This window comes from Python bivittatus, unplaced genomic scaffold, assembly GCF_059951505.1.
Source record: "Python bivittatus isolate LINGU-HERP-01145 unplaced genomic scaffold, Pbiv_v1 ctg000570_np1212, whole genome shotgun sequence".
In the NCBI taxonomy this organism is placed as follows: Eukaryota; Metazoa; Chordata; class Lepidosauria; order Squamata; family Pythonidae; genus Python; species Python bivittatus.
This window is the reverse complement of record NW_028277097.1, coordinates 8,037,381-8,614,096: the sequence shown is the minus strand read 5'-3', so window position 1 is coordinate 8,614,096 and position 576,716 is coordinate 8,037,381. Positions and strand designations below refer to the sequence as shown.

The 576,716-nt window shown below is 37.6% G+C and overlaps 5 protein-coding genes across 17 annotated transcripts; 3 read left to right on the top strand and 2 right to left on the bottom strand.

Moving 5' to 3' along the window:
• Positions 1–16,077: 16,077 nt before the first annotated feature.
• Positions 16,078–61,018, top strand: SLC1A3 (solute carrier family 1 member 3). Of its 4 annotated transcripts, XM_007428294.1 has the most exons (9): positions 16,078–16,258; positions 41,297–41,434; positions 51,748–51,952; positions 53,857–53,899; positions 54,400–54,695; positions 57,204–57,437; positions 58,788–58,982; positions 59,666–59,800; positions 60,814–61,018. In XM_007428294.1, exons 1-9 carry the CDS (start codon positions 16,078–16,080, stop codon positions 61,016–61,018), a joined length of 1,632 nt encoding a protein of 543 aa, XP_007428356.1. The 4 variants fall into 4 exon arrangements, with proteins under 4 accessions (XP_007428356.1, XP_007428358.1, XP_007428357.1 ...); XM_007428296.1 differs by lacking the exon at positions 41,297–41,434; XM_007428295.1 differs by lacking the exon at positions 59,666–59,800.
• Positions 61,019–113,655: 52,637 nt separating this feature from the next.
• NIPBL (NIPBL cohesin loading factor) lies at positions 113,656–297,862 on the top strand. Of its 3 annotated transcripts, none has more exons than XM_088153054.1 (47): positions 113,656–114,538; positions 191,081–191,225; positions 192,131–192,296; positions 195,050–195,180; positions 195,856–195,955; positions 197,965–198,116; positions 200,339–200,496; positions 201,598–201,691; positions 207,731–208,363; positions 216,773–218,266; positions 220,852–221,034; positions 223,009–223,209; positions 224,143–224,214; positions 224,308–224,397; positions 226,156–226,259; positions 226,687–226,773; positions 235,945–236,176; positions 237,070–237,221; positions 237,809–237,889; positions 238,408–238,508; positions 239,444–239,582; positions 241,130–241,212; positions 247,913–248,045; positions 251,768–251,911; positions 255,732–255,821; positions 257,344–257,558; positions 257,684–257,786; positions 261,587–261,685; positions 261,794–261,940; positions 262,267–262,401; positions 262,598–262,696; positions 265,045–265,098; positions 266,818–266,926; positions 271,155–271,291; positions 272,105–272,245; positions 274,241–274,334; positions 274,434–274,588; positions 275,023–275,113; positions 278,540–278,713; positions 287,932–288,122; positions 290,007–290,114; positions 290,925–291,125; positions 292,637–292,783; positions 294,177–294,469; positions 294,695–294,869; positions 296,170–296,355; positions 296,886–297,862. In XM_088153054.1, the coding sequence occupies exons 2-47, from the start codon at positions 191,162–191,164 to the stop codon at positions 297,249–297,251; spliced, it is 8,304 nt and encodes a 2,767-aa protein (XP_088009180.1). In that variant the 5' UTR covers positions 113,656–114,538; positions 191,081–191,161; the 3' UTR covers positions 297,252–297,862. The 3 variants fall into 3 exon arrangements, with proteins under 3 accessions (XP_088009180.1, XP_088009181.1, XP_088009182.1); XM_088153055.1 differs by having other exon boundaries at positions 296,170–296,396; positions 296,886–297,026; XM_088153056.1 differs by having other exon boundaries at positions 296,170–296,423; positions 296,886–297,025.
• A 3,044-nt stretch (positions 297,863–300,906) lies between these two features.
• On the bottom strand, positions 300,907–387,236 carry CPLANE1 (ciliogenesis and planar polarity effector complex subunit 1). Of its 7 annotated transcripts, none has more exons than XM_088153048.1 (55): positions 386,862–387,234; positions 385,841–385,992; positions 383,455–383,621; positions 381,596–381,731; positions 381,171–381,290; positions 378,914–379,140; positions 377,375–377,481; positions 376,246–376,402; positions 375,504–375,607; positions 375,216–375,398; positions 374,493–374,730; positions 373,134–373,289; positions 371,341–372,083; positions 369,021–369,232; positions 368,568–368,648; positions 365,364–365,528; positions 364,165–364,317; positions 363,393–363,621; positions 361,025–361,164; positions 359,802–360,019; positions 359,065–359,229; positions 356,365–356,503; positions 354,939–355,048; positions 354,043–354,204; positions 353,793–353,901; positions 353,144–353,450; positions 351,737–352,646; positions 349,398–349,549; positions 349,130–349,296; positions 347,318–347,391; positions 345,798–345,877; positions 343,533–343,604; positions 342,460–342,637; positions 339,546–339,839; positions 338,685–339,431; positions 338,355–338,524; positions 337,870–337,984; positions 335,361–335,412; positions 333,917–334,015; positions 333,496–333,594; positions 332,698–332,856; positions 331,610–331,716; positions 331,240–331,435; positions 330,733–330,935; positions 329,947–330,040; positions 328,153–328,311; positions 326,480–326,513; positions 324,047–324,178; positions 320,973–321,135; positions 318,717–318,778; positions 317,797–317,961; positions 316,802–316,893; positions 316,349–316,471; positions 314,982–315,145; positions 300,909–306,514 (listed from the first exon to the last, which is right to left on the bottom strand). In XM_088153048.1, exons 3-55 carry the CDS (start codon positions 383,533–383,535, stop codon positions 306,374–306,376), a joined length of 9,645 nt encoding a protein of 3,214 aa, XP_088009174.1. In that variant the 5' UTR covers positions 383,536–383,621; positions 385,841–385,992; positions 386,862–387,234; the 3' UTR covers positions 300,909–306,373. The 7 variants fall into 7 exon arrangements, with proteins under 7 accessions (XP_088009177.1, XP_088009174.1, XP_088009173.1 ...); XM_088153047.1 differs by having other exon boundaries at positions 345,798–345,880; positions 386,862–387,233; XM_088153051.1 differs by lacking the exon at positions 324,047–324,178 and having other exon boundaries at positions 300,907–306,514; positions 345,798–345,880; positions 386,862–387,236.
• A 2,145-nt stretch (positions 387,237–389,381) lies between these two features.
• Positions 389,382–422,302, bottom strand: NUP155 (nucleoporin 155). Its single transcript, XM_088152975.1, has 35 exons — positions 422,061–422,302; positions 420,385–420,522; positions 419,518–419,614; positions 419,227–419,297; positions 418,084–418,176; positions 417,558–417,728; positions 416,708–416,809; positions 416,292–416,365; positions 415,681–415,772; positions 415,471–415,568; positions 414,410–414,562; positions 412,001–412,101; positions 411,378–411,548; positions 409,908–410,018; positions 408,619–408,713; positions 407,485–407,573; positions 406,771–406,833; positions 406,515–406,665; positions 404,879–404,945; positions 403,426–403,544; positions 402,872–402,975; positions 402,145–402,278; positions 401,597–401,788; positions 400,338–400,476; positions 399,254–399,389; positions 398,210–398,363; positions 397,825–397,929; positions 397,549–397,703; positions 395,756–395,885; positions 395,261–395,374; positions 394,871–394,991; positions 393,140–393,250; positions 392,014–392,150; positions 390,994–391,100; positions 389,382–389,822 (listed from the first exon to the last, which is right to left on the bottom strand). Exons 1-35 carry the CDS (start codon positions 422,197–422,199, stop codon positions 389,684–389,686), a joined length of 4,173 nt encoding a protein of 1,390 aa, XP_088009101.1. The 5' UTR covers positions 422,200–422,302; the 3' UTR covers positions 389,382–389,683.
• A 1,619-nt stretch (positions 422,303–423,921) lies between these two features.
• WDR70 (WD repeat domain 70) lies at positions 423,922–562,788 on the top strand. 2 transcript variants are annotated; one of them, XM_088152978.1, is made up of 18 exons: positions 423,943–424,028; positions 424,119–424,181; positions 426,222–426,305; positions 427,170–427,278; positions 429,989–430,187; positions 449,977–450,036; positions 452,911–453,044; positions 454,033–454,186; positions 455,727–455,803; positions 500,029–500,203; positions 517,778–517,877; positions 524,149–524,233; positions 525,560–525,698; positions 547,029–547,129; positions 553,070–553,149; positions 554,589–554,705; positions 555,759–555,921; positions 560,964–562,788. In XM_088152978.1, the coding sequence occupies exons 1-18, from the start codon at positions 424,004–424,006 to the stop codon at positions 561,049–561,051; spliced, it is 1,953 nt and encodes a 650-aa protein (XP_088009104.1). In that variant the 5' UTR covers positions 423,943–424,003; the 3' UTR covers positions 561,052–562,788. The 2 variants fall into 2 exon arrangements, with proteins under 2 accessions (XP_088009103.1, XP_088009104.1); XM_088152977.1 differs by lacking the exons at positions 555,759–555,921; positions 560,964–562,788 and adding an exon at positions 553,378–553,531 and having other exon boundaries at positions 423,922–424,028.
• Positions 562,789–576,716: the final 13,928 nt, after the last annotated feature.

Here is a 576,716-nt window from a genome sequence, read left to right as displayed (position 1 = left end):
CCCTCAACAATATGGCATTATTATTGTAAACTATTTCTATATGTATTTACATAATCAGCTACTTATTAAAATGTATGGCATTCTGAATAAGGTTTATAGCAGAAAAAAGTATAGAGCATTGGCCATTTCCATAAAAAGCAAAGATCCCCCTTCCCAAAAGGCAATCTGAGGTGGTTGCTTCCACTAGTAGATTTGTGTACCAAAAAGAATAGGGGTTCCAAAGAATGTGGGTTGCTACAAAGAATCCCAGGTAGTAGAGATTTAACCTGAAGGTGCAATCTGTAAGAAGCCTTTCTGTGCAAAGCCTATAGAAATAATGGAAATGATTCCTGTTTTTTATTGTTTTTCCCAACTAAATTTGCATGGGATGGCAATCCAGTAGATTTTGCTCCACTAATTATCTCCATCTCCCATTCTATTGTCTTTATTGACACTGAATGATGTATGGGGACATCATCCAACAACACTTTATATAATCTAAATCTATATCTACATCATCTATATCTATATCTCTCTACATCTATCTATAACTATACCCTACAAGTAAGAAATAAGAAAGTGTTGCAACTGTCCAAGAAGTAATACCTTTGTAAAACAAATGTAATACATTATTTGGGGAATCCAAATTCAAATGGAAATATTCAGGAACTCTTACTTCAGCATGGAAGTGCCCTTAGATGACAATTAAGTAGACTGCTATGCACCTGAACTGCTATCCCAAATTGAGCTATCTGTTGAAAATGGCTTTGCTCAGAGACTTGAAAAAGCAAATTAAAGAAAATCTACAGATGGACAGAACACTATGGAGACAAGCCATAGAAAATTTCATTTTTTAAAAAAAGTTCTATTGACATGATTAGAAATATCTTTGGTGGAGATGACCAGAAAGATACAAGAGGAAAAATATCAGAAAGTTGCTTCTAACTAGCTAGAATTAACCCTGATGAACGACACATGCTAAGGTGATGTCTGCACATAATATTACCATGCCATGACTGCATATCCTTGTGCAATATGGCAACTTTGTTTATGTGGAAACCACTAATCCACAATGACTTACCAGCCTTGCTGGCCCAGCATTTCTGTATAGTAGCAAGTTTGCCGTAGGTGGCTCCTCATGATACTCTTCCAACCTGTCACTTCCCTCAAGTGCTTGGCCATTGCACCACATTTCTGTGGGTGTCAGGGGCAAAAGAAGGTTTCTTTGGAAATGGAAGTAGAAGCATGAGTCATATGCAATCCAGTATAACCATACAAAGTCATTCCTTATGTAGCAGGACTTCTGGAGCCAAGAGACAAAATAAATAGAATGTCAACCTGATACTGATGTGTGTACGAAGGGAATTAATGGAGGGGGAAAAGCACTTTGCCTGTGGCTGTTATCTTCCATATACCAGGCATGGGGCCAGGCGGAACAAAAGAGAGAGAGATGGATTAGGATATAGTGGGTGGTGTAGAACCTTAGTTCATAATCGGCCGGCTGACTCACTCAAGAACTGGTCTAGTGTGGAGGAAATGCTTGTATCTCCCCTAGCAACTGCTCATTCCTCCCATATAGAGTCTCATCGCAAAGTTAATGAAACTGAATTGCTGTTCAAAAGAAAGAAAGAGAAACCCAAGTCAGATGAATGGCTGCTTTCAGTGAGGGATTTCCCAGTGTACGGAGTGGAGTGAGTCCAGAATATAGTTAAGTGGGATGCACTCCCAGAACATTTGCCAACAGATCACAAGTTTTCAGCAAACACTGGGTGGTAGACAGAATTGGATAGAGATGCTAGTATTTTCTGGAGCCAGGCTTTATGGGACACTGTTAATGAGCTTGCCTCTTCTTTTTCTCATTACACTGCCTTTTAGAGTCTGTTTTCTAAGGTGCCTGTCTCATTGCTCATAGGCTCTTTTAGGTTTAGTACATTAAGTAAACCAAGGACTATTTTGCACTTCGCTCCTTAGGACTGAATGTCACCACATCAGGAAGATGGTGTCTCTTCCTTTGACTGCAACTAAGAACCTTGTTTCACTTCCAGTATCAACTATGCCTGGGTTCTTCCCCAGAGATGACTTTCTTAGATTCATTTATTCTATCGTTCAAGAAGGTAGGGATTTCACCTAAGCATTGCTTCTAGCTTAGAGTTTAGGACAAGTCTAAGAAAAGAAAATGGAACAAATTCAAAACATGCAGAAAACACTCTTGTTATAGGGCAAATATAATACAGTATATTGCCCAGGCCTTAGGTAGCATTTTATATAATTTTGAGTGCCATACAATTTATCAGTCTATGTTTCTTAGTGAACCAACAATACAAGGTAAATAAATACACCTAAAAACATCAATATACAGTTGCCATCGGCAATCTTATCAATGGCATTTAGAACTCCAGCCATTTTTACAGTTAAAATTGGACTCAGTCAAATATATAATCTAAAGCTGATCACCAATAGTTTTCTTTTTCATAAAAAATGAATGTGACACCATATGCCTCGTTGACCCAATCTCACTAGACACGCATGGACTTCTTGTTAAAGCAGCCTATTAGTACCTATTGGTACCATAAATGGCACCACGCAGCCTATTAGTATCATAAATTAATTAATTAAATCTCAGCAGCAAAAAATAAAGTCATAAAATTAAAATATAGGGCTCAAGTTCCTCAATATGTGAAACTAAACCCACAATGTAATAATAAACATGAAAGATTATTACATTAATACTGTTGAATAAGCCTGGATCAAGATATGTTGCTAAAAGTATTTTATATAACCTGTCCTTTGAGTCTGCTAATCATCGTCTTCCTTTGCTTCCTTACTTTTTAATTTTTAGTACAGTTCAAGTAGGCCTGTATGGTTTTTAACTCTTTGTAGATGCTTTGTAAATTAATAGCAACAGCTAATTTGAACTTACATGTTTTATTAAACCTTCATGTATAGAGATGGGAACAAGCCACAAAAGATAGACACGTCCTTCATGCCCTGCCATGTACTTTACTTTGCACCTAAACAGCCATGGATGGAAATCAAATTATTGGACTACACAGGCTTTGAATGAATCCATCAAGAAAATTCTTATATTCTTTACAGAAAAAGCTAGAAATGGGGAAGGGGGGAAGAAAATAAAGAGGAGCAGATGAGTTGACAAACAAATGACAGCGGGTGATTCAGAATTTTGAGAAGTCCCAGGTGCCAAAATGGCTCTAATGGGGCAGGAACTTGCTCATTAAAAAGCTCTCTGCCCTTGTCAAATAAGCACCAATCATTTTTTATTTCTAACAATGTCTATAGGATCCCTATGGGGCCTATGTGCCATCTAGGAAATATACAAAATGTGGGAGGCTGGCACTTCATCTTCGTATTGGACAGCGTGGCAATTTTTTAAATGAAAAAAATCACTTAAAAAAAAAAAGTAAGTAAAACAAGTAGCCTATTTTCCTAGGTTGGAACTACATATTCCCATAGGTGGTCTGAAAATGGTACCCCTCTGTCAAATCCTTACTCAAACTCCTGTAATGTGTTTTGAAATACAGGTAGTCCCCGGGTTAAGAACGCCCAGTTTAAGGACAACCCATAGTTAAGAACAGAGCCTATTGTAACAGAATTCAAGTTAAATACACAATGGTTCGTGTTAAATACACAATGGTTCGAGTTCCTTACACAATACTACTTATAAGTATTATACGATAATACTGTTCCAGCTTACTTACAAATTCAACGTAAGGACAGACCTTGGGAACAGAACTTGTTCTTCAATGGGGGACTACCTGTATACCTTGTGGCAGGTGCTTGTCCAACTGTGCAGTTGCCTCATCTCTGCCAACTGCAGTCATAAATGTGCATTGGGGAATAATGTGATACAGGACAGAGGCCTGTTGTGTACAATGCCATGGTGTTCTACCTCCGTAGAAGTGTAACTACACCAGAGACTGGAGAAAAGTCACATAAAGATGCTGTCCCTGGGGCAGCCCTGTGTCTCTAGTAGCATATTCCATCCACAAATCAGATGGGTGACAGTCTCTGGTTGTCAGTAATGGTCTGGTTCTAAACATACCAGACACCAATGGCTGCAGTTAAAAGCTACTCAAGCTTGTGTTATTAAGCACACATAAAGCAAATGTGCAGGAAAAATATCTATGTAGCAATGAGGAAAACAGTTATTTTTATTTTTATTTTAGGTGGCTACCTTTAACAATCCTTGAGAAATCTCAGCTTGAAAACTCTTGAATATTTTCTACAGTTTCTTAGTAACTCAGCCATAAAAACATTTTCCACAGATCTTTTTCTTTTTCTTCTTCTCAAGCCCATCAAATCCAGGAGAGAAAATTATTTCTCACCATTACGACATCATTCAGCGCAAATGTGCCTCACACATATTTGCTAAGGATCAGTCTAAAACAGTGCTGAATTTTGCAGAAAATCCCAACTGAAATGAAATGGTTTCAAACCATCCTTAGCATTCTAAACTTGAAGCTGCGTTTTCCCTCGCTAAAAATTTACATAGTTTTTCAGAGCCTGTTTCTTTCCCACAATAGACAATATCCGAACCTCCTGCCAAGGATATGTCCAAATGCTAATCAGTAGCTATAACAGTCATTACTACGAGAACAACTTTGAATTACTAATATTCTTAAATTACAATTACAACTACAGATGATTTTATGTGACTTGATGGCTGTGATTAATGATTATATAATGATCATTATAAATATGAATGTTTTATAAATTCATGCTAACACTAGGCACTATGTTAACAGAACATTATTAACTGAATTTAGTTTTAGTTATTTGTCTCCTTTGCATTCACAATATGGCACAGTTGCTGATGAAAAACCAACAGAAATTCGCTAAGCAACTGGTTTAAATTTGCTAAGCAAAATTCACAGCCTTCTCTGGAAAAATGAAGATTCTCAATGGAAACGTTTCACTCTTTCATCTAGTGCCTGATATTAAACACGTAGATACTCTGCCAATTTCAGATTGTTGAACACATTATCTGGATTTGTAAATATTTAAAATCTACAGGTCTTTTAATAATGGGATACCTGTAAACATCAAACACTACTGAGCTTCTATAATAAGAGATAAATTCCTGAGACACTCAAATGTGTTGATGTGAGTTTATACATAGTCATGGAGGAGCAGATATCCCTCAGCTGTGGAAAGTCAAATGGTTTTGAGCTTGATTTTGTGTGTGTGTGTGTGTGTGCCTTCAAGTCAGTTTTGACTTCTAACAACTGTCTGGACTAATCCCTGCAGTTTTCTTGGCAAGGTTTTTCAGGAGTGGTTTGCCCTTGCCTCCTTCGGAGGGCTGAAAGAGAGGGACTGGCCCAAGGTCACCCAGCTGGCTTTGTGACTAAGGCAGGACTAGAACTCCCGGTCTCCCGGTTTCTAGCCTGGTGCCTTAACCACTGCACCCAACTGGATCTCTATTTGATTATATTCTATTAATTTTGATTATTATTTTTTATTCAGATGTAATTCCAAATGCTAAAACTATGCAAAATAATAAAAATAATTATTAAATCATGTAATCTTTGCACGAGCTGAATTTCAAATTGGTTACCAAACCAACTGGAACCAGTCTTCTACAAGGCTATTGACAAGATGCAGGACTACTGTACCCCAAGTATATCATGAAATCCACTTTTCCTATATTTTGCTACATCCTCAAAGGATTCCAATCTAAAATGACAAGATGTTGTTTAGTGATGTTTTACTACATACATCATATCACATTCAGTCCCTGGTGACAAGACATTCTTGATCTTCTTTTGGAGCAGCTCAAGGATTTCATTTTGTTTTGCTTTTGCTTTTAAATGCATTCAAATGAATTGCGAGTTAGCTTTGCCTGAAAAGAAGTGGATGGGGCTTAAACACTCCAAAATTTGCATGTAAATAAGGATAATGAGAAGTGACTGTCTGAATGATCTGAATATTTTTGAATTTAAAAAAGAAACCCTAGTTTTCCATGAGGATTGAATCTTGTGTAAGAATGCAGGTACAAAAATTAAAGCAGCAACATCCTGTGGCAGATTATCCATATGTTCAAGGAATTATTCAGAAATTCAGTTGTTTAAAAGCTCAGGTCAAGATCTCTCCCAAATTATTGTGTACAGTTCCAGTGAGTTTACACAATCATGTATAATAAGTAAAAATATATATGATTTACCTTTAATTTAGCTGTGATGATGTTTCCTTGTGTGTACCTTCCCCATGTGGACACACATGCACACCCAAAGATAGCCTTACATTTCCATTTTGCTAAGAAATAATAATACACTCCTCTTCTTCAGGCCACTGTTCAACATAATTTTTAAAAATGTATTAGAAATGCAATATTGAAAAAGGAGACAAAAATGTGGTGGTATTTTTCAGTTATACAATAATCATACAAATTCATTCTCATTTTATTCTATGCAGACACTGAATCATCATTACTTTCTGCATTTGTCAATTAGTATTATTTTCTAAACATCCACAACAAAATAAATGCAAAAACCAAGAGGAATTTCTAGTCACATGTTTGAGCATTACCACCAAGACCTAGTTTCTGGACTGAAGCTCTTATGCAGACATTTTTCTCATTGTCATTAGAGTAAATTCATATATATATATATATAAATTCCCCTCTCACCCTTATGGGTAGTACGTATCTTCTTCAATCTCGGGTCCTCTACCAGAGGCCTGGGAGTTTGAGGGTTCTGCACAGTATCTTAGCTGTTCCTAGCACTGCATTCTTCTGGACAGAGAGCTCGGATGTTGTTCCTGGATTCTGTTGGAGCCACTCTCCCAGCTTAGGAGTCACAGCCCCAAGTGCTCCTACCACCACTGGGACCACTTTGGCCTTTACTTTTCACATCCTCTCTAGTTCCTCTTTCAGACCCTGGTACTTCTCCAGCTTCTCATGCTCCTTCTTCCTGATGTTGCTGTCACTTGGCGCTACATCTATCACTACCGCTGTCTTCTGGTCTTTGTCTACTACCACAATGTCTGGTTGATTGGCCAGTACCTGCCTGTCCATCTGGATCTGGAAGTCCCACAGGATCTTAGCCCTGTTATTCTCCACAACCTTCTGTGGAATCTCCCATTTGGACTTGGGGGGGTCTAGCCCATACACTGTGCAGATGTTCCTGTACACAATGCCAGCTACTTAGTTGTGCCGTTCAGTATATGCTGTTCCTGCTTGCATCTTACACCCTGCCACTATGTGTTGGACTGTCTCTGAGGCCTCTTTACACAATCTGCACCTTGGGTCCTGTCTAGTGTGGTAGACCCCTGCTTCTATGGATCTGGTGCTTAGTGGCTGTTCTTGTGCTGTATCAGTGCCTCAGTGCTGTCTTTTAGTCCAGCCCTTTCCAGCCACTGATAGGATTTCCCAGTGTCAGCCACCTCAGCTATCTGTCGATGGTACATCCCATGCAGGGGCTTGTCTTGCCATGGTACTTCCTCCACTTGAACTTCCTCCCATGTCTGCTGCTGTTTCAGGCATTCTCTCAGCAACTCATCTTTGGGTGCCATCCTACTGATGTACTCCTGGATGTTCCGGGTTTGGTCCCAGACGGTGGCTTTGACACTCATCAGACCCCGCCCGCCCTCTTTGTGGCTGGTATACAGTCTCTGCATGTTGGACTTGGGGTGGAAACCTCCATACATTGTGAGGAGCTTCCAAGTCTTCACATCAGCAGCCTCCATATCCTCCTTTGGCCAGCTCACTATACCGGCAGCGTATCTGATGAAATTTACAGTATTTATATAGTTGCTCATCTCAGTCTCAGTAACTCTCAGTGGCTCACTAATACAGTCTTAAAAACAAAAAACAACAAAACAACTTTACAACAAAGCCAAGGCTCCTAAAAGCTATAATCCAATCAAACCATACTAACAGTTTGTCCCAACAATATTTTGCTGTATTTCAAGATTAGTATTGAATAAATTGCCTTTATCCAGAGGTATTTGTCCAAAATACACAGTGTACATTGCATCCTACTTGTTGACTTGCAGAGTTTCATTTACATACGCTTCCTAGTTGTTGTCAGTACACTGCTTATACCTCCTAGTTTTTGGTTTGCAAAGTATATATCTACACAAGCTTCCTAGTAGTTGCTAGTACATTGCACATATCTCTTAGTTGTTGGGTTGCAAGGAAGACTCTAGATAACAGATCCTAGCTTGCATTAAATAGTGTGAGCATACTTGGAGTAGAATTGGGCACTGGTTGTGCTTGTAGTGTGTTGGCTAAAATATGCTGACACTGACTAATTCTGCCCTTACTGTTAACAGGGCATACAGCATGTGGCATGGGTGTGACTAAGGCTGGTAATGTATTTATGGGAAACTGTACAAGGCTTGTTTATGATGATATTAGAAGTGGGTTTGTCAGGGATGTGACTGTGTGTGTACTTTTCAATGCAGATAATGCCATGTTGTTGGCTGAGAACCCAAATTATTTGTAGCTGTTAAGAGCAATAACACTATGAGGAATATGGATCTGAAAATCAATGTATCAGAGACCAAAGTAGTTGTGTTTGACAGGGAAAAGACAGTGAATAGACAGTGAATGATGGCAATTTATATATAAATGGCAAACATCTAATACAGGTAGATGAATGTGTATACCTTGGTGGAATATTAGTAAATGCTGGGAAAACAGATGGAAAAAAAATAGTGTGCAAATGTTTGTAGAAAGGTAGTGGGTAATATGTGTTCCATTGAAAGGAATGAAATTTTTTTGGAAGTCACAAAATCCTCTGAATAACAGCATGCTCTTGCTCATTTTGTTATATGGAAGTGGATATTAGTTTTGTCAGGGGAACATAAGAATAAATTGAATGCAAAGGGAATGGGGTACTTAAAAAGTATGTCTGATAAAACAAGAAGAGGCAGGACCAGGAATGAATGGGTGCTGAATGAAGGTGCATTGAATACAAATGCGAATGACCAAGACAAGAGGTATATTGAGGTGGCTTGTATAGAGAGAGAGAGAAGAAATGAGGATCAAATTGCAAAACAAAACTATGAAGGGTGAATATATGGAGCAAAAGGGAAAGATTGAGAAAATTCCTGATGAATGGATGAAATCCCCCATCTTTCTGATGAAATCTTCAAAGAGAGACAGGTGAAAGGGGAATGTATGAAGTAGTAGATGGCTCTGATGGAAGCAAGGATGGTTTGGAAGGATAAAAAAGCATGGCAAGGTCTACTGAGTAGTGTTGCCGTATACTAGATTACGATAACACTTCCTTTTCTTTTCCTTAACTCATACCTTGAGTTTCTTTAGATTGGTATTTTTTTTACTCCTTTTCTGCACTCTGCATAACTCCTCCTGTCCTTTAACCTCATACTCATACAAAGATACACAATGATGCACAAAATTTAAACAAATTCCACAAATGCTTTAAAATTAAAAGCACATTAAAACCCCAAGTTCAGCATAGTCCTACAAAGAGCATTTCATTCATTAAAATGGTGTTGGTGGAAGTTCAGTCTACCAAATTTCTGTAGCAAACTGTTCTACCATATTTTAGTGGTAAATTAAGAAGATTTCTATGACCAGGCCATGATGATGTCATGCTTGTCATGACATCATCGCACAAATCCACAAACTATGTAATCAGTCAAGGCCTGCGAAGTCATTTGCAGAATGATGTCCTGATGTATACATGATGTTATTCCCTGCTCCCCTGTGGGGGTTCATGCAAGCTATAGAAAAATTGCTGAGCATTCAAACTAGACATAAGTGATGCACACATTCACATCTAGTCTTAATATTAACATAAAAGGGAATAATTGCTAGCTTCCTAGTCTAAATTAATTTTATTAATTTACTGGCAAACCCAAATGTGATTTTTGAGTTGCAGTTCTTTTTGCTTGCTTCCTGTGCTCTCTATAATATGCCCCTTTCTCTATAAAGCTCTAATACTTTTGCAGATGTTGCAGCCAACAAAGATCTATTTAAATCAGTAAATAATGTTCATCTCAGGGTTTTTTTTAAAGCTTCCTATTAACCAATAGGGCCTTTGATGGTATCTTCCAGTAAGCAGAAGAATCTTTATTTCTGGGAAAAAATTCTTAAGGCATGATAATGAGTTACCCATCCAAACCAAACAAAATAAAAGCTCTGTTGCTCATGATTGAAGTAGCAGTCATGAAGGTGTTTTGTCTCTGACACTTCTAGAGGCTTCACATGATTTATGTTTTCTCTAAAAGCTATAATATTTTTAAAGAAAATCTTATTGCCAGTAATTTGTTTTTTTTAATTTCAAAAAGTATTTCACAATACAGTATATGTTCCACATGTACAAGAAGAAATATTATTGGTTAGACACAAGATGTTTATAGGATTAAGGTCATTGGACTACCAGTGTTGGAAACAACTTTAATAGTACAAGCATCTAGTAGACACCCAAATTATGCAATGTGCATTATGTCATCATGCAGATGACCTCATGAGGCAGGTGATGTCACCTTTGTCTTCCCTACTGAGTAGTCCTATAGCAAAGAACTATAGAAAGAGTAGTTTGGAGTAGTTGTACTGCCCACACTAGGGAAAGGGCACATTGGAGGAGCATGTGGTGTGAGTGAACCTCAAGCGATGGATCTTCCATCTGCCTCAAGTAGTGGATCATTTTGAGATGTTTCTGTTGTGCAGATTCCCTCGGTGATTTAGTGTTATAAATTGCATTTGAACCTTCAGTTAATAGAGGGTAATGAAGATAGTAATAAGTGTTCTTCCCTTATCCTCATTCTCCCTCATTTGATTCTAATCATATACTGTATGGGAAGGTAACATCTAAATAGGTCTCGTGAGAATCTGCAGTTTAAGAGAGACTAAGAGGGATAGATACTAGGTTTAAACTTTGGATTAAGCTATAAATTTTTTTTAAAAGTTGGTTTATTGAATACTGTAAGCCAAAATTAACTGGATTTCCAGATTTGTTAAACCAAGAGTACAATTTATAAACTACAAAGGCTAAGTTCTACTGTATCATGTATGAACCTAGCACTCACATGGACTAAAATCACTTTTTGCAAAATGTTGTCTACAACAATTAGCAAGAAAGAAATTGATCAGGATTGTTTCATGGATAGATATTTTCTCCTACAAAATAGCACAGATTTGCATAGTTGCAAGCACAGCTAGAAGAGTCTTGCACAGCCAGAAGAGTCTTCCACAGGTATGCATCAAATTTCTGCACACAATTGCTGAATGGGTAAATTATGTATTATCAAGTATTGTTGCAAGGAGAATGACTTCATCATAGTCATAATTCATAATTATTCTTTTTCCTGAATATAATTATACTGTGCTGCTTATTTGACTGGGAATGAATTTGTGATGTGGAATTATACTGCAGAGAAATTAGCCACTGAGAGACAGCTGTAAAATTGACTGTATTGAAAACATATTGTTTTAATAACAGGTGGATCAATAATATGTCAGTGTAAAATTCTGTGCCTTGGAGTCAACAGTTGGATTAGACAGCAATTTTCCCATAATTATGTAGTCTGAACTGTAGCAAGATTTGGTTAACTATGAGTTGGCCTGTAGCAAGGTTTGGTTAATTATGAGTTGCTGAATAAGCTACAGTTGTTCACACAGCTCTAAGCTATAAACTTGGAGTATGCAAATTCTATTGGCTTGAAAGCTGCATCAAGAGACATATAGTATTCCAAAAATCAACTTGGCCAAAATCTGGTTTTTTTGAGGTAGGTGGGTTCAGGATGTTTAAGGGTTGAAGCAGGAGCAACTGCTTAAGAAAATTTGGGGGGGGGGGGGGTCATATTTGGTCTTACCCACTGGGGAAACTCTAGAGGCCACAAAAGGGGTGGTCATAGCATGTACACCTGCTATAAACCATGGTTTACAAACCATGCTGGCTAACAAGGATCAGATCCTGTTAGATTTGACCTATAGCTTCTGTTTCCCACTATATTTCAGTTTTGAAAGTTTAAAGTTTAGACATTTGCTGCCTTAGTTGAGTTTTGAGATTGTGTCAAAATATGGAAAACACTTTTCTCCAGCAAAGTTTAATGTCATGCCCTTTATGATTTCAAAATGTTGTTTCACAGTTATTTGTTCATATGAAGTCTTTATTCACGCATTTCTGATGATACCAAATCCATGAAACCTATGATTTGTAACTTTTTATAAAGATCTAGAGGAAGCATATTGTTTTGATTGAGTTGCTCACTCATCATTCTGAATATCAATTTTTTGTTTTTGATATTTCTATGAACATTGCTAAATCTCTCACTGTTGCCATTAATGTAAGATCATTGATGGCAACTCAATAAGGAAGTTTTGCAGTACCTTCATTTATTTTATATAGTCAGTTGACTAATAAGCAGTGATTGATCAATATAACTTGTTAAGCTAAAATCAAATAGATCATCTGATGATTTACCATTTATGAATCCAGAAAGATGGACTGGTCATAACTCTTTTGCATTTGTATGACAAGAATCACACTGCCCAGTAATTTACCAAGTTGTATGCTGGTAAATGGCCATTTTTCCTCATCATGGGAAGTGATAATGATCGCAAGAAAAAAAATACAACATCTGGAAGAGCTCTAAATGATCCTGTCCATGCAAGTTGTACTGTATTAGTGACCCTTCATTTTTGTTTTTCATCATACATGAGAAGAAATTCATATAGCAAAAGTATGACTTTCTTTGCAGCAAAGAAAAAGAAATAATTGTTTACATTTTTAGCATTTCACTATTGCTACTGGATTCTACATTTTTTACTTGGGACAACCATGTGACTCCAGTCTCCCCTGGTGCTGACTTTACCCCTGTTCCTTCCCAAGTGTGCTCATTATTCCTAGGGGAATCAGTCACTGGTTGATGGGGTTGGACATGAACTTCACTTTCAGAAACAACTGTCCAATATGACCCAGCTTCTCCGTAGGAATATGAAATATTGTGTCTGTGCCTTTCTCTTGTTTTCTCTACTGCAATTTATTATCAAAGGTGTTGCTCACTTTCCAAATATTCAATGCTTAGGACATCCCACATCCTACATTAGGAAAGGCCCATGTAATTGGTTCACAATTGTTACATCCTCTGCAATGCTCCTCCTCCCAACATTACCCAGCATGCAGACTGAGCCAGCCTATAGGTGGGCTAGTTATTGAGTGGATGAATGTCTTAGGCCATGTCAAATTTTGAAGCTACAACTCAAAACATTACTGTCATTTTTAACATTCTAGTTGCATGAGATTTTACTCTGTTCCTTCCAGTTCCTGGTCAATCCTTGCTCCCAAAAGGGTCTTTTGCTCAGTTAATTTAGTTCAGTTAATATGAACAGGCAATGCATTTGTTTCACAGTTCTCTAGGTAAAGAAGCACATGTTTCACACCAGTGCCAGGGAGGAATCTTTCTCTTTCACTTTTAAGTGTGCAAGACTTTAGTCAGAAAATGTGCACCTCTTGATCCTAGGAGATGGGTATTCTAAAGGGAGAAGTTCAGACATCCACTTTCCCCCATTATTTTCCAGGACTTTGACAGTAAAGGTTTAACAGGAATTCAAGTTACTTCTGACAGCTTTAAAAAAGAGAGAATAAGCTTTGTCTTGCCCGTAAAGAAAAGGGAAGAATTATCCCGGGTCAAGTTCAGTCTTTTCTGGCTAGTACTCCAGTATCGAGAAGCTGAAGAGGGCAAGTTCTCAAGAAGCACCCAACGCATTTTTTACGGAGAACAAACAATAGGCCAATCCCAAGAAATGTCCCAGCCCCGTGCAGAGAGCCTTGGAGCCAAGGAGGGAGTTTGTTCGCAGACCCTTCTATTCTCCTGTTCCCTAAAGAGGGAAGATAATGCTGTGGAATCTTCAGATGAACGGGATTCTCGCCGGCCACGAACGGCTACGAACAGCGGCCTCGGAAGGACGGTGCGTGCCCGCCTTGACCATCCCCGACGCGTCTCGAGTCCGCGTTTCTCACGAAGAAGCTGAACTGACGAAGCGTGAAAGTGGGCTAAAGGGGGCAAACAAAGAAGGCTGCCCGCTTCCAGGGTACCAACGCTCATCAATATTCCCAAGGCTCAACTTTCCCCGCTCCCCTCCTCCCGAACACACGTTTTTCTGTCCTGCTCCCCCCCCGCTTGGCTTGGTAGACTCCTCCCCTTTCCTTAGCGATTTGCTAGCGGAGTACACGCTTTTCCCCAACTTCGTCTCCCTTTACTTCATTGTCACACACACACACACCCCGTTTTATCTGTTGGTATCTTCTGGGGAACTTTACCTTTGCCCAACTGCCCCTCGGAGGACTCCTATTTTGGAAAAGGTGGGTGCGTTTATTAATTTCAATTCTGATCCTTCCTTTTTGCGGTTTCCCTCCTTTTTCCTACCCCACTGGATGCAATCACACCTTGGCGTGGATTTGTTTCCCCTTTCTCGTGATTTAACCAGAACATGAGAAGGAGGACGGGAAGAGAACCTTTAGAATGCTCTGGATCTGGGACGTGGGAAAGATTGGATATCTGGTTCGGTTTGGTTTTTTTTTAAGAAATGCTTATTACGCCTTATAGCAAAATTATACTTTTGTATAATGATGGATAGATAGTGGGATTTTCCCGCCTGCGTCATAAAGTGGGTAGAAATGAGTATTTCAACACACGGGCGAAACAAAAGGATCTGATTTTCGAGTGATTGCACTTTATTAAAATTCTGTTATTTTTGGGAGTTTGAGAAAAAAAGAACAGGATTGTTGAGTGAAAAGGGAAATCCGAAATGCATAACTCTGCGTGGATATTATCATTTCTGATCTGTTAGACCGTTTACTGTTCCGAGGGAGGCTCTTTGAATCCGTGGCACAATACCGAACATAGCAGTAGTTCTGTGGCACACCAGAAAATTATTAATCATATGTAGGCATTTTTAAACGTGTAAAAGACGTGGTTCGAGGGGAAGCTATACATTTTTTATTGTCAAACCCTTAGGATTTAGGAAATAAGACAAAAATCTCGTGGCAGACTAGAAACAAGCCTAAGGCACACCTGTGTGCAGCAGCGTGCCAGTTGAGAACCACTGACCTATATTAAAGAGGAAGATCAGACCTCTGACTGTGAAAGTGAACTTGATTTAAATATAAGAGTTTTTAAAAACACTGTAGAATCTGGCATTGGATGTGTGGCTTGTGAGACTTGGTTTATGGTTTAAAATAAAGAAATAGCCGCCCTCACAAACACGTGTAGTAAGATTGCAACTTTAAATTCTTAGTTGCCCTGTTGAATTAGTAAAGTAACTAAAACACGTACCTGAGCTGGGGCTGGTGAAGTAGGAGCATTCCTAGAGCATTCCTCTAAAATAGCTGAACATGTCAGATGCTCGTGTGATTTATGTCAAATAATCCCAATAGATAATTTGGTAACAGCATTAAAAACCTAGCATAACTACTGTATCATTGGCCTTATCTAAGATCATATTGCATTAAGTTAAATTTCATTGACCTTGTAGAGAGTGATAAGCATATGCTTAAATTTCACCCACGTGAGACCTTGAGGACCTTGTTTTAGACACATTGGGAGTATTACTATTGAATACAGTGAAATTTTGGAATGAAAATGGCCATGGTTGCTTAATTTTTTTTTTTTTAGCCCACATGTCTTATCTCTTAATGAAAATGATTCCTTTCTCCTGTGTTGCAATGTAAAATGGGCACATATTCCCAATATTATTTTTACAGTCCCTATATGAGCTCATTGTTGTTTACTTTTGATATCCATCCATATTAAGCTAATGTCATAATCATTCTGGATTTTTTAAAATGCCAACGCTTAATTTGCAACTCAATTTTATGTAATTTTGGCGTTTTTTGATGACTAGTTATCAAAAAGTTAACTGCTAATAAGTATGAAACTTGCTTATTAATATCTCTATATTCTAAATTGTCTATTTTTTAAAATGTTATTACAGGACATGATATTTATAGTTAATTCGGATTAAATTCATATTCTTTCTGTCTTTTCTCTGTAGGTCTTATTGCTGCTCAAAAAGAATTTTTATTTTTTATTTTTTGTCCCTTGTTATTGCTGGAGAGATTTTAACAGCACTAAAACCTAAAGGAGATTTTTTTTCCTGAGATACAGATGACTAAAGCTAACGGAGAAGACACAGGATCAGTTAATACAATGGAACGCTTCCAGCAAGGGGTCCGGAAACGTACGCTCATGGCAAAAAGGAAGGTTCAGAACATCACAAAGGAAGATGTTAAAAATTACTTACTGAAGAATTTTTTTGTGCTATTCACTATCATTGCAGTCATTGCCGGTGAGTAATTTGATCAATGCCACAATCTTGCAAATTTTGTTTGGACAATGTTATTGCTGTTCACTTCCCTTCCCTGCTGAGAATACGTTGTTGTTCCAAAATTTTTTAGTCTGATCCTCCATGTTGGGTAAGCAGTGGAGAAACGTTTCCCCTTTTCACAGTTGCAGTTCTGCCTGACATTACATGTCCCATCAGTTTAGACCTAAAGGGAGCTAATTGGAAAGAAATTTCTTAAGCTGTTCTGATGCTTCCTCTTTTTAAATAACCTCTAAGTTAGAATGTTCTTTGTATTGCCTCTTGATACTTATTACAAATCAAAGGAAATCATCGATAATCTTAGTCCATTCCCTATTTATTCTCCAAGGGCATCTGTCTGTTACAAGCTACCAATAATCAGACACACTAAAGATCCTAGTGTCATTTCATTCTGAGCAATGCCAAGCCACAGAAATAAGAATTTCAACTATAGCAGTTAGCTCTCTCTTTTTTTTTTTAATGGAATTGCACTCATGCCTCCAAGGTCAAGTGTCCCACCACATATCCTACTTATGTCATTCAATAATTGATGGAAGATTCATCTGGCTAAGATAATATAAGGGAATTTGGTTGCATATTGCTTGCAGAGTGAATGAGAGCAGTGTTTGCAAAGGTTTTATATTTCAAATATTTCTCCATTCAAAAGGAAATAGGTTGGTTTGGGAAGAATTCTTGCTCCTGTAAGACTTTATAGGGACCTGAATCCAAAGACTTGTGCAACTTGTTCTGTGTAGCAAGAACTTGGGTTTGTGTTTTTAGTGCAATGGTCTTGCTGGTTTGCACATGTTTTGATTTTTTAAAAAAAGAATTTTGACAAGGGTAAAATAGAAAAATGGAAATGATGATGATGATATATGATGATATATATGAATAGTTGGCTTCTTTTTTTATTCAGAATTGCATGCATCCAGTTCACCTTGGGCACAGTTAAAGAGCTTCTTGAACTTTTTGTCATTCAGTTCTGTTTTGTGAAAGGAAGTATTTTTATAAGAAGAAAAAAATAAACCAAGTGAACGAAAGTATTTGAATAAACAAAAATAATTGTATTATGTATAGACATAATCTTTATTTTATTTAGAGGGAGTATCAGGTACTTGGAGAACATTGAAAACAAGGAAAGAATGTTTGCTTATTGTAATCAAAGGAACTAAGTTAGTTTGCTTCATAATCCACTGTATAAAAAGGACTTTAGAGTTCTTTCTCTGTGAGAGTTTTACAGGAAAAGAAACGCGGGTGACCATTTTGGGAAAAAGATGTTCACAACATAATGGGACAGGATTTTAAAATCATTTTCCAAGAGCTCCTGCCCCTTGCAACTTTTGCTTAACCTTACATCGTTTCAGGTTTTTATAGTTTGTTGGGATGTAAATGCCTTCTGCATAAACCCCACTGAAAAAAATGGGAACATGCAAGACAACGGTCATCTTGTATACGTTCCATCCACTTGGACATACAATCTAGGTGTAGTACAGCAGAAACTGGGAAGTTCGCCTAACCACAATCATTTCTGATTGCATGCAATGGAAACAAATTTGAAATGAGCATGCCATAAGGCATCCATAGCTGAGTGGATGAGCGTAGTAGCAATTAGCAAGTAAGCAAGCACGGTCTAAATAAAAGCTCTTCTTTGTATCTTTATCTTAAAATGGATATGACTCCCAAGAGGAGACTTATGTCATGGAATCACAATCTGATATTTCTAAAAAGTAAGGATGCAATCCTGTGGTTACTAATCTAGGAGGACATGATCTCAACGGGATTTATTCCCAAGTAGACATGTAGACATATGTATCACTCTATCCACAGGGAATATATACTGTTCTGGAAACCATCATAATGCATCTGTTTTATTCTTTGAAACAATGTTTTAACAAGCACTAATTACATTTACATTTTAAGATCTGATTTCTTCCGGCAAGGCATTAAGCTTAGAATTATGCTGAGTGTAACAGCATTATATGTCCTTAGATTATCCTCTAGATCAGTGTTTCTCAACCTTGGCAACTTTAAGACATGTGGACTTCAACTCCCAGAATTCTGGGAGTTGAAGTCCACACCTCTTAAAGTTGTCAAGGTTGAGAAGCACTGCTCTAGATATAATTAATGGGCAATGATTCCTTGATTAAATTTCACAGGGTTATTTGAAAAATAGTTCCAAGGATCTACTGATGAACTGTTATGAAAATAATTCAAGGATCTATTTTTCTGTGCAATTTGTGTTGATTGCAGAAAAACTCTGTCTAGATCAGACATGAGGGATTTCAGTTTACAAGCTTTGAAGCAGCAGCAAAACTTATGGGGTAGCATGTCAGTGAAAAAACTCTCATTGCCTTCATAGTATTACAAAAAAGGAATAGACAAACTGATTCCTGAACGGCAGAACACATCCATTTATCTCAATGTTACTAGGATCTGAATCATCTATTTGAGGCCACAATCAAACATGAAACTCTGATCATGTTGCATCAATTAAAAAAAAAAAAGACTTTCCCACTTAAGGAAGTAAAGGAGATTTTTCTTTGAGTATTATTCCAGAAAAACTAATTTGAAGAAATGAAGTTGTGGTAAAGACCATGAGAAATAAAACAAGAGTTATATCTATGCATAGCGTATGTAAGCAAATGGGGAGGTAGAAAACATTTCAGAGGAGTTCCTGTTACCCTACTTTTTCTTAACAATTCTATCTGGCAGAATATGAAGTTTACAATCTGAAAATATCAAAAGGAAATAACTCCAGTGAACCAGTATATTTTGAAGTGGCAGTTAGAAGAGATCAATTTTAGGAAGTTTAGTAAATGCAATATGTACTTTTTGGGGTTTGCTGAATTGAAATGATGTTGATAGACTTGTAGGTCTTAGAATACATTTTCACAGGCATCTTTTCAAATAATAGTTTGAGATAGTTTGTAAAAATATTGAATCTGAGTAACAAAACTTTATATGAGCAACCAAACAGCAATATGAGTGTGAGAATATATATATAATCATTTTTATTGATAGATAGATAGATAGATAGATAGATAGATAGATAGATAGATAGATAGATAGATAGATGTGCATCTAAGTATATTTCTTAAAAGGTTACTTTATATTATGTAATCTTAAAAAGTGACACTTCCTATATGCAGAGATATTTTTTTCATTGGGAATGGATAAACCATCAAGGAGTATACTTGTTTTCCTAAAAAGGTAAATCATTCCTAGTGGCTAAGATCTTTCTGGCGCACAGATTAAATTTGGAAAGAAGCACTTTGGGAATGGTAGATGTGTTCATTTGATAGAAGGACACATTTAAATGGCTGAACTTGGGGAAAGGGAGTTTGAACTGAGAATGAGCAGACTTAATGGCTAAACCCTGAACGTAAGTGGTCCTTTAAAGAGAAGAAATATTGCAGTGATTTAAAGAGGTGGATAATAAAAGTTACGATCTATGATCTCAGCGACAAATGCCAGAGCCTGAAAATTAAATATTCATCAGGGCAGTCCCCATCGTAATTGCTATTGGTGGAACTAATTTGTTCTTATTGAACAAACATTCACTAACTTTCACTCTGGACAAAAACGGGAGAGCCAAAATTAAGTACATCTCAAGTGCCTGTCAATTCCTTATTAACTTTGGATTTTGTTCAGGCCAAAACTCTGGTATTGCAAAGATTGGACGACACTGAATATCAATCTGAAGCCAGCTCACTCTTTCAGAATCCTAGAAATACACTAAGCACAGGTTCCTGGGAACCGACAAGCTATTTGTGTGCCTTTTCTTCCTCTAGCTTAAGGACAGGATTTTCCAGAGCCAGGCATAACATCCTTCCATCGGTGCTATGGACTGGCAAGTATGGCAATATTCCTGTCTCAGCGCACTTGCTCTTTTGACTCTGGGGAAATTGAGACAATTCAACATGTCCTTTTCTATTGTAACTTTTATAAGGATCTTCTAAAGGATATCATAACCCCTCTTTTACTAAGTACATCTGGGAGAATGGACAATTTTTAAACCCACCTGTTACTCTGAGACTTAAACCGTGAAGCCACCTACACAGCAGCCAAATTTAAAATGAGTTAAAATGAGGGAACAAACATCAAACCTAACTGGACAATCCTTTCTCTTTTCCTTTTAACTATTTGATTTTATCGGGTTGTATCTATTGCTGATCTCTGATCATAAAGAATTTGAATTTGAACTAACTGATATAAAGCAGGTCCAGGATAGGAGGCAAATCTCCCATGACATGAGAATTCAACTAGTAAATGTAAACTTATTAAAAAGAGGTACACCCCACCCTACAAGTATTATACTACTAGAACAAACCATATAGTATACTATTAGGCCTTTATATCAGAAATAAGCCCTATATGATTTAGTGCGATGTAGCTGGGTGCCCCAATTTGGCTCCCTGCAGATGAGTGGTGAGTGCAACCCTCAGCACTTCAAACCAACATGGGCTTTCAGCAGGTTGCCAGGTTGTAAAATCTGAAATAGAAGTCTGCAGTAAATATATTGCAGACAAAATGGCTGATGCTGCACTTATAAACCTTGCTAAGGTGATACAAGATTTAACTTTTGTAGAACAGTGATCTGTAGTTATTAATCTGCTGTGGTGGTGACAGTCTCTGCTTTGAAAATCGTCTCAAGTTCAACTAACAGTCTATGATCCTTTCTCATGCTGCTTTTCTTGCAGCTCTGGAACAATATGAAACCGGGATGGGAAGGATTTTAAAAGTGGATCAAAAGACTTGCTTTAATGTAGGACCCAGTGCTTGGGAGAAGACTTTCTTGGACTGATCTTGATCCTATTTTAAGGCCACTTCCAACCCTGAGCAGTAGCATAGACCTTAAGTGCCTCAGGCAAACTCTCTCTTGGAAATGTTTAAAGTATAGCACTCTTACTCGGATACAATACACTGCCAATGTATTAGATGGCTTTGACTAGCTGTGGACAGCAAGGAGGCCAGCCAGAGCTTGGATTCAGAGCACTGATCAAAGGCAAATTATCTGCTTCTGGCAGAGAACAGAAATATTCACCCATATAAACACTGCTAAAAAAAAAAAAATCAGTTAAGAAGTACGCCACAGACTAGCACTTGGTAGAGCAGCCGTGAAGGCCTTGGAAAAAATATTCAAATGCCATGATGTGTCTATACCTACAAAGATCAGTGCAAGCCATGTTATTCCCTGTGTCGTTCTATGGAAGCAAAAGTTGGACTTTAAAGAAGCAGGATAGGAAGAGTATTGACACCGTTGAACTTTGGTGTTGGAGGAGACTCCTGAGAATACAATGGACAGCCAAGAAAAGAAACCAATCAATAATTGAACAAATCAACCCAGAGTTCTCACTCGAGGCACAAATGACCAGACTCAAATGACCCTACTTCAGACACATTATGTGAAGACCCAGCTCTCTGGAATAATGCTGGGAAAGTTGGAAGAAAAGAATCATAGATTCATAGGGTTGGAGGGGACCTTGGAGGACTTCTAGTCCAACCACCTGCCCGAGACAGAAGTCCTCATACCATCTCAGACAAACGGTTGTCCAATCTTTTCTTGAAAACCTCCAGCAATGGAACACCCATAACACTGGGAGGCAAGCTGTTCCACTGCTTAATAGTTCTCACTGTCAGGAAATTCCTCCTTATTTCCAGGTTGGATCTCCCTCTGAAGAACTTCCACCCATTGCTTCTTGTCCTATCCTCAGGTGCTATGAAGTATAAATTGATGCCTCTTCCCTGTGGCAGCCCTTCAAGTACTTGAAGATTGCTATCATGTCTCCCCTCATGAAGAGAGAAGGAAGACAGATAAGAAGAGGACAACCAGCAGCAAAGTGGATGGACTCAGTTATAGTGATGATGAGTGTACCTTGTAAGACTTGAAAGAACAGGTTAGGGATAGATTGTCATGGAGAAGATCTATCTGTGTGGTCGCTAGGAGTTGAAAACGACTTGATGGCACATAATAATTTTAAAAAACCACCTACAACTCTTATCCCAATATTCTAAACTAATACAGGACCTGGTAAGGGCATGGGGGGTAGGGGCTGTAAAAACTATTAAACCTCCCTCCAGGGAGTTTAGCAATCTTCTTAACTTCTGATCTCCTTACACTATCAATCTCCTGACCTTCTCAGTCATCTTTCCCTTCCCCTCAGTCTTCTTTTCCTTCTCAGTCTTTTTTCCTATAGCTGGCCAGTTCTAATGGCACATAGTAAAATTTTGTAGAAAACAGTGTCAAAGCTTCATGGTTTCTCAGATAGCACAGTGTCGTGTAGTTGAGTACTAAAGGAGAATCCAAATCTGAATCCATTATATTAACAGCTCTACAAATAAAACACAATAATGATAACGACAAAAAGCCCAGTCAAATATATGCTATTTTGATATATCTAGATATTTCATTCTTGAATTTATTACAGGGGGTCCTCACCAACTGCAGTAGGGATGGGCAACGCCATCGCTAAGCAGCACGGTCGTTAAGCATGACATGTGACCATGCCAACTTATACCATCAGTTCCATCAGTTCTGGCTGCAGTCAGTAAGCAAATCACCATGGTCATTAAGTGTGACATCACGTAACAGTGACTTGCAACTTCGTGCCAGCTTCCCCAGTGCCTTTGCTTGTTGGAAGTTGACTGCGAAGGTCGCAAATCATGTAACTGTAGATGCTGCAACCACTGTAAATGTGTGCTGGTTGCCTAGCACCTGAATCAATCACATGACTGCAAGGATGCTGTGACAGCCACAACTTCAAGGACCAGTCGTAAGTCTTGTTTTTCAGTGCCATTGTAACTTCGAACAGTCTCTGAACAAGTGGTTGGTAAGCAAGGACTATGTGTATTTACTTTATATTTAATATAATTTTCACTACTTTCTGATTGCTCCAAACTTTCCAACTTCTACCACTTAAGGCAGCATTCTCACACTGCCCAATGACAGGATTGGCCTGCTTAGTACTGCACCCTTTGATGTAGATTCTGCCTTAAGCATACCATATCTCAGCTGCAAAAATTTTAATGCTCTGAACCACTTTTTCCCATTCAAATTCAAAGTACTACATGGTTGTAATATCTGGGAATTTCCAAAATTAGATGAAATGGATGAGGGGGCAGTTGGCATTTTTAATGCTGACTTCAGTTCTCAATCAACTGTGAGGTGACCTGTGTAATACACAGTTGCCCTTCCTTTTAAAATTTTCTTCAGAGGAACCATGCCAGGACCAATCTGGACTGGGGACACCACATCTATGGTGAATGTAGCCCTGTCCTTTTATTCTCTCCACCCTCAAAGCATTTGTTTAGAAAAATTGGTACCCGTCTGGTCTAGGGGATGGCTGCAGCCATGTCTTCCTTTGACAATGTGCCATCTTCCCCCAAAAAGAAAAAGACATACGAGTATAATTGGGGTATTCTGGGGAGGTGGAACTAGAGAAGATGAAGGGAATCAACATCACTAGTTGCCTTCTAGTAAATGGATCTTCTGTGAGTGATCCTATCAATCATGGCAAGCATTTATGGAAGCACCCATCACATTAACTCTCAAAAGATTTTCCTTCTTACTTCATCCATTAAAAAATCCTCATATAATGAGTTTGTTCCTAATTCCTAGTATTTTATAAATACCTATCCTGGAAGTTAGGTTTCTTTCCCAAAGGACATATATTATCCTCTGGGACTCTAGTTCCTTCCCTGTTCAGCTTCTTCCTGTACTCTCATCTCCAATCTAACTTCCAGTGTTGTTTTCTCTTGCCTGTTCAATAGGGGTAAACCTCTATGCTTGGAGCATGCTCAGTTCTGCATCGTGTTTTTGGATTAAGTGCTTTGCCTTACACATGGCTTAAGAACCCTGTAAACTCAAAAAAAGCAGGATCCGATCTAGTTGGGATGGGAAACCAAAGGAAAATCTAGTGTTTTAAACTACATTGGGAAGTTGAAACCAAATTCCAAAAGAGGCATTGCCTTATTGTTAGAGAAACTACATAGATATGCAACTAGAGTCTAGCTTGAATTAGAGCATCTGTACTTTTTTAAGAACTCCAAAAAAAAAAAAAACATTTGAACCTCTGCATTTGGGGGAACAGTTACATCACCCTTCATCCAACCTTGTATTCTCTTTGCTGACTGAGGATAATAGGAATTATTGTCAGCTGAGAACATGACCCTAACATAACCAACCACCATGGATACAAGCAAGGTTGAAAATTACTTCACTTGCATGGAATCCATTCTGTAATGGATGCATTACATGAGGGTTCCTGTGCAAGTGAAGTAATGTAATTTCATGTTCACATGTTTACTTTACTGTTTGCTAGGTTTTAGGTGACCTGTGAGTTGGACTTTTCTTTGCAGATATTTCATTCATTTATTCAGTAACCTCATCAGTGAATAAGTAAATATTTATTCCGTTGTTCCACAAACTTGTTGCTGAAATATGGATTGTGTCTTTGTTTGCATTTATACAGAGGTACCTCAGTTCACGAACTTAATTCATTCCACGATTCTGGTCGCGAACCGAATTGGTCACGAACCGAATAAAATTTTCCCATAAGGTTCAATGTAAATAAGGTTAATCTGTTCTGAACCATATGTATTTTTTTTTTAACCACAAAAATATGAAACAAAGTACAGTACAGTATAAAGAGAGAGAACACTAACCTTACTTGAGGCGACACCAAAAAGCTTCACAGCAAGTGTCTGTCTGTGACCGCGATCTCACCTAGAGGAAGCCACGACCACGTGTCAGAGCAGGGAAGATGGTCACGGGTCGTGTTCGTCACCTGATGCGGAGTTTGCAAACGGAAGCAAAATTTTGTGAACGCTGCTGTTTGCGAACCAAATTGGTCGTGAACAGAAGCATTCGTGAACCGAGGCATTACTGTAAATTGAGGGCTCAGCTGCAAGATAGATTTTGGGCCCCAAGCAAAATAATTAGTAATTTAAAAAATAATATACTTCAGGCCTGTAACAAACCTGGTGGGAGGAAAGCAGGCTGTGAAGAGAAAGGGAGGAATCCCAAAAACCTTTTTACTGGTATTTGGAATTTCTCCCTCTCTCTTTTGTTTGCTTTGTAGCCGAAGAGGAAAAAGATTGTATGGCATATGTCACTGTAAGCTAGAAAATGCTGGCTTAATAAAATCCAGATGTAAACAAGTCATATACAGCCAAGTTGTGACAACAAGCCATCAGGCTAGGATTTGGTACTAGGACATGCTAGGATTTCACATCAGAACAGTGGTGAAATAGTAATAAACCCAGATCTATAAGCAATTTTAAAGATTGGTTTAAAGCTGACTTCTGATCCTAGTTTGTTTGCAAGTGCTTAATTGAGTTCTGGGCTCATGCATCACAAGAAACTACAGTAAGAACCTTAGCTTAATAGTTACCTTTGCAGAATGTGGAGTACAGTGAGTGCATACCTGCTGTTTGTATAGATCCTGGTTTATTGTAATAATGAATAATAACTGGGGAAATATCAACTTAGCCTATTGAACCACGGTTGTCAGAGAAATAGAGTATTATAAAGTAACCACAAATGTTGTCAAATTTAAAATGCTGTGTGAAATTCTAGATTTGTCATCAAATGAAAAATGCTGCAGAGTATAGATCTAGAAGCATCCTTAGTAGAATGTTAAGATACTATGGACCTAATATACCTTAGGTCAACAGAACATTTTACAGAGTACTCCATGACATTCTTCTTACCAAACTATTCAAGTGTGGGCTGGCTGGTGTGACAATTGAGTATTGTCAAAAACCATATTCTCAAAAATCATATTTAGAGTGCTCATCAATAGTTCCTTATCAGACTGGAGAGGGGTGTTGAATTGAGATGTCTCAAGGTTCAGTCATGGTCCTCTACTCATCAATAGTTTTATTAATGACTTGGATGGGAAGATGAAGAGAATATTAATTTTATTAGATCAACAGAAAATACTACATTGGAATGGATAGCTAATACCGTGGAAGACAGGAATAAAATTCAAGATAATCTTGCTAGGTTATAGAAATTAGCTGAAAATAATAGAGTGGACTTTAATCATGATAAATGCAAAATTATTCAAATAAGAAACTGGAATCAATTGCATAGATACAGCATGGAAAGATACCTAGATTAGCAATAGTACTGTGATGGAATGGAATTATGAAGGCCAGACTCAGGGAGAAAAACATTTTCTTTCATCTCCTGAGGCGAGAAGGAGAGATAAGAGGATGAGAATTCCCTGAGGAATTCACAATGTTGTGGCTTGCATTACTTGGGAACTGGGGTTTCAGTCTGGGAAAATTCTTGCTAGAGGTCGTAGCTAATAAACATTGCTGGACTGAATTTACATGGTCTCTTGGAGTTCCTTGGGCTAGGCCTGACAAGTACTTAGATAAATAATCTTGGAATAGGTGTTGATAACAAGCCCAAACAAATCACCCTTGAGATGTGGTTGCAAACAATGCAAATGTAATTTTAGGCTACATCAGTAGTAGTTTCTAATCATGGGAGTAATAATATCACATTATTCTGTGTTGATCTGAGCCCTCCGTGAGTACCAAGTCTGTTTCTGGGCACTACATGTTAAGAAGGATTCAGATAAACTGGAATTGGTTCAGAGAAAGGCAACAGAGATGTTCACAGGAGAAGGAACTATTTTCGGTGAGAAGAGATTGAAAGAGCTGGGAATCATGAGCCTTGGGAGAAGACTGAGGGGATACATGATAGCACTCTTCAGCTGGCAAGCTTTTCTTCACTGGATGCATTTAAGTGGAGACTGGATAGTCCACTGTCTTGGATTCTTTCTTTGGATTCCTGCACAAAGCTGGTATATGAACTCAGGGTCTAAATGGCTCCTACCAGTTCTATGATTCTATTTGACTGGGGAAACAAGACGGCACATATAATTGACGTTTAGACCATTGTGAAGGGCCCAGAATTAATATATTATTTTTATATTAGCTTGATGACATCCATTAAAACCACAGCCAAATGGTTGTTGAACATTTCCTCATGGGAACTAGATGGATTTAATTCCCCCAAGAAGTGGTGATGCTCGATAGAACAGACATTTAAGAACATATTAGAGAATGGATGGAGAGCAGGTTTTTCAAAATATTGCCAGCATTTAGAATGTGTATGTGTGTGCGTGTGTACAGAGAGAGAGAGAGAGAGAGAGCACTCTCCAAAGCAGTTTTTCAAAATTGATCCAAAGTGTTGCACAGCCCTATGTTTTTATTCAGGTATACTACACTTCTCAGTATTGAATAATGTGCTCCTGAGCCATTCCCCAATTGCCACTGAAATTTAAACTGAATTAAATAAGTTTTAGCTCTTTGACGAAGTTAAAACTTTTGAATTTGTTAAGTGTGAATTCAGTTTTGGAAGAATTTGTTGGGTTGTGTGTGTATGTGTGCTTTGTTTATTTGTTTCAAAAAGAGTAGTCCTGGCATGCCATAGAAAACTCTAGTGTGGCTGTTTGCCCCAAAATGTTTTCCCATTACTCCAATAGAGGAAAACAGTGCTCTTTTTCTGTTTCGTTGTTTACGAACTTCTTGCTAGTTTTTAGATGATCCTTTGGCATAATCAGTAGTCCCTATGTTCTTACTTCCATACTTTTCTTATTGGTCCAGGAAAGGCTTTTGAATGACCGTAATAAAAGTTCATTGATGTTATCTCACCTCATTTTTATTTATGTAGTTCTAGTATGTAAAAAGTATATTTTCCGTAGTAACTTTATAAGGAGGATAAAATTGATTGTTAAAAGATGGTTTGCACATGCTGATACTTCCCATCACTTTCTGGTTCACAGGAACATTAGTTTGCCATGAAATCTGCATCAGGTAAGCAGTGTGTATCTGTGTAAACTTGAGAGCTAGTTAGTGTAGTGGTTAAATTGCTGGACTAGGAGTGAAGAGACCATATTCTAGTCCTCCCTTAGGCATGGAAACCAACTGCTTCTTCAGGACAGTGCCTTTCTCTAGCTTGTTTCATCCCATCTTGAGGCTCCAAGAGCCTCAAGTTACCAGGTCAAGACTTCAACAGCATCTCCAGATTGGCAATATACAACTGACTATTAACAGTATACTATGAGAGCCAGTGTAATGTAGTGATTAAAGTGGTGGAGCAGGGAGACCCAGGTTCTAGTCGCCTTGTAGGCACAGAAACCAGTTATATGACTTTGGGCCAGTCACTCTTTCTCAGCCCTAAACTGGTAAATAAAAAATATTTTTTAAAAAACAATCTACTAACCTGTACTGGACCAATGTGACAGATTACATCCCATAATCTTCAATAAAGAGGCTTTCATCTTACAGTAAATTGATTAGAATAATAATATGTTTTCCATATGAAGAAGTTCTCAAGAGCTTAGTTTCAGCAGTGCTGCTCCTAGAATATGTATTGGGCCTTCCATAAAACTACAGTTGTTTCAGAACTCAAGTGAAATGTTTGAAATGTTTTCAGTTCTGCTTTAAAGGTAAGGCAAGCTATATTTGGAGTAGTTGGCACTTCAGAATAAACTATGGCTACTGCAAACCAGAAGGGGGATTACAGTGCAACAAAGAAGGCCAGAGATAACTCAGCTCTTATACTGAAAACATGGTCAATATTTGAGTTGAATCACTGAATTGGATACAGTACAGTGGTACCTCGGGATACGAACGCCTCTACTAACGAACTTTTCGGGTTACGACCAGCTCTGGCCGCGAAAATTTACCTCAATGTGCGAACTCCGCCTTGGGGTACAGTCATTTTTCCGCCCTGACACGTGGTCCGCAGCCATTTTTCCGCCCCTGACACGTGGTCCGCGGCCATTTTCCCGCCGCGCCGCACCCAGCCGTTCTCGCGCTGCGCCGTGCCCGGCCGTTCTCCCGCCATGCCGCGCCTGGCCGTTCTCCCGCCACGCCGCGCCCGGCCTTTTTCCTGCCGCACCGTGCCGCGCCCGGCCTTTTTCCCGCCGCACCGTGCCGTGCCCGGCCTTTTTCCCGCCGCACTGCGCGGCGCCTGGCTGTTCTCCCGCCCCTGACGCGTGGTCCACGGACGCCAGAACAGATTAACAGTAATTACATTGAACCTTATGGGAAAATTTGCTTCGGCGTGCAACCAAATTCGGAGGGCGGAACGGATTAACTGGATTTACATTGAACCCTATGGGGAAATTTGCATCGGGTTACAACCAACTCAGGATACGCCCAGAGTCACGGAACACATTAAGTTCGTATCCCGAGGTACCACTGTATCTGTTAAGTGGAATGAAAGGGACTGAACAGTTTAAATTAATCAATGTTAAATCTTCATATCTTACTTAGAGGGCCTGTAGGGCACATCCTATGACTAAGTATAACTAAATAAGTAACACAGTCAAGCATTCCATCCAATAGGAGGTCATTCTTGGTTTCATAATAGTAATGAAAGCCATTAAATTAAATTTAATTAAATTAAAAATTAAAGCCATGAACTCATATTTCTGGTTAAGTGAAGACCACATTTTTATTTATTATTCCAATTTATATAGCCACCCATTTCATATATATGACTGGGTGGCTTATAGATAGATAAACCAACATGAAACAACCAGACAATACAACAATAAAAAACAATATAAACAATACAAAAGCACATGAAAACCATCATAAAAAGTTAGCGATAATCACATCTGACCGTAGCACTCAATGCAGCCACTGTGCTGGCTCTCCACATTCCCTAGTCCCCACGTCCATTGGCAGAACTGTGTTTTCAGGGTCTTTCGAAAGGCCAGCAGGGTCAGGGCCAATCTAATCTCTGGGGGGATGATGTTCTGCAGGGCGGGAGCCACAGAAGAACAGGCTGACCTCCTCGGCCCTACCAGATGACACTCCCTAGCTGACAGGACCTGGAGCATGCCCCTCCTTCCAGATATGATGGGACAGGTACATGTGACTGGGGAGAGGTGGTCCCTCAAATAACCAAGCCCATGCCATATAGGGTTTTATAAGTCACTAGACAACCCGTGACCCATTGGGTCATTGTTTCAGAGATATTTCCTTACCTCAACAGAGAAACAAAATGACCAATTTCAGCCTCGGTTCCAAGCAGCTGCTCACCCGTCAAGCCTTGCCACCGGCCTATTGAGTGCAGGGGCCAGAGGGAGGTAGGAAAGAGGCCGGGGATCCTTTTCTTCCTACCTTCCTTCCTCCCCACTTATAATATAGGCTTGCGCCATTTGTCCTCCCCTCATGACCCTCAGGAGAGTTCCCGTGAACCCTCCTCCTTTCTTCCTCAGCTGACCAGCAGAACTTCCTGCCACTTTGCTGGGGGGAAGTGGAACAAAGGGAGACACAGACTGTGAGGAAAACTGCATCCCCACTCCCCATTCTGGCATGTCCCCAAGGGCCCCCTCCCTCAAGGGAGGAAGAGGGCTCACCCTTTGACCACTGGTGCCCCCCAGCCAGCCCTTCCTCGCCAGCAGGCATCCAACTCACTCCCTCGTCCTTCCCTTACCACCAACTGCTGTTAAGAGATTTCAGATTTCTGCCTCATTCCAAAGCAGCCAATTGCCACTTGCCCATTGGGCCTTGCCACCAGCTGATTGGGTGCAGGGGACAGAGGGAGGCAGGAAAGAAGTTGGAGATATGCCCACGATGATCACGTGACCTGGGCTGACCATGGCGGCTGTCAGGCCCTGCCCAAGAACAATAGAGAAACAGTCCAGTTGAATTAGGTTCTTTATTTGCTCACGCCATATAGACAGAATCTTGCAAGACTAAATCTATACTACTGCAACTAGTGGAGATTCTAGGGAGTGGCTATCCTGAATCTCTGAGGACGGTGTTGTCTTTTGTCTCCTTTCCCTTCCTGGAATGCACCCCCTCCTTCCTGATAGTCTTGCTCTCTGTTGCTATCCACCACATTGGCACAGCAGCACAACAGTGCTGAAACAGCCACAAATTTCCTAAATTTCAATTCCATGGGAGCCACGGGTCCCAGATTTTGGATGCATTCTGTAAGTTAGCCCATGTGAGGTTCCTTGGTTCAAAAATTGTTACCTGTGATGCACCATTTTGTTCAGCTGAAGGTTATAGACACGAGAGTTTTAGTAGTATATAGATTACCAGCACCTTGAATTGGATCCAGAAGCAAACTGGTAACCAGTGGAGCTCATGGAGTAGAGGTTTAACATGCTGATTATGGCCTGCATAAAATTCCCTGCGCAGCCGCATTTTGCAGCAGATGAAGCTTCCGAATACTCTTCAAGGGCAGCCCCATGTAGAGTACATTGCAGTAATCCATACAAGAGGTGATTAAAGTGAGAGTGACTGTGAGCAGGCCTCCCAGTTTAGGAATGGGCATAACTGGTGCACAACATAAAGTTGTACAAAGTCCCTCTGGGGTATGGTTGCCACCTGCTCTTTGAATAGGAACTGTGAGTCCAGAAAGACCCTCAGACTTTGCGTGGGTTCTGTTTGGAGTAGTGGATGGGGTAGTGGATGTGGAAAGCAATTCCATCCAGAACAAGGGATGGAAAGTCCTCAGAACCAGGGGCTCCCAACACCCAATGCCACTCAGTCTTGCTTGGGTTGAGTTGAAGCCTGTTGTTCCCCATCCAAACCCTTGCAACCTCCAGACAGAGAACCTCCATAGCATCACTTAGTTGGGCCAGAGTGGAAGTATAAAACTGGGTATCCTCAGCAGACTGACGGTACCTCACCCCATCTGTCAGATAACTTCACCCAGTAGCTTCATATAGATGTTAAGCAGGAGCAGAAAAGTACTAACCCTGCGGCACCCCCAAGCGGGGGCCAAGGGTGGGACCTCTCCCCCCATCAACACCAACTGGAACCAGCCCTGGAAGAAGGAAGCAAACCAACACAATACAGTGCCACCCACATTTAACCCCCAGAGCCAATCCAGAAGGATACCATGGTCACATGTATTGAAAGCCGCTGAGAGGTCAAGAAGAGCAAGGATAGATGCAATATCCCCATCCCACTTCTGCCAGAGGTAATCCAAAAGTGTAACCAATGTAATTTTGTAACTTACTTATGCAGATAAATTAATGTTGGTTTACCAGCTACATAAGACCAAGTATCTGCAAATACCACTGATTTCAAAGGAAATTATAAGTAATAGGCCCAATACTTTTTCAAAAAAAGTCCATTAATTCTTTGATGTTGTCTTGTATACATGTAAATAGTTGTTGAGTAGAAAAAAGGCTGCCGGGTAGGATGATAGACTATTAATTTCTGAGGCACAGAATGGATGCACAGTGAGTCATACACATTTGTAGAAGTATGGGCAAAAATATAGGGTACACTATATAGCCATGTGAGTAGCTGATCTGTGGAATAGGTGAATTGGCATAGTGGTCAACTGATCTACAGGGATCTCATATAACCAAGTTAGAAGACTAGCAAGTAGTATTATCTGATAGTCTTTAGGTATAATTAAGTTTTGGTAAAAGATCTGAAATTGTGAAAACAATTTTAAGCTTGAGGGGTGTTCTCTCTCTGATTTTGGTGCTTTAGCTTTTGGTCAGAGGGAAACGCTCAAGGTGAAGAGTCACTTTGCATGAGATGGACGGCTATATAAATAAGATAAATAAATAAATGTAGAGATGCCGTATTGACAGAAACACACTTATATCCATGCACATACATGTATGGATATCACATCACACTGATTCCACCAAAGGAATCATATCCCTCTAGAAAATATCAGTTTGTGACATTAAATAGCTTAGTTACAAGAAATATTTGACATGCCTTGCTATTGTGTTGCCATTCAGATTTTTCACTTTCTCCTGAACCTAAAGTCTCCCAGATACCATTCATGCCTAAGGGAGAACTAATTCATAGTCTCCTGGTTTCTAGCTCAGCCCTTTATCTCCTTACACCAAACTGGCTCTCAAGAGTTCTAAATCATGCAGAGAGCTATTGAACAGTTACAGCTTTATGCTGTATCAAAGGTGCCACATCAAGCCGTCTCCTCCATTATGTAGATGGCAGTGGGACCAGTTAATGGAGACATGAGAGGGGAAGCAGAGGTCAGCAATCATGCTCCCTTTCCCTCTCAAGTGATTTCAACTGTTTGAGCAAAAGAATGCATGGCATCTTCCCAGATATATCTGATAAAATGCAAATGAAGTGGATGAGGAAAGGTCAGCAAATATAAACTCACTTTCTCCTCATACATTTTTAATCTCATGAAGGACTTCTGAAAAAGACCCCTGGATTACTATATGTATATAATTATATCTGGTTGGAGTCAGGTATCTCCTTTTGTCTAGTTTAAGAGAAACGAAGTTCTTGTTTGGTTTCTTGACTTGATTTATCCTCTAAATTTTCTCTGAGAGACAAGGACACTACTTTAAACTATAATGCTAAGGCAGGATTTTTGAAAAAAATTAGAGTTTGTGAAACAAGAAAGATTGGTTTCACATAATGCTAAACCATAATGGGTAAATTCCAGTGTTTTAACACTGTGGGAACCAGAATAATAATGAACAGATTAATATTTAGATACAGGATTGGTTGAGTGGTGAGCAAGAAACAATTAGGATACAATTATGAAATTTGTTTTTATGGAAAGATTGTAATTTTAATCTTTTTTCTTTTTCATTTTATTTTGGCTTGCAAATAATAGTAAGAATGCAGTTTTTGACATTTTTGCTTTGGATCTGGATATTACTTTGTTCCAAAGTTAAATACCACTATTTGGATGACCGTACATTGATGTTTTTCAAGCTTGGCAACTTTAGGATGTGAGGACTTCAACTCCCAGAATTCCCTAGCCAGCATGCATGTGTGGTGCAACCTATTCTTATTTAAGTTTGGTATAGACATCTGTAGATTTATCATGCAATAACTATATGCTCCATATATTGTTGTTTTGCATGTCCGCTAATCAAACAAGTTTAAGTTGCATTTCAAAACTCCACATTAATATTTCCCCTTTAACATGAAGACGTGTAAAATAGAACCAATTTTTTGTGTTTTGTTAGGTCTGATGGTTATACAGAGCTACATCTTGCAAGCTTTCATTTTTGTCTCTGTTTAAACTGCATACCTAGACAATTTCTTTTAATACATTGTTCTCCTGGAAGAATCAGGGCATTAGAATTTCTTTGTCTTTTGGAAATATGTGCTCCTCCTGTCTTCTTTTTGAATGCCTGCTTCCCCCCACCCACCCCCACCCCATGTGAAAGGTCAGGAGAAAACCTGTAGAACAACTTTTGGGAGATTTCTTACCACGCTTTGTTCCATGGATGGGCTCACAAATTGTTAGGAAACTTAAACCTTTGTAGAGAAAGGGGCGTTCCACATCTATGTAGAATCTATACCAGAGCCCCTTTGATTTCCAACCCAGCCCTGCTTGTTACTTTTTACGTGCAATCATTGCCTTGTTGTCACACATGAATGAGTATAATGTAGAATCCATGGTGTCTTTAATGAAATCAAAGGCAGGACATCAGTGAATTGGTATTGAAATTGCAAGTACACAGGGAGGAATTTGTAAAGTTCCAAAACTTTGTGAGGGTTTTTGTGTGTGTGTGTGCCTTGGAGTCAGTTTTTGACTCTTGACAACTACCTGGACTAGTCCCTGCAGTTTTCTTGGCAAGGCTTTTCAGAAGTGGTTTGCCATTGCTTGCTTCCTAGGGCTGAGAGAGAGTGACTGGCCCAAGGTCACCCAGGTGGCTTTGTGCCTAAGGCGGGACTAGAGCTCACGGTCTCCCAGTTTCTAGCCTGCTGACTTCACCACTGCACCAAACTGGCTCTCACCTTTCTCTGGGTTACTCCTTGCATTTATAGTGGGAAAAAAAGAATAGTACAGCAATTGCAGAATAAGCAGGAGATCACATGTACTCTTAAGTTCCTTTTTGGTTTAAGACTGGCTCAGCTGCTCAGGAGTATAAAATAAAAGGGTTGCACAATAATTTGCAAGTGTACAGCTGTGTACCAAATACTCCTGTGGTCAATGGGAAGGAAGCAGGGACAACCATGAATGTCCTGCAAAGGCCCTTCCATCACTTCCAATCAAAAGAAAGCATGGGGAGAACTGGTTTTCTTCCTAAAACATGCACAGAATTAAGTAATGTGCAGAATTTGCAAATAACAATAATAAAAGAAGGCTGAGGAAAAAGAGTTGCCTGAGGGACAAATATATAGAGTCCCTGGAGTTCTCTGAGCTTGGCTGTTTTCTTGCAAACGTTTCGTTACCTGGCTAGGTAACATCTTCAGGGCTAGAATGGAGTGGGGTTTGCTCTGTTTATATACAGTGGCATGCCCTGCCAGTGTTGGTGGGGTGGGGGGTTTGTTTTGTTTTATTTTTTCCCTCTAGTAGTTCCTTGATTAGGGTGTTGTTTACTGCTGATCGTATGTCTGGTGATAATCTTAGTGTTAATCTCTGCTTATCTGGGTGATGATTACTGGTGAGGAGATGCCCTAGTCCTTTGTTTTCCTTTTTATTGTCTCTTTTAAATAGTGTGTAGATGTTGTTTGTCTCTATGTGCTTATTGATAGCTGCCTTGTCTGAATACCAAGCTTCCAGGAATTCCCTCGCATTTTTGGATTTAGCTTGGTCTAAGATGCTGACAGTTTCCCAGTTGAAACTATGGTTAAGTCTGTCCATGTGTTGTGAGATTAAGGAGTTTTCATTGCGTCTTCCGACTGCTAATTGGTGTTCATGGATGTGCTCTGCTAGCCTTCTGCCTGTCTGTCCTACATAGTGGTTGTTACAGAGCTTACACTGTAAGTTGTAGATGACTCCTGTTTTTTCTTCTTGGGCTACTGGGTCTTTTGGTTTGCTTAAGATGTTTTGGAGAGCTTTAGTTGGTTTGTTTGCTGCGGAGATGCCATGTGATTGTAATAGTCTGTTGGTAGTTTCTGAGACATTTCTGATGTATGGCAGTGTTATCCTTTTCATAGCTAGTGTTGGTTGTACTGTAGTAGGTTGAGTGGTCAGGCACTTTTTGATAAAGTTGCGTGGATATCCATTTTGCTGGAGGATGTCGTATAGGTGGTCTGTTTCCTTTTTCTGCTGTTCTGGGTTACTGCAGTGTGTTTGTGCTTGTTTGAATAATGTTCTTACATAGCTCCTCTTGTGGGAGGTTGGGTTGTTACTTTGGTAATGGAATAGTTGATCAGTGTGGGTTGTCTTCCGATAGACTTGGGTTTCTAATTTGCTGTTGTTTCCTCTGCTGATGAGGATATCCAGGAAGCTTGGTATCCAGACAAGGCAGCCATCAACAAGCACATAGAGACAAACAACATCTACACACTATTCAAAAGAGACAATAAAAAGGAAAACAAAAGACCAGAACATCTCCTCACCAGCAATCATCACCCAGATAAGCAGAGATTAACACCAAGATTATCACCAGACATACAATCAGCAGTGAACAATACCCTAATCAAAGAACTACCAGAGGGAAAAAATAAAACAGAACAAAACCCCCACCCCACCAACACTGGCAGGGCATGCCACTGTATATAAACAGAGAGCAAACCCCATTCTATTCTAGCACTGAAGATGTTACCTAGACGGGTAACAAAACGTTTGCAAGAAAACAGCCAAGCTCAGAGAACCCCAAGGACTCCACAGTTCAACCCTGAGCTACACATATTCTCTTCTCTTGGGACAAGTATATGTTCAAGGACTGGGGAATGCATGATGTGGTATGGAAAAAAGTGAGATGCTGCAATACCAAGAAAAATCCGTAGTGTAGACTGGTTGCCAATTTCTTCCACTGACGTCCAGTGAATGTGTGAAGATAGTTTGAAAAGCTCCTGGGCATTCCATTTCTTGGTGAACTACAGTCATATTGTTGAGCATGTAACAACAGGAGGCACACTCACCACTGAATCTGCTTTGTGATTTGGATACCTGGGATATTTTATTAGTAAATCTGGTCTTCATATTAGAGACTGGCTTTGAAGACATGTAAAACTAAGCAGAAAGAGAAGGCACAAAGTAAATACAGTACCCATGACAAAATATAATAATCCACGTTAGGGATGGGTGGATACTCTTATTTTCAAATTTTTGCAAAGACCTCAAATTTATTTTTTCATAGTTTCACATTTTTGAGAATAGGTCAAATTCAGTTTGTTGATCTTGAGATTATATTTTAAGTTTGCATATCAGTTTTTCAAAACATATTTTAATTTTTTCAAGTTTATATATTTTTCTTGTAATTTCCTCTGATCTATTTTTGTATATTATTATTTTTTTATTTTTTATTTTTATTTGTTGGATTTCTCCCCCACCCATCTCCCCCACAATGGGGGACTCTGGGCGACTTACAAAAAACATTAAAACTATAAATATATATAAAATACATAATACATTATAATGAAGATATTTACTTTTGAACAAAGTTTTCCCTTTTTTTATTGGTGACAAACTGCATTTCAAAATTTGGAAAAAGGAAAATTTCAGTTAAAACAAAATTTCATTTTATGTGCTCAGAAATGCAAAATTAGATAAGTTTAATTTAAATGCAAGTTAAATACATTTCTCATCCAACCATAATCCCTGTTAAATCATTGCTGGATACTACAGTCATGAAATGATGGACTTCAAATATGTGAGTAGGGCCTAAGAGTAGTTCCAATTATGTACCCCCTGATTTTGGCCCTGGAGATCCTGAGAGTTGAAGTTTGACCCACACCAGATTGAGGAAAGCTGTTATAACAAACGAGGTGGCATGGGACATAAAATATGGTATTTTCATATGAGGCATAACTTATCATGTTTGCATACTGATGCCATTTGTTTGATATTGATTGGCATGAATCCATCTTGAGTCTGGACGGGGAGCCCCAGTGACAATGATGCTACTGTGATGGACTGGAATGGTGGGAGGGGAGTAAAGAATGTGCTCTCATCTCCAAAGGAGCGAGGAAGAGATAAGCGGAGGAAACTGGCACCTCCCTAAGAAATTCCATTGGTGTGAACTGACTGAGCCTCGGAACTGGTTTTCATTCTGGGAAGATTCTTGTAAATGGGTTGTAGCTAATAAACCTTGCTGGATTGATTCTGTATGGTCTCCTGGAGTTCCTTGGGCTAGGCCTGACATCAATTATTCCCCTCCCACCATTCCAGTCCATCACATCTACCAAGATTAGGATTATTTTTAATCACCTCCAGTGGTTGGAGAGTCAGAAATAGGTCAGGCTCCCTTGTGTGAAATGGCCTGTGTCTATAGGTAGAGAAAAGGTTTGGGGGTGTTTTCTTCTGTCTCTGAGTGGTGGTGGAAGGATGCTCTGGAATGAGGAGAGTCTCTAGGTTAAGAAGGTATGTGGAAGGTACTGGTGGTAAGTGGCGTGCCAGGTGCAGGAGTTCTACCAGATTGCTGACCACAAAGAATGGTTGGTGGTGAGTGTTTGGATTAGAATGATACAGAGTAGTGCTAGGTCAGGTACCTGATGTCAGGGGGTCTATGCTCTGGTCATGAGGTGGGGAAGGCTGATCCTGTTTGTGCTGTTAAAGAGGAAAGGTGAACAACAATTTATATCAATCTCCACTTTTCATCTGACTGCTGAATCCAGGTAAATGGATTACTGATAGCCTTGGTCTTAAGTTACTGATGGTAAACACCAAGTCCATCAAGTAAGAAAACTGCATTCATCCACAGCTTGGTCTTAGATGAGCAGTTGGACCTACCATTTGCTACTGAAATATGGTTAAGCAAGTGTAGTGATGTTGCCCTATTAGAGATTTGTCAGTCTGGGTTTCATATCCTATAGCAGCCTCAAATTTGAGACTGTAAAGAGGGATAACAGTGATCTTGAAAAACAACTTACCTTTGACCGGGGGCTCTGCTTTTGAAGTGATAGTGTGTCAATGTCTCAGTGTTGACTTGGGATCCAGGGACAACTTGGGAATCTTTCTAATGTACAATTCACCCAGCTGCATGATAGGATCACTTCCTGAGCTCCAAGATCTTGTTTCTGGGCTGAAGTTGGAATCCCCTCACATTTTGATGTTGGGTGATGTTAGTCTCCATGCCCAGGGGGAGCAGAGCACTGAGAAGTCTCAAGTCTCTTGGCCTCCATGGGTTTTTCCCAGCTAATCTCTGGCCCAACACACACTGGACTTATGTGAGACCTCGTTTACATCTCAGAGAATATTAGACTTAATCTTTTGCCATCCTTAGGCATACTTCCTCGTCCAAATGAGATTGATCATTGGCTTAGGATGTCTGCAAGGTTGGGCAGCCTATTACAATAGTCCACCCCACATATATGATGGATTTCAGAGGGTGTTTTGGGACTTCCCCAGCAGTCTAGGAGGAGTAATGTTGATTGCTTGATTGACAGGCACATCTACCTTTTGATGTGATTGCTCCCATATGGTATGGATGGGGGGGACTATGGTCCTCTTGGTCCTCTTGGAGTTCTCAGTTAAACTTGATGTCATTGAATATGCTATCCTTCTTGATTTCCTGCAGACATTGGGGATTGGAAGCACTGTTTTTGCTTACCTTAGTGGGCAGTTCTAGGTAGTGGTTGTGGGGCATGAAAGGTTGGCCCAAAGGCTGCTTCTGTGGGCTTCAGTCCTCATTTCTGTGCTTTTCAACATCTACATGAAACTGTTAGGTGAGGCCATCTGTGGTTTCCAGATTGATTGATCAGTACGCTGCTGCTCATCACCATCATCCTGAATCAGTCCTCTGAGAGATGGAAACTCCTTCATTGAAGGTTATGGACCATAATCTACCATATTGATTCAGTGAAGGTTGGTAGAGAGATGTTTTTTGACTTCCCAGTCTAGGGCTGAGAATGAGAGTGGCCTAAAGTCAGCCAGCCAGCTTCTTTGCTTAAGGGGAGGATTAAAACCTGAGTCTTCCCGCTCCTAGTCCAGCATCTTAACCACTACACTGCAGTGGTTCTCATAGTGTGTTGTAAATACTCAGTGTATATTGCCATTCTAGAAGTCTTGACCTGGTAACTTGGAGTTTTTGGGACATGGTTGGGAAGAAACGGGCTAAAGTAAGGCACCATTCCTGAAGAAGCAGTTCTGCAACTTGGAGGTCCTCTGAGATTTACTGCTGAGGCCATGACCGGGAGGATCTTTTCCCAGCTTTGACTTGTGCACCAGTGGCAGCCCTACCTGGAGCAGGAAGACGTACAGGGGTAACTCATTCCATGATCACCACCCATTTGGGCTACTCCTGTGTGCCCTACATGGGGGTCCCCTTTCTTTTAGTTTTCTGGAAACTAGTTAAAACAGCTTTTCCAGAGAGCGTTTAGAGAATGATTTGGATGATGCTGTCTGTTGCTGTATTACTAATGATTTTACCATGGATATTTTAATGATGTGTATTTACTAGGATGTCTATATTTGTTGTTAACTGCCTGGAGTCCTTTGAGATTAGTGCAGAATATGGATTGATTGATTGATTGATTGATTGATATAATGGCAATTATTCTGTTTAACAATAGTTCTGATTGAAATAATGCCAATTATTCTGTTCAACAAAGATAGTATCATGTGATTCTGTTTAACAACTATTGGTAACAATATAATCCTGTACAAATGAGATGGGAATAAACCTCACTGTCCTCAGTGGGACTTCTGAGCAGATTTGCAACGGACTATGCTGTTAGTTTATGGATCACTCTACCTTCTGGCTGAAAAGTAGACTACTGAAAAGAGTATGAATGCAATATTCATCAATGGTTGATAACTCAATTGCAAATCAAGTTACCAGAAGAAAATAAAAGTTTATGTGAGGATTTCTCTTCATGGGCAAGCCCTAAGTCTGTGAAGTCCAAGCACATTCATACTACAGGTAATCTAGTTTTGCAATAATTCCTTCTCTTCTGAAAGTCATGAGAGCTAAATAGTTCAACAAAGAATATTCTGTTGCCTCACAAACCCCATAGTCTGGAAGCTCAGTTGCAGCCAACATCAAACTGATGAGAATTTGCCACACAGTCAGTCTGCCCTCAGTGTTTCAGTGAATGTCCTTGTCAGTTACAGCTGTACCAAATCTGTGTGTTCATACAATGCTTGCAGAAGAATAAACCCCATGGTTTCTTTCTTCTTAGGTGTCATCCTTGGCTTTTGTCTCCGATCCTATCACTTGAGCTACCGAGAAGTGAAATATCTTTCCTTCCCTGGAGAACTCTTAATGAGAATGCTGCAAATGTTGGTTTTGCCTCTCATTGTATCCAGCTTAGTAACAGGTACTGATGTAAATTATTTCCTTTATTCTTTTTGTGTTTTACTACGGTCATTCAAATTTAAAATTCCTCTTAGCATGTATATGTGTTGGTTTTTTTAAAAAAATAACCGTATCTAAGGATATGTCCTAAGCATGCCAAAGAATCTAGAAATGTGATGTTGTAATGTATTAATTCATGATAGTGATTATTAGGTTAAAAATAAGCTCTTTTTTAAATGGAAGGATAAGAGCTCTGTGGGAGAATATTTGCTTGCATACAGAAGCTGAAAGGTTCAGTTACCAACAACTTCAGTTAAAACTGAGGTAAAACAGTTATTTGTTAATTGATTAGAATTGTAAGGTGAGTGACTATATGATAGAATTGTATTCATCTTTATGCCACATGTTATTTAAGTTTTAATTCATAATAAGGCACTGCTACATTAAGTAACTTCAAGACACATATATTAGTATAGAAACATTCTGTGTAAATCTGTGTATTATTTTGTTGTCCTTTTTGGTGGTGTATAAATGGCTACCTTCCTTCTAACATAGTTACATATGAAATCACAAAGCCTCAGGGAAGGTCAGTGGGAAACCAGGTTTAGGCTACTGGTATGCTGGTAGCTGTCCAAGGGTATCTGGTTCTTATATCATGCTAAGCCATGATCTCTTTATTTTGATTTAGCATGATGTGCAAACCTATTTCAAGAAAGGAAGCATAGTTTATAAAGCAAAATAGATGGGTTTTCTTCTACAAGCTGGTGGGAGTCTAACTAAATATAGGGTTTTTTAAGCTACACCCTATATTCTGGCCTAGAGCTTGCTTCCTACCCATTGGTAACAGTTTTAATTGAGATCACAAAACCTGCTAAACCAAAGTCAAACAAACCACAGTGTGTGTTGGGATATTGTGTGACCTCAGCCATTGGAGTTTATAAACCATGATTTATGGCTTATGAAGTATGAATCCAGCCACTTGTGGCTTATTCAGCAGAGCATGGTTAAACAAGCATGTTTTCATGTGAAATATGTCCCTTTTTTCTCAGTATTCCCATATATCTACCGCACCATGAGAGATGCACCAATGAAAGAAAACCTTTGTCAGTGCTGAAATAATTATAGGTCACAGAAAACAGGTCCAGCTTTTACTACTCTATTTTAAATCTGTAATTTTAACAACTTTTTGAAGACTGGATATCTTTAAACTCTGCTAGAGACCATTATGGCCATGTTACATCTCTTTCCCCACTTAAATAATAAAGTGTGGAGATTGCACCTATTCTTCATAAGAATTAAAAATGGTAAAAAAATGGCTACCTGAACATTGTGGGTTGTACAAAAAAATATGCACTGTCTTAAAACAGCATTAGAATCTTTTCATCTATCTTATGTGCCTGCAAAATCCAACAATATTATTATTTTAAAAGTAATCTTCCCTTTCATCTGGTTTTTTTTTCCCCCTACTCCAAAAACCTCCAGTGTTTTATTGGCAGTTAAAGCCGCCTACTTTCCTTCTTAGCTCACACTCCATTCTTTTTTGGAACTGAAATGTGCACAACAGTTAACTTCGTTACACATCTGTGTTTGTGGAAGGGGGCAGTAGGAAGTTCATGCATTACCAGCCGCTTTCAAATAATTCCAAGATACCTTGGGGGTCCCTTGGTAGAAGGAGGCCAATAATATTAATAAACATCTTTCCCTGTAAAATAGCATACCGAGGCCAACTTCACGTTTCAGAGGGTTTTCTGTAGCGTATTCTCTGAGAGAACCTGCAACTGCTTTCGTTTTTATATGCATTTTTGTTGCAATATTGTAAGGAAATGCTTTGTATAACAGTTGTAACTCAGAGGAATATTCAGGAGATAAATAATTATCCTGCATATTCCAATTATCCAATTAATAATTATCCCAATTAGGATAATTTTGCTGGATTGCTGGAGAAAGAAGCTCTTTCTGGGATGTTGGGAAAATTGTGGTTACCTGGAGAGAGATTCTGTGTGAGTTAGAGACTGTTTTCAATCACACCCTGAACCTGGTTCATTAAACTATTAAGATTAAACTATTGCTGAGTTCATGCAATACACTGAATTATAAACTTACCTAGCAAGCTAACAAAGTGAGCCATAAAAAACTAACCAAGGTTAACACCAAGCTCGGTGTGTTAAGTGAATATAACTGCTAGGGTTATTCACGTGATGGGTTACATGGGTTGTACCGTAAAAACACAGCCAGAGTGAGCTTTATAATTTCAGAGAAAGTCTGACAGAAGAGCAGAATTGGTTGGAGTTTGGGCAGCATCAAAACTGAATCAATCAATCAATCAATCAATCAGTCAATCTAAGTCCAAGGTTTTGACATAGAGTATTTGGCAGTGACAAAATCCATTGAAGTGTAGAAGAAAGTAACTAAATTTGAATAGAAACAGATTGATGTTAGTATAGGAAGTGTACTAGACTCTAATACAGATACAGTGACTTCAACATTATTGTAAAAAAAGTAAAATTAAGCAAAATACATCTCTCTTCAGAAATTCTCTACACCTAAAAAGAATATTTACAATAACTAAAACAAAAACAAAACGCTGTGGACTTGTAATTATCTGTGAACTTAAAACTTGAAACTGTGATGTTTAAAGCTCTTTTGAACACCCAGTAACCCTTGTTATCTGATAAGGATTATTTTCTTATTCTTCAACATGGATTTTTATGAAACCTCTGTCAGCCCACAGATGGTTTCTGTGATAAAGACACTGACCCTGTAACAACCCATCCTGCTAAAGATGTTGGGTAGGTTCACCAAGACATTTAATTTTCTTTTTCTAAGCTTGCATCATTTATTCAATCCTAAATTAATCAAATGGGCTGGGCTCACACAGCACACTTCAGACAGACACAACAACCTTATACCCAGGATCAGCTATAATACAATAAAATAATATAAAATAATATAAAATTTAAAATATAAAAAATATAAAATATAAAATTAAAATACTATAAAAGAAACACCTGCCACTTTGGAGGTAGTTCATTTCTCCATCAAGCAGATTTTCCATGGTGAACTTTAGTTACATTGGCTTCTTTGTAAATTCCAGCCATTACAATCCAAAGCATTGTGCCTATGTAGGTGATTTAAGGTGCCATTCACCTTTTCTGACACTTCCAGTGGATTTCTTAACCAATCCCTGTCAGTGGTGCTTTGCTTTTAACATCCTGTGCAGCTGTAGCAGCATAAGATCAGAAGAGTCTTGTTAGATCAGGCCATAGGTCCATCTAATCCTGCATGTCAGGAAGCTTGCAAATAGAATGGCACGGTGATAGTCCTCTTTCACAGTTGTCCCCCAGAAACTGGCACTTAAGGCATGCTTAGGACATTGCTTCCTTGTTCAGTGTAAGGCAAGAGCACCATTATACACTTAAACTTCTTTCTATATGCTATCTAGCTGCCTGGTCTAACTTTTCTTTCCAGGAATTCCACCAAGGCTATACACTCTGACCTAAGTTTCCAGAGGTCAAAACATGGTGCCTAACTGTGAACCTGGAAATCTGGTTTGCATGTGACCCTGTAACCCTATGCCTTCGGTTACAGAGGATTACCTCTGTGGCTCATGTTTCAGTGGAATGCATCTCACTGCTTTACATTCTAGTTCCCAACTTCCTTGTGCCATTATCATAATCACTGTTGATCATTCTGTCCCTAAATTTGGTAGGAAGTATAATAAAGAACATTTGGATAGGCTCTCCTTGGCCTGAAAACTAAAGTAAGTTCTCCATTTTGCTGTCCCATTCAAATGTTGCAAATGTGGGAAATTGGTAATAAACTTAACCTCAATGATTATAATGTTCCCACAGTTGTGGAACCACATGATCATTTCCTCAGACTATATAAACTCTGAAGGACAGGAAGTCATTTATGTAACCAATCAGAGTGAAAATAATATTTCTTATTGTAAGGTGTTTTTCCCTACCTTAACTCTAGGGAGAAGTGTCTACTAGCTCCTGGGGCCACTAGGTTTGCTCCTTTTCCTGTGGTCAAAATTGAATAATAGGCAAAAACAGATATGAGTTGGTGGGGATCTCATATAATCTTAAAACTAGAGTTCTGAAGAGAGGGCTTTCTTTAAAGTAATATGAACACGTGGTCCTGTCCTAACTATGATGAAGTTCTTAATACTTATTTTTGATTAGCCCAGAGCAGTGTTTCTCAACCTCAGCAATTTTAAGACATGTGGACTTCAACTCCCAGAATTCCCCAGCCAGCCACAAAGTCCATATATTTTAAAGTTGCTAAGGTTGAGAAACACCTGCCTAGAGTAGTGTTTTATTTTTAATTAGCTTAAAGCAGTGTTTTTCAAAATTGGCGTGCTGGCTGCGGAATTCCGGGAGTTGAAGTCCACACGTCTTAACGTTGCAAGTTTAAGAAACACTGGTCTAGAACAATATGTGAATTCAGCCAGTTGTGGCATAGTTAACAAAGCACTAACAAACCATGGTTTAGTACTGCATATGAAACTACTGCAGGGCTAATATGTATGGAGCAATTAAGAAAAGCATGACTTACAGTAAATACAAGGCACTTTATGCTGTCTGATCATTCACCATGTCTCTTGTTGGATAAATTAAGGGGAAAGAAATGGTGGTTCCTAGCCAGATTAATGTGGCAATCTTTTAAGCAGATTTAAATCTCTGTTATTATTTTTGTAACACATTGGGAAATTCCTTCAGATGTATTACTTCAGACCAAAAAAATGATTTTCCTGCTAGTTTACTATGCCTCAAGACGTTTGGTTGGCTCAGGAAGTTACTTTGATGGACTTCCCTCTAATTAAATCACAGTATTTCCCTCTGTTACTTTAACATTAGGGAATCCAGCAAAATCATCCAGTGAAAGTCCTTTTTTGGAAGCGAATGGGCTTTGATTGTACATCATTTACTTTCATATCCTCACCCTACTCATATCCCAACTACCAGAAAGAGCCATTTTAAGCTTTTTAATGATAAGGGAAAAGGCTTTTATAGGAGAGCAGGTTAATTTAAATGTCATATCCATCAAAGGATGGTCTCTTCAGGTCTCCAGCAAGCAGGTATTGGCTGCCTTTAGTTACTGAAATTTTGGGTTGCTATTTCTCTGCTCCTTCCTTTCAGATTCTTGGCACTGGGACAGTTAGTTCTTTGTGCTCTGGCATTACAATGAGGCAACCAAAGAGAAAGAGTCTTGGTTCAAGGCTGTCAGCTGTTACTAATCACTGTTCTATGGCTTGCTGTGAATCCCTGCTAGTCCCTACCTCCTGCTCTGCTTAGCACACATAAAGAAGATAAATTACTCCCTTAGTTTCCCTTCAAAAAGCATATTGTGTGGTGCATTCCAATATCATGAGCAAAAGATGGAATAATGCAAAGAGTTAAAGTGGTATCTAAACAGCCCACACAGTAGGGCTCTACCCTGGCAGATGTGAAGAACAAGAAATGTGCCACTGGGTTGGGCATCTGGAAATATTGTGTTACTTTGCGCTTGCAAGGTTGAGAACAGAAATGGGATGCAGCCCTGGGAGAAAGGGCCTGAGGGTTCGGTTGGTTCGGTTTTGAGGTAGGCTGTTCCAGCTGGGGAACGTGGCTTCGGTGTCAGGGACCGTGGGGAGTTACAGCAGAAGACAAGTACATATGAGCATGAAGGAAATACTTTCCACACATCTCCGAGAAGTCAGAGGCAGTTTGCTAAATCTAGCATTGGGGAATGGAGTGAAGTCAAGCGATCTTGATACCAGTGACAGATTCTGAAATGTTGGCATAGAGGGGCCGGTTACTTCCTCAGATTTGCCCTAAGAACTGTCTCACATAATATATGTAGCTTACTTGGTTTTATCTGTATCTAAAATGTCACAACTGGATTAATCAGTGGAACATGTTGGGTTTTTTTGTTTTGTTTTGTTTTGTTTATTTAAGAAATATGTCCCACCCTTGTCATTAGGACAGTGCAATGTTTCTGATTCAGTCAAGACGTAATTTGCTTTAAGGAGTTGCAGAGAGGTGCTATATTCATGCTCTGAAGCTTTTGGAGAGTGAATCCAGTGAGTTGCACAAACCTAGTATGCATACAGGTAGCCCTCACGTAATGACCACAATAGGGACCGGAAAATTCATCATTAAGCAGGGTGGTCATTAACCAAGGCATCATGTGACTGCACCCGATTTTATGACATGTTTTGTGGCAGTTGTTAAGCGAATCATCATGGTCATTAAGTGAATCGCATGCCAGAAGCTGGCTGGGAAGGTTGCAAATGGCAATCATGTGACCCTAGGACGTTGCAACAGTCATAAGTGCAAGCTGGTTGCCAAGTGCCCAGACTGCAATGATGTGACTGTGGGGGTGCTGCGATGGTCATAAGTGCAAGAACCGGTCGTAAGTAGCTTTAGCACTATTGTAACTTTGAATGGTCGCTAAATGAATGATCATTAAGTGAGGACTATCTGTACTGCAAATGGCAAACAAGAATGTAAAGGGTCCATCTGATGCAGCATCCTGTTTCCTAAAAACACTGTCTACTCTTACCAAGTATAGCCTTTTCAGAGGCCTTGGGGGGGTAAACAAAAGGGGAGCAAAAGGTGAAAACAGCATCATGCTGCTGCAAGGCAAGCAGTGCCTCTTTTTTACATGCGTTGTGACTTTGCACACACATACAAAAGGGGCAGAGCTTGCTTTGCAGCTGAGCAACACTGCTTTCATCACTTTGATAAAAGCATCAGACCCTGTGGATGCTTCAGCTTTGATCTAAGAAAAGTTATGCATCCCTGGTGTAGGCAGAACAATCTTCCTTAATCTGATGGCTTCCAGATACATTAGATTTTAACTTCTACCATCACCCAGCAACATAGCTGCTGTTCCTGTATGCATGCACCAAATTTCTGCTTTCTGTATGGGGTTGAAATATTAGGGAGCACAGTAGGAATCTTTTGTTATATTTATTGTTCTTTGATTAAAAAATCAGTGATTTAAAATACAGTATCAGAAAAATCCATTGTGGATTCCTTTTCAGCTGAAAATTACATTTAATTACATGCCAGGTTGTGCCATTTTGCAAGGCTGCATCACTTCATTAGCATTTTTTCCAGGTTTTTTTCAGACCAATAAATCTATATTGAACTTGCATATTGAGCAAGTTCTTACAAAAATCCATACTTTTGGAAAATGTGCCTATAAAGAGATACATGTCCAAGGTAGCAGCATGTAAAAACAAATGCAGATCTCCTTGTAGTTGGAGGAAAAAAACACAAAATGATGTAGAATGTTGATAGAATGAAGTAACAACTGAATGTGCATGACATGCATAAAATAGATATAGGCCACCTGTACACCCCTTAATGTTTAATTTTAATGGAATCAAGTAAGTTACAATTTGTTTAATTGCCTTCCCTAGCAGTTTCCCCAGACAGCCAAATATGCTAGTAAGAGACTATTGTGTTTGTTAAATAGTAATTTTGTAAAAAAAATAAATTACAAAGATAAAAACTAATACAAACTAAAAAAAATGAAGGAATAAAAAGAAAAAATAGAAAGTGCAGAAAAGAAAAAATAGAAAGAAAAATAGAAAAGAAAGAAAAATAATATAGTAAAGCAAAAGAAATTAAATATAGAAATAAATGACTTTCCCCTTCATCACAAGTATAAACAATTTTAGTAACTTATCACCTTCTCTTAAAATACAACAAATGATCTCTTCTTCCCATATCCTATCTCTCATCTATAAACAAATCCTTAAAACCTTGTCATTTCAGTCCTGATCAGCAAAAGTCCATTAAGGGTTTCCAGAGATAACAACATATCTATTTTGACCTCGATCAAATAAACCAACTTTATATTCCTTCCTTTTACTTTTAACAATCTTAATCTTTAGTCCCTTCAAATAATGTCCTAGAACTTGATTTCTTTTTATTTTTTCTTTGTCCCTTCTCACAAAATTCTTCAAAGCTTTAACAAGCCTCTTTCGTAAATCCAGTATAGGAAAATTATCCAGGTCACTCTCTTGGTTTGTTATTTGTATATCCCTTTTAATTATTAAGATATCAGCCAGTTTCTTTTGTATGTCCAGTGTAGCATCTTTTTCCATATCATTCTTGTAGCCTGGTGTGATGGAATGGACTTATGAAGGCCATGCTCAGGGAGATAAGCGTGTTCTTAGCCCCCAACAGGAGCATGGGAAGTTCAAGAAGATGAGGCTGGCACCTCCCTAAGGAATTCACGGTGTTGTGGCTGGCTGGCTTGGGAACTTGGGTTCAATCTGGTGAGATTCTGTCTTGAGGTGGAAGCTAATAAACGCAACAGAACTGTATTTGCATTGTCTCTTGGAGTTCTTTGGGCTGAACCTGACACTTGTCATTTTTAAATCCACTTTCAGGTCAGTCACAATCTTGTCAGGTAAAATGTGTTACTCTTTCATAACATCTTTTAAACACACTCTATCTATAGAGGCAGTCACTCTTAAAATTAATTTCTGGGTCCATTGTTCACAAATATCCTTCAGTATGTCCAACGTTAAAATATTTTTGCTTCATTCTGTATTAGTAAGTCAAATTTAAGTGTTCTTCTCCTTTAATTGTAATCTTTAGTTCCTTCTAGTTCCCTCTAGTATCCAACCTTCAAAGTCTCACCATGTTTTTTTTTAAGAGAATTCAAAACAACAGCATTTTCCCATGGGAAGGATTCTTTTAATTAATTCCAAAATCTTATTTCAAATCCCTCCAGACCCTTAGTCCATTTGTAACTTTCCAAAATCAAAGTTCTAATCACACTTTTGCTGTTTATTCAAAAAAAAAAAATTTTAAGTTCTTAAACTTGTATTTAAAGCTTCTTTCATTAAGGATTGAAAGAGAGTCACCTGGTATTTTCAGACTTGTGGATCCAAAGGTTCCTAATAGCTAAAAAGCAGTTAACAAGCCATTTCCACAAGTGTTTAGAAAAGAACATATGCAAACCCAGTGTCCTTAAAGAAACCAACTGTGGTTTGAACAAGATGGCTATTCCCTCATCTCCCAGAGCTCTAAACCCACCAGAGGCCACTGTCTTGCGGTCTCCTCACGAGGAGCAACTGTATGGAGCACTTGTGAGTGATCTGAAGTCCCCTCTTTCCCCTTGTCTGGAGAGGAATTATGAAGAGCCAGTCTACTCGCTGATTCTTCATTCCACCACGATCATCAGCTCTACTTTTAGCAGAGCTGTCTTCAGTTCGCCATTTCTTCCCTGGAACTGAGAGAATGTTGTGTTTTTTAAAGTGGAGAGTGGGATAAAGAATGATGTTATAATACTTCACAGAAAGACACACAGAGAGGAACAGGAAGGGCACTATGGCCATCTGTCCACAGAAAAGGATTTGATTGGCTCTGTATGAGTGGCTGGTGAACAGTAAAAGCAAGATTGTGCTGTAGGGTTCCAGAGAGTTCAAACATTAAGGTTCCTGCTAAATTAAATAGCCAAATAAACTTTTTTTTGGTTTGTTTTTTTTAATCTAACTCCTTTGGCTTGTACTGAAAAAATGTTCTGAACTGAAAGCCATCTGATTTGGTCCTTTTTCCTTATCTGCATGCCACACCGGTAAGGATGTTTGCCCTTCTTTGTGGGTACAAGGCCTAGCCTACATTCCCATGAGTTTAGACTGAAATTTATTACTGTTAGTCACACAAATGGTACGCCTCTGAATTATATTGCAATGGTTGTTTGCAGTTTGTTCAGCTTTGCAGGGCTGGTGTTGCAGCCAGCCTGTTTGTCACATAGTTGCCCAAGCAGTATGACCCCTTACATGTCAGCCAATATGACATAGTAGCGTGTTCGATGGGGCAGATATTGGGTAACACTGGGCCATTCACTTCCTTTCAGCCCGATCTACCTAACAAGGTAGTTGTTGTGAGGATAAAATGAGGGTGTGCCCAGGTACACCTCTGTTAATTCTTTAAAAGAACAGCAGGATATAATACAAGAAATACATAATTGAATGAAAAATAAATGAATATGAATTAAAAAATTAAAAGAAGAAATCCATCACCAAAAAAGAATGGGCATATTTGTGCAGAATAGTCACATGCAGAATGGCAAATATAGAATTTATTGATATAACTAAAATTGAAATATAATAGAATTCACCACAGCAAGGAAGATATATATTCTGTGCCTTCTCAAAGCCCCATATGGACATTACTGGTGGGAAACATCAGGGTTCTTGTTCCTCCCTGTCCTTTGTATCTTTAAATGGACTTGGACCAGACAGAAAGGACATTCCTCTGCAAAGAAGGACACGTTTCTGAGATGTATGACTCTAACATTATCCTTGTGCATCCCTTGTGTTAGGAGTGGCTGCCTTGGACAATAAAGCATCAGGGAGAATGGGTCTCCTAGCAGTCATCTATTACATGAGTACCACAATTATTGCTGTCCTGATTGGGATAATCATGGTAGTCATCATCCATCCCGGGAAAGGGTCAAAGGAAAACATGTACAGAGAAGGCAAGATTGTCCAAGTGACAGCTGCAGATGCCTTTCTGGACTTAATCAGGTAGGCAGCATTTTTCTGCAACTTGGCTCCTTTGAATATGTTAGACCACAACCCCCTTAATGCAGCCTGGTCAGTGTGAATTGTAGGAGACGCCTGCTGGAGGAAAGCTATTAACTAAATCAAAAAAGATGCTTCAGATGTGATAAAGCTAAATAAAAGTATGATGTGACAGAACATTAAGATGGCATGCTCAGCCAATTTTGAGACATAGTCCTAAAGTAGCCCGATAGCCATAGATCATAGTTAAACAATCTTTTGTGGCTGAGGGCAGTAGATAATATTTTGGGGGAGCCTGAGAACCACAATTTGTAAAGGCTTTGCACACTTATACAGTCACCATCAAGGTGAGTAAGACTCTGGGTGACTTTGTGGACAAGTTTGGGTGGTTTTCTTGGCAACAGTATGGAAGAGCTTTGCGACTGTCTTCTTCTGGGATGTTCTACAAGGTCTAAGTAGGCCTAAGATTTCTTGTTAGAAAGAAATGGAGGAGGCTCCAGATCCAGATCTCCAAGTTCTGGTCACTCTTGCCAGAAACTGTTGGAACATTTTATGCAGGCAAGTGAGAGGCTAATAGAAACATGGCCAGATTGGCGCTGTGCACTTCTTGTGCTAACTTTCTGTGCTATTTGTTTTGTAGAAAACCATGTTTAAAAAATAGTTTGCTAAAGACTAGTATCACAAGATGTGGCAGCATCTAGGTGATATTGGTCAATTTCAAAAAGCTAAGCCGGGCTCAACAAGATAAGTACTTAGATGGGAGACCATCAGAAAATACTGGAACTATAAACTAATCTGGGAAATTAAAAAAAAAATCCCAGAAGGCAAGCCACTTCTTTACTGGTGCCAAGAAAACTACACTGGAGGAGACTAGAAGCCTGCATTTCCATGCTGAGTATGAAGAAGAAAACTTCTTCTCTGTAGCCAACATGGGAACATAGACTACTATCCTCTTAGGAAGCAAACTGAAAAATATTGAAGGCTAGTAAATTTTGTGTATTTATTTACATACTGATGTCCCAAATTGTTCCTCATCAGGAAAATAAATTTAAGTATATAATTAGATCTAAAGGTAATTCAGAAATCCAAATTCTCCCCCAATTGGACTTTGTAATGATTCCATAATATTGAGAATTATTTAGGGTTCTACTTTCTGATTTTTTTTTTTTACTGATTCCTATAACTTAACCAGCATTCCAATTTCGTATGGCTTTTTTGACACTGGGAATACAAACCTTCATTCAGAAAGATGCTATCTTGAAAATCAGAGCAGTGGTGTTCTTATTTATTATGATGTTCATTATATTCTGAATTAAGGAAGATCTTCACTGAATATGAGTGTTGGTGTGAGAGATAAAATTTAAATTATTTTTCTACTGTTTATCCAAGACAGATTTGTGACTGAAAAGTATCTAAATTTGCAGTGGCTACTGAAAATTCAAGTGAAAGTTTGCTAAATTTAATTTGGTGAATTGCAAAGCTATGAGACACATAGAGTTTACATTTTGCCAACTGGGGGTAGCATAATTTGATTCAGGCTATGCAAATCATTTGAAGAACCACTTTGCTTACAAAGGAGCAAATCTGATTCTTGAAGCTGTGAAGCAGCTCAGGCTGTTAAAAGACCTGGCACAGTTGCTTCAATGCTCTCCCAATGTCTTCCGGCCATGCTTGTACATACCCAGAAAACAGTTCTGCTGGCCAAGTTTCTGCTACCAGTAACCGAATGATCCAACCATAAAATATGGATTTGGATTACACCTTGTGTTTGAAGGAATCTTACTCTTTAAAAAACAAAAGTAGGGATCACCTTTTCTAGAGTGAAAAAATAAGTTGGTTGTTCCTTAGCATTGTCCTGATATGATGAGAAATTATGGCTAATATCGAGATACCTTTTTTCTTCCCAGAAACATGTTTCCTCCAAATCTTGTAGAAGCCTGCTTCAAACAGGTAAAAAAAAAATTAAAAAATAGAACCCTTCCTATATGTGGGTGTATTACATGACCCGTTTCGGCTGGGATTGCACAAAGACCAACTTTATGACGCGGGGAATGTTCTTCGATCTCTCTCAGTGGGAAGCGCATATAGCCTCTATAAGACAGATTCCAAGCGGTTGTATTATCTGGGCATAGCTTCAAGACTGAACCAGGATTAGATTTGCCAATGGCTCTTCTGCACAGCCCCCTGACTTAATAAAGGTATAAAAATGCTTCCATGGTTATTGCTGTTGTTCCAGCCATGGTAGATGCAGAAAAGACAAGTGCTTTGTTATTCTAGTTTTATGCTATACTTTTCATAATATCAGAAGCCAGCAGTGTTTAGATTATTTCTGTCTTCACCCAGGGGGTCAGGTAAATCTTTTGATAATTGCATTTGAGCAGCTAGGAATTCTGGAAGCATTATTTCTAACACATGGATATAATATTTAACCTTCTACCTATCTCTAACAGTTCAAAACAAACTATGAAGAGCGAGTTCGTAGTACAGCCGGTGGTTCTAATGAAACATCTGTCCTTGCTGGCATTATAAATAATGTAACAGGAGCTGTGGGAAACCTAACTCAGATGAAGAAGGAGGTAATCCCTGTACCAGGGTCTGTCAATGGAGTGAATGCGCTTGGACTGGTTGTCTTCTCCATCAGTTTTGGATTAGTGATTGGAAATATGAAGGAACAAGGCCGGGTGTTGAGAGATTTCTTTGACAGCCTTAATGAGGCTATCATGCGACTGGTAGCTCTAATCATGTGGTAAGTACTAAATTCACTGTGCTTCTATTGATGGTTCGGTCCCTCACAGCTCATTACTTTGTGGGCTAAGCTGAACTTCCTTCTTGGTTGTTCTAACAGTTTCTGGGATGAAACTTTAAGGATGTAGATACAGATCAGACATTAGGAAGAACCTCTTGACAGTAAGAGCTGTCAGTCAGTGGAAAAGGTTACCGCACGGAATGGTTTCTTCTCCTTCACTGGTAGCTTTCAAACAGAGGGTCATTTATGGAGCTATAACAAAACTTGCAAGGTGCAGGGTGTTGGATTCCCTTCCAGTTCTATGATCATAGGGGGTCCATGTGTGTGAAGTGAGAGGACGGTCCAGGAATCCACTCATAGTCCTTTTCCAGGAATTACTGAGTTCCCATTATCTGGTGAAATAGATATTCTCAACACTAGCCAGTAACTTCTGACACCTTCCTCCAGGTTTTGAACTACTGAAGAGAACCTGGAAATGGTCTGAGTCTCTTTAGCTACACTCCAGTTCTGAACTGATAGTACAGGGGTGGGAACCTGTGACATTCCAGATGTTGCTGAACATAACCTTTCAGCGGTCCTAGCGGTCCTAAGAAGTATGGCCAATGGTAAAGGATTCTGGGAGGTATAATGTAGCAATATTATGAATACAGTTGCCCACCCGCAAAACTGTGTTTACTCCCAGCTATATTGGCAACACTGGAGAAAGTCCATTGGGTGCCATCACTTTCCACTTCATCACAACTCTATTTGTCATGTATTGTTTATTTGCTCTTTATGTATCATTACAGTGCTATCACTTTACATGACACTATCAAAAGACTGAGAGTCTGATGGTCTGTATTTCAAGATTGAGAGATAATGGAAAAAAAGGAAGGGAAGATGATTCAGGAAAAAAGGAAGAAGAGTGTACAATATTCCAATGATGCATACTTAAGCAAAGTTATAGTATGACAGCCTTCCTCAATCTGATGTCTTTATTTTATTTATTTAAAACATTTGTGTAGCCACCCATCTTAAACTAAACTCTAGGTGGCTTATAAACAAGAATAAAACCATAAAAATGTAATAAAAACCAAAAACCATAAAACTAGTAAAACATCTTAGATCATTTCCTAGAATTCCCTGACAGCATGATTATACTGACTAGGAATTCTGGGAATTGCAATTCCAAACAATCAGGAGGAATCTAGATGAGGAAAAGTGTAAATATAAGAGCTCAGGAGAGTATAAAGACAAAGAGAGCATGAAACTGGTTTGGATAAGTGATTTGTAGGGAAAAAATGAAGAACCTTCACCGATTGTTTCAAAAGCAATCATAAAAGCAGCAAGAAGGAAGAGACAGGGATTCTTAAGAGAATAGGAATATGTGAAGGATTTATTGGAATATAAGGCCAGAAATATGGGTAAAGTAAATTCTGGATTTAAAAGTAGTTAGCAATATCACTAACAAAGTGTCTAGTTCCTGAACTGGCATATATTTGGGCAGAATTAGTTTAATTCAGTATTCATAGGCTGAACTACAGCCATACTGTATAAGCTCTTGCATAACTGGCTTTGAGTTCCTTATTGCACCAGGTTAATATTTTTGAGGAACCCAAATAAAATGTGATTAAAAAATTAAAAAGTATTTTTTAAAAAATAAATATTTCATATCTCTGGAATAAAACACACCAGCCAGGATTAAAGTCAAGTCTGTCCATAATGAATGAGTATCTTCACATTTTCCCTTTGTTTGCCATGAATCTGTGGGTGCATGTTGAAAATAAACTATTTTGCTTGCATAGGCTTCCCTCTTTGTTCGTAGACTGCTTTTCAGCCAAAGGGTTTGCAGATAGTATACTAAACAAGAATATACTGGAGACAATATATTTTAGAACACAGCAAGGAATTTCTAAGTGCAAGAAAATAAAGATGCCTTACAGGTAGTTCTCACTTAATGACCACAATAGGGACCGTAAAATTGGTTGTTAAGTGGGATGGTTGTTAAGCGAGTCACCATATGACTGGACCTGATTTTATGACCATTTTTATTTATTTATTTATTCATTCATTCATTCATTCATTCATTCATTCAATTTATATAGCCGCCCATCTCAGACCAGTGACTCTGAGATGATGGTTGTTGAGCAAATCACCGCAGCCATTAAGCAAATCACATGGTCATTAAACAAATCCAGCTTCCCCAATGGACTTTTTTGCCAGAATTCGCTTAACAACCATGTAATTCACTTAACAACTGTCATAAAAAAGGTTGCAAATAGTGATCATGTGACCGCAGGTGGATGGTGCAACAGTTTACAACAGTCATAAGTGCTAATACAGGTCATAAAGCACTTTTTCTGAGGCCGTTGTAACTTCAAACTGTTGTTAAACAGTAATTAAATGAGGACTACCTGTACAAACTTTTGCACAGAAGTGGATTTATAGGATAGCTACAAAGCAGTACATTAACCCTTCCTCCCTCCCTCCCTCCCTCCCTCCCTCCCTCCCTCCCTTCATTCATTCTAGGTATGCACCAATTGGTATCTTGTTTTTAATTGCTGGAAAAATTGTTGAGATGGAAGATATGGGTGTGATTGGAGGCCAACTTGCCATGTATACAGTTACCGTTATCATTGGTTTGCTTATCCATGGAATTATTGTTCTCCCACTTCTCTACTTCCTCATTACTCGGAAAAATCCTTGGGTCTTTATTGGAGGATTGTTGCAAGCTCTCATCACAGCTTTGGGAACTTCTTCAAGGTAGGATTTCACAATCAAATAGCTTGGATATAGATGTTTTTACTGGATATATTGTGATGGAATGCAGTAGAGATCCAGGTACTCAGGAAGGAGGGAGCACATTCCATGAGGGAAAGCGGGGGAGACAAGAGGCAACACAGTCCAGAGCAGGAGCGTGGGAAGAAGAGACTTAAGATAGCCACTCCCTAGAATCTCCCAGGATATATCTATTAGGTTAGCATAATACAGATTTAGTCTGGCAAGATTTTGTCTATATGGTATAAGCAATAAAAGAACTGAACTTGGTTGCACTGTTTCCCTGTGATTCTTGGGCTGGGCGTGACATATATACTGTATGTACTCACAGATAAGCCAAGAATATTAAGTCCCAAAATACAGCCCCAAAATGGGTTTGGCTTATTCACAGATGGGCTTATCTGTGAGTATATATGGTAATACTTTTTAAAAGTACCTGTATATCCCATATATACTAGCGTATAAGCCCACCAACATATAAGCAGACTCTTGAATTTTCAACCAAAATACCATGAAATCTATAAGCCAATTGTAAAAATTAAACATGTGAAAATTTCAAGGGTCAGCTTATCCTCAGGTGGCACATTTTCATGGTATTTTGGTTAAAAATTTGAAAGTCAGCTTATCCACTGATGGGCTAATCCACGAGTATATACAGTAGTTTTTATTGCAAAGAATTGGGTGAAGATGTCATTATCCCAGATTTCTGCCACTCTTCAGCTCTACTTTAGATTTTGTTTTATACCTAACATGTTGTTCCAAAATGTGGATAGCAACGCTCATCTGAATCTGTGTACCATTCAGAGTAGTATATAAGATAGTATCCAGATTCAGATATACATCTTATTATTTGGATGCATATTCCAATGAACATTTTAATTGGACATCTCATTTACATTAATTATTCCTGATCCAGCAAATAAATATCTGAAGTTGCTTTGTACCGAGACATACCTTTCAATCTAGTACTGTCTCTGTGGCCTCCAAGCTGGACAGATATCCAGGTTCTTCAACTGAAATGACAGGCATGGAAAATGTGCAGGCACCATATGTGATCGACCTGTAGGGTATGGTCTTTCTATAATATACACTTAGAAATCTGAATTCTGGGTGCGGATTCCCTCAGATGAATTGGAGCATTGACTGAAGATTAACTGTGTGAACACATTCTGTTGAAATTTTAGATAATTTGAGGTGAAAGGAAGTATTTGTTCTAGAGGGCTGATTCATATATGCACCTCTCCAGAATGCCTGTATTAATGTGCTTATATATATCCTGCATTATCCAGCATGGTAATGCTATCTTCCTGTATTTTTTTCCCTTTCTGGTTTCAGTTCTGCCACTTTGCCCATCACTTTCAAGTGTTTGGAAGAGAACAACGGAGTAGACAAACGCATTACAAGATTTGTACTACCTGTGGGTGCAACTATTAACATGGATGGGACAGCTTTGTATGAAGCACTGGCTGCCATTTTCATTGCACAGGTTAATAACATGGAACTAAACTTTGGACAAATTATCACAATCAGGTTTGTAAATCCTGCAAAATATGTATCCTGGTATACTTATGCAATGCAACAAAGCTACACAAACACAGTATGGCTTGGACTCCGCTATCTGCCTTTTCCTTTCAGTACCTAGAGTTTCCTTCAAAAGTTGGGAATTGAGGAACGTTTCTGAATGAAATGCATGGTAACCCAGGGGACAGGAAGATGATAAAGTGGGAGATCATGAACAGAGAGGGCTACCTTCTACTCAATTCACAAATCACAGAATAGGCATTGTTTGCAATGTAAACTGTAATGTCAGGACCTCATGCAGATTGAGATTGCTACGTAGACTGCAGGTCCTCTTCCTGTTGTGCTCACTATGTCTTTAAAGTAATGTATATGGGAGGGAGGGAGGGTTGTGCTTTTCAGATTGTAGGTTACAATCCCAAGACATCTGGAAAGTGCCAGCTTGGGGAAGACTGATCTAACTCATGAAGCTGAATACCCTGTTGAGGATGGCTTATCTAGCTTAAGTATTAAATTTTCTTGTTAGAGAAAAGAAGGGGGGAAAGACTTTTGATCATGAAAACTAGCAACTGATTCCAGCCATACTCATGAACTCCTAGCCAACTACTTCTTCAAGAGTTTTAGGACATCAGGACATGTTTTAAAAAATTGAAAATGGCAGTATGATTGATTTTGTATCTCTTTTCTTGTTACAGCATTACTGCAACAGCTGCCAGCATTGGTGCAGCAGGAATTCCTCAAGCTGGCCTGGTCACAATGGTGATTGTATTAACCTCTGTTGGTTTGCCTACAGATGACATAACACTGATCATTGCAGTGGATTGGTTTCTGTGAGTATTTCTCATAGATACTGTACAAGGCATATTTTCCAATGAAGCAGACTAAAGACATTTATGAAAATTAAATTTTCAAGTCACTGTGGTTCATTTCTCAAGAAATACATTGGGTCTCTTTGAAATAATATAGGCATACCTTGGAGATACTGTGGGTTCAGTTCTAGACCACCACAATAAAGCAAATATCACAATAAAGCGAGTCACATGAATTTTTTGGTCTCCCAGTGCATATAAAAGTTATGTTTACACTATATTAAGTGTGCAATTGCATTATGTCTGGGAAAAAAGTACATACCTTAATTAGATGCTTTATTGCTTAAAAATGCTGATCATCATCTGATAGACTTGCTCGACACAGGGTTGCCACAAACCTTGTTTGTTAAAAAAAATGCAATATCTGTGAAGCACAATAAAGCAAAGCATGATAAAACAAGGTATGCCTGTACTCAGTCATATTGCATACAAAGGTCGAACTGTCATTTTGTATAAGAAGACAACTAGCAGAGGATATTGATGAGGATTCCTTGGCCAGAGATATGAAAGTTATTCAGTCTCTGTTTACCTTCCAAGCTGTAGCTTTTAAAAAGAGGAATGATTCAATCTCACCAGCCACCACATTTCAGCACGCAAATCTGAATTTGCTTCTTATTTGTTTCTTAAAGAACTCTTTCAAATGTTGCAGCTTGTGACCGGTTCATTTGAATCTCCTTGTGCAAGGAGGAGGAGGCCTAAAGGAAAATACAAATGTTAGAAAACACTTATGCTCTACTGGCTTCCTGGAACTGATATTTAATTTTTAAATATGCCTCTTATTTCAGAATTTTTTTTTCCCCATCAGTCATGTAACATACTCTCATTACTACTGTGTAAACATAGAAGCAAATGTTATTATGTTGCAGGTGTAATTTTAATGAATGAATGCGGACTTATGTTGTATCTTCTAGTGAAAGTTTTCAATATGTTGGTAAACAATGATTGGTTTACTTAGATTGCAACCTCTTCTCTAGGGATCGTCTGCGTACTACTACCAATGTTTTGGGAGACTCCATTGGCGCAGGAATTGTAGAACACTTGTCACGACGTGAGTGGCGGAACAGGGATGCTGAAATGGGTAATTCTGTGATAGAGGAGAACGAAATGAAGAAGCCTTACCAGCTGATTTCCCAAGAGAATGAGAATGAAAAGCCCTTAGACAGTGAAACCAAGATGTAAAGTAGAGGAAAGTCGACATAAAGCACTAGAGATATGGAAAATATACACTTTCTTTGATCCTTCTGCTTGTTCCTCATTTCTTCTTGTACTATCAAAGCACCGAAAAGGTTTAAAGATGAACTAGATATTAGGAGAGTCATAGAGTCTGCGATGTGCCTCCTCTACCTTATGATAGCTAGGTTATGCAATGCACAACAGCAGGCTGTTGCTTCATATGCCTCACCTTGTTTCTTTAGCCAATAAGGGAGGCCAGAGAAGGACAAAGCAAAGCACGGTATTGCCATGTCTCATGTTGTGTTTACCTAGACATACTTTCCCTGACCTGATGCCTTCCTGATGTGAGACTACAACTCCCAGAATTCTTAGGAAACATGCAACAGACATGCTGGTTAGAATTCTGGAGGTCATAATCCACTACATCTGAAGGACATCTGGCTTGAGAAGGCTGACCTACCAGTTGTGCAGGAGAAGATAATGATGGGATCAGCTCCACATTTTTCAAAATTGGTGAAAAATATTCCAAATTAGGGGCAACTGTGATATAGAGCTACATGCCATTAAAAAATAGTAGGTATTACACAACGTGAAATGCAACATGTTAATCGGTGGTAAATATTTTATCATGAAATTACCAAACATATTCAAGGATATATACAGATTTGGTCCTGTCAATGTGATCTCACTTAATATTTGCTGAAATGGCAAAACGGAAGAGATCCTGAAAGAGGCTTCATTTGTTTAAATGCTATACATTCCTAACACCATCAAGTCAACTTTTGACATTTAATGCTATTCGCAGAGAAATGAATAGCAAATTTTGATTTTTTTTTTAAAGACAGTGTTTCCTTATTTCATTGCTGTTAGAGTAGTACAAGTATGGATACATTTTTTCTAAAGGATGAAATAAGTGGATAGTATTTCCCACAGGTTATTATATTTATGAATTAAGCAAAAACTACTAATCCTGTGTTCATTTCTAACCAATGGGATATTTTAGTATCCGAAAGAGGCTCATGCTTCTTGGTACTGTGCACCTTCAAATCCCATTGATTTTGTATATCACAAACCTGCAAATACCTCTGTGTATGTGTAACATTATGACTCCCCTTTAGATGATAATATTTAGCACAAATACTGCTACCCATACACACTGTTTTTTCCAGGATCAGAGATCAAATGCACACACACAAAAACATACATGCACTTTGGAACAGGAATTTTATCTTAGTCTCTTCATTGCCATAGGCATATTGAATTATTCTCATCACAGCAATTGTGATGTCATTGTTTTATCAAACAACTCTAAATATTCTGCTGATTTAACCTGATGAGGCTTAGATAAATTATAACCCACCAGTCATATATAGTTTTCAGAAAGTAACTGCTTTTGTTTCCTGCAGAAAGTGCTGATACGGTAGGATTACAATTAGGCAGACGAGAACATAATGATAATAAACTGTAGTAAGATTATCGTGGGTCATAAATTGTGTCAGCCTGACTTAAATCTCAATCTACGGCTGAATTTTCAGTGGGAGTTGGGATCCTCACTGATCGTTTTTGAGGACACTTCTATACTATCTATTTATATCCATGTAACTCATGACATTTCCAATCAATCCTAGGAATTGTAGTTTAGTCTGAGCATTAAGAATCCTATTGAAGATCCTTAGCCTGCCCCCACTCCCACCCAACTCAAGTTTACAGGAAAGAGAGACCAACGCTAAGCCAATGAGAATTTTTGGCATAGATACAATTTGTTTGGCATCATCGTTGTAACTCTCCTGAAACATCCGTTGTATTTAGTGACCTAAAGACCAAGATATGAATTCTAAAACACACTTATTTTAAAAACAGCAACAAACAAAATGCAAGTCCCTTGTTTTCAGGCAGACGCTGCTGGCCTTTATGCACAATGCTAAACCATCATTATGCACATTAGCAAAAAGGAGTCAACACAAAAAGCTGGCTCATGTGATGGATGATCAGCTATTGTGATCAGAGTAAGAATAAATTGGGATTCCATTTCTCTTAGCAGCTTGCTTGCTTATTATATATGAACCAGGGAAAGAAACTTACTATAATCTAGCAAAACAAACCAGGGTTTGCTATTATGTTGCTTATTTAACAATATGTTAAAGTTTATTTTAAACCACAACTCTTGATTGCACATAAAGGCAAGCCACCAGGAATCTGCTACTGAAAGGAAACTATTCTGTTTGTTCTTCCTTTTTGCATAGGAATGGCTTTCACCAAGTTGCTTTCTGCTAGTGATGTAGTACTAATTTATTATTTATACTGTATACAAAATACAGCTAGTATGAGTTTAAATTGATCTTCTATGGTTAAACTGTCTGCCAACCCCTATGTTTAACTCTCTAACAGGAAAGATTTTTGGAATCTCTGACACAGTGTTAAATATGAACGTAGAGATGGAGCACTAGACAGCAGGGCCTACAGAGCATCCGCCAAGGTTTGGCAACCTTTCTGCTTTCATACTGAAACTACAGGGCCAAAAATGCTTTCAGGAAGGCGAATCTTCCAAAATTTGATTAAATGGATTTTTTGAAATACTGGTTTAAAGGTGAAACTCTCTATTCTGCTACCACTTCCTCTATGTTAGCAGCCTGCAGCTCATAGACACTGCTAACCACCTAGCAGATGACCTTGTATAAAAGTAATACTAATGTGGTGCTCAATTATTTTTTATTAAGAAAAAGAGTATATAAAGAGAATTATGAAAACATTTAATAAATATTAAAAATATAGAAGTCTTTTTTAAAAGTGGTCTTTAGGGAGGGACAGGACGGTTTTTTTTAAAAAATTGTGATGAGATTCAAATATTGTGATTTTTGTCCATTTCAAGCTTGCTCTTTCATAGAGCCCATTTATTAAAATAAATAAGATTTTAAAATTATATTTTACATGCATGGCCATAGGAGCCAGGCAGGAAAGCTTTATGCGAGCAGGATAGTTTGCAATGGGATGCTTGAAGGAAGAGATGAGCCTTTATAACCTGTTGCATTCCAGATGCGTTAGATTATTCTTATTCCCATTATTCTTCATGCTAGTTAGGAATAATGGCAGAGTCCCACATCTGAAACAGTCTGACTTCAAAAGATTGGTGTAAATATAAATATGCATTGATTGTATAGACTGTTGAAACAGTATTTTTAATAGCATTGTTGTAAAATAGGGCCAAGTTATTCCTTAAAGCTGCCAATCTGATATTTCAAGATTCATTCATTTGGTTCCAGAGAGTAAAGACTACTGAAAGCTACAAAACCTGTGATATATTTCCCCTGGCTAATTCTCAGAATTCTGTATACCCTGATTGGTTTACAAAATGTTCCTTTTACATAATACTTGGCGTTGTCAAATTTAAGCCAAAATGGCAGTTTTCCTCTGGCATTCTCTGATGAAACAAAAGACATTCCCAAGGTTCAACCTCACAATTAGAGTCAGGTTATTTCCAGGGCCTCCAGGTGTTACAGACAAATCTAGGCAGATTAAAAGAGAGATGATTTGCAATAGAATTCTCGGATTCAATGTTAGAATCTTAAGTAAAATGCTGGACATGAGAAAAAAATTAGGCTCTCTGAGCTTTGATGATCAAATGTGGCAATGATATATACCTTTTATTCTAGGCTCATAGCAGACTAACTCCTTTTCAATCATCTGCTGTTCAGAGCTTAAAGTAAATCGTTACTCCCCCCGCCCCCATAACCCGGCATAGTAAACACTACATTAGAATAGGCTAGCCTGTGCTTTTCTGATCTCTCAGTATCTGTTCATTTTGGCTACTCCAGTTTCCTAATCCTTCCCAGAATGATTTCCAAAGGAAATAATTTACAAATGACCAGGGTAGAAGACTGTTTCCCCACACCAAACAAGGTTTAACGTAAACTAGACCTGTCCTTTCTGGGCTGCAGAAATCCAGACAGTCACAAGACAATAGCAAAGAGTTGGAGTTTTCCATACCTCTTTGTTTTCATATGGATTTTTGCAGCCCAGATATGATAATCCTAACGTGAACCAGAGACCACTCACAAGCCTGTATTTCCACTAGGGGCCTCCTGTCATGTTCCAGGCCATAAAATAAGTGCAAGATTAGACTGTTCCACATGACAGTGATAATGTCCTTTCTAGGGGTAAGAGCCTCACCCTAAACTTCTTTCCGTTGCTTAATGGCCTCTTTAGTGGGACATTGTCAGACTTTTAATATGAAAAGAAGCTGGCCTGAAGCTTCTGAAATGCATTCAGGATTATCATCTTAAAAGTGTGACCGGTGAATTAAACCCTGCAGAGACTTAATATTTCAGATTGTTAAGTGGAAATGTTAAGGTTGTTCTGACCTTATCTGAAGGGTGGTTGTAGGCAGGCAGGTCTTTGGAGCAATGAGGCAGAGGCTTTCTTCCAACAAGTAACAGTGAGATTCACTTAGTTTCCCCTTGGGCACTTGTTTGGAGATGAATAGGAATTAACCCAATGTGTCTGGTGGTGTTTAAAACAATGCAAAGCTCTTACATAATCTCTGACCCAATGCGGTAAATGGATGTGCCTTTTTTATTACTTGTTTCTTGTTTGTGCTAACAGAAAGAAAACCTAGATTAGAGACAGGTATTTTCTGAAATGTAACTAGAGATAATTTTTATAGCAGTACTGTATTGTGTACAAAGTTAATATTAGATTGTATGGAATAACTTTTACTATGATTTGCTTTTGAACAGATACTACTTTTGGAAATATGCTGCAAAGATTTTCATGTAAAGGGCTATCAATCCGTGCTGTCAGATTAGGAGAAAATGGTATTACAAAGTATGCCAGTCCTTTATTTTTTTATACTAACTCTGTTTCTTACAGAAATCATGAGCCATAGAATATTCTCTCTTCTGTGCCTATTCTGGGTTGGCAATTGAGGCACCCAGTGTGTGGCTTGAGAAATATTACTTTGTAGGTGTATTTTCAATTAAAAAGCAAATAGTTTTACATTATTCTTTTTGATCAGTGTGGCCTTTTTCTCCTCAGTGAATTATGGGTCTTGAGATATGCTAGCATCTAGACACCTGCTCACACTTACAAAAAGTATTTACTACACATTTTGGCCTCAGTCCTAAGAATGCTTATCCAGAAGTAAACCCCAATTCATCCAAGAAAGAGAAAGGTGAAGATGCCCTTAGTCAACGGATTGCTGCATTCCTACAGGTTTTTTGGCAGAAATCGTTTAGCGCTGCATTCTTCCAGGATGTTTTTTCAACTTCAGTGTTATCCTCATCAGAGATCTACAAAAGCCAGACAGCAGAAAAAAGCTGCAGTTTTCTGCGTCTGTGCTGCAATGTATTGGTTGTCCAGATTTTTGCAGCCCAGATAAAGGAAGACAAGGTGCAACAGTGTGATATATGTTATTCGTTTTAAACTGTCCTGTGTGATATGTCCCTATGCATACACAAACACAACCTTATATTTGTGCATCAGAGAAAGAGAGTGAGCCATGCATTACAAACTGGCTCACTCTCTTTCTCTGATGCAGATGACCATAATTTTACTCATGACTTGGTTTTAGCTTACCTACGGCCATGACACCACATGTTCCAAACCTAGATGAGAAGTTTCCCCTTCCAGTCTCTGGCCACAGTCAGTAGTTGAGACTATTCCAGGTGCAGTAGGATCTTCATTTCTCTAGTTCTATTTTCAAATCATCAGGCATTGGTGGGCTGCGAGGAAATGGAAACCCCAAGGTGTGGAGAGGGGCTAGTTTCATATGTCATGGCTCCAACTTGATTAAGTTACCAAGTTCATTCTCCTGAATGGGGGAGAGGAAATGTCACCCTGTCACCTACCATGAAATTGGCATAGATTCTGGAATGACCAGAAACTGCAACTGGACATGGATTGCTACGTCATCTGGCATGGATCCAAGAATAAATCTCTTATCTATGGTTTATACTGTGAACATGTCTGCTATGTGTTTACTGCATTATCCTGAGAAAATGCGTCCCATATATATAATATTGAAAGGAATGCCTTGCCTTCTGTTAGGACAGAACCCTATTTCTTACCATGGTCCAGATTAATGAATCTCTATTTTCATCCCAATATTTTATCAGACAACACATGGAAAGGGGGCTAGATTTTGTAGATTGGTCTACAAAAATCCAGATGGCCACTAGGTGGTAACAACAATGCAGAAAGCTCTAGCTCTTTGCTGTCATCTAATCATTTGAATTTCTGCAGGCCAGATATGGTAGTCCTACCATAAGATCCTCAGTTGGTTCATATGACAACCCTTTCCATCCAAAATGCTTTGGAAAATGACTTCCTCCCAAGATATGTTCCAGCAAACTTAATGCAATTATTCTGTCTATAAGCAGTCAATGAAGTGTCTGAGCTGAATTTGACTTTTGATAATAACATACTTATTGTTTTCTTAACAAGTGTTTTGCTACTCTCTTCTTCCAGGGTGATTTTTCACATTTAGCTTGCTGGTCTGCAACCCTGCTTAGCTTTTATAGTTCAACTAAGGTTGACAAAGTTCTGCCACCTGCTCTATGTGAACAATATATAACCTGCCAAAGTATAAAGAAAAACTTTCAGAAAGCTGGAAACAACATGTTATTCACGCACTATACATACATGAGCAAAGACATAAAGACATCAGAATGTCAAGACCTTGAAATGCTTCAATCTGTTCTAATTTCCAAATGTATTTTAGGATTACAGCTGTTAATTCATTTACATGAGCAGTTCTTTTTCACCCATTACGTTCAATAGGTCTTACTCTACTGCATTCTTAATGCTATCCAGAAGTTGTTGCACATTTTATTTCACAAAGCTAAAGGTATTATACACCAAATGAGTGTATAATTGAACATTCAATGAGTGCTATGTGTGCACAAGGTCGCTTTTACACACAAAGGCAGTATGGATTTTATTGCACCTTTGTAGTTGGCCTTAATATATAGATGAAATGCACATTCTATTTTTGGACAATTGAATTGGGATCATGGTTATAGAGGAAATAATGAAATATAAAATTGGTTGCTGGCTTGTACAGAATATTAATATTTCAGATTTTATTAGATGTTAGGAAATATTAAATTAGTTAAGTACTAACAATATTATTAACTATGTTATTAAAGCATCTACAGTATTGTATCCTACTAAAGCAGATAGGTGTGTCCAGATGTATTGGATTACAACAAATGGCGTTTTTGCTGGCTGGAATTCTACATTGTCATCACATCACATTTGAAAGAAATAACAAAGTAATCTCCCTTGGGAATAGTGAAAGTCAACATACAAGATCATGTATTATTTGCATATATAGAAGAATAGAATGACTTCTAGCATTCAACAGCTCTTCAACAGCTTATCAAAATTCTGTTCTTCCACACTTATTGCTGAATAGCATATTTTGTCTCTTTTTTCAGAAACACTTTATCCTATTCATCCAACTTACTTTTTGTTCCTACAAAAAGGAAGTAGCTATTAAGTTTCAGAACTTTTTATAGCATGTTTCCTTAGCGAATCCAAAGGAAGTTATTTCAGTGGGACATTTGCTGCAGTAGATTTGCATGCAAGGAAACATATATAGGAGTTGATGTATAGTAGTTACAGTATAGAAAGGTTCATACCAGCTTAAATCAGAACTGACCCAACAATTCAGGGCTCTCACTGAAGAACATAAAAAAAACTCTTTGTTGTCTCTCCACCCCCCGATAAATTCTAATTTTATTCATATTGGCTGCATTCACTCAACACAACCTAGTTATTGAGACAACTTGTTTTCTGGATTCATAAAATACATTGAACAGAAAGGCAGAATTCACACAACATCCTGAGGCAAAAAAAGCAAGGTTAGCATTAATCAGACTTAATATATTGTGCAAATGCAATTACTGGGTCTTTTTTTTATTTCTCTAAGTGTGTTGCATGAATATAGCTTGTTTTTTCCGTCTTTGCTCTAGTTTATATGCCACTCCAACCTTGAGATTCTGAGCAGTGTTAATTATACAAATTCATTTATTTTACCCAACCTCATTTCATTAACTTCATATTAGAACTGTATTGTTTGTGATTCTACCATTTTACTTCCTTACTGTACGCACAGAAAACTTGAAAGAAAAATACAGAGGGCATAAACTGAGTGGAGAATGGAGCTTATGCATTGGACTCTGTCTCCTCTTCTCCCCAGCCTGCTTATGTGCATCTGGAGAACTGAATCAACGTGGATTTTTCCTACCCCTTGAAAGTAACTCCTACTGTTTCTTGTCTGATGAGGAAACTGGAGAGAAAATTAGAATTCTGGGGCAGGGAGTTTTATTGTGTCAGATGTGTGGAATCCAGATACTTCACTACATTCCAGAATGTTGAAGAAATCACAAGGAGTGGATCATTGTGCTAAGTGAACAATACCAAGAACTGAACTAATAATTAATTTTGCCAGCATTAATGAGTGTCATATGACATGTTTCAACGTAGTTCCATTTTCCTGCATTAAAGAATATGGTGCTTTTCCCACTTTAGATGAATCAGAGCAGTGTATCTTTTGACAAGGAATATTATTAAAGCGGTTGCCTAAATTATCCTTTAAATGTTATGCAGAAAATTAGGTTAGCTGTAATATACACCTTTTTAATTGCCTCACTACAAGACAGACTCAACACCATTAAATTGATAATATTTTAAATAATTTGTGGCAAGCGGGAACCGCCTCGCTGCTTTGTTCTCAGAATTCCAGATTCCGTTTCTGGAATGCTAACTATGGATGCAAACAAGTGGTAACACATATATAGAATACTAAATTAAATTTGTTTAATTACAAACACACATACTTTTTTTTATCTTTCTAAGACCAGAAGGAATTTAAGTCTTCATTTCAAATTACACAAACCTTCAGAGAACTTTTAATAACTGTCAGTCTCTGGTAAGCTGTATATTTATTTTACATGATTATAATTACCTGTTATTTATAATTTTTTTACCCCACTTTTCACCTTAGGCAGATTTTTAAAGTGGTTAAGATTATGAATATCATGTAAGTAGTTGGCAAGATCGTTTTCATGAAAAAAACCACTGAGAATCACAAAACTACAATCAGATAAAAATCAAATCAATAAATAAACAGCACCACTTCCAATCAACCTAGAAGACAGTTTACGGATGTCTGAAATTGGTCCCAGCAGAGGGGCTAAAGGCATATAATACCAGGATCTTGCTAGACAGGGACTGGACGGAAGCCTACAGATCGGGAGGTGGCAACATTTTTGTGGTCAGGAGCCGGCAGGCGATTGTGCAGTGAGAGGTGCTATATGTGCATGTGGGCAGGGACACGGTTTTCCAGGGGTGGGTTTCCTGTGGTTTGGCAGGGAGTCTGGGGTTGTTTTGAGCCTATTTTACAGCATACGCTTCAGTTGATGAGCATTTCGTCTCTCAGTGGTGGGAACTTGCTGCCAGTTTATACAACTGTTCCAGAAGAAGACCTGAGGGACTCAGACATGGATTAAGGGACTTTTTGCCTCTCTGAGGCCTCTGCTTGCCTATCTTTGCTAGAAACAAGAGCTCAGTTATAGAGGAACCAGAAAAAACCCAGCCCCTTTAACTTGTATGAAACCCATGCTGTCTAGCTACTCTTTGAAAAGATTCAGAGCGTGAACCTAGGTGGAGTACTGCTGCAAGGGAAATTGGAGGTGCCAGAGACTAAAACTGAGAGAATGGTTCCACTCAAAGCACGCACTTCACATTTGGTGAATAAATTATGCAGTTAAAAAAACAACACTATTTCTCCTTTGCCAGCGTGCACATGGAAATAAAAAGGGCTACCAGGACTACATTTATTGTTCCTATGTATTACTTGTGGATGGGGCAGCATTCAGGTGTTGCCTGTTTGTGATCAAAAGTCATAATTAGCTTAATTAGCACAGAGGCACACATAGACCCAGGTTGACACCGTATTCTGAGCTATCGAACTCTGATACAGTAATCTGTGGGGAGGAGTGGAGGATCCTTCTTGTTTGTATGCATGAAAGGCAGTTAAATACTATTTTTCCTTCCAGAAAGAATTCCTTCTTTTGCATGCAAGACTATTATTTTCCCCAACTTTCTCTAGAAGGAGATGTTAGTTCACCCAAGTCCAAAGCAATTGATTCTCATGGTGCAATTTCAGTTAGCTTAAAGCAGTAGAGGAGAGATTCAGAAGACTATATATAACAGTTTTATATATAACAGTTATATATAATAGTTGGCTGTCACTTCGGCCACACTTCTAATGATCCATTGCATATATGGCTTTTGTGAAATAGTAAAAATAAACATTGAATATCATTTTCTAAGGAGTCTAGAGTTGTAAGAAATATCCTAACAAATAGTATGGAAAATATATTTTTTGGGGAATAGGTAGTGACCATCTTCAAAATGTAGACACACTGGCCAGGGAGGGAGAGAAAGAGAGAAACTAGTGCAAATCCAGTTGGATTGTACAGTTTGTGTACAAACAGTAGGAACAGTAGGAACTTCACTGGTTCTCATCCCAAACATCACTGTGATGTAATGAATGCTTCAGTCTTACCCTGATGAGGAACAATTGTCATTTTTGCACCACTTTTGCTCTGATTATATATAGAAAGTTGAACATAATACAAGCATTATTCATGTATTGATTTCTGCATTAATCCTGCTTCTTGCATGACCACTGCAAGAGACTATGAAAATTAGGGTTAAGATGAAAAGATGAGGATTGCACAACACTGTCAAAGAGAAGGAGAACTTTCCAGTGTACAATCATTCTACCTGTTAAACAGTTAAGCTCCCAAATGCTGCCCTCTTCCCAGAATACAGGACTCAGTAATTCTAATGTTTGAACAGCACTTTTATATGAAAGTTCAAGGACATAATGAACAACTTATTCAAAAATAGTTGGTGTCAACAGCAGATGGGAAAGATAAAGGAGGGAATTAATTCATGTGGGGAAAAAAGTCAAATATAAACCCAGCAACGTGATTTTTTTACTTTCAAAAAATTCCACAATGAAGTTTGCGCTCCAAGTACAGTTGTAAATACTGAGAATTCCTAGTTCATTCCCATTCCACTATGCAGTTGCTCACTACAATTGGAAAGTAGAATATGCTTCTGCCAAACACTTAGTGCCTCTTTCAGGTTTTTTGGGGTATTATGTGTTCCTTTCAGTTAACTGAAAACTATAATCAAGTCAAAGTTGATTCTGGGAGACTACCTGGAGATTTCTCAGCAACGGTACAGAAATGTTTCGCCATTGAACTATTCAGTATAAATCACACAGAACATTAAAAGGTCTGACAACAGAGTAGCATGACAGGGTGTAGAAAAAGGTGAATGTGTGGTTGGTTTCACACAAGACACTAAGTCATTATTTGCTTCACCATGGCTTGTTAAACAAACCACAATTAGCTGGCATCACATATCATGCTAACTTACTATGCATGGCTGGATTGATCTGTTGTTGGATTCCCCTGGCTTCCTTGTTCTGGAGAATTTCAAGGCCCATGGTGAGTTGCTCATTCAGGAACAGTTCACAATTTGTGTCCTCCATGACACCATGATCAACTGCTGTCTGGACCCTTGCATGCAGCAGGACACACACTGAATCCGATATTCTGTTTTCACAAAGCTAGTGAGCTGACCTATGGTGTCCCACATGCTGTTCAATATGTACATGATACCACAGGGATATCATCCAGAACTTTGGACTGGGGTGCCATTAATGCACTGATTACACATAGCAATAATTCTCCTTATTATCCAGTCCAAGGAAGCAACTGGCACATTTGAATACTACTCAAGTTTAATAATTGGTTGGATGAGGAAGAACAGACTGAAATTAAATCTAAACAACATGGAAATGTGTTCAGTAAATAGGAAACTGGAATATTATAGTTGGGGCTACACTTCCCTAATACAGCAAGTCTGCAATTTGGGAATGTTCCTTAATTCCCAGCTGTCACTGGAATGACAAATGACATCTGTAACAAGGAGAAAGTTTACACAATGAAATGTAGTGCACCAGTTAGGCCATTCCTAAGCCAATCATATTTGGTGCCAGTTCACTTTGGTTCCATCTTGCCTTGCTATTACAACATGCTGCATGTGGGCTTCCCTTGAAATACAGTCTGGAAGTTGCAACTGACAAACTATGCAGATCTGCACTGGCCACCAGTTGCTTACCAAGCATTATGTAAGTGCTTGTATTGACCTTCCAAGCCCTGAATAGCTTAAGTCCTATCTAATGGCCTCTCCAGTACAGCCATTAAGGATGCAGGAGCGGCTGAATTATCAGGATTCAGGAAGGAGGTCTCTCTTTCACTGCTGTCAGAATGCACTGTCTCACAAGCTGTAATTGGCCCCTATTCTCTAAGCATTTAAAAACCTTCTGAAGATGCATCTTGTTTTCCTGGCCATTAATTATTAATTTATTGCAGTACTAGTAAAATGTTTAAAATGTTAGGAAACATCTCAACATTAATAAAACATTTAAAATGCAAACATTCATGTTTTGCCATTAAAGAAATGTGAGCAGAAAGATGGATATATGTGGAATAAATAAAATTAAATACTGCACCAAAATTCCTAGAATAAACTATGGAATAAATACATATTTAACCAAATGAAACTTTTTAAAAATTTCCCAATGATCATTACTGACAACGTTATAAGTACTTTGAAAAGGGACTAGTAGAATTACACTTTGAAAAAGCAAATTTTGAACTACGTATATTTGTGCAAGCAGTAGAAATAAGACAGTATGAACTGTAATGTTAATAATTAAAATATTACATAATTATGCTTAAGCATAGTTAAGCATTACATTAAACATTACTCTCCCCCCTCCTGTTTAACATCTACGTGAAACTGTTGGATGAGGTCACCTATCAGTCTAGGGTTTGGTATCATCAGTATTTATTTATTTATTTTTACTTATTTATTAAATTTCTCCCCTGCCCATCTCCCCCCAATGGGGGACTCTGGGCAACTCACACAAAACATTAAAACCATAAATATATATAAATACATAAAACATCAAAATTTAAAAACATTACTAAAAAAGGAAAAAGTATGCTGATGACACTCAAGTATACATCTCTACCCTGAGCTGCACAGGTGAAGGTGTCAGGGCACTAACCCATTGTCTGTGACTGTCTGGGTCTGGATGGGGAAGAACAAACTTTGATCCAATCCTGTCATGACTGAGTGGCTGTGGTTATTTGGGCCCCCTCGGTTGTAGATACGTACAGCGCCCGCTCTCCTGGGGTTCTGGAGGGCTCTTAAGACTTGGTTCTCTTCCCAGGTCTGGGGCTAGTGGAGCTCCTGTCATGTTTTTATTGCTATGGTTGTTTCTCTCTGGGCTGCTAGCTTTTGTTCTGCTCTGTTGTTGTTTTGTTTTCAATTATATTTTGGACGTTGGAAGCCACCTAGAATCTTTTGGAGAGGAGAAGGAGAAGGAGAAGGAGAAGGAGAAGGAGAAGGAGAAGGAGAAGGAGAAGGAGAAGGAGAAGGAGAAGGAGAAGGAGAAGGAGAAGGAGAATTACTATTTGTTCTTTGCAATAAATCAAACAGATAACCAGGTATTCTGTGCAGGAAGGACAGAGACATGGATGTCTAGGTCAGGATGTCTATGTGAGGGGGAAATGGGTGTAAACAGCAACCCAAATGTGATGAAGTCATCATAAAAATGCTGCAGCTTGTATACCTGCATCAGACATCATGCTATGTTTGATTGATGGTTTCATCATTTACTTGTCACTTTGATGTGATCCCAGTTTGTTAATGGGTAAGGACCTAGTGGCTGGAGAAAAGTGTGGGCATAGCCTGAGCCCCAGCCACTGAAAGCCTTTGGTCTGTCCTCACAGAGTCTTTCTAAAAGTTGCCACTGAATTTCAAACTGAGCATAAACATTCTTGAAGAACCTAGATGATGGAAGTGCTGGTTCACAGCGGTTATGATCTATCTTTCCAGGAGCAGCCAGAAAGTACTAAGGAGAAGCTTCTGCTCAACCTCCTAGGAATTATATAGTGGGATCCTGCAAGCTCTGTTATTTACCTTGGGAAGGATGATCCCCAGTTTTGGAGCTGGTTGTCCTGTATTCTGGGTTAGGGTTAGGGTATAAAAGCATCTCCAGGAGAAACCCAGGAGAAAGATAAAAGTAAGCTGAGTGCAGTAGGAATTTATTACAAGAAGAGCCTGTGATGCAACAAGAAGAGGTATGAGTCAAGAATGAATGGGTGCTGAGTGAATGTGGACCAGAGACAAAAATTAGTGACCGATATGAAAGAAGTATATTGAAGTGATTTGGTCATATAGAGAGAATGAATGAGATTTGAACCACAGAACAAATACACCAAAGAAGAATAAATGGTCAAGGAGGAGAAAACTGAGAAAGCTGTGCTTGGTGTAGATGAGATCCTGAAAAAGATGGAGCCAAGAAGGTTAAAGCAGGGTTCCTCAACCTTGGCAACTTTAAGACGGGTGGACTTCAACTTCCAGAATTCCCCAGCCAGCAAGGGTTAGGGTTGGGGAAGGCTGGCTGGGGACTTCTGGGAATTGAAGTCCACCCGTCTTAAAGTTGCCAAGGTTGAGGAACCCTGGGTTAAAGAACAAAAGACAATGGTTGAAGTGGTGTATGGCATGGTGGAAACAAGGATGGGTTGCAAAGATAGAAAGGCATGAAAAGTTATACTGAATGGTGCTGATGTAAACTATTTAGTTAAACTTCCTTTCCTTTTTCTTATTTTATGGTTTTAATTTATCTGGCAATTACTATTTCTTACTTTTGATTTCCACAAAATGGAATTGCATGCTGCTGCCTTTGTCTGTACTATCTATAGAAAGAGATCTCTTTCTCAGCTTTGACTAAGAAATCAGTTGTGCCTTTTCCTGAAGGAGTGAGGCCTGGTATCAGTGATGCCGGTGGGAGTGACCTTGAGACTGGACTACTGCAATGTGCTTTTCATGGGTGATCCTTGAAGATGCAGAAATTGCAGCCAGCCAGGTATTCAAACATCTTCACAGTCTTCCAACAACCACACACTTGCCATTTGCCTTCCAACACCAATACTGATATATAAAATTTACACATGCTTGTTTACCTAGGCCTTTTAATTGTTTCAGTTTTACTTTTTTGAACTGTTTTAACACTTTACTCCCCCCATGTACTGTTTTATTATTTAAATAATGTTTCCAGATTTGCTTTCATGGTCTTTCTGCTGTTCTTCCTTGATTTCTATATACCACTTTGACTCCTTAAGGGAGTGGCCAGCATGCCAATACCCTAAATAAAAGGATAACCAAGTTAATTATGAAGTCATTTGGAAGCCACTTATCATAACTGGGGGTAGATGAAATGTCCCAATTCCTTAAGGGAATTATACAGTATTTTCAGTCTAGTCCATTGATTTTCATTGTGCAGTTTTGACATCCCTCCATAGTGGTGATTCTGCATAGATTTAAAATGGCACATCAGATGGAAACTCACCCAAAATTTCTTGCACAGGAAACCTGGTGCTGATGAGAGCAAACCTCTTCAGCTTGGTGAGAACAGGTGCTGCACATGTTCCCATCAGACTTTTGCTGCCTATTTATCATCAGCTTTGGCCTCTGCATCTTTTTTAACCTTGTCTGTGCCAAGTTGCGTAGTTATTCTGTGAGTTGCATGAATGAATGAACCACGTAAAAAGAGACCACCCATTAAGCATTCATTTAGGAGCTAAAGCAGGATGTAAAAAACACATTCCCTGAAGAATAAATTCCACTGTAGCTCCTGTAAAGAGATCAGGGAGACTTTGCCAAAGTTTTATGTTTCTCCCCATCTGTGAGTTTTGCAGCCGGTCTTTGCTAGCTGCCATTAACAAATCCCAGACATATTTCCTAAAACCGCTAGCTTCTACTGCCACCCTGTGGAAAACAGTATTTTCTTCTACAGAATGGCAACCTGAACATTAAAGGAGCATAACAAGCAGGATTCCAGAATTTAGGACTAACCAAGATGTTACAAAAGTGTCATTTGTAACTCATTCACACATCACTGTAACCTGTGGTTTGTTTAACCCTATTTAGTGGGAAAACACAATTGATTGATTCACACAATATGCTAAGCCAAGACTGAACAACTGAGGCTGTTGTGCCAGTGACTGCTTTAGTACTTGCTTTTATTGATGCCCCATTCTGAATATCGCTGCTTTTATTGTATTTTATTAGGATTTGTATTGTGCCCATGTAAGGAAAGTGTTATAAATGTTCACAAGAAGTGCCATTTTTGGTAATATCCTGCTTTATTTAAAATCCCTGTCTGCTGATTTGATTCTATCAACATAAGTAATATTTTGATAAAATGGACTTTTGACGGACATACCAGTGTCCCAGAATGAAGGTGAACAATTAACCTGTTCCATTTTCTAGAATCTTTCTTACAACAGAGGTTTCCTATTGAGTAGGTGATTATGATGACCACATGATTTTTCTCATATACTCAATTTATATTTATGATATTATTTGGCTTCCTTTACATTTATAATATTCACATAAATATCCTTTCTACTAGAGATCTTATTTAAATATGATGCCATTTCCTCCTGTCTTTTACATATATAGCAAGCAGCTGCTATAGGCATTTAAAAGCAATTTGGGGTTTGGATTGCAAAGTTGGTGTGTTATAAGTTGAAGAAGAAGAAGAGGAAGAGGAGCAGGAGGAAGAGGAGCAGGAGGAACTATTACAAGACAGATATGACCATGCAGAAGTTATAACATTGTTTGTTGTATTAGTAAATCATTTTCAAATAAAACTAAAGTTACAGGAATTGCATTGAAGACAGAAGCACCTTAGATTTCAAACTGAGCATGGGATACAATGTCAAGAACAGTAGACATTCTTTTTGGGACAGTGGCACATTTGGAAAGTTGAGACTATGTTGTGGATGCTCTCACCAAATGGGTACCATTGTTGATTCATAATCTATCTGCCGCAATACACCAAGAGGCAAACCGATGGTTGTTTCCAGCTACACCTTCCGTTTGTCCAGGATACTTCCTAGCATTCCAGCTAATCTTTGTCTCTTTTTTCTGACCAATGAAGACATTCCAGATAAAGCAGTAGGTGCCGCCATCTACCAATATTATATTCTAAGAATGCTATGGGGTTTATGGTGCCTTGGTGACTTCTTGGAAATAAAGACCTTTGCCCTGCAGCAATGCTAATGTCTCATTTAATTTTAAAGTATAAAAGTGTTTAGCCAACCTTTACTGATTTCAAAAATCCAAGGAGGGTTGCAGTGGCTGTAGAAGAAGGCAGTGGCAAACTACTTTTATATTGTAGGGAAGAAAACTGCCTGGGTGCGTCCATGAAATCATTAGGAATTTATCTTGATTGAAAGAAGCTTTAGAATCTTAAAACAATCAGGGAGTCGAATGGGCACTGAGAAATCCCATATAAATAGTCTATCTTTCAGCAGAATGTGATTGCTGAAAAACAGGCTGTTTATACAATATTCAATGTAATTCTGTTTGTTTATTCATACACAGAGAGACATGCTTGCATCCTACAGAATGTATGCTTCTATGTGGAAGTCATCAAGCTGTGCCCTCAACAACCCATGCAAAAATACAAAAAGCTATATATAGGCCTATCATATTTTAAACAAAACAATGTCCATGGCTTTATGCTTTGTAGTTTGCATATTAGCTTTTTGCTTTATTCTTACTCACTGAATCCTAGGATGTTTCCTAAAGTATCCTGATTCACACATTATGCTAAATTATGGCTTATTTAACCATAGTTCATTAAGTAGATGACAACTGGCTGCATTTGCACAACGGTAAGTCATAATCTATTGTTTAGAAACCAGAATGGCCAGATTTGTAACATCAATTAAACACAATGTTTCATGTACAGTATTATGTGAATCCAGATGAATCTAGCCTAGTCTGGAACACTAATTGGCTGGAGTTTTCTGGCATTCAGATCAATCTTTTTCCAAGTTTACTTGGAGATGTTGGGGATTCAAGCTATGATTACCTACACATCAACCATGTGTTCTACAAACGACTACAATCTCTCTTATTAATGGATATTTGCTCAGAGTCACTTGAGCAAAGAAGGATAGAGACATTTACAGAAGATAAATTAATAAGAATTAATATTTTAACCATGATACTGTACAGTGAAGCCTCATTCTTATTCTAGCATAACCAGGAAGAAGAATGCATATATACCCATCAAGCTATTCTCCATTGGGCAAGCAGGGTTATGCAGAGCACAGAGAAAGAGTATGCAAAATAATTCAGAGGCAAACAATGAGAGACACAAAAAAGGACAACAGATGGCCCGTTAATATTGCCTTCAGCCACCCATCATAATCTTGGTCAATCAAGGTTTTCACATAAAACTACTGGATAGAGTAGACTCAGTTACTAGCCATAATCATAACCATGCCACCTGCAGCATTCCCTGCTAATGGAAAGGACAACATTGGTTAGTTCTGGCACAATTTGCCTAGTATGCCACAAGTGCAGGCAAAGCCAGGTTTCCACTAAGTATGCTCACACTATTCTATGCAATCTAGGATGTCTAATTTAGAGACTCCCATTGCCCACATCCAACCCACTAGGAGGTACATGTAGTATACTAGGACATATTTCAGAATACAAAAAGAAAGATCCTAATATAATCTTCTGTGAGTAAATTCACTTGACTATGAACTCAGAATTTAGGCATGAGAATGCTTCTACATGAATTAATCCAACTGTAAATGCCAAAAGCTTAGCCAGCAGAGCAGGAAGACCAGCTTCAGTTCCTAAGAATTACTGTACAATAACTTAATTGGTAAAGCTATTGACAATCCAGACCCTGCCCTGATATTACCAAATATGTACAGAAAGAGAGCACTGAGTTCACATTACACTTTCAGTCATTATTTGTTAAGCAAATTATAAAATGCCTGTTTCACACATATCACTAAGCTATAAATCATTTTTCAGAAAATCCAAACAAACCAATATGTCATTCATACATTTCTGCTGCAATGTTCCTGTGGCTTACCCTTCCTCAGCAAGGAATTAATCATCCTAAACAGGGTCACTGGATAACTGTTGATGGATTCAATAAGCAGGGAGAAATAACTACGTTTCACCATTCTCATCACCACATGTAATCCTGAATATGGGCTGTTACTCGTGTGCAGTCAGATTTGCTTTTCATCTTCCTCCAACACAACTCCACATATCTTTTCGGTCATTTCATCTCCCAGACTTCCTCAGAAAAACAAAGGGAACTCTGGGATTGGTGAATAGGAAGAGACCACATAGGAGCAATGCAGTCCAAGGTGTCCTCCACCCGCCCATTCTAGGTTGAACCTAAGGGTTCAGCCAAACTGCCCATTGGAGCCTCGGGGAAAATTCCAAGTTCCCTCTGGAACCCCTCAAGGTCCATAAATCACCTGGGGCAGGCTGATCTAATAGGTCCTATCTCCCTGTGGGGTGAGCTGATGCTAGGAAGCTGAAAAGCAGTCAGAGAGTAACCTTACTATGGCAAAGGATTGATGTTACGTTATGCACTACTAGATCACGATGCAACTGCCTCACAACAAAAAACAGATCTAAAGTGTAACTATCAGTATGTATTGGGCCACTGATAACCTGAGACAGGGCCACGATGGTCATGAACTCCTGAGCTGCCCTTTGCTTGATGTCGCATGATAGCAAGTTGAAATTCTTCAAGAACTAATAGCCTCAGGGTCCCCACAGCCCACCCAGCAATGAACTCCAGCAAGTTAGGCAGCAGTGATGCAATGCAGCAGGGAGCAGGGTATACCAATAACAATCCCAACTGTTCTCTAGAGTCGCGCTTCAACCAGAGGGCTTCACATCAGGTTATCTGTGGTGCACAATCTTTGAGAGCTTTCAGTGACTGTGGGATGACAATAGCTATGTCACTCCCTTTCTTCCTTGGGTTCTCAGCTGATGGCAGACCCAAAACCTGATCAGGCATATCTTTAAGAAGAGAACTCCCCCTTCCGGTCCTACCAGGTTTTGATTATGCATGCCAGGTTGGCTGATTCATTCATAATTAAATCACGAATGAGGGCAGATTTATTAGAGATCAACCTGGCCCTGCACATCTTTGGTGGTGGTATTTCTGAGGTCAGGCTCCTTCCTCTGGAAGTTTTTGGTCCTCTATAGATAGGAAAGTTCAGGAAGGCAAAATTGCAGTTTTCTCAGGAAATCTTATGACCCATGATGCCAAGTGGCACAACAAAACTAGGGAAGCTTCCTGACACAACTCTTCCAAAAGAGCAGCAATCAGGAGGTTGTTGACATACCAATCTAGCTTCTTCTGGGAAAGTCAGGTCTCCCAGTGTCTTATGGAGGACCAATGTGAACAGGGTCAGAGAGGCCCTAAGCCTTGGGGCAGGTGTGTCCAAGTATATTGAAGTCCCTGGTAAATGAAAGCAAACAAATATTGTGAATCATGGTATATGGATATGCTTAAAAAAAGTGGAGCAGAGATCCACAATAGTGAAGTGATTTGAACCTGCAGAAATTAAAGCAAGAACCATATTTGGATTGAGAACAATAGTGTGAATTGAGGTCACGATTGGTTTACAGCTCTTGAATTTTGAAGCAAACAGAAACAAGATCTTCCTTGTTCATCCATCATTCTGAGTTTTGGAACAGGAGGATGAGGATGATAGCAGGTGAGAGAGAGGTAACAAGATCCCTTGAGCAAAGTACAGGATCCACTCTCTCTTTTGCATCCCAGGAAATTGGATATTGGGAAATAGAGGAACTTTAATTTTGACCAGTGTCACCCCTTACAAGAGATGCAGATCATGAGAGGAGGTTGTCCACAAAGAGACAGGGAAGTTGGCAAGATCCTCCAGTTGGTCACCAGGTGAATCCTCCATCTCCATAGCAAGGGCTAACAGAATATGGTATCTGTTAAGATGTTTCTGGCAAAGATTTTTCTGGCAAGTCAATATACAGGATATCTCATATAGGCTTCAGTACATTGGAGCATTTAATTTGGATAAGAAGTCCCATCCCAACTAGTTTACAGGAGTATGATCACTAAGGAGAAAAGCAAGTTTGGCAGTAAGCAGGCCCAGCTGTACCCCCACTGATTTAGAAAGAGAGTAAGAAGCAGAGCTGCTACTAAGTCTCCTCACAGTTGTCAGCTTGGGACTTATATAAAAAAGCTGACTTTTGTTCAGGAGCAAATAAACCAGGGAGCAACATTTCAGTTCTGCCCCAAGTGAGGTCATATACTACAAACAACTGTGCCAATCTCTGGTGAAATTTCCAGGAACTTTCTCTTAGCTTTGAAAAGGTTGAGCTCCAATTCATTACATCCCCTGGAGTCCATGGATTGTCTCTCAGGATCTGGATAAGAGCACAGGAGAGCAATAGTAGAAGGAATCTTAGGAAGGATACTTGAAAAGAATCATGGAAAGTTGTTTGGGATAAGAACAAATTGGGCCAACTGGATACAGATCATAGTTTCCTTAGTTGTTTACAAATGCCAGGTGGGTTATCCTAAATCACTTCCCCAATGCATTCTCAGAAAGAATTACAGTCCACTGTAAATCTTAAATAGAAGATCTGAGAATGTCTCTGGCAGACTGGCATTAGTCAACTACAAGATTGTTGCAATTGCTTCACTTGCCAGCAGCAGCGGTGCACAGAGGGTGTTTGCTGTTCTCAAGATCAAGGGCAGTGGGAATGCATCCTGTGTTCTAATGCAGAGTAGCCAGGTGCAGAGGAGTTCAGAGATAGCCTTGGCGAAAATATGTGGCAACCACAAAAACAAGCTTGTGATCCATGTGGACAGAAAGAAGTTTTTCTTCTTCTCTCACAATACTGGAACTTGGAGCTCCACTAAAACAAAACATGGAGAGATTCAAGACCAAGAAAAGCAAATACTATTTTACATAATTCATAAATGGTGGAATTTGCTGCTATCAGATTTAGTACCAATTTAGATGGATTTAGAGAGATGAAATTATGCCTATCTGGGCACAAAGAGTTAGAAGCAAGTGAACAGCTGAACCACAAAAGAGGACTGGAAAATTCATGGAGGATTCAGCTGTCTGTAGCTACTAATCCTGAGGGCCCTTTGCTACCCCTGAAATCAAGGTAGCACTTCTTACATACCAGCTCCTAAGCAGCAGGCGTGGAAGAAGCTATGGTCCTCCTCCTGTCTTGCTTGTGATCTTCCTGAATGCATCAATTTGTCTGCTGTGTGAAGCAGAACGTTGAATGAGAAGTACAATTGGTCTGATGTAATGAGGCTCTTCTTCTGCTCTTACAGTCTTTTTTATTTACTTTTGAGAAAAAGGAAAAAAAAAACACATAGAAAGTGCTTTAACAAAAAAGTGAAATAGAAGAAAGAAAAAAACATGTTAATATGTCATTATAATAGTAAACAATTACAATTCTATATATACTGATCTAATGCAAATAGTATTCAAGTACGTATATATTTCTAATACATTTATATGACTATCTTGGTTTTTTTTTTTAGCCTACTGTATTTTGTATAAATGAGTCCCATATTTCATTATACTTGTCCATACAGAGTCTATGTGTATAGGCAATCTGCTTGTAAGTAGCAAGTGCAATCAGGTCTTCAATCCATTGAATAAATGGGGCCGTACATTTATCTTTCCAATGCTGCAATATCAGTCTTTTGGCTTCTGCTCTTATAATCTTTAAAAAAGTACAGGTTATGCCTACCTAATGAAACACCCTCTAATAAATTTTATATATTTTATTAGATAAAGCAATAAACATTCTTAAGTGCCAAGCAGCTAGTAACTATAAGTTTGTTTTAAGGCCATTGTAAGCTGCTTTACAAGGTGGCCAGCCTGCTGCACTCATTCATACATCACAAACTGTATTGCTTGTTGTGACTAACCACGGGAGAACTCTAAGCACAGTACTATATAAAATTGTCTACAATCCAAAGGTGTTTGTCAGCCAGAGTTCTAGTGTTACTGATTCATGATTATCAGTCATGGGAATTCATCTTTCCTTTCTCCCTACAACCTCCGAGACTTAGCTGAAGGTTTTTCTTCCCTCAAGATCATGTTACTTGATCAAAGTTAAGTCACAGGTCTACAGACTATTTAGAAAAATGTAATTATATGATGGGCCTTCTTTCTTCTCTCATTTCTTTTATTTTCTTTCCTCTCATATTATGCCAATTTTACCTTTGGAAATCAGTCCTCCCAGCCCCTTTACAACAGAGGAGCTGAAAGAATATTTTGTTTATAAACCTTCCCTTTCTATCCATTGCTTCCCAGAGGAATGGCAAATTCCCTTGCTATCTTCTTATAACTGCTCTTGCATCAGTCTTCATCTGTAGTCCTATTGACAGAATGAAGTGATGAAATGGACTGTGCATCTGATGCAAGGCCATAAGCCCTTGGTGGCTGATTTGGTTTCGAACTCTGCTGTTAGAGCTTGCAGCATGGAAATAGCCTTTCCTGGATCTGTGGTTATCATTTGCTTCTCATTAACAAAATTTGCAATTTTTTTAAAACACTACCTTTGGCAATTGGCTGCCACTTAGGAATGAAGTTTCCCCTGTTTTTTAATCTTCTTGCCAGAAAAAGCTATATGCTTCCTTTGGCAGCTGAATGCTGGACCCATTTAATAATATGCATAGTTTCATATTCAGCAAAAGAGTCACCGTTCATTCAGCCCAAAAGAGCTAACATCCAAAAGGATAACTGGTTTGGACTTCTGTTTTTCAGAGTTGATAAGCTGAGTGATGGTGAAACAAAGATACAAATACTGAGATTTGTGACAACGTAAGGAAGGATCCCTTAGCCATTTTTGGCTTTCAAAGTGGACAGAAATGCTAGATGGCCATACACTTCCTGAAACAATTTTTTTCCATTATTAATCCTTCCAAACTTCCAGAAAACATGGAGGACTAATAGCCGCACAGCTCCAATTTACACCTGAAAAATCAAACAGGGAGGAAAGGGTTACTCCAGACTTGATTCAATTTGAGTTTGTCTTGAATTCATTGGCAAACTGAATCAATCTATTCTAAAAAAAAAAAGTACCAAGTTTAATTGCATCTTCAGCCACTGAGCCAGTCATAGGGTTGATTTGGGGGAGAAATTTGGAAACATGTTTTTTGCTGTCTTGAAACAAAGGCAGAATATAATGTAACTTATTATTTTGTGGATCAACATGCATTGCAATGAGTATCTGAAGTTTGGTTCCATAAGGGCAGGCAGTGATCATAACGTGTCATTGTGTGTCATCTATCACATAGAAGTATCCAATGAGTACACAAAACCATCAAAACTGAAATACCACTAGGGTTGCAGACATCCAGAATACACAACTAAATTGACAGATTTTTTCATATATCTTTATTAAAAATGCACTTTGTATGTATTTGTTAACAAAAACTTTGTATTAGTTTCATATAATACTTCCAGACTACCAACTGAGACAGGCAAGATGCATACCACTGGTGAAAAGTTAATACTTCCTGCATTCAACATTATTACATTGACCATTATTATTATTGAAAAAAAATGATTTTATATCAAATACTGAATAGTCAAGTTTTTTTTCTTTGCATAGCAAATAACTAAAAGGACTGATGTAGCAAATGCTGCCAATTTGATGTGTTTTATTAGGTATGATTGAGCGGATTGCCTATAGACATAGACTCTGTATGGACGAGTATAATGAAATATGGGACTCATTTATACAAAATACAGTAGGCTGAAAAAAAAAAACTCACTATGTTTTGTTCAGTAAACTACTTCCAACAAGAACAATGGCTGACAAATATTATAAGTAAATCTTTTTTTTTTTCATTCATGTCTGGAAAAAATATATTGAGCTAAGGCAGGGACCAGATTTGAGTGTTCACCAGTTCTACCCACTGGACTTGTTTCATAGGTCTGAGCAGTAGCAACAGAGTCTGCATGGCTGCATTGTAGTAATCATAGAAAAGAACTAGCTATGAAAACTATGCCCTCACTTTTCAATTCTACTCTTCAAGAATGTATGAAAAGTATACATTATATAAAAACTCATATTTTAAATTCCAGGATTTTTACAGCATTGTGCCAAATTGAGGAAGGAAAAGGAGCTTTCTTTAATACACTGTGAGGTTCAGTGGCTATGAAACAATTCTTTGAAATAGATCATGAAGTGTCATTATTCTTAGAGGACATATGCTCTAAGAAAAAGGCATTGTATTTGAATTTAAAAACAAGTTTCATGGATATGAGTGGTTGACAACAGTTACTTACTTATATGACAGAGTTTGTCATTTAAATCAATTAAAGCTGAATTTACAAGGCACCAAAATTGACATTTTCAAAGTTTTTGAAACATTTGAAGCAACAGTTGAAAACCATTTATGGATAGTGTGAGTTTAAAAGAAAAAAAAATTTTTTTTCCCTTTAACTGAATTAGAAGAGAAATATGGTGAGAATATTATCTCAGAGGTAATTTCTGCAGCAATAAAAAACATTGATTGGGTTAAAATGAAGCTTAAATGAATATTTCCATCCAATTAACACCAGGAAAATGTGGATTAAAAGCCCATTTACTGCTGACACTGAAAGTTAAATGCATCAGAAGAACATTCACAGCTTTCTTGTGATTCTGTCTTAAAAGAAAATTTGAATGAACTCTTCTTGTTTGATTCTTGGGTCAGCTGTAAAAACTAATATTCATATTTTGTCTGAAAAAGTACATTGGTAGTGCCTTTTGGCACAACATTTAAGTGTGGAGCTGGTTTCTCATCTTCAGTTACGTGATGCAAAACATCTCCCTTCTCATAGTTCTTTTCTTAGTTAATTAAAAACTATAAAGGATGCCCATTAATTACTTATAATCATAAATTTAAATAGTAAGAGTGAATTCTTTGGTGTGTGTGCTTTCCTTTTTTTAAATATGTGCTTATATATTTGTACCACAAAAAGCTACTGAAAAAAGAAACAGCCCCCGAGCTATATAAAGTCTGATAAACACTCCTATAAGCATTAACGCTGTGAGAACGCTGAAAAATGGTGAGGCTCAAGATGTAAACAGTGTAATTTGAGAGATGTTGGAATCGAAGTGTGGTGTGCTCATGGAGTGGGTCCGTGACATGTTTAACACGTGTGTGAAGATTACACCTATGCCTGACAATTTGGAAGAGTGATGTGCAGGAAAGGTAGCAAGAGTGAATGTAAAAACTATGGAGGGATTAATTAATTAGGCGTGCCTGGGCCAAGAGGGGACAATAAGGAGTGTTAAGCAGTTCTAAGGCAGAAGATGTGAAGACCAGATTTTTGCTCATAGAAATAAATAGAAGTTTATTTTACGTTCCTTGATTTACTTTAAAATTAAGTGAATAAGCCTGAATTTTTGAAAGTTTTGCACAATATGCAGTTGAAGGTTGATTCCTAATTGCAAAAAGAATATATTCAGATTTACGAATATCAGATTTATGTTATATATGATGGAAATAAAGCATGCATGAAAATAAATTATCAAATGGGTAAATACTGAGCAGGGAATAAAACAAGGATACGTGATATCTTCTTGGTTGTTTAATGTGTTTAGGGACAAATGTGTCACAAATAGCGAGGGTGACTTTAGAGGTGTATCAGTTGGGGAAGTGAATGCACGTGTATTTTCATATGCAGATGATGCTAGGTACTTGCAGTGGCCTGGTGATAGCAAAAATGATTGGAAAGGATAGAAAAGTATGGATAGATACAGTCATCAGTGTTCGTATGTACTCGTCTGAGCTATTTTTGCTCTTTCTTATCTCTTGCCGTCCATTTCTTTCTCTTACTATTTCTTATTTCTTTTCTCCATAAGCAGAACATTGGTTATCCTGAAAGGAAGTAGCACAATGGCTATGACATTTCGTTTCCCATAGAAAATATCACTTTCAGGAAGTTTGTCTATTTTCCCATCTCTTTTTAATTAGAGAGAGAGAGAAAGAAGTTGGTAATACTACATTTTTATCAATTACAAATTGATATTGTTTTAATTTCATTAATAGTGCCCACACAAAACTTAACACCCATTTACACATTTGTATTTAACTCAGAAGATCTATATTCATGCACTTCTACTAACAGGAAAGAAGGAGTTAATCTTCAGTTTGAACTAATGATTCCCAGGAGATTAATTTACTTTCAGTAAATACTGTTCAGGAAACACACCTCCTAGAAGCAGCTGTCTTCCTCTCCACCCCCTCTTCCTTACGCCTCCCACACCCCTTGCTCTGTCCTTAATCTCCACCATATTTCTCAATCTACTATACACCAAACATGACAAACTTATCAAATGCAGTTCAATTGTATTTCATGGAATACCAACAAATAATGAGAGAGAATATCGAAACTGACTCATTAACAAAAATAATAAGACAATAGGACACAACTTGTCCTTCATTAAAATTAAGGTTTAAGTAAAAATTGTAAAACTTGTTGTGAACATGGTAACATTTATGTAATAAAAAGGAGAACCATTTTCATTAATTCATTTAGTACAATGATATCCCACCTGTCCTCCATGTGGTATATGTGGTTCTTCCCTCCCCACCCCTCACTGTTTAATTTCCTAACAATTGTGTTAGGTTGATTAGGTTTAGAAATAATAATTACTCCAATGAATTTCATGGCTGAATAGAAATGTAAGCATAGGTTTTCCTTGTCATATTTGAACACTTTACAAACTGTATCACACTGATGTTTTCAGATTTTAATTATCATTTCAAGAAATGATTAGATGAATTTAACTGTTGGTTAAAATAATGGCTTATGTGTATGGATGGAGTATTCAAGATTTAACCATCACAGAAAAAATTTTCATATGACTTTGCACACGATGCAAGTATACTTGACATCTCTAGGTTACAAAAGTGAAAGAGGGAGATGGATATTGCCCATAGGTTCATTCAACATTTCCATATGTTCTACAGAAAATGAAAACAAGGGCTGCATGCACAGAGAAGCCCCATTCTCACCTGTACCAGACTTGTTATGGTCTAAGAACAGATTGAATGGCTGTGATTCCAGTGTCCTCTCCATCTATTCACTCTACTCATGCAAAGTCAACATGTTGTATGCATACAACTTTAAACCAACAATTCTTTGTTCAAGAATTAATGGCTGTGCTTCACAGGGTATAAAGAAATTAGTATTAAGCAAGCACATGGCACTGTCATGTCTGTTTATCTCAGGTGCTTTTGCTCTCCTTTACTTCGAGGTGCTGGATATTATTACATAAGATATCTCTGACTTGTCAATTTCCTTCTTCACTACAAAGGAATAGAATAGGGCCATGGCCAAGAGTGCAGATAGTAATTCCAGAAATGCATCAGGTATGCCAAGGTACATAAAAAGAACAGACAAAAACAAGACTTTCAATGGCCTTTTCCCTCATAGGATGAAATTAGCTTGTCTCTACAGTGCTCTCATTGGACATGAGAACATTAGAAATGTTGGAGGTTGAAGCGCACTGTGTGTGCAAATGAGTGTTCCTGAGAATGGAGTCTGCCCTTAGCAATTATTAGTAAAGCCTGCCCGCCTGCCTGCCTGCCTACCTGCCTGCTTGCCTATCCATCCATCCATCCATCCATCCATCCATCCATCCATCCATCCATCCATCCATCCATATCTAACTATCAGAAAGCAGGTTTAACTATATAACTATAACAGAAAGGAGATTTATTTACAGGAAATATGTTACAAAGTTGGGCAAAGGCTAGCAGCAACTACATCTTACTAGAAAGTCAAACAAATATGTTGTCTGTGCGTGTGCACCTGCAAAGAAAGAAGTGACCTCAGGATCAGCAATCTTTTACACAAAGAGCAGGAGGGCGATAGACAAAAGGGGGATACAATCCTTAACTATCCAGATCGTTGTCTTCTTGTGGTCAGTAGACCTGGAATGCTAAAGAGCCATTGCAGTTGTATTCAGATCTCCAACAAGAAGAGATCAGAAAAAGCTCCATGTAGTTTAGTGTTCTGTTTTGCTAAACAAATTGCAGTTGGAAGCCCACAAATAACATGGAAGTGCAATGCCAGTTCCCTTTTTATGTTTCTCCAGAACCTGATATTGAAAATCATATTTCCTGTAGTTTAAATAATGGCAAAAAGGTGGTAGCCTTACTTCCCTTAATTAGGGATGAGTAACTCGCAGAAGCTTCAACCAGCATAGACAGTGATAAGGAATTCTGGAAATTATAGTTCAGCAACATCCAGAGGATTACCTCTCCCCTTTAATTTTCTTCAAAGCCACCTACATTGGTCACCACTGCAACACCTATTGGTAGCAAATTCAATATTTAACTATACACTAGAACAGGAAGTACTGTAATTTCTTTTATCCCACCACTCATCTTTAGAGAATGACCCTGCTTTCATTCATAGTATGTTGAGGCATACTACTAAAAATATTGCTGCTCAAAACAAATGCTTCAATTAATTACAAAATCAGGCCAGCTCTAAATGGACACAAACTAAAATCATTTCTGAACTAGGGACATAACATTACCCAGCCATCTTTGAGGCAATATAAAGCCCATCTTCACTACTGTATATCAATTTATCAACACAAACATGGTTGAATATCTCTAGATGATGCTTTAGGACATTACTGGGGAAATTGCCTAAGAGAGAATGAAAAGTTATGAAGGATGATTTTTAAATGTGTGTGTGTGCATAATATATGAGAAAAGAATAAGGAAAATATATAGTAACCAAAATTATTAATATTCACAAATATCAGCAAGATTTTATCCATCTGCACAAAAATCAAACCTCAGGAATGAATATATAGATATAGATATACAGTATACATATATGCCTTCAAGTCAGTATTGACTCCTTGCAATTGCCTGGACAAGTCCCTGCAATTTTCTTGGCAAGAGTTTTCTGTGTTACAAAGAGGAATAAGTTGATTATAACGAGGAATATGTTAGTAATGAAGAGTTTTTTGTTTATGCAAAAGCAATAAAACATGTCTGCAAAATAACCTACCTTGCTTTGTCTCTTGGTTGTTCCTAACCTATATGTTAATTTATTTAAGGATGCAAGACTCTTGATGGCATTGTTGTATGGAATATGCATTTTAGTGGTAGTAGCGATAGTAGTAATTTTATGTAACTTGCACTTATAACTAAATGCAACACAGGTGAATCAAAAATAATGTACAACATAAAACAATATAGGCAATAAAATATTAGTCCATATAAAACTTCCCAAGTGCAATGTAATAATCAATATAAAACATTTCTTATTGCTAGCATAACTATAATATAAATCTATTGCAAATAATGAGAAAGAAGGTTCTTTGGGGTTTATAAAGATTCTGCAAAAAGAAGGGTTTTAAGGGCCTTTTTAAACTTCTAGAGTTTGGACTCCAGATGTAATTCAAAGGGAAGCTGACTCCATAGAGTAGGAGCTAATGAAGCTAAAATATGTGGCCATTTTAACACAAGGAAACATTGCATGATCAAGCTAAGTGTACACAGACATGATTTGTAATCAAGTCATTCTAATAACTAACTGCATGTTGCCGTCAGTGTTATCAGCAGTTTAAACTGATAGTACTCCTGAAGATCCAACTAAAGTAGGAAGGAACAAAAGCTGTCTGATGGGGGGGGGGGAGAAGTCAAATACGCAATGCAACATATTTAGCTAAAATATAAAATAACACAATGGTAGAAGATATGCTTTGGATGAAAAGAGATTCAAGATCAATCTCTGAAGTGCCCAACTAAAATAAAGGAAGTACAGTAGGTGATGTGAAATTCCTCTGCTAAAACCCATGAAAAGCACTGAGTAGGTGATGCCAATTTAAATTGGTACATAGTTTAATCTGGTATTCCCATGTACTTACTGTTTTATATCAGACAGAACACACTACATTATTTTCTATTAGAACAGTAATCCTTTCATAACCAAGAACCACAATCCTAATATTTTGACATGTCAAAATTCCCTAATCTGGTATGCTCTGAATATGTGTGGCTGTAACTCCCAGATTCCCATCTAATATAGCAATACTGAGAACTTTAGATATTAATAGTCTGATCTCATTTGGAAGGTACCAAACTGGAGAGCATTCACATCTTTCTTTTAATGGGATAATACATAGTATGAAAATAAGGGCACGTGGAATAATATTATAGCACACAATTGTGTTCAATCCTAATATACCCAGAGGGATTTAATTTCTGTGTAAATATGTTCAGGATTTTGCCTTTTATGTCATTCTATTGGAAATGTGTAACACATCAACTCGCTAGCAGTCGAAAATGACTTGACAACACATAATCAATCAATCAACACATTAGGACATTTGATTCATCACTTTACAAATTTGGAGTTTCTGGTTTTTCACAATATTTCAGATGATAGAAATACATTGTTGATGCACACATACTTACCCATAGAGTAACTGATAAAATGAGGCTTCCGTGGTATATACCCAAAAGGCAGAAGCCTTGATCAGACACAACTACGTACAGATTTAGCTGAATAGAATTCTGACTAAATTGGAAATCTTAGTTTCTAATCCTGGTTAAGAAAAACAACTGGGGAGGAAAGATTATGGGTTTTATTTGTCTGATGTTTGTTTTGCTCTGCTTTGCAGGTAATCCCCCCCCCTCGTTAAAATCAGTTACAAACTACCAAAATATACCACCAGAGGGCAATAATCCACAAAACTCAAAGTATATTTTTAATCAAACTAAGTTTAACTTTTCAGAAATATTTGAATACCAGTTTGTCACTTATTCAACTAGTAGAAGCAAAACTTTACCAGCTCTGAAAAAAATCAGATACTACCTTAACTAGGGGAAAATTTAAAAGATACCCCAGAATGTGACAACTGCTGCCTGATTGTCGATTCCTGCTAATGAGTTATCACCTTTTTGTATTTTGAGGAGACAATCAATAATATCAACAGAATTTCAATTTTATTATTTGTTTATTTACAATCCAAGACCAAGTCACAAAAAAATTGTCAGTTATCAACAATATTCCATTTCTAAGAGCCTACTGGTCAAAGGAAGGAGCTGTAAACAAAACTTTCCTTTCTCCATCCTCATAAAATATGATCTAATCATAAGAAACTGAAATTTGCTTCTTTGTCTATCAAAATTCCATTATGCTTCAGCCTGATTAATTCATTTCAACTTTTTCAGAGGTACCTTGTACATATTGCTTTTGTTCTTAACTGTACATCTACCCCTTTTTACTCTTATCACATGTTGATTTAAACCGGCAACCCTCAAGATAGTTTTTCAGGGTACATTTTTCCAAAGCCACTTAGAAAACAGTGCAAAAATTCAAAGAAAACACAACATTTAAAAGCAGGTAATCACGACTGATATTTTAAACCTGAAATATACACTCCAATACACATTTAATTTAGAGAGAAATAAATAATGAATAGTTAAGACTTCAGCATGAAAGATTAAAAATCCTTTTTAGCCGAACATATCCTAAATTGAAGCTGCCTATTAGGTTTTATCCTGCTTCAATGAACAGATTTACTACCTGACGTTAGTATTTTGCAACTATCCATATTTAGCTGACACAGCCACAGTTTTTGTAGACTTGTCCTTGGTAAACTCTATTTCTCTTTCATTCATGTTGGAAAGTTGTTGAGGAGTATATGTATCTCTTTTTATCAATATACTTACACATGCACTGTAATTCTTCAGATTTTAGCATTTCCCCACAGTTTTAGTTAGCACTAGTTTGGCTACTATGCTTACTCATGATCTGTTTAAGCATGATTAATTGAATAATCTGTAATGGATAAATTCATACAACATACCAAGCCATATACCATTGGTAATAATCTTCAATAGTTTGAATCATAGAGTATGCTCAACTAAACAAAACATGGCTGAACAACTCTGTATAAACATAAATATCATAATTTAAGGTAGATTAGGAGATATACAGTATCTCAGTACCATTACAAATACAAACCTGGTTCTCACAAAATGCAGAGTCAGTAGGGGATTAGTGTGTTGTGCAAAGATCAAAAGGGATTAATTGACCCAATAAGGTAATTCTCAGGGGTTTAAAATTAGACTCCAAATATATCCAGTTCTACACAGGGTTACATTAACTCCATTCAGTCAATTTCATCATGGGAACACAGAGCCAGTTTGGTGTAGTGGTTAAGGCACCAGGCTAGAAACCAGGAGACTGTGAGTTCTAGTCCTGCCTTAGGCATAAAGCCAACTGGATGACCTTGGGCCAGTCACTCTTTCTCAGCCCTAGGAAGGAGGCAATGGCAAACCACTTCTGAAATCATGCCAAGAAAATTGCAGGGACCTGTCCAGGCAGTCGTCAGAAATCAAGACTGACTTGAAGGAACCAAACCAAACCAAACCAAACCAAACCAAACCAAACCAAAACCCTAAACCTAGTCAGCTGATCTATTTTGCATACAGCCAAATAAAAAAAAATAGGAGAGAAATGGTGGCTGAAAAGTCCCTCATTACAAAGCTTGCAACCAAAATCTAGCAGAACACATTGGCTGCTGTAGCCAAGCCGTGCCTAAATCCGCTAGCTGTCCTATGGGAAAAGGATTAGTGACGTCATAAAGCCTTTAGTACTGTCCAGGTAGAAGGCCATATCTTGGAGAAAGCAGGGAGGATGGTCATGATGCCAAAGCTTTGATTCAGTTAGTGTGAATGTTGTCATCAGCAGCATCCATGGGGGTGAGGGGAGCAAGAAGAGTCAGACTGACTCTATTGCAACATGAGCATCACCTCTTTTGTATATGCATGATGAAGCTACACGCAATGGAATAATGATTTTATTATTCTGACAAAAACAACAAGATTCTGTAGACACCACTGACTGCCATCATTACTTGTAAGGAAGTCTGACCTGGTTAGTGGCTGATGGGATGGTGTGTATCATAGAAACCTAGCCAGATAGGGTTCACTTATCAACTAAATCATAATGTGATTTACTTAATGTTGGTTAAGCATGCTGTTGGTACCTAGCTATTGGGGTTTATTCAGATACCCACGGTAAAGCACATTACATGATCTCAACTATAAGAAAATGCCTTCTATCATCCAACTCTTATCTAACATAATTTTTGAGATAAGTCTTTCATGTCACCTGCTACCTGATCCTTTATTTTAGCTGGACTGAACTTCTGACCTAAGAATGTCACTGAACATGACAGCAAAAGAATGTGCTCTACCACACAAACTCTGTTGGTGCACAGATACAAATAGAAGTTGTTGTCAGCACACTATTGCTGCTATCATCTCCCCTGCTACTATCTGCCTAGTTAATTAAGATTGCTGAATGCATACTTGTTACAGCTGTTTTATATGATGTATAATCATCCTCATTCTTAAATTAACTACTCCATTAAATATCCTTACATTACAAATGTAATCTGTTATGGTCAATTTCATATACAGCAAATGGAAAAGAATGCGTACAGTGGCAACATTTGCATAGTGATCCTAGATATGAATGCAGTTGAGTCTGAAGTATTTTCCCTAATTGAGTTCAAATTATTTTCCCTTATATATATATATCCTGCCCCTCTTATGCATTTGCATTAGTTAGAATAGCTTACAATTAAAATCCAACAATCCATAATAAAATAACAAAATAAAAGCTAAATAGAATCAGAGATAAAACCGTTCACAAAAGTTTCATCTGGTATGACCACATTTGAATAGAAAGGTTTTGTCAACTGATGGAAATCAGCGAGGGAAGGGAGCAAATGAATCTCATGAGAGATTACACAATCTGGGTGCAGCTAGAGACCATTTTCAGACAAATGCCACTTTTATTACAGGGGGACCCAAAATAAAGATCCCTATCAGAACCCAGGGAGGAGGTTTGGGTATTTCCAAATGTCTCTCTGATCTAAACTTTTTGGTGCTATAGAGGGGCATGGAGGAGGGAGCAAAAAGTCAAGATGGAACCATGGTCATACTGCAAAAGTCCCACCCCTTATGATAAACATTAAAAGGGGCAGGGCTTACATTGCATGGTTGCAGTTGGCATCTTGCCTCCTCTCTTCCACCCCCGCAGATGCCCCGATGCTGTTTTCAGCTGTGTCATATGGGATATACCTATTCTCTCTTTCTGTTATACAAAGGTGCCACATTATTTTCTCCCTACATCCCAAATTTGTAAATACTTACAGAGAAGAAAATCTCACAGATATCACTTCTGTGTATGTGCAGTGGGATTACTGCTTTAATTATAGTTTATTAATTCTGAAAAGAACACAGGTTTCAATTGCTAAAGAGGTTTAAAAAAAAAAGAACAAGGCTTGTCATTGAAATTAATGTTACAAAAAGTAGCTCTTCAGTATGCAATTTTCAATCCTTTGACACATGGTATTTCTTACAAAAGGAAGGGGAAAATACTTCATTAGTAGAGTAGCTAGATACTTAAACTAATCATTATCTATGACTGGATTTTGACAGCTTGGTTGCACCAACTTATATGTATTTCTGTGGGTGGGAGTGGGAGAATATATTAATTTACTAGCCTGAATGCAAAAAGTCATCCATGATATAGCAGTTACTTATCCCATGGAACATTTTTTATTATTAAAGCATGTCTTTTTTTTTCCTGGCAAGAGTACTGATGCAAATCAGAGAAGGTTATATGAACATGTTGCATTCCACTTTCTGGAGAATGGACTTTCTTCTAAAATAACCTGGTTCGATACATGTAATGTTGTCACCTTCCCAACTATTTTATTAATTTATTCTTAAAGCAAACTAGGCATATTTTCTAATTAGTTGGCAATCTTTGTGCATTACACAATAAAACTAGTATTTATACCTAGTTAAGTTTGGTAATAGAAGTTTGTTCCTCCAGCCCTGCATCTGACCCCTTAATAGCAGCCAAATGTAGATGAAGAATTTCCTGGAAGGCTTGCCTGCTCAATGTTTTTCTCAGGCTACTGTCAAGAAACAGAAATGTGGCCCAAAGAACAAGTGTGAGACTAAGATACAGCAAGCAAAGCTGTCTGTCCCCTGAAGCCATTTCTATGCTGGGTTATTTGGTCCATTGTGCTTACTCCTGCATTGTGACAACATAGGCCCAGGATGAGATGATTGTCCAGTATCCCCTTCTGCCATTCAGTTTTATAACAGAACTTCCTTTAACCTGTTCCGAACTCTACTACATTATACACCTGTCACCTATAGAACCCTCTTATTCTTCCAGTAAGGGACTTTTGTTGTGAAGGGGAGGCTCAGTCCACTGCCAGAGGGAACACAACTGATGGGGACAGGTGGCTGGCTCTCTAATCCTCTTTCATCTTTCAAAGGTAAGCAGACACCTGGCCTACAGAAGTTCTTCTCCATTGTAATAGCCCTTAATACATTTGACCTCTACCCAGCCAGGCTGTTAACACTCCCTCCTCTTTCACATCTGAGTCTTTAGGAAGAATGCCAGGAAAAAAATGGAAGCAGGGATGCTGGGCGTCCGAAAGCAAAATAGACTAAGTAGATTTTTGTTTTACCAGTCTTGCCATAAAGCCAACCTAGATTTAATGGGAGAGAATGCTGTATCTCTTAATATGTAAAGATGAATGGACACTGGATAAATTGCTTTCTTTCAAATGCTGAATTCTCTAGGTATGCATATTTGGAGTATAGTTGTCATTCTTTTAAATAACTCATAAACCTAAGATGAGGTATATTTTGTAGCAAATATGAATTCCTCTGAGTGTCATTGCTCCAGTTGATTTTTTCCTAGTCTCTGTCCAAGAAAGGAAGAACAATGTGTTTTTATAAAAGGATGGAGCACAGTAAGTGTGGCAAGTATAGGTATGCTAAAGAGTCAAAATAGCACTCCTGAAGAGAGGCTAACAATGCTTACAGCTAGCTCAAGATCATTGGCATCAGGGTCTGGATAGGATGGTTTTCAGGTATCTTTATATAGGTTAACTGGGTAATGACTTGGTTTTCAAATAGGTATCCACATGTGTCAGTTTTCAGGAACTCTTAGTTTAATTGAGGGAAAACATAATTCTTGTTTAATTGCTAGAGGAAATGGAGAAATAATTAAGCCTTGATCCTCCCCCTCCCAATCCTCTGGGGTATGACTCTCTTTTCTAGCATTTACTCATGCCTTTTGCTCTGCTGCTTTTTCTAAAATTATGGATATTTGAGCCAAGATGTCAGAATAAAAAGTCAAGGTATAACTACATGGAAGTAGAAAATCAGTATATTTTAAATTTGTTCCACTACACATTCCATAGGATGTGTAGTTCCTCTTAAGAACTATTGTTGGTCTCAGACTTGATTGTCTTTTATTAGAATCACATAATACTAAACCAGAATGATTGAACGATGGTTTCTTTAACAGACCACAAATTGAACATATAATGCTAAGCCATGAGGAATAGGTTCATATATTAATTTGACATTATATGTGGACCTGGACTGTAATTTTAATTGGAAAGGTCAGTCATCCCAAATTGGCAGAACCTTGGATAGGATATTATTACTTCCTGGGCCAACCCCTGCTGTTAGCTCTGCATAAAGATCACCTTCTTCTTGAGTTATAGGAGTGATCAACAACAGTGTAGGAGCATTGTGTCAACAGTATCACGATCATTATTACATTGAGAATATGTTCTTATTGTATGCAGAGATTAATTTTAGGCCTAATCCTATTGAATAGACAGACTATTAACATCAAACAGTTTAATTGAAATACTCAGCACTTTGCTTCTTAATAGGATTATTAAGATTATCTTTTTAGTAATCTAACTGAGTAGAGATATTGCCTTTTCCTCCTGTCATAAATGACTCGCTAATATATGGCAGCTAATAAGAAATTATAATGTTTGTTATGTGCAAATTACAGTCAGAATTCCAAAAGAAAATTGTAGTGAAGAGAATATCCCACAACATAATCTCAAAAATGTTTCATTTCATCAAAAGGCATTCATAGAGTTCAGTGTGACATGATGCCAATCCTATAGATCCCACTATACTTAATAGGGTATTGCCAAATTGCAAGCATGAAACCCAATACTCTATATATTTACTTAAAAGTAAATTGTTGAGTGCAATAGACTATTCCCAAATAGTATACTTATCCTAACTAATTTAGGATTATAGACTCTTTTTTAGATAAGCAGGCAGTCATGTTTCCCACAAATATATCTTTGAATGTAATAAAACAAAGTCCTCTGCCATTTGAAAACAATGGACAGTTAATCTTAACTATGTTTTAAAATGTAGAGAATTGAATGATATGAAGACATTTGTGGGTTGGGGTAGTATCAAAAACTTCATTTGAAGAAACTGTGTAAAAAATAGTATTTTTTCTACTTGTGCATCAGTTTATCATGGTTGATATGTAACTCAACAGCATCTATTCAACTGCTTTCAATATGTAAGAGAATCCAGAACATATAAAATAGTAAATTGCATCCTTAAACACAGTCCTCTAATAACTACAGAAAAGATATTAAGGAAAAAAACAAACCAAGCATTAGTATGTTATGGACTTTTTTTTATGGGAGAAATTAAGTAGACATTACTGAAGTGCAAATAAACTCAAAGGAACAGATGCTGAAACCGAAAGAGTATGGATGCAATTAACTGCAGGTGCAAAACTAAAGGACCAGCTGCAAAATTCCTATGATTTCATCTATCTGTCTATCTCTCGCACGATTCTCAAAATAATAGCAAAAGTGGGCATCTTCTGAATGCTGCTGTGGGTGGCCTGCTTCTAAGTCCAGAGGTTTGTGGAAACTGTATGTGTGGTCATATGTTTCTAGAAAGAAGACACAACATCTAATTGTTCTGGTGACACTCAAATAATAGCATATATTGTGACTTTACATCTGCATCATCTTTGTATTTGATCATAATGTTGCAGCCAAAGACAGGTTTACACATCATGCTAAGTCACCAACAAAGAAAGCCTTTTATGGATACGTGTGATTTGTGAACCCACCCAAAGTAATTTAATTAAAATTATGAGAAGGGTCAAAGAAGAAAATAATCACTATTCTGATACAATAAAATGTTGGTTGAGTGTGTTGTATTAATCAATGGGTGAACCCAGTTTTAAACATGATATTCTGCAAAACTGTCCACAATAAAGGTACTCTAATTAATCTGTATAGATATATGCAGATATGGAGTGTATAAACATCATCATAATCACAAACATAAATATTAGGTTAGAACCAAGAACTTGCTAGGAGTGCAAATAACTCTAATAATAACTCTCTATATGCTGCTTTTCAATGGTTTCATGCAAAGGTATGTTCACTGCCTTGAGTAGGATGGATGGATGGATGGATGGATGGATGGATGATAGGGCAAAAATCTAGCAACAACAACAGGGAAGAGGCTTTCTGGGGAAACAAAAGCTGAATTCTATCTATCCAGGCCTGTCATCAGGGAATCAGTTTATCACAAATTTCACAGGGCACTGTTGGGCCATACCATCCCTAGAGGTTTGTCTTTGCTACCCACCCTAAGCTGCCATGAGTCATCCAGCAAAACAAAACCAGACACAGTACAGTTGCCTGTATTATTATCTTTTTCATTGAGGGTTTTATAGCATTTTTGGACAAAATAAAAATTCTCTGCACCCATGCTAAAATAGCATGTCGGAGAAAATGATTTCTCTGGTGGGCCTTCTCTGCGGTAGCCCTCACTCTTTGGAACATTCTGCCCCCGGAGGTGCGATTGGCCCCCTCACTCCTGGCCTTCCATAGGGCTTTGAAGACCTGGTTCTGCCACTTGGCCTGGGGTGGGGAGGGAATATCTCAAGCATGGGGATGGCTAGCCCCATAGAGACCTGCTGTCTTCAGCCCCAGATTTTTCATCATCTTGGACTCTCCCTCCCCTTTTTTAGTAATGTTTTTAAATTGATGTTTTATGTATTTATATATATTTATGGTTTTAATGTTCTGTGTGAGTTGCCCAGAGTTCCCCCATTGGGGGGAGATGGGCGGGGGAGAAATTTAATAAATAAATAAAATAAATAAAAATAAAATATTCTAGTTTATCCTTTCCTCTAGTATGCTTGCTTTAAATGAACATCGGTTTTATTTTTTCCACAAATAGGCATTGAAATAGCATTTCACAATTCAGCAGCAGTAACAGCTACTGAATTTGGGCTGTAACTGTGTTTTATCATTAGCATAGGTGTCCTGAAGTATAGGTTTCCGTTACAAACTATGACATTAAAATGACAATATGTTCAAATGACATGATGAATTGTTGTAATTAATTATATTATTAATTATATCATCTGCATCAGTCATTATCATGACACAAATCATTGGCATGTTTTCTTTTTGGGAGACAAAGGCCAGACATGATACTTAAACAAGTCTCTTCAAAATGATTTTATTACAAAAACTATCCTTTAAAATAAAGATTTCTCTATACAAAGAGTTTGTTTTGTTTTTCTTTATTCCCAGGAATTTTTTTTCCTATTCTATTCTCTATCCAATTGTACTTTATTTACCATTCAGTAGTCTAGCCATTTATGATGGCTCTGAATTCTAAATACAATATACTCTAATATTCTTTTGATGTGTAGATAGGCTTGAAATAAGCAAATCTATTTTTCTGTTTAACTCTGAGTTATTTCTCTTGAGCTGTTCAATTTCTCTTCTGTCCTTCCCTCCTACACTTGCATGGACTCAGTAGACTGGTCCTGAGTGGAGGTTGATGTAGTCGGCTTCTTCCCTACCTCTTGATGGCTGTCACTGATCTCTCATGCCCATTGGGACATGTGCTGTCCTCTGGCCTTCCTCCTGTCCAGTTCTTGACCTTGGCAGCACTGAGCCTCTGATGTGCCAGGCTTCCTGACCCTTCTTGCCTTTCTACACTCCCTAGTCAGCTCCTGCTTGTCTGTTGTTCTCATCAGGAGCATACACCCAGAAGACCCAGTTTTCCCAACTACTGCCCCCCTCCCCCCACTCTTTTTTCTCCTTGGTGGGGCTTCAATTCTCAGCCAGCCTTTTCCCTTTCTTTTTCCATTGAATGCTGTTCCTGGATCCCTCCAGGACGGAAGAAAATCTTTTGCCCCCTTGGTTGTTCAGTTCCATTTCCATTTCTCTCTTTGGGGTTGTCTTCTTTTGGTGGGGCTCTCTGTTTGTCACCCCTCCACTGAGACCTGGATCCAACAGCCATTCCTCCTTCTCCCCACCCTGGACTTGGAACCTGCCTGACTTCTCATTGCTGGGGCAAACTCCAAAAGAGAGATGAAAGGAGGAGCACTGAAGGTGGTCATCAAATCACAGTCCTTCGGCACTGTCCAATATCCTTAGAGATTCCTACTGTAGCATATTTTCACTGGGAAACTAGGATTAGGAACAGGAGCACTGAAGCCCTTAGAAGTTTAAAATAATAGTAAGCTTGCTTCCATAGATGGTCTAGGTTCAGATGTCCCGCTATGTCATACTGTAATGTGTTTCTTTTGGTTTTGCTTTAGCATGTTGTGTGAGTCTGGTCATGGGGGACTTTAAGTCATGGTTTATGGCTCAACACAGTGTGTGATTAATTTAATTTATTCAATGTACCATGATTAAAATTAACAATGGTTAGTGAAGGTATGTTTAATTTCCACTGTTTCAGGGGTCATAACAAGCTTTGTGTGACATGGCCAAGATCAGGTGATGGCATATAAGCTTTAATTTATTGCAATAAACTTATATAGGTGATTTGTTAATTTGGTCCAGTTAAAATAAATATCAAAGTTAATGGTTTGAGCATTTATAATTAAAATAATTAAATAGAGTCTTTGATTTTATGTTGATTCAATTTTTCATGCATTCATATGCACATTCAGAGGGTGAGCATCTGATGATATACACTTTGATGACATGCTGTGGAAGAAAGAGCAAGTAACATCTGAGTGAATAGTGAAAAATTAAATGATACAAAAATGGCATACTGCAGTGTGCTGAATTAGTAGTTTTCAAACTGTTCGTAGGAATCCTGTGATTCAGAATCTTTTTAGGGATTTCTCCCTGCACAGTTTATAGTGTCGGAGAAACATCTGACATTATCCCTTTTCAATCTGTTGGGGAATCAGCTATGGCAGGGATTTTCAAACTGTGGTGCCATTGACCCACAAAATGACAGAAGAATCCTGCCCCCCCATGAACGCCCTCAATAACCAAGTTTCAATTTATGCACAAACTGAATGATAGGAGCCTGCAATCTCACAAAACAAAGTTGTGCACAACCCTGAAATCTGGGCCTCACATTCCCTATCACAAACTCACCCTGGATTAATATTTGCTCCCCACAGTAGTTACTGCAAAACATCCTGACCCCCACTCCTGGCCACTCCACTTTCCTTTGTTGTTGTTTTTGTTTTAATTTGAATGTTAGGGTTTTATTAAGATAGCATTGGGGCCAGTCAGATCTTATCTGAGAAAAGTTTAATGCTGCATTTCCAAAGTGGTGAAGATGTACATGAATAATTTAATGAATAATTTAAACTGACAACACCATAAATGCATTATATTGACATCAATATCTAATAATACTTATCTTTCATTTACTTTGTGTAAACTGAAAATCAAAAGGAGTCTGTAGCACCATTCTAGACTAACACATTTTATTAAAAGGGATCAGCTTTCATCAGATGCAAGGATGAAGTGAGCTGTAGCTCACGAAAGCTGATGCCTTTTAATAAAATGTGCTACCAGGATCCTTCTGATTTTTGGCTATGATAGACCAATATGGTTCTCCTCCTATAATATATGTACGTAAATCAGAGTCCAGCATCAGCAATTGCCCCCTAAGCGCATCTAAATTGTCATTCTGGGTATGTGATATTTGGGATACCATCTGACAGTGTGATTCTAACTCCCTTTCACTGGGTCCCTTTAAGGCTTATTTTCAAGTAAGGGTTTTATAACTGTAGTTGCAAGTTGGGAATAAACCAGCTTAGTCATGTTTACTGTAGAGTAATCAAGTTCAGGATGTACATATTGTTATAGAGTGTCAAGTGACATTGACAGAGCCATTGATTCTATTTTCTTAATTCTTTAAATTACTGGAACTTGGTTAAAAGGAAATAAAATACTGCTGACTTAGGTAAATGGGTCCCAGTGGTGATATTATGCAAAAGAAAAAGAAAGAGAGAAAAAACGAGAAAGGAGAGAAGAGAAGAGGAGAGAAGAGAAATATTATACAAAAAGCATGAAAATGCTTTTCAAAACTCTGGAGTGCCTAAAGCATGAATGAACAATACTGCTTTACATTGGTACACAAGTCAGGAAGAGCGTGTCTCTCATATTTGTAAATTATAAACTCTTTTCAGTGAATATATTTATATTCTTTATACTGTTATGTTGGAATTATATTGTTGCTCCTGTTAACATTACCTCATAGAATAGAAAATCCTGACTACACAGAAATTATTGATCAGAAGATGCATAACAATCTGGATCTTTAAAAGCTGATTTAAAAATAATAATAAAACCACGTTCAAATTAAGTCTGATCCAGATTGGGTGGTCCTCCATGCATGGATGCACAGGAGGCTCTAATGCAGTGTTTTTCAAACTTGGCAACTTTAAGATGTGTGGACTTCAACTTCCAGAATTCCCCAGCCAGCATGGTAGCTAGGGAATTCTGGGAGTTGAAGTCCACATGTCTTAAAGTTGCCAGGTTTGAAAAACACTGCTCTAATAGAATGTTCCATTAGCCAGCCCAGAGGGGAGATGTTTCTTCTATCAATACATTTCCACCTTTTCTGTGGCAAAAGTATTACTCATTAATTCACAATAGCTTAATAAAAATGGGAAGGCATATATCGATGAATGAGAACAGTTAAACCTGAGGTAAACTTTGGAGGGAAAATATACGCTCTGGATGGTAAGGTTCCGGTGAACGACAGTGGCAGTAGGCTGAGGAAAAGAAAAAAGAGGGAATTCTTAAAATTCGCACACGTTAGGATTTGTGTCAGAGCTAAGTCTTGTGATATTTTTAATGAGCCTGTTGATTATTTGGAGTGTATTGAATATATTAAATTCTCTTGGTGATGATGAAATACCACTCCACAGTTTTTCCTACAGTCCCTGGTATTTTCTTCACAGACATGAGATAAAGAGTTCAATTTTAAATGTTCTACCCTTGAGGCATTTTTCATTAAAAGAGCACTTGTTTGATAAATATCACTGAGGAATAAGTGTATTTTGATGCCTCAAGTAACTGACATCTGGTCATTGACCATAATAAAGGATTTTGATTTGATGCCTCAGGTACATAGTCTCTCTGAGAGATGCCAACAACCCATATTTTTCAGTAATTGATAGTCTTATTTATTTATTTATTTATTTATTTATTTATTTATTTATCAGTCAAATTTAGATACCGCCAATCTCACAAAAAGTGAGATTTTTTTTGTAAGATGGGCGGTATTTTTATTTATTTTTTAAATTCAATTCTCAAATTTATATAGCTGCCTGTCTCACAGACGTGACTCTGGACGGCGTACAATAAAACAACCAGTGAAAACAAACATAAAACCATAATTAAAAACAATTTAAACACAAATAATGGGAAGGGGAAGGTAATTTCTAAATATGCTAAAATACAAATGCTAGTCAAGCAAACTTTTAAAACGTTGAACGTTGTAAAGTGGTACTTGGTGCCATTGAATTGAAGTTCTTGGATGCTGGAGGACACTGTTCAAGTCCTTAGAGATTTACAAGTGGGTAAATATGACTTTTTATTTCTTTAAGGTTCTTCTCAGGATATGAAGGATGGGCCACATAGGCATAAGGAAGGATAAGACCTTTGCAGTAACTCTCCTGTGAGATTTAGGCTGGGTCCATACACTGTGCTAATCCCCTAATCTGACTTACTTGGTTTCATCTTATTGTGTTATCTCTACAGTGACCATACGTCCATTATTGGAAAGGACAGTCTTTTATTTCAGAAAGCTCTCCTTCAGATTTATTTAATTATTTATTTTCTTGTTTTGCTCCTGGATTTTCCTTTGTAAAGCAAAGTTATAAACATAAACAATTAGATTTAAAAAAAAATCCTTTTGGAATTGCCCCTTTTTCAAGTTTGTCCTTTATTTTTTCCAAGAAAATAGTAGTTATATAGGACCCCCAACAACTGCGGTAGGTCAACTACATTTGATGGCTGGGCATCTGGTGTGACTCCAGTCAATATGGATTAATTTAATAAACTGTGGCTAAAGAAACCAGGGCTAAATGTAATGTGTGAATCCAGTCAGCGCAATCTTATACAGATCTACCCAGAGGGAAGCCCCACTGAGCTCAAAGGTTATGTGAAGAGTTACATGTAAACAGGGAGAGGATATCTGCCACTTTTGTTTGTAAAAATCTGTTTCTACATAGAAAATAAGAATGCATTCCCACAAATATAGATTTAGTTAAATGTTTGGAGAGTCTTATTTAGATACGTGTGTAAAAAGAATGGAAGCACTATCACATGGAAATTATTTTCATTTTATTAATATGGGATGAAAAATAAATTTAAAATGGTTGAAAGAAGCTGTGTTAGTATCTTCCTAAATATTTGCCTCATTTTAGTTTCAACCAAGTAGATCAAATCATGTTACGCAGTAGTTTGGGACACTAGTCAGGTTCACATGATACTCTTCTATTAGTGAGGATGTCTAAGATGCCATTTTTAACCCACCCACACAGATTTTTACCTATGTTGTCTGAATTATTATGTTGAAGAACCACCATCTTGAAACCCTTTTTTCTTTATTTCATGAAGATACTAAACTATTCTACAAAAGAAAACTACCCAAATGTACAGCAGTATTAAAGAATCAATAGAACCTCTCAGCTGATAGGCAAACCAAAAAAAAGAAAAGGTCCTGGAAATTATGATAAAAGGAACTCCAAACTCTTAAACCATGCTGCTCAAATCTTGAAATCCTTTAACCTGAATATTCTAACTTACAATAGATCTAAGGCTGTGGTTCTTAAAGTATGGTCCAAGGACCCGAGGGTCCCTCAAGATCTTCTCAGGGGTCCACGAAATCAAAATTATTTGCCAGTTATTGAAGATATTTGCAAAAATTTAAAACAAAGTCACTTTTCCCATTATTTTAATGGGAATAATTTTTATTATTAAAAATATAGGGTTTTTTATGATTTTTATTTATGTTAATATCTAATGGGTTTAATATTGCTATTTTTGCATAATTCAATAAATATATATTCTACAAATGCATCAGTTTTAATTTTTAATTCAGAAAATATCAATAAATCTAACCCATATGAACAGAAGGCTTAATATGGTTATTTTTACATAATTCAATAAATAAATATTCTACAAATGCATCAATTTTAATCTTTAATACAGTAAATATCAATAAATATAACCCATACAAACAAAAGCTCTTTTGGGGTCCTCCATAATTTTTAAAAGTGGGAAGGGGTCAAAAGAGCAAAAAAATTTACACTGATCTAAGGTATAGTGACCAAACATCTACATTTCCAAGCAACCTAATGGACAATCCCACACTGCAGTTGTTTGCCTGTACTTTGGTTGGTATGGGGAATTTCTTCCCTTATACATCGGATCAGCCCACAGAAAGTTTTCAGCTTTTCTAGCAGGCAACCCCCTTTGTATTTGGCCTGACAGCATATACTGTCACCTGGATATCTTCATGGAAACTTCCTAAATATTCCTCTAAAACCTCAGACTGTGGATGTTGTTTCACCCCAACTATTTCAGTATAATCAATAAACCATAGTTATATAAACTATGATTTGGTGAAATGGTTCCCAATCAAAACATGGCTTGCTATAACAGTTCTTTACCTGTCCTCTGGGGACCATGTTTGGTCCACAGTAGTATTGCAAGCGCCCTATGGAATGAGATACCAAGATAAAAATAATTTTTAATAATAAAAAATTGTGAGATCATCAAAATGTGAGATAATCTGGCGATCTCTCAAAATGTTGGACATTTTAGCATTTTTTAAAAAAGTAATTAATTTTTCCTTATTTTGGGCATTCTGTAGACATTCTCTGAGGGAGATACATATGCCATGGTGCCTGCAAGAATTACATTGCCACCTCCTGGCTTATATTGAAGTCTCTAAAAATCCTAAATGATTATTTAATACTCTACATAAAGCAAACATTTGGGATTTGCTGCTTAGAACAATCAAATTTCTATCAATTTAAATTAACTATTAAAAGTCACTGAAGCTCAAGAGCTCTCTCCCAAATAAATATGCATGGAACATCATTAAAATCAGACTTATTTTTATATTGGAAAGCTAACGTACAGTATCTGATATTTCTACTTGTATTTCAAATAAGTTATTTATGTTGAAATTGCCAAGTCTAAATGTTCTTGTTGAAGATTAGTGAAATAGGAAAATCTGGATTTATCAACTTTTAATTATTCTATGACACTATGAACAAACAAATAATAGGCATTATGTGACTGGATGACTTTTAAAAAGTTTTTACTCCAAATTAAATGTTATTTCACCAACAGGTACTAAAAAAATATTTTGGCATCAAAGATGAAGTATTGTTATGAATAATAAAAAAAATTGAAAACAAATAAACAATTAGGAACGGTCATGGATTATTTTTAAAAAATAATACTCTATCGTTGGTACTACTAAGACAGCTTTGTGGTACATTGTTTTTAGAAAGGAACAAAGGATCACACAGCCAGGAGCAGAGAATTTAGCAAGGAAGAAAAGAAGGTATGGTAAGAAAATATTAATCCATTTCTATAAATATAGTTTTATTTACTGACTTATTTAAAATATTTCTAGTCTGCCCTTTATCCAGAAGATCTTGAGGTGGGGATTACAGTCCACTTAATAAATAAAAAGAATTTTTCATACTATTGTAAAATACCTCTTGAAAATAATTTTGTAAAGGAACGTTGCATCTAAGATTCATGATTCTGTATTCTATATGGCCTTCAATATTACTTTGCCCAACTTGCATCTATACTGTTAGAATGTGAGCTCCTGTACTCTCTAGGAGAAAATATTGATAAACATATTTTGAGACTTATCCAATTGTTCTACTTCATTTTTGGAATGAAGATAGAGTGTACATGAATAAGTGAATTAATTCTTCCACAAAAGTGTCCTGAAAATAAGTCAGAGAATTTGCTATACTTTTTAATTTTTTTTCCACGGGAGGGAGCAATCTGGCTTTCTACATTTATCCTAGTTTGAACACTGCATGTACATGCAATACATACACATTTCTTGTATAAGGTATTTGGAATCTGTAATTATCTAGACACATTTAGTTACAGATGTTTCATCTTTTAAATGTTATTTGTTCCAGTAAAGACTGCTTTTAACACTGTATTAGATCTTCTAAAACTGTTTTAGTCTTTATTGCATTTTTGACAAACTTGATATTTCAACAAAGAGATAAGAAAATAATACTAAAATCCAATTGAAAACCTGTAAGATTAAAATTAATTACACAAATATTGGGACCATACATATAATAATATAGCATTAATCCACTTCTAAAGTAGGGTTTCATTGAAGATTTACATAGTCTGATACAGTATAGAAAAAAGTGAGGTTAAATGGTAACACAGGTGGGTGAATAAGCTTTTGGGACCTAAGAAGTCATTAACATTATCTTGGAGCACATATATACCAACAGCACATAAGGTTTCTGATCAACTATGTATTGATTTTGCCAAGGACATCAGTGACAGCTATCCATCTAGGCTGCCCGCTCCCTTGATCTTTGCAGCCCCTGCCTTTCTTTACCTTCCCTTAGCTGCTACATGCTGACACTGTCCTTGGCTTCAACCAGCATCCCTGTTGATTTTCCCATGTCCTTTCTTTCCCTATCTCCCCTTAGCCACCACTTCTGATGTCCTTAACTTCAAGTGTAACACAAAGGGTGATAGAGAAATTCCTAGGAAGCCCAGGGGGTGGGCTGGCTAAACATGCTGCACTTGAAACCAAAAACACTGGCAACTATGAAACTGGCTGTCTCTTCCCAGAACCTTCCTATCCCTACCTACCCTTAGTGCCAATGTCTTTGGGTTTTTTCCCCTACATTCCATTCAAATCTATATGGAACATGCATGTTCTGGGAATAGTGCTAATTATATTTATTCAATTTTGTGTCAGAACACTTTATATACAAAATTTACAGCCATGAGAATTTTAAACATGATTACCATTTTGCAACCTACCTTTGCATTTTCTTCATATCATAATTCATCAAATCCTTTTTTACTACAATCATGGTAATAAATTTAAAATATATATTACAGAACAAAATTAAAATTAGTTGAGGGGGTCAGCTGACATTGTGTCTTCACCACTACCTGACAATAGGTGGCAACTCTCCTTGTTATATCTTGGTTAATGTCTGATATCATAACAACAAAATTTGTCTGTTTTTCTTGGGAATGCCTGGAAGATTGGTGTTATATAATACTTTTGGAAGTCTCTACAGTAATTGCAATAAAGGGGGACATGTTCAACTGTTCTATTTCTCCAGAATCACATGGACATAGCCTTTCATGTATAGGTGTTTTATTATATCTGCTATAGAGAAGGCAGAAGGTAATGGGTTACATCTAGTTCTAAAGAATTCTTTCCATAGGCTGGGAAGGGTTAACATGCTCAAATAATTTGCAGAGTTCCAGGTATTCATGGTGACAAGCATTCTGGAGCTCCATATTAGGGAACTAATTTCGGTTTGCAATTCTACATCCTTTGATATATGCTTCTGTTGGCTTGATCACAGCCAGCAGAATTAAGCTGTTCTTTGGGAAGGCCAATGCTGGTTAATTTATTTTGTACTGTCAAAACTCATGGAGAAGTATAGTCAACCACTAAAGTCAGCAGAGCTAGGCCTACTGGAAAAAGCAGAAGATTCAATCAATAAGTCAAAACTGTCCTCCAAGCCCTATGGTCGATTTTGGGTATCCCTTCTTCAAGTCTGAGGGCTACATTAGAGATACTTTTTGGTGCAGCAAGTAATGACCTCAGAAATTTAGTTTGTATGATTTCTGTAGGGTTGTTCTTAACAAATAGGCCAACCTATGCTGCATATAAGATCTGGGCCAAGGTTTTGACTTCCAAAAGTTTAAGTTCTGCAGCAATAAACTCTCCTCCTTTGGCACAGAAGAATCTCTTAATGGCCATCGAGGATCTAGTTGCTGTTTCATTATATGTTTATAGTGAGCTTTCCAGGATTCTGAGGTATGAAATATTGTCCAAAGGTATTCAATTCAATTATATACTTTTCATTGTATTATCCCAGTTTTGAGGATTTTTCAGAAAAATCAGAGAAGTAAGAAATCAGAGCGCTAATAATAAGACAGAAAGAGCAAGAGAATTTAAATTTTACTTTTGATTATGTAGATATTGTCTAACCATGGGAAAGCCGCTGATTATGTAGTTCATGCCAAAATATGACATATGTAAAAGTTCCTTGGTATGCCAGAGCACCTGATTATTCTGAGGGATCTGAACAAGAAGCTACAGTAAGAATTGATTTTGAAGAAAACAAAATGTTCAGAAGATAAAGATTGCATATTGTCCCAAATCTGTTTAACTGATATTTAACTGCTAAAAATATATTATAAGAATGGAAGTATTACAAGAGATGATAGCTGGAATTAAAACTAGAAGCAAAACACTAACAATCTGAGATATGAAAATGATACCACCTTGTTAGCTGAAAGTACAAAAGACTTCAAAGGGCTCATTATGAAAGAAAAATGGAAAGTGAAAATCTGTGTTAATGTATTATGAAGACACAGGTAATGTCATCCTGCTTATTTGGTGAACGTTATAGGGGATTTCAAAGAAGTTAAAGCAGTATAAAAGTTCTTGTGCTCAAGCACAAATAAGATGGACATGATGATTTATTCTAGTGGGGAAGGCAGTGACAAACTTAAACAAGATCATGAAGGAAAAAGACATTTCAGTGACAGCAAAGATCAAAATACTTAAAGCAATGGCCTTTTCAGTGGTAATGTATGGTTATAAAGCTGGACAATGAAGAGTGAGAGAATAAAGAGTCCCTTGAATATTAGATTTGGAGATGATTACAAAGAGTACCATAGATTACCAGAAGAACTAATTGATCAGTCCTGGATCAAATATTGACTGGTCCCCTAAGGCAATAATTGGGGCATGTGATTCCTGCAGATGAGAACAATTAAAACTATGATTGGTAAGGCTGAGAAAGTAGAAGACAACTGATACAGAAGATGTATAACAAGAAGATCACAAGAATATTTGTAGAAGAGCTATGAATTATCACTGGGACAGGTCAACTTGGCAGGCATTCGAATAGAAGCTGCCAGGGATTGGGACCAACTGAATGGCACATAATGATCAACTCATTTTGGCTTCAACTAAGATAAAGTTATAATTAAATCCCATTGAAGTTAATGGAACAAACCAGTAGCAACTAGCACCTCCTAGCTTTCTATGAGATGTTCAGCCCTATTCTACATAGGCTTAAACTGTAAAAAAAACCTTACTCTATACATTCAGATTTATTTCTAGATAACTGTACAATAATTGCAGCCAACCTCATGACTAACTGTAGGTGGTTGGACTTTTAATTCTGGAGTAAATCTATGTTTCTTGATCAATAAAGATTTATATCAAGGAATTGTACAAGGAGCTAATTTAAAAGTACAGTAGTCAGCATATATTTAAGAACAATTTTCTCTTGCACACAGTTAATTTACATAGAAATCTGAGTGAATCTAGACTCAAGATTAAAGATCATACTGGATTCCAAAGAAGTAGGGATTTAAACAATATAGAAAATGGACACAACTGAAATTACTGTGCTGGAAAATTAGCAAACTACTTCCATTTTTACTGTGGACTACAGTATTCTAGATTCCTTCATATCTTTCAAAATAGAACATCAGGACACTTTGCTGCACAATATGAGCCAAAGTACTGAATCAGCAGACATTTAATCAAACTTAAATTATACTTCCTTTTATTCATTGCTATCACACAATTTACCTGAAGGGAATATAGATTAGCTTTAAAAATTGTCACTGTCTTCTCCAATGCATAATGTACCTATTTGTCAGAAATCAACAAAGCCCCCATTTTCCAAAGAAGAAAGCGTCCACTTAACGTTACCTCAAAAAACAGAGGTTGGGGCAAAAAACACCTCCATTCTTAAAATCAGAATGGCCCGCGCTGGAGCTTCAAGTCCGTTGGAATCGTGATCAGGCACAAACGTCAATATGGCATTTAAGCATAAAAGCAAGCCAGGTGCAAGGGCGAATAACCTTTCAGCCTTCTGGCTGTGAGAGAACGCTATGAACAGACTTTCCGAGGAAGGATAAATATTTTTAGAAGAAAATATCTCTCTTCAATTCTCTTGCATGACACCAACAGTTTCAAAAGAACAGATTTTTTAAAAAGAGGCAAAAAGGTACAAGATCTTTACAAAATAATCTCGGCCACGTTACTCATGTTGACAGTTCGCAGGAGTTCTCTTCTTCACAATGTCAGGCCTTATCTGTACGCTTCGGCTTTCCTCCGGCACTTCAGAAATAGGCAGAAAAGAAAAAAGAAAGAGAAACTGCAAGGAAGAAGGAAGCCAGAGGCACAACGTTTCGACACACGACGCAGAGCGGCCATCAGCTGTCGCGTAGAGGCAGCGAACTCCAGATACGCTCCAGCTGTTCTCCGTGCATGGATTTCTCGTCAGGGAAGGCAGGAGCCAAGTTAGCGAAGCCGACGGCCGCGGCAGCAAGAGCAAGAAGGGGGAGCTTGTTGGTGTTTGGCGCCGGTGGAGGGAGTCATTCCTCCAACTGCACTTCCGGTCGGCATTTTGTTCTGAGAGGGAGCGAGAGCGACACATTCACGCAGCCTCCTATTTTTCCTCCCTCCTCCTTTCCTCCCTCCCCGGTACCGACTCACCGTAACCCAAGCGATCCCCTCCCTGCCCCGCCCCGACAGCGTCCACAGAAGGAGAGGCGGAGGCGGTGACGGCGGCGGAAGAAGAGAAGGAACAAGCCGCGGTCGAGGAGATCCCCCTCCCCTCCGCTCGCTCCTTTCCTCCCTCCCCTCCCGGGGTTGGTCGCTCGGTGGGTGCGTGAGGTGTTTATCGAATCCGGTTCGGCCCGGCCTGTGTGGATGTTGGGGTGAATCAAGCTCGCTGGGAGGACGACGGCAAGGAGGAGAAGGAAGAAGAAAAATAAAAAGAGGAGGAGGAAGAAGAAGAAGAAGAAGACGGCGGTGGCGACTTCAGGGATTCGCTTCGGCCGCTCTCCCCCCCTCCTCAGCTCTACATGTTCGCTGCACTGAGGAGGAGACGGAAGAGGAGCCAGCCCCCCTCCCGGCCCGGATTATTGTTGTTATATTATCTCCCCTCCTCCTCCTCCCGCTCCGCGGCGGCCCAGTGGCGGATCCTCTGAGGAGGGAGGGGGGCGGATTTTTTTTTTCTCTTCCCCCCCACCGCTTGGTTTTCGATTGGATTCAGACGACGCTTAGCTCAGGTAAAAGCCCCCGCTCGCGCTTCTCCGTCTCTGCGTTTGTTCCCTTCGGTGCAAGAGAAGCAGCGAGTTAGGCCTTCTTTTAGGCGAGGCGGCCCAGTCGGGAAGCAGAGCTGGGATTAGCCTTTTCGGCCGGTGTGGGAGAAAGGGGGGGGTGAATAATGAGTGGCAGCCAGGGGTGTTTCACGTTTCTCTCCGCCTCCTCCTCTTGGGGTTTGGTGGATGAGAGTGGTTTCTGCCGAGCTGCTGGAGATGCTTAGGCCCGGAGGAGGGCGCAGGCCCAGCGGCCAGCGCTTTCACTCAAGCTCGGGGATGAGAGAGGCGAAGTGGTTTCACTGTGACAGGCCTCGGCGCCCGAGAGCAAAAGTGGGAGGAGGAAACAATACAGTTAAACAGCGACTGGGCACTGAACCTGTGCCATATTTACAACTTGGGGAGGGGGGGTGAGAAGGAAAGGAAACAGACGAACGAAAAGGTCCCAGCCAGAACAGGGGACAGATGGGCGCTCGTATGTTTTCGGAACGCAACAGTTGCATCTTTTATTTATCCTTACTCAATTTCAAATTTGTAGGTGGCTACGAGTATGATTAATATTGTTGTGTACATCCCCTCAAATGCACATATTTTGTTGATAAGTAAAGCTAGTTCCTACTGAAGAATTGAAAGAACAGAAAGATCCAATTCACTGAGAGTCCATGGGTTGTATATTACCATTTATGTCATTCTTTCTAGATACACAGTAAACAGCTATTTTGATCCTTAAGAGGAAAGAATTATTTGTAACAACTGGTATCCTAACTGAAAAAGGTTATCTATGTAGCTACTTGACGTTTTAAGGGCCAAAGGCTACTGTGAAATCTGCAAATTATGGTAATTGAGCCTGTAGTTTTAAATATGTTTAGATGGGAATAAGTTCTATTGAAGTCAGTGATGCATATGTCTGTGTAAGCCTGATTACTATTGGGTTGAAAAATGTTCAAGTTCATGAAAAGCAGATTGACCAAAACTTTTTATAAAATTAGATTACTTTCAAATATGTATAGTTTGTGTAAATAGGTATTCTCTAAATCAGTTGTCTGAAAGTTAATAATCTAATAATGCTAGCAAATGAAGAATTACTTTGGTAGAAATATTAGCATATTTTAGAAATTGGATATAGATGCCTGTATTTTTTTTCCAGTATAGTTCTTTACAGAGATATGAGGAATTGTGATGTTCAGCAGGTTTGATAGCTATTTTTAAAACTAAATTAAGTCTTAGGGTGGTTAAGGCATAGTAACATTTAATTGTGCCCAGTTCTTATTAAGTTGTAGGTGTTCTAATTTTTCTGGAAGTTAGCTTATATTTAGTATTTCTTAGTAAAGTAACTTTTGTTAAGAGACTGCTATTGTGCTTTTATGGCCTGATACATGTTTAAAAGGGTGAAGTTAATATAGCTGTCACATAGGAGGCGTGTTTTTAATGCTGTAAATCCATGTAGTAGTCAGCAGCGTGTCCGTGATTTGTATTGGTCAGGCAGCAGTTTGAATTTTAAAAAGCCTGAAGATCCTGCTGAGCCCCAAACCCGGCCTCTCTCTCTCTCTCTCTCTCCCTCCCTGTAATCTGCCATTCCTGTCTTTGTGCTGCCTGGGCCTGTTAAACACTGTTTGCAATAGGGCCTCAGGCCTATATGCATGGGAGAGAAACCATTTTCAGTCTGAAAAAGTAGCTTTTTATTTTTGAACTTTATGAATTCAAGCATGAGCTACAAGTTGCTTCTAAATGTGCCTGTGTATGGGAAGCTGAATCTTTGTGTGTGTGTGTGTGTGTGTGTTTTAACTGTTTATTTCAAGGTCTGGTATAGGTCTAGTTTACAGAAAACGAGGGACTGTCCAGAAAATAATTATAATAGAGTATTATTCATAATCAGAAAGTGACATATGTGATGATTCCTCTGTTGCTTATGTTACATGTGTGGGATTTTGCTTAAGTTGCAGTGAGGTTTCTACTCATGTCTTGTGCTTTCAGTAAGCTATTTTAATGCAAGATTTGCTTATGAATCAGTTTCCTATAGGTGCATGTGCTTCTGGCTGTTCCTTTGTACTTTATTTAAATATTTCATGTATTTGATATACTGTATATTAAAAAGAAATCAATACCTTCAATTTGAAGTGTTTCTGAGACACCTGAACCATTATTTTGATAATGCCTTAGTATATTTCAATATATATAAGACACTATGGTGCCAAAACTGTTTCTCTCAAGCATCTGAGGGAAAACTTCCAGGAAATTTCTTAAAATATAAAATATAATGTGTAAGTCTAATGTTTCATTAGAATACCATAGTTAAAGCAATTTTTCCCATGCTTTCTGAGAATTTATAGATAGTGCACAATTTCAATTATTTCAATTCTTAATAACATAGTTTTAAAAATATGTAAAGAATAATGTATTAATATATAGTAATAAATATTTCTCCTAATTTCATAGTCCCAATTAATCTTAAGTGGAAACTTATCCTGCTCCATTGAAATAAGTGATAATGAGATAGCTAAAGACTGGGTTCTTGGCAGGAATTTAAGTAGATTACTATATCTGAGAAGAGAGGGTTTTTTTTCTTTTTGTAAACATTTGAAATAATTTCAAAAACAAAAGATAGGAATGTATTTTAAAAATACAGTAAAACGGGGTTGTTTGAAATGTAACTATGTTTTAGATGTATATTGAACACATCCATTTTTCAGTAGTTAAATTTAAGAAAGCTGTTCATAAATTATTCTAGGCATTCATTCTAACTGGAGCTACAAAAGGTGGCATGTGACCACAAACTCTTGCAGTTTGTTTATTTTGGTAAAATTGTATACATAGAGAGAATTTTTCAGTGCATATAATAAGGGTATAATCTATCTCTGCAATTCCATATAGGTCAAGGATAGTGCCATGTTCTCCTGTTTGGAGCCTAGAACATGGCACTCCTAATTCTGAATAAGTACACAAGCTGTATGCTCTTTAAATATGACAAAACTAGTTTTTGTAGAGTATGTCAATAATTTACTGATAATGCAGGAAATTATGCCATATTTCATTAAAAGAAGTCTTGATGTCTTATCACTTTATAATATAAATCTTAACATTTCTATAAGATCAACAAAATAAGTAAAAATGAACAATATTCAATTTAGGAAGAGAGGAATTCTAAGCTATGTTTTGTGAAGATTGGCTTATGTCATAGGAAGATTCATGGTTTTTTAAAATTGTTTTTGCTTTTGACTACATAAATTTGTTGTCTTATGGAAACAAATCCCATTTGTATTGGTGTCACTTGCTTCCATGTATTCCAAGCAGGACTGGAATGCTCTGTTTGTAGGACATTTTGTATCTATGTATCTATATACACAAACACACACACAATAGTTATGACAAGCTATATTTGGACCTGCAGTTATTTTCTCAGCTATACAGGAGACTTTTGTTTAAAACTGATAATTATTAAATTTTGTTGGGGTTTAAATATTACTAGAGTTTAAGAAGAATTATTTAGTAAAAACATTTTTCTTTACTCTCTTCATATTTAAATGTATCAAATTTGCAGTTGTGTATGCTTTTAAAGATGTACTATTGTACTATTAAAACATTATGCTGTACTATTAAAGCATTTCATTATGTAGAATTGAAAATGCTATTTTTGCTTGATTATCTCTCACAATTTGCATTTTTCCAGTTTTTATTTTAAATCTTTTTAATTGTATTTTTCAAAAACAGCTGAAGTCTTTGATCTTTTTTTGCAAAAATCACTTGCTGAAGATTATCAAATATATGACCTTTGTTAGAAAACCAAAGAAGTTAGTTTGGAATATTGGTGTCCACAGGATAGAGCAAGTGACTTGCTTCAAATACTTGGGAGTAGTTGTTCTTGCCAGGAGGACATAGCATCCACATATCTTATACTTCTCACAGTGACCCGAGAAATATAACAGCTATCCTGTATTTCTTGTATTGTACTAGGGGAGCCAAATAAGTCTTAGCCAGGATAAATCTAACTGAGGCCAACTCTTATATGAACTACAATCAAGACTCTGCTTCAATTTTACTGCATATGAGCTCTTTCAGTCTAAATATTTGCAGAAATTGCTCAGGTAATCTGTACTGTACCATGCTGAGATCAACTTAACCAGAACTGAGATGAGGTCCAGGCTTCCTATGTTTAAATTTTGTCTAAAGCTACTTTTTCACCTACAAGGATGTGAAATTGGAGATAAATTATTGTATTATGGGTTCTTTCCTGGAGCACTCTGACGTTGAATGTGAGCAGGCTAGAACACTATTCAAAAGATCTTGGATGTGGAATCCCAAATTGAACATAGCAAAATACTTGCCTATGCTGAGTTAGGGAACTGACAACAGTCTCAATCCAGTTAGGTCTTTGATTATGTACAGGTAGTCCCTGGGCTAATGGCCAGTTTACAGGCAACCCATAGTTAGGAACAGAGCCTATTGTAGCAAAATCTGAGTTAAATGCACAATACTACTTATACAGTATTATACAATATTACTGTTCCAGCTTACATACAAATTTGACTTAAGGACAGACCTTGGGAACGGAACTCATTCTTAAACTGGGGACTTCCTGTACTTATGTGGTAGGATAATTTAATATTTTACTCTCAGCAAATTCTTGAGGTCAGATTTAAGAAGACTCCTTATTTGAGAAGATTATTTCATTGTGATGATATAACGGGTGAATTATTGGCAAATGTTATATTATGTTTTCCTATAAAGTAATGAATGGTCTTGATTAATTTCATATATACAACCTTTCGTTCAACCAGACTCTAGCATATTATTCACTATAATATAGTACCAGGCAGAATTCAACAGTAATTAAAGTGCAGGTGAGGTTTTATTCCATTTTATTTTCTTTTGCATACTGTTCCATATTAGTTTATACTAAGATTGTAAGTTTAAAAGCATAAATTGACTGTCACCTATCTTTTATTAACTTAACTTGTAGTATCAGTAAGTTTCTGTTTGCAATTATTGCTATTTGTAATACTAGTCATTGATGAAATAAAAAGTTTTGATTTGACATTATTCATCAGTTTGAAAATAACATTAGCTTTTGAACAGGTTTACTGCGAAAACTGAATACAGATTTTTCTTACAAGTTTTTTTTTCAGATAATTGCATTCTGTATACTAAATGAAGGCTAAAAATACATTCTCATGCATCTGTACCTCTGAATAAATTCTAAACTTCTTAGTTCTAGAATTTGACTCTCCAAGTTAACTCTGAAGTATTATTAAAGGAGTAGTTATCCTCTTTGGGTATTATTATTATTATTATATTTTTATCCCTCCTTTTTTATATATAACTCAAGGCAGCAAACCTACCTAATACTTCTGCCTCCTATTTTCCCCACAGCAACAACCCTGTGAGGTGGATTGGGCTGAGAGAATGACTGGCCCAAAGCCACCCAGCCGGCTTTCATGCCTAAGGCAGGCCTAGAACTCAGTCTCCTGCTTTCTGGTCCAGCACCTTAACCATTACACCAAATTGGCTTTCAGTTTTTGAGGGAACATTGTCTTTTTCCCTGGAATGTTTATATTAAGTTTTACAATTAGCATAGAGCCAGGAGTAGCTTATTATTTTAAAGTTAAGGAAGCAGCAAATGCATAAAGAATTTGCAGGATATAGATGCTTGCTCTGTCATAATAGCATAGTGTGCCACTCAGTTTCACTCTGGGGTAGCTTCTGTAACAGTGGTTGAAATTTTTGCTGCTGACACTCACTTTTAGACATAATATGTGAGAATCTGAATTGTATCTTTATTGTTATGGTCAGTGAGCCAAATTAAAGTTTACATCATCACCCTAAAATAAAATATATTCAGTTTAAAACTAAACATATAAAATTAGCATCCGTTACAGTTAACACGCTGGCATGATGATTGTGCAGAATCTGGTGACCAAGTCTGAAACCATATCTTGGTCTGATAAACAACATAAACATAAAAAACTAAAAAAATTATAAACATAAGATTCTTCCATCCTGTTAGATATTTGAAGTAATAGGGGAATAATAAAAAAAATATAAGTAGACTGGTGCTCCCAATAAAGGTGGCAGAGTAATAATATGCATCCCACTGATTCTGTCCCCTCTGCTTCACAAAACATTTTCATGTTCAGTGGTGGGAATAATACATTTTTTCCTCTCAAACTGAAGTAGAGTTAATTATCTTTTCTGGTTTGCCTTGTTTGTTAAACAAGGAATGGCCATGGAGTGGGGAAATGGAGTATGAGTTGCACACAAATAACTTGTAGGTTTGGCCATATCAAGTCAACAGCAGTTGTCTCTGAGCAAGCATCTGAATTTTGTGTACAGTATAATTAGCAGTGATTGGCCTGCATACAACTTAAGAAGAACCAGGCCTTTATGCTCCCAAATAAAGGCACAAATCCATTCTTCCTCCCCCCCCCCACACACTTTGATGCAGGAGAGAAGCAGAATGAACCAGATTTGAAACTTCAAGAGGTTTCATCTGCCAGCACCCTGTTGTGTTTCCCTTTTCTCCTGTCTTAGCTAGTATTAAGTTAGGAAACCAATGAATTAGCACCTACCATTGTATGTTGTACAGAGATGGCTCTTTTGAAGGTGAGCCATGTTTTATTTTTAGTATTATTAGCGGTGACATGTAGAACATGGGGTCCTTTACCTGGCTTTGACCATAATTTGAAGGCATAATAGAACTAGATAAAGTTGCTTCCTCAACCCAATAGCTTGAGTACATAATAGAAACTTGAAAAAATAGGTTTATACTGAGGTAGCCATAAGATAAAAACACATTATGTTATGACTTTCCTGTTCACCAAAACAAATTTAAAAGTGTAGAAGAATATAATGCTAATACATTTAAAACAAAAAGCAGAAGAATGATGATGCCCTTCCAAGGACCATCAGTTAAAAATGCCATATAAAATTGCAACTTCTTGTGCACTTTGATGCATCTATATGGAACCTGTAGAGTAAAGCATTGCTAGGTAACAGATAGGATTAGTATATGTTTCTGTTTGCTGAGACATGCATCAGACAAGAACGCTAATGTTGGCTATATGAAGAGAGTTGAAATATTTCTAAGGAAGTGTTCGTGTGCGCATTGTGTGATCGCCTCTTCTCATAACTCAGTATGGAGATTAGGGAGCAGCTTTTACCTGCAAATAATATTTTGAAAAAAATTAGGTTCAGTTACAGTCTGGATTTATTTCTCATTACTTTAGTTTACTTCCTCTGTTAATGGTTGTATTCTGTTAAGATTAGATTTTAGCTTGTATGATGATTGTACTACTGTAAATTAGTTTCTATAAATTTTATAGGTAGTTATATATTTTTTTTAACTGCAGTATGATTTTTGTATAATACAAAATGATTTAATCATGTTTTAAAATACTGAGGTTTAAAAGAGTTGTGCTAGAGTTTTCTAACTACAACATAGCTTTTGAGGAACTTTCTCCAGTTCTTATTTGTATTTATACATGCTTTTTAAAAACTCTGCATGTAATAGTTGGAATAGCTCTCAAACATGAATTGGCAGGAGGATGGAGTACAGAATTGCTTCAGCATGAAATTTGGTTGAATTATACCATATTTTCCAGCATTTCTGCCATATATGACTGCACATTTCATCGTGAATTTTAGTTTCAAAGCTGTTCTTTCTGTGATTTTTAAACTGTAGGTCTCACTGCTGCTCCTATTATACAACAGGAATGCAATTACAAGTAATTAATTTAGTTTTGCTGTATTTTTGTCCTTTCAGCAAGAAATGCCATTTTTCGTTTGTTAAGGCAAGATTCATTGATGCAATTTAAGAATAGACCAATTCTGTTGACGTTTAGTTTTGGAATTCTTTCTGGTTAACACCTAAGTTTAATAAAGTTGTTATTTTTGGTTGCACAGCAGCCAGATGTTTAGGCTGGATTTGGCATTTTTATCTACCTATCAAGTCCTTCCCAAGGACCTGGGATAGGCAGATGTTGTTTGGTGGTGTTAAAGGTATCATCGCAGGATGTAAGCTGTTCCAAGTAAGGCTGCCTTTTGCAATTGGCTGATGGTGTTTTTGTCAATGGCAGTGGTGTTCAAGTGGTGCTCCAGATGCTTTGGGATTGCACCCAAGGTGCCTATTACTGTTGGTACTATCTTTGCTTTCTTTTGCCACAGTCGTTCTATTTCTGTTTGCAGGTCTTTGTATTTTGCGATTTTCTCCAGTTCTTTTTCTTCTATTCTGCTGTTTCTAGATATTTCAATGTCCGCTATCCAGATTTTTTTGTCTTTTTGTCTTAACAACTCAACAGTTGTTAAGTCTGGGATGTTATGTGGCAGGTGCTTGTTTGTTTGAATTCCAAAGTCCCAGAGCACTTTAGCTTCTTCATTTTCTATTACTTTGTCTGTTTTGTGGTCCCACCAGTTCTTGCTTGCAGGGAAATGGTATTTCTTGCAGATATTCCAGTGCACCATTGTTGCTACTTTGTCATGCCGTTGTTTGTAGTCAGTCTGTGCGATCTTCTTGCAGTGGCTAACTAAGTGGTCCACTGTTTCTTCAGCTTCTTTGCAGTGGTGGCACTTGCTGTTTGTTGCTGTCTTCTCAATTCTGGCTTTATATGCATTTGTTCTTAAGGCTTGGTCTTGTGCAGCCAGAATTAGCCCCTCTGTCTCTTTCTTCAACTTTCCTGCTCTTAGCCATTGCCAGATCTTGTTGTTATCTGCTTTGCCTGCTAGTTTTTTTGTGTACTGGCCATGTAATACTTTGCCTTGCCATGTCTCTTTTCTATTTTTCATTTGGTCTTTCTTGTAGGCCAGTTTGGTCTCTTCAGTATTCAGTAAGCCTTCATGGTGTACTGGCTTCAGTACATCTTCTTCAGTGTCCTTCAGATATTCTTCTAATGGCCTTTTTTCTTTTTCAACTGTCTAGTGTACTTGCAACATTCCATGCCCACCTATGCTCTGTGGTAAGTAGAGTATATCAACATCGTTGTGGGACTCTACTTGCCAAGGAGTATAGATGGGTGTGGAATGTTGCAATTGTTGTTATCTTTTCCTGAAGAATGGACCTGTCAGTAGAATGATATACCCATTATGGTTGTCAAACTAACTTGATATTAAATGAAGGTTCATTTCAAGTTAATTTTCAAGTAAATTAGTCAACAGAATAGTTCTCTAACCTAGCTACAATAATTAGTTTGTTGTGGAGGTCAAAGTAAAAGCAAGAGAATTATCGGTCTCAAAATTATTTCTTCTACCTCTTATTTTTTTCCTCCTCTTAAGGCTTCTTAGATAAAATTGTGTATTGTGTATTCTTTCCTAGTAGTTAGGGCTACATTGGTTTCTCTTTAGCATCCTCAATGAACTATTTAGGCACAGCTACTGTACGGAAATGTGATCAAAAGTTCCCTTAGCTTGGGATCCATTGAAGTTTATGTTCCAGATTGAATCATATATCAAATTTTGAGTTGTGAGGAGTGGGTGTAAATCCTGATTCTGAGAAAAGGAATGTAAATATTTTTTTCAGATTCAGGTTCAGTTTGTTTGAAGTTCAGCTTGATCTTACTTATGCTTATTTTGAACAAAGCCATAATTAGGGTTTCTAGGAATGTTTGCACAGAGTTGTAGTAAACATCTGAGACATAGAACTTACAGATTAGGCATGCTTTATCGATGGTCTAGCATCATTTCTGTTTTCCCTCATCTTATACTTTAATAGTCTGTGAGTTTAGGGAGAAGTTGAATGAGTTGACAGTCTTTCAGGTGACTCTTCTCCACATATCTGATGTTTGTATCCATCTGCTTTATGTTAACATGCTCTACATGGGGCTGCCCTTGAGGAGTATCTGGAAGCTTCAGTTAATTCAAAATGCAGTAGCCCACATAGTTTTGTACAAGTCTAGATTTGCACATGTGCCACCTCTTTTGCGGGAGCTACATTGGTTGCCAGTTTGCTTCCAGGTTCAATTCAAGGTTTTCACCTTTAAAGCCCTACATGGCTTGGGGCCTGGTTATTTGAAGGAATGCCTTTCATCTATTCAGCCCACCAGAGCATGGAGGCAGGGTATGTTGCGGGTCCCATCTATGAGGGAAGTACATCTAATGGGACCACAAAAAAGAGCCTTCTCTGTGGTGGCTCCCTCCCTATGGAATATCATTGCCCCAGAGGTAAGACTGGCCCCCACATTGATAGTTTTCCAGAGAGCCCTGAAGACGTCATTTTGCCAGTGGGCCTGGGGACCCCAGGTTGATACGGAGCCAATCAAGTGGTTGAATTGATTGTGTTTGTAGCTGCTGCAGGGGTGGAGGGGTTGATGGGCTTTTTGTATTGTGGTTTTAATTCTGTAAGCCGCCCAGAGTCACTGTGTGTGAGTTGGGTGGCCATATAAGTTTGTTTAATAAATAAATAAATAAATAAATGCAGCATATTAGTCTCTTTGGCTCACTGTTGCCTACACAGTTGTTCAAGTTGTTCAATTCTTTGTTATCACTATCTGGTAGAGATACTGAAGATGGAATGTTCAGTTGTTCGTTTGCAAAACTTGGACTCTGCTACTGTACAGGTAGTCCCCTGTTTAAGAACGAGTTCCTTCCCCAAGGTCTGTCCTTAAGTCAAATTTGTACATAAGCCAGAACAGTATTGTTGTATAATACTGTATAAGTCGTATTGTGTAATGAACTCAAACCATTTGTATTTAACTCGAATCATTGTGTATTTGACTCAAATTTTGCTACAGTAGGCTCTGTTCTTAACTGTGGGTCGTCTGTAACCTGGGTGTTCTTAACCTGGGGACTACCTGTAATTCCTCCTTTCAAAAATGTGTTCTTTAGCAAAGATCTATGCAGGTTGAAGCTCAAAAAATTCACACAAGTGCCAGTAACTCTTATAAAAAACCTGCAAAGCAGGCTGATATTTATAGGGAGCCTTAGTTTAATAAGTCCATGGATGTGATAAGATTTGAACTTAAGAGAGATACTGATACTTCTGAAATTATAGTACATCAAAGAAAAGAAAGAATAGCAGTCTGTAATATAGCTAAAGAAAAATCTTATACTATGTGGGACTGTGAAAAGGGAATACTATAGATAATTCTATTGTTGGTTTAGTATATATGCCTAAAAATATATGCTGAAATTTCATTCATAATCTAGAGTCTTTGGAAATGGGGCTGAATAGAGGATGAAGCTATAAAAACATTTTTTTCTGTTAAGCAGATTGTTCTTAGCTAAATTACTCTTGCTGCTATAGTAGCTGCATATATCAGAGTCCAAAGTCCACTGAAATGAGCAGCTATATTAAATCTAATAAATAATAATAATAATAATAATAATATAATAATAATAATAATAATAATAAGGGCAGTCCATTATTATTACTAATATTCTGAAACGTGTCAGAAAGAACTTTGATTCTATTGATTTTATTCGAGTTGCATTTATTGTCCTCTGTCCAGCTATGAGTAATCTAATGTTCTACAGAAAATCTGGAGTACAGGTCTCATAATACCCAGCCAGTGGCCAGAAGTTTTCAGCAGGTTGATTGCTTCTAACATTTTCTGGGCACTTAGTTGTTTGTATCCTTGCCAAATTCTCATCTTAGATGGTACAGTTACCCTGTCTTGAATATTCTGATGCAGTACGTAATGTAAAATCACAGTGGTACAGTCTCCTATTATTGTATTAGTCAGTAACCTAAAAAGACAGAGTTGTTGATTTCACTGAATGGCTGGTCTTGATGTCTCCATGCTACTTCTGAGGTTTGAAGGTGACACATCTCTGAATACCAGTTACTAGGGAGGAATACTAGGAGATTACAATTATCCTCATATCTTATTAAACCAGTATGGCTTTCAGGAAGAAGGACTACATAAGATTTGAGCTCATCCAGCAGAGTTTATATCAGTTTGAGGGCTTTCCAGTAGTACAGTCATTTAACGGTAAGCATAATTGAACTCACTTATGAAGTAGAACAAAGGCTATAGTTAAAGTGAACTAGTTTGTTGCTGTTGCTATATAAATATTGCTAGCTGAATGTAATATTATAGTGAACTAAGTGTAACATAGAAGGGTAATAAATAATATAACATTGTATGTCAAAGTTTTGAATTATTGTAGGCAAACAAGTATGAGAAATTATTTTACATTTTAGTTTCATTATCCTTTTTGCTTAGGGTGCTTAAATATTTATTTTTTAAATAAACCAGTTATGTATTAGGCATTATAAAGGAGAGAAGTAGTGATTTGTCAGTATTTTTGTATCACATTTTAAGGTGAAACTTCTTCAAGGCAGTGTACACGACACAATTATAAAAAAAGTGTAAAATATTGTCAACTAAAATAGCAGCATAAAACACTTGTAAAATCAAGAGTAAAAAATTCAAAGTTTAAAAACAAATGCTACCATCGATTCATTTAAAAAATGGACTGTCAAATTGACTAGTGAGATATTTCGTGGGATCATTAAAAAAATGTTATACCTTGTGGCTATCATCCTAATTGATTGATCTTGTGGGTATTAGACCAAGCCACATTCCCCATTGAAGAATCTGGGCAATTCATGCAGATATGGCAAATTTTCAGATATCTTGATCTCATCCTATTTAGAGCTTTGAAGGTAGTCATTGGTATGTTATACTGAATCTAGAGGTTACATTTGTAAGTTTAATCAATTAAAAATAGCTTAGTCATGTTACTATATGTTATTTCTGTATAAAAAATTGTTTATATTTTTAGTTACTACCTGAAGAACCTGGTTTGGGGCAAAATGAAAAACTATAGAGTTTTCCATTTCAGATTTACTGTAGCTTGCTAAGCTCTCTCCTGATGTTTTTCTCTGAGTCCTTTTTGTGTTATCTCAAAGAATTGGAGGAAATTTTGGGAAAACATTATGGGATTCTTTAGAATGATGAATAAAATGCTTAAGCCAAGGTAAGTTATTAACTGAAAAATTTTACTTCCTCAAAATGATATATAAAAATTATGTAACAGAGCTTTTTTTATCCTAGGATCATTGCAGTTCCAATACTGATAAGAAGTAGTTTTTGTAACAGTAAAATAGCTGACCAGCAGCCCTGTCCAGGGTGACTCGGCTATTGTGAGCAATATTCTAAGCATCTGTCAGATAGAATCACTCAGATTTGCCCTAAGTTGGATGCTAGATGTATGAATTGATGGAGTCACTGTATGGCTTTGTTCTCTGGGAAGAGTTTGATCCTGTTAGTTCCTGGGAAGTGGACAGGGTTCTTGGGACTGTGAGCTTGGCCACTTGTATATTAGACTCGTGTCCCGCCTGGCTGGCCAGGCCTCCCAGGAGACAACATGGGACGTCCCACTTAAAAAGGAGGTTGCCCACACTTCCCTCAAGAAAGCATTGCTTGACCCAACCATGTTTGACAATTTTCATCCTATCTCCATACCATTTTGAGGACGGTTTTTGAAATGCTGTTTGTGCAGCAGCTTCAGGGGGCCATCGAAGAAGCAGATTATCTGTACCCCTTTCAGTAGATTTTAGGTACGGGACTAAAATAGCTCTTATGGATAACTTCTAGTGGGGGTAGTGAACCCATCCTCATCATCTCTCAGCAGCTTTTGATATCATTGATTATGGTATTGTTCTGGACCAGTTCAGGGAGTTGGGAGTGCAGGGCACAGTGTTATGGTAGTTTTCCAAGGCCGCTTCCAGTTGGTGTTGTTAAGAGAGATCTGACTAAAATCCTTTCTCAGTGGATCCCTCAAGGTTCTGTTCTCTCCCCATTCCTCTTTAACACCTTTTACATTAAGCCACTGGCTGAAGTCATCCACCAGTACGGAATTAGGTTTCATTAGTATGCTGACGATATCCACCATACATCTCAACTCCAGGCTAACTATGTGATGCTGTTGGGCTTCTTTCTCAGTGCCTGAAGAATGGGGAAGAACAGGCTTCAACTCAACTTTAGTAAGACTAAGTGGATTTTAAGACCTCCTGCATCTGGAAGTTTTTCATCCTTAATTTTTGATGAGGTTGCACTGACCAGTATAGAACTGGTTCAGTACTCCTGAACTCATGGCTCCTGTTTGAGAAATAAGTGGCAGCTGTGGCCAGGAGGGCTTTTGCAGAGATTTGTCTTGTGTACTAGTTGTGCCCTTTCCTGGATTGGGAGAGATTACTCATGGTCATTCATGCCTTGATCACTTCTGAAATGTGCTCTACATGGGGATACCCTTGAAGACCACTCGGGAGCTGTAGCTGGTCCAAAATGGGGTAATGCTGGCCATTATGGGCTGATATCAGTATAGCAATGTTATACCACTCTGAGCCAGTAGGCTTTTGGGTCCAATTTGAGGTGCTGATTACATCTATAAAGCCCTTCATGGCATGGGACCAGGTTGTTTGCGGACCACTTTTGTCCATTTGTTTCTGCCCAGTCCACTAGATCCAGTGTGGTACACATGCTCTGCATCCTGTCTATAAAGGAATGCCATCTGGCAAGATACAGAAAATGGGCCTTCTCTGTCATAGCACCTGCCCTTTGCAACATTCTACTTCCCAAGGCTCGTTTGGCCCCAAACCCTGCTGGCATTTGAAATCTTTGAAGACTTTGAATGTTCCTTTGGGAATGGGTCTTGCAGATTGGGTAAGCCCATCATTGTGGTTTTCCTTGACATGATTGTAGTTATGTGGTTTGAATTTAATTTCTTTTGGGGGCCATTGTGTTAGTATTGTGTGACTGGTATTTGTTGTTATTATTTGTGTTTCATTGGTTTTAATCCTGTGTTCTGTGAATAGAGGTGTGATTGCGAGATAGGTGGCTCTATAAGTCAATATAATAAATAAAATACATTTCTGACTTTAGAAGGTTTAATTTTTACAAGAAAAAGAAAGATTTGTATGCTTTTTTGTTTGTTCTTGTGGAGGTTAGTGGATCTATGATATTCTGAGTAGTCCTCAAAGGTCAGAAAGTGCACTGGAGTGGCTAGTTGCTTGTTTATTCATGTAGAGATTAAATTAGAAATCGAGGAATTTGATTATACTACTTGTTCAGTACACAGTAAACATAAAAGTTTGGATCTGAAAGGAATTCCTTCTAACTCTGTGAGCATGCATTTGAGATTCACAAAAGATAGCTGCATGAAGAAATGAAAGAAAGCACTGCATTGAAAGGCAACCATTGGATTTGTATGTTAAATTATTTTGGCTACCTAAGTATGATTTAATAGCCTGTGCAAATTATAATATTGTAATATTTTGCAGAAAATAATAATAACAATAATAATTATTATTATTATTTCCCACCATTTTTATATATAACTCAGGGTGGAGAGCAGTCCTATTACTCCTGCCTCCTATTTTCCCCACAATCACAACCCTGTGAATTGGGTTGGGCTGAGAGAGAATGACTGGCCCAAAGTCACCCAGGTAGCTTTCATGCTGAAGGGAGGCCTAGAACTCCCAGTCTCCTGGTTTCTAGGCCAACACCTTAACCACTACATCAAACTGGCTCTCATTTACCCAGTACAATTTCAATTTATTATATTTAACATGATTTTATGAAATATTAGGTAACATGAAATATAACTTTAATTTATATCTGTCATGGATTCTTCTGTCATGGTCCTGCAAGGTGGGAGAGAAGATATGGGAAGAGGAAACATATATATTTGTAGGGATGTACAAAATTCAGTGATTCTGGTGTAGATGTTTCCAGAGAATTCTGGAATGCTCTGTTCCCTCTCTGGACCGTGCTGTTCTAGAGTGATTAGATGGTTTCTGAAAGTAAGTTCCCTTATATCTTGAATCATTTTGAATCTTTGGGCCACTTCAAATCACTTCCAGTTCCATCAAATGTCATGATACAGAGGAAGTTTGACATGGTTAGAAGAAAGAGAAGATCATTCTGGAATTCTCTGGGATGTTCCACTCCTGGATTGTTAAACTTTGCATAACCCCAAAGGTCTGATATTTTAACCATGGTTTGGATTGGTATTGTGCATAATCAGTGCAACAGGCTGAATACACATAGTAAATCATGGTTTATTATAATTGAACAACCCATGGTGGCTTGTTTCATTTATAGCACTGAATCCTATAACATGGTTTGTTAATTACTATGGCTGGATTCGCGTACCATGAAAAGCAAAACCAAGCAATCCTTATTATAACTTAGTACAATGTATAAACTTAGCCACAGTCTAAGAAGACTATATGTTAAGAAAGTAGATAAGCCATATCGGAATAAAAATTATGCTATATTCTGCTTGCTGTAAAATACTTAGTTTTTAAAACATTTGTTGCATTGATGTAAGTAGCTGCCTGTCTTGTATTCGCAACTCTGGGCAGTGAACGCAAGATTAAAACCAAAGGAACAACCACAAATAGTAACAACAACAATTACACAATAATAGCACAATGGCACCCCAGGACTTTGAATTTAAAACCACATAACTCCAGTCATATCAAAAAAAGACCACAATGATGGGCTTACCCAACCTGCAGGCCCTATTCCTATGAAAGTTTTATAATGGGTTTAGCATTCAACTCACTTAGGTGGCAGCACATAGCCAATCTTAGTGGGCCTTAAAAAGCTGTGTAGAATTGGATCTGAATAGTATTTGGGTGGGAGATCACCAGGAAGTACTTAGTATGTGGGAATATCTTTTGAAAGTCATCTCAAAAGACAGCAGTGGCAAATAACTTCTGCATTGTTGTCAAGAGAAAGTCTGCGAAATCAAGTGTTTAGCTAGACTCAGAGGAAGAGTGTGTGTGAGAGAGAGACAGCACAAGCCCTCAACCAGGAATGAACAAAGACTTTTTGAAGAAGGTGGTTATGCATATTTTTCTCACTCCTCAAGTCCATTCCTGTTTAGCCAGGTAATTTTCAGACATTTCATTTCTCTAACCTAACAAGATAATTCTGAGTTTTATTTCTGTCAAGGAACTACCAAGGAGGAAACCAAGGAGAATCAAGGAACTATCAAGGAGAAAACCACACCCCCACCAAAACTGGCAGGGCAAGCTACTGTATATAAACAGGAAACAAACCCCCCACTCACTTGCACTGATGATGTTATCTAGTTGGGTAATGTAATGTCTGGAAGCAAACTACCAAGCTCAGAGAGCACCAAGGACTCCAGAGTTTTATTTCTGTCTCCTACACTATTAGCTATCCTATCTGCTTTGTGGTATCTACAGATTTCATAACCACTCTTTCTACCTCCTCATCTAAGTCATTAATCAAAATGCTGAAGATGTACAAAGCCCATGACTGAACTGCATGGCACCACATTTGATTCCTCAGTCCATTTGGAAGAGGAATCATTGATGAGCATTCTTTGAGTATATGTAATGGATGGCATGAGCGGGGAAGATTCTGGAATGGAACTTACAGGTTGTCAGGAGGGGGAAGAGACATTCCAGGGCAAGCATCTCCTCAGCCCGCAGCAAGAGTGTGGAAGACAAAGAGGATGAAGCTGGCCCCTCCCTAGAGTCTCATGGGTTATAGCCACTAGTTGCTTTAGCATAGGTTTAGTCTGGTGAGATTTTGTCTCTTAGGTGCGAGCTAGTAAAGGAACTGAACTGGACTGGACTGCCTCGTTGCTGTTCTTGGGCTGAACCTGACAGTATAGGTTTTATACTAGCTGTGTTACTTAATTATCATGTCATTCAGCCAACTTTAACCAGTTTGTTATTCAGAATGTTGTCAAAGGCTTTGTTGGAATTAAAAGTGCATTACAGCAACAGCATTCTCATCCTACTAAAGAAGTTACCAATTAAAAAATGAGATGTCAGACTGGCAGAATTACCCACCAGTCCCTTAAGATGCAATTCATCTAATCCTGGAAGTTTAAACTCATTCAGAGTTTAAGGTGCTAGTTGTCACCTTTAAAGCCCTTCATGACTTGGGACTGGATTACTTGAGGGACCATTTTTCACTAGTTGTTTCAACCCTTCTAATCCAGTCTGGCAGAATGGGCATGTGTTATCCCTTCAAGGTAGTCCAGGCAAGAGGCACAACCAGGAGCATCAGCACTATCTTTATTGTAAGGTTACATTAAGCAGAACCTTGAAAGAGTGAAAGTATTTCTCCCTTCCTCTCTTCTTTAGTCTCTGGAAAAGTAGGGGAGGTCCCTTCTAAAATGCTTCTCATGCTTTTCTCCACCTATGGACTGAGCTTGCCTGTATCAGACCATTGCCTAGGTTGTGGGTCTCCTGTCTGCCAAGAACATTCCCACATACCATCACATCAAGCTCCCATCAACCAAGGAATGCCAGTTGGCAGGGCGTGCCTTTTCTCCTGTAGCACCTGCCCTATGAAACTTTCTCCCTGCAGAGGTTAGGATGGCCCTGACCCTGCTGTCCTTTTGTAAGGCTCTAAAGACCTGGTCCTGGTCCCTGAGTGTTTGAAGGGTTCCATCTCCTGGCTGTGCTAGAGACGATTGATTGATTGATTTTATTTATTTAACAAATTTATAGGGCCGCCCAACTCAGACACAGCAACTCTGGGCGGCTTACAAAGTTGCCATTGTGATACCTTCCTCAGCTGCTGTATATTTAATTTTTGAATTTGTGGTTGGAATTGTTTTTAATTTGTTTTAATATTGGTCACTTCCCAGAGTCATTTGTTGAGATGAGTGGCCATACAAATTGAATAAAATAAAATAAATAAACAAATAGTTATTCCATGACCAGGTTTCTGTGGATCTAAAGCTTCAGCTCCATCTCTTCATTCCTTTCATAATTCCATGTCAAAAAACATACAGTCTTTTTTGGAAAAAATGAGCTAAAATAGGAGTTAAGAAGTTCTACCTTTGTTATTTGTAAGCATTTTGTCTTCATTTGGCAGCAGCTATACTGCACTGTTTTCTTTGCATTTTGAACATATCCAGCATAATTGCTCTTACCATTCTTTGCCAATCTTGGGTCATTTTAGTCTTTGTGATACCATCACTAGAATCCAGGGTACATTTAGGTACCTGTCTTTGATGACCTCTCCCTCTGTGTCCTATTTTGTTTTTTGATCAGCATTAAGCTTTTTGTGTGTCAGGTGTGGTTTCTTTCTGTCTTCCATTTATTTTCCTTGTTAGAAAAAAGTCTTTTTTAGAATTGATACTTTGTATCTGGTCTATTGTAGTTGAAGTTTCATTTTGACAGGAATGTTTGCAAATGGCATTTTGCTAAGCAAAAGTTTTGCTGTGGCATTCTTTAGGTTTAATTTTGAATTGGGTTTGATTTTTGACCTACATTTATGCTTTGCTTTACTATACCCTTCAGTGTTTTGAATTCAGTGCATCATTAGTTAGTTTCAGATGTACAGTGGTACCTCTACTTACGAATGGCCCTACTTACAAAATTTTCGAGATACGACCAGCTCCGGCCCCAAAAATTTACCTCGATGTGCGAACTCCGCCTCGAGGTACGGCCATTTTTCCACCCTGACACGTGGTCCGCGGCCATTTTTCCATCCTGACACGTGGTCTGTGGCCATTTTTCCGCCCCTGACACGTCTGCGGGTATTTTGCCGCCCCGCCGTGCGGTGCGCGGGCGCTTTTCTGCCCCTGACGCGCGGCGCGCGGATGTTTTGCCGCCCCGCCATGCGGGCGCTTTTCTGCCCCTGCTGCGCGGCGCGAGGGCGTTTGGCCGTCCCTGACGCGTGGCGCACGGGCGCTTTGCTGCCCCTGACGCGTGGCACACGGGTGCTTTGCTGCCCCGCCGCGCAGCGCGCGGGCGTTTTGCCACCCTGCCACACGGCGCGCGGGCGCTTTTCTGCCCCTGATGCGTGGTCCGCAGACACCAGAACGGATTAACGGTAATTACATTGAACTTATGGGAAAATTTGCTTCGGGGTGTGACCAAATTCGGAGGGGGGAACGGATTAACCGTATTTACATTGAACCTTATGGGAAAATTTACCTCGACTTGCCACCAACTCGACTTGTGATCAGAGTCACGGAATGGATTAAGTTCATAAGTAGAGGTACCACTGTACTGATTTGGGAGAATGGACATGTCTTTTGGAGATCTCTGAATAACCACCTGCATTTTTATAAAATTCTTGCCCATTTGGCTTCATATAAATAAAAGTGGTCTAAGGAGTTTACTGTGCATCAAAATATGAGGTGTATGGGGGATATGTTGGGACCTGAAGATTCTGAAGGCCAGAATGCTGAAAATGTCAGCAATCACCTGCCATCTAGCATTAAGCAAGAGAAGTAGAAAACATGGTTTCTGTTAAATCATGAGATGCGTGGAAGAACAAGGTGTCAAGTTTAAACTTGAGAGCTTATAAGAAGGGACTATAACTTAATTCTGTCATGGGGAATCAACTGCTTGAAGTGGCTTAAGTCTTAGTGTATAATGAAGATTCTTTACTAGCTGTGCATGTTGAATGTCTGGAAATGTCTGGGAAGTCTCCGCCACATTTGAACCAGCTAAGGAAGGGAATCTGACTGTGAGATTTTAACAATTAATATTTTTGGGGGGAGAGAGACAAATGGAGTATTACTCAGATCATCCTTAAATTGTTGGTTGATTTTGGAACTATCAGTCAGGTGGTGATTCAATAGACCATGGTAACATTTCTGGGGTTTAGAGTTATGACCATGATGATATAATGCTTATACTTGGGCCTGCAGAACCACACTGTTTAGTGACTATATTAAGCTGTAGGGTGAGGTCATCTCATCATGCTGAACAAATATCTGAACTCAGTAATCTTCTAGATTAGGGTAAATAATTTAAAATTCATTTCTGATAACACTGCAAGGGTTTCTTTCCACAATTAGCCCTACAGTTTCCCAAATATTAAAATTTCTTACTGGGTTTGCATCTAATATTTTCAAATATTGCCAGCTGAAATTTTGGCAGAAAATACAGGTGAAACTCGAAAAATTAGAATATCGTGCAAATGTTCATTTATGTCAGTAAGGCAACTCAAAAGGTGAAACCAATATATGAGATAGACGCATTACATGCAAAGCGAGATATGTCAAACCTTACTTTGGTATAATTGTGATGATTATGGCGTACAGCTTATGAAAACCCCAAATTCACAATCTGGGAAAATTAGAATATTACATGACATCAATAACACAAGGATTGGAAATAGAACAATATTGGACCTCTGGGAAGTATAAGCATGCATATGTACTCAGTACTTGGTTTGGGCCCCTTTTGCAGCAATGACTGCCTCAGTGCGGCGTGGCATGGATGCTATCAGCCTGTGGCACTGGTGAGGTGTTATGGAAGACCAGGATGCTTCAATAGCGGCCTTCAGCTCCGCTGCATTGTTCGGTCTCATGTCCCTCATCTTTCTCTTGGCAGTGCCCCATAGATTCTCTATGGGGTTCAGGTCAGGTGAGTTTGCTGGCCAATCAAGCACAGTAATCCCATGGTCACTTAACCAGGTTTTGGGACTTTTGGCAGTGTGGGCAGGTGCCAAGTCCTGCTGGAAAATGAAGTCAGCATCCCCATAAAGCTCGTCTGCGGAAGGAAGCATGAAGGGCTCCAAAATCTCCTGGTAGACGGCTGCGTTGACCGTGGACTTAATGAAGCACAGTGGACCAACACCAGCAGATGACATGGCTCCCCAAATCAACAGACTGTGGAAACTTCACACTGGACTTCAAGCATCGTGCATTGTGTGCCTCTCCATTCTTCCTCCAGACTCTGGGTCCTTGGTTCCCAAATGAGATGCAAAAGTTGCTCTCATCAGAAAAGAAGACTTTGGACCACTGGGCAACAGACCAGTTCTTTTTTTCTGTAGCCCAGGTAAGATGCTTCTGACGTTGTTTGTTGTTCAGGAGCGGCTTGACAAGAGGAATACGACATTTGAAGCCCATGTCCAGGATCTGTCTGTGTGTGGTGGCTCTTGATGCACTAACTCCAGCCTCAGTCCACTCCTTGTGAAAGTCCCCAACACTTTTGAATGGCCTTTTCCTGATAATCCTCTCCAGGCTGCGGTCATCCCTGCTGCTTGTGCACCTTTTTCTTCCACACTTTCCCCTTCCACATAATCTTCTATTGATGTGCTTTGATTCAGCACTTTGGGAACATCCAACTTCTTTTGCAATTACCTTTTGGGGCTTTCCCTCCTTATGGAGGGTGTCAATGATGGTTTTCTGCACAACTGTCAGGTCAGCAGTCTTTCCTATGCTTGTGATTCCTACTGAACCAGCCTGAGAGACCATTTAAAGGCTCAGGAACCCTTTGCAGGTGTTACGGATTCATTAGCTGATTAGAGTGGGACACTTTGAGCCTAGAATATTGAACCTTTTCACACTATTCTAATTTTCTGAGATTCTGAATTTGGGGTTTTCATAAGCTGTACGCCATAATCATCACAATTATACTAAAGTAAGGCTTGACATATCTCGCTTTGCATGTAATACGTCTATCTCATATATTGGTTTCACCTTTTGAGTTGCCTTACTGACATAAATGAACATTTGCACGATATTCTAATTCTTCGAGTTTCACCTGTACTTCATTTACTTTAAAAAAAAAAAAAAAAAAATTTTTAAGGTTCATTCTTTCACAGTTAATCAGACGTTTCTGTAAGATCAGATGTAAAATAGACATACTATTTCTTGTTATATAGGGTTACAGTTCAAATCCCATAAACTTTAACCAATATGGGCAGTGGTAAGTTACTGTGGACCATGTTGCCAACTTGTTGTGAAACATCTGACCTTTGGTATAGTATTTTATAGATAGGCTTAAGGACTGAGGACTCATCCACTGAACATTTCTTTTAATTCTGCATATGTCTAAGGAACAGCATGAATATAGATTGTAAAATGAAGAATATATTTACCATAGTGTTTTAGTCTAAAATGTAGCACATTCAAGATTTGAAACTGCATCACAGCCCAACTTCAATGTGTGAGTGTTTTAACTGAAGGTACGCATTCTTTAGTGTAATATCCCTATATGTATTTTAAATTTCTGTGTAGAGGAAATCATTTTTTCAGTATATCAAACACAATTTTATATATTTCATGTATAAATTGAATAAATAAATAAATAAATAACAATTTTACCTACATGACTAATAAAAGAAAAGGAATTCTGTCTTCTTTTGTAAGTATTTATCTGTTTCCCCTTTTCCTACTATTTAATAAGTTTTCTTCTTTCTTTCTTTTTGAAAAGTCAAAAGTTTTCAAAAAAGAAAAATGGGATTGTGCCACAAGTACAGATCATTTGTGTTTTAAGTCACTAGTTTAAGACAAAGTCATGGAAAGAATAGTAGAGTTGTGTCAGGAAAACCTTGCTTCAGGTTCTCAGTCACTGAACTCATTAGGTAACATTATCAGTCGGAAGTGAGCTATTGCTTCCCTTTTGCCACCTTATTTTATTGCTTTGGGGATTTTGCCCCACTATTAAAGTTTTGTCTCCAAGTTTTACAGTACAGGTAATTCTCATTTAGCAACCACAATTGGGACCAGCAACTCAGTTGTTAAGTGAAGCAGTTGCTAAGTGAGGCATGATTTTATGATCTTACTTCAGTTTTCCTTTGCTTTACAGACCTGTGAAGGTCATAAATGCAAGGACTGGTCACAATGTTACTTTTTGTATCTTTACACTATGTAACTGTGAACGGTCACTAAATGAGGCAGTCGCTGAATGAGGACTATCTGTATTGCACTTTCGCCATAGCATTAATCATCTACTTTTCTTGGATAAACAGAAAAATAGAGCAGATTTACAGAAAATGTAACAAAATTGTTGTATTTATTGTTTTTAAATGTTACTGAAATAAGCAGATTTAGATTTTCATCTACTGAACATGGGTCTTGGCATACCACTCAAAGGCCAAATATTAGTCATGTGCAAAATGGAATTGTCTATTTGTGGAAGTTCATTCTCTAGGGTGTTTTGTTTCTTTCCTGAAGGAGCTTCTCCGGCACTATGGGGGTGGTTCATCATTTTGGGGAGTGTTTTGTCTAGAAAAGGAAGTGGTTCATGATGTTCTCATTGCAGCCTAGCCCTGAAATGGGATTGGCCCATTTTATTTTGCACATCCATACCAAATAAGGACTGTGACCCAGAAAATGTGTAGTTTAGGGTATTGTAGGATATGGGCAGGTCATCTCTTGTCAATTCGCATAGGTGCAAGACAAGAACAACTAAAAAGGTACCACTTCTTAGGCTAAACTGTGCTTTTTTTCTCATAATTTTTTTTTTTAGTATGCAGCAGGACACAAAACACAGGTGAGGATTTTATTACTAATTGCCAAATTACCTATTTGTTGCCACAGAAGACTACTAAATGTCAAGACTCTGCAATGTATTTGAAAGAATTACTTTGTAAAGCACGCTGGAGTGAGTGAAGTAATTCTCTGCAAAGGGCTAAAGCAGCCAAGTATTCTGCAAGTCTTTGATGGCTTTCCCCAGCTATCTGTCTATAAATGAACATTCACAAACATCATTTCCATTCAGATAGATAGCATTGTGGCAGTACATGCATATACATGAACTTGGCCCTTGGAAAAGCTTAGACAGCTGTATGGAGCCTTCTAGAGGACTCTGCTGTTCTAAACTTTGAAAGAATGGCACTTTGCATGCAACAATATACTTTCGAAACTATCCCTTGCAGATGCTTTGTACAGCCCAGCTAAATAGGCATTGCACAGAAGAGATGCTCAGCAAAACATGCTTGTACTAATTAAAAATTCACAACTGCAGCTTCAGTGATTCATAATATGCATTCACAAAAAATAAAAGCTTCACAACACAGCCAGAACACATATAACCCACAAGCAAAACCACCAAGTGCACAGACAAAACAAACTCTGATTTTAAAACATTCCCAAAGGCCCCCTCTCCCTAATGTCTGTGCAAATACACAAATCTAGAACTAACAATGGAGAGTCTCCTGAACTGGGAGAGCCCTAAACCCACAGCCACTTGGTCCTGCTTGGATTGAGCTAAAGTCTTTTGTTCCCCATCCAGATCTCCCATAGCTTCCAGACACTGAGAAAAAAATTGACAGTATAACTTGGTTGGCTAAGGGTGGAGATGAATAATGGTATTATCAGTGTATTGATGATACCTGACCCCATACCAGCAGATGACCTCATTCAATGGTTTCATGTAGTTGTTAAATAGGAATGGAGAGAGAGTAGAACCCTGGGCCACTCCACAAAGAAGTGCTTTGAGGCTAGATCTCTCCTCTCCTACCAACATTGCTGGAATGGATACTGGGGGAAGGAGGAGAACCATCACAACACTATGCCCCTCCCCTTTCCTAAACATCAAAACCAGTCCAGAAGGATACTGTGATTGATAGTATCAAAAGCTGCTGAGAGCAAAGAAGGGTGGATGTACCACCCCCATCTTGGTCCTGCCAGACAGCCTTTACAAATGTGATCAGTCATGACTCAGTACTATATTTCTGTTTGAAACTTGACCAAAAGGGGTCCAGATAAGCTCTTTCCTCCAGCACTCTTTGAAGCTGTAAACCAACCACTTTCTCAACAATGTTCCCTAAAAAACTGGTGAAAATTGTTCAGCACCATTTTATTGAGGGATGGCTTCCTGAGCAAGCAACGTACCATCACTTCTTTAAGAGCCAGAGGAACTATTACCCTTCCTCAAGGATGCATTTATCATCTCCTGGATCCAACCGCACATTGCCTCCTTAACCAACTAGGAGAGATGTGTATCTAATATACAATTGGGGAGGCAGTATTCATAGCACTGAGGATTCTGTCCACTGTTTCAATGCCAACAAGTTCAATCTCTTCCTAGGGTTGAATTGGAATATTCTTTCAATTATAGAAGAAAGAAAAGGGAAATAAAACATGAATTGGCCAAATAAACTATCAGTTAATTTGTTTTTTACCATGCAGACTTTTCCTTGTTTAATCAACAAATCTTATTTAGTATTATGAATAAATTTAGTAATACAGCTAGGAAGATCAGAGGAAACCATTTATCTTTGTCATCCAATAACTTTGCATATTGTTTTGTAAGGTTTCAATGAATAATACAGATTTTTCTCACATCAATTTCACATCAAGAATAAATACATCACTCGATTCATACATGTTTCTATGTTTTCATTTGCACTCCAACTTAAGTGAATTATTCAGATCAGTGACTCAAAGGAGATTTGAGTCACTGATCGTAATATATAGTGATTGTTAACTGGACAAAACTGTTAAGAAATTGTTGAAGCAAGCAAATAGCAGGAAGGCTACCCTTACTAGGATAAAAAGAATGAGCATATTTTTCCCCCCAAAGCATGTATACTGCACAGTGAATGATAGACTGCTGTTGAATGAAACTATGGAAACCTTGGGTGAGTATTATGTTCAGCATATGGGAAATGCTGAATCTCTGGGTCAATGTGTAGAGTTAAATTTAAATGTGCCAAATTGTATAATCTAGGTTATGGTTTTGAATGGTTACCTGTCAGTAAATTAACCTTTTGAAAAGTGTGGCACTTACTCTTGAATAAATATAATAAGTTACATTGTTTGGGACCTTATAATCCATTACATTAATTTTGGCTGAAGCTAGCCAAGTGAGAAAAAACAGGGAAAAGTTATACAGATAGCGGAAAGAGAATGGTATCAGATGTATTATAGCCTGTTGTCATAAATGAGTAGTTTGCTGACATTCTATTGTCATTTAGTAGGCATAATTGCTAAATAAAATTTAATATTATAGTCTTTTGAAAACTACCATCAAAGGGAATGGAGAGAATTGTAACATTTCTGGAAAGTGAGAGGCCAGGAAATAAGTTGTACCTTCCCTCTCATTTTTTGGGGGGAAAATTACGTACATTTTAGTGTCCTTCATTGATCTAGAATAGCTTGCTTACATTAGGAATATTAAAATGTATAATATTATGTGTAACTTGATAATATATAAAATCATGCTAGTATGTGACATATCATTGGATGAATTATTTTTTCAATAACAACGTAACAATAAAAAGTCAGTTATAATTTGCATAGATTATGAAAACAAATGAATGTAATCAAAATAGACCTTAATAAACTGAAGAAAGCTTAATAAATTCTTGCCTTTCAGTAAAAAAACATATACAGTAGTGTTTTAGATATTTTGTGTTGCCCTATTCCTTTATAGTCTTGGGTGCTTGCTCATAGAACAAGGAGAAATAATGCTTTCCAGCTCCAAAACTTTAGAGATTGCCTTCCTTTATTGTGAGGAATAGGGCAGTGGAGTACCACTCACCCCTCTGTTTGCACACACTCCAGGACACTAAAATAATACCATCAAAACTGGCATCAAAATGGCTGTCACCAGCATAATTTCTATTTTTTATTATTATTTTTTTAAAGGGTAGGGGTGGAACTAAGAGGTTTCTGGGAAAGAAATCACTCCTGTTTCCACACTTCCCCTTTATTCCACCACTGTCCATAGCCTAAATTCATGCAGCTGTAAATCATCTATTTGCTACCTAATTTTGGCAGCATGATTTCAGACCTCAAAAAATGTGAGAAGTTTTAAAATGGAAAAACTATATTTCCATTTCTATTCTTTAAAAACATCAAAAATGAAGGGGAAAAAAAAGGCTGAAAAAAATCAGCATAGTTTCAGCTAGTAATGTGATGATATCTCTAAAAGACCTTTTATGACCCTTCTGCTAGTTAAAGAAGTGAGTTCCTGCCAGTCCCTGATTCTGTACATGTGCTATCTTTAATAGAAGACAGGAACAGATCCAAGCATTTATAGAAAAATAAAGAATGTTAACATTAAGGAAAGGCACTTGAGAAATGATGCCTGGTTTTTTGTATGTTTTTGGGCATTTTATTTCTTTTTAAATGTACCATGGGTATACATTTAGAGTCCTTCAGGATTGCACTGGGGTATAAATGTAACAAATAAATGCATAAATAAATGAATGCATAAATATATAAATCTTCTGTTGTGAAAATTACAGCAGTTCCTGGAGGCAGAAATTTATCTTCCTGTTGCATCTATTGCTTCTCTTCAGTATAGGAATGATGATAACCTTACATAAAAAAAACAATTCTGTTATATAGCTTTAGAAATTGTTTTGGGTTTCAGTTGTGAATATCATGTCTTTGTCCATTTTATTCATTATTCAAATACATTTCTTTTTCTAATTCATTGTTTTTAAAAAATCATCCAGTTCTACTTGGGAGCTGAAGCACACTGAAGATAGTAAGGATACACATTAAGAAAAAACAGGGTGTAGAACTTTTTGCTCTAGTCTTTATATGGCTAAGATGGAGTGGATGCACTCCTAGGAGTGAAAGTGTTTTGTCTACCCTGAATGTTGCTGCTGCTGAGGAGTGCTGTCAGTATAGCAACTCATCAGCTAGACTGTTTTTAAACTGTGACAACAGAGATTTTTTTAAGACTAGCAAATACAGTGACAAGAAAGTGAACTCTCTAAAACTATCCACAATCCTTCAGTACTGTGATCTACAGTGCAATCAGAGCTTCATTTAAACCTCATTAAAGAGATCCTACTTAAATAGGAAACACCCAAAGCAATGTACAATGTCATGACTTCACTGAACACATTGAGCCAACATTCATTATCTTTGTTGGTAAAAGTATGTGAAATCCTATGATTATTTATTACAACATTTGTATACTACAAACTTCATATGGATTTCTTTTGGTTTACACAAGTCCATAACAATAAAAACTCTAAAACTCTTTATAAACACACATTTAAAACTGTAATAAAAATAATGCCTCCCCTCCTTGCAGTATCTTATTTACCAACATTAAGAACCAAATGCTTTTTGAAATAATTCGACCCATCTAAAACAGTACAGTCTGAATTTCTAGGGGTAAATTGTTTTAAAGGGACAGTGTGTATATTGAGAAACATAGTTTTATGATTCCCCTCCCCTCTCACCAAATCTCACATGAAAAGGAACCAGACAAGCACTCTTAGCGGAGATGTATGCACTGGATGTGTCAGCTCTGCTTGAATCAGGCAGTTCAGCAGGCTCAGTTCTCTTAAGGTGATAAGCCCTGTTTATGATTCAATGAAATGACAGTCAGGTGTGAGTTTGAGGGCTTTCCTTATTAAAAATCCACACATTGGTTACCGCAGTCAAGAGTCTGATAACATGAGAGGGGCTTGCCATTATCATGGTATTCTTGGCAACGTCATAGTGTATTATACACCTTGCTATTAGAGTGATTTTGTTGGATGACCATTCCTAGGACAAGTAACAACATGTGTTTTTTTTCTGTTATTTTCCTGATCATCAATTGTTGAGGCCAAAGTTTTTGGTAAGAGTTTTGTAGCTGTTTCCAGCTTCTTGAATGTCAGTAACACCTTTTTAAAAGGTCTGTAGCAATCTTGTTTGTTTTAGGCATGATTCACTTTCACAAACCTGTGTCTTAAAGCGCAGACTCTTTTGCATAATAGCATAACCTGGAAGAATCCACCTAACATGAAATATTAAAAGAATTTTCTTGGGCAGCAGTTGAGCAGAATTTTTTTTTTTTTAAATAGTGAGGAATCTTAACATGAAAGCCCCGTTGTGATGAGTTTATTAGGTTCCTTGAGGATGAAGTTGTTTATAGTTTTCTAAACTAGATGTTAGCCTCATTATTCAAGTTCCAAAGGAAATTCTAAACACTGTGGAGTTCTGGGATTGTAGTAAAGGTTCATCAGAATTCTGTATCCTTTGAACTGGATGAAGGTATGGAGTATTTAATAGTTGCTTGTACTTAGCATTGAGATATATATAAAGGTGAGTAAACGGTATCTGAATCCAAACAAGTTGGAAGCAGTGTGGGTAGTGGTCTCTGGATCTGGGAAATTGTTCAACTTGTTCTCGATAGGTTTTCATTCCTTGATAGTGTCGCTAGAAACTTAAGGTGCCTTGCTGGTTTGGTGTGCCTTTTACCAGCTTGGGTCTTTTCTAAATGGGATATCTGTACTGTGATGTTCCGTGCTCCGGTAACCTGTACAGTGAATTATTGCCATGCATTATATATATGTCTGCATCACAGAACAGTCTTAAAACTGTATAAAAAACTGACAAGTTTACTTAAATGAAATGTTGTTTTACAAAGTATCACATTATATTTGTGGCTGCTTCAGCATGTCTATGCTGCTGCACCTCTGTGGTTGGCCCAGGTCATGTGGTTGTTGTGGGCATATCCCCAACCTCTTTCCTGCCTCCCTCTGTCCCCTGTGCCCAATTGGATGGCAGCAAGGCCCAACAGGCGAGCGACAATTGGCTGCTTTGGAACCGAGGCCGAAATTTGAAATCTTAACAGCTGTGGGTGATGAGGGAAGGATGAGGGAGTGTCCTGGATGCCTGCTGGCAAGGTAGGGCTGGCTGGGAGGCCACTGGTGGTTGATGGGTGAGCCCTCTTCCCCAAGGGAGGAGGCCCTTGGGGACATGCTGGAATAGGAAGCAGGGGTGCAGTTTTCCTCATTGTCCGTAGTTCTTTGTTCCACCTCCTCCCAGTAAAGTGGCAGGCAGTTCCGCTGGTCAGCTGAGGAGGAGGAGGAGGAGACAGCTTCACCAGGGCTCTCCTGAGCGGAGGGCAAATGGCACAACCCTATATTATATGTACGAAGGAAGGAGGGATCCCCAATCTCTTTCCTGCCTCCCTCTCCAATCAGCTGGTGGCAAGGCCCGACGGGCAATTAGTGATTGGCTGCTTTGGAACTGAGGCCAAAATCTGAAATCTCTAGATGGCAGTGGGCATTGAGGGAAGGACGAGGGAGCAGCTTGAATGCCTGCTGGTGAGGTAGGGCTGGCTGGGGGGCGTCGGTGGTCGATGAGTGAGCCCTTTTCCTCTGAGGGGGGCCCTTGGGGTGCAGTTTTCCTTGCAGTCCGCAGCACTCCCTTTGTTCCACCTCCCCTCAGCAAAGTGGTAGGCAGTTCCGCAGGTCAGTTGAGGGGGAGGAGGTGGTTTCACAGGGGCTCTCCTGAAGGTCATGAGTGGAGGGCAAATAGTGCAAGCCTATATTATATGTGGGAAGGAGGGAGAGAAGGAGGAAAGGAGGGAGGGAAGGAAGGAAGAAAGAGGGAGGAAGGGAGGAAAGAAGGAAGGAAGGAAGAGGGAGGAGGAAAGAAGGAAAAGGGAGGGAGGGGGAGGGAGGGAAATTTCTGATGCTCCCTGCCAGCTTCCCACAAGCAAAATCAATGGGGAAGCCAGCAGCAAGTCATAAATTGCTCACATTCCCACTGCTTTTTTGCCCTTGGTCATTCTGTTTCTCTGTTTAGGTAAGGAAATATCTCTGAAATAATGACCCAATGGGTCATGGGTTGTCTAGTCACATATAAAGCATAGGTATCTGAAGCCTTTTTTCCATGTTCTCTGGTCTGAGCATTGATATCCACAGCATAGGTCCTTCTTTGAATGCATCATTGGAACAGTACATTAACATTCACTTCTCTTTGATAGTATTCCAATTCTAGAATGTTTTCCTAAGATAGGTTTGGCAGCTAATTTGATTCCTTTTCATTGCCAAAGCAACATGTTTTTATTAGCTCGGGCATTTATTAAATTTTAAACTTGGTCTGAATTGATTTTAGAATGGATGCTTTTTCTGATGGAATATGTTACGCCTTTCTTAAATGTTATATTTGAATTTTATATTTTTATGCAGATTGCCTTGGGGTCTCTTTAGGATAAAATATAAATATATCTCTCTCTCTCTCTCTCTCTATATCTATCTATCTATCTATCTATATATAATTTTTTTTGATGTATACATTTTTAAAAGTAAAGTCAAATAAAGATTCTATCAAATTATTTAGCCTGTTCACTCTGTTAATTTTCAGTGTCTTTCAATTTATTTAAAAGATAAATATGTCAGTATAAGAAAATAAATAAAATTGATTTATTTTATAAATTTTACTTACTTCTAAAGGCTGAGAAGAAAGATGGTCTTGACATTTCAAGTATTTTTTGAACCAGATAAGCATATCTTGGAAGGAAGTTCTGTAACATGTAACACTGTAGGAAGGGCTAAGAACTCATTCCACCTGAAGTTGGAGGGAAAAATAGTTACATCCTACTTTTCAAGGTAAATTTTACTAAGGCAGTTTTTTAGCAGGTAAGAAAGGTAATATCACAACATTGTAATGATAGGATATTTAAGATTCTGTTGCTGCTTCTGCATTTCAAGTTTTACTAACATAGGACCATTTTTTGGAAGCAAAACTAATCATGTCTTGTTTCATAAGGTTGCAGAAGGAACAAACTGGAACATTAGGAAAATGAAATTAAAGGGGTGGGTGTAATGAGTTTTGTATTTGGGATTTTTATTCCTCTTAGTCCCCTGGAGTCACTGTGAGTGAGTTGGGCGGCCGTATAAATTGCTTGCTTGCTTGCGTAAATAAATAAATAAAAAGCTGAAAGTTGTCCATTCTGATTGTAATGATTCTGTCCAGCAATAAGAGAAAATGATCAATAGCTCAGTGATTTAATTTTAGAGTCATTTAATTAGTTTTAAGGCTTAATATAGATTTAATATCAAAAAGTACATACAGATGCAGACCAATTCTGATTTAGAAAAGGAATTTCTGTTTTAACAGCCTATGCAGTAGAAAGTCTGCAGATATTCAGATTTCCCCCCCCCCCCGGAATCAATTATGGTATCTCTAGTAAAAGTAATATCTAACTTATTACTTCTACTTTAAAATACCTCCGAATTACCACCACATGATTCAGTTCATACCTTATGGAGAAATCATGAATATTATTTATGCATTTTTGCAATAACACAACTATGAATAGTGACCGGCAATCCTAGCTCACATGACAAGTTCTTGGTTAGATTGGCTAATCACATTTGGGGAAAAAAACCAAGTAGGTGCCAAACGATTGCATGTTCATTGTGTGTAAATATGATCAATATGTTTCTGAAGTGTTACCTTTTAATTGAGTTTTTTGTATTTCTTTATCCTATAATGTGATTTATATATTATTGTTAACTCCCCTATAATATAAATAATGGTAAACAATATTGCTGACTTTGAAGTTTGCTTTGTTTTGCTTTTCTTTTGCTTCAGACTATTAGGATAAGTAGTTATCATGGATACTAACTTATTCATGAAAGCAAAATAAAACATCAATAAATGTTCTTGAAATATACATACTTTGTTATGATGATTCTATCTCTCTCTATATAGAGTCTTCCAAAGTATGTTTTGCAGAATAACTTAAAAATTATTACCATAGCTCCGAATTAGAGCTATTGTTAATGTTAGATTATACTTAAGTAAATTACATTGACTCTTAAAAATTTCACAGATTCAATTTAGAATTTTTTGTTGGATATCCTGACATCTGTCACTGAATTGTAACTAGTCATTGGATTTCCAGATCAAATTTTATTATTAGGGATAGCACAGTAAGCAAATAACTTTTTATAATGGAAAAGTAAAGGCCAAAGTGGTCCCAATGGTGGTAGGAACACTCAGGGCTGTGATTCCTAAGCTGGAAGAATGGCTCCAATAGATCCCAGGAACAACATCAGAGCTCTCTGTCCTAGCACAGTGCTAGGAACAGCTAAGATACTGTGCAGAATCCTCAAACCCAAAGGTCTCTGGTAGAGGACCTGAGATTGAGGAAGACACATACCACCCATAGGGGTGAGAAGGGATTTTTGTTTTTGTATCATTAACATTGATACTTAAGTTGGTTCAAAAATTGCAATAAGCCAGAACTCTTCGTGATGTGAGACTGAGCAGATATACAGATGCAAACTTTACCATCACTATTTAGTTATTTCTTTTATGAGGAATTGCTGAATAAACATTTGATTTATTCATATTATGTCTGAACTGGTATTTCTGTTAGATTGTATGCTTGACAAACCAAGAATGGAAGCTAGTGTTTTGTTTTTAATGCTGGCTTGTTAGCTGATATAATAAGAGGTTTTGGCTTTATTTTTAATGTTACTTTTTTCTCTGCTCCTTACGTGTGACCCAAATTTTACTACTTTCTTGGTATAGCCATTACACAAGAGAAAGCTGACTGTCTTGTCCCTCAACTTTTTCTCCTGTCCCATTTTCTTTGGCTATTTCTAGTCACTTCTCTGAAGTTTTGTTTTTAAAGACTATATGTTATCCTATACCAAGGCCCTACATTAATTTCCAATCCCCCTTTACATCCTCATTTTTTAAAATATTTTTGGTGAATGTCATTTTTTCTCTGTAAAGTTCTTTGGCTTAACTGTTTAAGCTTTCACTCCAAATGAAATAAAACAGAAGTAAATGCAACACTGTATATTTTCCTATCTCTTTTTCTTTCCTCTTTATCTTATACCAAAATGGAGGCTTAAAGCTTTTTGTGTTCAGAGCTTTTCCTGATGCTTTTGTAAAACAATACAAGTATTTTATCAAATATACATTTTTTGTAGTATAAAGTGCTTTTGTTCATTATTTCAGGTTTGATTTCTTTTAAGATGCTTTATATATGCCCTTTTCCTCACACATCCATTTTTGATATGATTGGGCTGGAGTTTTGTGGTGTCAGAGTACTTAGAGCATGCGTTCGATAGTGCTCCTTAATGGGGGTCACTTTCCTCTGCCTACTCCTAGGAAGCTGTCTTTGTGCATTTGGAGTGTTTTCCAAAGTGAGAGAGATAACTGGTTTGAAACAACCCCAGGGAAACAGTTCTTTGAGTTACTTCTATATGAGGAGGTGGTGGAGCTTTTGGAGAAGTTACCTTCAGAGGCTTCAGTTGATTAGATGAAACAATGATATGATATGTACTACTGGCATTGTATTAATTAAAAATAATGTGGAAATCAGTTCCCATAAACCAGTTCTGATTTTTTAGATTAGCAGTAGCAATTTTAGTTACATAGCATGTTGGCTAGCTAGGTGGCAGCATGATCTTGGCTGATCTAAAAAGATTAAGCAGGGTCAGACTTAATATTTGGATGGGAGACCTTTGGAAAATACCAAGAATAAATGCTAGACTGAGAAGTTGAAAAAAACATCCTGCCAGAAGACAGCAGCAAGCCACATCAAGAGAAGATTTAACTTGGTTAATTGGTTTAACTCAGGGCAATCAATTAAAATCAAGAATGTAAGGTATTGATTTTAGTCATTTAAACCTTTAAATTATCAAAAAAAGATGGCATAAATAATTTACAGTGTTTTCTACTGATTAATTTTTATATATTTTAAATAGTGTAAATTGTTACTTACATAGAAATGCCTTTTTGTATATATGCTTTAGTAGTATTCAACAGGATAATTATAGGTCCAATAATGTATTCAGATTGTTTAATAACCCATCTATTATTTAATATGAAGTATAACCCCCCCCAATTTAAATTACAATCTGATGTTTTATCTATTGTGACATACAGTTTCTTAATCAGTGACTTAAAATAGGACACATGGGTTACAACTTCCATGGCAGTTAAAGTAATTCATGGGACTCAAGATTCTCTCTGATGTAGTTTAATTTCATAATATCTGTTTGTCCTTTTTCAGTATTTGGGTGAAACTGTTGAAGTGTTGAACTTCATCTGGAATTATTTATGTATAAGGAGGGAGAGAGAAAATCTGATGGTGTAGGCTGGTAATGATCTGCCTATTCTGGCTGGGCTTCCACTTCATTAGAAGATTTAAGTCTCTAGTCTGGAAGTGCTTTTAGATTTAATCTTATAGCTGGAGATTCAGAAAGCTGCTAGAATAGAGCCTGTGTCAGTGTCAGTGTCAGTTTATGCTCTTCCTTGATAGAGATGGTCTGACTAAAGTTGTTAATGCTTTGTCATTCCTTGTTTATCTTATGATATATGTTATCAATATAACATATTCACTCTGGGATTGCCTTTGTAGATTGTTTGGAAGTTCAAAATAAAGCCAGGTTGATGAACCTATTGAATGAACATAACACTAGTACTGTACCAAGTATACTCTATTGTATGTGGGGATAACTGAAAAGATTCTGAAAGTTCACCTGTTGATTTGGGAACTATATGAAGCATCACTTGTTACAGCAGTCTCAATGGCTTCTGGTCATTTCTAGGCACTATTAATATTATTGATGACCTGTTCTATTTAGGATCAACTCTGAAAGTTTGCATTGTTCCTGATCTATAAGATCCTCAGGAGAGATCCTTGCATCTGACTGCCCTCAAAGCATACTTAATGGTCATATTAGAAAGAATTTTTTTAGTGACTGTTCTCAGGCTCTGGAATTACCTGCTGAGGGTGGGAAGACAAAGTAGATCCCAGCTCTCTGCTTCTGCCAGTAGTCAAGTTTATTTTCATTCAGAAAGGTATTTCCTTGCTGAACTGAGTTTGAAATATGGGAATGTTGATCTGTATTTTTGAATGTTTATTTCTTATGTCTCTGATTGTAATCTATATTTTATTGTTTGTTGCTTTGAATGCTGTTTTTTTTAGAATGGTGAGTTATGAAATAGGACCTGTTCCATTGCTCAGCACAACTTAAACCGCTGGTTATAATCTTTCAAGAACTAATGGCTTGGAACCTGGGAATCATGTGATTCTAAGCAGCTTACAGGAAAACATAAAATACATAGAATATATTACATTGTTTCAAAATTATTAAATATATATCATCATCATAATACTATCAACATAACTTCAATATAATAATATTTAAAAAACACTACATATTATAATACCAAGCAGCCAGATTCGGTTCAGCTCAGTTACATTTCTCATTCTTGCTTCAGTTCCCCACCCCCCACCCCCAAATGCAAACAAAAAATTGATTTTAGAAGTTTCTTAAATACTAACAGTGAGGGTGTGGTTCTTATGTCTGCTGGGAGGACATTCTATAGGAGGGAAGTACCTGTAAAGAATGCTCATCTCCAAGGCCCCTTTTGTTACATCTCATGGGGATTCTCAGTAAACACTCTCCATAGGCATGCTTTGGACAGGCAGTTTCTGTTTGGAGCAGGCTATTTCAAAGATAGTCACACTCCAAACTATAAAGGGGATCACCCAGCACATTGTATTGCCCCAGGAAACAAACTGTCAAGCAATTAAGCTATTGCAATATTGGTGTGTTATATGACAATAATGGGTTGTCCCAATTAATATGTAGCCTACTTTATTTATATGTCACCTCAATCACCAAGGTCAATTTAGGCAACTTACGACTAAGGTTAAAAGACTTTTAAAACCAATAAATGTAACAAGACAGACAACAAAAGATATCAGGGAGAATAACCAACTCAGAAAGGATTATAATCAGCAGAATAAACTACCAGGTGATAGACCACTATACCTGCTGGAAGAGCCAACTTTTCACAGCTCTGAAAGCCCAATTTTGCACCAGTTGCAGTTTTTGGGTAGTCTTAAAGGACAGTTCTATGTATAGTAGAGTGCATCACAGTAGTCTACCCATGAGGTAGCAAGGGCATAACAGACTTTAGCCATCTCATTCTGCTCCAGGAATGGTCACAACTGGTACACCAGCAAAGCTGGGCAAATGATCTTCTGGCCACAGATGCTACCTGCTATTCCAACAGGTGCTAAGAGTTCAGGAACACCCCCAGATTGTATACCCCATCCAGAACTAGACTTGGTATTATCCCAGAATCAGTTGGTTTCAAAACTCATAGCAACTCCTCCTTGCTAGGGTTGATTGTCAGTCTGTTTCTTCCCATCCAGACCTTTATCACCTCCATGCACTGATTTAACCTCAGATAGAGCTGTATATCATCAGCATATAGATAATATTGAACCCAAAACTGTTGGATGACCTTCCTCAGCAGTTTCATAAGATGGGAGAGAGGATTGAGCCCTTAATATGAATTTAGGCTGGCCCTTATCTAAGTTCCTATACTATTCTGAGGTATGGAGGATTGTTTTGGTGCTGAGATATAACTTATTAACACTTTAATGTTATGTACTGCATTGCTTCTTTGGAGTTTATTATGTTTTTCATATATTATCTTAACATCTTTATATAACAATTATTAGCTCATTTAGTTGAAGAACAGCAAATAAATTTTGAAATAATCTGTTGTGTCATTGTTTATTTGTAATGTATATTTCACAAATTGTTTTGATAATAGTAGACCAAAGCCAGTTATAAAGGTTATAAAGTAGTTTGTGAAGCTTTTTTGTTTTGTTTTGTTTTGTTTTGTTTTGTTCATTGACTGGTTTGGTAAAAACAGGGTGATCATTAGAATTGTGAAGGTAATACTGCTTCCCTAAAAATGCCTGACTTTTTTAATGGTTTGCAAGGCACTGAATTCATAGTGAGTTAGTCAACAGGATTAGGATATTAATGTAAGTTGTCTGTTTTGGGCAGATTTTTGTAAGTCATATAAGTGGTGTTTTACTGGTATATTGTGAATAGGATAGTGAGCAGAATTTGGATATGTTTTCCCTCAAAAAAGTTTTAAAAGATGATTACATGTAGTCCTTGTTTAGCAACTGCCTTGGACAGCGACCATTCACAGTTACAACGGTGATGAAAAAGTAACTTGGCAACCAACCCTCACATGTACGACTGTCACAGGTCTGTAAAGTGAAGGAAAGCTGAAGTAAGATCATAAGCACAGTCATGATTTCACTTAGCAACTGCTTTGCTTAACAACCAAGTTGCCGTCCCAATTGTGGTCACTAAATGAGGACTGCCTGTATACAGTTTCCTTTGGAATGTTTGATATACTTTGTAAAGCAGTGTTCAAATATAATATGGAGGAAATATAAATGTTGTTAAGAATAGCATTATTCTTACACTTTATTTATTTTCTTTATATCCCATTTTTTCTCCTACAACAACCGTTTGAGATGGGTTAGGCTGAGAGACAGTAACAGGCCCAGAGCTGCCTGATGAGTTTTCTGAATAGAATCTGGGCCTTCCTGGATCTGGCCCAACACCTTAACCAGTACATCACAGTGGTGACATTCTTGATATTAGAGAATTTCTTTCAAATAGTGCAGAATTTTAAAAAATCTCTAGACATTTGCCCAAGGTAAAATTTGAGAGACTGCCAAACTTAATTCTGTCACATAGTGTAGAGAGTAAGGGAGGCAACCTTGACAGAAATAGCCAACAACCATTATCTAGGCTAAGAGGGCTGAAATATTACTTAAGTCCTGGGAAATAAGATAATATTTGGAAGTGGCTCAAGCCAACACTTCCTTGATTCAATGGAATACAAGAAGGAGGTGAGGTACAGTACAATCAGACTTACAAGATTCTGTTATTATAACCAATCTCAATAAAGTGTAGATCTAGTCTTCCTGTGGAGTTGATTTTCTGGTCTGGTCTACCTAGTGGGGTTGACACATTCTATATCATATAGCCTCTGATTCCTTAGGCTTCTAATTTACCTCAAGTATCTTCATTTTCTCTATCAAGTTAAAGAAAAATGATGAAAGCTTTAATAATAATAATAATAATAATAATAATAATAATAAATAAAAATAAAAGCAGCAATAACAACAACAGAGAACAAGAGCTGGTAGCAGAGAACAACAAGATTTGGCAATGGCTAAGAGGAGGATAGTTGAAGAAAGAGACAGAGGGGCTAATTCTGGCTTTAAAAGCCAATCCTTACAAGCCGAACAAATGCATATAAAGCCAGAATTGAGAAGATAGCAACAGACAGCAAATGCTGCCTCTGGAAAGAAGCTGAAGAAACAGTGGACTACCTAGTTAGCTGCTACAAGAAGATTGCATAGACTGACTACAAACAATGGCATGACAAAGTAGCAACAATGGGGCATTGGAATATGCAAGAAATACCATTTGCCTTTAAGCAAGAACTGGTGGGACCACAAAACAGACAAAATAACAGAAAATGAAGAAGCTAAAGTGCTCTGGGACTTTAGAATTCAAACAAGCAAGCACCTGCCACATAACATCCCAGACTTAATTGTTGATAAGAAAGACAAAAAAGTTTGGATAGTGGACATTGCAATATCTGGAGACAGCAGAACAGAAGAGAAAGAACTGGAGAAAATCACAAAATACAAAGACCTGCAAATAGAAATAGAACAACTGTTGCAAAAGAAAGCAAAGATAATACCAGTAGTAATAGGCGCCTTAGGTGCAATTCCAAAACATATGGAGTACCACTTGAAGACCATTGGCATTGATAAAATAACCATCAGCCAATTCCAAAAGGCAGCTTTATTTGGAACAGCTTACATCCTGTGATGATACCTTTAACAACATCAAACAACATCTTCCTATTCCAGGTCCTTGGGAAGGACTCGATAGGTGGATAAAAATGCCAAATCCAGTCTAAACATCTGGCTGACTGTGTGACCACCACCACCACTAATAACAATACATTTTTATGTTGCCCGACTCCCACTGATTCTGGGTAGGTTTTGTGGGATTTTTTAGGAAACCCCCCCACAAAAATAGCAGAAGACAGAAGAACAATGATGGCAAAGAAAATAAACCTAGAAGGGAACAGAAAGAAAGAATGGGGCATCAGTCATCCTCTCCAAAGGCCTGGGTAAAGTGCCAGGTCTTTAAGACATTTTGAAACACCAGCAGGGTGTGAGCCATTCGAATCTTGGGAGGAACTGCCAAGGGCAGGCACTGATACAGAGAAGACGCACTTCCGGGTCACCGATAGGTGGCATTATTTAATCAATGGAACCCAAGCGAGCCAACCCTGCAGATGCTATGGGAGACAGGCAGTCCCTCAAGTAACCAGGCCCTATGCCGTATATGCTTTATAGGTAGTAACCAGCACCTTCAAGTGCACCTGGAAGCAAACTCTGTGATGGTGTGTGAGAAAGGATTTTGACTTAAGAAAGTTTTAAACATATTGGGAGACCAGAGAGCTTTGGAATATTGGTTATTTTTGCTGCAAGATTTGAAAAACAAGTATATAATTAAATAATATACTTGTAGGAAACAACTGAAATGGAACTAAACCGATATTAGGAACTGAGGCTTGATGAAGGTTGCAAATGGAAACTAGAGGGAACTAAAGGACCAGGCAGAAAAGAGTTAAAATGGTTAAGCTGACTTTAACTATTTCTTATTTTAAGGAGTTTTTTGAAACCTGGATTGAAATATTAATAACTAATATTTCAGAAAGGATACTGATTTCAATGGATAATTTTTAGAAGATGATGAGAAAAACTTTAAAAAACTTTTACCTGACATAGACATTATAGTGTTTGAAGACATGGAAGATGACAAAATTGAGATTACCAAAATGGGAATGCAAAAGATGAATCAAGAAAAGGATTTGGACATGGAACAGCTGTGACAAGAAATTCTGGACGATGCCACTTTATGGGAAGAAAAGGATCTGGATGTGGAACAGCTGCAACAAGAAATCCTGACAATGCCTCTTCAGTAGGCTGGTAAAAGCTTTGAGGACTCCTTTTAAATCCCAGAGAGTGATGAAAGATCAAATCCTGAAATGCCAAAGGAATGATTTAAAGATCAAGATTGTGCAGAGCAAAAAGAAGGAATATAAAGTTGGACTATTTGACCAGGAATAAACTATTTGTTTGATATTTCTGGTAACTCCTAGTGGACTTTTTGCTGAACTAGGATTGAAAAGATGATTTCTGGATTGCGTATAGATAAAAAACTATGGGGAGAAGAGTTTTTTTGTCTGTAACTTTAAAAGAGGGTGAAAAGTTAGTATATTAGCTTATGCTTGGTGTGATGAAGGTTGGAAGCTACTTCTTTATTACTGTCTTTGCTGCCTTTTTTTTTCTTTTCTCTTCTACTATTTTTCTTTTCTTTTTCTCTGCAGTTTCTGAACTTTTATTTTTCTTTTTTCTTCTAGTTTAGTTTGTAATAGTTTTTACTATGTTTATTAAAAACTTCAATAAAATTAACCAAAAAAGTTACACAAATGATGCAAATTGATTCAAATGATACAAATTGCATAATTTGCATAGTGATGCCATTTTGGAAATGACATAAATCACTCTATAAATTTGGTCTGTTGCATGTGAAATCTGTTGTATCAAGATCCAGTAAATCAAGATTTCACTGTATATTTCAAAGATATATTGAAAAATATAATGAGGATACAATGAGCCAAAAGCCCAGCCCAGCCCAGGAGTGCAGTGCAAAGGGGCATTTTGGTGTGCTGTTGCTCAGGGGCTGCTTTTTTCTTTTTTCTTTTTTTGCAGTGCGAAACAAAAGCCCTGCCCTGCCCTGCCCAGGAGTGCAGTGCAGAGGAGTGTTTTGGTGCGCTGCTGCTCATGGGCTGCTTTTGGCTTTTCCTTTCTGCAATGTGAATCAAAAGCCCAGCCCAGCCACGCCCAGGAGTGTGGTGCAAAGGGGCATTTTGGTGTGCCATGTTCCAGGAGCTTTTTGCAAAGGGGCATTTTGGCACATCATGGCTCTGGGGCTCCTTTTGGCTTTTTTTTTTTTTTTTTCCTGCAGCCAAAGCCCAGCCTAGCCAGGCCAGGCACACCTCATCAGCAGTGGGAGCAAGAAGATGGCAAAAGTCAGCTGGAGTGATGGAGCTCAGGGTAGCAGGAGTCTGAGAGTGCAGGGTGATGAGGGCTACTCTGGCTGGGACTGTGTTGGGGCAGCTGCGGCTTCCCAGGGTATGGCAAGCAGCCCCAGAGCTGCATAGTCTGGGGCTGCATGCTGCCTCGCAAGGCAGGTTGCAGAGTGGCCAGAAGGGCAGAGATGGGAGGGGAGATAGGCGGGGGGGAGCTGGAGGCAGTCCCTTACCTTACTGAGGCTCATGGCTGGGAGGGAACAAGCCCAGAATGGCTTGGATTGTGGTGGGTACTCACTTAATCACTCATGATTCTCAGTTAACAATGGGAACCAGGACTGCTGGGATGCAGTCATGTGACATCTCGCTTTACTACTGCACTACTTAGTGATGGAAATTCCAGTCCCAATTGTGGTCATAAATTGAGGACTACCTGTATAGAATTGTGAAATTGGAAGGGACTACAAGGATTATCTAATCCAACCCTCTGAGTGTACATGAAAGCCAGTTATATCATACTTGAGAGGTGGGTATCCAACATTCAGACATGGAGAACCCACCACTTTCATAGATAGACTGTTCAGGATCCAGATGCTTACTGATTTGATGTGTGAGCCAGAACTTTTGTGTGCTTTTGGTTCCTGACTGTGGCTTGTTGAAAGAGGAATACAGGTAGTCCTCACTATCTGACCATAATAGGGACTGGAATTTAGGTTGGTAAGTGATTTGGTTGTTAAGCGAATTGTCATGTGACCGGAGCTGATTTTACGACCTTTTTTATGATGGTGGTTAAGTGAATCCAGCTTCCCCAATGTACTTTTTTTGCGGGAATTTGCTTAACAACCACATGTTTCACTTAATGACCACAATGATTTGCTTAACAACTATCATAAGAAAGGTTGTAAATCGTGATCATGTGACCGTGGAGGGTGATGCGACAGTTTGTGATGATCGTAAGTGCGAGTACAGGTCATAAAGTACTTTTTCCAAGGCGTTGTAACTCTGAACCATCGTTAAACGGCTGTGAAGCAAGGACTGCCTGTAGTTCCTGGTTTGCATGTCACATAACCCAGAGCTATAATGTCTAGTTTACTTGCTGGAGGGGGGAAAAATCCAAACAGGAGAGTGCTATTCCAGCATGCTCTTTGGTCCCTGGTGAAGCATATTTTCCATTCTGCCCCTTGAAATACATTTTTCTTTGAATAAAGATGTATAAAGTTAGGAAAAACAATAATTTTGCCTTAGTGAGGAAGATCTATTCTTCATATTGTACAATGTTGAGCTTTTACCTTTGTTTGCAGATGGTATGCAAAGCCATGCAGTTCCTGCATGTTGTTATAAGTAGCTATCACTGGTGTTTTCAGCTGCTAAATATGTTTCTCATTTGCACTTTTTGAAACTTGAAATCTTGTCTATATAGGATCACTTAAAAGATGTATACATAAACATATACATTTGGAATACTGAGTTTAGTTCTGGATGCCACATGTTATAAAGTAGTTCAGAGGGAGTATAATGTAAAGGAAGGAAAGGTAGGATATAGTTATATTTAGTTTACAGAGAATATGATTTTAAAAAAGGAGATGGGACAGGATTTTAATATGTTTTAGTTATTTGGAAGGATAGGACTGACAATATATTGAGCTATAGCTATATGATAAGAAAGAAAATAAAATTCATGTTAGTACTTAATTCAAGGGGACAACATTTAAATAACAAGGCCAGAAGTATTACTGATTGTACTTCATATTTGTCCAACTTTTTCCTGAAATATATCTGTTGAAAGTACATGAGATGTACATTACTCTGTCTTTAATCAAAGCTGTTCAGGTAAGATGACAATAAGAAACAAACTGCACAATAGTTGCAGAGATGTCATAGTTTACATATATACATAAAGTTTCAGAAGAGACTTCAGTGTCTATCATTTAAGTATTTAGAGCAATTTAAAAAGAGTGACAGGGCCTTACTTGGACCTTTCCGAGTATGAGGCATTGGTCTAGTGATTTGGATTATCTCTTCCTTTTAAAAGTGGTTATATAATTGCTTTCAGTGCATGCAGTAACAGAATTCCACAGTATTGGAAATAAAGCCTTCTGGAAATGTATGCAAATATGTATGTACGTAAACTATAACATCTCTGCAACTACTGTGCAGTTTGTTTCTTATTGTCATCTTACCTGAACAGCTTTGATGGGAACAGCTTTGATTGATGAATACCCCATTTGGCCAAATCTTTAGGTTTTATTTATTTTACAAAATTTCTATTCTGCTGTCTCAGAATGACTCTGGGTGGTATACAAACTAAAAGCATGAATACATAAAATATCCATCTCTTAAAAATCAATCCATCTGCATAAAAACAACCTACCAACATAAGAACATCAGAACATAAGCAACAGTAGCTGCCCAGTCACGACTGGACTTAAGCATCAGATATCCATTTAAAAAGAAGTGTATTCCGGAATGCCAAGAGCAAAGGAAACAAAGCCACAAAGAAAGTACAGGTTCTGGCCCACGCTCCTCTTACCTCTCACAGATCCTTTGTAAGTGGATCTTCTCTAGATGACCTAACAGGATGGACAGAATAATTTTGGATAAGACAATCCTTAATGTAACCTGGCACTATACTGTATAAAGGCTTGCAGATAAACATTGGTACATTGAATTGGGCTTAGAAACCTACTGGTAGACAATGGGACAACTGCAAAATAGGTGTTATGCGGCAGTAACCTTTATTTATTTATTTATTTATTTATTTATTTATTTATTTATTTATTTAATATTTATTTGATTTATATCCCATCTTTGTACCATTCAAGGCAAAATACATAATGTTTCTGCCTCCTGTTTTCCCCACAACAACTCTGTGGGGTGGGTTGGTTTGAGAGAGAATGATTGGCCTTTCAGGCCTAAGGGACAATAGAACTCACAGTCTCCCAGTTTCTAGTACAGCACCTTAACTACTACATCCAACTGGATCTATTTTGGGCTCACTCTAATTGTCAGGATCATCATAGATCTGCTACCTGCCACTAGTGCACTCACAGTGAAGTTGGGCTTCCCCCATTCTTTCACTTTATTTACTGTCACTAGGGGATCAGTGACTTCTCCAATCCTCTGCAACTTCTTTTGAGTAGCTCTTGGTATTACTGTCCAGTATCCTATCCAAAATCCTGTCTTGGCTTCTCTGAAAGTGTTTCCTGTTCTTCTTCATCACTTATGATCTCCCCTTCGGCAACTGCCTCTGTGTTCACCAGTCCCTCTGGGGGAAGTTACCGTATTTTTCCGACTATAAGACGATACTTTTTTCTGAAATCCTTACCCTAAAAACTGAAGGGCATCTTATTCAAGGAAGTCAGCCAAGAATCACGCAGTTCCAAACTGCCCATACTTTGTTTCTGCAGAGAGGCTTCCTCCTATTGCTAGCCTCCAATCACGAGTGAAATAGCTTGTCTCCCAAACAGACTTCCTCCAGTCACAAGCCTGATGTAACTGATGTCAGCTGATGCTGAACAAACCAATTAGAGGAAGGCTGTTTGCAGAGACAAGCTATCTGCAGTTTCACTCGTGCTTGAATGTAATCAGTTAAGCAAAAGAGCCTGGAAATAGAGCTGCAGAGAGACGGTTTGGACCTCCTCCCACCGAGTGTATCAGGTCAATGTTAACTAATTACTAAATAAAAATGTGTTCTGCACTATCTTTAAAATATTGATTTTTTAATTTTGGGCTGGAAAAGTGGGGGTCGTCTTGTACATGGGGGCGTCTTATTGTCGGAAAAATACGGTACATATCTTTGTATGCATGCTAGCTGACTGCAGCCTTCTAGCATCCTTTCATCCTCAGCTTTTAGCTGCTATTCTCCAGTTACACAAATGTCAACAATGGTGGCCTCCATGAAGTTCTGTCCCCCAGTACCAGTTACCTTCCAACAGAACTGCCTTCTTCAGCTTCATTGTCTCTCCTGTCAATTTCCAGGGTTGACCTATGATTATACTACTCCACTTCTGACACCTGTCAGTTGATCCTTTTTCTTCTTTTTACCGCTTTTTCCATCTATGTTTTTTTCTTGCTCACCCATTCTCCTCTACCCCATCTCCTTCGTTCTCCTCACATTGACTTCTTCCCAAGATTTCATTCCTTTCAAAACTCCTGTCTCCTATGCCACCTATCCCTATCCATTCACCCAACTACTCTCTAATCCAGCCTGTCAACCTGTCCCTAGTAGAGGTGTGCAGTGCTCAGACTGCAGCACGCAATTGTGCTTTCTATCTGGTATAGAACCTCACCGTAGCTATCAGCAGTTCCTTAAAGGAGCTACACCTTTTTCTGGGCTTATAGATCTCTAGCCTTTCAACATTTTGGATATTGATGCTTCACAGTTAATAGCTCCTACAACATAATCCCCTGTGAGTCTGATGGTGATTAAAATAAAGACTGGTAAGTGAATCTGAAATAGAGGAAGTTTCCTTCTTAGAAGATGTGGTAGCCACTTCCGTTATTGAAATTATAGATGAAGTAACAGCTTTCTGACATTAGCTGCTCTATCTATAGTTTGTTGATATTATAAACGTCTATAAACAGAATATTGCTAGAATATTGTGAAATTGTAGGTCTGCCTGTTAATAAAAGAACTTTAAAATAGGATGTTAGCTATTTTTCAGATCAAAATTTTCAAATATTGAGTATGGGTATGCCAGTTTGGTGTAGTGGTTAAGGCATCAGGCTAGAAACGGAGAGACTGAGAGTTCTAGTCCTGCCTTAGACACAAAGCCAGCTGGGTGATTTTGGGCCAGTCACACACTCTTAGCCCCAGGAAGAAGGCAGTGGCAAACCACTTCTGAAAAAGCTGTCAAGAAAGCTGCAGGGACTAGTTCCGGCAGTCACTAGGAGTCAGTACTGACTCGAAGGCACTAAAAATTAATGTTAGTACTGCTGGCCTAATATGAAATGTGGAAATGCTTGATATTTGTGTTTTTAATGCTGCTCCTATAGATCTTAAAATTTAAAAAGCTTTTTTTAAAATTTTGAAGTATAATTATGGGATTCTAGACTCCTTTAATTGCTGGTTCCATTTTATCAAGATGATTTGATAGGCAGGTACATAATAGGAGGGAAACCCAACTCTGCTCTAGTATCAATACTCTGTGGCAGAAACACAGACATAGTTATAGGAAAGCAAACCTGTTCTGTTCCTGAGCTTACTGGAGACAATAGAGCCAGGTGGCATGTGTATAATGATTGGCACTGTTAATAAAACTAACAGCTGAGTCACTAAGTTTGGTGGGAAGGACCATATGTATCCTTTAAAAAAAACCTGTGTTTTTCAAAGTCACTGTGATTACTTTGAATTTGAGATAACATTTCTGGCAACTAAATAATTTTTGAAAAATAAGAAATATAGTTGTATAGAAATTTGGTTTGCCATTTGATGATCACACACAGTTCAAAGTAGAAGTTGATTATAAACTAAAATGTTTTCAGCCCTCCCTCCCAAGAAGTGTAATAAAAATACATGTTTACAAATATCCAAGAAAGAGGACTGTATGAGTGAAGATGAGTAGAAAATTGGTACTATTTTTTTACTTTTACTATGAGTAAACCTAAATGGTAAAGTTAAATGTTACATTTTGATTGCAAGTTATTATGGCCAAAGACTTAATTTTTACTCAGTAAAGTACTAGATGCACAGATAATGCTACATGAATAATACTAAATACCCCTAAAATAAAAAAATAGAGTTCTTGGTTTCTTTTCTTAGTTTTTGTTGCTTGAATTTACTGTTCAACAGGAACATTGTTTCCCACCACTAATCAAAGAAGGGAAGGAAAGAATTCAGGGGACACAATTGCTCAGTGTGTTTTGCATAATATATAGAACTTAAACATTTCTGCCAATACATTTATTTATGTATCTTCATAGACATCTATTTTTCAGCATTCAAATATTTCATCACTTTCAACTAGAGTGGTAAAATTGAGTAAGCAAAAATACATTTCTTAAGGAGCCTGAAGTTCAGAACAATGTGGTTTTATTCTTTATGCAACTTTTTTTAAAGCAGGGCAAAGAATTCTCCTGACATACATGTTATGTACAACTCTTTGTCTAAGGTGGAATGTGGGTTTATAAGAACTGAGGTGAAAGAATACAAGGAACGGGTTACTCCAAAGTATAGCAGACTTTCTCCTCAAAATTTCCCATTCCTCTCTTCTTGATTGGAACCTTGTAGTAAAATGGTAGTTCATATAGTCATAGAAGATTATGGGCCAATGGCTTAAATAACATATTTTAAATATTCTTTGTTTTCAGAGAAGCCCCATTCACTTACTTCTGCACCCCAGAGCATGCAGCTAAAACAAGTTCCTCCTGGATCAGAGCTGAGCTTGATGAAATAATGTAGCAGGATTTTTCTCCCATGTGATCTAGGACAGGAATAGGAAACGACTGTAGTTGGGAGAATAGATTGAAAAGCTTAATTCAAATATAATTTCACAGAAGCTATGCCCTGCTTTCTGAATAAGTTTCAAAATCTGTTGTGCCACTTGCCCTATGGAACAACTTCCCCCCTGAGATCCAGAGAGCCTTGAGTCTTCTGACTTTTCAGATGACTGGGAAGACCTGGCTCTTCACTTAGGCTCTGGGCCAGGATGTTAGTTGAGCCCAATGTACAGTGGGGCAAAAAAGTATTTAGTCAGCCACCAATTGTGCAAGTTCTCCCACTTAAAAAGATGAGAGAGGCCTGTAATTTTCATCATAGGTATACCTCAACTATGAGAGACAAAATGGGGAAAAAAATCAAGAAAATCACATTGTCTGATTTTTAAAGAATTTATTCTCAAATCATGGTGGAAAATAAGTATTTGGTCACCTACAAACAAGCAAGATGTCTGGCTCTCACAGACCTGTAACTACTTCTTTAAGAGGCTCCTCTGTCCTCCACTTGTTACCTGTAGTAATGGCACTTGTTTGACCTTGTTATCAGTATAAAAGACACCTGTCCACAACCTCAAACAGTCACACTCCAAACTCCACTATGGCCAAGACCAAAGAGCTGTCGAAGGACACCAGAAACAAAATTGTAGACCTGCACCAGGCTGGGAAGACTGAATCTGCAATAGGCAAGCAGCTTGGTGGGAAGAAATCAACTGTGGGAGCAATAATTAGAAAATGGAAGACATACAAGACCACTGATAATCTCCCTCGATCTGGGGCTCCACGCAAGATCTCACCCCGTGGGGTCAAAATGATCACAAGAATGGTGAGCAAAAATCCCAGAACCACACGGGGGACCTAGTGAATGACCTGCAGAGAGCTGGGACCAAAGTAACAAAGGCTACCATCAGTAACACACTATGCTGCCAGGGACTCAAATCCTGCAGTGCCAGACGTGTCCCCCTGCTTAAGCCAGTACATGTCCGGGCCCGTCTGAAGTTTGCTAGAGAGCATTTGGATGATCCAGAAGAGGATTGGGAGAATGTCATATGGTCAGATGAAACCAAAGTAGAACGTTTTGGTCTAAACTCAACTTGTCGTGTTTGGAGGAGAGAGAATGCTGAGTTGCATCCAAAGAACACCATACCTACTGTGAAGCATGGGGGTGGAAACATCATGCTTTGGGGCTGTTTTTCTGCAAAGGGACCAGGACGACTGATCCATGTAAAGGAAAGAATGAATGGGGCCATGTATTGTGAGATTTTGAGTGAATACCTCCTTCCATCAGCAAGGGCACTGAAGATGAAACGTGGCTGGGTCTTTCAGCATGACAATGATCCCAAACACACCGCCTGGGCAATGAAGGAGTGGCTTCGTAAGAAGCATTTCAAGGTCCTGGAGTGGCCTAGCCAGTCTCAGATCTCAACCCCATGGAAAACCTTTGGAGGGAGTTGAAAGTCCGTGTTGCCCAGCGACAGCCCCAAAACATCACTGCTCTGGAGGAGATCTGCATGGAGGAATGGGCCAAAATACCAGCAACAGTGTGTGAAAACCTTGTGAAGACTTACAGAAAACGTTTGACCTCTGTCATTGCTAACAAAGGATATATCACGAAGTATTGAGATGAACTTTTGATATTGACCAAATACTTATTTTCCACGATGATTTGCAAATAAATTCTTTAAAAATCAGACAATGTGATTTTCTGGATTTTTTCCCCCATTTTGTCTCTCATAGTTGAGGTATACCTATGATGAAAATTACAGGCCTCTCTCATCTTTTTAAGTGGGAGAACTTGCACAATTGGTGGCTGACTAAATACTTTTTTGCCCCACTGTAGGTATGGCTTATGTTATGAGTCTGTTATTGTGCTTCAGTTATTTTATTATGATTATTTTAACTCTGTTTTGTATCTTGTTGATAGGAATTTTATATTTTTTTGTGGATTGTTATTAGCTACCCAGGTTATATACTGTATGTAAGATAGGTAGCATACAAATGTTCTAAATAAACAAACAAATAAATGATGTAATTGCTGACAATTAGAGGGGTTTTTATGGAAAAAAAGCAGGTATTCTGACTTTCAGCAAAACCTGCTTGCTGAATATAGCTTATTGTGTTAATCCCTTCCCCAACATGAATAGAATGCTCTGCCAGTGTGTGAAGCAGGACAGATTGGTCAGAGGACTTGACTGCCATTTGTGTTTTAAAATCATGATTAAAGTGTCTGGAGATGGTTGTAGCAGTTTCCATGTAGTTATAACAGCAAGCATATTCAGTTTCATTTATAAAGATTAAATTATAGCATTTATTCATGTGTATAAGCTGTTTAATATTTAGCAAAATCCCTTGTCCTCTAGGCTCTAGGGGAGCAATCACTATAGAACCTCTAATAAGGAAATCAGATTTCAAGTCCTCTAGGATAGAATTTTTTTTTTAATCCATTCAGTTGTGTCTGATTCTCAGAGACTGCTTGGACAAGTCCCTGCAGTTTTCTTGGCAAGGTTTTTCAGAAGTGGTTTGTCATTGCCTCCTTCCTAAGGCTGAGAGAAAGTGACTGGCCCATGGTCACCCAGCTAGCTTTGTACATAGGCGGGACTAGAACTCACAGTCTCTTGGTTTCTAGCCTGATGCCTTAACCACTACACCAAACTGGCTGTCTAGGATAGAATAGTTTTATGTAAAAATAAAATGTAAAAAAAATTGATACGATCAGTCATGATTAAAAACTTAAATTAAATCATCAGTCTGGTCTCTAATAAAAAAAATAATCATAGAGTTGGAAGGGGCCATTTAGACCACTGTGTCCAATCTATTGCTAAGTGCAGAATCTAAACCAACTGGTTATTGCTTGAATATACCCAGTGAATGGGAGCCCATTATCTCCCTCGATAATTGGTTCTACTGTCAAACTGCTGTTATGGTTAGGATATTTTTCCTGATGTTAAATTAGAATATATTTTTCTGTTACTTGAATCCATTGTTTTCTGTTCTGCATTCTGATAAATAATACAGGTAGTCTTCACTTAATGACTGCAGTTGGGACCAGAATTTAGGGAAACTGGCAGGAAGTTGCTAAGCAATGCGGTTGTTAAGCAAATTATCACGTGACCACTTCGCTTAGCGACTGCAATCTCACCAGTTCCAATTGCTGTCCTTAAGTGAATGCCCCAGTTGTTAGGCAAGGCAACTTCCTGCGAGTTTCCCACAGTCAGGTCAGTGAGGAAGCCGGCAGGAATTTGTAAGCCCCAGGCACTGCCAGGTGGGGAGTGAGTGAAGAGGTGCGTGGGAGGGTCGGCGAGGGGGTGCTGGAGTATGGTGCAGGTCAGGTGCACGAGGGCCTCAGAACTGCTTGGATTTTTAGCCCCAGAGTTGAGAGGCTTCCGAAGGCTCTCCACTCCATAGCTGAAAATCCTGCTTGGATTTCAACATGGAGCTTTTTCAGCCAGCCCCCAGAGGTGAGAGGGAGTCCTCTTGGCAGGCAGCAGTGGCTTGCAGTTGTCAAGTGCTCCACAATAATGTGACTGCCATTTTCAGTCTTCCTTGCTGGCTTCCCCAGAAAGTCAATGGGGAAGCCGGCAGGGAAGGTCACAAGCTGCTGCTGCCTGCCGAGAGGACTCCCTCTCGACTCCGAGTGCTGGCTGAAAAAGCTCCATGCCAAAATCCTGCTTGGATTTCGGCATGGAACGTTTTCAGCCAACCCCCAGGGATGAGAGGGAGCGTTGCAAAGAAGGAAAGAAAAAGGCTGCTTTTGGTTCTTTTCCCCTTTGGCACTTTGGAGCTCCTGGGAGGAGGTGGGGCTGGCTTTGCACCACGAAGAAGGGAGGAAAAAAGCTGCTTTTGGCTCTTTTCCCCTTCTTCACAGTGCAAAGCCAGCCCCATAGGGCCCAGCAGCAAGGCCGGGCAAACCTTGTCAGCAGCCTATTACTTTGATCTATCAAGATTCTTTGATTTGTATTTATTTTTCTCTTTTCTAAGATATTAGCCATCCCACCCAGCTTTGAGTCATCTGTAGATTTGATCATCATTCTCCCTACTTCTTCATTTGTTTATTAGAAAAGTTTTGAAGAACAATGGACTAATTTTAAAAGTTGTACCTATATTAATAGCAATTAATATATAGGTAGAGAAAAGGAAATAACATAATGTTGTTACATGTCATTATAGGAATATAAATGGTGGCAAAGGTGGACAGCTGTTAGGAATGTATGGTGTAGTGCTGTCCTAGGTACTTGGAAAGCTAGGAATATACTCTGTGGACCAATCTATACACACCATTCTCCATGCTTTCCATGAGCCCCACTAGGTAGACTAGACCAGGAAATCAACTCCACATGAAGGCTAGAAATACATTAACCGAGATAGGCTATACTAACAGAATATTGCAAGTCTGATTGTGCTGTAGCTTCTCCTCCTCCATCTGATTGATTAATTATGTGCCATCAATTCATTGTTGACTCTTAGCAACTACATATAAAGATTTGCTCCATGACGATCTGTCCTTAAGTTGGTCTTTCAGTTTTCCAATGATGACCACCTTGCTGCTGATCATCCTCTTTTTCTCTTTCCTTCTACTTTTCCCTGTATTAGGGCCTTCTCTATAGGGATAGGTCTTTGCATAATGTGTCTGAAGTAGGATCATTTGAGCCTGGTCGTTTGTGCCTCTGGGTTGATTTATTCAGTGATCCATTGGTTTGTTTTCTTGGCTATCCATGCTATTCTCAGTCTTATCCAACACCAACGTTCAAACATGTCCATACTCTTCTTATCCTGCTTCTTCAAAGTCCAGCTTTTGCCTCCACAGAGTGTTACAGGGAATACCATTGGCTGCACTATTGTGATCTTTATAGGTATAGACACATCCCGGCATGTGAATATCTTTTCTAGAGCCTGCATGACTGCTCTACCGAGTGCTAGTCTATGAGGTATTTCTTGACTGCTGGTTCTTTTCTTGTTGATTGTAAAAGGCAGAAATTATTTATCACTTTGAATCTTCATTATCAATTCTAAGGCTGGTTGTTATACCTGTTGTCATTACATTGGTTTTCTTTATATTTAATTTTAGTAGTCTGATGAATTAGGAGGGCATATGCCTGAGCTACTTCCAAATGAAGGATTTAAAAAAATGCTTCAGCCTTTTCTGCCTGTGCAGTAGCTCCTGCATATCTTCATTAAGATTATCTTCCTTACTCTCTGTTTCCATCAACTGACTACAGTCCATGTTGGCTTAAAAATTGCTTGTCTCCATATTAGGAAACTTGCTGAAAGCTCAGGCCAACATCAGTATGTGCAGAGGCTAGTGATGGGAGTCTCCTGATTGGTAGAGGAAGCAGTGTCCTTTGGAGTTGGGCAGCTAATGGATTTTAAATAAATTAATATTTTAAATAAATTAATAAAACCTTGAAAGTGGGAAAATGGCTACCATTAAGATGCAGAACTGGGTTGTTAGAAGAGGGTCAAAGCAGCCCAGCATTGGAGCACTTGGGAAACAGCTGCTCCCCATTACTGTTGCCATCCCAGGGAACTCTTCAGTTGGTTGGTGCAGCCCTATTGCCAGAGGAGGAATGAGTGACAGGCAGATAGGCCAGAAGGCACATTAGAAGATGAGCAGTGCTGGAATCAGTAGGACTGGTGTGAAAAGCACATGTACAAAAAAAGGACAAGGAGAAGTGTACTTTCAGACTTGCAAAATTGATGTTAGCTTTACCAGGTAGACCAGACAGGAAACATGACCAGATAAGCTAATTCTACTTTATTGTAAAGCTACATTAACAAAATTTTCCAAGTCTGAAAATGCAGTTCTCCCGCCGTCTCCTTTATAGTCTGAGAAACTAGGAAGGGTCCCTTCTGAGCCTCTTGTCCCACTTACTATCCAGCTGTGGGCTATGCTGTCTCTTATCTGACCATTCTCTAGGCAGCGTCTCTTTGCCCTGTCTCCCAAGGTATTTTCCATATACCATTACAAAATGTTTCCCAAAATAGAATATATTACTCTAAGGTCCTTGTTGTTTAATTTTAGTTTGGAGAGATGTCAGAATTAGTAATGTTTATGCTTGTGTGGTTCTTCAGTGTGATATTTTGAAAATGGTTTATAAAATACATGTCTTAATTTTAGCATAATCTACTTTAGCCAGCTAGATTTGACTACATTTTGCATTGATTTGCAAGCTTCCAGAAGCTTAGGTTTATCTTTTAACGAATCCTTTAAATTTATGCAAAGAGTTAATTAGAGTAATAACTGTATAAATCATTGAAACCTTAGAATGAGTGAACAGCATCTTGTGTGTAAAATGAATTGAATCTGAATGTCAGCATATAAGGTAGCCATCCTAAAATATTGTTACAGAATTTGTCCTCAATTGTTGAAGCGGAAAGAATTTTAAAATTCACTATTAATAAAGTAACATAATACTAGTTCAAGAGCATACAAATATGACGGTATATTTTTACAAATCTCTCAGGGAAGGCAGTAACTGCTACTTACTTGCCAGATAGTATAAGATGTCCAAGGGGAGTCTTTCTGCAATCATTTAGCATTTTTTATGGTGTGTTAGTAGGGCTTTTAATGCTGTAGGTCCCTAGAAAGCATTTTAATGATGCAACCATGTGAATACTTATAACCTGATATATACAGTATTTATGACTTTTTTGTTCAGTGAGGTTTACTCTCACGTAATTATGTATATGCAGCTTTACCCCCCCCCCATTCCTGCTTATTCCCTGATACATTTTGATTGTTTCTCCTTTTTTAACATGAAATACCACTTTGCAAATTCAACAAATTATTATGTATAATACTTAATACATATATACTACATATATATTTGCTCAATATACCTTATACTGATTTCATCCTCATATGGTTTCCTCAACTTCCTTTATGTCTTGGATATAAACATTTCTATCAGATTTTTCACCATATGTGGTTTCTCTCTCTTAGTCCTTCAGACTTCATTCTGTTTCTTAAACTCACAATTAAAATCAAGATTTTTTAAAAAATCACACTTTACTGTAGTATAGTTCTCTTTTTCTTTTCCATATTGTGGACAGGCTTATGCTCTGTTCCACAAGGGGGCAGAGTTTTCTCAGTAACAAAAGCTTAAAGAATAGTTGCTTTATATTTTAGTTACAAAGATGTTTTGTAGTTGAGCTAGATTACAAATTCAAGCAAAATGTTGCTGGAGGGATTGAGGATGAGCAGCTCACCTGCTTTATGTTGACATTAAATGAAAACTAGTCCACACGCATATAGTGATTACATGTGCGTTGCTAGGCTTAAGTTCAATTTTAATGCTTATATAGCTACTTTTAGAATTAAACTAATTAAATCACGCTGGTAAGTGAAAGAAATTCATTTTTGGTCCCTTTTTATTAAGAAAATGCAAGTTGGTAAGTTTTTCTTATTTTTACGGCTGTAGTTTTTTATGGCTGTAGTTATCCTCAACTGGTGCTTTCTAGGTATCATCAACTGTAACTTCCATTATTCAGTAGAATGGGCCACATCTGGGGACCACCAAGTTTGAAGAAAAATGACATTGCTATATATGGAATATATAATCCAAAAATCTGCCATCGCCATTCAAACATTTTATACCAAAGGGGCATCATATATTCCTACGGCACTTCAAGTACATTCAGCTCAAGTTTGGGCACAATTATTTTGGTGCTCAGATAGGCCCATGTAATTCTTTTGCCCCTTTGAAAGGGTGCAGACTAAGTTCCTCAGGACTTTATTCCAGGTCCCATGTTGTGTTTCAAATGCAATCCTACATCACAAGGCTGGCAGTCGTAAAATTGATTCCAGTGCCAAGATACACATTTTCACATATTGTGGACTAAATTGCTCTAACTCCCTGAGATGTTTCTGATAAATTTGTTTCCTCTTGGACCAAGACAATACATAACTCAAGTGCACATGCCAGGGCAAGAACATATAGTAGAGGTAATCAAGCAATGCCTCAAGGACATTGATATTCAAATAGACCTGATGTCCATCCCCAAAGATATATTTCTAAGAGGCCCCCCATGCCCCGTATATAACTGCTGGATATCCAAATTAAGTGTTTCCAAATTAAGGAGGGCCTTAGTTTTGACATGGTTCAGCATGCTTCCATTATTTAGATGGAAGGTTTTAGAGGTGAGATACAAAGGCATCCCATTTAAATCCAGATGTTGCCTATGTGGTGAAGGAATAATTGAAACACCAAGCTTGTTTTATTATACTGTTTATTTTACATCAACACTCATTGTGAGCCGTTAACCCCACATCTAATTAAATGTCCTGGTCACCTCTGAACAGTTTATTTAAAACTTTCAGATTCAAATGATTCCATTTCCTTAAATGGGGCCAATTTTTATCATTATGTAAGATACACAGCAGTTTGACCGATCTGTTTACCTCATTGGTTAATCAGTATCAGTTTTATGTATGCAATGTGTTTTATGGACTGGTCGTTGACTACAATAAAGATGATTCCTCCTCCTCTTCCTTTTTGTCTTCTTCATCACCATCTTCTTTTGGATAATACTGTAACTTCATTCTAATTCCTGGATCAGGAGGACCTCCGCATGGTCACTCATGCCCTAGTCACCTCCGGGTGGGATTACTGTAATGCTCTCTACATGGGGCTACCCTTGAAGAGTATCCGGAAGCTACAGCTGGTGCAGAATGCGGCGGTGCGGACAGTTCTTAATGCCCCTAGGAGGGCATGTATAACACCGCTGTTGCGTGAGCTGCATTGGTTACCAGTTTGTTTCCGGGTCCAATTCAGGGTGTTGGTCATCACCTTTAAAGCCCTTCATGGCACAGGACCAGGTTATCTGAGGAACCACCTCGCCCCGGTCATTTCAGCCCGCCCCACTCGGTCCAGCAGAAGGGGCAGGTTGCAGACCCCACCAGTCAAGGAATTTCGATTGGTGGGGTCTAGGCAGAGAGCCTTTTCTGCTGCAGCTCCCGCCCTATGGAACATCCTGCCTCCTGAGATCCGGTGTGCCCCCTCCCTCATGGCCTTCAGGAAAGGGATTAAATCCTGGCTCTGCCAGAAGGCCTGGGGGCCGGAGGGGGGCCCGCACCTGTGGAGATGGCTGGTGGGGTGATGGGTTTGTCCCCCCCCCAGCATCTTGCAGGTTTTTAGGGCTAAAAATTATAGGAGGTTTTAGGGCATTTTTAATATATGTTTTTAAATTATTTATAGATTTTATCCATGGTTGGAGGGACCTGTGTTTTTTCTTTTTTATTATTGTGAGCCGCCCAGAGTCACCCGTTGGGGGAGATGGGCGGCATACAAGTTTAATAATAAATAAATAAATAAATTCTGGCCATTGGTTATTTCCTGTTTTCACTATGTTTGTATATAAACTGACAACAACCCCCCATTTTTTTTTTGTTCTTTTGCTGGCATATTCCCAGAAGTATTAAATCCTTTACTCGGTTATTCATAGGCAAAGTTTAAAATTGCCATATCTACATTGTTATTGCAATCCTGGAGTATATGAACTGGAACCAGCTGCAAATTACTGGCTAATGGGTGTATGTATGATCTATGAATTCAAGATGCTCAGTCTGGGGATTTATTTTTAGTAACAGTACAGATCTTACTGTCCAAGCTCTTGAAAATCTGTCCTGGTTTTCTTCCAAATATTTCAGTTTTAACAATCTAATTAACATCATATACCGACTTGACTGACAATAAGTTCCATTAAGGAAAGCGGAACTCATAAGTAAATATATATAGCAGTGCACAATGCATGGTTGCTAATGATTGTTTTTCAATTGTTGCTGCTGTTAAAAAGTCAGAAACATTTGCTGTCATACTGTAAATCACCCAAATTTACAGGTCATTATCTACCTTTCTCCCCTTCTCCCCATCTAAATAACTCGGAACATACTTCTCTTGGATTTTGTTTTGCTTTCCTGTTTTGTCTGAAGTTGGGTCAAAGCCTTGAAAACTGATGCAAAGTATGCATTCGGAAGCAGTCCCTTTGGTACTTTGGATCGCAGTATGAAACTAAAATGCTTTCTATGTTTACTTCGGAAACTTGTGCAGGATTAATTTGTATATATATATTTTTTAGCTTACACCAAAGTAATGGATCTCTCACTAACTTGACAATATTAGCAGTAGCATGCTGTCTGTCATCCTCCTCTTGAAAGTGGCATAGGATATAGTGCCTTTAATTAAATAGAACAAACAATAGGAAAAGAAAGAAAAGCAAAACAACAGAAATTTTTATATATATATATAAAATTTATATATATATATATATATATATATATATATATATAAATAATATATATGTTTTTTCATACATGTATATCAAGTTCTACAATAGTTTCAATGATATTGATTACTAGTATTTGTAAAAACTAATTGTGTTTTTTTTGTGTTGTAAAGATCAACACTTCAGATAATTTAGGTGCCCATGATACTGAAAATACTGCTAGTCCAAATCAAGATGTCAATAAATGTAGTTATAAAGTTATTCCCAGTGGATAGAAACAAAATATTTATCCTTTAACATAGGAAATGATAAAAACTCATTATCATCCAAAATTGATCTGAAGTAAAATTCCAGCATCCATCTAGTCTTTCATGAAACAATTTTTTAAAATCAGATTTGAAATCTAGATTAACCCATGGCATCAATTCGGCATGGAAAAAAAGATCAACATTCAATTTTCCAGAAATAGCATACCACAATTTTCAAATAAGTGTAGTAGGGACAGGATAGCTCTAATTTGTTTTGAATTCCAAATTGTCCAATTAACTAAAAGTACTATGTACCAATATTCCAAAAGGGCCCAGGAAGGAGAAATTCTACTAAGTGAAGCCACCCAAAATTTGGTCGTAGTTAACATATATGCATATTAATATAATCCAAATTTTGGGAAACTAGAGCCTCAAGCCTTAACTGACAACTGCATCTTTTTGCAAATATAACTTTGGAATTGAAGAACCCTTAGAAATTTACATAATAATGTATTAAGGGTTTGAATAGGTTTTCCAGATAGGGGTATGGAAAATCCATGTAAAATATAATGTATCCTGGAAATCATATTCATGTTGAGAATGTTACCCCAAAGGCTAACGCTTAAAGAGTCCCATCTATCAATAGCCAAAGAAAATTCTTTGGGTATCTTATTCATGTTTAATATAATTATTTAATTTAATTATTTGATTAATGTTACATAGTATAAAATCATCCAAGTTGTTGATTCAGATATGGTGATCTGGTTGTGATATCTGTCACCCCATTGATTGCCAGGGTTGATTTGGCTGATCTGGCTGGCTAGGCAGATGTCTCTTTCCTCCCTCACCGCTCCATGTGCATTCTTCCTGAAGCCACATCCTCAATGAAAGAGGATGACCATCGCAGATAAAAGGAGTGTACCAATCATCAGTCAAGGGTATACGATAGCTACGCTCCTCTACTAGAACCTTCAAACAATATATGGTTATACTATTATTATCAATGTATTAATGAACAACAGTTACCTATTGGCATCAGTTCTGACTTAGGCCAATTAACAGAATATCCCAGTTTGCCTGAATAAATTAATCAGGTGCATCAAACCTGGAATTTAAGTTTGCAGCTCAGAAATAAAAAATATCAGTGTGTTATACATATATCTATTTTAATGAATATATTTAAGTAATATATTTGCAAGAACAAATGAAATGGATAGAAAGGAATTCCAGTTTATTGGTCTATATAAAAAACAAATCCTATTTATAGTGAAATTGAAGTTCACTAAGAGTTTTTCTCTTTCTGGTATGATGCAATGAACTTGACAGTTCTCTCTATTTGGTGGCAGGTGGTGGCTTCCATCTGTTCTTATAAGGATAACATGGTTTCCGTTCCCTACTGGTTTCCTTATAATGGCAGTGAACTGGTTTCAGGCTGTTTGCTTTTCACCTTGCCAGAACTAGCTCTCATATTACTTCCTGTTTTAAGTTTTCCCTCCTCCCCACCCTCTCTTGCTCTTGGAAAAGTTTGGAGCTTCTCCCTTCCCTTCCCCCCAGGAATGTAGCCCTGGAAGGATTTGTAACTTGTCCAATGTTTCTTTCTATGTCTCTGCGAATGTGGAAGAATTGTCCCCATCTCCTTTTACCAGGGGAACTAGAGGAAAGGAATTTCCAGTTACTCTGTCTATTTTGGGGAACCGGGGGCAGAGGGGTAGGGAGGAATATTTGTCTTTTTCAGAGAAAAGACAGCAGCTGTAGGAGAGTAACCTTAACATCACTCTTTAGGCATGCTCCCAAGTCTAGAACTCTTCTCCAGTGAGTGGGAAGTTCCATCCCATTCTGAGAATCAAAGGCAGGTGGGGGTACATTGTCTGGCACTGTTACAATTTCATCCATTATTACTCCTGGTCCAGAAGTATGTTCAGCAGGTGCAGTGTGAGGAGAGTTATTCAGGTTCCCTATTGTCAATAATCCTCCCTCCCTTCTTCAAACCTGGCCAAGGAAAAATGGAGCTTAACATCTAATAGATGATAAGGTTCACTGCAAAACTGGGCTGTGAATTTAATGTCCCTGTCAGAAATGAGTTGATTAGGTGTACTAGGTGCTTGAAAATGCGGCAGGCAAACAAGTATGGGTTAGAGCAGCTGTTAAGGCCTACCTTGTGGTGGTAAAGTGTCAGTACTTCTCTCCCCTTATAGCATCTGTGAATAGCTGTCCTGCAACCCTCTTTCAGGTGACATGTGCCCTCTTGGGTAGAGGTGGCTCAGAGAACCCCTTGCAGGGGTTTGTGGAACAATTTGTTCAGCATCTTTCAGACTCGCTCACAGTTGGACACTGGTCTTGTTGCAGGTCTGGGGGAAATGCCTGGGGAGGAATCATGCCTGGTTATCTGGGAACAATTTGAACCTGTTGGGCCTGAGGAAGTGGACAGAGTCCTTAGGACTGTGAATTCAGCCACCTGCTCTTTAGATTCATGCCCCTCCTGGCTTGTTAAAGCGGCCTGGGGGGTGTCATGTGAATGGGTTCTAGCAGTGGTGAATTCTTCTTTGAGTGAAGGGATTGTTCCTTTACCTCTCAAGGAGGACTTGGTTCACCCCCTCCTCAAGAAGCCATCACTGGACTCCACGATACTGGACATTTTTGTCCAGAATCTAACCTCCTCTTTTGGGGGAAGGTGGTTGAGAAGGTGGTTGCCAGGGTTCCCAAAATTGACATACAACTCCCCTAAAAAGATAATTTGTACAATCCCCATGAATGAAACTAATGATTTCATTAAGGTTATGTGTGGAGAAGAAATAAATATGCCTACCTTTTAATACTTACATTTTAATCTATATATCAGATAAAACAGTAACAGACTTCTACATTGTTATGAAATAAAACTCTATCATTGGGAATAAGCAATCACATTTAAAACAATATTTTTTAATGGGAATAAAGCGTTTCCTTATTTTTGTATGATTCCTGAAATCTGGCCAAGTCAAAGACCACACTTAAACCGCAGAGAAATGTTGTAGCACTTCATGTTAGAAATCCAGAATTTTAGTGTCGCTAACATTAATTAAACTTAATTAAAAATTAGAGCCTGGGAGCATACTAATGTTCTCCCAGGCTCCAATTTTTAGTTTTCAGTTAGGGTTATAGTTTTCTATTTAAATGATAATATGATATTAGCTTTAGGAACACATTTTTGGTATTAATGCTATTTCATTAGAATGTTAAATATTCATATTTAAGATGCTACTTGAAATTATTTTTTTCTGATGTGCTTTTCTCTGTTTGTTGTCTGACTATCTCTGTTTTATACTAATCACTGACTGAAGTAAAGATTGACTAAAGAAGAAAAGGACTGGAAAGGAAAAAGAAAGGAAAACCCCCAGATATCAGTTCTTAAAATAAAAAAAAATAGTTTTACATAATGATTAGTTGAATATAATTCATTGATATTAATTGATATTAATTACTGAGCAATACAGATAATAGAAAAGCAAAAATGGAGGCAAACTACAAATGTCTGATGGAAGTTTCTCAAGTTATATTCATTTTCCATTGTTTTTACAGTTGTGTGAAAAAATACTTGTAGTGTTTAGATTTTTGGATGTTTTGCATATCCTTGCCACTGAAAGCTAACAGAGCTACATGTGAATCCTACTGATATATAAAGGAATATATGTGAACAAAGTACACCAAAGTTGATGCTTGTTTCATTTACAAATGAATACATACAGCATGCAAAGTGCCATCGCAAAACTGTAATTGGTCCCCCTAAGATACAGTAATTAGCCGTAATAACCGCAACTAAATGTTTTTTGTAATTGGTCATCTCTCACAATGCTATGTAGGAATTTTTGACCATTCATCCATAGAGAACTCAGAAATCTCTTTCTTGATTAGGCAAGTTGCTTTTATATAGCTATAGCTCTCTGTGTTCTGGTATTACCATTTATTTAACTTTTCTCATCTGAGGGAATAGAGCTTATTGCACCACAACAAACATTTCATATATCCACTTTGTATCATTGTGTTAAAAATGTCAAAGCAACATATTTAACCCTTTCAGCCAGAATAACAGATTACCTAAAATACTACATATGCAATCATTCTACATAGGAACTGCTGTACATTTTTACTACTGGAAACTCCATGCCTAACAGCAGATTTTTTTTCCCTTTCAAAATACTAATAGCAAGGTATAAAGAGATTATGTTCCTGCCACATCATTGGAAATTAATGGCACTGGTAGAATTGATCAGCAAGATGCCCTTGTGACAGTTTTGAAAGCTTGTTGACCTTTCTTAGCAAATCTCTTGATGATAACATTAGTAAAATATATTAGTATTAATTCAGTTACATTCTGGAAGGAAATATGTTAACAATAAGATATATTCTCAACTATAGGCTGTGAGTGTTTGCATGTTTATACTGAACAATAATGTGGTTTCCTTTATTTGTTGGAAGTATATCTTGAGAATCCTAATCCATGGTTTCCTTGTAGTTAAATTTCAAAATAAGAAACTTTAGTTTGAAACAACAGTTTCCTATTAGCATATAGTTTTTTTCTGTGCCTTTTATGCCACTTTAACCCGGAGTTGTGGTTTGTTTCTTGTTTCCATGAACTTTTCTCACTGTGCCAAGAAACAAAGACAGCAAGAAAGAGTGACTTGAAAACAAATCCACTGTAATGTTGTACCTGCTCTCGCTAGTGCTTGCCAAAATTCTGTCTTTACTGGTCTCCATTATTTTCACAACTGCTGCCCATGTATCCCAAAATATTCCTATTGCCCCTGCTGCTCATCTGCTTTATCATATTGCTGCCTGCTCATCCAGCCCAGTTTACTCCTCTTAATAGTTAGAAATAGCAGCTATGGAATGTGTGCAATGTATTCCTCACTGTAATGATGTATACAGAATAAAGAAGTTGTAGTTGGCTGTTACAGATTAACAATGTTGTACTGCTCAATAGGAAGGGAGAGAATTCAGTAGTAAGGGAGAAAAACTAAAGCAGTTTGTTTGTCAGTATCCTGAGCAATCAACACATTTGATATAGTTTCTAATGTTTTTTGGTACATTTCAGGGGAGCATAATGTAAGAAGTTGATGCTCTCTGACTTAATACTATTCAAACACCACTACCCCTGAATTTTACATGGGACCCCTGGGAATAATTTTATATGTATATGTATATCTGTATGCATATATCTGGAGTAATATAATACCATTAAATTATATTTTTAAAAGAAGAATTTTTATTCTGTTTTGGATATGAAAGAAACATTAGCAGAATATTGCATGTACTCAGTAGAGCTATGCTGGCTCCTTTTCACTGCAGTCTCTTTGCTGCAGCTGTTTAAGAATAAAATAATTAAATAAATGAGTTTTATTTAAGAATAAAATCATCATCTATATAGATTTGTTTATAATATATATCTATTCAAGTTGATTTAAATATTTTTTAAACTCTATTCTTGAATGAGATCGCTGCCTATTTACAGTGGTACCTCGGTTCACGAACTTAATTTGTTCTGTGACTCTGGTCGCGACCCGAATTGGTCGCGACCCGAATCAAATTTTCCCATAAGGTTCAATGTAATTATGGTTAATCCGTTCTGACCCCTCCGAATTTGGTCGCCAACTGATTTTGGTTGCGACCCGAATCAATTTTCCCATAAGGTTCAAGGTAATTACAGTTAATCTGTTCTGAACCATATGTTGTTTTTTTTTAAACCACAAAAATATGACACGAAGTACAGTACGAAGAGAGAGAACGCTAACCTTGCTCAATGTGACTTCTGGCGTGGAGGACAGGAAGGCGGGTGGGGAAGCGGTTATTGCTTGGAGGGAGAGTCCCCCTCCCTACAGGAAGCCACGACCACGTGTCACGGCAGGGAAAATGGCCGCGGATCCTGTTTGTCACCCGATCCGGCGTTTGCCAACGGAAGCAAAATTTTGTGAACGGTGCTGTTCGTGACCCGAATTGGTCGTGAACAGAAGTGTTCGTGACCTGAGGTACCACTGTATTTATATATTGGATTTATAGGGCCACGCAAGTCAAACAATGTGACTCTGTGTGGCATACAAAAACAGTAAACATAAATAAGCATAAATGTTAAAAAAACAACTCAGTATGTAAAATTCAAAATGGCAACCAAACCTTTAATTTTGTTTGAGTTTCTTAATTAGACTTCCTACTGAATCTCCTGGGAAGAAGCTTCAAAGCTTTTGCACACTTCATCAGGGCATTCTCCTCATCCCCAATTTCTATTTCATTACGTGAGTGGGGTGCTGCCTCAGCTGCCTTTAAATCATCCATGTATGCCTTAATTCTTCTGCCTTTTTAGTAATTACCTTTCATAGACATCTTTTTATTATTAATCTTGCCAGTTAGTTGGATATTAGTCAAACAGCAAAAAACATCAGGAAAGCTGGGTTGGGAAGAGAGCAATTGGCTTAGCAGACTGTCTTCTTCGGTGGCCTGCTATGCCCCTAGTGAACAAGAAGATTTCATGTATTTGATGGCCTACATATTTCCCTCCAGATGGGAATTTTTATTTGTTTTAAACAAAACTGCATATTTGCAACAAATATAGAGATTGTGATTTGATATGGAATATGACAAAGCATCTGCCTCAATATATCTACTATTTTATGAGTTTTACAGATTTTCATTTCTGTAAGATGCCTGCGAGTAGATATGGTAACACTGTTTAAATATCTGAAAGGTTGTCATGGATGTCAAACAGCTGAAGACCTGTGTTCTGTTGTTCCACTGTGTAGGATACTGGATAGTGGATTCAAGTTACAGAAGGCAGATTCTGAGTGTATGTTTTCCCCTAGAGAAACAACAATAATTAATTAATGATTAAAAACTTATATGCCACCTGACTCTTTTTTAATAGTAGTTTTATTAAAAATTATAATTACAACAATAAAAGACTAATACAAACTAGAAAAGGAAAAAGAAAAAATTGAAGGTGCAGAGAAGAGAAAGAAAATAGAAAAGAAATAGAAAAGAAAAAATAATATAATAAGGAAAAAGAAAATAAATTATCCAGGTCACTTTCTTGGTTTGTTATTTGTATATCCCTTTTCATTATTAAGACATCAGCCAGTTTCTTTTGTATGTCCAGTGTAGCATCTTTTTCCATATCATTCTCGTAGCATGTCATTTTTAAATCCACTTTCAGGTCAGTCACAATCTTGTCAGGTAAAACTTGTTCCTCTTTCATAACATCTTTTAAACACAGTCTATCTATGGAGGCAGACACTCTTAAAATTAACTTCTGGGTCCATTGTTCACAAATATCCTTCAATATGTCCAATGTTAAATTACTTTGCTTCATTCTGTATTGGTAAGTTAAATTTAAGTGTTCTTCTCCTTTAATTGTAATCTTTAGTTCCTTCTGGTACCCTCTAGTGTCCATCCTTCAAAGTCTTATCCTATCATTATTTTTTTTTAAAGAGAATTCAAAACAACAGCATTTTCCCATGGGAAGGATTCTTTTAATTAATTCCAAAATCTTATTTCAAATTTATCTGGACCCCTTAGTCTTTTTGTAACTTTCCAAAATCAAAGTTTTAATCACCCTTTTACTGTTTATTAAAAAAAATTTTTTTTTTAAGTCCTTAAACTTGTATTTAAAACTTCTTTCACTAAGGATTGAAGAAAACTCACCTGGTGTTTTCAAACTTGTCAGTCTAAAGGTTCCTAATAGCTAAAAACCAGTTAAGAAATAATTACTGAAAGTGATTAGAAAAGAAAGTATGAGAACCTAGTGTGCCAGTCGTGGTTTGAACAAGATGGCTATTCCCTCACCTCCTGAGCTCTAAACCCACCAGAGACCACTATCTTGTAGTCTCCTTGTGAGGAGCACTTGTGGGCAATTTCAAGTCCTCTCCTTGTTCAGAGGGGAATTACAAAGAGCTGGTCTACTTGTCAACTCTTCATTCTGCTGCGGTCATCAACTCTGCTTGTAGCAGAGCTGTCCTCAGTTCACCATTTCTTCCCTGGAAGTTGCATGCTGCCCAACTCTCAATGACTCTGTGTGGATGAGATCCCCATCAATAGGTTAATTATCTCTCTGGAATGCTTTAGTTTATATTCCTGTACTGAGCAGGGGGTTGGATTTGATACCCTTAATCAGGGACATCCAAAGTGGTAAATATCGACCCCCAAGGGTCAAACAGACTATCTGTTATTATTATTCATAGTACTATCAGTAAATAGTAAAGTAGTATTTATTAAATTATTTTCATATAATAAAGATTTGGGGGGTCAATGAACAATCTGAAACTTCATGAAGGAGTTGATGAGCTGAAGAGTTTGGAGACCTCTGCTCTAAATGGTCCCTTCTGATTCTGATTCATTTTGCTTTAGTCTGTTTCAGTTTTCCCAATTTCTAAATATCTCATTGTAAATCCCAGTTATACAGATAAATGTTTGTTCTGTTAGTGCCTGCATTATCTGCTTATTAACTTCAGTAAACTGTTACCGTTGTGGTGAGCTTTTTCTGAAGAGTCCAGTGTCATGTTTAATGATAAGCAATATATAAAAGCAGGTACATAATTGTAAACTTTGCTGTTCCCAAAAGCTTTCAGTGTACAGTTTTAACAACTTGACTGCATTTCAGTCAGCCATCCCTGTAACTTGGCTACATGTCTGAATCAGATCTAAATTAATGTATTTGCCATGACATTTTTTTTCCATTAGGATCTTTTAAGGACAATTTTAAATATTAAGCTTTGTTGGTATGCTTATTTACATCTAACCTGATACATGCAGCATAAGGCTTATTATTTTTTGTTTCTTTTTATAACTGTCAGTGATAAAATCATCTTTTCCTTTCTGTTCTGAATTTTAAAAGTTTAAATGGACAAACATATAACTAGTTTTATAGATAACCTTTCCTGTTTAAATTGACCTGAGAATATTGTGTGTTAAGCAGACTCTGTACATAAAAAAACCCCCATAGCTTTAATATGGAAAATGCACATTAGTTGCATATTATTTGTTTTTATAAAAATAGTATCAATGTTATTAATGCTTTGGCTCCTCAGGCATTTCTAAATGCTATTTTTAATAGCTATTCCAAAATTAGCATGACAATAACATATCTTAAATACTAGCTAAAGTTTATACAGTTTTTTATGGAGCTCCCTTTTTCTATTCAACAATGTTCTTTTAATTTGAATTATGTCATCTGTCTCCTTCAGATTAAAAAAAATACACTAGATGCTCTGTTTATAGTTAAGTGTATATATTCAGAGGATTTCCAAAACATTTAAAGATGAAAATATAATATTACCATGAGTAATATTGATTTTTGAAGTTGTATAATGTAATGATGCCAGTGGTCATTATAAGTGTGGACCAAACAACAAACTATTACTCCTTTGTAACAGGATAGCAAAGCAGATTATTTTCTTCAGTCAAATGTTACATAATATTGAACTATATGTGTTCTCTCTTCCATGTAGAGTTCAATGTAGCAACAATTTAGCATCCTCCATTGTACTCAACAGAGAGCAGGAAAATTAATGCAGATAAGGCAGGCCTCCTTTCTAATACATACAGACCGAAGTCTATATGTATTAGAAAGAACTGTAATACTGTCTTCCAGTATTCTGCTTCCACCATCCAGTTTTAGTGTCATCGTAATATTGGCAACATGCCTTTTAGTGTCTGTGATTTTAATGAAGCTGTACAACTTTGCATCTAAAAAGAGATAGTTAATCTAGTTGTTTATTGCACATAGACTTTCCCCATCTCATCTCTTGTCATTTCACAGTATTCTTTTATGCTTGTTTACTTGGGAATAATCCAGTTCAGTGTAGCTTACTCTTATGTAGTCTTGCATGGTATATAATTCTTTTATGCACAGCAGTACTTGGGTGCAGCAGATGATTTGTAGGCTGCCTGTACCTGAGAAAATTTCTTGAGCTGTTTTTCATGTTGATTTGTTTAATATTTATTTTACTCACAGTTCTACACTCTTGCTTCTCAGCCAAAAGCTAGCAATTACATACAGTTAATCAGAAAGGACTTGTAGCAGGATTATAATTCTAAAAGCTATGACATAGAAGAGGCAAAGGGATGGAGAAAGAAGAAAAAAGCTGAGATATCAGTTTTTAAATACAGTTCAGAAAAGGAGAGGCCTGATGAACCTGGTGTTCCAGCTAGGCTGATAGAAAATAATATCCAAATTAAGTAATATTTCTTAATTGTGTCTAACAGAAAATAATGGTATACATGTGTTGCTTGAAACTGTGCTAACTCAAAAGCAGCAGGAATTCCTGTTATCAACTAACATAGCTATTTTTCCTACCTCTTTAAAGATATTTTTATTTCCAATACATACTGACATTTCCCTTATAAAGTTCTGAGAATTTTGTGTTCAAATAACAGAGTTTGCATTATAACCTAATATAGGTAGGAGACAATTAACTATATTTACTCTTCATTTAAAAAAAAAAAATCAACAGAATTTTGAAATGCAAAAATTAATTTTGGGTTGGTGTCAGTAATGTGTGCTAGCAATTAATCTGACAATATACTGGTTTTAGATAGATACAGATATACACACATACAGTGCATTCGGAAAGTATTCAGACCCCCTTTTTTCAATTTTGTTATGTTGTAGCCTGATACTACAATCGTTCAAATTCATTTTTTTCTCATTAATCTACACTCAGTACCCCATAATGACAAAGTGAAAACAGAATTTTAGAAATGTCTGTAAATTTATTAAAAAGGAAAAACTGAAATATCACATTGGTGTAAGTATTCAGACCCTTTGGAACAACACTTGAAATTTAGCTCAGGTGCCTCTTGATCGTTGCTGAGCTGTTTCTACACCTTGATTGGAGTCCACGTGTGGTAAATTAAATTGATTGGACATGATTTGGAAAGGCACACGCCTCTCTATAGAAGGCCTCACAGCTGACAATGCATACTATATCAGAGCAAAAGCCATGAGGTCAAAGGAACTGCCCGCAGAGCTCAGAGACAGGATTATTGCAAGGCACACATCTGGGGAAGGCTACAAAAGAATTTCTGCTGCACTGAAGGTTCCCAAGAGCACAGTGGCCTCCATAATGCTCAAATGGAAGAAGTTTGGCACAACCGGGACTCTTCCAAGAGCTGGTTGCCTGGCCAAACTGAGCAAACAGGGGACAAGAGCCTTAGGAAGAGAGGTGACCAAGAATCCGATGGTCACTCTGACTGAGCTCCAGAGATCCTGTGTGGAAATGGGACAAAGTTCCAGAAGGACAACCATCACTGCAGCCCTCTGGGCTTTATGGCAGAGTGGCTAGACGGAAGCCTCTCATGCAAAACACATGAAAGCCCGCTTGGAGTTTGCAAGAAAGCACCTGAAGGACTCTCAGATTGTGAGGAACAATATTCTCTGGTCTGATGAAACCAAGATTGAACTGTTTGGCCTCAATTTTAAATGTTACGTCTGGAGGAAACCAGGCACCGTTCATCACCTGCCCAATACCATCCCAACAGTGAAGCATGGTGGTGGCAGCATCATGCTGTGGGGATGTTTTTCAGCAGCAGGAAGTGGGAGACTGGTCAGGGTTGAGGGAAAGCTGAATGGATCAAAAGACAGAGATATCCTCAATGAAAACCTGTTCCACAGCTCTCAGGACCTCAGACTGGGCCGAAGGTTCACCTTCCAACATGACAACAATCCTAAGCATGCAACCAAGACATCACAGGAATGGCTTAGGGACAACTCTGTGAATGTCCTAGAGTGGCCCAGCCAGAGCCCTGACTTGAACCCTATTGAACATCTCCGGAGAGACCTGAAAATGGCTGTCCACCGACGGTCCCCATCCAACGTGATTGAGCTTGAGAGGATTTGCAAAGAAGGATGGCAGAAAATCCCCCAAACCAGGTGTGCAAAGCTTATCATGTCATACCGAAAAAGACTCGAGGCTGTAATTGCTGCCAAAGGTGCTTCAACAAAGTACTGAGTAAAGGATCTGAATACTTATGTCATATTTCAGTTTTTCCTTTTTAATAAATTTACAGACATTTCTAAAATTCTGTTTTTACTTTGTCATTATGGGGTACTGAGTGTAGATTAATGAGAAAAAAAATGAATTTGAACGATTGTAGTATCAGGCTGCAACATAACAACATTGAAAAAAGTGAAGGGGGTCTGAATACTTTCCAAATGCACTGTATATAATTTTATTTACTCTTGTATGACCTCAGTCACTGAATTTAGATCCTTTTTATATATGCACCCTGAATTTTTGTACGGGTTGGTATCAGTACAGGTAGTCCTCGACTTATGACCATTCATTTGAAGTTACAGCGGCACTGAACAAAGGGACTTACAGCCAGTCCCTGAAGTTACGGCTGTGCAGTGCCCCCATGGTAATGTGACCAAAATTCGGATGCTTGGCAGCCCACCTGCACTTACGACCGCAGGGGCACTTGCTGGGGCTTCCCAGGATGCCGCGGCTTTGTGCCATGCTGCTTGTCCAGGCTGGGGTGGCTGAGGCTTCCAGGGGTGGCTGCAGCTTCGTGCTGTGTTGTGGCTCAGGGGCTTCATGCAGCTGCAGAGCCATGGTGTGCCAAGCAGCCCTAGAGCCCCACAAGGCAGAGTGCAGGGCAGCCAAAAGGGCAGAGATGGGGGGAATAGGCAGTTGGTGTGAGTTGAAGATGAGGCAGTCCCTTACCTTACTGAGGCTCTGGGCTGAGAGGGAGCAAGCCAGAATGGCTTGTATCGGGGTGGGTCCTCGCCTAATGACCAGCGTGTTTTGGGATTATGATGGCAACTGGGACTGCCCATCACTAAGCGATGTGGTTATGTGACGACACACTTTACGGCTGTATTGCTTAGCGATGGAAATTCTGGTCCCAATTGTGGTCGTAACTTGAAGACTACCTGTAATGTGTGCTAGCAATTAATCTGATGGTGTACTGATTTTATATATCATATCATATATCATATCATATATCATATCATATATCATATCATATCATATCATATCATATCACATTATCTCTTGTATGACCACAGTCGCTGAATTTAGATCCTTTTTGAGTTTTTATATTCATAGCTCCTGTGTATACTATTTTAAGAAAACTGATGCTGAGTTTCACAAGGTTTGATCAAATGTATGCTGTATTTTCTACACATTTCACCTGTTGAATTCAGAATATAATTCAACATAAATATTATTGCCAAAAAGTATATTTTTATCTGAAAGTATGTTGTGCGCCCTCTTGTGGGCAAATAGAGCATATATATAGAGAGAGAAAGTGAAGACAAATTTATCTTATGAATGCATATAGTTATGTTTGTATACTTGCATAATGGGATGGGAAATTATTAAAATCTTCAACCATTATCTTACTACAGATTAAGTTCCATCAGCATTATTAGTATTGGTACTCTTAAACAAGATTCTTGGGTCTTGATACTTACAGTATTTCTTTCTTGATCTAAAATATATAGTGAAGGACATTCAAGTGCATGTAAGCTAATATCTACACTGATCAAGAAGAACGTATTCCTGACTTCTACCCTAACAAATAAAAAAAAATGGTCTTACATTTAATTTTTTCACCTCTTTTTAAAATCCTTATCAATTATTATTCTAGTATGGAGTGTAAGGTGTTGTATTGAGACCAGGAATCCCCAGGTTCAAATCACCATTCAGCCATGGAACTCACTGAACAATAGTTGCTCACTCATGATCACTCAGCCTAGCAATGTTGATCAATACGAGAATTTTGATATGGGGATAAAATGAGAGGACGCCACTGTGTATGGCACTTTTTGTTCCCCAAGGAAAGCAGTGTAATAATAATAGCTTACTAGTTAGAAGACTTGTCAAGAACAAAGCAAAAGTAGCCACCAACTTTTTATTATATCATATTGTAATTTTAATGTATGTTACAATGTTATACAGGTAGTCCTCACTTAACGACAATTGGGATTGGCAATTCCATTGCTAAGCAACATGGTCGTTAAGTGAGATATGTGGCTACGACAGACTTAACCACTTCACTTCTGCCCCAGTCCTTAAGCGACCCACTCGTGGTTGTTAAGCCAGACATCACTTGACTGCAACTTGCGATTTTACTGCTGGCTTCTTCATTGACTCTGCTTGTTGGAAGCTGCCTATGAAGCATGCAAATGGTAATCACGTGACTACCGGGACGCTGCGATAGTCGTAAGTGTGAGGGCTGGTCGTAAAGTTACGTTTTCAGTACCATTGTAATTTTGAATGGTCGCTAAACAGCACAGTAGTTAAGCAAGGACTACCTATACGTTTGAACTGAAATTGTTTTATTCATTTTTTTCAGTCAGCCTTAAAATAGACCAATAGTAAGCATACTGATTTAGAAGTTAATGTATTATCAAAATAGATGTATTAAATCTTTAGTTTGGTTTTCTTGTATCTAGAATGGCCACCTGGCTATGCTTCAAAAGCACCATTAGAATCATTCAACAAACTGAAATCATTATCTCATACTAAAGTGATTCTTAGACTTCTAAGGTGAAATGTTCAAAAGTGAAAGTGATTATATTTTCCCAAGCTAGAATTGATCCCAAATCTAAATATACAACATAAAAGTCTAGAGTTTAGTAAATGAATGCTAATTTGTAAACACTGTTTTAACTGAATATATTGGTAATTCTATAATATTTAAACATTTTTTAGACTTCTTAGGCTCAATTTGAAGGTATTTTTATTCCTAATAGGAAGCAGCTCTTATTAATTCCACTTATTATAGCTTGCAACATCAATTAAGCATGGGGAATTGGTTACAGGTAGTCCTCAGGTTATGACCCTAATTGGGACTGGAATTTCCATCACTAAACGAAGCAGTTGTTAAGTACAACATCATGTGACCACACTGCTTAGTGATGGCAGTCCCAGTTGCGGTCATCAGGTGAGGACCTGATGCTTCTCCTGCCCTGTGGGAACTGCCTCCACTTCAACTCCCCCCACCTGCTTATCTCCTATCTCTTGCCTATCACTCTCTGCCCCCAGCTGATCTTTGTCTTCTTTGCCATGCCTCTCTGCTTTTGGGCTTGCCGACACCAGTTGGCCTCAAGCTCCACAGTGTGGGGGTTCTGTTGGTGCTGGCTCACCTCTGCTACCACCTCCCCAGCTACCTCCCCAGCCACTGAGCTCCTGGCAGGCCTGTCCTGCTTCAGCAGTATCAGACTAGCACTGTCTGGGAGGGCTCTGCATGCTCCATGAATTCCTGCCCCACCCAAAGAAGTTCCTCTGTTGCCCTATGCAAAGGAGGGAGCTGTCCAGAGAGTGCCCCTCCCAGACCCCACCACCCTACTGGGAAGGGAAGGGGCTGGGGCTGGGGCTGGGGCTGGGGCTGGGGCTGGGGCTGAGGCTGAGGCTGAGGCTGAGGCTGAGGCTGAGGCTGAGGCTGAGGCTGAATCTGAATCTGAATCCTCTGTGCTGCTGCTGGCCGGGGCAATCTTCCCACTGGACAGTGAGGCACGGACTTCCTGTGGTGTGTTGAGATTGCTGAAGTGGGGCAGGCCCATGAGGAGCCCAGTGGCCAGGGAGGTGTTGGCAAGTGGTGGGGGCGCCCTGCACAGCAGGGCTGACAGAGCTGCACACCATGGAGCCAGTGTTGGTGAACCCAGTGGGGGGAAGGGGAGGCAAAGAAGAGAACTAAGGTCAGCTGGGGGTGGCAGTGGCGGGGGGATGACAGTGGGCACACGGCAGTGGAATACAGCGGCTTCATCAAAGCCATGTTGTGCAGGGCAGCCAAAATGGAAGAGATGGGGGGGAGAGATAGGCAGATAATTGAAGCAGAGGCAGTTCATGCAGGACAGGAGAATGTTGCAATGGTTGTAAGTGCAGGCTGGTCGCCAAGCACCCAAAATTTGATCACATGACTGCAGGGATGCTGCAATGGTTGTAAGTCCATTTTTTCAGCACACCATCGTAACTTTGAACAATCACTGAACGAATGGACATAACCCGAGGATTACCTGTATTAACAAGCCAGTTATCTATGTAAGTAACTTATCCAGATATTATATACTTTCTTGGGTGGTTGTTGTTTTCTAACAAGTTAGTCTGATAGGAAGTTCATCCTGATCTGGATAAGATCTGTCATGAGATTAAAAATAGAAATGGGAACTACATAAGCAGTCCCTGAAGTTCAGACATATTCTGCTTGGATCAGTTGATTATACAAATTAGACTGTCAGCTTGGATATTGAACCCATTATCATATTTCAGCCAATCCTAACTCAAACTGGTTATGAGAAAAAAATAGGTAGAAGAAACCATGCATAATGTTCTCAGCTCCTTGGAGGAAAGGTAGGATATAAATTCAACAGAGTTCATCAGCATGATCCTAACTCCCTCTAAAGGGTTCCTGTGCATATATGCTTTATTCCAATGCATTCAATAGCATTTCTTCAGTGTTTTAATAACTAGAATAACTAATCAACAAATTATTTGACCTCAAGTACAATCATATCTCTGGAATGCTTCAGTCATTGTTTTCATTGATTTTGCCTTGTTTCGCTCATTACCGAAAGACCGAATCTGTATCCATCAGGGAATCAATGTAGGGGCCACGATGAATGCATAACCCATACAATCCACATGACTGCAAAATATGTTGAAGTTCATACATCATGTATTGGGTATTTACTTAATCTATTTTATGTGTATTTTAAAAAGATTGTAGAAGTATTTTATATCTTCCTTGTTATAGCACATACTTTGAAGAACAATTGCTTTTACTTGTGAATAAATCAATTCAGAGATCCCTGTACAAGACTGATGAGTGCTATTTTAATAAATGTTAATTGCAGTTTTTTTCAACTTTGCAGATAAATGGACAAAATTATCAATCTGTATAAAGTTTATTTGACTATATGTGAGCCAGAATGATTTGGATAATACAAAATCTATTTCTGCAGTACTGTGACCAATGTGATTTGAGGTTCATTTAAGCCATTCTAATAGATAACAGGATTCTGGTTAAACAACACCTAAAACCATGTACTGCATCATATCTTTATTGAACTTTCTCTTACTACTATACCCTGAAGGGTTAGTGACATCAAATGAACATACATCTACAAGACTGCTCCAATTATTTTTCTTGTATTGATCATATAGACTACTCACTTTATCCTAGCTTTACTTTTCATAGCTTTCTTTTACATTGAAATATTAAATAAAACTCTATGCTGTTTACGATTTTTTCAAACTTGAATTCTGTTTTGCTTTGCAAATGGAGTCTTTCTTTCTCATTCCAGTGTGTGGGAGATGGGAAGTAATGATAGCTGGCACCCGAACTAAAATCTGTGTGTAAGCACCACCATCCCAAGCACTTCAGGATGAATGGGGATATGCCTCATGTTCCCATCACTACTCTTGCAGGGATTGCTAGTCTTACTGATCGTAAGTATCTTTCTAAGTAAATTCTTCTTAAATTAAAACTTAACAGAAATTCTCCTTGTACTTATGGTATGTATTTCTGTTTATATCAGAATATCTTTTGGAATGTGATTCCTTAAAGAAATAAATGTATATATAAATAGGGACAGTTAGAAGTACTGAGTAGTTTATCTGGGCATGCCTTGGCTATTGCTATAACAAATCTCTACCTAGTTTTTCTTGGATAGAATAGAGGTACTTTGTGCTTTTTGATCGCAATCTGAGAACAGGGGAAAACATTGTTGTACCACTTTTGTGAATATGAGTGCAACTGTGTATTATAGTGCAGTATTCTTACCCCCAGATTCAACCTGACAGAGAAATACTGTATTTTGAAGTTAATTTATTTTTCAGTTACAAAAAGCAAGGCAGTTAAATTAACCCCCTATCCAATAAAAACCTTCACAAATATAGGCAATGAAAATTGTGCACTGGATGGCAAGGAAGCCCCAGCCTTCTCCACAATATTTTGTTAAGCTCTAAGCAGGAGGGCATTGATTCAAGGATAACAGATAGCTGGCCAATTCTTGATGTGTAACAGATAGTTAGTTATCTGACACTTGATTGTTACACACAGATATGCAGAAGAAGAGAATAGTAACATGTAATATGGCATGGAAATAGAACAGGCTTCCCTAAGCCCTCTAGGTACATTGGAATTACAGCTTCTGGAATTCTTAGCAGGCATTATCAAGTTGGGGAAGGCTCAGAAGTATCAATAGTAACTAGTGTCAGAGGCATTATTACTGGAAATGCTCTGAATCACTGTGTTTAATACTGCAGGAGTGCTAGATGGGAGAAGAATTTAATTTTCTAAAATGTTGATTTTTTGATGGAATAATGTTTTATTCTTAAACATTTCTAAACAGTTTTGAACCAGCTGCCTCTTCCATCACCTTTACCCGCCACAACTACAAAAAGCCTGCTCTTTAATGGACGAATTGCAGAGGAGGTGAACTGTCTTTTGGCTTGTAGGGATGAAAATCTGGTTTCACAACTTGTACACAGCCTCAACCAGGTGTCAACAGATCACATGTATGTATTTAAAGCAAAGCATTTCAAAATTGATTATCGTGTGTTTAGAATGATCAAAGGCAGGTTATAGATATTGCTGGGTTGTAGAAATCAAGCAGAAGACATTATACAGATGTTATCACCAACTTGTTACCACTTATATAATTATAAATTAATCAGATAGCTTTAATCAGACATCACTATGGACAGAGTCCATATATAAGAGGGAGAAGAATAGAGAAAGAGAAAAAAGTATCTCCTACAATGAAATGAGAACCAGTGTAGTGTAATAGTTAAAGGGCTGGACTAAGAGTGGGGTGAGCTAAATTCTAATCTACCCTCACCAAAAAGCTCACTGGGTGATGTTAGGCCAATAAGACTCTTCTAGTTCAATCTACTTAATAGTATTTGTTGTGGGCCAGTATAGGAGGAGAGAGCACTATATATGCTGCCTTGATCTCCTGAATGAAAGGTAGGATATAAATCAAATAAATCAATATAGCTTAGTGATCTAGTGAAAAGTGAGTGACAAGATACTAACAAATGAAGCAGAGTAAGGTAATAGATTGCAACACTAATGTTGTAATAGTGTGACTGCATCATGATTTTCAATATCTTTTCTGCTTTTGGTTTATGAATCATGTTTTAAATATACTGAAGTACTGGATCTCAGAATGTTGTCAGACTTGTGTTTTTTTTAGGGCTGTGAAATAGACTAGATGTTAAGGTATTAATTTATAAAAATATCACATGTTGTTCATGCTTTTCACTTATAGTGTTAAGTGTAATAATTTCAAAAGAGTTAAAAATTGTATTAGAGACATAAAATCATAAAATTATAGCATCTTAAATCCAGGACAAGAATATCAACAATAGCAGAACTTACAGCAACTCAGATTCAGTTAAAAGCTGGGTAAGTACACAGGTTTTTAGTGCTGAAATACTGTATTAGATTCAGCTGTAAATGAGCAAAGGTGGAATTCCACAGCTGTGTCTTCTGCCAGTGATGGGTTGCTTCTTAGAAAATCCCTGGCAAATGCAGTACCACTAAGAGGATACCCTTAACAGTTCTTGAAACCCAGGCAAGTACATAAAGTATAGAGCTACTAGATATCCAGGTCCTAAGATATGATGAATTTTGTACAACACAAGTATCTTAAATTTGCCTTAGTAACAATTGGTAGCTATTGAAGCTCCTTCAGAATAGTTGTAATATGTTCATGGTGAGTTGCTTCCTTCAGTAAGTGAGATGTGGGATTTTGCACCAGAATTAGCTTTTAGACTGATTTCAAAGGCATCCCTATTATAAAAGGATATTATAGTAATCCAATTCTGAAGTTAAAAGTACATGAATCCCTATGTTCAGGAATTACCACACTGGTTGTAATTATGCCTATTAATAACAGTAGCTTGAGGAGGTAGAAAATCTACAGGCTGTATGCAGCTCCTAGTCCCATTTGTATAGGCTCAGGACTGTGTTGTTGAAACTTGGTGGCAAAATAGCAGTTTGTGGTGATACTGTTTTCTGTCATTCTCTTCTGCTCTTTAAGCAATAAAATAAATGCAAATTTAATGTAATTATTTTCTTTAAAGTTGCCCAAGCCCCTTTAAAAAACACTAAAATTCAGTGTTACCAGCTCCAGTGATGTCACTGCATCACAGCTATGCCTTTTGGAGACCTCAGAAGCTGAGTGTAATAATAAAAACATTCGCCCTTGTCCCCCTAAGCCAAAGATATTGTCATCCCTGATCTGGGATCAATTACAGATTATTGGGAGAATAAGCCTGTCAATAAAGAGCAGTATCCATAATGCCTGGATAAAGTCTTCTATACAGCCCTTTCTACAGTCCTACTTTATGGATTTGGTTTTTGGGGGCTCACCCAGTTCACCACAGCATTCAGACACCAGTCAAAGGGGTTTTCAGTTTCAACAGATGATGTTGAGAAATAGAGATGAGTATCATCATGTATTATCAAACCTCAATCCCAACACCTAATGTCTCCCCCAAAAGCTTTGTATAGATGTTAAATAGGAATGGGAAAAGAATGGAACCCTGCAGAACCTCACTGCAAAATTGTCAAGAGCCAGAGGTATTCTCTTCTGAACATGGCCTTTGCAAGTACTAGTAAAAGCATAATAACAGTACCTACAATTCCCAGTGTATAAAGCTGATGCAGAAAGATAATGCAATCAGTGTATAAAAACCCACTGAGAAATTGACAATCAATACTTCTTAGTTTAAAAAGACAGTTTACAATCTTGGTAAACATTGTAGTTATTTATAACTAGATTGGTAGAAGAAATCATAAGTAGCATGTTAAACAGGTCACTGGAAGTTCACTGCTGTTTTAAAAATGGTGAAATTACATTTTAAACAAACTAGTCAGCCTTCTTTATCCTATAGAAGTTGTGTGCTTATTAGATGCTATTTTTCTAAGAGATACATTTTTAAAATCAGTGCAAAATTAGGAGTAATTTATCAAGTGTTTTAATTAATAGGAGAGTTAATAATGGAGAGACTCATTAATGCAGTGAGAGAACCCACTGCATTAAGATTAAAACAACTACTGTACTATAATGTAGAGAACTTACATGCATTTATTCCCTGCCACAGAGCATGAAGAAGAAGAAACCATCTCCATCTGAGAAAAATGCACTTTGTACACTCTGCACATTGATGATCTTTTATGAGTTTTCTAATTCATTGCTTGCATGCTTAATAATATTCTCATTGGTTCCTGTAACTCTTGTATTTCCTGTATCTCTCATCAGAGAATTGAAAGATAACCTTGGCAGTGATGATCCCGAGGGAGATATACCAGTCTTGCTGCAGGCTGTCCTGGCAAGGAATCCTAATGTTTTCAGGGAAAAAAGCATGCAGAACAGATATGGGGTACAAAGTGGTGAGAGTTTTTATTCATTTCATTATATTTTTAAAGCAAGATAACAATCAACTTTGTTATCTTTCTAGTGTGACAGTGTGAATGGATTTTAGATGTAACTTCAAATTTGTTGGTTTATTTTATTTTTTAATAACATGATATATGTATCCTGGTCATTTCAGCCTAGAACATTGAAAAAAATCCTATTCAGACTAATACCAGAATAACAATCCCTTTCAAGCAAGTGCAGTATTCCTAGAAAAAGTCATTTTGGCATGTTCTTACATGTTGAAATCTACATTCAGGAATACTTGTGTTTGAGCATCACATTTAACTATGATTTATTGTGAAATCTAAATGGACAAATCACAGTTAATCTACTGGTCTATCTTTGTAAGTCCCTGGATATAGAGTTGCTATTTTCAACAAAGGATTTTAAGAAGCCTTTCCAAAGTACAGTTTCGGTGGTAGCATACTACAGTATGTGTATCCTAGAGAAGAGATACATATTGTTGAAAATGAATCATGTACTTCTAGGATTATAGCTAAACTACATAAGAATTTGTTCTGCTATCTTACATGTACTGTCCATATTTGCAACAGCTTTTTTGCATAATGATTGTGGCTGTAAGAATTGTGTTATGAAGCTGACAAATTGGGAGATAATTCAGAACTTTCTTCTTCTTCTTTTTTTAGGAATGATGATGCCACAGTACAAACTTTCTCAGAATTCCATGCATGGTAGTCCTGCATCTTCCAATTATCAGCAAACCACTATCTCTCATAGTCCTTCTAGGTATATAGCTTATCATCTTTCCAAATTATGAAGTATGGTTCTTTGGGTCCATAACAACAAATATTTATTTATTTTGATTTCATTTGATTTATACCTCATTGAAACCTGTGAAGTATATGGGATACAATAATTTGGATGTACTTTTAGTAGTTTCGGCAATGCTAGGAAATTAATAGGTGCTTGATTCAAAGTGCACTGCTTTATTAAATTTCTAGCATTTTAAAAATATTGTCTTTATTTGATCAAACAGAACAAAGAAAACAGTAGTGTAAGAGAAAGAAAGCAATAAAACAACATTGTTTAGACATATAAGGCCTTCTCATACACACAAACACACGTATATGTATATGAGATTTTAGACGACAATACCAATAAAGGATTATCATATTTCATTGTAATTGTCCATACATAATCTATATCTGTAAGCAACCTGTTCATAAATCACGTGATATCAGGCCTTCAATCCTCTGAGTAATTGGGTTCATAAATTTATGTTTTAAATACTGCAAGCCCAATCTCTTAGTAATAAGAATGGTACAGAGAATCTTTTTCTGTTGTTCAGCTGTCAGTTTCCATGTAACAGGTATGTAGTTAAAAAAATATATGAATGTCCAAAATTATTAGTGTCAAAGTCAAATTAATAAATGTTATTACTTCTTCCCAGAATACAATAACCTTAGGATATTTCAAAAATATGTTTTAATGAAGTGTATTTTCACTGGATTTCCAACAACAAAATGATTTAGTCACTTTTTTTCCTGCACAAATGCAGTAGGATCCAATAAGACTGATCTTTTTTAAAATAAGGAAGATTCTAATAGCTACTGAAATTTATAAACTGATATTAAAACAGTTTCCCACTACAGACATGGGGATCTTATTACTTATTTGATTCAGTCTGTAAAATTGCACATCAAATAAATTTATCAATGACCAGTATTTATAAAGTGTGTTATTAGAGTTATATAAATGCATTTACTAATAAAATTTGAAGAGAAACTGGAGTAAGGCATTTACTAGAAGCTGTTAGAAAAAGGAGAAGTAGTTAATGCAGCTTATGATCAACTAAATAATCAACTAAATGATTAATAAAAGAATAACTGCAGGCAGCTATAACAGACAGCAGGAGTGTACTTTTTTAGACAGAACATTTGTGCAAGGTTACAAATTTAGCTGTTATGCTTGTTTTGTGTAGACACCATATGTTGTTGTTAGCTGCCCAGAGTCACTGGTTTGAGATGGGTGGCTATATAAATTGAATGAATGAATGAATAAATAAATAAATAATAAATATGGGTTCATAACAAATATTAGTGAATACTGTATTCTTCAAGCAAGTCAGTTTGGATTCATACAGATCCCATCTTTCTTTTTTACATACTTATGTACATGTTCAGATAATAATTACATAACTATCTGAAATGTGCAGATAATTATGGTACAACAGTAGCTTAAAAACTGCAAAACTAAAATGTTACATGCTTTTACCACTAATTTGCTTTGTTGTTCAGTTCTTGGCTGTTCATTTTGTCTGGCTGATCTACCAAGGATGGGAATATTGATAAACAGTGATTTGGATCCAAAGAACCAAGCATAGTTCTTTAGATACAGAGAATCAAGAAGAGTTACAGAAATACAAGTAGATGGCTTCTTATGATGCAATGTCATGTGTGATGTCGTATTATTACAGTACAATGGAAACATGGTGTTTAAAGATAGAAGTTGTCATAAAGTTTAAGATAACTGCAATAAGGTTTTGAAAAAATATTTCCATATAATAAAAACTCTGAATTGGGGTCACCTTCTTTGGAGACAACAAAATTAATCCTGAATGGTGATTTCAATACCTGATGTTTTAATAGAAGAAACTCTCTTGTCCTCTTTTGCTGATCAGCCTTCTATGATCTGAAAGGCTTTTTGCTACTCCAAATTCAAGCTAATATATAATTAAATTATTAGGGAGACATTATATTAGTGCTCTTATAGTATTTATCTGGATTTTATTGCAGTCGATTTGTGCCACCACAGTCAAGCTCTGGTAATAGATTCATGGCACCACAAAACAGTCCAGTGCCTAGTCCATATGCTCCTCAAAGTCCTGCAGGATATTTGCCATATTCACATCCTCCAAGTTACACGCCTCACCCACAGATGCAACAAGGTATTTTTCTTCTTTTCAGAACATGCTAAATTGTACCGTATGCTTGTAGTTAAAGGGATAATGCCTTTAAGTTAATATTTCTTAATAGTGCCAGTTGTGAAAGAGGTGGAGTTTGTAAGAGAAAAGTAATGGATTATATGTTGAGTAACTTTTGCTCTGCTCACTTTGAAATCCACCCTATTCAGTGCTATTATGCAGGCTGTGGCAGATTACTAAAATGGGAATCCTGACTCAAGAATAATAAAATTTTCATTGGCCCATCCTAGTTGATGAAGATGGCTAATCTGGTGTTGTAATGGAATGTGAGAATAATCTTGGAAGACTGGGGTGGGGAGAGAGATACTGCCTAGGGAGCCATCAAATAAAAAGGGGGAGGAGCCTGCAACTAAGTAACAGACAGAGAAAGAAACTTAGAAAGGACCCATCCTAACTGATCAGGCAGTAAATAAGGACAGCAAGAGATTTGTACTTTCAGACTTGCAAGATTCTGTTAATGTAGTGTAACAGTAAAGTAGAAGTAGCTCATATGGTCATGTTTCCTGTCTGGTTTACCTGGGAAGGCTGACAGGTATATATGTTTCCAATTCTTGCTTCCCAAATACTTTCTTGCAATATAATGTAGTGTTTGCATTATAGTGATGGAAAGGATATATTCATATAATGGTTGACATCGTCATCATCATCATCATCATCATCAATATTTTTATTGCCTTTTGAAGTGGTTTGCCATTGCCTTCCTAGGGCTAAGAGAGAGTAAATACCACCCAGCTGACTTCGTGCCTAAGGCAGGACTAGAACTTGAGGTCTCCCAGTTTCTTGCTTGGTGCCTTAGCCACTACACCAAATTGGTTCTTGAGGATGACATTACTCTCTAGGAAACTTTAATATAAAATTCAGAGTCATCTTTGGGTAAATATAATGTGTGTGGTATCCAGTGGATACTAAATTTCCTGTCATGAAACTTCATGAATTTCATGAAGAAATTGTATTTCTAAGCATGATATGAGGCACATTCACAAATAGGTTAAAGTTAGGGTTGTGCTAAATTTTCCATGTATGAACCATTCTCTGTTACATTTTTCTACTATGCAGTATAGAAGCATTTTATTTGCATGAGACTTGCTGTTCTATAACAGTGTCCATATTTCATACGTGCCTTTTGCCTCGGATACAGATTTTCTTAATTCATGTTCTGGATTATGTGTTTGAGTTATAATGTTAGATTCAGTTTTCTTTTTGTTCTTTTCCAAATCTATGCCACATATTTTGATCCATTGAATTTATTTTTTCTGCATTATTAACCAGTTCAAGTGTAAATTGACTCTTGCTTGGCTATGGGATGAAACTGTGGCTAGAGGAACAGAAATTTTAGCCCTGTACAATGATCTAATTTATATCACTCTTTGTAACCTTGGCTACATGAATGTGAAGGGGAATTAGCAACTCCATCACATCATACCAAAAGGACCATTTGCTGTGACCAGTGTTTTGTTCTAAATAATCTATCCTGTGCTGCACATCAGAGTAATTATGGGAATCTGACTGTGTCTGATATGTCTTTGTACCTATTCCATGTTCACATATTGGGTTCATGTTTGACTATTAGAGTTATACAATTTCTGAAAATTTTGAAGTGATGGGGAAAACGCTGTTCTTTAATTTTGAGAAAAATTAAAATATATGTAATATTTACTCTTAGCATTCTCTACAAAGAAGGGAATGGGGTTTCTCCAACAGGTATTTTGCAAAATGCTGATGAGTTTTTAAGGTCTTCATGCCTTTAGGTGCAATGCATGTAGGCTAAAATTGTGTAATTTATACTCTCTTTGGAACATTATTGTGGTTAACATTCACTGTCTCTTGTGCCTTGTGGGTTTTTTAACATTTTTTAATAATAACTATTTTTATATGTTTGTTTTATTAATTGTTGTACGCTGCCCAGAGTCACTTTTTGTGAGATTGTGGCCATATAAATTTGACATGTTAATAAATATAAATAAACATACAGATTGTGTAACCCATGCTGTTAATGTTTTTCCCTGTGCGCAAGAGACTGTAATGTAAGGAGATGTATTGCTCATAGTAGAAATCAGGAGGCCTGTAAAGTAGAATGGAAGAGAGAAAAAATGAACAGCAGGTTGAGGCCTAATACAAAATAAGTAATGTGCTTGAAAAGCTGTTAGAAAATGTTTATGTATATGTTTGTATAATCTTACTTTCAGCTTCAGTATCCAGTCCTATTGTCTCAGGTGGGATGAGGAATATACATGAAAATAAGATTACAAATCAGTTGGGCAGCTCAGCCAATCACCATGCTGATAATTCAAGACATGGCTCTAGCGAAGACTACCTACAAATGGTGCACAGAATAAGCAGTGAAGTAAGAAATATTTATGTTAGCCTTTAGTTTTTCTACCTCTTAATACAGGTTAATCACTCCTTAAGTTTTATAAACAAGAAGGTATTGTTCTCTGAATTAGATATGTCTTTGTTTAGGTACTTGTATTATGAATTAGCTATATGCAGTTTTATCTTTATGAAATTAAGAGCTAAGCTCATGCTTTCACTCTGAGTCCCATTTTATAAATTAGTTGACTAAAAGCCATGAGTAATAATGTCCTTTTAGTATTTGTCTTATTAAGCATTGTATCTGAACAGATAATAATGAATCTTAGTCTGATGTGGCTGTGTTCTTATATTATATAAACTTAAACCATCCCAGTGTGTGATAATGTGAATTCTTATTTCCCTTTGCATGTTCAGGAGTGTTCACACACACTTTGATCAATTTGTCTGACTTTTGCATGGTTTTCAGTGTTCATTACCTAGTAAGAATTAAGGACAACTCCTTAATGTTGTTTTTGTTTTTGTGGCGAGACAGCTTATATTTGATTTGCTAATGCCTCATCAAATGTCCTATGTAAGACTTCTTGTTTAAACCTCTCCATGGTACCTTTCCTACTATAGTCTTAAGTTATCATTAATAACTCAGTTGTTTAAATATTTGGTGGATGTAAAAGGGAACATAGGAGAGAAATGTGCAAAAATTCTGTGAACTATGTATATAATTAATATAGGCTAATATTTTCTGTTTTCGCTGAAGTATCTCAAGTGGTAGATGAGCTGGTTGTTTAAAACATCTCTTGATGTGTATGTATTTCTAGCTCCAAATTATATTAAAATTGTTAGCTTTGCTAAAAACTTCTCCACAGAGCAATTTGTCTGACTTTTGCATGGTTTTCAGTGTTCATTACCTAGTAAGAATTAAGGACAACTCCTTAGTACCACCCCCACCTACCACCAAGAAAGATCTACCAAAAGCTTTCATGGCTGCCTAGCAAAGTCTTATTTCAGTAGTGAAAGTTGTAAACAAAGCATGGCTGAGATAGGTTCTAGAACTGCTACAAATATTGGGAGTTATTGTTGTAGCCACTTCATAAAAATAATAATTTAAAAACTTGTTCATTTCTAATTATCCTAGGATGGTGATTCTTCAATAAGGAACACTGCATCATTTTCCTTGAGATCACCACAGTCAGTATGTTCTCCCGCTGGAAGTGATGGAACCCCCAAAGGTATTTTTATAGTCTTGTATTTTTCTAATTGGACTCTTCTGAAAATTCAAATAAAGAAAGTACCTGATATAGTTCAGGGATGTGCAATCTTTTCTGGGATGGGTGTTGCCCCTCCAAATGGTAAGATTATGACAAAGAAGTTAGATGGGCCAGTACAAAACAAAACATGATATTCTCAAATGGCAATTAATTAATGTTCACTTTCTGTCCCTTTAAAAAAAATTAGATGTTGGCATCACCTTTGGGGTTTAGATCCACAAATAATCTTTGACAGAGATAAATTTCTGGTTATATAAGAAGAATGTGATCTTCTGAAATGTGAAATCATAATATTTAAATTCAGTATTAATTTTGAAAAATGAGAATTTTAAAATTAAAATGTTTTGTGCATTAAAAATTCAATCTACAATTCATGCAGAAATGGAAGAGAAATTCTATAAGTAAAGAAAAAAAGTCCAGTTTAAAATTATTCTAAATTACATACTAAAAGTACGTGAATCACATATCATCTTATTTAAATAATTTGATTTACTGGGTTAATTTGATCTGAATGTTTGAGAATCTGAACGGTCAGTTCACTTTGAATATTGAGTCTATTTGATTTGAACAGTTGATTTGATAAAAAGCATGTCTTCACACAGGCAATTTGCAGGATTTGATGCATTGAATCATTTCAAAGGAATTATTTGATTTAACTGCCTTTCAGAGTTTCATACAATCCCATCTCTCACTGGGGTAACAGAGATACAAGTCAACCCTTTACCAAATGGTCTGGAAATCTTGGTTCTGCCTGTCCCTATGAAGTCATAATGTCACTAAATGACATTATGAAGTCATAATGTCATAGTCATAAAGTCATAGTGACATTATGAAGTCATAATGTCACTATATTCAGCAATACAGTGTATGAAAAGCAAAAGTATCAGTTAAAAAAAGTGTGGCCATTGTTCACTGAAAGATTGCTCATCCTTGGTCTAAAAGAATGGAATCCTGGCATTGCTGATTTTCTGGATGAAGCTTTTATCTTAATAGTTAATAATTAAAATCATAATGCTATCTTAATTGTTTCTAATTAATTTTTATTAGCAGTGGTAGATACTTATTTTCTTCATTACAATAGCAGATGGTAACAAATATAGCATGATTTATAAATCACAAACAAAGTCTTCCAACTAAATGGATCTTGAAATAAACAAGTCATTCCTGTGAAGAGCATCGATTGTGCAAGCCAGATCTATTTTAGAGGAAAGGTATTCTCAACTGGGGAGTTAATATAAATATAAATATTTAAGAAATGTGCATGTGCGCGTACATACACACTTTCCCTTTCTCTTTGTCTTTGCCTTTGGCTTTGGTTTTTACTTTAGTACATGCTAAGCTGACAATAATTATTATAGGACAAAGGTAAAAGGGGAATTACGTTGATCAGTTCATCCACTTTGTTTTTTTTAAAATCTTTTTGGGTGGTCTGAAAGAATGTTCATTGCCTCGGCTGTATAGAAGATCAAAACATCCTGAATTACTTTATCGTGTTCACTAAATATCTGAAGGACATTGTTCATATTTTTATATTAATTTCCTGCATTGAAAACGTACGATATTTAAATTTTCATGAGTGTAACAAACTCTTAGCTTAAATTATGTCCTACGTATTTATCACCTAACATGTTTTCAGGAGTGATATCTGTATACCTGTTAACAATTGGCTTTAAAAAGTTAATGGGAGTGATTTAATTATTTTAAGTTATAGAATTATAGACTCCATTTTTTGTGAATAATTTTTTGTGAATTTTCTATTTAAGTATATTAAATTTTATTTCACTTCCTGGATTTTTATTCTTTTCCATAATAAAAGCCAGAACTAACATTAGAACCGTACTAACTTTATAAGAAAGATTGTTTCAGAAAGGATGGCTACTTACTTTTTGGATGGTAACTGATCTTTTCTTAGAGTCTTCAAAAATAGTTGGTTTCCATGCCATTTATCTGCATACTGTTAAACCAAAGGTGTGCTTTTGGAGCTCAGAAATGTAAAAACTGATCAAAAAACTTGTTCTTACTCTTAGTATATTAGGAGTTTGTGTATTCATTCCTAAAAGTCCTCTTGATTTTAAAAAAGCCCGAGATTTTGATACATATTTTGATAACTTGCTACCGGTAAGTATTTCCTCTTTCAGGAATTATGTCACGGAGCCCATCATGCTAGATTAATTACTGATCTGCATCCATTATGCCAGATTAATTACTGATAAATCTAAAAAAAAAAAAGAGTATTTATACAATAGAATGCCATCAAATCATTTTCTCAAATTTGAGTTTATTTTCCTTTGTCCTCTTCCAGGAAGGGAGAGCCATTTATTGCAAGAAACTTGTGTATAAAGATATAAAAATGCATGTTGGATATAGACTCCATTGAATCACCAGTTGTTATTTATGGCTTGTTTCCCTTTAATGTAGAGGGATACATTCTATATTGAAGGTCTGAATGAATTATGTAGCATATGATGTATCATGCCACATTTTAAATATTTGTCAGTTCTACCTGTGAAGTTTAGTTTATGAAATGCTGCCTTGGTCTAATATTTAAATGTAAAGTAATTTTTAATAGCTATTTATTTATTTAGTTATTTATGCATTCAAATTAATTATGTTACAACTGTGTGTCCTTCTTTTAAAACCTTATGTCTGTCAATCCTAAAGTGACTGGTGATGCTTTGAATATACCTTATAGTTCATTAAACCTGGAAAAATTTTGTAAGGTTTGCATGCTGTGAAACCTCTGAATTTTTGAATTATATAGATTGGTAGGAACCGTTCTACTTTGGTTAAAATTATTAGAGAATAAATAAGAAAATCAACACTATCCGTGGACTGGATTTCAAGAACTAACAATAGTATCAATGAATGAAAATGAAGAATGGTAATGAATTTTCATCATAATAAAAATAATACGATAATAAGAGAAATTTTGTGGAAAAGGTGGAATTTGGGTTTGGGGATTTCAGTTATTTTAATCAAATAATCAGCTTTTAAAAAGTAAATAAATGTTTCAGTGGACCTGTATTTTTGTTACATATAATTAGTATTTGTTATCAGAAATTGTTCTGGTTTGCCTACAGACCATTTATTTATTCTCATTAAAAATTGTTTATACCAGTAACATTGCTGATTCAAAACACGATTGCACTGACTTTTACAATTAAAGAATTTAGGGGCATCTTTGACTTATTGGAGCATCCTGGCAACAGTTATTTTGAGGAGCAAGCTTTCAAATAAAGTCAACATACAATAAAAAAAACAATCCCTAATTTCTTGCAGAAAAAGCTAACAAGTTTTGGAATTTGGTTTACTGCTGATTGATTGGTATTTCCTGTTCTTTAGATGAATTTCTGAATGATAGGGGTGGGCTCTTCCAGCTGTGACTGTTCGCAGATAAAAGGGAGGGGGAAATTAAGGCACAGTATGACAGGTCATGTGTTGGAAGAATATATCTTTTAGGATTTCCTAAATATGTACTAAGGTATCAAACATACATATATTGTGGCATCAGAGTGAAATTGACTTTCATCTGTAGAAACTGCTGAACTTTAATAGAAATGAAAGGCTATCCTTACTATTAAAGACTGTCCTTAATTGGATCCTATCAGGATCCAATTAAGAGATGACAGATTAGTATTTCTTTATCTGCCAACACCTGGTTGGGGAAAAGAAGTACCAAAATGGAATAGATTTACTATTTGATTAGCAGAGCATCTCTTGACAAGCATTCTGATGGAGCAGTGAGCATTTGCAAATTTGAATTGTTCCAGAACCTGAAAATTGCTGATGCCAGTCAAACTGAGCCACTTATATTTGTTGAAGTTGCACATGAAGGTGTGGCGTAAGAAGCAAAACAGATCTAATTAAAAGACCTCCATATTCACAGTAGGGTTCTTAAGGATAAATTAATCATGGAAATTTTCAGGTAGACCATGCTACCTGATAAAATATTTGGAAATACGTGTTCTTGAATTTAGATAGAACTGTAGAGTTGTAAGTCTATGTTTGTCTTCCTATATGCTTTAGCTATATTTATTTGCAAAATATTCTTCAGAAGAATTGCATATAATTATCACAGCTTCAGGTTAAGTATTTCCTTTGCTGACTTCTATTTTTTAATATCTCAAAGTTAGATGGAAGTAAATGGTCAATGTAATTGAAGTCCTTTCCAGAATAACTAAACTCAAAGCAGATTTATTAGAAACTTGTTTTGAAAAAATGTAGAAAAGCAATTCCATAGCCCTTTTATGCAGCTCGTTCAATGGCGGAATTTATTTTCAGGAAACTTTTCATTAGGGATTGTCACTACTCCATCAGTTTGAGATGAATGTATATAATATGTTTTAGTGCTATTACATAAATTGTATATTCTTTTTTAGTCTCTAAAGTATACCTGATATTCTAATTGATACTGTGTTCTCTAGGTAATTCATTTTTTAAAAAATGCATAACAAAAATAAAATGTAACTGCCAGCTCCTAAAGTTCAACACTAAATAATGATTCTTACGATACTTTTTATAAGAGATTGTGCAAAATCCATTTTGTATTTTATCTGGGATGCTGAAAACACGATTTGAACTCCATATCATAGTGCTGGAATGATAGCTTTGGACAAGGAATAAATAATATTAATTAAAAACACTACTATACAGTTGCTGATATCTAAAAAAATGAAGTTTTTATGTAATTACAGTATCTAGCCTAATGAAATAAAATGGCTTCTTTGGAGGCAAATCTTTAAAAATCTGAGTTTTATGGGTAGATCAGGATGATGATGCACCAAAGGGCTAGATCTTGTCTCACACAACATGGTAAGATTCACATTTGCATGTTAGAAACAGTAGTAAAGTTTAAAAGATAGCTATAAAAATGAAGTAGACAAGCATATGCCTGTGTTATATATATAGACTTTGTTTTTCAAATATATTTGCATTTAAAGTATAGATATTATCATGAAAACTATAAAGTAGTGCTTGCTAGTTGCTTCACGGGCTATACCCTATCTATTGGTGAAGTAGTATAGTGATGTTTTGAATTAATCTTAAATTCTCATATTTGTGAATTTAAGCTGATTAGCTGAAAATGCAACAGCCTCATATAAATTATTAATCTCTACCTACCTATTTTCTGAAGGGCAGAAGAGACTTATACCCAAGAAAGGGAAGTATTTTTAGTTGACAAAGAGCAACTTGAATAATTATTGATTTAAAAAAAAAACACGAGTTTTATCCCCACTTGAGTCCTTAAATGGACTCTAGATGATATCTCAAATATTTTTGTGGAGACAAAAATAAGGTAAAAGTTCATCAGAGAAAAGGAGTGCATTTGATTAATTAAAAGATGTGATATGAAGTCCACTTTGCTTATTCCTTTGAAATATATTGCCTGAATGTTGGAGAAGATGTGATGCTTATAAACAATAACAAAGTACATAATGTCTGGGCAACCACAGTCCAGCTTGTAAATATACAATAATTCTTATGTACAAATGGTATCAGTCAATTACTGAAAAAAAACAAAGGCAACTAATCTGCTAACTATTTTAAAAAAATTTTTTTTCTTCTTGCATATAAAATATGCATGCTTTTTATGTTTGATGTTATGTGTGTATGTTGCAATGCAGTTTTATTGTCTATATTTTATTTTGGTCTTTCATCACTGTAGCGGGGAGTTAACCATCTTTAAACTTCTTGCATTGGCTGATTTTTTAAAATCTTTGTTTCTAATAGCTGACAACCTTGATCTGAACTGTGAACTTACTATGTCAAAAGTCTTGCCATATTTCTTAGAGTGACTCTTCTGCTAGATGTGGATTGCCAGATTGATAGGTATAGATTTTGTTGTAGTAAAAATAATTCATTTTCAGAATTCATTTTTTATTTTGTAAAGACATATATATGTATCAGTATGAATTATTAATAAAGGTTGTTACATTGTGTGTGCTGTCACGAAAATATGAATCTACATAACTACTCAGTTTTTCTGAATTATTATTCTAGGATCAAGACCACCTTTAATACTTCCATCTCAGCCTCCACCTTACTCATCACCTAGAGATGTTCCCCCAGACATATTGTTAGATTCTCCAGAAAGAAAGCAAAAGAAACAAAAGAAAATGAAGTTAGTCAAAGATGAAAAAGACCAGACTGAAAAAGCTGCAATGTATGATATTATTAGTTCTCCATCCAAGGACTCAACTAAACTTACGTTAAGACTCACTCGTATAAGATCTTCAGATATGGACCAGCAGGATGATATGCTTTCTGGTTTGGAAAACAGTAATGCATCAGAAGGGGATATTTCTTTTAATGTGCAGTATCCAGGACAGACATCTAAAACGCCAGTTACTCCACAGGATATTAATAGGCCTCTAAATGCTGCTCAGTGTTTGCCGCAGCATGAACAAACAGCATTCCTCCAGGCGCAACAAGTGCCTGTTTTACAACCGAACACTTCAGTTTCTGCAAAACAACCTCAAAATCCTTTGGTACAGACACATCCACAGGTTTCACAGCATGGGACTATTACGCCATATGATGAAGTAGAATTGGATGCATTGGCTGAAATTGAACGGATAGAACGGGAATCAGCTATTGAAAGGGAACGGTTTTCAAAAGAAGTGCAAGACAAAGGTAAAAATGCTTGTAGTCTAAAAAATAGTTGAATATCCTTAGTGTTGAAAAGACATATGCAATTGCTTTAGGGATACATTTTTGACAATACACAGAAGGCAGTTTCAAAATACAGAATTGTAGAAGAGTATATTTCTTATTATATATTGGCAGTTAATAGTACTTTACAAAGACATGGCCTCTTGCTGAAACCTATTCAAATCTGTTCACAGACTAGGTTCTTAAATCACAAAACACTATAGTACTTCAGCACGCTTTAGCAAATGTATTAAAATTACCTTCACAGCATCCTAAACTAGAATCAAGTAAACCATATTATGGCTCAGTGTGGTGTATGAATAGGACAAAGACATATCATGAAGATCTGTCATTCAAATCAACACTAGAACTATGATTGAATAATTCTAAACTCTCAACAGAGGAGCACATTTGACAGTTATACTGTCATAATTGTAGAGCAATTTCACTTACGTTTACTCAGAAATAAATCTCATTGTATTTGAATGTAAGGATTGAAATTGCCTTAGATTTATTACCTCAGATTTTTTGAAGACCGTAAGATCTTCTGGAATTGATCTTGTGGATGCAGAGAAATTTAAATTGTACTTTTTTCAGATGCATTTGTAAAAAGTTAACAGTTTAAATAGGATCTTTAAAAAAACAAAACTGTTTTTTCCTCTAAGGAAGTTGTTTTAAGTACATTTCTTGAGGAAATGGTGAGACATTAAAAGAAAGTGTATTAATAAAAATGGGTTTTCTAGAAGAATGATTATAGATGAATTGGAGATGAATGAGAACAGTAGGCAGTGAAAAAATAACAAATGGAGTGGTCTTAGATTAGAACAGGCAATGTACCATTATTCTGATCATCATAGACCTATGTAAGAGAAAGAAGAAGGTAATTTCAGAAAAGAAGACTATGCCTTGCATAATTAATTAAAACATTTGAACTGTAAAATTGGTGATGTAGGAACATACGATATCTGGAATCCTTTTAAACTGAACAACGATGTGCGTGATTTCAATTCCAAAATTCCTTCTTTCTTACAAAGAAAAATTTCAAATAGCCAATCTGATTTTATGTGCCATAATCGTAGACCAAAGTATTAAGTTGTAAGATTTGGTTATGTACAAAACAGTGTCCTTTTTAGTTAAATCAAATATTTGTTCCAAAGATACATTTATATGTATGTATTTATTTACATGTCACATTTATATAGACGCCCATCTCACACAAAGTGACTTTGGGTGGCGTACAACAATTAAATAATAAGTGAATGCAAGCATTAAAAAAAGATAAAAAGTGATTATTAAAATAAAAACGTTATCAAAAAATTAAAAATTTAGATTTTAAAATATACAAACCCCATGGAGAATGCTGAATATCAATTACAGTGGAGCCATCTAAGAATGTCTCCGGTTCCCAAAGATCCCGAGGCCTGATGACACAACCAGGTCTTGAGGGACTTCCTAAACAACAGCAGTGAAGGGGCGAGCCTAACTTCAGGAGGGAGAATGTTCCACAAGGAGGGAGCCATGGCAGAGAAGGCCCACCATCTGGGACCCATCAAATGCAAGTCCCTGGCCAATGGAACGTATAGCAGACCTTCCCTGTCAGATCTAATGGGATAGGCTGATGTAATCGGGGAGAGGCAGTCCTTCAGATAACCTGGCCCCGTGCCATGAAGGGCTTTAAAGGTCAAAACTAGGACCTTGAATTGGACCCGAAAGCAAACCGGCAGCCAATGCAACTCGTGAAGCAGAGGTGTAATATGTGTTCTTCTAGGAGCACGCATAACTGCCCCTGCCGCTGCATTTTGCACCAGTTGAAGCTTCAAGAGCAGCCCCATGTAGAGCTTTTACCTTATAACATGTTCAAAGTAGAGTATATTTTATTAATAGATTTTTTTTCATTTGCTGCATAGTTTTTTCCTTGAAGAGAACTTAGTAGACAGCATGCCTTTATTCAAAACAAATCTTGTTAAATTGATTGAATTGACACTATGGAAGAGATTTAGTTGCTCAGTTGAACTGAACATATTAAGATTGTAACAAGGCTTTTGTGGTGATACGGTCATGATATAATTTGAGAAATGTGGACTAGAAAACATTGAAGGATTTATATGCTATTATTTGAACATTCAAATCTGGAAATAGCAATACATATATTCTCATTGAAATTAGACTTTTTTGGCATTCATGAGCTGGTACAGATTTTATTACATTTCAATATTTATTACCTGGAACAAGATAAAAACACTATGTTAAATCAAGGTTATATCGAAGATAGGCTGAAATTCATGAAAATGTAAAAAATTAAAGTTTATGCATATGGTAGTATATTTGGGGAATGACTGGTGTAGACAACATAATTTCAAGAGATGATTATAAGGAGGTCATAGCTGGATCATGAGTCAGTATGTATGCAGAATAAATGCTACTTTTGCTTTGTTACAGTGACATAGTTACAAGACTAGATGAAGAAGTGTTACTTGTAGCATTGTTTCAAGTCATATAGAAAATTCTGTATGGAGATACCATAGCCAATGAATGACAAAATGAATTTAATCTCTATAAATCTATTATTAATTTAACCATTGGTTAGAAACTGTTCAAGGTTAGAAGCTGTTCAAGGTTGTGGACAATCTGATCATTGGAGATATAATCATATGGTGCGCTCCACACCATATATTTTCTTTCATGCATTGAGCCAGAGGTTGTGGTTACTTTTAGCTTTTTGCAAAACAAAAATTTCATTTTTCTACTTTAATTGCCAGGTTCTACTGCATATAAACTAAATGTTTTCAAATTATCCTCATTATGCATTATCTTAATTTCATTATATGCCAAAGTGAACATAGCATGAGTTTGTAATTTTTATCTACAGTGCACTGTTGTCTGTCTTGTTTTTGCCATATTTAAATATCCAAGAACTTTGTTTCCCAGGATTATATATATTATTTCGTCGCATTCATCTTAGATTAAATGAACTAAATCTAGTTACTCCTTTCAAATTTCAGAGATAACATGAGAGGCTATTTATTCCCTTCCTTCTGGTAGTATGAAACACTGTTGCGCTTCTGATTAGGTGAAATATTTAATATGTACTTTTAAACTAGAATAGTATTCTACCTATTCATACTACATTTCTGAACTAATTTAATTTTTATTTATATTGAGACATTATCCATGGTAAAATGTTCATAATTAGATATCTTTCATATATTCTTGCAATGGGCTGTTAGTTTGGAGAACTCATTTTAAACTATTGGTAATTTAGGAAGTTTAAAGTACAGCTTTTACATTTTGAAATTATAAACAAATGCATGTCAGGATGGCAAAAATCCGTAAGTATCTTAAGCTTATGATCTACCTCCACAAAATATAAGAAAGTCTTGCATAAAACTTTTCTTTTTGGAAACGTAAGAAACAGATAGATTGTTAATCAGCTAGCAGGCTAATTATATGGGGGATGGTCTGAATTCTGATGGTGTTTTACAACTGGGTAGTGCTTAATCTATGGAAATCTGCAAGTTCACAGAAGGCTACTAAATATTTATTACTTAAGACAACAGTGTGAAGCTGATAATAAATCCATACGGGTAGGTTTCAGGTAATTAGGGATGTTGCTGAGTTGAAATGTAAACTTTGCATCATACAGAGAATTCTATTTGAAGAGTTTTATTGCTGAGGTTTGTAGTTCAACACATGTACCAACTTGCATATTTCTCTTTCTCCATTTTGTATTTTTCTTTTTTTTGTGGGGGGAGCAGTTAGAATCTGTCACCTGTTTTAGAGTTTGTTTAGGACATAGTTATGAGAGAAAGGTCCTGTTCATTATCTGCCATGCTCAGTGCCTTTTCTGTCTTGGTAAGGGCCATCTCATAGATGTTAACATTTCACCACATAGACTTGATGCAGCTGGGTTTCTCATTTTTACACTCTTTTTTGGGAAGATGGGGTTACATGGCAGAGATCTCTCTCAGTCTTTTGGCATTATTTCAGGCAAACCACCTCACTGTACAGAGGAGCTGTCTATCAAAGTGGATTCTGGTAGCTGAACAGTTCATTGATCTCTGCCCAGCTTGTCCCCAGCCATATGAATTTATCAATACCTATTCAGGTTGGTCCACTCCTGCCTGAAGTTCCATGTAATCCTGCTTTGTCTACACCTAGATGGTCCCAGATTTTAAGTGGTTTTCCATAATGTTTTCTCAGACATGTAGGAACCTTGTTTGTGTGGGGATGGGGGCCATTTACTTACTTATTTGCTGTAGACCAAAAGAAGTTGCATAATTTTCTTCTAACAGGATTTCATCATTTTCACCCATCCCTGTTACTGTATTGGAAGTACCCATTCTGCAATTATCAGTGTCAGAGCTAACATCACAACTTTTATGGACAATTTCACACATTAAGATCCTATAATTTCCTTCCTACTTCCTCCAGTTCATGTACTGGAAGGCTATGCTAAAATTGGGGCAATGCCAGCTACTTGGATATGATCTCTGTACTGTTTCATTCTCAACAAAAGACCACTGCATCAGTCTCAACTTTACCTTCACAATCACAGTCACCATTTAACTTTAAATGTTTAGTTAAGTGACTTTGAAGAGGATTAACCAGACTCCAATTCTGATAAATCTTCCTCCCATTGTTGGAGTGGGTAATCAAAACCCAGTGTCACATTTAGAAGGTATGTGGGCCTACACTGAACAGTTATTCAGATGCCCATATTCTTGAGGCTGCAGAAAATAGCTGCCATAGGTTGACCTGATGTTTCAGCTGTAATCAAAGGTCTACTGCCTTGATAGGAGCACCAGTGCTCCAAATGGGCAAGATTTCATGCCAGAAACAGGATTCTGTAGTACTCCTTCACTCTCTTACACACACTTTGCCTATAAAAAAGAGGTAACTGGTTGACAAAATGAGAAAATAAATGTATTTTATAACATTCTACATAACAAACTACCAGGTATGCATAGCATAATATGTACATTTTTAATGGGGATGATGTCTCTACATTTATGGAGAAGCTTTCTAAAGATAGCAAAGAATTAACCAAAATCTTTGAAGCAGAGATGCCTCACCTGTCCAAGCAACAAATCATAATGCTGAGGATATTGTGAATTGCTGTGCTAAAACTAGATGATTTGATTGCACTACACTATCATTTATTTTATTTATTTATATTTCAAATTTAGTCACTGCCCATCTCACTCAGTGAGTGGCTTTGCAAGGTTCACATGGGCAATTAGCTAGAATGTTGATCTTCCATGGAATGATAAGAATCTCTTCTAAACAACACAAAGACAGACTAAAATAATTAAAAACAACAGTGCATAAAATGGTCCTATCCTCTGAACTGCCACTTTCCCTTCACTTGGCAATGATTCTGTCAGCCATCATCCCAACTCTTTTCTTAAGGATAAAAATCATTATCTAGCTCAATTTTAAGGGATCTGTCTTTTAAAAATCTAGATATGTACATAAGTGCCATCTTTACATTAATTTTTTACTTGATGTGCTCTAATTTTCATGCTTTTGGGGCATTTGCAGACTACTAGATAACAGATTACTATAGAGAGTTCACTTTAACCATTGTAGATCCTATAGAGGTGTTACAGAGGTTAAATTTCTTCTGCTTATGGGAATCTTTCTCAAGTACTTCAACATCCCTTCTTCTTGATTAAATGTATATTGCCCCTGTCTGACTTGAACGCTATAGAAGAGCTACACTATTGCCTTTTGGAAAATATACTAATTATTTTTGTCAGGGATTTCAGAGCTGCCTGAATTGAGTTATTCTTTTTTCAAATACAAGTTTTCTTTAGCAAGATTTATTAAGATGAAAAGGATAATAGTACAAAAATTTCAGTCTTTTTCTCACAGCCTTATGGTGGACTGGAAAGGAGCTGACTCTCTTTGTTGATAACAGGAAGTCTGCAGTTGATAGTTTACTTAATAGTAGCTTGAATCCCTATTGGACTGAGAATCACTAGCTCTTAACACTTTTCCTTGTGTATTACATGCTGAAGCAGACCTGAAGATAGAGGCCAATTCTGGGCCTAAGAATGTTTTATTTTCAGATACTAATTTCACACAGTACTCATCTCTGAGTGTCTGGTAAACAGCTGTTGATCTGAAAAACTCTTACTTTCTTAACACCATAACCAAGAATCATTCTTGGTGATTCTCCTTTACTCTTGCTTATCACTAGTTGTTCTCTTAGATTTGCTACAGTACTGCATGTCTTCATTAAATGGTAGCTGTTTCTCATTTCCAAGTATAAGTTATAAGGTACTATTACATAAAAGCTGTCTGTTAGTGGTCTCTACACATTGCAGACTCTTGCTCTATGTTGAAATCACTTTTCACAGGTGAGCTTCTCTCTGACTCTGTTGCAGTGCAGAGAAGTTTTCCTTAAATCTGACTCAGACCACCAACTTCATTGGAGTAATGCTGAAAATGATAGAAAGTCTCATGGTCTTGCTCCAAGACAAGCCTTGAGCTGAAGTGGACTCTGCTCATGCCTTATCCTGGACCAAGTTCATCACAGCAGTTTGAGTGCAACAGATGTGAGTCCAACTGATAGCACAGACTTGATTTCCAAACTTTGCATGCATCTCTGAAATCTTGATTTTTCAAATTTTTCATCATGGCCAAACCGAAGAGAATTTAGAATGTGTATTTGCATCTTAGTGTGTTGGTGTCTGGAACAATAGACCAGGGATAGCAGTTGCTAGCTGAATATATCTTTGAGCAGTTACAGCCATATCATGATATTAAACTACTGTAGATGTGTCTTGAACAGGCTGAAATGTAGACCCAGAGATATCAGTGCAGTCCTACTGTAGACAGTACAGCTTTTCACATCAGTAGTCAGGATGGATCCTATCCGTGTCTATATTGCATATTGTGGTTCCACTTTGGGACGAATGATTTTTTCTGGTGGCCATTCACTTAGCCTGGAAGAATCCTACTCTATTGATTCTTTGAATCAAATTCTAAGCATTCTTAAGAACTTGATCAAGAACTGTCTCTTTCAAGAATTTATTTCACATGAAGAAGGCATAGATGAAAGTGTTTGTAGTACAGCCAAAGATAATGCTGTTTGCAACAAGGTACTTCCCTAGGCAAAGCCTTTTTGTTCAGATAGAGAGGAATTTTATTTGTTCCCACTACTGTAATTGGATAGCAAGCATATCTTAATGTCTGTGTCACCAGTGGTTTGTGATTCTGTTCCACTTGGTGAAGGAAACCTAGGTTCAACAAGTAGATAATCTAGATTTAATCACACTAGACAATGAGATTTTTGGTATTCCAGTCTTCTGAGTCTAGCACTGATTGTATGGAACATTCAGGTTTTCACTTATTTTCCATACAGATCTATGATATTTTTCTTTAGTTTACAACAGGAAGTCTGCAGTTGATACAGAACAGGAAATCTGCAGTCTGCAGTAAGCTAATCAAACAGAATTGCTATGAATGTAATCCCCCATCTCCTTATTATACTCAAAGAAAGCATACGTTTGATTCTGCTTCTTGTTATTCTCCATTAAAGTACACTTATCTGCTCTATCTGCTTACTGGCATTGGTATTCAACTTGAGCCACAACAATATCTGTTGTGGTTGATGTATGTGTGCATTTTCCAGATGTGTGTTTAGTGCTTCTCTGGTTAATCTACGTTTTTATGACACTACTGCCTAGAACTTTGGGCATAATTAGTGCAAGCTTTGGGAGAGATTGCTTTCATTGCTGTGAAATATAGCTTCTTATGATCTGTAAGTTGGCTTACTGTTCAACCATATATATATGATCTGCAAAAATCATGAAGGATAGCAATTTGCTCACGTGTATTTTGGTTCTTCAAATAGTCTTCTGTTCATTATAAAAGCTACACTCCTCGCCCATTGTCTTGGTACTTAAGGTCAAGAAATATTTCCTCTCTTGGCCATCACTGAACTGAAAGAAAGAAAGAAGCTCAAATGGTACCTAAACGTTTTAGTTTAGAACCTTTTGGCTAAAAGTCTGCTTACGTGCCACGCTCATATGTGAATGCTTAGGTGATCACTCAAACAACCCAAGATACATGTAAGCAACTTGCTTCTTTGGTTTCTTTGATACATTCAAACTGATTTGTAAGAACTTAGACTTGAGGAAGTACCAACCATGGGTCACTTACAGTTCCTTTCACAATTATTATCAGTGTTGTATAAATGGTTTACAAAGGGATTAGTAAATACTTTCCAAATAATGTTCCACATCAATTATGTAATTAATGTGCAGTAGTCCAATATTATATAATCTTGTATGGACATATTAAAATATATGTTTTCATGTGTCTACATAAAGTGTTCTGTAAAATGATAAGCACTTTTTAACTTAATTTTTCTTTGATCTGCAGATAAGCCTTTAAAGAAACGAAAACAAGATTCCTTTCCACAGGAGGCTGGAGGTGCTACAGGAGGAAATAAACCAGCTTCTCAGGAGACAAATTCTGCAGGAAATGGGTCACGGCCAGCCTTGATGGTTAGTATCGATCTACAGCAAGCAGGACGGGCAGACTCTCAGGCAGTTCTTACTCAGGACTTGGACATTATCAAAAAGCCTGAAGAGATAAAGCAGTGTAATGATGGTTCTGTATTTGTTCCCCAAGACGATGTTATTGGAGTACTTAAACTAAAAACGGAAAATTTCCCTGAAACTCTAAGGAAAAAGTCAGATTCTGAAGGTTTAAAGATGGAAGTACAACACAATGAGAACAAACAAACAGGAATACAACAAAATGAGGGTAAAAGGATTGAAACTAAACACTGTGAAAGCAAGCAAGCAGAAGTTAAACATGAAAGCAAACATGAAAATAGACAGGTGGATGTGAAACAAAATGAGGGTAAACAAAATAATGGCAAACAGGAAATAAGACAAAGACCCGAGACTCCAAAACAGAAAAATGAAGTGAGGCCAGATACTCCAAAACAGAAAAATGAAGGCAGACCAGAAACCCCAAAGCAGAAGAATGAAGGCAGGCCAGAAACCCCTAAACACAGACATGAAAACAGGCGTGATTCTAGTAAATCTTCATTGGAGAAGAAGCCTGATATATCTAAATATAAAATGGACATGAAATCTGATCCTTCCAGGGTGAAATCTGAAAGGTCTGACTCATTAAAACAGAGGCCTGATGGGCGTTCAATTTCTGATTCTGTGAGGCGGGATCATGATAGCCTTAAACAAAAAACTGAGGACAGGGGTGAATCAGAGCGATACAGAGGAGATGCATCAAAGCTACGAAGACCAGAATATTTGCGATCTTCAAGTAAGGGTGAACATGATTCTAAGCATATCATTAGATCTGATAACACAAAAGCAGAGAGACTAGAAAGGAAACACAGACATGAGTCTGGTGATTCCCGGGATAAGCTGTCTTCTGGAGATCAGAGATCAAGACCAGACAGTCCTCGTATTAAACAGGAAAGTAAATTAAGACCAGATAGGCCAAGTTTTAAATCACAGAACAGTAAAGATGATCGGAGGACAGATGGTAATAAGAGCAAAATGGATAGTAGTAAAGCACACAGTGATAGTAAAGCTGAGTTTCCCAGTTATTTGTTGGGGGGAAGATCTGGGGCTTTAAAACATTTTATCATTCCAAAAATAAAACGTGATAAAGATGGCAATGTTATGCATGAAGCAAGGAAATCAGAAATTAAGAGTGAATCGAAGAATAAGGTTGAGAAGATTGGACTAGTAGAAGATCTAAACAAAGGAGCTAAACCAGTAGTTGTTCTGCAAAAGCTTTCTTTGGATGATGTGCAAAAATTTATTAAGGACAGAGAAGACAAATCAAGAAGCTCTTGTTTCAAATCTAACAAAAACAAGTCATCCAAATCAAATAAAGGTAAGATTGCAAAATTTTATCCATTATGCTTAATATCTTAATGAATTTGACTATAAATATTAAAAGAAAAAAGTCCTTCCTCAACAATTAAATTATTATTATTAATAATTACTTGAAAATAATTTATAAAGATATTTGTTACACTTATTTTGATTTATTTCCATCCATCTTTCCATGCAAAAATGAATATTTTTATTACATTAGTTGTCAAATCTAGTTCTGTGAATGTAATCAAGCAGAATTTAGAGAGCTGTTCATTGGAGCTGTTTAATTTGGATTCCTGCACTGAGCTGAGGGTTGAAGTCAGTGGTTCAAATGGTTCCTTCTAATTCAGTGATTCTAGTTTACAATGGGATAATTTGATCTCTTAATAATCAAGATTTTCAGTTTGTATCTGGGCTGGTGATATTGGTCCATTCCATTTTCAGAACAGTTAAAATATTAAAACTCTATTGCTACATTCATACAGAAAGCCAGTGTTGTGGAAAGTGCTGTCTTATTGTCCGTGAGAAAGCATATTGGTTCATGCTGCTGGATCATTCCTGCTCAGTTTCGTTCAGCCATCAGGAATGGATTCAGGAACTCAAGCTATGCTCCAAGTTTGAATGAAAGGCATATGGGATAATATGAGTAGGTTATTTTGTTCATCAGGCGGAACAGATAGCTGTAAACTGCCTATCTCAATTCAAACTTTTGGGGAAGTCTAGTCCCAGTTTATTGTTCTTGAACAATGACAGAACGTTGCAAACCACTCCCCACTCCAAAAAAAAAAGTGGGGAAGGAGGAATTCAGCTGTATATTTTCTCTTGAACAAATTAGAGCTTAAAATGAGATCCTGAACCTTTGTCATGTCTAAACTTTCTGTAGCAAGCAAAACAATGTAATGTGCTGCAAAATACATACACACAAAAAGTCTCATGCTAGAATGAATTAGGCACCAAAGGGCTTATATAGATGACAAAGCTACATAGCTGAGAAGGTAGTTGCGCTCAAAAATATCCTTGCAACAACACAGCCAGAAGGGTCTCAGATGAACAGTTTAAATATCCATTTCAAGAACTTATTTGAAAATTAATTGATGAGTGTGGCTCTGATTATTAATCAGATTATTAGCTATCTAAAGCTAATTTAATTTACTTGCTTTTATTATATTTCTCTTGCTGACTTAGTTTTGAAACTACAGTATAACCTTTTTTCTTATTTATGGGCTTGATTATCTTTTCTCAGCTATTAATGGTATTTTTTTTATAAATGCTTACCATGACATACATAATAGGTATTCTATCTGAAGATGACAGAAATGTGACTTTAAAAAATTGTATGTTCACAAATGTATATAAAAATTAGGTAAATGAAGAAAAGTTAATGTTCAGTCTGCTAATAATTTTAATCTATACTAGGTTGCAAAATAGTGCTGCTTATTCTTCAGGTAAACAAATATAATCATTGGAGTTAAAGATCTCATTTCTAACATTCAACCATAATATTCCACAAATCAGTCCCAGTGTGTATTTATTTCTTGTTTTCAATAATACTTTTCAGATTAATTTCAGATGACAATATTTGATCTTCTATTTTCATATAATTCTTAAAGTAAATGTAAATATATATTTAAATGGGTCTTAATCTACAGTACTATCTGGAGAAAAGTCTTATATATGGAAGTGGAAATAGATGTTAAAACAGATTAATTTTATTTATGTATTTATTGCAGTTATATGAATTATAACTTTCAATAGAATGAAAATATGGTTCAAGTGTTGTGACAACAATGGGAGAAGAGATACTTTTGTGAAAAGCCTTTTGCTTTTATTAGAAAACTGAGAGCATATGTATTGCTTCATTGATATATTCTGCTATAGACTGGTAAATCTTTCACCACTTTGAAACTTGCACTGTTGAAGATATTTCTCATGTCTATGGGTGAAAGTTCTTTGCAAAGTGTTAGGTAGCATCTCATTATGAACAGATACATTCAAGAAGGTGGACTGGAAGAACTTTTTAATCTGATTCCGCTGGCTTTGGCATTTACTTATTATTGTCATATATAGGGAAAAATGTGTGCTACCTCTATTATTTATTTGGTTTTGTACTTGTGTGTAAACATCGCTGTAAATGTATGTGAACAGTTGCTCTTTCTACTATAAGAAAAGAATCTGAATCTTGTCAATATAATTTATATCTGTGAATAGAAAATAACTTCAGAGGTGTTGTTGCATGCTAACACACACTATTTGCTTATCCCAACAATAAATTAATAACAAATGATTGCAAAGAAAATGCTATGTATTATATTTATATAGTATCTACTGAGGTAGATAGCTTCTGAATGAGATGGAAACATTTTAGATTCTTTTTTACAACAGAGTTCTTGTCATGTTTACATTTCACCACACTTTTTCCATTTTTAATAAATAGAAACAGATAATATTGGGTGTTTTTAAGTTTCTGTAACATTAATAATTTATAAATTGGCTTGGGGGTTTGATGTGAAAAGCAGTATAAAATGTTAATAAGTCTTGTCTTGCAGATATTAACACTGTATTTGGATTTATATTCACTTACAGTTTACTCTTGATTAATAGGTAGCATAGATCAGTCAGTGTTAAAGGAATTACCTCCAGAACTACTAGCAGAAATTGAATCTACCATGCCACTTTGTGAACGAGTGAAAATGAATAAACGTAAGCGTAGCACAGTAAACGAAAAACCAAAATATGCTGAAATTAGTTCTGATGAAGATAATGACAGTGAAGAGGCTTTTGAAAGTAAGTAGAATGGTGATTTCTTATTTTGATGTTTGCAATACATTGTTTTTGATATCTTTGTAGCAATTTGCAAATCAGTCTTGCTAATTGAGCAGCAGCTTACACACGAGGCCAATGTAAGCTGCTGCAATATATATATATACATACACACACACACACCTCTTGTTAATGGAAACATAAGTAGTCCTTGCTTTACGACCATTCGTTTAATGACAGTTCAAAGTTATGACGGCCTTGAAAAAGTGCTTTATGACCTGTACTCACACTTACCACTGTCACAAACTGTTGCACACCCCTGCAGTCACATGATTGTGATTTGCGACCTTTTTTACAATGGTTGTTAAGCAAATCACTGCGGTTAAGCAAATCACATGGTCGTTAAGTGAATTCCAGCAAAAAACATCCATTGGGGAAGCTGGATTTGCTTAAAGACCACATGATTCACTTAATGACTGCAGTGATTCACTTAATGACTGTAGTAAAATAGTCCTAAAATCAGATCTGGTCATATGGCAACTCACTTAACAGCTACCTTGCTTAATTACCAATTTTCTGGTCCCTACTGTGGTTGTTAAGCAAGGACTACCTGTACTAAACCTAGAAAACTATAATGTTCATTAAATAATCTGATAAACAGATTCTCTACAGTAGATTATAGGCAGATGTACAGTGGTACCTCGGGTCATGAACGCTTCTGTTCACGACCAATTCGGGTCACGAACAGCTCCGTTCGCAAAATTTTGCTTCTGTTCGCGAACGCTGGATTGGGTGACGAACAGGATCCGTGGCCATTTTCTCTCCCGTGACACGTGGTCGTGACTTCCTGTAGGGAGGGGGACTCTCCCTCCAAGCAATAACCGCCTCCCCACCCGCCTTCTTGTCCTCCACTCCAGAAGTCGCGTCGAGCAAGGTTAGCGTTCTCTCTCTTCGTACTGTATTTTGTTTCATATTTTTGCGGTTTAAAAAAAAAAATACATATGGTTCAGAACCGATTAACCGTAATTACATTGAACCTTATGGGAAAATTTGATTCGGGTCGTGACCAATTCGGGTCGCAACCAGAGTCGCGGAACGAATTAAGTTCGTGAACTGAGGTACCACTGTAATTTAGTAAGGCAGTAGTCAATAAGCTCACTTTTTAAAAAAACATGAAAGAGGATGCAGAGGTGTAATGGGACAGGAAGCTTTAGGATCAAATTAATGTGCTGTGATTGGAATAGATCTTGACTCTGAGAACTTGAAAATTTAGAATCAAAATTGAATATAAAATAGGATTTGAGCTAGGGCTGCAAATGTTATGGGAAGACAATTTTGTATAGCTATTGATACAAGGTTTCAAATTAGCAAAATAAATATGAAATCTGCATGTGCAATGGGATATTGCTTTTATTATTTATTTAAAACCAAGCTATTCTGCAGCAGAACCAGTTGCAGAAGCAAAATTATTAAGCTAAAATTAGGTTGCAAGATTTCCCTTGTGGAAAAGAATAATTTTCTGTGGGATTTATCCCAAAAGTTTAAGTAACTGAAATTAAAACTGGGAAGAAAAACATTGTGGTAGCTAAGCAAGGCATAATTAAAGACTGAACAGGCATTTTGTAATAGACCCTGAAAATGATAATTTTTAAATCTTGAATATTAGAGCCCTGGCATTTGGTGCTCTGAAACATCCTCCTCCTGGACTCTTTTCTTTTTTAGTAATTGTTTTATATAGGTTTTATGTAATTGAATTCTTATTTATTGTTTTAATGAGTTGTAAGCTGCCCAGAGTCGCCCATTAAGGGGAGATGGGTGGGAATAAATTTGATGATGATGATATGATTTTTAAAATTTTCAATAAGATTTACAAATTGGTTTTTCTGAAATTTTTCCTCAAAGACTGCTGCTGTGCCAAGAAAGAATTTTGCATGTTTTATTTCTCATAACTGAAGCTTTGTAGATCTCGTTTGCGCTGATAACAGTGTTTATTTCTAGCTTCCCGGAAAAGACATAAAAAAGACAGAGACGATGACAAAGCCTGGGAATATGAAGAGCATGACAGACGTTCTGGAGATCATAAAAGGAGTAGCCATTATCATGAAGGAAGGAGGAGTTCTGGTAGCAGTCGATATCGCACTCGAAGTCCAGAAGACTCGGACATGGATGATTATTCTCCTCCTCCTAGTCTCAGTGAAGGTAATAGGACTGCCCGTCTCCAACTGTTTCTGCCAGCCCAGTAGGTTCTGGCAGAGTGGGTGCACTCCAGGTCCCCTCTCTTAAATAATACCACCTTTTGATATCAAGGAAGCATGCCTTCCCTGTTGTGGCTCTCGCACTCTGAAACAGCATCCATCCAGAGATACAGATGGTGCCCTCTCTCCTGGGATTCCAAAAAGCTCTTAGGACCTGGGTTTGGTCTCAGACCTGGAGCCAATGTGTGTGTGGGGTTCCTGTTGTTGTTTTTTGTTATTGTTACAGTTGTTTTAGCCTAAGCTGTCTGTGGTGTATGTTTTTAACTGTTTTTATGATTTTGTAAGCTGCTCAGTCTACTGGAGTGGGCAGCTATAACAAATTTAAATAAATAAACAATAGTCCTTTTATTAAATTAAGCTGGCTGATATGCCAACCTTCCATATGAAGATCGAGTTTGTATTTGCTCAGAGAGGGTGAATCTGTTTCACACATCCTTTTAAAGTGCTCACACAGGCAATCTGAGCTAATACACCCACTCTTGAGTCTAATAAATTATACTCATGATGAGGAGATTGAGGTATTCTTATTAAATTACCAATACCCAGGTGTTTTGAAGGCAGTAGCAAAATTTTTATTTATAGTCTTAGCTTATAGAAACTGTTTGGTGCCTTCAATGAAATGTTAACTTTATAATGGTTCTTCCTTTAATATATGCATGTACTATTACACATGTATTAATGGTGTGCTGTATTTTTAAATTCTGTGACTTGGTCTTGGACTGTAAATAAATAAATATTAAATTTATTTTCATACTATTTATTTAGATATATTATAAACCATCAGTTGAAAAACATTTGTATAGTAATATATTGATATAGAAAATAACATTTCCTGCAAATATTTCATTTTATAAACTTTATATCTTTATATTTAAAGTGGCTAGAAAAATGAAGAAGAAAGAAAAACAAAAGAAAAGGAAAGCTTATGAACCAAAGTTAACTCCTGAAGGTATTTTATTTTTTTAAATGTCCCTGCTTTGATTATTTAATTGCAATTAATTATTCATGACTCAAACTATATTATATTGCCTGGGTTTTGTAGAAATGATGGATTCTTCTACATTCAAGAGGTTCAGTGCTTCAGTTGAAAATATTTTGGACAACTTGGAGGACATGGATTTTACTGCATTTGGTAAATACTTTTTTAAAAGCTTTTTTGGTAAATACTTTTTTAAACCATACTGTTCCCTCAGCTCCCATGACACTGGTATTTTCTGTTCTAAACTGGTCTGTGTGTGTATGTATACACACACACACACACTTTTGAGACTAATTCTACCATCCTCATCTACAGCTATTAACCTGTATGCCTCACAAAGAGTAATTAGAATTGGTATAAAAGGAATTCCTTTTAAGATCTGTTGGGACAATTGAGTTTTGTTGTGAAGTACACTTTTCCTAAAGTGTTTTTTCATTGGCCCAACATCTAAATGTTGCTAAAAGTTGTATTGGGAAATCATAACTCTGGTGTGACTAGTCATTCATGTGATCTGTGGCATTATATGTGAATGCAATCTTTGACTTTTTGAAGGAGTTGATGACATACTAATCATAATATGGCTATTTTGCTCCCAATTTATGTAGCCAAAAAACTGACCAATGAATTCCTTAAGACCTACTGTATTGTCAGCTCAAGTATACAATATCTCTTGGAGTACCTAGTCAACACAATAAGCTAAATAATTGAGCAGCAATTGATTTTGAAACACATGAGGCTGTGGGAAGGGATGATTATTTCATAGACACATGCATTTGTACTTAACTATAAACTCTGATTAAGGAGTCATCATGGGTACATCCTGTTTTTGAGAAAATATATGGAAGTGTATTTTGCTTAATCTAAAAGTATATAAATATTTGTCATAGATTTAGGTATAGTAAGAAACCCAGGACACAGGCCGACTCCCATTGTGAAAATGTTTCTCTGCACTTTGGGTGCACAGAAATAAACTTTTTTCTACAATAAGCAGTACTAAACTTTAATATATATACCAGTTCATTCTACTGTATTGGACTCTCCAATTCTTATTCTTTATTTTTACTCTTAGCCTTATTTGTGTTCTTATTCTGGTATTCCTATCTTTTAAGTTGCTTTATACCTTTCTTAATTGGTTTCAACTCTATCCCATATACAACTCATTCCTTCCTCTACTTCTTTCTTATTCTGTTCTGTAATTCATAATTCAACACCCCATTTTACATTCCTATATTTATTGTTTTCCGTATCTATTTATATTCTGTTCCCTTCTGTGTCAAGATTCCAGAGTATTCCTACTAACCTCTCTTGATGTTCCCTGTGCCATCTCTCTCTCTCTCTGGCCTGGCCTTCCTGATATTGGTACTGCCATGGCTCAGCCTCTGGCATCCATTGTGGCTGCTTGGGCTCCAGGGGAAAAGTGGTGTGTGTGTGTGGATTTTCTCCTCTGTCCCATACTTCTTCTGGACATAATCCTCCCTGGGGCCTAGCCCCATGATAAAGCCACTTAGCTTAGAGTGGCATAGCAATCTGAGTTGGGGGAGTCAATTACCATCTTCATTACTTACTTCCTCTCCCAGATCTCATGCTGCAATCACTGAACATATATTTTGTGATGCCATCCTGCTGATGCCATTCTCTTCCCCTTCAGCACTGCTACAGGTTTCTCCAATATCTGCTGGGGCCATTGCTGCCATTTCAACCTTCAGATGCTGGACAAATATTTTGCTGCTATAGCCGTTTTCTTTCATTATTAATTTCTGAATCCTTGTCTGAATAGGTTTGTGGCTTTATACACAAAAAGAGAAAACCAGAGAAATAATTTTGTGAACTTTATTTCTATACTTTTGTAATAAGGCTGTCATTCAAGTACATTAAAAGGAAAAGTGAATGTGTATTCTTTTGTTTTTTCAGGTGATGATGATGAAATTCCTCAAGAGTTATTACTGGGGAAGCATCAACTAAGTGAATTGGGCAGTGAATCAGCTAAAATTAAGGCCATGGGCATCATGGATAGGGTAAGTTACTGTTTTTTTAAAAATGAAGACATAGTAAATATTTATGAGGGACTTTCACAGATATTTTTGGTTTGGAATGCATTTTGATATTGAAGCCATTTGGGGGAGACTGAAAAAAAATGTCTCTGTTTATCCTTATTTTATGTTAAAACAATTCTACTGTTTGTTGTGTTTCTGAAGTAGTCCAGAGTGAACTCTGTCTGGTCCTTGGCAGGCTGTTAAAAAAAAGAGCTAATACTGAGCAAAATTGAACAATTTCATTTTACTTCAGAGCTATTTCATCTCACTTTTGGCAAAGACATGAAAGAGACTCAATATGACAATACATGATCTTGGTTTGTCCAATCCATCTAAATGTCAAAAACAGAAAAGTAACAATGAATTAATTTCCTTTCATGCATTTATTGTTTGTTTGGGTTTTTTTTAGCTTTCAACTGAAAAAACAGTGAAAGTTCTGAACATCTTAGAAAAAAATATTCAAGATGGTGCAAAGCTTTCTACTCTGCTTAATCATGTAAGTTTTTAAAAAGGTTGATAACATAGTATTTACTTATTAATGTTCTATCTCCTGAAAAAACTGCAATTAGTACTACAGTTTTAATATTGATATTTAGTTGTCAGTATCTTACTAGAGTTTTTTAGATTTTTTTTTTATTGAATGAGTAATTATTTGACATAGGTTTGAACACCATTTGAGCATTCAATATTAAATGCTTTCCAAAAGTACCTGAGTATTCAGTTTTTAACAGCATATAGTGAACAAGTGCTTTTGATTATGATTTTAAATAGATACTCTGTATTCCTAAATATATTGCATTTTCTTCTAAAGGTGCCCAGAGCATGTTGGGATATACACATATAATTTCATTTTCAATAAATGGGCTGCCTATATGTTCTTAATTCTCTTTGCTTTTTTAATGTTTAAATGTTCATTGCTAATACAAAAAAAAAACAACCTACAGAAAATAAGGAAAAGAAAAAGTCAAGCAGACAATAACATAATATTATAATTAACATGTATTCAGTTTTAAACAGTAAGTTAAACCTTGCCCACATAGACCATATTGTTCAGTATTTCAATTTCATTAATAATGAGATAATTCAAAGGCTGGAAGTAGACCCATTTTTTCAATTCAGGATTTTAGGTCCAGATTGATAATTTATTTTCAGTTATGCAAAATTATATTTTCAATTATACTCCAAATTTGATTAGTCAATAATTCTTCATGAACTGATAAATTCCAAGTTTTTGATGTATAGTTCAACATCACATTTACATCTTTAAACTTATTTTTCTTTCCAAAATTGTATTAACAGCAATGTGAATATTAGATCAAACCAGGACAACTGTAGATCAAGCCCAAAACATATGTTTCCTCTCAAATATATTACATTTATAGAATAAGAAGATTGATACTCATCTCTTGTTAAATATTCCATGAGGTGCCCAATAAACATAAACATTCTTTTTATTTTTTTTTATTTTAGTAGATACTTAACACAAGAAGAAAAACAGAAAAGAGAAGAAAAGAATGTAGAAAATAGATTTACAAGCATTATGGGATTAAATAAAAATCAGATCAATATGCAATATTTAACAATAGCCAGAATAATATGAATTATTAAAATTTAAAAATGCAAAAAAATCTGTCTAAAAATTCTATTTCTGTGTAGTAAATTAAAAATTTAAATATTAAAGTCTTATGCTAAAAGAAAACTAAACTTTGAATGCAGTACAAGCTCATAAATAGAATTACAATCCAAGAAAGATTTCCAAATGAAATCAAATTCTCAGTCAGATTTTGTTTCAGTCACAGGGTTGTTTTTTGATATCAATCTATATTCCCACAACTTAATTTGCCATTTTTTATGAAGGGAATTATACATGATTTCCAATGAAAAGCTCAATATCCTGGTAGTTGTTACCATATACAAAGCCAATTCAATAAACATTACAAATATTTTGATTAATTAATTGCATCTTAACATCATAAGAAATATTTAACATCTTTAAAACACAATACTATCGGTTTGTCATAATAAGATATTCCAGAGTTCTTGCAAATGCCCAGTATCCATTTTAATAATACCCTTTAACCTTCTGTAGAAATAAGCTGTAACTTTAGTTTCTTCCAAAGTACTTTCCAATACAATAAGAATATGGGGCTTCAGATTTTGAAATATCAAAAGATGTTTTAAGTAACTCTGTCGTCATTCTGCAGTTTTAGACAATCCAGTTGTCTCAAGTACTCAAAAATATTTTTAAATTGAAATTGTCCCAAAATGTCAGTTTTCAGGCAAGCAGATTTTGAATTCTGCCCCAAATGTCTTTCAGCCTTCTTTCTAGTTGTCCCTGTAATGGGGTTTGAAGTAAATCACTGGAATTCCACACAGACACAAAAACAGAGGTTATGCAATAAGCCCAATGATAACGTTGAAAATCCAAATTATATAAATCTATACTGCATTGAACTCATTCTTGTCTTTATAATCTTAATCTGACAGTCCTAATGGTATTGGTATCACAATGTTATAGTTTGTGTTGGTAACTTAAATTTTAGTAATTTCTCACAGTATACAGATTAAACTACTTTCACAATGTGATGACTGTAATTTTATTATTGAATTTTATTTTATGCTGGTTGATGATTGAAATAAATAATTTTTGAAAGTTGAAAGCCTGGAAAAGAAAAAGTGGGGATTTCTGTATCTCATCTTTAAATGTCACAGGATTAATTAATGAATTAATTCTGAATCACAGAATAAATTATTCCAGTAGCAAAGATAATTGAAATCAATGTATTTGTTAGAGGAAGAATCATTCTCTATCCTCCTAATTTTAAGTTTATATTATATTTTAAACTATAATAATTTGTTCCTTTTCAAGTAAAGAGGAGATTACATGAATATATATTATTAAATCTAGCCAACTGGTATGTCTGTTTGAATGTAGCCAAATTTTGTTTTAAAGTTTGTAAAACCGATTTTAATCAGCATACAGGTACCTCGCTTAACAACTGCCTTGTTTAGTGACTGTTCAAAGTTATGTTAGTTCTTAAAAAGTAACTTTACAACTGATTCTTGCACTTACGACTGTCGCGGCATCCCCGTGGTCACGTGATCGAGATTCAAGCACTTCACAACCGGTGGGGGTTTACAACTGTCACAGTGTCCCGCAGCACGTTTGTCATTTGTGTGCTTTACAGCTGGCTTCTGACAAGCAGAGTCAATGGAGAAACCAGCAGTAAAATTACAGGTCGTGGTCACGTGATGTCTCGCTTAACAACTGCATCGTTTAGTGACGGAGTTGCTGGTCCCAATTGTGGTAGTTAAGCAAGGACTACCTATATTGATTTAGTTATTATTGTTTATTTTTATCTTCTTTTATTTTGTAAGTTTTAATTCTACCTTCTTTTAAGTGGAATTCTGGTCATTAACCATATAAAGGGCTGACTGGCCAGCTGCTATAAATAAAATTGCTAGAATATTGGGATACTCATGTAAGATTGAAGCTGCCAGAATCTGTGTTTCTGTTCAGTTTCTCAGTTGTGGAATCAGTTCTTGGCTATATAAGTAAAATAATTTATATGGCATGTTTATTTGCAGTATTCTAAATCATTGTAATATAATGGAAACCCTTTCCTCCAGTATGTAGTAAGAGTGGTTAATGAGAAGGAGCTTGAAAAATTCTAATCATTAAAACTTTTCACTGATAAGCAAGTAACATACCCATGTGGTATCTCTGTAAATTGCTAGTGAGGACTTACAATTACATAGCCTATTGAAAGAAGACATGATATAGCACATATCTTGTTTCCTTATCTGGTAATAGATGAAGCTAAGCTCACATATTGGGTCACAATACTGCAGGGTTACTAGTTTCTCTCATCACTATAAAGGGAATTTTTAAAAAAAGATCCTTGAAGGACATCACATTGGGATGGGGAAAACAGCAACTAAAAATTGTTTCTAGTTCATTTATAATCTGTTATCAGAAAGGTATTCCCCCCTCTCTTTCTCGAAGGAGAGAGCAGAAGCCTTTTCAATTTATTTAATTAAATTCCCTGGGATATTTAACTAGAGATAGCTAATCTCTCTCATCAACATTCTTTAACAACATTTAACACTTCAGGCTGGAGATTACCTATCTGGCTTGGTTTTTCATGTCACAAATTTAATTTACTGTTGATATTCTTTCAACATTGCTATAGAGTTTCCATTTATTTTCAAAAACATTTAACCCATGGAATAATATAAATTGTAGGAGAGCCATATTAGTCTATGGTAGCAAAACAATGAGGAGGAGTTTAGTAGCACCTTTTTTGACTAACACATTTAGTTAAAAGGCTTAAGCTTTCGTGAGCTAGAGCTCACTTCATCAGATGCATGGAGTGGCTAAATTGATGTAGGATTTAAATTGGGATGAGGTGTGGAAAGGGGGAGGAAGAAAAGACAGGTTGATAATGCAGGTTGCATGTGAGACAGATTACAAGTACCTTATAAATTAACAATTGTAATACGTTAAACATCCATGTGTTAGTTGAGATCTTTGAGATTGCCTGAAACTTTTTGTTGTCTGTGAGTTAAGCAATCTCTTGTTTAATGCTGGTGTTGTTTTGTTTTTCAGTCTTGTTTTTCCAAAATGGACACTTCGAGGTCTGCAACGTAGTGTCCTGGGAGGTTGAAATGCTTTCCTACTACTTTGTCTTTATTTTGAGTCCTGATGTATCCGTTAATTATTTTGTGCCAAGTTTACCCCATTTGTCCTAGGTAGAATCCAGAGGGGTTTTGCTGGCACATAATGTCATATATTACAGTAGAGGAAGAGCCTGTGAAGATGCCTCTAATCTTGTTGTGTACTTGTAATGGTGCTGTAGGTATAGATGTGGAGGCAAAGTAGGTATCTGGATTTGTTGCAGAGTCTAGTTCCCATGTTAACATCATTGTTTCTTGTTGTTTGTGAGAATCTGCTTCAGGTTGTGTGCTTCTCTATAGACAAGTATGGGCCTACCACCCATGCCTTAGAAAGTACAGTATCATTCCCCAGGATACACAGTGCACTGATTGTGTGTATTGAGTAAACAATGTGTGATTTTAACAACATAGTACTGCCCTAGTACAGTAAAATGTAAATGCATTTTAAAAGCTGTGATCAGGATATCAAATTATGCATATGTATACACCTTCTCAGAGCCTGGAAATTAATCAGAAGAGCAATATAGAGAGAGACTAAAGGTCCACCAGCAATCTGAAGTAGAGGTTTTGGACTTGGCATTTTAAAATGCAGTCTGGTAGCGCAATGGGGCATAAGAGCATGTACAAAGTACCCAGTCTTGAAATACTCAGCCCAATACTGTAGCAATAGATAATCAGGTAAGCAGAAAGGCAATGGCATGAGATTATGAAGGTCCTCTTCTGTTTGGGCTGTGGTCTGTGATTTTGCTGTGAAATCCATGTGGATTTCCATGTGAATCCTGTGCTTGTGTTGTGTTGTATGGTCCCAAAGTGAGGCACCCTATAGTACCTAGTAAGGTCGGTGCTGAGCGCATCATCATTGGCCAAGTATGAAGGGGGAGGGTGAGCTATAGGAGGGGGTCTGTGGAAGAGGTTTATTGAATCTCACTTCATCTCAGGTGGCTAATGATGAGTGAAGCTGCACCATGCTTTATTCAGGTGAGTCAGTTGTTTCTCTGTTTAGAATAGATCATCATTTAGAAGGTGGTGCAGAAACTGAAGAGACATTGAAGTAAGCCACATAAATCTGTGAATCTTTCATGCAGCATGAACCAGTGACTTGTCCCAGTATGATGTGCATAGGCAAGTTAGTGACTGCGTCTGTGTGTGACCCAAACAAGTTCATGTCTGCAGGATAGCTCTCATTGCTTATGATCGGCCACATCTGCATAGTAGACAAATGCTTGTCAGTGGCCTTAATATTAAGGAAGATGAGTTGCTCTACCAAATCGGTGTCCTGGCTTAAGCACTGTGGTGCCCAGGAGGCCATACTCATGATTAAGATGCTGGTTAATGGATGAGATATATTGCTGGGCATTAATGCAAAATGGAGCATTTTTTGTTACTGGTCAAGTCAGTATGTAATGCCTGTGTTCTTCTTGACCATGTACCACACACGCCTTTCAAAGAGGAGAATGGCATGCTTGGACTTACCAAGGAGAATCTCTTGCTAAAATTGGGATTCTGGTTCCTGCTGCTGAGGTAGAATGTCTGCTGGGTAGTCTACTCTTCTGCTTTGGGTTTTGTCCTCTCCTCCTTTCCCCTTCTTCCACCTAGGTGACTTTTGATACTAGGAGCTCTCTTCACGGGGGGATATCATCATTGCAGATGATACACTTGTCACCTAGACTTGCATGTCACCAAAAAAATTTCAAGCAGTTCATAACTGCAATGGAAGTTGGGCTATCAAGGGTCTGTCCACCATGGAAGCCAGCTTCTCCCTGAGTTCAACATGATCTTTTCTAAGAGAAGAACCAAGGGCAGGGCCTGGCTCAATGCACGAATCTCTTCATTTAAGAAGTGTGCTTCAAAGAAAAATGGCTCAAGTGGGAAGCTGAGGAAACATATATCTGAGTGTATAGTCATGTCATGCATGGCATGTCACTTTCTTGAATTTAGTAAGATGAAGTTCTGCTGGGTAGGGACATTCTGAAGGACCAAGCATTGGAAGTAAGCTAGGTTTAACTGCTGCTCATCTAATATCTGCCTGTTCTTGATGCTCAAATGAAAATACTCAGGAGTCATATAGTTTATACAGTTAATTCCCCCAGTTAAGCTGCAGTGGTAACCATGGTACCTGCTTTAGCCCACTACCATCATATCCAGGCACAATTTGGGGGAGGGGAGGAAGCCTTCTCTAGCATTCCCTCAGCCTTACCCATCACACTGCGGCTGTAGGAAGAGCTGATATGTTTCTAAAGTCAAATTTCTGTGCACCTGTCACTCTTCAATTTAGTTGAGCAGCAGACTTTGTTGTGGACCTCTGTCTGACTTTTGTCTACCTCTAACTGCTCCTCTTGTGCCAATGTGGGAATAGGGTTTTTATAGAAAGAAATATATTCCTAAACTGTGGGGAGGAAGAGGGACACCATAAAGGAAACCAAAAAAAGATTTGTATGTGTGCTTTTAGCCTAGTGAGCAGTACAACAGTATTGTTAGAACTAAATCACAGATAACATTTAACTGGAAGAATTAAGAAGAAGAATTAAGAATTCCCCCAATTAAACACGCATACCTTATTTGGAAAGGGATTTCTTTTCCTGAGAGGATGGGATCTCCTTTTAAACCTTAAAGAGGAATTAATTGAAAAGCATAGGAGTGGAAAATCACCTCTCTTTCTTTCCTTAAACTAATATCCATTACAAGGATTCAAAACTAGAACATTTGTAGGGGTAAGCAGAGATCTGCAAAACACAGAAGAATAGTGAAAATGAGTGAGCAAAAGTAATTAAAAATAGGAGAAAAAATATGCAGCTAAATCTAGTTTATGCCAGTGCTATTCAGTATGCCTCTTCATATCTTTCTATCCTGGTAAACCATGTTTGCTTCCACCATACCCATACACTGCTTCATGTATAGCCTTTAAATTTCCTGTATCTCTTTTGTGAGGACTTCATCAGCTCCTTTGAACCAAGAATTTCTCTGTTTTCACTTTCTTTTCAACCCATGCACTCTTCATACATTTGTTTTATGTTTTGATCCTCCTCTATCCTCTCTGTACAATCAAACTATCTCAACATAGTTCTTTTGTGCTGGTCACTCACTTTTCTGTTTAGTCCACATTCATTCTGAACTCATTTATTGCATGCATGTTTCACACACACATTAAACAAGTTGCACAGCCACAACTTCATATTTTAACATTTCTTCAGTTATATAATCAATTCCTGCAGCTTATCCATTTTTCAAGAATAGAATAGAACAGAACAGAACAGAACAGAACAGAACAGAATAGCTTCCTTACCAGTTTTTTTTCTTGGTCACTAAAAATAAAAAAATATTTTGAAAAGAACTTACTCAAATAGGATAGGAGTACCATGAAGGTTTCCTAGAGACAGGTAGCTATGTAATGAAGTTGCTATAGCAGCAGCAGTGCATTCAGCCTGTTAAATGTAGTTGCCTTTTCCAGCAACAAGAGTCTTGATCCAAATGGCTCTTCACTTGGCAATGTACTGCTTTAATGACAGCTATTTGGAACAATTTTGCATCCTACAGATTTCCCTGTCCAGTCTAAGCAATGAAAGTAGGTACATGACCAGTTCTTCTGACTGTATTGTCAGTCTATAAAAAATGTAAAAACAAAAAAGCAACCAAATTATAAATCTCAGTATAAAAATCTGATTGCAGCGTTCAGTACAATAGAAGCTTGTTGTGAGCTTGAAAAGCAACTTTCAAACATGAGTGTCTTGTTTCAAATTAAAATACTCAAAATGACCATTTCAAGGTGGAAATATTTTGTACACACTAAATAGGGCTGAAATTGATTGGCTGATGCCCTAAAGTGCTGGTAAGTTTTATTATACATGGCAATTCCGTGTGAAGGTGTAGATTGAGCAACTAAAGTACATTCTCAAATTTTGTATGTAGATTAAAATTCACCTACTTTTGGTTAGCAGAACTATTAGCTTATTATGCAGAGTACTCATGATATAGAAACATAGGAACTTGCCTTACACTGAGTTTTATCATTGCTTTGTCTACCTTAATTTGTCTATATTGAGTAGCAGTGACTCTCCGTAATTTCAGAGAGGACTATTTCTTAGCTGTTTGTAGACATCAGGTATTGTATTTAGATATTTGCTTACAAGCTGTATTCTATTGCTGAGTTGGGCCCTTCCCAGCTAGGAGAAGGAATTCCAGAATCAAATCCAGAAGAAGATAATAGCAAATTATTTATGTAGTTACCAAGAAGATTATACAGATGTGGCTGAAATATTGGGCGCAGATGATGATACCCCAGATTGCAAGACACCCCTCTTCTAGTTACTGGGGAAGAGCTTTCATTATAGATGATGAAGTTCATAGATTAAAACTACAAGGAAGTTTCATTGCTAATGGTGCCCAATTGAAAGAATTGGATGTTTTATAAGGGTGATTTGAACATAGAATATGAGAAGCATGAACCAAGAAAACCTTTAAATTGTCAATGTGAAAATGAAGCGTACAGGTAGTCATTTAGTGACCACAATTGGGACTGGCAACTCAGTCGTTAAACGAAGTGGTTGCTAAGTGAAACCACAGCTGTGCTTATGATCTTACTTCAGCCTTCCTTTGCTTTGCAGACATGCGAAGGTTGTAAATGTGAGGATCGTTCATAAAGTTATTTTTTCATCACTGTAGTAACTGAACAGTTGCTAAACAAGGCAGTTGCTAAATGAGGACTAACTGTACTTAGATGCTTGGGAATAAATTAATTTAGAAATTATGTAGAAATAAAACACTTTTAATAGCAGAAATTAATTATGTTATTTTAGATGTATGTCATGGGACAGCACAGCTGGTAACAAACTAGAAAAATATGTTTAAGAATTTTTTTTTTTTTCACAAAAATCATGAGGGGAGAATACTTGATTTAAAGCTATTGAGTGGTTTTTAAAACTAACTCAGATTTTTTCCATATTGTTGCTGTTTAGAAGCAAATTTAAGGCTAATGATCTTAATTTTTTGGCAGAATAATGATACTGAAGATGAGGAAAGATTATGGAGAGACTTGATCATGGAGAGAGTCACAAAATCTGCAGATGCCTGTCTTACAGCTATCAACATTATGACATCACCCAACATGCCCAAAGCTGTATATATCGAAGATGTAATAGAAAGAGTTATTCAGTACACTAAGTTTCACTTGCAGAACACACTTTATCCTCAGTATGATCCTGTTTATCGATTGGATCCTCATGGTGGTTAGTATAAGAATAAATAGATATATTGATTGTCCTGAAAGGCTAATGACGTTTGAATTGAAGGTAGGAATGTTACTGTCTGCCCATGTTAACAAAGAAGCATGGAACTGCAGTGGCTACTTCAACATTTCCCTTAAGTAAAAGTGGGTCTTTTTTTTCTTGTTTTCATTTTTGAAAGGCCTAAATTCTGTGAATGTATTTCCTCTTTTTGCCTTAAACTTTCCATTAATTTTGAAATATTCTACAGCTTGTTCTTTGCTATACATTACCATGCACAAATTTCCTTTTAACAAAACTTAGCTAAGCCCCTATTTCCTTTGAGTTGCTGAACCAAATTATATATTAGTCTCTCACAGTCTAGAGTAGACACTTTAATTTTTGATCTTTATTTAAGCTTTCACTTGTTCTATACCACTGAAAAACCTTTTAGCAAAATTGGTTAATGTTACCAAATCCTTAATTTGTACATACCTCTTTTACAGCTTGCCTTCCTGTCATCTATAATACTGGTCATTCTGTTTTTAAACCATTAGTTTTACTGACATGATTTTAACTTGCACTAATCAATCTTTTTTTTTCATGATGGCTTTTGTTCCCTGTCCCTTCTCCTAAAAATATGTAAGCCAGAACCAAATTCTTGAGGAGGTTCCTATAAGCATATTTTCCTGCTACTCATCTATTTTAATAAAATTAACGTACATAATTGAACAAAGCTAATGCGTTATTAAGTGCTTGCTTTAGAAGACATGTTTGCCCCTAATATATAATCCAGCTGATTTTTATCCAGTTGATTGGGTCAATTATGATTGATAAAAAGAGAAAAATATAAATAAAAGTTTTATCTCTGCTTTGATTTGTAACATTGCTAAAATGCAATTTGGTTTTTTTTCTAGGTGGTGTGTTAAGCTCAAAAGCAAAGCGTGCCAAATGTTCCACTCATAAACAGAGAGTAATAGTGATGCTGTATAACAAAATTTGTGACATTGTTAGTAGTTTGGCTGAATTACTAGAAATACAGCTTCTAACTGACACTACTATTCTTCAAGTAAGTTTGATCCATGTCATTCTGATTTTTTCCCTGCACATTTTCCTATAACTTTATCCTTCAGTAGGTATTTGAATAACTGGAATAGATTTTTCTACAGTGCTTAAAAACAAAGCTTTAAACTGTTAGTCTGCTCAAGTAATTCTGTATAGTATTGTGGAAACTCAGTTCAGAATATAATAAGACAAAAATTTGGCTAAATTTGGCAAAAACTGGCTAACAGTCTTGTAAAATATTTGGCTTTCTAACCACTGCCAACTCTACATATTTATAGCTGCCACCTCTAACTTTTTATGTGTTCCTCCTGTAAAAGAATTATGCAGTGTTTTATAATTGCATTTTACTGAGCTAATGTGGAAAAACAGAAGTATTATAAAACAGAGATAAATTGGTTTTTCCCTCCAATCTGACATTTCAATTTCTTTAAATTTAGAATTAAATTTGTTCAACTGCAACTGTAAACTGTCACAACAACCTCATTTAAAAAATGGAGTATACAATTTAAAAAGACAAACAACGGCTGCGTTTAGCTTAAATTTTATCAATTTGTCAAGCATAACGAATTTACCTTCTTTTTTTGTTTATAGATTTCTTCAATGGGAATAACACCTTTTTTTGTAGAAAATGTCAGTGAACTTCAGTTGTGTGCCATCAAACTAGTCACTGCAGTAAGCATACTATTTAAACCAATATTTAATTTTAAAAATAATTATTTATGGTTATGTTTGTTTATGTATATAGAACAGTAAGGGATTCATGAGTTACTTAAACTATTTCTTTACCAACAGCAGTCCATTTCAAAACTTTCCTACCCTGTAGTCACCAAAAACAATTGTAATTTTAAAAAATGCAGTGTGCAAGTGCCAGAATGTAATCTACCGTCTGGCATAGATTATCCATTCAGCAAAGAAGGAAGTCTAATTATTGCTGCAACTGCAGATTTCAAGATTTGTCTGAATGACTCTAAAATATTTTTAAATCACCTTTAGGATAATTGCTAATAGTAAGTTAGATTGACAAACTAGTTCTACAGGGATGCAGCTAGTAAAGAAACTCCAAAATAAGATTTCCAAATAAACTACCAGTTTCTTTGGAAAAAGCAGGAAAAAACTGTTATATTTTCCATTGTATGCTTTTTCTTTATAAAGAACAATATTTTTTTTAAAAAAACATTGATTTTAAACAGGTTTTCTCAAGATATGAAAAACATAGGCAATTGATATTAGAAGAAATTTTTACTTCACTTGCAAGGTTACCAACCAGCAAAAGGAGTTTGAGAAATTTCAGGTAATATATGGCAGCAAAATACCTATCTTATACAATATGTATGTTTTATATATTTTTTAGAATTTTTAAAATGTTAAATATGTGCTTACCTCTTCCACAGGAATATGGAAATTAATATATGTTTAACTTCATTGGCCTCATGTTAGTTTCTGATGTATAGACACATAAGGATTATTGAATTATAGTGCTGGAATTCAATGCTAAATTTCTAGGGCAAGTCTTTTGTATGTAATTGAGATGGTTGTAGAACAAAAATATTAAAATAGGTGAGTGGGGAGAAAGAATCATACTCTGATTGCTACTCAGTATATCAGAATTGGAGCAGGTTAGAGATTTTATTAAATAAATAAAATAAGTACTGTATACACTCTATGTAAATATAAACTCTGGAGTGATTTGTTTTGGTGGCTAAATGGAAGATCAGTTAAGAAAGAACCATTCTACCAGTGCAATATAGTAAATACAATACTACCTTAAAACTGGCCAGACCTGGCTTCAGTTTTCCCACTAGCTAGTTACTATGTCTATGTCTTAGTTAAACCTATCTCACAAGCCCATTGAAAAAATAAAAAGGAGGAAAGGGAGAGCCATGTATGAAACATAGACGTTACACAAAGGGTAGCATAAAAATGTGATTTTTCAAAAAAAAAAAAAAATGTTGAAGAAGAAAGATTTTTAATGTGACAGAATGCTTGAATTTCATTATGAGTGAAAATGTTAGTTTTTGTTGTATCATTCCAGTCATTCCAATCATATCCTAGATTTTGTATATTGCACTCTTTGGGACCCTTGAATACAATAGCTTTCTATTTGCAGATCAGATCTGAAGTGTACTCATAGTAATGGAAGCCATCTGAAAATTTGTCACAGATGCAGATGTTTGTTGTTGAGTTTACTCTTGATAAACAGTAAAGAGTTTTATATTTGTCCAACAGGTTGAACAGCAGTGATACTGATGGCGAACCTATGTATATTCAGATGGTGACTGCATTGGTCTTACAATTAATTCAATGCGTTGTTCATCTACCATCAGGTGAAAAAGATTCTAATTCTGAAGAGGAATCTAATAAAAAGGTGAGTCAGTTTTGAAGGTATGTAACTTTTCCTATAATTATATGAGCCACTCTTGGGGATAAAAATATAATAATAATAGGAGCACATAACAAGTAAAGGAGAAAGTTAATGGCCAATGAAAAAGACACTGAAGAAACTATTTCAAGATAAGGAAGCAAATAAAACTGGAGAAAGCAGAGAAAGAAAAATAAATATGGGAAACAGAATTGATAGATTAAAGGAAATGTAACTGTAGTGAAGTGACACTTATCTTTTCCAACCCTCATCTCAGTTATCTGAGCTGCTCCCTATTGCTAGGGTTCAGGCAAAACATAAATCTCCTCTTTTCTTCTGACTTTTAAAACCCCAGTATCTTAGATTTGCAATTGTTGTGGCATGTAGAGACTAATTCTCAATGAGCAAACTGTCCTGACAGAGAAATATTACTTTAATTCATATAAAAATATTTTTTAGAGACAAAATTAAGCCAAGGAATCAGTTGTATACAACTAATAGGAAAAAAACCCTAATACATCTGTCTAATCACAGTCTCCTATTTAAAGACTTGTAAGCCTTTTCTTTAATGAAAGCTGATGGGTAAACCTTTTTTCTTTGATATAACTCTCTTTGCTGCTACCTGCCCATTCTTTTAGACATCAGCACCAACTACCTTTCATATGAACTTTCCTGTCCTCTCCTTGTGCCAAGGAAAAACAAATTTAGTGGTGTTTCTCACTACACTGACAAAAAAATACGCAGTTTAACTATCAACTGTTAACTGACACTAAGCCATATATCCTATAGAAATGCTGTGTGTCCTTCCTTCCTGTTTATAACTTGTCCCAATCCTGAAGAATTCTGGGAGATGTATAGCAACAAAGAACAAAATTATAACACTATAACAATAATATATAACAATTATAGCACAAAAAATTATCTAATAAAAAAACTTGCAATAGAGGCCCTCAGTGAAATTTAAAAAGGCTGAAGGTTCATAGATAACATAAATAACAGATTTTGTTCGTGAAATGTCAGCAGGGTAGAATTGCCTATACCTCTGGAAGAAGGTGTTCTAAAGAGTGGAGGCTATTATGGAGGATTCCTATCATCTGGTCCAATCCTATTTACTTTTCACAATTATAGTCAGATCCTCTACCCCCATCACCTGGCAGATTTAGTACTGATGTGCTAGTCCTAAAAGGACTTTAAAGGTAAAGCCCAGCACATTGAATTGGGCCTTGAACCTCATGTCAACCAATGCAGTGTTTTTAAAATTGCTATTACTTTAAACTGGCACATTTGATTTACTAGCAATTTAGCTACTACGTCATGTACCAGTGTGCAGGTTCAAAGTCATCTTCAAACACAACCCCACTTACAGTGTATTATAATACTTCATTGCCTCTTAACTGCATGTAATGTAAAAGATAAATATTCTTCGTAGTTGTTACATCACAGCATTATTACCACTTTGGTCCTCCTCATCTATGGTGAGAACTGTATATATTGCATCTGCTGTTACATAAATTTCAATACATGTTCAGTAACTGTGTTCTGTTTTGTTTTAGGTGGATCAGGATGTCCTCATTACAAATTCATATGAAACAGCTATGAGAACAGCACAAAACTTCCTTTCTATTTTTCTCAAGAAGTGAGTAGAACTCACATTGTGTATTTGTAGGAATTATTTTTATTGAGTAACTGTAATTTATTCCCATTGTTTAAAAACTTATATTCTTTAAGACAATGTAGAAATGGGAACCAAGGTAGAGATAGGTCTTAATTGTAATTGCACAGCTCATTGCATATGTTGCTGAAAATAATGTAGAAAATTAACCTGATAATTTCAAAAGAAATATTAATTTAAAGCTGGAGACAATTCAAGTTACATACTTAGAAACAACAAAAGCAGACATCCCTCGGATGGGCATAAACTTTCCTTCCTTCCTTCCTTCCTTCCTTCCTTCCTTCCTTCCTTCCTTCCTTCCTTCCTTCCTTCCTTCCTTCCTTCCTTCCTTCCTTCCTTCCTTCCTTCCTTCCTTCCTTCCTTCCTTTCGCCTTGAGGAGGGTTCCACAGAAAGCAGCACTGGGTGTTTACTAAACAGGCTCATCACAGATGGTCTTGGTTTTTCTTGTTTGCAAGCCACTATATATGGTAGCCCCCTTCAAGCCTCCTTCTGTCCCAAAAATTGTCTGGTGATTCCATTACCTCTTTAAAAAATTGATCAAATTCTTCACTGCCTCTAAGGGATCCTCAGAACTCTCCTGTACCACTACTGACACTGAAGAAATAATCAGTTAGAGATTCAATGCGTTTTAAAAGAACTGCTCACCCAGTTCCAACCAGGGCAGAAAGAAAAAGGAAAGGAGGGGTGAAGGCCCTGTTGGCTCCAGAAGCCTTGAGTTCCTCTCCACAATGGCCTTGTCTAACTTTTCTGCCACTTTCATCAGCAAAGGTTTCAGTTTTTCATTTGATGCTTATTTGTAGGATCTTGGGGTAGGGAGTTGACAGAGGAGGCTGTGGCTTTACTGGTGCATATTTTGATTGTTCCACAGCTAGATGATTATAATAGTCTTCTGGCAGTTATTTCCAATTCTTTATGTTCCTTGATTCTACTCCAGAACACTACCATTTGAATTATTCTGGACCTTCTACACTATCCCCATGTTTGTTACATCATGGGGCTCTTCACTGGGTCCCAGTTCATATTCTGATGCTTAGGTTTAGAGTCCTCCAGTCATAATCTCCTTGGATCTGTCTGTTCTTATTTCTCCTTACAACTCTACTTATTTGTTACATTCCTCTGGGCAAGTTTCTTTCTGTTCCCCATTCCAGGATAGTGGATCTCACAACTCTGGAATCAGCTCCCGTCTTCCTTTCACCTCTATCAAAGTTTCATGGCCATTAAAAGTTATCTTTATTTTATTTTTTTTACCAGAGGGTTAATGTGGGACTTTGTTATTTAATTTTGTTTTGTTTTGTTTTATTTATCAATTTATATGGCCACCCATCTCAACAAATGACTGGGCAGCAAACAATGCTAAAAGTAAAATATAAAAGCAATTGCAACTAGAAAAATTAAAATATGTAGCAGCCAAGAGAAATACAGCAATCACTGACACAGCCAGGAGATAGGTCCCTTTACACACTCAGGCCCCAGGCCTGGGCACAAAACCAGGTCTTTAGGGCCTTAGAAAAGGTCAGCAGGATCAGGGCCAACCTGATCTCTGGAGAAGGAATGTACCAGAGGATGGGTGCTACAGCAGAAAAGGCCCCTCTTCTGGGCCCCCCAGTTGACATTTCTTAGCCAACAGGACCTGGAGCATCCCCATCCTGCCAGACTGGATAGGACAGATAGAAACAACCGGGGACAGATGGTTCCTTAAGTAACCCAGTCTCAATCCATGAAGGGCTGTAAAAGTGAAAAACATCTGGAAGCATACTGGCAAACAGTGCAGCTCACAAACTTGTGGTGTTACATGTGCTGAGAAGATCCCTGGCACCAGAAGGTCCAAACACCCAAAACCACTCAGTGTTGCTTGGGTTGAGCCAATGCCTGTTGTGCCTCATCCAGGCCTCCACAGCCTCCAGGCACTGGGACAGGACGTCCATGGCATCACTCAGATAGCCTGGAGTGGTGATGTAGAACTGGGTATTATCAGCATACTGGTGATACCTCACCCCAAATTGACCCAGCATATTGGAAATGACCTCACCCAGTGACTTCATGTAGATGTTAAAGAGGGGAGAGAGAACCAAGCCCTGTGGCACTTTACAAACTAGAGGCCACAGGCTGGATCTCTCCCTGCCATCAACACTGACTGGAACCAGACCCAGAGGAAGGAGGAAAACCAGCACAACAGTGTCATCCACCCCCAACTCTCAGAGATGGTCTAGAAGGATATCATGATCGATGGTATTGAAAGCTGATGGGAGGTCAAGAAGGGCAAGGATGGATGCACTGCCACCATCCCGCTCCCATCAGAGATCATCCAAGAGCATGATCAGTGCTGTCTCTCAGTTCCATACCCAGGCCTGAATCCTGACTGAAAGTGGTCCAGATAATCCATTTCCTCCAGAATCTTCTAAAGCTGCAGTGCAACCACTTTCTCCACAACCTTCCCTAAAAAGATTGGGAACTGGACGAAAAGATTGGAAACAGAACCCTGTTATTTTGTCCTACTCTCATTAAGATTGGTAGCTTTGTCAGTATTTTATATTAAATATGGATATATGTACACTTTGCAGTAGACAATTCCTTTAAATGTATATGTTGTTTTGTTTGATTTATTTTACTTTTTAATACTGGTTTTACTGATTGGTTGTTAAGTTGTAAACTAATTGTATTGGATGGATTTTTGTAACTAATGTGCTTTTCTTTTACTGGTACTACACTTGGTAAAGAGTTGTTATTGCTGTTTGATTGATTCTGCCAGTTTCACCCTGAACTCATATTGTTTAGTCCATAACAGCTCCTCTTCATGCATGGAAGTTGAATCTTGGAAGGGGAGATTTAGGACATACCTGCTTTAAGAGCTATTTGTCTGGATTGCCCTCTTCACCATAGGAATAATCACAACTAAGACCTTCCCCTTTGTCCATCTCAGGATGACCAAAAGCGGAGCTGATTACGCTTATTCATTCATTCACTCATTCATTTGCTGTATATTTTCCCAGCAACAACAACTCAGTGAGGTATGCTGGCCTGAGAGAGTGTGACTGGCCCAAAATCAACCAATGAGCTTTCATGGCTGAAAGTGAACTTGAACCTGTGGCTCTCTGATCCTTAACTACTGTACTAAGTCTCCCAATGCGATTTTCTAGGATGGATCCTTGGTCCTCTTGGTACTAACCCTTTCATGGTCTCAGTCCATGGATCTATACTCCCTAGAACAACCCAAGCAATCATTACATACATTGACCTCCTCTGTGTTCTGGAATTCCATTATCTAAATGTGCTTTGGACTGATTGTGTTACAGACAGCTTTTTGAAACAATCTCTCATACTCAAGACTTTTTGTCTCCTTGAAGATGTTCACATACGAGTTCTAGCTTATCATAGCCTCTTTCCATCTCTGTCTTCTTAGTTTGTTAGGACTTGGAGGCTACAAAGAGTTTGGCCTTTGCCTCTGAGCTTTAGGACCTGCTGTCCATACTAATTCCCTAATGGAGCTTGTGTTTTGAACCTGATTATTATGTTTCTGATATCTCTTTGGTCTATTTGACATCTCATTTAACATTGTCACTTGATGCTGAATTTGAGAATTTTGATATTTTTTGCCCCAGTTTTTTTCTATATGAAGAGCATATATCATGTTCCTCTACCAATAAGGTACAATTTGCTCTTTAGATAACTGACTTCTAGTTTCATAATCTAATGCTATCTCACCATAAAGCTCAAGCTGTTCAGCTCTTATAGCACCTCAGCTTCTAGATCTATTATAATAAATATTCCTTTCTTCCCTTGCAGGTTTTCTAATTCATAAGGGCAACAGTAGATACACACAGAGGAGTTACAGTCCTACTGCGTATGTGACTCCATATGCTTCTGACATTTTAAATTTCTTCCCTAATATGAATCAGTGCCTGTGTTGTTTTCCAACTGCTAAGCTATTTGGAGGCTACAACTTCAGTTATTTGTTCTGCCCATTTTTGGATGTATCTTCTACAGGACTAGTACCTCTATTTCACTTTTCCAGGTGCGGACATAATACAGCTACTCCTCTCAGTTCAGCCTTGAGTCAAAGAATTCTACTAGTGGCTGATTTCAGAAAATCTCCCTGGAAATGTTCTCTCTGCTTGTTCTCAGCACTGATACATCCATGTCCAGGTGAGGAGCTCACCTCTGAACAGTCTGCATCTGAGGTGCTTGGTCAAGGCATAAAGCGTTGCAACACTTCAGTGAGTTTGAGCTCCTTGTAGTTTAGATGGCACTGGCAGCTTTTTAAGGTTGTCCCTGTGGTGAGATTGTCCACGATATGCTAAACAATTCCCTGGTAAATATAAACAAGATGGCACAAAGTCTGGCTGTCTTTTTGCATCTTATAGTTACAGCATTGGTGTGCCTGATGCTCCATTTTCATCTTGGCAGTCCATTTGCCTGAAATCAAGAACATGCTTGCCAGTGACTTAAGCTCTACTAGAATAGTCACCCACAAATGAAAACTACATTGATGATGGCCATTATCAAATGCCATTGGGTCAATCTGTTTGCATGTTGAGATGAGTAATGCCTAATATTTTGCAACGGGGGTAGGAGATCTCTGTTTTCTTGGTAATCCATTTTTCTTGGAATGGTCCTATTTTACATACATCTGCTCATTCTTCTGTTGATCAGAGTCCTGGCAAAGATAAAAGAAATTGACCAACCACATTGTCAGCATACCATGATGGCATTGGCAGCCATGGTTCACCATTTTGCTTCATCTTGTTTCTTGAAATACCTCTGCCTTCCTCAACCTCCTCTCCATTCATCGGGGCAACATTTCTATCCAGTCCTTGAGACAGAGCAGATTATGTCAGGTTCTGAGAATCTTTCTATCAAGTCTTTCTATGCTGATACATGAAAATTCTTTATGGTCTTCATCTGGAAACAGCAATTTAATCCCATGAAATTTCATGTCCATTGCTTTTTAGTCTTTTACTTGTATTTGAAAGAGCAAAGTTTGGCTGTATTGTCAGTTATTTGCCTTGTAGCTGACTCTACCTTGTTTTTTTCAGTGGGTATAGTTCTTTTTTTTTCTAACCCTTTTGTAAAGCATTTCATGAAAAGCTCAGCATATTTTTCTTTTCCAGTGCCCCCTCACTGCTTCCTCATAGAGTCTCTCCATGGCTATCACCACCATTCTCTCATGGAATGTAGCCTTTCTAGTAGCTGGGACATCAGTGTGTCAAACTGGAGAACTGTGTGACTTATGAAGAAACCCTCTATTTTGTATTATATATAGGGAAACAGTAGTCTTTTGCTCAGATATTTCCTTCTGAATCAGTGCATCATACAGTATAGCATATCTTTTTCCCACCACTGGAAATAATCACAACACTTTAGATGGTTGTTGTGCTCTTGCTTTTTAACTCGGCCACGTGGCACAATTCCTGTAGTGGAGTTAAACGAAGTGCCCACTTGGGCTCAGTCTTCCACTTTCATCCATAGCTACAGACTGGACTTTCCCTTTGGAATCTCTCTTCAATCACTTATGATGATCAGATACTCCTCTAGATACGAATCTCTTTTCTCACCCATATGTGTGGATCACAGAGATCATGACGGTGGAGAATTGGTTACTTACTGGTAACTGAGTTGTCAGGTGATCATCTGTGAATTCAAAAAATCCACTCCCCATCTGTTGTGGTGTCAGTTGACCCCATTGTTCCTTTGGATTTGCTGTGTTAGAAGAAATGAAGGATTTTTGTGACATAGTATGTGTGGTGGGCAAGGCTGTCCCCAAACAATTCTATAAGCTCTAGAACAATGTTTCTCAACCTTGATGACTTCCAGATGTATGGAGTTCAACTCCCAGAATTCCCCAACTAGCATAGCTACTGCTGCGAATTCTGGAACTTGGTGTCTACACATCTTGAATTGGGCCAGGTTGAGAAACACTGCTGTAGAATGTTGTGAGCAATGTTTAGCTCTGGCTTGTAACTCATGTGTGAATTTATAGATGATCCCTTGACAAATTGTAATTATAGATAAATAACCAGTTCTTATAAAAAGGAAGTCAATTTATATAATGTTAGATTTAGCCCAGTCAGCCCTGTCTATACATATGTTTGTTCAGTTAATGTGAAATTGAATAAAATCATGTAATGTTGCTGGTGATGACCTTTGAAGCCTTGATTGGAGGACAAAGATACTGGAAGAACAGCCTGAGTTCCTTTCTTACAGAGATCTTCTTTAGGGGCCCTCTGTTATGTTTCAGCGATCCATGAGATTAAAACTGGGGAGAGGGTACTTCTGAAAACTGCACTTAAACTCTGAAACTTGTTTTAAGGGACACACATCTTTCTTCCTAACACTCTTTCAGAAGTAATTGCTGTTTTCTGCTTCAGAGGAAGCTTCAGTGTATAATTCTTGTTTTTAACCAATTATTTTTATTTAATCTTTAAAATTATTCTGACTGCTATTGTTGTATTTGCCATGTTCTGTATCACTACTAAATGACAGAGGATTATTATTTGGCTCATTTAACTAATATATTAAATCTTTTTAAAACATAAGATTTCAGAATTTGTTGAAAAATGATGATGATTGGAATTAATTTCTACCCTCATTTACTTTGCTAGTAATTCCCAAGTTTATAATGTAGTTCCTGTATAATATGTTTTCCATTCCCACTTTGTTCATCAGATGCGGTAGCAAACAAGGAGAAGAGGATTATAGACCACTTTTTGAGAACTTTGTTCAAGATCTTCTTTCCACTGTCAATAAACCAGAATGGCCAGCTGCAGAATTGCTCCTTAGCTTATTGGGAAGATTGCTGGTAAGCATATGGAGAATTAAAAAAAAATCTGCTTCCACTTTAACAAAAGCTTGTTCTTTATCACAATTCAGTACATCATTCTGAACCTGAGATGATTTTTGGTGAGAGGCTCATTCTCACTGTGCATTCTTACAGGTGCATCTTCTACTTTTTCCTTAATTCCTAAGGATTGTCATAGAAGCCCCAGATCCCAGAATATCTATAATCATTGACATCTGAAATTTAAGGAAAGTGGGTTTTGTGAATGCACAGATGAACACTCATAGAACTATAGTAATGGGTAAACATCCATTCTTTCTTTTTTTTTTTTTAACATGGTCTGTGTACATTATACCTATGGGTGAATAAGAGTCTACTTAGAAATCAGTGTGCCATATGCCCAGGGTTTTTTAGTTAACCATTTTTAAAAAGAACAACTGTGAAATATGAAAGAATAAAATAGTAAAATACAATAGCAGAGTACAAGTAAGTAAAACATGAGAACTAAAATGTCATGGAGGCTACAGTTTTTCAATATATTTTTAGTTATTTATGACATATGTCACATTTTCAAGTCACTATTAAGCTTTAAAATAGTACTTGGTTTACACAGAATAAATCACTAACTAGTATTATGGGCTAAAATAATTTGACTTCTGAAATTCCTTTATAGTATGAGATGCTAGTGCAGCATTTATGACAGATTAGTTTACCTCTCTGAAAATAAATAGAAAGAAAGCCATGCAGAAACAGAAGGACACATTACTAATGACTTTAAAAATTGGAATCAAAACATAAACTTAATCCAATTTTGGATTTAAAATATAAGATAAAAGCAATAGAGAATCAACTGGATTTACTTAGTGTAGATGAAATTTACAAAATACTGAATTTGCCAGAGAGAAATATTTGGAAAAAGGCAACAAGTAAAATAAATAGTTGACTTATCAATTGCACAAGGAATAGATTAAAAGAACCATCACTTTTGTTTGGGACAGAACTAAATAATGTTTTTACAATGAAAGATATGATGCAGTAGTTTGTCAGTTATAATTTTATAATAAACAAGAATCTGAACTGGAAAAAAATACCTGAATAAAACAGTTATAAAATGTACAAATCAACAGGTTTTTTTTAATCCAGCTATAACAGAAGTTGAAACTAAAGAGGCAATAAAAACATTGAAATTGAAAAAAGGTACTGGACCTGACAGTATTTCTGCAATATATTATAAGACTCCAAGAAATGTTGGTCAAACCTTTTAACTCAGGTGATTAATAAGATTCAAGAACGTTAAAATCTTCCATCATCCTTGGGAAAAAAGTTCAGTTTCTTTGCTTTATAAAGAAGGAAAAGACTCCACCCATTCTAAATCATATAGATTTATGTTCTTCCTGAATGTAGATAGTAAACTCTTCATGGCAATTCTTGCTCAGAGAATAAGTGGCTTTTTAACTGAAAAAAAAAAAATCCTGATCAGACTGGATTTGTTCCAGCAATATTCTATATTGAAAGGAACAAGACAAGGTTGTCCCTTCTCTCCTTCTTTGTTTTTGTTGGTACTAGAACCAAGCAGTGCAAGAACATAAACTGAAATGATTTGTTAATGATATTGTATATACATTTACACAACCTAAATATTCTTTAAGTTCATTAATGGAACACACACAACAGTATGGTCGTATTTCAGACTATCGTATTAACAAAGAAAAAGCTCAAGTTTTGATATGGAACTTGACAGAGAAAGAAAAGTGTATCAAATAATAAGCTTCAATGCTATTGTAATGAAGGTCCAGTATTTAGGAATTGCTTTAACAAAAAATAATTATTTATTCAAAAACAGCTATCTACCAAGTTGGAGAAATGTAACAGCAGATATTTCTAGATGGAAAAAACTAAATTTAACTTGGTTGGGAAGAATTGTGATCATTAAAATAAACATTTTACCAAGACTTAACTTTCTTTTTCAAATGATTCCAGCACATATTGAAAATGAGATATTAAGTTACTGACATTGACAAGTAATAAATTATATATGCTCCAATAAAAGACCAAGGATTACATTCAAGATTTTGTAGGATTCAAGAGAGCAAAGAGGAATAGTGGCTCTGAATGTTAAATTGAATTACATGCTAGTTGTTTAACATGGATGTCAGAATGGATTATATCTCCTTGTAATTCTATTACTTCTACAGAAGGGGCAGAGCTTGCAGATGGCCTGTTTGAATATCTTTGGATTAATATAAATAGAAATAAACAATGTATAAGAGACTATGCAATAATGAGTAATATACTGAATATTTGGGATAAATACAGGAAGAGAATACAGGTTTTTGTCTTTCAGCTTTGTTACTAAATGTCTGTTTTTATGAAGAGGTCTATACTAAAAAAAAATTGATCAGTGGAAAAACAATAATCCAGATTGTAGGATTAATTATTGACAAGATGAAAATAACATCATCTGATATTCTTACTTCACAGTAATCTAACCTACTCAAATGGTTTCAGTAATTTCAAATAAATGGTACAGCACAAAATGAATTGTAGAAACAAGGGGGAATATTGTGAGAATTGACAGAATTCAAAAATCTTTTAACATGCAACTTTGAACAATAGAACTACTTGTATCAATTTTCTCCAAATACAATACTGAATAATGTACCAACAATAGAATTACTTGTATCAATTTTCTCCAAATACAATACTGAAAGTAAATTTTTTCACTAATAAATACTTTATTAGTGAAATTCAGTTGGGAGTTAGAACAGATCAAAGATTGCATTATTAAATAGATGCAGAATTTGAATAATATAATAAACAGTATGCAACAATGGGAGTTTACTAAATACTAAAGAATACTAAATTTACTTTCAGTATTGTATTTGGAGAAAATTGATACAAGTAGTTCTATTGTTGGTACATTATTCCAGTCACCAAAATGAATAATTCATTTTCTAAAAAGTGTAGGAAGTGCAATGAGCAAGTTTGATTATTTTTTCACATTTGGTGGCAATGTAGAGAAGCTCAACAATTTTGGAAAATGATTTATATTAGAATGAAACAAATTTGGAAAATTGAATTCCCTCTGCAATTTTATTTTTATTAAATTTTACTGAAGATATTTTTTATTAAATTTTACTGAAATATTCCTTCAAAATATATTGGACTAGCTTTGTGTATGTTAGCAGTGACAAGATTATTATATGCTTCTTATTGGAAAAGGTGTTTGATCTCTTCCTTGGTAGAATAGCTAATTAACTTATGGAACTATGCTTTGATGTCTAAAATAACCTCATATTTAATAAGTAAATCTGATTTTTTAAATATTAAATTCAATTCTAATTGGAAGCATTATTGGATCATAATTTACTCTAAGGATTTGTATCTCATATTTACATTTTTATATTTAGAGTTTGCTTTAGTTTTACAAGAAATTAGATTCCTAGTGTTGATTAACTTGTTATGCCCAGCTTTATCAGTTAGGAAGGAGATAACACTCTTTCAAAGGATGCATCAAGATACCCACATTCATCCAATAGCATTTGTGCAGATAATGAAAAAGAATATGTTGTTTACTTTTAACTGGTTTTTCAAGTAATTGCTTGTGCTTCCATGCAACTTGGGTGTGGGTGCCTAAGCTTGTAAAGCTTCTGTTATCATATTGTTTGAAAAAGATCAGGCAATATATGAAGCATATTGAAGGAGAGAAAATGGGAGTGACAAAAGTTTTGTGTTTTTGTTAGGTTCATCAATTCAGTAATAAATCAACAGAAATGGCTTTGAGAGTGGCATCACTTGATTATCTTGGAACTGTAGCAGCACGATTGAGAAAAGATGCAGTTACTAGCAAAATGGATCAAGGATCTATAGCCCGAATTTTAAAACAGGTTTGATGCTTTTATTGGTTTTAAGGACAAATGTTTAAATAATGATTGAATGATTGTTGTAATAAACTTACTTTTACTAAGAGGTGTACTAAAGCATAATAAAAAGTAGCATGAGACTGAATATATGTATTGTCAGAAACAAATTATTGTACTTTTATTCTTCCTTAGTTTTGTGACACATCCATTTATGGAATTATTCTTAGTAGAGAATTTTTGTGTATCTCATTTTAATCAGTTTAACATTGTAGTAATATTGAGGGGAGAGCCAGTTTGGTGTAGTGATTAAGGCATCAGGCTAGAAACTGGGAGACTGTGAGTTCTAGTCCCGCCTTAGGCACAAAGCCAACTTGGTGACCTTGAACTCTCCTCCCCCCCCCCCCAAATTGAGGGACATCTACCTTTTTCTCTGATGCTGTAGGTAGTTCATAAATGCATTGGCCATCAGGCTGCTAGACATGAAGGCTGGCCAGAATTTTTTTCCCAGAAATGCTTCTGTTCTACATTAAAGTAAAGCATAAAGGTAATGGATGGTGTTAAAACAATATTTAATTTTTTAAAAAAATATATACTCAATTTTTTTTAGTCAAGTATAGGAATTCCATAGTGTGTTGCATTTATCAATTAATATAACAGCTATTGTGATGGAATGGAATTATGAAGGCCAGACTCAGGGAGGGAAACATGTTCTTTCGTCTCCCGAGGGGCGAGGAAGAGATAAGAGGATGAGGCTGGCACCTCCCTGAGGAATTCACTCTGTTTTGACTTTGGGAACTGAGTTTCAGTCTGGGAAGATTCTTGCTAGAGGTTGTAGCTAATAAACATTGCTGAACTGAATCTGCATGGTTTCCTGGAGTTCCTTGGGCTAGGCCTGACAGCTATCTAGTTCAATATGTTTTGTTTCATTATGTTATTAATGTGTGATGTAATAGGTATGCATAATTGCTAATTCTGCTGTATGTTAGTATTTTGGTGTGAAATTACCTGGTAGATTAGTCACTTAAATTACTTGTTCCTGCATACACCACATTTGAAACAATCTCTTATGTCACTCCACCCAGAATGCTGAAGGCAGGTGATATAGAGCAAGGCCTCATTAGATAAATACAGAATTTTTCATAATGTATGTGTGATTTGTATACAACACATTCTGTGCCTGCACAGTGCCCATTGAGAACATAATAGAAGTAAGCTTTATGCTAAGAGCCCTCCATCCTTTTTCAGTGCACATGGTCAAAGACACAATTCTTGCTCCATAGTCCACCCAGTAGTTTAATTGTCACAGTAGCAGTGTGTTACTCTTATGAGCTTTTTATCTACTTTTGTCTATGATTCACTTCATTGTTCATATTACTTTAAATATATTTCCCTTCTGTAATATTTTTTCTTCTTCTTTTGCTATTTTTTTCTGGAAATAAAATATGGAGTAATTCAGTAATGAAATTCAAATCTGCAAATATGAATTTATTTAGGGTATTTCCTGTTTTCTGGCAATATCAATCCATGATGGGAAATTTTCCATGCTAAATCATGATTTGTGATGTTTTGTACGAAGCTGGTGTCTTGCCATTTAGGAAAAAATAAAATTCAGAGCATCAAAGGAAACATTTAAGAGAACTAGTGTTTTTGCACTTGACATAGTAAGCAAATGGAAGAATGGTAGTACTTTCACTTGACTGTCAGCCTGCTTCTCCTGCAGATCTTTCAGTACATATTCAGTTAATCTGTATTTCAGCATTGGTAACTCTGTTGACTGAACTTAATAGTCATCCAATCCCTCTTCCTTTACTGATTGAGTTTCCTCAGTCTCTTTCTTAGAGTAGATGCCAGGTGAGTTGGCAAGAGAACAAGAGATCAGCTGGAAAGATTTAGATTCTAGGTTCAGTATTGAGGGTGAGATCTGAGACAGTCACATCAAGATAGTGTCCCAGAGTCCATTCTGTGGGTGTTTGCCTGAGTCCCGTAAGTTACCATCTTCTGAAATGTGCTTCTCTGAATTTTCTTTTTTTCCTGAGGATGTTTATGCTAACATAGTCCATGGACATTACTGTGATTGCCCCGATGCTTTCTGTTGCTCTTAACCACTCTTTATCACACTGCTGGTTAAGGAAGTCTGTTATACTATCATAAAGCATTGTATGATGACCATTCCTTCCAGTTTTACTGATATATAATATTGTCATAAGCATTATTGTTTCTGAAAGAGGATGCTGCACCTTTTCCCTTAAGATTGCTGGAGTTCTTGATTGATTTTGTCGTTGACAAAAGATTTGTCTTTCATTTTCTTGAAAGTTTGTCCTTCATGATTTCAGCATTCTATAATCAAGATTAGATCCCACATTTCTAATTTCCTCTATTTACATGTTTTATGAGTGGATTGATTAAATGTATATGTGAGGGGGTTCTTTAGGATTGAACAGAGAAAACATAGCACACAAGATTTTCTTGTAAACCAGTTCAGATTTATTTTTTTTTATCTGTAACATTTCAAAAATAGGAAGTGTTTAGTTTCTCTTTCAGCTGTGCAAGATTTGGAGGTTAACTATTTCTTGGCCTACAATATTACTGCTTCTACTACTATGTCATGTGCCTATGTTATTGCTATGTATATAGCTATTACTACATTCCCCATAGACTTAATAAAGGGCTTTAATTGAAACTTAGCTGCAATCTCTCACAGCTAATAGAATTTTGATCTTCTTGGGTTTTTGGGTCCTCTTCTCTCTCTCTGGGCATCTGTCCTAGGTAGAGTGAGGATGTTTATGCTAACATCTTTCCTGCATGTGCCAGTCTTTGGTGATACTGAATCACCCAGGAATCTGGATCTCTTCATCAGACTGAAATTGCCTAAACCCATTTGCTCATTATTCATTTTTCCATTCTTTTGGCCCAGTAACATCTCTCCTTCTGCCAGCCCCTTAGCTCATTTCAACCTTCTCTCCCCCTTTATTAGAAAACTGGGTGTGAAAAGAACCTACCTATTTTCTACCAACTCATACCTACGATCAGATTGGTACGTGGTGTCTATTTTCTCCATTCCATCACAATATAACTTTGTTAAATCCATCCATATGTGGAGTTTTTCTGTGATTCTTTAAATATTATGGGCAAATGGATTGAATTCATGGCTGTTTGTTCTCATTTGGAACATAATATTTGGGGGCAATTGCAGTTCTGAAAAGACTAGTTTTGAGCATTTTTAATGCACAAAAATGAATTTAGCATTGCATTTTAATATCTCATTTCTACCATTCATTAAAATCATAAATTATTCTTTTGTTGTTTGTTTTCTCTAATTCTATACAACCTACATATGCAAGATTTTTATAGAGCTATGATGCTTATCTTCAGTGAACAACTTTCTTCAGGTAGTCTAATTATCTCTATTACCTGCTTCTGTTATGAACTGGTGAAACAACCATTTGTTAACAGAATTCATGGTCATTTATAAGGTTAGGTGCGGTATTTGCCAATTCCTTAAAGGTATCCACTTTCCAGAGCTGTATAGAAGGACACCTTGATTGCAGCCATTAAGCTTCATCAACCATTATTGATATTTCTCTGAGCATGCATATTGGTAAGAGAGGGAGGACTCATTTCTAACAACACTGGCAAATTATTTCAAAAGAACTAGGATCACTGTAGGGTAAAGAAGATGCAGATGAAACTCAGATTGCAAGCTATCTCTGTGCTAAATTTCAAGACTGCAGCATTCTATTTCATCTATGTTGAGTAAGTTGAGGCATGTTTAGAACACATAGCCATGTTAGTTTTGTTTATTCTGATATTGGGAAGTATGTTAAAACTATATTATGTTTTATAGGTCTCAGGAGGTGAAGATGAAATCCAACAGTTGCAGAAGGCATTGCTAGATTATTTGGAAGAAAATACGGAAACTGATGCATCATTAGTGGTAGGTTGTTAGAATAAGAGTTGTTTTAAAAGATTTTTTCCCAGTAAAAATATAGTTTTGAAATGTCATGGCAGCAGAGAGAGAGATGGGGAGCTGACTAGTGGGTAAAAGAAAACACAGGACTCTCCAAAGGGAGAGTGTGGTGTAGTTGATAAAGGTGTAGAGATCCTTATGAAGTTTATTCTCCCCAGTCCCTTGAGCATTCAGGGGCAGGGTTTGAAAACAAAAATGGAATCTGAAAACAAAAACAAACTATGACCTCAAAGCAAAACAGAATGCCTAACCAAGGAGGTAAATTGTTCTGGCAGAACAGTGTAAAGCTTGCTCTTCTGCTCTCTCACTAATGGTCTCAATAAACCTTCCAGGCTCAGCTGACCTTAACTTGTGTAGTCTCTGGCTCTCTTTCTTCCCTCCTGAGGAAGACTTTCTAGCTTGAAGTATCAGCTCTCTTCTCTGCATGGTTAATGAATTGAGTCAAGGCCAGGCAGTGAAAAAGAGTGGGGAAATTTCTTTGTACAGGCCTAATAAGAATAATCCAGCAGGTGCTTTCTCTGTAAGTTTCTTTTTAAGGTATAGATGTTCTTCTCCAACCCCCATACCTGCTCCTTCATCAGCACAGCCTTTGTGTATGCAACAGGCATTGAGTCTGAAGGCACTTATGTTCTGTTGTGGTTTACTTAAAAGGAAGCTGGTGTTTTCCTTTCACATTGCACCCTACTCAGGCCTCAGATAGCCCATGATGGGCTTCTGGGGTTCTGAGTCTATTGTGGAGTAGGGAAGCACCAGCCGTGCTTGTTTCTTAATTATCCTGATTATTCCACAGTCATAAAATACCATTCAGTTATACAGCTGCATACTTTTTAAGCTAATTCAAAATAACTCAGAAGTTTACGATTGCAAACATCTGATTATATTACTTTGAGCAATATAATCAAGATTTTGGGATTTGTTCTGTTTTTATAGCATAATAAAGAGGTTCTGCTGATACTTCAGTAAATTGTATGTATTTATATTTTTGTTCCAATTCAGTGATATGAATTATAGGAATCTACCTGATTTCCAGTGATCCACTTGTCCATTTCATGCAATATTTTTACAGCAGCCTTTCCCAATATAGATTTTTCAGATAATTGAGACTGTAATTGCCATCTTTCCTCACCACTGGCTATGCTGGTTGGGGCTGATTAAAGGTGGTCCAAAACATCTGGATGAAAGGGGTTAACGCAGATATCTACATTAACTGGTAGCAGCTCTCTTGAATTATATTATTTTTAAAAAAATTGTTAGTAATTATTAAGGGAATTCATAGCCCAGCTTTCTTTTCCCATAACATAATACTCAAGGTGGCTTACATCAGTTAAATATACATACATGCATGTATGTATGTATGTGTATACACACACGTGTTTAATCTAAAAATAGTTGAACAAGAAATAATATTGAAAACATTTTTTAACTGAACAGCCTCTGACTTTTCTTTCTCTTTGTAATTATTTTTCCATTCATGGTGCTATTATACCAGTTTTCTCGGAAATTTTATATAGCTCAGTGGTTTCGGGACACCACTATGGAGACTGAAAAAGCAATGAAATCTCAGAAGGATGAAGATTCATCTGAAGGAACTCACCATTCAAAAGAGGTTGAGACAACAGGACAAATTATGCACCGAGCAGAAAGTCGCAAAAAATTTCTTCGCAACATCATTAAAACAGCACCATCTCAGTTCAGTACATTAAAGTGAGTTTTCCAGACTGTTCAACAAAAACAGTTTTATTTATTTATTTTAAGGCTTTATTTGGCTTTCTTGTGTTGGTGTATTCTTTTCTTAAAGGCTAAAGTAACTATCTGCAACTTTGTTACAGGATGAATTCTGATACTGTGGACTATGAAGATGCTTGCTTGGTTGTACGCTATTTGGCCTCTATGAGGCCGTTTGCCCAGAGCTTCGATATTTATTTGACACAGGTAAACTGTGCCAGAAGTCTTAATGAAATGCAGTTTGTTTCCTGATTCCAAGCACTTATGCGGTAGTGTGCAATATCTGTTCATTGTTGAGCGCAGGTATTTAATAGGTTGTGATAACATCACGTTTCCATAATTCTTTTATCAGTTACATGAACATTTTTATTTATCCTGCATGCATTTCACACCTCCCTAAAATGTAATTCATTTTATACATGAGATAATTAAATTGAATCATTGTCTTAAAACGATAAAGGAAGGATAACACCTTTTCATGAACTTCACCTTTATTGATTTGCATTCATTATTAGGGATGTAATTTAAGCTATGTATTGTTTGCTGTTGTATAGTACTGTCATAAGTATAACCCTAATTTAACAAAGTGATTATGCATATTTCTTAGGAATATGAGTATAATGAATTACCAGACAGAGATAATCAGCATTTTTTTCAATCTGTTTGTTTGAATTCTGGGCATTGAATTGAAAACAAGTGAACAAAAAATAACTGAATCAAAAGGGGAAAATACAGTATAGTTGAGGCCAACCATAATCATTCTCTAAACCTTTACCGAATAGGCTTATCTAACCTTTCTTCAACACCCAGAGGAAGAGTCAGGTTTTCAAAGTTTAGTGAAAGGCCACCAGGATTGCAACCACCTTGGGGGTATGCTATTCCATAGGGCAGGTGCCACAACAGAGAAGGCATGCCTCCTGAGTCCCATCACATGGCATTGCTTCATAGCAAGGATCCACAGCATGCCAACCCTTTGGATCTTGTGGAACAGGTGAAGATAATTGAAGCTAGGTGGTCCTGTAAATAACCCAATCCTGTGCCAAGAAGAGCTTCATAAGTGGTAAACAACCTCTTGAATTGCACCTGGGAGCCTACTGGAAGCCAATGCAGCTTACAAAGTAGTGATATACTGTGGAGTGTCCATAACTACCTGTGCTGCTACATTCTGGACAAATTGTGACTTCTGAGTGATCTTCAAGGGCAGCCTTATATAGAGCGAATTGCAGTACTTCAAATGTGAGTAGACCAAGGCATGAGTGAGCAGGGCCTCCCATTCCAAGAACGGGTGCAGTTGGCAGATAAGATGGATTTGTGCCAAGGCCTTTCTGGCTGCAGCTGCCATTTGCTAAAGAACAGGAGCCAAGAGTCCCTCAAATTGTTTATCTTTTCTTTCTGGGGGACTGCTGCCCCATCCAGATTTAATGATGGAAGGTTGCCACATCTGGTGGGGAGGGCTGAGACCCACAGCAACTCAGTCTTGCTAGGGTTAAGCCTAAGCCTATTCTTCCCCAACCAGACCCCTGTAGCCTCCAGATGCTGGGAAAAAATCTTGAAGGCATCACTTCATTGGCCACGGGTGGAGAAGCATAATTATGTATCATCTTTATATTGATAATACTTATATCATGCCAATGGATGACTATGCCCAGCAGCTTCATGTAGATGTTAAATAGAAGTGGGAAGACTCCAGCCCTGAGCAACTCTTCAGAGCAGCGGTTTTGGGCTAGCTCTCTCCTCCCCAACACATATTGGAATCTGGATGAAGAAAGGGAACTACTGCAGTACTGGGGTTCCCACTGGAGGAAGGAGGAGACTTACTGCAGTATTTCCAGCCCCTTAGCTGGTCAAGAAGGACCATTGTGAGCTCAAGGAGAGCCAGGATGGATGCACCACTTCATCCCATCTTGCCAGAGATTTTCAACAAATCAGTGGCTCAGTACTACAGCCTGGTGTGAAATGTAACTGGAAACTGTCCAAATAGTAATGGAGTACTGCTATTAGCATCAATTCATTTTATAGGAAAGACCCTCTACAAATCCACTTGCTTAGTCAGGTACCCCAATTCTAACCAAATACCCTGGGCTAGATCTCCTTTATAACTAGTATCAAAGATATGCTCATCTTTGATACTAGTAGCCAAGACCCCTGCAGCCAGCTCCAATCTACTGAAGCAGCTGTCTATAAGATAAGAGCCAGTTTCTCTTGCTTCTTCCTTAAGGTACAACCTTAGTTGTACCTGTCCCATTTTAGGATATACGTTTAGAATGCCATGCAGACTTCTAATCCCAGAATTAGTTTAAAGCAGATAGAAGATGGACTTCAGAACAGATAAAAGCATGTCATTGCTGCTTATTACAAAGCTCAGAAAATGTAATCCCACCCCCCTTTCAAATTCTCAGTGTTTGCCTAAGGACTCAGGAAGAAAGGATCACCTATCACAAATAATGCCCTAGTCATTGAATTCTGCAGTTTGTGGATCTTAGCCTGCAGAGATTTCATAAAGAATAAATGGGGTGGCACAGTTCATAGAATCATAGGGTTGGAAGGGTTCTTGGAGGTCATCTGGTCCAACCCCCTGCCCAGTTGAGGAATCCTCAGACCATCCCAGACAAATGACTGTCCAATCTTTTCTTGAAAACGTCCAGGGTGGAGCATCCACTACTTCAGGAGGCAGGCTGTTCCACTGCTAAATAGCTCTCACAGTCAGGAAATTTCTCCTTATTCCAAGTCTGGATCTCTCTCCGTTAAGCTTCCACCATTGGTTCTTGTCTTACCTTGGGTGCTATGGAAAATAAATCTACACTGTCTGATCTGTGACATCCCTTCATGTATGAGAAGACTGCTATCATGTCTCCCCTTAGCTTGCTCTTCTTTAAGCTAAACATATTAAGTTCCTTTAACCACTCTTTGTAGAATTCAGCATTCCTTATGATCTGTGTTGCTCTTTACTGCACTCCATCAGGTTCCTCATCATCCTTTTTGTATTGTGGTAGCCACGACTGGACACAGTATTCCAGATGAGATTTGACCAGTGCAGCATAGAGTGGTATTATCACTTCCCATGATCTTGACATTTCACTTCTGTTGATGCACCCCCAAACTACATTGTTTCTTTTGGCAGTTTTGGCACATTGTTGGCTTGTGTGTAATCTGTGGTCTACCAAGACTTCCAGACTCTTCTCACAAGTACTACTGCTAAACCAAGTACCATCTATCTTGAACCTGTGCATCTGGTTTTTCCTACCTAAATGCAGAACCTTACATTTCTCCCCATTGAACTACATTTTCTTGGATAGGGCTCAATGATTATCAAGATCCTTTTGAATCTTGAGCCTTTCTTCTGGAGGGTTAGCAGTCCCCACTCCCCACCCCAAGCTTTGTATCATATGTAGATTTTATGAACAGCCTTTCTGTTCCCTTACCTAAGTCATTTATGAAGATGTTGAAGAGTACTGGGCCCTGGACAGAACACTGAGGTACTCCACTCCATGTGGACATAGACCCATTAAGGATCATGCGTTGGCTATGGTTGTTCAGCCAACTGTGCATCTAACTGATGGTGGGACCATCCATCTCACATTTATCAAGAAGGAGTCTGTGGTCTACTTTATTAAATGCCTTACTAAAGTTTAAGTACACTACACCCACAGTATTTCCTTGGTCTAGTAATCTAGTCACATTGTCAAAGAAATTCCAACCCTCTACAAGAAAGCTATAAGATTTGTCTGGCACCTGTTTTGAACAAATCCATTCTGGCTTCTGGTAATAACCCTGTTAGTTTCTAAGTGCTTACAAGCCCATTCCTTGACTATCTTTTCTAGGATTTTGCCAGGTATTGATGTCAAGCTGTTGTTATAATGCATAGAATATTCCCTTTGTAAGGTTATGATAAATTACTAAATAGCTACTTTTCATTTTGCTTTAATTCTGGCATGTTTCCACTGCATTTTTTGTTGTTTTTAGAAAGTAACAGGCAGTGTTTAAAAATCTTTAATGTTTCTTAATAGATTCTGCGTGTGCTTGGTGAAAATGCAATAGCTGTTCGAACAAAAGCCATGAAGTGTTTGTCTGAAGTTGTTGCTGTAGACCCCAGCATTCTAGCCAGGGTAAAAAAACCCAGAGACTATCTCTAACCATACATTTGTTCTTTTATTCTCTCTAGCAGCTCTTCTGGTTTTGTTTATGTGCCTTTTTATTTTACCTGTTGTTTATAGCTGGATATGCAACGAGGTGTTCATGGACGGTTAATGGACAATTCCACTAGTGTACGAGAAGCAGCTGTGGAGTTACTTGGTCGGTTTGTGCTTTGTCGACCACAGCTTGCTGAACAGTATTATGACATGCTGATTGAGCGAATACTGGTATGAGTAGTTTTACATATTTCTTTATACAGTATTATGAATTATAATATGTATGAAAATTTATAGGCTGAAATTTGAAATACAGTTATAGTTTCTGTTAATCCAGGCGTCTACCCTAATCTACATTAGGGTAGATTAGGAGAATTTTGTCATTTGCAGAAATTTTAAATAAATAAATGTTCATTGTACGGTACAGTTATAATGTATCAGAGCTCACATTGGTTGCTATTAAAAGTTTTTGTATCTATTTTAATTTTTTTAAGTTAATAGCATACAGTTTTGTAAATTATAGAAATTATAATTTATGTTTTCTTTTTTTCTCTTAGGATACTGGTATTAGTGTCAGAAAAAGAGTAATAAAGATTCTTAGAGATATCTGCATTGAACAACCAACCTTTCCCAAAATTACAGAAATGTGTGTGAAAATGATTCGCAGAGTCAATGATGAAGAAGGCATTAAGGTATAAGAAATTGCAGCATGTACTGCTTCTGTGATAGCTTGCTTAATTTCACTTTTTCTTGACTTCTCTGTTCCCATTAAATTGAGATGAGCCCCTGTGAGTAATGTTGTTAGGATTCTGCTTATTGAAATCTATACATTCTTCTGTTTAAGATTTAGCAAGTTAATTTCTTAATTAGATATATTTTTGTTTACAGAAATTGGTAAATGAGACATTCCAGAAGTTATGGTTTACTCCAACCCCCCATAATGACAGAGAAGCAATGACCAGAAAAATCCTGAACATCACAGATGTGGTATGAATGGAACTATTTCAGTTGCAATAAACATTGTGTCTAATGTGTTCACAAAGACATTTTCCTAGTATTTCTTTTTCATTTTTTAAGGCTAAGAGTTCTTCCCTGGTGTCACTCAAACAAATTCAATGCAGGTAGTCCTTGACTTACAACAGCAATTGGGACCGGAATTTCCTTTGCTAAGTGATGCAGTCATAAAGTGTGACTGCATCACTTAGCAATAGCAATTCCTGCAATCCTGGTTGCCGTCATTAACTGAATCCCATAGTCCTTAGGCGAGACAACTTCCTGCTAGCTTCCCACAACCAAAGTCAGTGGGGTAGCTGGCAGGAAGTTGCAAGTTCCGGGCCTGCAGGGAGGTAAATGGCTGCTGCCGGGTGGGGAAGGGAATGATGGGGGTGCAGGGGAGGGTGTGTGAGGATGTGGGGGATGGTTGGGGAGGTTGCGAGGGGTGCGTGAAAGATGTGTGGGTCAGGGAGGGTTGAGGGGATGCGCAAGAGGTGCCACATGGGTCAGGGAGGGTCGAGGGGCCACACAAGAGGCACGCAGGGGTCAGGGAGGGTGCAAGGGGGTACACAAGAGGTGCTGTATGTGTTTGGGAAGGTGTGTGGGAGTGCAGCACAGGTTGGGGAGGATGAGCAGGGGTGTGAGGGGGTGCACGGGTGTGAGGAAGGCGAGGGCTGGGGAGGGTGTGCAGGGGTGCATGAGTGGCCAGTGCGGTGCTAGCACAGAGGGGCTGGGGTGTGGGTGGGGGAGACTTACCCAGTGACTTGCAACCTTCCCTGGTGGCTTCCCCATTGATTTTCTGGGGAAGCTGCCAGGGAAGGTTGCAAATGTGACCACGTAATCACAGGGCACTTGGCAACAGGTTGTAAGTGCAAACAGGTTGTCAAGAACCCAGATTGCGATCATATGACTGTGGGGGTGTTGTGACAGCTGGAACTCTGAGGACTGGTCATAACCACCATTCATTCAGCATCATTGTAACTTCGAATGGTTTCTGAAGAGTCGTAGGTCAAAGACTACCTGTAGTACAAATATTTCATCTCTCTGGTGGGGTCCTTGTAGGAGCCCCAAAAATTGTTGTACTACCACATGTGCTAAGTTAAAGTTGGTTAATTAATTAGAGAAGGGCAGAGATGAACTGCAACTCCCATCAGCTCTAATTAGCATGGCAAAGAGCAAAGTATGATGAAAACTACAGTCTGCCAACATCTGGAGAGCTACACATTATGCACTGCTGTTTTAAACATTGGTTAGGGACATATACAGTATTCTACTAAGCTGTACTGTTGATTTTGTTTTTGTGTAGTATGTGACTCCCAACCACTGTGTTTGTAAGCCATGGTTTAAGACTTTGTGTTATGTGTTGTGTTGCCTAAGAAACTATAGTTAGACCATGGTTTAGCACAATATGTGAATCCAATCTTTGTGGCTAATGACCTTTTTTCAGCTTTTCGACAAATACCAAATATTTTAAAGGTGTTGGTTTTTATTGGCTAGATTAATGTGACATAGAATTTAGGTTTCCCAATAGGAAAGAAGTCTCTGTTCATAAATCTTACAGCATATTATTTGGATTTTAAAAAATTAATGAGAAAAAATGGAACAATAGCATAATATGGTAGAAGAAAATTGTGTAACTGCATTATATAAAGCTACCAGGTTTGGCTAAGATCCTAATTTAATGATTCTAGAAAACAGTTCCTTTTACTCTGGAGTCCTTTGACTATCACTAGGAGTAAACAGATGTCTATAGCTTTTTTCCTGTATGATGGTATTGACTGTACATAATTGTATGAAAGTTCCAGACACACAAATGCTTTAGTACAGATTTAATCTGCAAATGTCAGACAAAATAGGTGCAAAAGACTTGGCTTGCTTATTTTTTTCTGGGCCAAATTGGATAAACGTAAGGATAAAGTTGGTTCTTGGGGAGATTAAGCTTTCCATTTCTAATTAATAGGTCATGGAAATACTATTCAGGAACCGTATCTCCTTCAGTGGGTTTCAAAAAAAGGATGTTCATATCTCCCAGTGTATTTCTGGTTTTACGGGTGTTATGAAAATAGTACAGTTGTGGGCCTAGCCTAAGCTTCGGGGGAGGGGGGGGACATATTTGTCCTACTGTGTATTACTTCAGCATCCTGTCTTCATAATAACAAAAATAACTACCTATGCCTCTCCCGCAGTTTTGTGGTTTTGATAGAGTATGAACAGCTTTCATAGGAATGTATGTATTTTGCAGATACTCTCTCTCTGTAGTATCATCATAAATTTTGAACTCAGAAAGTACTAATTAAAGATTAAGTTTATTCACAAATAAATTTTAAACTTATTTCTCATAGGTTGCAGCTTGTAGAGATACAGGATATGATTGGTTTGAACAGCTTCTTCAGAATGTACGTAATGATTCAGATACTTTGGACTTTGATTTCATTCAGATACCTTTTATTTTTATTTTTTTTCCCAAGCAGAATTGATGTAGCTTTTCAGTAACACAACAAATAGAAAAAGGATATTCAAATTGAGCAATACAGAGTGTACAGGTCAGTTAACAGGTTGACAAGAATTCAGGAGATTGTTCCACATGTTCCTCCATTATCAGTAAAAATAACCACCTCCTTGCTGGTTTATAGGAAAGTCAGTAAAAAAATGAAGAAAATATCTCCTCCAATGTATTGGGGGATAAATTGTTTTTTTAATTGGAAACAGTTTGGTTGCTGACATACCCCCATCCCTTGCTAAAGAGACTCTGTGAGAATCTTGCTTGGAAAATGAATTACTTTGGCTTTTAATTAAAACTCCAAAGCCTGGCACAGAGCTTCATTGATTTACATCTTCTTCATATTTCTTATTTATCAATGCTTTTTAAAAATATTGCTATTAATTCTTAATGGCTACTTTGACTAGCTTAGTTCCTCTTGTTTTCTTTACATACTTTAATAAGGGATGTATTCCAGTGCGCTTATAAATAGTTATAATGGCTTTATTGCTTGTAATAGCCCTTGTTTACTATGAAGCAGTTGCTACACATGGATAACAAGCAATGTGAGTTATTTCCCATTTTTTTAGAAAAGCATGTACTACTTGATAAATATTTACTGACATTGAAGGATCTAAACCAAAGTCAATTTATTTTATTTTATTTATTTATTTATCAAACTTCAAACTTATCCCTGCCCATCTTCCCCCAATGGGGGACTCTGGGCGGCTTACAACAGATTAAAATGATAAATAAATACATAGTTAAAATTTATAAAAAACACACACACACACATTTACACAGAGTAAAAGGAAGAGGAAAAATCCAGGAGGCTGATGGAAGCAACACCAGGCCTCTAGGTGGCTAGCCAACCCCATATCTGATGACTTCCCTCCCCACCCCAGGCCAGATGGCAGAGCCAGGTCTTCAAGTCCCTCAGAAAGGCCGGGAGTGAGGGGGCCTGCCTCACCTCTGGGGACAAGATGTTCCAAAGGGCGGGGGCTACAGCAGAGAAGGCCCGCCTTCTGGACCCCGCTAGTCAGAGTTCTTTTGCCAAGGGGGTCCGGACCATGCCCTCTCTTTGTGATTGGGTGGGACGGGTTGAAATCGTGGGGGAGAGGCGGTCCCTCAGGTAGCCTGGCCCCATGCCATGTAGGTCTTTAAAGGTGATAACCAACACCTTGAATTGGACCCAGAAGCAACCCATACCCAATGCAGCTCACGGAGCAATGGTGTTATATGGGTCTGAAGAAATAGCTTGCGCGGCTGCATTCTGGACCAGCTGAAGCTTCCAGATACTCTTCAAGGGTAGCCCCATGTAGAGCGCATTGCAGTAGTCTATCTGGGAGATGACAAGGGCATGAGTGACCGTTCAAAGGGCATCCCGATCCAGGAAAGGGCGTAACTGGCGCACAACCCAGAGCTGTGCAAAAGCCCTCCTCCAATTAAAGCCTCCTTTAAATTTAATGTAAAGCGTCTTCCTTAAAATGTATTTCTGGGTGATATGTTGTCCATTATTATTTCAAATTAGTATTCTATATTTGTTATGCCCAATTAGATTCCTGTCTTTCATATTCCTTTACAAAAGACTATATTCTCAATTCAGCCCTAAGTAGTATATTTGTTTATTTTGCAGTTGCTAAAATCAGAAGAGGATGCTTCATACAAGCCTGTCAAGAAAGCCTGTACTCAACTTGTGGACAATTTGGTTGAACATATTCTAAAGTATGAAGAATCTTTGGCAGGTAAAGCATCTATAACCATTTTAATCATATACTATTAAAATTGCTTGTTGGTAGCATTTTTCCAAGTTTAAACCAAGTCTTTTTGTGTTTACAATTGTGGAAATGGCTGCAGAATTATCTTTATGCATTATTTCTCTGTGTGATGAGAATTGGGCTTGGGAAATGGGAGAGCATCTTCCCACAGAGAAGAAAGTAGCTAAAGTGTATTTTACTTCAGAATTTATTGGTTAAAAATAAAGTTCATATGTTTTATGGAGTTTATTGTCTTGCTTCTATTATCTGCATTTGAAGCTAATCTCAAGAGTGTTCAAAATATCAAATAACTAATAGCCTCAAGTTTTCCCTCTTTTTAAAAAACTTGTATCTAAAAAATTAACAATGCATATTTGCTTTCAAGTAAGGGTACTACTCTGTTTTAATGGGACTTATTTGCAAGTTTAAACTTTTTGTAAGCACCAAAACATTCAGTGGATGGCAAATTAAAATATTGCCCTAGTTCAAACATCACGGAATAGCCCTGTTTTCAGCTCAAAACCCTTCCAAATTTCTTCAAACTGCCTGTTTCACATTCAAGACAGCAGTTTCACACTTGGAAATTGACATTTAATGAAATATTGTGTGTATCATCTGAGTTAGTTTGGATTAGAAGCTACTTGTTGCAGTTTAATTTGATACAGTCTAATGGACTTTGGATGAGTAGGGGAATAAATATCTCTGTATGCGAGAAGCAGGAGTGGAGAGTAATGGCTGCCCTTACACCACTCATTCTCATCCCAATTCTATTTAGTCACGTCTCTTACTGACACCTAGACCATGACCCTTAACTACATTCACTCTTTGTCCATCCCCAATTTAGGAAACAAGCCAACTTCATAAACTAAACTCTGAAGTTCATTTGTTTCATATACCATAGCAAAGAATAATCACTCACTTTTTAAATTTGAACACTAGAGCTACTGTATCTGGGCTGCAAAATTCAGACAACTGCTAGTTGGCAGCAAAGAGAATCAGAAAGCTCTAACTCTGTTCCAGCTAGTTATGATCCTGATTTTTATAGCCTGGATATGACAATCCAGATAAGCTTGAGCTAATTTAAAATGAAAATGAGAGCTTCTGATCTCTGATGCCAGAGGTTAACTCCTTTATGTGATTCGAAGTATCATGTGACTTAACTTTTTTTAACTTGGGGATCTAATGGGGACTCCCAACACTGGGGGTGGTTAGTACCCTGAGGATTCTGTCTCCGCTTTTTAACTCCATTTGTAGTCTTTTTAACTTTGTTTTGTGTTTTTAACTGTTTTTATGCTTTTTATGTGTGAGCCGCCTAGAGTTACTTATATAGTGAGATCGGCGGCATACAAGTTTGATTTATAAATAAACAGACAAACAAACGATATCCTTTCCTAGAGAATTCCTCAGTGCAAATACCTATAGCCTTTCTCTGTTACAAAATATCTTCAGGATTCCTCTTGTTTTTACCTAAAGATACTTATTTTCCCCTTTCTCTTGTTTGCACAGCTTTCTCATGTCTCTCTACCTCTGTTTCTTTTAAACCTGTTATTTTCCATCTCTTCCTTTGCCTCTGCTTCTCATAACATCAGGGAAGCATTTCTGAGAAAACTTGCAAAGATACAACACAGTTGGTCATGAAGGGAAAAAGGCAGAGCCTTTTGGCCATGCCACTCCCGTGTACAATAAACCTACCTAATTTGTTAAAAGCCCCCAGCAGAATAGCCCCTCCAGAGATATTAAGGTTTATTTCAATGGTTGGTTGGTTGGTTGGTTGGTTGGTTGGACGGACCTGCACTCAGGTCACTCCGGCCTTCTATAAAAAATGCTTGAGTTGTATTCCTGCTTATCCTGTGGAAATAGAAAACAACTTTCTTACAAACCACTAGATGACAGCAAAGAATTAACAGTTCTCATATTTCCATGTGGTTGAAAAATACTGTACTTGCAAAAAAGGCAAAACTTTTTCCATAGAAGTCTATTTCCCTCAGGAAAAGGTTTTTCTCTACGACTTAAGTGACTAATTTCTCACTGTTTTAGTTCTTTAAAAAAAAACACTAAAGCAAAATTACCACTAACATTAATGGATAGAAGGGATAAATACTCTCATGGATATTATAAATGCCCTCCTGTGTCTCTAGAACTGGAAATAAAACGAATCATTTCTATGACCTAGTATTTATTGTTTGTTGTTCTCCAGAAAGGCAGTAATTGGAGAATCATCCTTACTTAAGTATATTTGTTATATATTTAACTTAAAATAGACTTTCTTTTGATTATAACATAGCAAATATTATTAGCAATCAACTTTTTACTTATCAGGACTGTTGTAGCAGGTGGTTATCACTTTGTTTTAGAAGTTATTTTATTGTATTTTTTGGTCATAGAAGCTACCGTATTTTTCCGACTATAAGACGATACTTTTTTCTAAAATCCTTACCCTAAAAACTGAAGGGCGTCTTATTCAAGGAAGTCAGCCGAGAATCGCACAGTTGCAAAACTGCCCATACTTTGTTTCTGCAGAGAGGCTTCCTCCTGTTGCTAGCCTCCAATCACGAGTGAAATAGCTTGTCTCCCAAGCAGACTTCCTCCAATCACGAGCCTGATGTAACTGACGTCAGCTGATGCTGACCAGAGGAAGGCTGTTTGCAGAGACAATCTATCTGCAGTTTCACTCGTGCTTGAATGTAATCAGTTATGCAAAAGAGCCTGGAAATAGAGCTGCAGAGAGACGGTTTGGACCTCCTCCCACCGAGTGTATCAGGTCAATGTTAACTAATTACTAAATAAAAATGTGTTCTGCACTATCTTTAAAATATTGATTTTTTAATTTTGGGTTAGAAAAGTGGGGGTCGTCTTGTACATGGGGGCGTCTTATTGTCGGAAAAATACGGTAATTATATCACCTTTTTCATATACAATCATATCCCATTGTGCATATTTGGCACAATAAGTCATATGCAGAGCAATATATATTTCAGGGTGGGCCTCCTTAAATAAACTGTTCGTACTTTTCATCACAGTTTCAGAAAGGGAAATGCCCAGTGCAGTATGGCATGATAGTTTACCTCATCCTTGTTTGAGAAACACAGTTTATTTGGTATCTTCTAATAGCACAATTCTCTCAGAGCAGCAGCCACTTCTATTAAGAAATGCATCAGTTGCAGAAGACAGTATAGCCATCAGTTTTGTTTTTTGTTGACCAGTGCATTCACTAGACCATATACTTTTGACATTTATGTTTCCCAGTGTGTTTTTCATTGTAGCATTCCTCTTCCATGGTACAGTCATACATTATATTAACATATCCTACCTTGAATACCTCCCATGTTAGAAAATGGAATATTAGTTTTTCTGGTGTCATGTGTGACAGTATCTTAAGACCACATTCTTAATAACATGCAGTGGCTATCCTTTATTTATGGGTAGACAGACAAGGAAAGGAGTAGTTGGAGAATTTTTCAGTATTGCAGTGCAAGGCTATCACATTTTACCAAGGCCAAATCTCATTCAACTTTCAGGAATAGAATATAGTGTGAAAAACTAGATCACATGATTGCCAGTCATCCAAGAAAGTAGGAGGTCAGTCACTTAGCACACAAAGTTGAAAGGAACTGTTATGTTAAACATCAATTATCTTTTTGATTCCTTGGAGTCATACTGAAGAGAAGTGTGAGGGGAGTTGATCATTCAAAGTGAGGTCTGTTCAGATGAGCTCACATTATTATAATACAAAGGGCCGTAATTAAAATGAGAATGTATAGCTATTAAAATCTGCACTGTTTGATTAATTTATATTGGAAAAATAATATTGGTTCATTGAATATAGCATTTTCTATTGGTATATGATTTATTTATTTATTTAAAATATTGTCATGGTGATAATATTGGTCTTAAGACTGAAATATATCTGAAAACTGTGATAATAATATTGGCTTTAAGGCTGGAATCAGGTTTTGGCCCAGTCATCCAAGATATCATAAACAGTGGCTTAAGAAGCACATGAAAGGATAAAAGAACTATATAGGTACCCAATGCTTTTTCAGTCAGGAACCATTTTGTTTTTTATTTTTGTAGTACAATGTGATGCTACACATAATCAGGCCACTATAAGCATCTTCACTTGAAAGACTTGTTGTTTCTGCTGGCCATTTAGGTTAATGACTGATTGATAGATGAATATTTGTGTGGGCTTATGTAAATAATATTTCTTTTCCAGATTCTGACAACAAAGGTGTGAATTCAAGTCGCTTGGTAGCTTGCATAACCACTTTATTTTTATTCAGCAAAATCAGGCCTCAGTTAATGGTCAAACATGCTATGACCATGCAACCATATCTTACCACTAAATGCAGTGTAAGTATTCACACATTTCAGATTGTTTCTGTTTATGGTTTCTTTTTAAGCTTGAAGTTAAGATTAAAGTGTAGGCAGAAAGCAGCAAAGTGGGTTTTGAGAATCAATATTTAGTTGCCCACTTCTGAAGTTGTCCTTATTACTGTTTATTTTTTCTCATGTCTGTTGCTATGGTTTAATATTGCTTCTTATTAGACTCATGGGAGGAGCTTTCTTTCAACATTTATTATATTTACTGTTTTAGTTTTTAAATTCATTTGTTAACTGACTTCTTTTGAAATATTTTCTGACAATAAGAACAGTTTGACAATAGAACCAATTACCCAGAGAGTGGTGGGCTTCCCTTCATTGGAGGTGTTCAAGCAGAAACTATATGGGTTTTTGCTGGGACAGTTTTCATTTGGATTCTTGCGCTGAGCAGGGGTTGGACTTAATGGCCATTTCAAACTCTGTGGTTCTATGTTTTTATTTTTTATTTGCGTAAGGGCAATATTTACTTCATTCTAACATTTCTATCCCATTTTTCATCATTAAAATGATCCAAAAGTAGGATAGAAACAGTTCAAAATGATCAGCTGTATTGATCTGCCAGCCCTCACCAGATTTTCTCAAGTACCACTTGAGTAAGGAGAATTACTTACTAAATATGGTACTAGTCCATGAACACAAAGTTGTAACTGCTCATTTGCTGTTCCATGGTACCATATCATTCAGTAGCATACATGCTTTATTTTATTGTTGAACTTGAGCTTTTTATGATCTAGTAATAGGATCACAGTAAATATAATTAATTAAATACAATATTTTCTGTAGAATCAAAATGACTTCATGGTGATCTGCAATGTTGCAAAAATCTTAGAATTGGTAGTGCCACTGATGGAACATCCAAGTGAGACTTTCCTTGCTACGATAGAAGAAGATCTCATGAAGCTTATAATCAAATATGGCATGACAGTAAGGTTTAATTTCTACTTTAAAAATCATCTTGTTTTATTGTAGTACAAAATGCTATATTTGAAAGAGAACAATGAAATTGTAGTCATGTTGATTTTATAGATATGAATTGCATTTGTTAATGCATTTTATTATTTTTACTATTTATGGACTACTTTGTTTTTTATAGCAATTTTATTAAACATTATAGTTACAAAGATAAAAACTAATACAAACTAAAAAAAGAATAAGAAAAAATAGAAAGTGCAGAAAAGAAAAAAGTAGAAAAATAGAAAAGAAAGAAAAAATAAGAATATATGTTTATGAAGATTCTCAGTCATCCAGGTGGAATTGTCTGGAGGTTGAGTCATGGCAACTGGGCTTCTTTTCTTTTGGTTAGAGATGTTTTGCTACTTGTCCAAGCAGCTTCTTCAGTCTAACAAGAATATAGTAAATATAAATAAATAGTAAGAATATAGTAAAGAAAAAGAAAAGAAATATATAAAGAAATGACTTTCCCCTTCATCACAACAAGTATATACAATTTTAGTATACACCTTCTCTTAAAATACAACAAATTTATCTCTTCTTCCCATATCCCATTTCTTATTTATAAGCAAATCCTTAAAATGTCATTGTTCAGTCCTAATCAGCAAAAGTCCATTAAGGGTTACCAGAGATAATGACATATCTACTTTAACCTTGATCAAAGAAACCAACTTTATATTCCTTCCCTTTACTTTTAACAATCTTGATCCTTAATACCCTCAAATAATGTCCTAGAACTTAATTTCTTTTCATTTTTTCTCTGTCCCTGTCACAAAACTCTTCAAAACTTTAACAAGTCTCTTTTGTAGATCCAATATAAGAAAGTTATCCAAGTCATTCTTTGGTTTATTATTTGTATATCTTTTTTAATTATTAAGACATCAGCCAGTTTCATTTGTATATCCAATGTAGCATCTCCTTCTGCATCATTCCCATAGGCCGTCATTTTAAAATCCACTTTCAAATCAGTCTCAGTCCTGTCCGGTAAAATTTCTCCTCTTCCATAATATTTTCCAAACACAGTCTATCTATAATGGCAGACACTCTTTTCTGGGTCCACTGTTCACAGATATCCTTCAATATGTCCAATGTTAAAACAATGTTAAAGCTCCATTCTGTACTAGTAAGTCAAATTTAAGTGTTTTTCTCCTTTAATTGTAATCTTTAATTCCTTCTGCTTCCTTCTAGTGTCCAACCTTCAAAGTCCCATCCTATCTTTTTTTTAAAAAAATTCAAAACAACAGCATTTTCCCATGGGAAGGATTCTTATAATTTTTATAATTAATTTCAAAATCTTACTTCAAATCCATCTAGACCCTTAGTCCATTTGTAACTTTCCAAAATCAATGTTCTAATCACCTTTTTGCTTTTATTCCAAAAGAAGAATTTTTTAAAGTTCTTAAACTTGTATTTAAAACTTCTCTTGCTAAGGATTGAAGGAAACTCACTGGGTGCAGTAAAACGTGTCATTTCATAGGTTCCTAATAGCTGAAAAGCAGTTAATAACCAGTTCCAAAAGTGATTAGAAAAGGAAGTATGTGAACCCTGTGTCCTTAAAGGTGCTGACTGTGGTTTGGGCAAAGATGGCATTCCCTCATCTCCCAGAGCTCTAAACCTGCTGGAGACCACGGTCTTGGAGCACTTGTGAGCGATCCCAAGTCCTCTCCTGTCTGGAGAGGAATCCCAAAGAGCCAGTCCACTTGCTCTTCATTCCACCATGGTCGTCAACTCTGTTCTCAGAGGAGCCATCTTTAGTTCACCATTTCTTCCCTGGAAGTCCCACTATTTGTGGACTACTTTGAATGTTAATTAACTAATAGAATAAGAGGTTATAGAAACAATTTAAAATAAATAACATACCATTTTTATGATAGCTTTGAGGTTTTAGTAAGTCTATAAAATAAGAGCAGAACATTGATTTCTCCATTAACTACTACTTAGCAGTAAAATTTTCTGCTTTGTTTCTAGGTAGTGCAGCACTGTGTTAGCTGTCTTGGAGCTGTCGTTAACAAGGTCACACAGAATTATAAATTTGTATGGGCTTGTTTTAATAGATACTATGGTGAGTTAAATATTCAGAATTCTGTATAAACATTATTTTAAAAGTGCATTCAATGTTTATGGGAAGAAATAGCATTTTAAGACAAGTTTTGTTATTTAGGTGCACTTTCAAAACTAAAAAGTCAACATCAAGAAGATCCAAATAGCACTATACTTACAGCAAATAAACCAGCACTCCTAAGATCCCTTTTCACTGTTGGAGCACTATGCCGGCATTTTGATTTTGATCAAGAAGATTTTAAAGGCAACAGCAAGGTAATATAATGTTTAAAAATAGATTTGGATGGACTGAAATCTCTGATATGACAAAAAAAAACTAGTTTGTCAGGCCCAGCCCAAGAATAACAGGGAAACAGTCCAGCCAAGTTCAGTTCTTTTATTGCGTACATCATATAGATAGAATCTTGCCAGACTAAATCTGTACTACTCTAACTTAGTGGATATACCTTGGGAGATTTTATGGAGTGGTTATCCTAAATTTCTTCCTCTTCCCACGCTCCTGCTCCAGACTGTGCTGTCTCTTGTCTTGCCCCACTTCCTGGAATGTGTTCCCTCCTTCCTGAGAACCTGCTGCGCTATTGCCATCCATCACATCTTCTGTGTTTAGATATTAATAAAAGTTTTGAAAAGGAAATGAAACATTCCTGGACTTACTTTTTAATTATTGTACCTTTTCCCCCTTTAACCAGGTTAACATAAAGGATAAAGTACTTGAATTGTTAATGTATTTTACCAAGCACTCAGATGAGGAGGTACAGACAAAAGCCATTATTGGTCTAGGTAAGATTTTACATCAGAAATACTTATTTTACTATGTATATGAGTAGCTGCTTATGATCATTATAGAATGACTGCTGTTTCAATAAAATTTCCAAGGTAATTTATTAATATAGTATGTTTGGATTATTGCGACGCTCTGTAGCAAGTGGGCTGTATTCATAAAAGGAAAGATCATGCAAATGTGCTAGCATCCATTTTTGTATATCTAGTTGTGTGCTTTTGATGCAACTTTGTAATTGTATATTGTATAGCTCTGTATTTTAAAACATATTAATAATTGGTTATTTGTGCATTTTGCAGTAACTGTAAAATGTAAATGAACAGTTGTGGGTAGTTGCAGGTATGGCAGGAAGTACTGGGTCGATCTTTATAAGAAAAAGATGGCCTGCACTTATGCTGGTCTCCACTTCTGGCCCAACCTTTCTTCTGTGTCTGGGTGATCTTGGTATAGTTTGTTACTGCCAGATCTGTATTCAGTAAGACAACATTATTCATGATGAGTTTGTGTGTGGACTTGTCTTACTTCACAGAAGCCTGATTGGGTGAGGATGGGGAAGTTGCCATGTCCAAGATTTATTCACCAGGTTTCATCATAGCCACAGTGTTGCAGTTGGGGTGGGGTTGTGGCAGTAAGTTATGGTGAGACCTTAACTGTGACTAGAGAAGCTGCTCTGCATGTGACTGCCTTCTTGAGCATTGGACTTCATAATGGCACTGGTGTTGAAATCACTGAGGATTTTATTGCTGAGTAACTTAAATTTGCATGTCTTGGGTGTGAATTCCAGATGGGCTCATGATTTAATGGCCTCTATAATGACCATAGGCTTGTTTCAGGTTATTTGTGGCCTAATGCACACAAGCAGTAACATATTAGACCTGGTATTTATGTGGAATTCTATAGGGATTAGCATGTTAGACAAAATTGGCACCGAGTGGTTTCTGCTTTAACGTAGGTCCTGGAGGACTCCTTGATTTTCTAAAGAGCTCTGGGAAATGAAGTGGCTCAAGAGATGGCCAGAGTAGTCCTGGGTGGAAAACATAAAGAGTGAAATTGACTAAATGCAATTGCATGCCCATGTTTGGTACTATACCATGGCAATAAGAGTAGCAAATTGTTTCTACTTGTCTGCTCTTATTGCATCTGCAGATTCACATCCAGTGGCCTTGTTTAGGTTTACCCATATCCTTTTGATAAAGAGGTGGAAGAAGATCTAACTGTTTTGTGATATTTTTGTGAGATTCTTCATAGATAAAATTGTTCACATTTGTTCAGATTATACACCAAATAGGCAGTCTTACAGATCATTTGAGATTGTTTTGAGTTGGCAGAGATCAAGGAAGTAGAGTTCTCCATAACATGAGCTATGCCACCTGTGGGCCAGATCCATGCCCTACCTGAATCTGTGGTTGGACATGGTATGTGCAGCTGTATTCTGGAGGTGGTGGATGCCTCTTTGAAGGAAGAGAGTTATCATATACCTTGAAATAGGTAGTGGGGTCCTCCCTGAATGCAGTATTCTCTGTCCAGCCATATTAAACACTTTGACCTGATCTCCAGTCTTCCCTTTCTGGGGAAGATTTTGGAGAAGATAGTGGGATCCTTCAGCTACAGAGGATCCTAGAGGAAACAGATTATCCAGACTATCCTGGGATGGAAAAAGCATTAGTCGTGAAGTTTGTTAGTTGGAGGGAATATACTCTCTCCTGATCATATTAGATCTCTCAAAGGCATTTGATATTATCAACCATTGTATTCTTCTGGACTGTCTGAGGATTAGGAGCAGAAAATATTGTTTTTGGTGCTTCTACTCCTTCCAGAGTGGTCAGTTCCATTTGGTGTGCATTGGAAAAAGAGCATTTGACCTCCTGGCTCCTCCAATGTGGGTGATACAGTATTTTCCTATACTATTCAAAATCTACATGAAACTGCTTGAAAGGTTATCCAGTTTGGGTTGAGGTAACATCAGTATATTGATGATACTCAACTGTACATCAGGGATGCTGTGGAAGTTCTCATCCAATTGTCTGCAGGCTATGAGAACTGGATGGGTCAAAGGAAGATTAAATCCATGCAGATATAGTTGCTGTGATCAGATTGGTTTGATCCCAATCACTAAGTTGGATTACACTCAACCTGTAATCAGGTCTGTGACTTGATGGTTCTCCTGGACATGCTCAGCATATGGTAGCTGTAGCCAGATGAGCTTCTGCTGGTGCATCATTTGAGGAGTTTTTTGGATGAGGATACCCTTGCAACAGTGATTCAAACCATTGCCCCATACTTAAGCACTATGCACTTTACATGGGGATGTCCTTGAATACCATTTGGAAACCACAACTGTTTCAAAATGCAGTGGCCTGACTAGCAACAGGAATGTGTTTAGTAGCATTGCACTTATGCTGAGGTTGCTGCATTTCCTACCAGAAAGATTACAGGCCCAATTGAATATACTGGTTTTTATTTTAAAGCCCTACAAAGCTTGGCACCCATGCACCTACAACATTATCTCTTCTGACAAGAATAATCTAAACAACATGTTCACTCCCAAAAAGGCTGCTGTGGATCCTAATCCCATATGAGGCAAGAGGACTTGGGGCCTTCTTGGTGGCATCCACCCGATTATAGAATATCTTGTCATAAGGTATAGGAAGCCCTGAATTTGTTTGCCTTTTGCAAAACCCTTAACACTACAATAGTCCAATGGGTATTTGCACTAACAGTGAATCTGGGCTGCTCTTGTAACTTATTATTATGCTTATGTTTTTCATGGTTTGATATTCTTATTTCTGTTACTTTTTAAACAATGCAAATTTGTTAACAAATGAGTTATTTGAAGCAGGATAATATTAAAATGTTTGTATAAATAAGTGAGCAATAAAATACAGGAAAACAAAGCTTCCAGTGGTAGAAAGTAAAATCAGTATAATATTTAAGCAACATTACTAAATAAATTCAAATATATTTGAAATAAGTCTTAAAAGGCCTTAATTTAGTGTTGAAAAGACCACCAAGTGTATGTTAGGAAGAGCATTCCATAGCTGCAGTGCCACCATGACAGTGATCTTTCTCTGTTAGCCATCTACCATCTCTCTTATTAAAAGCACCTAGGAAAAGATCTCAGAGATTTTCAATGTCTGGATGGGTATATGTGAGAAAAAGAATTCATTCAGATAAAGTGATCCAAGTTACTTATTTAAGGTTATAAATTTGAAAACCAGCCTTTTGAGTCTAGATTGGAAGTCACTGGAAATGATAAAACATTGCTCTATTATGATTGGTTTATTTTCAAAAGGAAATTGAAATTAAGTGCTTAAGCATGAATATGGGTTATTAATTTGCTTTATTTTTATTTTTAAACACTCAGAATGTTAAAAAGTCAACTCAGTAACAAGATTTATTAAGTTGCATTTTCTTATTTTCCTCAGGATTTGCCTTCATACAACACCCAAGTCTAATGTTTGAACAAGAGGTGAAGACGTTATATAACAACATCCTCTCTGATAAAAACTGCTCAGTAAATTTAAAAATCCAGGTGTTGAAAAATCTCCAGACATACCTCCAAGAGGAAGATACACGTATGCAGCAGGCAGACAGAGAATGTGAGTAATAAATACAATTGCATTAGATAAATATTTTAAATGTAATTGATTATGTACCATCAAACTAATATTAAATACCACGATTCAATGTTCAAATGGCTCTCATGTAAAGAGTGAGACAAATAAAATGTAATCTTAGTGACCTTTCGGTTGGCCACCCATCTAGATTCTTCACCTATGTTGAGCTTTATTCACAGTGATCCAGAGCTATGAAAGTTTGGCAGAAGCCCACTCTCCCCTCCTAGTGTGTATGCTCTAAGGGGAAGAACTGCTACTCTTCCTGTTCAGTTCCTTTCTAAAACTTTCAGCAGCAACCTTATAGGGAACATTCTTCATGTTTGCTATCACTGAAGAGTGCTGGGATATATTCTGTCATTTATTTACTATATTACTTCTTCTTTTCCTCTCTTTATTTCCTGTTTTCCAATTATCAGTTTTTATTTTTCCAATATACTTTCCATAAGTACTCTAGCTGTGGGAGTATACCATTCTCAACTGACAATGGTTTTGGTGACTTAGGGAAGAAGGACAGTTGGTAGGATATTGTTCTTGTTAACTGCATGCCCAATGGAACAGTTCTTTAATCTCCAGGAGCACATTCTGCAAGTGAGCCATTTGAATTTGTCTCAGTTTTATCCATTGAAACAAAGCTCTTATTTTATGTTGGTTGATTCAAATGCATGAGTAGAAAATCTTGTGCCTCCATATCAGCTACATACCTGTCCATTTTAGAATTCCAGATCACCATAAGTTCCGTTTTCAATTTTGGTTTTGAGACTGAACACATCTAGCAGTCCCTGTAGACCAATAGGTCATCTCATTATCTGGATGCTATTCCCTAAACTCTTTGCCACAGAATCCTATAGTAAGCTGGTCTTCAACTATTAGATTGGAAGAACTACAAAAGGATTAAACACTGAAAGATTATTTTTATCAGAACTGGCACTTATATTGAACAGTACTATTAACTACCTCAGTTTTGACTGTGATTATTATTTCTTTAACTAAGACTTTGTAACCAGAGAGGCAGGATTTGCAGTTCGCTCTCTTTATCACTCCTTGCTTTGTTCATTTTGATTGATGATCAGGTTTTCTTCTGAAAGTGAAATTTTAGATTGATCACTATTTTCCCAAAATGATGTCTGACTTGGTTGCTATTTTACAGTCAATTGCTATACTTGTTGCTCTTAAATCTTGTTGTTCTAATGGTTCAGAAAATTTCCTGATGAATTTGAAAGAGTTTATGGTGGAAATTCCTACAGTTCCACTATCTACGTAGACATACATTTTATAGATATTTGTCTTTGATGACCAGTTGTGACACCTGGTACCTGATGTAGGTGGTACCTGCATCATCTGTAATCTTGATTGCTATTTTAAGTGGTGTACACCTGAGATACACCCTCTCTTGGACATTTTTGCTTCAACTTAAAAAATATTTGGAGATGTTTGACTAGTGCTAGCTCCAACCTCTTCCTTTTAGGGAAGATTTTTGAGAATGTAGTCAGACTGCAGCTTCAGAGGGCTCTGGATAAAACTGATTATCTAGACCCCCCTTCAGTCAGGTTTCAGGTTGAGACATAGTACTGAGACAGCATTGATTGCACTTGTTGATGAGTGCAAAGATCACTCTTTGATCTCTCAGTAGCTTTCGATACCATCAATCGTTACACATTTCTGGACAACCTGCAGGAACTAGGAGTGCGGGGCACAGAATTCTGGTGGTTCCCTTTTTTCTGTGTCTAATTGCAGTTGGTGTTGGCAGTGGGGGAGAGATGAAGCTTGAGACTCCTATGTGGGGGGTGTTGCAGGGTTCACTACTCTTGCACTTCCTGTTCAGCATCTACAGGAGAACATTGGCTAAGATCATCCATCGGTTTGCATTGGGTACCACCAGTATGCTGATGATACTCAGTTGTATTTCTTGATTCCTGATTAACCAGGTGATATTGTTTTGTCAGTGTCTGGAGGCTGAGGGGACTGGATGGGGAGAAACAGACTCAAGCTCACCCTTGACAAGACCAAGTGGCTATTGATAGTTGGACCACATGGGACCGGAAATGTTCCATGTTTAGTCCAAAACAGGGTTGCGCTTTCCCCTTTGGGACTGGTACACAATTTGGAGGACTTCATGGGCTCTGTCAGCCCTTTGAGATAAACCAGATTAGAAGATTTTCCAAGGACCTAAAGGAATGAGTAGCATTTTCAACAGTCCTGTTGGTGTGTGTGGCCCATCCATGGCCCATCTGCAGGTGACATATTGGTAAACCTCTACCCTAAAAAGTTGCCATCAGAATTGCTAGGAAATCAAGTGTAGTCTTAGAGAAATCATAATGTGGGAAAATCATGGCAAAGATACAGAATTTTTCTTTTTAGAATGCCTGTTGATAGAGTTGCTGGGAGTTGGACAGCATATAAATTTGTTGTTATTATTCTTGGTCATACAGTCAGCCAGATGTTTAGACTAGATTGACATTTTTATCCACTTATTGAGTCCTTCCCAAGGATCGGGATAGGCAGATGTTGTTGTTGTTGTTGTCGCAGGATATAAGCAGTTCCAAGTAAAGCTGCCGTTTGCAGTTGACTGATGGTGATTTTGTCAGTGCTGATGGTGATTTTGTCAATTCCAGTGGTGTTCAAGTGGTGCTCCAGATGTTTTGGGATGGCACCCAAGGCACCTATTACTATTGGTACTACCTTTGCTTTCTTTTGCCATAGTCGTTCTGTTTCTGTTTGCAGGTCTTTGTATTTTGTGATTTTCTCCAGTTCTGTCTCTTCTGCTCTGCTGTCTCCAGGTATTGCAACAAAAACTATTCAGACTTTTTTGCCTTTCTTATCAACAGTTGTTAAATCTGGGGTGTTATGTGGCAGGTGCTTGTCTGTCTGAATTGTAAAGTTCCAGAGCACTTTAGCTTCTTCATTTTCTATTACTTTGTCTGTTTTGTGGTCCCATCAGTTCTTGCTTGCAGGCAACTGGTATTTCTTGCAGATATTCCAATGCACCATTGTTCCTACTTTGTCATGCCGTTGTTTGTAGTCAGTCTGTGCGATCTTCTTGTAGCAGCTAACTAGGTGGTCCAGTGTTTCTTCAGCTTCTTTGCAGAGGCGGCATTTGCTGTTTGTTGCTGTCTTCTCAATTCTGGCTTTGTATGGATTTGTTCTTAAAGCTTGGTCTTATGCAGCCAGAATTAACCCCTCTGTCTCTTCCTTCAACTTTCTTGCTCTTAGCCATTGCCATATCTTGTTGTTATCTGCTTTGCCTGCTAGTTTTTTTTTGTGTATTGGCCATGTAATACTTTGCTTTGCCATGTCTCTTTTCTTTTATTAATTTGGCCTTTCTTATAGGCCTTCATGGTGTACTAGCTTCAGTGTGTCTTCTTCACTGTCCTTCAGATATTCTTCCAATGCCCTTTTTTCTTCTTCAACTGTCTGGTATACTTGCAACATTCCATACCCACCTATGCTCCTTGGTAAGTAGAGTCTGTCAACATCATTGTGTGGATGAAGGACAATGATTCATTGTCATTATTTTTCTGGTCTTCCAATCCAGGACTTCTAGTTCAGCTTGAGTCCAGTCCACTATTCCAGTTGTGTATCTAATGACTGGAATTGCCCAGGTGTTAATTGCCTTGATGGTATTTCCTCCACTGAGTTTGGACTTTAAGATCTTCTTCACTTTCATGATGTATTGATTACTAATCTTCTTCTTGATTTCAGTGTGCTTGATGTTGTCAGCCTGAAGGATGCCCAGGTATTTGTAGTGATCTCTTCATCCAGATTCTTGATGTTATTTGTATAGGGCATCTTGATTCCTTCAGTTTTGACTATTTTTCCCCTGTTGATGGTAAGGGTACCACATGTGTCCAGTCCAAACTCTACTGTAGTATCTTGGCTGTATATTTGGTCAGTGTTGAACAGCGATTTTATTTCAGATGGTGTTTTTCCATAGAGCTTCAGATCGTCCATGTAAAGGAGATGGGATAGCCTGGCAGTTGTTTTTGATGTTTGATAGCCATGGCCTGACTTGTTCAGTATTATTGACAGAGGAATCAATGTAATGACAAACAGTATGGTGATAGTGAATGTCCTTGAAAGATTCCTCTCTTGATATTAACTTCTCTCCGTCTATCACTATTGACCAGCAACGGTGTCTTGATCCATTGATCTTTGCACAAAGCTTCTGATATTTCTACTGGCTCTTGTTATTTCTAGGTACTTGATTATCCAATCATGTGGCAGGGAGTCAAATGCCTTTTTGTAATCAATCCAAGCTACATTCCAGTTAGTCATCCTTCTCTTGCAGTTTTCCAAAATCATCTTGTCAGTTAGGAGTTGATCTTTTGTTCCTCTGCTGTTTGGGGGATTCCTTTCTGCTCAGATGGAAAGAGCTTGTTTTTAACTAGATGTTGTTACTACCATCAGCTACCACACCAGTTGGCAATTTGAAAGTTGTTAGTAAGGGGTAACATCAGGTAATTGACTTGTAGTTGCCTGGTGTTGGTCCTTTTGTTGTATGTTTCATTATCAGGTAGGTTTTGCCAGATGTTAACCAATCTTCAATTTCACCTCCTTGCAGTATGTTGTTAAACTGCTTGGCAATGAGTGGGTGCAGACCAGTCAGATGTTTCAACCAAAAACCATGCAGTTCATCTTCACTTAGTGCTGACCAATTTTTGATCTTCCTTGCCCTTTTCTCCACCGTTTCTGCTGTTATTACAGGTTCTTTCATTTCAGCTTCTTTTTTATTCTTATCCACCTCCTTTAACCAAGCTGCATTCTTGTTGTATTTCTTTGGGTTGTCCCATAGCTGCGCCCAGAATTGCACTGTTTCTTCTTTATCAGGTGTTGACTGGTTCATTGCAGTCTGTCCATTGAGGGATAGGTAGAAACATTTTTGATTTGACTGAAATTGGACATTCTGCCTATAGTGTGCAATTCGAGCTTTGTATCTGCTGATCTTTTTGGCTATGGCTGTTATTTGTTGCTTTATTATTTCCAGTGCTTCTTTGATCTTCTTTGTTTCTAGGTGATAGTTCTTGATCAGGTATTCTTTGATCTTCTTGTTCTTCAGCTTCTTTTCTGTTCTAGGTTGCTTGCATCTGATCTTAGCATGCTGATCTTATTTTCCAACCTGATCTTCCATTTTGGTGGTGCATTGTTTGGCTTTTTTTCTTGCTTGTTGATTTTTCATCCACAGTATTCAGTTATAACTGCAGCCATGCAGTACATTAGTTAGTTTGTTTCTTACTATGAGCTGTTGCTTATATTTGATATTACAGTATTGGCATCCTTTAATACTTGTGCTAGCTGTTTCTTTGTAACAAGCTTCAATGCAGGCAACCTTATTTTGTTCTAGATGCTCAGTTATTCTTTGTTTCAGTTCCTCTTGTTTTTTAGTTAGTTTTGTTCTTTCTGAGGAGAAGGTAGAGGAGAGGGTGCCTGGTTTGGGAATGAAAACAATTCAACAGCTATGCTGACTTCCTCTACTGCCGACTCCCCCGGGTTTGCCTCTGTAGTCTGAGCTACTTCTGGCAAGGCTTCAGTTTCTTTGCCCTGGGTATACTTTTGCAATTCTTCCAATTCTACTTCTGTGAATACTTTATTTTGTATTATAAATCAACATTGATCTGCTAACTTCTGTTCTGTTGCTTCTGATTCTGGAAGTTGTGCTTTTCAGATATCCTCTTCTCGTTGGACTTAATTTGTAATAGCAGATCGTTATTTCTTTGTTTTCAGTCTTTGTATATTTGCAATGGGTAAACAACTTTTCTTCCAGTAGACCTGCAGCTGCTGGCCCTGGTTGCTCAGCCAAGAGTCAGGAAGCCCACTTGTCACCAGATGTCCAGGAACTAGTACACCTAGCATGGTCCGTGTTGACCTGGGCAATGACTGATCAGGTATAGGTTTCTGTAAATTACGTCTCACCATATTGTTTATGGGAGAGACACTCTTTGTCTGGCTTCTCTGATGAGACCTGTTCAATATGGTTGAACCTCTGGCCAGCTCTCATCCTCTTTAGAGCACACAAGCCCCACAACCACATCAAGGTAGTGCCTCACTGGGGCATATTTATGGTTGGTTGCATAGTCAGCCAGATGTTTAGACTGGATTTGGCATTTTTATCCATCTATCGAGTCCTTCCCATGGACCTGGGATAGGCAGATGTTGTTTGATGATGATAAAGGTATCGTTGCAGGATATAAACTGTTCCAAGTCAAGCCGCCTTTTGCAGTTGACTGATGGTGATTTTGTCAATGCCGATGGTGATTTTTTCAATTCCAGTGGTGTTCAAGTGGTGCTCCATCAATCATTTCCACTAACAATGGGCTGTTTTTTTCCCTCTTTTTTCTTTTTCCCTGTGGTAATACCATGTTGGAAGGCATGGTAGGTAACAATAAACATACACATTTCTTCTATAGTAGTGGGACTTTTTCTTGGATAACCAGGAATTATTTCCCCAAACTTATATGGGCTCCTCCTTAAAAATCTGTGCTGTACACTTGTAATCATCAAGTATCTTGCCTCCTATTAGGTAGTAACACGAAAGGATGTCTTTTGCTTTCAGGAAAAGTTACCAGAGGACCATTTACATAGCTGGGCAGAATCAGAGGCAGTTTGACTGAAAGAGGTTCCCAACATGGTCAGAGGTCCTTTATGTTTCCCTACAATTCCTTGTTATTTATGTAATGTCAAAACTTTACTGGGACAGTGCAGACTGCATCCTAATAACAGTTGGTGGCTATGTGAACCTTTGTTCAAGTTCTCAACTGGGGTAGAACTGTATTCTTCTGCCTGTCACCTGAGCACAAAATCTTGGCACCATGATCAAACATCATTTTGATACTCAGATTCTTAGGCTTAGCAAATATGATTCTTCTGACTCTTCTGCTGGAAATTTTGAAGATTATTAACATTGCATAGAAAACCAACTGCTTATCAATTAAAGGGAACTGATTTGATAATTCTGCTAGTAATCAGCATTTTTTATTCTTTTGACTGGATGCCAAAACAACTGGAACATTTTGCCAAGGTTGCATTATATTTCTAATACTCAAATAAGCTTTTGGTGGTCTTCTTATGTTTACTTTGCTCCTTGGTTGTTCTGTCATATTGGATTTGACACTAATGGAGCTACTTTTCAGTCAGATGTTACATTTATGGAAACTCATTATTTCCTTTATTTGAATCAAGATACTATCCTCCCAAAATTCTTTTTGGAAGCATATCAGAGTATTGTCTTCTATGTTTAGTACATGACCTCTTTTTCCAGATCACATAAATAGTTATGGGGACCAAAATCCCAATCAGGTGCATCTCCTTGGCATTGCTGTGATGCATCTGCCTTGTTCTTGTTACGTAAGCTTCTTACTCATATTGGTGATATATAGAGAAAAAAGTCAAGCCAAAGTAACTTCGGTATTATTCTTATTTGGTATGCGGTTATATCTAAGGACACTACAAGACCTATTTTGCTTAACATGTGACTGTGCTTCTTCAAACAGTTATCTGTGTAGTCATACAGTCTACTCTTCTTCCCTGGACACATACCCACACCTGATACCTTTTTTTCCTTGCTTCCTATTGCTGTGACAGATCTTGGGAAGTGACCACGAGCTTCCCCTTAGAAGACAGGTTTTTTAGGGTATGTGTGTGCTTTTTTAATATGAGGCAAATTAAAAGTGTTGATCCTTACATGCAGCCTTAAATAATGCAGTTTATTCAATCTGTTGTCTGAAATGGTACAGCCCATTCTGCTATTTTCTTCTTTTGCATGTCTGGATTGGGGACTTAAGATCTTCAAGTAGTTTGTCAGTTAATGGAGAATGGTATCTTAGTGTGGGTGACTCCATCTTGCTTCAGAAGCTGGGCTTCAACTAGGTGGCACTCTATCTTTCTCCAATCTCTGTTGTAAACAATAACAGAAATGGGATGTATGACTGTGTATGATAATGCTTTTCTTACACCCAGAAAAGTTTCCAAGTTCATTTTAGTGGGTTTCTGCTACTCTTTTTATATATGAGTATTAAGTCTGGATCTGAACTATATCTTAAATGGATGAGGTTTCCCCAGAGGTTCTTACATTGTTAATTTCAGGTGTAATATTGTATGTTACACTGATCAAGAGGTTTGGCTAACACTCTATTAAATAAAGGCATATAAAATATGTGGGTCAGAAACTGATCAGGAAGGAGTTATGCACTTCTGTTTCTGTTGATTCCAAATAGTTCGCAGATGGCACTCTACCCTCTAAAATTACATCCTATTAATGAGCATGTTTCTAGATTGTAAACAACTTGGTACATATTTTCCGTTTTTGATGGTAATATACATTTAATTATTTTGTTTGTTTGTTTCTTGTCAGCTCCAGATGTGACTATTTCAAAACATTGGAAATTAAGTAAATTATTCTTTGAATCAACAATATTTAAGTCTAGGAAATTGCACTGGTCTGATCTTTAAATCACAGAAAGTGATTCCATTTTCTGTGTTGGTCAGTTTATACTTCAAGTACTGTGTATACTTTTAGGCATCATGCTTTAAAAAGGATCTAGACAAATTGGAGCAAGTTCAAAAAACAGCAAGGAAAGTAATCTGGGGACTATATAGTAAATCCTGTGAAGGACCTTCAGAAAATAAGATAGCACTTCTTAAATAGTTGAAAGGATGAAGAATTTTATTTTTTTCCAAAGGGCAAGAATAATGAATGTAAGTTAAAGGGAGGCAGCTTCTGATTGGATGCTGATCTTCCTAATAGTAAGAACAGCTCAACAGGGGAACCAGTTATCCAAAGAGGGGGTGGACGCCCCTACATTGGATGCATTTGATGATCTTTGTCCTTGAAATGTCTTTCTGGGTAGAACTATTAAATATGGATGTTTAGAATTTTTGTATTTGTATTATGTATGCATCTATATATTAGTTTTCCCAAGTTTCTGTAAAGGTTTATTTGTGTTTTCTCTCCTCTCATTTTTTCATGTCATTTTTAATATATTTTTCTTACTTTTGATGTATATCTGATTCAGTAAAGTACAAAGAGGAAAAAAAAACCCTGCAGATACTACTTCAGGTAGCCCATACTGAATTATATGCTATATAGCATAAAAACATTTTATACTATAAAATATTGGAAACATTGAATGCAAAACATGCATTCAACATTTATATAATGTATACAAATGGATATTCTGATAAAACATCTTGTTTTCTGTTTTTCATAGGGAAAAAGGTAGCAAAGCAAGAAGATCTGAAAGAAATGGGTGATATTTCCTCAGGGATGAGCAGCTCCATCATGCAGCTGTATCTCAAACAAGTCCTTGAAGCATTCTTTCACACACAGTCCAGTGTTCGTCACTTTGCGCTCAATGTTATTGCACTCACATTAAACCAGGGTCTTATCCATCCAGTTCAGGTATGTAATTGCATAATTAAGTTGGCAATTCTGTAAAGTTTTGACTGGGAATAAATACATGTAGTTAATTGGAGCTTACTTATAAGAAAGCACAGGAATCTGTTGTAATTATATTTTTATACTTTGGGTGTGGACGTTTTTTGGATGGTCAGCAAAAATTCTTAACATTTCTTTATGTATTTATTTTACTTAGGTAGTTTATTTGGTTTGTTTATATTATATCCAATCTGATTTCACAAATTCCAGACAGCTCATATAAATATAATGTAAAACAATCGATTTAAAACAACAAACATCTTTTAGAAGCATAATGTGATGGGTACCTTGGGTTCCCAAAACCTCTTCAAATAGGAGAGTCTTTATACTTCTCCTGAATTCTTAATGTGAGGTGTAGACTTTAGGGGTTGAGTATTTTAGAGTTACCAGGCTACCACAGAAAAAAGCCACTTCTGATTCCAACCCTTTAGAATCACTTCCTGGGCTGATCACAAAGATGGGCAGACCCTGATTGGAGAAGCTAGGCTTGTAGGCATGGGTACATGCCCAATATTTTTAATAATCAAATTCTTTTTTTCTGCTTTTCAATATGATAAGCATTTCCAAGGTGCCTAATAATATAGTAGATACTTATCATAAAAGTATATTAATAACTTTAATGATAACAGGTTTGCATAGATGTGTAATTCTGCCTTCTGTTTGTAGTGTAATCTTTAAACTCTAATAGATTTGGCGATTCTAATTAATATTCACATGTTCAGTAAAATGCATTGAAGATTGACATTTTACTAGGAAGACAAGATTCTTCATTCTAACTGTCAGTTGGTTTTAGGTATCCAATAAGTAGCATTTTTACAATTACTTCTGTAATTCACAAACATGATAAAAGTGGATTTCTTTAGATGACATAGTGTTGATTTTGGCAGAAGCAGCAGAAGAATGTACTTTTTTCATACCTTGAACTTTGTACCTCATTTACGATCCAAATAATTGTAATAATTATAGGTTGAGTAGCCCAGGTATTGATTTTCCAGTGTTTTCAAATTTTCTGTGGAATATATGGCTTCTGCATTCAACATTTCTTTAGTGTAAAGAGAACACTCATAAGAGATCATAGCCAGCTGATACACTTCTGTCATGCTGGACTGAATTTAACATTGAAATGAGGCCAAATGGCTCAAACAGCAACTTTATTTACTGTAGGACAGTGGTTATCCCTGGTGTTCATGTGATAATGAAAAAATTGTAACTATAAGCAGTGACACAAAGAGATGAGAAGTGGGGTCGTAGTACTGGTGGAGCATGATTAAAAGTGAGAGACAGTAAACTCCATAAAGAATGGCAAGGTGGGCAGAAAGGTAGCAATATGTGCAGAACAGCAAAAGGCACAAGCAATGTAAGGTAGTGCAGGGTTCTTTCTTCCTTACCTTAACATATGGGCATGATTCACACAAAATGCTAAGCCAAGACCTTTTAACCAGTTTGTTCACCAAGCCACAGTAACCTGATTCATACACAATGTTGCATCTTAACGGATGGGATCATACACCATATTTTGGTTATGAGTGGCTGTTCCTTTGGTTTATGGCTGAACTCTTTAGAAAGTCATTTACCATATTTGCCCAGAGGATATATGAAGTTTTTCCCCATTTTTTGAAGTGATAGGGTGGGGATTATCTGACATATATATAATAGAATCATCTGCTACTTACAGGAGGAAACTATTCTGTCTCGTCCTTTTAGATTGTAGATGGGAGAAGAATGTGTTTGAGCAATTTATATATGAGAGAGATAATGTTTATACTTTTCAGTTGTGAAGAAAACAGAGGAAAAGGAAACAAACAGAAACATGGAATTCTTTCAATGATGTTTTTGTCTCTTTTGCAGTGTGTACCATATTTAATAGCAATGGGCACAGATCCAGAGCCTTCTATGAGGAACAAAGCAGACCAACAGCTGGTGGAAATAGACAAAAAATATGCTGGATTTATTCATGTATGTTGGCATCCATTTATCTTAATAAATTATCATTTCTGTCTTTTTCCATTTATATAAAAATACAGAGAATCAGAGGAAGCATAAAATGTTCAGTAGGTTATTTTCACAATAAAAAGGGTATCGTAATTCAGTTTCTGCAGCTGGAAAAATTGAATTGGAAATATGTTTCCATTAACACATAAAAAAATAAGCACACATGGGTTGTGGTTTTTTTTTTTTACTAAAGTTTGCATGTGGAATTTTGGCATATTGCTTCCTGAAAACAAAAACCATGGCATGAAAAAGAAATATTATTTCTTTAGAAGCAAGGATATACCTGCTTTAGAAGGAAGGTGAATTTAAATCAGACCTGCATAAGTTAAACATGGTGAGCCAGCTGTCCTCTCTGAGAAATGTTACAGATCCATTGTTTATGGCCTTGTCAGCTTTGGGATTCTTCAGAATGTAGTCTGTCAATATTGGACGTAAGATTTCACTATATGGAATTGCTCATCCTCTCAAGATTGAGAGGTGCAAAGTATAGTTGCATTTTTCTCTACAAGCCCAACTGTGTTCAAGTTATTTTCAACATACGAGTTTCTATAAACAGACAAACTTGGTGTGCTCTTGTCACACAAGAAAAAATTATAAGCAGTTGGAATAGGCACAGCAAGAATCAGAATGAGGCTTGGGGAGATGAGGATATGGAACCTGAAGGGCTGAGACGCAGGGGTCATTTAGGATGGGGGAGGGGGGTTGTTTGGCAGTAACTCGGTTCAGATTGTCTTAAAGAGATACGTAGGCATTATACGTTTTGTTCAATTTCAGATGAAAGCAGTGGCGGGTATGAAGATGTCTTACCAAGTACAGCAGGCAATCAATACCTGCCCAAAAGATCCTGTGAGGGGCTTTAGGCAGGATGAATCTAGCAGCGCTTTGTGCTCACATCTTTACTCCATGATCCGAGGGAACCGGCAACACCGACGAGCCTTTCTTATTTCTTTACTCAACCTCTTTGATGACACAGCTGTAAGTCTTATGCAGGCTTTCTGTACTTGTCTAGAATGTCCTTGATGGATGCTTTTTTCTTTGTTTAATAAACTCTTAAGTAGCTTCACCCTTGAACTCTATATGTGATTTAACTGCATTTATTAATCTAGTCTTGAAATTTATTATGATTATGTGCTGTCAAGTTGGTGTCAGCTGTTAGCAACCACATAGATAGATTTTCTCCATGACAGTCTGTCCCTAACCGGGTCCTTCAGGTCTTCCAATAATGCATTCATTGCCACTGTAACTGAATTCATCCACTTTGCTGCTGGTTTTCCTTTTCTTCTCTTTCCTTCCACCTTTTCCAACATTACAGCTTTCTCCAGAGAGCTAGATCTCCATATAATGTGTCCGAATTATATTAGGATAGTTTGAGCCTGGCGATTTGTGCCTACATGATAACTGTGTAGAAAAATAGCTTGCAAATCCCAAACAGGACTTAGCAATATGTACCAGTTTCAATGAATGTATTTATAATTTATGTAAGATTAACAGATGAGTTGCTCAGGGGGTTCTGTGTTCCTGCACCTGCATTTGATACTTCCCTTGCACAGGAATTACAGGCAGTCCTTGTTTAGCAACTGCCTCGGATAGCAACAGTTTGCCAATATGATGGTAATAAATGGTAATAAAAATTCATTTTCCAACCAGTGCACATTTAGGACAACAAAAGCCTTCAGTGTAAAGCTGATTGTTCAGTTTCAGGCAGCATCTGGGAGTGCTGGAGGGTTCTAATCAACTAATTAAGGTCACAGGGCTGAGCTTGTTAACTTGCAGTTAGCACTTTTTAGGGAAGCGTTGAGGAGAAAAGCAGCTCAAAAACAGAGCTTGCTTAAGCAATCTTTCCACCCTGCAAGGGGAGGAAAAAAAAGGAAAAAAGTGGGTCAGGTACAGGACACTGTCTGAGAGAACTTTATTTCAATGAATGTGATGGTATGTGGGAATACTTTTGGGAGACAGCAGGAAGAGCCGCAGCCTAAGCAACAGTCTGATAAGAGGCAGCTCAGTCCACAAGTGGGGGAAAAACATGGGAAGCAGCTGAGAAGGGACCCTCCCTAGTTTTCCGGAGACTGAAAATAGAAGAGGGGAGAAATACTTTTCAGTTTTGCAAGATTCTGTAACCTTACAATAAAGATAGTGCTCGTGCTCCTGGTTGTGCTTCTTGTCTGGACTACCTTGAAGGGCTAACAATGAGACAGCAGCAGTCAGCGATCTTCACAGTATCTCTCTCTGTCACCAAAGCCAATTGCAGTCACTAAACAAGGACTACCTGTATATCAGAATCATCTGTAGATACTCTGGTTCTACAGTGCCTGGTGTGCCACTGGTACACTAACTGGAGGAGTAGAAAGAGTAGGAGAGAGAATTCCTTCCTGGCAGATGTCCCAGTGACCTAAAATATTATATAAATGTAGCCACTGAACACAAAATGTTTATTTGAAAGGTTATGTCTTTTATATACATATCTATATATATTTTTACTTTAACAGAAAACAGAGGTGAATATGCTTTTGTATATAGCAGACAATCTAGCCTGTTTTCCTTACCAAACCCAGGAAGAGCCACTTTTTATAATGCACCATATAGATATTACATTATCAGTTTCTGGTAGCAACCTTCTACAGTCATTTAAAGAGGTAAGTGAAATTTCTTTTAATACCCTTCTTTTTGATAAGTTATTTCTTGCAAATGCATCTTTAATAATTCAATCTGTACTAAAAGATTGGAAGCCAGTCCTTTGGACAGGTGTTCTCAAGTGGTCCAAACTAAGACGCTGCCTCTCCCTATATTGATCAGAGTAGTATCTCTACTGCCTACAGAGTCTTAGGATAATTTTACTCTGAGCAAAAACTATATTGGAGAAGATGAAAGGAGTAGAGTATTATTGTATAAATGTAAGCTCTAAAAGTCTTTTTAGTGCAGTCTTTCCACCTTTAGTTCTCAGGAGGTCATAATTTTTAAGTTTTAACAGTTTAATAGGCAGTGTTTTTTATTCATGAATGTCAATTCTTTGAATGTATTTCAGACCCTTATTTGTCCCTTTCTGAAATATATAGAATGTTTTACATTAATTGGATATTTTTGAATAGGAATATTTAGTGTTAACATGACTGAATTATTTTATTTATTTATGGATTTTTATGACTGCACAACTTGCAAAAATATGACTCTGGACAGTAAACAGCAATAAAAACAAAATCACATTGTAATTTTGACAATGACAAAAAATGAGCAAAAATCCTCATCATCAGCAAAACATAATTGGGGCATTCCAACATACACTACATCTCTCAGGGTGAGCTCATCTGACATCCTGGCCCCAGCACCTGAGGGAACAGTTAGGTCTTCCTGAGGCTAACAGAGCTGGGGCTAATAGACTCTCAGGTGTTATTTACATATATGTATATGTATGCACACTGACATACGTAGAAGAATAAGCATCACTCCCATTTGGCGAGACCCATATGGTATGTAGACAAGAGCCAGCGATATGGACCTTTCCCATGGAATCCATTCCTGACGGATCATGCAAGCCCATATGAGGCGAACTTCCTCACATGTGCAGTTTGCTTCATATAAAAGTTGCTACCAAATTGCAAGCAACATGTGAAGAAGCCTCATGTGATGAGTAAATACTCTGGGAATAATATTTATTCAGAGCCTTCATTTATTTTTCAGAATTTGTTTAGTAATATCTTCAGAGGACTTTAGTATTATTTGCCTTATAAATCTTAGATATAAAAAGATAGTTGTATTCAGTGAACAGACGTGCTAAACACTGTAAGGACTGCCAATAATGAAGTTAAGCAGTCTGCTTGGTGGGACATGTCAATTATATTCCAAATTGAAAAAGAAATCACTGAGTGCATATGTGTATATTTCATTATTGATATGTGTTGCACAAACATCACCAAATTTCCCACAATCACTATTTCACACTTGTGAGAAAAGTGTTAGAATGATTATGAAATTACAGATAAGTTATTGTGATGGTTAGTATTCTGAAGCACGTGTGTCTTTCTCTTTCAGTCTATGGTAAAATATAAAAAAGAAAGAAAGCCTTCCTCTGATGAAGAGAGTGAAAGTGAAAGCAATAGCGAAAGTGACAGTGAAAGTGAGGAGGAAATTCACAAATCCCGGAAGTCACGGAAACGTGCAGATTCTGATTCAGACTCTGATGAAGAAAATGATATAAATGCTGTCATGAAATGTTTGCCAGACAATTCAGCTCCTCTGATTGAATTTGCAAATGTTTCCCAGGGCATATTGTTGCTTTTGATGTTGAAACAGCATTTGAAGAACCTCTGTGGATTTTCTGATAGGTGAGGACCGTTTTAGTTTTGCTATATACTATCTCTGTTTTCTGCATTGGTGAGATCTTATTTGGGACTGAATTCTCGGGGACTTGAATCAGTAATGCTTAAATAAAGTTGACATTTGTTTCTATAATGTTAAAAAAGCAATTGATTGATTCAGAATATCTGTTGTTATTGCTTCCTTTAAAGTATACTGGAATTTTTCTTACAAAATTTATTTTGTTTTCTTAGTAAAATTCAGAAATACTCACCCTCTGAATCAGCAAAAGTTTATGATAAAGCGATAAACAGGAAAGCAGGAATTCACTTCCATCCAAAACAGACGCTGGACTTCCTTCGAAGTGATATGGCTAATTCCAGGCTCACAGAAGATGTGAAGAGGAATATAGTGAAACAATATTTAGATGTAAGTTTTCACTGTTTAAAACTTCACTGTTTACCACTGGATGAACTTAGACTTTTTCCACAGGTATAAAGTGAGACAGCTATCATTTGAAACTAAACATAAAGTGATTCCAGAACCCATAGCAGAAAGTTTTTCTTTACACAACACAACTGTGCAATTCTTTGCCGTTAGATATGATGGTTCTAAATAATAAGATAAATAGATGATGAGGGTATTTATCACTACTGATCTTCATGGCTATATAGCATCTTATGAATCAGAAGCAGCATTATCTTGGATGTTTGTTTCTTTTTTAGTTATTTGGACTGCTTTAATCATACAACTCACAGTGGTATACAAAAACATAAAAATCTATGTTGATGAATAAAATGTACAGTATTTTAAATAAAAAAGTGTATTAAAATGCATTTCTAGAAGCATTAATGGTGGAATAAATAGTGATCTAGTAGAGCTTTTCTTTATTTTAAAGTTTGTTGACTCATAATAAGTTGGCCTTTTCACTTTGCTTATTGCACAACATGGTTCTATTGTTCAGGAGTAAGCAAACTAAAATCTTGCCCCACTAAAAACATAAAAATTAGGAATGTACAAAGCAGCATAACTGGTTCCTGGACTATTCTCTTGTTCCCTGGGATCTTATGTTTTTTCCCTCCAGATCTGATCTGTAAGTTTTGGGAGTGCTCTGTCTCTTTTCCAACGTAGAGGCTTCATCAGGGAAGTTGCAGCCATCACCTGTATAGATCCTGCCTAATGTGTACAGATTGTCATAAATCTAGATCTCCCTGGTCCTAATTTGACACCTTAACCATTTTCTTGGATCAGCCCATTTTGGGTCAGGGGAGGACAAGGTAGAACCAAATGTTCCAGGGACAGATCATGGTGTTTTGGGCATAACTTTTTTTTTTTTTAAGCGTATTTTATATTCTGGAATTCTCAAGCTGTTCCATGTCAGACACCTTCCATAATTAGAGCCAATTCATTTCCTTTTGTTCCCAGTTGTGAAAGTGTTTCTGCGGGAAGTTTGCATAATTTTTGAATTGAAGATTGTAGACAGATGGATTGAGAGGAAAGGGGCAAGATGCTCCAAATATTTGGAGGCTTGGCTGCAGAAAACTGAAAAGCCTAAAATGCTTTCATTTGCCTTTGGCTAAGTTAGTTTGTAAGAAGTTTGGCTAAGGGAGAAAACAAAGTTTTGTAATAGATCATTTCTATTTAAAAAGTTGGCAAAAAGGAGCTTATGTAGCATATACCTCCTATTTTAAAACAGTTTCTAATCTCACTTCCCACATCCCTTTTTTAGTTCAAACTTCTTATGGAACATTTGGATCCTGACGAAGAGGAAGAAGACGGGGAAGTGTCAGCAAGCACAAATGCTCGCAACAAAGCTATTACCTCGCTGCTCGGAGGTGGCAGCCCTAAAAACAATGCAGCTGAGACAGAGGATGATGAGAGTGATGGGGAGGATAGAGGAGGAGGCACTTCAGGGGTGAGGCGGAGGAGGAGTCAACGTATTTCGCAGCGTATTACGTAAAATGATTTTATGTGCTTATAAATGTCAGTCTATAATAAAATGTACATTGAGTAATGTAATGCATATGAAAAAAAATTGTAGATAGAAATTCTTAACCGTTTATACAACTTTTTGTAGAAAGTTTTAACAAAAACACAATAAAAACATAGAGATTATATCTAGTATAAAAAAATAATTTCATTTGGAATGTATTGTGTGTTTCCTTTTTATTGTTGCCAAGTTTTTATGTAGCTTTATGATTCATTTGTATATATAATTTTATATATCAATAAGAGTTTAAAGAGACGGGTACAAATTAAAATATGTGATTTTGCAAGGATATGTTAACCCCTTGGCGCTGGCGGTCGCGTCTCATTGCCGGCAATGGAATGTGTGCCGGAAAATCCCAACTCCCGGCGTCAAGGGATTAAAAGCAATAAAAGCAATAATTTCAATCAAGTTCTTTTGTGTAACACTTGGTCTTTTTTCCCCTCCCAATGTTTTAGTCATTGAGAAGGTCAAAACGAAATTCAGACTCTACGGAGTTGGCAGCACAGATGAATGAAAGTGTTGATGTCATGGATGTCATCGCTATTTGCTGTCCAAAGTACAAAGATCGACCACAAATTGCAAGAGTAGTGCAGAAAACCAGCAATGGCTTCAGTGTTCAGTGGATGGCAGGCTCCTACAGTGGCTCCTGGACTGAGGCTAAGCGCCGTGATGGCCGCAAACTGGTGCCTTGGGTAGACACTATCAAAGAGTCAGACATTATTTACAAAAAAATTGCTCTAACGAGTGCTAATAAGCTGACTAATAAAGTGGTTCAGACTTTACGATCGCTGTATGCCGCCAAGGATGGAACTTCCAGCTAATGCATTTGTACACATGCAGCCAAATTTTACAGGAAAGAACAGAAAAAAAAACTTGAAATACCAACTTTCTGGCAAAAAAAAAAAAAATCAATTTAATGAAGAGTAAGAATGACACCTGGGATGCAGGAAACAGAAGGAAATGTTTGGTAAACATTTTTGTGGGAGCTTCCTTCGCTGTTGTGCAGCAGAAACTTCTCAGTTCATTTTTACTCCCACTGTATAATAGTTTAACGAAAAAAATGTTTATATCTTGAAAAAAACCTTTCTGTTTAAAAAAAAAATAAACAAGTGAATGTTGGAAATTAGTCTGTTAATGTTCTTAATAAAGTGTTCTTGGAGTTTAACCTAGCAGCGGATGGCTTTCTTTAGCTTAGCCCAGTTTCAAGGAAAGCATTGTTTTTCCAGGCTGTAAAATGGCAGAATCTCCTGGATATATAATTTATTCTGTTGGGGGAAAAAGCATGCAGTATCTATGACCTACCTGCAGGAGGAGTTTTTGTAAATGTAGATTTTTGATGTATTAGGTCACCCTGAAATAATACAAGAAAAGGGATCCCCAGCAAATCTGGTGGAACGAATACTGCAATAAATTTTTTTACTTCTCTTTGTTACTTGTCTGTTTCCATTTGAATTTCTTATTGTAAAGATCTGTTTAAATCCATTTATATTATTTTCCAGTCTTTTATGTAAAATTTACTATATCAGTGGTTTTCAAAGCAAGACATAAATATTGTTTATACAGTTTGTATAGGCTGATTTCTGAATAATTGGTATCTTTATCCCTTACAAGGGTGTAAACACAAGTTAACTCCAGGGTTTTATTGTATCCTGCAATATTTAGTATTAACTATATATGATTTAGCACTGTGCCAAACACATTTTCAAGAGTACATTTTGATATAAAAAGAAACTATAGTTTATGCCTTGTATGCTTCAATTTCTTTCTAATGCTGTTCATATGGCAATGTTCAAAACATAGGAAAAAAACACTCTGTTCTGAGTAAAGAAACATGTATATTTCATTAGGACATCAGAGTGCATTACACTAGGACATAATGAGCAAGGCCATCTCCTGAATGGCGATGTGCCTGTATTCTGTTGTTGGTTGTTATTTTATAAGCCAAGTGGTACTCCCTTGCTGAATCAGTTGGAGCCGGCAAATGTCAGGAATGAATATGGATTTGTAACTTATAGTTGCGCTAACTTAACCGTTTTAAATGATTTTTTTAAAAAGCTGGACAGAAATGGCTGTATTGTAGATAGGGTTTTTTAATTACTTGAAATCTGTTTTCATCTTTTATACACTGAAAATGCTATTTTAAACTGTCTCTGGAGTGGTGCTTCAATGTGTACTGTCACCATTCTTTCAGAAGCTGTTCTATTTCTGGATAATAACACAAAATAATTTTTGCATATTGACAAAAGCAGAAGAAATGAATAGCATATTAATTAGCAAATAACTATTTTAAAGTCTTTACGTTTTATTTAAAAGTGGATGTTCATCAAAGATTTTAGATGCATTCAATTATAAAATTAATATATGGTGGGGTGTGTTTTTATTACATTAATTTACAGAATTCTAGTGTGTTACTTGATCTGTAGGAAATAGTAACACAATATTCAAATTCATTATCTTGTACAGAATTTAAAAATTAAACTGACATGACTAATAATTCATCAGAATCTAATTGCTCTATGAAATATTTTTCATTTCCTCTTCTTTGTCGTAACTGCTGCAAATATTTCTGGGGCAAAATCTATTTTTAATGTTGTGAAAGCGAAAGCTGTGCTTCATTCATGCAAATACTATCTTTTGCCTGATTCCTTTTTGTACAATACTGGCAGTTAAGTCACTCGATTACTCTCCTGGGTATCTACAAATTGATTTTATTATGTTTAAGTTTACTAGGAAATTGATCACATAGCTTCATATTAGTTGCTGTGAAATACAGCTAAGAAAAAAAAAATCTTGATAATACATTACATGAAGAATTAAGCCTATTCCTTAGAATGATGGGCCCAACATGTATAAAATGTAAATTAAAAAAATGGGCTTTTCAGAGAGTTCCAGAAAGGAACAGTACTGTTGGTGGTTGGTAAATTCTATTTCTGGGTTTATGTTGAGGATTCCAGTTCATTCCACTGAGTCACATTACACAAATAGATTAAACTTTTTTGTGTGCCCTGGAGGCTGAATCTTGCTGCTGAACTGGGACTGCCTACATTTTAGGAAGGGCTATTAGCAAGTCAAAAAATGAAGCCAAATCCAAGTATATTTGAAGTGAATATGATCGTTGGACTTTGCCATCTCACATAGCAGCATCTTACAAGAAATAAGTGATTCATTCCTGATGTCTGTCATTATACGAGGGATGGGGTTCAGTTAAAGTTGAGTGGGATTGCTCAAGCCCTAAAAACTACTTTATTAATAACTACTGTATAAAATACCACGTACATGCCCTCACCCTAGAGTTTGTCCATTATTATACACAGGCAGAGTCATTTATGAGTGGGTGGCCATTAAAGTTGAACACAAAGTTACCTAAAAGGGGACAGTAACAAAGAATCACAGAGCTCAATGGTGGAAAAGTCAAATAGTTGCTGTGAAGCAATTCTGGAAAGGAACTGATGGTGCTGGCACCATGGCACAGGCACATCGGGTAGCTTCTCCCTTGGTGCCAGGGAGATACTTCACACACTTTTTACACCCAAGCCTTCAAGAGCTATGAAAGCTAATTTGAGCCTTTGTGGTCTCCCAAACCCGACTCACCTGCTTGGCCATATTAGTCCCAAAGTCGCCAACTCCTAGCCAGTTCTCTCATCGGCTTTCGAGTCCTCCCTCTCGCCTTGGACAGCCAATCCAGTTGCTATGGCTAAATATCTGGCCAATTGCTATCAATTGCCTAGGAAGGCAGCGCTTGACCTCCCAGCCCAGCTGAGTGATAGGATCTAAACCAATAAAGACAGGATACAAGCAGATGGACTTGATATGACTGTAGACACCCAGTGCTATACTCCCGTCGCTATGGCTTCAGAAAAACTGAAGTGCACTTCAAGTTTGAAGTAAACTAATTTTGGGTTAAGGACAGGCAAAATAATCCAAATTCTAATAGAGGTCTATGGTTCACAATCCTATAGGTATATTCCTTCTGTAATCTTTATCATTGGTTAATTTAATCAGTTAATTATCTCATTTTCATCTGAAGCCTCTCCCCCCTATCCATCCATCCATCCATCCATCCATCATCCCCACAAGGGTACATATTTATTTTCATTGCAAAACATTACTGAAGTTAATAAGCCAATGGTATAGTTTAAAATCGGGGGGTGGGGGGTGGGACACTGTTACTATATGAAAGTCATAGCTTTAAGAGAAATCATTGGGATTTCTCTATTCCATTAAAAAAATAACCATTCTTAGTGGTTTGTTTGACATATCTAACTGGAATTAACATAAGCAATGCTCTCAAGATAAGCATCAGTCTGAAGCCATGTTAGCACTACATTTACTCTACCCTACAGATGCACAACTATTTTCATCCATGTCTTAATACAGGTAGTCCACACTTACTGGCCACAACTGGGACTGGCAACTCTGTTGCTAAGCGATGCAGTTATAAAGTGAAATGTCACATGACCACACTGATTTATAATGTCAGTTCCAGCTGTGACCTTGAAGCAAATCACCCATGGTTGCTAAATACAATGTCACATGACCCTGACTTACAACTTCCTGCCGGCTTCCCCATTGACTTTGGTTGTGGGAAGCTGGCTGTGAATGCCGCAAATGGCAATCACATGACTGTGGGGATGTGACAGCTACAAGTTCGAGGACTGGTTTTAAACCTCCTTTTCAGCGCCTTGGTAACTTCAGTTGGTGAACAAGCAGTCTGTAAGTGAGCACTACCTGTATTCCTTTATCTATGCTCTACAAATTCAGATACTTTTTTTAGTACACAAGTGTTTTTGTTAGAATAGTAATCCCTGGGTATTTAGAACAAGAATGAACAAATCCTAATTTTTTTACACACTTCCACAGATACCTTATTACTAATAGGTTAAATATTTTATTAATTCTAAAGTATTCCATATCTGGAGTATTTACCATATTGCTGTACCATTTTTACAAATCTGGATAAAGGTGTTGTAATAATAATTTAAGAGTTACATCATCTTGGTATCACAACTTGCATTCCATTCCTGCTATCTGAACCCTCTGAATGCCACCAGATTATCTAATTAAGCACTCCAAAGGTTCCAACACACCATTAAAAAATTAAAGGAGACGGGGGCATCCTTACCACCAGGTCTCATTTAATTACAAAACAAATAATCCCACCAGTAATTGAGCAAAACGATTTTCCTTTCATCACCAGACATTGTAGGAGGGGAAGCATTTAGTCTGCGATAGCCCATTCTGGTAACACCTTTTCAGAGTAACAAATGTTATGAAAAGGCGGCAGCTTTTGCGAGCTCTAGCTCGCTTCATCAGACTCCTCTTCCGCCGCCGATGTGGAGAGACACAGATGTGACATTAGACGAACTATATGGTGATAGTTATAAAAAGTTATTTTAAGCCCAGGAAATGAAGAAAACATTAAAAATGTTAATGTTAGACCTTAGACCTTAATTCTCAGAGGTCTAAGAGGATGGGAAGGGAAAACAAGCTTTCAAGGTTGTTACTATAGCCTATATTAATCAAGTAGGGTTCCAGTCATTCTTGAGGGGACTGTTTCCTGATCTGGCCTACCTCAGCGGGCTGACAACCACCTATCTTCCAAGAGAGCGCTTCTGGTGTGTGAGAGAGGACTCCCATACTTGGCTCCTTTTTCGCTAAAGAAAAAGCCAAAAATGAATGAAAAATGAAAATGAAAAAACTAGTACAGCACCCTCTCCTGGCCATATAGTGTTGAGGTATGTGACTAGATGTACCAGCCCTTCTTCCCACCCAGGAGATAAGACAATCTCCTAGACAGGCCAGATAAAGAAAAATCAAACTTTTTGTTTTTACATAAAAGAAATATATTAAAATAACTTTAAAGTCTAAAAATTGTGAATTGTAAAAACATTGCAGGAGCCAGAACGTGTCTTTACAATATATGGTAGCACTGGCAAATTAGTTGAACTAAGCCCAAAGATGACAAGATGGCATTGAGCTGTTACCGTTCCTCCAGGCTTCAGGTTTTGCAGAGCTGAAATAATTTCTTAGAAAAAAATTATGGCTTGAGTTTTTTTAAAAAAAGCAAGCAGCATCATGCACAACCTGATGGATGCAAAAAAGACATAGGGCTTATATGACTGGATTTGTAGAGAGATATAAAGAATATTGGACTCAAGCACACAGAGATAAAAGTAATCAATCTGGAACAGCACCTGCGTTAGCCCACAACAGCTCTCAACCCCTTGCAGGATCCCTGCCCACCCCCCACAATCTCACGGGGCCCAGCGAGGGAGAGCCACAACACAGCACAATGAGTTTTAGATCTAGATATCCAAAAACAGATCTAAAACTTTACACCTCCATTATGGAAACCTTGCAAGTGTTTCATTTGTCATACTTAGGTGTTTTTATAATATCCTCCATGCTCATGACACTTTAATTAGTATGAATTAACACTTTGTCCTCGAGGAAGGAAAGAGATGATAAAATGCCCTACCTCCACATCTGCTCCTACATGAGTTTCAGATATCAAGCTAGGTATGTACCAGGTTTTTCCCTTTCTTCTCTATCTATCTGCTGAATATACTTCAGTGAATATTCAGTGCCTGATGTATACATATTAAGCTTCGATTTAATTGATCTAAAGTATGGTAGGATTCTTACATATGATCTGTAGCATAAAGCTTCCAAGCTTCTGTAACACCCTTTTCTAATTCTGAAGAAGGTAATTCCTTGATTTTTTTTCCAACAAGAGGCACAAGCTATTGTCTCAGAAGGTATGAATGCTAAATCCCAATCATCGTGTTTACTGAAATGTTTGGGAAAAAACTATTTTTTGTTGGTTGACAAACTGAGTGCCATCTTGTTATATCATAATATTATAATACCACCTCCCATTGGTTTGTTTTTCTAAACCAACTACATTATTGGTGTATCAGATATTGTTACTGCACCAACCTACCAATTCTCTATTATATTAGCCATCAATTGAGATATTCAAAAAATAATTCAATCATGAACATGTGCCGTAAAAGTCTGATGAAAAAGTATATATTCCTGTTTAACCAAAGGTAATTGCCTCCATATATCCACTAAGTTAAATTCCTACCTACTTACATAGAGAGTACACCAAAACTGAGGATAATGGTTTTTAAGAAAATCCACTGCCATCCAAAACTTAAGACCCCCAGTTTCAAATACCTGGCCCACCATCACACCAAAACAATTTGCAAAAACAATTATATGAAATACCTGTTATTTTCTTAGTTGGAGCATACATATTTATCCAGGCCATGTGGCTCTCCCCATTATTAACCATCAATTCATATAGCATCCATCAATATCCAAAATGTTCTCAACTATAAAATTTGAGAGTTTCTTAATTAGTAATGCCAAACCTCTGGCAATTTTAGAATTTCCATTTACATGTATCTGTTCCTTCCAATCGCTAGCCAAAAGATGTTTTTCCTCAGAGAGGATATAGGCTTCTTGCAAACAAAGCAAAAAAAACAACAACAAAACACCCCTTCAGGTTTCAACAACTTTAAATTATAATCTTTTTAAATATTCCTCTCAACTCTTTGATATTCTGCTATGCAAAAACTTCAAAGAAAAACAATAAAATATTTTTGTTAAAAGTAAATGATTTTATAAAGAAAAGAGCAGATGTCATTCTGGCCATGGTTGAAATACAAAACTTCAGAAGACTGAACATTTTTCTCCAAGTAAATTATTAATTTGGAGGTGGTGGTGGACCCTTTTAATCTGGAAATAAAATACAGAAACCATGAAATATAAAACACTAGGAAGCACCTATTGGTGCAGCCATAATCAGGTCAAATGAAAAAAGCACAACACTTAAAAATGAAAGAAAATGAAGAATGAAAAATACTCTGGTTGAAACCCATCCTGAAAATATTTCTCTATAGCATCAGCAAGGGATGATCACCCTAAAGAAAAAGAATTTCAACACACATATTTTTTATAGGATTGTCGAGACCTTGGATCAGGTCCGATTTATTTTGGCAGACTCTCATTTTTTTTCTTAAAATATGTTGTTTCTTTAAGGGTTTCATTCTTTTTTCATGTAAAACAGCAACAGTTCTTCACTCTTTTATATTTTTTCTGAATATCAATATGCTTTCTTTCTAAAATATCCATTTTGGAAGCATATTTTGCAGGCCTTCTGCTGATCATGGGCATCATATCTAAACGCTCCAAATCTCTAATAGCCCTTGCTGTGATTTCAGAAGGCAATTCTGCAGCCAACATTGCTCTCTTTAAACTTCCCAACTAAAAATGGTTTTTACAAATGTTCCTGCCTCATGAGGACATGTAACAACTTGCTCCCTTGAAGCCACATTCACAGCACGCTGTTCAGGCGTGACAGTTTACACAATGGGGGGAAGGGAGAGCTATCTCTTCTGCTTACAGGGCACATTATCTCCATAAATGTCTGTGTTATTGTTTTCAACTACCCATGGAGGAAGAGGGGAACAAACTGTGACTCAGCAGATTGCCATCTTAACCAAAAGGCCAGAGTACACTAATCTTGGTGTTGAATTGAGGGTCCTCGGTATTGTATTGCCCACTGCATTAAAAGCTTCAGCAGCTTTCCTAGTTTTATGAGTTTACTATTATGAACTATCTCCTAAATGTGGCAGGCTAAGAGAAATCCATAGCATAAAATGTAATTATATTGCTTTTGAATAAATCTCCTGGAGGCGAAAGAAGAAATATTTCTGAAGGAAAACAGTAATATAACATTGTACTTGTGCCTTTGAGTCAGCGTTGACTCCTGGCGACTGCCTGGACTAGTCCCTGCAGTTTTCTTGGCAGCATTTTCAGAAGTGGGTTGCCATGGCCTGCTTCTTCCTAGGGCTGAGAGAGACGGACTGGCCCAAGGTCACCCAGGTGGCTTCATGCCTAAGGCAGGACTCAGGTTTCCCCACTGCTGGCCCAGCATCTTAGCCATGAGACCACTCTCAGTTGGGGTCCCCTGGCCAATCTACTTGAAGTATTCCTCACTGAAAATGGCCCAACCTTGGAATGGATGGTTTTAGCTTCTGTTTGGCAAAGGGAAAGTTTTGTTTCATGGCTCACCCATTTCTGACAATGTTCAAACTGCTGAAACACTTCTGAACAGCCTATTCCAACATTACAAGATATTCTGTGGTTGTGATATTTTAATTTTGAAATATATCATACGCCTACTTTTTAGTATCTCTCAGGTAAGCTCCTAGTTAAACAATCTTCAGTAAAAAGTTAAAGATGTGCATGAAATGGGGGGAAAACGTGAATGCACAGCAAAACAGCCCCACTCAGAATGCTTTAAATGTTCCCACAGCAAAGAAAGCAACATATTTTTAAGGCCTGATTATCTTGCACAAACAACTACCAGAAAGCTCAGTAACACAGCAATATCTGTAAGCTATTGCTTGATGAATAGTAAATGACATACCGAATATCAGCAATACCTGCAAAACAAACATAATATAAACCAAACTTGCCCCCCCACCCCAAAACCATTTACAACTATAATGGTAAAACAAAACAAATATTATTTTATTATAGGAATACTATTTAAATATTCATAATTTTAAGCAAGATTCAATGAAATCAAGATGCAAGTCTGGCCATCTCAATTCTAAACACTCTTTCGGAAATAAAAGTTAATAACATCCCTAGGATCTTGTTCGCCAGATTTATTAAACATCTACATATTCTACAAAATCTAAAATGCCATTCTGCGGAACATCACCTTGCATTTCAAATTATTCTGAAGGTAACCATTTGTTAAGTTTCCTTGGATTTTTCTGAAACAGTGTGCAGAATTTCTTGATTACTGGTCCTTGATGTTACTTGTAACATTGCTTGATGATCTTGCAACTTCACCACCAGTTATTTATCTACATATTACGCTTAATGTCCTTTCACAGACCAGAACAGGCTAGATACTGTTTTACTTCTCCTCCACATTTGCTACCATAGCTTCTATGGCATTCCAGTCAAGCTTGCTAAGGATACTGCTGGTACTTTCAGACACACTGTCAATGTTATTAAGACTGGCAATGGAGCAAGCATCTTCTGGAAGTGAAGATTCCTAGAGAGAGAGAGAGAAACAGAGAGAAGTATGAATAAGAAGTAGACCAGCCAGCCGAGAGACCTTTTTAAGGCCAAAAAAGTGTTTTTCCCCCCTTTGGGCTAAAATCAGGCAAGCTACTACAAAAGTATATGCTCCAACAATATGCCATAATGTTTGATCTCTATTGGAAACCTTCATTTGCCTCTCACTTTCCTTGCTTTTTGCTTCTGTGCCTCATAGTCATCAGTTTCCTGTAGCAATATCTCCAAGGGATGTATCTGCCCTGCTCTTTCAGATTGGGTTTGCCTCATCACAGTGAAGTTTCTATATAGTACAGCAGTGATTCATTTGGAGGCCTGTCTAAGCTTTTCTTGTCTTCCCCTTCTATTCTGCCTCCTCAAAATCCTATGGAAACACAGCACGACAATAGTGAAGGAACACTGGAAAGACATTCAGTTGACTAGGCCCCAGTTTTTGGAAAGGCTGGATGTCCTTCTTACAGCATGGCCCACTAACATCCTGCGAGACAGCTGTTCTGCCCACCTCAAAAGTTGTTTGGTCCTCAAATGAAATGTCTTCAAGTTTGCCTTCTGAGGAGCACTTTCTTTTCTAGCTCTGAGACTATAATCCTGTTTTTCTGGACTAGAAGAGTAACAAGAATTTACCAATTCCAAAACTAGATTGGGGAGTCAAGGATTCCAAAACCAGATTTGCTTACCCTCTGAAAAGGCATTCTAAGCAATACGATCTTGACTCTTCTCTCAGGAGAGACATAAATACAAAATAAATTATGTATGTTATCACCAGGGAGGTGATGTGCTTTGTTTCCAGCAAATGCCAATCTGCGATCAATATTATAACCATGCCAGTGTAGAAAGAGTGCAAAACGTACATACAGGTAGTCCTCACTTACCAACAATTTGTTCAGTGACCATTTGAAGTTATGACAGTACTGAAAAAATAACATTACAGCCCATTTACAACCTTTGCAGCATCCCTCAGTCACATGATCACCATTAAAGTCAGTACACATCCTGTGCCTGACCTGTGGTTTTCCCCAACCCCCTTGCAGAGCAGAGATTGGAGAGAAAGGGATTGCAAGAGAGTAAGCTGTTTGCTCTTCTACACATCAAAAGTAATGTGATCACACCAGCAACCTGGGGCTGGGAGCTTCAGGTGCACTACACAAACAGCTTACAGTACTCTCTTGAAATCTCTTCCTCTTCAATCTCTCTGCTCTGCAAGGGAAGGGGGGGGGAGAGAAAAAGCAAGCAAGTGCTGTAGGCAATCTCTTCTTTGACTGACCCTTTTCCGCTGCCAACTCAATCACATAGCTTGTGTAGAAGAGCAAACAGCTTACTCTACTCTCTTGAAGGTCTCACAAAGGGCCAGCAGCTGCCTTGGCTGGGCACACCTCAGCAGCAGCAGGAGGAAGAAGACAGTGAAGGTCAGCTGGGACCAGCAAGGGGCAGGTATGGGTGGCAGAGCGCAGGGCATCCAAAAGGGCAAAGATGGTGGGGAGAGAGAGGCAGGTGGGGGGAGCTGAAGTGGAGGCAACCATGGCAGGGCAGAAGTGTGAGGTCCTCACCTAATAACGGCGCAGTCCTTGCTTAATGACCACAACCAGGACTACCAGAATGGTCTTCACTAAGCAATGTGGTCATGTGATGTTTTGCTTAACAACTGCTTCGCTTAGTGATGGAAATTCCACTCATATTAGGGTTGTTAGGTGGACTACCTGTATTGTCATTATTGTCATTCTCTGGTTTGGAGTGATGGACCCTCCTATCTCTGTTATTGGTGGAAGATCACAGGACTTTGAAAGAATATAGGAAATACTTTCAATGCACTTTAATTTTCTGGGTAAGCTTTTCAAAGAGAGAAGTATTTTCTCTCCTTCCAGTTTTTCTCGCACTACATATCTTGAAAAACTCCTCAGATTATCTGTCTGAAGCATACATATAAAACAAACCTGGGGAGGAGACATGAAACACTGAAGCTTTCCTGGGTGAAAGAGGACCCCTCTTCAAAACAATCTGAGAAACCATGCTTGTCAAAATGTTCTAAAACTATTCATCTTTAGCCAGACAGATATAATTAACCTATATTTAGAGTAAGAAAATAGGAGTAGAAAATAAAAATGAAGTACAAGTAGTCCTCAAGTTATGATGGCGATTGGGATTGGGATTGCTGTCACTAAGCCATGCGGTCATAAAGCACAACTTCACATGACCGCATCGCTTAGCAACAGCAATCCAGGCAGTCCCGGATGCCATTGTAACCCGAGACATGCAGATTGTTAAGTGGGAAGCACAGAGTCCTAGGTAAGGAGTGTGGGTGTCAGAATCCTCGCAAGATTTTATAATAGATTATTAGATGGCTAGTTTAAAAAAAAAAAAATGGTTTTTTACATGCTGCAGTTCTGCCATTGTAAAGGGGGGGGGGGAGTAGGAATGAGAAACCGTTTAAAACAGATGGCTCCTTATCACAAGCTCTGGCATGCTCAAGGTCATACCAGCAAGAGAATCAGAGGACCAAGAACTAAGGGCGATGTGGGGGGGGGGGAGAGAGTAAGAAAAACAGCTTTTGGCGTGCTTTTGATCAGTCTTAGCAATGCTTTGGATCTGTACACTTATTCTCAATAAATGAACTTTCTTTTGAATCAATATTGGTTGCAAGGAAAGTTACTGGATTTGGGATCAACAGGTGGCAGCTCGTTACATTTTGCTAAGACTCTCAGTGCAGACTTCCACCAGGGAGATTGCCCTGCAGGGAGTCCAAAGCCTCACGCTGACCGGGACCAACTGAGCAGCGGGATGGCTGACGATGTAATTGAGGAAGAAGAAGAGAGACCGGTCGCCCCTCCATTGGAAGTGAAGGTGATAACCCAGGAGGAGCCGGTGCAATCATCGCGCAAGCCCGAGTGGGGCCGAAGGCAATGGCGACAAGGGGACGAGGCCCTTCGATGAAAGATCGCATGGAGAAATTGGAAGGGCAGATGGGGTCCCTATCTGATGATGTGCGAGCGCTAAAAGCAGCGGTGAATCAACTGCTTGGAGGGGGATTTACGCCCCCCACGCGAGAGTCAGCAGCCACACCAGGAGGTACAGAGGCGGCAGAGCAGTCGGCCAAAGGTGAGACCTCCAGCGAGGAGGAGGAGGATCTCACACCTAGCAGAGCCAAAAAGAGCCTGATGCAGCAGCAGGGCATCTCCATGAAATTCGGGGGAGATGCTGAGCAGCTGGCTTGCTTTATCACCCAGGTGCAGATCTACATGGAAGGCTATGGAGGTCTGTTCCGCAGCGAGGAAGAGAAGGTCTCCTATGTGTCCAGTTTTTTTGAAGGTACAGCTGCAGAATGGGTGGTTGGCCTGCACAGGGCAAAGGACCGGGCTTTAAGGAGATTAGAGGATTTCATGGCGGCTCTCTGCGTGCGCTTTGAAGACCCGTGGATGAGTCGCTATGGCCGGCGAGGTGGAGGAGCAATGGCGCACCATAGAAGCAAGAACCCGACTTCTGCCCTTACCCGGCACAAAGAAGGTGGTGCCCAAGGCGAAGACCAGCGCGCCAGGAAGTAGCAGGAGCCAGCGCATCTGTTTCAACTGCGGGGAGCCGGGGCACTTTGCCGCTGCGTGCCCTAAAGCAAAGAAGGAGCAAGGAGGCAAGAAGACGGAGCGGAAGGGGCCGAAGTCTTCGAAGCCCAGCAAGAAGGAGTCAGCGGCGGTAGGCAGCAAGATGGGAGCTAGAGCGGCAACACACGGTGGCGGCAAAACCCAGAAATTGTTAGCTCCGCTCTCTCTCCGACAGACGGCTGCTCTTCGAGAGAAAGAAAGCAGCTCACGAGAGGACTCGGAGAGCGAAGAGATGGGGGTGAGTCCCATTAAAATTTGGGTGGAACTAAGGGTGGTGAGGATGAAGCGAAGGGCAGAGATGCGGGCACTGATAGACTCTGGCTGCTCCCGAAATCTGATTAATCCCGCCCTCGCCCAGGGTTTGGGACTGCACTTAAAGAGACTCAAAACCCCTGTGATTTTTACCCAGCTGGACGGATCCCCAGCGGGGGGAGGGCCGGTGGAGTATCATACTGAAGAGCTCGAGCTAACCATGGGGGACCATGAAGAGACTATTAAATTCCTAGTGACTCCCATGGCAGGCAACCCAGTGCTTCTGGGCATGAACTGGTTAAAAAGTGAACTGGGAGGAAAAGATCTTGCGTTTCCCAAAGAGGGGGGGAGTGCAAGTTGAAGGAGTTACCGAAACGTTGTCAGATGAAGAGATGGGCGCTGTGAGTAGGGAAAAGGCAGGGGAGGCTGCAACTCAGATTCCCAAGCAATACCTCAACCTGCAAGAGGTGTTTAGCGAAAGGGAGTCAGATCAGATACCCCCCCATCGCGCCTGTGACTATGCCATAGAGATTGAGCCTGGGGCTAAATTTCCAAGGAAGAAAATGTATCCAATGACACCCAAAGAGTTGGAAGCCTTGCGGGAGTTCATTGATCAGAATCTAAAGAGGGGCTTTATTGTACCTACGCATTCTCAAATTGCTGCACCGGTGTTATTTAGGGAAAAGAAGGATGGCTCCCTACGTTTGTGCACAGATTATAGAGGGCTAAATGCCATTTCTGCTGACAACCGGTACCCACTCCCTTTGATGAAAGATCTGTTGGCCCATTTATCCAAAGGGAAAATTTTCACAAAACTGGATTTAAGGGAGGCGTACTTCAGGGTGCGAATCCGGGAAGGAGATCAATGGAAATCTGCCTTTAACACGCCCCTGGGGTGTTTCCGTTATGAAATAATGCTGTTCGGATTAAAAGGAGCGGCAGGGGTGTTTATGCAACTTATAAATGAGGTGCTACAAGAGCATTTATACCAGGGGGTATTGGTTTATCTGGACGATATTCTGATTTACACTGAGACCATGGAGCAACATGTACAATTGGTCAGGAAGGTACTAAAAAAACTACTGGAGGCTCAATTGTATGCCAAGCCCTCCAAATGTGAATTTCATAAACAGCAAATTGACTATTTGGGGTATAGAATTTCGCATCAGGGAATTGAAATGGACCTGGTCAAGGTGAGGGACGTCACAGGTTGGGAGGCTCCCAAAACCAGGCGTCAGCTTCAAAGTTTCCTGGGCTTTGCTAACTTCTATCGGCAATTCATACCCAACTTTGCCCAAGTAGCACTCCCACTCACCGATTTGTTGAAAGCCAAGGGCAAGGACAAAGCGAAGACATCAAAACCTGGAACCCCCCTGGCCTGGACTAAGGAGTGCCAGGAAGCTTTTCAAAGTTTAAAGCGTCTGTTTACAGCTGAACCGATCTTAAAGCACCCTGATCCAGAACAGCCATTTGTCATACAGGCAGGCGCTTCGGATGTGGCAGTGGGAGCTGTGTTGTTACAGAAGGGGGCAGGGGGGTAGCTGTTTCCATGTGCATACATATCCCGGAAATTTTCAGAAACTGAGAGACGCTGGTTGGTGTGGGAAAAGGAAGCGTTCGCAGTGCGCTGGGCGTTAGTTTGCTGGAGACACTTGTTAGAAGGATCACCCCATCCCTTTGAAATTTGGACTGATCACAAGAATTTAGAAGCTTTGACTGCACCGAGGAAGCTGTCACGCAAGCAAATGAGATGGGCACAATATTTCCATCGATTTAACTTCTCCCTGAAGTACATTCCTGGGGGAAAAAATTTTCTGGCAGACGCCCTGTCTCGATTGCCTCAACATAACAGCAAGCGGGAGGAAGTAGTTGCTCCTGTAATTCCATGTACCCAAACAGCCCTAAGGGTGGTCACTAGAGCTCAGAAAAAGAGGGGTGAAGAACAACCAGGAGAATTGTTGAAAAAATTAAATGCCCAGATTGCTCAGGATGATTGGTTTAAAAGCAACAGCCAATTACTAGTGAACAAACAAGGGGCATGGTGGTGGCAAGATAAGCTGTATGTCCCTGCAGACGCTAGAAAGTGGGTCTTGGAAAGAAGTCACGACAGCAGAACAGGTGGGCACTTTCGTTTTGTGAAGACATTACATCTACTCAGGCGACAATTTTGGTGGCCAACAATGAGAAAAGATGTAGGGGAATATGTAGCTACATGCCCCACGTGTGCAATGGCAAAAAAAAGAGGGGGCAAACCAATGGGGCTTCTACAGACAGTAGCAAATCCAGGGGCTCCTTGGAAGCAAGTTTCCATGGACTTTATTGTAGACCTGCCTGAAAGCAACAAAAACACAGTTATTTGGGTAGTTACAGATCTTTTTTCCAAACAAGCACATTTTGTGGCATGCCAATCCTTTCCATCAGCACCCAAACTGGCTAAGTTATTTATACAACACGTCTACCGAGCTCACGGTGTCCCAGAACCAATAATTTCGGATTGCGGGGTCCAGTTTACTGCCAAGTTCTGGAGGGCATTCCTAAACCTACTGGGGGCATCCCAAGGCTTGAGTTCAGGGTACCACCCCCAGACGGTGGGATCATGTGAACGTCTGAACTCAGTGTTAGAACAATATTTGAGATGTTTCATTAACTACCAACAAGACAATTGGGATGAGCTGTTACCATTTGCTGAAGTAGCTTATAATAATGCAGTGCACCAAAGCACTGGCCTCACCCCTTTTAAAATAGCTACAGGACAGTACTTTGTACCAATCCCAGAACTACCTAACCAATCCACTCAAGTCACTTCAGTTGATGAATGGGTCCAACAAATGACACAAGTGTGGCCTCAGATTGCTGCGTCGTTGAAGGAGGCCAGGGCAACGTACAAGAAATTTGCAGATGCTAAGAGAACCCCAGAAAAAGAATGGAAAGTAGGAGATAAGGTTCTTTTATCTACCAAGCATCTTAAATCATTACAACGTTCCAGAAAGCTTGCTCCAAAGTTCGTGGGGCCTTTTATTATAGATAAAGTAATTAATCCAGTTTCCCTACGATTACAGATGCCTGCTACCCTTAAAAGAATCCATCCAGTGTTCCACTGCGACCTGCTTAAACCCTATAAAGAGTCATCTCAATGGCATCCCTCCCCGGCACCGCCTAAACCGATGATGGTTGAAGGAGAACAACATTTTGAAGTTAAAGAGATACTGGACAGTAGAAAGCATGGGGGGGGGGGGGGTTCAAGTTTTAATTCAGTGGAAACATTTTCCCAAATCAATGGCTGAATGGGTTGACAAGAAACATGTAAAGGCTCCACATTTAGTTAAAAATTTTTATGATGTTTATCCTACAAAGCCTTAACAATTAGAAGGGTTATTGTATTATGTTTTTCTTTGCTTTTTCTTTTTTAGAGTGAAGAAGAGGAATCATCTGACTGACATCTTCTTTTGTGGAGGGGCAGTATGTCAGAATCCTTGCAAGATTTTATAATAGATTATTAGATGGCTAGTTTAAAAAGAAAAAAAATGGTTTTTTACATGCTGCAGTTCTGCCATTGTAAAAGGGGGGGGGAAGTAGGAATGAGAAACCGTTTAAAGCAGATGGCTCCTTATCACAAGCTCTGGCATGCTCAAGGTCATACCAGCAAGAGAATCAGAGGACCAAGAACTAAGGGAGATGTAGGGGGGGGGGGGGAGTAAGAAAAACAGCTTTTGGCGCGCTTTTGATCAGTCTTAGCAATGCTTTGGATCTGTACACTTATTCTCAATAAATGAACTTTCTTTTGAATCAATACTGGTTGCAAGGAAAGTTACTGGATTTGGGATCAACAGGTGGCAGCTCGTTACAGTGGGGATGCCACAGGGGGTGAGGGAGGCCCTGGGAGGCCTGGCACAAGCTGCATGTGAGTTGGGGAGAGGGGTGCTATGGAGCAGTGTGAGCACAGGAAGGGCGGGGGGAAGGAGGGTATGGTGCATGCTTGTGTGTGAGCGGGCATGTGTGTGAGTGAAGAGGGGAAGGAGGGCACAGTGCATGCAAGCACAGAAAGGTGTGAGGGGAGACTTACCTGAGCGACTTGCGACCTTCCCTGCTGGCTTCCCCATTGACTTTGCTTGTTGGAAGCCAGCAGGGAAGGTCGCAAATGGCGATCGTGTGACCATGGGACACTGCAATTGGTTGTAAGTGCAAGTTGGTTGCCAAGTGCCTGAATTTTCTTCACATGAACCGTGGGGGTGTTGCAATGGCTGGAACTTTGAGGACTGGCTGTAAGTCCCTTCATTCAGCACTGTTGTAACTTCAAATGGTCACTGAACAAATAGAAGTTAAGCGAGGACTACCTGTATAATTGTACTTTAATTTTCTACTCTTATTTTATATTTTACTTTATTCTTCCTTCAAGCATTCCATATTTTCTCCCCTGACCATTTCATCCTCACAACAACAGTAGCTGGTGCATGACTATAGGTCACCTAAGGCTAAGCAGAAATCAGAACATAAATCTCCATTTGCCTGTCATAGTTTATATTTCTATAAAATGAAGACACAAAGAAATAACTATTCCAGAGCTGTAGCCTGATTTCTACTAATTACTTCTGCTGTCCTTACCTTCTTGAAATAGGAATTAGTTGTGCCATACAGTATTTGCTGGATCTCATCAGGGACACTCCAAACACTCACAGTATCATCTTCAGTCTCCTCAGTGGCCTGAGATGTCATACTAGAAGTGAGGAGCCTTTTCTGACTCACTGACTCTCTTGTCTGATCAGAAGCTGGAGGGGAGCAAAATGTTGCATTTTAATGTGTTTATTTAAATTTTATTTCCATAAACAAACAAACAAACAAATAAATAGTGAATTTAAACATTCAGTAGTTTGTACTTGAATTTTGTATTAAGATCAAATCAGTTTTAATGTTGCTTTTTATGTCTCTTAAAGTATCTAAAACAAACCATTTCTATTCGACTACAGGCTACTTCGCCATGGTTGACCTTGGCATCTATCATGCATCCGTTATCAATGAGAAAGACAAAGGACCATAGAATAGTGCTCAAGATTTCACAGGCTTCTCCTCCCAACTTCAATATCCTAACAATTATGGAGTCATGAACTGCAAGAATATCTGAGGCTACTCCTGGCTTGAGCATGAATGGGAGAAAGCTTACTGTCAAGGACATTAACAATGATTAATCTAAGTTCCCCTGTCCCTTGATATATATGTGATCAAGCTGGCACCCTTCACATTCAGGTATGGGGCATCAAGAAGGCAATTCTATATGTTCCTGTAGCCCCTTCATGTCCATCTAAAAAAGGCTAATATAAGCTTCAAAACAGTGTTCTGTCTCATTGTTGTCATATAGTTCTCAACAAGCTAAATTATGTTAAAAAGTCATTATAACGTATGAGTCTATACTGGCCATAATATTCAGATACAGTATCTTTTCCCTCAGAAGGTTATCAACTCAGAAGGAAAAAAAAGTGTAGGGGATTTGAAAATTTGTAAGGACAGAATTTATGTCCTTAGTTGTTTCAAGTTCTGGACTACAGTTACTGCTTCCAGAACAGATTTTTAAAGCTCTCTCAAACAGTGGTGGCCATCTTCAATGAGGCTTCCAAGCAATGTAGGGAAAAAAAACCTAAGCTCTGGAAAACATAAGAGAGGAAGACTTTTATATTTTAAGTTCTGCCAATGATCTATTGAGATATGTTTTGACTTCTTCAGCTCATGAAATAAAGGTCTTCTGTGAGCTACCTTAGCTCAGCTAATGATTGCATTTGCACTAAATTACCACTAAAGTATTCAAAGTAGGTGAACAAGAAAAGTTAAAATCTGAAAAAAGTTCAGTCACTATGATCTAATGCAAACTGAAAAAGCTTAGAGAGAGGTGATTTTCTTTTTCTAAAAGCAGAAGGCTTCTAAAGGGAAAGTGGAGATGAGCACCAATGAACAGCATTGAGTGTTAGGCAATCACAAACCATGGCTTCTCAGGTCAAGCCTGCTACTTGTCCATTGCCTCTGGCTTCTACTGCTTTTCCAGCATGTCTCCCCTTGACAGGATTCTGATGATGTTCTTCTGTAAGAAGCTCGGCAGAGTCGACCTTAAGCAGAAAAGACAAGAAAACTGTTCCTTTCATATTATGGATTAGGAACCTGAAATAATGTCACAAGATTACAATTCAGTGTGATCTAGTGATCCTTGTTGTCTTTAGCATGGCAGCAACATAGAGCTTCTTTGTTATATATTTACATTTGCATCACCCTAAAATTTCAATGCACTACTGAATTATCATTCCATTTTTCCATAAAGCGTGTTATTTAAACATTGTTACATACAATATATGTGTAGGACATGGTCTATAAATGCTCCATGCACTTTGTGAACTGAATATTTGATAACTGGTATGATAAAGCAGTTCTTTGCTTCTTACCCTTGTTCTGAGCTGTGTCACAAGATAGACTTGAAAGGGATCTTGCTGGATTCAAAACAACTTTGGCATATGTCTTGTTCCTCCCAGGGAAACTTCAATAAGAAATATATCACATTTTTATAATTGCAGTAATTGCTCTAGAACGTTTTGCAAATATATATACTAGGATAGCTTCCCAAAACTTTAGACCTGTCCATGCTTAGGCTAATCATGCGATATTACAATACAATGCAGTATCACACTGTGTTTTCTACCAATGTTGCATGAATCAGTGCCTCAACCATTCACTGAAGGAGACAGCAGCAGCAGTGAAGTGAGTGAAGAGAGAAACAGCACTGAAGGAGCTTCCAAGAATTCAACCGCTCTGCATGTTAAGCAAGGCTGGTCTGAGATGGCAGGCTAGCTTCTTCCTCAGGAGAAGCCCAAGGAAAATTAGACCTTCTTCATCTTGGCAAGACAGAGAAGCTATGATTATGTAAAGGAATGACCTTCCAGGGCTTCTGAAAAGTGAAATCTGTAATTAGACATTTCCCTAAGGTACCTTTTTATCACCACAGTATATTCATACTTTCTTTGAAATGAGATTCTCAGCAGTGCTACTAGATGGAAGCTTGGAACATCTAATTCAGAATGACTAGAGAAGTTGTTCATTCTATTTTTTTAAAAAACACAAGACTTTCGGTGATGAATCCCTGTCTGACAATCAGAATTCTGCTGAACGATTGACTTTCTTTCCTGTGATGGGGATGATTTAAGAAACATACCTAAGTGTGATTGTCAACCACCCCTCAGTACTTTGCCTTTACTATGATACTGAACCACAGTAAAGTTAGAAGTTAAAATTAATGCTCTAATTTAGTAACATTTTTCTAGGCATAAGAGCAACTGAATTCAATGGGACTTCTGTCTGAGAAGCCTTGCACAGTGCTGTCACATTGGTAGATCTGAGAATGAAATAGGGAAATTAATGGCAATATTACTTTGAAATACATTACCCTCCGGCAGAAGTGACATGTGGCTGCTTAAAACCATACGATGATCTTCTTCTAGGCAATGGTTTATATTCACTGGAAGGGAGCTGCACTGTATCAGACAGCAAGTCATGCATCAGAGTGAGAGCTTCATTGACTCTCAGATTATGATGTTCAGATAGCAAGACCCTTCAGAGAAAGCAAATGGGCCAATTTAACTACTAAACAACTGCAGATTTTTTTTTAACAGACATCCTTTCTAGATTAATTAAAAACAATCTAAGCTTGTCACTACTGGGGAAAAAAGGAGACTCCTAGAAAAACATTCGGTTTAAAACTAAAACATACTAGATACAAGAAGTAACCTGTAAAATACTGTATGACACATTGTTTTGATTTTGTCTGTTCTACTTCCATACAACAAATTCTACCTGAAAATATTAGTAATGAAGATCAGAGACAAGAGGACTGAATATGTCACACATCTTAGCACCAGCGAAAGTGGCTGAGGAAAACTTGTAATTTTTGGTTCATCTTTATTTTGTCAGGTTTGCATAAGTGATATATGTTCTCTTAAAATATATGAAAATGCCAAACAATATGGAATGTAGAATTCCCCTAGAAGTTCAAGCCTACAGCAGAGTGAATCTACCCACAGAATGAATACAACAGATCTGTTCTACAATGTCCCAAGTACAAAGTTTCTCTTCCAATGACTTTTTGCCAGTTCTCCTGAAAATTTCCCCAATACTTTCCTTCATCCTATCTCTGGGGCACAGAACTCAAATGCTTCATCTTAGAATTATTTCATTCAATTATCATAAAATTTGACTGACCAGTGAAAGGCATATGGTCAAATGTTGACAATTTACCCTTAATACTCTAATGTCAATTGTCACATATAGTGGATTAAAAGTCTAGAATGCCACTGAAAAATAACATACTTATCTTTCTCCTTTTTCTTTTTCTGTTGTAATTTAATCTCTCGTGTTGACGGTCCAAGGGACTATACAAAAAATGCAAACATATCAATATTACATCAGCTATCTGGTCTGCAGTATTAATTCTTCTAATTGAGAACTGAGGAAGCTTAATATTGTTCTCAGGAAATTTACTGATGTAATGCTAAGCTTAAGGAACAATAGCTACAAGCATGATGGGAAAATAATGCTTCCTGTAATTCCTAACCAATTCTTAATGGGAGATTTACCAAAGCCTCCATGTGTAGAGAACCTGTCCATTTAGCACAAATGCTACCGAGACCATCACATGTGTTTTTTACACTACCCCTATTACCAAAATAGTTGAGAAACTTTCATTCTATTTTACTGACACGTTATAGGTCATAATGAAACTTTTCTTCTTCATTTTACTCCCCACAGATAAGGAACTGTTTATTACATACGTCGCTAGATTCTGCTTGGAAGCAATTAACATTTGAAAACAGATAATTAAGGGTGCTGGGTAAGAGTAATTTTACAGATAATTCCTTTTTTTATATATTTTTTAATGTATCTATTTTTACATCCTTTTTGTAGCTTTCGGAGACCCTGCCCCTTTAGTCCATAGTCTTAGTATTAATATTAAGATTTTTTTTATAGAGAGATCTTAGTGTTTTAATATTATAGCACTGAGTTAGCAATCCTAGCGTTTACTTATCTTTTATCTCTTACCAGTGTCAGTGTTATTACTGAAATTGGTGTAATTTTTCCTGATTGTATTTTATGTTGGACTATGAAATAAATATGTGATTCCTAAAGAAAAGCTCACTTTTTGATCATCAAGATTAAAAGTCTCCCTTGTCCTTTGATATTACAGTTTCCAGATGTTTAATGTTACTGGTTCATCCAGCAGAATTTTCCATCATGGTCTTACAGAGATTTTAAACACCTTAACAAAGGATTTTAGCAGTCTAAAGACCCCTGGCATAGGCTGTTCTTCCTGGAGCACAGCCACCGCCTTGAATCATGCTGTCAAAGACTGAGACTTAGAGAAATTCTGAATTACTCCCACTTGGATTTCCACAGATGATGGATGAATTTGAAGAATCCAGGGTTTTAAAGCTGCAAATCGTAAGATTGGGAAGGAGAAAATAATCTCCTGTATGGTTTCTTCAACAGCTTTTTCCCTTCTTCTTTGTCAAAGGGAAGGGGAGAAATGGGTGTTCCAGTCTTCTCAGAATTAGCTAGAAGACTGTGGCCTTTGAGAATGGAGGATGTCCATGGGAAATATCTTGTTTAGTCACTCTCTACCTGCTGCTGACTTTCAGAGCAAACAGAAAGAGCTATCCACCTCCACTATAAGAAATGCCTAGACTCAAGGTATAGTTAGGTACTGTACCAAGGGGAAAGGCACTTTGCAGTACTGCTGCTGTTTCTCCGTATACTCCAAAGGATAATGTAGCAATATACCATGGGTTAATCAGACAATCAAGCAGAAATCTCCACTTTTGGGGGGCTATGGGCACATTTTGGATTTTTAAGCAGTATCCATATCCCACGTGCCACCAAAATTAACTGCTGTGAGGAAGATGATCAACTGCAAAATGGTGCAGTGTAACTCTTTTCTCTACAGATAGAATGTTGCATGTCCTTCAATTTCCCTTCTCTGAGTCCTTTCTCCCTACTTTCCTGGATATCTGCTACATCGTCTCTCTCCCCCCACCCCACGCTGAGCTGGTCCTGCACCTCGGGCTGCCCTTCCTAATATCCTTCCATGGCTTCCCCATCTCAAGCACCCCCTCATTGCTTTTTATAATATCTCTGCCTTTACTTACCTAACCAGATGAAAACAGGCCCTCCTTTTTGTTCTTTTTGCTTGCTTGCTTGCTTTTGACAGCTGGGTGCACTGCATAACAACATTCTGCCTTGCAATCCCCAACCATCTTTTTCCCCTGAAATATCTGAGTGAGGTCCAGAAGCATTATATGGAAATAAACATGGCAGCCGGAGGCCAGGCCTTTTTGGTGAAATATGGTAATTTTTTGGAGGAATTTACACTGGGTGAGGCTTCTGATCTCAGGTTCTAGAATGATTGTTATTATTATTCTCCTTCATATGTCTTCTCATATTTGTTCCTATAATTGATATGCCATGCTTCTAAGTGGGTGGCCATCCAGATTTAGAAATACAACTTAAAAAGGAAGATTAATATTGATAAAATAACACATTTTTCCTTTTAATGTAGCTGTAACAATTTACCATTTTTCTCAAACGGAATGGATTGTGTTCTTTTGCCCGTTTTTCAGACAGCGTTTGCATATATTCAGCAAGTCTCTCTTTTCGTTTTCTTTTCATCCAAGCATGTAACTCTTTTTTATCTTTCTCCATTTGGTATGACTGTTTACTTGGTATATTTGAAAGACTGAAATAACAAAGTCAGAGCCTCTGACACATTATTTTTTTACAACATGGTTCTTAATAAAAATAGGAACAGATACCTTTGAGCGTATTTTGCTTCCCAATTGTTTTAAAGAATCATGCAATGGAAGTAAGCTATTTCTAAATTTGTAATAACATCCAGAAATTGGCAAGGTCATTGTGATTTAAGGAAAAAACCACACACACACCCCAAAGTAAAAATATGACAAATGGCCATAATTAACAGAAAAAATAAGTTTTATGGCTATCATTCATACAGATGGCATACGTTTGCCCTTTTGCTAATCAGCATTTACAGATAATCATTACCTGTAATTATTTAACTGACCAGTGGAAATCCTACATATGGAAACAAGCAATCCCATGGATGCTGATCCATTCACAGGCTGTGTGTCACTGGATGCACATGAGGTGAGCATCCCTGTTCAGAACCACCAGCCACTACACACAGTTAAAGAGGAGCAGTGTCTCTCTATAAATCCAGAGAGAAAGAGGTTGCTTTCTTTATGTGTGTATAACAGAAAAAATGACTACCATGGTACACTGTGGTCCAACAGATGCTGCAGAACTTTTGATTTCCAGCTTCAATGCAGCTGCTTCACCATACATAACTATACACTGATCGTGCTATTTCCTTTTGGGATTAGTAATATCATACAGAATGAAGAAAAAGAGTCCTTCTATCCTGACAAACTATCCTTGCTTCTGCTTTCACATATTGCATTTTGTTCTTTAAACCTCACCTCTTTTTCAAAATCTCATTGACTCTTTCTAGTTATGGCTTTTCCAGTCTTCCCCTCCCTCTCAACCCATTCATTCTTCCTTCATGCATATTTTAATCATCATCATTATCAGCACCATCATCACCACCACCAACACTCAATTGCAAAAGGCAACTCTACATGGAACAGCTTATATCTTGTGGCGATGCCTTTAGCACCATCAAACAACAACATCTGCCTATCCCAGGTCCTTGGGAAGGACACGATAGGTGGATAAAAATGCCAAATCCAGTCTAAACTGCTAACTGTACGACCAACCATAATAATAACAATTTTATTAAATCTATGTTCTCATGATTCCTAACTCCCAACAACATTGCAATTCCATCCCCATTCACTCTTTCTATATGGCCAAATCACTTCAACAAGGTTCTTTTATACTATTCACTCAGTTCAGTATTCAGTATACAGTGGTACCTCGGGATACGAACGCCTCTACTAACGAACCTTTCGGGTTACAACCAGTTCCGGCTGCAAAAATTTACCTCGATGTGCGAACTCCGCCTCGGGGTACGGCCATTTTTCCGCCCTGACACGTGGTCCGCGGCCATTTTCCCGCCGCGCAGCATGGCGCCTGGCCGTTTTCCTGCCGTGCGGCGTGGCGCCCGACCGTTCTCCCACCACGCGGCGCCCGGCCGTTCTCCCGCCCTGCCGCGCCCGGCCATTCTCCCGCCCCGCCCGGCCGTTCTCCCGCCCCGCCGCACGGTGCCTGGCCGTTCTCCCGCCGTGCCGCGCAGTGCCCGGCCATTCTCCCGCCCCGCCGCACGGCCATTCTCCCGCCACGCCGCACGGCTCCCGGCCGTTCTCCCGCCGTGCCGTGCCTGGCCTTTTTCCTGCCGCACCGCGCGGTGCCCGGCCGTTCTCCCGCCGCGCCGTGCCTGGCCTTTTTCCTGCCGCAACGCGCGGTGCCCGGCCGTTCTCCCGCCGCGCCGTGCCTGGCCTTTTTCCTGCCGCACCGCACGGCTCCCGGCCGTTCTCCCGCCCCGCTGCGCGGCGCCCGGCCATTCTCCCGCCCCGCCGCACGGCCGTTCTCCCGCCGCGCCGCACGGCTCCCGGCCGTTCTCCCGCCGCGCCATGCCTGGCCTTTTTCCCGCTGCACCGCGCGGTGCCCGGCCGTTCTCCCGCCCCTAACGCGTGGTCCACGGACGCCAGAACGGATTAACGGTAATTACATTGAACCTTATGGGAAAATTTGCTTCGGGGTGCGACCAAATTCGGAGGGCGGAACAGATTAACCGGATTTACATTGAACCCTATGGGGAAATTTGCGTTGGGTTACGACCAACTCGGGATACGCCCAGAGTCACGGAACAGATTAAGTTCGTATCCCGAGGTACCAGTGTACCTTCATTCAGCACCCATTCATTCTTTTTTTTTATGTAACTTTATTAGATTTTAAGATAAAGACAATAAAAATTAACAAAAACTAATATTAAAGACAAAGAAGGAAAAAAGAAGCAAAGAATAAGAAAAAGAACAAAGTCAAAAGTACAGAAAAAAAGAGGAAAGAAAAAATACAAAATATAATGATTTCCGACTTTCCTCATAACAGATATAAGTAACAATTTACACCAAACACTTACTCTAAGTTTACAATATAACTTTCATTTTTTCTATTATCCAATATTGATTCTAATCATCAAAGTATTCATTCATTCTTATTTATTTTAGTGTACCCACTTATTACGTATCCCATTCCAACTGCATTCAATTTACTTTGCTTCTCCTAACACACCCAACTCTCACTTCCATATAAAGTGGGAAGAAGGATGCCCACAGCCACTTTCCCTCTTTTCAATCAACATTCATTCCTCAGAACAGACCACATACTACCCAGTAGCATTTACCAGCATTTGTGTATCTTAACATTTCTCCATCTGTTGCCCATCTTAGAAAATATTTAACCCAGAAACATAAATTCATCTATTTCCTGTATTTTTCCCTATTTGAATATAACTTGCATTTGTTCACTCCATTTTTTCCCTATCCAAAAAAACAACTACTTTGATCTATCCAATCTATACTCCTTGGTGCATTATACAACCTAACATTTGCAACATAGCATCGTCAGTACATAGATCAAAGTTATTAAAAGTGTAAATGTAACACTACCTGGCCATTTTTTTAGCCTGAGTTTCTGTAAGGCCCAGCTCTAAAGGAGAAACACCATTCTCCACTATAAGATCATTAATGATGTCCAAAACACCACTCAAGCCAGTGATTTGACAGGGATTTTCTGAATATCTGTGGAAAAAACTAATTATATTGCTGCAAACTGGAAAGCTACTTTTAAAATAAATGAGATCAAATTAAATAACATTTCAATGGTTCTTCTATACCTTTACATTTAAAAAAAAAATAGCTAAAATACAAGGATACGTGCTATGAACATACAAGTATAGACAACAGATGGATTTTAATCATTTTCTCATTTCATCATTTTCCTTGCTTAATGACTGTTCGTTCAGTGGCCAGTGGAGAGATAGGTGGATGGGGGGAGTTGAAACAGACCCAAGTGCTGCAGAGCAGTGGAGCCTTGTCTGTCGAAGGGAGCTCACCGGGCCTAGTTGAGGAGAAGGCAGTGGGACGAAGCTGGCAGTTCACTCTCAGGGCAGGAGAAGCATAACAAAGGCATGGTCCTCACCTAACAACCATAACCAAGTTTACCAGAACTGCCATTGCTAAGAAGCCTGGTCATATGATGTTTTGTCTAACGACTGCTTCGCTTAGCAATGGAATTCTGGGTCCCAATTAGGGTCATTAAGTGAGGACTACCTGTAGTTTAGCAATAATTTAGCTGATATTTCCTTTGGAAAAAAAAGCTGCTGCTGGAAGCTGCAGCAACCTCCCTTCTGGGCCAAGTAGGGAAGGAAAGGTTGAAAGGTTGTCCTGCCCAGCGTCTGTTCCGCAGCAGTAGTTCCTATTGCAGTGTTCATTTTTACTGATAAGACAGGAAATGCAGCAATACATTTATCGTAGTTTCTAGTTTAGCTGAAGACTATGCAGTTTGATTGATAAAAAAATATAGGTTTGGCTACAACCATGCTCTGCATGTGGAACAGCCCACAGCATCAGGTCCAGGGAGCTTAGAGGACTACTGAGAGTCAGATTAGACAAGACTGAGCTAGACTGACCAATGGTCATTTCCCAAATTAGAGCAAAGATTTATAGAAGTGTATGTATGTACAAGTGTGTGCACACTTGTCCATTTATTTCTGGATTTCTGTTGAGTTTTGGTAAGCTGCCACTTGGGCTGAGAATTTTTATACATCTTTAAATTCTATATTGTTATATATATTAACTATATTATATAATCAAAATAAAATGCCTTTCATAGTGACAGTGTATTTGACTATATCATTTTCTATATTGTACTTCATTAATATATGTTATTATTATTACTGTTGTTGTTATATTTTAAACCAGGGGGTAATGCATTTGGGGTTTTTTTGTGCCTTCAAGTCATTGTTGACCCCTGGCGACTGCCTGGACTAGTACCTGCAGTTTTCTTGGCAGGATTTTGGAAGTGGTTTACCATTGCCTGCTTCCTAGGGCTGAGATACAAAACTGAATACTTTAAAAATAAATGAAGTATGTTTAAGAACTTTATTCCTAAACTTCAACATGAATGGAACATCATGCTGCCTTTCAGATTTTTTAATTTCCTGTTGAATGTTCATGTTAGCAGTGATCCTACTTTACAACACTGAGCAAGCTATAAAATTTTATATTTTTCCTTAGATGTTAATATCTGTGTGATTAGGACTACAGGTAGTCCTTAGGTCATGATGGCAGTTGGGACCAGAATTTCCATCACTAAGCGATGCAGTTGTAAAATGCAATATCATGTGACCTCATCACTTAGCGACGGCAATCTCACAGTTCTGGCTGCCATCGTAACCCCAGGACTGCACAGGTCATTAAGTGGAAAGAGGTGGGAATCCCAGGCAAACAGGCCGGCAGATGAGAGTCGCAGGTGAGAGCTTTGGGTGGGTGGGGGAATGCCACAGGGGGATGCTGCAAGCAGGCCTTCTAGAGTGCGGGTGGGTGAAAAAGTGGCAGGAGTGACTTCCTGCCAGCTTTCCCATTGAGTTTGCTTGTGGGAAGCTGGCAGGGAACGTTGGAATTTGTGATCATGTGACCATGACTTGTTGCAATGTCATAATCATGAGTTGGACACTGAGCACCTGGTTCATGATCATGTGATCACAGGATGCTGCGATGCTGGAATTCTGAGGACCGGTCATAAGTCCCCCTTGTTCAGCACCATCATAACTTTGGTTGCTGAATGAGTAGTTATAACCCAAGCATTACCTGGAGGTCAAATTTGGCTCCTCAATAAATCCATTAGTGAAAACTATAATCACTATAAAAGAACTTCTTCCTATCATTTTGAAATGTGCTAAGTAGAGGTTAAAATCTGTTTTCAAAACAATCAGTAAGCTTGTATATTGATAGTGAGGAGTCTACATTTTGGTAGAAAAGTTACCCAGTATGACTCTCCTCACATCAGTAAATGCTTCTGAAATATTTTCTCATACATACCTCTCATCTTGTTCTTCCATTTTAAAACTAGTATCTACAAAACAAACAGAATTTATCACTAAATTAGGCTAAAACCAACTTTTAGGGTTAATAAAATAGCCAAATATTAATCACTCAAGATAATTTTTTGAACTATTACCATCTGGCAGACAGTACAGGATAATAAAAACAAGGACAAATAGGCTTAAAAATAGCTTTTATCCCAGAGCTACAACTATATTGAACTCTACTGTATAGTGCAATATTAATGTAACATCAGGGGTTGTGCAATGGTGAATAGAATGTGAAGGATGTGTTTTTTATTCTATGGTTTTTATATTTATAAGGTGCACTGGGGATGGTATTTAATTTCATTGTATGAGATACAATGACAATAAAGTTTACAACAACAACTAATATTATTTCTTTTCAAGTCAGGTCACATTGATGGGTCACTGACCCAGACATCATTAAACAAAACAGAACAAAATTTACCTCCTTTCTTACATGATGGTGCATTTTATAGTAAATGTTGGCCCACAGAATTTAAAAAGCTCTTCTGTCACTTGATAAATAGGCCAACACTTCAAGCCTTAGTGTCTGAAATAAGTGTAGAAGATCAGACATCCCTTCCACACACTAGTACAAGTTCACAACTTTTCATCTGGTACTAGAAAACTTCAGATTGCAAACTTACACATAACACAGGTCTATGAAGACGTGGTAATGTAAACAATAGTTGTGAGGCAAAGCAACTTTGTGAAAGAAAACTATAGTGGGATGTTTATGATAATATTTTCTCCATTATATTTTGTAAAAAACTAAGCAGGTTATAGAGCATAGGTAACAAAATAGAAAATAGCAACTTGCTACTTTGGGCTACCACAAGAGACTGAGACAGCTGTCCAGGAGAATCAGGCCCATAGGTCAGTATCATCCCTAGAACATTGGCAGGGGAAACTGATACTTTAATAACAAATCAACAGACCAAATTCACACAGTTAACAATACTCTGAAAAAATAATTTGATTCTCTAAGAGATTCTGAAGGTAGAAACTAAATTATATAACTGGTGAAGAAGTTGCATTCCATAAGATCCATGAAAATTAGTTGCAAATTAGTATGAGTTTTCACATCTCACGTTTTCTTAAAGAATGATGGAAGTTTGAGTACAGGTGTTTCTACTCAACTTCCTATTCAGCATACCTCACTGGTTCACAGTTCTATAAAGCCATAAATATGGCTACATGAAATTATTATTTCAGAAGTATTATGAGTACAGGGCCTTCAGTAGGTGGCAGAATCTAGCTGACCTCAACTGATCCCCAAAAAGCTAAACACTATTAGATCTGGTTAGAATTTGAACAGGACATTGCCAGGAAATCCCAAGACTGCGGACTAGACTGGTAAGTCAAAACAAACATCCTAGAAGAAAACAATGACAAATTGTTCCTATATTGTTGCCATAAAGGCAACATGGACATGTTTGCTTAGGACACTAGGAGTCAAACTTGAATCAAAAGAGATCTTTATGAGGACAGAATTATCACACACTTTCCAAATTTCAGAAATGTTAACTAGTTCATGTAAAAATATGGATATATTAAAGTTTGCAAATAACACATACTAGAAACAATTATGAATATGTTTACAGAATCACCAAATAAAATGCAAAAACAAGTAAACAGTATTACCGGAAGACAGCTTTTTGACCCTGGGATGATTAGCAGCTGATACCGAAGGTGAAACAGAAGGTGTTTGCAAGGCAATGAAACTATTTTGGGAAGGTTCTGCTTCTAAGAAGTCTTTCTCCTTTGTAAAATTCTCCATTATTACACGGGTTGAATAACGTTCTAGTTCAACAGAAGAACAGAGTGAAACCAAAGTTAGAAGAAGCATAATATAAAAAGGTATGCAACTTTCAGGATAGAAGCTATGTTCCTGTCTTATAGCAAGTACCACAAAGATTTGAGTGCAGATTTACTATGGCATGTGCTTTGATGGGCTGTAAGGGGTGATGGTCCTTTAAGAGCTCAGGACATGCATAATGATCCCATAATATCATTATAAAATCAAGAGGTTTCAGTAGCACAGACACTTTTATCAGCTGCAGCTATTATGTTAACTACCAGCCACTCAAGATGAAAACAGCCTGGCCACACTTATCTTCCACAAACAACAACAACAAAGATGGCTGGCTGGAGCTGGAAGACTAAACTACATTACGACCAGAATTAATCAGTTTCCCTAACAAATTCCCAAGCTCAATTCCAGTTCTGGCTTTGATGTCTAAAATGCATATAGGTAGCCCTCAGATTACAACCATTCTTTCAGCAACTGTTCAAAGATATGACAGTGCTGAATGAATGGTACTTATGACCAGTCCTCAGAGTTCCAGCTGTCACAATGTCCCCATAGTCATGTGATTGTGATCCAGGCACTTGGTGCCTGGCTCACAATTATGACATCACAGCGAGCCATGGTCACATGATCATGATTTCTGATGTTCCCTGCCAGCTTCCCACAAGCAAAGTCAATGGGGAAGCCATCTGGAAGTCAGACGTTCTGTGATCACGAGGTCCTCACTTAACAAGCCATGCAGTCCTCAGGTTATGATAGCAACCAGGACTGCCAGAACTGCTGCTGCTAAGTAACAGTCACATGACATTGCTGTTTATGACCCCATTGCTTAATGATGAAAATTCCGGTCCAATTGCCATCATAACTCAAAGACTACCTGTAATGGCTTGAGACTAGGCTTCTCCCATATATATCTACTAAATCTCCTTTATGTGCTCCTATTATGTGAAGGGAGATAGTTACATTTTTGATGGAGATAGCTTAGCTTGTGGAATTACATCAACTATGAGTATCTTTTTAAGAGTTTTCTTGGTACAAGATGAATACTTTTAAAATAGTCTATGTCTCTTTGATCTTAAAGCACTGAATTATAATCCACCATTACCATGGTGTGGATTTTTTGCCACATGATTAAATTGGTTGTGGATGAAATAAAAATTAAGTTATTATGACTAACCTGCTCTAACTGATATTATTATTGGCTATTTATGATGTTCTACCTTACTGATTTTTGGACAGCCAATTAGACAACAGCATTATTGCTAAATCTTCCTATTGCTTTTTATTTATATCAGAATGTTTTACCCCAATAAAAGCTGTCATCTTCTCTAACTTCCTCACTTTTTTGGAGGTGCAAACACTCCTGATCTATTTTCTAGGACTGTGCAGCAATTTGGGTTTAAAGGGAAAAGGTGAGATGAAGCATAAAAGGGGACAAGAGTTGTACCTGTTGGCATCTCTATAAACAATGTGCCCTTTCTCCTGAGGTGGCAGGGCTGTCATGCAATCTCAGGTCAAGATGCATTTAAGTTAAGGAGGTATATACTCTGAATCCCCTTTTCTTTTTCATATCTAGATTTCCCTACAGCCATATTATTTTAATTCAAGCCTCAACCAGTAAGACTCACCTGCTTTGCAAAGCTTAACACCTGGTGCAAAGAACAATATATCATCCTCTTCTTGATCAGGTATCATACTGACATCTTCCACTGTTTCCCCAAACTGCAAAAAAGAGATGTTTGTGACATGCAGCATTTCTCACCGAAATCAATATATAATCAGTATCTGTCTAACGTTATTGTTTCAAGAGCATGTCTTTTCCTAGCATCTCTTTCCCATTTTAATCAATACAGGAGTCCAAAATTAACCCAAACAAATTGGAAAAAAAATTACAACTGCAGCTATTAATATTAAAAAAAGCCTCTCTTCTTTACTGATTTTTGTTCACATCTGCAGAAAGTTCTTTTATGATGAAGATTCAACTAGAAAGTATATCTGGATCTATGCTTTTAACACTTTAGTTTGTTATTTTTATGTATATATATATCCTCACAGTGAAAACATTAATAAAATTCTATACTTTATATATTAGTTTGTATCTGATTTTTTCTCATTAAAATTCTTAATTAAAATGAAAATGAATTAAAATTAAATGCTTTACTTCAAGTCACTTAAGCCCAATGTAAGATCAAGGAAGTATCTTTCCCAATCACAGGAAAATAATTTATATCCCTAACTTTCACACAAAGTTTTCTAAGCAATTCACTACCAGCCAGAAATCTAGTGGCATATCAAAGACATATGCTTTCTCCTCCATTTGAAAGTACATATAATTATTAGTCTATTAAAAAGATATCCTGTTATCAAGGGAGAGAAAGATTTAAACAGAAGAAAGAACATGAAGCGAAATATACCAATTTAGTAGCGCTATATTCTTTCTCCATTCTTTCTGCCAAATTTTGTAAGTATGATAGTTGTCTATCCATTTCTTGTAGTTTGCCAGAAAAATGCTGTCTACTGATCTTTTGGCCTAACAATCCTGTGTAAACATTGGGAAAATCCTCACAAAGGAGACGTGAAGTAAGATCATCGCCAGCAGTTTCTTCCTCTGTTATTCCTGGTGGTAGTAGAGACAATTCAATTTGAAGACTATATTCTTTCAATCAAACAAAGAAAACAAGTGCCAAATACTTCCCAATGCAGCCAATTACAGGGTTTAATGAAAAGTTACAACAAAATTTTATTTATCTACAAAATTTCAAAGTTTCCTCACAAAGTGCTAATAAGCTGTCAGAGTAGAGAGAGAGAGAAAATACATTCCCCGTGTATGAGATTATACATGATTCCCCGCTCCCCCACCTGTGTATCCCTGGGTACATTTTAAAAGCAAATGTTGCAAAACAAAAGCTGTAGATGTTTACCTTCTCTCTTAAATTCTTCCAGTGGTACCACATTGCTAACAGAGGCTGCTGGAGAATGCGGTCTTGTAGAAGCTGGGAATTCAGGCTTCACAGGTGGTGTGACAATAGGCTGTGCACCAGGCTCAGATATAACTGGAAAATTCTTGAGAAGATCTCCAGCCTCTATATCGGTCACACTGATATATCTCTGTTCAGCCTACACCATATATTTAAAAAAACAAACAAACCACAATTATAGGTAGCAAACTGTTAAACTATTAAATATTTATACAACTGCCCTGAAGAACTGAACCTTTCCTCCCGTAAGTGACAATTTACTGAATAGTTAGACACATGGTTGCATTTTCAGGAGACATTTCTCATGACTGACCAAATCAGATGAAGATGGCAAAGGCTTCTCTGTAGTTTCACTGGATGATTTAACATTCAGATACAACTCTGGTGGCAATGTCTGAGGAACGCAAGAAGGCAACAGTTCTACAGAAGAAAAGAACATGGTTAAAAGTCCCAAAGGTAGGATGTAGCTTGGTGAGCTGAAAAAGCTATTTGGAAACTTAACCAGCATTGCTATGAATACTGAAATGTTGAAAATGTAATTGCAGAGTAAGACATTTTTTTTGGACATGTAAAGCAAGGGTAGGCAAGTTGACTTCCAAGGTCGTGTGTGCTTCCTGAAACTCTTTTGTTATGGCCCATGGAGTATCTTTTGACTACTTTTGCTGAACATTGATGGCATGGTTTAATCACCATTTAAACCATGGCATCATGGTTTAGGAAATACATGTACATATATAAAAAAATTGTGATGTGAGCCTTAAAATAAATTTAACATACTAAAAAAGAATTGAGCCTCACCTTCCCAAATTATGAATAAATACCAGAAAATCCTGTGTTTGGGTAGGTGCTTAAGGTACATCTTTGCTTCCTTGCTCTACCCAGGGTGACCTTTACCTTGCCCCCAAAAAGGAGTTGGGTATGACCACAGCCACCAAAAGGCTGTTCTTAACCTTTCCTGAGGTCCAATGAGGACATACAACTGCAGGGATTCCTATTTTCTCTAATAGTGAAAAAACTTCTGAACAGATATTTTAATTTCTAAACTGCAGAAACAGAACAAACAATACTCAGCCTGCTTCGGACACACCAAAGCCCTTATGTATACCAAAGACATTAAATGTAATTTTAAGTGCAAGTTTAACATTTAATATTAATTTCAAGAGCTCTCTATTTTGGCCAACTATCACAAGTTATGCAGCTAACAGAACAGTAACGTATAAATCAACAAAGGACGTATTATATAATATTCATAAAAACAGGGGCTCCCCATCTTTTGGATAAAATAAAATACTCCTTTGGACAATATTATAAAATTGTAGTACATAGCATCTACTTTTTAAAATTTAAAGACAGTGAAATCCAGAAATGTATTTTCACAAAATAGATAAACAGAAAGCACACCTGTTGCAGAAGCAGAAGCAGAAGCAGAAGCAGAAGCAGAAGCAGAAGCAGAAGCAGAAGCAGAAGCAGAAGCAGAAGCAGAAATGATTGGCTGATTTTTACTAGTTTCAGCATTTATTTCTTCTGAGACTGTTTGAACATCCTGATGTGATTTAAGAACTTGATTGATGAAAAAAACATATATAAAGTCAGAAAGCTTTTAACAGATAAAATATTCTATTTCTCATACACAAAAGAGTTATTCCTGGGGATAATTAGATTTTATCAGAAATACTGAGTATCTTATAGATAAATTTAATTTATTAAATTTAAAGTAAAAAAAATCAATTTAGAGCAGCTTGTTTCATGAATGGATGAGCTCCCTTTGCTGGCTGTTTAGCAGTATCTCTTGCTCCCAGGCAGGAAGACTGTTTTGGTCAGTTCCCCATAAAATAACCTCTGGTGAGGTTTTGGTATTCTTATCAGAATTGTTATGAGATCAATGGCAAAATTTCTGAACTCTCACAAGATCTGGTCAGTTTTGGCTTTATTTAATTTTATGGGTCCATGTTGCTTATCATTACTATACAGTTTCCTGCAGCTCCTCTCTAATTCACTCCTGGGGATAGATTTTGGGAGAAGAAAATAGCAGTGGGGGAAAGTGGGACTCAATAAAAAAGAATTTTTTCTCCATTTTGTGAGCAGAAGCTCGTAACACAGGTCGTGAAACTCTGGATCCCACCAGGATAAATATTATTTATTTATTATTGAAATATATACTTTTGAGCTTCTTCAAAAATAATTTAAAAGAAAACATACCTGTTACAGATGCAGCAGCAGAGGTAACTGACTGATTTCCAACAGGTTCATCAATTAATTCATCTGATACAGTTTGTATATTCTGATGTGATTTAAGAACTTTATTCCCAAGGGAAAAAAATAAGATCAAAATGAATCAAGAGGAGAATGTATTCTGCCAAATCATTATAAAGGGAGCTTATTCAGGAGTGAAAGGTTAGATAATTTTGCAGAACAGAACAAATTTCAAATACAGAAATGAAAGTATCTGGATGGGCATTTATCTTCTACAACTGTTACCTGGCAATCCAGCATTCAACGTTATTTGAGAAAATTGACATAAATTCATGCTCTTTGAGAAAGTAAATTACTTTAATGGGAAACCATTTCATTTTCAAAGCTTTAAAAAAGCAATCAGAATAATTTCTTGCAGGTGTTTTACCAGAATCTGTATTTGTGCTAGCATCTTGAAGATCTGCAGTCTTTTTTCCTACAGAGGCCAGGTAATGTAGTGCTGCCGATGAAATATATGTATCTGATTCTAAAATAATAGAACACAGGATTATTATCCAATTCAAAAACAAAAATATTATTTCATAAGCTATTGCTAATTGTATCACTTCAGCCATTTGCCTGAAATTGGAAAAAATCTAATATTTGATCAGGGGTGTTTATGAAGAATATGGGCAGTACCCATTTTATTTCCCTTCTTCCACCAGTCTGCCTACTGTATTTGTATTTATATTTGTCACCTGCATTTTTTAAAAAACTTTCTAACACTGAAAACAGGTATCTGAGATCTGATAGCAACTCCCTTCCAATGCTGTTCAGAACAACATTAGGTCCTGATATAACATTGTTCTAAAGCATGTTGCAGTCAGTAAAGCTGGATTTTGTAGTGGGGGGGGGAGGGAGGGAGGGAGGAGAGGGATAAAAAAACCCCAACATAATAAAGCTTTGCTGCCAAATGCTAATTCCTCCTAAACCTGGATATATTCATGTTCCATAAAATCATTCAAAAGCCTCTAATCCAATTTCTGTGAAGGAAGTTTAATTACTTTAGATATAGCAATAAATCTGGGAATTACAGCCGATTTTAAGCTGATATTTCATTATATCCTTAATACCAGAATGAGAAATAAATCTGCACTTCCCTGTGCTGTTCCAGGCAACTATCTGTTCAACTGATGGTGAGAAGAGAATTGTCCTTCCTGGGCAGGAGAAGCATGATGGATTTTTCCTTCCCACCACCAAAGGGAATCCCTAAAGATTTGGCTTCCACTCCTCAGTGTTCAGGAAGATGACAAGCTTTTAATTATAGAATCGGCTTTAATGATTATGATTTTTAATTTTACCTATGATTTTAATTGGGATGTATCGTATGTATTTTTATGTTTTATAATCTGTATTTGAGTGATGTGTGGACAGAAAAATGGGATATCAATTCAGTACATCCATAAATAATAATTACTGTATTCCCTCTTACAGTGACCACAATGTTCTTTTAATATACTTTAAGGGGAAATTGGTAGAATGTATTAGCAGAACAGAAATATGCAGAACTCTAAGCCAAGAACCTTTTTGAAAATGCATCTCTGATTTTCAAAAAATGTCACCTGTTGTGGGAGATGGGCGGCATACAAATTTAATAAATAAATAAACACACACACACACACGCGATTGCACTGTCGGTAAAATAACTTAAATACAGAGCCAAGACAGATTTCTGAAAGTTTTCCATGAATCATTTGAATGCAGACTGGGGGCTGCTAGTGAGAAATTCCATACACAGATTATATAGGTAACCAATGCCATTCAATACAAAATTGTGATACACTGGAAAGAACATTCAATCTTTCAACATAATTTTGCTGAAAAAAACTTACTCAGTAATGAATTGTCATCACACTGGCCAGATATTAATTCTGCTTGGTATTCCTAATGCAAGAACAAGCATGGTTAAATGCATACATGTGATTTAATGCTATTAATATACTTCAATATACTAATAGTATTTTTCAGTGTACATTGCTATGAAACAAGAAGAGTAGATTTAATTACAGTCCCAAACCAATAAAACACAAATTCAGAATTTAAAATACAGAAACACCAATAAAACACAACATTTAAAATACAACCCCCCCAAACCTGAAACAATTAATAATGATAAGAGGATATCACCAGGCTTCTGCAACCCATAGCTATTGCAAGAAACTTGGTAACCTTTGTAGTGGTTGTCCAAATCAGGTCTTGCAGAAGGAAGACCGTAATTTCTTGATCAGAAAGACAACTAAACTTTCTGATAATCAAGTTTATGAGTGCCAGACACCATGGGTGGTACAATGTGCAGCATAGGAATACATGGATTATTGACACTACCTCTATATCTGAGCAGAAATGCATATGATTGTTGTGTGGGGGGAGAATGGTGTATTTGCCTATAGTCTCCATAACAGGTAGTGTGCCAGTTCGAGCCAAGGTAAAAAGTCTCCTGTGAGAAATATTCAGGATGTTGTAAAGGCGGATAGGATCCATCCATGGAGAACCTGCAATTGCCCCATAATAGGGATGGATGATTTTGGCCCTGTCATTATGTAAATCTAAGTTCCAAATCCTCTGTTTGAGTTTTTGGACAGGGCCAAGAGACAATATTGCCTTCAGTGAAATGCCACAAAATGCTAGACTGGAATCAATTTGCCTCTTCAGGGATGAGGGAAACCTATCCAATAGAGTGAGGCGAACTAATTTGCTAATTTCCCATTTAACAAGGGTCTTAAACACATTTTAGAGAAAACTAGAACTTTAGTTTTGGAATAACTGATTTCAAGAAATTCCCTAGAACAATAGGACAGTAAAACAACTAGGCATCGACAAAGGCCCAGTTGGGTTATGGATAAGATGACCATGTTGTCCGCGTACAAGAGGACTGAAACAAGTAAATGTGCTACAGGTAATCCTCGAGTCACAACAGCAATTGGGACTGGAATTTCCGTCACTAAGTGATGCAGTTGTAAAAGCATGATGTCACGTGACCCGCAGTCCCTGTTGCCATCGTTAAGCAAGGATTGTGGGCTGTTAACTGAGCACCTTCTTGCAACTTCCTGCTGGCTTCCAACAACAAAAGTCAGCAGGGGAGCCAGCAGGAAGTTGTAAATCCAAGGTAGTTTGCAAGCAGGCCAGCAGGCAGGAAGGTGGCTGCTGCCGGGTGGGAGAGGGAGTGAGAGGGTGTGTGGGTGGCTGGAGAGGCGCAGTGCGAGTGTGGCAGGGCTTAGGGTGGCTGCTGCCAAGTGGGGGTGCATGAGTGGCCAGGAAGCTGCATGAGTGGCCAGGAAGGTGCGGTGCAAGCGCAAGGCTTAGAAAGAGTGTGTGAGGGTGCACAGGTGGCAGGGGAGGCGCAGCACAAGTGCTGCGCGGCTTGGGGTGGCTGCTGCCGGGTGGAGGAGGGTGCACGAAGATGTGCAAATGGTGGGGAAGGTGCGATGGAAGCTCAGTGAGGCTCAGGGAAGCTGCACAAGTGGGGAGGAGCAGCACAAGCACGGCAGGGCTTGGGGTGGTTTCTCTGGGTAGGCGAGTGGCCAGGGAGGTGCGGTGTGAGCACAGTGAGGCTCGAGGAGGGTACGCAGGTGGAGGAGACTTACTCGAGCAACTTCCAACCTTCCATGCCGGCTTCCCCATTGATTTTGCTTGTGGGAAGCCAGCAGGGTAGATCACAAATCGTGACTATGTGACCGTGGGATGCTGCAATCACCATAAGTGTGAGCTGGTTGCCAAGTGGTCAGATTGTGATTATGTGACCGTGGGGCCGATGGGACAGCTGGAACTTTGAGGACCGGTCATAACCACCACTTGTTCAGCGCAACTGTTCATAACTTTGAACAGTTGCTGAATGAGTGGTCGTTAACCCAGGACTACGTGTACACTTTTCAATTAACATACTACCTAGTTGGCATTTTCCATAACATATCATTTCACTGCATTTAATTTGCTTCTGTGACTCCCACTGTCAGTTTAAAACAATGCACAGGAAATATATGAAGCTGTGAAGTTCAAATGTACTATATGCTGAATAGTTTTCTCAATTTGGAAGGTCTTACACATTCTGAGCAAGATATTATATATTTTAGCAGAATGCTTATTTCTTAAATTAAATAGGGATGACAGAATATTTTGTCCTAGACTATTATGTACTTGACTATGCTAAATTTGTCTTTATAGACAAATGAGATTTTTTTCTGGAATATTAGCAAACACAAATCAAGTCTGTAGTTACAGAGTGAAAATGAATGAATGAGAAAAAAAGTAGACTAGTACATCACACTTTGTATACTATACTTTATCTTAAAACCAAACAATATAATGAAGATAATTAGCAATTAACATTTTCTTATCGGTTACCTTTGTTTGCTCTACAGCATCAGGAAAAACTGCAGAATTATCTTGTTGATTAGTCACAACGGCTTTCATCCTTTCTTCCTTCTCCTTGATCTGATTTTTAATACGTCTCTTCTGTCTAATATAAAAGCATGGAAATATGTTGTTTGAAAAACTCCCAGAATGTTCCAGACTCAATCCTATTCAACTGGCATGGGCCTCCAAAGCAGAATGATAGCTCTGCTTAGACTCTGGTAGATTCAAGAAGCTGGTGTTGGGCATATAACAAGCAATTTTGGGGTGATGCTGTTAAAGTAATACGAGAATACAACTAGCTACATCAACTATCAGGTTACATAGTAATCTAATCAATATTTTCTTAAAATATGGAGAAACTACACTTGCTCTATTTTCCAACATTTATTACTTTATAAAATGTCTTTCTTTAGTGCAAAAACTAACACAATTACAATCAGATTTGGTAGACAGGATTAAATGTTTGGTTTTACCTTTTTTTATTACTCCTAACTTGTCTTGCTTCACTCAGTTTAATATTAGCTTTTAATAGCTGGATCTGCTTAGGATGGTCTTTATGCCCTTGGTGTGGGTCTTGAATGAAATGCTGGCTTTGTTCAAATGCAATGAGATCTTGAAGTGGAATGAGTTTCGGTATCTGAAACTGTTCATAAAACAAAAGAGAACATGCCATAAAATAATGTTTCTCTTTCAATACTTGGGGAGTAAATCAAGTTGAGAAATATTTCATTTATAAACTTAAATGAAAGTGCTGTTAAGACACTTTAAATTAAAATAATATACATATTTATAAAATCCATTACCTTGGTTAGTGGAGGTAAATTAGCATAAAGCAATGGTAATCCTGTCTGTTCAAGGGGTCCTCTGGAATCTGTATTTTTTGTTGTAAATCTGATTGGTAAACCTTTGGATTTGGGGCAGGTCTTCAGATATAGCAAAGGAATTGCAGTAAAATTTCTGCATGTTTTATGTAAATTAATTTCATTGTCAACCAATGGTTTTTCTGCCTTTAGACGTTCATGGAAGTTTTGTAATGGTGCTACATCTTCCTTTTTTCCATATTCATCTAAAGGTAAATGTTTGGAAGTCTCTTTCTTGACTGTTTCTATCCAATGGTTTGTCTGCTCTTGTGCTTGTTTTATAACATTTTGGTCATAATGATTCAACTTTAGATGTGCTCTGGACTCATTTGTGGGTCCTGACATCTGCAAACTTGGAGGATCTTGTGCCAGAGCTGAAGGGGGATCCCAGGCTTCTCTTTGTCGTGAGAATAGTCCAGAGGAAACTCTGGGGGGGCTTACTAGGCAGAAATTGAGTGGCTGAAATTGATGGCTTGTTTTTAGCTTAAGCAAAGGAAAACCCTCTATGGTATTTAAGGGTTTTGCAAACTGAATAAGCTTTGGTTTCTTCTCAGCACTTAGGGAAGCAGATAACAGAGGAAGTGGCCTGGCTGGATTCTGATGAGGCGGGCTTTGAGGTGGTAGAATCAATCTTGCACCAACAGACTGACTCTCTCGTAACACTGAAGAATCACTGAAGTGCACAGGTTTCTAAATAAGGCAAAATATTACACTGTAAGATTTTTATTATAGTCATACTTGCTGAATATATTCAACAAAAACCTTGAATATGAGCTTTTCACTTTAAAAATTTCAGCAACTCACCATGTTATTTCCATCATGGTTCTGATCAGGTAAGTTCTCTTCTTCCTGAGGACTGCTATTTTTCTCACCAACATTCCAGTTGTTTTCCAGAGTTGGTATCTGATGGCCAGTATGTTTTTGAACACAATCTGCTGGCTGTTTGTGGGGAGATCGATGTATATTACTCTCTTCCGTGTTTGAAGCCAGGCTTCTTCCTAATGGAAAGGCCTGCGGCTGCTGAATCTGCTGTGACACATTTGGCAAGTTGGCAAATCCAACTATTTGCATGAGGCTCATATAGTTAATCTGCTGCAGCTAGAACATAAGAAATTAATATTTGCTGAAAATTTCTCTTAGCTAAAATCTGTTAACTAAATATTTGCAACTATGCAATTATCCTATTAAAACAGGTAACAGCCAAAATATTATCCTGCTTCAGTAATCACAGTGTTATCATCCTAACGCATCAGCTTCAGAAAAGGTGCACAGTAATTTAGGAATGTGAGATAATGTTAAGGCCAGCAAAATCAGGAGCTGAATAATACCAAACATTCTACTGCACATCCATATATAACACTAAGTCAACAGCACAGTTTTAACTTATATTTGAAGTACAGGTAGTGTGTATCTAGAATTTTCATTACAATATGCTCACTCTCATCTGGAAAAAACATTTCCACTATTCAGAAGCCCCACCACCTGTGCCACACTTCCACTTTGTATATCTAATGCACAGAAAGGTAAATAGGTTTGTTCCAAGTGGGCTTACTTTCAGCTGTACCTCTAATCTCTATGTGGTCAGCAGAATATTTCAAGAATAAAGACACTCTGGCTTCAAACTCAACTTGCAGCAATGTGTTATTCTTGGCAGCATTACCGAATCGGTCTGCCATCATCCTCTGGGATATTTAGCCATCAACCATTCTCTTCTCAGTTTAGCCATCAGCTAAAGTTCCAACCAAGTACCAACCAAGCTTGATTCTGCCTAGTTTCCAAGGTGAGTCAGGGTTGGCTAGGTGCTACCAACTTCTGAGGCATGGAGGTGTGTTGGGCAAAATATTTCTAATGCAACTGGTTATTTTGATCTCACTGGAAGCATTCTGAACTCAAAGCAGGCTTTTCTGAACTTGAAAAACTTCTAGCAAGGTTGGAAGAGCCCTGGGATGCTTTTGGTGAGAGTGAAACAGTCCATTTTAAGCTCAAAATATTTCAAACTCAAAATGTTTCACATACTTCTACAAAGGAATGTCTTTTGCTATGTTCTGAATTTTGTTTGAGAATCTTTTAAAGAGTTTAATGTTGAGAAAACCACTGGCTGACTGTTTACTTTCTATAGCAGTTTAGAATTCCTTTTTAAACCGTTTTCTTAGAATTGGCTTGCAACTCAGTTTTTGTATTTACAGAAACATTAGTTCTGGAATCCTTTGCCCCCCCCCCCGCTTTTAACTTTGAAATGCAAACTCTCAAAGACAACATACAGGGCATATAGGGGACAATATAGTGGTTTCTTAACATGAGAAGTACTTAAGAACTTCAAGATCTAATGCATTTCAAAGCATCACCCATTTTTGTTAAAAAACATAGGTATGACCTGAATTCCCACTGGAAACCAAAGTAGCGTAAAATCTCCAAAGTTATAGCATGCGTGCACACACACTTTTCCTAAAAAACGTTATTGTTATTTTAATAACTGCAAGATAAAACTCTATGGTCCTATAATTATAAGTCTAAATATACTCCAAACTACATACCTGCTGTTTCTTAGAAAGTACAACCCCATAGAGAACAGTCAATTCCCATTTTGTCAGGATTCAGTTCCTGTCTTGTCATGATTCTACTGGCCCTCTTCCACCCCATCACTGCATCCAGACCCTGATTCAGGACATATACAGCTTTTCCTACTTCAGATTTTATGCAGTAAAAATGTTATCAGCATTCTTAAAATTCTTCATACGTAATTCTAGCACTTTCCTACAGACGACAAATAGCACTGGGGACAAAACTGTGCCAGGGTCCTGAAGCCCAGGTACCTAATTCTATTCTCAAAGACCATCCCCACAATCAGGAGCAGAAACTCTGTATAGTGCTCCTATCCCTCGACTCTTGAAGACAGTCCAGCAAGATATCATGGTTGATAGTTAATAACAGCTACCAAATGATCACACAGGGTGAATACAGTCACACTCCTCCTGTTTCTTTCCAACAGGATGTCATCAGACCATGGCAGATTATGTTCCAAAACTAAAAAAACAACAACACACCACTCTTAAATGCACAGAGGCTGGTTTCCTTATGCAATGTATCTAATTGTCTCATACTTATTGAGGAAAAACCAGATAATTTTGCTTTCATTTCTGGGGATTTTTTTTTTAAATGCATCATCTTAAGAATTTTCAGTTGTTCTTTAAATTGAAACATTTTATTTTTCTTTGACAGAAGCAAATTACTGACTTCTCTCCATCTTTAGCAACGTTAATGAAGCCACATCAGCATTTTTTAAAAAAATGGTGAAATCAAGTGTTTGTTGAGAGAAAGATACATGCATACTGTACACAGATGGGCTCGGGAAACAGGATTTATGCTAAACACACAGAGGCAGAGATCAGGTTCAAACTGATGCTAGAGGTGAAGTCATGAGACACAGCCTCAATTGCTTTTCTATGCATCAGATTTTTATGCCTCAGCATCTGCCATATAAATTGGCTATGAATCCTATATAAGTCATCTGAGTAACAAGCAGCTAACTAAATGTGATAAACAAACAACACAGGAGTAATAAATTAATGTAATATAATGATGAGTCTGGTATTGTCTATACTACAGACAGATAAACTATGCTACAGACATATAAACATCCTTAGAACTTCATTGATTTCAGTCAATTTAGTAAAATCTAATCCATATGCTTATATTTTTCATAATGATACATTTTCACCTGAATCAACTTAAACATTTCATCTTGTAGCATTTGCCCGACAACCTCTGAGGTGTTTGGTGGCTGTGCTGTTGTTTCTTTTCCATCAACCATCTCTTTTTCTGCACCAGCATTACTTGAAAGAATGTCTGACACAACAGTGAAAGAAGGCCGATCCTCTGAAACAGTGATGTCTACACTGCAGAGATAAAATGGGAAATAGTCTGTGATAAATACAGAAATCAAGATTCTGACTCTTTTCTTAAATATCCAATCTATACAGAGTCTAGTTCTGTAGAGGTGTATACAAGGTCTGAAATACTAGGAACAAGCCACTCCAAAGAGAGCCAAACTGATCGCATATTTAGGATGTATCTAATTTTGTTAATGATTTAAGAACATTAAATAAATAGTTCCTGCTTAGGATGTGACTTGGCATATCTATCCAGAGTGGATCACAGGAATACCTGACTGTGTGAAATGGCTATCATGAGCAATCCCTAAGTAACAAAAGGCATGAAAGCCCGTTTGCTTTGAAAGCCAAGCTGTGTAAGCTGCATACTGGTAAACCCAGATGTAAAATTACAAGAGGAACATGAGACAATAATGTTCTTTTACATCTGATATCTCATCTGTTTTATTGGTGAGGAAGTGTATGTTTCTCCTTAGGATTTTTATTCTCCTCCCCAAATTGACAATGACATTCTTTGAGTAATTACACGTATGTCTCCAGTTAGTCTTCCGTAAATCAACATTATATACACAATAATCTCTCATCATAGCATCAGCCGCAGTTCCAGGTGGCTGATAATAATTAGCTATTACTCTGTCAATTTAAATTCCTCCACCTGGAATTATTATTCAAACATACTATTGTAGGGTAGGAATTAAATACTGGCGCCTCCCCCACATCCCTAAATGCCTCCCAGTCTTCCTGGGGATCCCCAGTTATTCCAGGGCAGTTCAGAAGTAAACCTAAGGATAACCAACCATCTACTAATGACAACTGATCATAAACTTCTGAAATACTGATAATTTTTAATTAAGGGGACAGATTATAGACAGCATTTCATAAACTTCAGAGAATAATTTACCTAGATGTTTCTGCCCTCCTTTCAGGGCAAAATGAAAGAGAAACATCACTGGGAACTACCTCACATGTAGTACTGGAGATACAATGAGAAAGATACATAATACTTTTAACACATGATAAATCTTGATTTGAATGCATATGAATGAATTTTAACTAAATTATTTTAATTAAAAGTTTCAAATGTATTACTTACTATTCATTCTTTATCATAGCAGTCAGCTTTTTTGTAAATTCTGTTTTTAAACAAACACTGTTACCTTGTTCACAACTTTGGACTGTTTACATTTGGTCTCTGTAGCCAGTAGTAACTAACTGAACAAAAACATCTATGGGCTAAATGCTAGGTTGAAATAATAAAAGGTAACTGCTCAACAAAGAGAAAAAAAAAAAGGAAATCAGTACTGTTAAATGACCAAAAGTTAAATTTTTAAAGGGAGTCCATATATACTTTTCTTTGAAAGGACAAATTACTCATTTAAACCATTAACAAAAACATCATTAGCTGTTAGGAATGGAAAAACAAGGGGAATAAAATTAAGGAAGAACAATTTTATGAACCTTCATCTTTGGAAGATGTCTGCTTCTGTTGAGTATATTTAGAAAAGTATTTAAAAAGTATATTAACAGTATATTTAGAAATACATTTATTGATGAAAGTTGTGAATAAAAGTAACACTGTAGATACAAAAGAATAGAATCCAAAGATTGAAATTTTAAAATAAAAATAAACTACATGGTTTCTTAGAACAAAGTGCGTGATGTAGGTTTATTGGCCACACATATTCATATGCAAATACAACTTCTACATCTATAAACATGAATATGTTTCAATATCCCTACCAAATCTGGGATTTTTTTTTCTGGAAAACTAATACACAGGGCCATAAAGAAATATTCTTCTCCATGTGTATATGAAACCTAAGTCAAATAAACAGAGTTCTCTCAAACATATTATCCTTATCTCGGCTCTAAGAGTACTAATGGAAAGAATCAGAAGAAATTAAACAGGTGTGGGGGTGGGAGGGGGGAGGGATTTTGAGGAATTTTAAGGAAACTTCACAAGTGGCCATGATACAATGTTTGCAATGGAAGGTGTAGCTAGTCATAATATACACATTTTTAGAAATGCAAAATGTTAAGACTAAAATACAGGTAATTTGCCTTCATATCTGAATGCAAGGTAGAATATCAGCCAGAAGTTACAAACCCATATCTCTAAATATGCAACTCCTTATTTTATTTATTTATTTATTTATATTTCAAATTTAGGTACCGCCCATCTCACAAAAAGCGACTCTGGGCGGTTCACAATAAAACAGCAATAAATATTAAAATACAATAAACAGCAATAAATATTAAAATACAATAAAACAATAAAAATACAATAAAAACAATTATTCAAGATTATCACTCCCATTAAAACACACACAATATGACAGTCTACTCTGTCATATATACATCATACATGAGATCCACTCATACTACAAACCTAGCAAAGTTCACTCAACTAAGTTACTGATTTCTCTCTCACAATCACTACTCTCACTTATGCAAAACTCTCCAAAATACATGCACACAAAATATTTTCCTTCTCATGCCTTCCTAAATGATTCCTTTGCTCTTCTTAGTTTTCCTGAGCCCAGCCCCACCCTTTCTTTTTCCTTTTCCATGTATCAGGTCATTCTTAGTCCTGACAGCTTTCCTGCTTGACACATCCATGTTCAGTTGCCCAAACATGCTTTCCCTACTAATTCCTCCTCCTCCTCCATCAAATAATTCCCAGCTCTTTGCCATTCTTATTCCTATTCCCTATTGTCATTCTTAGCCTCTCCTCTTATTAGCTAGTTGTCACTGGATCTGACCTTTTCTTTGTTCCTGAGCAGCTGAGAGTACTTCAAAGTGAAGGGCAGGATTTCAGCTGTCTTTACTTCCTAGCCTACCTCTGGATTCATGTGGGGTCCAGAAGATTCAGGAGAATAAAGATGTCAAGCTGGAAGTACTTCATTGTGAAGCACTCCTGGCCATTAAAAAGATATGCTATTATTGTTATATATTAGGAAAAAAATCATAAGTATTAGCAGGTAGTATGTGGGTACAGATCAGGGCCTCCTACTCCTGATGGAGAGCAAGGCTGTAGAACTACTTAAGACATAACCTGCTGGTTAAATTCTGATACATACTCATAATAATCAAATTAGCAAATAAAAATAAAGCAAAGAATAAAACACATAGACTTATGGATATAGAGAGTATTAATTTCTCTCACCCATCCAGCTTTGTGTATTTTCCCTCAGATGTTTCCATTAAAGGTTCATCCTGTTGACATTCTACTTTTAATTCAGGAAGCTGCTGTGATTTAAAAAGAGCATTTAAGCATACGTGAACATGTTATCATTCCACCACTTTAAACTGATAAAATTTAGTATTTATTTATTCCACTTAATACCCTGTTTTTCAGTCAACCGTTGGAGTTCCTTAAATGATTAGTACTGTGACAGTGACATGTAACCAAAGTTATATGTGCTCATATAATATACAATATTGTTATGAATAACTTCTAAAAAGTCTAGTTTGCAGTGTTATTTTACAGATTCAATATCTAACAAGTTTGAAAATAAACAGAAACTTAAGTGAGTAACCTTTTTTTGATGGGGGAAGGGAAAACTAAGGACTACTTTCAGTCCCTTATAAGGACTGAATTTTAAAAAAAAAAAGGGAATTTGGAAAAAAATGGAGCAGGGCCAGAGGTAAAATATCCACAAATGGTTAGTTTTCAATCAATTACTAAATTTTATTCAACAGAAACCTACAGGCATTAATTATACTTGGTGCAGCACCCTGAGTGCTTATGAAAATTGCTACAGAATTGTCATTTTTAATGGGGCAAAAGGGGCACTCATTAAGTACACAGGGAGTAATCATATCATCAACTTAATTAATTATAATTTACTGAACATGTAATTATATTTTTGATAATTTGGGTCCTAAAGCCAACTACTCAAAGTCTGTCTCCTCAGTTTAAAAAAGCTTGTCCTAGTTAAAAATTAAAATTCACTGACAACCACTAGCTCTTTCCATAGTAATGTCCAAAGAACCTCAGAATATAAAGACATAAAGTCAAAGAAACCTTGTTTGAGAGGCAGGGTCTGAAGCAGAAAACTTCAGTTTTGGTAGTGAATTAAAGTTGAGTGATAGTTTATAGCTTATTAATGAAGTATCATGGGCATTTATTTGATTTGGGAAATAGAGACCTACAGATTTTTGCTTGAAATGTTCAAGTCCAATAACTTTTTCACAAGTGATGAGCTATTGTGGCCCTTTCTAGTTTTGGTAGTGAATAAGGGCCACAATAGCTCATCACTTGTGAAAAAGTTATTGGACTTGAACATTTCAAGCAAAAATCTGTAGGTCTCTATTTCCCAAATCAAATAAATGCCCATGATACTTCATTAATAAGCTATAAACTATCACTCAACTTTAATTTGAATGTATTTTTCTGCTATCATGGGAAGCATAGTATAAGATGTATGTTTCTCCTGATTATTATAGATGATGTCTAGACCAAGAATTGTATGAATGAACTTGATTTTACAGTAACAAGTTATGATTCTATAAAAACCAAGCTAAACAATGCCAAAATCCTCCTCCTACTGCTCTGGAGATGGTGCAGCATGTTCTAGCATATGTACTGTGCTAAGCCATATTTAGTGTTATATATGATGCATAAAACCTAGGGTTTATAAACACTGAATGGAAGAAAATACACTTATTTTGAGCACAACTTGCCTCATTTTTCTTTTGTACTGATTTAATACTGACAGAAATGGTAGGACTCTTTGAAGATGGATCTTCACTGTAGCCTTTAAAAAAGCACAACATTAAAAAGAACAATTAAACTGCTGAGAGAATATAATTCTTTTCCACATATTTTCCTTTCTTTTCACTCACAATCCTTTTCATTAATTTTCTTGTGTTTATATGAGAGATGATAAGTATTTTGTGAGTATTTTGTTTCTGAGTGGCTCTTAAACTCTAATTCATGGAATCTCTAAAAAAAATGTTGAAATTATTTTCCTCTCCTAAACTAATGTTCCTGTTCACAGTCTTACAATGTATCTTTGCAATGTTAGTCAGGCTTCTTGAAGGTGGAATTTCCAGGATAGAAACACCATTTTTCCCTTCAATTTCTCTCCTCCAGACCCCACCCCACACCACCCTTTATTCAGGATTTTTATTCACTATAGTGGATTATAATGATATAATAATACTTCAGTATTAGGATCCAAAGTGGGCAACAGAACTGTATCTGCAAGCAGGTCCTTAAAGAAGCCATGCTTTTTCCTAGATTCACGCAGGAGCCATGAAGGCCCAAAAGATAGGTGTTTGAGGTAACTCAAGTGCATGCATGGCAACTATGGATGCCCAGGAAAATCTGTGGTTTCTTCAAGAAGATCCCTGCCTGCTTCAGATCCAAATAATGCACATGTCTATGACATAGAGGGCCAGAAGACAGTCAGACTCAAACTTGTATATATGTGGCTGTCCAGCAGAAAACCCAAAAGAAAAATCATCCCATCATGATTCCACACCCCCATGATATTCTAAACTACCAGGGACCTTGAGCAGTTCAATTATTTTCATTTGTTTTTTCAGCTGACAAATTGCTGACTCCTCAAGCTGCCCTCTGTTTTGACTTGGCTGGTAGATTCACACAAGCTCTACTTGATTCAGTTTTTGTTTTTGTTTTTTTATCTCTTAATCAACTTGTACGGAACCTCAGTCCTTACAGTAATTCTAGGCTGTCTTAGCTACCTGGATTTCTTAACCTATCAACTACTCTCTGTATTCAGCTCTCATGAACACACTATTAGATTCCATGTTCTGGTCAGAAAAGGCATCCTATCATTTATTTTTCCTTTCATTTACTAACACACATTTTTATTCTCTTGGGAATCCTTTCAGCATAGAGTGGCCATTACTTTTTTAGTGATGGCTCTGTTTTGCTTCTAAACCGGAGTCTGATAATAGGGGGAATATTAACTCCATTCTATTTTGTGAACAACATGGGGCTCAGAGGAGTGAAGTAAAAAATCTTTTCTCTCAGTTCAATCACTGACAACTCACTCCAGCTAGAGTGGAAAGAGCAGTTTCTAAAACAAATACAGTGGAGTTTTGGATTTAGTAGATCCAACACTGTGTGACATTACACTTTCTTTTATTGACAACTATCCTAGTAGGGGAAGTTTTCTAACCACAAAGCTTTCTGCAGGTAAAGTGGGCTATATAGGCAGATAGAAATTCCTGTTTGATCTCTGCTAGTAGGAAGGTCTCTCTACTCCATCCTACCTCTTCCTTGCCTTTAATCTGGGTTGGTGGGTCTAGGGCCTGGGATTCCTTTGCTTCACTTTAATTACAAATAAATTATACATTAAGTATCAGAGAACAAATTCTGGGGAAAAAAACCTGTAGGGTTTCACATTTTTCCAGTAACAATACTTTATTAGAGGAAGTATTACACAGCCCATGGAAAAAATCTCTTTCATTTCATATAAATCACTTCATATGGATGGAGAAAACATTATTTTTCTTTTAACTAACCTTCAGTTTCAGAGGTCTCGTCCACTTCATTTGGTAGGAATCCTATCATTTTTTCTGCCAGACTGATATCAACAGCTGTACCTCCAATATCTACATCAGCAGGTTCTATAGAATGACCTCTATGACTAACTTTCTTCTTATTCCGCTTTTCAGGTAATGTTCTGCACCTTTAAAAATTACATTTTAAAAAAGTTAAGATTTTAGATAGTAGTTCTTACCCCCTTTGGTAATCTATGCCCTTACATCAAACTGAATACTGCATTATCACCTTGGAATATTTTCAAATGGTTCACCATATGCATGCCCATTTTGGATATCAGCTGGAGCCCCATCTGATGGAGAACTATTTGTATCCACAGCATCATCTTTCTCTAGTTTGGATATGACAGTGGAAGAAACTTCATATTGTTTCTGTGATTTCTAAAACAACAACAACCCCATATATAACTTTTAAGTTAAAATATGATTTGCATTCATAACTTTACATTAAACTCCTATATTATTGTACTGTACTTTTCAATATCTACTATTGCAGCATAGGAGACCTGTCTGCCTAAGAAAATCCTCATCTGTGACAATTATGTGCTTTCAGATTTGGACTCGGATGTAAGTCTTGTTGAAATGTATGCCCTTCTATAATAATCTGTGGCCGAAATTATAATTTGATAACGTAATTGTCTTGAAAAATTATACATCAAATTCTAAGTTTTTCCTTCCCTGTATTGTCCTTGTATTACAGGTAGTCCCCGGGTTAAGAACGTCCAGTTTAAGGATGACCCATAGTTAAGAAGAGAGCCTATTGTAGCAAAATTCGAGTTAAATACACAATGGTTCAAGTTAATTACACAATACTACTTATATAGTATAATACAATAATACTGTTCTGGCTTACATACAATTTTGACTTAAGGATAGACCTTGGGAATGGAACTCGTTTTTAAACTGGGGACTACCTGTAGTTATCCAAAGGCTCTATTTGGCTTTAATTACGTTTCAGCTAAACAGATCATACTGTAGGCCAAGATTTCATTAGATAAGTACCATTCCTTAATATTTTTCACGTAAGTTTCTGCTACCTGTTAAATGTACCATCGAAGGAATGGCCATGGCCATGGAATGTTTGAAGTTGCTTAGCGACTGCTCTACAAGGAAGTTCATTACTTAACATTCTAAAACCTTGGCCTCCCTGACAGTGTGCTAATTAGTCAGCAAGAAAACATACAGTGATTGCTAGAAATATTTTGAATTAGTATGCATCTCTGGTAAAGCAAAACTTCATAATAATATTTTATACTATTTATAATTTATAATGCAATCTCATGACAGTAAAAGAAGAATGCTATAGAAATGTCATACTTTTCAAGCCCTACTAACGCACATTTACTTTTTAAAATATAAAGTAAGGGAAATGAAGAGTTCTTGTTCTAAGCAGCATACAAAGTCTTTGGATTCATTTTCCTGACACCTTCTCATTATCTTATTAAATAGAAGAGCAGAAAAATTCAAAATCCTGAGATAAAAAACAAACAACACAACCAAGAAATATTAAGTATGAACCTTTACCTATTATACAATCCCAGTGCGCCGATAATTTAAACTGATGCAGGTAAACTTAAGATGTTGATATAAAATACTTAAGTTTATGTCATTAATTACTGCCTTCTCTGGACAGCAAACGCTTCAACAAAAAATACAGTTCGTATTTTGATATTCCTATGTAAAGTTAAAAATGTTTTTCTTGGTCTTTTTTCAGTCTCAAAAAGATTTGAGACTGAAAAAAGACCAAGAAAAACATTTTTAACTTTACATAGGAATATCAAAATACGAACTGTATTTTTTGTTGAAGCTTTTGCTGTCCAGAGAAGGCAGTAATTAATGACAATTAATGTCAAGTATGACAAATCTTTTTGAGAAAGATAACTACTGCAAAAATTACTATCTCCATCCTTTCTTAGTGAGAAAAACTGAAAGTGAAATAATCTTGCTCAATCTGTGCCAATTTTCAGAGATGATGTTGACAGAAAATCACTTATTTCCCTTGCTGAGTTGGGCAAACAGCAAAATATGTACAACTGTAGGTAGTTATCAAATTAGAGTAGTTGCATCTCTATGTGCTGAAGAAAAGGGAAGGGTACAATCCCATAAAGTATAATAATAGACAAGATATGAGTGGCAAAACATGTACACAATCCCAATAGATGGTAACAACCTTATTCTACAAATGACTTCTCAAAAATAAATGCAAACGAATTCAACAGTGTTTGTTTCCAAGTAACCATGCATAAATTCACATATGTATATATTATACAAAAGAATAACGTCTCCACTATTTTACATACATTAACAAAGTACTTGCTTTCCTAGAACTCACAGAAAAATGGAAAGGTGGCTGATTCATTTTTTGTATATTCATTACAAGTAGTGCATTATCCTCACTATGACACTGAACATTTATATTGCTGTGTCAAGGCATCTGAACTGGGACATATCCACACTTGAGCTGTTTTCTTTCTATATTCAGATTTTTATTTGTATGCACTTCTGAGACACTTTGGCTGAGATCAAATATTAGCTTTAGACATGCTCAAAATAATTTCTGCTGCTTACCAAAAGGCAACTTTGGTCTTGAGATTTGTTGCAGTAACGTTGCTCTAAAATCCACAATGATGAAAGTATGGCAGATGAAGATATTTTTACATGCATCATTGGTTGGCACTCCTGAAATGTCCCCAAGATGGGATCTTGAAACATTCTTTTACTGGACCATCTGATCATCCATTCAAGTAAACGAGATATATTATTAAATTTAAGGTGCATTTCTGGAGTTGGCTCCTCTTGCTGTGTAATGTCATTCACTTGTCCAGTTTTGCAGATATATTTATGAAGCAGAGCTCTTTTAGGGGTAGACCAACATTGACCTAATGCTGACATAAATGTTATTTTCTTACTGGAATCATGTGTGTCACTGACTGATTGCTGGCTTTGACCAAATAATCCTCTTCTTTTATTAAGTCTCATAACTGAATCAGAAACAGAAAGCTCTAATGGTTGTTGAACAGCTAAAGTTTCTTTTTCACAATCTTTTTTCTTTTTATCACATAAAGGAGCTAATTTAGAATCACTAGATCCAAAAACAAGGGTGTAGCAAGAACCAGCTCTAAATGCATTCTGGACTTCAGTTCTGACCTGTCGACGTTTCAGTGTTGTATGAACATCAAAAAGAAGAGAGTGGAGCTCATGTTCTCTAAGGAGTGCTGAAAAGCATGTCAGAAAAGGAACAGCAGATTCACTGTGATTGAGTGGATCTCTTTCAAGCACATAAGTTAGAAAAAGGTCTAAAAATTTAATATATTCATCATCATCACGTTCAAATTCCCATTCACCGACTAGAGGCATACGGAGTTGATTGGGAAAGTCGTTATGTATCTCTTTTTTATTATCTCCTTCCCCACTGCAGTCCTTTAACTTTTCACTCCATTCTTTAGGGTTGGAAACATCTCTACAACAGGGTAAATCCCTACAAAACAGATTAAAAATAACATATAAAAAGCAAATTCTTCTGTAAATCCATAAAGGCAGGGGAACTGCTTTCAATCCAGGAAAGAAATTAAGATTACAAAATAGCTAAGAGTAAAATAAAGCTACCTATCATGATTTCAATCAAATGCTAACTCCTTATGAAAAATATTAATTATACTGAAAAATACATTAAATATTATTTTTATGATAATCGCATGTTTATTATGTTCTTCTGCTTTAAGGATTTTCTTCAGTGAATAGGGCTGGTCCACTGCTGTACCCTCACTTTGCTGTGTAATCCCAGCATCAATGGAGATAAGAGGAGCAGAACAAAGACATGAGGCTGTTAGGTTGCGGTCCAATGCCCACTTACATAAAAGTGAGCCAGATGGAACCTGATGCAAAGTAAACCTGCACAATTTCATAAAGTTAAAATAACATGATATACAAAGTAACACTTTGTCTGTTTTAAGACAAAGAATTATAAACACTTACTTGGAATCTTCTTGCCTCAGTTTTCTTGCTTCTTCTGTCACCAAAAACTCAGAAACTGAATCTGCTGGTTCAGCATCGTTATAACCCTGAAGGTTTCCCAGATCTGAAATTGTGCTTCTGCTTAGAGTAGTCCCCAAAGAAAACTGATCATAGCAGGAAACTCCAGGGTCTTGCATCTCTTCTTCTGGTGGCTCCCAGATACTTGTTTGAATGGGTCCTATGTTTCTTATCACGCGTTTCAGGGTTTTCACATTCACTTTGTAAGCAGCCTGTAGAACAACGGACATCATTTCTTCACTGTTGGGGCCTAACCATAAAGACATAAAATGTGTTATTTCTAAAATGGATCACATTAACTAGTCATTTTAATTGAGATTTCAGATAATTTATTTTGTATGATAAATTTCATATGTAATGGGCGTGTAATTCCATTCTGTATGTGTTTATTCAATATATGCAATTTCTCTTGACCAATAATCTACATGTAATTTATTGTTTTCTTTCTGTAAGAATTCTGGATATCGTTGTTCACATTACTTAAAAATTGTATTTCATACTATGAATTTATATTTTCAGTTTTCAAGGAAGTTTCTTTTTAAGAAAAAATACTGCTTTGCTTTCATTCCTTTCCCTTTGTCATATACTGTACCTTTAACTGTGCAGTGCCTAAATTGCTTGTATAGATCATTATATTTATCCCTTAAGGGGACCCTCACATCTTCAAGGCTAGGAAATGCTTTCACCAAAATTTCTGCCACCTGTACAAAACAAACAAGAATGAAAACACTTTCAAGATTGCTTTCAGCTACTTGATAAATTTTCCAAAAACAGATTGCATGCTTGTAAAAACAAACATTCAAAGATATATAAAGAAAGCTAAATTCTTTAGTCCTCCATACCTTTTTAATTGGTGGTAATTCTCCAATAAGGCTCAGAATGATATCCTGGACAAGTTCTTCAATGTTCATAAATCTAGCAAAAGGAAGCATTCGGCAAGCCCACTCCAAAGCATTGATAGAGTACTCAACTATACAAGCATCAAATTCGATCCTCTTGAATTCCTAAAGAAAGAACATCTTGTTAATTGTCCTAAAAATCAATATGCATGGCGACTGTCATCTCAAACTACCTGTGATGTAAACCCATTTGTTAAACCCTGGCCTGCCACGAATATATATAATGTTAAGGGATTTAAATAAAGCTGAAGCCATGGATAAAGGGAATACAGACTACAGATCATCCCCCTGTAGCTTGTCACCTAAGTTTATTTCTCTTTCTAGATGAACCCCAATACTAGAATAGAAACTTAATTAAGGAAGAGGGTGTTTTTTTTTCCTTTTAAAACTGGACCCAACTATTCATTTTATGAGTGATTCAGGTAGGTTGGATTTAAACCTATAGATCTGCCCTTGTGCTGTACTGTATAAACTTTGTCTATGACTATTATTAAAAATATTTCTAGGCAACTTTTAAGATCAAACCTCTCCCAGAGCGGCTTACAAAAATGGAACATAATATTAATAAAATCAGTATGAAAATAAACATGATATGATTATGATTATTTCTAGAGGAAATCCCAACTACAGTAATCAAATACCTTAAGGGACAAACTTAAAAATCAGCAGTGGTAAGTAGGGAGTGACTTCCTAAGTGTGGGACTGTTACAAAAAAGGACCTCTTTCTGATTTAAACTGACTTAGCTTAAACTTTCTAATCAGAAAAAAGACGAAAAGGTGAGAAGATAATATCCTATATCATTCAGTGTGACTTTAAAGTTTCATGCTATTTTAATTACATTCTGGTTTTCCAACTTCTCCCTTGCCCTTTGATACCGCCTGCAACTATCAGACAACCTTTCACGAACATGAAGCATCCAGCACAATATACATAATTCTCGAAAGCATCCTGCAACAGAGAGACACATAGAAAATTCAAAGAGGTGGCGCGGGGAAGTACATCACAAAACAAGTGTCATTTCTACATTTTCACTTAAAATAGTTTCTTTATAAGTAATAGCATCTGCAAGCAAACAATATATTTTAATGGTCATATTATTCACTATCATCAGCTTGCTCGCTTTCTATCGATTAACCTTAACTGTGGTTGATTTAAAAAAAACCAACTATATTATTCCTTCTAAGTTAATTAATTTTATATTCTATACTAATAAGACCAAATTAATAGAAAGAAACTGATTTCAGGGGAGTAAGTAGTCCATTAACAGTTTCTACATAGTTAAGGTGCTATAATTAATAATATAAGGCTTACATTTATTAGATGATAATTTCATGTCAAGTGACATTTCATTAGGACAACAGAGATATAACAATAACAACAACATTGCTGTTCAGTTTTTGTTCATTTTGACATGTCTGCAGGAAGTGTCTTGGTTCAGAACTATGATTCAAGATTGCAGTATTATTTAATACCGTTACTCTAAGACCCAGGTGACATAACCTGGGTGTAACCCAGGGAATTTCAGATCCAGTCACCACAGAAGCTTCCTGAATTTCTCTGGGCTGTTCATTATATATCAGGCCAGTTATCTCACACAGAGAGTATTGTAAGGATAAAATGGAAGGAACATTATGTATGCTACCTTGCCTTCCTAGAAGAAAGATGGTATGTATGTACTGTAAATCTATCAAATGAAAATAAATTTTAAAATGTATCTCCAGTACATAACATTTTACTGCATGAGGGAATCAGTATGAAAAAACTAGGACTGAGAGCCTGATCTCTTCATTTTACAGCAACAGAACCAATACATGCTTATTTACAGATCATTTTACCCAACTTATTAATGACAAGTCACATGAAAAGTTAAAATTGCCCTCTCACAAGTAGCTTGGGTCCTTTAATGAGATTTACTGAAAAGGAATGGAATGAGGTTAGAAAAGTCAACAACTTGATTGCTTTCATTTTACAACCCAATTTATTTCTCAGCTTCTTATGGTGGAAACCTTTTCTTCTTTTACCACACAGACGCTCAATTTAATGGGCCAGGAAACTAATTCGTTGGCTGATAGCTGAGGAACGTGCAAGGGGCCAGGATGAGAATCTCCCTCAGGCTCTGAACATACCATTAAACCTAGATTAGATGACAATATATTTAGTAGAGTGCCTAAACACTTTAAAAGGGCTACTATGGAGAGACAAGTTTCCTTGCTTTGGACTTTATTCTTCTTTAAACATGTATTGGAATTTCTTCAGATACAGACCTATAGTTTTACATGAAACAGCATCAAAGTTATGGTCTCCAGAAGACGTGGGTCTTAAGAACACTGTATGGTATTTGGAATAATTAAGCAAATTTTCTGGAAGAGCACTTAAAGGAAGAAGAGCACTTTTTTTGCGAATCTGAAAGGAGAAAGGGACAAAATTTACAGAAAACAAAATCTGTGGTAAGTTGCAATAATTGTTCCTCAGTTTTTCCTACTGACTCTATACTTCAAGATTTACACAAAATCCACTTAAATAGGACAGAATATGAAGGGTGATACTCTTGTATTGTGAGAGTGATATATAAGAGGACACCAAATGTACAAGAGAAAGCAGATGACAGAATAAAAAAAGCTGATACTAATTCGTGAGAATTAGCTAGGGGGCATAAAAGATAAGACTTGTTGCAACAATGGATCAGAAAGACTTTATATAAAGTCTGTTTTAGTAATCAGGTACTCTATTACAATGGTCAAAATTAAATGTTGCATTAGTATTTCTAAACCGAATGCTGCCAGTTTCCTAATTTCACCAGATGTGAGACCTTGAAGGTCTGCTGCTTCTGCTGGTCTACCAGCCTCCCTGTTGTGTAGCAACATCCCTGGCTGAACCGCTTGATTCCGCTGCTAGTTGGAGGTGGAATCCTTGAGATTGATAGTCCTCCAGGATTTTAACCTGCCTTCAGCTGGCATAGAACTTGAGGTAGCTCAGGAGTTCACAGCAATCATGGCAACCATGGACCTGTCCCAAATTATTGAGGGCCTAATGCATACCAGAATTCATGTACTAGATTTGGTTTTTGTCTCATGGCAGTTACACTGTGATCTCAAGATGGAGGAGGGGTTTCAAAAGATACTGGGTTTTTTTTCCAAAGATTTTGATGAGTTATTCAGCTGAGGCCTTAGTTGCTGCCTGCAATAGGCAGATGATGAGAGCTTTGGACTGGATGGCTCCTGTGGGGCCTCTCACTGCATCAATCCTGGATGACCCCTTGGCTTTCTGAACTTTGGGAGATGAAAAGTCAGAACAGACACCTAGAGTGCCAGTGGAGGAAAATGAAGAGTGAATCTATCTGAACACACCTAATTGTTGTGCCTTCACTGTGTCAGCTGGCAAAACTTCAAACTTGCTCATGCAGAGTTTTCCTTACACCTGGATCCATACTGCACCCACCCTGGGCTTGTTCCTGTAGAGCCTCTCATGGTGCTTTCCATTGGAACCCACCCCTTGCAGGGTTCTCCACCCCAAAAACTTCCCTGGCCAAATTTCCCCAAGTGTATCTTCAAATGGGTTCAGGATTGGAGAAGAAAAGGGATATAGCAGAAACCACAAGCCTGCAAAGTGGTAGGAGTGCACTGCAAGTGATTGACTGCCTCCCCTCTCATCCTTCCAATCCGAGTCACGGCACCAAACTGTTGTGGGCAAAACCTGGCTTAGCTAAAACAATCAAATCACTTTGAAGATGCAACATAATTTATTAGCATGCATACAGTATATACTGGGATCCCAGCAAAACTTTGGCAGTTTGCTGAGCAGTCCTGATCAAAAGCAGAACCAGAGCTTATATACCTTTGGCCTACTACATTGCAAAGACAAGACAAAGGAAAAAGGCAGACACAGTGTAAATTACAGCATGATGCTGGAATGGTTTAGATAAAACTATCCATGTGACCTTATTATTTATCCCTTCCTACTAGGTCATCGTGCTAGCCATACCATCTTTGAGATATGGTGAGTATGAACAATTTGGTTTTCTGGGCCACAGGTTCATGACTGATTCTTCTACCTCTCACAACTCAGGGTCATTTCAGCTTGCTGTAAATATTTTCTTACAAGGGCACTTTGTAAGCAGTTTGCATGTATGGGGGCAGGAGGGAGGGTATCTCACAGGTTTGGTAGTGAATGCAGCTTACATGTGTGTGTGTGGGGGTACCTTTTACCACCACACTAGGGATTATATTAGGGCAATAAGACTGGTAAAGCATAGTTATTTCTTCCTCTTATTATATCTGCTAATAGCCAACCAGTTGCTTTTTTTCAGGTGGCCCATTCCTTGTTGGGGAGGAACAGACCTTGTGACCATTTATTAGGCCACTGTGAATATTCCAGACATATACCGGATAAATCTCTTGGATCTGCACTCTGACTGGCATGTTCCAGTTGAGGCGCCAGAAGCACTGTCTTGCTTGGTTAACCGGGAAGAGTTTGATACTGTAATTCCTGATGAAATAGGCATGTTCCTCAGGGCTGCTATCCAGCCATCTGATTGTTAGACCTTTGTCCCTCCTAATTTGTGAAGACCATTTGAGAAGTGATATATGGTTGGGTACTGGCCTTTGTCAAAGAGGGGGTGGTTCTGCTAGCCTTGAAGGAGGGGCGTGGTATACCCTTCCTTAAGAGAACATCAGTGGATCCAATCATCCTGGACAGTCCAATCTAAAGCCTCTCCTTTTTGGGAAAGCTGTAAAGAACATGGTTGGGCTGCAGCTACATGATATTTGCCTTCCAGAGATTATCATTTAAAATATCACATCTGAAATTAACCTACAGGATAGTGAAAATTATAGATTTAAGGTAAAGAAAATACATAAAGGTTAGACCTATCATAAAGTTCTATGAAATATATCAGGTCTAAAAAAGTTGTTTTCCATATATTAGCATCACTTCTTATAATGTTAAAAATAATCTCAGAAGTATACCTTTTGCATAACTTTTCGTGCATGTTTCAGCTGCACAATATACCACTGAGCAGCAGCAAAAGAACAATGAGCAGCTCGGAAAAGAAGAAGAATCCGTTGAACAATTGCAGATACCTTCTGTCTGCAGTCTCTCTCCATTCTTAATGGTAAGTCAGTATATTCTTCCTAAACATTGTAAAATTTAAAAGGCTTACCATGTGAAAATTCCCAAGGAAAGAGTGAGCCCGAGATAAACTGCCCATCCTAATTCTTTTTATTTACTAGAGTCTGAAAAACTAAGAGAAGTGCTATAGTTTCCAAATATTTACAAATGTGTTTTATGATCAAGTAAATATAAACAAACATATATACTTAGATATACTCAGTGAAAGTTTAGTTCATAGGGGTTAATTTACTGCAACAGAAAGAACTAAGCTAAGCTAAGGAACTAAGTTCCTTGCACAAATACACATTCAATATTTTATATAGGAACAGAGATACCATATCCTCCACAGTAGGGAAGCATTTATCTACCTCTGGGTTCCTATAGTGGGTTACATAGTGTTCCTTTGTACACTAAGGAAACTGGAACAAATACACAAAAATATAAGTAGCATTGATTCTTTGCTATAGCACCTCATAAGTAAGTAAGTAAGTAAAGCTAATGTTTCTTTGAAAGAAAAACTAGTTTGAAATGCAATAGGAAAAATTAGCAAGACAAAATTAAGAAAATGTTCATACAATATTGAGATGCTTACTTCACTAACAAATGTTGGCTGAGGACAATATAAAGGTGGTGCTGGAAGATATAAGCCATCAGGAACCAAGCCGCAGAATTTTCTACTACGATCTTTGGCAAAGTCCATCAAAACCTGAAAGGTTTCTGACAGAATGTCTGCTTCTGCCATAACAGCTGCTTTTAGTATTTGTTCTACTGAACTAAAAAGAGCATTTGCATCTTCTTCTTCAATAGGATCTAAAGCAAGCAAGCAGAGAAAGTAATAAATATAGGGTTAAATATGGAAATACATTTTAGCTCAAAATTACACCTACACTGAGTTATTAATATAATTTCCCAAGAATTTTGCATTTCATTTCATTTAGACTGTATTGTGAATTCTGAAAGCCAATGCTAAGTATAGAGTGTATGGCAGTTTTACTTTCAAACTGCTGCCTCACTTAATTAGCATGGCCAAGGATCCTGGCCAATGCCAGGAGTATTTTATTCAGAATTTTGATATATCAGTTGCAGCATTTAATCCAGAAGAAAAAGTTACGGAACCTTGGTGTTGCCTTACCTTTAAAAACTATAATGATAACAATCACTAGAATAAATGGATTTCAGTTTCTCTTTCATAATAATGGCAAATTATGTTAGTTACAACAGCTAGTATATTTTCAGACAAGCAGTGTAAGATTGTAACACAAGTACAAGCATAATATTAGTGAATTAAATACCCCAAAAAATCTGCAAGAAAAAAATATTCATTCATACAGGCCAATAAAATACAGAAGAGGCTTCTATGAAAAAATGACCAGCAAATTTAATTATCTGTTATCTGATGACACCTTATCAATGGAAATGAATGGCCATAAAATGAGAGCTATTAAAGTAACAGATGTGTGTTTCTGAAGATCTTTAGAAAATGACAGAAGAATTGTTAAAGACATGGCACAGATACCTGGAGAATTATTTTACCTATATAAATCTTGTTCAGGAATGTATACATTGATAAGATTTTTGTACAATAATAGTTCATGATTTGGAAAAGTTGATATTTACAAGCAGATAACCTGAAATAACAGGTTGTCTGCTCATAAATATCTGTGAAACAATATATGAATTATTTTAAAAATGTGTATTTTTAAGAAAGGCATAAAGGATAGATTTCCACCTGTTTCCTGATGTGGAAAACACACCATTTGCATGAAAGTGTTTAGAAATATACCAAAAGAACAAATTTATATAGAGATTGTGCACCTGTGAGTTGTTTGTATCTGAGGTTTCCTTCATTTGCTGTTTCATTGTTGACAGGCTGACCCAAAAAAGATTGTAGCTTTTCTTGAAAGATACATGTTGGAGTCAAGTGTAATGGCAGGAATAATTCCACTTTCCCTGACCTGAAAGTGTATTAAGAAAAACAGGCTAGCTCTCTTCAAACTATTCTCTGAATGGCCTCTGTTTAGTCACACAGGGAATTTACTCAAGTGTAGTCACAAAATAAAAATGTTAATTGAAGCAAATAACATTTGCCCCATTCAGTATAATGTAATATTCTAAAAGAGCTAACGTTGCACAATAACATCAGCAAAAGAAACTTATTCTGGGGCTTTGCCTTTCAAATCCTAGATATAGAGGCTTCTTACTGACCAGTAAGATTACTGCAACTATCACTTCCTGCATTGTAACTGGAAGGACAGAAGACCCAACTTCCACAGATTACAAGCACAGTATCTGCTGGGTGAATTTGCTCTTTGGGCAGAAAAAGAGATGATATCCATAACTATACAAGGACTGTTCTCTATGAATAATCTCTGTGTCAAAAACATCAGAACTACATGACAATAGGAACCGGAAAATTGGTCGTTAAAAGGTGCAGTCATTATGTGAGTCACCATGGGACCAAACCCAATATTATGAACACTTTTATGATGGTCATTAAGTGAATCATGTGGTCGTTAAGCAAATCCAGCTTCCCCAATAGACTTTTTTGCCAGAAACTGGCAGAAACTGCAAAAAGGGTAGCAAATTGCAATCATGTGACCACAGGATGCTGAACTGGTTGTAAATGCAAACCGGTTACCAAGCGCCCAAATTGCGATCACGTGATTTCAGGGGTGGTGCGATGGTTTGCAACAGTCATAAGTGCAGGTACAGGTTGTAAAGCACTTTTTCCGAGGCTGTTGTAACTTTGGACCATTGTTAAATGAATGGTTGTTAAGCAAGGACTACCTGTATCTGTAAAAGTTAGATTCTTTATGTGCGGATCATCTTTGAATTTTCAAGATATACCATGAATCCCAAACAGTCCAGAATTCATCTACCTGCACAGATTAGGCTACTAAGAGCCCAGTATTTATGACTGAATTAACACATTGTGCCAAATCATAGTTGCTTACCTATAAGTTATTGAATAACCATAATTGTTGGGTTCAAACAACATGTTATGCCAAAACCAAACAATGATGTGCAAGCTGGGGCTACATCACACAACGTGCAAGCAACCTTGTATCATAACGTGTCACTAAAATGGAAACAACAGTGACAGGAAAATACTACAAAGAGAACACTTAAGAAAAAACTGCTCTGTTCCTCCCTCATTAATCTCTGCAATCGTCCAATGATAAATTGAGTAGGAAAGGTCATGCTCTATATTTCTGACAAAATTCTAGGAAAACTTCCACCCATGGTCCAAGCCCCTGTATAGAACCCATTAAGAGTACTGCACAAGACATATCACTTTTTAAAAATAGATTTTAAAAAATATAAAATTCCACTAAAACTAGATTTCGTAGACAGTACCTATTTTAGATTTGCTAACACACACACACATAGTAACAATCAATCAATCAATCAATCAATCAATCAATCAATCTATTGTCGAAGGCTTTCATGGCCGGCATACGATGGCTGGTGTGGGTCTTCCGGGCTGTGTGGCCGTGTTCTTGAGGTTTTGTTTCCTAATGTTTCGCCAGCACCTGTGACTGGCATCTTCAGAGTGCAGGAGCACAGACAGGAGCAGTTCTGGGCACAGCTGGGCACAGAGAGAACTGGGCACGGAGCAGTTCTGGGCACTGGCTGGGCACAGAGAGAACTGCTCCTGTCTGTGCTCCTGCACTCTGAAGATGCCGGTCACAGGTGCTGGCGAAACGTTAGGAAACAAAACCTCAAGAACACGGCCACGCAGCCCGGAAGACCCACACCAGCAATCAATCAATCATTCAATCAATCAATCAATCAATCAATCAATCAATCAATCAATCAATCTGAGAACCTGTGTGGCGTAGTGGTTAGGGTGCTGGACCAGGAGCAAGAAACCCAGGCTCTAGTCATCCCTTAAGCATAGAAGCTGGATGGATGATTTTGTCTGCTCTTTCTCTTTCTGTACTAGGCTGCTAAATCAAAAAATATCTACCTACCAACCTGCCCTGGATCATCTATTAGATAGATAGATAGATAGATAGATAGATAGATAGATAGATAGATAGATAGATAGATAGATAACCAACCTTCAAATGGAGGCCTTTATCCAACAATGGATTGATTCAAGATGATGATGATGATATCTATTCATGATAAATATTCATAATTAATAACTATAAATTAACTGCTTATATATGTGACTCACCTTGCTAAGCCTTTATTACTCTGACAATATAGATGATAGGCCACTCCAATTGAAACAGCCATTTTCCAATCTCCAAGTTTCTGGGCTAGCCACACAGCTTCTGGAATTAGCCCACCGACAAGCAACAAATCAAGAGTATATTCTACAGTCCAGACACAAGACAGGCCATTATTCCTAACTGCTTCAGTGACTCTAGAGTGCTGTAGAGGAATAACACGACGACACCTGTCTATAATAAAAAAAGGTAGTTAAGTCATGAGTTTATTTGGTATTTAATTGTTCTATGGTCAATCCTATGCAAGCTTACTTAAAAGTAAGACCAACTGAGTTCTGAGCCTGTTTTCAGGTAAGTTGAACTCAGCCATCAGAACAGTATATCATTTGCAGCAGATGTAACTCTTCCTCCCCACCAACTTCCTGCTTCTGTCCCAGCAATTTAGACCAGTAGCTACAATTTTCACTTGGGCAGGAACAAGACTTGTCATACTGGGTGCACTTTATAGGAAAAACATACTTCACTTAAGAGAAGGGAAAGAGAGAAGTATTATGCCATTAGTTTACTGAAAAGAGAGAAGGAGTAGTGGCTAAATTAACTAAATTAGATAAATGATATGGTAGGAAATTACTACAAAATAATACCCAATGTTGTAAATAAGGTTTGTGGGTTTCTATGGGGCAGGATGGAGAAGGAGAACACTTCTCAACAAAGCTTTGAAATGTTTTTTGTTAGTATAATAGTAAGCAAGAATAAGAAACAATATTAAAAGGCTACCTGGCTGGATATGAAGTGGAGGTAAGATACCAACATTGTGGGGAGGAAGTACATAAATTGGCTCATTAGTGAAGTAGGCTGCCATGAATCGTGCTAAAGACTGAACCACTGCCAGAGCAGCTTCAGTGTGAATATCTTTTAACCATTCAGCATCTAAAATGAAAATTCAAAAAGTCTGGGGTAATTGAAAGAAGTCAAAAACTCAAAATAAAGTTATCACTACTCAGAGTATAAGCATTCCTTGGCTTTTCAGAAACAAAAGCCAAAGACTGAAACCTTACTCATACTAATCTAGGTCTAAGCCTTATTGATCTTAATTGAGTTTACCTCTCAGTAGAAATAACAACAACAACTTTATTTGATGTAGGCGCTGCTCAACTCCAGAATGACTCTGGACAGCTCACAACAGAACAAACAAAATAGATACATGATGATAAGGAACAAACTAAGAACAAGTAAAAATAAAATACAAGATGATGAATTCACCCAACACCACCATAAAATATACATCCCACAAGGGGCTCCACCACCCTAACCAAGATGTGAGAACTTAAATTTAAGGTTAAGGCCCTCTGGAATGCCATCAGGGTGGGAGGGCGGTCCCTGCTAGGATAGGACTACACTGAGTCCCCAAATATTGATGTGTAAAATGTTTTGAATTGAACGATTTTAAATTTGAAACACCTTGTTTTGATGCAGGACAATAAGTGTAGTTCAGAGAGAAATGAGATGTAGCGGGTGCGCTGATAGTTAACATGAGATAATAGCTATTCAGTTTTGAAGACACTGTATTCTTAAGGCACATTTGCTGAGGGATGCTCCTCGAAGTTGCAGCCAATGTGGTGTCACTGCAGTCATGTGATTGTGATTTGGGTGCTTGGCAACTGGCACACAATTATGATGGTTGCAGCGTCGCCTGGTCACATGATCGCCATTTATGACCTTCACTGCCAGCTTCCGACAAGCAACGTCAATGGGGAAGCTGGCAGGAAGTTGCAACTCACAGCCACATGACACTGTGCTTAATGATAGTAACTGGAACTGCCAGAGTAAGTTGGCATGGTCACGTGATTGTTTTGCTTTACAACCACGATGCTTAACGACTGAGTTGCCAGTTCCAATTACGGTTGTTAACTGAGAATTACTTGTATTACTGTACGTAACTTGGTTGATAAAATAAGGATTCCATATTTACATACCTGTCAAAACATCTTGGTTTCTTACAGAAATTTGTGTTCGTTTTAGAAGCTCACATACCAGATGATCACACAGACCCTGAGCCTCACTTATATTATAATGATACAGATGGCAATATAAAATAGCAAGATAATATCGAGTTTGAAGAAAAGGCATTCTCTTTCCTCCTGTACGTAGAAAGAAAAATAATTGGACAAAACCTAAATACATAAATCCTAATTGTATAATAATAATAATAATAGTAGTAGTAGTAATAAAAAAAAAGACCCTAAGCATATATGAGTGCAAATCTATTTTTTAGATCATAAATGAAAATAAGAATACATGATGTAAATACAATTATTATACTGGAATACATGTCATTTGAATAATTTCTGAGTAAACAGTAATTCAAGTAAGATTAGCTGAACAATTGTTCAGTTTCAGCATTATAGCAAAGAGAAATTAGGATAGGCAAACTCTTTGGAATCCCAGTGTGATACAGTGTGCAACTATTAAACTAACTTGTAACACTTTTAATTATCTTGTTTCTATTTCTGTCTTTTTCTTAGCTGCCCCAAATGCCATATTACTAGATTCTCTGTGTCTGCATAAACCCAGTAAGGTAGGTATGGGGCAGTTTTAGGAACCTCCCATTCAGGCATGCACACATATTACCTTTATTTCTGTTTGATACAATCTTTCTCCCAGACTTTTCCCCATGCAATCCCAATCCCGTTTAGGATAGGAATGCTGCAGTGGAGCTCTAACCTTCTCTCCAAGCAACAGAATTACTACTATAAGAGGATATATAGGCAGAGTATGAAACAAACAGGTTACAGAGGACATGGTGTGGCAGGTTACAGGCATACAACTATTTGGTAGAAGAGGACACAGAACAACTGCTGCAGTGATGGTATGAAAGTGAGGGGACAGCAGGGAATTCAAGCAGATGATAGTGCAGGCAATATTACGCATAAGGTACTTAAGGTCTACATGCTGTAAGATTATTTGCTGAACTACACCACACTGACAATTTGTATATTTTTATCTTGCCTCGCTATGCTGGATGCAGGCCAAGAAGAAAGGTTATGTCCCACCATGCAATTGTGGAACAGTAACAGGATGAAAGGATCAGACTGAAACTTGAACATGACCACACCAACCTATGAAGGCAATTGCGGCAGTTCAGTTGCCGTTGTTAGGAGAATCTCGTGTGGTTGCAGTGTCCCACAGTCACATGATCACCATTTGCAACCTTTGGGCAGCTTCCCCATTGACTTTGTTTCATGTGACTGTGGGATGCTATGACATTATAATTGCGAGGTGGTTGCCAAGTGCCCAAATTGTGATCACGTGACTGTGAGGATGCTGCAATAGCCACAACTATGAGGACCCATTGTATGTCCCCCTCATTCAGTACCATCATAACTTTGAACGGTCACTGAATGAGTGGTCATTCAACAAGGACTACCTGTATCATTTTCAAAAAATCCTGAAGAAAAGTGCCAGACAACTATTGTCCCTATCTTCTAAAACAGGGAAAAGAAGGACATCTAGAGCAGGTCATAAAGTCATCAGTCTGTAAGCATCTTGAAATTACAAGAGGTCAGCAAAGATTTGAAAAAATAAAGTTACAGAAGACAGATTCCAGCTAAATGTTAGTTCAATAATAAAATAATTACTCAGGTACAAAATTTTTACTAGATGTGGTCAAGGAGATGTTGAACATCCACTTCATATGATTTAATTAGAATACCAGCACATCTATTTTGGATGCTTTAATTTGGATTCCTTCATTGAAAGAGGGTTCAACTCAATGACCTAAATAGCCCCTTCCAATTCTCTCATTCTATGATTATAAAATATGTATGGATTGAAAACCTATTTGAGCAGGAATCATTTCAGCCAGTCTTTCGCCCAGTGAAAGGGCTACATTTTGAATACTGTTTTGATAGATAAAAATTCAACAGTTGAGAAGGACTGCATTGTGGAAACAGTATGGGATGGAACGGATTAACAAAAAATTTTGGCAACACAAGAAATAAAACTCTATACAGACAGTCTTCTACTTACAAACTTTCAAGTTACAAACTTTCACTGACACAAACAAACCTGTCTATAACTCCAACCTAGAAGGTCCCAGAGGGCAGGAGAAGGCGGGAAAGGGTTAGTTTATGGTGTGCCACATATGTATGCTTGGCAGCATGGGAGGCATGTTTTTTATACTTGGTTGGACTTATGAACAAAATGGACTTATGAACAGCCTTTTGGAACCTAACCTGTTTGTAAGTAGAGGACTGTCTATTTTTACCCGAACCAATCAAAATCCTAAATATTTATCTGAAAAGTAGATTGCATTGAAATAGTTCAATTGGCTGGCAAACAATTTCTTTTACTTGCTATTTTAATGTTTCGCACTTTAGTCAGTTCCACATTGTTACTAATAATAAACTTCTTCTAGCTGAAGGTGTTAGTTACATATGTTATTAACTTTATTACGAAGAGCAAATGGAATGAGCACTAAAACTTGGCTCATACTCAGGCTTTCTCTCTTTACCAGTCATTCAACTCCACTACAACACAGACTGGAAAAAAGGAACACTGGCTCAGGTTAGAGGCCAGCCACTTTTGGTTCCTCTTTGATAAAGCAACAAATGATTTCTGGCAGCAGTGCAGGCATTCTGATACTACATCAAAGTTACAATGAGTAGGTAAGAACTAAGGTTTACATTTTTCCATGTTCCTTTCCCTTTCTTCTCCCTTTTTCCTTTTGTGCAATATATTTTTAGATTATAAACAGAAAGGACTGTACTGATTTACTATCACTGAGCTGCTATATATACTTCCAAGGTGAAGAGAAAGGTATTAAAAACTTTAAATTAGGGAAGGACCACCTCTACTCCTTTGCCCAATTTCAAATGCCCTCTGGAAGTCTTAAGAGCTACCTTCCTTACAGCCTCTGCTGCTTGGGATAGAAACAGCCATCAAGAAAAAGAGGGAGATCATAAAGTGTAAAAAAGCATATCAGAGTTAGGACATAGTTCCTCAACTACTTTTGGCTCTGACCCCATTCACTGCTTTCTTCAGCCTTACCTACCATGCCGCTTCAAAGAGACTACCTTTGAAGGACTGCAGCTGATGTCAGAAAAAAGATTGCCCATATCTCTTTAAACAAATAATTTTTACAGGAAGGATTAGCCTTAAAAACAGAACTAGTACCTTACCTTTGGCTTTTGTTTCCTGAAAAGCTCTCTCCCAGGCCTCCACGGATTCTTTATAAGATCCCATCAGAAACTCTTCCTCACCTTAAAAACAAATTGCAATCTAGCATTTAAACTAATCTTAAAGTTCAGACTAGTTTGCATGAGATCAACAACAATGAATTAATATGTTCTCACGTAGATTAAATTGACACTTATTAGGAAAGATTTATCTGTATGAATAAGTTCACTGTGGGTATTGTCAGGAATCCACTTTGCTTCTCAAAATAGAGACTTGGGAATGTTAACCCATTGTTGAATATCTCATCACACTGAATGAAGAACTTAAGGTCAAATCAATCCTTTAAATTGTGTCAGCTATTAGTGTTGCAGGGGGTAGTGGATCTATTTCAGATTCACATGCATATGCTAATACATAGGTATATAAAGTAATGGTGGTTTCTTCAAGACACTAACCATTCACAGACTTGAGATTCAGAAGTTGTTCCAGACTTTCTCCTGAAGACTGTAAGATTGCCTGTATATGACTTGCAAGTGCTTTGGTCACTGGAGCTTCATGAGCAATTTGGATTTCAGTTATTGACTTATTTGAGTTATTTACTTTTCCGCTTAACTGTGCCCAATACCAAATCACATGTTCATACAAGAGTCGCCACATTAGAGTTAACCTAAGGTTAAAAAGAATTAAACTTATAACGAAATCAATAGAAGAGAATACATGTTACTCAGGGTTGAACTGAGGAGTCCTTGGGGTTCTCTGAGCTTGGTTGTTGCAAGAAAACAACCAAGCTCAGAGAACCCCAAGGACTCCTCAAAATAACGAAATCAGAGTTTAAAGAAAGCTACTGATTAATCCTGACATATTTCACATAGTAGAAGAAACCTTACATTAGTATTTGGATGGGAAATCATCAGGAAATATAGGGCTGCAAACCAGGCCCAGTAGTAGTAGTAGTAGTAGTAGTAGCAGCAGCAGCAGCAGCAGCAGCAGCAGCAGCAGCAGCAATAATAATAATAATAATAATAATAATAATAATAATAATAATAATAATATCTGAAAAAGGCAGGGGCAAGCAACTCCTGAACTGTTGCCAAGAAAACTTATATTATTTGCAACTTATTTCCATTTTCAGCAGCTTGTGATGTTTTATATTGTATTTGTTTCTATTTGAGCCACCAAGAGTCACTTTGATTATGGCAGCATAGAAATATGTTAGCTAAATTAATAATATTCTATCTTCCAAAATTTCCCTGATATACCTCATAATATTTTACTGTTATAAAGCAAACAAATTACAAACCAATACCTTAACACGATAGCACGGAACTTTGACAAAAATCAGAATTCTAAACTGCCATTTTCTATTAAGTAACCTATGAATAATTGTCATGGGGCTGATTTTTGGTGGATATATATTAGTGAGATAGTCAATTTCAACATTACATTTTCTTTGCAACATTTTTCTGACCTGTAAAATCAGCTATATTTTGTTTGGTCAAAATAACTCTGTGGGCCCGTTTCAAAAGGCCAACCCAGGAATCTTTCATTTATAAATGAATTACTTAAAATGAATGCTTAAAAGTCTGTGAGCCCATTTGAATGTTCAATATTTCTGCATAAATATGATCTAAAACATAAGAAGGTGCAAAAGGATTCACAAACTTTTAAACACCGCTGTAGGTGATTATCTCTACTATCATATGAATGAACATGTTTCATTTTGTTGGAACATTTAGGTTAGTTAAGAATGTCTATGACCTTTAATAGCACATACTTAGTGTACAGTTATTATTTATTAGGTTTATATTGTGTTTTTTGTACAGGAGTTCAAGGCTACGTCGTGTTTTGTTCTTTTATGTTCCCCTACAACAGCAACTCTGTGGGGAAGGTTGGACTGAGCAAGTATGACTGGCCCAAAGTAGGGAACATCTGTGGGTAAGTGGGGACTTGAACCTAAGGCATCCCGTGCCCAGTCCAACACCTTAGCCCTTATACCATATTGAGGCAATAGTTACCAATTTGGAGAGTTTTAAAAATTAGACAAATTCATGAAGAATAAGGCTACCAGTGGCTAACAGCAACTATCCTCACATACAATAAGCCTCTAAGTAACAGGAAACAAGAAACTGGAAGAGAACATGATGAGAAGCTACTATTGCACTGAGTCCTGCTTTAAGGCTACCCAGTTGCGGGAACACCTGCTAGAAGAGGCAGCTCTTTTGGCCTCATCCAGCATGGCTGCTCTGGCTGAGATCCAGAAGCCCATCCATATAACCTCACAGACACACCTGAATTTGCCCAAGTATTCTAAAGAGAGAAGAACCTCTCTCTCATTCTTCCCTTAGAAAGCCATTCAGTTCAAGACTAAGTATCTTATAGTACACCTGCAAAATGCCATTTATACTGACATTCAGTAGCTAACGAGTTCCTTTAACATGACTCCTTTACTTTTTAAATTGATGTTATCTACCCTACATAAAATAAATTTGTAATAAATTTAAGAAGTGCAAGGAAACTGAATGGGTATTTTTTTTCACTAGCTGCTTGAAATACACAATAGCACGTGTATTTTGAAAATGTAGTGGGGGATATAGCATGTGAAATGGAATTAAAATCCACTACAGAAGATAATAAATCAGATTGGATACACCAGCTTAATTTCTGAATTCTGCTCATCCCAGGATTCTTATTTACCATATTTTGTTCATGATTCAAGTTACATTATAAATCATATTAGTAAAATATTTAAATTAATAATTTTCATACTAGAAATACCTTTTTTCCTGATTCTCAGTTAGGTTTACCATTGGAAGAGAACACTTTAGCACAGAATGTATTGCACAATGCTTTTGATGACTTCTCCAATCCATGCTTTGAAACAGAGGCACATCTATAGAATCTAGTTCCACCTCATTACCACCATTCAGATCTGCTAGAAGAACTTCATATTGTGGTATTTTTTTGGTATTTAAATAATGAATAACCATCTTCAGCAATGAAAAGCCCCCCAAAAGATTACTGGAGAACAGATGATCTTGTTGTTCTGCAAGTATCAGTTTTAAGGTTTGCATTGTGAATTTCATTAAATGCCCCAAAGTTTGTCTGTGTTGATCCTCCCAACTTAGGACGGTCAAAAATTGTTGGAAACAGTTTAACACGCACTGTATCCATGATTGATTCTTGACAGGATGATCTAATTCTTTAAGTTTTGCATGCTGGAGAATGTTAAAAAAGTGTACAATGCAACGAATGTTGAAATTTAATAATATATCTTTTTCTTTTATACTTCTTGAAATGCCCACTCTCCAAGCAGCAATGAGATTTTTTTGAATATGGTTCAGTTCAAACAATAGGCCATCTTTTTTTCCATCTGTTCCATCTACTGCATGAATTGTGTCAAACATTGATGCGAATTCCAGCTGGCCTTCATCACGTAAAGAGAAGTCTGCTTTTTGGCTTCCCAAAATATAGGAATTACTTTGAAAAAAATTGTCATCACTGGATTCTTCATTGCACTCCTAAATTTAAAAAAATGTTATACATCTGAAATACGCTTATTTTATCACACATTTATAAGTAATAATTATAGATCAAAAGATGCATGAACACAATACATTTCTCTAAGTGCTGGTCTATAAACTATTCCAGGTGAGATACCTAAATCCTGCATGGGAAAGAAAAAGAAAATTATGTTTTATGCTGCAGAGAAATGGAGCAGAATCCATCTTTTAGAGATCTTTTCTATTGCAAAGCAAGTTGTAAGGATGGGAACAAGTAGTTTTCGAACATTACTTAAGCATCTAAAGCGAGACTCCATTCAGAGGGCTTTGTCTGTTAACAAGGGGGTGGGAAGCAGATTAGTGTGCTTGCGTTTTGTTTGTTGGATAATGTGGGTTTTGCTTGACCTTTTAAGCTATGACAGTTAATAGAAAACAAAACAGGTAACAATAGAAAAATAGGTAAAAATAAAGATGGCTGGGCAAATTTGCACAATTAGAAAAAGCAACTCTATTCATTTCACTTTTCTTGTACAATGGTGTTCCACTGAGAGGTAGAAACAGTTCTGAACAAAGGAAATTATAATCAAGATTTTCAGCAGTGTGAAAATTCAACAATGTAACATGAAGAGCAGATTTCTCGATGTAGGTTAAATGGTACATGAATGGTTCAAGAACTATTCAGCAAAAAGTAAATCAATACTTAACCAAGGTAAAATGTTCTAGTTTTTGTATGTGTTCATTCTAAGCTAAAACTAAGGATCCTGTGTCACATAAATGGTGTGTTCATTCTAAGCTAAAACTAAGGATGCTGTGTCACATAAATGGCCTTGTGAGTACCAGGAGATGGTGAAGAGTTTTGTTTTTTTTTTAAAGATTTTATTTATCCTTAACAACAGGAAATCTCAAACATAAAGTACTACATTACTATTCTCTGAACAAATAAAATGGCCTTTCTATATATTATTCTAATTCACATTATACAGTATTATTAAATCTTTTACTATTTATTCATTATGATTAAAAATCAGTAATATTAATCGTTCAATATTTTTAAAGCAATTGGAATACCTGGAAGAGTGATACTTCTTCATTTGGTTCAGTGGCTCCCTCCTCCTCTTGCAGAAACTTTGGAGTGCCAGAGAAAGTAGAACTTTGATTTTCATATTGTAAGAGATTAGCTCTTAAAGAAGACAATGACTGCAGTGGCTGCTTTTTCCCCTCAGACTATGGGAGACAATAGAGCTTTATTACTATTAACTTCACCTAATTTTCTCTCCTGAATTTCTGAATCCAGCAGAAACTGGTGGCATGGCAGATCACAAAATATATACATCAATAGATGAAAAGAGACATGGTTAATATTCACTTTTCTGGGTATCAGCAACATAAAACACGTACAGAATTAACCCTGGCAGCAATGGCAATATGGTCAGAAGAGTGAATAATCATAGAACTGCAAATGAAATTGAAAAGGCATTTTAAAGTATTATTTTAAAATATCTGGCTAAATAAAACAATTTTCACTATTGCTCTTAAAACAATAAAGGTAGGACCAAATGTACCCCTCCAGGAAACATATTTTGTAACTGCCGCGCTACTACCAAAATGGCACACTGGACATTTACCATGGAAATATTAATTCTGGTTTAGCTAACAAAGGCACCCAGTAGTAGCTTATCCATCCACAGGTGTCAGAAACATGGAATAGGTGCTATGAACGCTTCCGGAATAAAAATGGGTTCTGCACCCTTGAGATATTTGTTTAAAAAGTATCAAAGAAACCACAGTCAACTTTGTAACTCTTCACTTACCAGAGACACTGTTCTTGAGATAAAAAGGCAGATTCATGATTTTTACCCTGTTACAATTCTCTTCCTATCTGAAGGACCGTGCCACTTGGCATCTGGAAAATGCCTACTGAAATGTGGGTCACCAAGTGCAAGCACTTCATCTATTTCTATGCTAAATAAAACTTCAGTGTCAGGTCATATGAAATGAACTGCACGACTTTCATATGTTGCTGTAGAAGAAAAACAATTTGACTACATGATAGCAAGCATCAGGGAACTTTTCTTTCTGGAAATGAGTCTGAACCTTTAAGCAGGAAAATAAAGAGAAGATGTATAAAAGAGAGCAACAGGAGACTTTAAAAAGTATTAAGAAGAATTAGAAGTACAGAACCAGAAATCAAGGAAGAAAGTTTGATTCCAAGTAAAATGCAGAAGAAAATTGAGAATAACTTCAATGCAAATATCAGACAATTCCAATTTTTCCTGGACAAAAGGGAGTTAACCCATAATTAGATGCCTCCTCAAAGGAACACAAAAATTGTAACTAGCAACTGCTTTGTGGCCATTTTCAGAAAGGAATCTGTGGACCTTAATTGCAAACCAGTATTATAATAGAAAACCAAGAAAGCAACTATACCTTAAAAGTAATCAAACTGTGGTGTAACTTTTCTAGTCTTTGGGCCGAATCAAGCAGCATTGACTTTGCGTATGTAGAAGGTGAAAACCCACTGGAAAATTTAAGAACTGTAATCATGTATCCATCAGAAGCAATGAGATAAGGCAAACTTGAGTGAGATGTTACAGAAAATCTCTGCCTCATGAGGTCTCCTTCAGAAACTGATGAATCATGACAATTCAAGAAAGAGTTCTGTGACCTAGCAGATAGAACAATAAATCATCAACAAAATAAACATTCATGTACAATATAATAATGCAAAAATGTTTATCTCACTTAAAAGATTTCTCCATTCTCCCTTATTAGGCCCAATCCCCACCCTGTGTTAAGCTGCACCCATAGGAAATAAGAAGAATTAACCTGTCTTGTCAATTCCATTTTCATTTACTGAAAATAAAAGAATGTGAAAAAATGAAATATTTGAAATATGTATAACTTGCCTTTGGCAAAGAAGAGTGAGACCCCTCACGTCATTTCATCTGGACTATCATGCTTGCCAACTTTTATCTTTATCTTTTATGTTTTACTGATTTTATTGTAATTTTTTTGATTGTTGTGAGCCACCCAGAGTCATTGAGAGTTGGGTGGCATACAAGTTTAATAAATTATTATTATTAGAAAACATATGGAAGAAAAACATAAAGTTCAGATGATTTTTTAAAAACATCTGTTTTGTTATCTCACCTGTATGTTATTAATGGATGTAGAGGAATAAATTCTGCTGGTCCAAATTCTACAGAGCAGCCATAAGTAACTAAAGTCATCAATTCACCCAAGCATGTCATTATGATCAGAGATCCACGTTTTAACATGCAAACCAAAAACAGACTATCAGGAGTCCAGCTCATGTCAGCAATCCAATAAGACCTTAAATAATACAACAAATGACACCTTCAGGAACATGCATCTAAAATATCCACACTGGATTTCAAAATATCATCTGAAAAAAAAAAATGCCGATTTCATACTGACCTTATTAACTTTGATGGAATTTTGGGATGCTTGCTACCACAACCTTTAAGAGTCCCTGAAGCAGTAATAAAATTCTTAGTGCTCATAAACAAAACCTGAGTTGCCTGAGCATTAAAAAAAAAAAAAACAGAAAAAGGAAAGTATGTTTAAACTGAATAAAACACAGGAATAAAATGGAACAATTTATTAATGCTTCCCCATGTGTCTTTATTTTTTTTTAATTCACTCTATTTTTATAAATCATTTGCTAAACATAAATGCTGATTCTGGACAGGATACAAAATTACTCTGTTCCCTGATTAAATTGCAAGTCTCTTTGGTGAATATAATTTTAAACTTTAAGACTTAAAGGGTGACCTTCAAGACTGCATTGCCAGAAGGAAGTGTCCCCCCCAGCCCCCCCTGCAAAGTATGAGCAGATTCTTTTAATAGAATGAAGTGTAGCAAGTAGGACTGAAGACTGAGGAGATTCCTTAAAAATGGGCAGAGGCGAGGATGGTTTATACAGTTCTCAGCTATTTCCCTTTTTCTTCCATAGCCTTCCACACCAGGTTCTCTGATCATATATAAAGGTAAGAAACTGAGGGTTGCCAAGAACTGAAGAAGGAGGGGAATTAAATTCTAGGTACCTCCTTCTACCAGGGTAATAATGGATGTGCTCAAAGTAGTTTACAATGCCAAACTTAATAAAGTGCACATTATTAATAAAGTCACTTTCTTATTATGCTTTTAACACTGGTACCTGTAGATCCTTTTGATTGAGAGCTATTGCTAGCACAAGCCCATCATGTGAGAATGCAGTAAGTAAAGCACCTCTCGACTTCACTGATTCACAACAGGGAGCCAAACTAAGCAGAGAGCACGTTTGCTGTGCCCAGTGTATCTGACATGGAACAGAGCTACATGGAATGAAGAAAAAAGTGTATATTATAGAGAAAATCAAATCTGGAGCTCAATTTATCATGCCCATAATAAAAAAAAAAAGTATAGTCATATATTATAATCAAATTTATATGCTGCCCATCTCACTATATAAATGACCCCAGGTGGCTCACAAATAAAAACAATAAAAAACAATAAAATCTTACAAAAATATACAAAAGTAAAAGATTTTGAGGAGGGAGCATCCTCAAGCCACCAACTACCCTCAGTGCTGCGAACACCTATTGGATCCCCAAGCTAGTTGGCAGAGCCAGGTCTTAATGCTCTTCCAGAAGGCCAGAACACTGGGGGCCAATCTCACCTCAGGGTTTACTTTCAATTTAAAATTTAAATTTAAAATTTACTTCTCGGGAAGCATGCAGAGGAAGTTATTATTAGATACAGACTTTGAAAAATTGAACGAGCCTGCTTCACATTCTGTTTTTATTAGCTACAGCAGCATTTCTCAACATCGGCAATTTTGAAATGTGTGGACTTCAACTCCCAGAATTCTGGGAGTTGTAGTCCACACATCTTAAAGTTGTTGAGGTTGAGAAACACTGAGCTACAGTGTATGGAAGGTGAAACTCAGATTCTTTGAAATTAAAAATTCAGTTAGTGCAGCTATGGAGGTGAAAAATAGTGAAAGAGATGCCATGTTAGTCCAAGGCTTCATTTAGGCTCATTCTATCCCATCTACTGCATATTATGATTTGCTGAGTTTTGTGGAAGTTTAGGATGGAAAGACAGGCTAGGAAGGTCTTTATATATTCCTAAAATGCACATTCAGAGTCCAAGAGGAAAATATAATATTGTTTTATATATATCTATCACTTAGTCCATACTATCCATGCATGTATATAAACAGAAGCATTTTCACTCATAAACCTATATGCAGCTTATTAAAATAAGATGCATTTTGCATTTACAATCAGAATATTTATGCTTACCTTCCGTTTTTTAAACTGTTCTCCTGCCATTTGATCTTCAAAAATATCAGCACCAGGTTGTCCTCAGAATAAAATGCAAAAGAACACAAGCAACAATCTCCCAATATCTGTCAATGAATCAAATGTTTTTGAATAACTCACTTGAATTACCTGTATACAAACTATGTTTTAAATCTATATAATATGAAAATTATTCACATTTTACCAAGTGTTCAGTAATTCATACATTGTACAAGATTTAAATAAATTAACCATTCACATGTTATCCTTGGAAATTTAAGCTGCAGTTACAATGAACTATTTTGTACATGCAATATTATGATTATAAAACATGGTAAGTTCCCATCTCTTTCACTATTTTTCACCTCCATAGCTGCACTAACTGAATTTTTAATTTCAAAGAATCTGAGTTTCACCTTCCATACACTGTAGCTCAGTGTTTCTCAACCTCAACAACTTTAAGATGTGTGGACTACAACTCCCAGAATTCTGGGAGTTGAAGTCCACACATTTCAAAATTGCCGATGTTGAGAAATGCTGCTGTAGCTAATAAAAACAGAATGTGAAGCAGGCTCGTTCAATTTTTACAGACCTACTGTATTGTCTGGAAAAAGTCATGCACAAAGCAGGACAGAAAATGCAATACATATTGCCAATGCAGGCAAACATGCCAGGGCAAACAGGTAAGATCAAGATGTTGGGCATTAATTATGCCCCAAGGAGGATCTACAACAAAATGTTGCAAGACAGAGGGCTCCCTGTTCATGATCCCAGCCACTCAGTTTCACCCCTTCCCAAACAATGTCAGAATTCAGTTTACCGTATATACTCCATGGACAAGCCAACCCTTGAGTTTTTAATCAAAATATCATGAAAAACATGCCACCTGTGGATACGTAGGCCCACTTTTCATTGTATTTTGGTTAAAAAGTCAAGGGTCAGCTTATCCGTGGATGGGCTTATATGGGAAATACCAGTACTTTAAAAAAACATTTAAGGCGTGTGGACCTCAACTCCCAGAATTCCCCAACCTCTGGAAGTTGAAGTCCACACGCCTTAAAGTTGCTGAGATTGAGAAACACGGCCATATACACTCATGGATAAGCCCATCCTGGATAAGCCGAACACAATTTTGGGGTGCCTTTTGGTAACTAAAATTCTCAGCTTATCTGGAAGTATATATGGTACCCTGAAAATATCCAACCTGTCAGGTTTCCCTCTCACTTAGGATTCTTCTTCTAAATATTTCTTTGTATTTTCCCAAATCTTGGCATCTCCACAAGTCAGTTGATGCTGCATTCTTGCACACGGAGGAAGCCTTTTTAGGCAGCATAATTCACAGTCTGATTATAAGAAATACAAGCAATAATCACACTGTGTAACAGAAGCCTCAATATTAAACAATTATTCACTTAAGGTAAATACATGGTAGCTTTCAACAATAACCAGAATTACATGGCTGTTATCAGAAAAGTCACTATACATTTTATAAAAACTTGGAATGTCAGTGAATAAGATGAGATGTATTTTATATTTTACCTCATTTTCAATAAAATCAGCACTAACTGCAGTTTCCTTCTCTTTGATGGATGGTAACACAATTGAAGCTTGAGGAATAATTTGTGACCACTGCCCCACTGCAGAAATTTGGGAAGGTGTAGTTTTTGCTTCTATGCTTTCCCACAGCAAGACACAGACATCTGGAGTAGCAAGAAGCACTTTATCTCCTTTGCCGGAAACATGTATGGATAATCTCAAGGAACGTTCTAGAAAGTAATATTGTGTTAGAACTGTTCAGTTCTTCTAAATCTACTCAAAATATTTAGTTCATTTATGACAACAAGAAGCATGCTATCACAAGCAAATATATTTTATTGTATGAAATGAGATAGTGGAATACAGAATTTAAACTAGGGGTATACAGTGGGGCAAAAAAGTATTTAATCAGCCACCAATTGTGCAAGTTCTCCCACTTAAGAAGGTGAGAGAGGCCTGTAATTTTCATCATAGGTATACCTCAACTATGAGAGACAAAATGGGAAAAAAATTCCAGAAAATCACATTGTCTGATTTTTAAAGAATTTATTTGCAAATCATGGTGGAAAATAAGTATTTGGTCACCCACAAACAAGCAAGATGTCTGGCTCCCACAGACCTGTAACTACTTCTTTAAGAGGCTCCTCTGTCCTCCACTCGTTACCTGTAGTAATGGCACCTGTTTGACCTTGTTATCAGTATAAAAGACACCTGTCCACAACCTCAAACAGTCACACTCCAAACTCCACTATGGCCAAGACCAAAGAACTGCTGAAGGACACCAGAAACAAAATTGTAGACCTGCACCAGGCTGGGAAGACTGAATCTGCAATAGGCAAGCAGCTTGGGGTGAAGAAATCAACTGTGGGAGCAATAATTAGAAAATGGAAGACATACAAGACCACTGATAATCTCCCTCGATCTGGGGCTCCATGCAAGATCTCATGCAGTGGGGTCAAAATGATCCCAAGAACAGTGAGCAAAAATCCCAGAACCACATGGGGGGACCTAGTGAATGACCTGCAGAGAGCTGGGACCAAAGTAACAAAGGCTACCATTAGCAACACACTACACCGCCAGGGACTCAAATCCTGCAGTGCCAGATGCGTCCCCCTGCTTAAGCCAGTACATGTCCGGGCCTGTCTGAAGTTTGCTAGAGAGCATTTGGATGATCCAGAAGAGGATTGGGAGAATGTCATATGGTCAGATGAAACCAAAGTAGAACGTTTTGGTCTAAACTCAACTTGTCGTGTTTGGGGGAGAGAGAATGCTGAGTTGCATCCAAAGAACACCATACCTACTGTGAAGCATGGGGGTGGAAACATCATGCTTTGGGGCTGTTTTTCTGCAAAGGGACCAGGACGACTGATCTGTGTAAAGGAAAGAATGAATGGGGCCATGTATCGTGAGATTTTGAGTGAATACCTCCTTTCATCAGCAAGGGCATTGAAGATGAAACATGGCTGGGTCTTTCAGCATGACAATGATCCCAAACACACACCCTGGGCAACGAAGGAGTGGCTTTGTAAGAAGCATTTCAAGGTCCTGGAGTGGCCTAGCCAGTCTCCAGATCTCAACCCCATGGAAAACCTTTGGAGGGAGTTGAAAGTCTGTGTTGTCCAGCGACAGCCCCAAAACATCACTGCTCTAGAGGAGATCTGCATGGAGGAATGGGCCAAAATACCAGCAACAGTGTGTGAAAACCTTGTGAAGACTTACAGAAAACGTTTGACCTCTGTCATTGCCAACAAAGGATATATAACAAAGTACTGAGACGAACTTTTGATATTGACCAAATACTTATTTTCCACCATGATTTGCAAATAAATTCTTTAAAAATCAGACAATGTGATTTTCTGGAATTTTTTTCCCATTTTGTCTCTCATAGTTGAGGTATACCTATGATGAAAATTACAGGCCTCTCTCACCTTTTTAAGTGGGAGAACTTGCACAATTGGTGGCTGACTAAATACTTTTTTGCCCCACTGTATATGTTTTATCTTGGATATTCTCTTACTGCATTAATAAGCAATGCATTTTATTAGTGGTAATAGCCTCAATAAGCATACATTAGATACTAATGTGTCATTAGCATAATGACAATTAATTAGTAGCCTTGGTATTTAGGAACAAAAATACTGTAAGAAAAATGACAACTTTTAAACTACAGTTAATATTTTTTAAAAGCGTGCTTTTTTAAAAAAAAAGATGAAATGAAAAAAATAAATATTTGACAATTATATTAATTGAATAGTCATACCTTGCACTGCCATAGCAACTTTCTTAGATTCCTCTACAGCTGGGACAGTTGTTATAATGTCCTGGTCTTTGTTCCAAAGAAAGAGCTCTCCTGTTTTAAGCATTCCTGCCAACCAAGCTCCTATGTGAAAAAGATTTCAGTGCAACATTTTAGAATGCAATCCTATGTGTACATTTACTCATATTTAAGGCTCACTCTCTTCAATGAGACTCCTTCCCAGTGAAATGCATACTGAATTAAGGTCTAATATTCCAGATCCTTGAATAATTTTAAATCATACTTATGACTAGGAAAAAGCTAACCAACTTACAGCAGAAACAACCGAAGAGCTACTAACTTTCACTATTAGAAATTTCTTTCCATTATATAAATACATAGAGGTTTATACACTTATGCAGAAAAAAAATGATAGTGTAATACTTTACCATTTCTTGAGGTCGTTAACACAATAACATTCTTCAGAAAAGTCTGTACTTGGGGAATCTTTTTCTTTGTCTTTCCAGAAAGCAAGTTAATTTCATGTATGTTTTTGTCATCTAACAGAAAAACAGCCTCTTTTTCCTATTAAAAGAAGGGTCAGTCTTTTATTTACATATTACTTTTTTCTTGCTAATGGATTAATTCAAGAATTCTAGCATTATAAGAAACAAAAATATAACATTAAATGACATAATAAACTTGACTCAGAATCACTTTTCTTGACCTTTCCAACAAAAATAAATGTTCCTTGAAAAAATAAGACTTCTCTGCTGTTGAAGCATTTTTTTTTGTAGCAAAAAGATCTAATATGGAATTTTAACAACAACAACGACAATAATTTAGGTTCATAAGGCAGCCAAATCAGAGATTCAAAACAGTTTACAGTTAAAAACTAAATAAAAACAAACACTTTGGGGAGTATATAAAAAGCAATTTCATTGATTATAACCAATTGGGTTATAAGAAACCATAGCACATGGCCTCTTTGAAAAGCCAGGTTTGTAAATATGTATTTTATTTTATTATAGCGGATATTTAAAAACACAGACAAGAAATAAACAAATCAAAAAGAGATAGCATCATGATAATGAATAAAATGTCAAAGTAACATTTGATTAGTACTGCATACTAAAGTATTTTAAATCAATTTAAAACTTCAGAATATTGTTAAAATCAAATAAATATGCAATAACAATAGTCAGCATAATATGAGTCACAAACTGAAATGAAGAATTAGTAAAAATTTATGTCCAAAGAGCTTTATCATTATTTTGTCAATCAAACAAAAACTTTATGATTAGAAAAATCCAAACTTGAAGACCCAGGCTTTCAATGCTTTTCTAAAGTAAAATAGGATATTTTAACCGTCAATAATTATTAAATGAGGATGGATTTTCAATTGCTGAGATAAAAATTACTGTAATTCTTAATCCCATGTTATGATTTATAGGTTGATTATTGCTGTTGATATATTACTTAGATTTTTATTTTTTATTAAACTTTATTGTCATTGTATCTCGTACAACGAAATTAAATACCATCCCCAGTGCACCTTATAAATATAAAAACCATAGAATAAAAAACACATCCTTCACATTCTATTCACCATTGCACAATCCCTGATGTTACATTAATATTGCACTATACAGTAGAGTTCAGTATAGTTGCAGCTCTGAGATAAAAGCTATTCTTCAGCCTATTTGTTCTTGTTTTTATTATCCTGTACCGTCTGCCAGATGGTAATAGTTCAAAAAAAGAATGTCCCGGGTCGGATGGGTCCTTAAGAATGTTTTGACCTTTCTTAAGGCAGCGGGAGCTGTAAAGTTCTTCCAAAGAGGGGAGAGGACAACCAATGATCCTCTGAGCAGTGGTGGTAACCCTCTGGAGCGCTTTCCTATCTGCCACTGTGCAGTTAGCAAACCATACACAGGTGCAGTAGGTTAAAATGCTCTCTATAGTACAGCAGTAGAAGGTCACCAGCAGTTTTTCATTCAGTTGTTGTTTCCTGAGAAGTCTCAGGTAGTATAATCTCTGCTGGGCCCTCTTAACCAAGGCTGCAGTATGAGCACCCCAGGTCAGGTCCTCCTTTATGGTAACACCCAGAAACTTAAAACTGGCCTCCCGCTCCACTCGGTCTCCACTGATAACCAGGGGTTGGACGTCTAATCTATTCCCTCTATAGTCCACTATAAGCTCTTGGTCTTAATTAAAAAAGATATTTAATAATGATCTGAAGTTATGCCAATGAGATCTAGTTTTTGGAGGAATGCACCTTTACTGTACAACAGATAAGAATTATAATTACCTTTCCCAGCCAAGTGATTCGAGGCCATGGCTTCTTCTGTTTAATACACGTAGAGGCTAGAACCTCTAATTTGATTTTCATGATTATTAAGACGTAAGAGAATCCATAAAATTTATCAAAGTTTAAATCATTTTGAATAGTTCCTTAATAAAAATTCACCAGCATCTCTGCAAAACAATTTAAAGTCCTTAAATATTGAGATAATTAAACCATGGATACCATTTCTGTTGCATTCAGATATAATTATTTCAAAATAACATTCAATTGTTTGATGTCATGCTATAAAACATTATGAAGGTTTGCCAGCATTAATCAATTTTTATGTCCCACAGGGTACCAATTCCAATTTATTCTGTAAAATGGGCATCTCAATGGTTGAAGAAGAATTAGTACCAGCCTCCTATGCTAATTTGTTAAATTGACAGAAATCAGAATTAGTATGTTTTCATCAACCTGGACCCATCACATAAAACATGAAGGAACCAGGTTATTATAACAGTCTTGCAGTTGACAGTCCACACAGGAGATTAATTAAATGCCTATTTAATCCAACAATCTCTGTTCCCATAATAATCAATCAAATGCCTATGGGAAGGGTAATCAAACTTTGCAATACCAAAGATTTATAACCAAAATGATAAATGTACACCTCCCAGTTGCTCATTTTGAGAATACCAAGCCTGTAGAATGATATAGACAGACAGACAGATGTAGTCCTAAACTTACGGCCATTCATTTAGTGACCGTTCGAAGTTACAATGGTGCTGAAAAAAGTGACTTACGACCAATCCTCACACTGCAGTGTCCCTGTGGGCACTTGGCAACCAGCATGTATTTACAATGGTTGCAGTGTCCTGGGGTCACTTGATTGCCAATTGCGACCTTCCTGGCCGGCTTCCGACAAACAAAATCAATGGGGAACTGCGTGATTCACTTAACGATCACATGATCTGTTTAACGACCACATGATTCACTTAATGACTGCTGCAAAAAATGTTATAAAATCAGGTGTGATCACGTGATGCCTTGCTTAATGACCACACCACTTAACAAGGAATTTTCCAGTCCCTATTGTGGTCATAAGTTAAGGACTACCTGTAGATAGATATTAGCAACTGCCATACACAAAACTGTTATATGAGATACCACAGGGCATGTCAAATAGGCCAGTCCCAACCAGCCTGCTCTGCCTTGAGGTACTGTTCAATTCAGAACACCAGCAACCAGTTTCAATGCACCATCTCTAGCTGCAAAATTGAATCCCTCTATGCAAGTCAGAGGAGGATGATTCATCCAGCCAGACCTTTTGCTTCGCTGGAAATCGATGGGCACCTGAGCATGCACAGATGAGTTTTGCTTTCTGGATCAAACAAGTGCGGCTGTTCTGGCCAGCTATTTTAAAGGGTACCTTGATCAAAGGCTTCTCAAAGCCAACCAGCCCTTTGAAGAACTGCATAGGCCTTGTAATCATTGATTCAGGGGGACTACAGTATGAATCAGTGATAGCCTTCTTCTGCAAAAATTTGGCAAGTTCAAGATCACGCATCACACCAGTGAAACTATGCACAAGATGAAGACATCCAAGTCTCCGTTCTTCACTGGATGATCCCAAATTCTAGTGTTATGTGATGACAAAAGAAAAACACTCCCTGTCTACACCGTGCATGCCTCCTCTATACACCTCTTTTCCCCTTACTTTCCTTTTTTCCAAGTTAAAGCCCTGAACTTCATAATCATTCCTCAATCATTCTGGTTGCCCAACTAGGCATCTTTTTCAGCTTTTCTGAGATGTGATAATCCAAGTATGATCACACTGAAAGCTTATACATAGACATTTTTTTCCATTCTTCTTCAATCACCTCCAACGTGAAATTTGCATTTTTTTAGAGCTGTACCCTGGTCTTCATCAAACTGCCCACTACAACCCTAAGATCTTTCTCATTACTCACTACCAGTTCAGACACTATCAGTATATATGTGAACAGAGAACTAGATTGTGAAATTCAGTGCCAAAAGATGTATTAATAGTCATGGATTTAGAAAGCCTTAAAAGGATATGTGGTGAGTTCATGGAGGTTAGTAGGGCTGTGCAACACACCTGAAAGAGTTACTTCACAATGTATATTAACTATCTTTAGATTGTTAAATCACCAGCATCTCTGCATGGCTCACATGTTCCCTTAAAAGCTCTTCTCAGCTGTCTTGCAGGCATGTACATGCAGACCCATTTTGCGTGTGATCCTATGCAAATAATTTGGACAGCTGTTGAAGCAACTGGGAATGTTTTAACGAACTGAAGAGAGGTACTTCATTTGTGCTAACATATACCTAGAAGTTTAATATAACTTTAAAGTCTAGATCTATACTTATGATGGTTAAACTGTACCTTCTGTATGAAGCAACCATGCCTTCATTTCTTGCTTACTGGGGCCCCATAAGGCATTTTGGCTGGTAAGAACCAGGATGCTTCACTAGATTAAGCTCTTGGCCTGATCAGGCTGGATTCTTCTTGATTTCCAAAACCACTACCCTGATCGCCTGTTGCGTATACAAAAATAACTTATTTATGTAATCACATTTGTATAGCTGCCCATCTCACATATAGTGACTCTGGGTGGCATACATAGTAATAATGAAGAATATATAAAAACCATTAAAACAACCAATTTAAATTAAAATAAAAACAAGATAAAAGCAAATAAAAAACAAAATGGCAGGAAAACATACAGAGTGCATTCCATTAACTGTCATATAACCATCTAACAGGCTCAGGGTGACATACATGGCTCTCCTTTCCCCTGCACAGAATGAAGATTTCCACCCAGTGAACTGAACTTAGACCTGACTATAGCAGGTGGTAGCATCTGGTTGACTCTGGCTGATCTAAAAAAGACACAGTTAAACCCTGCTGACTGGATAGGAGACCAACAGGAAATCCAGGGCAACAGACTAAACTGGGAAGTAAAGCATCCCAGAAGGCAGTGACATGCTACTTCCATAATGCTGCTTTAAAGAAAAAAAACCCACATGGCCATGGCATCACCAGGAATTGACCATGATTCATGAGAGTATATAAATCAGTATTTGTCCAAGGATGCTTAAAGGCACAATCCTGCCCATGTTCTCTCCAATTTCACTGTATGCAAAGGCACTTGAATTCCAGAGAAGGGCAAAACGTAAATCTATTTAATGGCTCCCCCATCTCTTGCTCCTCGGATGATTCGCACGTGATCCCCAGGCGGCAAAGCCGATAGGAATTGTGGTGCAGTAGATCTGGAGGGCTCCAGGACGGATGGATGGATTTATTTATTAAAGCAATTTAAATGGCCGCCCAACTCTCTCACGGAGACTCCGGGCGGCTGACAGAAATAAAACCCCAAATACAAAGCCACCACACTCCCACCCACCTGGCGACAACAATACACTGGATCCCTCGGGAGCCACAAGATCCCCCGTTATCTTTCCGCCGGCAGCCTCCCTCCCCGCCTTCTTCTTTTCATGCCCAGATGCCAGCCAAGCGCCGCTTTGCAACGGGGCGTGTCCCTCACGCTTCGTGCAGGAGCAGCTGGGCAGTCGGGCTGCCGCCTTCCCTCGGCGCTACAGTCGCTCACTGCCGCGAGGTCCCGCCTGAAGGAGGATGGAGAGAGCGAGCCCCAGCTGGAAAAGCGACCGCCCTCCGCAGGCGCCCCGTAACCCACCGACCGCCACCGCCTCAGCCCAACGGTTCTTCTCGCAGGAGGCTCCCAAGTTGCCAGCCGAGGGGCGGGTCATGAGTACCACGCATGCGCTCCGTGGCGTCCGTTTCAACGGTAAACAGGGAGGCTCCGCCCCCTGACGCGGCCGGCGCAACTCGCTGCCCCGCCTCCCAGGGACGTGGAGACTGAGAGGGAAGCGGTTGGGACCCGGCGGTTGGAAAGCGGCGTCGCCGGTGCGAGGCGAAGGACCCCGAGCGTCTCCGAATCCGTAACTTCCGCTCAAAATACCGGGCGCTTTTAGCGACTTAATCCAGCAGTACCCAGCAGAGCTCAAGAAGAGTCGAGCGCAAGCAGAGCTGAACCTTTGGAGTATTTAGAAGGGAGACCACGAGGAAATCCCAGGGCTGAAGATTCCACGGAGAAGTTGAAAAAAATATCCTAGGAAACAGGAAATTTGAACCACTTCCACATGGTTGCCAAGAAAACTAGTAAATCTGTTCCTTGAAAATCTTGACTTGAGGCAGTCTTTCTCTTGAAGCAGTTCATCACTGCTAGCAATAGCAGCACACAGAGTGCTGGGTAACTAGGGTGTGGCTAGTGCTGGGAGACCACCAGAAAAGCCTAGTAGTGTAGGACTGGAAAAATTAGGAAAGCAAAAATCCTGGAAGGAGATGGCAAGCCCTTTCTATATTACTGTCAAAAAAAAATGTGGAGATTGCGCATGAAGTTATTAGTAGCTGAGCATGACTAGACTTGATTGGATAGCTGATTTCTTCACTGTGGTGGACATCCTGTGCTACATGAGCATCCTTCAGCCAGCATGGCCTTTGATTACAGTCCCTTGGGCATGGAAAAGGCACAAGGCAGATTTAAGAGCAGAACCCAGCCTGGTGCTCCTAGAGTGGTTGGTCCATCAGCTCCAGCATCTCTAAGCAACCCCTCTGGAAGGCACCAAGCTGGGGAAAAGAGCACAAGCTTTGTGGATGACGATCTCATCAGGCGAATGAAAGGTTATCTTTATCTTTCACAGTGAGAAATGGTTTAGTAAACATAGGTTACTTTTTGAGGGATGCCATTTTATTTTAGGCTAATAAAGACTCTGGTCTCTCCCTCCTGCTACACATACACAGAAGAATGATTATGAATGTGTGGTATAATCCTAAACTTCACTGAGGACTCCCCAATATTCTATTTAACAGTAGAAATTAAAGCTAAAGATACCTTAAATCAAGCTTGACTTCTGGACACATCCACGTTGTTTTCTGAATACAGTACGGAAATAGTTTGCTATTGCCTTTTTTCTGGAATATTTTAGTACTCAGTATTCCTTACTGAGTTCTAACCAAGTCTAATCCATTTTAGCTTTTTGAGTTAGCTCAGGTTGGTTAGCGGCCATTGAATTGGAGATACAGTGTAAGTAGTGCCAGTGGCTAACTCACTGATAAGAGCCAATATAGGAATACAGACTTAGTATCCAATTATTTTCATTTTTGCATTAAGGCAGCCTTCACTAATAACTTATCAGCCAACATGGAAACTGTACTTCAAAACCCCTGGACGATCAACACTGAAAATGCCTACACTAAAATCGTAGTAAAATTCTAAAATTGTTTTGATCCTAAACTTGCTATTACAGAAATAAAAGCCTCTTCCAAGAAGTTCAAGGGAGTAGCAGTAAGGTTACATATGTCCCACTGCCCAATATCTTTTCTAAAGGGCTCTGAGCTGTTTCTAAGAAATCCTGTTTTTCGGTTGTGTCAGAATATATTAGCATACTGTAGTTTTCATGCAAACCAAAATACATTCTCTGGTTTGTGATCCTCTGCGCACGTAATAGCAAACTATACATTTACCAAGGTCTTAGAAACCAAAGCACATGGAGATTTAACTCTGGACTATGGTTTTCCATTACATTTCAATGAGTTGAGAACATGTTGACATGACAGTTTGAAGGGCAAAGGATATAGCTTGATTAAAAATTATGAATGGCTTCTTTGTTCCCCAGTATTAATTCCCACTGGCATGTCCACTGTCAAAATCTCTCATAGGAATAATTCCTTTTAAAAGAAAGAGAGGTAGTACATATTGTAGAAATAGAATTTCTCTCGTGCATGGGGAATTTAAAAATAAAGTGCAGTTAAACAGCTCCACTAGATAAGCTACCAGCTGGGACTATACAGAATAGTCAATTGTTGGCTATTATTTATGGTCAAGTGCATTGTACAGATTCTATGAAACATTTACAAGAAACCCATTTTACAAATAGTTTAATTGCCAGAGCACAATTATACAATGCGTCTTAATCCAAAGCATATAAAACAGTTTCACTGTTAGAAAAATTTGGCAGTAGTAAAAAAAAGAAAACAATCTGCTATTTATACATTCTGTCCCATGTGACATTCATTAAGAACATACAACAGAAAACAGCAATCAGTAGGAGGTTGATTCTCTTCTGCCTTATCAGCATTTGTCTTTTCAAGTTCTAGTACATGAATAGCCAGTTCACCTGGGCAAGTAGATGCGGGTCACTGGACTCAGTGAAGCCGCTCTAATTTTGCTTGTAGAGATTTAAAGTTCCCTGTAATGGTCTGTACAGCTAGTGTTGGACTTATAGACTGCAATTCAACAAGGTAACAGCTAACAGCATCTAAGCAGATATTTGTGAATCGCCGTCTAAAGAGAAAGAAAACAGATTGAGCTTGTTATTATACTCCTTCCCATACAATTGCATCTCAAAATGGATTTGCATACTGTGATTTGTAAAAATCTGAATTATTAAAAAGTTGGTGGACGGGGAAGGAAAATATGAACAAAATAGACCTATTCATCCAACGTTCATTCTGGGAAGGCTGGGTGAAGAGAGGGACATTCAAGAGGCACCTAAAAGTTACAGTCACAAATTTCACTGGGAGGACATTACATAATACAAGGACCACCACTAGGGAGACTTGCCTGAAAATAACTGCCAGTTGGCATGCTGCAATAATCCCTAATGATCAACCCGACTGATCATAGCATCAGGGTAGAGGACATGGCAGAGAGATGGACACACAATGGGCACACACATACATTAGCTGCATAATAGTCATACTCACTTCTTACAGAATAGCCACATTCTGATACTCTGCAGTGCATATCAGAAAACGTTCCGTCTTGGAAATATATATAATATCAAATTCTGTATCTCTCTTCTCCCAGGATACTTTTTGTCTTTCCAAAACTATATAGTTGTGACTTGTAAGCTGGTCTTGCCATTGGCAACTAGAGATTTCACACAGCTGAGGGCATGAATTTTCTCAAGGCAAGTCTGGAATGGTCATAAGACTGACCTGTCCTTCCTTTATGAATTTCTGCCTCGGCTATGGATAGAAGTCCTCACTTCCTCCTTAGCTGTAGAGGCTATACCTTGGGCCAGCACTGGTGAACTAGAGATACCTGTCCTTCCTTTGCCAGCTCACTCTGCTGCTGGGTTGACTACATAAATTTTTCAGATATGGAAACTAAGTAGGTTAAAAAAGAGACAAAATTCTCTGGAACAGGAAGATGAAAGAGTACAAAGTACCGTCTTGCCATGCTTCTTCCCTATAACATGTGTTATTTCAGAAAGGATCATTTTAAGAATAAAAAATGGATCAAAAATATGTAAGTTAGTAAAAGTCATTGTAGGCCTGAAAGTACTCAACATGATATTGTTAAAAGCTTGACTGAAGTTTTTTTTTTTCCTATTTAATTTTGATATGACATTTAAACAAGCAAGACTACATTTTTCAACACCATCACTTGGCACGTCCCATGTTAGAAAAACTAACCATCTCAATTCCAGCACATATGAACTTTAAAATACCTTTCAAAAGTAGCTACTCTGTTAGGATCCTGCACATATCCTGAGAGCAGTACATGAATGCACTCCAGAAGATGTAATGGCTTCTTCATTTTGCTCCAGTAGGGATCCTATAAAGACATACAGATATGGACATATGCACATGTACACACATACACACATGTATGTGTATATGTTAAAAAAAGAAAGAAACTGGGCAAGACTCATGAGCTTGTATGTGTGTCCACTGACTAGTTGGCAGAATAAAGACTGCTGTTTCTCCATTGCTACCAAGACTGTAGACTAAACTGGAAGTCAAAAAACCGCCCCGAATGTGGCAATGGCAAGCATCTCCAGTATTATTGCTGCTAAGAAAGCTACACAGACATTTTATTTATGTGTTTGTTTGTCAATTTATATGGCCGCCCATCTCATGCGAAGTGACTCTAGGCAGCTTACTATAAAACCCACTACTAAAATATGCTACAAAACCAACTGACAGGCCCATTGAATCACTAGGAGCTGAGCTCAACATGAAAGAGACTTTCTATTTTCATTGCTATTTTTTAGCAGGAAACCAGTAATTCTGATGAGAATTGCTCTCCCCTGCCAATGCTCCTGTTTTTGACAGCAGTGGGTAAACAGTGATCTTGCTTGCACTGCCCTGTTGGAGGAAAGTGAGTTAAACCCCACTCTTCCCAGTGATCCTTTAAACGTTCTCCCATTCCAAAAATTCAATCTATCAATTTCTTCAGTGCTAACAAAAGCAGAGGCAAATCCTTTTTTAGCCCAAAGGCCTCATTCTCACATTTGGGGGCCTATAAGCATATCTTTCCTCTCCATACACATTTATAACTTTAACAGGTGAAGGAAGATACAATAACGTGTTGGAATCTTACTGGTCTGTAAGTATAATCACTAAAAACTTGCTAACTGAGCATCTCACAGTACTGCATCTAAACAGAAATATTCTCATCCCATGCATTGTTATAATACAGATCATAAAACAAACTGAAAACTAGATTTTGAACTTCGTTCTCATACCCGTGCTTTAAAGAGCTGATCGTATACTTCAAGAAGCCGTGGTAGTGGGACACCAATTTCTTGCATTGTGTAAGTTACAAATCCCACATCCCAGTTCAAAGAACAAACTTGCTGTTCTAGATATTGTACTAAGAAATCTGAGGAAAAAAATTATGTAATGGAATATCAAATTTTTGCATAAGGTTATGGCAACAATAACAGTCTTTCTTTTTTCATCTTTTTCATCTATGGAACCAGAGAGCTTTCTTGACTCCTTCTGACAACCAGCCTCTTGATATAAAGAACGAAGACATCTGCTGCACATGACAAGATAGGGTGGGACTTAGTTCGTTGGGAAGAAGTTGAGGTTCTTCAATATAGCTTCTTCAGCATCCAAGAGACCAAGGACTCTTGTGCACAGTAAGAAATATACATATCTGGGTAAGACTAAAAGGGCCAAACTTAGAGTCTTGAGAATTCACCCATAGGACACTCTTAGTTGCTATTATCTTGACTAAGATAAAAATAAAGTTCTTATTTTTAAAGATCAGGAAGTGGTCTTGTGAAGGCCTCATTACATACTTGCACAGCTATGTTATCAATAGAAGACTACTGAATCCCACAGAGGGCATCTTAGTTTCTCCTCTTGATTTAGCAATCGCACCAACATTCATTCATTCATTCATTCATTCATTGTTACGTCCCATGATACTCTGAAAAATATTTAGTTACTATGATTCTAGTTGACCATAATTTACTGCACTTTTTTTAATTCCCCAATTTCACCATCTATCAAGGTTACAACTGCTAATAAGGCAGTGCTAATACACAGAGCATGGCAAAAAAAAAAAAAAAAGTAAAATGTAGGCCTTCAAAATATTTGGTTGGATACAATTCCAAAGTCAGATAGCTTCCATCATTTTCTTTTCCTACTTCTGCTCTGCCTCTACTGGTTTTTAAATAAACAGCATAATGTTGTAGCCTATAAAAAGTATTTCTGGACTCTGCCATTTGAAGATTTTGAAATAAGTATTTGGCACAGATCTAAGGGAAACAGGGAGTAGGACTTTTTAAAATTTTCTTCCTTCTTGACAACTTCCTTCTTGACAATTCTATATTATTCAATACCTAAAATTGACTTATATACCTAAAGGGAAATAGCGTGGTGTTCCAGCATAAATTTTCCCAAGCGTTACCATCTTCAGACTAAGAGCCTGCATCCTATCAGGAGCACTCATTGTGAGACTGTCACTCAGTGCTGAAAGAGAAAGGAAAATCTATTACATATTTTATTCTTTCAATCTTCAACTCAATACAATTAGGTACAATAAACAAACTTCTCGGTGAGGAAAATGGTGAATTAGACATCTCCCAATGAGTGGAGACAATGCTGTGGTAACGACTAATGGACCTGTGGCAAGCTCGGTCCAATGGAGCCTCTCTGGATAAGGAGAGGACAAGAGACCACCCACTTGTGCTCCAGACGGTTGCTCCTTGAGAGGAGACCACAGGATAGTGGTTCTTCCGTGGGTCTGAGCACTGGGAGATGAGGGAAGCTGTTAAGCTCAACTGTGGTGGAGCCTTTAAGGGTACTAAATTTGTCTAACCTCACTTTCTAATCACTTTTGGATTTACAATTATTTTAAAAATAAAAAAGGTCTTCCAAACAACAAGTGTACCTGGTAAGTAAAACTTCATCCCGAAATAGAAGATAATTAACTTTCAGAATTTAAGAACATAAAATAAATGGCAAAAAGCTAAATAAGAATTCAACTTAAGAAAGTTTTAAATGGATTAAGGGGCTAGACAAATTTGGAAATTTGGGACTTTTGCTAAGAGCTTTGAAAAACTGAGTAAGTAAAATAATATTTACGTGGGAACATGAATTGTTTAGTGTACGAGGAAAGAGATTATTGGTGGAAAGTGGAAAATAAAGAAACTTGAGATTTGTGAATGGACACTAGAGGAGACTAAAGCTCCAGGCAGGGAAAAGAACAGCGAAATTTACAAGATGACAGGCATGACACTCAAGACATTTCAAAGGATCTTTGAAGAAATGGGAGAGAAATTTATATCTAAACCAACAGCAATAAATTTTACACGTGCCAATGTATTTCTTGAAGAAGATTTTAAAGAAGTTAAAGGTCTAAAAGACATGGAAAAGAAAATCCCAAATGAGGTAGAAATATTGGAAAATGAAGAAACTGTGACTATAAAACAAAGATGATTGTTAAATGGAAATACAAATAACAAATCAAGAGATGAAAAATGACCTAGACAAAGACTTATTATTGGATTTACAAAAGGCTTCTAGACTCTTAAAGAAATCTTTGAGATGGGAGAAAGGAGATTCAATTCTATGACGACAACTTGATGAATTAAAGATTAAGAATGTTAGAGGCAAAAGGAAGGAATATAAAGCCGATTTATTTGATCAGGCTTAAAGTAAGAACTATCTTTATAAAATTCTGGAAATTTATGGACTTTTGGCCAATAACTGGATAGAAATGACAATGATTTTTGGATTTGTGATTGGACAAAGGGGGGGGTGTTATGGGAAGAGGTGAGTTATGTAACTAACTGTATAGGGGGTGAGAAAATATTAATTTGCTTGTACTTGTTGCAAGGAAGATTGGGAGTCGCTTCTAAATATTTTTTCTTTTTTTTCCCTCTTTTTTCTTATTTTCCTTTTTTTTTGCACTTTGTATTTCTTTTCTATTCTTCTCTTTATTTCTGATTTTAGTTTGTATTATTTTTTAATATTGTAAAAGTCTTCAAGTAAAAAAAGTATTTAAAAAAACAATTAGGAACAATAAACAAGTAATTAAGGATGTGCTAATCTGTGTATTTCCAAATAAGTGCTCCTAGCTGGACTTACCTTTCTCAATTATTTCTTGCCAAAGAGTTTGGACCAAGATAGGATCTGAATGTCCAGCACAATGTATAATGGCCAATTTGCACTCGGAGAGTTTGAACGGATCTGCAAATTCCCCATAGAGCTAAAGATTAAAAAACAAAATAATAAGAGTTTGCTCATTTGTGACCCAGAAATGGAAAATGTTATCTTACAATAATTAAGTAATGAAAATGCTGAATATTATATCTTCACCTGAAATAGCCAATAAGATAAACACAGTAAGCCAGCTGAAGTTTTCAATGTATGAATAGGAAAAATAAATTGTTTTAAGATATAAATATCTATATATTCAGATAAACAAGCTATTTAAAATTGGAACCTAGAATAGTGAAGTTTGAATATTAAGACAACCTTGCTAATTTCCATCAACTCAGAATCCAACTGGGAAATTGCATCTTGCACTGAAGAATGATGTGAACACTGACGGTGTAATGCTTCTTGTATTTGAAACTGTATCCTGGCAACCTGATTAAAAATGCAAGAATATTTAAATACATAAATACCAATATTAAATATATAAATATAACAGTTCTTCTCTATTTGAATGTTATGGATAAATCACCCTTTTGCTCATTTTAAAAAATGATTTTATACTATTTTAACATTATTGTTAATTTACTGTTCAGCATTATTTTCATTATCACATGGAAGGCAGTACAAAAACACAATAAACAAATAAAATTCTATCGTTTTTAATTATCAGGCATACTATAAATAAAATACAGACCAAAGATGTTGATTTAAAAATACGTTTTTATTTTTAAATTCAACAATATGAAAGAAGTTATAAGCCTCCTTCTGACCAACACTGGTATCAATGCCGTATAAATCAGCTCTTTTACTTACTTCCATTTTCTCTTCCAATTCATGTAAAAACTCCCCATCTGCAGCTATTGGTGATATTGCTGTTGAGCTCTTAGCACTCAAGATAGCACGTGCAATGTATTCAAGACGCTGCTGAAGCGAAATCTCAGTGCTATTAAATAATAAAGCCATGTAATTAATAACCCATGAAGAATGAAAACAAAAATGCTCTTTCAGTTTTAGCATCCATCATCATCTCCATCACCATAATATTTTTATCCCACCTTTTTTATATATAACTCAAGGCAGCAAATCTACCTAGTATTCCTGCCTCCTATTTTCCCCACAACCACCTGCGAGGTGGGTTGGGCTGATATAGAGTAGGCGGCCCAAAGTCACCCAGCCGGATTAATATTATTCCATCTATTTGTAATTAATCCACAACTAAGTACATTTTTTCTTTTTGACAGCTTTCTGCCTATTGCTTTAATAACTCTTCGAAATTATACCTGCCACTGGTCTCTTCCCAGCAACTACTCCTTCCCCGCAAGTTGTATGGACTGTGCAATGTGAAAAAAGACTTTCTGTTTGTATCTTTCAAAAATATTCCTTTTTAAAAAAAAAAATACAAGGCTAATATAGATAGCGATTTGGGCAAGACTGAAATTTCCTTAGTCACTCTTGTATCTAACGGTAGAAGAAAGGTTCCTTGTATGAAGATGATCATTGTGGAAAGACACAATTTGAAGTCGAAGTCCATATTTTCACTCATGTGGGTAGAGTCATCAAACACTGTAGGCTTTTATCCCTCTGAAAGTCATAATACTGCTGTCTCCCATTTAGAGTTTCCAAACCACTGAATTTAATCAATGTAGTTTTACTTACAGTTTGATTAAAAGTATCTTTTTTGAGACATGAATATAAAAGAAAAAAAAACTTTTACTTAATATGCTAGAGTATTCATGTATATAAAACTATTTGAACAGTGCAACCCTAAACAAGTATAATCAGAAGCCCCATCAAATTTAATAGGACCTATTCCCAAATGAAGATGCATAGGTTTGCAGCCATCATCAACTGCACAGTATGTAACAGTATTTCAAATAAATCTCAAATGGAATCCAACAGTCCACTCAACTTCTATCAAACAAACAGGAAGGAGGAGGATTTCCATCTCTTGCAAACTCTGGATGGTTGGGAAACCCTTGACAACAGATATTTGATGGTACACAAGTGAGAAAAGCATACAGATCACTTTGTGTGAGGAAAATAATGGATTCTACTGTAACAATTTTGCTAATTGTCTGGGGCCAAAAATATGTCAAGTAACTGAAGCCCATAATGCTGGTAGATGATTATTCAACACAATGCATCACAAGTTGTGAAGTTCTTGGTGCTCTCTGAGCTTGGTTGTTTGCTTGCAGATGGTTCACTACACAATTAGGCAACATCATCAGAGAGAGTGAGTGTGGGTTTGCTGCCTGTTCATAGTAGCTTGCCCTGTCAGTTTTGGTGGTGTGTGGTTTCCTCCTTGGTGGTTCCTTGATTAGAGTATCGCCTGCACTGATGTTACCCAGTTGGGTAATGCAGTGTCTGCAAGCACAACCAAGAGAGCACCAAGAACTTCACAGTTCAACCCTGAGCTACATATATTCTCTTCTATTGGCATCATAAATTTTCCAAGCTGCATTTTTTTTAAACTATTGAGCCAAAAATTCTTACCTAAATAAATATGCAGACATATACATACATCAATACCCCAATAAGCCAGAAATTATTTCAGCATCATAACTGAAATAATAATTGAAGTCTTGATAAACAAAAAGGTACGCTACCTGTGCATGTCTGCCAATTTTGCAAGCACTCGGGCTGCATTACTAAAACTTCTATTTTTCTCAAAAAACCTCCACAGCAGATCCATATAGCGAACTTTGTTTTGATCAATTTTGGCCATACGTGCCAGATATGGCTCCAGAAAGGGAGAGTTTACCTAGAGAAATGGAGGAAGGAGTCTTGCTAATTTGCCATTGCTGTATTTTATTCATTATGCTTCTGAAACTGAAGCAGAGATCGGATTTATGAATGCTTACCACGCTGGTCTGTGATCTTACCTGCAACAATTTATCTGATAAATCAGCTTGAATCAACCAGCCATAAAGAGCAATACTAAAAAGTTCATCTGTAGAACGTTGGGCTAGTTTAAGCATTTGTTCAAACTAGAATCAGAAAGACAGAAACATTTCAATTGTTATTCTTGGTTGCAAGAATGTAAAGAATGCCTTCGCTTCTATGGTGGTTTAAAAAAAAAAACCTTTAACAGTGTACTCCCTGAATATTTCCTATACTCCAATTAATCCCTGAAAGCCTTCTATGCAAGAAGCTATCCTGCTTTAATGAAAGTGCTTTGCAAAGAAAATAAATAAATTTTAAAAACGATCCAAGAAACCTTATCTACCCCCAAGGAACTGTTCAGTCTATGCCTTGAGCACGGCTTACATGATGTCCTGCTTCTTCGTTGCTCAGCATATTGGGATCAGATGACAAAACCGGAGGACCAGGTTTTTTAGGCACACTGGGAGATTGAGGGGCAGCTTTGCTTTGATTAACCAGCTCCTGAAGGGTGTCCGTGATACATTTGTAACAGTTTAACCTGAAAAAAGATGCCAAGTGCAGTAACAAACTCACCAGGAAGAGAAAAGAAAGTGCACCAATATCTGTAAAAGTCATCATTTTAAAATCACACATATTGCAGGTGACATGTTACTTGAGCATCAGATTATAAGAGACTATAAAAAGTACAGTGGTACCTCAGGTCACGAACTTAATTCGTTCCACGACTCTGGTCACGACCCAAATTGGTCGTGACCCGAATCAAATTTCCCCATAAGGTTCAATGTAAATACGGTTAATCCGTTCTGACCCCTCCGAATTTGGTCGCCAACTGATTTTGGTCGCGTCCTGAATCAAATTTTCCCATAAGGTTCAGTGTAATTACAGTTAATCCGTTCTGAACCATATGTATTTTTTTTTTTTAAACCACAAAAATATGAAACAAAATACAGTACAGTGCAGTACGAAGAGAGAGAACACTAACCTTGCTGGAGGCGACTTCTGGCGTGGAGGACAGGAAGGCGGGTGGGGAGGTGGTTATTGCTTGGAGGGAGAGTCCCCCTCCCTACAGGAACCCACGACCACGTGTCACGGCAGGGAAAATGGCCGCGGATCCTGTTCGTCACCCGATGCGGAGTTCGCGGACAGAAGCAAAATTTTGCGAACGGTGCTGTTCGTGACCCGAATTGGTCGTGAACAGAAGCGTTCGTGACCCGAGGTACCACTGTACCAATAATTTTATCCAGTACAAGTTGAAAACACTCAGTGAATCAATTCAGCAAAGAAGTATGTGGTGACAACATATTTTAACTTGGGAGTGTTATCGCAGTCTACAGTTATTTAAAGTTCCTTCCATAAATTAGAAATCCCAGATGCTGATACCAATATTATTTTGCTGAAAAGAAATCTTCCATTTCCCCAAAAACTCACCTCTCCTGGAAAGCCTGCCAGCCAGTAACATCCTCTTCTGGTTCATGGTTTTTGTAATAATGAAGTCCAAGACCCTGGGGATCCTTTTTCTCTGCAGCTGTCAGAGAAAGTTCTACCACACCCTCATAGAAACGCACTTAAAATTAAAAAGAGGGGGGAAATGGTATTATGCAAAATGCTTCAGAAATTCAAAACAATTAATCCAGGTAGCATACTTTGAATTGCAAAACATAAAAAACATCAAAGACCAATTCTAGGCTGTGATACACTGGCAGTACAGATGTCATCTCTACATAATCCACATTTTCTGAAGAATTTTCCACTTCAAGGTCACAGAGTTTTTCACAATTCTCACATTCTGATGGCCTCAGTATGTTTGTTACATATGATGTGTGTGATTTAAATACAGAACTGCAATTCTTACTACAAACTTTGTGTGGATATTTGGGCAAAGGAAAACCCCTTTGCAGTTTACAATTGCTTGTGATCGTTTCTGAAACTACTGAATTTACATACTGCTTGAAAGATGCTACCAATATCTTAAATAGCAAAACATTCCAAAAATGAACATGTATCTGTATAAATCCCATCAGAGGTCACCAGAAGATTCTTAGAATGGGGAGGGAAAGGGGTGGGGAGGCCGTGCCCATTGGGCAACAAAGAGGGATATGAAGAAATGAAAACAAATCCACGAGGCACGTGTAACTGGAAGCTGATAATGAGCCAGTTCTCTCTCTATGACTCCAATCTCTCCTCTTGTAGTTTATGAAACTGCCTCGTGAAAAGGAAACTGAGGCCTGTAGCAGAAAACAGGTAGTATTATAGTAGTAAAGCAGGCAGAACCAAGTTTTTCTTCCCCAAAGCCAGCCATCTAGTGGTTGGAGTGGAAACCATATTGGCGTCCTGGACCACCGGACAGCAATAACAAGGTGACAAATTCAAGTATTTGTTTCGCTGTTGTTCTTTTAAAACTGTTGTCAGTTGAGTAAATCTGTTTCTGTACTGATACATTTTATTATTCTAGCAGAAGCTGATATGAAAAAATGTTGGTGTGGAAGATTTTCAACAAACAACCGCATCTCACCTTGCCTATATTGTACACACACGTTGGCAAGATCCACCTGAGTGCTAATTTTTTGGTATTCTTTCAAGGATTCTCTTAACATTTTCTCTTTTTCTGACTTGTTCTGAACTTGTCTGGACCTTTGCAGTAGTTCATTTGCCTAGAATAACATAAGGAGATATCAATTTTTTCATTCTGTATCTGCGTTTGAGCCCCTTGCCTGAAAGTCAATTTCCCACCACAGAAGATTATTGGAGAAGATTCTGGTAATATTCTGCTTTTACACTGTAAGATTTAAAAAAAAAATCAATTGGAGATTTACACATATTTTACATTTAATAAATATCTATTTTGAGTCACGCATTTCTCATATAAGTGATAAACTTCGTTAACAGTCTTTGATCAGCATGTGTGCGTGTGTGTGTGTGTGTAATTCTACATAGTTCATAAAATAATAATTAAAAATAAAAAGGAGCAGGAGAGGATAACATTTTGAAGGTATCAAAGAAATGCAATTTCATTAGACAATATTTGCTACCTCATCCTCACAGCAGCAAGGCAAAACTTGGCTACATTATGGGTAACAGTAGTCTTATGATCTGCAGGAGGTAGGAGACCTACCAGCGATCACCTCTCCCTGGGAATTCCTTTATGAGGGGCCTAATTAGTACATCATGCAAGTGCGAGTAGAAGTTACAATGCGAGAGGACACGCTGCACATCATCTATGGTTTGGGAGTCACGGGGCAAAGTCATTTGTGGAAGGGCCTTTTGGGGGATTTACCATCAGTGACTGAATCTAGCCAGATCAATGCTCTGGGATATCTATACTTGATTAAAGATTGGCAATAATCAGCTGGACTGGTGGTACAGACAGTCTCCGAGACATATGTCGACTTGGTGCTAAGCTAATATCTTGTTGCTATCCTGAGTCAAAGATCCTCTCCTTCAGTGATCTTTTGGCCTGATCATCCCATCCTTTGTTTTGCCTCATTAGAGAAGCCACAGGCTGCCAATTTTTATGTCACAAACAAGTGAATTTGTATACAATCTTGTGATAAGGTAGTATGTCTTAACATTCAACTGTTTCTTTGGTAGTCAACTTAGTTAATGAATGCATTTTGTGAAAAACAAGTCATTTCTGTAGTACTTTTTTAAAAAATCACAGTTCATTCTTATGCATAAGCTCTTCTGTAATAAGTCCCTCATTAATCTGGATCACGTGGCATGATTTATCCACACCTATAGTTAGTTTAAATAAGCTACCTTACTCTCAAATACCTTAGAACAGATGGCATCATCTGTGCTGTAGAGTAGTGGACAAATGTCTTGTAAATGTGAACTGATGCCATCCACAGCAGCATGGTCTCTGATGTAGCAGTTGATAAGGGAAGCAATGAGGGCTCCAGTTAGTTCTTTATCTCTAATGACCAGGTCTCTGAAAGTAGTAACCTTCAGATGTTCTTGAAACTCCTTTAAAAAAAAGCATAACCACATTTCTACTACAGCTCAAATAGTTTTATATACCTTAAGCAGATATCCTAGTGTGTTTATAGTAGAGAAACTATTTAAGGAAGATGTTTTACAGCACATACTATCTTGCTCTTAAATATGTATATATTTAAAATTGGTTCAATTATGCTAGCAGAAAAACTGACATAGCCACTAACCTCCCTCTTATATTTGTGTTCTGATAAAAATTAGATTTGATACATAAACAAGTCCATTACAGTTTAAAATACATTCTGAAAATTTTTCTAAATTCTTAAGATGGCTAAGTGCTACCTAATATTGAAACCCACATAAAAAGGAACATAACTGTTACGTACCTTCGGTAGCTCACCTACAATAATATTGAACTGATGTTCACAAAGAAGCTTCCACAGAGCCAATGCTTGGCAGGTTTTTCGCACCAGCTGTTGGATGCCTTGTAGGGAAGCCTTCTCGGTTAACTGTGCTTCTGCTGCAAAATGGAAACGTGGATTGCTAAATTAAAACTGATCCATTTCCTACCCACTGAATATCCATTAAGGTCTTTCTACTAACAAAGAATACATGGCTGCATGGCTCTCCATGCTCATTTAGTTCTGCTTAAGGGAAATCTTCCATCCCTTAAACACAATTTATTTAGTATAAGTCATCCATGTGGTAATGCAGTACAGTAAACTGTCAACTTACAGTCATGGGAGAATGCCCATTAAAACTGTATGTCCTTTAAATCTGACTTTAACATGAATAAAATGATGAATGGGATTATATGCCTACCACAGAAATAGACAGTGTTCAGACAAATTCTGTCCATTTTATCCCGTCTGGCAAATTGAGGCTTTACTGTAGACGTAACCCAGATTTCAAATTATTTCTTCGACATTTGGCAAATGTTGATCTCACTAACCATTATGGAGATCAATCTCTTTTGGAAAAGAGACATTTCTTCTCTAAGTGTTAATCCCTGAGCAAATAAACACATTTTTCCATCAAGGCCAGAAAGATTTTCCTCTCGTGATTTTTTTTCCCTTGACGAAAATATATGACAGTACCAAAAGTAAAGTTTACCATGAAACTTCCTCTGAACTTCTTGCTGCATTTGCTGAGAACTCCCAACTTCATACTGCATCACTCCAAGTAAACGCTGCTGTAGGTTAGCTGGAGTGATGAAACTTTTTAAAGAAAACAAAAGCAACCATGTAAACAGCATGCTAAAATTATAATGAACAAATGTAGCAGAAATAGGTTAATATCCCAATGGCCATACTAGCTAGGAATGATGTCAGTGTCAGTGCCAACAAATCTTGAAAACAACAGGTTGGGAAAGGCAGCTTTAGACACTGAAGCCCTATTACACCAAGCGCTCGTCAGCAAAACTCGTAAACAGCAAGAACAGAACTCTAAACAGTCGCTCCCCAAACTGCATGCAAATATTTGTCAGATTAGTTTATTGTAGTTACAGCTGGCATTAATAGTGTGTAAGTTCATTTGAAAAGTTTTCTCTGGAACCACATCAGCTTACTTCAGAAACTGAAATACTTACCACTAAAAGAGAACACTTAAAAACAATACCTCCAATGGCTTGCTTTAAAGTCTACTGTGATGAATGAAAATCATCTCACCTGGGATTTCTAAGCGATCCTATTGCTGCAAAATGGGAATTCCTATCCAAAAATTCCTGCAGCCCTTTTAATTCCTGTAGCACTGATTCTAACAATTGTGGGGGAACACTGCTTTCAACCTAAATGAAAGAGAGAAAAAGAGAGAAAGAAGGAAAAGCTTAGGCCCAAATTACCTGCAGATCCTCCTGTTCCCATATACTTGGTCCCATACGCTTCGGTTCTCAAAAGGCCACGTTCATCAGGCCTTGCCACAAATAAACATACCAGCCTGCTTTTTCCAGGCAGGGCCCTTAATATAAGATAAAGAACTGCTGGAATTGAGGCTGGACTGTTCCTTATTAACCTTTAGGAGGGGGTTTAAACCCTAGCTTTTTACCCTAGCTTTTTAAAAAATAGTTTAAAAAAAAAAAGGTTCTAGTTTTTATTTTTAGTACTGCTTTAGAATTTAAATGGTTTTAGAATTTCAAATGTGCAGAACTACTGCAACGGGTGGCATATCCATTTATAATAAAATAAAACAGAATAAAATAAAAAACAAGTTAGGAAATAAGGAGGTAAGGGCTCTGACTAAGAACACTCTGTCCTTTCTAATGTAGCCTCTTGGATGAGGAAGTAAAGAGAGTGTGGAGGTGGGCCAAAGAAAGAAAAAAAAAATATCCCAATCACAATGCAATCCCACCCCCAACCTACTATCGGCATATGCAATCCCAACCATTCCTCCAGTGTGAATGCAGCCCACAACAGAAAAAAAAATTAGTTGCTGTCCACTTTTAGCAACCACATGGATATTCTTCAGGATGATCTGTCCTCAACCTGGTCCTTCAAATCTTCCAATGGTGCACTCATTACTGTTGTAGCTTAGACTATCCACCTTGACACTACCTGTTCTCTCTCTTTCCTTCCACCTTTCCCAGCATTATAGGCTTCTCCAGAGAGCTACATTTTCATGTAGTGCATCCACAGTATGATCATTTGAGCCTGGTCATTTGTGCCTTGAGTGAGAACTCTAGATTGATTTCTCCTATGATCCATTTGTTTTTTTGGTGTCCGCGGTATTCCCAGGAGTCTTCTCCAACACCAAAGTTCAAAAGTGTCAATACTCCTCCTATCCTGCTTCTTCAAAGTCCAATTTTCACTTCTATAGAATACATTATAAACTATACATTTTGAACTTCAAAGTCTTGTTTTCAGTTCCAAACTGACTGTTCCAGTCATTCTGAAAGTGCTGAGCTTGAAACAACCCCATCTGGAACTCAAATACCAGTTCAAACACAAAACATAGTTGTCTTGAACTCAAAACACCTGTGAAATTGTAACAACCCCTTTGTACTCAGTTGCCTTGAACTCAAAATGGAGTATTAAGCTCAAAATACTTAAAAACATTTTGCACATAACAAACAAAAACCCTACTAAAAATTCTGAGGAACATGCGTTAATGGCCATCATCACTTACCGCTACAACTTCTCGATTGCCACTCTTGAAAACTCTCTCCACAACTATACTTCCATCCCAAATGTTTCTGGAAAGCAGGAAAATGCAACTGACCTTTTAATGCTATCAGAAATCTAATGTGCAAATTTTCATGTTACTCATACCAAACCTACCACCAGTCTGTAACACACACGAGTTTAATTTATTGGTAATACGTATATGGCTGCTTTTTTCTAATATTTGCACTGAAAAAGCACTCATGCATTCATCTATAACAAATTCTGAATATGTATTTGGCAGTTAGTTTAGAACAGTTTTTTTTTTAAATTTACAGATTTACTTGTACTGTAATATGGACTGGGTTTTTTCCTCTTTTTTTACTCCATAAGATAACCAACTTACAATATATGAACTTGTTCCTCTTTTGCTACCAAATCTATAGGCCAATTATATCATTACTATACTACAAGTAGTCCTCAAATTACGATGGCAATTGGGACTGGAATTTCTGTTGCTAAGCAATGCGGTTGTAAAGTGCATCATCACATGATTGCATTGCTTAGTGACGGCAATCCCTGCAGTCCCTGTTGCTGTTGTTAAGCAAGGATCGTGGGTTGTTAAGCAAGCTTCCTGCTGGCTTTCAACAATCAAAGTCAGTGGGGAAGCCAGCAGGAAGTTGCAAGTCCCAGGTGGCACGCAAGTAGACCAGCAGGTAGGTAAGTGGCTGCTGCTGGGTGGGAGAGGGAGTGAGAGGGTGTGCGGGTGGCTGGGGAGGCTCAGTGCAAATGCTGCAAGACTCAGGGAGGGTACACGGGTGGCATAACTTCAAACGGTTGCTGAACAAGTAGTTGTTAACTGAGGACTACCTATAGTCAATGAGTTACTGTTAATATCTAGAAGCTACATATAAATGTGCCATAAGATACCTTTCCATTCATTCCCAACCTGTTACATAACTAGGCAACAGCTTGGATTTGCTTCACATCATTTCAGTGAATCACTATAACTGAAATAATAAAATCAAGTTTGGAGAATTTATTTTTTAACGTATCAGAGGAACATATTAAAGCCTTCACTAAAAGATATTATAGTAGAAGACTAGTAGGAAAATGTACTGCCTAATTTTCAAAACTGTAAGACTTTTTTTTTTCCAAAACAGAAAAATAATACTGTATCTTCAGTACTTTTTCATTTAGATACAGTGAGCCAATACACACGTTAACAGCCAAAATGCTTTAATATTTCTGAGACATACAGCACTGACACTTGGGCCTATGCCCTTCCAGCATGGCTTCATGAAGACAAGAAGCTTCTGCTTTAACTAAAATAGGTCTTATTGTGTGCCTCTATCATCATTATTCTTATATATGACTAGTAGAAGTTGCATTGCTACCACTAACTGTAACTACAACTAACTAAATCAGTTAGGCTGAGTTGTGTGGAAAATGCAATGTTTCAGGGAAAGACTCTTCTCCACCTGGAATGCCACAAATCAGGTTTATTTCTGGAAAACTAGCAGACCATCCTCAGAACAGCCAGATCAGTATAATCTACATGAAAAACAAGAAGTTCTGCTGTTGGTGGAATGTTCTGTCCCAGAACAGTGAGTTTTGCACATCCCTGATAGGCATCAGATTTCAAAGAAATGTATACTCACCCTATTATTCGGGAAAAGTATAAGCAGACACCATTGTGCTTTCCAGAAAATACTATCTCAGGGCACAGCATTCCACTGACTGAAGCACCGGGCTGAACCATATGACCACCGGCAGTAAACACTGGAGTTGACATAGTAGGAGGCTGTAAACCTGAAATATCAACTCATTATTTAATGATGCAGTTTAATCTTAATTATATAATAAGTTATATACATATATAATAAGGTATATGTTTCAGTAATTAAAAGAAAATACCTTGTGTGGGTGTTGCCAAAAAGCTTGGATTAGAGTACGGGCTACTAACAGGCAGAGGGGAACCTAATGCATAAAGATCACAGAGAAACCACTTTCTGTCAGAAATATGAACATAACTGCAACAGATTACAGAACATGTAACCTAGGGTTAGGACATTTTTTAAAGGCACTATTCCCTTTTGAGAAAGATAATCATTCCTTCTCATACTCAATTGGTCACCATAAAAGAATTGTCCCTGGACAGAGTTTTTGAAGTCTAAAGAGATTGCCAAAAGTAAGGAGAGCAAAAAGAATCTGTCTTTCCACTGTACGTAGCAATGAAACAGAAAGAGGAAAGTTCAATTTGTGCAAATCTATTGATTGCTCTTACTTTTTTATGCTCATATGGGGAAGGTATAAATATAAAGCAGAGGTATGCTAAAGAAAATAAGGAGAGAGAAAGAGAGAAAAATACATTTAAGTTGGGGTTTTTCTTGCCAAAACAAGCACTGCTGATTTCTTCTTCTGTAAAGATGGTAGAGAATTCATCTCATTTTTCAAAACTGAACAGGAGTAAATAGATTCTGAAATCAAGCACTACTAAAACTAAACAGAGAATAAACACAAGATGCAAGATGCTATAAAATAAGATTTAAAAATAGAAAAAGCTCCTGACAGGCAATAAAGATGCAACACATGAAAATAAATAGAACATAAGCCACATTTACTACTTACCAGATAGAACAGGAGACCCTAATGCTGTTCCAACATTGCTTGGAGGTGGCAGACTAGAGGGAAACCGCATTTGTGCTTCACCACCGTATCTGTAATTGATCAGATGAAAACTCATAATACTGCAACCAATTTCCAGATCGTTTAATAGCATCAAGACGTAACAAATATGATGCAGTTAAATCAGAAAGCAGATGAGAAAAGCTTCATATTTCAGAGATCGAGGGCTATAGCATAATTGCCTGGCAAACTGACAGGGAAAAACCCAAGGATTTGCTGGAAACTGGGCAAATCCCTTAGACATCTAGGGTGGACCACCTTAATCAGTCCCCCCATCTCTGCAGGGATCAGTAGTGTTGTGTGGATGTAGGCTGACTACGGGGTAATGACAAAGGTCTGATCTTAATGTCCTTCAGATCACAAGCCATCTGCTCTGACCTAAAGACTGAGATCCAGTGAACGTGCACCTATATGGCTGGAGCCCAATCTGCATTGGGAAAAGTCCATAGTTGTCATGGAGACCATCAATTCCTGAGCCATACCAAATCCTATACCCAGAGAGTGGAAGGTTCGGGGGAATCCAACACTAATCTTGTAATGAGTTTGAGAAGCACAGATGCTACCGTGAAGCTGGGTGGGTGGCATATCAGCAGCACCCCCAATTTAATCCTGGACCCTAGCCTTGGGTACAGACACTTGCCACTTGTGCAGCAGGATGCCTAGTACAGCCATCCCAAAGAATCATCACCAGTACCTTCCCAGACCATACAGTCATGATAGTAGAAGCACACAAAATCCTGGTGGAGGAATTTCAGATGAGAAACACGTCCTCATCCTCTCCCAGCCAGGCATGCTTTCGCTTCCTTCAACAAGTTTTGAAGGAGTCTGAACTTATTATATATATAACTTATATCATAACTTATTATATATGTCATTAGCTAACAGTGGGCCAAGGCCTCCAGCAAAACAGCATCCAGTTCCTCAGGAAGTTAAAAGTACCAAAAGAAAGAACATGAAGAAACCATGCAAAAAAAAAAATTCACATACTTCAGCTAGAATTCAAAGCAATCCCATTTCTGTTGTGATGCAACAGATTAACAATCATCTCCTGTGCTACTGCATGTAAACTATTTTTACCTGAAAAATGCTCGAGTAGCCCAGCCAGAAACTTCTCTATCACAAGCAGCAGCAGAGCAGGCAAGGATTAGGCAAGTAGCACAAGCCTGTTCTACCTGCAAAAATCATCAGTAAATAAGATAAAATGATAGGTCTACCTTTATAAAATAGTCATGTTCAAAATTAAGAGCCATTTGGGTTAGTAAAGAATAACCTACACCCAAGTTATTATGTACTTTTTTCTTCTAATACATTTCTATTTAAACAGAGGCATACTTTTTATGTGTAAGAGTCAACAAAACATATTATTTTGATAGTTCAATTTGATGTTGCCTTCTCAAACTTCTGTATAAATCTGAATTTCTTGCTATATCCAAAGCAACCAAGACCAAAACGGTAATTGTTATGTGAAGATTTAACTCCCCTCAGATAAGTAGTCATTAGTCAACATAATTACATGGGAATGGTAGTAGTTTTACCCATTTGTTCAACACGTTTCATAAAATATTTTATTATAAATATGGTAGAAACCATTAAGATCAACATAAATGAATTCATAGAGGAGAATTAATTGCCATGTTTTCAATAGCTAAATTAAGCCTACTAATTAGACCAATATTCATCTCTAACCTTGTAAGAAGTGTTTAGCTGGCCACTACTGTAGGTAAAATTGTATTATTTTCCTTAATAACAAATGTGATATTCAATTAAGGTTGCAAATTATAAGTATTGTGGAGAAGCTGAAACTATTTATAATCTTGTGCATCATGGCAATATTGTACAAAAGCCAATATTCTTAGAGCAACCCCAGGCTTTATATTATGGCAACAAACTGAGCTCTGCTAAAACACTGGCTTGCTTCATAGAATGTGTTCTTTCTTCATTATTTTGTGACTTCAGTCACTTAATTATTTGGTGTAAGTAAACGTATAAACCAACCACTGTAGTGTATAAATCACAATTCATAGCTTCATGTTACATGCAAATCAGACACACTAAGCCATCAGATATGGCTTAGTGGGAAGTGAAAACTCAGCCACTGGGCATTTAATGTTTTAGAGCTGTGTTTCTCAACCTTGACAACTTTAAGATGTGTGGACTTCAACTCCCAGAATTCCCCAGCCAGCATGTTTCCATGTATCAAGTTAGCCTCCTAGGATTGAAAGTCACAACTGTGATTACTAAGCCAGCTACAAAAGCAAATACCAGATGAATGGTAAATGTTAAGACCTGGGATAGAAAGCAAGCATCTTGTGAACAATTAACAATGATATATGAATCATCTAAGAAAGTAAGTTAAGAATTCTTACAGGATGAAGTTTAAAAAATCTTTCAATATCTTCTCCATCACCTCCTGCATTGCACACAAAGAGATGTCTTAGCTGATCTACTGGTCTGAGTTTATGAAACATAAAACTCCCCTAAAGGAAAGCAACAGTAGCACAGTGTTGGAAATTTCTATAACATGTTTACAGTTCTTAACCTATTCAATTTCACAAAAATCATTTATTAAGCACCTCGTTAATAATTCCATTTTACAAAACTGGAGAATATTTTATTTATTTACAACCAAAAGGCCCAAAAACAAATTACAAATATAATCTAGACTTAACATTAAATAAACAATTTAACAGATAAAATATTTAATAAATATTACATGATACACTTAAAAGCCCAACTCACTGATCTATTACTAAAAACCTTGTTTTATAGCCATAGTTAAAAATCTGGCTGTTGCCAATGTAATCTCAGGATTTTCATCTGCAAGTAACATTTTTACATACCGAGAAGTATCCCTTCCTGGTTTAGATTTTAAAATAGGCCAGATAACTTCCTGCTGAAGAGTCTTATAACTGGAGAATATTGTGTGAAGCAGTAGCACCCCCATCAGTAGGGGTCAGCTTGAAACCCATACTAAGACACGCAACTGTAATACCTAGCATGATGAAGCTAAATTAAGCTCCCCCCATGTCTATCTACAGGCATATACCTCTAATCTTTCCCCAATCCTATGCAATTATGGAACAACACTCCTAGGTCAACTGGTGCTAGAGTTACAAAGCCCAAGTCTAATTCTTAAAAGGTAAACATTATTTTCTTTTTCTGAAAACTTCAGCTTATACTATAGTCGACAAGCATATTAGCTTTATTCTGCATCTGTTGTACCTAAATAGCTACTACATCAAGTAATAGCTAATACATGAAAGGATCTGATAATTTACAACTCTGACCAAATTTCTTGGGAGTAGCCTTTATGAAGCTCAAGGAAGAGCTTGTTCTCAAGCTTCTTAAATGTAAATACTTCTGAACAGTTTCAGGGGAAAGCATTCAAGAAAGAGATCTTAAAAATCTAAATAAATAGCCTTCAAAAGACTAAGAAACTGTACATAAAAATGTAGTAGGCTACTACTGCAGAAAATTGGTAATGCAGATGAGTTCTTCCACATGACACTATTGCTTCCCAATGCATTTCAATTATGCCAAAGGGAAGATGTCAAAATAATTCCATGTTAGATCAACAAAGACATCAGTATGGAATAGTGCATTCTGAACAGTGATTCAGTGATTCTGAAAATAGCACCTAAAGTGATGTTTCATTTTTAACTATCAAACTTTACACCTTAGTATTTTATAGCATATAGTCACCCGCTGGGGGAGACGGGCGGCATACAAATTTAATAAATAAATAAAATAGCATACGCAATAGACACACATGCAGACAAACAAGCTCAAATTACTCACAGAAACAGTGATAAAGACTAGCAGTAACTACTGCCTACCTGTGCTGAAAGCAGAACAAATTTCTTTGGTGGTAGCATATGTTGTTGCACAACTACAGGATAGTCTGTTATTGGAATTAAATCTTTATTCAGTGGTGTTACAATCTTAAGAATTTTCTGTTCATCTATTGCGGAAAGTGCCCAAGAATGCCCATCGACAGGTGTTTTTGTCTAAAGCAAAAATGTAAATAAGAAATTAAACAAGCGTGACTTACAACTCAATCTTTTAGTCAAGGTGAATCCCAGTCAATAGCTCTTAATAGACACCTTTTCCTTCACTCTTCACGAAGCCCTTTTAAACCAGAACTGAATCAGAATACCTTTTCATCAGGCAATAAAGTCAACAATGGATTCTCATTCTCTTTCTCATCTCTCGTGTGTGTGTGTGTGTGTGTGTGTGAGATAGTTTCAGCAAAGGACAGACCTGTCCATAACCTGGGATATGGATATTGCACTGTAAGAAGATTAATGTCAAAAAGAGGAACAAGGTGGCAATGAATTTGAGGAGCAGAGAAAACTTAAATAAACCACCAAATTAAGAAAGATCAAGTTGAAATAAATGTAGATTCTCTGTTAAAAATACTGCTTTCAAGACAACAGTGTAGCATGCACTGTAAACTTACCTGAGTTTCCATCATTGGCTTTTGGAAGGGGAAAGAATCATGATTAATACACCACAAGATATCATTATCTTCATTTTCTGAAGCAGCCATTAGGAGAACACCTGACAGGAAAATAATATTTATTTTAACACTGGAGAAAGAGGAATCTAAACCACCTGAAGATTGGATTTAATATCCCTCTAACTACTAGGTTAAATATCCAGTTTTAGCTTTATTTAAATCTGAGATCCCATCCCAAATTATCTTCAACTTTCTTAATATAAAAATGTCTAGTTCCTCTCTACTTCTGATTCTAGCTATCAAGGACCCTCTACTTTGCAAAGGGAAAAGCTCCATTTCTTCACTGAGCTGGTACCAGGTTATACTCTAGAACAGCATTTCTCAACCTTGGCAATTTTAAGATAGATGGACTTCAACTTGTAATTGTTGTATGCTGCCCAGAGTCACCTTGTGTGTGGCTATATAAATATGATTGATTGATTGATTGATTAGACAGACAGACAGGCAGACAAACAAAAACTCCTGGCTGGCTGGGGAATTCTGGGAGTTGAAGTCCACCTATCATAAAGTTGCCAAGGTTGAGAAACGCTGCTATAGAATGACAATTAAATGCTGATTCATCATTTAAACATCACTAATTATTTTTTTCTGCACAGCTATGTTTATCACCTTGTATGATGAAGAGCTCTGGAAAAGTTTGCACACTTAGTTGTAAACAAGTAGGCTTGCTATTCCCCTAAAAAGGATTTTGAATTGGATGCAAAAGTGAGTTACCAGTACAAAAGAAGTAAGTTAAGATGGTTTGGTCATCTAGAAAGAAGAAAGGAGGATCAAACCAAATAAAGAAATAAAGGAAGGTTGGCTTTTCAACAGGTTGAAAAGGGCAATATCCCTCTCAAGACTGATGCCAGCCCTTTGAGGTAAGCCAGGTCAAGAGACAGGCCCAGCAAGGATTCCAAGAACTCTTTATTGTAGTAACCTGAAAAACAGAATCTCAAAAGCCTGTCCAAGTTTCTTTCTGTTCCATCTTATAATAAAAAAAAAAATCAAGGCAGGGTTATTCTGAGTTTCTTTCTCATGTTTCCATCTATCTCATGATGGTGTAATCTTTTCTCCAACTCCCTTTTTAACAGCTTCCTTCTACAAGGTCAGCTCTACATTCTTTGACAAAGGCCAGTACATGAAGTGATACATGAACCCAGTGGAAGTAAGGATAGTTTCCAAGAACAGGGAGGTATGGAGAGGTAGATAGTGTTATATAGATTTAGTGAGATTTCCTTTGATATCCCTTCCCTCCTGCCTTTTACTCTTTTTCATACTATCCATAACACTGCTTACACTGAAAAGGAACAGTTCAATGGACATGTATGCACATATAAGGATTTAAGATGTTTTCATTGCAACCTCATTTATTTAATTTCTCAGAATGTGATAGATTCAAATACTGAAGTTAAATCTGACATTTTTTCACTCTAAGACAAAAGAGTTACATTATAGGGGTTTGCAACCTGCAGTATGCATGCAGCCCCCCTGCCCCAAATTTTAGCATGATTTTTGTGGAGTTTTCTCTCCATTCTCCCCAGCAATGGAAATGGAAAACCTCTACCATTTTCATTCTTGATCCCACTCCTAAACAACCTAAATTCACATAACTGAATAACTATTTTGCTGCTGAATGTCAGCAGCATAATTTTGGGAGTTTTGGGAAATGGGAATATTTTGCCTCCCAAAGATTTTCTGCAAACACTTCCCAACTAGCTTCCTTAAATGCTAAACATGCATACATTTAAAAAAAAACACCTTAAAAAGCTGGCTCCATAGCTTCCAAAGATGTCACTAGAAAGCCTTTTGTTTACAGGTGTTCATGTAATGAGAAACATGTATTCTTTCAGTCTCAAAACAAAAACACTGTGTTTCTGCCAGGCAGAGTAGCATGATAAAAACCTTGCGTTGTTCTGGGTTTTGGCCCCCCAAAAAATTTGGACAGTTCTTGTGGGAAGAGGAGGTTTACTTCACCACCCCCACTGATGCCCAAGAGCATCATATCCAAGCAACCATCCTACCCCGTCCTGCTGCTGAAATTTTCCCAGTGACTTCCTTTGGTTTTTCTACCTCCCCACCATTAACATCCTTGCCTTTTTTCTGCTCTCATTCCACCCCAAAACCTTTGTCTGGAACCTAGGTCTCAGGCACTATCTGGACCATACAAAGATTTCAGTCTGGACACATGCCACACAAAATTAATTTTCCATGCTCGGAATGGTTTGTGCATGGAATCTTTTGCACACTCCTAGTTCCGTGGTGTGAAGAGGGTCAGGAGGCTGCACTGAGATCCCCATCCTTCAAAGGCTATTCACTCCTGCTCTACTGGATTTACAATAACAAACATTTGCCATCTACAAAATTTACCTTTGCTATATAAAGCTCGATGAACCTTTGATGGCTTTTCCACATTAGAAGCTGCAGAAAATCCTGGAGGTAGGCGGATGTGAATCAATGTTACAGTTGAAGGGCGAGCAAAAGGATGCTTAAATGGACATACACTAAAATACATCCGTACACCTACAGAAAAAAGGATGTGACTGTATGTTAGTAACATTAATAGGTTTGACAGAAAAAAAAGTCAAAAGGATTTCATTAACTAATGGGCCATCATACATTAATACTGCAGAAATGAGATCTGTACGTATCTAAACCTTGTTGTGATGGGCGAGGTGATTTTTTTTCACTTTTTAAAATACACAACGTACACAATCTTTATGGGGATTGAGGCAGGGTGAAGAAAGAAGCAATCATTTACACAATATGAAGAAACGTCAAAGTTTTACTAGATTTTGTTCACAAGTAGGATGATGTTGCAGGCAAGGCTAAGGGAGATCTCTCATACTGCCAAGAATGGCCCAAGTCATCTGGTGAACAGATGCTGGAACATACCACCTCTAAACAGCTGGAACCATTCCTGTGATTTCTGCCAAAATACCCAATAGTTGCTGTAAAACTACTTTATGGCCACATTTTAGCTTAAGCACCATTTCTTTAACACAGCTTCCCTGCCTCCATGTGTTGATAGCTTTTTTCCCTTCTCTCAAGGCTAATTCATTGTATCTCTGTTTTTCTTCTGGGTGCCTTGCCCCTTAACTTTCCCTTTTATAAACCTCTTCCCACCTCTATATCCGGATTTCATTTCAGCCAAACTGACAAACTTTTATTCCCCCATTGAGCTATTTTCAAATTGAATATTTACAGTTATCACTCTACCTTGGCCATTACACATTGCTCTATAAGCATAATATAACTCAGATATATTTAAGATCTATGACATCTAATACTTTGCAAATATTCAGCACTTTCAGATTTTACTGAAAAAATGCCTCACCAGTCAAACCAACCCAAGCAGGATGTTAAAGTCTTACAAATTCTATACTTTCCACAATCACATATTAGGCAAATAAGACAGGATACCAACTTACCTGCGTGACTGACTGCCAATAACTGACAATCTATAGACTCAGAATTTTCAATCACTGCAATCTGAACAATTGGTTTAAACACAGAACGATCAATGGTCCTAAAAGAAAATCAAAAGGGCACCTGAAGTATTTTATTGTGCAAACAAAATTATCTCAAACAAAACAGACTGTCAGATCCTCAGGCACGGCTTCTTAGGACACACAATTTACCTGGCAACCTTTCCAGCTGCAGACACAATAGCATTCTGGGAAACAGAAGCAACTCTCACCATCCCTTGGCCATCGGGACCTAAATCATAAACCTGTAATTTAATTATATTGTTTTTAGTGGATTTAAAATAAAGTCACCTACTGTTAATTCCATGCTGCAAAGTCTTGCGCACATATAACCCCAGAGAGTCCTCAACAGAAGGGCAGTATCCATGCTACGTGGCCCACAGGAGGAAAGCATACAAGGACCCTCCTGGACTGAATGCAAGCGGAATCACAGAACAAGCTTGGACACCACAGAAAACCAAGAGAAGCAAAGGAAAGGGGATGTTCAGGATGAAAGACACAGCAACCTGGGAATTGTACTGCAGGCAAGTCCTGCCAATTAATAGCCAAGAGATGGGAAGAGCATCCAAATATATAAAAAGCATCAGGATATATAACAGAGGAGCCCGCAGCAAATTTATATGGTGCATAAATTTCTACCATCAATTTTGCATCAACTTCAATGGAATTTCAGCATAAAAAGAACATGCACTGGACTGACAACGTATAACATTAGAAACTAAACATTTTAAATCACAAATAATCAGAATATTTAAAACTCATACCTGTATCACCCCTTTTTCAGAGCGTGTATATAAAATGTTTCGGGAGTTGTCAATGGCTATTTGAACAATGGGATCTATAAAATGAATTTTAAAATTCAGAATTATTTGCTGAAGATCTTTTTTTATTTTGGAGCTTATTTGAAAAAGAGAGGTTTTTATTTATAATGCGAATTGCTTTGCTTGTCTAAACCAATTGCATAGCAAGCCTGAAAGGAATCTAACTTCAGAATCATTATCCAAGGATTTTAGTATGGTACTCTTCATTACGTTAAAGAGAATTAAACTGATATAAAGTAATAATTTAGAATGTAAAATAAAAACAGCTAGTTGGACCAGATGGGCCAAGCATATGTACTGTATTGTCTACCACAAATATATTTATGTTTTATTATTACTATAGGTTTTTCATCACCTACCATCTTCTGAGAATGTGAACTGCAGTAATGATGGAACAAGAAAAGAAAGGGTGCTCTTTGAATGATTGATCTTTCTACAGCGCTGACTGAACCAGCCTGCCTCTGCCTACGAAAATAAAAATTCATTAGCATTAGGCAATTATGCAAATCAGTGGATTATTTTATTAACTTGTTTGGTAAACCCAACTGTTGAAAAAAGCAAATTATAATTTTAAACGGGGGAAATCAGCAGTCATCCCCCAAAATATTTAAACCAAGGTTGACCTAAAGATCCTTTCAAGGTATACAAAATAGAATTGCACACTTTATATGTTGCATTTCTCTTTTGGATTCTGTATGAGAAGTTTAAGTGAATTTAAACTGTAAAGTCTGTATTGGTAAGAGGCATTAAATTTCTGTTCAAAGCTTCAGTAGCCTGTCATCGCTGTTTAAGTAGTAAATAATTGTTAAGGACAGTTCAGTCCTATCAAAGATCTGTTTGCAAGCCTGAAGTTTCTTTATAATTTTATAAATCCATATTTTTACTCAATTCTACCACATCTCCAATCCTAAGTATATGTGATAATATTTTTGCCAGAAAAAGCAGTTTAATCTCTCTGCAGCATTAATGTCTGTGAAATCCACTAGGACAGCTATTGATATTAAATACACTTCTAAATGTTTTGTAGTTGACAAAGGTCTGAAGGTTATGCTTAAAATCACTGAAAAATCTCTTGTTGATAATCTCTTGGCACTTTCCATTACTGCAACAAAAAATATTTCTCCAACCTTTTCCCCTATGATCCTTAAGATCTTCAAAGCCAGGAATTATTGCATTTTTAAACTGAAGAAATGCAACTTCAAACTTTACTTGCCTGGTAAGCAACTTCATAGAGACAACCATCCTTGCCAGCCATAAAAATGCGCCCATTTTCAGCAGAAGTTATAGTCAGCAGATACGTGTTATCAGTAGGAAGTGAGTAAAGGGGGTCAGGAAGAAGCTGCATTCCACCAGACATACTATCATTGAAGGTTCCAGAGCCTGACAAGACAAAATAAATTATTATTGTTTTGCTTGTTTAAATATTTTGATATTGCAGTAAAATTATTCCAAAAAACAGCAAGAATCTCATCTGTTTAATAATTAGAAATTATTAAATCTTATTTTCTCTCAGTAACCCACTGAAGAGTTGACTAAAGAATCAGCTGTTAAGCCTGCAGTCAGTTTAAGATCAATGTCAGTGTTAACTCATATTTTCGTGTGTCAGATTTCTATCCTAAGCTAAAGGTAGCAACATTTAATCCAAAACAAGCCAAAAGCAATTAACATAATCAGTTTCAATTTCCCACTGGAGTAACACGTTCCTTTAACTTCAGCTTGTACAAAACTGACTTACCTGCTTGCAAAGTAGTATAGCTGAGTCCTAAAATTACTATATCCACAGGAGTAGCTAAAACCAGCAAGTGCCGTATATGTGGCTGAAAGATTCCTGTGAATAAAAAAAAACAAGAAAACTTGTCCATACACCAGTTTTTCACTAAGAAAAATATTATCCAAATCTATAAATAAACAGTACTCTGTACCAAAATGAAAACCATGGAGAGTCCTATACTGCACACTAGCTTGAAGAAGGGAGCTTTCATAACAGCTGAAATATTACTGTAAGCCTTGTAACTACTAATTTCCTATCTCGGGGAGATCTCTGCAATCGAACTTCAGTTCAGGTTGATTTACAGGGCCGTGCAAATCCTTTGAAAGAGGCACACTGCAATGCATCGGAGCATTTACAAAGCCTCTTTTTTCCAACTACTAAGCCAAGCTTGCATGGTTGCTTGCACAGTTGCCCTCAGCTCCTTCCATATGCACATGTACTCGTAACTCCTTTGCTTTGAAGCACATGTGAAGAAGACAACTGGGATCAGCTTACAAAGCAGATGCACAGCCCTGAAAAGAGATGGATTTGCTTTAATGATTAGAAGAGATGGTGGCTTCCCATGCATTATAAAGCATCCGTTCGAAAGGATTTGTACTCTATTAATGCATACTATTGAAATGTTCACATGACACAGTGAACCAAGCTTAAGGCTTATTTGGAAATACCTGCTTGAACCTGCTGGCTTCTTCTGCACATGGGCAGGGCTGCCAAGGCATTCCTCTTAGTCAGTCTGGTTTGCCACTTCATCCAAATGTGGTGCAAGGCTTCCTCTGGCCAGAATCACGCAGGGAGAAAAAAAACCCACCCCCCAACAATCCATGGTTTCTCTCTCTCTATTGTCCTGGGTAGAAGATGCCATTGCTGCCTTCAGAAGCATGAAGGAGACCCTGCCTGCTATGCTTCCATGTGTAGGAGGAGTCAGGAGGGTTTGCTATGTCATCCTAATTGCTTTATATGAGAATGTCCAGGAGGACCAATTTCTATAAAAACTGTATTTCTAATAATTTTCACAAATACCAAATGGAAGTTCGTACTGAGAAAAAAATAAGAACACCTCATTCTCTCCCCTGACCCTAGATGGATTTTGTTATACAACCTTTTTACCTGCTTTTGGTTTCACCAATCCAACTGCAAGGATGGTTTCACTGAGACCATCAAAATAAGCAAGGTCTCCCCTATAAGGAGCAAAACAAAAAAGCTGCATTAAAATATAAAAGAGATTCAGAACGTATTTGTCAAAGTAGCTGAATTGGAATTGGTTAGTACAACATTTTGATTTTTATGCAAATCATACATACGTATCACAGCCAATTTCCAGTTGAATATATGTGTGTGTATGTATACACACACACAAATATATATTCATTCTAGGATACAAATTCTTCATCTACGTACCCATCTTCATAATTCCACATAAAAATATCGCTATCAATGGTCAGCCATGCCCTACTGATCTCAGGAAACACTCCCATCATACAATTGCACTGCATATCTGAAGTACCCAGATTTAAGGAATAAATACTTGGAACTTAGAAGATTATCTGACATGATATAGGAAGAGATCAGGGCAACAATATATATATATCCAGATCTCAGTATTGTCCTGGACACACAGACCCGAGAATACATGTTATTTTTTTTTTAATTACACAGATGTTCAACTGCTAAGTCTTAATCTTGTCTGGCACCAATTTAAATAAAAGCAATTTTTTAAAGCAAGTCTATCCCAGTGGGGAAAAAAATTTACCCACAGGACAAAATCCTTTATTTTTAAGCATAATTTGAAAAAACAGTGCCTATATCCCAGCCCTTCAAAACAAATCAAGAAATAGAATTTTCTAACCCATTTTTCAATCTTTGAGGAAAAAATTGTGTCTTTAACTTTTCATCTAAAAATGTGTTTCACAAAATATATTATTGCAAAATGAATAAAAGTGCTTTCTTATATTGCAATAAATATACAGTATATACATACACACGTATATATAATTGTACTGCTATTGCAAACACTATGTTGCAATAAGCTTTCTTCACACAAGGGAAAATAGTATTGACGATGGCTTTATGTATGTCCAAATTTAAAAAATTAATAAACAGAAGAGAGAAATAAATGAGGCCAAGAAAGATTATATGAAGATGCTGGCAAAAATAACACTAGAGTGAATAAGGAGGAGCTTATTTTTCAGGGTCATCCTCCATCCCACCCATCTCACACAGTAAAAGGTCCATAACATTTCACTAATATCATCAAAATTAGGATACGTCCAAATTGCTCAACAAGTTCGTGGGGTAAAGGAACTCTTCGAATTGAGCTTATTTCTGGAAGACAGGGAATCGAAAGAAAGCCAGGCCCCTGTAATGGATAATCCATATCTGACATGCCAGAAACGGAGGGACTACCTGTAATGGGGGGGGGGGGGGGAGGGAAGAAACTGTAAGAAGTAGGAACAAGAAAAATACTGCCATACCAATATGTATCTCTGATGAGATGTATAAATGATTCTCCCAGCATTTTTCTGTTGATGTTTCTGTGTCTGTTTGTCTATTTACTCATAAGAAATTATCTCTGAAAATTATGAGAGAAATGGGGGACACAATTCTTCAAGAAATACCTTCTAAAAAAGATTAAATCCTTCTGAAACACCAGTCCAGACATATGTTCTAAAAAGATTCCACAATCACTGATGTCTTTGAATACCTGGATGTTCCTTCAGGCATTGGGGCCAGGATGTTAGGTGCGTTACCTTGGGAGGCATTATCTCTTTGCATGTTTTGATTGTGGGTTTTGTTCTTGTAGTTGATTTTTTGTTGGGATATTTTGATAGTTGCATGCTACAGAGTTGCATTATTGCTGGAACAATTTACACATACCTAAACTGAATCCTTGATCTGCCTTTCAACTGACTAGTTCAGTTTGTTTTCTCTCATTCTATCAAACACTGATTTTGCCCTAGAACAGTTTTCTTGCATTTAGATTTTAAAAAGATAACACACCAATCACTCTGATTTGAATCGCCCCCTTCGAATGAGCTTGAGATCCACCTGCTGAGACACCTCTTGGCTACCTTATTAAAAATGGCAAATTAGAATTTGGAACATTCTTCTACCATACAAATATGGCAGGCTGGCTGCAAGAGAACTGACAGGTTTACCTGACATATATCTTACTCCTTTTTCAAAGCCAAGTGACCACCTTTTCATTCAATTTAGTCCGTAAAGTTTTCAAAAACGAAATTATGTTTTTAAAATCTTCCTACTCCGGTAGGTTTTATTCTGTAATTTTCTTGGCAACAATACATAAATGATTTGCCATCACTTTCAGCCAGTATGCCCCTTCAACCTCCCAGGCTAATTACGGTTTCTCAGAGAATTAGGTCGGACTTTGCTTAGTTGTTTTCAAGGCCAGCTGTAGGCTAAATGCTGTCTGCTGGGCTTTATAGCTGCAGTTGTTAAGTAGTTGCTTTTATTTTTAATAGATTTTCCTATTTTGCATTAAGTTTCATCTGACCATCCTATTTTATCATCATAATGGCAGCAAAGGAGGGATCTTAACCCCATGTCCCATCATAAAAGCATGTGAGTACTTTTGCCATTGGCAAGGCTACATTAACGGCCTTGGAGAGGCGCCTCCAGACACACGAGATTGGTGCTGATAGGAGTGCACGGTTAACCATTGGGCAACACTGCCGGGGGACCACGGGCCTGACGGAAGGGGCTCTGAGCCTTCAATGAAGCGACTTAATCACCGCAGTCAGAGGTGTGAGACTGAAAAGGGGAACGGCAAAAAAAGCGGCGCCTTGCAGAAGCAGGGATTACAGGATTCCTGGGCAGCATGCATGCCGGGCGGGAATTATGTGCGTTGTAGCCCCAACTGGGCGCCAGGCGGGAAAGACCGACGCTCCCCAGCAAGACATTCCTGCCCGCGCGGACTCGCTTACCGGGCGCGGGCACGTTCAGCAACTCCGAGAGGTCTGGGTAGCACCGGTCATCCTGGATCTGCCGGTCGATGATACGCCCCGCGTTCTCCAGGGCCTCCTGCAAGGCCGGGGCGGCCGCGGGGTTCAGAGCGACCGGCATGGCGGCGGCGGCGGCGCGAAAGATCCCGGCCTCCCAAGGGGTCCAACGCGGGCCAGCAGGGAGCACCGCGCCTCGCGGGCAATCCCGGCAACCCCCGCGCGCGCGCGCGACTGCCCACCCACCCGACGCAGCGGCTGACCAGAGAGGAGCGAAGGCTAGAGCGGAATCATAAACGCACACTTCCGGCCAGTCGGGTCGACTGGGGGCGAGGCGTCCCCGCTTTCTCTGGCTGTAGGGCAGGGCTGCCGTTTTTTAGCGGGAGCAGCCGGAGGTGCCCGGAAAAGTGCAAGCAGCGGGGGCAGGGGAAGAAGAGGAGACGAGTGTCGTTCCCTGTTGTTGGTCCCTGGGAGTGTCATGTGGAGATATACTGCTCCTCATCATGGAGGCTCCATAGAGAGTTGGAGATAGTCTTGTTCTCCCCTAGTGAGTCTCCTCCCAAATGTAAAGCTCTTTAAACTTGTGGTAAAAGCACGACTTCCCTGTTTTCAGCGGCGCAGTGAAGTGGGATTTGGGAAATGCTGCTTTAAAGTAAACGGCGGTTTTGTTACTGGGATTATTTTATTCAAATAATGCATTGATTCCAACATGCCCACGACTTTACAAGTTACCCTCCTGGCATCTCCGGCAGGTCTAACCTATAGACGTGTGAGATGAGCAACTATATAAGTTGGATTAATACATTCATACCCACACCTCTGCATTCAATGTGTGTCATTCTGCAGAATCCAGGCTGGTGCAGCACCTGCCTGACCTGACTTGGCTGGCCGAAGAAACTAATATGGTCAGACCTGGTTAGTACTTGGATGGGAGACCACCGGGACATCCCAGAAGCTCAAAATAAGCTGAAGTCCACAAAGCAGGGAAGGTCTTGGTTCTTGCCAAGAAAACCTTCAGCTGTGTTCATGAAGCTACAAAGGAGACCTGACCAAAGCCTGCAGAATTGCTCTTCAATCCTACTTACTCTATGGGACTGAATAGACATCTCTGGATGGAGCAGGACATCACAAGTTTTTTAAGTGTCTGTGTGTGTGTGCGCCTTCAAGACAGAGTTCATTCCTGGTGACTGCCTTGGCAAGTCACTGTAGTTTTCTTGGCAAGGTTTTTTCGAAGTGGTTTGCCCTTGCCTCCTTCCTAGGGCTGACCCAAGGTCACCCGCCTGTCCTAGCGGTTAAGGTGGGACTAGAACTCACTGTATCTTGGTTTTTAGCCTGGAGCCTTAACCATTACACCAAGCTGACTCTCTCGTTGAGTCTGTAAAGTGGTGCAGACCACCTTCATTTTGACCCAAGCACGGAAATCAGGGTTAAGTTCATGCATAAATCTGCCCACAGTCTTTGATTATGTGCCCTCAAATCATTGCCGACTCCTAGCAATCACATAGCTAGATCTTCTCCATGACCATCAGTCCCTAACCTGGTCTTTCAGGTCTTCCGAAGATTCATAGGTCTTTTTTTTTAACCCCTGGCAACTGCCTGAACTAATCCCTGCAGTTTCCTGGGCAAGAATTTCGGTAGTGGTTTGCCATTGCCTGCCTCCTTGGGCCCAGAAAGAGTGACTGGCCCAAGGTCACCTGGGTGGCTTCGAGCCAAGGCGGGACTAGAAGTATCCCAGTTTCTAGCCTGGTGTCTTAACCACTGTCCCCAGCTGGCTCTCTCTAATCTGTCGGAGCGGTCATTTCCCCTCCGGCCACTAGAGGCCTCTGTACCCTCCCCAGCGGGGAGACGCCCCCCGCTTCTTCCAAAGCGCCGCTCCCTCCCCGCTGTTTTCTGCGGCGGCTCCAGGCGAGCCTTGCCCCGCGGTCCGGATGGAGCAGCCCGCGGTGGAGAGCGGTGAGTGGCGCGCGGGTTGCTTCTCTCCCCTCGCCCGCAAAGGCAGCTTGCTCGCGGGAAGCGGGGCTGAATGTTTCTGTCTCCTTGCAGAGGCCGAGCCAATGGCAGGAGCGGATCCGGAGCTGGCGGCCACGATGGGCTTCTCGGGCTTCGGTGAGTTGGGGGAGAACCGCGGCGACCGTGGTCTGGAGGAGCGGCGGGGTGGGCAAAGCAGGCAGCCTCGCGCGGGTCTCTGCGTGAATCTGGGCGGGCTCTGGGGGTTAGTTTCTGCCAATCTCGGCCGCCTTTGCTACCTTGCTGGAAGTTGCGGGGGCAGGATTTTTTACCTGGCCCGGTAGACCCCCCGAAGCAGGAAGACCTGGTGATGCTCAAGGGCTTCGGAAGGATGCGATGGAGAGGAGAGGGCCTTCCAGCTGTTGCTGAACCCCGAAGTCTGGCAATCCCAGTTGGAATGGCTGAAGAATGCCGTGAATTGTAGTTCAGTATCAACCGGAGACCCCACATTTCAGATTTCTCGGTTTGGCAGGTGTATCTATTATCTACGGTAATACTGAATTTTGGAGGCCCTTTTATTGCTTTTTTTTTTTTTTTTTGCATCAGAGGATGTCTCTGTCTTAGCCGTTTTCTGGGTGGCTGTTCTGGAGGACTCCTATTTCCAGCTGCAGATTCCTTCAGTTATTCCAGTGCTGCTTCAAAGCAGCAGATTATAAAAAGCTAATTGCCCTGCTCCCTTTCCATAAGGCTAACCAGTGCTTAGGGCAGCCTTTCTCAACCTTTTAACCCTGGAGAAACAACATAAGTTTCAGGTCTCAGAGAACCTCCGGACAAAAGTCTCTCTCTCTCTCTCTCTCTCTCTCTCTCACACACACACACACACACACACACACACACACACATATCACCCCCTCACAAAAACTTCACAATACAATTAATTTCTAACCTACACCAACTGCATTTTACAACAACAGCAAAACAGCAGGCCAGCAGCTGAGTTGCTGTGCATAAACATTCCCACTACTGTGAATCTATTATATGGTGCACAAAGTTAAAAAAAATGTTTTTTTTTTAATCACGATCTCCTACCAAACTCTAGTTGAGAAAAGCTAGTTTAGTGAATAAGATCAGTTCCAGCCTGCTGGTTTAGAAAGACTGCTTAATATCAGCTGGCTGAGAAAGCAGTATGTCATGCCACCGTTTGGAATCTTTGCTTTCTGTGGTCAGATGCTGAGTGTAAACATTCTGAATTATCTAAGAAAAAAGGAACCTGTGATCATGTTGTTCAGGCTGGCCTTTTATTTAACCTTTCTTTTGCCTTTTAAATTGTCCATCCGTTTTTCACACATTTCTCGTGTGGATGTTCATCTATGTTCTCGTAATGTTAGTTGTGGAAGAATGGTAAAATAGTTTTATTATCCATAGCTATAGTAACTAAGTGATGTGAATATCAGATGTACATATTTTTTTCTTGATCTAGTTATCTCATCCTGAAAATAATTCTGGGAGCCAGTGAGATCCGGGGAGTTGGTGGGATGAAGTTATTTATATGTAATTCCTTAGCATATAAGGAAACTTGCTGAGTGAGAGTTTTCATCTGCTGGTTTGTTTCAGGCAATAAAACTAATATTCCTAATTTACTTTCTTAATATTTTAGGCTTGCAGGTATCAAGCATTTGAAATAATATAGCAAGAATTTTTAATCTATCAATTTTTTCTGTTTTGCATATAATTAACAAAAGCAAGAATATGCTCATTGGGTAGCATTACTTTAATGTTCATACTTCAGGCTCTTTGAAGGTGTCTGATTAACCATTGCAGGAAACAGATATTCAGTGAAAGAGTCCCTTGGTTTCAGATAGCAGGACTGTTCTTATGAAGTTTACAATCTTAAATATACTTACTCAAATAATAACTTTGTGTGAATTTTTTCAGAGTATGAAACTAGGATTGTCTTGTAAAAATGTATTATTATTTACTAGAGCATTCCTTAATCTCCAGGTGTGCTGAATTATAACTTTCATAATTCCCAGCCAGCATGGCCTGCTGGAAGGCTATAAGTATACATGTGATTCATCCTGGCAAGGCAACCAGTTCTCACTAATTTTCATATATTCATTTCTATTTTGAAGTTGCTTAGGGATGTTTTCTTTTCATATATCACCTTCTGGGAAATTGGTTTCTTTGCTTTTTATCTAGGAAAGAAAGCTCGAACATTTGACTTCAATGCAATGTTTGAACAAACTCGAAGAACTGCTGTAGAACGAAGTAGAAAGATTCTTGGTGAGATATGCTGTACAAAAATTGATTTTATTGTATTTTGCTTTGACTATTAAATGTACACTTTCCTGCCTGTATTTGTACTGAATTCAGAGAACCAGAGACATCCCTGGAAGGCTACATTTTTAAAAATAAGTTATAGTTATCAAGAAGGAATATGTATATGAAAACTATAGTGTTTATGAAAAGCTCATTAATATGTTAGATGTAGCCTTTTTTTATCCTATCTTCCGTCGTCTTAACTTTTTAGAAGGGCATAAACTGATTAAAAAACATCACCTTCATCATTATCTTGCTATTTTTATTAAGTTTCTCTTTCATCCCCTAATGTAAGACAAACCAGTTATGTTTTTAAAAGATAAAAATATAAATCAATCCATTAATTATCTATTTATTTGATTTAAATCCCATTCTATTCCACTGGGTCAAAGGAAGTTCTGAAAATAAAACATGCAGTGATGTTTTAGCAACTAGGAGACAGCAGTGCATGGCTACTGAGATACACTCAGCTTGGTGGATCATAGAGTGTCTTAGCTTGTTTTACTATCCAAAATAAACCCAAACGTTTGAAATTTGTGAATTCTCAAGACTGGAGAAAAATAATTTGAAATGCTTGGTTTTTAATTGGCCTTATGATGGTCCAGTTCTGAAAACTCTGGACTCACCTGTTTAATTTATATATGTGGAATGATCAAACAGAAATTTGCAGAGGTTTATCTGTCTGGGTTCTTTTTAAGTAGGTGGCAGTATTACCATGAAAACCAGGATATAATAGTCTTTGGTCATGTAATACAGCAATTTTTTAGCCCTTGACTGTATCATTCCATGTTTCTTTCTATAATCATATTATCTATTCTATTTATTCAGAAGAGCGTGAGAAAAAGGCAGCTGAGCAAGAACGAGAACTTGCATGCCAGCATGGAGGTGCTGATTCATTAGCTGCAGGATCACATTCAGTAGAAAAAATATCTTCCAGGTATAAATATTATCCCACCAAATGGGTTTATGGTTTTCTTCTTCTTTTGGGAAGAACATACAGGTCCACAAACTAATGAAAAACTTAACTTTATTTACTCTAAGTTAAACAAAACAAGCTATAACCAAAACAAGCTGGAGTCAAAGCCCAAACGCCTTCTGAAAGAGCTCTGCTTTGAGCTCTGCTTCTGGAAGGCAGTCAGGGTGGAAGCCATCTCGATATCCACTGTCAGGCTGTTCCAAAGAACTGGTCCAGCCACTGAAGAGCAGTGCCATCGAACTTTGCCCCACCCCCCATCTCCATTAAGTGGGGCATCACTAATAATTTTTCCCAGGTAGATTGAACTGGTTGGGTCAATTCCAATGGAAAAATGCAATCCTGCAGATAACTAGGTGGCAAACTATGTAGGATTTTATGGGTGAGTATCAGCACTTTAGAATAGACCAAGAAGTCTGTTGGCAACCAGTGCCAGGTCCAAGGTGCTGGTGTAATGTTATCCTGTCTGTGAATGCTGGTCAGCACATGGACTGTTGGATTCTGAAACAGCTGCAGCTTCTGAGTGACCTGCAAAGGCAACCCCTTATAAAGCACATTGCAGTAGTCTAAGCTGTGATATTGAAGGAATGAGTTGCTGTAGCAGGATCCTCTTGCTCCAGGGGGGGTCACAACTGGCACACCAGCTGAAGCTGGAAAAATCCACCTCCCCCAACTGAGCCAAGCTGAGGTCCATGTACAGGTTCTACCAGGAGCAATGAAACCAGAAGAACTATAGATATACAGGTAGTCCTCACTTAACAATGGTAATTGGGACTGGAATTTCCATCGCTAAATGATGTGGTTGTAATGCATGACATCCCATGACCACGCTGCTTAGCAATGAAAGTTCTGGCATTTCTGGTGCTGTTGTTAAGCAAATCCCACACTGTTGTTAATTTGACGTCACTTGGTCGCCATTTGAGAGCTTCTGGTGGCTTTCCCATTGACTTTGTTTGTGGGAAGCTGGCAAAAAAAGTTGCAAATGGTGATCACATGTCCATAGGGATGCTGCAACCATCGTAAGTACGAGGACCGGTCATAAGTATCAGTCATTCAATGTTATAAGTTCAAACTGTTGCTGAATGAGTGGTGGTTAAGCAAGGACCACCTGTACATTCATATACATTAATGAATAATCGATATTAATTTTATTATAAACTAAAGTAATATATTAATCTGGACGTAATGCTCATTTTGATAACATTAATCTTACCCCAAATATTTAATGGAAGTTAAAGTCAAGGTTTGTCTACTGAAATTGCATCTGTTCACTTAGATATATTTAATCGAATGTATTGCAATATATTTCAAGAAAGATGTAAACCCAAGTATTTTATGGAGTCTATACAAATTGTAAACCCTAATCACTTACAGGGATCTATAGATATAGTAGTTCCCAAAGGCAACAAATTAGACTTGTTCATTTGGGAAAATAAGAAATAACCCAATATTAATTTTCAGGAAAAAAACCATTGCACTGTCAACAAGATTTCTTAAACATGATGTTTAGAATCTGACAGAATTTTAAAGAACAATTAACTTGATTTAATAGTGTTTCTAATGGTAGGATGCTGTGTGCACTATCTAATTAAACACAGGTGGAATTCTGAACTAAGAATTCTAGTTCTTCACCTATTCAGAACTAAACTGTATGACTTAAAAGACAGGATCTGTGTATTTTCTGTTGTTGGGCATTATAATTATTGTAATTGTTAAATACAGGTAGTCCTCAACTTACGACCACAATTGGGGCTGGAATGTTCATCGCTAAGTGATGTGGTCATTAAGTGAGTCATGCCCAATTTTTATGACCTTTTTGCCACAGTCATTAAGAGAATCACATGGTTGTTAAGCGAATCTGGCTTTCCCCATTGACTTTGCTTATCAGAAGCCCCCTGGGAAGTTCACAAATGCAACCATTGTAAATACATACTGGTTGCCAAGTGCCCGAATTCTAATCATGTAATTGCAGGGATGCTGCAATGGTCATAAGTGTGAGGACCAGTCATATGCCACTTTTTTCTGCACTGTTGTAACTTTGAATGGTCATAAACAAATGGTTGCAAGTTGAGGACCACTGCATTTTTAATGTTTCATTATGTACTGGACGTTTTTGTTTATTTTAATATTCTATAAGCCACCGTGAGTCTCAAAGATTTGGTGACGTGCATTTTATAAATAAATATTTTTTTCAAAACCAAGGGATAAGAACACCCATTACTCCTGTTTGCTTCTCTACATTCGGATGTCTTTTAGAGACAGCTTTGCTTTTCTTAAGGAGACCAGTAGAGGGCAGGTTACCCACAAAGCTCTCAAAACCCAAAAGGAGAATCATTGTTCTCCCACTTGCAGTAATAAAAAATGTTGTATAGGGAACAAATTGCATGAAAAGGTGCTTCCTTTTTTCCAAAAGCTAACTTCTTTGCAAGCACTGTGGTTAGCCCATCTGTGCTTGCACATCCCACCGTGCTCTGGCAAACCTTAGGCCATCTTTCTTGCCCATTCTCTTTATTTCTTTGCACAGAGGCTACTCTGTTCCATTCTAGACTATCATTTCTTCATTATTTGCAGCCCCATTTGAGTAGATGTGATAAAAAAGAGAAGGGGCAGGCTAGCAGTTAGTAGTCAGAATACCTGTATCAGCCATTTTGCTTCTTGTAATTCTTCCTTGCAGAGATTTGTCTAGTAGTGAAAGTGAAGCCAGTCTGGATGAAGAATTTGTTGGTCCCCCTTTACCCCCCAAAGAGCCAGCCGATGATTCCGATGAGGAGCTGATTGGCCCACCGCTTCCTCCCGGCTACAAGAGCGAAGAGGACGACGATGACGATGATGATGACGATGATGATGATGAGAGTACCCAGGAAGAAGATGAGGTTAGCTTTTAGTCTCTCAATTCACGCATGACAATAAACCATAATTTCTGCCTCGTCCTGCCAGCATTGTGAATGTGCCCCCTGCACATAAGACAAATCTGCAATATTTAATTTGCTGTAATTATTTTTTGTTGTTCCTAAGAATTATGGAAGGTAGCCATACATATAAAGGGTAGCATTTTATTTAGGGCAGTAACCTTCTCAAACGACCCAAGCATTGCCATTAATCAAGATGAATGCGCAAAGTAAGGCCTCAGCTGCAATGATCTTCTTTGGCTTGATATAGAAGACGCTGCTGACATACCAGCTGGGGCTTGTGTGGGAGCAACAAAATAGGGTTTCAGTACCACAGTAAGTGTTTGATTCAGAAAAAAGAGAGTCCCAGGAGCATCTGGGATGTATTCACAGCATGGCACTAGTTCATAAGACTTAGCTAAGTACAGAGAAGAGAGTTGGCCCATAGTCATTTAGGGAAAGCCTCAAAGCACATTGTATATTTGGATCGTGGCTTCTGTAGTACTTGCCAATACACCGTGGCTCAAGTTTGCACAGTAAGCTTATCTTTGTTTTAGCTGAATGTAGCTGGACAGATAAATCACTGTTTGCCTGGCTTCTCTTCCTCCTATCCAGTCTTCTCTGGGACATGGTTTTATGTTCAAGAACCTCCATCTCGTATCCATTAGAGGTATAGCCAAACCAGAGCAGTGGAGATTCTGTAGTCAGACCTGATCCAGCTTTTGGCTACTACAAGCCTTCATGATGGTTAAGACTTGCTTGGGGTGTTGACAAAACATACAACTAAATACAGGTTAGAGAAAGGATGGGCAACCTGTAGCCCTCGAGTTCCCTTTTTGTGATCCTCAACACTTTTTTTGACCATGATTGCTGAAAACTGTTCCTATACATACTATAATAGGTATGCTACAGTTTAAAGCAAAGAAACTTCTCTCAATTCCCTCCCCAAACCATTTTCCACACATATGTGATCTGCCCCCACTCACTTTGCAGCCCTCTTCCCCCCAAAATAAGAAATGCAGGACTCCCCACCTGCTACCAGCCATTTGGATCTCTAACTTATAAGTATTATTATGCTTAGTATGACCGGAAAGCAGGCAGGACTATGGCAAGGGGTATGACAACTATTTCACACGTGGACCTTTTGAGTAGTCTCCTCTCAAATTTTATGAAATATAAAATTTAATATTGCTTGAAGGTATTTTCAGCAACATCCATAATCAAATCTGAAAATGTTGAAAATCTGGGCATTCTGACTGAATTCTTTAATTCAGCCTGAATAATCATCCTGGTTGAGAATAATATTTATTGGAGAATGGAGACTGAAGGAAGACATTCTTTCAAGCTACAAAGTGAAACATAAGGAAAAAAAAACATGGTGTGGAAAGTGAAGTAGAACAATTGCACAGTCAAACGTGTGAACTTTAGATGTAACTGTTCTGCATATAAAACTCGTACTCTAATGGAAAAATACCTAAGGAGGTGTCCTAGGGTGTCCAGTGGACTTCTGAGAAGACTCTGGAAGCAGCCAGAGTGCTGCTTTTCCAACTCATTTGGCACATGCTGGGCCTGGTATGCTGTCATAAAGGCTTGGGGACATTGTTGTGTCAATGAGATACCTCTTAATTGGAAGAACTGACCTGAATATATGTGTGTGGGGAGAAGTTATTCCCAAAATGGTCCCAGAATACTTACACATTTACCCGAAGTGCAGAAAAAGAGATAGTAAGGAAAAGAAATGGGAAGTAGGAAAGAAAATCTAACTGAATCTAGTTTATAGCAACACTACACCTATCTTTGCAAACTATTTTTGCTTTCACCAGGTCCAGACGTCGCTTCAGATATTACTGTTTGTTCTTTCTTACCTGGCTCTTTTTGAAGGTCATATGCACTTTCTTGGTTTCCTCTTCCTCTTGATCCATCCACTCTCATATAGCTGCATGCAAAAGTTTAGGCCTCCGTGGTCAAGTTGTGTTTTCAATGAATCTCTCATTGAACAGAAGTTAATACAACTTCTGCATGGTCCAAACTTAAGAAGTGATCTCTTTTTGCAAGCGTGAATGCCTGCTCCCTATCTCTTGCCCCAGTAGCAGAGAGCTGGAAAGACTACCTAGTTGCGGTAGATGTTCTGTTGTCCTCAGGAGGCCAGTGGTTCTCTTCTTGCTTGTACTTCGCTAATGAAGATGTGTATCACTTGAGGGTTCATCCCAGAGCAGCTTTTATGTGTGGTTTTCATTCAAGAGGAGGTGCTTCTCCAGATGATCCATGCCATTTTCAGTGTTTAGAAGGATTTGTTCTAGTTCTCTCCTCAGAGACCCATCTAGTGATTGTTGCTCTGTGCTCTGCCAATAAGGTTAACTACTACTGTATTATATAGCAGTGTTTTAGTCAGAGAACAGGAATTTTGGAATGAAATAGTATGCTTAACACTGAGATTCATCCCAGCCTGCTTTAATGCTGATTTCTAGCATTGGTTTGCTTCCAAACATTCAATAATACTTTCTTGGCAGCTATGTTTACGGGCTGCTTTTAACAATTGTACGAAGAGATGAGTAAAATGACTAGAAAGAACTGGAGGAAAACAAATGCTGTTCATTCATGTTCCAGCTTATTAAACTAAGACATTAGCTTATTGTCACATGGGGTCAGAATTATTCCATTAATACCATTGAAAATACACGTAAAGTTTTAGAAACAAAATCACAGGCATGTTTTTATTAATTTTGTTAGCTGCAGTTGTTCACTTATGTTTCAATGTGTATTATTTATATAGAGATAATTGCTCCTTTATTCTTCCCATTTTTATTTCTTGGAATGTAATTCACACGACTTTTTCAAATAAGTAGGATTTGAATATACTTTAATATATTTTCCCCTGGAAACTGAAGATATGTGCAAGTTTGTTTTTGTTGGTTGTTTGTTTTTAAATAAACAAGCAAGTTTGTTTTTGCTTGTGGTGCTCCAAAAGCACCACAAGCAAAAATAACATTTTAACCTCCTTTCATAAATCATGTTAATTTGTTTTCTCCAAGGAAACACAAAATTCAAAAAGTTAAGAATCGCTTAAAAAAAAAAAGAACATTATTGAGGCTGTTACTTCATTGAACCATATATAAACCTTTCAATTAAATCCCCGTAGATAGCTTTAGTGACTTTTTAAAATATTAGTATTAATTAACATTTTTGTTTCTTTTTAAAATAAAAGCTTTTATGAGCACTTACTGATGAGCTATTATATCATGAAGATATTGTATCAGTAATGTTTCAAAATGTTAAATGCAATAAAGACTAAAGGATTAGCCATCCACTTAGCTATATTTTCAGAGCTTTATAATGCAGTTACCTGGAGGATATTTCCATTTAATTCAGTGGAACATAGTTCTGAATGCACAGGATTGTACTGTAAAAAGTATCTGCTTGTAATTCGATTGAAACTGAGATCGGTGTTTATTTATTTATTTATTAAATTTATATGCTAGCCATCTCCCCCAGAGGGCGGCTCTGGGTGGCTCACAATTAAAGTGAAACCCGAAAACAGTTAAAAATATAAATATCCCCATCAATTTAGTTAAAATGTCAAGCTATATAAAAAGAGCATATACATAAATGTTCAGGGTAGCATGGCTTAGTTGCTGTTTCTCTGTTGAAAGAAACACATATGTTTTCATGTTTTTCCATGTAGATTTCTCTGATGTATAACTTTAAAAAAAAAAAAAAGCAAGCAAGACTTTTCTATAATATTCATAAAACGAATTCTCTTTTAAACTTCTGGATGCCACATTATATAGATTGTATAATGTGCAGTTTACCATTGCCTCCTTCCTTGGGCTGAGAGGGAGGGACTGGCCCAAGGTCACCCAGCTGGCTTTGTGCCTAAGGCAGGACTAGGACTCACAGTCTCCTGCTTTCTAGCCTGGTGCCTTAACTGCTACACCAGACAGTCTCTCTTCATTAAGTTTAATGCAAGGAAAAAATGATTAGGCTATGGAATCAATAAAACCTGATAATTTATTTAATATATAGTGAATACATTAAAATGGGGCCTCTGTGAATTGTTTGAACTTCTTTTTTCCAATTCCTTATAAGGAAAGGACTAATGCCTCTTTTGAGAGAGAAGACCGAAACACCTGTCTGCCTTTTGTTCACCATGTTTTCAAATACTTCCTTTTTTCCCCTCAGACTCCAAGAGTTCTCTTACGGGAGGATTGGTCTAGGTCAATGTTTCTCAACCTTGGCCATTTTAAGATGTATAGACTTCAACTCCCAGAATTTCCCAGCCAGCATGCTGGTTGGGGAATTCTGAGGGTTGAAGTCCACACATCTTAAAATGGCTAAGACTGAAAAACACCGGTCTAGGTGCCCTGTAAGGTCCCTTTCAGTTCAGACTTTCCATGGCTCTAAATACTTGGCCTTCTCAATTTTCATCCTTCATACAAGATTTAAACAGGAATCTGTCAAGCAGCTTTTGAATTTTATGCTTTAACCTTTTTGCAGTACCAATGGGCCAGTGTGTAGTCCTTGTATAACCTAAGCTCCCCATTGAATCTTAGCCTTAGAACAATAAATCCACTTTTTTGCAGTCCCCCAAACCCTTTAAATTCTGAATGTGATGGCACAGTTTTCTTCCGTGTTGAGGTGGGAAAGGATGCAAGCTTGAATGGAAGCCCTAAACTAAGCTTGACTTTATTTAAGCCAAGCTAAAATGGGAGTCCTAAAACAAGCTTGGCTTTATTTAAAAAGCAGAGAGAGTGTGCCAGGAAAACCAGGGAAATCTACATGCATTCTGTGGTCCTGTCCACTCTGTAGCATTATCCCACCTATTGTGGCTCTTGACCCTTCCCCTCCTCCCCCAAAGAGTGAAAGCCCAGTCACTAAAATGTTGTTCATCCTTGCTACCATCTTACTTTCTGAAGTGCCTCTTTCTGTCCATAGGTTTTGCATTTTTTTTCTTCTGATTTTCCATTTTAAAGTACTCAGGCTGTTTTCTCTCCTCACTCCCATTGCCTGGGCAAGTGAAAGAGTCATCCTAGATTCATTTCATCTCTACTCATAACAGTAGAGAACTGCAGTTTTCATGCTTAGGACAATTATATATTTTAAAGTTGCATGACACAATATCTTTAAGCAAAACATAAATGAACTCTTCTACAAAGTGAACAAACTTTCCACATACTAGATAAAAGTAGTTGTCCTTGGATTATTTAATATGTTGTAATAGACTCCATTAAGTTGATAGTTTTTGCGAATGCAGCTCTTCATTGGAGATGGCTTGGCAAACCTCTTTAGATCCATGCATTGGAGGTGTAGAATAGAAATCTGAATGCTATGTATTCAGATACACCCCCCCCCCCAGCAAGATAGAGGCAGAACACAAATATCTCAGAATTTGTATTCTCCTGAAGCTTTAGTGGCTCATTAATTAATTGTCCATTAAACTATTAGCCTTAAGGCTTACCTTGATATTGAGGAAGACAACTTATGCTTTCTAGCTGTTGCTGCTGCGTTGTGATATGAGGATGAGAGAAGAGAAAAGTCATTAAATACATGGGGACTAATCATATTTGTTTTTATTTAATTAATATGATTTAGATGAGATTAAATTAAATGAAACGTTGCTTTGTTCTGGCTCCTGGTCTAACTCAAAGCAAAATAAAGTTAAAGATTACTGTATAGATACTTATTCAAGCTCTGCATATTAGAAATGTGTGTTCTTTCCTAGACCTCGGTAGACTACATTGATTTTTTAAAACATGTTTTCCATGAGAACAAGGTTAAATTCCTTGCCATTCAAAATTCTTCAGTCACCAAAATAGATTCAGATTGACCCATTTTTCCTTGCAATTGATTCATCTATATGATTTTTTAAATTAACTCACTGCAAAAAGGAGCTTTACATCTGTTTACAGTCAGCTATGCCCTTTTGATCCTGTTATGAAGGACATAGGCAATGCAATAATCAGATCAGTTCTTGTTTTCTGTTGTTCAGAAAAAGGCATTCATTTAATGTAAATCAGACAGGCAAAGGCCAGCAGTCTGAATGACTGATGGATTGAATTCTGCATTCAGTGGAGCAGTTTACAATTAAAAATTACAGTATGATTGCATCATTCAAACCGGATGACAGGGTTTGCTCTATACTAGGGAGAGTTGAAGCTGGATCTGTGTTCATTTGTATGTTAAGCTGCATATTTGTGTATATTATTTGTGTATTATATATTTTTTGGATGCCTAATGTTTTGCTAGCAACTAAACTAACAAATAAAAGGTGCTTTCTCCCTCTAAAAAATAGATTGCTAGGGTTTCTGATCTCTTTTCACGTGAAGAGTACCACATCCTTTTGCATCTAGCACCGTCCCATCAGCAACCATCTTGAACTTGGCTGAAGCTGATGGGTCCTAGGGCTCTAGTTAAGAAAGTTTCCATGTGCCTGTAGATTGTTCATGTCCATGAAGCTGGATTCACTTTTGTTTTGTTTTGTCAGAACTGTACAGTGTTTCAAACCTGAAGGCAAAACAGCACTTTGGAGTACATGAAGTACAAATGTAGCATGTACTGCAATTCCTTAAAGCAGCTATACCTTCTCCAGAGATTGTCAGCAGCTGCTTTGTCACAACATGAAAATTCAAGTTTAATTTCATGAATTGCAGGCTGCTGCATGGTTCACACTCTTGCGCACTCGGAAGCAACTTTCTGCCTTAACATCTGAAATGCTGTATCGCCCTAGATATTAATGCTAGTACTAAATACAAAATTCATGCAGTATTATTTTTTGGGAGGTCTTTCTTACAGTTCCAGTATAAGTATTCAGAATGCTACATTTCCACAGAAGACCAGTAGAGTGATAGAAAAGGAGCATCAGAACAAGACATTTATATAGAGTGATTTCTTGTTAAAAAGTATTCTGTGAATGCTTGTGGATCCATTTATAAGAAGCACAACATGGTTTTTAACTGTGGTTATTGAATAAATTATTTGTTTAGCACGTAGACATGTCCCTGGGGCTACAAGAAGAAGGAAGAGCCTACTGTAGGGGAAGGCTGCCTGAGACCAAAAATGCTTGTCATCTTCATAAGAATGTGTCATTATTGGGGAAGGGGAATGATGGCAGAGGGTGACTGGTACACATATAGGCAGTTTCAAGAGCTGGTAGGGAGCATTAAATACACCCTAAATCTGTAGTTTTAAAACTACAAATAAGCACACAGAGAACATAAATATGCTAGTTAATCCTGTATCCGCAACCCTTCATCTCTTATCAGGAAAGCCAGCTATCTGTATCCAAGTTCTTACTGAAAGGTAATCCAAGGAGGGATGGGTAACTTAGTCTCTTATAATGAAATTTACATCATCTCATCAAAAGAGAATGCTTGTTCCATTTGGGCTTTTCTGTTAATATTATTAATCTATTTTGTAATATTTAGCCCTTATAGGATTTTTGCTTCTGGGAACATTAACTTTCCCAAACGTGACCTGAACTTTAGTCAGTGATGGTTGTATTTTCTCTTTTTTTTTTTCATGACTCACTCTGACCAGCAGAATCACTCTTCTGTCTGTCTGTGTCTGTCTGTCTGTCTTTCTCTCTCTCTCCTTCCATCCATCCATCCATCCATCCATCCATCCATCCATCCATCCATCCATCTTATTCTTTACAAAACCATCCACACACAAAGGCAGACTAAATTCATCTTTCTGAAGTCTTTTTTTTTTGAAAAAAAAAATTCAACTGCACATAGTCATGCACACACCTATCACATCATCAGGCAGACAGAAGCAGCCTTGAGAGTGGGGAAGAGCATCATGACGAGGACCCCAGAGGGCTTTTATTGAGAGGAGCAGATTGGGGCCAACAGTTGCCCACCACATAATCATAGTTGCAGCCTTTTTTTCCTTCTCTGCTGTGAATGTACTCCAGATGATGCCCTTTCACCTCCCTGAATCCATGTTTGGTTATTTATTTACGCTGATTTAAAGAACACCCAACTCTAGACTTCTAACTTCTACACCAAATCTAACTAAACAAAAATTTACCCTCCACCCTGTCCCAAGACCTGGGGAAATTATTTTGTTTTGTTTTATTTTGTTTTGTTTTGTTTTATGTTATTTTATTTTGTTCCTACTGCTTGGGTTTGAAACTCTGCAGGAAGAAATTTGGACCTTCCTGATGTTCTTCCCATGTCTTTCAGTTCTGTTATGTGAGGGTAAGAGGAGAAGAACAGATACAATTGAGGTATTCTTCCTGGAAGCCACACTTTCAAACTGGATGTGCAGCCTGAATCTCCCTTTAAGCACCTCTCCTCCTCCTCTTCTTCCTTCATTAAATTTGAATGTTTTAATCAAATGTTGGAAGATATGCTAAACCTCTGATTACTCATACCAACAAGCAATAGAATTGCATCCGTGTGTGCTACATGCTAAACTGAAGCTATTGCAAGCTTAATTTACCACATCCTCATGATGGAGATGAGATAGTCATTAGATTGCAAAGAGCAGGTATGCTAGATACTGAGCACTGTCACTTTCATGTGTCTACTCAGAAGAAAGTCCCATTGAAAGCAATGTGGTCACCTTCCTGGAAGGCACATATGAAGTTACAGCCTTAACTTACAAAAGAATCGTCTAGCCTCACGTGTACCCCACATTTTTCCTCTGCACGGACGTTAGCTGCTCGGCAATTTATTTTGTCATATTGCATTACATGAAAATGCACTATTATATGACGGTTCATTAGACAGGTTAAATATTAATGTTTTGAAAGCAATTTATGGGTGGCATGGGAGAGTCACTAATCAAAACAGTGATCAAATTGGAAACAGCTGTGCACGCTGTATATGAAATTGTCCCTTCCTTCTTTCCTGCAAAAAGTAAAGCATGTTGTAACTTTTTTCCCAAGGTTTCCAAAATATCTGTGAGACGTTTTCAGGAATTTACTATTTGGCTCCATTTAGTTTCTCTTAGGGCTTAAGGATGGAATCTAATATAACCTCATCAATTAAAAAAAAAAATCTGATGAATATTTAAGACTATGGCCTTCATTAATCACACAGCAGATTTTAAGAAGTTGTTGGCTTATTTTGATGATAAAGGTGTTTAATAAATAAAAATTCTGGGTGGCAAGGGGCCTGTTGAGAAGGCTTTTTAAAAAAGAAGGAAGTGCCTGTTTTGAAAATGAAACCTCCTGCCGTAATTTAACGCTTCTGCATCTTCCAAAAACTAGGTATGCCACACAATTTAAATAAATCGTACTGTTTCTGGTTTTCATTGTATGATTGGGTTTTGATTAATTAAGGTGAATACATTAGTATATGAAAGACCAGTTGCACTGGCAGGGGGAGGAAATCCTTTTCTTTCTATCGTGGGAGACCAGCCATGGATATGGCTCCAAGTTCTTCTAATCTGCTGCTAAATTCCAATTTTTTACTGTGACAGAAGGGGAAATTATTAAGTAGATGGGGAATAGTCATATGAACTGTATATATTTCAATTTAATTTGGAATTCATCCAATTTATTTATTTTCATCCTGGCCCCTCTCGCTTTGTTGGACTGTGGCTTTCTGCCTGAAAAAGATTTTGCATTCCTGCTTTAGATAATCCGTGCATCGGTCATAGTAGTACCAGGTTAGAACGAGTATTTATTCTTTTCCATCACGAGAGGGCGGGCGTGCTTCTTCTGAGGTGGCATCAACCCCTGCAAAAAATAAAAAAATAAAAAATGTGATGGATGTTCAATCCCCATAAAATTTTAAACCTGCCAAAAGGCAGTAGTTGATTAAATATTGGCACTCTAACAAAAACAAAAACATTTTTTTTTAACTTCACAGTTATGTGATTGCCGACTTTCGCATTTGCGGGTTGGATACTAAAAAAGGAATAGATAGCAGAAGACGCCAGGGCGATTACAATTAACAGAAGTTTATTAATAAAGTCCAGACACTCACTGCATTGGAGAGATCCCCCCCATCTGCTGCGGGGAGTCCGTGGCAAGGAAGGAATGCCATGGCATCTGCCTCCAAAGGGATTACTTTTGTTGGGCAGGTTTTGTAGCCCTTAAACCTCTGCCCCCCTCCCGCCCCCCAGTTGCTTAATTTAAGCATCAGCAAGGGGAAGTTACATATTAGCGAGGATTAGCTATAAGTGTCTAGCAGGTATTGGGCGCTTAGTTAAGGCAAAAGCAGGAAATAATTATTTGACTGGCGTCAGCAGGGATTTGTTATCTCACAGTTTGCGCAAAACAGAATCAGCGTGCCAGTTTGGGAAGCAAATAGGAAGAGTTAGCTTGTCTAAGCAGCCTCTCTTCCTGGTGTTAATTAAAAACGTGGGTCAATCACAGGACATAGGTGTGTATATTTAATCTAAATTTAGCCACATGTAGAGTAGATCCATTGAAATCCTTAAGCCGGCCACATACAGTTTGCTTAAATGTCCAGCTAAATATATTTCAGCCAATCTATGGTAAGTATGATTGTTTGCATGTAACCCAGCCACATCAATACACTACAGAAATGCTTAAGCAATTGATAGATACAAAGGAATAAGGTTTCTTTAAATGAGTGGCAACCTCTAGAAGGTATTTGTCAGTATTTGTTTTTGCTGCCATCTGGGATAAGTAGTTTTATAATGTTGTCTGAAACATTCAAGCTGCAATTACTGTAAATAGACATCGTGTGTTGCTGGCTTGATTTATTCTTTTTGCTATTCTATCCAACAAATGCCATTCTGATTGAACTTTATGATCTGCCAAGATACCAGTAGGGTAATTGTAACATCTGGTTTTTGAGTCCAATTAGTATAATCCAATCGTCCTAAAAAAATCTTGTACATAGCAAGATGTGTGACTAACACAAGCTGTTCATTTACACATAGATAAATATGCAGCATTTTGTCTATAACTTAATACATTTAGTGGCTGGTTGGTTAATACTGAGCAGTATGAACCAAAAACTTTTCAATTGTCCCGGTGCCTCTTGATTTCTGTTTTCTGTCTATTACATATTACCGAATGGTGACATTGATTAGACCTATTCCTAACAGTTTTGGTATCAGTCAGTCTCAGTTCAAAATAAAAATGTACAGGTAATCCTCACGTACCGACTGCCTCAGTTAATGACTATTCGAAGTTATGATGATGTAAAAAAACCCAGCTTTGCGACCAATCCTTGCATTTACGGCCTTCGCAGCATCCCATGGTCACATGATCACCATTTGTGTGCTTCACAACTGGCTTCCAATAGGCAGAATTAATGGAGAATGTGGAAGCAAAATCACAAGTTGTGGTCACATGATGTCTTGCTTAATGATCGCAGTGACTCAGTTAGTCACTGAATGGGAAGTGATGTCCATCCACTGTGGTCACATGATTTTCCACCTAGTGACTGCGGCGCATGGTGATGGGGTTGCCGGTCCCAATTGTGGTTGCTAAGTAAGGACTACCTGTCATGATCAGATTCACTAAGCTATAATGTGATTGTCTGAGTGGCTTAGTGCAGTCTATGAATCCAGTCAATTGTGGCTTGTTTGGAATTGTTTTTAATGACACTTTTTTTCTGCCCCACGATTATGTGAAAATTGGAAGCCAGAGGCAGAAAGATGGCATGTTACTCTTCATTGGAATCACTCAAGTGGAGGCTAGACAGCCATTTGTCTGGGTTGCTTTAATTTCGGTTCTTGCACCAAGCAGGAGTTGCACTTGCTGATCTAAATGGCTGCTTCGAATGCCATGATTCTATGATGCAATCACGGAAATTGGACCTAGTCATCCTATTCCATGTATTAGCTCAGTTTTTATTCTGTTCTGGGGATACTGAGGAAGAATAGTCAGTCTGACATGTACGGCATGGTAATCAATCCATCACAAGCAATGATCAAGAGAGTATCATAAATCTGGTCCATAGGTTATAGCCAGCAATGTTAAAGTTAGAGATCAAGCAAGATGCGTATACAGTAGTTGCTCAGGAGTCAGAGAATTTAGTTGTGCAAGTGTGGATTTTTGAGCTCAGAGCAGCAAGACAAGAGGCCGCAAGCATTTTCAACAGTTTGCTCAGATAGACGTATCTCTATTGATGCCTCAGGCAGCTGAACCCCACCCAGACTTAGCTAGCGTAGGATTAACTCACAGCTGGGACCCATTCCTGCCAGGAGGCTAGCTGTGCACTCTAGCACTGTTCAGCCTACTGGGGTGAACACATTGGCACTGCTACATTCTGGTTTAGGTCTTTCTGGTGTGGCTTAGACTCTGTCAAGATGGATAAAAGAGAAAGGTACTGTAGAAGGTTCTGGTTGTGTATCAGAACCTGCACTTCTTGGAGGTTTGCCACATTTACTTCTGGTCAATTGTCGTTGTTTTCCTCCCCTCCCTGAGTCTGGCCTGGTTGTTGCAGCCATTATGTAGCTTAGTTGAATGTTGTTTAACATGGTATGTGACCCCATCCATTGCAGACCATAAATCATTGTCTTTGTTATAGAACATTGGGTGAGCCTAACCATTATGGTTGATTAAAAAATCCATTGTTAAACAAACCTTGGTTAGCACGATGAATGAACCAGGCCATCTTCTTAAGCTATAGATTTTAATGCCTCACTCTTATTCTTCTCCTTAAATGCCACTTAATTGATTTGTTTTCCAGGCTTTTGATCGGTGTTACTGGAAAGCTTTACCAGGCATCAGTTAGGTCTGATACAACAGAAGCATTTACTGGCCTTGAAATATATATAAAATATTGATCACAACGCATACTGAAAGCATTTCAGATTAGATTTGATGTTGGTGCAGCCTAACAATTAATTTAATATAAGTAAATAAGGTTGGAAAGAAACCGGCAGTTCATTGCCAATTATTTGGATGCGCAGAATGGGAAACAAAAACAACCCAATTATGTGAATGAATGTAGCTTAGTGGCTTATTGAGTATGCTATGAAAGCCTATTCTGAGGTTCAAATCTTGCATCTGCCTAAACTTGTTAGGTGTTCAAGCCTTCCCCCTCAGCCATCCATTTGCAAAATGGAGACAGTAATAGTGATTTACCAGGGTAGTCATTAATTCTTTCAAGAAGACAATCATGCATTAAATGTTTGAACATTTGAACATTCTGTGTCAATGCTTTGTTATGAAAGCCAGGCAGAAGTAGAGATGTACAATTTCTGGGAATGTTTAAAGTAACAAAAATGTTTGGGATGGAAATGAAATTCAGGGAAAAATTGGAAGATATATACGCAGTGCATATTTGTAGCACCCTTTACAGCTCTGAAGTCATTTCTCTTTAAAATATAGACAATTTGGTAGGAATATATCAAGTATAGATTATTTAGTAAATAATTATAAATATATTTACTTTTTTTTTTTCAAATAGAACTATGAAGTTGCTGAACTTTAAGGAATGCAGCATCTCTTCATTGTTGCTTATTTAGGACTAATGGGGGCAAACAGTTTCACTGAAAACAAAAAAACCCATCAGCATTGAAATAATACCAGAAAAATTACATATTTGGAACATTGTCCTCCACTATATTAAACAGATACCAAAAGTGTTAACTTTCTGGGGAAAAAAAGCTGAGAAAGGGGGAATGACCTTTTCTACAAAACCCCAAGTTGGAAATACTGAATGTTTTTCATAAATGGAAAGATTCCAGATTTTGGAGATATAATTTAACAAAACCTTAACTTCTTTAACTCTTAACTGCTTTCCAAGAAGCTGTTTCGCCATAGTAATAATATCAAGCCAATAGATAATTACAATTGCATATTCCCATAACATATGCACCAAAATTCCTTCAAATTTATTACACCTCTACCAGGGAAACATTGTTTGAGGGGTCTAATAGATCTTAAAGATACTATTTTGCTGAACTAATTGAGTTACTAACTCACAAGAAACATATCTAACCTTACTTAAAGTCTGAAGCCATTGACTGGGCAAAAAGGACACCCTAGTTATGTATTCCAGATTCCTTTTATTGTCCACATTTATTTTTGTCATTTAAAAAGAAAAAATTCTCTTAACTAATAAACTAGTCTCAATAAAGGCCTTCTCCAATACACTCACTGCTTCTGGAATTTCAGATGCTGCAAGGACACCAGTGTTAAACAGTGCATATAACAATTGTTGTATGTATTGGCATTCAGTCTTTTTAGGTAAATTGTATTCAGTTTGTAAAATCTCAGAACATTGAAAATATTATTACTTAATGATTGGTTAAGCATAATGATCCTACTGTGAGCCCATATTTTCCAAGAAAAATGTGTTATCAGCCATTTTTAGGTAAGAATTGCTACAAACTGTCAGTTTCTGTGAGAGGGAAAAAAATCAAATTTGAGTTTCCTGTCCAATAAGGATGCGATATTTCTGTCTTCAGTGCTACAAAATTGACCTTACTGCTATTGTAATTACAACCAAAAACTTGCCAGGATTGCAAGGACTATCAAATTGAATTCATAGTCAATATTGTTTGACCCCTGGCATAAACAGGATGGGGTTAGTGAATCCATCCTGGCTCTTTTTGACCTCTCAGTGACTTTCAATATCATTGAGGTGGTATCCTTCTAGATCAGCTGAGGGGGTTGGGGTGGGTTGTTCTATATTGTGCTATTCTCCTCCTTCCTCCGAGGCCAGTTCCAGTCCATGTTGATTGGGAGTGAGAGGTCCCACCCTCAACCCCTGCTCTGCGGGGTTCTGCAGGATTTGATGCTCTCTCCGCTCCTGTTTAACATCTACATGAACCCACTGGGTAAGACCATTCATCATCATGAAGCAAGCTATCATCAGTATGAAGGATGAAGGAACAAAACAACAATCCCCCAGATGATATTTCATATGGTCTAGGTTTGATTTATCAGTCAAAAATTGAATTATATCGACGAAACTGAAAAAAATTATATCAATAGCCTGATAGTTTTCTTTACATGGTTTTTTTAAATGTAATATATAATGTGTATGTGTGTTTTACTTTTGTTCAGTTGTTTAGTTGTTTTTTAAAAAGTTTTTTCTTTTTTATTACATTTTTTTCTTTCTTTTTTGTTCTCCCTCGTTAGATAGTTTAGCATGGGGGGGGGGTTGTATTATTTCTTTTAGTATGAATTTTTTTCTTGAGTTATATTATCTTTTATATGATAGTTGTATAGACTCCTCATAGTCTCTCTTTTTGCATAGTATGGTCTGAAGTATGGATGGGTTTGTGTTTAGAAGTTGAGTTATAGTTATTTTGCTAAACAGAGCCACATCACATTTTAGTCTGTTATGTTTATTAGTTTTCATTACTGAGTAAAATATCTTTGGGAGATTCATAAAAAGGGTTTTAAAAGTGGGGTAGGAGAATTATCAGTCAGTGACTGGGTAGAAGGTGAGCTGTATTGATGATAATGTATTGCCATGGATCATGCATAACAACAAACTAAGCTAAATTGAGCTCCTGGTTTCTGCTTCTCATCCTCTGCACTGAATGAGGAGAAGATATATAAAATCTCTGTTTCTTATTCGTGACAGACTAGGTTTGCTGCTATGTCCAAATTAAGCAAAAAGTAGCATATGGAAACTACAGTTTAAAAAGTCAGAATGTTAGATACAGTATGTGCTTGCAGAGGTCTGATGCAGCTGGATCCATAGAAGAGAGAGATAACATTATTTGATTTTGTTCCGCAAATAAAGCAGGATTATCACATCTGTTCTGTGGGATCATGTCAGCCCAACAAGGTAGACCAGACTAAAAAACAAATGCCATATAGGTCAGGGACTACTTTTATTGTAACACATATAGTAACAGAATCTTGCAAGTCTGAATGTGCTTCCCCCTCCCTCACTTTATTTTCATGTGAACCAGTGAGGGACCTGTTTGAGATATTTTCTTATATTATTTTCTTTGCCCGGGCTCAAGCACCTCTTATCTGACTGTTGTTTTAGTAGTGGCTCTTGCTCCTGTCCTTCAAGGCCGTTCCTTGTGTCCTGTATATCACCTCCCCCATCAGCCTCTGTCACCCCTCCTGTGTTCCCAGAGAAATCTGAATCTGGGCCATGGGAAGGAAGTACAGATGTGCTGCTCCCTTACCCTGCTGGTAACTCCCCAATATCACTCAACAAGTCCTGTAGTGCAGCTGTTCCCTGAGAGGTGACTCCCCCTCCCCTTTTTTTCTCCTGCTGTGAAATCTGTTCTTCAACTTCCTGTTCTGGAAGTTGCCTTCACCCCCACCCCCAATCCCCAGGATGGAGCTGGGATAGGCAGGACTACTTTTATTGTAACAGGTATAGTAACAGAATCTTGGAAGTATGAACGTGCTCCCCCCTTCCTCACTATCTTCATATGAACTAGGGAAGAGCTTGTCTGAGATGTTTTCTCACATTGTTTTCTTGCTCCAGGCTCAAGTCAAGAGCCTTGCCTTGGTAGCGGCTCTTCCTCCTGTCCTCCTTCCGTCTACAGATCATCTGAAGAGGATGTTGGGGCAAAATAGTTATGTCATGGACATCAGATACATTGCAACACTGTTTTACTGTTACAAGATAGATCTCTTAAATTGTATTTTACTGCTTATCTATAAAATATATAAAATATGTTATTGTTCATCATTGCTATAACAAGGTGGATCTTCTAGTAATCCATGGTGTTGAGTTGTTCAGTTTAGATTAGACCATTTGGGTAGATTTCTAACATTTTTTTAAATGTCCCTCCTCCTCCAATCTTTTATTCATTTGCAAATCTTGAGACTTTGACAAGCTTGTTTATACCTACATTGTTTGCCTTTTGGCTACATAAGCAACTGCCAACATCAGGAATGAGTGAAGGGCTAAGGTAGTGTGTCTTACTGAAATTAATGAGGCTTATGGTAACACTCAGAATTGTGTAGAGTGCCTTCTGTCACAGGATACATCACTTCTTATAATATACTATTTAAATGTTTTCTTTGGGAGCCTCAAGTATTCTTCTCTGATGTTCCTAATTTTTTTTTTTTTGGAATGAAACCACTGGGCACATCTGAACTTGTAAGTGAATTTGTGTTCATATATAGGCAATTTTTTGGGTGGGTTTGAGATATTTATAGTATATTCTACAATTTAGGACTTTTAGAGTTACTAAAATGGAATGGGGTCACATTGATTTTTCATAAATATTTGGCTGTTTTAAAGAGATGTTATGCCAAGACTAGTCCCTTGAGGTTGTTATCTTAATTTTGTTTTGGTTAAACAGTTTTAAGGCTCTAGAATCCCTTGGGTTGAACAGCTATCTCTCTCCAAAAAATACTTCCAGCAATTTGGATTTGGAACTCCAAAGGGTGAATCTGCGCATTTTTTTAACACTGCGCAGGTAGCAAATGCAGGTGCTACTTGGTAATTTCATCATGATCCAGCTCGTGACCTTGCTCACAAGCTGTTCAGCTTAAATTGCTCTAAGCTATTGGCAGCTTGGTGAAAGATGCTTTGCTCTGTCTAATCTCCCTCTGAATCTGCCAGAACTCCCCATGATCCTTCTGTTTGCCTCTTACCTTTTCTCCTGGTCCAGTAGGCCTCCACATCCTGAGTTGTTCCTGGCATTAAAATATATGGATCTTCCTGGTGCTAATCACCCATTTGCAAATAATTACATCCCATAGTCACTGTTCTGAAGATGGACAAATTGGTGGGCTAAACTACCACTTTAAATTAAAGGTGTTATGGCTCACATATTTATTTGGTTTTCTAGTTGACTGTGTTTTTCCAAACTTTAGTCTAGAGCAGTCTTTCTCAACCTTAGCAACTCAGCTGGCTGGGGAATTCTGGGAGTTGAAGTCCACACAGCTTAAAGTTGTTGAGGTTGAGAAACACTGCTCTAGAATAAAATAGAAACAACTCCATGAAAACATAATACAATACGCTGTTCTTTTTGTTATCTCTTTATCAATTATTGGGACTTAGATTAAGCTCAGCTCACGCTGCAGGACATAGCATAGCAGGAATACCTTCTAAAAACTCTTTCTCGCAGTATAATTAGCTGCATTGAAAGGAAGAACCAATTAGAGGTTCTTTAAGCAACTTTAGTCCCTTGTTATTTCAACTTCCCATGTCCCATCTTACATTGCTCCAGAAGTTTTCCTGACCCCTAGGACTGACTTGGGGGTATAGTGAGCCAAGAATGGTAAAATGGACGCGGGAAGATACTTTTGGGCTAGTACCTTTATGTATCTGTCTTCAAATAAGCAGCATAGGTCTAAAGGAATTGCAAAAACAAGATAGAACGCTTAGAGAATTGACTGAACTTGAAAAACTTACAGCAAAAAAAGTGCTGTATTTTTAAGTTGCTAGTGAAATATGAGTCAGAAACCAAACAAAAATTGTATGATTAACTTGATGCAGAATTTAGACAGAACAATTGATATGGGACTTTCGATGGAAGAAAAATATTAAATTTACAGAGAATATCACACTTAGAGAAAACTGGCATAGCATGTTTTATCAATTGTATATTACCCCAGTACTGATTGCTAAAATTGATAGTTTATTTTCTAAAAATTGCTGGAAATGCAACAATCAGGTCAGATCATTATTTCATACTGGGTGGCAATGTTGTAATGCCTAACAGTTTTGGAAAACAATTTATAATAAAATGAAACAGATTATGAAAGTTGAATTTCTTTTCCAATCTGCCATATTTCATTAAATATGACTACATCTTATATTCTTGCAAAGTACACCAAACTACCTTTATATATGGTAACAGCTACAAAAATACTCTATGCTTCTAATTGGAAGACAAGTGCAATTCCTCTGGTAGAAAAACGGCAAATTTGGTAGTGGGAGTATGCATCGATGTCTAAAATAACGTTTTATTAGAGGTCATTATCTAACAGAATTTAATTTAACATGGAAACCATTTTTTGAGTTTTAGGGTTCTCTTAACATAAGGATAGATTTCTTGTTGATTAGATAGAAATTAGTGTAATTTTTCACTTGTTTTATGTTTCATACTATGCACATTACTCTTGTTGATCCTTATATATTCATTTGAATTTAACAAAGATCTACAGTTTTAAGATGACAGATATTTATGTACAAATAAACTAATATTGTATTGAAAATGTTTACTCAGTGTATTCAATTTTTTTGATGCTTGTAAATCTCTGTTAAAGAGAATAAAGATTAGCCTATTAACAAATCTCCATTTCTCAGACTGATGAATTCTTCTGTGGGAAAAGTATGTAAAGTCCCATATAATATACTGTAATGACTAATGAAGAGTCATAGTTTATTTAACAGCCATTATGCAATCATCTTCTTTTTCTAAAAGTATATGATGTTTATAACTCATCTGTTATATATGGTCAGTATCTTTTAATGTTGCAAATCATACATGTAATTATATGTGTATATTTTCACTTCCAGGTTTTAAAATTTCAAGTTTTTTCTGGTAGCAGAAAGCTAGAGGTTCAGTCCTCCTAGCTAAATTGATTTTAATTTTCCAGTTTAGGAATTCTCTTGTATGATATCTTTTCTTACTAGCCCAGATACACCAGGCACTTCCATGATGGTCAAAGTTCATTGTTGCTATTTACAAACATCGTACAAAATAAAACCTTTATTTGTTATTGCAGGAGAATGTAAAAATATGAAACCTTTAGAGGCAATTTAGAGAAGTAATTTAATATCGAGGCTAAGCCCAGCTGAAATCTGTGGAGCTTGCTTCTTAGGCATGGAAGAGAATTTGTCTTGCTGTGATTCTTCTCTCCTCCCATTTCTAGAGTTATTCTGGTTTTTATTATGCTGGAACAATAAATGTTATATACATACTTAAATATTTTTCTGAACAATATTATTTTTGTTAGGATCCTGTGAAGAAGATTCCTGATTCACATGAAATTACGCTGCACCATGGCACAAAAACAGTAAGCATCTTGATATCTTACTTTCCTAGATCCCTCTAATACAATTAAAATAGTTGAAATAGGTTTAGGATAGAATATGTTGAACCGGAGAATAAAACAAGTCCTGTGAAGAGAGTTGAAGGAACTGAATCCAGATTTGATCATAGAGTAGAAATTAATAGGAATCCTGTTAACTGGCTAATTTAAGAGAAAAGGGCTAAATCCTAGACTTCATTTGTGTGCATTTCAGTTGAACAGTTAAGAGTCTTAAGAACAACTTTTATATGAAAAAAATACTTAATAATGCAACTAGCTCCTTAAAGAGGTTGTGGTGTCTTCATTTATCTGCTAGATACTATAGCTGTGGATTTCTTCTTTCAAGTTGTCACTGAATTAGATTAAATTAAGATACTCTTTGAGTCTGCAAATCTTCTGATTATATGATTTCATGAAATAAAGCTTCTCTTCAGCAAAAACTGTGTGAGGATTCACATATCTCTGATGTTGGGAGCTGGCCTATCATACTGCAGTCCCATGAGGCTTGAGGAATGTATGAATTATCTATATTCAGATTTTGTGAAAGCATATGTGGATCTGAGCCACTTCTAGACAAGCTTTATTTTTAAAAAAATCACACATCTCCTTGAACTAAAAGGTTCGAACCTTAAAGATCTTGAGCTTCCTTCACTCAGAATGAGAGATTCCTTTGCTATGTTCAAAAAGATATATCTAATTTATTTATTAAAAATGACCTGAATTATTTACATTGATTTTAACTTAGGTTTTTGTTTTTACATCTGAAATTGATAATATTGTTACTTTGATGTAATTGGCTACCTCCAACCTTATAATTATGTTTGTAAGAAAGGAGGTGAAAAATATCTAAGTGTTGGCATAATCCCAGGTTCGCCATGATGTCCATTTCACATCCACTTATGCTAACTTATACTTAAGGCAATGAGATTATCAACCATTACAGCCTGAATTCAATGGTAGATATGGCAAGATGAATGGGAATATAAGAGATTGTGAACCAAGGTCATCAAGTTGGAGGAGAAAGGTCCCAGATAAAGAAAGAAAGATTGAAAAACAGGACAGATCAGAGCATTAGAGAGATTTTAAACACAAAGGGAAAGACTTCATGATCAGGAAGGAAAATAACTAACATTGTTGGTCTACCCTGAGCAGCTTGAGATTAGGTTTTAAAGTAGTTGTTTCTGTGTCACTTCAGGATAGCATATGTAGACCATGGATAGTCAAACAAGGAGATTGCTAAATATCAAACTAATAAAACAGCATTTATTTCTTGTGCGGGAGAGAGTTTTATACCCTTGTACAATTTTGAGCTGTGGATTAATTTTACTAAATATATTCACAAAATACCTTCTACCTGTGAAATAATATTACAGCCAGTCTTGTTTAGACAAGACCAGCCCTTCACAATGTTCTTGATAGCTAAGCCATGTTTAATATGGCCCCCATCTGTGCCCCCAACCTCTTCCCACATTTCTATGACCTGGTGCCCAACGGCAAGCTATTAAGAAATTGCTGCTCCCCTTGGCCTCCTCTCCAGTTTTAGTGTAAGGCCAGGTCACAAAGACTCATCTGTATCTCTTCAGAGTAATGGATTTAAGCTGCTGATATCAGTATTCCTGTACAGCTGAGAAATATCAGAAAGGATTTCCCACATTGAAGATCCTTTCCAGAAACGTAATTTCCCAGTTGTCTTGCCCGTAACAAGAGTGGCTGTAGAGATAAATCTTCTCCTGACAGTTTTGACATGAAGTAAGCAGTAGACAGTGTTACATAATTGGCCAAGATATCCAGAGTTTTTCTGTACTCAAAGTTGGCAGCTGCTTTAACTATATATATATATATATATATATTGTGTCCTCCATGATGCAAAGTGTAGTGCAATGCGTTTATAATTGTCTGATTTCCAGAGACACTGTGTGACTACCAATGAATCACCAGGATGGAATTAGTCATAGAAAGACTCTTCGGGCTTTCATTTATTTTTAGAAAACAAAAATAATGTTGGCTTGAATCAGAAGTAAACTGAAAATCGGGAGTAAAATCCATTCCGTCTTGGTATAGAGACAAGGGAGAATCTTCATCAGAATCTACCAAATTTTTAATTTCCCCAAACAGCCAATCTAAATCTGTGTCATTTTGTCTAGCGTGAGAAACTTGTAAGTGCTAATTCTGTAGAGGCTCAGGAATGTAATGACTGGGAAATAATTTAGTTCATTAGAAGGTACTTTCCATTAGTTTTATACTTTGCGAAGGGACAGGTGTCAGTTTTATTTGAATATATCATTTTTTATGTTCTTTTTATCTTTAGGTATATGGCTGCTTTTCTCTTCCATTGTTCATTGTTCATACAGATATAAGAACTTGTACGTGATGTGCACTTATATAAGGACATTTGCAGTACAGGGAATTTCCACCCTTTCTCCCGAGAGTCTGGAGAATGCTCAGGAAAAGTTTCAGACATAGAGCAGGTTTTTAAGAGAATAGAAGAGAGAGAAAATCAAGTTGTGAAAGATGGCATAAGTAAAAGTGTTTTGCAGCTTCACCCTCAGAAAAGGTGAGGGAGAACAGTTACTTAAAGCAATAGGGAGAAAAAGCTGTTCTTGCATCATACAACATGAGATGTAACAGTTACAAATATTAACAAACCATGCAGATATGGGGACGTTGAATGGATTATGCTGTTCAGTGCATAGTTGATTTCACACACACACACGTGCATGCACACACACACCACATATATACATATATTTTTGATTTTGTGTGTGTGTGTGTGTACACACACACATACATACATACTTTGCAAATTAAGTGGTTACTGAAGTTAACATTCACAGTTCATGTGTGCATCTTGCTTTATAGGTCTCTGCTTTAGGATTGGATCCATCAGGTGCACGTTTGATAACTGGAGGTTATGACTATGATGTTAAATTTTGGGATTTTGCCGGAATGGATGCATCACTTCAGGCTTTTAGATCTCTGCAACCATGTGAATGGTATGTCATGATGCTTTCCCTCAAATTTATTAATAACTTACTAGAATTAACATGGGCCCACACCTTTGAGATAAAAAGACTTCAAGATATGTAGCTATATTTGGGAGAATAACAGTAGAATGGCTACTCAACTTATGCTATTACTTTCTCACATATTTAACACTGTAAAACTCAAAGCTTATCTATTTGCTTACCAAGAAACTTCTAGAAATGAGAAGTGCTCAAAAACTACAGTCATTGAAATCTTAATGGAGTTGTTCAGATTGCAAATAGTTTTACGATGGCATTATAGAATACTTAAAAAGTGATACCCTTCAGATGGGTTATAGTGGTAGTTCAGCATACTAGGAGATAATACATTGCAAAGTCTGATGTAAGAGATTGAATTTTAGTTGGTTGCTTATGACCTAGATTCAGATGAATCACATGGATAGCACCATTTTGTGAATTTTGGAAAATGGCAGGAAAGAGAAGGATAAAGATACCCATACAGGTAGTCCTCATTTAGTGAGCACAATTGGGACCAGCAACTTGGTTGTTAAGTGAAGTGGTTGCTAAGTGAAACCATGACTGTGCTTATGATCTTACTTGAGCTTTCCTTTGCTTTACAGACCTGTGAAGGTTGTAAATACGAGGATTGGTCATAAAGTTACTTTTTCATCACCGTCATAACTGCAAATGGTTGCTAAATGAAGCAGTCCCTAAACAAGGACTACCTGTATTGGAAAAAGCGGATCAGAAATTGCTATACATCAACTAAAAATGGATCTGTCAATTGTTACTAGGCTTGGAGATATTTCATATACCCCCAAAATGATGCAGCATAACATATTCTGCCATTCATTATTATTTCATTATCTGGACTTAGCCATTTTGTGTTTGTTCATATTTAGTATAAGTTATTCTGTCATTCATTATTTTGTAAATCTGGATTTGGCCATTTTGTGTTTAATTGTTAGTATCTGACTTCAGTTCACTAATTTTTCAGTCACCAGATAAAGTCTTTGCAGTATAGCAGCACTGGAGATGTCATTCTTGTTGTTGCGGGTAATTCTCAAGCCAAGGTCCTTGATAGAGATGGCTTTCCTGTGATGGAGTGTGTGAAAGGAGACCAATATATTGTAGACATGGCAAACACTAAGGTAAGTAAATAAATGTATAGCTTGAATAATGTAACGTTAGGGATTTTTTCTCATGTTCTTGTGAAATATTGTATCATTCATTGAAAAATACAAAGCATATTTATAAATAAAAATAAAGCAAATAGGTAATGTTGTTTTGACTGAGGCATAGGTTTATTGCACTGATTCTCAAACAGTGGCCCATATAGGTCCACTAGCTAGCCCATCACAACCTTGCTATGTTCGTGCAACTCCATACAGAGTTATAGTGGCAGATTGTATCTTGGTGATTTAAAGCTTTGGATATCATCTAATGAACCTACAGACAGAAAATACAGTTAGAGAAGCATCTGAGAAAGAAACAGTAATGGGCAACTTCAGTTGAACTCACATGGATTGAGAAAATGCATATTTTGTACTTGACAAAGATACCACATTTCTAGATATTCTAAACGACTGAAACTGCTAGTCTGGAAGCCAACAATACTGTTAACATTGGCCTTAATCTTAGGTATTAACCACAGTCTTATCCAAGGCCTAGAATTGGTTGAACTAATTGAGAGCAGTGATTATAATGCTATAAACATCAATGTGCATGTAAGTAGTGCTTGTCAGTAAAGTCTATCACGCTCACATTTGACTGTAGAACAGCAGACTCAAAAAATTAGAGGTTTGTTGAAAATAAAGTTGAAAGGGAAAATTAATAGGATCAATTATCTTAACAATGTTTGGAGATAGTTCAGAATTACAAGAATAGAAGTTCAGCTCCGAAGTATCCCTCAGATCAGGAAAGTTCCAAGATGTTCAGAAGGACACCAGACTGAGCAAGATCAGATACTATTAAAAGCAAGAAGACTTCTTTCAGAACATGCAACTCTTACCCAAATGGGGAAAACAAAAAGGAACATAAACTTTGGCAAAAGATATGCAAGCAGTTGATAAAAGATACCCAAGAAAGAAAGAAAATCTGACTTTAAATTGCCTGGGGCAAAGGACAAACTTGTGAGGCCATTGGGCCACTGGATGATGGGTCTAGCACAGAAGGAATAGTAAAAGAGCACCATGTCTAGCTGGAGGGAAAGATAGGAATGAATAAGGTGTTTATCTGTTAGTTCCATAAGAGGGATTTTGAAAGTATAACTTAGAGGAAAATGGAAAGAGCAAGTCTTCAATTCAGATTTGCTTTTTAGATCCATATCTTTGATGAATTTTTTAAAAAGAACTAGTTAAAATAGTTGTGCATTTACATCGCCTTTTCACTAGTAGTTTTTGTTGCTACAGAGTATAAATGATATATATAGATTCTGAATAGAATTTTAAAAAGTAAGAAGATGTAACTAGAGGTGGAACAGGTAACTATGCTTAGATATCAAAGCTTGAGTATATAGACTGTTGCAAGATTATCTTCCTTATTCTACAATTTACAATGAAGTTTATAAGGGCATTTGATAATAATTATGTTTGCTTGTTGCAGTATTTGGAAAGGAAGAGAGCAAAGAAATTGTTCTATTAAACATACCTTATTGTGTATTATATCCATACCTTCTGTTCCTTATCCTAGGGACACACAGCAATGCTTAATTCAGGCTGTTGGCATCCAAAAATAAAAGAGGAGTTTTTAACATGTTCCAATGATGGGTAAGTAATCTTTCAAGTATTTATATAATAGACTTTCTATTTTGAATTCCTGCCACTCGTTTACTTTGAAGAATTTAAGATATTTGCTAAGGATTAACTGGATCTAGTGTCTAATCTGTTTTATCATGCTTGTACTCTGAAGCTAATTTATGAAAGATTCATAGGTTACATCTCTTAATTTTGGAAGCTCAGTTCATATTTAACACCAAATGTAAAGGCTAGTCATGGTTAAGTAGGCTGCTACCTACTTTGGTTTTCTTTTGCTCAGCTTTCTTTTGCTCAGATTCTATTATTCTAGAAACAGAATAATAGCCAGTAATTATTATTTATTAATAGAAATAATTGCTCTAAACTAAGATATGTAAACTTTTTGGGATTAAAGATCTTAACTTGGCTTTCAAATAACTTGCTGGGCTGCATGCCTAAGGGTGCATAATAATAATAATAACTTGATTTAATTTCATTTTTAATTTAATTAAAATTAAAGCAAATAAAATAATCCATATGATTATTCTCAATGTATTTAATAATTATTTCCTCTGTCACATTAGCAGTACCTTAAAGTAAAGTCTTCCTTGAGTTGGTTTTAACTCTTAGTGACTTCTTGGACACATCCATTCAATTTTCTGGTCAAAAATATGGAAATGGTTTGCCATTGTCTTCCTTCAGAATATTGTTTCAATTTTCCTATCTGGTCTGCAGCCCTAGGATTTCTAGTTAGACTCTAACCAGATCAGACCCTTCTTGAGATCAGTCATGTCAGCTAGGTGTTTCTCCGTGCCGTGGGTATCAGCAACATCTACTTGGTGGAAACATTTAGAGAACATGTGGAAGCCATATCCAAGGCTTCAAGGGGAAGTCCGTGTAGTCCTGAGGTCTCAGATTATGTACCCTTGCTCTGACTGTGATTTCTGCTTCTGTTTTAGATGGTAAACTAAAACTAGGTATTATGCCAAAATAATATTTAAGATATCATTTTAATTATGGTATGCTATACCATCTCAGGTGACTCTGCCATTTAGCTTTAGTAAAGCACACAATTCCAAGGGTACAAAAGAAAACCTTTATTAAGTTGCCCAGTTTGTTGAAATGCAGGAGGAAATCCTTCAGACAAGAGTGTTCTATCACTGAGCACATGTTCTTAGGTCTGAATGACCAATTATCTAAAACTTCCATGATTGGAACTTAAAGAGATTGATGTTTATATAATTAAAACAATAACAAAAGAAAATATGTGTCTGGAGAATTTGTTGTTGTTTCTAAACCCAATAAGATATTATGAATGTTCTGTTCTCAGCAGAAAAAGACAAGAAAATACTTAACATTTCAAAACCCATTAAGTTTCAATTTAATCATTTCAATCATTTAGGATTGCAAGTATTTAAGAATGTTACCATTCCATCAATTTAAAACTCAGAATTTTTTCTTGAAAGATAGCTTTTGACAATGAAAAATAATTAATTATAAATGTCCAACCTCCTATATAATTGTGTTTAGCAGTTATACCAAATATGGATTCAGTGAACATTTCATGCTGAACCTTCTGTCCTGCTTCATTGTCTAAAACTCATGTAAATGGTGATATAGATGGATATATAATTATATTCACCAAAACTCCAAATTGCCTTACGTAATAAAAAAAATATTTGAAGCTATTCACTGCTGGCAGTAAGATTTGTATGTTCACATGCCAGGAGTCAAGACTTAAGGTGCAGCAAATGCAGTACCAGACGTTTTATAGATTAACAGGAGTCATTTGTCAGAATGACAGAATTACTTTTCATGCTAATTGAAGTGAAAACTTTTTCGGAAATTAGCTGTACTTTTACAAGGGTTTGTCTAAGCACTCTTTCACTCCTGGGTGTGAAGTTCTTGGAAGGTAGGAGTTGTGTTGTTTTCCAAGTTGCAAATATTTGCATGTTTAGCCAAATAAATATAAGGATGTGTAATCCAAGCCAAGACAACCCCACAGATATGGAAACAGATCTTCTTGGAGAAAATCTATCTATGTGGTCACTAAGAGTTGATACCATCTTGATGGCACATAGTCAATCAATCAGTCCAAGCCAGTTGCACAGAATCAGTTTGTTGCAAAAGGTGGCACAGGGTACAATTTCATGTCCCAAACTACATATAATTTGGAGCTCCAGGGAAACCTGAGAGTTTTCTTCATGCCATATACACACTGTGGCCTATTGATCTTTGTTCAAGCAGATAGCTCAATTGGAGTCTGTTTTAGTTAGACCAATCTTTATTGATGGTTGGATATATTTAGATTTCTTAATGCAAATCTTCCATTTGAGGCATAGTATCTCCTGGACTCTTAAACAAATAGAAATTATTTCAGAAATGATTAACTGAGGCCAAAACATAGCTTTTACTTAAAACACAGCTTTGTTATTGCGTAAAGAAGTTATGTTATGTATAAAGTTCAGCATACATAGATCGCAAATAAACTAAAAGGTTTTTTTAAAAAAAAGCAAGGTAATGATTCTTTTCTCTGTGAAAGCAAAAAGAAAACAGAATGCTGAGTTTTCTAAAAGAGACTTGAAACACTCTTGTGAATTAAATTTATATACCCTTTACCAATCCTATTTACTTTTCCTTGACTTGGGGAGATAGATCTGAAAAAAATATGGTATATTTATAACTTTATAACTTTTCTTTAAAAACTTCTTAGAATATTGCACATCAAGTTTTAGCAAGTCATTGTTCTGTTCAGAATAGCTGCAATCTCCAGAAACAAATTTTGTAATTCTTGAATCTGCATTTACATTACTCTAATTTCCTTGTGAAAATTAATTCCCTTATTTTGGCTTCTTCACACAGTATGTTCATTTGCTTTGTGCTGGAAAGTCACATGTTTCTGTTTTTTTATTGGGTAAAAGATAATCACTTTCTTCTGTTACGGTAGTGAGGGTATGTTTGTGAATGTTTTAAATTGATCTGTAATCTTTCATGTGATCAGAACTTCATCCAATTTTTATTACTTACAACCTGAGGACAACTGATTATCCTAGGGCTTCACATACTTTTTGCAGAAAGGCAGTGAATGTTGGTGTTCAATAAAGACATGGCACAGTTTTGTGTACAGATTTTTTAAAAATCTGAATCTCTTTATCTATGTAGATGAAGCTCTATTAATCATAGTGCTGCAGGATTACAGATAATTCTAAAGAGTTCACAGACTATCTGTCAATATTGTAATATTTCATTAAAAAATACTTAGAGGAAAAGAGATTACCAATTTCTCAGCAACCTTTCTAACGAGTTAGGTAAAGCTAAAGCTATGATTTCTTAAGAATATTTCAGTTGCTTATGTAAGAAATTGGAAAGGTCTCTCTTAGACATTTGATAATTAAGGAGCTCTTAAATGGAATCCAAGGCACAGTCATTGGCTTAAATGTGATTCAATCTGAGATTTGTAAACCTTCTTCAAATTCACAAGAAGAAAAAATAGGTAGCCCTCATTATATCTTCCAGAAAGGAATTTCCCAGTTCTGTGATGTACTTACCTATCCTAAACCTTTCATCAATCTGATGTTTTGAAATTGGGGAGCGGGGAGTTTTGTATGTGCCACCTCCCTTCCAGAAAATTAAGCAACCTCTCAGGTTTTTCTAGAAACTGATATATTTGGTTGTGAAATTTCAAGATTCCATGAGAATGAATTTTTATTTAACCATTTTATGTCTTAGTTATGAATAAATGCAATTTCACATTCCTGCTGTCCTACCAGTGAATGCCATTAATCACAGGATGGACAGTATTGTATCTAGAACTTACAGTATAATCATGAAATGGGTTTGCAATATCTGTGTCTGTCTCATTTCTTCAACCATTGGCAGCCATTGGAATTTGTCTTCCCAGAACCAAGGTTTTGTATTTCAGTATCCATCCTAGTAATGGTGATAAGACCTTTTCTGTTTCCTTTTAACTGAAAACATAAATATATGAAATTGAATGTTTGATTTATATGTTTCCATTTGTTGCCTCAATCATTCTTGGTTGTTGTTTACATCAGCCGTTTTCTTTCTGGCTGCGTGTTAGTTCCTTGCTATTGAATTGTTTACAACAAATGCTCTTACATATGCTAGCTACTGGGTGGTGGTGCTCATACGCTGTGTAATATTAATAGCCTATTTTTTTTAGAGAGAGAACTGGTCTCACAAGGATTTCTGGTTTCCATCACCCTCAAGAATAGGAACTCCAGGGTTGTTCCCAAAGTCTCTGTTTTTCTTGGCAGTTTGTTTTCTGAGTGGCTAATGGAAACAAATTCACAGTGTTCCTTCAGGTGATACATTTAATGCCTGGGCAAATGATGCATTATTATTATTACTGTAGCCCAAAATCAATGAGATGCGGTTTTCATTCCGAAGAACAATCCATTTATCTTATTTTTTTTAAATGTAACTATAGTTTAAATGTTTTTCTAAAAAGCAATGAAAAATAAATGAGGAAATGCTGATTAGATGAGTGCATATTAAGTAGCCATTTATTATGTTAAAGGTAAATTTGGGGGTGACGAGTGTGAGTGCTCACATTCGTACAAAGCAAACACAATTGCTTTTGTTGCTGTGGTTGTACGCTGAGGAGCAGTTGTGGATATTTTTATTAAATCAACAGCTAAATACATCCAGAATAAGGGATAAAATAGAAGAATGTTCTTATAAGCTACCCAGTGTGGTTATATTAAAAACATATCTTAATCAGTAGTTGAATCAGTTCTATAACTGTTGCTACTATGGTTGTGAACGTGGATGGTTCCATATGTGTAATAATCTGAATGGTAATGTCTTGATTTCAGTACCACTGAAGAAAGATGTCCCCGAACCCATAGGGTACTTTGTCTCCTCTTTTGTTCTGTGCCCATTGGAAAGAACTCGGTGATTCCATCACTGGATCTGCCCCATAAGCCAAGCAGATTATCCACTGTGCAGTACAAATCTACTCCAGAAGGGGAGGAGAGGAGAGGACTTCAGCCTACTTAGAATAGGCTCTCCTCCTGTATCAGTGCTGCACTCTGAGCCTGATGTTGGTACTATATTCTGTGAGCTTCAGTAATATTTATAAGCAGATGCTTAGACTGCAAAATCATGAAGGCCCCTATTCTCTAAGTTTTTTTCCTCTCTTTAAATGTTTTAAACACAAATCAATGTGTGTGTGCGTGTGTGCACGTGTGTATCAGCAGTTTTCAATTAAGTCATACATATGTGCTAGAGATGAGGAATCCATGTAATTCCCAAGTAAGCTGTCTCTCGTCATAGGATCGAGGATCTTGGCTTCAGCAATAGAACAGTATTGTATCCCTTCAAATTGTTGTGAGCGAAAGCTGGAGCAACTAAAGTGCTATTCAGGTGGTCTCCACATTGGGAACAAGACCAGCATGTGGCAGTTAAGATTTCATTGTCATCGCACCCTGAATGCTATACTTCCATAAATCCTATCAGCCAGTTCCATATCTTGTTAAGTTCTACTGTTTTATAGTACCTAAAGCTTGTAGGCCATTCAGTCCGGCAGCAGCTAAATTGTAATAAAACTGGATAGCATTCCTACCTGAAATGTGTCAGTAATGTGGTTTAGGAAGAAATATTTATTAATTTGACTTGTTTCTCATGTTTTTGTACTGCTCGGTTCCAAAGCTTCCTAGTGGTTTACAGGGATAGTGAAACCTTCGGATCCCAAGTCCTTTCAAGAGTTGAATCAAGCTTTTTGATACTGGAAGTAGGATAAAAATGTTGCCGTGATGACACATGGGTAATGTAAAAATTTTTATCTGTGAAAGACTATGCTACTACTGATGTGGTAACTGGATATAGTTCCATTTCTTTACTACTGCTGTGTAAATGTGTAAATTCTGCCCAGTAATGAGTTAAAATGGCCAGGAAGGCCCTCAGCACCTGTTCCATCAGACTATCTGAACAGCTTCCATCCTAGCAGGTTGCAATAAGTACTGTACTGCTAAACATTGGAGAATTGATAAACCAGCTTTTTCTCCCCTTCACTTTCTCCCTATACCAACCCTTATTCCTTTGATCAAAGTCTTTCTTACCTTAAGTCCCACCAATTGCCCTGTCAAAGGGCATGAGTTTCCCCTGTAATAAAACCCCAAAGCCCACTTTTTCTGAGAAGGAAATGTTATGTTTTACAGAGTTTCTATTTTTATAGCTATCATTTAAGATGTTTAATATGTCATTGACTTAATCCTGTGTTGCACCTGGACTATTTCTGAGTTCCATCTGTGGCACACATACCATTGGTTGATTTAGCCTTTGAATATGAGGACTGAGGACAAGGATTAATGATGATATCTATAAATTGCTCCTAGTACTGTTTAGCTAAAGGACAGGGTAATGCTTTTGATAATACAGGTGATCCTCGAGTTATGACCACTCGTTCAGCGACCGTTTGAAGTTATGATGGTGCTGAAAAAATGGATTTACGACCAGTCCCTGCAGTTACAGCTGTTGCAGTGCCCTCGCAGTCATGTGATTGCGATCTGGGTGCTTGGCAACCCATTCACACTTATGACCAGTTGCCAAGCACCCCACAATCACGTGATCGCCATTTGCAGCCTTCCCTGCTGGCTTCCCACAAGCAAAGTCAATGGGGAAGCTGGCAGGGGAGGTCACAAGTCACTTGGATAAGTCTCCCCCACCCACCCTGGCTTTTCTTCACTCATTTGTGTGCACCACACCCTCCTTCCCCCCTTTGCTTGCACACACACACCAGTGCCTTCCTTCCCCTTTCACTTGCTCACACGCATGCAGTGTACCCCCTTCATGCTGTGCTGTGGCTCTGGGGCTTTGCAGAAGGAAGGCTTTGCGAGAGGAAGGAGAAAACCTCAGGAACAGCCAGCAGCTTCCAACGTGTGCTGTACAGTGTGCACTGGAAGCGCCCCTGGAGAGTCCTTCGGTGCCCGGAAGCACCCCTGGAGTGCTCCTTCAGTGCCAGAAGCACCCCTGGAAAGTCCTCAAGTGAGCAAAGGGGGAAGGAGGGTGCTGGTGCACGCAAGCAAGCAAAAGAGGGAAGGAGGGTACTGATGTGTGTGAGGGAAGGAGGGCATGGTGCACACGTGCAAGTGAGCGAAGGGGGAAGGAGAGCACTGGTGTGTGTGAGGGAGGAAAGGAGACTACAGTGCGTGCATGCAAGCGAGTGAAGGGGGAAGGAAGTTGGGTATTGGTGCCAGTGAATGAAGGAGGGTGTAGTGCATGCGAGTGAGCTAAGGGGGAAGGAGGGCCAAGAAGCCCCTGAGCTGCACAGTTTGGGGGCTGCTTGCTGCCCTGCAAAGCAGGGTGAAGGGCAGCCAAAAGGGCCGGGGCCGGGGGAAATAGGCAGGTGGAGGGAGTTGGAGGCAATCCCTTATCTTACTGAGGCTCAAGGCTGGGAAGGACCAAGCCTTGGAATGGCTCAGCTAATGACAATGGCAATGGAGAGTGCTGGGATTGCTGTTGCTAAGTGATGCAGTCATGTGATGTCTCACTTTATGACTGCATAGCTTAGCAATGGAAGTTCCAGTCCCAGTTGTGGTCATAAGTTGAAGACTACCTGTAAGCATACAATCTGGTTAAGAGGAACAGTTGTTTTTTGTTTGTTTTGAATATGGAAAAGAAACCCAATGTTTTGATCTTAACAGCTGTTAATAACACTTTCTACTGTATACTTGTGGCCAGCAGGGGGTGACCTTATGTCAGAAGTGATCATTCAGGAGTTTAACTCTTGTAGTTCCTTTGATTCTTGCCTCTGTATTAGTTAAACTGAGTGACTGAGTTCCTCAGTTAAAAACCAGTCAGGGATTGGTGCTAAGCATTTGGAGCAAATGAATACGGTAGCGTTAGGGGAACCAGACTTCAGTATCTGTCTATCTGCAGGTTTATATTGTTACCTAAACAATTATTTGTAATAAATAAGACTGATACATAACTGTACTTTGAAAGACTTTAAGATGACATCTGTAACTTTACCACTAAGTGGCTTTAGTATCAGGTTGAACTTTCCAAGGAGATGGGGCACTAGTTCCTTGACATTAGCTATATGTCTTTTTCACACATTTCTAAACTCTGCCAGTTGAGAAGTTGGTTTTGGTCTTGTCACAAATGCCCATTGGGTCCTGTGACTAAAAGTCCTTTCCCCAAATTAAAATGTACAAACAGAATGTAGTGCACTACTCTATTATCAGATTTACATATAAAGATGCAGACATTTTGCAACAGCATAATGACGTGGAAATGAACAGAGAAAGAGTGGATATCTTATGAAATAACAGCGTTAGACAACATGAATTGAGTTGTGCTTTATCGGACCTTGCAAAAGGAGTTTGTAAGCTAATGCTTATGAAGAGAATTTGAGGGACCTGTGTATGTTTAGAATTGAAAAGAGGCAGCTGAAGGTGATATTATCTTCAAGTACTTACAGGGGGTCACACAAAAGAAGGCCCATAACCTGTTCTCTGTCACTCCGAATGCAAGATAAAGAATAATGGCCTAAATCCATAGGAAGATGGATTGAGGTTGAATATAAGGAAAACTTCCTAATAACAAAAGCAGTTTCTCATGGAACCACTAATCTAGAGAGGAAGTAGATACAGTATTCCTTTGCTAGATGTTTTCAAGCCAAGGATGGATAGCCTGGATTCACGTATTGAGCTAAAAATTAGTTTCAGTGGCCTACAGAGTCTTTTCCAACTCTGAGTCTATGAAAGGTTGTGTTTCCTACATTCACATGTCACTTTATGTCAGAAATTATGGCTTAAAGTAAATGAGCTTCAAGCTGCTGTATACAAGTCATCCACTTCTCCTTCACTTTTACTTTTGTAAAAGTAGATAATTCAGCTGTGATCTCTGAACCCAAGTGTACTAAGTGTGTCCAAATAATCCAGCTTTAAATCAGGGAGAAGTAAAGTTGGAACAAGCAGTCTACATGCATCAGGCAGCTACACATTCACACTATGATTTATTAAGCTACAAATGTTGTTTTAAAATGCCATGTGAACATAGCTAATGGATTGTCACTGAAGTAATAAAAGAACATCTGAAATTTACCATCAAAAGGCTAAAACTACAAACCAGAGACATTGCAAAAAACATTTTTGTGCAATCAAAGTTTTAGGCAATAAATTGTAGCAAGTAGCTAATTTAAGCAAAAAGCGTTCATAGCTTCTGACTGTTGTTTCTACAGAAGACTAGTCTACCATAGCTAACTTGTATTAATGTGGAAAGTGTTCTGAGTACTTTCTGCTGAGCATTGATTTTGTGCATATGGCAAATAAAGCTGGATTTCAAATATCCAGTGTGACTTGGCCTAGTTATAGAATAAAGGAAAATAAGGGGAAAATGTATAAATGTTCCCCAAAACTGAAAAGTTTGGAATTTTCTAAATGCTGTATATAAAATTTATATTTCAGGGTAGATCAGTGTTGTTCCTGCATCGGTGAACATTCTCTCTTTGAAATGCAGTAATAGGCAGAAAATAATTTATGGGATTCTCAAACTCCGGAGCTTTCATGTGAAACCAAAATGAGAATAAAAATTGAATTGTCAAGGGACTTGGGTCTATCTGGCTTTTTTCTTACCACACATGTGATGACTTTTCTTGTGAATAAGCAAGATGGAATTGAGTGATATTAAATTCCCGCACAGCAGGTGTTCTATGTCCCTAGTCTCTCCCCCCCCCCCCGCTTCAGAAATAGAATTGCAGCCAACCTTGAAATGTAGCAGTCTTGAGTTTTGCGATTTGTCATCAGAGTCAGTAGTGCGGTTTGTCTTACAGCTGGTTTATTGTAGAAAATTCCTTTACCGGATCTGCCTCTTTCCACCTCTTAGCAGCCCAGGTTAGTACTCAGACAACTTTTCAAAACACAACATGTTCTGTTCTACTTCCTGTCTTAATAATACATCTGAAGCTAGAGTTTTCTGATTTCACTGACACATGTTTTATATATTCCATTTTTATCTTACTTTTCCCTGAAGAGTTCAAGGCAGCAAGCCCAATTTCCCTCATCTCCCTATATACTGTCTTCATGTTAACCTTATGAGGTAAGTTAGGCTGAGAGATGGGAAATGGTTCAGTCTTATCCAATCCTTTTTAGGTCAGTGGAAATGGAACCCTTGTCGGAAGGAGGGAGTTATACTGGTGACATGTTGGGGCTATGCATATTGATGAGAATTTAACCCACCTTCACTTTTTGACCCATTAATGAATAATGGCATCATAAGCTGTCTTGTGCCAGTTTTTATCTGTTAGACTGGTAGCATCTTTACAGGTTCTCAAGCATCACTTGCAAACATTTTGTCATAAGCTGTTCCGAGAAGTTGTTTTGAAGGGCGTCTTAGACACTTTATAAATAAAATAATGCATTTTAACTAGAGAGGCTAAAAATCACTTGGGACTTTTGGCATGTCAAACATGTATCTTAACATTGACTAAATATTCCCTTACCAAGTTGGCATTCACACTAATGGAGAAAAATATAGTAATCTATTTTGACGCAGTCTTACCTTGGGAGTACAATTTAACTAACATTCCTGTCAGTAGACTTGATGGCTTAAGTGAACCTTTCCATCTAAGAACATAAGGATAGTCCTGCTTGATCAGTCCAAGGTCCATCTTAGGCCAGCACTTTGTTTCTCATAGTGGCCAATGAGAAGCTTCTGCAGTGCTCTCAAGCAGAAGATAGAAAACATACCTCCATCCCACTGTTGTTCCCCTGCAGCTGGTATTTGAAGATCTCCTTCCCCCAACCAGGAGGTACAATGGTAAGAGAAGGTTTGTGAACTCTAGAACTATCCATAATCCTACACTACTACAATCTACAGTATGATCAAAGCTTCATCTAAGTCCTGATGATAGGTAGCAATTTTGGTTAAGCAGAGAATACACAAATCTGTGTACTGTGCCATATCTTTATCAAACACTAACATTTACTGTCTTTGTTGGAAAAAAGTTTGTGAACGTTTAGTACTAAAATGTTTTAAGTGCACCTCTTTTAACACCAATATTTGTTGATGAATCCTGCACATTGTCATAGAGATATTTTGGCCTATTCTTTACAGAACTGCTTCACTCAGTTGATATTTGGGGACTATTGATGAATTGCTATCTTCAGGTTATACTACAACATTTCAGTTTGAATAAGGTCAGGGCTTAACTTGGCTATCCCAAAATGTGACCTGCTTCAGCTATTCTGTTGTGGATTTTGTTGTGTGTTGTTGTCATGCTGTATGATCCACATCTATTTAAGCATCACCTCATGATGCTGATATTCTCCTGTAGAATTTGCTAGTACAACTAGAATCCATTATTCCATCAATGTCCAACAATTGTCCTGAGGCTCAAAGCAGCTCCAAACCTATGATAGGGGTGAGGTTCTTTTGTTGGAATATAGCAAAACCAATCTCTCCAACCATACAGTGGTACCTCAGTTCACAAACTTAATTCGTTCTACGATTCTGGTCGCCAGCCAAATCAAATTTTCCCATAAGGTTCAATGTAAATAAGGTTAATCCATTCTGAACCATATGTATTTTTTTTTAACCACAAAAATATGAAACAAAGTACAGTACAGTACAGTATGAAGAGAGAGAAGAGTAACCTTGCTTGAGGTGACACCAAAAAGCTTCACAGCACGTGTCTGTCTGCGACCTCGATCTCGCCTAGAGGAAGCCACGACCATACGTCAGAGCAGGGAAGATGGCCACGGGTCGTGTTCGTCACCCGATGCGGAGTTCGCGAACAGAACCAAATTTTTGCAAACGCTGCTGTCCGCGAACCAAATTGTTCGTGAACAGAAGCGTTCGTGAACTGAGGTACAGTAGAGTCTCGTTTCACCGACCTTCACTTATCCGACATTCCGTCTTATCCGACGCCCCTAAAAAAACACAACAACATGCATAAATCGGCGACGAGAAAAGTGTGCCACTTGTTTGGGAGCGTGAGTGTACTCTTTCTTGTTGCTCCTGACGGTGCGGCACCGCAACACAAAAATCGATTGCAACAGGCACAGCGGATCGATTTTTTTTTTTTTTTACCGCACTCAATCGTTACTGTGTGTTATCCGACGGTCTGCTGGCCTGTTTATGTCGGATAAGCGAGACATTACTGTATTACTGTATTTCTTGTTAATGCTCCAGAGTTCCATGTCTCATCTGTCCATAAAACATAGTTCCAGTAGCCGTGCTGAATCATCAGGCAGTTTTTGACAAACTTGAGGTAGCTGGTAATGTGCTTTCTGGAGAGCAGTTTTCCCCCTTGACATCATCCCATGACACCATACTTGTCCAGTTTTTTTCTTATGGTAGATTCATGAACACTGATGTCAGATAATGCAAGAATGGTCTGCAGATCCTTCGTCATTAGCCTGGGGTTCTTTGGGAAGAGCACTTCTGGGAAGAGTAGCAATGGTTTTGTATTTTCTCCATACGTACACTGTCTGCCTGACTGTGGATTGACAGAGCCCAAAATCTTTGGCACTGATTTTGTAGTCCTTTCCAGTCTCTTTCAGATTAACAATCCTTTGCCATGCTCTTTCACCATTGCCTAAAACTTAAAGTGATTCTTTTCCAAACACAATTTTCACAAGAGTTTTCTTTAGTATGATTTGTTGAGGCAAATGGATGCAGAATTCCAGCAACTGAACTATTTTCCGTTTAGAACTAATATATCTTAACATACATTACAATGAGGATTTTCTACTTTGTTTCTGATAGCCTTCCAGAGCGGAGGTGGGTCTCTTCACTGATAACTGGGAAATGTGCAGCTAGTTGTTTATATGCCAGACTCAGAATCTTTATTATTCTAAGAATGGAGTCTTGCCACTTCTCTTTAAGTCTGCAGAGATCTCTTTTGATTGGGACATGATTTACTTCCACAAACTTGTTTCATAAAGGGCAGATTCTGGTAGTATGTATTATTTATAGGGGAGGATCTCTGAAATTTACACCTGATTATAATTCTGTTGATTGGAACATCTGACCTACCCCCTTAAAAGAGCGTCACATACTTCTCCAAGAAAAACACTGAACATTGGTTCAGTGGATTGAAGACGGTACAAAGTTTGTGTGCTGTTTGTTTAATCCAGATCTCTTTATCGATTCATAGGAGCTAGATAAAGCTGTAATCACATTGTATGTCAGGTGCAGGTTTATGAATAGTTCTAGAGGGTTCACAGACATTATCTCATCACTGTAACACTGAATTTCCAATAGCTCTTGACAGACTTCTCTTTCATGAGTTTATTCAATCCCTTTTAAAGCCTTCGAAGCTAGCGGCCATTGCCACGTGTTGTGGAAATGAACTCCACAGGTTAATTGTGATTATATGAAGAATTACTTTGGCTTGCCTGTTCTAAATCTCCTTCCATTCTTTGTGAGACCCTGGTCCTAGATCAATCAATCAATCTATCTATCTATCTATCTATCTATCTATCTATCTATCTATCTATCTATCTACCTACCTACCTACCTACCTACCTATCTATCATTTTTATTAAAGATTTTTTAAAAGGAAGATAAGTAATACAAACTCTTATAAAGTAAGAAGAAAAGAAAAAGAAAGAAATTAAAGAGAAAGCTAATAGTGCAAGAAAGGGGAAAAAAGTAAATAGAAAAATAGAAAAGAAGGAAAAAAGATACAAAGAAGTAGCTTCCAGTCTTCTTTACAGCAGTTGTAAGTACAATCATAAATTTACCTCTTACTCTATGGTTACCACATAACTCTCTTCTTTCTATAATTTATCCTGTCTGATCATCAAAACCATAAACCATGAGTTCATTTTTTTTCCTGTTTTACACAGAAAGTCCATAAGGGGTTTCCAGTCAGCAATAAACATAGATATTGTTTTTTCTCTGATAAAAGAAATCAATTTAGCCATCTCAGCAAGCTCCATCATCTTCACCAACCATTCCTCCATTGTGGGTAGTGCCACATCTTTCCATCTTTGTGCATACAATAAGCTCGCTGCAGTTATATACAAAAACAAAGTTCCATGACTTTTTTCCAACTGTTTGTCCATCAATCCCAAAAGAAAAACCTCTGGTCTCAATTGTATATTAATCTTTAAAATCCTCTGAACCAGTGTGTGTATTTCAATCCAGAATTTTCCAGCTTTTTTATATATCCACCAAACATGATAAAATGTCCCTTCTTGTTGTCACATTTCCAACATAAATTTGTAGTGCCTTTATACATTCTAGACATACACAAATGGTAGATCATTTTGTAAATTTTTTCTTTATAACATAGTTTAAATTTCAATCTTTTCAACCATATATTTTCCCATTGTACCATCTGTAACCAAAGTCTACACTTTATCATAAATTCTTTCACTTTTTCTTCTTCTGTTTCAAATTTTAGTAAAGGTTTATGCATTTTAGCAATTACACGTTCATCATTTGTACACAATTCTATTTCAAACTCAGTCTTACAATGTTCAAAACCAAAATTCTTTTGTCTACTTTAAAACTTTCTAAGTGTAAATAAGAGAACCATTGACAACTATATCTCTCTGCCACCAGTTCTTTTCTTGATTTTATTTTACATTCTCCTTGACAAAATTCTAGTATCTCATGATAAGTTAGCCATTTGTGTTTACCTATTATTTCTTGTCTATAAAATGCTTCTGTGCTAAGAGTCACAAAGGTGTTTTCAGGCACAACCTGGGTTTGTATCTATTCCATATTCTCAATATGGCACGTCTAACTTAATGATTTTTAAAATCCACCTTAGCCTTAACTTTATCATATCACATATATTCATGCCATCCAAATTTCAAGTCGTGTTGTTATAACTCCAAGGGCCTTCTATTTCTCAGCAGCACCTACTTTTTCATCCAAACCAAACAGCAAGCTGCAAAATACAATTTCAAACCCTCCTCTTTCCTTTGCATCTTGTAACACTTTATATTTAATTCATGGGTTTTTTCCCCTGCCATAAAAATTTCGATATATCCTTCTGTGGTCCTAATTTTTTCAAAGACTGGGAAAAATTCTCCCACTCTATTTCTTCCCATGTTGTACATGATGTTATATACCTTGATCTTTTACATACCTCCTCAGTCATCCTAAACCAGTGTTGTCCAAACTTGGCCACTTTAAGATGAGTGGACTTCAACTCCCAGAATTCCCCAGCCAGCATGGCTGGCTGGGGAATTCTGGGAGTTGAAGTCCACTCATCTTAAAGTGGCCAAGTTTGGACAACACTGTCCTAAACATAACCCTAAGCAAAAGAGTCACAGACAGTCTAGCTTTCACTTGTAAGGCAGGTGTTCAACTCCTGATAATTGGTTGCCACCTTTTACACTTTTTCCAGCTCTGTTACACACAGTACTTTATTAAATGTGGAAACCCAAATTGCACATAGTGTTTCAGATGCAAATGTTCTATAGATTTTGTATAAAGGCATCCCAATGTTGGCAATTTTATTTTCACCTTTCCTAATGGTGCCTAGCATGGGATTTGCTTTTTTTCACAACCCACCTACATTGAGTCAACATTTTCATTGAGCTGTTCATCTGAGACAAAGAACTTTTTCTTGGATACTTACAGAGAGTTCAAACCCCATTAATTTGAGGGGAGAGGGTGCATTGGCATTGCTTCATATTTATTTAAATTGAACTGTATTTGCCTTTTGCTTTACCATTCAATTTAAGGAGATTGTTCCGGAGCTCTTCACAACCACTTGGTTTTTCACCAGCCTTAATAGTTGAATAGCACTGAAAGTACTAGTGGAAGTGATCACAGAATCTCTTTCTGTAGTCTTTGAGACCTGAAGAAGATGAAGGAAAGCAGATACCATGTTCATCTTCATAAAGAGGAATAAAGATGACTTGGGAACTTACAGACCTGCCAGTTATACCAGGGAAAGTCTTCCAACAGATTATCAAGCAGCACATGCACTTGGATAGGTGTGCCACATTTATATATCTATGTCATTAGATTTAGATGCCACCCGACTCTAAGTCAACTCTGGGTGGCTCACAATTTAAAACAATGTACAAAATGTAATACATAATATAAAATATACACCCTCTCCCTTTATTAAAAATCCATCCAGACAACACACTCTGAATCCAAAAATCCATCTAACAAGAGCCAGCCACAAGGCTAGGGAGAACAGCCAGGTTTTCAAGGCTTTCCAGAACACCATTAGGGTGAAAGCCACACAGATCTCTGGGGGACTCTCATTCCAGGACCAGGTGCCATGACAGACAAGGCACACTTCCTGGGTCCCAAAAGGTGACATTGTTTAATCGATGTATGGCTTTATAGATGATAACCAGCACCTTGAATTGCATCTGGAAGCATACCAACAGCCTGTGCAGCTCGTGAAGCAGTGGTGTCACATGGCAAATCAAGGCATACCTATCACTGGCTACACCGCTTCCCTCTGGACCAGTTGAAGCTTCCAAATGCTCTTCAAGGGCAGTCCCATGTAGAGCACATTGCAGTAGTCAAGGTGACTAGAACATATTTGACAGGAAGGATCTCCTGATACAGCAAAGGTCCCAACTGCTGCATAAGCTGGAGCTGTGCCAAGGCCTTCTGGTCTTCAAGCAAGAACTGTGAGTCCAAGAGGGCCCCAGATTGAACACCAGTCTTGAATGGGGAAGTGTATCCATATCCATGACTAAAAATGGAAAATCCCTGGATCTCGGGGACTCTAAAATCACAGCCACTCAGTTTTGTTAAGTTTCTTCCCATCCAAATCCACACAGTACAGTTAACAAGAGCTGGCACGGGTTTGTCAAACAAGCCATTCCAGACTAAACTTATGTCCCTCTTTGATAGAGTTATAGATACTCCTCAATTAATGACAGTAATTGGGACTGGGAACTCCGTCGCTAGGCGACGTGGTCATAAAGCATAACATCACATGACCCTAATAGGATCTGATTGCAGGTGATCTGGACAATCTCTTTCTGAAACTATAGTCAGAATAGACGGTCTTGGGCTAGACAGGTCAATGAACTAAGAGAAGGCAGCTTTCTCTCTTGCAAACTGCCAACAATGAACATTTTGTTAATTTATTTTATAGCTCATCTTTCTATTCTGGTCAGTTCTCAAGGTGGGAAATGAATCTATTTCGTTTCTTCACTTTCAGTAAACTTCCTTTCAATAATACTGTGATCTCTGGAGCAAAATAAGAGCCTTTGTCTAGCATTCTTTGCTCCTTTTTTTTTTTTCTTCCAGCGAAAGTGCTTTGGAAGAATATTCTCTTAAATGAAAAATTTCAAATTATACTCAGTACCAATTGCTATTTTGCCTAAATTCTTAGTGAGTTTCAGAAAGAATGCAAATTTCATTATACACATATGATTACTCTAAATCTGCCTCATTCTACGACCCTATGAATGAAATAATATAATGAGATAAAGTGGGGAAATTTTGTCACTGCTCTTCATCCATTCCTGTTGCAGTGGTGCACAAAGCTGAGGATGAAAGTTATTAAGCCGAACACCTTCTGCGTCATCACAGTATTGTACAAACATTTCGTGCTTTGTACACAGCTAATGCTAGCCAGGCTGAGCAATTGGAGTAGTGGGGAAGTCACGCCAAGGCCAATATGCAACGTTTGAATAAACAGCATATATTGCTGTAGTTTTGCTTAGATATACCATTTGTCTTCACCATTTAAAGACTCTGGACAAAGAGCACGAAAATTAAGCTACCAAATCTTTAGCCATCTTAGATTATGTGTTTCAGAGGAAGATCTTTTATAGTATGGGGAAAATACATTTTTTGGGTGAAGAAAGTAAACTTCTAGAGGCTTCAGATGAATGGGAGTGCCTTAATAAAAGTGAAACTTAAAAGAATGTGCAGCACCCTTGGAGCTGGTGTGAACTACCAAGACATCTGCCTTGAAGGAGGATGTGTTCTTCCTGGCATTTGGCACCTTGAACTGATTTGTTTCTTCTTCTCAGTAAAGCTGTTGTTTTTCTTGTAGATAGTGGATAAACAGAGGGGCAGAAAGTAACTTGAGATCTGTTACTTACTTATGTATGCCTGCATCATCATATGAATATGTATGTATGTATCCTTTTCCCTTCCCCTTTCCTGAAATATATAAATATCAAAGCATCTCTTTTGTCTGCAGGGGGTATCACTCATTATCCCTTGGTGGAGTCCCCTCTAGTACATACTGTCTAATAATCACTGCAGTGAAGCCTTGATGATTTTGCATTTGAGTCCTGCGTTTTGATTCCACAATAGTTTGTTGTTCTTTCCCATATCATTCCGTGATAATGTTGCAGAGAACTCTCTAAACAGCTGTGGATTGTGTTTAAGGCTGAATTTTTTTATTAAAAAGTATGTCCAACTTAATTGACCTAATTCTAGAGAAACTAGGCTTTAATAAAATTACATTTTGGACGTAATAGCTGGGATTGGGGTGTTAGAGATTATGAAATACATTAAGGTAGCTTGGCTTTATTTGAAGACTGCACCCCTGTCTCGAATCCTTCCCTACCAGCACCATTACTCATGCTTTGGATCATATTGCTTAACTGCATAGGAGTTGGCACCCAGATCCAAACTATGAAAATATTCATTTATTACCTCTTTGTCTTTTATTTCTTCTCAGATCTGGGTTGTACTTAATGCTCTTTCTCGGGATACATGTTTATCATCTGGCAGTTTTCTAAATTAAGAGTAAGATGAAGTGAGTTCCTCAAGGATATCCAGTAAATTGCATGGCTGAGTTGAGATTGGAATCTGGTGCTCCCTGATCCTAGAATCATGGGAGAATCAATGTCTTCCTTAATTTGATTTAGCACATAGGCAAATGATACGTTTCACTTTAATTTAGCAATAAGGTGCCTTCTTGTGCCTTTAATAGTTTGGATCTATAACAATAAATGCTCAAAGATGGTCAGACATTGCTACATTCCCTGGACTTTGCAAAGTCCAAGCAAAGCAGCAAAAACCCTAACTACTACTTCCCTGGTGGTTTTTATTAAACTTTATTTGAGTTTAATTTATTTATTTATTTATTTATTTTAACCGCTTACTAGCATGTCCACAAACAAGTAAATAAGCCCCCAGAGCTCATCCTTGCCAAATAGACACCAAGCAAATTTGAAACAAGGAAAAATAATGTTCACTTTCTCTAAAGGAAGCCTAATGCAGAGAGAATGAACTGGGACAGTTATTGCTAATTAGTTAAGAAGGGGAAGCAGAAAAGCTTTCCTCTTTGCTTTGGACAATACACAGGAGAGAAGGAGAGAGGAAGTCAAACCTCGTTCCATACCTTCCTTGTCATATCAGTTCCTTTCATGCATTATCCAGACCACGGGTAGAGACGGATTTTGCTGCTTCTAGGTAGTCAGATGAAATACTGCCTGTATATTTTCCCCTGTTATTGTCACCATAAGAACTGCAAACGCTTTGTAAACAAAAGCCAAACATTTGGCGAATGGGTTTGGGAATTTCAGTGGTGGGCCCTGATGCTCTCAGTGCTTGGCTAGAGCCCTGAGACCAAGAAACAAGCTGAAGTGGTTGATCCAGCTGCAGTGGATCCCCTCTGCTCTCCAGGCCCCAAAGATGTCTCGAATTGGAAACATGTGTCTTACTACTGAGTTACAGCTTCTTTAGAGACCTAAAGGATATGGGTCTTATATCTACTTTCAGAAGTTATTCAGAAATCAAGAAACAAAATATGTTATTGCCATCTAAAATGTTTGAATGACTTCATTTTCAAGCCTTCCAGTTCTGATTCTCTTTGTCTTCCGTGTGTGTGCATTTTAAAATGCCTCCCATCACACCAGACTGTAACCAAATTCTGCACTGCAAGGGCAGTGTCCATTTCTCTCTTTGCATGCATATGACAAAATGCAAGTCTGAGATCAGACTCCTATTGAAATGAGTCAAAAAAGCCTTGCACATATAAAGCCTGCAGGATGGGTTGCACTTCTAGCCAGCTCGTTGCCTGCTTACATCCAGTCATATCCCTCAAGACAGAACTGTTTTTTTTTAATCTGTCCTCTTGATTATAATTGAGTCTAAAGTAAAAAAAACACACATTTTTGTTGTTTTTATTTTTTATTTTTTTTAAGAAGGGGGCCTTCTAAAGCACAATTTTCTCATATCTTTTAACCTAGATTCCACATTATTATATGTTTAAACTAATAGGTCCTAAAAATGTTGCTGTGAACTTATGTGAATTTTAAAGCAGGTCCATGGTATTTAGAATAAGACTGTTTTCACAAAGTAAAATTTTTCAGGTGATATTAAATGGTTTTTGTAGAAGTTCTTGGCTTAACGCTACAAAATTCTGTGTGTATGAATCTCTGCTTTTTATCTCTGGTTCTCTTACTTACTGCTTTATGTATATTATATGTTTTAATCATGGACATAAGAATATTTTTCCAACAATACCAATATTTTTATGGTAGCCCTGAAAAATTCCCTGATAGGTTGAACAAAAGTGTGTGCGTATTTTTAAAGCAGGAGAATAATTTGTGCTTTTTTTAAGGGAGGGAGGGAGGGAGGAATGAATGAATGAATGAATTTCAGTGGGGGTACACTTCAGAGAAAGGAAATTATTATTTGATTACTGTACATTGAAATATTTGCCAAAACTTTGATTGATTGATAGATATAGATATAGATATAGATTTTTTTTTCAGTATACATCTTTTTGTTGCTGTTGCATAGTACTAAGCAATCATGGTAGATTTAGCCATAACAGCTAATTTTTATAATGAAGCTTTTGTTTATGTCAAGAACTTTCTTTCATGACTCTAAATTGAACCAAGAGTAGGCTGTCACATTAGGTGTTATACCAGCCTTCATGAAGTGATGTCCTCAAAATACATTTCTGAACAGCTCTAGCCAGCATGGGAACATGTGCTATGCTAACATATTTCTCCATGTGTTGGGGCCTTAGGTCCTGTTAATTTTGATTTTTTAAAATAATGTTATTAAGGATTATAAATGAAAAGAATAAAAGTCAATGCACACTACACAAAATACAAACAGAAAAAAACACCAAAAAGGGGGGGGGGAGAATGTAGAAAAGAAAAAGGGAAAAAAGGAAAAAAGAAAAAGTAACTCCCCGCTTCATCCCAGCAGGTAGAAACAGTTTCAAAGTAAAACATAATCTCTCTTCTCCCCATAACTCACTTCTCAAGTAACCCCCCCCCAAAAAATCCAAATGCTTTGTCAATCATTGTTTGTCAGCAAAAGTCCAGTAAGGGTAGCCAGATATAACTATTTTCCCCTTTTAGTCGTGATCAAACAAACCAACCTTATAAACCTTCCCTGAATTTTTAAAATTTTTCTTTAACCCCTTTGAAAAAAGTCCCAGAGGTAAGTTGTTGATCATCTGTGTATCCAAACAAACCTTCAGAACTTTAACAGATTTCTTTCATGTGTCCGTTAGATAAAGTTTATCTTTTTGTTTGTCACTTCTAAAAAATTCTTTCCAAACTTTAGCAGAGCTCTTTTGTATATCCAGAAGAAAAAAAAAATCCAAATCAATTTCCTGGTTTGATATTTGTTCATCTCCTTTCAGAGATAAATCATCCATCGGATCCATTTGCATTACATTTAGGTCCTCCTTCAAATTAATTTCATAAATATCCATTTCAAGTTGTTCCTGTTTTACAACTTCATTAAAGCATGTTCTGTCCAGTTTCTCAAGCAGCTGATCCATTCTATCCAGTAACTTGGCTGAGAAGTATTTAAAAGTTTGCAGTGAGGATTTCTGCTCCATTTTCTTTGTCCAACTCTGGCTCCCTGTAATGTCCAACCTTCAAGGTCTCCCTATCATAAAGAAACAAGAAACGCAGTCACCGTTTCCCCATGAGAAGATATCTTCTAATAAATTCAAAACTATAATTCCAAATTTCTCTAGCCCCTTAATGCATTATTAACTTTCCAAAATCCATATACTAAGCACCCTTTTGCTGCATAGTAAAAAAAAAAAAAATGATATATTTTCAAAGCGTTTACACCATTGTCTTTTAAGGAGATGGAGACTTACCCAGTGAATACAGTAAAACCTTGCTGGTCTGAAGGGTCTTAATCTCTCCAATATACAACATATAAAAAATTAATCCCAAAAAGTGATTAAGAGATAAGTCTCAGTCAAGCTTAGTGTCCCTAAGGCTCCTATGTGAGTGTGAGCTTGATGTACTCCCAACTCCCAGCCACTCCACTCATAAGCCAACCATAAAATGACAGTGTCCCCGGTCTACTCACAAGTAGCGGATGTCTGGAATCACATGGATGATCTCAACAGTCTCTCCTTTGAACTGGAGAGATTTCGCCGGCCCAGATCCAACATCCAGCCACGATTTCCTTCTAAAAAGTTCTCTTACTAACCAGCAAGCCAGTAAGACATCAGCTCGCCATGGCACTCACAGGGAGTGTCTTAATTTTGATTTTTTTAAGATGCTTTGGAGAGAGATTCACCTCCTATCCAGTGGAACTGTTTTACTATAATTTGTTTTGTAAATATACAAAAACATTTTTGTCCATTTATCCAAAGTTGCCTGCAGCTTTGCAGTTCACGATGTCTGGATGATTTGGTGTTTAATTCTAAAACAGAGTGCTAAAATGCTTTTAACAGGATTCTGTATCTGACTTCACTTCATTTGTATTTATTCACTTATTGCTGCCGAAGCTCTTACGGAGTTATTTTTTAAAAAAGGTTTCATACATTTACTTGTCTTTCTGTACTTTAGGAAGTTTGCAATCTGAGACCTCAAATTTACATTACGTTGTACCGACTATTTTGAAATAAAAGCAGTATGATAGATGATCTGCACTTTAGTTCATTTTGCAGAGGTGGAAACTTTCCTGTCAAATCTCTCTGTATTGAGATGTGCATGCACTAAATGTCAGTGTGATTTAGCATCTACTGGCAATATTCCGCTCTCCCATGGTTGAACCCTGAGATAAGATGCAGATCTTCTTTTGTCATCGTAAAACTACTAGACCATGTACATTCCTTCTTCCAAAAATAAATACTTTCTTTGTAATAATTTGTATCACATTTCTGATGGACGAGGAACCAAGTTAACAAAATGCACGTGGTAATTATATGAATTCGAAAGCAACCCGTTTTTCAAAACCCTTGTTGTTCTGTGCTAAAATGCAAAAAATTTACACAGGCATAGCTGAGAATTCAGTTGAAAGTTAGACGGTTGCAACATCTGACGCTGTGGCTTGCGTTCTAAATTTACTATCCTGATCCAAAAAATGCTCAGAAGTGTTGAGGACACATAGTTTATGGAGTGATTATGAAAAGACAGGTGTACAATTAGAAACAAACAACCATTCTTGCCTCACAGTGGAAATATTCAGAATTTCCTGTAATTAGAAGTGGATAGCCTATTTTGTCTATGAGGTGAGATTTTCTGTATGGAATAGTTTCTGTGGTTGGCATAATCACAGGTATAAGGCCAATTCTTATTTTACTTCTCCTCCCCACCCCATCTCTGGGAGTGGGGAAGGGAGGAATTGAAACTGGGGCTCTCTGATGCAAATCTAACACTTGAAGCACTACTATATATTGGTTATTTATTCTTTTTAAAAATGTCAAATGTAGTAATGCATTTGGCATACATTTAGTTCAGTTCTTGCATCTCAGAAGTCCTGCATGCTTGCAAGTATTTTAATCTTATTTTAATTGCATTTTAATTTGTGTTGTTTTAGGTGTTCCTACTGCATTCCTACTGCATAGTTTGTGTTGTTTTTATTTTTTATTTTGTTTGATTTTATTGTATCTTTTTTCTTTTTTTTAATGTTGTTTGTTGTAAACTGCCCAGAGAGCTTCAGCTCTCTGGGCAGTTTAAATAAATCAATCAATAAAGTCTCCGCACAGACTTGCTATCAACACTGTATAATATAATTGTTGGCTGATGGGCTTGGATCAAGGAGGTCCACTCACAACAGTAGAAACTTGCTGAGGACAATCTCTTAACTCTCAGTCCAACTTACACCATAGGGTTCAGTTGGTAAGAGAAAACATGAAGGCTTTGAAGACCTGGCTCTTCACCTAGGCCTTTGGCAAGAAGAAGTGAAACCCCTAGTTTCATTGTGCTTGCCGTCTTTTATCTTTATTTTTTATTGATTTTAACATAATTTCTTTATTTGATTGTTGTGAGCCACCCAGAGTCGTTGAGAGTTGGATGACATACAAGTTTAATAAATTTTGTTGTTGTTGTTATGAAACTAACCAATAAAGTGATTTGACTCCCAACTATTTTGTGAACACTATTAAAAGGGTATTCAAGTAAGGGGGAGTTTAAAAAAATGGGACAGATACGTCCAAACTCTAAGTAGATTACATTTTTTTTCTCCTGTAAAAAAGTCTGAGGCTTTGTCTCCAGTATTCTTTCTTTCTCCTCCTTCCCCATCCAATTTTTTGGTATATGCATATAGTTGAAGAACTGATTAAGATTTCATAGCAAGTCAGCTAGCCTGGTGCACAAAGCTGTGAAAAATGGCTCTCACTGTTCTGGCCCGTGTTGAGTGTTGTATGTTTACAAAAGATTTAGTAAAGCTATTTTTGTCTTTATAAACTATGTATGTTTATGTTAATTGCTGAGGTTCGTCTTGATTAAAATGTTAGCTGCTAAGTTGAAAAAATCCTTCTGGAGTCCTTTTGCAGTTTGATGTACTTTAGTCTACATGAAAAGAGAGAGAGAGAGAGATAGAAAGAGAGACAGTTTTTAAACATATTAAGGTAGATGAAAATGAAAAAAAACCTGCTTTTACATCATGCTTAGGAAAAGTTTTTTTTCTAAATACGGTAATACGGGAGAAGGTTCCAGAACAATGAGAAATATGTTTGAACTGAATCATCCTGCTTCTCCTTTCCGACGCAGGGTCACCAGTATGTGCTCTCATTACATTCTTTCACGTACATTGCAATCATGTAATTTTAAATAGTTACACTTATAAACAGAAAGTGCACAGTTGATCTTATCCCTATTGGCTCAATTCTTGGAGAGGTATCTACAGGTAGTGCTGGACACATTACTGTACCCTGCCTTTCTCCCCGTGGTTTCCCGTAGAAGGATTGGAAGAGCCCCTTTCACCCCACAACGGCACACAGAGTCCTGAATATATTGCCATGCTCCCAACACAATCCAGCTATCCAGAAAGAGGGGGGGCATATTGACTGGGATTGTAATCCCAAATCCACCATATTATAGAACGAGCCAGTTATGTCTCTGCTCTGATATATGCATCCTATTTAAACAAAATATGAATGCCCACCAAAACTAGCAATGCCACATGTTATAAAATTTTTCATTTCCATAGCAGATAAAATGAATAGTCAGTGGTTGCCCCTATAAATAATTAGGTATGTAGGAAAAAAATGAGAGTACACACCCCACACCCATATTAATAAATTACCAAACTTTTTATTATTAATGGAGATGAGAATAGCCTATAATGATGGTAACTATCAAGGTATTTGATTGATGAAACAGTTCTCTCTTACGACTGGGTGCTCTCATAATCATGTAATTATGTTAGTCTAAGGCCAAGAATACAATTACTGGACTGCTAAGAAGTTGTTTCATCCAGTCTCTTGAAGTCATCGTAAGAGTTATGAATACTTCTAGTATTAGTCTAGCTAACAACGAAGACTACTGGATGAGAACCCTCAAAACTGTTAAATTAAGACCTGTTATTTAGCTACTTCGCTTCCAGTCTAGCAGCACAAATTTCTCTCTTCACACACACAACATATGTAACATAAAGTTTTCTCCTGAATGTGATGTTCTGGGCCTGTGGAGAGGACAGGGGTGATTTGTAGCTTTGCATGAAATGTTTCTAGCAGTTTTGTCAAAAGTTCCTGTGTTAATCTTTTAACTGTATTCAGATGTCTAATTTTAGCCATGTATGTTGATTTCATGGCTAGCCTCATATTGTTTTGCTGAAATGATAAATGTGGGGTGAAATGTTCTTTTGATCCATGTTTCTAGTTTATATAATTTTAGTGCTATTCTGTTCATATAACTTTCATTGGAATATAGAATATTGACTGGGCCCAAATCATAAAATGAAACCTTTGCATAGCTGGATCCCAGAAGTTTTCAACCATAACTCTAACAACAGATCTTTCTTACAATTTCTATAACATTGTCACAGACGTAATAAAAAGCTTTGATCGATCTTTTTTCAATGGTTTTAATTTTTTTTAGTGTCATGATTGTTATGAGCCTCCCAGAGGTTGTTGTGAGTCGGGCAGCATGCAAGTTTAAACAACAACAACAACAATCAACATCTTGCATTTAGTTAATGCAGTTGCATTGTAAGGAAACAAGAAACAGTAGGATCACTTTGCATAATCTATGCACTAACAGTCAGTGGTCCATGATTAACCTGCATAGTTTTTTTGAAAAAGGAATATCCAACATTCAGTCCTTCTGTTGCCAAAAAGTTTGGCAGCCATAGCAAGACTTTGGTGAAGTATACCTGACTGTACATTCACAAACCTTATTAAAGACCCTTTCAGCTGATTGGAAAATGGAACATAAAAAGCCAGTCTATTTCCTGCATGGTTAATTATGTCATCTGCCCTGATATTATGGAATTCCATTCTTCTTTCCCTGTTAGGAAAAGCAGGTAAGACTCCAGTTGAGCCTCATCCATCGGTGGAGGAGGGGGTATGGAAAGAGAAAGTGACCAGATCAAATACATCAGCTTAGGAGATTTTGGGTGTTTTTCCAAGTTTTGTTTCCTTGTTTTGACAAACAAGGTAACATCACAGTATATGTTCAGTCTAGGTTTAGAAGATAACACATGGTTTCTTCCCTGGTTCAGATTTTTTAATACATATAGCATATAGTTCTCCCTAGTTTAGTAAAAGTAACTGAACCAACTAACTGGAGAAATATAAGCAAAGTCCTGAATTTTATTAATTGGACTAGAGTATTCTACCTATGTTGACATCTGCTTGTTGATATGTACGTAATTGCTTCAGTGGGCAATTTTCTATTAAGCTTCGCTAATGCAGTGATATAGATGAGTTATAAGTATTTATCTTGGGTTATGTCAGCATCTCAGTGGCATTAAGCTTCTTTAATTATTATTGCTGCCCAAAGCATGTGTTTACCTATGGTGTTTTTGTGTGTGTGTGTCTGGAAATAAATGGCAATAGAAATTTGCTTTTAGTTAATGGAAAAAAATAAGGGCTGTGTCCTGTCCTTGGGATGTATGTCAGTTCTTCTGTGCATCTTGGAAACCAGAAGTCTATTTTGTTTGATGCATATGGGTTAGTGAGATTCCCACTGCCCTTTGAGTATCAACTACCTTGATTATAAGCTGCTTTTGGCACTCAGAGCATCCCCATGATGTCTACAATAGAATATTAAGGCATTCCCAAATTAAAAAAACACCCTGTTTATAAAACCTAAGATTGGAGAATGTTCTCTGTTTTAAAAACTGTTGAAGGCTAACTAGAACAAACCTTTTTCACTCCTTTACAAAAATTAAGCAAAGGTGGGACCAACCTAATCTCCCAAAGAAGGGCATTCCACAATTGAGTGCTGCTGCAGAAAAGACTCTGGCCAACATTTTCCTCAAGGTCTCCCTAGTGTCAGTGGGATATGCAGTGGACATCCAGAAAGATTGCAGACTTTAACACAGAGTTATATGAGAGGAGGTGGCCTTTGTATTATGGTATCTTCAAACCTTTAGAGCTTTATAGAGAAGAGCCTGTACTTTAAATTGCATCTGAAATTAGATTAGTGGGTCAGAACAGCTGGTTTAAAAGCAGGGTATTGTGGTGTAAATCACATACCAACTGCTCTCAACACTCTTAAAGGGGTGCCCTGCATAAAATACATGACATTATTAATGTGATTACGATGTATACCACCTTGGCTAGATCTAGAGAGGGGCATTTCTACTACAAAGACACTTGTAGTGTGTCCTGGTGCCAGTCAGCTGTCTCACCCTGTTGGCTTCTCCTTATCAATGCATAAAAACGTCACAAGAAATGCCTGTAATTCTTGTGAAAAAATACCCCAGATAAATATCCAGTATCTACAAAAGGAAAACTAGTTGCATAAACACTCTTGAAAATGAGCTACCTTTTAGAATTTTCTTCTCCTTAGGATAAGAGGTTAGTCATCTAGACTCCCTAAAGCCCAAGATATAATTCAGAATGTCCCCATTTTTTACCTTATTCTATGTACAAGGTTTTCACTATTTCAAATAAGCTTTTTGCCCCTTGTTATGTTCTATTGTAACAGTTCTGTTGTAGTAATCCTGTAAATTTCAAGTTTGGGTTTGCTTTTTAATAAATGAACAAACAATTAATGATAATACTAATATGGTTCAGTTTCAGATTAAAGCATGATCATGATTCATTCAGTCCCCAGTCATAAAATATTCCATTTATTTATTTAGAAAGGATACACTCCACCTTTTTCAGCTGCACAGAGCTGAAAATGAAGACAATACAGAAATAAACAATTTCTAGATCTGGGGGGCGGGGGAGGATATAGCAGCCTAGAAACCTCTTAAAACAAATTCTGCATCTTGAATATCATGGTTAAAATTATGGGTTAACAGCTGGCTGACTTGCATAAACACACACATCCTCCAAATGTTGAAAGTGACCTGTTATACAATGTAATGGAGGGTGTGTATGTATGCTTGATTCCTGTTTAATAACAAGCAGTAGTGCCCTCCTGAGTGCAGAGTGAAATATGTGACAGTGCTTTCTGGACCATGGCCTGCACCTTCAGTGAGTGCATTGCCAGTTTTCATGTATCTGTTGTTTCTAAAGGCATTGTTACCTTTATGCTATGTACTATGCTGTATAGTGGAACCTGCAATTCAGGCCCACAATTATATTTCCACCTGAAAGGAATGACTTATATTTCCATCTAGAATAGGAGATGAAAGTTATTGACCTTTTTTGGAGACTCAGACTACTTTGAATGAACTTCTTCTTGTGTGATTTGTCTCAAGAAGGCAGAGCAGTGAATTGAATGAGATTTGAAAACAGATGAAGTTTTAGGATTGTGAACAAACAAAACCTGACTCATCATAAAAAAAATTATTTCTTCTCCTGGAAAATAGCAGACATACTGTTTAAGGACTGGAAGGACTTGTTTCCTTTTACTTAGTTAAAATAGAAGTTAATTTGGTGGAGTAAAAAAGTGAGAATTTTAAGGATGTCTTTCTAAAAGTTAATATATGTGATTTTGATAATCCAATTTTAGTTATCCAATTGCTTGTTAATTCTTGAAAATTCTTAGCTCTGGATAGATAGTTTAGTTTTGTTGAAGATGCATTTAAGATTAAAAAAAACCAGCTACCAAAGAAGAATACAGATATCCAGTTAATTACACAGGGTGTAAAAATAGAAGTAAAGGAATTCTACAAGGATATAAAAAGTCTAATCTTATCCATGACAGAAAAGAGGTAAATATATAACATTCAGTATGTGAATAATTAGAGAATTGAAGTAGTTAACCTTCTGGTGGCAATGGTAATTGCACATATCTTGGTTACCTTACTAGATATTTCTGTAGATACATTGGATTTTTTAAAAAGTGAGTTTTCATTCCTAAAAAATATGAGACAAGCCAGAACAATTTTGTAGGAAGAGAGATATTAAGACAGAGCACTAAGGTGTACAAAAAGAGTCCAAACTCTATAGAAATAGTTCTGTAACCTTTTCCAGCCTGTTTTTCAGAGGTCCTCAGAAATCTCATTTCTTCAAGCCACATACTTCCACATACTGTACCTATGCTGTGAAAAATCAAACTTGGATAATGAATACCCAGAATTCTGTTGTTTAAGTAATACAAGACCTCCCACACTCACAGCTGATTATCGTCCCATTGATTGAAACGCCTGACTTTAATTTCCCTTCAAATGAACTGACGATCCTAGAGGTTCACATAGGTTTGCCACACACAAATATGAGCTTTGGAACATTTTCCTCAGTAAAGTGTTTTTGACTCATTTGTTTAACTGGCTTCTCTTGACCTAGTTTTAGGACTTGTGTGGAGAATAGATCATGTTTTAGGTCATATTTATGCAGGAATACTGACAATTCAAAAGGTTTCACAAAATTTTAATCACTGCAGCTTTAACATTTAAGAATGCTGGAGTAAAACTGAGGTCCATCAAAGTTATATAAAGGCTTTATAAAATAATCACTGATGTATTTTTCCATTCTTGTGGTCATTCCTTTTTTATATTTTCATTCCAGCATTCTTTCCAGATAGTGAATAATAACATTTTAGTGAGTATAGCATTCTTCAATCAGATTCTGACCATAGATGATGGACTTTAACAGAACTGATTAAAAATATGGATGCCCAACATATTTGAAGGCATCAGACTGGACAGGATAAGCTATGGCAGTTCCATGGTATTTGGTAAAAATAATAATACCACCAATATACTGGTGTTTTTTGAATTTGGATAAATTCATAGAAACTTTGCAATAGCGTGAGAAATCTTTTAGGGATAATTATTAGCCTTTTGTATTTAAAATTTATCCATTCAGATTTTTCCCTTTGTGTTGCTGGCAACAGTCTTGAATCCTTTTTTCTAAAATAGAATTTGATTTCTGGACTGTAGGCTTGGTACAGTGGTACCTCAGGTCAAGAACGCTTCTGTTTACGACCAATTCGGGTCATGAACCGCACCATTCGCAAAATTTTGCTTCCGTTCGCGAACGCCGGATCAGGTGACGAACAGGGTCCGCGGCCATTTTCCCTGCCGTGACACGTGGTTGTGGCTTCCTGTAGGGAGGGGGACTCTCCCTCCAAGCAATAACTGCCTCCCCACCCGCCTTCCTGTCCTCCACTCCAGAAGTCGCGTCGAGCAAGGTTAGCGTTCTTTCTCTTCGTACTGTGCTTTGTATCATATTTTTGTGGTTTAAAAAAAAAAATACATATAGTTCAGAACGGATTAACCGTAATTACATTGAACCTTATGGGAAAATTTGATTCGGGTCGCAACCAAAATCGGTTGGTGACCAAATTCGGAGGGGTCAGAACGGATTAACCGTATTTACATTGAACCTTATGAGAAAATTTGATTCAGGTCGCGACCAATTCGGGTTGCGACCAGAGTCGCGGAACGAATTAAGTTTGTGACCCGAGGTACCACTGTATTTGATGTTGAGCTCCTAACCTCTTGGGGTCTTTCATTATTCATACTCACCTACCCTAATTGGAGATGGGCACCAGTTCAGGGACTAGTGTACAGACTGAAATAATATATAAAAATAATAATATGTAAAAATACCTGATAATATGTATATTATACATATTATAAAATAATATGTAAAAATTACATATTATATGTAAAAAATACATATAATATAATATATAAAAAATAATATGTAAAAATACCTGATAGTTGTTTTAAAGCACATTAGACATTAGTGCCTTAATAGCATTGCTATTGAGTTTCAATGTTTAATGTGTCTCATTTGGGGGATATTAAAGGGATTTGAGAACTTACAGCTTAATAAACAAATGATACCACTCATTGTTAAAAGGGAAAACCACCTTTAATATTTCCTTTTCTCATTTCCTGTTACAATAACAAACTAGAACCGTAGAAGCCTCACAGAGGAGTTAAATAAACATATCACATTTAATATTATATTGTTCCTCTTTTTAATAATGAATAAAAGGATTGTTTTAAGGTTCACTTGTCTTTTGGTTGTAATGATATAAATGTGTGCATGAATTCTGGGCTAAAGTAAAGAACATGGAAAAATTAGTACAGAATGTCCCCGCCTATATTATTTTGCTTTCTTTGCTGGTGAAGTGCTTGATTTCTGTTCATTGTTAATTTAATTGCCTGTGATGGTGAGAAATAAGATGGCAGTGTTTGGGTCTATGAAAGCAAATTGCTAATGCTAACATTTATCATTGTACAGAATTCCTTTTGAGAACTTTATCATTCTTGGTAATGGCTGTTTCCTGTCAGTCGAAAGTCCTGATTTGGGTGGAGATAATTCTAAACCCAAATAAACTGCAAAGCTATTTACAGCCTTAGCTAATAGGATCTTCAGGGGCTATTCTGTTTTCTCAATTATTCACTCTTACTTTCTCTATTTCGTGCAGTGCTGCATCAGAGTAGTTTCCGATTAAATTGTTGATGGTCACTCAAAGTAGATTTCTCAAGTATCCCTTTAATTATAACAATGTGTCTCCTGTAAAACTCAACTGCACGGTATGTGTTCATATCCAGGAGAATAGTTGTACCTTCCCTTTCCCTTTAATATTAATACAGTATTGCTTTGATTTTCTCCATGTTCTCCTTAAGATTAAGGAACAGAGACTTAGTGCTTGCAGATAGCCATATTGTACTACATTGCTGTAATTTTAAGGAATATCCAGAAATGTCAGTTCCGGGTGATAATTATTGAAATAATAACAGTAATGTGCTACAACAAATATACCATTGTAATAAATATCACAGTCATTACTGTTGCTTTTGCATATGGCCTCAACTTACAAACTTGCAGGACTGCCTTTCTCCTAGTGTTTGTGCCGTCTGCACCAGATCTAATAGAGAGGGCATGCTCTTGGTCCCTTCTGTTAAACAATGTCATCTGGTTGGGCCCTGGAGTTGTGTCTTCTCAGTGGCAGTACCTGCTTGTGGAATGGCATCCCCCTGGAGATTTGGATGACCCCAATCCTGTTAGCTTTTTGCAAGGCATTGAAGACCTGGCTCTTTCTCCAGGCATTGGATCGGGGGTAGATGAGCTCTGCTTTTATTAATGGTGAGTGGGGTTACCAGTTTATTCTTGGGCACTGGAGGGTTATATTTGGTGGGTTTGTTTGTTTTAATCTTGTAAGCTGCCCAGAGTCTCTTTTGTAAGGTGGGCAGCTGTATAAATCATTTAAATAAATAAAATATCTTTCATAGGACAGCTCTCTCAGCAGTCGTAAATAAATGTTTCCATATTATAGCCTTTTCTTGCTTATGAATGTGGAAAATGTGGAAAACCTTTGCTTATGTGCTCTTTGTCCTTGAATGTTTGTAGAACATACCTAGAAACCCAATTTCTGCTGGCTGTAAGGTGGGCTTTACAGTAAAGTAAACTGTAAAGTAATCTGCTAAAACTCACAGTGAAGTTAGCCGAGCAACATTTTTGTGGAGAGGAAGTTCCACAAAACTGTCAGGGCTACTGAAAAAGCCAGATTCCTTGACACCATCATTTTCATTTCTGCTGGATCAGATCTTCAAGTATATTTCTATTAGCATATAGAGATCTGTGGGGCTTGTAAGGCAGAAGGTTACTTAAGAAGCTATCTGTATCCACAATTTTCTGGCTTTTTTACACATCCACTAAACACAATAAAATGCCCCTTGATGTTTTCACATTTCCAGCATAAATTCAAAGTACCTTTATACTTTCTAAACAATTTCTCTGGTGAAATATACCAATGGTACACCATTTTATAAAAATTCTCTTCAAGACTAGAACATAATGTAAATTTCAGTCCTTTCAACCACATATTTTCTCATTGTTCTATTTGCATATTGTAACCAAACTTTTAGCCCGTTTTATTATATATTCTTTCACTTGTTCTTCTGTCTCAAATTTCAACAAAAGTTATACATTTTGGCAATAACATGTTCATCATTTGTACATAGTTCTGTTTCAAACTCAGCCTTGCATTGTTCAAAACCATAACATTTTTTTATCCACTTTAAACCTTTCTGATAATTGTACATAAGAAAACCATTGGCAAATCTATCCTTCTGTTATCTTCTCTTGATGTTATTTTACATTCCCCTTGAAAAGATTCTATCACGATAAGTTAACCATTTATGTTTACTTGTCATTTCTCATCTGTGAAATGCTGCTTGTACTGAGAGCCACAAAGATGTTTTTGGGCAGAACCTAAATTTCTGAGAATGGCATGTCTAACATTATGATTTTTAAAATCTACATTAACCTTAGCTTTGTCATACCACAAATATCCATGCCACCCAAATCTCAAATCGTGTTCTTCTAACTCCAGTAGGCTTCTATTTCTCACACTCTTTCATCCAAGCTAAACAACAAGTAGCAAAATATAATTTCAGAGCAGGTAGACCCTATCCCGCTCTTTCCTTTGCATCTTGTAATACCTTATATTTAATTTGTGGTTTTTTCTTCTGCTATAAAAATTTAGATATATCCTTCTGCCATTGTTTAAATGGTCATCAGTTGTCAAAACAGGTATTTTCTGAAACAAAAATAACATTCTAGGTAAAACATTCATCTTAATCACAGAAATTCTCTTAAGACACTTAAGCCTATCAATGAACTTGATTAATGGAGAATGTAACCTGAATGTTCCACTTGCCACATAAAATTTTATCCAGTTTATTGCATTTTTGTGGAATCTTACAACCCCCATATTTACAGAAAAACAGTTCAACAGAGTTCAAAACAGTCGTAACCCAACAGATTTGTTGTTTTAAATAAATTCTCAGTAGCTCTTAATAAATAGAAAAGTGTGTGGGATCCACAAGCAAAGTTTTGTTGGAACCTGCTAAAGCAAAACAATTGAGTATCTGTGGTGATGTAGTGCAGCCTATTAGACAGCATTATGCTGATACACTTAATAGCTGTATTAAACCTGCAGAAGTCTGGAAATGTATGTGATTCCTGAAGTACTGAATTATAGGTATAGAAAGGTCATAGTTGATTCATGGAATGTTATTAGCAAAATATTTTCCTATTTTGATTTTCCAGGAACTGATGCTAAGAGACATTATCTTGACCAGCAAGCAATTGTATTAAAGATTTAAAAAGTCAGTATACTGATCATAAGATATATTTAATCAAATAAAATATTGGATAATGATAAAAAATTGAGCTATGATGGCTGAGAATAAGCTTGTGTCTCTAGCTCTTGTCTTTGTAAAAAGATTTTCCTTGCACTTTGGGACCCACAGTTCTTTAGGAGTGCAGTTCTCATAAGTCTCACATTTGTTTGTGGTTTTAAGTTAATTAGCAGCTTTGTGGAACAAAGCAATTCCTTGGGAGTTTTATTGGCTATTCCTCCAAATTTGTCAGCACTCTGTAAGACTTTATGGTTCTCCTTAGTGTAGTAAAACTAATTAGATAAATAAATTAAACAAATGGATCCCATTCCGTAAAAGCCTGTTGTAAATAATTGACCTATTAAAACAGCATATAATAAGTATGCTCTGTGTCTTTTCCTCCATATAAATGTGAAGGACACTTCTTGTTTTCCCTTTCTAGTAGGAATGTATCTCTCCAAAACTCTGTGGAACTTAGAATTTGAATATGTGTTGATTTGATGACTGATGTTGCTCTGTATTTGTCACTGATTTAGAAGATATCTATTTTGTGACTCTGTTGTATTATAATCTACGGCTTGTCCACCCTATATACCAACAAAGTCTGTGCATCAAAAGAATGTATAAACCCAGGATCCCTTTGATGTTCTCTTCAGTAGTAGTATTAGAGCTCTACCATGCTGAAACCTCTTTGCACTGTTTGGTGACTTCAGAAGTCTGGATATGTTTCGCAAGCGGCAGTACCAAATCATTCTTCAAGCTAATTTGCTCCAGTTTTTGTAAGAGCTTCTGTAGAATGGCATAGGCTTATCCCATGTGACTCTGAACCTGATGTTTCTGAACAATAAAGGAGGGAATCATGAACACTAGCAATACTGGCTACCAGACATATATCTCTTTAGCCATTGTAGGGTCAATATAAATTCATTGGAATGCAGAAAATGCTGGGTTAAGTTAAAAGTTAATACCAATTTTTTTTTTTGGTAAATAATAGACTTTATTTAGGAAAATACATTTTTTCATGTATAAACCAATCAGCATGGAGCATAATCATGTTTAAGAATCCCTGAACTACAGACTTTCCCACACATTGATACCTAGATGGTGGATTATAGTGGCCATAACTTCTGGTCATTAGTCAAGTAGGCTGAGGACAATAGGAACCATGATAAAAACAACATTGGGGGATTCCGAGTTGTCTGATACCCCATTTAGGGACAGTGGAGAGCTCAGGATAGGGCAAAAATGGGTCATACTTAGCCACACCCTCATCTTTCTCCGGCCTCCATATGTTCAGATAGGAAATTTGAAGGGCAATACAAGTACAGCTGCCAGTGCAATCCAGAAATCAAACTGCTCCCTTATGATCCCCCAAGTGAGTATGTAGAGGCTGGAGAGACATAGGTGTAGGGCTGTGCACATGGCCTTGTTCTCTTCTCACATTCTATTCTGCATGTGCTGAGGTGTATGTCTGAAAGGTTATAAATTGTTCACAATTAGGAGTATGCAACTTCTGTTAGCTCAAGGGGGATCTCAGTAGAGCCTCAACAGTCTTTGTGTAATATGCCAAGGTCCTCACTCGGAAAGAGTTTGGAGAAAAAAGTTATTTTTATTTTTTTATTATTTGCAATCATTATTTACTTTTTTTGGGGGGGGGGTAACAGAAGGGAAACTGGCCTGATGAAAAGAGGGATTAAGAAGTATAATAGACAGTATAAACTCTTTTTATAGGGATATTCAAAATCCCCTACACTCTGTAACTCTACAGATTCAAGTCCCACTTCATTTAGTGATCTCCCAACTCTGAACAGGAAGTCTGCACTCAGTAATTCTTGCTTGCTTTGTTTTCTCAATAGTGAAAACTGTCCTGAATATTCAAATCTACCAGCCTAAGACTGATTACAATACTCTACATATATATATTATTATTTACAAGATTAGTTGAGATTCTCTCCTCCAGTTTTTGCTTATTGTTAATCTTTAACCTTTTCCAGTGTACAATTAAGAATTCTTCTTCTATAGCCTGGATTACATTATTATAATTACATTCAGATGCATAGTTTTCATGGACATAGTTTACTCGGAGAATCTGTTCCAAACAAGCATAGGACACAGCTCTGCCTTTCATTGTAGTTTTAGGAATCTTCTGTTATGGGCCTTTTCTGTCTTCAAAGCTACAAACATACTGTAACAATACAACATCTTGTATACTTAATGCATTAGACTTTTATTTTAAAAAGATATTATGAGTCACCTAATAAAAACTTTTCTGATAGTGCAAAAATTCAAAAAGTTCCATATTTAATTGGCAAAGACACTGAACTCAATACTCAAGTTTGCTATCTTATGCTAGCCTGCCAGTTTGCCTGCAGATTTATTTATCTTTATTTATTTATATGTCACATTTATATAGCCGCCCATCTCACACAAAGCGAGACAGTAGATGAACTAATTAGTAAAAGAGAATTGGGTGTGAAGGTCTTGAGAGGCCCACCTGGTCATAGTAATGTGACCTTTTTCCGTCCATGTACATCCAATAGTTTCAACTAGCTTCACTAATCTTGCTTATTTTGTGTTTTATATTTGTCTTCTGTTTCCTAATAGGTTGTATCAATCTATTTGTAGTTTGCAGTTTCATCATATTTAGTCATATGTGAGTGATGAGTTTAGTTATGAATCCTGATCTGAAGTGTGGTATATTTTGGCAACAATAAATGTAGCTCTCTAAATCCCCATGATCACTTATAACACTAGGCTGCCTCTGCATTTTTTCTTTTCATTGCACAAATGATAAGAGGAGCAGATTGTAAATGAATTCTTGTAAATCTAAAAGAAAATGCAAATTTGAGGGGCCTAAAACTGAACCCAGTAACAGTCAGTTGTTTACAAAAATTATTTACATTCTCAGGTCATGAATATATGCTTACTGTCTTCCAAGAGAGCATTTCCATCCCTTTTAAAATTGCTTTGAATCACTTCTTGGCACTTAGAAGCATTTAATAGAATCTGCTCCACAGATGTAGAACCCACCACTTTAAAAAAGCAAGTTACAAGTAAACAGGGTATGCACTGTGCATTACGTGAGTCCTTTGAGCTGAAAAGTGTTGGGTAATCTTCATGCTTTTGTTTTTAGCCCCGATACAAGCACAACACTGGATTTAAATGTACTTTGTTTAAGGTCAGTGTTTAAGATTGACTTGTGTTTGAATTTGGCAGATACTTCTTATATTTGGTTTCTACAAATGCTAGCATTTTTCTAATTGGTTCTGAACAATGCACATCCTTCATTATGTAGATAAAAAGGAAAGTGGCTAGTGCTTCCTCTTCTAATTCTGTTTATAAAAAGAGCAAAGCGATAGATTAATCTCCACCAATTAGATAACATACTCTGCATATTTTATTTTGTGCACTTATATCTCAGCAAGAGTGGGGATCCTGTACTCACACCACTGAGCCAGCTAATAGTGATTCTGGGACTTGTAGTTCAAAAGCATCTGCGGGCTACAGGTTCTCCACCTTTGCCTTAAGTGTGCAAAATAATGTCTGTGATGTTCACAGGCAGTCTTTCATTCAGGTACTGAGAACACACTGACCTGATTAATTTCAGGAGATGGCTTCTTCCCATGTTCTTAATCCACCATGTTTCACTGGCTAAGCCAAGAACAGTAGTTATGCATAAAAAAATAAAGAAATGTATGGAAAAGCAGAAGAAAAGTGGAGTGAAATCACTTCATGGTTAGCCAATTTTTTTAAACTTATGTCCCATTAATTGATTGACTGTTCATCGCATGAATTTTGCATCAAACTCTGGATCCTGAACACGACTTTCATGTTTACTGCATTCTCAAGACAGCAGATCAGAAAAGTGAATTGTAGGTACTTTACTGCAGGTTACTTAGCAGAGTTAAATCCTTAATCACCTCTATTCTACCCTGATGAGACCACACCTGGAATGCCATGTACGATTCTAAGCATCACATTGCCAGAAGAATATTGTCAGATTAGTTCAGAGGAAGGCAGTAAAGATGGTACAGGGACCTGACAGTATGGCTTATGAAGACAGGCTGAAGGAACTTGGGGTGTCCAGCCTGGAGAAAAGAAGGTTGAGGAGAAATGTAATGTTAGTGTTTTGGTAGATAAAAGGATGTAATAGGGCATGGTCAAGAATTATTTTCATGGCTACAGAAATTAGGACCAGAAATAATGGATGTAAATTGCAGGTACCCACATTTCATTTAAATATAAAGAAAAACATCCTGACATCTGTATAACAGTGAAACAGTCTATAATTGGAAGTTCCAGGTCCTCTATCTCTGGAGGTATTGGCTGGACAGCCACTCTTGGGAATGGTTTAATTGGTTTTCTTACATATTGCAGAAAGTTGGACTAGATCAGTGTTCCTCAACCTTCGCAACTTTAAGATGTGGGGACTTCAACTCTCAGAATTCCCCAGCCAGCCATGCTGGCTGGGGAATTCTGGGAGTTGAAGTCCACATATCTTAAAGTTGCGAAGGTTGAGGAGCACTGGACTAGATAACTCTTGTGGTCCTTCCAGTCCCACAGATCTATGATTCTACAACCTAGTTGATCTATGAACCTTCTTGAGCCAGGAGATCAGATGACCAAGAGCAAGTCTCTAGTGCCATATTACAGGTTATTCATTCTCCATGAAGTCCAGTAATTTTCCATTAAGTTATGGCAAGAAGTAAGTCCCAAACTGTTATATTCTTTTTTCTACTCCCTCCTTTATTTGCCCATCTTCCTTCTTGTGTTGAGCGTCTGCAATTCTGGTTGTCACAACTTAGTTTTTTATAGTGTGAATTTGATTTATAGACTGCTTCTGCCAAACCTGTGGATATAACAAAGTCCTCCCAGTGTATAGTTTTAACAAACATTGCTTGTAAGTTAAAACAATACATGTTATTTGTATTTTGTAAAATAATAGTAGTGGCACTTTTATTTAGGGTGTTCTTATAACTAAATGCAGTACAGGTAAATAAAATTTTTTAAAAATTACGTGATATAAACTAATATCAGCAATAAAACAATATAGTAATAAATATAAGACTTTTATATTTATGTGCTAATACCACATAATTAATATAAGAAATTTTATAATACTAGAACAACTTTAATATAAATCTCTACCAAATTGTGTGTATTTCACAACTATAGATAGAAACTGATGGAAGTTGTATAATTGGTAAGCATATGGTGGTATACACTATTTGTGTGTGTAGGCTGCTCCAAAGAAATCTTGGTATCTAATTGCATATACATTTTGCATATTGCATGACTTGTATGTATTTGCTAATATGTAGTCTGTGTAAGATTTGTATTCAGTTTGGTTCTGGAAAATATACACGAAATGGTACTCTTAGATCTTACTTACAGAACCTTGTCTTCTTAGGAGATGGCTGTCTTGAGGCAGTAGCATTTGCCTTGGCAAGGGATCCAATATATTTGGGTATCCTTGGATTCCAAGAATATTTTTGGACAAATGAGCTTTGTCCAAAAGCATGTTCTGAGTTCTTTCTTTATACTGTAATTATCTTTTTGGCCTGCCAGATATTAAAATATTTGTATGTAATAGACACCTGAAGATATTTAATTAATAACCTGGAAGAAATTGAACATTCTGATATAATAAAAGTCTTTTGTATAAGAATGTTTAGCCAGTCCACCTGTAACTCTCTTCCTTCCTCCCTGTCTCTTCATTCCCAGCTCTATTTATGTGTGTCTAAGAAACTGTAGAGGAACACAGAGATGAGCTTGCAGAAAATATGCAGCAACCATTAGTAAAATATGAGCTTAGCCTAGGAAAACAAAATAGCATGAGAAAAAAACTAAAGATTGCCCCACCTTGACTCTCTTTGGTGTAAGAGAAGGGGAAGAGGAAGCACTGTCAGGCTGTCAAGAGTCTCTTATTATAGTCTACTAATAAAATAGAGGTTTAGTATTTTTGTGGTGTCTGTTTCCTGACCTGGTTTACCCCAAAAGGCTGATAGAAGCATAGCAAAACTAGGTAGCCTTTTTCTTAAAAATTTATCTGTGAAATGGATATAAACAGAGGCAGTCGATTCATCAAAGTGACAAAAGCAATGTCATAGAATCATAGAGTTGGAAGGGACCTAACAGGTCATCAAGTCCAACCCCCTGCACATTGCAGGATTCACTATACTTCCCCAATAGATGACTATGCAGCCTTTGAAAATCTCCAGTGAAAGGGAAGAAACCAGTCCATGTAGTAGCCTATTCCACTGATTGACAGCTCTTATTATCAAAACGTTTTTCCTAATATCCTTGAAGTTTCATCCCCTTGGTTCTAATATGGCATACCTTCACAAAGCAAGCACTGCCCATTTTGTACATACATGTGATATCATGATGTGCATACAAAAGGGGTGGAGCTTGCAGTGCAATGGCAGAGCACTGCTTTCATCATTCCGCCCACCCCACCCCACCTTGACCCTCCTGCAGATGCTCTGGGTGTAGAGAAAATAAATCTCTGAAAAACAGTAGCTTTCCATTAAGGAGTGATAGTTAAATAATGAGAAGAGCTTAGTGAGCTTCTAAGATCCATATGTATCTAAGTAATATTGCCTTTATTCCCAACCTTGATATGTTCAAGTTGAACGTATAAATGCATTTATTTTTGCTCTCAAAAAAAAAAATTAAGCATGTGATCTTATACTTGTATGTTTGCGCACAGACATTTCTCATGTCTTCAGCTGAACCCAAGAAGGCAAGGAAATTATAATAGATTTAATCCAATCTCTAGATTTAGATTTTCTTTTCTTCTCTTTTCTCCTGGTTTTAGTTCCTTTTATCTACTACTTATTCATTTTCTGTACTTTGCATTGACTGATTATGTGGCATCAAGTTGGGGTCAGCTCTTAGTGATTACATAGATAGATCTATTCCAGGATGATCTGTCTCCAACCTGGTGCAGAGAGTAAGGAAGATTAACTTCATGGAGATATGCAGGAATCATTACCTAGGCAACTAGGGCTGAAGCATTTTTTAAGTCCAGAACGAGATAGCATTTGGAAGCAGTTCAAGCAAATGCTTCTCTAATTCACTGAAGTATAAAAAGGAAGAGGAAATACAGCACAGACTTGCAAGATTCTGTTGTTATAGCCAATCTCAATAAAAATAGTTTTAGTCTTCCTGAACTGGTTTACCTAGTGGGGCTGACACCTGGTTCTTCAGGTCTCCCAGTGGTACACCCATCACTGCTGAAATTGAGTCCATGTGCATTGCTGTTAGTTGTCCTTTTCTGTTTTTTCACCTTTCCCAACATTATGGATTTCTCAAGGGACCCAGGTCTTTGCATAATGTGTTTAAATTGTGCCTGGTCTTTTGTGTCTCATGTGAGAACTCTGGGTTGATTTGTTCTACCATCCATTTGTTTGTTTTCCTGGCTAAACCTGTTATTATCAGGAGTGTTCTTCAACACTAATGTTAAAAGGATCAATATTTTTTCTATCCTGCTTCTTCAAAGTCCAACTTTCACTTCCATAGAGGGAATGGGAAAACCATTGTTTGCATAATTCTGTTCTTTCTAGGAACAGACACATCGTGACATCTCCCTGTCTTTTTCAAAGTCTTCATTACTATCCTACAAAGTACTAGTCTACGGCACTTGACCACTGGTTCCCTTACTGTTGATAGTTAATCCTAAAAGGCAGGAACTAACTACAGGTTCAATGTCTTGATTGTACATTCTAAGTCTAGTTGCTGTACCTGTTGTCATTATTTTGGTCTTCTTTAGTCCCATTTTTTCACTGTGCTCCTTGATTTTCCTTATTAGAGTTTGCAGATAAATTACATTTTCAGTTATCAGAGTAGTGTCATCAGCATAGCACGGAATCCAGTTTTAAAAGCATGTTCATTTTCTTCCAGTCCAGTCTCCCTCAGTATATATTCAACATATAGGCTGAATCTGTAAGGAGAGGGTACATACCCTTGTCTCATTCCTTTGCTGACCTGTAGCCAGTCTGTTTTACCATGTTTTAACTGGACTGTAGCTTCCTGTCCTGCGTATAGGTTTCCCATGAGAACAATGAGTTGTTTTGAGATCTTCATTTTCCTAAGGACATCCCACAGCTTGACATAATCAATAAAACTGAAGGCCTTTCTATAGTCAATGAAGCACATATTGACTTCTTTTTGGTATTGTTGGCTTTTTCAATTATCCAGCTTGCATGAGCAAACTTCTGGTATTTCCCTTTCTACACATTGGCTGATCCTAACCATTATTTTCCTAACATGCAAAATTAAGGATATTGTGCAATAATTGGACACTCTGTTAAGTGTCCTTTCTTTGCGTTGATAAGTGGACTGACCTCTTCCAATCTCTTGACCCCTGGGACTTTCTCCAGATTTGCTGGCATAGCTTGGTTAACATTTTACTGATTCTTCCTCTATCGCTTGACATATTTCTATAGATATACCATCAATCCCTGGAGCCTTCTGACTTGGTAATGAGAGGAATGCTGATCTAATTTTATTTTCTAGTTCTCAGAAATAGAAAATATCTTGTAAGGTATCTTGGATGTTGACATCCCTTCCATATAGAATGTCATTGTACTCTTTCACCTTTGTTTGATCTTTGAATCAGTGCTTGCTTCAGAAAGGAATCGTTTCTCTTCCATGTGGTCAGGAAATGTGGCTATGTTTATACTTCAGCAACGCTTGCTTGCTTGCTTATTTATTTATTTATTTATTCGAATTTACTCAAAGAGCGACTCTGGGCAGTTTTGTAGCTACAAGGGGCTCATTCCATTCCATTCCACTCCATGTATCTGTTAAATTGATATCCTTTCTTTATGAGTTCATGGTGGCTTACTTGGGGCTCACCCTCCATGATCACCTCTTCAACAACAGTGCTGTGAATAGACTGGCTGGGGAATTCTGGGAGTTGAAGTACACATATCTTAAAGTTGTTGAGATTGAGAAACAGTGGGCTAAGCTGAGAGAGAATGACTATCCAGAGTCACCCTGTGAGTCTCCATAGCTGGTAATAGACTTGAACTAGATGTCTCTGGTCCCGTTAAACATCTTAACCATTGTACTACCCTGATTCTTTTGGCATTTCATTCTTACTTATTGTAAGTTCAATTCATTACTTTTTTCTTTAAAGTTTTTAAGAATTTCATATAAGAACATGGGAACTCAGTAGTTGCCCAGTTAAAATTTAGCATTAGGATGGAATTTGAAGCAAAATCCACTTGAAAAAAGAATTTGACAGATTTACCTTATAACTGTTCTGCTGTGTGTGTGGCTTAACAAGACAGAGATGTGTATGCACTTTCAAATTGTATTAATTTGATTAATTAATTAAGTTGTATTTATGGCTTGCATCGTAATGAAAATTAGATATTTGCATATCATTCGGATATACTGTCCATCATACAGACTTTTTTTTTTTTTTTGCATTATTTCTGTTGCTTTTTCCCTAGGACTGTAAGAACATGGGATGTCACTAATGACAAAAAACACAAGACTGTGTTTAAACCACGTTCAGCTCAAGGCAAAAGGGTGATTCCAACAAGCTGCACCTACAATAGAGATGGTAAACTCATTGCAGCTGGCTGCCAAGATGGGTCCATCCAGATCTGGGATAGGAATATGAATGTAAGTAATCATGTTTTCATAATCCAAAGCGACGGTGTGAAATGCTAAATGAATTCCTTGCTCGGCTGCCAAATTTTGCCCAGTTTTAATGTGTTTAATGCCAAATGTTACCCAATTTATCCAGTTATCCATGCGATTCAGTGAGTGTTTAGGGGTCTTAAGCTGAAAATTGGTTCACATGAAGACTGGTTTGTTAGTCCAAGGGCTACAATACTGAAGTCTTTTAATATATTGATACAAACATCTTTAGGAGTCAAAAATGAAGAGTGTCATAATATGACATTAAATATAAATGTATTACATTTTTTAAAATCTGGGAAACAGAGCTACTGTTTTGCCATTTTATCTGGCTATATAGGCCATGTTGATATCTCTGCAATAATGTTAGGGTTACTATTAACATTGCTTTGGGAATGTTGTGGAGAGCACTTGCATGGAGAACATCAAGGATCAGCCAAGCTGTTCATTCTGTGGAAAGGCTCTGTTGTTATATAAAAGTACCAAAACTCTGGGCAGAGGCACCTCTCCTCCCCCCCCCACCACCACAGCGGGGCCCAGGCCCTGCACTGGACTTATGGATCCTGCCATATACACCCCATGTGGGATTCTTTCTCTGTCTCAGGTACCCTGAGAGGGTGAGGAAGTAAGACCAACATATCTGGTTGCCTAGAGTAGTTGCTGGACATCCAGCACTAGTACCAAGGAAAAGCTGTAGTAGTGGCAGGGAGAGTAAAGTAGTGTGGATGAGCAGGTCCTGCCCCTAGTTGTGACAGCACCTTGATGTAGGGTGCTGTCTCAGCCTCCCTTGTGTAGGCACAGAGCCAGCTTTCTCCTCAGCCTGGAGTCATTGGTTTCAACATCTGCAAGGAACCCACTGAGTGCCACAGTTTTGCACATCTCTCCAAGTCAGGGAGACTAGCCCCAGGAAGGATCTGCAGGGCTTGCCTAAGATCAGAAGCAGCTGCCCTATTTCTGGAAGTTGCTCTTCTGCTGAGTGTACAGACACTATTAAAGTAGCAATAACAAAGTGGGACTACCTCAAAATCATGAAACTTTGATGGCAAACAAATATACTTGAAAAGAAGGCTGTAGCATATTTGAGTCTTTACAATTTGAACTTTACTAAGACTAGCATAATTTTTGCATTTTTAAAATAATTGTTATGCTGCTTGGATTTTAGATTAACTTAGCCCTGCCCCCGCCCCCAAAGAATCATTGTTACCTATAAAGAAAGGATCTTTTCATTCCAATCTGATACGCATTTAGGCTTTTTATGTTAATACGATAGATCTACATGCATTTCATGATCTTCCAGCACTACTGTTAAGAAAGTCGTGGGGAGGGCTAAGTGCATAAAAACGTAGGCCAAAAAAGTTTATTGTCATTGTTATTAACAGGCCATTGGTGTTCCTTTTGTTGACTTTTACTACAGTAAGCTCACTCCACGTGCTGGCATTTGCACAGTAAATCTATCACCCACTAAAATAGCCTGGAACACCATCATTTCCTTTTAATTTTTTTTCAGTTTGTAAACAAAGATGTCACAAAACGTTGTGGCTGAAAGTGCAGTTAAAGATGGTAAGACAGTCCTTTTCTAGTCACCAGCAAATGTTGTAGGCCATCTGTAGTCTGAGCAGTAGCTATGTGTCTGGCTCCAGGAGCTAGCTGGAAAAGTTTGTTGGGAGCAAAATGTCACTCCTTCATAAATGCCTGAAAAACAGTGCATGCAGAGCAATGTATTATGTCATTTTTTTAGAAGGCAAACAGAAGTTCATAAGGAAAAGGACATGAATAAGCAGACTATTAGGATTGGTATTGTTAATTTCCTAGTAGAAAACCTAATATATGAATGCTGTCTGCCTTTAAGCTAAACAGGTGAGGAAAGCCAGCATCTGAAAAAATTATTCTGTTCAAAGAAGTTTACACTATGAATAACTTCTAAAACTCCACTGTTAAGAAGTTTTACTAGGTTTATACTAGAAACACCAGCAGAGATAAAAAGCTGACAATCAAAATATGCTCAGATATATACCAACTTTGTGGTAGATGTGATGGACTATTTTAAGATGATGGATTTTTCTCAATTCATTTGGACCAATTCATCTTATTAAATGGTACAAAAACTTAACATGTTGACATTATTGTCAAGCTCTCTGGCTTCTAAATTGCTTCAGCTAATCATTTTCTTCTGACCTGATGGCAAGGCGGTAGACTTGTGACAACTTCAAGTTACATTATAAGCTTAATTCTATGGGGGAAATGTATTTTCTTGATTTGCCAAAACAAGAGATTCCACCATGATTCTAAGATAACATATCTACCTTTTGATTTTATGGCACGGGGGGGGGGGCAATGTACCTACTCCAAATATTATACTTTTCAGCATGCCTCATATTTGACCATGTTGGCTAAGGCTTGTTGGGAAGTGGAACTGAGTAACTGACTGGGAGCTATAGGTTATCCACCTATCAAAACTGCAACAAGGAAGAGGGAAATTTAAGAACTCTTTTTTGTTTACTTCTTAAAAAATAATTGTCTTTTCTTAAAAGTTCATTGTGGCTAATTATCATAAAGCACAATGAAATTTATTTTTTTTCATTTGCTGGGTGTTGAATCCAAGGCACTATGAAATATTTACAGCAGCTGAAATCAATACAAAATTTAAAAAGTCTCTAACTACACTGCTCAGTGTTAGAATGGCAGAAACTATAGCTACAAGGCAAAATCTCACAAAATGATCAAGCATTCTGTTTTCATATCCTTCTCTTTCCCAAGGTTTGAGGTAGGCAGTGTCTTTAATATTTCAAACTACAGGGAAAGGGGAGCACCAGTTCCTTACCTAGATCTTTTAGCTTCACTTTGACCAAATGGAAAACATGAATTGGAAGAAGTACAATCCTGCCATGTTTATAGAACTGTTCTAGCCTGTTTATCTGGGAAAAAATTGAAGCTTTTCATAAAAGAAGAACATGATATTATCATAGGATGATCAGAAAAACTAAGCAGGGTTGATGTATTGTCGAAGGCTTTCACGGCCGGCATACAATGGCTGGTGTGGGTCTTCCGGGCTGTGTGGCCGTGTTCTGAAAGTTTTGTTTCCTAATGTTTCGCCAGCACCTGTGACCGGCATCTTCAGAGTGCAGGAGCACAGACAGGAGCAGATACTGGACAACACCAACAGCCACTATACCAGGCTATACCGGGAAGCCATTGAGATTCACAAACACCAGCACAGTTTCAATAAAAAAGAGGAGAGTCTAAAAATCAACAAAACCTGGCTACCAATCCTGAAAAATACAGCCTGCAAAAGGTCAACGAACTCAGCTCAACCACCAGGACGTGTGAACAGTTCACACAATGAACTTACTAATCACCCCCAGCAGCCCCTCGTTAACAATTCAATAGAAGAAAAAACCCTGCCTAACCCCCAGGAAGATACACACAGATTCTGACACCAAAACAAGCAGCCACTCAGTAACCCAGCCCCCCCCTACCCCCACCCAGATCTCTATAAATACCCACAAAAGGGTCTCATCACCCTGGGCACAGAGAGAACTGCTCCTGTCTGTGCTCCTGCACTCTGAAGATGCCAGTCACAGGTGCTGGCGAAACATTAGGAAACAAAACTTCCAGAACACGGCCACACAGCCCGGAAGACCCACACCAGCCATCGTAAGCAGGGTTGGCTCAGAAATGCTTCTCTTCAAAGACAAATGTCTTACTACAACTTTTTAAAATGATAGTCCATATGCAAGGTTTCCTACGTGTTAGAGAAACTGAATTAACCTTTTGGAGGACAGGGAAATGTACTTTTGCACAGATCATGGTGGCATGCTATGTAACGAAGCAATAACTATTTCTGAAAAGTGCAAGCCATCTCAACTGAGTTAGCATTTTTAGTTTTATTAAGTTCTGGTTACAGGAAAAATGATTCTCACCCTGCTGATTTCCCTTCCCCAAATCCTTAGCGTTGTCATTTTTCTGATGTTTATGTTAAAATAACATTGTTGTGTTTATTTGAGAAAGAGCTTCATTTATTTAATTTGTTAGTAAGGGAACTAAGGCACGGGAAAACAGCACTAACGTTAGAGCTTCACCTTGACTGAGAACCAAACCCAGAAATAGCTCTTAAAGCCACTAATCACTCTGTAACACTTGAAAGAATAACAAATGAGTGTCTGAGCAAATGCAGAGTACCTTTTTTTCATCAGCTTGCAGGTGGGTCAAGGCTGCACATCCTGGCATTTTTCTTTTTTTAGAAACAATAAAGAGAACACTGGTGCTGGAGACGTTAGCCTTTTTCTGTTTGTAAAGATAAAAAGAATCCTCCCAGAGCAGATCAGAGATTTATCTAGTCCATTGCTTTTCAAACTTGACAACTTTAAGATGTGTGGACTTCAACTCTGATCTAGTCCATCACTTTCATTCACTAGCCCATGAGAAATCTGTAAGGTGGACGCTGAAAGTAATTGCTTTCTCTTCCATTGAGTTCCTCAACCACTGAGATTTTGTGACGGTTGTCTCTGAATACAGAGCTTCCCATGGTGATCAGCAGCCTATGAGACCTTATAACTTTGCTTAAGCCCTTTTCAAAAAGTTCCATAAATAGAAAGTAATTGAGCATTTCCTTCATTTGCCTTAAAGCTATTGAAGAGTAAACCTCCCTGGGTTTGCTAGGTTTTGCTACCTGTCAAAAAGAAATTTGTTTTTGTTGATGTGGTCCAGTAGATTATAACTAAATAATCTATTTACTTTTAATTGTATTCCATATGATTAATACAGGTAGTCCTCATTTAGAGACCACAATTGGGACTGGCAACTCAGTCTTTAAGCAAAGCAGTTGTTAACGACTGTGCTTATGATCTTACTTCAGCTTTCTTTTGCTTTACAGACCTCTGAAGGTCATAAATGTGAAGATTGGTTGTAAAGTTACCTTTTCATCACCATCATAACTGCAAATGGTCACTGTACAAGGAAGTTGCTAAATGAGGACTACCTGTATAGGGAAAGTGTAGGGGATAGTATTTTTTTGCTGGCAAGTTGTATGGGATTATTATTATTATAGGATTGTGTTTGATGGCGATCTCTATCTATAAATAAGCTTCTGTTAATACTTATAAATCATCAACATCTGTGGTTGGGCTGTCCTGGCAGTCAGATATCTTGAATATTGGACATTGATAGGTGGTATTTTAATTATTTTTATATTTCTCTGGTGACATTCTCTTATTTCGTTATTACTCATTGCTCTTTGTTTGGTTTCATGGTGTGTTTTTAATCTTTTGAATGTTGTCTTTTGCAATTAAATGGCTTATACATTGAACAAATAGTAATAATTAGGGACATAAACTTGAAAAAGCAAATACAGTGGTACCTCGGGTCACGAACTTAATTCGTTCCGTGACTCTGGTTGTGACCCGAATTGGTCGTGACCTGAATCAAATTTTCCCATAAGGTTCAATGTAAATACGGTTAATCCGTTCTGAACCATATGTATTTTTTTTAAACCACAAAAATATGACACAAAGTAGTACAGTATGAAGAGAGAGAACACTAACCTTGCTTGAGGTGTGGAGGACAGGAAGGTGGGTGGGGAGGCGGTTATTGTTTGGAAGGAGAGTCCCCCTCCCTACAGGAAGCCACGACCACGTGTCAGAGCAGGGAAAATGGCCGCGGATCCTGTTCGTCACCCGATGCGGAGTTCGCGAACGGAAGCAAAATTTTGCGAACGGTGCTGTTCGTGACCCGAATTGGTCGTGAACAGAAGCGTTCGTGACCCGAGGTACCACTGTATTAGTAACTAAAATCTAGTAATTATTATAACAAACTAAATTAACAGAATATTTTGGTGAATGCCTACTCAGAAGCTGTAGTGAATTCTTTGAGACTTGCTACCAAGCAGATTATTACCCTTTGAAGGAATGTGTTAGAGCAGCGTTTCTTAACCTTGGCAGCTTGAAGGTGTGTGGATTTCAACTCCCAGAATTCCCCAGGCAGCATGAATAAAGTAAAGCATAATCTGTGTTAGATTAAGTGAAACAAAGATCATACGTACAAACAAGATTAAGTGATGGAAGGCCACAAACAGTGGTATCTGCAGCATGAGAGGTGTCAGAAAAGGCAAGATGGCAGAAATCATGTTGTGATGCAAATCCCGCCTGTGTTCTCCATTTTTCAGTGCTGTATGTATGTATAAAAGGTTGCATTGCCACACCACTTCCACCATCTTTCCTTTCCTTTCCTTTTCTTTTTTTAATCTCTCCCTGTGGATTCTGCAGGCTACAAAATCAATATTTGAGGTTTCACGTTTGGTAAAATCAGCATTAATTGCTTCCATGAATTCTAAGGTTATTAATATCATGTTGAAAATTATTTTTTTCCTTTGGATAAACTTATGATTCTTATATTTTTATGTATCCTATCTGTTACTGTTTGGGATGTATATACGACATGAATAAATGAATTCTTTTGACTTTTTTTAAAAAAAAAATGTTTCCTTTAGAGAGGGTTTTGTCTTGTATTACCCTTTTATAAATATTTTTTGCAATGCAACTTGTAAATTAAATAGGTGTTTTACTATGGTTATCAATCATTACTTCTGTTCATATGACAAACGAATGGTTCCGTGTGAACCTTTGAAGAATATTTAGCTCCATCTGGAAATTTCTTGAATAAATATAAGATGAAAGGCATCCAAATAGACAGTATTTTTTTTTGCAAGCTCAAGATAAAGTTTCCATATCCATAAGTATCCCATATTTTTTATTCCAGAGGTATGTGTGCCAGACCTCTGCTACAGAACCTGAAAAATCACATACAGCATGCCAGAAGCAAATATTAGCTATCTTTTTCTATTTACATCTAGTTCTGCCAGTAATTCCTAAGTTCTAGCCTGAAAATGGTCCCATACAATCATCAAATGCTCCTCTGTCTTGCTAAAATATAACAAAAACAAACCACTCTTCTAATTAAATGCTTATTTATTCAATTTATATATTTATTCAAACGAGTACTAACAATAATTATAGAAACTAAAACTTTTTTTAATGAATTAAAAATAGTCTCTAAAATGAAAGGGCCAGTTTGGTCTAGTGGTTAAGGCGCCAGGCTAGAGACCAGGGAACTGTAAGTTCTAGTCCCGCCTTGGGCATGAAAGCCGGCTGGGTGGCTTTGAGCCAGTCAATCTCTCTCAGCCCAACTCACCTCACGGGGTTGTTGTGGGGTAAATAGGAGGAGGAAGGAATATTAGGTATGTTTATCAGTAAAATGATAAGGGCGAGATAAAAAGAATCACTTAACAAAATCTGGTAGAAGAGATTCATCACCATTGAGAGTGGGGGACAAATATTGCTTTCTGTAGGGTAGGAATGGGACAAGAAAAGGCTCTGTGTCCAATGTGCTGAGTTAATGGGCTTCTGACAGTGGAGACCTCCTTAGAAGAGCCTCTCCTGCAGGTCTTAATGGCCAGTTGTAACAGCAGAGATGGTCCCTGAGCTATCAGGTCCAATCTGTTTAGGACTTTAAGGTTGAACACCAGCATTTTTAATTGTGCCCAGTTAGCAATTGTCAACTGGTGCAATTCTTCAGTAAAGTCACTAGTTAAGAGTGTACGGCACTGTGCATTTATCCTGGATACTTGTTCAGGGAAGCCCGATAGAGAGCACTTCGTAATAGTTAAGAGATACAGTCAAGGCGTAGATAACTGTTGGCAAATCTTACTGGCTCAGGAAGAGTTGCAGCTGGGCACTAGCCATAATTGAGCAGATACGCTCTTTATCACAGCAAACACCTGTGGCTGAGGAATAAGATAAAACCCTATGTCAGACCTTTGAGGTAGGCCAGGTCAAGAAACAGATGTCTAATGGATTCCAGGAATGCTACTTTACTCTTATAGGGAATAATAACAGGAACTTGAAAGTCTGTCAAATTTTCTCTCTGTCCCCTCTTGTACTAAACAAAATTAAGGGAAGTTATTTTGCTGATTGTATTCTGTCTCATGCTTGTTTTGGACTGTGTAATCACTTTTTCAGGTCTTCTTTAATGGCTCATTCCTTCTTTTCCCCCATTAATGGCTCTTTCGTACCTTCCTTTCTACATTCATTTACACCCTATGGGACATCATAAGTCAACAGTGGTCACACAGTACTATATTATGCCTGGCAATAAGGACTAGAACCGCTGCCAGATAATCCAAAAGATATTAACAGACACTAGTATGAAAGCATCCAAGAGGTTTGGGACAAGTAGCAGGGTAGAATTTCCAAGGTGGATCCACCAAGGTACCAAAGCATTTGCAGCACCAGATCCCAACAAAAAACCTGACCATCGCTTTGGATGGATGGATGGATGGATGGATGGATGGATGGATGGATGGATGGATGGATGGATAAAAATTGGTCTGCTTTGAAAAACAGAACATTTATGTTGCAGAAGCTACCTTTAGTGTCACCTGAACTTCCTTGAGTCAACTACAGCTTGAAGGAAGCAAGGCCAGTCAGTGCCCTGCCTTCTTCTTCCTGTAAGAGGTAGACTGCAGACTCCCATTATATGTTCTTTTGCAGGTTTATTACATATGTGCTCTCCTTCCCCCTCTTCACCATTTCCCCTATCTCCCTAATGTGTATCTGAACACAGACAAGAACAGGACCCGGGATTTCTCCACCACTGAAAACATGCCTCCCTCCCGAAACCCCATCGTACATAAAATAGGAAGAATAAGAGTGGATTGCCTTTGTCCCCAAACCCTCCCAAGGGGCTCCCAATGGGGCAGCCCTTTTCCTGACATCCTTTCTGTGCCAATGCTGTCAGCAGCAAGTCATCTCCGTGCAGCTTTCCTTTTAAGCATGAGCCCCAAAAGACTGATGCGTGGTGATGAAGTCCTTGGCAGGTTGCCTCTGCTGGGAGAGCTGAATCTTGATGCTGGCCCTGCAAAGAGGCTATGTTTTCTGCAACTCAAGGAATCTTTTGGCAGCTGTAATTGCACAGACAGACAGGATGCAAGATGGTGAAGTACTTTGTGTTTCTCTCAGTCTATCAAGGCAAGGTGTTTTTCTCCTTCACCTCAAGTCATAAGAGATGCTGGAATTTCTAAAAGCAATCACTCTTTTATAATAAACAGTTTATAGTAATACAGTATCCAGTTGTTTGCATTAGCTAATACAGAGACAAGAGACATAACATAGTTCTATATCTGTTACTCCTACCAAAAATAACCTGGCCAGTTCTCTTTAAATCTGAAAGAGAAAATACAACTCTACAGCAATAGATGTTTTCTCTAATGCTTAACCTTTTGAAGAGAGCAAAACAGTATCTGTACTTCTCCATTTGCAGTTCACACAGTGAAGAGGGTGGAGGAAAGAGTAAATCTCTGGGGCTTTACTCTTTGTTACGAAGATGACACTAACATGATTCAAGGAAAAGGGAGAGATTGTTATAACTGCATGATATCAAAATCCCCCAGTGAACAAGAAGATGGATACTACTCAACACCCCATTTCCCTCCTTGGAGAATTTGTTTTATTTATATAAATGTTTTAGCTCACTTTTCATTCAGAGTAGTGCCAAAGTGAGGTTAGCCATCTCTTGTGTTGTTTTTTAATAGGGAGTATGAAAGGCTTTTGAACCAGTGGACGCATTTAAAATTTTGAAGCAGTGAGCGCTTTTACAGAAATGTCTGCTGTGGAGGGCATGCTCATTCACAAAACAGCTGCAGTGCAACAAAACACCAATTTACTAAAAGCAAAACCTGTGGAATTGTTCTCCACCACTCCATGTGGTCTCCAGCCTTATCTTTCTCACCTTTCCTAGCAGGCAGGCATATTTCCAAGCAAAGCCCTTGGCCATGGAAGCATGCACAGCAAAAATAATGTTTTGTTCCAATAGGGATGTACACAAAACAGAAACATGAGTGAATGAATGAATCAAACAAACCACTGGGCCTCAGAACTTCAGCCAGGCTGTTCCAGCCAAACCAAAACCTGAACATGTGGGCTGTTACAAGGTTCAGCTGAGACAAAATCTGGAGGTGTCTCGTGGGACAAGTAAGCCATAGCCATGCACCTTGCCCCCTCCCATTCCTCCACATGGCCTGTATGCCATCCTACCTACCAGTCTTCCCAGAACCTTCCTTTACCCCCCTCCCACCTTAACCTGCCACGCTTAGTTCAAGCACAGCCTACCGACTAGCCTTCCTACCTCTGATAGAATGGAAAAGATACACATTATCTGTTACCTTGTTGTATTATCTGCCAGACATACAAAACTGTACTTGTGGCTGAGAAAGTAGCTGGGAAAACAACAAGTTTTGCACACACATACACAGAGTCTCTCACGAGGAGGGGAAGTTGAAATAGCCAAGGATCTGGCAGGAAGTACTGTTCAAGATGGATTCAAAGAGGGAGAAAGGAGAAAAAGGCTAGTGCATAAAAATGGAATTGAGCAGTTTGGGGCTGCTGACAAGATGCAGATTAACTTTGAAAATGCTTTTTTCCTAATAGGTAAGTTTCTTTAGCAAAGCTCTTCAGGAACACAAATGTGTAAGATGAAATGGGGTTGAATAATAAAATAGCCTTTTCTGCTCAATATTTGCTCAAAAGGAGGGAGACATCCATAGATTTTTTCAAACTTCTGTCTTCATCATTTACCTAAACGGTATTGCAAGTGGGGCCTGTAAAATGTTGTAGAATGGAACATTGTAGTTAGTTTCCTAGCTAGCTGTACAATCTTCCTTTCTCAGTTCAATCCCTCTTTCAGTACAGTCAGAATTCATTGGATACTTAGCATTCATCTTCACAGTTAGTATGTATACTAGTCTTCCCAAAACTGACACCCTATAGATGTATAGATTACAACTCCCATAAGTAGCATGCTGTCGCCATGTTGGATGGGTATGATGAGATTGATAGTATCCTGTCTTGTGAGTACCAGTTTGGGGAACATACACATATATTTTTCTTAATTCACTGTTCTACACAGTTTCTACCAAATATTTAACAAATATCTCTGGAGACTAGAGTAGACCATCTTTTAGTTGCTCTGAGAGATGATCTACTTATATGGAAGATGACTATCTTGATTGAATAAACAGCTGGATATAAATGTGGATGTTATTAATTTGTTCATGTCTCTTGAAACAATATGTATAGCAAAACATGCAGAATCAAATAAGCAGTTTGAAAAAAGTACTACCATAGAAAAGGTAGAGGTAATATAGTTGCTTAACCAAAAAAAATGAATCATTTCTGAATATTTACAGTCAAATTATGAATCTCAAAAGCTACAGAGTAAGGTCAAGACAGTGGTGTAAGTGTACCTTAATATGTCTGTTTTGCTAAATAACAGAAAAAATGGACCATTTTTCTTTATGATAGTGCTACTTCATGAAGCTTATTCTGAGCAGATGTTGATAGTAGGCAGAAGGCTTGATGAAAAAAAGGAAAATTTCCCAGCTGTCTTTTACTTAACATATAACTTGTAGTGATGTTACACAGAATGAAACCAGATATACCTGTGGAACAACTGATTTTCTACAATTAATTTTTACTCTTTAACTGTAAATATATGTGTAAAGAAGATGGTAATCTGTTACAAAAGATATTGTTAATACAACTAATATGGAGCAGATTTTAATCATTTACATCTAGTGGGAAAACTTTACAGGTTTTATATTAAAAAAATAAGCTATAAGTTCTTTCCAACTCAGTGAAACTTTGAATTATGAAAAGGAGCTCAGGGCTCTGCCCGTCTGTTCATCAGGAGGTTAGCTCTCTGAAAACTGAAAAGAATGGGACCAAATTTGGTGTGGTGGGAAAAGCCAGCAAAAGAAAGATGAAAAATAGACTGGTTCTGGCCTGGGGCTGCAAAGAAAAAAAATCAAGAAAAAACTTCAGTGCATCCCTGTTAGAGAGAAATTGACCAGCTACTCAGAATGTCACCAACTCCTCCATTCTTTGACCTTATTTTTCGTTCCCTGTCATGTACACTACATCAGAGCTGCAGTCAAGGGGTTGGAAAGAATTCCAAAAATCATGCTCTGCATGCATTCCTTACCTTGTTTAAAAACAACCATTTTAAGGATACTAGCTGTAACTCTGTATCACTTTCTTTCTGTAATTTGGCAAGTTCATTAGCAGGTGGTCCCTTTGCACCATATGCCAGAGCAGAAAACTTCATATCCCAAATCTTACCTTACTTTTGCATCTGATTTGAAACAGGTAGCCGCTAATTTAGTCAAGCTGAATCAACCCTGAACCGAACTTAGCAGTTACTACACATCATTACTGATTGTATGGGATGAGTGCAAATGTAATACAGCTTAACCCTTAAATTAGGATTTCTCTCACATACCTACCCTTTCCTGTTGCTTTGCAACCTTGTTAGACATGAATTCCAATGGATTTAATCAGGATTGGCTTTGAAGATGCCATTACTAAACCCAGTGAAGGCAGGGGAAATTTGTGAGTACAGGGTACTTTTTGAGCTGAGAACTGTCCTTAAGGAGACAGCATCTGTATGACATATAAATTATAGCTTACCATGGTAGTCCTTTTTTATCTTTTTAAATAGTAATGAGATTCTAACCCTTAATTCTGTAGTGTTTGGATCAAGTGCAACATCATTTTAAACCTCTTGATGTCATTTGGAGGGGTAGCAGGACAGTCAGCTTGCTAAGCAGTTATATATATATGAATTGGCAATTTCTGTACTTACCTACTGGTACAAAATCCTTGAGAAGGTTTTCATATTAAGAGAAGCAGTTAAATATAGTACTAAATCAGGTCATGTAATAGGACTGAACTTCCAAAATATTAGCCAAGTAACAGTTCAGGGCTTGCCAAGTAACATAATTTATAAGGAGTGAGTGGTGAGAACTTAATATTTTCATGTATATTAACATTTTTCATGTTCAACGTAAAAATAAAGGGAGGGCAATTGAATGATATCCAAAAGCTTTGTTTTAATTAATGATGTTTATTATTTCATGATGGCCAATTTGCATTATCGCTTTCAGATAAAAGAACTTACCAACAAATCTAAATGTTTTACATGGGCTTTCTTTTTTAAAAAACTGAAATAATATTTTTCATAGCTGAGGACATTTTCCCAGAAAGCAGTTTTGGCTTCCTGACTTTCAATAACCAGCAATTATCACTGGATAAAAATTTGCAGAATGGTGACTTTGTAAGACAAAGATATTTTATCTTCTTGCTAATAATTTGTTTTAGGCTGATGGTTCTTTTCTTTTCTTTTCTTTTCTTTTTTTGTCTTTGATAAGGGTTCCTCCTCCCCCATTTGATAAATTTACTAGAGAAATAGAATGCATAGGTATTAACCGATGTTTTATCTCTGTCAAAATGTCAAGTGGGGTTTCTCAGGTATTTCATAGTAACTGATTCCTTTGCCAGCAGATGTTGGTTGAATGCTGCCTTTCTCAATTGGTAGTGCCTGCCAGCAGTGTTACTCTACAACTTTCAAGTCAGTAATCATGGAAGTTGAGGAGCAACTTATTTGGAAGGAAACAGATTAGAGTAAATTTGGTCCAATAAAATTTCATATAAATTGACTGACTATGTGCCATCAAGTTGTTGTTGACTCTTAGCGACCACATAGATGGATTTTCTCCAGGAAGATCTGTTCCCATCATATAAATAGCTATTACTCTATATAGCTTTGTGCTATGGGTTGTTATTATGAAAAACATTCAACAGAAGCATAATTATTAATTTTTCCTATTTTATTACTAATTTTATTAAAAATTACAACTATAATGATAAAATATTAATACAAACTAAAAAAAAATAAAAGGTGCAGAAAAGAAAAAGAAAAGAAAAAAGAAAAGAAAAAATAAGGATATAGTAAAGAAAAAGAAAAGAAATATATAAAGAAATGACTTTCCCTTTCATCACAACAAGTATAAACAATTTTAGTAACTTATCACCTTCTCTTAAAATACAACAAATGATCTCTTCTTCCCATATCCCATCTCTTATCTATAAACAACTCCTTAAAACTTTGTCATTTCAGTCTTGATCAACAAAAGTCCATTAAGGGTTACCAGAGATAACATATCTACTTTAACCTTAATCAAATAAACCAACTTTATATTCCTTTAACAATCTTGATCTTTAGTCTCTTCAAATAATGTCCTAAAACTTTATTTCTTTTCATGTTTTCTTGTCCTCCTCACAAAATTCTTCAAAGCTTTAACAAGCCTCTTTTGTAAATCCAATATAGGAAGATTATCCAGGTCACCCTCTTGGTTTGTTATTTGTATATCCCTTAAGACATCGACCAGTTTCTTTTGTGTGTCCAGTATAGCATCTTTTTCCATATCATTCTATCTATCATTTTTAAATCCACTTTCAGATCAGCCTCAGTCTTGTCTGGTAAAACTTGCTCCTCTTCCATAACATCTTTTAAACACAGTCTATCTATAGAGGCAGATGCTCACACATTGACTTCTGGGTCCATTGTTCAAAAATATCCTTCAATATGTCAAATGTTAAAATATTTTGCTCCATTCTGTATTAGTAAGTCAAATTTAAGTGTTCTTCTCCTTTAATTGTAATCTTTAGTTCCTTCTAGTTCCCTCTAGTATCCAATTTTCAAAGTTCCATCCTATCATGTTTTTTTAAAAGAATTCAAAACAAAAGCATTTTCCCACGGGAAACATTCTTATAATTAATTCCAAAATATTATTTCAAATTTAGCTGGACCTTTAGTCTGTTTGTAATTTTCTAAAATCAAAGTTTTAATCAAACAGCAAAGTTTTGCTGTTTATTCCAGAAAAAAAATTTAAATTCTTAAACTTGTGTTTAAAACTTCTTTCACTAAGGATTGAAGGAACTCACCCAGTGCTGTAAAACCTGTCAATCCAAAGGTTCTTAATAGCTGAAAAGCAGTTAACAAGCAATTTCTGAAAGTGATTAGAAAAGAAGTATGCAAATCCAGTATCCTTAAAGATGCCAACTGTGCATTGAGCAAGATGGCTATTCCCTCATCTCCCAGAGCTCTAAACCCACCAGAGACCACTGTCTTGCAGCCTCCTTGTGAAGAGCAGCTGTATGGAGCACTTGTGGGCAATCTCAAATCCTCCCCTTGTCCGGAGAGGAATTACAAAGAGCCAGTCTACTCACTGGCTCTTCATTCTGCTGCGGTCGTCGGCTCTGCTTTTAGCGGAGCTGTCTGCAGTTCGCCATTTTTTCCCCAGAGGTCTGTTTTTTTTTTTAACTGGGATATAATTTTTTGTTTCTTTGTCTCAGTTTGTGAGATTTAGAGAAAGGAACATATCCTTTAAGGTCACTGGTCCACCTGAGCACTGTTTATGAACTGGCCTCAGTTGTACAAGGTTTGAAGCAGGCATTTTTCCTACTCCTACTTGGATTTGGTAAAATTCTGAATCAGTATCTAACATGCAAAAAAAAGGTGCAGGTTAATTATAATGCATCCTCATAATCTTTGATTTTGCATTCCTGATTCAGATTCCTTGGAAGATGGATAAGATGAAACGTCATAGATAAATCTAGTCTTGTGGCAAACACATTTTTTGAAGTACTATAGTAATTAGTAAAAAAAAAAAGTGAAATGCTACCAAATTTCTCATTATGTGTATCCCACCACACCATAATGAGCACAGAAGGATCAGATGCAAATGAGTTGTATTCCATTCATCTCACAGTTGAAAAACTTGAAACATATCTTTAAGGAACAAAAAATAGATTATAGCGTAGTGAGGAAAGATAAGCTTGAGATGAGTTTTCAAATCAGTAGGTCGTATTGCATACTTTGAGCAACCTATGGTGTGATTTGGTGATTAGAAGAGAAAACAGAACAGAAGATTTCTATTACTGGATGAAACTGCTTGTAGTGGCAGCACAATATTTTTCTCTAACTCAGTACCTACATCTGGAGAAAATATTTGCTGGGCTGCAGCTTCCATTCATGAACCTAATTGCTTCCAACCTGCCAGGATGAAGGAATTTCTCTGTTGCATTGAACTTACAAAGCTTTCATGATGAATCAGTTGTCTAATCTAATGGGCAGCGGCTTTCCAAAATTTAAAGCGAGAGCCATTCCAAGAGCTCCTGGAGATGTCAGAAGTTTAATCTTTTATATCCTTAATACTTTGGAATTAGTAACTAAAAGTCACAGCAAAAGTGCGCCAGTGCTTTAAGGCAGACCATTGGCAATGACTACCTTTACTGTTACTGTTCCTTATCAGTCTGAACTGAGAGCAACTGCACCTACCTTTATTCTGAAGGAAGGAAGGGTGACCAATCCAAACTCCAGCTGTCAACGCTCAGACCATCCATTCTTTTTTAATTCTCCTGTGGTTAAACTTGGAAATTTGGCTTCAAGTACAACAAAGACGAAGAGATCTTTTTGTAGGTTTTGTCGGAAACCTACTTCAAAGTCTCAAATCCTGATTGAAAATTAAGCATTCATGAATGCAAAGATAGAGCAAGGGATAACAGATTGATGTTTTGAAAACAAAACACGTAATATAAAAGTTGCAGATCAGTGCAAGCATCTAGAAAAAATATAACACATACTCTGTAGATATGCTAAGCCATATTGTAGCTTGATTTTGGCTATGGTGCGGGTGTATTTTTACTGCCCAGCTCCTTAGATGGTCAGACAGTTGATAATATAAAAAAGACTAAAAAGATCATAGTCTTTTTTAATTTTGATTTGTTATGTGTGAGAGGTGTATGTGTGTGTGTGTAATTAGGGTATTCAGTTTCACGGATCATAAAGATTGCCCATTGAAGAGAAGATATTCTTTCGCTAGCTTTGCCACCTTTCCTTATGAACTCAGAGATATGGGGAAGTCATTCTTATATTTTAAAATATAACCCACATCTATCAGAGATATTTCTAAAACATACCTCAAGAAAAAAAGAGTTTACAAAGAAATTGCTCATCTATTAATAAATAAAGATTATTGTTAAAAAGTATTTTAGTAGAAGAACTTGTTTTCCTTCCCAAGGAATGCATTCTCATAGTAGTATGTAGGAAGCCAAGTGACACTCAGATTTTTTTGTACTTTTTTCTAAATCTTTAACCCAGGCTTTTTGGCATTTCTCAGGCTTGGCATCCAACTTTCCCAGATTACTTTCAAGATACGTCCAGAAGAAGATGAAATATTTTGTGGTCTTGAATCTTATATACCGTAGAAAGGATGGGAATGTTCTCTCCTGATAAAAAGAAATATTTTTATATCTTAGTCATACATATTTGCCTCTAACTCATATAAAAGAGAGGGATGCATGTATATTAACATTGCACGGTTACATTATTATAGTTCTGGACCCTAAAGCTAAATATTTGGAAGTGTTACAAATCCTTGGCCTACCAAATACAATTAAGCTGTTAAATGTATATAAAAGGTGATGAACAAGAATAGATGAATGTTGTCAGCTGTCATCTGTTTTCTCTAATGCCTGAGATTATGAAACTGCTTACTGGTTTTTTAATCCAACAGTGCAATAAAAAGCATTTGATGTTCTCAAAGAACCAGGTGCACTTTGTCTAAAATTAGCAAACCTTTGCGATATTGATTTGTTCCGCAAACAGGTTCATACCAAGTTTCACTGCAGGCAAGCACATGCTCCAGGCACTGACCCATCGTGTTTGACATTTTCCTACGATGGTACCGTTCTTGCCAGTCGGGGAGGTAAGTGACCACATTTCCTTCTATATATAGTGCTGTATACAAGTTGGCCAAAGCCAGTGCTGAATTCATAGAGCAAAATCATAGAGCATAGAGTGCCAACTCCAACCTTGGGGATTGGGGAAGAGAGCTTCACCCTCGAAAGCATTCCTGCCCTGCTCTGAGAAACATTATGCCTCATTCCCATTCCCTATTTGCCTGATTTACCTCAGGGTAGTTGTATGCTCAAACTATACAACTACCCTGAGACAGGACACGAGTATGTTAATCAATCACCTCCTCTTTGTTACAGCTTACATGCTTAAAAATGGCAGAGAGTAAGGAGCAGAAAGAGGAGGCCCACAGTCAGTTGGGTCCATTAGCAGGCGTGCGTCTGTATCACTCTGGCAGAACTAGATGTTATTAAAATAAACAGGACTTCCCCTAAAGCAATACTCCTGTATCAAGTTTTCATCTCCCTCATTCTTGAACATAGTTAGCTTTACTGTACTCCTTTAAATCTTTATTTATTTATTTATATGTCACATTTATATAGCCGCCCATCTCACACAAAGCGACTCTGGGCGGCGAACAACAATTAAATAAAATAACAAATGGATAAAAACAATTGTTGTAAAAAGACAAAAAGTGATTATTAAAATGAAAATGTCATCAAAAATGTTAAAACTTTTAGATTTTAAAATATACAAACCCACAGAGAGAACAGAATATCACAGTGGAGCCATCTAAGAACATCTCCGGTTCCCAAAGATCCCCAGGCCTGATGACACAACCAGGTCTTGAGAGACTTCCTAAACAACAGCAGGGAAGGGGCAAGCCTAACTTCAGGAGGGAGAATGTTCCACAAGGAGGGAACCACAGCAGAGAAGGCCCATATCCTAGGACCCACCAAATGCAAGTCCTTGGCCAGTGGAACATGGCCAAGCATACCTTCCCTGCTGGATTTAATGGGATGGGCCGATGTAATCGGGGAGAGGTGGTCCCTCAGATAATGGTATTTTTCAGCTGTTACTTCATAGTAAGGACTGGTGGGTATGAAGAAATACTCACCAAGGCATCATAGGATATGAGCGACAGTTTACAAAGTGAAGCATGGAAATTAAACTTTGGGCTGCCAATTTCAGCATTAACTGTTTTAGATTACAGGGAATCCTTGCTTAACAACTACAATTGGGACCAGCATTAAGTCATTAAGTGATGCGGTCATTAAGCGAAATATCGCGTGACCACAGCTTGCAATTTTACTGCCAGCTTCTCCATTAACTGCTTGTCAGAATCTGGCTGTGAATTGAGCAAGTGGTGATCATGTGACCGCAGGGACATCACAACAGTCGTAAGTGTGAGGATTGGTCATAAAGTTACTTTTCTAGCACCATCGTAACTTCGAAGAGTTGCTAAACAGGGCAGTCGTTAAGAGAGGACTAACTGTACATATACTTTGATTGTAATATGGTATAGAACAGGGGTGCACAGCTTTCTCACCTTGGGGGCCAGACTGTTAGGCTTTGTGTGACATGTTGAGAGTTTCATGCCAAAACTGGGCAGGGTCATTGCAGAAATGTTAACGGGCGAAATATGTGCCTTAGGCATCTGCAGGACGTAAAACAGCCATACAGCCACTCCTTGTTTAGCAATTACCTCAGTTAGCAACCATTCACAAATATAACAGTAATAAAAAAAAAATCATTCTCTGACTAATGTACACACTTATGACCAAATTTCTGCACCTGATAACAACCCACGCTGGAGTGAGAGTAACGCTGGTGTAGCTATATGAAAGAACTTTATCTGAATATGAGGGCAGCAACCGGTGATTTTGACAGCGTCTCTCTCTCTCTCTCTCAGTCACGTTTTCATTTAACGACTTGGTCATTGGAATGGAACGCAGTCGCTAAACGAGGAGTGGGTATATTACCTTAAAATGGCCTCTTCCCAAGCCCCCCCCCCGATCAAAAAGAAGAAACACAAACGTTAGGCCCACCTAGTTTGTAGTCAAAAAAGGAAATTTATCAGCCTGTAGTTTTGCACTTCCAGTATAGAATGCTTATACCTGATTAATTTATACTGTAATATAATTTAATTGTAATAATACTAAACCTAATTCATAATGAAAATAATAAAATGGCTTTTGCAGGCATCCTATCAAATTTTGCTTTTTTTCTCATTTTAATGCATGTTAAGGAATGACTTTATGTAGTGTTAAGTACTGTTCTGGGGCCTTTCCAGCAACAGCAGATGTATTGTCAACAGTCAGACACACCTGCCCAAATGCAAGGGATCAAAGGAGGAATTTTGTTTGGGATGGAATAAGAACTTCCAGTGAAATCCTGATCATATTCCTTGTTCTGTGATGCAGTTTGCCTGTCAGATATGTGAGACTATAGATGGCTCAGCTGCATGCACAAGGGAAAAGGAGCAACATAAGAATCGCTTATATGTATTCCCAGTTTTGTTCCTATTGAGCATATGCTTGTAACTTGACAGAAATGTAAGAACATGATCGTTAAAGAAGAACTTCTGAGTGTAGTTCTTAAAAACATTTTTGTCTATAAAATAATAATCTTTAATAAGATATTTAGTAATACATGACTAGCTTGTTTATAAAAATAGGTTGAAATTAAACTATAGAGTCGTCTTCTTGTCCTTCTGATATGATGTGAATTTACCTAGTCAATATCTCTTGTTTTAAAGCAGTTTTACACGTGCAGGTTGTGATGCCACAAACTGTTTATGTGGCTGCTGCTGATTGTCTATTGTACTGGGGTTCCAGTGTTGTTAGAACTCACATAAAATGCCACAAGGCAAATGGGCTGCTTTTTACCTGACATGGTTTGTCGTGGCAGGAGCAATATTGCAAGTTGACTTTGAAAACTTTTTAAAATGGAAAGTTGAAAGTTAAACTGGGAAGCTAACGTTAAAAGGAAAGAACTTGTTTTAGTGGAGACGTAAAGTGAACTAAGAAAATATTTAATCTATATACTCAAGGTCTAAACAAAGTAAAAGAAAAGAAAGTGTTACAGTTAGTAAGTGGTTGGATCTCTTCATGAATAAAGAGCATAAGTACTGCAACTTGGGGGAACACTGCAATTTGGCAATTAGCTGTACAAAATGAGTTCAATTTAAGTTTTAAGCACGATCATTAAAATGTTGCTGTGGCTTTTCACTTTTCACAGAGTTGATAACTCTTTGAAAAGTGGTTTCAGGAGTAGAATCCAACTGAAGCAATGAAAGGGGAAGAAAACATTCTCCATACTTGTCAGGCCTCAGTGGTGTCCCTTTTTCAATTCTAATCTAAACGGTTGCCAAATTTAACTGTTTCCTCTAGTCCCTAGATTGTTTTGATTTATGTCCTCATTTTTTCCTAAAGCTCAAAGATTAAATATTCCTTTCCTCCAATTTTATCCTTGTAATGGCACTCCTGTGATGTAAGATAAGTTGAAAGATAGTATCTGTCAATCACTCAGTGAATATCCAAGGCTGAGTGAAATTTGAATATGATTTCTCTGATTCTAGTCAACAACTTAGCAGACACAAAAATAATGGATAAATCTAATTTTAACTATCAGGGCAGAAACATCAAACAATGTCTTGAAAATAATTCCAGTTCTAGTTTACAGAGGCTTTTCTTTCGCTATCTCAAGCTTTTTCAGTATCATCTCTAGGATCAGTGCTAATCAGGATTTGTTTTCACGCAGAATTTACAAACTAGCTTATAATATAGATTTAGAGGAAACTATGATGAGCATTAACGATCATGGTTAATGATGATGAAGATGTAATATTAACTGTGGTTAAAGCTGACAGGTGAGGAAGTAGGATGGAGACTTTAGATCCTGTAGTTTGATGCAATGCAGGAAGAAACTTTTTGCTAACATATTTTTTAAACATTAGCAAGATTCATCTGACTGAATTTCTCTCTTTAATACCCCATCATTCCTCCAGAGAGATGATCGTGTCAAGGCCTAGTCCGTCAAGGCTGAAGGAGCCTTGATTGCGATTAGTTACTGTGAAGGATATTTGAGCATTTGCCAGATGCAGTTGTTCTTCTGCATATATTTTTACAGCTGAATTACTTAGCTTTTGGACATAGTGTAGAACTTGTGACTTGAGGATTGCAGTCTTGGTTTGTATTTTTATTTATTTATTCAATTTGTATAGCTACCCATCTCACATACACAACACTGAATTGCTCACACAGTTAAAAAACAGATGCAAATAAATAATCAAGCAATAACAACAAAAAACCATTAAAACACTTTAAAACAATTAAAACCCTAAAAACTGTGCTGTCAGAAATTGTATCTTAGGCCTGATTTGCATATTATGTTCTCTGTCACCTAGATAGTAAATAGCTCAGTTGTGATCTGTCTCAGTTAATTAGAAGAATTCTCTCAAATTTTGTGTGCCCTGTGGAATTATTCATGCCACTCTTGTGCTGGTCCCAGTTACGGTTGGTAAGTGAGGACTATCTGTACTACCTATAGATTTTATCAAAACCTTTTCCCCCTGAAGCAATAGAAATACAGCTTTGTCTTTTCTATCTTTATTCAAAACAATCAAATCTATTGCCAGCTGAATATTATTTGATCCATGTCTAGTTTTGATGAACCCAACTGGATCACTCTTGTTCCTGAAGAAATCACTTGCTAAATTCTTTTTACTAAAAACAGGTGTTAAGATTTTAATATCTAACCAATGAAATAGGGTTATAGTTAACACCTAATGTATGATCTTTACCAGGTTTTGGTATGACTGTGATATAAACTTCATTAAATGAAGATGATGACATATCACTTTCAATTCTCCTTGTATAGTTGATGGAGCTTAGGGACAAGTATACCAATTCTTTTATACCATTCCACAAGAAATGCATCAAGTTTCATTATTTATAGCCAAAATCCCTTCTTTTATCTCATCCATAATCAAAGAAGTGACTAATATTGGCTTGTATGTGTAGTCATATTATTGCATGTACATCATATAAGGAGACTCTAAAAAATATTTTAACGACTAATTTGAAAAGTAAATTTTTGAACACAAATGGCCAGATGTACTGTTATTAGGCCATGAAGGAAAATTCAACAAGTTAAATATGAGTTGAATAATATCACAGTGATCTGAATGTTAACTTAATATGCTTACCTTAAAAATACAGACAAATGATGAGGGATATGGCTGAATCTTGGCAGATCATTTAGAGCAACAACAACAACAAAAAAGATTAAGAAATCACTACAGCCATCAAAGATGGGAAGAAGATATTTGGATCTCTTGAAGATACAATTTTTCATTTTAAAAAATTGTACTTATATAGTGAATTTGAGAATCTATCTGATGAAGATGTACAAGCTTTTAAAGCTAAAATTAGCCTTCCACAATTAGATCCTTGCTTGTATAAAATCTAATAAATTCTCCAACAGTTGAAGATTTCCTTCAGGCTTGGGTTATCAGACCGCATTTAGAATCCTTCATTACATCCTTAACTTTAGAGCAGTGTTGTCCAAACTTGGCCACTTTAAGATGAGTGGAGTTCAACTCCCAGAACGTGCTGGCTGGGGAATTCTGGGAGTTGAAGTCCACTCATCTTAAAGTGGCCAAGTTTGGACAACACTGCTTTAGAGGAATTGGCACTGAGCAGTACAGAATGGGATTGGGGAAACTGCAGCCTTTCCAATAACACTGTGATGTATTTTAATTCATATTTATTCTATTTTAACTAATATTTATTCTTTTTACCCAGAGTCGCTCTGCAGTGAGATGGGCAGTGACAAATTTGAAACATAAATAAATATAAATATAAACACTGAACTACAGTATAACCCTTAATATCCTGCTGTTGTTCATGTCATCCAGGGTTGCTGGGAGTCAATCCCCAATACAGAGATTTTGGAGAGATTTTATGTCCCATTTGAGTATAATGGGAAATTACAATTTTCTCCTCTAAGAATGAATCTGAATTCCTCCCTAAATCACATGAATCCCTCCCTTCTCCTCTTTTGTGCTGGCAAGGGAGGCTTAGAAAGCCTTTGCTTTTAATTTTAAACTAACCAGAATCTTCTGCTAATTTTGAACTAGAATTGTATTCATTTATGATAAGTGTTATTTTATTTATTCTCTGAAACTGCTCTAAGTATATTATTTATAGTTCCTCTTGGACCAAAGCTTTTGATGGTGAAAATCATTGAAAGGATTGAAGCAGGAATTAATATTTTTGCTTTTTAATATAATAAATTCCATTTTAACCATTGGATATTGGATATTTGTTATTTGATAGGTGATGATACCTTAAAAACCTGGGACATCAGACAATTTAAAGCACCTCTTAATTCTATCAGTGGCCTACCTAGTTTCTTCCCCATGTAAGTAGCTTCATAATTTTTAGTGAAGAGGGAAGTGCAAAAATAGATCAAAGTTAGTTCAGTGGAGAGACATTTTCTGAATCAAGTTTGCATGGATTGAACTCAACATATGTTAAAGTTTGGTGTGGCTCACCAGTTCTCAAGAGATAGGCCGTATTGGTAATGTTTTAAATCTCTATAAGATGGGCTCAGTGGCTATTAAGTAGTAACGTGAATCACCCTGTATAGCAATATATCATAGAAGTGTTAAGCTGGAAAACGTGTACGCAGTTTACCTTAAGGATCCAAAAATCTTTTCACTGGAAAGAAATCCAGTTTACTTTTTTTTAATAACACATATTCTTTTTCTAAATTGCTAATACTGAGTTATCTAAATAAGGATATATCATAAGTTATGCCCAGCATAAATATGGCTATAACTCTGAAGCACTGATGGTTTTGGAGCCAAATGGCCTTGGTCTATGACCATTCAGCCCCAGAATTCATTACTGCTTCATTGATGCTACTATGAAAGCCTGCACCAGTGTATGGCTGTAGCTACTTTAAAAGGTTTGCAAGGCAGGGGGTGGAAAAACACTTTGCAGGGTCATATGTTTATCTTCCATTACTGGTATTAGCTCTTCTTGGTTCCATATCTACTTTGGACAGGAATTATGGTGAATGTTAACCATGATGAGCACTTGCCTAAATGTCATGCTACACCTTTTTCAATAAGAGACTTGAGAAGGAAATTGGCATGGGATGAAAGGGAGGGGGAGAGACCATGTTTTCCCAAGGCTTCATTCCAATTTGCTTAGCTTGCAGAGAGCAAGAATTATATCTCCCCCAGATTTTAGAGGTAACGCTAGAGCTTTTAAAGCTTTTGATATAAATTGATTTAGCATACTGCTTTTACTCGCTACTTGTCTATAAGCTCTTAGCTTTCACCTCAAATTTGAATTAATTTTAAAGAATCTATGAGTTTGTTTATTGCTTTGAGAGAAAACATGAAAAACGATTTTGAAAATGGGTCTGTTTATCATTTGTCATACAAAATGGTTGGATATCATGTTGCTAGAAATAGACATTATGGCCTACTGAATTATTACTGAATGATAGATTTCAAAACTGTCTCTTTATTTTGTAAACTAGACACATGAGACACTTTTTCATTCTGGTGTTGAAATCTTCAGGAGAAAATTCTATTTGTTGGTTTTTCTGGTTTGGGTTATTTGGAATGCTGCTTTGATTTTAGTTGTCAAACACAATTATCTTTTAAAGATTTGAAATAATATATATAAATTGGATTCCAAGAAAATAAACTAATCTGTACTATATTTTCAACAGGACCGACTGTTGTTTCAGCCCAGATGATAAATTACTTGTTACTGGTATTTCTGTTAAGAAAGGACATGGCAATGCAAAACTTCTCTTTTTTGATCGTGATACATTTAAAAAAATGTATGAGATTGATGTCACAGATGCGGTAAGCCAAAGTTCAGTATATCACTTATTTTACTGATGTATAAGAATGATAATTACTTCTAGTGATTTTTGAATTTTGTTCATTAACTATAGATACATAAAATTAAATTTATTTATTTATTTATTATTTATTAAACCAATTTATATAGCCGCCCATCTCACCACAGGCTATATATCTGGGGAGCATACAACAAAGCTAAAAACAGTCAATAAATACATTAAAAATATAAAAATGCAAGTTTGATAGTCTAGAAAATCCAGTTAAATGGCATATACTATTCCTGTATTGAGTAATTATGTGGTCCCTTACAATAAATTCATCCCATCAGCCAGTAATAATAATGCATATTTTCTGTATGGTAGGTGAGTTATGCAGTTTATTAAAAGCAATACAGCCTGTCAGGGGACAAACCAAGAAAAAATCTGAATTACATGTCCCAGGCCCTGTTTGTCATGAATATCCCACGTTACAGGTGGTTGGGCTGAGGGTGAGCCGTAAGGCTCTTAATCTCATCAGGATGGTAACTTACCATGGAGCTAATGAAGCAAGAGGCTAATATTACTTAATGTCTTCTGGATCCCAAGCCTTGAAATAGTTAAAAGTCTTAAGGCATGGAACATCATAGAGCCTCCTCATCCCATTCCAAAGACTCTTGGCCAAGCACAAGGAATCCCTAGCTTAACTTCTCCCTGTAAAGTTTTCCCTCTTTCACTGTTAGACTTTTTTCTTAAAGTAAATTGACATTGAGTTACAACACCACCTTTAAGCAACTTTTCAAAATTACCTTATTTCTTCATGACTTATAGCTTAATTCTGTTTAGATCTTTTTTTCTTTTTTTTTTGTAAACTGCATTAAGTTTAGGAGTGGAGGGGAGCATGCAATGAGTGTAGTTGCTTGGAACCATTATTTTTATATTGTGGCATATTATAATTTGTTCCAAACTCCACTACAAAATGAAGCAATGCATATTATATCTTCAAGGATGATTAATGTACTTCCCTCTGGTAGCTTTGGGAAGAAGGACAACTGGTAAATATTATGTACAAATCAATCAATATGTTAAGAAAGTGAAAGTGTGTATGGATGTTACATATACAAACTCTATCTGAATAGGATGATGAATATCCAGACAGATGGAGAATATCCTAGATGTGGATTAGTTCACAGCATTCTTTAAATAGTTTGGTATGAATAATTTTTGAGCACCACGCTCATCTCTGTCCTTTGTACTCTGATAGCCAGTGAACTGAGTGGCTTTTGCCCATCTGTATATTGCTGAGTTCACTTGCTAGATTAATAGGCATTATTAGGACCTGTACTTCATTTATCCTGTTGTTTGCTTTCAAGGTGTAATGTTATTTGAATGGTTTAAGCTGTAACATTTCAATAATCTATTTTGGAGTTAGAATTGAACTCTTATTGTCGAGAAAATGTCAGAAAACAGAATTCAGTATCCATTTGCTACCTTTTGATTATATGATTACAGTAGATATGGCATGTATAATTAGGAAATCAGTGGAAAGGAAATATTTCATGCCAGCCAAAGAATATTAATTGCTTGTTAATCATATTGTTTTAAGTAAAAATCAGATGCTGTCCATGCTGTTGAAGAAAGGATAGAAGAATGATCTTGGGTCACCCATTATAGCTCTGGACAGACTAATAACACTTATTGGGTTAAATGATAAACTACCCTAATTGGTTCATTACATGAAACAGGACACAACGTAAGCAATATAAAGAAAAATACTTTTTACAGCTGTTTAGTTTTATTTTATCAGACAGTGGGGAGGGGGCTGTCCAGACAACAGAGATAATTTTAAATTGCTTTAGGGCTGTAAACTTACTGTTTAAAACTGCTTGGTAAATAGCCAGTTGATTTTGGCCTGTAAATGAACCTGATGCTTAATGGAAACTTAATGGCCAGTTCTAAATGCTTGACCAAAAAGATGTCTAGCATTTCTTTCTGTCTTAACCATGACAGCCTTTGTTCACCAACTTTCCTTTAAGTTTTTGTGGGAAATGTGCATTATTATTCCAGACTTTTCTCTAGATGGGGTAATGTGAGCTCTTACAGGGTTATCCAATGGTAATATGGCCAGAAGAGTGAATAATCTTCTGGCCATATTACCAGCTATTAGAGCCCATGCTGGAGTTCATGGGGCTAACTACAAGTTGACTTACATCTTTGGAGATAGTAAGCTCAACCTATGCTAGCTGTGTCTATGTTCTGCACACCATTATCAGTATATTCAAGGATGCCTTCCTCAACCTGATGCCTTCAAATTGAAAAAGCAAGCTGTATTGGTTACCGGTCAGCTTCCGGGTGCAATTCAAGGTGCTGTCATCACCTTTAAAGCCCTTCATGGCATAGATCCTGGCTATCTGAGGACCACCTCTCTCCACTTGTTTCTGCCTGCCTGGTGTGATCAAGCTGGTGGTGTCCTCCAGGTCCCATCTATCAAACAGTGTCATCTTGTGAGACCTAGAAGGTGTGTCTTCTCAGTTGCAGCACCTGCCCTCTGGAATGATATCCTCTGGAGATTCATGCGGCTCCCACCTTTAGGACTTTCTGTAAATTATTCAAAGTCTGTTTTTTTCTTAGCCCTTGGGTTAAGGTGGTTGGGTAGCCCCTTCTAGTTAGTTTAGTTTAGTTTAATTTAAGATTGGGCATTTGTTCTTCTGGTCGGCCATGTTCATCCTTTTAAATATATACTATATATTTCCCTTTTTTAATTTGTAAGAGTCATCATTGAGTCAGGCAGCCTCAAAATTTGAATGGATGGATGGATGGATGAAATATAATGTAATATTTCATTAAAACAAGTGCCAGTTGTGAAAACAGATACACTTTAATCATTGAAGGAAACTGCAATTTGAGAACTTAAGATAATTATAGCAAGAACACTGCTTCATTGTGTTCTGTGTTATTGTGATGATGGCAGATTATGCCATTTAGGGATTTGAGATTTCTGTTTCATGACTGGCTTCATCAGACTCAACAGCATAGTAAGCCAGATTAAAGGAAAGACAGGCTGAAGAAATACTGGCAACCAAGTATAACAGCATATATTCCCAGGAGCTCAATCACACCACTGACTCCAAGGAGAAATGAATGAGGTTGGGGTGCCTCTCCCAGAATGGAGTGTCCAGGCTTTGAGTTCTCTGAAGAGGGCCCTTCTCATTGTGACATCAGTGCATACAGTGGGGCAAAAAAGTATTTAGTCAGCCACCAATTGTGCAAGTTCTCCCACTTAAAAAGAAGAGATAGGCCTGTAATTTTCATCATAGGTATACCTCAACTATGAGAGACAAAATGGGGGAAAAATCCAGAAAATCACATTGTCTGATTTTTAAAGAATTTATTTGCAAATCATGGTGGAAAATAAGTATTTGGTCAATATCAAAAGTCCATCTCAATACTTTGTTATATATCCTTTGTTGGCAATGACAGAGGTCAAACGTTTTCTGTAAGTCTTCACAAGGTTTTCACACACTGTTGCTGGTATTTTGGCCCATTCCTCCATGCAGATCTCCTCTAGAGCAGTGATGTTTTGGGGCTGTCGCTGGGCAACACGGACTTTCAACTCCCTCCAAAGGTTTTCCATGGGGTTGAGATCTGGAGACTGGCTAGGCCACTCCAGGACCTTGAAATGCTTCTTACGAAGCCACTCCTTCATTGCCCGGGCGGTGTGTTTAGGATCATTGTCATGCTGAAAGACCCAGCCACGTTTCATCTTCAATGCCCTTGCTGATGGAAGGAGGTGTTCACTCAAAATCTCACGATACATGGCCCCATTCATTCTTTCCTTTACACAGATCAGTCGTCCTGGTCCCTTTGCAGAAAAACAGCCCTAAAGCATGACGTTTCCATCCCCATGCTTCACAGTAGGTATGGTGTTCTTTGGATGCAACTCAGCATTCTCTCTCCTCCAAACACAACGAGTTGAGTTTAGACCAAAACGTTCTACTTTGGTTTCATCTGACCATATGACATTCTCCCAATCCTCTTCTGGATCATCCAAATGCTCTCTAGCAAACTTCAGACGGGCCCGGACATGTACTGGCTTAAGCAGGGGGACACGTCTGGCACTGCAGGATTTGAGTCCCTGGCGACGTAGTGCGTTACTGATGGTAGCCTTTGTTACTTTGGTCCCAGCTCTCTGCAGGTCATTCACTAAGTCCCCCCGTGTGGCTCTGGGATTTTTGCTCACCATTCTTGTGATCATTTTGACCCCACGGGGTGAGATCTTGCGTGGAGCCCCAGATCGAGGGAGATTATCAGTGTTCTTGTATGTCTTCCATTTTCTAATTATTGCTCCCACAGTTGATTTCTTCACACCAAGCTGCTTGCCTATTGCAGATTCAGTCTTCCCAGCCTGGTGCAGGTCTACAATTTTGTTTCTGGTGTCCTTCAACAGCTCTTTGGTCTTGGCCATAGTGGAGTTTGGAGTGTGACTGTTTGAGGTTGTGGACAGGTGTCTTTTATACTGATAACAAGGTCAAACAGGTGCCATTACTACAGGTAACGAGTGGAGGACAGAGGAGCCTCTTAAAGAAGTAGTTACAGGTCTGTGAGAGCCAGACATCTTGCTTGTTTGTAGGTGACCAAATACTTATTTTCCACCATGATTTGCAAATAAATTCTTTAAAAATCAGACAATGTGATCTTCTGGATTTTTTTTCTCATTTTGTCTCTCATAGTTGAGGTATACCTATGATGAAAATTACAGGCCTCTCTCATCTTTTTAAGTGGGAGAACTTGCACAATTGGTGGCTGACTAAATACTTTTTTGCCCCACTGTATTTCCAGGGGAGCCACTTCATTGGGGCGCCACTGTTTCATTGACGGTTTATGTTGCACCACTTTACCCAAGCTTTTGCTTTCCGTTGGGTGATTGTCAGGTTTTATAATAAATATGTTAATTCATTGCCCTTTACAGATTTTTCTAAACCTCCCTTTGACTTCTTTCATGAAGTGCACTACCTAAATTCAAGAAAAACTTATAATACTGTCTTGAAGTTGGAAGGGCCCAAGTAATAGCTGTAGCAATAGTGCAGTAGAATGGCCAACAGATGCTGTCCTACAGAGGCAACTGCAGGATTGAAGGCTTTTGTTGCAGTGATAAAAGCAGCATCACGACACAAGCCCTGCCCTTGTCATACATGAGTGCAAGATCATGAGGCTTGTACAAAAGAGGTGGAACTTAGAGTGCAATGCTGCTTTCATCGTCCCTCCTTCCCCTGCCTGGACACCTTTGCCCTGCCATCTGCCATTGTTATCTAGCCAGGTGCAGTGGAAATCAAAGGAGGAGGAGAAGAGGAGGAGGAAGAAGAAGAAGGAGAAGAAGAAGAAGATGATGATGATGATGATGATGATGATGATGATGATGATAAACATTGGGAAGAGATGAGCCCTGACAATCAACTAGCAGTCAGGTTAACAAACTGCAGCTGTAGACATGCAGAAAGCAAACTCCCATTATGGAAAGGGCTGTGCCCTTGCTGCCAGCATAGTCTCTGGGGCAGTCTTCCTCACCCTGGTATCTTCCAGAAATGTTAAATTGCAACTTCCATCATCCACATTAGCATAGGAAATAGCCATGCCAGCTGTAACTTATGAAAGTTGCAGTCTAACACCTTTTTGAATAAAAGACTGCCATGGAGAAATTTAAAAATTCAACCAATATAGTATTTTTATTTCCTATGTGAAATGTTTTTGAATTTAAATGTATATCCTAACCTTTTGCGAAAAACAGGTAGGGCAGGGGGTTTTTTTTAGAAGGGAAGGGTTATCAATTGAGGCTGAATTTTATTATGTTTTAATATTGCCACAGTGAATGGCACAGTGGGTATGATCATAGCTTAATGAAAGGGAGCAGGACCAGAATTTTCAGCCCTTCTCTCACTCTTATTTGATAAGATAGCAGGTGATTATGGTAGAATAGGTGTGTTTGAGTGCACCTGTTGTAGCTTTTAATTAGGCATTTTTTTTGTTAGTTACAAAAGACCTCACAGATGAAAATTGCTAATTTGCTGCAGACTTTCAGCAACACAAATTTCCACCTTCTATAAACAGGAAGGCCGTGTGTAGATTTAGTAAAATAAAATCTAAAAATGAGTCTGAGGAGCTGCAGTTTTCCCATCCCTTCTCTTCAGAGTGGCATATATGGAATTATCTATTTTCAGCCTTACCACACTTTTGTTAGATAGATAAAGCTCATATTTATACCATTTCCACAGTAGTGATTGGGAACATCTGATATCATCATCCACCATTCATTAATGGTACTATATCAGTAATGAAGACAAGCTTTATATTGCCATAGTGAATGCTAGGGGAGCCCATAAGGTGTTATAAATCAGGAGTTTGGAAATGGCCTTAGCAGCTTAATACAGTGTGATTAACAAATGCAGGCATTCAACAAAATTTACCACTTTGGCACCAAATGTTGCAGTTCACGTACCATGCTGGTACCAGGTCTATGTCATACAAGTATCTGGCTACAATTTAATAGATGGTAGAACATGTTATAGCATCTTACTCACCCCTATTTACAAACAGTTCCAACTCAACCTTTATAACTTTAACATGCAATTTTACATACACATTTCTGAACCAATATATGCTATCATAAAATTACTATGAAATTGCAGGATTTAAAAAAGGGAAAATATTCTCATATTACTCTGCATTGTCAAGTTTTGGACCAGTGACTTTGTCAGTATTTCCTTGTTAAAATTTCTTTAGGATGCATCCAAAGCTGTGGCTAGTATAGAATAAAATTATGTGTAGTTTTGTTAGCTTTCTAGAGTGTTTCCACATAGTCATTTTTCCAGAAGAATCTCTTATATTCCCTGGCAAGATAATCTGGAAGGTTGGGGATTTCCCCAAGGATAAGAGGTTCTTTTTTGGATACGAAGATCAGTATCTTGTACGGTACTAGCACAAAGTCAGTTTCTCAGAATGTGCCTAAGATATTGCTATGCGCACAGTGTTCTTTTGAATCCCCACCTTAAAAATATATATATATATATATTATTTATATATATATATATATATACACTGTATTTTTCCGACAATAAGACGCCCCCATGTACAAGACGACCCCAAATTAAAAAATCAATATTTTAAAGATAGTGCAGAACACATTTTTATTGAGTAATTAGTTAACATTTACCTGATACACTCGGTGGGAGGAGGTCCAAACCGTCTCTCTGCAGCTCTATTTCCAGGCTCTTTTGCATAACTGATTACATTCAAGCACGAGTGAAACTGTCGATAGCTTGTCTCTGCAAACAGCCTTCCTCTAATTGGTTTGTTCAGCATCAGCTGACGTCAGTTACATCAGGCTTGTGACTGGAGGAAGTCTGTTTGGGAGACAAGCTATTTCACTCGTGATTGGAGGCTAGCAATAGGAGGAAGCCTTTCTGCAGAAACAAAGTATGGGCAGTTTTACAACCGCACGATTCTCGGCTGACTTCCTTAAATAAGACGCCCTTCAGTTTTTAGGGTAAGGATTTTAGAAAAAAGTATCGTCTTATAGTCGGAAAAATACGGTATATATAAAATTTTAACTAATAAAGTAATGGGCAGGTCCCAGATTAGCCATAATAAGCCCAATTTGTGGTTTCTCTCTCTCTCTCTCTCTCTCTTTTTAAAAGAGTAGAATGTCAACATAAAGTCTGACCATCCACTCGAACAACTCTCCTTATGCGCTCAGAGCCTTTGGTGCCGACAGCCTGCTTATCTTACTGCAAGGGCAGCCACGTACAGCAGATCAGAACAACATTCTTCACACAACCCTATCATACAGCCTCACCGGCACTAAGGCAGAAAGTAACATTGGCCTTTGTGAGGCAAGCATGTAAAGCCATAATGTTTTTTTAGCAGCAGTTCTTGCTGACAGTTTTATATCATTCTGACCCATGTTGGAGTCCTAAGCTAGACATTTTAAACCATGAAGCCAGTGCCAAATAAGCGCTATGTTAATTGGGTTTTTTAGCACTGGAACCATCAAGGCAGGAATTAGTAGCCTGATACAGATAGATCTTGTAGTTGAAGGTCACACATTTCTCTGTAGTTCTGCCCCCCAAATTCAAGACAGTCATTTAGTGCCAAAGGTCTACTGCCTATCTTTAGTGTCTCATTCAGACAGGACTGTGCTATGCTGAATTCCTTTGGAATGGCTCTTTATATTCCTCGGTCTGCCAGAGGAAGCCTGGATACCAGTAGGGTGCCTCCTCAACATAGTGCCCTTAAGATGTGTTGGACTTTTGCTCCCATCATGTGCAGCCAGTATTATTTTCTCCATTTCACAGATATTTTCATGAAACTCTCATCCTCTACAGCAGCCTCACACTATGTACTTTCTGGGTTAGAAATGCCATTTGGATGTTCCAGTTTTCATATTGTTGTACACTTTTCTGCCCCTTCTTGGTAAATGCTGATTTTTGCATGACCCATATTGCTATGATAATGTGGCCCTGTAGTTTGTGCAACCATTTAGAGCAGTTCAGTTGGATTCACTTTTCACAGATAACACTTTTTTGCTGCATCTATTCCCACAGAACATGAAAACCTGTTAAGAGTGGATTTCTTGCCCCATATCCTTTTCCCCTCAAATGAAAATGAATTTTTAATGTGGGAAAGAGAAGGCATAAACTAATTACTGACAGAATCTTTCTTAGGATTTTGGAAATCCTCATTTTGAAATGTGTACAGCCAAAAAAGCCATCTAAAAACTTGTACATGACAGGACATGTCATAGGAATCTAACTTTCAAGGAACTGATTTATTTTTTTAAGAATATCAGGGTCCCAGTTTGTGCTAAGACAATGAGTTTGATCTAGGGGTTAAGATGCTGAACTAGGAGTGGGAAAACCTGAGTTCTAATTCTTGTTGTAGGCACAGGAGCTAACTTTGTGACTTTGGGTCATTCACTCTCTCTCAGCCCTAGGAAGATGGTAATGACAAGTGACTTCTGAAATGTTGCTAAGAAAACAGTGTGGACTAGGTTGAGGATGTTGGGAAGGAAGTTGAGCTACCTTTTGGCGGCTCCAGGCAAAAAGCTTTCGTGATATTGCCCGCAGCTTCTTGAAGGAAGAAGCTAGAGCCCAGTTCGCTTCTAGTTCATAACAGCTGCCCATTTAAGCCAAGCCAGATCATTCTGATTAATTGCTTTGCTGGAATAGAACACCCACATTAAACTGTGGCCACCAGGAGTCAAGACCGACTTGAAGGGAACAACAACAACAAAAGAACTAAAGCTCTTGGATGGAGAAGCTTCTGAAAATCCAAAGAGGAAGCTTTAGGTTTGGGCTTCTCATCCCCTACACTTGCATGCATATTTCTCCCACCAGCAGCATCACACTTCATTCACAATACAAGCAACATAAATTTGTAATAGCTCCTAATTAATTAATATATTTCGGTCCGTTGCAATATGTAATAACATTTTTACATTATTTTATATTTCCATGATATGAAATATAAGTATATGATATTTAATCATATGATGCAATAATTTACTGTCCCCATAAATTAAAATCTGGACATCTCCTGATTTATAACTCCTGTGGTCAGCAACTTAAGCACTAATTTTATGCTAAGCTTGATCAGAATTATAGCACAAAAAAACCTGCAGTTCTGTTTATCTCAGTTAACATGGATGCAAATTATAAATCTTGTATAGTCTTCAAAGGCGCTGAGCTATGTATTTTGTGCACTCCAGCAAGAATTTAGATCTTCAGACTGTTTACCTGACCTGGACCAAGGCCAAATGTATAAGCATGACAGAGGGAGATAAGTCATAAAATCACATCTCTCCAAAATAGATAGCTTTGGCGGCTTTAAATCTCATTCTTAAACCCTTTATACAGAAGGCCTCATTTATGTGAACCAATGAACCAGTCACTTTGGTATCACTCATATGACGTAGTGGAAGAACTGGGAAAACTGGGAGCCAGTTTCCCAAACTGCTTGGGAAGATTACTATCTTACAAGAGAGTCAAGAACTTTGTTAAAAAGGCAAACAGACTTCATGAATGAAGTGCATCACACTGTTTTCGTCACCACGCGTAAGGCAGGAAAAAAAATAGTATGAAATGACTTATAAATATAGACTCTTTACAAAGTCAGACTAGTCCATATTTCCCAGTGCTGGGTTTGTTTATTGTTGGCAGGGGCTTTCTTGGGCTGACATGCAGAGAAATTTTCTCTTCCTTCTTCTGCTCCCTTCTCCCTTCAGCTGGAAAGATCAAAGCTGAAACCTGGGAACTTCTCCTACTAGACTACAGTAGAGTCTCTTCCCAGCCACGTGGACTAAACAAGGGCCACAGTGCTACCTAACCCAGTGTTTCTCAACCTTGGGTGGGGAATTCTGGGAGTTGTCCACCCATCTTAAACTTGCCAAGGTTGAGAAACACTGACCTAATCAGTCTAGGCTTCAAAGTAAAAAATTCATAAGACAAAATATTCACAAGGGGGTGGGGTGGTGGGTTAGGGGTCTGAATGCTGTTCGACATCCCTCCAGATGGCCAGAGATTCTTGTTGCCGATTTAGAAAATCATGAATGAATGAATGAATGAATGAATGAATGAATGAATGAATGAATGAATGAATGAATGAATGAATATAAACGGAATTGGAAGGAAGGAAGGAAGGAAGGAAGGAAGGAAGGAAGGAAGGAAGGAAGGAAGGAAGGAAGGAAGGAAGGAAGGAAGGATCATACATTTTCCAGGTTTGAACAAAGTGTTTATGGTTATCCCAGTCTTCTTTTTTAGGCTTATCTTTCTCTACCAGACTACTTGAATGTATACTGGCAAGAGGGTGAAAGAGTGGGAAACTTCTTGATCCCTTTTCATCAAATATAAATTTGAAGATTATCAGTAATGGAAAATAGAACATTTTTTTTCAAACATAGACTTATGTGACTAGGGAAAGCCTAAAGCATTTGATTCTTGTCTCATCCTAAGCAAGTATGTCTGTCATGACTTCACCAGGAATTCTTTTGGATAGGGATTAGATGTATTTTGTACAGCTAATTGTCCAAAAGTGTATAGGCACATTTTAAAAATGTGAAGAAATTGAAAGCCAGTAACATATCTGTAAACATATCTATATCAACTTCTGTTTCCATTTGTCAACTTCTTAAGTGGTAGGTGAGTTTATAAATTCAGTCAATTCTCAGTTTCTGAGATTTTTCAAATTCTAGGTATATATTATTTTTGTCGTGTATTGTTTAGCTCATACTTCAAAAAAAGTTTTCTTTTGCAAATCAGGGTTGACATCAGACTTTCTCAGACATCAAAGCCTCAGCACGATTCAGGCTCTACTGATGCTCCTCATGCAGGGAACATCAGCTTGTGAAAGCTGACAGCTTATGAGCTGACAAAGTATGAGACAGAGATAAAGGGAGAAGCTGAAAAAAGATTATAGTACAGAAATATCCTTCCTCATTCCAGCCAGTGGGAGACATTGGGAGAAAACTGAGTTTTACATTGGGTAACTGTGGGTTAAATCAGAAATTGCCTTATTGTAGGTGACACCAATGTTGCATACCCATTGTCTGCTACTTCAAGAACCTTTCACTTGCTAGAACAGAGTTGGACAACTTGTGCTTGAGGGTCTCATAAGACACCAGACCGCGTACATGTAGCATATGACTATGCTACTGAATTTCAGTCATGTAGTTTGCCACCAAACATAGGTGATGTGGTTTTCTGTCACTGGTCGCACATCATTCTAGGGTAAAAAGTGTCCAGTTAGCTTGTGGCCCAGGAGTAATGTAGTAAGCTATGGTTTATTTACCATGGATTACTGTGTTGCATGAACACAGCCAATGCAATTATTATATAATCCAGGGAGGGAGGGAGGGCCCTAAAATAATTCCCAAGTTATCCTGCTCACCCCAGCCCCCCTATAATTAAATATAGTTATCAACAATCAAAACATTATCCATTTTCATCCTACAGGATCCTTTAGAATTGGAAATACTAGATGTTTTCACAGGAAAGTTGTCAGAAAGGCTGGCAGCGCATCTCACTCGGCTGCTGGTATTAATGTAAAACATCTGGACCCATTTTATGAGTAGCTCAGACACACCATGGTCACATAGCACGTACCATATCAGCTAATGTGGAACATGGTCAAAAGTTTTTTCTAGGTCGAGGAAAGCCAGGTATAATGACTTCTTTTCTCTATGCTGCTCCACGAGCCTGCAAGCTGCAAAAATGGCATCAGTGGTACTCACACTGGTTGATACTAATTTCAATGATGTCACGAAGGCGCTGGTTGAGGATCCACTCAAAAATTTTCATTGTATGCTACAGGAGGCAGATTGGTCAGTAGTTGGAGCAGTCTGCCAGGTCGCCTCTGTTCTTGAAGTGGGGAACTGTGATACTCATGGCCCATTCAGCAGGCATGTGGTGAGAGTCCACAATGGCATTGAAGAAGTTTATCAGCCAGTTAGCTGCTGTGCTGCAAAGTTCTTTTAGCTTCCAGATGTCTGCTGGTAGATTGTCCGGGCCAGGTGCTTTCAAATTCTTCATGCTGCTGATAGCTTTGGTAACCTCTTTAGGTGTAATACGCAGGATTGGGTCAGCATTAGCCAAGCCATCAGGAATTGGCGGGTGTGGGAATTTAGCATTAGAGATTTCATCAAAGTGCTGCTGCCAGCATTTCAGGATTTTGAGCTTATCCTGCAGTTGCCATCCATTTTTATCCTTAACACATATGTAGTGTTCAGTGTCTTTTGCCATCTTGGCGCACATTTTTGCTAGTCAATAGATATTTTTCTCGCCTTCCTTTGTGTTCAGTTGTTCATATAAGTCATATAAGTGACTGGCTTTGGCCTCTGCAATAGCATTTTTTGCCGTTCTTCTTGCAGTGACATACTTTTGCCAGTTTTTGTTGGTCTTCTGCACGTATCAGTTCTTGTAAGCCACCTTCTTTTCCTGTACTTTCTGCTGCACTTGCTCCATCCAGAGCCATACCTGCTTGTCGATTTGATGACAACCTGATCTCATAGTGCCTAGGGTAATTTTCATGGCAGTGGTAATGGACTCACGGAGAGAGTCCATGTGGGGTCAGTTGGGCCTGTGGTGATTGAAGGAAACGTGATGTGGTTAATGATGGCCACCTTGTGGTCTCATAGCTTCCACCACTTGATTTTCTCTGGACCCGTTGTGCTGCTACCACTCTTTGCATGCTGCTCATCTTCATATCGGCAGCAAGCATCTTGGAATGCAGGGCAAGGCAATCAGTTGGAATGACCTTTACATCCATAATAGTGGGGAAGTCACGTCACTGCATGAAGACAAAATCAGTCTGGCTGTTACGGTCGCCATTGGCATAGACAACCAAGTGGCTGACTTACTTTTTTGAAAAATGTATTGGTGATGACAAAGTCATTTGCCTTGGAAAAGTCCAGGACTCGCTGCTGTCCATTATCATTTTGTATACCATATCCATTGCCGCTGTGACAATTGTTAGCCTTCCTGCGCATGTCCGATATGTCACCACAAAGAAGCAGCAAGACTTCTTGCAGTCATGTAGATACACAATCTTGTAGTTCCATCCAAAACTGTTCTTTCTCTTCTTCATCACATCCAGTTTGTGGGGCGTAGGCCAAGAAAACTTGTAATCGATGGGCAGCAGCGTTGATGAGCTGACATGAGAGTTTATAAATCAAAAGTACATGCCAGTTCACTTTCTAATGTGGAACTAAAATCAGAAGTGGAAGCCAGTAGATGTGAAAAAGAAAGTAAATGTTCTTGCTCTTAGGCTTGTGCAAACATTTAGGACTAAATTTAGACCAACCTTTCTCGGAATGATGCTTTTTGAATGTGTGTGATTATCTCCAATGACAATTTTTTTCCCAAGTAAAAAGTAGTCTATGTGCTGGTGCAGTTTCATTGTGTTACAGGGAGTAAAGCTAATTCCTTTTTTCTACATTTTGCAGTGTTGATTCTGCTGTTTTCCTCATAGCTTCCTACAGCTTTTAAAAGTAAAATAACACAATTTCAGAAGGAAATATCCATTTAACGTGTCATCTTGGTTTGATCCTTAATAAGATATTTTCTGGTTGGGGACAGTATAGTTTTCTGTTGCAAGCAGACTTGCAAATCAAACTCCAATCAGTTCCCTCAGCTGATCTGCTTTTACCAAGCAACTGGTAATACTCATGCACAAGCCTACCCTGGGATGATAAGAATGGTGAAGCATCCTACATCAGGCTTATTGTATCCACAGATTCCCACCTGGCATCTCTGCCCAGGATTAGAGAAAAATGAGTAGAATAAATCACTTGCAAATACACCAGATGAGTTTGCAAGTTTCTTTACAGATAAAGTTGTTCTTACCTGCTTAAAGTTTAGGCACCTCTTGGACACTGTGGTATATGAGGTGATGTCCTGTGTGATAATCTGGGATTCTGTTTTGCTAGTGGAGCCTGAGGAAGTGGAAAGCTCTGTGGCTTTACCTCTGCCACCAGCGGACTTGAAATATGCCCATCCCACCTCCTTCAAGTGGCCAGATGAGCAGTTGGTTCTGGGAGATAAAATGCTCCATTGAGGGAAGATGTTAAGTTACCTGACCTGAAAGTTTTCATCCAGTCTCCAAATTTCCTTCTTGGGAAAGGTTGTTGAGAAAATAATGGAGAGCCACCTACAGAGAGTACAGAGGGTTCTAGAATATCTGGATCCTTTTCAGTCAGATTCAGGCTTGGCCATGGAACAGAGACAGCACTGGCCATCCTGGTGGGTGACCATCAGGACCTAGATGGGTTGAGTGTGGCTCTTTTGGATTTATTAGATTTCTTGGTAGCATTCAGTACCATTGACCATGGTATCCTTCCAGCTTACCTACAAAGGCTGCGTGGTCAGGGGCTTCATTTTATAGTGGTTCTCCTCCTACCTGAGTGGATGATTCAGATGGTGGTGCTTAGAGAGAAGCACTTGAGCCCTTGCTTCAGTGGGGGTTTCCTCAAGACTCAGTGCTCTCCCCTAGGCTTTTTACTTCTGGGGGAGTTAATTATCAGTTTAGGTTGAGGTGTTATCAATATATTAATGATACTCAGCTTTATATCACAACTTCAGGCCATACCAGAGATGCCATGGAAGTTCTGAATTGGTGCTTGGAGGCTATGGGGCAAAACAAGTTTAAATTCTTGTCAAGGCAGGGCTGCTGTTCATCAACAGATAGCATGACACTGAACACCAATCCTAGTAGTTACTTTGGGCAGGGCCATTCACCCCCAAAAGGCATTGGCTGTTGGCTCATGCTTGAGGATTTTCCTGGACTCATAGCTTCTGCAAGTGGAGTTAAGAAATACCCTGACGACTAGCACTTCTTAGTCTTATATCTTAGTATTAGTCTTCTTAGTTAATGAAAGTCTTGGAAAATATATTCAGATGATGTGACCTGTCTGTACCTACAAACATCAGAATTGTGCAAACAATTCCCTGTGACACTGTATAAACTTTGAAGAAGCAAGACAGATGGAGTATTTATGCTTTTGAACTTTGCTTTTGAACTAGGAAAGATTCTTGAGAGATTAGCCAAGAAAACAAAAGAATGGATTATGGAACAAATCAATCCAGAGTTCTCACTTGAGGCACAAGTGACCAGGCTTAGATTATAAAATTTTGGACATATTATGTAAAGACCAAGCTCCCTTGAGAAGTCCACAGTGCTGGCAAAGGTGGAAGGAGAGATAAGAAGAGGACAGCTAGAAGTAAGATGAATGGATCTAATTACAGTGGTGATGAGTGGTGTTGGGAGACCTGAAAGACTAATTTGAGGATAGTTCATCCTGGGGAAGGTCTATGTGGTTGCTAACAGTTGCCACCAAGTTGATGGCACATAATCAATTATCTTATGTTGCAAATATATTCTGAAATATAAGAATCACCTTTTATGTTCTCTAAAATATGATGGTAAAAGGCTTTTTAAGCTCTTATAAACTTTTTTACATGAAATCTACATGTTTAAAGTTACCAAATTTTACTTTTTACCTTCAAATATCAAGAATGCTGTTTACAAGCCATTTTTTCAAAGATGAGAATTCTCAAGTTCACAAACTGAGAAGCAGGGGCAAGGGTTAACTCAATATTTTGTGCTGATTTGTGAAAAATGCAGCATGTGTAATTGTCTCTGTGTATTGACTTTGTGCAAGAAGCAAAATCTGATTGAAGATCTGTTTCAAATCCTATAACTTTTAATTACAGCACTTACAACAACTCTGACTCAATTCATTGTCTCTTGGGTGCAGTTGAAATGTAAGCAACAGCTGTCTTGTTTGGACCTTTGTTGTAAAATATAAAAGTGAAAGAAGCAAAACATTTAACTCATCTAACAAAAAGGCATTAATGAGGCCAAATTCAAGGAAGAGTATGACAATTTGGAATTTTTACCTCAAAAGATAAGTTGTTGTTGTTGTTGTTTAGTCGTTAAGTCGTGTCCGACTCTTCGTGACCCCATGAACCATATTGCGCCAGGCCTTCCTGTCCTTCACTGCCTCCTTGAGTTTGCTCAGTTTCATGCTCATTGCTTCAGTGATGCTATCTAACCATCTCATCCTCTGCCGTCCTCTTCTCCTTTTGCCTTCAATCTTTCCCAGCATCAGGGTCTTCTCCAAAGAGATCTCTCTTCGCATTAGGTGACCAAAGTATCTGAGCTTGAGCTTCATTATCGATCCTTCCAATGAGCAATCAGGGTTGATTTCCTTTAAGATTGACTGGTTTGACCTCCTAGCAGTCCAGGGGACTCTCAAGAGTCTTCTCCAGCACCACAGTTCAAAGGCATCCATTCTTCGGCGCTCAGCCTTTTTTATGGTCCAGCTCTCACAGCCATACATTACTACTGGAAAAACCATAGCTTTGACTATGCGGATCTTTGTCGGCAAGGTGACGTCTCTGCTTTTTAATATGCTATCTAGGCTTGCCATAGCTTTCCTCCCAAGGAGCAAGCGTCTTTTAATTTCATGGCTGCAGTCTCCATCTGCGGTGATCTTGGAGCCCAAATAAATGAAGTCTGTTACTGCTTCCATTTCTACCCCTTCTATTTGCCAGGAATTGATGGGTCCAGATGCCATGATCTTAGTTTTTTTAATGTTGAGTTTCAAGCCAGCTTTTGCACTCTCCTCTTTCACCCTCATCAAGAGGCTCTTTAGTTCTTCTTCACTTTCTGCCATTAGGGTGGTATCGTCCGCATATCTGAGGTTATTGATGATTCTCCCTGCAATCTTAATTCCGGCTTGTGATTCTTCCAGCCTGGCATTTCTCATGATGTACTCTGCATATAGGTTAAATAAGCAGGGTGACAGTATACAGCCTTGTCGTACACCTTTCCCTATTTTGAACCAATTGGTTGTTCCATGACCGGTTCTAACTGTTGCTTCTTGGCCCGCATACAGATTTCTCAGGAGACAGGTAAGGTGGTCTGGTATTCCCATCTCTTTAAGAATTTGCCACAGTTTGTTGTGATCCACACAATCAAAGGCTTTTGCATAGTCAATGAAGCAGAAGTAGATATTTTTCTGGAACTCTCATGCTTTCTCCATGATCCAGCGAATGTTGGCGATTTGATCTCTAGTTCCTCTGCTTCTTCGAAACCCAGCTTGTACATCCGGTAGTTCTCGGTTCATGTATTGCTGAAGCCTAGCTTGTAGGATTTTGAGCATAACCTTGCTAGCATGTGAAATGAGTGCAATTGTGCGATAGTTTGAGCATTCTTTGGCGTTGCCCTTCTTTGGAATTGGAACGTAAACTGACCTTTTCCAATCCCGTGGCCACTGTTGCGTTTTCCAAACTTGCTGGCATATTGAGTGCAGCACTTTAACACCATCGTCTTTTAGTATTTTAAATAACTCAGCTGGAATACTGTCATCTCCACTAGCTTTGTTGTTAGCAATGCTTCCTAAGGCCCACTTGACTTCACTCTCTAGGATGTCTGGCTCAAGGTCAGTGATCACACCAGCGTGGACATCAGGGACATTAAGATCTTTCTTGTATAGTTCTTCTGTGTATTCTTGCCACCTCTTCTTAATCTCTTCTGCTTCTGTTAGGTCCCTGCCTTTTTTGTCCTTTATCATGCCCATCTTTGCACTAAACGTTCCTTTCATATCTCCAATTTTCTTGTAGAGATCTCTAGTCTTCCCCATTCTATTGTTTTCCTCAATTTCTTTGCATTGTTCATTTAAGAAGGCCTTCTTATCTCTCCTGGCTATTCTCTGGAAATCTGCATTCAGTTGCTTATATCTTTCCCTTTCACCCTTGCTTTTCGCATTCCTTCTTTCCACAGCTATTTGTAAAGCCTCATCAGACAGCCATTTTGCTTTCTTGCATTTCTTTTTCTTTGGGATGGTTTTAGTTGCTGCCTCCTGTACAATGTTACGGACCTCCATCCATAGTTCTTCAGGCACTCTGTCTACCAAATCTAATCCTCTAAATCTATTCATCACCTTCACTGTGTACTCACAAGGAATATGATCTAAGTCATACCTGAGTGGTCTAGTGGTTTTCCCTACATTCTTCAATTTAAGCCTAAATTTTGCAGTAAGAAGCTCATGATCTGAGCCACAGTCAGCTCCTGGTCTTGTTTTTGCTGTCTGTATAGAGCTTCTCCATCTTTGGCTACAAAGTATATAATCAATCTGGTTTCGGTATTGACCATCTGGTGATGTCCATGTGTAGAGTCGTCTCTTGTGTTGTTGGAAAAGAGTGTTTGCTATGACTAGCTTGTTCTCTTGACAGAACTCTATTAGCCTTTGCCCTGCTTCATTTTGTACTCCAAGGCCAAATTTGCCTGTTATTCCGATTACTCCTTGACTTCCTACTTTAGCATTCCAATCCCCTGTGATGAAAAGGACATCTTTTTTTGGTGCCAGTTCTAGAAGGTGTTGTAGGTCTTCATAGAAGTGGTCAACTTCAGCTTCTTCAGCATCAGTGGTTGGGGCATAGACTTGGATGACTGTGATATTGAATGGTTTGCCTTGGATACGCACTGAGATCATTCTGTCGTTTTTGAGGTTGTACCCCATTACTGCCTTTCCCACTCTCTTATTCACTATGAGTGCAACTCCATTTCTTCTAAGGGTTTCTTGCCCACAGTAGTAGATATAATGGTCACCCGAATTAAATTCACCCATTCCCGTCCATTTCAGTTCGCTGATTCCCAAGATGTCGATGTTCAGTCTTGTCATCTCATGTTTGACCACATCCAGCTTGCCTTGGTTCATAGATCTTACATTCCAGGTACCTATACAATATTGTTCTTTACAGCATCGGACCTTCTTTTCGCTTCCAGATACATCCACAGCTGAACGTCCTTTCGGCTTTGGCCCAGCCGCTTCACTCTTTCTGGAGCTACTTGGAAATGCCCTCCGCTCTTCCCTAGTAGCATATTGGACACCTTCCGACCTGAGGAGCTCATCTTCCGGCATCATATCTTTTAGCCTTTTAACATTGTCCATGGGGTTTTCTTGGCAAGGATACTGGAGTGGGTTGCCATTTCCTTCTCCAGTGGACCACATTTTGTCAGAACTCTCTGTCATGACCTGTCCGTCTTGGGTGGCCCTGCACGGTATAGCTCATGGCTTCACTGAGTTACGCAAGCCCCTTCGCCACGACAAGGCAGTGATCCATGAAGGGGCAAAAGATAAGTAGCTTTGCTATTAGCCTCTGTTGATGTCTTTTATCAGGAGAATTTAATCAGGAATGCTCAATTAAGCAGCACAGCTTACTCTATATTTTTTTTTCATTTTTATAAGCAATAGAAGCACTAGTCTTATACCTATTTATAAGACTTGTGTTGAAGTTTTGGGGTTTTTTTTGTTTTTTGTTTTTTGTTTTTTTTGTTTGTCTGTTTTTTGGTGCCTTTGAGTCAGTGTTTGACTCCTGGTGACTGCTTGGACAAGTCCCTGCAGTTTTCTTGGCAAGGTTTTTCAAAAGTGGTTTGCCATTGCCTCCTTCCTAGGGCTGAGAGAGAGGAAGTGGCCCAAGGTCACCCATCTGGCTTTGTGCCTAAGGCAGGACTAGAACTCACAGTCTCCTGCTTTCTAGCTTGGTACCTTAACTGCTTACATCAAAGTGGAACTAGATGAATATTAACAATGGCTTAAAACAGAAGTAGAAGAAGTTGACAGCTTTTCAGGATGAGACAAATTGCAAGAGTGCAATAAATACATATTTTTAAAAAGATACAGTACATTTAGCTTTTTTATTGTTTTATTCATGCTTATTGTACTGTTTGTTTGTGAAAGCATTTGTGTTGTGCACAGCCAGGAAATGTGGCAAATTTAAAATCTAAATGCACATATATAAACAAAATAAACAGCAAATCAGAAGCAGTCATTTTAGATGTAAGAGTCTACCTTTTATCTCCTCAAGCTTGCTTTGATAAATGTTCTGCCAACTTTTGGCAAAAGGCTTATTCTAAATTTACTAACACAAGGTAGCAAAAAATAAATAAAATATAGCATAATGAAGAAAAGGAACACAAATACATTCATACTTAGGGGCATACATGCAACATGCAATCAAGCAAAAGACAACATTTTAAACATCTATATTCAATACTTCTACAATTGTTCTTAGTATCTCTTATCTCCTAGCAAACTGACCAATTCTGTCTTCACTGTTAAGAGGGAATGCTGCACTATTAAGAGCCCAGACACAAATGAAGCTGATAACTAAATCTATACTTTCTCTATCTTCCTAAAAAATGCTATAGGACTCATGCTCTATAGGTGGCTTTGTTGAGGACACAGAATGAAGAGAGCAGAATGCAGGGTGAAGTTAGTATGGATCACTATGTTCAGATCACTATAGTCACAAAGTCCGTATAACTAGATTTTGCCAGCCATTTGCTGAAGGCTCTGCAATGACATCCATTTTCAGGTTGTTGCTATTGGGTTGTTAAGGCCCTAAATTACTCTGGCCTAGGTTATCTGAGGAACTACCCTACTTTTACAGGCTAGTCCTCATTCCATTCTGGCAAGGATATCTAGTTGTATGTATCACAGCCTTTTGATATTCATTAGTGTGGTTTGGAGGTCAGAATTCTTTGTTGTAGTCATCCCCTCATGGAAATAATTCTCACTGGAGATTAAAAGACTTCAACTGTGACATGCTTTCATTGGAAGTTGAAAACCCGTTTGTCCAGATCTTCTCTTCATTTCCATTGTCATCTCGCCAGCATCCTAATAAACGCTTATTAAATATTTTTATCTTTTTCAGGTCTTACCTGTTATATCATTATTGTTTAAAATTAGTAACCCTGGTTTCAAAGCTAAACATGACCACCAAAATCTAATGTTACTTTTCAGAGCGTTGTTCGGTGTCTTTGGCATCCTAAACTGAACCAAATCATGGTTGGAACAGGAAATGGATTAGCAAAAGTATACTATGATCCCTTCAAAAGTCAAAGGTACTAAATTTATTTTTCTCATTTATACATCACCAAAATTTTATGAATCATGATGGTTAACAGTCATAAAATCATAGTAAAAGTTTAAAAGCCACAATAAAAATTCAGCATAAAAATTAAAATGTTACAGTAGGATGGCACTAATCCACCTTGCATGATGCCATCCCTCAGAGCCCTGAGGTCCTGTCCCCGCAGCTTTTAGAAAAGCCACAGGAATTAATTATATTGTGATCTGATTTCATGGGTGGATATTGTAAAATCCCTTTGAAATCTGTTTGCTTTTTTTTTAAAAAAAGGTTAACAATTTGTGTTTCAAAAATACATTGGAACTTAACATTATCTGTATGAACATTTCTGGAATGCTGCATCTAAAAATTCAGAAGTGTCACTAAGGTTCCACCAGTGTAATGAACCAAAATCAACAGCTGGGTGATTTATTAAGCTGGGAATGAGTATCCTGCCCAGGCCCAGCATTCTTGCCCCCAGCTGACTTTGGTGCTTGTGAGCCTGATAACTTTAAACGAGAGTTTCCCATTATGTCTAAAATAGAAGATTGCATTTTAATCTTGGTTTTTGAGATTAAATCACGTATAGTTTGTAGCCCAGAATAAAACCACTACGTTTAATTTCAGCAGTAATGGGAATTTTTTTATACAAGGAGCAAAGCTAACACACAAGAGATTGTCTCTGAATTGGTGAAGTCCTGATTCCCAGGTAGTTTTTTTCAACATGCATTTGTGTAATGTATTTATGCAGCTGGGTTCTGCGCTCATGTTCAAGAAGGCAGTTAAGAAATAGAAGCAGATTTCTGGTCCGTCCCACTGTTTTTGCAGCCCCTTCTCATTAATGTTACAACAAAAAGCAAATGTGAAAATGAAAAATGTCAAATAGATGGTTTTTCCCCACTCTCATCTTTTTTTCATGTAAAATTTATGTATCATCACTGAATTTGGACTGAGCATCTTGCTGACATTTTGTAATATTCTAACAACTACAGAAATATTTTGTAGTACTTTCATTTCCCCAGGGGTAGAAAAGTGCTTTTTACAGGATAGTATGTAATTTTCCATCTCAAAACAAAAAAACTGCTTTTGGGGCAACCAGTCTCATAATTGTGGGAACAAATATAAAGCAATTTCCCACATATGTGATTCTGTAAGTGAAAGGGTGAGATATTTTAAGAAAACTTTGATGGTTTTGTATATGTTTTAAAATACTTCATTTCAAAATTGAAAACATTGAAAATCTTTGTTGCTGAGAGTCTACCATTTTTCAACATTTTCCCATTTTCTGCAGGGGGGAAGTGGTCAAGAAAGTCAACATGGCTGCTGTAACAGCCTGATTGAAGCCCCAACTTCTTTACATGCCTCACATGTAAAAAGGGGCAAGTTTTTAATGACACAATCATTGTAACTTTTTTGACCCCACTCCCCCATGGATATCTGTTTCTCTGTCTGTGGTACAAAATAGGAAATATAAATAATAGGCATTGTTGATGGTTGCCTGATTTTCTCCAGGCATTTTCAGTATGGTGCTACCAACCCTTGCATAGGCAGGGAGGAGATCAGATTAGGAAAGGTTGTTCTGACAATCTAGACCTTCACAGATAGTCCTTCATTCAAAGCTCTGTAACTCAGGAAGCTGTGTGGTCAGCAAACCCAGCACTATCTCCCAGGTATTTGCAACGTCGGGGGTTCTTAGAATTGGGGTGGGATCTTGGGAAAGAGAAAAGAAAGTATCTGATTATATTGTGATCCAAACATCCCCTAGACCAGTGTTTCTCAACTCAACAACTTTAAGATGTGTGGAATTCAACTCCCAGAATACACTAATTGGTTCCTGAAATTGTTAGGCAAATTCTGTGTCAGAAAAAGGCCACATTAGTAGCTGACTTATTCCAGCTACTCTTGGTAGAACATTTTTACTTAAATCATTAGGATCACAGATTTTTGGTTTTGTTCCTCCTACCACATAGCTAAGAGGAAGAACTTCAGAGGTATTCATTTCTGCTTTTGAGAAACTACAAATTGCTGTAAGACCTAAAATTATGATTAATCTAAACAAGCCAGCTTCACTAATTACAGATGGAAGTCGACTTTCTTTGAAACTAGCTGTGGTAATTCTTACCACTGTTCATTGGTCCAGATAACCTAACCAACCACACCCAAACAAAAGCAGGTGTAAATTTCCAAACTTCTCTTTTTTTGGACATACAACCGGAAAAAGTGTATTAATCCTAATTCTCATTGTGTATACTTTGTAAATTACCCAAATTTTCAGTTGAAATTGGCATAGCCTATAAATCTGTTAAATAAGGAAATAAACTGACTTGGGGGAGGGGTCCCTTCAAGTCAGTATTGACTCCTGGCAACTGCCTGGACAAGCCCCTGCAGTTTTCTTGGCAAGATTTCAGAGGTGGTTTGCCATTGCCTCCTTCCTAGGGCTGAGAGTGGCCCAAGGTCACCCAGCTGGTTTGTGTGTAAAGTGGGACTAGAATCCACAGTCTCCCAGTTTCTAGCCTGATGCCTTAACCACTACACCAAACTGGCTCTTACTCTCCCAATTATGGTATTTACATAAGTAGCCTGGATATGCTAAAGAAATATTAAACTATATATTGGGGGGAGGGGGAAAAATCTATAGATTTATTTAAATATCTGACTTTTAATTGCATTGTTAAATGTACCTTTTTAAAAAAAATATAAAGTTGCAGTCTTAGAAGTGTTTTGGTCAAATACCCAGCAGACTTTATTTAACTGTTGCCAATCTAGTCTGACAATGGATGCAAACCAGTCTTTCACGTATATCTCCACTATTGTTCCTCATCAACAAAAACCTTACCATTCAATCACAGTGGATTTTGTTACACTTATTTATTGGGTGTAAGCCCCATTGAACATAGCAGGGACTTGTTTCCAAGTGAATATGCCTCAATTGTACAGTAAAACTGCTTTTGAACTTTGCCCAGAATCTTTTTTTTTAGTTACTTTTATTATTAAATTAATGAAATGCAAAGAAAAAAAAAGGTCTGCATTGAATAGTAACAGATAAAACACAAAAAAGAAACAATTAGAAAGCATAAATAAAAATATAAACAAAAATTATGGGAAAGTTTTCTTTTTTTATATAGATATAGATATATAAAAGATTTTTAATCTTAATCTTTTATTCATCAATTCTGTTTGACGATCTTCTATTTTCATATTTTTTGTTAGCATCTTTGTCTTCTGTTAATCTTGAAACTTGATAATGCACCAAATTCTTTTAATTTGCCTGTTATTGTTTCAATTCCCTTTAAAGGATCTTCCAGAACCAACACCAAGTCATCTGCAAAAGCCCTTAACTTATAAGTTTCTTTTTTAATCTTTACTCCCACAATCCTCTCATCTTGTTTTATATCTCTATTCATTATTTCAAGAACCAAAATAAACAAGAGAGGAGACAGTGGACATCCCTGTCTTGTTCCTTTTTGTATCTTACAGTGTTTTGTTAATCTCCATTAACAATTATTTATGCTTTCTGTAAATCGATCTTACCTACTTTATATAAAGTTCTCTCCAAAATTCATATCTTCCAAAACCTTAAACAAGAAAGCCCAGTTCAAATTGTCAGAGGCCTTCTCTGCATCAGCGTGGCTTGTTTTTCATTAATTGTTCCAAATATTCCAAAACGTCCAACACATTTCTAACATTGTCCTTTAACTGTCTTTTAGGTAAAATCCCACATGGATCCTCATGAATAAATTCTTGCAAAATTATTTTCAGTCTATCAGCTAGAATTGTTGTGAACAACTTGTAGTCATTATTCAATAATGATATCGGCCTATAGTTTCTTGTTAAAGTCAGATCTTGTCCCTCTTCAGGTATTGGTGCTATATTGGCCTCTTTCCAGCTCTCTGGCATCTTTCCTCCCTGTAAGGTAGAGTTCGTTGTGTTTTGTAAAGGTTGAGAAAGTCCATCCTCAAAACAGTTATAATAAGAACCTGGCAATCCATCTGGTCCAGGCACCTTTCCTGGTTTAATCTTCTTTATAGCTTCAGAAACGTCCCTTATTGTATATAGGTCTGTTCCTCTGTAATCCTTGGTAAACTTTGTTTCTTTAGCTATTCATCTATTTTCTCCAGAGAGATGTCACTTCCTGTATACAAGTTCAAATAATATTGATGAAATGCTTTTTGTATGGTTGCATTATCCATTAATATAGTATCTCCCACTTGTAATTTCAGTATCATTTTCTTTTCTTTTTCTTTTCCTAATTTATATGCTAGCCGCTTCCCTTGTTTATTTGCAAACTCAATTTTTTTTGCTTTCCATAATTCATTTTTATTTCCTTATTGTTAACATAGATAATTGCCATTGTAAAAGCTTAATTTGTTAAGAAATACTTATCTTCTCTGGAAATATCTGTAATTCTTCTTCTTTTCTCTTTATCTCATCCAAATAGCTCGTGATTTCTTTTGACTGTTCTTTCTGAGTTCACTTTATGTTGTATAAAATAATCTCTAATAAAAACTTTACTTGCATCCCAAGCCATTCTTAAATCAGTGCCTTTACCTAAATTATTTTTTAAAAAATCTTTTAATTTCTTTTTACATTCCTCCACTATTACTACTTTCTGTAGCAACATTTCTTTTAATCTCCATCTAAAAGAACTAGATTTTCTTTTATAAACCAAACTCACAGGTTATGATCTGAAAAAGTCTCTGGTAATATTTCTACTTTAGAAACCTTAGTAGCCAAGTTCTTTGAAATACAAATCATGTCTATTCTTGAGAAGGATCTGTGTCTTTCAGAAAAGTAGGTGTACTCTCTTGAATTGCCATTTTTCTGTCTCCATATATCAACCAGACCTAAATTGTCCATCAAATCAAAGAAAACTTTTGGTAATTTGCCTTGAGTGATTTTAATATTTTTCTCAGAAGTTCTGTCCGGTTGTGGAGAAGTCACTTCATTCCAATCCCCCACCAAACACCAATTTTCATAAAAGAAACCTATTAGTCTCTACATAAGTCCTTTATAGAACAGTACTTTATCCTCATTTGAGGCATAAATCCCCGGTGTCAAAGTCTTAATCCCATGCAAATTAACTTCCACCCCAACAAATCTACCAGTGCTCATCAGTCAGTACAAGTTCTGGTTTTAATTGAGAATTTATGTACAAAACAACTCCATTACTTTTTTCTTTTCTCTTTTCTTTTCTTTTCTTTTTTTTGTTCCTGCTGAAATACATTCTTCACCCACATTTTTATAAATTAAATATTTTATATCCTTTTTTCTAATATGTGTCCCTTGAAGGCAAATTGTATCTTGTTTCAATTTTTTTTTCAAATAATGACTTTTTTTTCTCTTTTAAGGGTATTTGCTCTATTTATATTCCATTTATATTAAGCATTGGTAATCCATTAATCAAGCCAAAAATTTTAAAAAATCAATACCTGTAGTGCCTAGTTCAGTAGCATGGGCGGCATATAAATTTGATTAATAACATAAATAAATAAAAAGATAAATAAATATTCTAATTTTTAAATTTGCCCTGCTGTGTAATGTGTAGCATATATGGGTGCCATTCTTTCTTACATTTGGTTGAACTTCTATTATGGATATATACTATCAATTTTGCCATTGCTGCATATCCTCCAATTTTGGTCTCCCAATCTGTAAAGTTCCTCTTTCCCAATGTTGTGCCAAATTTGTTCTTACAGCTGTCAGCATAGATCTTAGTAAATTGTGACGTTTTTCATTTATGTTTTCTGGAATGATACCTAGTCTGACTATTTGTGGTTTCAGTTCAAATTTTATTTTTAGGACTTTTCTAAATATTTGGATGTATTTCTTTCCAATACTTTTAAGTTTTTTTTAAACAACTACCATGTATGATAAAACGTTCCTTCTTTGCTATGGTATTTATAATAATCTTTTTTTAATTTTTTATCATCCCTAGGGGAGCAAAGCTGTGTGTTGTGAAGACCAAAAGAAAAGAGAGACAAGCAGAGACTCTCACACAAGACTATATTATAACACGTAGGTTCCTTTTGAATGTTTAATAAGTGTAGAATGTTTCGTGTCAATGTATAAAGACCCTAATCCAAAGGGGCATGAAATACTTTTTTAAAAGAACTAAAGTCTTGCTTATCAGCTGTTTGGCTGAGGAGAGGGGAGTGGGCAGCTTTCTTCAGCCCCATGTACCACTCCTTGGAAGGTAGTTACTGTGTGCTAAGCTTTTAAAAGGGACTTTGCTCTTTTAAACAGAAAAGTCATCCCAAACAGAAGACCAGAGAATGGAATCTTCTGCAGAACCTTTAGCCCCATCCTTAGGGCCGGCTGCCAAATCTTGCTGGAACACTTTACTACACCAAACAAAGGAGACCATACATGGGATCCTGGTTTTGCAGATCCTTTAAAGGTGCAGTGTTTTCCCTGCTGGGTATTGCCTTAAATATGAGACATAGTACGTAAATTGATTTTTTTCTCAAAAAAGGCTGGCTCAAAGAAGGGATTCCTCTCCTCCCTCCACTTCTGGGGGCTTGCTCGCAGCAGTAGCTAATCGCTTTAGCATGTTGTTGTGCTTGTACCCCCGAACTCTGATAGGTATCCTTCCCTTGTTTTTTGTCTTTTGATCTTCAGAATTAAAGCAGAATCACAATAATCTAGGAAGATCTTTAAGGGATTTATTGGTTTCACTGCCATCACCAAATCTTTTCCTAACTTGAACATTCTTTTGTTTTTCTCTTCTATTTGTGTGTCTGTGGGGGGTGTATACACACAAATGTGAGCAATAATAGGACTTGGAATACGTGTGAAGTACAGAACAAAATTCCTCTTTTTTTTAACATATGAAGGGGTGGGGTGTTTTTTGTTTGTTTTTTTCTGTTTTGTTGGTGCTCAAGTCAGTTTGACTCTTGGCAGCTACCTGTAGAAGACCCTGCAGTTTTCTTGGCAATGTTTTCAGAAATGGTTTTTGCTGTTGCCTTCTTCCTAGAGCTGAGAGAAAGTGACTGGCCCAAAGTCCTCAGCTGACTTTGCAGCTAAGGCAGGACCAGAACTCATGGTCTCCCAGTTTCTAGTTTGGTGTCCTTAATGACTATGCCAAACTGGTTTTTCTGACTTTTACTAATATAAAGGTTGTGAAGAGGTTCCCTTAAAATTACAATTTAGGTTAGCTTCTTGAGGATATTTTCCTTACTCTCACAGCAAGGAATTACCCTTAGTAATTTCTATTGTACAAAGTAACTCCCTCAAAGTTGGAGGCATTCTATACTAGTCCCATGCCTAGGCATTATGCCTGGTTTAATCCTGGCTAGTTAACTGAATATTCTACATCTAGAAAACTCTGAGATTACTGACCAGTCCAGAATGTCCCTTCACAATCTCTGTGTGGTTGGCAAAACAAAATGATGGACATGATAACATTTAAAGCTCTCTGCTTTTAAATATGATTTTTTCTTTTTATGCACTTGAAGCTCATGCACTTCCAATGTTCCGTGAACCACGTCAGCGAAGTACAAGAAAGCAGTTGGAAAAGGATAGAATGGATCCTGTGAAATCTCACAAACCAGAACCTCCAGTAGCAGGACCAGGTAACCAGATTTTTTTAATCTGCTGTCAGCAAAACACTGCAAAAGCCATTAGATCAGTGTTTCTCAACCTTGGCAATTTGGCTGAGGAACTCTAGGAGTTGAAGTCCACACATCTTCAAGTTGCCAAGGTTGAGAAACATTGCATTAGATGCTTATTTCATAAAATCATAGCATGCAAGGGTTGGAAAGGACCTTGGAGATTACCTAATCCAGCTCTCTGCCCAGTATAAAACTCTGCTACTGTAGCACCCCGGACAGATGGCCATCCAACTTTTATTCCAACGACTACTGCAAAAGAGTCCACTATCTTCCTTCTGGAGGGCAGCCTGCTCTGCTGTGGCATAGTTGTTAATGTTATAAACATTTTCCTGATGCTCATCTGTTCTAATTTATGTTCCAGTTTAATCCCATTGTTTCTAGTCTTGTCTTCTGGAACAACTCTGAACAATCCTGCCCCGTCTAGTTTACTTACTTACTTATTTATTTAATTGGTGTATATGCCACTTCATTTCCAAAGACTTGGAGCAGCTTACAGGTAGCATCACAAACATAAAATATACTTTATTTCTATAGTAAATAATATTCTCATTATAGTTATAAACTTGAAATCTTCTACATGACAGCCTTTCAAATTCTTGAATGCAGCTATCATGTGTCCCTTAAAATTACAATTTCTCTTCTCCACACTAAACTTACCCAGTTCCTCCACTCATTCCTTATACATTTTTCCTTCCATGCTCCTTATCATCTTGGTTGCTGTCCTCTGACCATGCTCTAGTTTATCCATGTCCTTCCTAAAATGGGATGCCCAGAAATGAACAGAATATCCTAGGTGCAATCTAACCAAGACAGGTTGAGAGGGATGATGACTTTGACTATGGAAGATCAAGTCAGCTTTATAAAAGCAAGCATAAACTACAGGTTAAAAGTTTGAAGATGCTGATGTACCAGAATAGCCCCTTTTTATTTTTATGTATATGTATCTCCTTGCTCAATGTCTGTCCTGTTTGCTCTTACCATTTTACACAGCTGTTTATTTCTTCTTCTTCTTAGGCCGTGGTGGTCGAGTTGGGACTCATGGCGGTACTCTGTCTTCATACATCGTGAAGAATATTGCATTGGACAAAACCGATGACAGCAATCCTCGAGAGGCGATTTTGCGGCATGCAAAGGAAGCAGAGGAAAGTCCCTACTGGGTGGCTCCAGCATATTCTAAGTAAACAAACTTTTGAAAGCGGGGATTGGGGGCAACTCATAGATAATATGCCTTAAAACTCTGGTGAACCTGAATATAAGCAAAAGACCTATTTAAAAACACCATTCTCAGACTTTTTTCAGATTGTGGTAACTTATGCAAAAAATTGTAAAGGTATCAGTAGGTTGTACTATAAAATGTTTTTATATATTTTAGTTAATTTCTCCATGAGCACACATTTGTTTTTGCAAAGGTGGGAATGTTACACATGTCATAACCATTTTTTCCTGTAGAAGTTTTAGGGTAATACGTTGATCTGTTGTTGATTGTCCTGCCCTGAAGCCCACTTGTTCATCATCTAAGACATGCTCTTGTTCTACTAATCAGTGAGTTTCTCACACAGATGTTTAGGTACAGTTTATTAATAACTCTTAAAAGACTAGTTGGATGGAAAGTACTAGGATCAGATCTATCCCCTTTCTTAAAGATCGGGACTATGATAGAACAGCCCCAATCTTTGGCCATCTAGATAGAGGGATCGGTATGTGAGAAGAGACAGGTCAACCCAGGAGTCCACTGTTCTACATTAGCTTTTATTAGCTATGCAGGAACCAGATCTCCATCCGCTGCCTTCCAGTTTCTGAAGTTGAAATTGGAAGGCAATTAGAAAGAGAGTTTACAGTTAATTTCTGGAGGTAAAACTCATTTAATGCAGCAATAAAAAGGCTACTAAAATATTCAACTCATTTAGCAGGAGGAATTATGCAGCTCATTCTAGCTTCAGTTTGTAATTATATTTCACTGATTATTAGATTTCATTCCTAACACATGGAATATAATCAGCAGGAGAACTTAAAAACATAGTCATAATTCAGAAGGGTCATTGTTTCAAGAGGGCAGTTCACATTACAGTTTCTTGTTAACAACGTAGCTGGGTGAGAATTAGGCAGGAGGCAAGTCTAATGTGCTCATGTACATATCAAATGACAATGTTTGGATCAGAAAAGTTAGAGCAATAACTAGTATTGTACTTCACACTGACCTGCAATGCGATGGCAAAGAAGCTATTATAATTGTAGCACTGTATAACAGGCTTGGATACTAAAGTCGTATAAACTACACACAAGAAAAGCATAGGCAAGTTGTTGTGAGCATATTTCAAATCCTACCAATCAAAAGCAGAGCTTTAGCTACACCAGTGACTGTTCTGAGTTAATCCCTATTAGAAGAGAAGAATGGGAAGGTAGGGGTTGGTGAGGATGGAAAAGAAGTTAGAAACAAGGGGAAAGCACAAGATGGAATTAGGGAAGAACAAGTTAGGATCAGAGCCATCTAATAGTAAAAGTAGTGGTCATCTGAATGCTAAAAATTGGATTAAGCACATTATAAGGCCATTCCTGTTATGAATTATTTTCCCCTTTAGCTAAATACATAAATGCATACATTAAAAATAAGTAAATATAGACAAATTAAAATTCATAAGGAATTTTCAGCCTTCCTTTTCTCCAGGCTTGTAAAATGTAAAGGTAAAGAGCAGGAAAGTTGCATTTACCTTTGCATATTAATTTATAAATAATCAAAGACACTTTCCTTTGCATGGGCATGCTTACTGTCCTGGAGCAAGTTTTTACTTTTGTAAAAGAATCCTATCAAGTGAGCTTTAATAATTAATGAGAAATTAGCCTGCAAAGTTAATTATAAGGCCCTTGAACTGATAAGCTCCTCTGAAATAAGTCAGGAATGAGAATAAGATCTCTTGCTCAAATCTTACATGTACAGGTGGAGCAGTACTTGTGTTTCCTTTAAAGGATAGTCATGCCAGCCACCCAGGAACAGACAACTGGATTTAGTCATAGGCCACTCCGCAACCTAGTGAGTCCCAAAATTTAGCAACGTGCACAAACACACACGTACAGCTTGACACGGCCACTTTGACACCTTGTCCCAGTCTTCTGAGCGAGGATGTTCTTTGTTTAGTGGCAAGCTTCAGGCATAGTAAAGTGTCTTCTATGCATGGAGCAAGATTGCAGTATTGTTGCATATTGTCTGTCTGTCTGTCTGTCTGTCTGTCTGTCTGTCTGTCTGTCTGTCTCCTCTATCTATCTATCTATCTATCTATCTATCTATCTATCTATCTATCTATCTATCTATCTATCAATCTCCCCTAAAGGCTCTTTGGAGAATGGGTGGTAATAGATGCAGCTATTATTTGGTTCTTCAGCATGACCAATCTCTGTAAAAAATTAAAAGAAAGAAAAGATGTTAGCACCACTACCTGGTACTAGAATAAAGTGTTGGGGAAACAGGCAGAGCACAGGAATGGGATCTGGGTAGGAAATGAAAATGGGGGATAGAACACTCAAAAATACTACAAGGCTCCCTCAATCCTGGCACCATCCCTCAAGCTACCCATGTGCCTGTACAAAGGTGGAAGAGGTTTTATGATGAATCCATCCGTTCACCCTGAGAACTATGTCTATACCAAGTTGCTATAAAGAGAGAAACTAGAATTAATACAGTAGGGATTATATGCTTCTTTGCTCTGGATGGGATTTTTTTTTAATTGTATACTGGAGAACCTGCACATAGAAAGTTGTTTCCATGTCTTGATTATCTTTTTGTTGGATCTGGTAGTGTATAAACATGGTACAGGATGTTTAACTGAAAACTAGTAGCAGTTGAATAGCAATGTCAGGATGTGGTCCTTACTGGCTTCTGGGTGAGGTTCCATGGTGAACTAAACATCCCTGAAGGAGCACGGATGGCATTGTGGCCAAGATTGGCAGCCAGCTGGCGAATTCTGGCCAGTGAAGTCTCTCCAGATAAAGAGAGATTGTGAGATCACCCACCTGCATTCTGGACAGCTGCTCCTCATGAGGAGACCACAGGAACTGAGGTTTTTGTGGTCGACTTGTGAGTTGAGCAGCTGGGTGTTGAGGGGTTTCAGTCAGGCTCACAACCACAATGCAGCCTGTAATGCAGGGTTCCTCAACCTTGGCAACTTTAAGACGGGTGGACTTCAACTCCCAGAATTCCCCAGCCAGCAAGGGGAATCTCAATTCAAGATCTCTGAATACCGCGTAAGAAAAAAGAGTACTTCTTTCTGATTGATCGACTTAAACAGAAAAAGGATTGGATGAACTGGAAGGAGTGATTTTTTACTTTCAAACAGCAGAGGTTTCAACTGAATTCTGTGCAGAAAGCAAGAAAATTTCTAGAAATATTCAAAGAAGAATTGGAGATAATACAAATGGAAGTGACAGATCAGACCACACAGAAGCCTCCACAGGTGCAACAAGAAGATGATAGGAATGAAACTGAATTACTGGTATTGACTTTTCTAAATTTTTGGCCTGATTATGGATTACAAATGTTTAACATGGAATATAAATGAAGCCAAAGCTCCTCAAAAGAGAAAAAAAATATTTCATTATTTGAACAAATTAAAACAAGATTTAATTTGCTTACAGGAAACATATATTCAAAAAAAAGGATATAAAATATTTGACTGGGTCAAAAATTTGGGTGAAGAATTTATCTCAGCAGGAAAAAAAAAAAAAAAAGAAATGGAGTTTTTTGTATGTAAACCCCCAACTACAACCAGAACTTATATTGACTGATAAGTATGGTCGATATGTTAGGGTGGAAGTTAATTTGCATGGTGTTAAGACTCTGATATTGGGAATGTGTGCCCCAAATGAAGATAAAGCAATGTTGTATAAAGGACTAATGGACAGATTATTGGGCTTTTCTTATGAAAATTGGTGTTTAATGGGAGATTGGAATGGAGGGATACCCCACAAGTAGACAGAGCTTCTGAGAAAAATATTAAAATTACACGAAGTAAACTACCAAACTTTTTTAATCTGATGGACATTTTAGAACTTGTTGATGCGTGGAGGCATAAAAGTGGCAATTCAAGAGAGTATACTTATTTTTATGAAAGACGTAGATCTTTTTCGAGAATAGACATGATTTGGATTTCGAAGAATTTGACTACTAAGGTTCATAAAGTAGAGATATTACCAAAGACTTTTTCAGGCCATAATCCAGTGAGTTTGGTTTTTAAATGGAAACCCAGTTCTTTTAGGTGGAGGTTAAATGATTTTTTTTTTCCTAGCGTTTTCCTGCAGGCGCAGGGTCTGGTTTTTTCGGAACAGCCACTTTAGTTTGTATTAATTTTATTCTTGTATTTAAAATGCTCTCTGTGTGTGTCTGTGTGTCTGTGTGTGTGTAAAGGATGTGGTCCTTATCAAATTTGCTTAATGAAAGCAATTAGCTCAGGATAAGAGCAGAATCTTCTGTTTAATGAATATGGCAGATTGTGCTAAAAGAACTGTAATCCTATTTAGTACTTGTTGTCCTTTAGATGTTGTAAAAACATTGCTAATCCTAAGCCAAAAGTATGCTGCTTTTCCTGTGTAACTTCCATGCTGATTGTTCAACAGTAATGATTTAGTTTTTTGTAATGAACTTTTTATGGTTGAGTACTAATTTCTAAGCTATAGTTGAAGTGTTGAGTAAAATGGAAAATGTCTCTGGAATAAAAAACAGATGTAGTTTGCTATGTGTTCTTTTCTTTTTCATTTTTTAAATGTCTAGTATGATGTAAACTTTGTATTATATGCAATGACATCTTCATCGGGCTTTAAGTGTCTTGAGCTTTTCAGTTGGATTCAGTTTATGTTCACATGAAAATAGATATTAGGGTAGTGTGCAAATGTTCATCTAAAGGAGATTTTCTACTTGCATAAGCGTAATGATAAGATGTATTTTCTTTCTTACTATTTTCTGTCAGTTGCCAAAATACAAGATCCTAGAAATATGTTAATAAATGTTGTGAGATATGTACTTGTCTTTAACGTATGTTTTCATCTGTCGCCTTAATTATATTCCGTGTAAAATGCAGTGCTCAGCAGATGAGGGTAGAAATTTCTTACTCTGTCAGCTGTGGAATGATGGGATATTTATTTGGGATGAGGGTTTTTTTTCATTTTAAGGGCAAACATGAACACTTCTGCAGAGCTCCTGTTTAATCTTTTTTTTTTTTAATGCTTTTTTAGAACCCAGCCAAAAACAGTTTTTGCAGAAGTAGAATCGGATGAAGATGAAACAGATGACAAGCCAGAGTGGAAAAAACGTAAAATTTGAAGAATTTCAATTGGAGGAGCTTCACAAGGGATTTGGGACAAAAATGAATTCTTTTTCCTTATGCAAAAGAAGTCAAATTACTGCAAGCTTTTATGCACAGGAATGTTTCACCCCTTTGAAAGACTTTAATTGCCATAAAGTGAAATAGAATTGTTTAGCATAAAGTCTGTATTTTATTAAATAACTAAAGTCTTAAATAAAAAATAAACATTGATTTCTTCAGAACCCTCTGTTTAAGTGTATGTATTTAGAAGAGTAGATTGTACTTAACTTTAAAAAAGCTCAATCCTCTTTTTCCCCTTAAATTATCTTTTAATGTGTTGATATATCACCTAAAAATTTTAAGGAAGTAGGCTACTATATGTTCGTGAATAATTTCTGCTCCATATTTGGATTTCATCATTTTTATGTTCCGTTATGAAAGCCGCAATATATGTTTATAATGTGAATTGTAAATGGTGTACAGAATCTTGTAGGGAGGGGCAGGCAAAACATTTCTAACTGGAAACAATATTAATTTTAAAACCAGTCATTGTTTCACAGAAAAATAAATTAGAAGAGGCTGGTGAAGAACAGAGGGAAGAGAAAAAAACCTGGTCCTTAGAGTCTGTCTTATCTCTTCCTTCTGAAAGTACATGTTTCTTCTTTGCTCTGGCTTCTAAATCAAAAATTCTACCCCATACTGGGGTTTCCTCACTATAGCCAAAGGATTCTGTGTACCCCTTAAATATCATCCTGCGCAGGTCCTCCTTCCCAGCCATCAAGGTACATAACTCTATGGAGCTGCAATCTCAGGACTGGAACCCGATTCTATTACCTTTGCTAGCCAGCATCAATCCCTCCTTTGATTCCTAGCTTGCCCCCAGGTGTTTATTGCCCTGTATTTAATGTAGCCTCCTTCAGAATTGCTGGAGTGGCTTCATTATCTTCTGCAGGACAGTGGTCACAACTGAGAGAACATCTGCACTGAGCATCTCTATTCTTAAAGTATAAAGGGTAGTAAATATTGCCAAAATGCAGGTTTAATGTTTTATAAAGTATGTGAGTCCTTTCTATGACACTGCATTTAACCCTGCTTTTATCTAAAAATCACTTGTAGTTTTTTTATATTTTATATTTTACTCTTGAATATATTTTATATTTTACTCTTGAATATACTATACTGTATATTGAATATACTGTAAAATATAAATCTTGATATTTTGCAATATACATTTTGAAGAACATACATGGTAGAAGATAGGAAGGATAATAGTGTCAGGTTCAGCCTGCACCGCACGCCTAGGAACTTGCCCAGTCGCGCTTTAGTCAATTTCACCGCTCGAGCGCCAGCGCAGAAAGAGGAAATGCGAAACCGCAAGCTAATGAATGGGCCCCCTGGCGCCACTTCACTAATCTGGCGCGGATGTCAAGCCAGAGGGCCGCGGGCGCTATAGACAAAGGAGAGAGCCGCGGAATTGAGGAAGAGATCAGCGCGCGAGGGGGAGCTTCCGACCCAACGAAGGCAACGACCACACCACGGGCAACAACAATCAAAGAAACAAGAGAACTGGGCTGAACCTGCCATTCCAGTAGAAGGGGGGGATTACAGGGGGCAATCTGCAATCTAATTTGTAATATGTAACCTAGCAACGGGGCCCGCGGGGGGATTGAGACAACTATAAAGGAGTAATGTAAATGTACCAAGCCAGTCCTGGCTTTGCTTGTGACTGCTACGTTACGCATGAGTAAACCTCTTTTGTGAACCACACTGTCATGGGAGTTTCTCTGTCGAACGGGGCAAACCTTACAAATAGTAGCATTGCCTATTCCAAAGGGTTAACATTTTATTTAAGTGGTTGCCTTGTTATGTCTGTCACAACTGATATTTTAAAAGAAATTACTGATGTTAGAAGTCATTTGTTTAGAGCAAGTTGTATTTCCTTTTTTAAATAGTTCCAACCCATCAAAATCAAATATACTTAATTTTGTGACTCTTTCATAAAGTAAAGAGCATAATGGTTTTAATACATAAAGCATTAGCATTTAATTCATTCACCCCCAGTGGGTGCTTCATGAACTGCCCTTTTTTTCCTTTCAGATTTAGGCTAATGCTATTTTCTAACAGTACCTTCCAGCTGGATGAATATTCAATTTAAAAAGCTGTATTGCTTAACTCAGCCTCTTCTTAATCTTCAGTAAGCAGGTTTGTTTAAAACTCAGTTCCCTACAGCTGAAAGGTAAGATCAGTAGTTGATGTCAATTTCACCCCTTCACTCACATCTCTTAACTTCTGAAATATACATAAGAAAATCACAGCGTTTCTCTAGAATTCCCAGATGTTGGGTTCTTGTTGGTGATAGTAATGGGCACTGATGAGGTTACCCAGTTGGGTAATGAAATGTCTGCAAGCAAACAACCAAGCTCAGAGAGCACCAAGGACTCCACGCTTCAACCCTAAGCTATAGATATTCTCTTCTGTTGGAATAAATAAGCTATTAACATTCTTGAAAAAGCCTGTCAAGATGAGAATATTAAGATGAAAATTAAATGGCTATAGCCATTTTAGACAGAATGAGAGAAAACTAGTAGAATAAAATAGAAAGCTGTGTCCCCGTTTACATGGCATTGTCATCATGCATCTGCTTCCCAAATCATTAAAACTACATAAAAATATAATTAGGTGAAAAATGAACACTGCATATGTCATTATGGATAGGAAGAAAAGGAAATGAGCAAAATGATATCTCCATTACAAATATTGGATAATCCAGCTGCAGAAAAAATCATTACACACCCACTTTTTTTCCCTAGGAATGCAGTTTGTACATCAGTGCACTTTTAAATAGACATTTTCCAAAATAAAGCTTGATTTACCTTGCACAATTTTACTCTCTTACCTACGTTAATGGAAAATGGCTACCTTAATTAAAGTAGAAACACAGCTTATGTGATTCCGGTGTCTGCTGGTGATTAATGTTTTCTTGAAAGAGAATATTCTCTCCCACTCTGCAACTCAAAATCTAAAAGTACTGTAGTGTAAGAACCCTGTCCATTGTTTCAGTCCTGTACTACAACAATAACCACCATACAGATGAACAATATAGGATAAATAAATTAAAAATTATGTTTCCTTCCCATTGATGGGATAGCTTCTGAAATATACTGAAGAAAATAATGGAAAATTAAAGCGAAACGCTGTAGGGGAACAATTTTGTCTTTTCCAATTCTTTCTTCCTCAAATGCCAATCTTCACAAGTTTTCCCAGCGGGAAATACAGCCAGTGGCATCTTCAGGAAAGAATAATAATGCAGTCAGCCTAGTGGTTATGGCAGCATGTTAGAAGCCCCGCCCCTTTTATGTGTGTGTCCACATCATATGCATGTGGAAAAGGACAAGGCTTGGCTTGGGCTGCTGTGCTTCCCATCTTGACTTTTTAACCCCCCGGTTAGACAGCACTGCTAAGAGCCCTTTAAAACTAGTTTAGATCCAAACTAGTTTTCTGCAAAGTCTATGGTCCATCCTGTCTACTCAAAGTAAAGCTTGTTAGTTTCCCAGCTAAGCATCTATTGCCTCAGTCACAGCTGTAGCTAAGCTTAAAGCACATTGTAAGCTACTTGGGGATAGAGGACTCTCTGCTTACACACTTCTGTAATTCTAAGGCATTAGTAATGCTATGGGTGTATAAATAAATCATTTATATTGAGTGAAATGGTTTTGTAAAATGTTAGAAGCAGTTGTTCTTTGAACATAGTAGAATGGTTTTTCTACTGCTCAGGTATGAAGTACCTTAAGTAACCTAAAAAGAATTTGGTTCCCATCATATTTCATGAATGAGCAAGGCCAAGAACTTTCCACCAGTGTACATTCTTTGCCTGGCTGCCCCCTTGTTCTTAGTTACATATATAGTTCGTGACAAAACAGGATCCGGAAGGCATTCCCTGCAGTCCCATCCAGGCTTGATGAGTACTTTTATTTCTAGGTTAGTGGTTTCTCGTGATACTGTCCATACTGCATGTGTTATTTATTGTAGAAATTCCCATGCCTGTTTTCATTTCTTTTTCACCATAGGAAATGAGTTCTGTGAAGCATTAGCGATCAATATGTAAACAATTTATTGGATGTTTCAAACAAAATAATACGCAGACATTTCAAAGGATAGATCAGACCACTGGCCTGCCCATCACACCAAAATATGGTACGCTGTTATGGGAAAACAGATTTTTACCAATATGATCCAGAACTAGCGATATGGATCAATAATGTTAATTGGAGCATGACATTAAAAAGATCATGCAGGCATAGATTTGCAGAAGGATGGCATCAGATTGTGAGGTGTTCCACAAGTGCACTCTGTTTTGCTTTGATGTGAAAATCTGAGTTTGGATCCAAAGGAGAGGAACAGAAACAAACGTGGCTTACTGCTCACAGAAGGGCATCCATAGAATGCAATTCATTGTCATCAGTTTTAATATCTTAAGTTGCCGTTTCTTGAATTGGTACATTAAATGCAGTGTAATCCACTTGACTCTGAGTTTGTTAGTTAAGAGATTCCATATGAATCATAAAGGAATATAGAGGGAGTTCAGCATTATTTTCTACTATCAGATGCATTTCACAGTATCAGCCTAGAGATGGTACCTGCTGAATCTTTTTCTGGTTACTGTTTTGTTCAAAAATAAATATCACTTAATTGTTTCAGGTAATGTTTTGTGGCAGATACTGAGACCCCAAAAACTAGAATATTGAACTTAGTATTGCTGAGTTCAGTGGCTCCCCACCACCTTCAATCTACTATGAAATTGATAACTTGGAGCTTCCTAGCCTAAGTTCAGCTTCCTCAGCTTTAGAATGAAAGGCATAGATTGTCCTGAAGATAATTTCAATAGCAATTACGAGAACATCTGACAATAAATGCTCTATTCTAAGTACTCTCCTGCCATCTGGGGTAATGGTCAATGCGTGTTCAGGGGAAAGTTTCCTGTTTGTGGTTCTTCATGGTTTTGATGATGAAATGTCTTCCTGACAGAGATCTGCCAAGTTTATACATTCCTGTTTTTTTAATTAAATTTTTGGTGGATCCTAGCTAAACTTTCTTTAAAAAGTAAGCTCTTACGTTCAGCTTGCTAACCCAAGCATCCAATTTATAAAGCCAACTGGGATAATCTAAAATGAAAAGTATGATAATGCCCATGCAGCTTGATCTTTCATTTCCTTTTGATGTCATTATGGGTGACATATAGGATGACATAAAATTGCACTCTCTCCTGCAGGGTTAGTTTCTGAAAGTAGTGTTGGAGAATTTTTCTTTGACCTCAAGACATCTGAGCTATGGTATCATGAGGTTCTATTTTATGCTCCATGGTTTTTAAATTGAAAATAAGGATATTGAATGAAGTTCTCTCTGTGTTTATGGTATTATCAATAAGCAGGCAATATCCAGCACTTTTTTTCTTTTGAAAATGAAAGAATCAAATGAAGCTGTAGAAATGTTAACCAGTAGCTGGACCCCACATTACATTGCATGAGACCCAGTAAACTGAAGCTGAATCCTGTCAGGTTCAAAACCATTTGGACTGTTGGGAGTGTTACAGAATCAGAGTTAAGAGAGGCATATCAGCAGTTGAGTCCAACCCATCACTTGGTGCAAGAATCCAAGTTAAAACATCTCTGAAAATCCTGTCTAACCTTCTGTTGAACATATCCTGCAAAAGGGAACCCACATCTCTTTGGGGAAATGGTTGCATTGTAGAATTGCTCTTACTGTTAGTAAGCTCTTTGTAATATTCAATTAGCAAATGTGCTCCTATAATTTGAATCTATTGTTTTGGTCTCTTAAATGATAGATTGGGATACGTAAGTATGTGAAGCAAATCAAAGAGAGAGAGAATCAGAAATAGGTACTGAATGAAGGTGGATTTATTTATTTATTTATTTTCATTTTCAAGGCTGCTTATAATTAAAGCATTTAAACAGAAGCAACATAAAAAGAATACAGCTGACCAGAAGACAGAACTGAAGCCAAAAAGGACTCAACCACCATCCTAAGCTAAGGCCTAGGAGAACAGCCAAGTCTTTAGCAATTTGCAGAAATTCAAAAAGTTTGGAGCAGTATGGATCTTTGGGAGGGGGGATATCATTCTAGGGGAGGAGCCATCACTAAGAAGGCACACTTTCTGAGTCCTGAGAGGTAACTCTGTTTAATTGATGGGACCTGGTATGTGCCCACTCTAGCTGATCTCACCAGGTGGGCAGAAAGGTATGGAGACAGGTGGTTTGTCAAGAATCCAGGCCCTATGCCATGCAGGGCTTTATAAGTGAAAACCAGCACCTTGAATTGTACCTTGAAGCCAACTGGCAATCAGTGCAGCTTGCAAGCAGTGGGGACACGTGTGTACCATGATACATCCATCACTGCCTGTGCCGCTGTAATCTAGACCAGCTGTGGTCTTCAAGGGCAGCCCCACATAGAGTGCATTACAGTAGTCCAATTGAGAGGTGACCAAGGCATGAGTGACTGTCTGAAGGGCCTCCTAGTCCAGAAACAGGTATAACTGGTACACGAGATGAACTTGTGCAAAGGCCCTCTTGGCCATAGCTGCCATCTGCTCTTCAAGCAGGAACTGAGAGTCCAAGAGGGCCCCCAGATTGTGCACTACAGTTGTCTCACATGGTGAAGTGCACTGAATACAAAAGTGAGCAACCGGTATAAAAGTAGAATGCTGTGGTGTTTTGGTCATATAATAAACTAGACAACCCATGAGTTGTTGTCATATAATGAGTTTCCCCTCCCCTCATGACCCTCAGCAGAGCCCTGGTGAAGCCGCTGCTGCCGCTGCCGCCGCCGCCTCCTCCTCTTTGCTGACCCCCAGAACAGCCTGCCACTTTGCTGGGAGGGATGGGGAACAAAGGGGGCCGGAGATTTTGAGGAAAACTGCAACCCCACTCCTCATCCTGGCATGTCCCCGAGGGCCCCCTCCCTCCAGGGAGGAAGAAAGCTCACCCATCAACCACTGGCACCTGCCAGCCAGCCCTACCTCGCCAGCAGGCATCCATGTCACTCCCTCATCCTTCTCACTGCCCGCCACTGTTAAGAGACTTCAATTTTCAGCTTTGGTTCCAAAACAGCCAATTGCTGCTTGCCCGTCAGGCCTTGCCACAGCCAGTTGGGGCCAGCAGCCAGAGGGAGGCAGGAAAGAGGGTGGGGATGCTCCCCTCCCATTTTCTCTTGCACCACGCAACCTACTGGTTTCTGGGAAGTGTAGTCGTAAATCACAATCACATGACCACAGCTAACCGTGGTGATGCTGCAGCAGCCACAACTTTGCAAATAGAACTGGTGGGAAGATCTATGAAATTTCAATTCCATGGGAGTCAGGGGCCTGGATTTTGGATGCATTCTTTAAGTTAGCCCATTTGAGGTACCTTGCTTCAAAAATTGTTGTCCCGTGATGCACTGTTTTGGCCAATTGAAGGTTACAAACAGGCAAACAGACAGGAGAATTTTAGTAGTATATAGATGGGTAGCTATAATAAATTTAAAATAATAATAATAGAGAATAAATAAGAAACTGTAAAGCAAACAACGGAAGAGTAAATGGGTTTAGGGGAAGAGAAAGTCATTGTGGCATGGAGTTAATGAGATCCTGAAAAAGAGAGTGGTAGGACTTTTTAAGAGCAAAACCATAATGTATGGCATGGTAGATGGACATGGATGAAGAAAAGATGGTTTGCCTGGATAGAAAGGTATGGAGAGGGAAAGTGAAACTGGTTTTAACTATGTTGCCTTTTTCTTAGATCAGCCTTTAATTTCTTTGTCTTACAATTTCTAAGTCCTTTTCTGTGCTCTATATAACTTTGCTTACCCCAAAAAGGAATAATGTGATACTGTGTATCTGTGAATGTATATATATCATGAACTACTATTCAAAGATCTTTTTCACAAGTACTATTACCAAGCTAGGTATCCTTTGTCCTATACCTATAGATTTTATTCTTTTTTCCTACATTTAATGCACTTGTGTCCGTTAAATTTTGTTCTGTTAAACTTTCAGCTCACTTCTCCAACCTTAACTTTTCAATTTTATTTCTCTCCTCTAGCTATCTTACTTGATGAGTCAGCCAGACTCTTATTTATTTTATTTTAGTACCGTAGGAGACTCTTAATTTATTTAAGTACCATAGGATGCAATTTGGCCTTGAAAATATAACCCCATTCAAAATAAATGGGTATTCCCTGACCACATTTCTATGCTCCTGAATCTCAGGCCCTCATCCTGCTCTTCACAATCACTTGATAGAACATGTACCTCTTGCTGGAGAAGACTGAATCAAAACAGGAGCTGAATAGCTGTGGCTTTTATTTGCTGCCTCTTAGGGTTTTGCCATCTTGCATCTGGCAAACAGATTCTTTTCCCGTCCTTTATTTTGAAAATATCTAAGGATGCCATTTTTATTCTTGGTATTATTCACCAACCTTCATTTATTCTGAAGTTTAGCTTTCCTGACATTATCTCTGCAATACTGGACTAATATCTCTTCATTCATTGCCTGTCTGCTGGCCTTCTACATGCATCTTTTTTTGTTTTCAGGTGGTCGCTTTTTCTTCAGCCACAATTTTTTTTCCTGATGTTTCCTTCCCAACCCCCATCCTTAGCCTTTTTGCTATTCTACTTTTAGCATCTCCTTGTTTTAGGAGTCCCCATCTCCTTAGTTCTCCTTTTCCCATTAAAATTTCTGGCTGTAGAATCCTACTTATCATTGGTCTAAATTTATTAAAGTCCACATTCTTGAGTCCAAGCTACATATTTGACTTCACTCAGCTTTAGCTTCTTTAAAATCAAGAATATCAGCATTACATGGTCACTTTCCTCCAATGTCCCTGCTATTCCTATTTCCTCAGGTAAGTCTTCCCTATTGGTTAGTATCAAGTTAAGGATAACTGATCCTCTTGTGCCTTCTTCCATCCTCTGAAGGAGAAAGTTGTCAGCAAGACAAGTCAGGAATTTCCTGTAAAGACCATGCTTGGCAGAGTTTATCTCCTAACAGATGTTGGGGTAATTAAAGTCCCACATCATACTGCTTCATGACTCTTCGAAAGATCTGCCGTTTACTTTTGGAAAGCATGATACACATCTTCTCCTTAGTTGAGCTGGCAATAGTAGCCCTCCAACAACATTGCTTTCATTTTTTTCCTCTGCTTTTTTTAACCTAGATGCTCACTACAGTATCATCAGGTCTGTTCACTTGGATTTCTGTGGAGGTATGGATATTTTAAACTTACAGTACAAATCCTCCTCCCTTTTTATACCTTCTATTTCTCCTGAATAAATTATATCCTTCAATTCCAGTTGGAGGAGTCATCCCACCAGATCTCCATTATACCTATTAAATCACATTTGCTTTCCTGTACTAAGAGTTTAAGCCTGTCTTGTTTATTTCCCATACTCTGAGCTTTAGCATATAGACAATGAAGGCCATGAACTTTATGAGCCCTTTTTTCCACTGAGTGATTTAATAGGCCCCACGACACAAAGAAACACTCCCACTTCCTTCTGTAGTGCACAAGCATCTGAGATTTTTCCTCAAGGTTTGTGTCTCCAACCCCCACAAGATTCAGTATAAAGCCTTTCTGGTTCGACTTGCCACACTTCAGCCAAAATATTTTTACCAGTCATTGTGAGATTCAACCCATCTTGTGCCAGAAGTCTAACATCCAGGTACTCAAACGATACCCCCAGAAACTAAAACTCTCTTCCACAACCAACTGTGTAGCCAGTCATTTGCTTGCAGTGATTTTCTTACCTTTCCTTTTCTTTTCTCTTGCATGGGCCACTTAAGCCTTACATTTTTCAACATTAAAATACTGGAAGTTGAAGCCCAAACAGATATGCCTCTACACAGGATTGTGGCTATATAGTATGATGTATGGAGGAGAAAAGTTCCATCCCTATTTACTTCTCCTGCTTTCTGCTCAGAAAAAAAAGAGAGAAGAATGTGCATTTCATACTGTTTGGCAGTCTCTTAAACCAAAAGTGATTCTCTTCCAAGTATGATTCTCACAGAGTTCTCTTTAGCAAGTGTTATTGAGATGGATGGGATGCGGTTACAAGAATCCCAGCAACTGAACTATTTTCAATTTAGAATCAATATATCCCTGTACATACACACAAACACACACACACACACACACATTTTGTAACAGTTTTTTTGAATCTATCAGTCTGGGAACCAATTCTTACAGTCAGATAGATATGGACAGTTGGAAAGAATCTGACTGTACTCTTCCATATCCACACATTTTAATTTGTTAAGAGCATGTCAAGAGTTGTACAATGGAAAGAGGAGAAGGAGGTTGGCCAATAGAAAATTTCAACATTCCTATTAGGGCATTCAGTAACTCCTTTACTGCTCAACTCAAAAGCCACAAAAAGGTGTTCCCAGAGCTCCAGATATCATGATCCAACATGCTTTTACAAAAAGTAGGATGGTAAAGGAAGGAAGAGAATGGAAAAGTCTGAGTTGATTTTAAACAGTTTCTGATGACCTGACGACTCTGCTGCTTCATCTAAATGCAAATAAAGTAATATTCAGATTAATAAACTGGAAACAGTTCAGCTACACTGGGCTTCTAATACATCATTCTAGTGTACAATGATCACTCAGAACCTAAAATTAGTATGTTATATAAAGGCCTCGCATTGTCCATTTGAATAGCTTCAGTATTGGATTACTGATGTCACCCATCTCTTGTGAGTCTTTCATTATTGTAGCGTTTGGTCAGAGATTAGGGCAGATTGAAGAGTCATGAACTCATAGCCAAATAAAGCATCAGGAATCAAACAGAAGGCTGGAACTGAGCAGGAGCAAAGAAGTGAACAATAATGCCATCTCAGTAAGACAAAGTGCATCTTTTTGTCAAATTTAAACTTATAGATCTTTGTATAGTTGAATTGCAATTGCTGTGAGTGTGTATGAAAAATTTTCCTACTTTTGACCAATAAAGTCTAATAATGTTTGGTCAGTTTGGTCTAGCGGTGAAGGCATCAGGCTAGAAAGCAGGAGATGGTGAGTTCTAGTCCTGCCTTAGGCAGGAAAGCCAGCTGGGTGACTTTGGGCCAGTCCCTCTCTCTCAGCCCAACTCACCTCACAGGGTTGTTGAAGTGGGGAAAATAGGAGGAGGAAGGAGTATTAGGTATGTTTGGCACCTTGAGTTATTTGTAAAAATAATACAGGTGGGATAAAAAAAAAATCTTTTAAAAAAGTGCTTCCACATGCCTCACTGCAGCCAAGTCTAATGTAAGCAGGCCATCTCCAGCACAATCCTCCACATGTCTATGCAGAAGAAATGAATTCAGGCATAGGACTGTACTTCTAGCATAAACACTGCACACTTTCTCCCTCGTTTTTGCACCCTACTCAACATCTCTTCCTTCTCCTTTGTTTCCCACCTGAATCCAGTTTGAAACTCTGCAATCTGACCTATTTCAGCTGGGTGATCATTTTCTGCAACACTCAAGCCAATTGTCAAGGATTGGTTGAATGTCTATAAGACAATCTGCTGCCCTCCAAGTCTGTTGGATGACAGATCCCAGACACTCCAGTAAGCAGGAACATCCAGGTGGGGAGGCAAAAAAGGGTATAACACATGTAAGAAAGAGGCATGGCTTTCATCATGTAATGGCAGCTGCCATCTTGACTTTTTGGACTCCCTCTGCAAACAACCTGCCAGGCAGCTTGACCAACCACTGAGCTAACTTGGAATTCTAGGGAACCTCATTCTACACATGTGGATGGCAGCAGGTTGAAAAGGGATGTCATAGGGTAGATCAGTGGATTTTATCTTTAAATTGGAAGAGCTTCAGTCTAGACAATAGTCTGATAGGAGAAATCTGAGTCCCAAGGAGGGATGGGGGTGGAGAAATCATCTCAGAAGGGACCCTCCCTAGTTCTCTGGAAAATAAAGGCAAGGGTGGGGTGTGGGGAAGGGCTTTCAGACTTGCAAGATTCTGTTACTGTAACCCAGTGTTTTTCAACCTCAGCCACTTTAAGCTGTGTGGACTTCAACTCCCAGAATTCTGCTGGCTGGGGAGAAACACTGCTGTAACCTTACAATAAAGATAGCGTTAGTACACATAGTTTCGGTTTCCTGTCTGGACTATCTCAAAGGGCTGACAGTGAATAGGAAAAGCTCTACTAAGTTTCTGAATCAGGTTTCCCCCCGACTTTTTTCATTTTGGTTCTTCTTGTTTGTGTTTCTGAAACGCACCAGTGTTTTCAGAATGCAATTGCATGTTGTATTCATGTGGACATCTAAGTCAGCCCCATTACTTAAGACAGTTCATTGCAAAACTGCAGTAGGTACCTAGATGCACGCTCAATATTATGATAGTTAATGTCTCTCAGGAGGGAAATTATAGACAATGTTTTTTCCGGGAACAGTTTCATTTTAAAAAATCCTGGAAAAAACCAACTTCAGTGCATGCAAATATTTTTAGAATTCCTCTCCCCTTGAGCATGCTCTTTCACTCACAAACATTTCAAAGCATTTTCAGCATGCATGTTTTTCCTTTATATTAGATGGCTAACGTCTATACACTGTGCAAACCTGGCCTGTTCATTGCCAGCTATAAAATACGTTTCAAGAAAGAGTTTTCGGAAAAGCAGCTATATAAGCTCATGCTGAGTGCAGAAAGAGGAACAAAATCATCGGTACCAAGTCATGAATGGGGAATTGAAAATAAATAAGCCAATTCTCCATTTCCTCTGGAATGACATTTGACCATTTTAAAAGACCTGGCAATAAAACATATGATTGAACGATCACCAGAGAATGACTTTGCTATAAAACAACACATTAGTGGTGTGTTAGGTATGCCACAACTGTACTTGTGGTTTATGCTATTGCAGGCAGTAAATGAACTTAGACTGAGCCCCAGGGATATCCCAGTGGAACTATTTATACTTTTAAGACAGGTGTTACTATACATTATATAAAGGTTTTGATGAGCAGTATTAAAGTACATGTTGGGGTTGGATGTTTGTAAAAGAGATAGAAATACAAAAGAGAAATGATCACTTGGATCCTTTAAAAAAGCAAGCCTGAGGATGCTTTTAAAACATGAAATATTCACATAATGTTTTCCTTCTTTTTGCAACCACCTTCACCTCCTTAAAAAATTGAGCGGGAGGTTGTGAACACCTTCCTGGATGGGATGGTATAGAACCCAGAAGTCTGTTGGGAAAGAAGTCATTCAGGACTCTAAGAAGGTTTCCTTGAGGAAGTTCATTGAAGGAACATATCATCCCATTCCATTGCTCAGCAGGAAGGACTGGATGCTGGGGAAGGGGAATATTTAGGATAAAATACATACATATTTTTTGCTGGTGAACTTCATTAAGTGAAAATCCCTTTGGATCCAAGTCTGATCTCATTTTGAAGGCCATCAAAAGTGTGTTTCCATTTTTTTAAATTTTTTTTCACCTTTGCTCAATTTGCAGTGCCTACATGGAACCTCTATGTAGTTAGTAGAGGAGTAATTTTTCATGGCTTTTTTCTGGGTGTTTTTTGACTTTCCAGTCTAGCCTACAGTCCTGAGATTTCCTGATGGTCTCCCATCCAAATACTAACCAGACCTCACCGTGTTTAGCTGCTACACTTAGAAAAAATAAGCCAGGTTCTGCCACCTGCTGAAGCCATCCTATTAAGGAGGATTAAATAAACTGGCCCTAGAGGTCATATAACATTGGAACTTAAATGTTGAGGCTTCTCTACCTGTCCCTGCACTATAACTCTCCCTATTTAATCTTTGACCCTGTGAGTAGGATTTGGAATGTCTGGAGGGGTGTATGGAGAATGAAAGTTTGATGAAGTCTATTACCGCGAACCCAGTTGCATGTAGCTAAACCTGCATCTAACCCAGTGTGAGGAGGAGGAGGAGGAGGAGGAAGGGCGGGTACATTACTACCATCTGTCTCTAGTCTGGTAAAATAGAAAAAAACCCTGCAAATCTTGAAGTTAACTTGGAAATCATTTATCAGGACTTATTTATGTAATAGGATGGTTGCTGTCATTCCTAGCTAAGGACAAATGCAGATGTGTTTGGCATTGACCTCACCCCCATCTTTTGACGACAGAACAAAGTAGTGCTTGATGAAGGCCGATTTCATAAGAATAATATCCAAGGGCTTAACGCTCTACTAACCCTCCCACTTCTGCCTTAGTGCTGTGAAACTTGGGACCAGTTATTTTTCTTGTTGCTATTTACTTCAGAGCTGTCAATGGCCTCCTTCCCTGCCCAACACCTTGGGTGCCTCGCTCCCACTATCTGAGCACAGCATCTTCAGCTTCCCAGGCTAACATTCCAAGTTCTTCTTTTAGCTCTTCCTAGAAAGTAGCACATGTTCGAAGGCATGGTCAGCCTTCTCTGAATATGAGAGAAGAACTGAGAATGTAGCTCATCGGACGTGGCAGCCTTTGAGTTCCAGAGCCCTCCTTTCGTTCCTTTCCTTTCTCCCTCTGTCACACACACAACTTGCCAAATGAAAACCAGAGCAAATGCATATATCATGTCACAAACCCAGGAGGCATGTGGATCATTTGAACAGGATGTTTCAGTGCTATCATGGTTTGGATCTCTGGCTACTGCTAACACAGACATTTTTGTGCATCCCAGCCTCCTGCATTCTTGCTGTTAAGCTTTCCCTCTAGGCTTTAACTTGGCTGCTTCTGTGGAAGGATGGAATTAGGCTCTATAGTAACTGGGATAGGGTGTGAAAAAGATGGGGCATTGCAGTATAAATGTATTTTGTCTTTCTAGCTGTTCTGACCAATTCTGAACATATGGCCATGAAAGGCCACATTTTTAATCTCCAGTCAAAAGTCATCTCATAGGTGGGAATTTGATGATGATGATTTAATTTTAGAAGCACATGGCAAAACTGACAACTTTCCTCAAGAATGAGACGGAAGGAACTAGAGATATAAAAAGGAAAGTGAAAGAACAAGAGAGGTCCAAAAAGGAATAGCTGTCAGGTGGGGGTGGGGAGGTCAAAGTTGGCATGATAACAGATGGGGCATTGGGCTGGCAAACTAGTCAACTTTCTTCAGGACCAAGATAGAAAGAACTTGAGATTTAATGAGAGAGTGTAAGAGAGAAAATGAACCTGAAAAGACATAGGTGTAGGAAAGGATCAAAATCAATGTGTTAGTGGACAGAACATTGTGATGAAGATTGAAGCTTTCATCATGACACTCTATCTGCCATCCTGTCACTTTTGACTCTCCCCCACCTACTCATGGACATCTAAATAAAAAGGGGTATATTGTCCATTCAGCCAGAGGGCTTTCATTAAACCAATATGAATTAGGACTGCCAAAGTCATCTTTAACAGCTCCATGACAATGTGGTCCTCTCCATGTTGAAAGGAGCTCCATGTTTAATTTGGATGGGGCAGTTTGGGGCAAAAATTGTTCAGTAGGGCTTATATAACATTTTTAAAAAAGGCTTTCCTAGATGTCTTCACCTTCGGAAAATTCAAATGCAGGAGAAAAAGGAGGGAAAGGGTTCTCTAAAAAACACATGTTGCTGCAGTCAGTCAATTGCATGTGATTGGTAAAATATCTTGATGAGTTGATGCTACTCGAGGATTCTCATGTAGCAGAGATGTGGAGAGCTCTTTGGCTT

What these genes read in the sequence shown, in the direction of transcription:
- NIPBL (XM_088153054.1), top strand. Translation starts at nt 191,162, where the DNA reads ATGAATGGGGATATGCCTCATGTTCCCATCACTACTCTTGCAGGGATT. An exon ending in AGGAGTTTGAGAAATTTCAG is followed by an intron (nt 238,509 to 239,443) that starts GTAATATATGGC and finishes TTTGTCCAACAG; the next exon opens with GTTGAACAGCAGTGATACTG. An exon ending in ATCTTACCACTAAATGCAGT is followed by an intron (nt 271,292 to 272,104) that starts GTAAGTATTCAC and finishes TATTTTCTGTAG; the next exon opens with AATCAAAATGACTTCATGGT.
- NUP155 (XM_088152975.1), bottom strand. Translation starts at nt 422,199, where the DNA reads ATGCCGGTCGCTCTGAACCCCGCGGCCGCCCCGGCCTTGCAGGAGGCC. An exon ending in TGAAGTTGCTTACCAGGCAA is followed by an intron (nt 416,810 to 417,557) that starts GTAAAGTTTGAA and finishes TTTCGTAGGCAG; the next exon opens with AGGCAGGCTGGTTCAGTCAG. An exon ending in GATTTTTTAAACTTCATCCT is followed by an intron (nt 408,714 to 409,907) that starts GTAAGAATTCTT and finishes TGATTTTTGCAG; the next exon opens with GTAGAACAGGCTTGTGCTAC.
- SLC1A3 (XM_007428294.1), top strand. Translation starts at nt 16,078, where the DNA reads ATGACTAAAGCTAACGGAGAAGACACAGGATCAGTTAATACAATGGAA. An exon ending in CTGGTAGCTCTAATCATGTG is followed by an intron (nt 54,696 to 57,203) that starts GTAAGTACTAAA and finishes CATTCATTCTAG; the next exon opens with GTATGCACCAATTGGTATCT. An exon ending in GCTTTGGGAACTTCTTCAAG is followed by an intron (nt 57,438 to 58,787) that starts GTAGGATTTCAC and finishes TTCTGGTTTCAG; the next exon opens with TTCTGCCACTTTGCCCATCA.
- CPLANE1 (XM_088153047.1), bottom strand. Translation starts at nt 383,535, where the DNA reads ATGAAAATCAAATTAGAGGTTCTAGCCTCTACGTGTATTAAACAGAAG. An exon ending in CTGATTTTATTGAAAATGAG is followed by an intron (nt 377,482 to 378,913) that starts GTAAAATATAAA and finishes ATTCATTGACAG; the next exon opens with ATATTGGGAGATTGTTGCTT. An exon ending in TGACACAGCTCAGAACAAGG is followed by an intron (nt 316,472 to 316,801) that starts GTAAGAAGCAAA and finishes TTTCTGCTTAAG; the next exon opens with GTCGACTCTGCCGAGCTTCT.
- WDR70 (XM_088152978.1), top strand. Translation starts at nt 424,004, where the DNA reads ATGGAGCAGCCCGCGGTGGAGAGCG. An exon ending in GCAGCCCGCGGTGGAGAGCG is followed by an intron (nt 424,029 to 424,118) that starts GTGAGTGGCGCG and finishes GTCTCCTTGCAG; the next exon opens with AGGCCGAGCCAATGGCAGGA. An exon ending in ACAAGACTATATTATAACAC is followed by an intron (nt 553,150 to 554,588) that starts GTAGGTTCCTTT and finishes ATGCACTTGAAG; the next exon opens with CTCATGCACTTCCAATGTTC.